At 45.4% G+C, this 576,716-nt stretch overlaps 5 protein-coding genes and 3 long non-coding RNA genes across 18 annotated transcripts; 6 read left to right on the top strand and 2 right to left on the bottom strand.

Moving 5' to 3' along the window:
- Positions 1-6,927: 6,927 nt before the first annotated feature.
- Positions 6,928-44,059, bottom strand: Bdh1 (3-hydroxybutyrate dehydrogenase 1). 4 transcript variants are annotated; one of them, XM_013160412.3, is made up of 7 exons: positions 43,912-44,059; positions 28,905-29,024; positions 20,544-20,616; positions 19,741-19,854; positions 15,922-16,063; positions 11,705-11,857; positions 6,928-10,178 (listed from the first exon to the last, which is right to left on the bottom strand). In XM_013160412.3, exons 2-7 carry the CDS (start codon positions 28,988-28,990, stop codon positions 9,709-9,711), a joined length of 1,038 nt encoding a protein of 345 aa, XP_013015866.1. In that variant the 5' UTR covers positions 28,991-29,024; positions 43,912-44,059; the 3' UTR covers positions 6,928-9,708. The 4 variants fall into 4 exon arrangements, with proteins under 4 accessions (XP_013015866.1, XP_063080360.1, XP_005006943.1 ...); XM_063224290.1 differs by lacking the exon at positions 43,912-44,059 and adding an exon at positions 40,755-40,910; XM_005006886.4 differs by lacking the exon at positions 43,912-44,059 and adding an exon at positions 37,821-37,975.
- Positions 44,060-69,913: 25,854 nt separating this feature from the next.
- On the top strand, positions 69,914-93,328 carry LOC134470351 (uncharacterized). The gene is made up of 2 exons (XR_010039192.1): positions 69,914-70,015; positions 89,583-93,328. It is a non-coding gene; the product is annotated as an uncharacterized LOC134470351 (long non-coding RNA).
- Positions 77,330-99,320, bottom strand: LOC134470350 (uncharacterized). Its single transcript, XR_010039191.1, has 4 exons — positions 98,227-99,320; positions 94,596-94,866; positions 81,200-81,280; positions 77,330-77,924 (listed from the first exon to the last, which is right to left on the bottom strand). It is a non-coding gene; the product is annotated as an uncharacterized LOC134470350 (long non-coding RNA).
- Positions 99,321-112,585: 13,265 nt separating this feature from the next.
- Positions 112,586-114,271, top strand: LOC134470349 (uncharacterized). The gene is made up of 3 exons (XR_010039190.1): positions 112,586-112,724; positions 113,226-113,419; positions 114,053-114,271. It is a non-coding gene; the product is annotated as an uncharacterized LOC134470349 (long non-coding RNA).
- Positions 114,272-118,431: 4,160 nt separating this feature from the next.
- Positions 118,432-132,195, top strand: Apod (apolipoprotein D). The gene is made up of 5 exons (XM_003477099.5): positions 118,432-118,617; positions 122,060-122,210; positions 128,053-128,174; positions 130,767-130,855; positions 131,732-132,195. The coding sequence occupies exons 2-5, from the start codon at positions 122,088-122,090 to the stop codon at positions 131,965-131,967; spliced, it is 570 nt and encodes a 189-aa protein (XP_003477147.1). The 5' UTR covers positions 118,432-118,617; positions 122,060-122,087; the 3' UTR covers positions 131,968-132,195.
- A 22,170-nt stretch (positions 132,196-154,365) lies between these two features.
- Ppp1r2 (protein phosphatase 1 regulatory inhibitor subunit 2) lies at positions 154,366-171,469 on the top strand. Its single transcript, XM_003477098.5, has 6 exons — positions 154,366-154,772; positions 161,499-161,606; positions 164,126-164,203; positions 164,811-164,905; positions 166,616-166,783; positions 168,190-171,469. The coding sequence occupies exons 1-6, from the start codon at positions 154,651-154,653 to the stop codon at positions 168,234-168,236; spliced, it is 618 nt and encodes a 205-aa protein (XP_003477146.1). The 5' UTR covers positions 154,366-154,650; the 3' UTR covers positions 168,237-171,469.
- A 34,042-nt stretch (positions 171,470-205,511) lies between these two features.
- On the top strand, positions 205,512-321,466 carry Acap2 (ArfGAP with coiled-coil, ankyrin repeat and PH domains 2). 6 transcript variants are annotated; one of them, XR_010039188.1, is made up of 25 exons: positions 205,512-206,646; positions 237,778-237,835; positions 248,799-248,918; positions 249,498-249,551; positions 261,964-262,022; positions 263,794-263,977; positions 267,618-267,662; positions 270,110-270,205; positions 273,333-273,407; positions 278,645-278,757; positions 284,195-284,215; positions 287,651-287,702; positions 289,237-289,337; positions 290,081-290,186; positions 297,464-297,672; positions 298,009-298,078; positions 301,789-301,880; positions 303,163-303,347; positions 303,731-303,835; positions 304,218-304,310; positions 305,390-305,577; positions 306,043-306,152; positions 307,883-307,993; positions 311,288-316,850; positions 317,047-321,466. XR_010039188.1 is itself a non-coding variant. In XM_005006880.4 (25 exons), the coding sequence occupies exons 1-25, from the start codon at positions 206,594-206,596 to the stop codon at positions 317,145-317,147; spliced, it is 2,463 nt and encodes an 820-aa protein (XP_005006937.1). In that variant the 5' UTR covers positions 205,515-206,593; the 3' UTR covers positions 317,148-321,466. The 6 variants fall into 6 exon arrangements, 4 of the variants coding, with proteins under 4 accessions (XP_005006937.1, XP_005006940.1, XP_005006942.1 ...); XM_005006880.4 differs by having other exon boundaries at positions 205,515-206,646; positions 311,288-311,349; XR_010039189.1 differs by lacking the exon at positions 284,195-284,215 and having other exon boundaries at positions 205,515-206,646.
- Positions 321,467-325,332: 3,866 nt separating this feature from the next.
- On the top strand, positions 325,333-495,289 carry Xxylt1 (xyloside xylosyltransferase 1). Of its 3 annotated transcripts, XM_063224289.1 has the most exons (5): positions 325,333-325,921; positions 350,476-350,623; positions 410,120-410,252; positions 490,906-491,100; positions 491,966-495,289. In XM_063224289.1, the coding sequence occupies exons 1-5, from the start codon at positions 325,418-325,420 to the stop codon at positions 491,985-491,987; spliced, it is 1,002 nt and encodes a 333-aa protein (XP_063080359.1). In that variant the 5' UTR covers positions 325,333-325,417; the 3' UTR covers positions 491,988-495,289. The 3 variants fall into 3 exon arrangements, with proteins under 3 accessions (XP_063080359.1, XP_063080358.1, XP_003477145.2); XM_063224288.1 differs by lacking the exon at positions 491,966-495,289 and having other exon boundaries at positions 490,906-491,218; XM_003477097.5 differs by lacking the exons at positions 490,906-491,100; positions 491,966-495,289 and adding an exon at positions 473,037-474,518 and having other exon boundaries at positions 325,337-325,921.
- The last annotated feature ends 81,427 nt before the right edge of the window (positions 495,290-576,716 follow it).

The raw sequence follows: 576,716 nt of genomic DNA, 5'->3' as shown, positions 1-576,716 counted from the left end.
TCCTCCCCACGTGTAGGCAGTGGCGTCCCCATCTTCTGGCCACTTGGGCTAGGAACCCACATTAGGAAGGAAACAGTTTACCTGAAGAGCAAGAATCCCAAAACTGGAGTTACATAAAGGAGGAGGAGGAGGAGGAGGAGGAGAAAGCGAAGGAGGAAGAGGAGCAAAAGAGGAGGAGGAAACTTCTTTCTTTTGGGCTGGGGCTGTAGCTCAGGGGTAGAGCGCTTGACTGGCATGCTTGAGGCCCTGAGTATGAACCCCAACTCATACAGCCAGAAAAGTTTCCCCCAATATATAAAACCTGGATAGATGGCCTCAGGTGTTTGGGGTCCACACATTATCTACCTTTTGCAATGCCATAAATCCTTACAAATAATAAATAGTCCCAGATGGCAGCATCTAATTTCCAGGCAGGCTGATAAAGGGGTAAAGAAGTCAAGGGGTGCGCGCGTGCACACACACACACACACACACACACACACACACACACACACACACACGAGCCCTCAGCGAAGGTTCCCGGGAGCCGCTGCATTGCTGCTTCTGCTTGTTCTCATTGGTTGGCACTCAGTCACATGACTATCCTTAGTTACAAGGGATTGAGGAAACTCTGGCCTTCATTATGGCAGCTTGGTGCCTGGCTAAACTTCAGTGGGTATATTCTTACAGAAGAGGACAAGGTGTTGGGATCACGCTGCTGTCTCTGCCCCAAGCTCCTGGCTTGACCAGGCCACTCCTCTCAGCAACACCTAGTGGCTCAGTCTCCAAGTGAGGACTGAAACTCAGGCATCCTGCCAAGGATCTGAAGAAAGCCCCATCCTGTTTAACCACCTCCCTGACTCTTAGCTTTAAAAGCAAGGCCTGCCCTCTCCTGGTCGAGCAGAAGACTCAGCAGAGCAAAGCTGTGACTCCAAGGGGAGAGGGCTACAAGAAGGCAGGCAGGCTGAGACAGGGAGATGGACTTGGCCAGAGCAGGACACACACCTGCAGACCTCAGGGAGGTCAGACCACCAGTCAGCGCTACAAGCCTGGTACCTAACTGCAAGGACAAATCTTCAGTGAACCTCACCCCTGCTGCCCACCCTGTTCCTGACACCAGTGACACTAGCAGGCCGCCTGGCCCTGCTGGCTCACAACACACATGTCCTCCCTCTTTTCTCCTGGCCTCTCTTTTACCCTGAAAAAAGCTCCCCATTGCCCCAGTCCTGGAGACTGAACCCAGGGCCTTCATATAGAGCTATTTTCTCAACCTTATTTCAGATTTTCATTTTGACACAGGATCTTTCTAAATTGCTGAGTTGGCCAGGCTGGGCTCTAACTGTGATCCTTCCATTTCAGCCTCCTGTGACGTCACATCCAACTTCACCAAAAATGTCTTTGAAAGCAGGAGGAAAATTCTCTTGCGTCACACTATTGTGGTGTACGAAGCCCCCGGGCCCTTTGTACTTTAGAAGGGTCCTGCTAACAACAGTAAGAGACAGGCAGCACCATGATCACAGATGGTCCTGTGTCCCGACATGTGTATAGGACAAGAGCACAGACAGACGAGGGACAGGGCATCTGGCTTCCAGCCCTAGGTCTGTCACTAATTCAGCACATGGCCTCCCTTCGCTTCTGACCATGCCTTTCCTGCTGTGCCTTCTGGTCATTCTTGGGAGTAAGGTTCCTGAGCTCCACGCTAGACTGGCTTGCTCCTACTAAACCACGTCTCCAGGAGGGTCAGATGCGGGTAGCTCGAGAATCAAGGAGCTAAATGACCTTTGAGGTTCCACTTGGAGGTCTTGCCCACTTCTGTCCCCAGCCCTTGTTCCCAGAGGGTAGAGCTCTTCAGGCACTTTCCCTTTTGTCTTTTACACCTTTTATTGGTATGTCTTTGATACATCATGAATATATTCTTCATCATGTATACACCTAGATCTCCAGTCAAGCACCTTCTTTTCAAAGGTTCTGTCATTTGCCAGTGTTGTGGCACAAGTGTATAATCCTAGCTCTCTGGGGGCACTAAGGCAGGAGGATCTAAAATTTGAGTGCAGCTTGGGCAACTTAGAGATTTAGTGAAATCCTGTTTTAAAATAAATAATCAATAAGGGGCTGCAGATGTAGCTCAGAGTGAAGGCCCTGGGTTCAATGTCCACTTCCCTGAAGTTCAGATGCGGGGAGGAAGAGAAAAATTTACACTCCTCTCCGCCCTGATGGGTTGTAACACACTGCCAAGAGCCACGGCTGGGCCAGGTAAAGCACGGCCCCTTTGGGAAGCACCTGTCATCTGCCAGCCCGAATTTCCCTCTCCCTTCTGGGGCTCCCCCAAACTCAGGTTGTACATCATGATAGCACTGCTGTCCCGGGTGACAGCTAGTTCCGGGTGGTGCAGCCCACCTGTCTGCCCTCAGTCCCACACCGTGGACCCCACAGCTGATTATAGGTCACTTTTAGCATCTGCCCCCTGCTCCAGTTGGAGAAAAGAAGGGAGCTGCGGCCTGGGTAAGACTGAACAGGTCTGCTAGGGAGAGCCCTAGCACAAGATGGGGGAGGGGGTAGGGGTTCCTTCCCTTCCCCTGAGCTGAAGGAATGGGACGACCCTGCTGGCAATTTTGAGGGTTAATGCTTGAGAAAATGCCTCCTCCCCCATCTAAGCCCATGATGAACTTGTCTGGGCTGTCAGACTTAATCCCTTGTGGCCAGTAATTCTTAATCCACCCCTCCGGGGCTTCCAGCAGGGGGCAGGGGGAGGGCTCAGGGCTGTACAGTTTGTTCCACCTCTGCAACCAGGCAGGGCTCCTGGGAAAGCAAAGTACTTCCTGCCTTTGGCCCCTGGCAGGTGTGGAATGAGCCGGAAAAGGGCTCTGACCTTGAGTGTCTCCCACTCAAGGGACACTCAGGGACACCCTTGCTGCCTCAGGGACACCCTTGCTCCTGTGCCAGGCACTGTCCTGGGCAGCAGACACGCTCACCTGACATACATAATGGCCCTGCAAAACACAGGTCATCGTCCCCAACACAGATAAACAAATTGAGGCTCAGTGAGACTGGGTAACTAGACAGCATTACACAAGCCCAGGAGTCACAGAACAGTACCAGAGTCAGGTGTGTCTGGCTCCAACCTCATCTTCTTTCTTACCCAGAGCGCAATTCCCAGCAAAGCCTGTTTCTTTCCCATCGCTTGGCTATAGGGTCTCTGAGGTCCCTCCCATCTCAATTAGGGTATCTCCAGCAGGCTACCTTTCCAGGGGACTGTCCACTGGGGACCTTCTAAAAGTGCCCTTCCTTCTCTGTGCAGAAAGCCAGCTGCATTCCTGACTTTTAAATGTCCTACTATGTTCTTGCATTGTACACTTAGCCTCACAGACGAGAAACCTCCAAGGCCAACAGTATCGACTGGTCACAGAGCTCCAGGTGGTGTTCTGGTCGCAGAGCTCCAGGTGGTATTCCAGGCAGTGTTCCTCCATCTATGAGATCTGGTCTTGGCCCCAGGCTCTACACCACATGTCCAGCCCAGCCTGTCTTATGGCCCCTGCCTGGACATGAATCCAGCAGCCTGCACCTTTTGCTTAGCCACCTCATATGGTCACTGGGCTCCTGGACTTTGGCTTATATTCCCCTGGGAAAGTCATGGGGCTCCCCAGTAAAGAAAGTTTCCTGCTCATCTATACCCTGCCATCAGGCGTCAACCTGGGCCCCAAGGCCGTGCAAGGAAGAATTGGGATAGAGCTGTGTGTATATTGAATGGCTGCTGTTTGTCACTCGTATCTGATAGAAAAAAGACTTTCAAATCATGGCATCTGTCCATCTGGGTCAGACTGGGCTGGGCTGCAATCACACGATGGTTCCCGCTGCCCCTGCTGTAAGAAGGAGAACCCTGCTGGCCTGCAGGGAAGTTTGAGAGGTCCTCATGATGCCTTTGACCTGTTACCAGTCCCGAGGGGCCCACTGCTCTTTACCCTGCTTCTTTGAAGGTGCCCTGAGTTTCCAACAAGCCTGCTTCACACCCAGAACTGGGTTTGGGCTTCATTTCTTCCAGCAGGTCCTGCATGGCTCTGCCAGGCATTAAGCACCATAGCCTTTGTGCAGAACTGAACACACATAGAGGAGAGAGAGGCAGACAGACAGACAGACTGCAGAGTAAACCGCCCCGGTGAGCAGAAGGCACAGCCTAAGCCCTTCCAGGAGCTGGGTGACAGTGGTCCCAGCACGCTGATGGGCAGGACAGCAGAGTCCACCCAGCGGGGATCCCAGGGACAATAGGAATTCTCCCCAGACCAGACTGGCCCCAGTTGAAGCTGGCGTTTCTGGAGGAGCCCAGTTACTCAGGGAGCTGTAATTAAGCTCACCTATAATTTGATAAGCGAGGAGTAGCTGACATGCAAGAGGGTAATTAAATCTCATAGCAAGAGCAGCTCACAGCATTTCTGGGCCCTGGCGTCTCCTGAGGTTTCCCCCCACACCGCTGTGGACTGAGAGGCAGGACAGCCCCCCACCCAGCCTGGGAGATACTTCCTGCCCCAACTTTCTGCATGCTCTGGCCACCCAAGGACTGCAGGCCACCTCATGACACATGTGCCACACGATAGGCACACTGGGCCGCCTATCCAAACCCCTCTCTGTAAAAGTGGGGAGTAGGAGGAAGTTGACTTTAATGCTCCCCACTCATCGCTTCTTCTCTGAGCTGAGTCCATCCTGGCTCCAGGACCCTAATGGAGGAGACTGAGACAGCCTGGGCTCCAGAGATGGAAACCAAAAGGCCAGGTTTCAGCATGGCCCTTCCGCTTCAGGCTCGACCATCTCAGATAAATCACTTCCCCTCCCCCATGGCCCATTGTCCCTATCTGTAAAGAAAGATGGACAGATTGACAGTTCTGCCTAACTCATCAAGTTTCTCTTGGGCTGACAGATTACTTGTGAACGCACCAGGTTAGTTTTTAAGTTTCCAGCACCTCACCAAAGGTGTTAGGACCATCTCAGAGCTCTTGGTCACTTGGGGAGGACTCTGGTGGCCATTCAGGAATGAGGGACAAGGTAACCGTGGCTAAAATATGTTCAGACAGTCAGGGGTTACAGAGCTCTTGTCAAATGAAGGGTCTGGGCTTTGGACTTGATGCGGCCACTTCCACATATTCTGAGGGCTGACAAGGCTTACATTGCTCTGGGTGAGTCTGGGTCAGAGCCAGGTGCCAAAGGAATCTGGATAGAGATGGTAGACTGCAGTTTAGACTTTGGATATTTCTAAAGTAAGGACGTGCTTCCTCAAGAAGTAATGAGCTCCCTATCACTGGAGGGATTCAAGCCACAGCTATCAGGCTGCCCATCCAGGGAGCTGCAATTCAGGCTTGATGCTGGCCCAGTGCCCCTTCCTCTCCTCTCAGTCCATGCCCCTAGCTCTCTGATCCTTTGTCCACAGTCTCTGGACCAGCAGGTGCTCACCCTGTGTCTCTGAAGCCACCATTCATGAATCACCACTTCTCAGCACCTGTACGCATCAGAAGAGCCCCTGTTTGGTTTCCACTAGAGCCCTAGAACCCCAAATCCCTCTTCATGCCAGCAGTGCAGAAATCACCACTATGCACCTCAAGCTCTGCTCCTCGGCTCCTCAAGGCCTTTTGGGAAGCTCCCAGGATTTGGGGGTTCCTAGAGCATGCCCACAGAAATGCCTACCTAGGGCCAGGTGGAATAGTGCCCCGCACTTGGAATCCCATAGCCTCCAGAGGCTGCGGGAGGAGGGTCACTGTGAGTTTAAGGCCAGCCTGGAAAACAGCCAGACCCTGTTTCATGAAAAAGAAGGAAAAGGAGAAAAGAAATGCCCATGTAGGGACAGAATCAGCCCAGCCAGGTACACTGCCCACTGCAGGGGCACTGGTGAGCCCCTCTGGCCCATGGTCTCCCCCGGACAGGACTGGGAGAGGAAAGGGAAGAACTGGCTCATGCAGCCCTGCGGTGGCAGTTCCTGTGCATGGGTGTCAAGATTCCTCTCGCTGTTGCGTAATTGAGTATTTTTTTCTCCTCCTTATTTTAGATCCTGTGCCATCTGCCCCGCTTTTCATGCATCTCTGACTCCGGGCTGGAGGTTGGATCTGGTGTGGCCATCGCCAGGCTTCATCTCTTTGGTGGGAAGAGACTGAGCAAAGCCTGTTTCTTGATCTGTAAAATGAGATCTCGACCCCACCCTGCCTGCCTGCTAGGGTGGCTGAGAGAATGCAGAATTGGGTGAGAGGTGGCAGTGGCAGACTGGTTGGGAACTGTGCCTGGCACCACACACACATTCGAGCCTGGCTGATACCTGCAGCCTGAGCCCGGAACCTTTGCACACCCACATGAGCACAGGAAGTGCAGCGGGACCTGCGGAGCCGGGCTGTTTGAAACACAGAAAGTGGACAGACCTCAGCACCAAGTCTTTGGCGGACTCCCTGCCCCTGCTCAGCACCCTCTTGGCCCTGGGGTGGAGTGAGCACAGCGCGTGCTCCATAACAAGGCCCGGCCAAGCATCTTGAGCTCTTGTCCAGCCTCCAGCCAACAGAAGATGGGTGCACGGTAGTGGCAGGCCAGACTCTGGGTCCCCACAGAGCCCCACTAAAGCCCTGCGTCAGCTGAGCTCCCTCCTGCAGTCTCAGGCTCTGCCTGAAATGTTTTCTCTCCTTTTCCTGCAGCACCAACTCAAGCTGAAGATCACATGACAGATGGCAGACTCATAGGCTAGCGAAGAGTTTCAGGGAGATAATAAATGAGTCGTTCCTGGCTGAATTGGCCATTTTGGACAGTTTATAACAAAATGCCATGGTCTAGAACTTACAGAACAGAAACTTAGGGCTGGGTGTCATGGTGCATACCCATACCAACATGTGGGAAGTGTAGCAGGAGGATACCCACAAATCACAGGCCAACCTGGGGTACCCAGTGAGTTCAAGGCCAGCATGAACTACAAAGCAAGACCCTCTCTCAAAAACCAAAGCAATGGAAATTTGTTTTATTTTTGCAGTTCCAAAGGCTGGAAGTCAAATATGCTGGGGGAAGAAAGCTCTCTCTTCCTCTCATTAGGCCACAACCTTCATATTGATGGGTGAGTTAGTATGTCACCCCCAGGACCTCATTTGTCCTTATTTCCTGCCAAAAACCCTCCCTGTACCACAGCGATGGGCTTTAGCACATGAGTTTGAGAGGATTCCATTCAGTCCCTCGACCTGGTGCAGGGCTGCCAGGGCTGGCTGAGGACTCACCTTGCCCCTGTTTAAGCAGTACATCCTGCTTGGGATATAGGGAGTCCTTCGAGAGCTCCAGGCCCCGAGCCGCAGGCCTGAGGCAGCATCAGGAGAGGCACCTCTGGCCTCCCTGACCAAGGGCATCATCATAGGGTACTGGAGATGTGGCTCCTCTCCAGGACAGCACCTGTTTTCAGCAGGACAGGACCTAGGCTACCCCAAGAGGAAGGCACAGCAATCTGCTCTCTGCGGGCAGTGATGGCCGGGGTGGCAACCACTGCTCCGTGATTGAGCCAGCTGTGCTGCTCAGGTTGTTGTCAGCCGTGGTGTTCTATGATGGTAACTGGTGCCCCTAGGAGGGGGAATGGTATCCCTAGGAGACTTTTTTTTTACCTGGTTCTGCCCACATCTGTTGTGACATCAAGAGAGCCATTTCCCTTCTTCAGGCCTCAGTTATGTCATCTATAAAATGGGAACAGTCTCAGTTCTGCTTGGCTCATCTGCTTCTCATAATGATTAAAATATACACGGTACCCAATTCAGCTGTTAGCTGCCAGAAAGTGAGGGAAGTGGAGGGTAAATGGGAGATTAGTTGGAGGAAAGTCACCTTAGGCTTCTCAATCACCGGGAAAAAATTAAAAATGGGAACAGGCTGCAGGCGATTGTAGTCTTACTACTAAGGACCTCCACAAGCACAGATGTGGTGTCCCCAGAGTTCTGTTTCCTGCTGACTGGGGCACAGAGCATGGGGCCACCCACTTTCCTCTGGTTCCCAGGGAGGGGCGCACATGTCTGGCTGCAGGAGTTACATCCATTCACCTTTACGAAGCCTGAGAACAAATTCTCCTAAGATGTAAAAGTGGAAGCTTGTGGAAGACCCCTGCTGGAGGCAAGCTGTGTAGGTAACAGCCCCTCCTCGGTGTCCCCGCAGACAGAAGCTGGGACAGGGCAACGTTTCAGACAGAGGAGACAAAGGCCCCAAAGGCAGGCTGAATTTGCTCTTTGTGAGGTCCTCTTTGCCTTGGCACTGCCTGTGCCCCACTGCCTGTTCCAGCTGCCAGGGCTCCTCTGCCTTCTCCAGGCTCCAGACTCGAGTCAGGCAGCTGGGAGGAGCGCAGCACGGCTGTGTCTGAAGCGGCCTTCCTTTTCCGTTCCCAAGCAGTTTCCGGGGTAGGGGCCACACGCCCTGTGCGAGACCTGGCCTTGTATGGAACCCTCTCAGTTCAGTAGGAATCAAGTTCTGGCTGCAGAGGAGTTGGATGCCCTCTAGTGGCAGCCTGGTCCTCCCCGGGAGGAGGGCGGCCCTATTTTGATTTGATTTGCAAAGCTGGCACTCAGGACCCTGCCAGAAGCTTGCAGCCACCTGGAGGACATGGTGCCTAGTTTGGGTCCAAAAATCCAGGCCCTGAGCAATTGCAGGGATGGCAGCTTTCAAATCCAAGGCCAAGCAGGAACACAGACTATACCTAGCAGTGTCTTGGTTTAATTAAAAGTAAAGCTCCAGCAGGAAGGTGAGCTACCCATGAAGGGGGCCCAGAAGCCCTGCCCAGCAGGTGTGTGTGTGTGTGTGTGTGTGTGTGTGTGTGTGTGTGTGTGTGTGAGACATGGGACTAACAGGGTACCCTGGGGAGAATGTACCCAGCACTTGGGCCTTGGCATGGTTACTCCATCTGTAGCCCCAGCCAACACCAATCCTACCCCAGGCAAAATCGAGCAGACCCAAACCAGAAACAAACTTCCCTCTTAGCTAAAAGCAACACCAGCTCAGGTCCTCAAGGACAGTGGAAAGATCTCAGATGAAGGGCTCCAGAATGATCCACGTCCCTTCCACAATGAAATCACTGTTGCCGCCTGCCACTTACATAGCACCAAACTGGCCTTGAACTTGTGATCCTTCTGCCTCAGCCTCCGAGTGCTGGAATTACAGGTGTGCAGCACCATGCCCCACCCATACAGCATATGGACCTGCAAAGAGGTACACAGTGGACACAGTGTACAAGGTTCCAGGGGACACAGGATTGGTCAGAAGACTCCTGGGTAAAGGGACACGTGGGACACTCTGGGACGCACATATGTTATTTCATGTATCTGTTCTCTGCTGCAAATTCTTCATGCACAGAACCAAAAATCATCTGTCATTCTTACTCATAAGGCTGGCAAAAAGATCAACATATTTTTGAGTTAATGTTTTGCCTAAAGGTATAATGGAATAGGGATTCTATTCTATAATAAATGTTTTTAATATAAAGATGTTTCTCAAAATTTTCATACGAAATCAAACCCAGATAGACGCACCACATTCACGGCAGGGTCCAGAGCACCTGGCTGGACCCCGTCTTGTGAGGACCTAGGCCAATCACCACGTGAACCAGTCAGGCCAGGTTACTGCCTCTGGTTAATGCTAAAATGAGCCTTCCTAAGACAGCGGTGACCCACAGGTGGCTGGTGGAGAGGTGTCTGTATGTGTTCCACCCGCCCTCCTCCCCTCCGCTGCGGCTCCCGCCAGGCCACAGCAAAGCTCTCAGTGTATGTAGATCATGTCAGAGACGGCTCCAGGCAAGTGGGTGATGATCTGCATTCGCAGCCACCAGTAGTAGTCCATGGGGTGGTAGCGGGTGTAGGGTGTGGTGGCGGTCAGGGCGTGGGTGACGGCATCGATGACGGGGGACGTGTCTGTGGAGCCGCTGTTGCAGTAGGTCTCCATCTTGGCGATCTTCTCATCGAAGTACTTCTTGCCATAGTCCTTGCGCACGACCTCAGGCAGCTCATCCCACATCTTCTTGGCGATGGCCTGGATGCGCTCGGGGCTGTAGAGGCTGGTGGCGGCGATGTAGTTGCCAGGCTCCACCACGCTGACCTTCACGCCCAGAGGGTACATCTCGTAGCGCAGGCAGTCAGAGAAGGCCTCCACCCCAAACTTGGTGATGCAGTATGGAGAGCGGGCTGGGTTGGCCATGCGGCCCAGCATGCTGCTGATGTTAACCACGCGGCCTACGGAAGGAGATGGCAAACACTTTTCAGCCGGCACCACCCCGACACAGACACCTGGCTGGCACCGCTTCAGAACCACCCAGGGCCAGGGGTACAACTACAGCCAGCTTGGGCCTCCTACAGGTTAGCACCCCTGATCTTCTCCTGGGTGTGCCAGGCAGGGCAGAGGAGGACAAAGGAGGGACAAGCAAGCCCTGCTTGCTGGGAGGACACAGGATAACAGGCAACACACAACTGACTAACTCAAAACCAGACATAGCCCTGCCTGGTGGTCAGACCTGGAGGTAAAAGTGCAACGGGAGAACAGGAGAGGCAGGACAGCTGTGACCACGGGGAATCCGTGTGCAAAATTTGATGCTGGAGAAACACAGGATAGGACCTTCTCCTTCCACTCATGGAGTTTAAAATTCAGCTCACTCAGTATGACAGTGAATCCTGACTGTCAGCTTGATTGATTAGGAGATGCCTTGATGGGTTAACTCACTGATGAGTTCCTAACTGAAGGGCTATTAGGATTCGGGGCCTAGCTGGAGGAAGGCACAACTGTAAATGGTCTTTTTGCAGACTCTTCATTCCTCTCTGTCTCCTGGCAACCATCGGGTGAGTGCTTCCCTCCACCCGGCCCTTCCACCACGATGCTTCTCCGCCTTGGAGTCAGGCAACCGTGGACTGAACTCTCTGAAACCGTGGGCCAAAATAAACCTCTCCTCTTTAAACTGCACATGTATCAAAGGGCAGTGCCACCTTGGCAAATGACAATGCTCCTAGTGACATGGCAGGTAATTAGCACCCTGGGTCTATAGATGCACTGATGGGAAGCAAAGCTAGGGATGGAGGTGGGGCAGTAACCTAAGACCACCCATCCCACAGAGAAGCGGGCCAAGGTGGAGGAGGCAGGGTTCGAATCTGATTTCAGGGCTGGGGCAGGCGGGTAGAGTCTCCAGCACTGGAAGAGTGGTGACCTTGAAAGGTGCCCAGCCTGAGGGTATCAGGAGCCACCACAGCTTCTCTCAGTCCTGGGTAGGGCTGGAGGTGAACCCTATTCAACCAGGACCCCTTACCCTGGAGTACACCAGGAAGGAAGGAAGGAAGGAAGGAACACAGCCCATCCTGGGGTCATGGGCTCTGTGGGGGGCACCTTTCAGAAAGGCCTGTGAGTGTACTCTGTTTACATTTAGCTACTTGCTATGACTGGGTGTTTTGTTTGTCTTCTAAATTTCTAATCTTGATTAATACTTCTCCCTAATTCAGTGCCACAATTGTCTCATTGTAATTATGATGTGAAAACCCCACAGAAGGGGAGACTAACTCTTATTAAGCCACCTGCTGTGGTACCATGATGGGTACACCTGCTGTACTGTCCGAAGGTCACACATCTGGTCATGCCCCTCTGCCCACCACCTTCTAAGCACCTAGCATGGCCACAGGACTCATGAGCTCAGCCTTGCTGCTGTGGACGGTGGCTCTGGGGAATTTCCATCCTGAGCATGTCCAGGGGACAAGAAGCAGCTGTCTTCTCAACTCACCTTTGGCTCTTCGGAGGAGGGGGAGGAAAGATTTCGTTGTCCGCACTGTGCCCCAGAGGTTCACTTCTGCCACTTCCTTGTAGGTCTCCAGGCTGGTGAACTCTACCTCCCCGAAGGTCGAGATGCCTGCATTGTTAACCAGGCCCCACATCCCTGGACAGAAGACATGGCAGTTAATCTGGATTGCCAATTTGATTGGCTTGAGAGATCTCCTTGGAGATTAGTGAAGCATGGCTGTGCCAAGACCTTGGAGACAATGTCTGGGCCCTGACCTCTTCCTCTATGGTGCTCTTACGTCTCCTGGCAGCTTTGTTCTGCCCTTCCACCATGATATCCTGCCTTGGAGCCAGGTGACCATGCCCTGAACCTGTGAGCCAAATCAAATCTTGGCTTCTTTAAACTGTGAGTGTTCAGCTGACCAGTCCAGGAGCGGATACAACTGCGTCCGGCCTCAGATATCACCTATCAGCCTACAGCACCCCCTGCTCCACTTGGCCCCATTCCCTGTGACTTCCAGCCTCTTGCCCAAGCTCTCAGAAAACTTTTGAGTCACCCAAGAATGACAGCAGGCCTAAAGTGCTGTTTGCTGGGTTGTCCTTCAAGTCTGGACGATACAGCCCAAATGACACCTCTGCTCCTTCCTGAGACCCTTGTAACAGCCACTCTACATTCTCATCTTCCTCTTCCAAACCATGACACAGTGTGCTGTTCAGCACATGTGAGGCCCAGTGACTTGTCAGGCCCAGGGTCCCTTTGCCAGCAGAGACCTATTTTCTCAGCATGTGTAATGCTCCAGAGTTCAGAGGACACACACACTCTCACACTGGTGGACTGCTTCCCACAGGACCTGCTTGCTAAAGGACACCTGGCTCTTATAGACACAGAGAATACAGGTGCAGGAAGGCTCAAAGGGTTTGCTGGTCTATTGACCCATCTTACTGGTAGAGAAACTGAGGCCATAATAGGAAAGCCCAAACTGAAGTTTAACTGAGAAGTTGGAGGTAGCGCTAAATCCAGGGAAAGGAACCCAGGGAGGCAGCCCTGTTTACAGGGCCTTCTTGGAATTCAGTGTTTTGGGGTGCAAAGACCAGATGGGCAGATCCCCAGGCCAGGGCCTGCCTCTCTGTTGGGGAACCCTTGAGGCTTAGCCACCTGGGGATCATCTCTTGGGCTGAAAGTCCTGAACCCCTTCCTGGGCAGCGTCATAGCAGAGCCCCCCCCCCCATACCCCCTTCCTGCAGGAACCCGGCCACTTTCTGAGCCCATCACGGAAATGAGTTGTGTCAGTGAGAGTGATTGCACCCCATCTGTTCTCCTTCCGTCCTGACCAAATTACAGCTCCATCCACCGATCTCTGTGCCTTCCCCTTCAATTACAGTGAATTAAGGACATTTATCAAGGAAAGGAAATTGCTGGTTAACAAAGTGTGCAGGGCCCCTCGCTGCTGCCTGCAGGGACCTCACAAACTCCAGGAAGACCTAGTGACACCGTCAGGGTCCTCGCCAGTGACAGCACCCCAGATCCCACCCCTCGCAGCAGGCTCCTCCTAAACCCTCACACTCCCCGCTTCCTGGAGGAGCAGGGGACCCCCTCTACTTGTCACAGCCAGCACTTGGGCTGGCTCCCTCCTCTTCAAAAGCCCTCTCTTTCTCCTGGCTCCCCCCTCCATCAATACGCACATGAGGTCCTCAATAAATGAACACTATTGGTTGTGACGGTATAATCTCAGCACTCTGGGAGGATGAGGCAGGAGAACGAGCTGAACTCAAGCCTGGGTGGCTTAGTGACTTAGTGAGACCCTGACTCAACTAAAGAACACCCAAGTGTCAGCCTGCTGCTTCTCCTGCAGCCTCCTGACACCTTCTTCTGCCTGAGTCCCCTTCCCTGAGACAGGTGGCCATGGCCCTGTCCTTCCTCAGCCTGCTTCTCTTTTTGTTTGTGGGATTTCTGGTGGTTTGGTGCTTGATTCATATGGGACAACGGCTTACAATCTAAAAAGCATGTCTTTAGTCCTTTTCCACCTAGAAACCAAACAATCACATCTGCCACTGTTATCTGAAAAGGTGGCCGCAACTTGACCTGGGAATCCTATTCCTGGATCCCTGGCTTGCCTAGCAGTGCGCCACCTGCTGGCAGGGAAAGGCCGTGGCATGTGGCTGGTGTCTAAATCATTCAGGTCACCCCCAGGACACTGATCCTGAAGGGTTCCTGTCCAGTGGTTGTGACCAGAGGTGGCCACAGCGGTGGGGAATGCACTGAGAGGGTATGACTATGTCTCACGCATTTATTTTCTGTTTTGAACGTAAAAGTCTTCACATCTTTTTCCAAAACATGCAGTAGTGGTTAAGGGTGGTCACAGTGAGTGGATCATCACATGTGCCAGGAAAGATGTCTAGGCTGGCACTAGGCAGGGGGCCCTTTCCCACTGGTGGCCAGAGCAGAAGGGACCCTGACTAGTCCAGCTAGGCGAACTGGCCAGACCAGTACAGGGACTGGAGGCGATTCCACCCCAGCGTCCGATTCTGTCCACATTGTGCTAAGGTCACTGGCGACTTCCCGGGCAATTCAAACTGCCACCAAGGCCACAGGCTGTAAGGCAGCAGCAGAGGCAGCCACTGTCCTGCCTGACACTTCTGTGAAGGCAACATTCCTGCTGAAAAGTGGGAGAGAGGGCAGGGTGACAGAGGAGAATTTACCAGGACTGTGCCTCTGGCTGGAACAGGGCGGCGGGGACACGGTCCTGCTTTTTCTTAAAGGGACAGGAGTATAGACTCTGCCTGTTAATTATTAAACGATGTTCAGCAAATTGGGCAACTCCTGAGCCAGGAAGGGCCTGCTGGAGGGGTGGAGGTAGCCTTGGGCTGCCAGTGACAGCCGAGCCAGGCTGCCTGCACAACACAAGTGCTTCTCAGAAGTGACAGCGTTTCCACCTGACCCTCCACTTGCCAGGCAGAATGCACAGCACTGCCCGCCCTCCTCCCCACCCACTGGGCAAGAGGCTGAGAGCTCTAGGAGGCCCCCTTTCTTTTCCTTCTGTTTTCTTTGCTTTTGAGTCAGGGTCTCACTATGTAGCCCAGGCTGGCCTTGAACTCACCATGTAGCCCACCTGGACCTCAAACTTACCGAGATCCTCCTGCCTCAGCCTCCTGAGTACTGGGGTCACAGGCATGCACCACCACACAGGCTGTCTACCAGGCAGTCAATGGCACAGCCTCGCTGCCTGGAGCACCGTCCAACACAACACTACACAGACAGCGCCCTCTGGAGGTGGGCAGCAGGGCCTTCCCACCAAGATCCTCAGCGTGGCTGACCAGGGAGATCCCGAGGACTTCCATGGCAGCATAGGACCCTACTGGGCCCTGGTCCAAAGTGCTCGTGGTCCCCAGGAGTCTCTCTGGACCCTCCTCACCATGTCCCAGGACCACAACTGCATCTTTCCCACCCCTCACCTGTTCCTGTACCAGGTGTGTGGGACGGAGACCCCTTGCTTGTCCCTCAACCCTGCCCCTGAGTTCTCAGGTCCTGCCAGTGGTGCCCTCTCTACTCCTGAGTCTGTCAGCAACTGCTACCCTAGTTAAGGACGACCAAGCCCACGTCCTCCCCACCATCACGGCAGTCCCCGCAGTGAGCTTCATCGGACAGGTCAGGTCATTCCCTTGGGGACGGAGCTTCCGTGGCTGCCCAGGGTCCTTGGGAGAGCAGTCACACTCCCTTCACCTGACACCTTTGCTCCGGTAACCTCCCTCCCAGAACTCACTTGTGCCACCACTCCCAGCAGACACACCTGGGCCACTTCCCTCCATCACCCCTGCTCCGCCTGCTCCTGGCACGACTTTCCCACCGCTGCCTGCCACTGTGACCCAGCCCCACTGTACCCCAAGACCAGGCACACCCCTCCTTCTGCACACACTGCCGCTCCCCATGCATGGCTCCCTGACACTGATGTGAGTCCCTCTCTGAACCGTAAGGTCCTTGGGGACGATGTGTGCCTGGGGTCCCCAGCGCTCAGCCCAGCACTGGGCCCCGTGGGTCTGCAGTGCTAAGCCAGTGGGGACCAGTGCAGATCTCCCTGCAGTCAGCTCCGGCTGTTTCACGCTGCCCTACTGCATGGGTGTGTTTCACTTAATCCATACCCTTCTACAATATAGGAAGAAGGATTCAGACGATAAAGAAAGGAGGGTGCCCGCCCTCCCCTGCTGCCCCCACAGTGTCCCCACCTTTCTCGGGGTCCTTCAGGCTTGAGCACACCGTCTGCACCGCCTTCTCCACCTCCTCCTGGCTGCACACATCTAGCTGCACGGTTCTCAGTCGGTCGCTGTTCAAGCTGTCCATCTCCTTGACTCCAGCGCCCCCTTTGTCCTGGGCAGGAGAGATGGGTGACTCTACCTCCCTTTGCCCCACCCCAGCGGAGCCCAGACAGCCCCGAGTGCCTGCTGAAGCTTCAGGCTTAGCAACCACAGTGCACGGTGGTTTCTGAGCAGGGGTGACGGACATATGCCAAGCCAAGTGCCACCGCCAAGAGACAAATAGGGCGGAGACTGTTCCTTTTCCTAGCAGGAATCACAAACCTATACAGGCATCAGACAGCGGGGAGCTGGGGACCCCAGGGCACAGCACATGCCAGATGGTGCCCTGGGCATACGAAAATCCAGGTTGTCAGATGCTTAGGTAAGTAACTAATAAGTGTGATTTCTCTTAGTTTCCTAAGAGCTGGCAACTTAATGGCATTTTAAAAACTCAAAACCACTGTGTGGACCAAAGTGACCCACAGCCCACATCTGCCCAGAAGGCTCAGCCTGCTGCCTCCTACCCAAGGGAAGAAAAGCCAGCACCAGGGGCCCATCCGGTCCATCCCCAGCCAGGCCCGGCATCAGGTGTGTCGCCCAACAGGTGCCCAGGTCCCCTGGCAGTAAGGGCACTATCCTGACCTGGGCAGATCAGGTGGAAAAAGCAATGGTTACTAAGAGAGCTGTTACACTAATAAAGCACGAGACCAATTCAGGTTTCTTTAAAGGCAAGAAAACCGTCATTCCTTTGGCACACATTTCTAGAGCCTGTCATATTGTGGCACCGTGGAAGCCAAAGATAAACACCTGAGCCCCCGCTCTCAGAACTGTGCTTCAGGGAAGGAGAGAGTGCAGCAAGTGGATGGTGGGGTGGCTGTGGGCTGCAGGCAGCCTGCGGGAACACAGGATAGAGGCAAGCAGGGGAGACTTCCCAAAGGCGGTGACAGCTGGGGACACTGGCAAGAGAGGCCTCAGGGGAATGGAGCATGTCAGGAAGGGGTAAGAGGATGCCACCCTAAGCTCACTTCCACAGGAAGCACAGAAACCAAACAACATGGTGGACATAAGGGCTGCACAGGGCAAAAGGGTCTGCCTGGGGGCACTGGTCAGCAGCGGGCGGGCGGGCGGGGGGGGGGTCTCAATAAAAGTGGGTGCTGTTAGCTGAGTGCTGACTGTGCTGGGCACCGTGCCAAGCACTCGGCAGGCTTTCACCCACTAGCCTGGGGCAGGGTAAGCGGTCACATCTTTTCCTTGCCATGACACACTTTGCTCAATAGGGCACACACTCCTGGTGCTGAGGCAAACATCCCAAGCAGGGGCAAGAGCAGGAAGCCCCAGAGTGTCAGTGTAGTTCAGGGACAGAAAGTTCTCTACAGGTTAGGCTGAGCCATGCAGGATTGGGGGAGCACATTGTGCCATTTCAGCAGAAAACTTTCAGGAGAAAATGTCACGGGGGCCAAGGGTGTTGGGTGGAGGCAATCACCTTGAAGACTCCAGGGGACATGACTGAAGAAGCCGACCTGTTCTATGCATTTCTGGAGAACAGAACTACAATCAAGGACTCAAGTTCAGCTCTCAGCCTGCAGGTGGCACGGGCTGCCCAGGTGTCTGGGCCATGAGTTGACCTCTAAGGGCATTAGTTAGGGACTTGATGTAGACAATCCAAGCATCAGAGACGGGAAGCGTTGCTCTCCCTCTAAAAGCCCTCCTGTCCCTAAACTGTCATCATGCCATGGGTTTTCCATCTCTCCACAGTGCTTTGAGGAAGCGCGGTGACAGGCTCAGGAGCTCTGCCCAGGCTGGTGGCAGGGAGGCGGGCTCCACCAGGTCCCCTCTGCACACAGCAGCCTCAGTGGAGGCTTGGGAGGCTCAGGCTTGGCTTCGACCCCTGCCCCCATGCGCCAGTCTTTCCCAGCAAGGTGACAGGTATGGGATCCTCAGGGAAGTCCAGGCTGGAGCTTGTGCTGGCACTCACCGAGACCTCCAGAAAAGAACTCCCCAGCATGGTGTTTTTGGTCTGAGTGCCCAGAGATGTCTCTGCTCTATAAATGGCACAGAGACACCGAAAATGCATGTCTGACATCTTCTATGCAGTGGCCTCTCTGAGGGGAGCCCACTTGGCTTGACCTCAAGGGGCTGCTGGCAGCTATCACAGATGCTTAGATGTGTGTGGGGCTGGGGTTGTTAACCCTGTGGCCATCACTCAGGTCCCCACGGTCCCTGCACCAGACCTGTCTTGGGCCAGATTCATGATAATGGCCCTGCCGTCCCAGAGGAGGCCCCCACTCCAGGTCAGCACCCTCACACATGAACTCAATCAGCAGCTTGTGGGGGGAGAGCCTTCTCTCAGAGGAGGAAACGGGGTTCATCTCACACCAAGATCACAGAACACCCCATGCCTTCATTATCCCAGTAGCCTGCACACCCTGCTCCTGTGCCAAAAAGGACGAGCAATGTCAGCTGTTCCCAGCCTCCCCCACCTCTACCGCCAGGGGCTGCAGACTACGGTGGCTGCGTCCTTTGTGCCCACCTGCACTCAGCCCTGGGCCTCACTCCTGAGCCATGCTATCTCCCTGGAACTCTGTCCCCTCCAGGGCAGGCTCTGATCCTGCTCTGTTGATGCTGGGCTACCTAGTTTACTGGTCAACCTACTTCTTTCTCCCACTGGACCCTTAAACCTACCCACAAGTTATTTTTTCTCCACCCCTGGACGGAGTTCAGGCCCATCTTGGAGCTTTTCCATTCATTCTCAGCACAGACAAAGAGGCTTTTGCTTCCATCTACCAACCGGGTGACTCCAAACCCCCGACCTGTCCTGAGGGAGCACGGTCCCTTCTTCCTGGGTTTTAGCTTCTCCCTCTCTTCCCCTCTGTCCATCCCCAGTCCAGCTCCCGCACCTGGCAGATGCAAGGGCACCAGTGTGGTCTTCTGAGGTGGCCTGGCTGCTGTTGTCCCCATGAGCTGGCAGAAGCCCAAGAGGCAGCCCTTCTTCCCAGGGACTCTGAGGAGACACTACTGCTGGGACGGCCCCTCCGCCAGTGGGCAGTTGCACTGGACGAGTGCCCTTAAGACAGCTCCAGCCAGCTCCAGCTGTCCACATGGGCCAGACAGCTTGTCCTCCTGGGCAGAAGGGCAGCCAGCTCCCTGGGCAGTCCTGTGCCCTGCTTGCAAACACTAGCCCCATGCCTGGTTTAGGCTCCTCCTTCATCCCAAACTATATCCCAAACCTCTTTTTTATTTTTAATTTTCAGACAGGATCTCACTAAGTCACCTAGTTGTCCAGGCTGGGCTGAAACTTGAGATCCTCCTGCGTCTTCCTCCCTGAGTGGAGCACTCCATGCCTAGCTGAGAGTCGGTCTCTTACTTCCCTGTCTTCCCACTGAACACTCTTGTGCATCGCTGATAATGCTTTTCACCCTAGTTCTTCTCCATGTCTGTGCATGGTATCCCTCTACCTCTGGACAGGTGGCTCCTTGGGGCAGGGACTTATTCTTCTTCAGCACCTAGCAAAGCCCTGGGCATGACATTAGCCCTGGAAAAGGAATAAATGGACAAAAGGCAGGTGGATGGATGGATGCACGGATGAATACAGACGGATGGAAAAAGCCATGAAAGACAAGGGAGGCCGAAGCCAGCAACGTTTTAGGCTACTTTAAGCAACAGACCAGACAGTTGTTGGGAAAACAAGGCTTTAAAACCCACAAAATTGCAACTATCTGGTCACTGGTAAAGAAAAGATTCCTCTCTTACCTTCATCAAGCAGCCAGCAAACACAAGGAAGCCTTTCGAATGCAGGTGCTTGGCCAAGGAGAACCCGAAGCCAGAGTCGCAGCCTGTGATCAGGACAGCTTTGCTGCCATCCTGCTTTCAAAGACCAGATCTCATGTTAGGAACCCACAGTCCTGAGCGGAGAGCTCAGGCCCCTGGCCAGCTGGGGAGTAACCTCCAGTGCTTGGGGTGGCCCAGGTTGGTCCCCCCACTTTGCATAAAGTACCAAAGTGTACTGAAGAAGCTTGGTCTCGGAATCAGGACACCAGACTCCAACCCATGCTTGACCGCTGACAGTGCTGCCTAGGGTACAGATTTCTGCTACCAGGGTCTCAGCTTTCCAATCTCAATCACCATTATCACCATTGTCATCAGCAGCATCAATGCCAACCTTATTAGGTGCAGTATTTACTGTAGGCAAGGCCGGGCTTACTGTGCAGGAAGCTTTCTTGTCTTTCACCCAGCCCTGTATACTGTGTATGATTATTAGACCATGGTATCAGTGAGAAAATAGAGACAGGGAACATCCTTAGTGATAGAGCTGGAATTGAAACCCGGATGGAGAGATTCCAGAGCTGAACTCTTAACCCTCAACTTGCTGCAGGATCCCACATGCATAGGAGGGTATGGTCTCAAGATTGGTGGGGGCCTCGTCGGGGACAGTTCAGTGAAAAAGCAGCTCAGCACATGTGAAAGTGTTAAAGCCCTACTCCCAGGGTGGCAGGGGCGGGGGCCCAGAGGGAAAAGCGCTGCCTCTCTGACCGCTGCCCTGGGCTTCCACTCACCGGGTTCGCCTCGCTGGCATAAGTCCGATGGCCGAGCGGGGTGCAGGAGGCAGAGCAGAACAACAGTGTGTGTCTGCGAGAGAAAAGGAAGCTGTGAGCACAAGGCTATGACCTTCCTAAGACCTTGCTCGCGGGCCAGAGGCAGCACAGGCATCTGCAGCCGTCACTGGCCTGAAGCTCTTGCTGGCACAGCTTGGAAAGAGCCCTCCTTCCCCCTGGTGCCAGGTGGGTGGGCAGGGAGCCCACACAATAACCTGTGTAGCTACTGTACAGGAAGAGCCTTCCTAGGAAGGAAGCCAACCCAGAAGCCACTTTTGCTTGGAGGCCTTGGCAAGACATGACTGGCCCGAGTGGCTCCAATAAAGTCCCCTTTTCTGCCGTCCACAGTGACACAGGTAGGTGATCCCTCAGACTAGGTCAAGCCCTCACTGACAGGCCCTCCTGTCAGTGAGGCGGCTTAGTTAAAGCATTCTGTGAGCCAGTGTCTGAACTCTCATAGCTTGAATGCTGCTTCCTAATAGTTACTGGAATTAAACTTTTTATTCTGAAATAATTATAGATTCACAGGCAGTTAAGAAATAATACAGGGATATGTCAGGTACCTTTTACTTAATTTTTTTCTAATGGCAGCATCTTACAAAATTATGCTGTACAACTAGGACACTGACACTGATCCAGGTTCTCCCTAAAGTGGCATAATTTACTATTTGGAGAAGTCTTTGAAGTAACTCCCAAGGTCCTGCTCAGTTCCTGAGCTTTCCTCAGTATCCTCTCTTTCTTTGAAAACTTCATAAATATGGGCTGTTGAGAGAAGCTCTTTGTCTTAGCCCTCAGAGTCTTGAACTCTGCCAGAGGGTTTTGATCCTCCTGGAGCCCTAAAATCATACCACTTGTCTCATTTATTTAAGCCTTCGCCATATACTCATTTGGGAGATTGGGAAACTTGGCCAGGTCCCCAGTAGCCTCCTATCACCATTAGCAACCTTCCTAGTGCCCTTTTATACTCCCCTCCTTAACCACTAATCTGTGTAACTGTCACTTCAAGAATGTTACATTATACTAATAAAAATCACACAGCAGGTAACCTTTGGGGTTTGCATTTTTTCATCCAACATCATTCTCCAGATTGCTGTGTATACTGTGTATTCCTTTTTATTACTAAGTTGTATTGTATAGTGTGGGCATTCGTTTAATTATTTACCTATTGAAGGGCATCTGGTTGTTTCCAGTTTGGAGCTATAAAGAAAAAAGCTGCTATGAACATCTCTATCCAGATTTTAGTGCAAAGCCAATTTTTATTTCTTTTGGATAAATGCCCAGGAGTAGAATTATGGGTCACGTGGTAGCTTCATGTTTAGTTTTTTAAAACTGCCAAACTGTTTACAACTACAGAGTGGTTCCAGCATCCCACCCCCCAGAAGAAATGAATGAGTGACCCAGTTTGTCCACATGTTGACCAGTATTTGATGGTGTTACTATTGTTTATTTTAGCCATGCTACAAATGCACAATGGTTGTTTTACTGTGGTTTAAATTTGCGTTTCTCTAATAGCTAATGATGTTGAATATCTTTTCATGCACTGTCAGTTTGGGCTGCTAAAACAAAACACCACAGTATGGGTAGCTTATAAACAGAGGCTTATAGGGTGGAAATTTATTTCCTCAGTTCTACAGGATGGGAACTGTTCCAGATCAAGACCAGAAGACTATCTGGTGGGGGCCTACTTCTTTCCTAGAACTGTCTCTTCCCAGTGCAGAAGGGGAGATGGGTGTCTCGAACTTCTTTCATAATGGCACTCATCTTATTTGTAAGGGCCCCATCTCTTCATATCATCTCTTCAATGTATGAATTTGGGTGGAACAGGCACTAAGATCACAGACCACACATATGTCCTCTTCAGTAAAATGTTTCTCCTTGTGTTCTGCCCATATTCTCTGTGGACTGTTCTTTTCCTAGGGAAGATGTTCTAGAAACTAGTTCTTTGGTTCAGATGTGTCATACAAATCTTTTCTCCTAATATGTAACTTGCCTTTTTATCTTCTTACCAGGGTTTACTGCAGGATAAAACTATTGCAATCTGATTGATCTTTTTTTCCTTTTATGGATTATGCAAAACCTTTTGCCTAACTACAGAACCTTTGCACTGAGTCATTTCCCTGAACTGCTTTTATTTTTAATTTTGTGACAACCTCACTAAGTCACTAAGTTGCTCAGACCGGCTTTTAATTTATAATTCTCTCGCCTCAGACTCCCAGAGTGTGGGACTCACAGGCATGAACCACAATGCCTAGGTCTTTGTTTTTCTAAAAGCTGTATAGATTTGTGCTTCACATTTTGAGTCCACAACCCGTTTTGAGTTAACTTTGTGTGATGAGACTTTGGTCAAGAGGGGATTTTCTGCCTGTGAATTTCCAATTGCCACAGTACCTGTTGTTTGAAAACACTACCTTCTTCTATTGAATCACATCTGCATTTCTACCAAAAATCAGGCATTTTGGTACAGGTCTATTTCTGAATTTGCTCTTCCATTGCACTGACCTCGGGTTTCTACCTTATTCAGCTTTTTAAATATTTTACCCATTCTACCGCCTTTGCCTTTCCCTATAAGCTTTAGAATAATCTTGTCTTTATTTACAAATATTTGGACCAATACTTTAATAGAATGTGTGCTAAACCCATAAAACTAACAGGGAAAATGAACACATTCATGCTGTTGTGTCTTCAACTCCTGAACACAATATAGGTCTCCGTTTACTTAGATCTTTTACTTCTTTCATCTGTGCTGTGTAATTTTCAGCAGACAAATCCCGGACATGATTTCTTTTATTTGCACCTAAGTATTTTCTCCTTCGTCCCCTGTCCTTCCTTTCCTCTCTGGTGCAGGCGACCAAACACAGGGCCTCATGCGTGCTAGACAAGCTCTATTTCACTGAGCTACACCCTCAGCCCCATCTCACTTCTTTTTTCCTTTTGAATAGTGAAAAACAGTATTGTTTTTAATTTTCATATCCACATTTTCTTTGCCAGTACATAGGAAGACAACTCATTTTTGTGTTATCTTGTACCCTCTGACCTTGCTGAGCTCACTTACTCCTTGGGAGTTTGTATGTAAACACCTTTATTTCTTCCTTTCTGAGGTGCATGACTTTCATTTCTTTTTCCTGCTTTACTGCCCTGGCTGCAACTTACAATGCTATCTTAGAGGCGAAGTGTTCAGTTCTCTGTTAAGGGCGATGTTAGTCATAGGTCTGTTGTAAATGTTATTCATTGAGTTGAGGAAGTTCCCTTCTGTGTCTCTTTTTCTGATTTTTTTTTCCTGATCATAAGTGGTTGTTAAACTTTGCTGTTTCTGCATTAATAGAACCATGCAATTTTTCTTCTTTGGTTCATTAATTTCGTGGGTGATACTGATTTTAAAATAATGAACCATTCTTCCACTCTGAGAACAAACACTTGTTCATGACTCATACTTCTTTTTAAATCTGGCTGAATTCTATTTGTTAATATTTTAAGGATTTTTGCGTCTTTATTCAGGAGAGAGATTGGTTTCCTTCCTTCCTCACTTCCTACTTTTTTCTTTTCTGTAGTACTGTAGACTGGACTCAGGGACTTATATGCTAAGCAAGCACCCCACCATGAGTTATATCCCCAGCCTTTCACATTTTATTTGTGACAGGGTCTTGCTAAGTTGCCCAGGCTGGCCTTGAACTTGCAGCCCTCCTGCCTCAGCCTCCCAAGTAGCTGGATTACAGATGTGGATCATGGCACCCCATCTGATCCACTCTTCCCACTGGTCCCATCTCTGTTTCCCCATGGAGCACATGCTCCACTCCTCCACCCGGGGCAGCTGAGGTGGGCAGTCAGGCCCTGGAAGTGCTGGACAGCTCTGGCTGGCACCAGGGTGTTTCGTGGGTACTGCTGGCAGTGCCCATCCTGCTCTTGCCTCTCCACTCTCCTGTCTATTGGAGCTCCTGCGTCTCCAGGACTCTCACCTTGGTGCTCTCAATGGAAAAGACCTTTGGTCTTGGAAGATCTGAGCACCTCAGTTCTTAGTGTTAGTTAATAAGCACCAAGGATGCTCGTTAAAGTGCAGAATTCCAGTTCCGTGATGGCGAACCTTTTAGAGACAAGTGCCCAAACTGCAAACCAAGCTCACTTACTTATCACAAAGTGCCACCACTGCAAATTGAACCTGAATAGTGAAGTTTTCGTTTAGAAAAAACAACTCTATTAATATCTTTTGTCTTTAAAAAAAAACCACAATGACATGCGTGCCATAAGTTTGACACACTGCTCTAGCTGGTAATGTACAACTGAGCCCAGGGATGGGGGTCTGTCCCCACCTTGGAGGATGGGCTGGAGTCTCCAACTGCAGAGTAATCATAAAACAGAGCTCAGGCTGTCTTGGTTTTGCAAGAAAATTGTCCTAGACATTGGCTGCTCCAGAGGTGCCTTGGTCAACAGCTTTCTGAGTCTGGGTGTGGTGGTGCATGCCAGTAATTCCAGCACTCAGATGGGTGAGGCAGGAAGGCTCCATAGTGAGTAGGAGGATCACTTTGTAGGAGGCTACAAAGTGAGTGCGAGGCCAATCTGAACTATACCATGAGACCCTCTCTCAAAAAACCAAAGACAAAAAGCATAATGCTTCTTTCTGGTTCAGTATCAGCCACTGAGTAGATAACCATGACTATTTGGAATGATCAAATCAACCTGCTGTAGTAACAGGCCCAATTTTCTAGGAGGATAGGACTTCTTAATTTGGCCCTAGAAATCATGATCTAACATCCAAAAAAATTATTTTGAATTGATTTTAGGAATGATTTATATATGTCTTATATTTTGAACATTTATAACAATGAAGAACACTTAGCTTATTAGAGGATCTGATATATAAGCCTCATGATTCCAACTTAAAATATATCATTGAGTTTTAATGTTAAAGTTTAGAGATATTAATTTTAGAGTTTAGAGTTGTTTTTTTTTTTTAAGTTAAACATATTTAACATAAGCCAGGCACAGTGGCACGCGCCTGTAAGTCAGATACTTGTGAGGCTGAGGAAGGAGGATTAGCAAATTCAAAGCCAGCCTGGGTAACTGGGCAAGACTCTATCTAATTATAAAAACATAAAAGGCTTGGAGAGGTAGCTTAGTGGTAGGATGCCCCTGGATTCAATCCTACGTACCCTCCCCTCAAAAGTTAAGTTTTACAAAATTTATAAAAAATATCAAAATGTTTGCAAATATAAGATTTATAGAATTTATTATTTTATAAAATTCATATGAATAAAAATATATTAAACTTGAAATATTTCAGTGAAGCTTAACTAAGTTTTTAAATGATACCCAATAGGCTACTTCAAAGGTCAGTGTTAAATTCAACAGATTTAGAAATAAAACTTATAAGTTAAACTCAGGAGCCCATTTTTAAATTTGTAACTTTAATGAAAGTAATACTGATTGTAAATACTGAAAAAAGGCAAAGCCTCGGTCCCCCTCATGATATTCTGACTCAGTAAAAGGGGGCAGTGCCTGGGACTCTGCACGTGTGATTTATCTCCGGTCACCCCACTCCCTGCCAATAGGCCCAGGGGCAGCACAGTTCCTATGGGCCGCAGTGGGCCTGGGCTCTCCTGCTCGGCTATTGGCGGGAATCATTTGGGAACACGCATGGCCATGGCTGTGTGATTACGTCATTAGAGTTTATCACTTTGAGCCAGACGCTGAAATAATTGCAAACAAAATACCATGTCCAGGGTTCGTTTCATAATAATCCAGATGGACAGGGGAGGAAAACAGGTAGGGACACAGATGAAATATGACTGGCCTGAGCTGAGTCTTAGAGAGGCCGGTGCTGGCTATGCTCAGGGTCAATGTGCAGATTCCCTCTTTTGTAGGTCTGAGCGTCTCCATGCAGAAATATTTCTTTTTCAAACAAGTTCTTGCTGTATAACTCAGGTTGGCCTTGAACTTACCAAGTACCCTAGGCTGGCCTCAAACTTGTGGTGATTCTCCTGCGTCAGCCTCCCAAAAGTGCTGGAATTATAGGCATATAATTGGGCCACCACTCCTCATTTACATAGAATATACATAGTTTTAACTTCAAGGAATATTTTATAACTCTTCCCGTGCCTGGTTTTAGCCCCTTTCTTTCCCTACAGTGCTCTGAGAGATTCTAACCTGCAACCAGAGGTCAAGCGACCGCCTTAAACGAAAAAGGAAAAAGGGCTTTTCCCCCTAGAGGTTTCCCTTTATTGCAGCTTGAATGCCAAGAGCTTTGGGGACAAAATCAGCCGTAGGCCACATCTGGGTTCAACTGTGGCAGGCAGTGCTACTGTTCTGCCAATATCTGCCTCGAATGAATCTGCTTAATGCAGGGTCGCCATGTACCCAACACTACCCACAGCATGTGACCCACCTCTGGCCAATGAGGTACAAGCAGAAGCCTCAATGCCTGCTGCGACATCTTGCTTCCCTGCTGCAGCAGAGGTTGAGCCTTTCCAGGGAGGGTCCCTTCCCTCTGCTAGGTAACCACAGGTGGTACAAAATCCACATGACTCCTGGTGGCAAATGGATCAAGCTAGCGTAATCTGGGGGAAGGTTACTCACTCCCAGAGAGAGACACAGTGGCATGGTTAGGGCCAAACGCCAAAGAAGCCTTACTGCTAAGGCCACTGAACACAGAATCTGTGTTCCCCTTTAGGATTCAGACTAATGAAAAACAAATCCCGTGGACCCTTGGCTTAGGAACTCAGTTGCTTGTAAGAGCTGGTTGTAACTCAAGTTGGTTGTAAGTCAAGACTTCTCCCTATAAGAAACAATGGAAATACCCGTAATGTGTTCTGAGCCTCCCAAAGCACCCCCTAACTAACCTTGTCATAATAAAAAGGGCTGTATAATATGTAATTTATCAGAAACACTGCTAATTTTCCTAGTGTATTCACCAAAGAGTTATAAACCATGCTGTTTGCCAGGAACAATTTCATACTGTGCTCACCATTTGGAGTTGACACCCTTGGCCTGCAGGAGCGGGTGAGATAACAGGGGGTTACTGTCTGGAAGGAGAGTGCCCTTCCGGAAGAAGAGCAGGACCCCAGCTCTCCGGTGCTGTCTCCCCTCGGGACTCTGCAGCCCTCTAGCGCCTGCTTCTGGCTCTCTAGGTCTCAACCTCTTCAGAACTAAGAAGACTGCGCTAAGACTGTGCTTCTGTCTTTCTTTAACACTGTTTAACTGTGATTGCTTTCTTTACCTTCTCTTCCTCCCTTAGCTTCTTTTTGAGCTCTTGGGGAGCTGTTTTGATAGCAGTAGTCATAGCGATTATATAGCTCTGATTAAAAATCACGCCCACAAACATGCACCTGGGCTCAGACCGATGCTGTGAACACTTACAGATGTTTCCGGCATTGTGAGTCTTTGTTCCCAGATGCTCAAGCAGCCATCATTTTGGTTGTAACTCAAACTTTGATTCTCAGTTAAACCTAAAATTCTGGTCATAACCCCAGTTGTTTGTATGTGAGGCTGGTCGTAACTCAAGGGTCCATGGATTTTTTTTAAATGCAGAAAATCACCTTGTTTCTGAAGCCCTTCAGCAGAGCCAGGCTGTGTCCCATCTCAGAATGGTGGCCCTGCTGCCTTCACTGCAGGCTCTTCTATACAGTGACCTCTGGTAGCTGCGGCCCATTGCTGGGCTTAGCCTCTGCTCTGAATCCCACACAAATGCAGCTAAAAGCCTAAATACACTCAGGAGGCCGCGGGAGTTTGAGGCCAGCCTGGGCTACGTAGTGAGTTCAAAGGCAGCTGGACTACGGTGAGACCCTGTATCAGAAAAAAGGGGGGTGGGTGGGTATGTAGTTCATGCAAAGGCACTGGGATTCAATCCCCAGAAGCAAGGGAGGGAAAGGAAGGAGGGAGAGAGGAGAGATACAACAACCAAATACAATGCAGGATCCTGGTTTAGCACCAGGCGCCAGAGACAGGTCCATCAGTGAGATCTGTGTAAGGTCCACAGCTTGGACAGTAGTTTTATAGCAATGATGATTTCCTGACTTTGGTCACTGTACTGTGGTTTCATAAGATGTGAATAACTGGGGAAGTTAGGGAAAAGACTTCCAGAACCCTTTGTACCACTTCTGTGACTACTGTATAAGTCTAAAGTGATTTCAAAGTAAAAAGGTTTTAGAAAGTAGTTATCAATGTTGTCCCTTTTTGCCCTGGGAAGGTGTCCTCTGAGGTCACCTCCGGCTTCCTTTGTTGAGAGCCACAGGTACTGAGACACCTTTGATAGTCAGGACCATGACCCCAGCTGGCGTCACCCAGGTGGGGAGAGTGTGACACCCAAGGCCCCCTGCACGCTTCGCTGCTTACCTTGTTCCATTTTCTCTGTCGCAGATACTTAAGGTTCTTCCTGGGAGTTGTGACAGGGGTCTGGAGAGGCGAGCAGCCAGCATCATAGCGAGTGGTAGGTGATCCTCTTCCTTCTGGGGTCTGAAACACAAATGCACCCTCAGGGCACCACTGAGGCACCAGTGGGTTGGGAGTGCCCAAGTTTCTTCCAGAGTCACATGGCTGGGTCCATCCAGCCCAGGCCAGATCTCTGGACCAGGCAGAGCCTCCTGCGTCTCTCCAGAGCTTTAGCCTGATGTAGGAGGAAGCTAGGAGCCAAGGGGCCTGGAAGCTTCATCTGGCTCGTGCTGTGCCCCCAACATGTGTACCCCAAGAAGGTGGCCTCGCCCAGTGATCCTCAAACCATGCTGTGCAGCAGCTCCCGGGCCCATGAGGGGCCGACCCTCCCCAGGACTCTGATTGAGGGAGACCTGTTCGGTCCGCGGGCCTCAGACGAGGTATGATTGAAAAACATGATCAGTGTTTACATTTTTAACATCTCTCACAATAAAAGACACGTTGCCTTGAGTCCCCCCCTAAAACCTTTGCTTCAAACATGCTTCCCATTGTTTTTGCCCCTTTATGAAGCAGCTCTGGAAGTCCCCTTTCTTGAGTGTCTTTAGTTGTGCTGTTGTGGCTGCCTCAATGTCCTGAACCGATTCAGACAATGACCTTTCATAGTCATTTTGCCTTTTGGGAAGGGCCGGAAATTTAAAAAATCACAACTCATAAAGACTCAAAAGACGGCTTCCACAACCGCTTCAGAAAGTGGCAGGAACAGTAGGATGAGAGTAGGATGAGTGTGTTTGGAGTGAGGGGAAGGCCTTTGAGGAGGATTCATGGCCATGTCTCTTTAAGGTAATAATTTTTAACAATTTAAGCCTTTACCATATATTTTAATCATCTTTGTTCCTAGTAAAACACGCACCTGTGGCAACCACAGCATCGGCCTCACTCCCCGTGTGCCCATGAGCCCCTCCAGGCTGCAGACGCTGCGGCACTTAGCTCCGCCTCCCTCTCCCTCCAGACCCCAGCAGCACGGGAGCTGGCACCGAGGGTGAATTCAGCCGGAACTTGCTATGCAGAGAGTCAGAAGTTGCCAAATGACACTTTGGATGAAAACACACAGAAACAATCTCCCCATTGTCTCACTGTTCAACGTTAAATCAACCTTTTATAGCAAGGGTTACCGTGGGGCTACTTAGCATCGTGACCAGTCATGCGTTATTAACTGCTGACTTCCACACACATCAGCGGCCATGCCACTGTGGTTACACTGATTCCTCCCAGCAAACAAGAAGGACGGGGAGGTTGGGAGGGCGTTAACCAGGCAACCAGATCCACAGGAGCTGCTGTCCTCTTCCTGGTCAGTGGGTTCTGACCTCTCCTTTGCATACCTGGCTGTACTCTGCCACACTGTCCTGATCAGCCTGGGAAGCTGCTCTTTCTACCTCAGATCCTACCAGTGACCAGCCTAGGCCGGCAGGTCCATTTCCATTAGAGCATGAAACATCTGAGACTTGGGGACCTTATAAGGAAAACAGGCTTATTTTGGCTCAGGCTCTGTGCAAGGTTGAAAACCCGCATCTGTTACCTGCATTCTTGGTGGCAGAGTCCCAAGGGCACGCAGGGTACCAAGGTCACAGAGAAGACACACATGGGTGTGTGTGGGCTGTGCGTGTGCGTGTGTGTGAGCAGGCACAGATGTGTTCTCTCTCCTTCTTACAAAGCTCTGGGATCCCAGTCTTGGGGACTCCACTCAGATGACCTCATCAAACCCTAATCTCCCAAAGGCGCCATCTCTAAACAGGGCAGTCAGACGGATTTCACCCTTCACACCTCACAGCCCTCAGTAATAAGTTAGTTAACACTCCAGCCATGCTAGCTGAGGAGGTGTTCAATCTGTTTAGTCTCAGGGAAAGAAAAACACAGGGGTCTCTGGCTCATGCTGTCTTTTCTGAACCATGCAGCAGACTCTTGCCTGGATGCTGGGTTCTCCCCGCACACTTGGCTCTAAACACTCCAGCTGGAAAGGTCTTTCCAGCACCAGGCTGTGTAACTCCTGTGCTTCAGACTCCTTTCCATGCCTGGCGGTGCAGGCTCCTCCCTCCCTCTGATCTCAGGCAGTGCCCTTCCTCCGCCTGCTGTATTGTGTGTGGCTGAGCCTCCCCCCGCCCACCCAAGTGTCTCGTGCCTGCCAGCCCCCTTTGGCACACACTGCAAGTGGCTGGGACTTCTGATCCTGCGGGCCTCAGGGTGACCATCTCTGAGCCCCTCTTGTGGTTTGAACGTTTTGTCTCCTCCGAAAGTCATGCTGCAATTTAGCAGCCACAGAGGTGGTGCTGGGAAGCCAGGCTGGAGGAGATGAATAGCCTGTTAAGAGGGAGCAACGCCTTTCTCTAGTGCTGGACTGGTGACTCCAGGCGCAGCACATCCCTTGCCGCCCCACCCTACGCCACGCTATGAAACAGCGCAAGGCCCTTACCAGAAGCTAAACAAACGCGGGGTGCTAGCCTTCCAAACCATGAGCTAAAATAAACCTCTTTGTAAGTCACCGGGTCCAAGGTATTCTATTAAGTGACAAACAGACTGAGTAGCTCCCCATGCAACTCATGGGAGGCCAACATCCAGGCCGCGTTGGCTAGGCTCTTTCCCTACGCGCTGTATACTCACCAGCTGACTGGCACAAACATCTCTACCTCCTCCCACCAGGGCCAGAGTCTGAGTTACCACTGCAGGGTGACTTCAAATGCAGTTGTCTGTAATTAAAGTCCTTTCCATCCCTTTGGCTCACAGCCCTATGCCCGGAAAACCCTTCAATATAATCTCCAAATAGAAAGTTCCTTTAAGTTTGTTTTCCTGGGAGTCAGATATTCCTAAAAGTGCCAGAGTTAAAATAGTTTAATGTGGGGAACAACTCAGTCTTTTGCCTAACGCACTATTTGCACTGTGGTCTCTTCTGTGTGGGACTAGGAGGGGAGCTGTTTTACTGTTTTGGTGCTAAGGATGAACCCAGGGCCTCGAGCTTGCTGACATCTGCTTTACCACCAAGCTACACCCTCAGCTTCCCCTTCTCTTTTTAAGTCTCTGAAACACACTGCTGTTTCCACTCCAAACACAATGCCATAGGTACTAGTCTCCCAAGGACTCTGTTGTTTTCCATCTTAATTCCTTATGCTGGGCTTTATTCTCTAAATATAAAGGAATCACAGTTGAAAAGCTACTTACTTTCCTTTCAGTGTGGACCAGAAATGGCATGCAGGTGGTGGTGCAAGGAGAAAGGCGGAGCCTGTGGGTCTGGGGACAGACAATCTCTTTGGCTTTGAAACTCAAGGAAGCAGCTGTCCCTGGGTGGTTGTGCACAGGTTTGACTCCAGGGGAGTCATAAGATACATCACAAAATGGGTCCTTTCTCTTGAACATTTCAATTGGTCTTGTAGGAGAAACTCTTTAAATGTGAGAAACACCTGAATCTTCTCTCAACGCCACCCCCTCCTCTCTCCAAGGTCACCCATAACCCATGGAAAGTCCGAGATGAACCCATCATTCACAGGAAGGAACGCAAGTCAGCCTCTGCAGGGGTGGGGACCTGTGACATGGCTGCTGCACTCAACACTGCCCGCCCGTCCGAAGAGAATGTGTGCACCTTGTCCTGTGTGCCAGGGGCTTGCGTGTGGCATCATGATGTGATTACCTCGAGGAGGACATGGCTGGCGGCTCCCCGGAGGGTCAGCACTGGGGTGTCCCCTCTAAGTACTGGCAAGCCCAGAGCATCTGCAGGGAGCAGGAACCCTGGAGCAGGCCTTAGGCAGGAAGCAAATCACATGTGCTTCTGGGCAGAAAGTCCAGAAGGGCCCTTGGCTTTACCAAGCCAGAGGCGAAGGTCCTGGCCCAGATTTAGGCAGGGAAATGTCCAGTGCAGGGCCCCGCACAGAAGAGCTTGAGACACTGAGCTTCTGGGTCAGGTTCCAAAGTCTCTCAGGTGGCAGTCTGCCTTGTGAGAGCTGTGTGTTCTGAGTACCTGTTTGGTGTGGCCCACGTAGAGTCTCAGTACTTTCTTTTTTAATATCTGCTTTCAGTGCAGTGCTTTAATGTCTTTCCTTTTTTGTTCTGGGGATTGAACACAGGGCCTTGTGTGTGCTAAACTCATACCCTACCACCAAGCTGTAGCCCCAGCCTATTTTGCTTTACTTTTTTTATTTTAATTAATTTGCCTGTTTGTTTATTTTGTGGTACCAGGGACTGAACCCAGAACCTCCACACTCAGCTAAATCCCAGCACATTTTTATTCTATTTTGTGAGACAGGGTCTCATTGAGTTGTCCGGGCTGGACTCAAACTTGCAGTCCGCTGGCCTCAGCTTCCCTGAGTGCTGGGACTTAGTGTGTGCCACCACTCCCAGCCTGAGTTCGTGTTTTAAAAGATAATATAATGAGGCAGCTAAGTTATGCTTGAACTCAATGCAAACAGTCTGTTCCTCTACCTTAAAACTACCCACCCTGCCTTTGCTAACTGCCTAAGCACTTAAGGAACTGAGTGCTGAGATCCCAAACCAGACAGATGTGTCATCCTTTGACTGTTTCCCTTCTGATAACTTAAATCCACCTTGCTTAGACATTCCAACAACTGCACCATTCATGGTTGCCCCCTTGAGGTCCTGCAAATCCTTAGAGACATCATCGTTATGGAAGAAAAGTCTAAGAATTATATGAATAGCAACAGATATCATGGACCCTGTTCTCACCACCATTCCATCATAAATACAGACATGAAGCTCACATAGCTTTTTCACACGGTTATTAATGAAAGCATTTAATAACTATAGAGCCCAGTTCTGCAAAAGGACACCATAGATGAGCACCATGTCACAGAGACATTCAAGTCATAGATTGTACTCAGATGATGGCACTTCTCTGGTAACACATTACAAACACTCTCCAGAGGTTATACATGGGCATCTGCTCTCCCTCCCTCGGACCTGCCCCTGGACCACAGGATTTGATCTGTGTGGCTGACATTACCACTTTGATCACACAGGATGTGGCCAGGGAGAGATTCCACACCTAATATAAACCTGTCTGTTCTGGGCACTGAAAAAAAGTGCAAAGCAGCCTCTGTGGGGTGGGACGTGGGGCCTGGCTGCTGGGGTGAGTCAGCAACAGTACATGGGCCCAGGAGCCAGACAGAAATGAAATGAAGACAGATAGAAAGCAACAGAGAGAGAAAGACAGAGAGATAAAATACACAGAGAAAACAGCAGAGATGGAGGAGGAAACAGTTTCCCTTAGTCGCTACCAAAACAATGCTGGCTGAAACACACTGAAGGTGGGCCCTTCCTCCTGAATATTATTATGCTCAACCTTGTCCCATATTCTGAGAAGGCCTCACTGTAGACCTTGTAGTAACAAGAGCACACGTGCTTCCCCCACATTTCTTGCCTCTTTCATCCCAAGAGCAAGTGTCACCATGATCAAAACTACCATGATTACAACAAGAGATTAAGCAGACATCCCATCCCTAGGAGAACCTGGCTTGCTGAACAATGCCAAGTCAGACCACACAATGACGGTGTCTCAGGCCACCATTCCTGTTCTGTTCCCACCACCCTGGTGAGCTCTCATAGCTCTGAATATAGGTTAAATGCTGCCACTTCCTAAATGTTTATCTCCAGCAGTCTTCTGCCCTGAACTCCAGACTTGGATATACAGCTGTTCCTCTGGAAGTTAAACAGCTATCTCAAGTCTAACCCTGTGTCCAAACTGACCTTGTGCTATTGCCCTGCAAACCTGTTCCTCTAACTCCTCCTCACGCTTGACTTCTCTCCTGCTTTAACTCTCCAAGCCAAGCTATTAGCAAGTCCCCTGATTGTATGTTCACAATTTACCTGAGATGTTCTGCCGTCACTGTAGTCTAAGCCTCCATCTCTTCTTGGCCAAATTATTTCAACAGTCTCACAACTGTGTTCTCTGCCTCCTCTGAATCCTCCCTTCAGGCTGCTCAGCGCCTCCTGCCCCACCCTGTCACACAGCCTGTACAAAATGGTCACAAGTACGTACTGCACTGTGTTGCTCCTGCACCAAATTCTTATCAGGGTGAAGTCAAAATCTGTGCAGGTTGCCTGCAAGGCTCCCTGTCTGATTGTCAGGGCCCCAGTGTGTTTCTGATCTCATGCCCTCCTGGGTCACCATGTCTCAGGCACAGTGGCCTTCTTTCTTGCTGTCCATTCCAACCAAGCTCCTGCTTCAGGGTCTGTCTGCACTGGTCTCCCTATCCATGCGCTCTACCCCAATATCCTCAGAGTTCATTCTCTCCCTTCAGTCCTTATGTAAATGCTTACCCCGTGAGACACCTGGCCACCCTGTCAATCCCGCTTCCATCTTGATAATTTTTATTCCTTCTTGCTTGCTTCCATTTTTTGTTTTCCTTCTAAGCATATAACAGTCTACATATACTTTTTTTTCTTGTACTGGAGATCAAACCCAGGGCCTTCGCACTGAGTTATAAACCCACCCTTTTTTTATATTTTATTTTGAGACAGGTTCCTGCTAAGTTGCCCAGGCTGGGCTCCAACTTGCTGTCTTCCTCCCTCAGCTTTCCAGAGTGCTGAGATTTATCTTGTCACATTGCAGTCCCATGAAAGGTAAGAGATTTGAGAAAGGGGACTTTGTTTTCTCACTATTATATCTCTAACATGTAAAAGAGTAACCTGCACACCCCAGGCACATAGTATTTGAAAGTATTAAAGAGAATTTTAAGCAGAAGAGTGTGCTCATCAGACCTACATTTTAATAAATAATTCTGAGTGAGTAATAAACTAAGGACAGATGGGCACAAGCAGGTAGGCCAGGTAGAATTTACTACAGTAACTTAGGGCCACAGTGTACAGACACACACCTTTGAGCACTGCACAACCTTACTGAAATGTAAAGGCACTTCCCAGAGATGGATTAAAAGGCTGACTGTCCAAGGGAAGCCAGGGAGGTGATCTGAACTGAACAAATGTGGCTTTATTTTGAAGGTAGAGCCCACTCCACTTACTGACACAATCGCTGTAGGGACGCAAAAAAAGAATCAAAAATATTTCCAATATTGTTGGCCTGACTGACATTAGTCTAGATGGTGGATTAGGGAGCCTTTCTATTCATAGACGCTTACCACATTTCAAACAGTACACAAGGCCTCCCATGGCCCCTCCAGGTCTTATCTCCAATTACACTTTTCTCATCGACTCGTATTAAGCTCTTTGTTGTACCTTCCCTCAACAAATCCTGTGCTTCCTGGTTTCAGTGCCTTGCTCATCCTGTACAGAGGCCTAACTGGTATAACTAAAGCCTTCCTTTCCTGATCCTCTAAATTAAAACATTAGTGTTCCCCCTAACTCCTTCCTACTGCATCTCTGTAACCACATTTACCTAGTTAGGTAAAACTGCTGATTAACTACTCACAAGCGCCCACCCAACCGTCAACGCAACACGCACACCTCTCACGGTCAGAACACATGTAGGAAACTGCGACTTTTGTCTTCTCAGAATGGAGGCTCTATAATTGTGTATTCAGACAATAAGGAAGCGACACAAATTTCAAAGTCTAAGCTTCTTCCTTGCCTCCCTGGGATATATGGCTGATAAATATAAACATAAATATATATTTGGAGGACTGGTCTGGCAGAAAGGCCACCTGCTGTGTCACAAAGGCCTCGCGTGACAACCCCAAAGGGGAACAGGGCCAGTGACTCTGCTCAAGCTAAGGGTAGCTTTGGCTGACTAGTTGGAAAAACACGTGCAGGATTCCAGGTCTGCTCCCTACCCTCCTCTGGCAGGGTGCAGCCCCAGCCGTCCAGATGCTGGCTGGATGAAAGAAAGATACAGCTATGCTCTGGGCCCATCCCGGGGTCTGACCCAAGCAGCCTCTGCATGCTCCACCCCTCAAGAAGCGCGGGGTCGCCCGGGACTCATAGGCACAGCGCCTAGTTCCACGCAGCTGAGTGCTTGGCCTGTGCCACGGCTGCACAGCCAATCCCAGAGCGACAGTGTCTTCCTAGCCAATAGGAAGACGGATATCTCGGAGGCTCGGCCAGAGCCATGCTCCCATTGGCTAGGAATAGCACCGCCGCTCCTGGCGGGTCCCTACTTGGGCCAATTACCTCCCAACATCCCTCCCGCCCCTGCACCTAGGCAAATCCTTTGCTTCCCCAGCCTTGTGGCCGTTCTCTGGCTCCTCCCGGGCGGGTTCTGCCCAAAAAAGCTGACCATGGCCTGATCGCTGTTCAGCATCCTTCGCGGGGCCCCAGCACTTCCCAGACCTCTGGAAACAGCGCCCTGAAGAGGGCTCGAGAGGAGCGGAAGGACGCCAGCGGAACCTGGGAAACAGGCTGCCAGTGTCTGGAGCCCGAGACTGGAAGGCAGGACCTTCCTATTTCTTGAACTACGATGTGACCTTGGGACACCCGTTCCCCAACCTTTCTGGGATGTGCGATTCCTCCTTCAACTGGCGCCGCAGGGGACCATCATTCCCAAGGGGGCCGCGTGTTCAGGCCCTGGGCTAGGGTTGGGCACCCGCCCGACTTTGCTTCCACTGTATGGGCGGGAGTTGGGAGGGTGGAGCCGCGAGGGTGGCCGGAGAACACTTAGGGTAGAGACAAGCTCGCCTTCCTCCCGCCTTTGATCCGCCGGGCCGGCCTGTAGGCCGTGACGCACCCCCAGGGGCCAGGTGCGTGGGGCCACTCGAGGCCAAACCAGACTAAGCACAGCTGGTGTGCCGCCGCTCTGCGGAGATACAGACCCCTCTCACCCAGGCCGCATGCCAGGCTGCTGCGCCCGGAGCCAAGCAGATCCCGCTCCCCGCCCGGAGAACCCAGAGGAGGCGCTGCTGCCGCTCTCTTTGGCGCCCTTCTACCTACCCTCTCTGGCGTCCCGGTCCCTGGCACCGGGGTGTGCCCACACGCTAGGGTGCTTGCGTGGGCTGCGCCGGGCGGGGCCCGACGGCGAGACGTGGGGGCGGGGAGTCTCCGGCGCAGCCTCCTGAGCTCTCGCGAGCTGGGACGGACACGGACCCGGCCTGGGACAGCTCCTCGTTAGTTCCCCTCCGCTGCCAGGTTAATCCACCCCCACCCATCATCTGGGCCCTAAATCGAGGGCAGAGCGCCACTGACTCCTTCAAGGCCTGGGACTTGGACTGGGACTGGGCCTGGGCCGAGGGGCTGGAAGGTTTCTCTGCCCTGGACTGCAGGCGCCGAGAAGGTGCCACAGCAGAAAATGAGGCAGCCCTTCCAACGTCGAGGCTCCCCTGCACCCTTTATGATTGTTTGCTGTCTTTCAGCTCATCGGGATTGGCTGCTTGGTTTTAAATTTTATTTTGATCATTAGAAATTTATTTACAAGATTTTGCTCCTAAGGATCTTTTACAAAACTTTAAGACTAACATAGCCTCCCACAGTATCAACAATACAATGTTGACGGATAATCGGCCAGAGATGAAATTCTCCCGCCCTATTCCCCCCTAGACAGCAGTTTCCAGGAAGGAGACTGAAGAGAGAAAATAAGCAGGTCAAAATGGTGGAGGAGCTATTTTTAGGTAAATTACAGAAGGATGGAATGAAAAGGGACTAGAGAAATGAAAACAGGATGTAACTGCAGGCACAGGTGGTGGCTTTTAGTATATGTGCTGTCTGAGGTGAGTACAGGGGATGGCTTTCAAGAAACCTGTCGTGCCTATCCCAGGAGCTGCTTGAGGGCGCATGTTGTGTCTGCTTCACACCTAGCTCCTGACACATGCTGAACCTTTAAGTCTGAGAGAATTGGGGCTGCGGATTTAGCTCAGCGGCATAAGCGCCAGCCTTGCAAGCAGGCAGTTGTGAGTTCGATCCCTGGTACCGATAAAAACGAAAAAGACCAAAAAAAAAAAAAAAAAAAAAAAAAAAAGAAAGAAAAAGAAAAAAAAAGTCTGAGAGAATCATGACTTGGTTCTATGCAGCCATTTCAAGGCTCGAGGCAGGGCCCTTGGGTCAGAGATGCTATTTCAGAATAGTCACTTGGTACATCACACCACAGCCATCATGGTAAATCGCTATACTGAGTCACCAGGTGACACTTTGAAGATCTGCATAGCTGAAAAAGCAGTTAAGGCAGCAATTCATTCTTCCACCTAGGAAAACTGTAGATCCTAACTTTGGACTGAGAATCAAGTGGTAATATCTTTCCTTCTATAGAAGACAAGGGACAGTTGCCCTGTCCGTGTCTGTACCAGACAAGTGCAGTGGCTGGACTCACGTCACTGCAGCTCACCTGTGCCGCTGTGGCCAGTTGGACACAGATGTGACCAGAGAGCCTTCTCCCTCCACCGTACCCATCTCCCCCTGCTCCAGGGCTTCTCTGCCACTTCAACATCAGACCTCTGCAGCAACCCACTGTCCATCCTGATCCGTGAGTCAAGCTGGATGGAAAAGGAGCTGCCCTTCCTGGGGTGACCTCTGGCCAGCGGCACACACCCTTCCAGTCTTCTGTCCACAGTTCTAAGACACATTCTGCACACCTCCTAAAATGGTGACGCCCGGGGGCCCGTGGCAGTCACCAACTCCATCATCTCAGAAATACACCCTCCAGTTGGGTGGGGCAGTATATGCCTATAATCCCACTCTGGGAGGCTGAGGCAGGAAGACGGTGACTTCAAGCCCAGCATGGGAAATTTAATGACTTAAAGAGACCTTATCTAATAAATAGAGCTCAGTTCAAAGGCCCTGGATTTACCTCCTGGTACTGTGATAAACCAATCTTCTAAAACATGCCCTTGGGTGGCATTCCTCATCCCTCCACCCTTTCCTGTTTGACTCTTCCCAGTCCTTCACTCGTATCCTCAGCATTTATTCTGTAACTGTGCCATGATTCTCAACACTTGAATTATTAGCAATGTGAGTGGCATGTTTTGCCGTGATAACATGAAGCGTAATCTGTGTTCCACAATGCATCTTCAACCCACGTATGTGCGTTATTGGCCTGAACTTCTGAATTCCAAGTCACATAAAAACCCAAAATTCGGACACACTGAGCGAGTAGGGCTGCTGCAGGGCTACGGTCAGCCCTGGAGCTGGGCTGGGGAGCCGCAGCGCCCTCTAGCGGACAGGGCCCGCCCAGGCCTTCCCGGATCTGCCCCGCGTGGGCAGGGAGGGTTGGCCTGGAACGCCGACTGGGCTTTGTCCAGCGACGCCTGCCTCTGTCCTAACTGGGCAACTGGACTTTCATAACCGGATTCTAAGTGAAATTGGAACTCACTTCCTATGTGGCTAATGTACCTAGGCTGTAGAGTATATTCCCCGTGAGATTTGTTCGCATTCTCCTTTTTTTTTTTTTTTTGCGGTACCGGGGATTGAACTCACGACCTTGCACTTTGCAAGGCAGGCGCTTATGCCACTGAGCTAAACCCTCCAGCCCTCGCATTCTCCTTTTTAAGCATTGTGAAAAAGAAGAAAACAAAATCTCTTTAGCAATATACCATGTGATCTGTGAAAATATGCTCAATCATCTCTTTAACTACTAAAAAGCACATTTGCTCTCAGGATAAGCCACCCAGATACAAGTCTGCTCAGGCCCTGTGTCTTGGGGGGAACCCAGAATAAGCCAATGGTTAACATGAAACAGGCATTGCAGCCCGCCTTTCCCCTCTGTTCTCATCCTTTTAGAACTTTCTGGATACTATTAATGTGGACTCAGGACGGTTCAGCTTTTGTCCCTTCATTTCCCGAGCCCCTGCCTTCTATGGCACCCTAATCAACTGTCAGAGGCCAGCAGGGCTGGGGCCAGGGGAGCGTCTGGCAAAGCCCCAGCTGCCTCTCTCTTACCTCTGCGGAGCTGGCTGCTGACTCTGAACGGGTGGCTGCAGGTGCAGAGCAGAGCAGAGGGGTGGAGTGAGGTCCTTGCCAGTGTGGCCGTGCCAGGACTCTGTCTCCTCACACCAGCAGTTCCTCTCTGCCTGGAGGCAAGGCCAGGCTCTACAACACCTCTCACTTTTAACCTACATACCCAAAGCGCATTGTGCAAATCAGCAAGGCAGGTGTGCGAGGGAAATAGCCCACAGCTCAAGAAAAGCCAAGTGCATACACTAAACGAGACAATAGAGACTCTATATTTAATCTAAGAGGGGCACCCAGAAATGTAAGTCAGAGTTCTTGGGGGCTCAGAACAAGCCTCACGAAAAAAGGCCAAATCCTGAAAGATTCCTGACCAGAATGAAACACCCTCGCTGCCCCCTGCATCCTCTCAACCCCCACCACACCCCACCCTGGAAGCCGTGGTGTCTGCTGCTGCCCTCAATCAGCTCCTAACTCCCTCCGCCTCACACCAGCTCAGTTAATTATTTCCTGCCTTCTTAGGCACAGCCCTTCCCCTGCTAGAGCTGGCCCAGGTCTCCCACCACCCCAGGTGCCCAGTGTGGAACCTGGGTCGGTGCAAGTTAAACCCTGCCCTTGATCAGTGGAAGTCCTGGGGGAGAGCCTCTGTGCAGAGCTCTGGGCTACACTTGCAGGGAACAGAAAGAAGCAGAACCATCCACGCCCCCAAACTGCCGGGTTTTTGTCGGTTTTGAAGGGTGAGAAATTATACCCTTAACGTACTGAATTTTACAAGCATCAAGTAGCATTTTCTGTACTCAACAGGCAAGATAAGAAGCAGCCAAGTGCATCATTCAGAAGCTCTTGGGTCAGAGAAGTCTTGACAGTGGGTCTTAACCGAATTCTGAGATGCAGGAGAGGGGGAGGGGCCGCCCCTTCCCTGCAGTAAAGGAGCAAGGAAAACAAGCCGGACCTGAAGGGAGAGGGCAGGATCAGGCGCGCACACCCTCACCCCTGCCTCTCCCTCTTTTTAAAAAATAATTAAATTCATTGGTACATTTTAGATACAATAATGATCACACTCATCACAGGGAACGTACCCACATTTAATACATCCTGCTGCTTTTCCCTATAGCCGTCCCCTCCCTTCAACCCCTTTCTCTCTTCCTTACAGGAGCTTCAATTTCTTTTTTTCCTTCTTCTCTGGTTTTTTTCTTTTCCTTTCTTCTTCCTCCCACCTTCCCATTTGAACATTTTCTCCCTGTTTACATGTGTCTGATTTATTTCACTTAAGAATATGGTCCCATGGTGCATCCATTTACATAGAAATACCTCAAGTCTATCCTTTATGGCTGAGTAGTACTCCATTGTATTAAAAAACCCACTTTCTTTCTTTCTTTCTTTCTTTTTTTTTTGTCTTTTGTCTTTTTATCGGTACCAGGGATTGAACTCACGACTGCCTGCTTGCAAGGCAAGCACTTATGCCGCTGAGCTAAATCCCCAGCCCCCAAAAACCCACATTTTTATCCATTTATCAGTGGATTACAATCTGGGCTCCTGTCAACATGTGTGTGCGTATATCACTATGGTAAGACACTTTTAATTCTTTCGAGAATAGCTGGGTCAAAAATAACCTCTAGCTTTAGTTTTTTGAGGAATCTCCACAGTAATTTGCACAGCCTTCTGTCTCTTGACCCTAGCCCATTTCATGAAAATTATTGTTTAAGCCACACAGCATTTGTGTGTGGCGATGGGCATTCTTGAAATTTAATGTTCTTCTGTGATCACTGGGACCTTTGAAGAGGAAAGAGTATGAGGAGATGAGAAAATAAAACAACTCTGTCCCCACTTCTGCTCGTCTCACCCTAAGCGACAGCCAGCCATCGAAGGCCTGGCCTTGCCCGCTCTGCTCACAGGAACGGAGGAGGCACCTCCCAGGCACTGTGCACCGGGGACCTCAAGGATAAACCTGTGCTCAGCGACTCAGCTCGGTGCTCAGTGCTGCCCCCTAGTGTACCACACCGGTGTCTTCTGTGCCTTACTTCACCTAATCCTGCAGTGATCTGGGAGCGAGCGAAGATTCTGTTTTACAGCAGGGCAAATCAAGGCCCAGAGACACCAAATATCTTGTCCATCGTTACCCAATTAAAAACCACAGAGACAGAGCCCACCCATCTGTCTTCCTCCAAAGACTTTGCTTTAAGCGCATCATAAGTTGTCCTAAGGTTTTTCTTGGAGGAAAGAAATATATTCTGTATGTTTTCCAATCTTAGTCTTGGTGCTAGTGGGGGATAGAACCCAGGGCCTTGTGCATGCTAAGCACATGCTTCACCTCTGAGCTACAGCCTCAGCCCTAAATCCCAGCTTATAACACATTTGGAGTGAAGAATTTAAAATTTTATTTTTTAGTTTTAAATTTTGATTTATTTGCTTATTTATTTAGTAGGGGATTAAACCCCGGGCTCCCACACTGTAGGCTGGCCTTCAAATTGTGACCCTTGTGTGACCCTCCCAAGTAGCTGGGAATACAGGCCTGTGCTATCATGCTGGCTGAAGCAGGGAATTTTGTTTTACAGCCCATTGAGTACTGTTTCTATGGACAACCCAGCAGAAACTGGAATTGCTTTTGTTGCATGGAAATTTCTTGCACAGATTAAATACAGTTACTAATTTCTGATGCTCTCAATTGCCAGAAATAATTATAGGTCCTAACTGAGGAAAGTATGGGATCAGCTGCAAACAGTAGCAGGGCACACCTGTGATTTCTGCTTCCCGAGAGGCAGAGAAGCTCTCAAATTCAAGGCCGTCCTGGGCACTTCACCAAGTCCTCCTCTCAAAATTAAAAGTAAAAACAGCTGGGCTGTCGCCTAGCAGTAGAACACTTGCTTATCACTTGTGAGATCCTGGGTTCAAGCCCTACAGCCACAAAAACAGAAGCGACAAATTCAAAAGCTCACTTCTGTTATTTTTCCAAGTTTCTCGCAATGATGCATAGTATGTTTATGATTGCTTTTTTTACACAGGGACTGGGCCTGAATTTTAAAAAGGGAAATCAGATTGCAAAGCTGTAGCCTGTTTGGGGCTGTTCTCTCCAGCCCCCTCCCTGCCAGGCGTCCCTAGGTCTCAGGCTTTCCTTCTGTGACAGCCCTGAAGGTCGCCCTCCTCTCACCTGGGCCAGCAGGTACAGCCGTGCTCCCTGGGCTCTATGGACACTCAGCTTCCTCTCCAGGCAAGTGACTGGCCAGATCCCCTGGGATCCTCTGAATGCTCCATTCACAGGGTGCAAGCAACACCCTGGAGTCCCTTCTAGGCTTTCTGTGTATTCTTCCAACACTTGCTTTTAACTGGAAAGGAACGTTTTCATGTACGTGCTACAAGTGAAGGCACCTAATAAGAAAATGCATGTGTGTGTTTGCCATAGAACAGGCAAAGTTCAGCTTCGTTATTGTTTGTTTTAAGATTAAACTGCCCGCGAGTTTAACCCTGTGATACACAGAGGTTCAAGGGTAGATGCTGCCACTCGGGGAGACACTGAAAAAGGAACATGTCAAAAGGCAGCCCTGCCTTACTCCCTCCTGAGCTCACCCTGCGGTACGGTGGGGCACACATTAGCACGGGATCTGGCTCAAGCAGTCTGAGAGCCAGCCAGAGAGCTCAGATCTGGGCTTGGGCATGATATCAAATGGCCAGGGGCTTTGTACAGGTCACTTGCAAGGAGGTAGGGCTAAAACCTCAACACTCAAATCCTTGAGGTCACAGTGGGAGAAAGAAAGAGCAGGTGAAATACAGGTCCTTTGGGACACCTCTTTCCACTGTCACCCGTGTGACTAAAGCCAGGGGAAAATGACAACAGCCCAAATAAGACAGGATTATTAATAATCCAGACCAGTGTCTTCAGCAACAAAGGTGTGAGTCACCCCGTAGGTAAAGAGCCTGCCGAGGACCAAGCGAGCAGAGGAGGGGCCGGGAAGGGTACAGCTAGTTATAAATCCCTACTGTCATCACACAACGCACTGCGGCAGCAGGGCCCACGTTAGTCACGAGCGTTTCTTCCTTATTTTGCTCTTAATGTTTGGGAGCCTGTGTAGGAGTATCTTCACTTCCTTGCGTGGCTCTTACCCTTTTGTTGTGTTATGTAAGTGGTTTTTGATAGAGTTATTTCCAAAAGATGAAAAATATTAACAAAAGATGAGAAATATAAAATAAAAAGCGGCCTTTATTCTGAGAACACGGAGAGAGATGACCGGCACCCCACCGCTGGCGTCCAGCGATCTCTCCGGCGGACACGTGGCGTGGGGGCCTGTAAATAACCTCGGTTTGGGGTGGAACCTAAGGCGGGCATTAGGGATGCACAGGTAGCCCATTGGTCCTAGGTTTGGCGCCATATGTAAATTCCCAGGGGCGGGAAGATGGCGTCACAGGTAACTTCCTAGGGGCAGGGCAAGATGGGGCTTCCTGCTTCCAGTTGTGGCTTTCCTGGCTACAGTGTCCTGTCTGGGCCAAACCTTTCATATCCCGTCTTATGGTTATTATGAAAAGGGGCGAAGATTTCTCTCTTTAACTACTTCCTGCTGGCAAAGGGCGCTGTACTGGAGCCTAGGGGAGTCGACGGGATGAAGGTTGATGCCCAGGTAGACGCTGGTACCAGGTGTTTTGGCCAGGACAGCTTCACTGGTGAATGCACGTATGTCAGACTGGAAAAACAAAGAGACAAGATGTTATGAGGAGACATGGCACTGTCATATTTAAGGACCCAGGTGAGGTAGAAGGAAAGGTGCCTTTGATTTAGACATATCATTCTATCAGGACCATGTTGAGGTAGAAACATTTCCACGGTGAGGCAGAATTCTGAAAATTAAACTTGGGGTTAGGAGGAGTGGAGTTATGAGAGGTGATTACTCCCCCATCTGAAAGCATAAAAGTTAAGACAGTAGGTTGGTGAGGCTTGTCTCTGGAAGGCATGATGTTGGAGTCTGTAGGCACTACTGTTAAAGAGTCCTGCTGTAAAAATGATCATTAATAGAATGTAAGAAATTAAGAACCAAAATGGATAACAAAACATGACTTAGCCTGTTAACTGTGGCTGCGCGGCCTTTGTGAGACGGAGACGGGTAGGCGACAGAAGATGAGATGACCACTCAGAATGATCAGATTTAGGGCTGGAAGGGCACCTCTTAGCCTGAGTGATGTGAAACCAGGATGGCAGTCCAGCAACTTTTATTTAGGCATGGGTCGCTGTAACCTGGTTGTAGTCCTTGGAATGATTTGCTGTAACAGAACTTTAGCAAGTATGAGAAAGGCTTTTATGTATCCTGAAAAAGTATAAACCAAGTGAGAAGACAAAAATGTATCTGTCAGTCTTGACCAGGGTACCTGATAAATTGGTAAATAAGAAAGGAAGGGGGGTGGTCTATATCACTGAGGAAGGGTCCACCAGCAACAACAGGTGGAAGCTGTTGAGGCCTCAGTGTGTCTAAGTCAGCCTGTATAAAAGGCATTTTAAGATTTAGGATTGGGACCTGCACAAAATAGGCCCTGTTTGTAAATGGCATAGGTTGACCATCAATACCCTGTCATAGAGATTGAAGACTTAATATAGCAGCCTGAATACTCAGGAAGACCTCTGTATATATGGCCTCTATGTCCACAAATATAGAGAATGTCTTACCTGAGAGTTTTGTGCGACTTGGAATCTGAGACAGACACCTTAAAGGGGGCTGTTGTTGCCCTGAACCCCCTCAGCCTCCAGCAGCGATTTTCTGTTGGTGACGAATCTGGCAGTGTTGACATTTCCTGTGAGGGCTATTACTTAGCATGACTTACCCACTCTCTGGTGGCTAGGACAGTCCAGTAGCCCTGGAGTAAGGTCTCAAAGAATGCCAGGATGGGGCATTTTCTTGCCCAGTATCTTCTGCTGCATTTGAGCATGGTCCATGGAGGGGGCAGGCAGCTCCACCTTGTGTAGGTTTACCTGTCTCAGAACTCCAAGTGTCACAAGTGTTAAAATTATGAAAAACCATATTAAGATCTCTATAAGGTTTGAAGGTCAAGTTTTGCCTTTTTGTTTGGGATTTGGACTATAGTAGAATTAAGTAAGTATGCAGGAATTTAATATTGGCATTTTGGATTAGAGAGCAGGCTTTATCTGGATGGCACATCGCTTTTTTTTTTTTAGGGTGACACGTAGAATTAACAAAGCTTTAGTCTACCAAACAAGGCTTTAATGGAAACATTTTGCAGTAAAGGTTAAGCAATCTTATGAATAAATCAATCAAAACTGATCTAATACTGTCAAATTCTGAACACATTTACTTTTAAAGTTGTTATTTGCAGTAGTATGAACCAAGACAAATAAAATAAAACTTTGAAGAAAACCCTTGTCTTGAAATAGAGCTAGTGGTTCCCAGCAAAAAGGAATTTATAACCTTAGTTGTTAAACAGGAGATTGGTGAAGGCTTTGATTGATAAACAAGGCTGGTAAAATTATCAGGTGGCCAATAACCTTGATTAAATGGTTTGAGAATTGTAATAAAAAAGCATCTTTTGAGCGGAGCCAAATTGTAAAAAAGCATGGCTGAGCAGAGCCGCTGAGCTGCTGTTTCGCGGCGCTCCGGCAGAGCACGCCCAGTGGGTGGGGCAAGCGCTGGGATGTAGCGCTCAGGGGCAGGCTCGGACTGCCCCCGGAAACGTGTAAGGTGGCGGCGGCAACGAGGATGGCGCACAGGGGAGGGAGGGGCTGGGACGGCGCATGGGGGAGGGGCTGGGAGGCGGCCCGACACAGTGCGCGAAGCTGGAACTGCTTGCGGGGCTTGAGGATTAGAAAGCCAATTTAGGAACACAGCTGGGTTTTGAATAGCTTCCTGGACCTGTTTTAAAAGTTTGTTATAGTTAGTATGCTTGTCCTGCTCTGGCACAGCTATAGGCCCAGAGTCATTATAAACGTCCTTAAAATGTAAATCATAACAATTAGTAATAAATTTAAATTGCCTGATATAATTCTGTGGGTCAACAGAGAGGCTACCTAATTTAAGGGTAATCTGAGATAGATCAGAAAGGGAAAAAGGCACATGGATGTTAACCAGCTCCTTGGGGCCAGCTTGCTCCCGAAACAGTAGCAGAGCCTGAGGAGTTTCTGGAGCAGAGGGCTTTTGAGCAGCCATCCTTCCGATAGGCGCATGTGAGCAATCATCTGTAGAGCAGCTACAGAGCTGCTGCCGGTCACCCTGGGAAACACGAGCAGATGGCATCTCACTGTGTGCCTTGCAGCTAGAGGACTGCTGTCGGCAGCACAATGAAGCGTCATGTGCACTGCAACAGGGCGGCTGTTGCAGTTCACAAGAGGAGCCACAAGGAGACGCCTGTTGACAGTAAGGGTCCTGGAAACATGGCGGCGCCCTGTCACGTGACCCAAAACATGGCGGCACCTGGGAACATGGCGGCGCCCTGTCACGTGGCCCGAAACATGGCGGCGCCCTGTCGCCATGTGGCCCTCCTGAACATGGCGGCGCCATGCCATGTGGCAGAGGGTTGCAACATGGCGACTGTTCCCCGCGCAAGCTGGAACAATCACGCGACCTGCTGGAAGGACATAGCAACCAAGACCTAGTATGGTGGGCGGGCGGTGAGAACGCTGTAGGGGATACAGAATTCTCAGGAGAAGTCAGAGACTGAGAGGAAGCACTAACAGAGGGTTCAGAGCCGCTGGGAGAGTTATGGGTCCCAGGAGAAGGCGGGGGAGAGGATGGAACATCGGGAGGTAACTGCGACACAGAGGGATTAGAGCTGCTGGGAGAGTTATGGGTCCTGGAAGGCGGAGAGGGAGACGATCGTACAGTGGGAGGTATCTGCAATGGAGAGGGATTAGAGCTGCTGAGAGAATCAGGCACAGGGGGAGGAGAAAGCGGTCCGGCGGGAGGTAACGGCAGGGAACGAGTTTGGTGGTAGGCAGGCGGCGGCTGGGAAAACAATGGAGGGCAGGACGGAAAAGTTTGCGGCGCAGTAGACTTAGCTAAAAGTATCTCAGCTGGAGCACAAGACTTAATGAGAGATGGGCGTGTTCTCAGAATAAGAAAGGCTTGGACATAAGGGAGTTCTAATAACTTGTTGCCAGCTTGACAAAAATCATACAAGTTCCTGAGAATGCAGGGGTCAAATGTTCCTTGCTGAGGCCAAGGCTTGCCGATAAGCGGGTAGGTTGGCCAGACCTCCTGGCAGTAAAAAGTTAGTTGTTTAGTTTTTATGGTACCTTTAATTTTTAGAGTACGTAAATTGGAAATTAGGCATCGTAAAGGCGTCTTTTGGGAGTTAGAAAATACGTTCCCCATGACTGATTCAGGCAAGAAAAAAAAACCGGAGGTCCAGAAAAAAGTCGTCACTTATTTGTGGTACCACGCGGCGGCTACGGTTCCAAACCGTAAACTCCAGTCGTCACTGAGAGATTTACGAATGGAGTCTACGTGGGGTCAGTAACAGTTTTGCCCGTGAAAGCGCAAGGCTTTAAGGGAAGTGAGGGTCTTTCAGTGTGGGCGGTCCCAAAGATCCCTGCTTTGGGCTATCCGAACCCAAAGAACGTGAGAGATTTTGTGGGCGCAGGTTTGCCCAGAAAGAACCCTGCCCTGGGCGGTCCTAAGGACGTGAAAATGCACAGACCCACGCAGACGGGGAGAACATTCCACTGGGGCTGCCCAGTGCGAAAAGTTCCCCGGGGAGTGCTCACCTGAAATCAGTCTGGCCGATGCGGAGTGCAGGCGGCTGGCGACAGGAACGTCTCGGGAGAGGAAAAGGCTCGGGATTAATCCAGGATGTTATCTGGCTATCGGCTAGAAGACTTTGGGTATGTGGCCCAACAGTCAGTTGCCTGCCGATAGAGTCACGGCAACAAATGATAGAGTTATTTCCAAAAGATGAAAAATATTAACAAAAGATGAGAAATATAAAATAAAAAGCGGCCTTTATTCTGAGAACACGGAGAGAGATGACCGGCACCCCACCGCTGGCGTCCAGCGATCTCTCCGGCGGACACGTGGCGTGGGGGCCTGTAAATAACCTCGGTTTGGGGTGGAACCTAAGGCGGGCATTAGGGATACACAGGTAGCCCATTGGTCCTAGGTTTGGCGCCATATGTAAATTCCCAGGGGCGGGAAGATGGCGTCACAGGTAACTTCCTAGGGGCAGGGCAAGATGGGGCTTCCTGCTTCCAGTTGTGGCTTTCCTGGCTACAGTGTCCTGTCTGGGCCAAACCTTTCAGTTTTTACATGGTCAGATATGGTGGTGCACATCTGATCCCAGACACATGGGAGGCTGAGGCAGGAGAACCCACAAGTTCGAGTTCAACCTACAATTTAGTGACTTAGCAAGACCATAAAAGGGCTGGGCGTTTGGTTCAGTGTGAAAGCCCTGGGCTCAGTTCCTGGTACTGCAAAAACCAAAACCAAAACCAGAACAGCCTTCCTTCACAGTTATTTAAACGCTGTTAACTTTACATCACACTGCACCGTGTAAGCTATGAGGGTCAAGGAAAGGAGCAGTGAATACATCGGGGGGCTCAGCGCTGCAGGACACAGTGGCACTGCAGCTAGCTGCATCAGCGAGGTCAAGTAAGACCTATTGTTAATTGTTTTGTAGTGTTGGGGCCATTGCTCTACCACTGAGCTACACCCCAGCCACGTCTGACCTTCCTGTTGTTACCTGGGGATTAAGCAGCACCGTGTGGGAGCTGGGGGCGGGGCTTGTGAGGAGTGGTTAAAGCTGTGTGGGCTCTTGTCTGACCACCATGCCCAGATATTAGGTGAAGCATTTTGGAAGGCATTAACATTTAAATTGGTGGATTCTCTCGCCCCGCCCCGCCCCCCCCCCCCCAGTACTGGGGATTGAACCTAGGGCCTTCACACTGCGCTACATCCCTACTCTTTTCTTTCTTTTTTTTTTTGAGATAGGGTCTCGCTATGCAGTTTGAGCCGGACCTGAACTCACTTTGTAGCCCAAGCTGGTCTCAAACTTACAAGGATCCTCCTGCCTCAGCCTCCCGAGTGCTGGGATTACAGGCCTTGCCACCACACCTGGCTTTTCTATTTTTTATTTTAAGAAGGATCTCTACAAATTGCCAAATTACCGAGGCTGAACTTGAAGTTGGGACCCTCCTGTCTCAGCTTCCCAGAGTGCTAGAATCACAGGATAAATTGATGGGCGATGGGTAACCGCAGACTGCCTTCCACCATGTCAGAGGCCTCGTCCAATCAGTTGAAGGCCATCACATAACGACTGGCAGACATTCAGACAGGCAGAGCGTTCTGCCGGGGTGGGTGGGGTGGGGTGTGGGGGGGTTTGTCCTCCGACTCAGGTGCAGCTCTTCTCTGCAGGCTGTCAGCCTCCCCTGCAGCGCTTGAACTTCAGGCCCTCCATAGTTGCAGGACCCAACTCCTTAAAATCACTCTACTGAGCCAGGGGTGTCACTCTGCCTCTTATGCACGAGGACCTGGGCTCCATCCCAGCACTGAAAAACAAACAATTAACCAATCAACCTTCTCTGCTACTATGCGCTGTTCTGTCTGCGGAACTCATGTACCCACCCCAAGTGACCTGCACCCCTGATCTGACCCTGCCATGGCACAGAAACATTCTTCGCCTCTTTCCACTGGGGGCGTCCGGGGCAGGACTGGCCAGTAGCAAGGGGCCACCTTACCCAGGGGCCAGAGCGTAGGTCAGAGGCAGGAGGCTTGACCTCAGGACAAGCTGAGCTGTGGCAGTGTTTGCTTTGCAGCCTCTGCCGTCTCTGTGGTCACTGTCCTCCAGGAGCTGGTGGCCCAGGGGAGGGACAGACACAGCTGCAGGCGGCCTGGGCGAGGTGATGCAAGGGAGGCACTAGTTGGGTGGGCAGGGCGATTCCTTCCGGACAGCCCGGGGGTCCACGGAGGAAGGTCCTGGGTCCCAGGTTCAGAGACTGGAATACCCTTCCTCCAATTCGTAGCTTAAGGCCGAGGGCGTAGCTCAGGACGCATGCGCAGGGCCCTGGGCTTCATTCCACCCCCCCCCCCCCCAAGAAAGGAAAAAAAATTTCAATTTATAGCAAAGACAAAGGAGGCTGCAATGAACTCTAAAACATCCACACTCAAGAGTCACCGACTGTGATCAGTGTGCCACACTCTTTCCCTTTGTGTGTATTCCACGTACACACACTGAGACACGTGGCGCATGCGCGCATGTGGGTACAGACAGGTGGAATCAGTAGGAAGCAGTTACAGGCGTGACGCATCATTTCCAGTTCAGCGTGTTTCATTCTCAAAAGAGCAAAGCAATTCTCCCATGATACTAACACTACTGTCCTATTGAAGAAATTCAATAGTGATAACAATATTTACCTGGTAATCCATCAGTTATAGGAAAAATTGGGGAATTCGAGTACTTGAGGGTTTTTGTTTTTCCACAGTCAAGAGTCGGGTGAAAGACCCTCTTCGGTTTCCTGTAATCTAGAAGAGACCCCTGTCTTTTCGGGGTGCATCTTTCATGGCACTGACAGTTTGGTGAGTCAGACCAGTTGTCTCACGTGATGGCACTCCTGGGTTTGTTGATCATTTCATCAGGATTGGACTCAGGTTCGATGTTTGAGTAGGTGGTGTGGGGTGGGATTTAAGCTGCCATGGGGGAGAGTACACGGACCTAGGGGACTGCAGGAACTGTGTTCTCCGGGGGTGAAGGAGTCGAGCAAGTCCTGGAACGGCCATAGTCCCAGGAGCTGCACAGGGAGCTTGGGGCTTGGGGGCTGGGGACAGGGAGACCAGGAGGCCAGAGCAGGTTGGCCTGCGTTCAGAGTGCTGTGGAAACATAGTAACTTTTTATAAAACAATCTCATAGAAAAACAGACCAGAAAGCCTTAAGGGCTCAAGAAAGGCTGAGGACAGTGGCGCTCGCCTGTAATCCCAGCACTCAGGAGACTGAGGCAGGAGGATGGTTGCAAGAAAAGACTGAGTCTGAAGAGATGAGACTGAAGAATTCATCTGGGTTTAACGTGTCTCAGGGGAGTACTGCACTGCCAGGAAGGACACACTTGGGTTATTTGTAGGAAAATGGATGTTGTGTTGTTTTATTTTTTTTCCCATTGCTGAGACACAATACCTGACACTCACAAATTAAAGCAAGAGGATTTATTTGTCTAATCCACCAGTCTCACACTCATGACCCTGTCACCTCCCAAAAACTCCACCTAGGAAAGCATAAAGGTTTGGGGGGACATCAAGACATAAACCCTAACAGGTGCACCTTGGAACCATAATGTTAAGTGAAGTAAATCAGTGTTGGGGACCACTACCCAGTGGCTCTGAGCAGGATTTAAATTTTACTAATTGACTTTCTTTTTTTTTTTTTTTTTGTCTTTTTCCTTTTTATCGGTACCAGGGATCGAACTCACGACTGCCTGCTTGCAAGGCAGGCGCTTAATTGACTTTCTATGTTTATCTGTGAGTCTGTCCTAGGCCTAGGCCCCTTGTCTGCTGACGGGAGCTGATTCATAGTAAGTGAACCTCTATGAATCACTGGTCCTGGCTGATGCATGTAGTGGCCTGTGAGGCCAGAGATACCTCAGAGGACAAGATAAGGCCCCAGCTGGGGACACCTTGGCTCCAACACTAATTAAGTAAATAGAGACTGCAGCTGCAGGACTTCACTCCTACAGTCTCAATCCCACCATAAATGTTATCTTGGAGATAAGATGGTTCTCCTAAATTGGCTTAACCTACTACATGGGGAAGTCTTTGAAGTAACCAGGTCCTGCTCATTTTCTGTGCTTTCCTCAGTTTCTCCATCTTTTATCTTAGTCCTAATAAAAGTGGGCTAATCCAGAGAACACTTTGTCATAGCCCTCGGAGTCGAGAGCTCAACTAAGGGGTTTTGACCCTCCTGGAGCCCTAAAACTCATACAATTTGTCTCTTTTTATTTAACCTCTGCCGTACACTCGTTTGGAAGATCGGGAATCTAGGTCAGGACCCGATAAATCAGAACACAAGTGAAGTAAACATCACATGCTTCCTGGCTTGGTCACCATTCCGAGGTCACCTAGCTGTGCAGCCAGCCCTGGGGGTGTTGTACTCTAAGAAAATAGCTTCGTTATATGTGTATTATAGCAAACCTGCAAACGTGGCTTACTAAATGTTTTTTTTTATCCTTTTTCCCTAACTGATATGTTAAGTGACCTAAATTGATATGTTGAGCAACACTCTCCTCTGTAAAGAATTGCAAGAATCTCACCTAATTGATATGTTAACCATTGTTGCCCTCTACAAACTACAGAAGTTGTGCTAAAACAAGCTAACAAGAGTTGTTAATCACTGTTAGGTGCCTCTATTCTCCGCTAAAGAGCTAAAGAAAACTAGACTGGCCCATTAATTTACACTTGTTTAAAGTAACCTGCTTGTGTGCAGAAAGATTTTCGTATGAGTTTAACCCTTTACCTGACCTTGACACATAACCGCCATTTTCTGTTCTGTATGGCGCCTTATTGCCTCCCTCTCCCCTCACCTATCTATCTAGGCCATAAAGCATTTGGGTTTCTGGTGACCTCTTCCTACCCGGTGATGATCTGTCATAAAATGAGCCTACCCCAATTTTAAGAACTGTTTAGCTTCAAAGAAATTACCGGGAAATACTATGGCCCAAACCCCGATCGGTGCTTTCCTTTTGTTCTGTATGCATCAAATGGGTTAGATATCAGATCTTTAACTTAAGTTCCAGCATCTCATAACTCGTGACCCCTTCGCACTCACTAGTGAAGACAAGCTGTCCTGGGATAATTAACTTCCCCACTTTCTTCTCCAAATATTGCTGCAGACATGCCACTCCGAGATAATGTCAGTCTGTAGGATGGGAGTAATTTGAAAAACACCAGGAACTCCCGAGATTGTCAGAGCTAAGTGGACAGCAGTACAGTTTCCAGACTCGGGTCCACAAGTTTGATGGCTCTGCAGGTTTCTTTGTCTCCCCCCACCCTTTTCCTCCAGCCTCTTTTTAAAGTCCTCCCTTCAGTCTCTGGGGGACAGTCTCCAAATTGGCTCCCAGAGACTGGTCGCCAGGCCTGGAAAAAAAGCCTTTGCCACCTAAATTTTCGGTCTCTTGCCTCCTTGGATTTTATACCGGGGCCCAAGTTATAACAGGGGCAGGAGGAATTTAGCGTCTCCATGCCCTGCTTCACACTCCCATCCCTGTGGCATGGGGAAGGACGCAGGGCACACAGCAATGATACCCAGTTCCCCTGTGCCCTCCACTCAGTTCCCTCTAGACTTAATACTTTGTACAGCCTGGAAAATGGTAAGAAATTAATGTCAGCACATCACTGTAATGACACTGTAGGCTTTATTTGGGTTACAGTAGGTTTTTCTTAGTAGAACATGTTTGTGATACATAATGAATATGCTCATCCTGGGATGCCCCTTTCCCTCTCTCCCCATCCCTAGAGCCTCCTCCCATTTGCAAAAGCTCTGCCTCCTGGGGGGCTGGAGGCACACATTTGTGATCCCAACACTCAGGGGGCTGAGGCAAAAACCATCATCATCTTGAGTTTGAGGCCAGCCTTTAGTGACAAGAAAAAAATACGCAAAAAAATTAAAATTCTACCTCCTTGTTCCCTATCCACTGCCTAGGTTGCTCTTTCAATTATTTATACTTTGGGTTTCTCATACAGAAGAAATAGTGTAACATTTAACTCATGTCTGATTTATTTCACTTAGTATTATAGCCCCAAGGGGCATCCATTTTCCTACAGAGCCCACCAGCTTTTCCCTAATATCATTTTTCTGTCCCAGGATCTAATGTAGGACACCATGGTGCATGTAACAACCACGTCTCCTGGTTTCCTCTGTCTGGGAAAACTCCTCATTCTTGTTTTATTTTGGAAACTGTCTCTCCAACGGCTGGTCTGGTGTTTTTCTCATGATTAGACTCACAGATCAAACACTTTTCTCATTGTACCAAAGGCACATATTCTCAGATTACCAGCACTGATATTAACCTGATCACTGGTTTAAGGAAGCATCTGCCAGGTTTCTACACTGTCAAGTTTTTTCTTTCTTTTTAAATTTGTGGGTGGTGCTAGAGCCTTGAACCTAGAGCCTTGAACAGGCTAGGTAAGTGCTGTATATTAAGCTCTACCCTCAGCTCCGGAAGTTCCTGTTTCTACCATTTCAGTGTAGGGGAGGAGGTTAAGTTCCACTTCCTGGTGTATTGCTTTTCAACTAAAAACACTTAAAAGGCTTCAGAAGAGTTTTCTCACACTTACTGTAGTGTCCATTTATTCGTTCAGTCTGTAGATATGTGTTGAGCACCTTTTGTGAGGATCACTAGTCATCGACTAGTGGAATTCCCACCATGTGGAACATACATTCTGACCCAAGTTCAAGTATATTGTGTGCTAAAAAACAAACCACAATCAAACACAACCCCTAAGTCCACGGGCCCGGGGAGCTAGGGTATGGGAGCAGCACAGGATGTGAGGTGAGCAGGGCACAGTCCCAGCACAGCACAGCAGAAGCAGGGGTCGTGATACAATCCAGAGGCACAGCCGATGCCCATGGTGGCTCATTGCAAGTCCCAGCTCATACCTGAAGGACAGAGCCAACTGTGTGGCATCTGAGGGGACATTAGCAGTCCAGACACATGCCAGGCACTTCATAGATCCTGGTTAAATAAATCGGAGAGACAGGAACTACCTTAAGGAAGCCCCTTCCCCCTTGCTCGCTTTGTGTTACAAAATGCACAGATACACTCCCAGGTAACGGGAGGATTGAGAAGATGGACATGGGGTGACAGTCAATCTCGATTCTCAGCCTGATTGTCTGGAGAGCCTCCTGGAAGATTAGTAAAGCACACTTCTGAGTATGCTTGGTTGAGCCGTGGCCACCTGACCGTGGACCTTGTGTCTGGCCCCTGCTTCTTTCCTCTCCCGCTCTTCCCGTGCTCTCTGCTTTCTGGTCATCCTGAGGTGAGCAGCTGTCCTACGCCTGGCCGTGCTGCCCTGAGGTTCCTGCTTTGGGGTCAGTGACCCTGGCCTGAGACCTCCGAAACCATGAGCCAAAGTAAACCCTTTCTTATTTAACTTTTGTATGTTAGGTGCTTTGTGCCAGCAACAGAAAGGTGATTAACACAACTGGGGAGTGTGACTGCCCCATCTGCAGCCCCCAATATTCCTCTCCCCAAGCTCTCCCTCAGGAGGGGCTGCTCCCTGATACCCTCCCACCAGGCGCAAGCACTGACTTTTCCCCTAATCTGAACAAAGTCCGGGAGGGCAGAATTGTCTTGAAACTACACGGAAATGCTTGCCTGGTTTGGGCCAAAGTCAGAGCTAATGGAAGGGAATTTCATCTGCAAGTCCACAGGAAGCCTCTGGTTCTTGAGACGACAAAATTAGAGTAAGCTAAGGGACATGGACATAGTCTGATGTGAAGTTCTCGAGACAGCCGCTCACATCTGCACCCCTGTATACCCACTCTTTCATGCTCTCCCTATTGTTTCTGCTCCCTAAGACTGAATGGGGAAGGGAAGCAAGTGTTCCCCTCCCCCCCTGGTTCTGAGAGCCTCTCTGAAAAATGGTGGATCCAACTCCCCTTCCTTAATGCGTCTCTGGGGTTGAACACAGGGCCTTAGCACATACTAGGCAAGTGCTCTACCACTGAGCTACACCCAGCTCTTCCTTGCTGTGTTTAAAGTTCTCTGATAGAAAAGGCTCTCTGAGGGCAGCCTACACTAGAGCAAGAAATTAGCAACCCAGCGGGTCAAAACACTTCTCAGAGTCAGGAAAAATTTGGTGCCCCTGATCTCCATTTCCGGGTATGCAGAATAACATGCAGGCTTGGAAACACTGAAGATTGCTTACGATTCTGACTTCCCATTATTTTTATCAGCCTGATGCTTTTATAGGATCGCAAGAGCTGTACATCCTGGGGACATAAGCAGGAAACTGCCAGAAAAGAGCCTCTACCCTTCCTGCATTTGTGAGAAACTGCAAAGAACTGAACTGGCCAGAGGGCGGCACTCCCCATTTAGATGGGAAATAGTTACATGGTATGCTGCGTTAATAATGTAGGGGGCCACCGAACATTTTTAGGTAAGTAATATGTCCTCAAATATCAGCAGCCTCTGCCAGGATGAGTGGCTTTCCATGTGAACAATCAAAATCACTTTACTCATATTCAAGAGGAAGTTACTCTGAGCGTGACAGTTTCATTTTGACCAGAACTAGGAAGGAGTCCAATTGAACAGTCCTGATTAAAATAATTTTGGGCAGAATGACTCTGAAACCTATGGTTTAATATATTTGGATACCACACTATTGTAGATATTATAAATTATAGCCTTAGTAAGATTATTATGTAAAGATGCACCATTTCTTCCAAACAATGCTAATAAAGTAGGAGAAAGTTCAGTACTTGGGAGGTGGGAGAATCTTGCCTTTCTGACTATAGTTTTAATTTCCAAGCTGAAAGAACTGACCAAAGAATCACTCTGAAAGGCAGTGACCAGTGGGAAGATCCGTCAGCTGACGATGGGTCCTTGGTGGCCTGGCCAGCTGGCGGGAGAAGCGAGCATTGGCAGCTCCTTCTGAAATGCACTGTGTCCTAGCGCTGCCAAGCCACCGGGCTCCCAGTCACAGCTGGCACCATTCACCACTGAGCTGCAGGGTACATGCCCTCGCAGCGTTCACTGCGTCTGCAGAGTCACACATCTGTTTGTGTTGGTGTTAATGGACTCTTGCCATGTTGCCCAGGATGGCTTTGCACTGCTGGGCTCAAGCGGCCCTGTTGCCCTATTCCCCATCCCCTATTAGCAGGTGGGTACCACAGCACCTAAAAGAACCACACATCTTGACTTCTCCAAGTGCATCCCAATCTGTCCTGAACTTGAACTCCCAGCTCCTGACTTCTTTTACTGTCTGGATGAATTTAACTCACTTTTTTTTTTTTTTTTTTTTTGGTACTGGAGATTGAACTCATGACTTCACATATGCCAGGCGGCCTCTTGTGCTGCTGAGCTGTGTCCTTGGCCCATAAAATCTAAGTGACTCTTTACACTCAATGCTATCTTGCATTTCTTTCCAGTCCACTTGCTTGCTTCTTCCGAGCATTCCCAGGGAAGAAGGACTTCCTATCATGGAGACGTCTCTAGAGCAGGGGGGCCTTAGCCTGCTCATAAGTGAAGCCTTCTTTTAGGGGAGGTGCCTTAGGGTGCTTCAGACAGGGCCTCCCACCTGCCCTCACTGCTGGCCAGCATCGGACCCTTTCAAAGCATCCCTATCCTCTTGGTCCAGCCACTACTGGCCAGACATCAGACGCAAACAGTTGTCAGTGTAAACAGGCAACAGGCACTTGGGGAGCACACAGCCACCTGAATTTTTCTATTCCTCCTTCTGCTATCCTCCTTTTGGAGGCTGCAGATACAAATTCGCTCAGTTTACCCCTTTATTCCAAATATACCACTGCATTCACTCAACAAACATTTATTGAGCACTTGCTGGTTCAGCTTGACTTCGTTGGCTTGTGGCTGCCTAGGAGATTAGTAAAGCACGCTTCTGGATGAGTCTGGGTGGGTGGTGGAGCATGACCTGACCCCTGACCTTGCCCTCTGGCACTCTTCCTCCTGCTGTGCTTCCCAGGTGCCATGAATTGATTAGTACTGCAGATGGTGACAAGCGCGCTCTCTCTCTCTCTCTCTCTCTCTCTCTCTCTCTCTCTCTCTCTCTCTCTCTCTCTCTCATGGCAATTCTAAGAATAAAAATAAAGTAGGCCAAGAGGAGAGGAAGTTGCCAGGGATGAAGGAAGTGCAGTTTTGAACAAAAGCTTGATGGAGACGGAGCTGCAAGCCATGCAGTTGCCTGGGCAACACAACAGGACTGAAGATTCGCAGGACTGTTGTTTATACAGTTTTGAGACCCTTTATAGGAAACGGCCTATAAAGGACTGGGGTGCAGCTCAGGGGCAGAATACTTGTCTTGCTGCATGAGCTTCTGGGTTCTATCCCCAGTTCTGCAAATAATAACATTATAAAATTACCAATACAAAATTAGGTAGAGCTCTCGGGTAATGAAGGGCTACAAGCTTATGCTACATCAGCTTACTGATATCTTCATCTCTGCCAGAGGAAACACATTCTATGTCAAGAACCTCAGGGCAGGGGAAGGTGACCATCAGGAGTGCACGTGGAATTGGGCTTTATTAGTTGGGATGGGAGCTGCTGGCAGTTTGTGGTCAGAGAAGCAAGGCGATCTGACTTGCAGGTGGAAAGGATCCCTCTGGCTGCTATTTTGAGAACAGACTGGGATGGGGCAAAGATGGAAGACAGCAGTTAGGAGCAAGGTGAAATAAACTAGGGGAGGGGTGAGGCAGGCGTGGCTGGGTTGGCAGCAGCAGAGGTGTGAGGGTGAAGTTGGAGGATCGTGGGATTTGCGTTGGAAAGATGTAGTTTCATTAAGGTGTGTGTGTGTGTCTGGAGGAATCTGGGCAGAAGACAGCAAATTCTTGTTCCTGGACTTGATCACTAAGGGGGTGGCTCTGGGTGGAGGAGTAGCCCAGAAGCCCTCTTAAACTTAAAAGTCAGGGAGAAGCTGAGTGTAGTGGTGCAAGCCTGTGATCCTAGCACTTTTAGAGGCTGAGGTGAGAGAATCAGGAGTTTGAGCTCAGCCAGGACAATTTAAGAGACATTTCCCAAAAAATTTCCCAAAAAATAAAAAAGATGGAAAAGGATTTAGCTCAATACAAAAGTTCTAGGTTCAATCTCCAACGTCTCAAAAAAAATCTTGGAGAGAAAAATCATAAACAAAACAAAATACTAAAGCATAAGTCACTGGCAGTGAGACAGGAGAACCACGGAGTGGTCCGTATACCTGGGGAACTAGGAGGGAGAGGCTGCTGAGCCTTGAGTGTTCCCCGAAGTCCTTGCACTGAAGGCTTCGTCCCCAGCCTATGGCCCTGTTGGGAGGTGTGGGCCCTTCAGGATGTGGGGCCTTGTGGGAGGAAGTGAGGTCACTGGGGGCTCTGAGGGATTTTAGGACCCTCTCCTTTGCCCCTTCTCTCTTTGCACCCAGCTGCCATGCGGTGAGTGGACCTCCTCACCTTGTTCTCCAGCCCTGATGTACCATGCTACCTCAGGCCCAAAGCAGCAGGGGCAGGTGACAATGGACTGGAAACTCTGAAACTGTAAAAAGAAATCAACCTTTCCTCCCTATAAGTTCCTTACCTCAGGTATTTCATCACAGTGACAGCTGACTAAGGCAGAGGTAATCAAGTGCTTCAAATGTTGCTGATAGATCAAAACAAGAGGATTGAGCACTGGTCCCTGAATTTAACACCCTGGGACATCGCTGGAACTTGTGGCAGGAGCAGGAAGGCGTATCAGTGCAGGTCAGACCTGAACAGAGTGAAAAGCAACAGCATTAGATGTTCAGTCAGAGCCATCTGATGAGCTGTGCTTGGTGCTGATGAGTGGTTGTGGTCTGGCCCCTGGGACCTTCACCTACACCTGGGACCTGTGGGCTCTTCCTGCCTCCAGGTCCTTTCCGATCCTGCAAACAGATCTCAGACACCTGGACCAGCCCTTCACCCATCTGAAGCCATTGATCTCCTGGAGAGCCAGGATTCTGTGATTTCCCATATTGGGAAGAAAGTTAAAACAAACAAACAAACAAGAGAAAGGAGACAAGTGTGGTGACTTGTTCCTGTAGTCCCCGTGTCTTAGTTTTTACTGGCCGCTGAGACAAAATACCTGATGCCCAAAGTTGGGAAAAGAAAGGTTTATTTTTTATAGTTTTGGAGGTTTCAGGCCATACTCAGTTGGCTCCAAGGCAGGGTGGCATGGTGGGACTGCAGCTCATGGTGGCTGCAAACAGCAAGGTGGAAACTGGTAAGAGACTGAGGCACATCTTCTTCCTGCCATTACATCACATCCTGGCTCCACCCCTAGGCGCTCCCCCAATCCAAGCTCTAGACAATGCACCAATCATAAATGCACAATGCAAAGGCATGAGGCTTGGGGGCCACCGATATAAACCATGACCTTCCATCCCTGGCCCCCAAAGACTCATGAACATCATTTATATAAGACATTTAGTCTATCTCTTACAGTTGCCAAAGTCTTAACATTTTTAGCAGTGTTGAGAAGTTTAAGTCTTAAGTGTCTTTAGATATCTATGGCAAACTCTTAACTGTCATCCTCTGTATAAATGAAACAAGGTTAAACATTTTTGAAAGGAAAGGCACAAGATAAACATTACCATTTTAAAAGTTAGAAATGGAATATAAAGCATTGGAAACAAAGCAAGTCTAACATCTAGCAGGGTGAACATTAAGTCTTAGAGTTTTATGCTCAGCGTTTGAAGCAATCTGGTTTTAAGCTCTGAAAGGCTTGGGTGATTTTACCCCCATGGCACTTTTAGGAATATCAGCTCCCACAGCTTCTTTCTTAAACTCTCTCTGCTCACTTTTTGCAACTTGTCTTGGATGATACACATTTTTGGCTTTTTTAAAATTTTGGGGTCTCTATTACACCTTTGGCTTTATCTTTATATCTTTATAAATTGTCTTTTTAGGGGCACACTGCTTGGCCTTGCAGGCCGTTTGCAATCAAGGAGAAAACCATCTTACCCTCAAAATTGGTGTTTTTTTTTTGGTATCTAAAATCAGGGCCAGGTGGATGCTGCCAAGGTTTGCTGCCAGCTGGAGCAGTAGCCAGGCTTTTTTCCTCTTGGCTGTAGGGGTTGATTGCCTGGATTTCTGGGCTCTGTGAACTTGATTATGAAGAAAAGCTTCTCTATGTTGCCGCCATTTGGGAACTTCATGTGGCCTCTGTTGCCATTTTGGAGCATGGTGCTCTGTAGCTTTTTTTTGAGCAAATTGTTTTACTTTTATAGTTTTGAGGCTGCAAAAGGTGGAGAGCTGGGATGTGCCATGGCCATCTTTTTTATCTCTCTTTTTTTTTAAACAATCAAAGTCTCAGTTTTATCTTTATAATCTATAGCTTTGTTGGAGTTTTTTATTTATTTATTTATTTTTGCCAAACTCATAGCATTTTAAATTGTCCTGCTGGGCTCTTTGCTTTTGATTTGTAACATATATCTGGCTAAAAGCCCCCAGCAATAGCCGTGCCACAGCCTCTTAGTCTTGTGCAAAGTCTCTGGGCATGAGCAAAATGTAGACAAACTTTTTGCCAAGCCATAACACACATCATGGGGAGTCCAACAACCAATACAGTGCTTCTTCCCAGCAGAAACCTCCCAAGCCTGGTCTTTACCATCAGGCTTTTTATCAGCATTTTGGTCTCTTGAGCTCTGACCAGAATCTCCTCTATAGAACAGCCTAGCTGCTCTAGTTCTATTGATCTAGGCAACATGTCTGAACCTTTTAAAACTCTGTCCATAGGCCATTTCTAAAGCCTCTTGAAAAACATGGCCAGAAATAGTCACAGCGATGACCCCACTTCTGGTACCAAATTTTGTCTTAGTTACTTTTTACTGGTTACTGAGCAAAATACTTGATGCCTCAAGCTGGGAAAGGAATGGTTTATTTCTTACAGTTTTTGGAGGCTTCAGTTCATACTCAGTTGGCTCCAAGGCAGGGTGGCATGGCGGGGCCACAGTTCATGGTGGCTGCTAACAGCGTGGTGGAAACGGCAAGAGAGAGAGACCTGCCTTCTTCTTGCCATTACATCACATCCTGGCTCCACCCCTAGGCTGGTGTAGCGCTCACTCCCCCAATCCAAGCACTAGACAATGAACCAATCACAAATGCATAGTGCAAAGGCATGAGGCTCGGGGGCCACCAACATAAGCCATGACACACCACTACTAATCTGGAGCCTGAGGCAGGAGAAACAGTTGAGCCCAGTAGTTAGAGAATGTAGGCAACATAGTGAACTCCTCCTTAAAAGAAAAAGCAAGAAAGATCAAGAAAACAAGAGAAAGAAGTAAACTTCAAACAAAATAAGTTACCTGTTTTTAGTTTCAGCTGGCAGTAGAGTAAATATTAGAATGCATCAGTGCCACAGACAGAGGGCAATGGGGGAAGCCAGCTTAACTGGCACTGTCTTGGTCCTTTTACAAATGTCTTCTTGCAGTGCTGGGATTGAACCCATGGACCCATTCATGCTAGCAACATGCTCTACCACAGAGCCACCCCCCGCCATTATTTCATTTTATTTTATTTATTTTTATTTTATTTTATTTTGAGACATGGCCTTGCTATGTAACCCCTAGCTTGAACACTGAGATCCCCCTGCCTTAGCCTCCCAGACTGCTGCAATTATAGGTATTCCCAGAATTATAGGTATTCCCATAATTCCCAGAATCTTTCAGTCTTCGTATGTCTGAAAAGAAAGCCTTTATTTCTCTTTCACTTATGAAAGTTACTGTTGCTGGTTATGAAATTCTAGTTTTTAGGATCAACTGACTTATTTTATTTTCAATTATTTAAAATTATTGCTTCACTGTTTTTCTTGCCTGTATTTTATTCCAATAGGAAATCATTTGTTATCTCATCTTTATTCTATGTATCTTTCCTTAGTTCCAAAATTTTTACTATCAACTTTGAGCAATTTGACTGTGATGTGTCCTTGGTGTTTTGTTTTGTTTTGCTTTGTTTAGAGACAGAGTCTCAATGTATTTATCAGGCCAGGCTCAACCCCCAGCCTGGCTTCCTCAGGCTGCCCCAACCTCCTGAGTAGCTGGGGCCTGGACTGTGCTCCTGCACCTGACTTGGTCTTGTTTTCTTCAGGTTGCTTGGGCTCAGGGTACCCTCAACTTCCTCCTATGGGTTCACTGTTCCCATCAAATTTGAAAAAGTTTTGGCCATTGTTTCTTCAATATTTTTTTTTCTGCTCTGGCTTCCTCCTGTATTGTCTGAAACTAATTTTTGTGACTGATTTGCCCAACTCAGGAAACAGCATATGTTCCAAATGTACTGAAAAATAAGTGTAGGGAAAAAGGTATTTTAAAAAGGATAGCTTTTTGCAGATGGAAAGGGGACCAAAAGATGGTACAAGGGGGCAGAAGGAGAAGGGAGAGGAAAAAGAATTACGATGTGTTGTGGACATGTGCCTATTTCCATGGAGAACGTAAATATTATGGACAGCAAACAGGGACTAACAGAAAACTCTTTAAAAGAATCTTAGTGTAGACTAGGAATTAGAAAGACACAGAGTACTATGTAAATGTGGCCATAGAAAAGAAAGAGATGATGAAAGTTATGGCTAGGACTTCTGGGAGAACATGGCGGATAGATAGCAGCAGCTATGGAGGCTCTCTGAGTTAGCCAGCTTAGAATCCAGGAATGGTACGGTGTGGGGAGTCCTAAGCAAGGGGAGATATACCCTGCCGACCCAGGAATGAACTAAGCTGAGAGAAACCAACTGGAAATGCAATCCCGGTGCTATAACTGGAACAGATAAAATCTCAGTGCTAAAGCTGGAACTCCATACCACTGGAAGCCGCGATTTGAATTTCCTGCTACCGCTGCTGCATCTGAATCGGCACAGCAGGGAGAGAGACGGGAAACCTCTGAGAGCAGGAATCTGCGAATGGAGTTGAGAGTAGGACTGGCAGGGAGCCCTGCAATGACCTGTGGTGAGTGAGAGGAATGGGGACCCTTGCTTAGACTAGGAGGCTTCAACAGAGGACCTTCTGGGACTGGACAGACTAGCTGGAACAGGACGCTGTAGTAACTTCAGTCACATATTCCCCTCTCAAGCAGGACCAGTGGGGAGCGCTTGGCCTAGGTGATGCTGTGACTAAGACCCAAACCAGGGTAGCCCAAACCAGGTCCCAGCACCTGGCAGTGCACCCTAGCAGTGAAGCCTTCAGTAGGTTGACTGACCTGGAGAGGTGGGCCCAGCAGAGGCTGCCCAGGTCTGTGTCTCCCTAGTACACTACAGTGGGTGGGAACACCTAGCCGGCACAATTCAAACAAACTGTAACGGACAAAGAAAGAAACTGGGCCTCCTATATACGCTTGTATGGAAGGAACAAAAAGTATGGGAAGAGGGAGCAACAAGAAAGGGTTCTTGGCCCCCAATCCTGAGAACACTGATCCAGGAAAGGTAAATGCAAAGGAGAATGAGGACAGAAAACATGCAATATCAGACACGGCACCAACAGACATAAAGTGATATCTCCGGAGCTTCACAGATGAGTTCAAAAGTAAAGTATTTAATGACCTAAAGCAAGATATAAGTAGAATAGTTAGAGAAATGCTAAGCACCGCCCAAGAAAAAACAGATGGTGGAATGGAGAACAGAAAAAAAGGGGAGAATTGTTTGATGGAGAAAATAGAGAAAACATAGAATACGTGAAGCAGGTTCAAAGAGATTACCAGGAAACTGAAAAACTCTATTGAAAGCTGGAATAACAGCTTGAAAGAAACTAAGGATAGATTATGTGAACTGGAGGACAGATTTGTAATGTGGGAGCACGAAATGTAAAACTTCTTACAAAAAACAAGAAAACAAACAGCAATAATACAAAGGCTTGAAGATGATAAGAGGATCTATAACTTAAGAATTAAGAACGTAAAAGAAGAAGTAGGGACACAAACAAATGATCTACAAAGGCTATTCACAGAAATAATCTAGGAGAATTTCCCTAATTTAGATGTATGAGGCATACAGGATCCCAGCCACCTACAACCCAAACAGAGCTACATCCAGGCATATAATAATCAAAATTCCAGAAATCCAATATAAGAACAGAATATTAAAAGCCGTCAGAGACAAGAAACAGATCACTTACAAGGGAACACCCATCAGAATTACAGCAGACTTCTCGGCACAAACCATCAAATCATGAAGAGCGTGGGGGGAAATAATTCAAGGTTTGAAAGATAATAACCTCCAGCCAAGATTTGATATATCCTGCACAACTGTCCCTAGAAATTGATGGAAAAACAAGGTGCTTCCAGGATAAAGAGGAATTAGGGAAATTTGCAACCACCAATTCAACTCTACAGAGAATACTGCAGGACATTCTAAAAAAAGAAAAATACCAAGATTCCAGAAATAGTGGCAGAGAGGCTACAATGAATGGAGCAGAAAACAAAATGAAGAAGACAAACTGACAACTAATGAAAGAAAAAGAGCTCAACAGAAGGCAAAGAAGGTTGGGTGGTAGGAACAGCTATTTTGGAGAAAACAAGACATCACAATAGCTAGTGCTGATTTAATATCATCTTGTTTTGAAGTCCCATCAAGCTTTTGTTCTTCAGTCTCCATCGGTCTTAACATGTTGTATCTTATTGGATTTTATTATATGTGATAATATAAACAAAAACTTTTATAGACAAGGAGATAATACAGAAACCATTGTTCATTTTCTGTTAGTTGGTTCTAAATATCCTGTAACACTGTTATTCTCTTGAATGGTTTTACATTGTCTTGATATGTTTAATGCTACGGTATATGAAGTTATACTCAAAGATTTCAGGAAAGAGACACCATGGTAACTACTTTTATGTTGGGATATATGGTGGTGAAACACTATTTTGCTTAAATGGTTATGTTTTGACCTGTGCTGTTTTGTTATGTCCTCTTTTATCTCAATCTCCTTTTTTTATTGTTTACTTTTTTATTTTATCTTTTTAATTAAGGGAAAAATAAAAACAGCAGGATATATTATAGTAACCCACTTTGATTTCCTATTAACTTGATTTGAAACCCTGTATTACTCTCACTATCTTGTTTTGACTGATTTTCCTCTATTCTGTTTTGCTTGATACTACCAAGTTCGAGAGTATTAGGTAACAACTGTGAAGACAAGAAGATTCATTATGATGCCCATTCTGGCTTGACTATTATCTTCTTTTGAAGTCTTATAATGTCTCCAATGTTTTGCTTATTGGTTTTGTTCTTCACTGTTTTGTTCTATTTTATTATAACTGATGATATAGGCAATTCTTTTTAAGATAGCAAGAGGCATTATGATAACCAATGTTGACCACCTTGTATTTTGTTTTTGCAGTATGTGTTATGTCCATCCTTTTGCTTTGACTGACTCTGTTTTGTTATGTCACATTTGGTTTTATTCTCTTCAAAAAAAGTAATAAGAACTGTGGGAGTGGGGCTGGGGATTTAGCTCAGCGGCATAAGTGCCTGCCTTCAAGCAGGCAGTCGTGATTTCAATCCCCGGTACCGATAAAAAGGAAAAAGACCAAAAAAAAAAAAAAAAAAAACCTCCAGCCAAAAAAAAAGAACCGTGGGAGTAATAAAACCCAAAACGTGTAATTTTCATTGTACAAAAGAGAGGGAAAGAAAGTGCTCTAAAGGATATAACTGCACGTATATTTAAGTGTATAAGATAGATAACCATATTATAACCATAGATAACCATTATAACCATAGATAACCATTTTGTTGAATCATTGAACAGAACTGTTTGTAATCTGTTTGAATGTCCACTTTATATGCTTTAATTTTGTAACTTAAACAACTATTTCTAAGATGACAATATGTAATCTATTAACTAGTGATTTCCTACTATTTATTTTTTCTGAAATTCTGTATAATTTGTACCCTTTTTCTGTTTTTTTTCTTTTTCTCCTTAAATAAAATTTAAAAAAGAAAGTGATGGCTAAATTTGAGAGCAGAAAATGTTTAAGCATTTATATGTGTCACGTATATTTTTCATGTTACATGTGTATCCTTAAGAAGTCAAGAAGTAAATAAATAACAAAGAAGAGGGGAGGAGAATATGTGCAGTGCATGTGACAAGGGACTGATTAGCTTAATGTCACAGAGAATACCTACAAATCAAAAAGGAAAACAAATGAACATAGGCTATGCAAACAGCAGGGGTGAGGTTAAACCGTTACGGAAACACGTAGAGTTACTCCACCTTCCTGATGGAAAGTGCCCAGAGTTACCTAAGCCATGCTCACCAGCAAACGGGCAAAGCCTGAAGGCTGGCAAAGGCCCCACGCCCGTGCAGCGGGGACGTGTACACACAACAGAAGCAGTGCAGACACATTGATCCTGTAATTGCTTTCACAGATGCACCTGGACAGCCATCTGGAAGGCCAGGGTCAAGTTTCAATTTCTGTACCAGATCCTGTTAAGGCAGAGGAGACGCAGCTCCCAGCCCCCAGTCAGGGCCTAGTCATGGCCTGCTTCCATGCTGACTGTGTGTGTGTGTGTGTGTGTGTGTGTGTGTAGTGTGCATACCCCATCTACACAGCAAGCTCCATCTGCTGACGGTGCAGTTACTCTGGGCCCTGGCAGTGAGTGTGCCACGGCCGCCTCAGACTGTGGGTCTGGGAAGAGGCCTTGCAGACTACAGAAGTAGGTTTGAGGCTCCTTTGGAAAGAACTTCCGGGGTCCCGATGATGCTCTTAGCATGGTCCAGTGGGCAGGCACATCCCCAACCCCTTACAGGCTGTGGCCTGCAGGGAGGGGCACACAGCCAGTGGAGAGAAAATGGGGCTTCCTACAGCTTGGGGCCTGTGACTGGGGTGGTCCTGAATGTAGGGAAGCAGATACATTCCTATGCTGTTGTTCTGAGTAAATTTGGTGGGGAGAATTATTCAGCAACATCTTCCAAAATTCAATCTGACAGCTCTACGTTTAGTCACTTATTAACCAGGCTTGTACAGGTGCCCAACGCTGCAGGTATTATTATTGTCACTGTAACACAGTGCAATCAAAACGCTGCAAACAATATCCACTAAGTGGTGAATGGGTGAATTAGTCACTTTCTCATCACTGGGACGCAATACCCAACACCCACAACTTAAAGGAGGAGAGCTTTATTCTGGCTCTTAGGTTTCAGAGGGTTCTGTCCATCATTTGTCGGCTTCAAGGCAGACACGACCTCATGGGAAGAAAAGCTGTGGTGGGACATGGCAGCTAGGAAGCAGAGAGAAAGGGAGGAGCAGTGAGGGACCATCTAACCACCTCCCACATTGGTGACATCCCACATAAAACTTAACGACAGGTGACTAAATTATATAGTACACTTGGTACAATGAAATACGTATTAGCGGTCATGAGGCAGGATGGGCTGTGTCATGGTTTATGTCTGTGGCCCCCAGGCCTCATGTGTTTGCATTGTGTATTTGTGATTGGTTCATTGTCTAGTGCTTGGATTGATGGTGTCAGTGCTCCACCCACAAAGGGTTGGAGCCAGGATGTGACATAATGGCAGGAAGAAGGTGTGTCTTGCTCTTTGCTGGTTCTTGCTTGCTGTTTGCAGCCGCCATGAACTGCGGCCCAGCCATGCCTGCCTGTCTTGGAGCCAACTGAGTGTGGACTGAAACCTCCAAAAACTGTAAGAAATAAACCAAACCTTTCCTTTCTCAACTTGGGCTTCAGGTATTTTGTCTCAGCAAGGAGTAAAAAGTAACTAAGACAGGCTGATCTGAAACATCTTCAGTATTTTTATTGAGAAAAGTAAATTAAGTATCTAATATGGTGGGGACCCTACTTATAAGTGGAAACAGGCCTGACAAAAATTATGTGCCAATAACAGTCAGTTTAGTCTCAGTGTAAGAGCTCGGGTTCCCTTAAACTCAGTAAAATCACACAGAGCTGAAGATAATAGAATTCACAATGAGCAACGACAAAGGTTGTGAATGTGTCTGCACGACTAGGAAGGAAGCACAAGTGTGCACCCTCTCCCATCCTGCACCCTGGGCCCCTTCATTCCCAAAGCCTCTGCCTCCACAGCATCACCGATGCTGGACACTGCGCCATTTCCAAATGCCAGCACTAGAGGTCGCCCCTCTCCAACATTAGGCTCAGCTTCAAGGGTAAGGGGAGAAGCCCGCCCAGAGTGGGCAGCACCTGTCCTGCCCCACTTCCCCAGGGAGTCCAGAGCCCAAGCAGCTGCTGGGGGGGGGGGGGGCGGCGGGAGGGCTGGAGAATGCAGACCCTTCCCACAGGAATGAATTGGGAGCCATAAAAACCCTGCAAGAGTGGGTGTGTAGGGGGGTCTCCCCTGCAGGGAGAAAAGATCAAACAGTGACACTGAAGGGCTGACACCCGCATCCACACGGACACCAAATTTCACTTGGGCAGATGTGACAGCCTCAGTGTGACCGTGGCACCTAGGGTGCCAGCTTGAGTGGCCTGTGGAGAAAAGGTTTTGCTGTCCCTTGATATTGGGAAGTGGCTACCCTGCTTCCTCCTAAGAGGGAAGACAGGGGCCGCATACGCCAGGCCACCCAGTCCTGCTGCTGGAGACGCAAGGGGCCACACCACACCACACCACAGCCCGGCTGCACAGAGCGCTGACCTATACCCAGCCCAGGCCCAGGTCTAGCCCACCACTTGGGGCAGATGGAGGAAATCTCAGGGCTCTGTGAGGTGACCTCTGACCTCTTTGTCCTGTCCAGAGGGCAAGGAGAGAACTGGTGACGTTGCAGCATGTCTTGAGGACAAGGACTGCCTCCAGGGGTCAGAGGGAATGCCGGCTGGCATCAGGCTGCTGGTTTAGTTCTAGTGTAATCTCTCGGCCCCATGGGGTTTTCTGGGGGCAGCAGGGAACAACCGGTGTAACAAGCAGCCGTGTCTTAGGCTCCTTGTCACCCTCAGCCTAGCCTGGAATCTCTGGACCTCATGGCCCTGTCCTTACATATGCAGCAAGCCTGGCCATCTTAACTCAGACAGGATCTGGCCAGTGAACTAGAGTGTAGGTCTGCCTGGGAAGCACCCTCTTTGTCCTCACTAGGCCTCTCTTAGGAGAGAAAGCTTGAGCCAGGCTGCTGCCACAGTGGTTATGAGGGCACCCCGGGCCTCCCTTCTGCAGAGTGTATCCCAAGAGGACAGAAGACCAAGTAAAAGCCAGTGAAGGTGTTTTGCCCCTATCTCACCTTCCAGTTTACACAGCTGCGCCTTAGAGGCTGCATGGGCTTTTGTTGTGTTGTTTTGTAAGACAAGGTCTCACTGTGTACTTCAGGCTGGTCTAGCACTCATCATGTAGTCCAGTGTGGCTTCAAACGTCCAGCAATCCTCCTGTTTCAGCCTCCTGAGTGCTGGGGTTACAGGTGTGCACCACCACACCTGGCTTCTTAGGGCAGCCTCGCACCTGAGGTGGTGCCTCCCTAAAGGTTGCATTCTTGGGGCCTTGCTTGCCCTGGGTAATACTGGCTGGCTTCTCAGACTCCTGTTGCCCTGTGTGGACCCTCCCTTCTGCCATCCCGGGCTTTCATCTCTATCAAGACCTGGTCCCACAAAAGGTGGCACCACAGCCACACATTCCTTGGAGTGAATGCCTGCCTGCCTCCCCAGGAGTGAGCAGCTGCGTCACCTGGCCACGGACCGTACAGTGTGATGTGTGATCCCAAAACAGATGTGTGCTTACATTTCATGATAGTGCAAGTCGTGTTGCCACTAATCCCCTCAATCTCCTGTCTTGACACATTCCTGCCAAGACATGGGTCTTGCCACTTTCTGAAGCAGTCCTGGTGTCCTGGCTGCTTCATGAACTCAAAATATTGCCCTTTCATGGTCATTTGGATCTGGAGGAGAGCAGGAGTCACCCAGTACCATATCCAGTGAATAAGGTAGATGAGAACACAGCATCACGCTTTCACAACCCTGCCTTTCTGTTGGACAGTGCTGGGAAACAGCATTCACCATGTTTTTGATCACATCTTGTAAAGGTACTCAGTAAAGAGGACTTCCAGAATTGCTTCAGAAAGTGGGAAGAGTGATAGGAGTATTGTGTTCAAATTGAGAGGGGATTTCTGAGGGGGATTCATGGCAATATGTCTTCTATTGTAATAGATTTTTAAAATTTAAACATTCACATGTATCATGATCATATTTCTTATACTTTGTTTTAATTACTGAAAGGTTTCTACTTTTCACATTAGAAAATGTTAAAACTATATATGCTGCCTCGCGATAGGAATGTTAATCAATTCTAAGTAGAAGCAGAATGTAACAGTGTATCTTTATCACTCATAAAGTTATGTTTGGAGAACCCAAAAAATGAGTTGAATTGTGGGACACAGAAGCAGTGTGATTTCTTGTGTTGGTCATATTTGTGTCACTGTGACAAAAATACCTGTCATAAACAATTTAAGGGAGTAAAGATGCACTGGGCTCATGGCTTCAGAGGTGTCAGTCCATGGTGAGTTGGCTCTGTTGCTGGGGGCCTGAAGTGAGGCAGAATCATCATGGAAGAAGGGAGTAATGGAGCAAAACTGCTCACTTCATGACACTAGGGAAGGAGAAAGAGAGAGAGAGAGAGAGACAGACAGACAGACAGAGAAAGGAGTGCCGGAGACAAGCTATACCCCACCAAGGCACAAGCTGAACCCCTCATCCTGTTTTTCCTTCCTGGTTGCTAGCTCACTCAGCTATGAACTCATCATGGATGCATTCCTTTCTTCTCTCTCCTTCTCGTATTAACTTTCTCGTTTTCTTTCAAGATCTGTCTGATGGGAACATCATTTGGGGAGAAGCGATTAAGCCAGATAGATACATCCATTAGGGTGACATGATTGCCAGGCCTTGTTCCCAGACCCTGCTCCTGGGGAACAGCTTCCCCTGCAAACTGGCCTAGTCCCAGGCCACTTGGAGTCTCTTTGAATAGACTTTTCAGTTTCAAATACAAGCCACTTGGAACCCTTTCTGTCTCTCTCAGATAAAAACCGTTTTTCCCAAATAAATATATTCTACTCTTAACTTCCATTATTCATAAAATTCATTCTTTAATTTTAGAGAACATGACTCATATCAGACATCTAGCAGGCTGAAAGTTTCTTTCTCCTATATCGTTTGGAGGTCTTCCACCAAGATAATTGGTTTCATGAATTCTGGGTTGCTTTTGTTTCATAGATTCTGGATTGGGGCCTAAAGGTAACCAAAATTTTTTATGTTTCAAATTTTGCTATGTCTTTTCCCATTGCTTATAATTGCTTATGCTTTGTCTCTTATATAGTTTTGATAACGATGATAAATTTAAATTAAAAACATAGCAATGTCATGAGGTTATGATGCTTCTTTAATGGGGCACTTTTTTTGTTTGTTTTTCTGGTACCAAGGATTGAACTCATGATCTCACCAGGCAAGCACTTGTGCCACCGAACTAAATCCATGGCCCCTAATGGGACATTTTTTATTCCTGTTTTTTGTACATTGCATTTGAACTAGTTGCTGAATTTACTGATGTTCTTTGCTTTAGACCACAGCACTAAGAAAAGTAATGCTAGAGCATCACCTAGTGGATTTCTATATAAAATTCTGTAAAATGGGTTGTTTCATGAAATCTAGTTCAGACTTAGAAAATACACATGCCTATTAATAAACATGGAACTCCTTCCACCAGTTAAAAGGTGCTAGGGTGGTGGCCATTCTTAAGATTTGCAGGACAGGTTTTACTGGGACAGACTGGCTCTGATCCCCCAGTACACTCTAGAGGAAATGTTGAGCCTGGTCTGCCCCAGTTTCCTTTCTGATCTGATCTTTCTCTGCTCAGAGACAATCTTAGCTCTTGAGACTGCCCATTCTCCCCTCTCCAGGCTAAGAGTGAGTCTCATGGGCAAGCTGTTTCAATAACTCACCATGAGCATGAGAAGAAAAGACTTCTCTGACCTCTTCTCCTGCCACTTTGCACTTTCCTTTTTTAGTTGAGGCTTGCAAGATTAGAGAGAAGAACTCTAAATTACCCCAACATATTTTACAACCCAACAAGTAAGTTAAGCCCATAGAAAGTAAGTGTTTGCTAACACCAAAGACAGAAAAGTCATCTTAGATGAAAGACACACACCCTGTTTCTGGGTCAGATGAAACATCTGAATTCCACCCACCCAGGAGAACACACACGAAAGCCATGTGCTGACTTAGTGTTCTGCGCAAGTTTCCCTCTGGAAAATTGAACCTGAGACACAGTGGAAAGAATCAACTTCTGGGTGAAACCAGAAGGAGCTATTTCCAAGGCACCACACTTTTGGGACCAAACACATTTAGCCTAAGGGAGGATCTCCAACCTTCCCTCTTCCCTCCTAGGTCTAGTTATCATATATGTGTATAGGAGAAAAATACTTTGATAAGAAGTTGTGGACTTTGAAATCTTTATCATAAACTTATGAAGTGCTAGGTAATGATTTTGCCCTAGTTTTACCTATCCCCTGTAGAACTTCCACAAATAGGGGTTACTCTGCCAGCTAGGTAAACACTCTAAGAGCAGTAGGCACTCTTTATAAAAAAACTTTTTTTAAAGAGAATAAAATCAAAACAGAATAAATTCAATCAGAATAGAACAATAAAAGCAAAATAATAGGAAATCAACAATGGCCACCATAATGTCTCATTTTCTTCAAAATAGCTGTCTATACCATCAGACATAATAAAACAAAATTAAACAAAACAATAAAACCAATCAAAACAAGAGAATAAACATGTATTTTAAAGAGAATAAACCAAACCAAAAAAAACAGAATAAAGACAATCAAAACAAAACAGTGACGGTGATGCAAGACTTCAAAATAGGACAATAGGAAGTCAGCAATGGCTACCATAATGCCTCTTGTTATCTTCAAAATTGTCACCTATACCATCAGACATAACAAAATTAAACAGAACAGAACAAAATAAAACCAACTGAAACAGTACATTGAATAAAACAAAACAATAAAACAGAAAGAAACACAACAATGACAACAATATTGGATTTCAAAAACAAAACAAAAGGAAGTCCCCCATATTTGCTACATTGCACACTGTTGTCCTCTCAATGGATGCCCAGACCACCAGCCTCAGGCCTGCAAAGCCAACCAAACAACAGAAGCATTAAGTGGTTTCGGCAACTCAGATTCTATCAACTCAGTCTGTCCTCTGAATCAGCTGTTTGCTTCTGCGGTGGGGAGAGGGTTCTTGTCTTCCAGCCCATGGGAAGGGTGAATTGGCTTCTTGTTCTTCTTATGAATCCTCCCTGCTCCAGCACAGCTTCCACTGATTCAAGGGAAGGGCCCACTGGCCACAACTGCCACTCCTGAAACAGAGGACATACTTTCCCAGCATCTTCTGTGACTCCCCAGTGAAGCCAGTGACCACTGACCAATGGGATGCTGACCAGATAGGTAGCTGGATTCCTTTCTGGAGACTGATCTCTGGTTGCAACAAGCAATAAAAACAGAACAACTGAGGGGTCATGGCCAGTGCTAGTCTTTGGTGGACACTCAAAGGTTCTTCAGTGGAAACTGGCTCCTATTTATCTATTTATGCTTATCTCAAAGAAAATCTCAACTTATCTATTATACTTATTTCTTTTTGCTAGTAAATTAAAAGCTCCCCCTAAGCTTTTGAGTTCACTTGAGAACCATTTTGTGGTTAGACTGCCCCTCCAGAAATCAGGCTGCGGCAGCTTGGAACAACTGTTTGCCTTTTGCAGCAGCTATCAGGGAAATGATTTACATTCGTGCCTTACAAATGCTAACTAAGAATAAGAAAGAGATTTTAGTCAGCCTTTTTCTTTCACATTCACATAGAAGACCAATAAGTATGTCTTTACTAACATGTACATTGTGATTGCTAGATGATAAATGTAAGTTTAACCTGTGAGCTTCAAAGACATAAAAATTTAAATAAAGCATAACCTTGTGGCAAAAGTTGCCTAGTTGATTAGACAGATAACACAAGTGTCTTTGAAACTTCTTTGCCATAGGGCACAAGGCAGAATTCCTCAAGTCAATTGTTGCTTCTATCTATTTCTAAAGGTGATCTCTTTACAAGTTGAGAAGCCTCCAACTATTTCCAACTTACTTTTTGGTACGTGTGCTCTTTCAAAGAACAAAAAAAAATAGTTTAATGCTAAGCAATACTTCTTTCTTTAAACATGACTGCCACAGTTGAGACCAATTGTAACGTGTTTATAAAAGTGCCTACAGGAATAAATACACAAGCTCCCTGGGAAGATGAAATTGTGCACCAATGTGAGGTGGGCAGGCTGGTTGATTTGTTTCCTAGTCTCTCTCCAGATGGCATCCGCCTGCCTGGAGTGAAATCAACCTGAGAGACAACCATGAGGGTATAGCACTAAAATAGAAACTAAAAGGGATACCTTATTCTTTCTCTTTGCATTTCAGAAATAGAGAATTTAGTTCAAGTCTCTTACTCCTTTGAATGTGTCCTTAAGCACTGGAAGACGTTTGATCCATACATATTGAAAAAGATATTTTTTTTGTCTTTTTCCTTTTTATCAGTACCAGGGATCGAACTCTGATAATTTTTCCTGCACATATGCATGGCCTAACTATCCTCTAGAGCTAAAATGGAATGCAAAGAGAGGTATTATGATGCTCTTTAATAACTAAAACCACACTGTAGGAATGATGAAAAATGTTCAGAATTGCCTTATGTTCAAATTTTCTTTACATTAAGAACTGACTCTTATTTATGCTAAGTATAATTATGATCATATGAAACTACCCACATTCATATGTCTCTTTCTCTCAGAGACCTAAAACAGATCAAGGTGGAGCTAGGAAAATTTTCAGATAACCCTGATACGTACATTGAGGTCTTCAGAGGGTTTATTTAGATGTATAAGCTAGACTGGAAAGATGAAATATTGATCTTAAATTGAACATTAACTTCTTTTTTTAAGGAGAAGAAAAACAGAAAAAGGGTACAAGTTATACAGAATTTAAAAAAAAAACAAACAGTAGGGAATCACTAGTTAATAGATTATATATTGTCATCTTAGAAATAGTTGTTCAAGTTACAAAATTAAAGCATATAAAGTGGACATTCAAACAGTGAGACTGCAAACAGTTCTGTTCAATGATCTAACAAAAACTCAGTAATATGGTTATCTATCTTATGCGCTTAAATATACATGCAATTATATCCTTTAGAGCACTTTCTTTTCCTCTCTTTTTTACAATGACAATTACACATTTTGGGTTTTATTACTCTCACAGTTCTTATTACTTTTTTTTTGAAGAGAATAAAACCAAATATGACATAACAAAACAGAGTCAGTCAAATCAAAAGGATGGACATAGTACATAATATAAAAACAGAATACAAGGTGATCAACAAAGGTTGCCATAATGCCTCTTGCTATCTTAAAAAGAACTGCCTGTATCATCAGTTATAATGAAATTAAATAAAACCAAAACATTGTAGACATTACAGGACTTCAAAAGAAGATAATAGTCAAACCAGAATGGGCATCATAGTGAATCTTACTGTCTTCACAGTTGTCTTCACTCTCAAACTTGGTACTATCAAGCAAAACGGAATAGAGGAAAATCAGTCAAAACAAGATGATGAGAGCAATACAGGGTTTCAAAGCAAGTTAATAGGAAATCAAAGTGGGTTACTATAATATATCCTATTTTTTATTTATTTTTTCCCTTAATTAAAAAGATAAAAATAAAAAATAATAAAAAAGGAGATTGAGATAAAAGAGGACATAACAACAAAATAGCACAGGTCAGAACATAACCATTTAAGCAAAATAGTGTTTCACCACAAGATATGCTGACATAAAAGTAGTTACCATAGTGTATCTTTCCTTGAAATCTTTGAGAATTACTGAGTTTTGTTGGATCATTGAACAAAACTATTTGCAGTCTCACTGTTTGAAAGTCCCCTCTATATACTTTAATTTTGTAACTTCAACAACTATTTCTAAGATGACATATGTAATTAACTAGTGATTTCCTACTGTTTATTTTTTTTCTGAAATTCTGTATAACTTGTACCCTTTTTCTGTTTTTTTTCTTTTTTCTCCTTAAACAAAATTAAAAAAAAAAAGAAATTTTTCCTTTCATGCTCCCACATTACAAATCTGTCCTCCAGTTCAGATAATCTAACCTTAGTTTCTTTCAAGCTGTTATGCCAGCTTTCAATAGAGTTTTTAGTTTCCTGGTAATCTCTTTGAACCTGCTTCATGTATTCTACGTTTTCTCTATTTTCTCCATCAAACAATTCTCCCCTTTTTTTTCTGTTCTTCCATTCCACCATCTGTTTTTTTCTTGGGAGGTGCTTAGCATTTCTTTAACTATTCTACTTATATCTTGCTTTACTTGGTTAAATACTTCACTTTTGAACTCGTCTATGAGATCCCGGAGATATCACTTTATGTCTATTGGTGCCATGCCTGATACTGCATGTTTTCTGTCCTCATTCTCCTTTGCATTTACCTTTCCTAGATCAGTGTTCTCAGGATTGGAGACTGAGGACCCTTTCTTGTTGCTCCCTCTTCTCATACTTTTTGTTTCTTCCATACAAGCATATATAGGAGGCCCAGTTTTTTTCTTTGTCGGTTACAGTTTGTTTGAATCATGCCTGCTAGGTGTTCCCGCCCACTGCAGTGTACTAGGGAGACACAGACCTGGGCAGCCTCTGCTGGGCCCGCCCCTCCATGTCAGTCAACCTGCTGAAGGCTTCACTGCATTAGGGTGCACTGCCAGCCGCAGAGACCTGGTTTGGGCTAGCCTAATGGGTCTTAGTCATGGCTTCTCCCAGGTCAAGTGCTCCCCACCAATCCCGCTTGAGGGGAGAATATATGACTGAAGTGACTGCAGTGTCCTGTTCTGGCTAGTCTTCCTGGTCCCAGAATGTCCTCTGTTGGAGCCTCCTAGTCTATGGTAGGGATCCCCATTCCTTTCACTCACTGCAGGTCGATGCAGAGCTCCCCACCAGCTTTGCTCTCAATTCAGTTCACCAATTCCCACTGTCAGAGCTTTCACATCTCTGTCTCTGCTGTGCCAAATCAGATGCAGCAGCGGTGGCAGGAAATTCAAGCCGCGATTTCCAGAGGCATGGGTTCCAGCTTTGGCACTGAGACTTAGCTGTTCCAGTCATAGCACTGGGATTGCATTTCCAGTTGGTTTCTCTCAGCTTTGTTCATTCCTGGGGCAGCAGGGTATATTTCCCCCTGCTTAGGACTCCTCACACCGCACCATTCCTGGAATCTAAGCTGGTTATCTCAGAGAGCCTCCATAGCTGCTGTAATCTATCCGCCATGTTCTCCCAGAAGTCCTCAAACATTGACTTCTAATGAGAAACAAGCAGCATTACAAGCTACTACTACACTTGGGGATGAATATCATATTGTTAATTTTAGACAGGCAGAAAATTGGCAGCTTGGGGAACAACTAGTTCCCACTGGAGCCTAAGCAGTCCCTACTCAGGATTGCTGCTAGTCTAAGAGCCAGACAATAGATTCAAGTAAGACATTTTCTTTTCAAGTATGTATTCTTGAATGTCTAAGAAGGATGAAAACTAATACCTCTACTTGTTTTAAATTGTTAACTATTCATCAGGAAAAAAATGAGAACTCCTCTGCCTTCTTAGATCATTTACAAGAAGCATTGATAAAATATATATTCATTTCTCCTGATTTGATAGAAACACACATTATTATTAAAGATGAGTTTATTACTAAGTCAGCTCCAAAAGAAAAAATTGCAAAAGATAACTTTTGCTCCAGATAGTAAAGACTGCCTCCTCAGTATATAATTGAGACTGGGAGAAAGTGAAGGAGAGAAACAAAGGGGCAAAAAAATGGGTGCCTTTATTTAAGACTTAAAAGAAACCAGACTGTAAATCTGATTCTTGGAGCACCAGGAAGAGCTCAATGACAAAACTCACCTGCTACCACTGTGAAAAGCCAGGCCGCCTCAGAGGGTGACCTTTAGAGACTCCCACACAAAGAAAGCCCTGACCATAAAGGCCACCAGTGGAAGTGACTGCACTCTGAGGCAGAGGCCCCAGAGCTCAGCCTCATCTCCCAGCTGGTCTAGCAAGACTGAAAGGCCCTGGGCACTGTGTCTCCTCCCTCTGGCCAGCTGGCCATACCACCCGTCATCTCCATGGAGGAGGCCCAAGTAATTATAACTAAAGAGAAAAAAACCAGCCTATTGCTGGACATTTGCACATGTCTCTTGGTCCTTCCAGCTGTCATACCTCAATAAAAGGAGTCACCAAAAAAATAAGATAACTCATTTAAACTGCAACAGGGAGCCCAGCTTCCACTGTGAGGAAAGATATTTTATCATTTCTAAGTTGTATCTGTATGTAGTATATATACCCAGGTTGCTAGCCAATCAAAATGATGCTGATTACAACAGTGTCCGAGAGAGAAAAAAAGTGAAAAAAAATGATGCTGAGACTGGTTTTACAAATATAGTACATATTGTGGTCTATGTACAATAACTTTAGAGTTTTTCACTGGTCAAAATAATGCATTACTTGTTGTAATCTGGTTCTCCGAGGTCTCCAAAATTTTTGATTACAGCTAAAATTGGAGGGATTTATGATAAAATGTCAGACTCCATCAATAGAGGACTCTAAGAGCCTGTTAACTATTCCAGTCCCTTAAGAACAGTTTCTAGGCTTGGTTTTTTCCCCAATCCACCTGTCCATTCAAGTGCTCATGCTCTAATTTCTCAAAAATGTGTTTATTTTTAGCTAGAGGCTGCCAAACCCCAAGTGATAAAACCAATGACAAATATGGTAGGCTCCTTTTACTGGGACCCAGCAGACTGACCTTGCTGAAAGATGCTTATATGACACATGGAAATCTTAACTATATTCAGCAGGCCTTAACATTGCAGCTGGTCTCTTTCTCCTAAATAAAAAAAGTAAAATAAAATTAATGAAGCAATACACCTTCCAAAATCAGACAGCCTTAGAGATTTTAACAGCAGCACAGGGATGTACTTAAGCAATTGTAAAAACTGAATGTTGTGTGTACATTTCTGATCCTCTGCTAGTATCTCAATGGATGCTCAAGCTATTAGATGACAAATTAATGCATGTCAGACTCTGAAATTCCCTGGACCTTCTTCTTATACTCTTTATGAGAAGCTATATCTAGCTCTTCCAAGTGGAAATCTTTGTTGATTATACTTACAATAATCCTGTTGATCTTATTATGTGGCCCATGCATACTTAATTATTTCTTCAACTTTGTCTCCTTCAGACTTAAAGCTGTGCACCTACCCAAGACAAGTGAATGCCTGGTGTCTAGGGAAGGCCTTTAGATAGACCCTCTGAAGATACTGCTGATCACAACTATGACTCCCTTCAGAAGACTGAAGAAGTCAGATTGGTCATTACTTACTGCTTCCTCATATCAGTTTGGGGTACTTCTTTAGAGAGGGGAATGATATAGGCAGTACGTTAGGTAGAAATATTACAGGCAGTCAGACAGGACTGGGCCCTTGAAGGAACCAGTGCAGGAGACAGGATCTACTGCACCTATGGGGGTGACATGGACACTTCTGCTGAGGGCCAGACCACAAGACTAAAGATGAAACCAATGCACCCACATCCTTCCCCTAAGGATAAGCAGCAATGTTTGATGTTCTAAATAGACACTGATTACCTTGGGAAAGCCAAGAAGAGCTCACTGACCCAGTCTCTCCAGGAAAGTCCCTATTCTCTTTTGTGCCCACTTGCTTTGTGACTTGCTTCCCCATTGGATCACCATTTAATCAATATTACTGAGTAATTATGCTCATAATCTTAATGGTTGACTATAGTTTTATCCTACTTCATGCCCACCTTGTGGTTTTACATTTTTGCTCACCTTGAATCTGCCTCACTTTTTGGTTTTGCTCTATAAAAATACCTTGAGGGTCAGGGATGTCGCTCAGTGGCACAGTGCCTATCTGGTAAGCAAGGTCATGAGTTCCATCCCTGGTACAAAAAAAAAAGTACATAAAATAAAGTAAATAAAGATCCCTTGAAAAGACAGGGTCTTTGGCAGCCCACTCAAGACTCCTTCTGTCTCTCAGGAGCTTTCTTTCGCAAAAAAAAAAAAAAAAAAAGAAAACAGGAAAAAAGAAAAAGAAACTCTCATACTGGCCATGCGATTATGTCTAAAACATATTTATCAAGGTGACACGTATGTGGCAATCACACCTGCAGATTGCTCCGGTACAGGGCAGTTGCCTGGTAATATGTACCTCTCACTTGTTATTTTTATCTGTTACTGGTTCAAAATTGGACTTAGTGTCTCTGTGGGTGGTTGGCGGTAAGCACTAACTTAAGTCTTTCACCCCTGAGGGCCTTATCTGTTATCATGGACCGTTTTAAGGAGATGCTGTCACTGACACTGTGACACCTGTGGAAAGGGCGTGAAAGGCATCACCACCGTGTCTGTCTCACCCAGTTCAGACACAGGAGACTCTGTGGGTCCTCAGGGTCCTCAGAATGATTAGACTGCTGTCCTGAAGCAACTGATGAGACCCTGGCCTTGGTGACTGTTATGGTTGATACAGATTGGCACTGTAAAAACAGAGCATACCAGCGAGACTGCTTTTGATAGGAGTTTGTATAAAAAATTAGCTGAGCACAGGCTTAGCTGAGTCAGATGGGGAAAAGCAAATGTACAAGGTCTAGTAAGCGGGGAGAGCCAGATGTGGTGGTGCACACCTATAATCCTAACATTCTGGGAGGCTGAGGCAAGAGGATCACAAGTTTGAGTCCAGACTGGTCAATTTAGCTACTTAGCCTCCTCAAAATAAGACCCGGCCTCAAAATAAAAAATAAGAGGACTGGGGATAGAGCTCAGGGTGAAGGCCTTAGGTTCCATTCCCAGTACCACAAGAGGAGGAGGGGAGAGGAAGAGGGGCACTTAGACATCCCATCAAGCTACTGACCTGGAGAAACTGGCACATGGTCCCAGAGTAGTGGGCAAAAGTGCTCACTGAAATATTTTCTGCAGGAGCAGGAAACTGGAAACGACCTAAATGCCCATCAGCAGGAGTAGGAATAAGCACATTGTAGAAAATTCAGTGGGTCGCTAAACAGCAGTGAAAACGAAGCAGTATCTGTAAATCTCACAAACTTACGTCTTAGAAAGACACGCACGTGTGTCACACTTGTTATTGATAGATTTTTCTTGGCGTGGTAGAGAAGACAGGAAAAGAAGAAAAAGGCCTTTACTGCCAGCCTGGGGGGCGCTGCAGAGTGCAAGCTCCCTCCGCGGTAGACAAACCAGCAGTGAGCTGCGGGCCTTTATCAGGTTTGACAGGGGCGGGCAGAATGACGTATTGATAGATGATTGAGGGGACGCTGACGCAGCACAGAGCAGGAAGGCCAAGCTCGGGGTTGGAAGAAGGTGACAGTCAGTGTGGGGGGCACACGCGGTCCCTAGGGTCCAGCGCGGTGTTGGGGGGGCGCCACGCCGAGATTCATACTGGCGGAACCCATCAGATAGGAAGTTTAAGACGCAGAACAATGCCAGCTCCTGCCTCTGATTTATATATTTGGACAATAAAAATCTGCGCGTCAAACTGATAGCAATTTGTTTGGTATCTCGAAGAGGAACAATAATGTCATATTTTCTAGGGGCCGCATGCTTTTTTATCAGTCCGTGTTTACAGTACATAGTGATTACATTCCTGCTGGGGAGTTGGTGCACCCCGTGACATCTTAGTTCTTTTTATGTCTCCTTTCTCTCCCCTCCCTTCACCTCCCTCCTGTTTGAAAAAGAGCTGTCTCCCTACTTATTATGTACCTTTACTCTTTACTTAAACTTTGAGGATTTTTCTTTCTTTTTTGTTTGTCTTTTTGAGACAGGGTCTCACTCTGCAGTTCAGGCTGGCCTTGCGCTCACTCGGGAGCTGAGGCTGGCCTCAAATTCATGGTGATCCCCCTGCCTCAGCCTCCTGGATGCTGAGATTACAGGTGTATGCCACCAGGCCTGGCCTCTTTTCTTTTTTGTCTTCTGTTTTTTTCTGAAGTCTGTGTGGCCTGGCCCTGTGTCTACTACGCTGTGGAACGTCAGGTCTGCAGTCCTAGGATGGAGGCGGGGCCTCGCCCTGGGCATGGGCGCCAGGATGGAGGCAGGGCCTCGCCCTGGGCATGGGCGCCTCCTGGAGCCTTGCTGCCTGCCTCTGTCACCTCCTGTATCTTGTCCTTCCTTTTTGGTTCTTGCTGTTTCTCATTCTCTCCCAGATTTCCTCTCCTCACCCACCAGTACTTCAACTCCTATCTCTAACCTCCCCCATGCATTTATGTTACATTTATACATTTTAATTTGCCTTCCGAAGTGTTATTTACATGGCTTAGAATTTACCCATTTCAAGGGTACAGTTGAGTGAGTTGTGACAAATATATTTACCTGCGGGTGGGGGACCACACTGAAATCAAGAGAGAAAATCTCTGCCACACACATTCGCTACCCAGTCCCCTCCTCCTGGGTACCAGCAACCACTGATTCGCTGTGGGTAGTGTAGGGCGTGTTTTCTTTTCATCACTGTTGTATGAAGAATGCCACGTATACAACTGCAGTAGGAGGCCGGGCAGGGCAGTGTGGCCGGAGCAGCTGGCCCTGACTCATGGAAGAGACTCCTTGACCATAGGCACAGAGCAGCACAAATCACCACAAATCAGGGACTGTGGGCACCAGCCTAGTCCATGCAGCACAGCCCCTGCCCTTCTGGGAATCTTCCTGGGAGAGTTAAAGGCACGGTATTACGATGATCCACACACACGGGCATCTGCAGCAAAACCCTTAAGAGCTGACTAGGAGTGACCTACGTGTCCACCAGCAGAAGAATGGATAAAGAAAACGTGATGTTTCCACACAGTGGAGTGCAGCTCTTCCATAAAGAAGAATAAGAGTCGTTTGTAGGAAACAGTGCACCTGGAGACCCTGACGTCCCGTGAAATCATGTGCACAAACTTAAATATCGCATGGCTTCTCTTCTATGTGAAACCAAAAATATAAAAGAAAGAGGAAAGTAAAAGATGTATGATAAGAAAGGGGGTCCTGGATCTTTTCAGATGGGAAGGAGCCCAAGGCAGGGAGGGGAGAGAAAGGGATGAAAAAAGAATTAAGCTGTGTTTGGTACAAGTCCCAGCTCCCCACAAGGAGTGTAGTCATCACACACTGGATTCATAGGCTAATAAAACTGAATAAAACTAAAAATACCAAGACAGGCAAAAATAAGCACAGAGCGCCATATAAACCAGAGGCGGCGGCGCATGCCTGTGATTCCCGTTCCCGGGAGGAGGCAAGACACAAGTTCAAGGCCAGCCTGTGCAAATACATGAGACTCTATCACACACAGTCATTTTATTAAAGGGCCAGAACCTTGTTGCTCAGTGCTCCCTAGGTTCAGTTTCCAGTAGTGAAAAACATCCTTCTAAACAATGATTCCTTTCACTTAGCAAGCTTTTGAAATTCATCTGCTATTAGAGTTTCCCTATTTTGTTATTTTTTGTCCCTGAGTAGTGTTTCATCGTATGAGTTCACCAAAGTTTGTTTATCTATTCACCAGTAGATACTGACGGGTATTTAAGTTGTTTATGGTTTGAGTGATCACAGATATGGCTGCGATGGACATTTCTATAGCAGATATTAAGGGGATATATGTATTTAATTTTCTTTGGAGTGGCATTGCTGCGTTTTATGTGTTTAACTTCATTAAAAAACTTGACCAGATTTTTTCCAAAATGGTTGTAATTATTCTGCATTCACACCAGCAACCTGTGTGATCCTGTTTTTTTATACCCTTCCTAACACTCAGTAAGTCTTTTTAACTTTAACCAGTCTAGTGTGTAGTGATAGCTCACTGAGAGAGAGAGTGTGTGTGTGTGTGTGTGTGTGTGCATTCACCAGTGTGTTTTTTGCTTGGTGGTACTGCAGATTGAACCCAGGCCTCTGACTGAGCTACATCCCCAGCCTTATTTTTAATGTTTAATTAAACATTTAATGTTTAAGTTACTGAGTTGCCCAGATGAGATCTCCCTGCCTCAGCTTCCCAGTACTGGTGTGTGCCATTTAACGTTCATCTTCCCAGGGATTAATGGTGTTGAGCATTTTTCTTGTGATTTTTTAGCCATTTACATATCTTCTTTGATGGAGTATCTAGTCAATGTTTTGTTTATTTCTTCAATCAAATTATTTATCTTCCTATTACTGAATTGTAAAAGTTCTTTTCTTAGACTACAAACAAGACTTTGATCAGCTATACTTGCAAATATTTTTCTTCCAGTTCATGTTTTGCCTTTTTGTTTTCTGAATGCCTTTCAGAGAACTTTTTTAAAAAATTAATAAAGCCTAACTGGTAATTTCTCTTTTATGGCTCTCTCTCTCTGTCTCTCTTTTACCCAACTCAAGATTACAAATATTCTGCTCTAGATTTTCTTCTAAAGTTTTAGTGTTTTATAGTCTTATCTGTGACCCATTTCAAGTTAACATGGAGGTGTGGTAAGGATGAAGATTTTAAATATAGGTGTCTGTGGACATTTGTTAAGGATACTTGCAGCTATCCTCCCCGCCGCCCAAGATTATTTTAGCACATCAGTCAAAACTCAGCCAGACACAAAGGCTCCTTCAGGGCCCCTTTTCTCTCTGACCTCTGTATCTGTTCTTCGTACTACTACCACACTTTCTTGACTACTGAGCCTCACACTACTTTGTGAAGTCAGAGTGTGCAAGTTCTCCAACTTTACTGCTCTTTTCCAAAGTTGTTTTAATATTCAATTATTTGCAACTCCATACAAATTTTAACTAGCTTATCAAATTCACAGCAAACACAAAACCTGTTGACATTTTGATTGGGTTAAGCTTGTAGACTGATTTGGGGAGAAGTGACATCCAAATGATTTTGACTCCTTTGATAGCTAGTGTGTTACACATTTTCCTGTCCGTTTAGTTTTAACCCATGTATGTCTTCAAATTTGAAAAAATTTTTTGTTTTGTAGGTAACGTATAGTTAAGTCTTGCATTCCGCATAAAATCTGACAATCTTTGTGCTTTCATGAGAGTGTTTAGGTAATTACCATTACATATAATTTTGAATGTAATAAGCAGATACAGTATAATCATGAAAAATCCTCAATCTAAAAAAAGATGGGAAGAGAAGAAAAGAAAAAGTACAGAAGAGATAGAAAACAATAGTTAAGCCCATAGATTTAAGCCTGAATACATGATATATCATTATTATCACAGGTACATAATTTTTGGTTGATACACTTATTAAAGACTCAACTTCATTATTTCTAGCTTGCATGTTCATGATGACAAATCTGTTGTCACTTATCTTTGTTTCTGTGAGGGGCTTTTTATGTCTTTTTAAATTTTTGATATTTTTAATTTTCATCAGATTGCCTCTGACACCCCCAGTTAGCGATTTTTTTTTCTTTTTTCCTTTTTATCGGTACCGGGGATCGAACTCACAACTGCCTGCTTGCAAGGCAGGTACTTATGCCGCTGAGCTAAATCCCCAGCCCCAACAATTTTTCTTTGTGTTAAACTTTCTTTTAGTTTTCTCTGCCTGTCAACTCTGTGACTTGGCCTTTATTTTTGTTTTTCTCTTTCATTAACTTTGAAAAATTCTCAACTATCTCTGCAGATATTTCTTCTTCCCACATTTTCTGTCATATCTTCTTTTGGGATCCAGGTGACATTTATGATAGCATTTAACATTGTCCAGACCTCTTGGACGTGTGCTGTCACTTTTACCCCTTATTTCTGTTTGTGTTTTCTTGATCTATTTTTAAATTCATTGATTCAGTGCACTGTGGTGGTGCGTGCCTGTAATCCCAGCACTCGGGAGGCTGAAGCAGGAGGATCACCAGGAGTCTGAGGACAGTTTGGGCTCAAAGTGAGTTCAAGCCCAGCCTGAACGGCATAGTGAAACCCTGTCTCACACACACGCACACACACCACACACACATGCACGAAGTTCACTGATTCTGTCTTTAGTATCCATTCAGACACTGATAACACTCTCAAAGTCATTTTTAACTTCTGATTGCCTTTCACTGTGGCATTTCCACGCAACTGTTTTGAACAGTTTTGATCTCTTTGATAAAACTTCTTATTTACATATGTTGTAACTTCCTCAATTAATTATAATTATTCCTTGTTTTTTATTGCCATTCTAAGACATTTTTGCAGACTTGCTGGTTTGAAACTACGTAAATTTGTTATATAAAATCCAGACTCAGAAACACAAGCATTGCCTGTATTTCATAATATGTAAAACCAAAAAACAGAACAAACAAGCAAACTAAGATAATATGAAAGAAACTTTTATAAGACAAGAAGAAGGAATGAGGGTACGCAGGGGTAACGGGAGAGGAATTTGGTCAAAATATAGTGTGTGCACCTATGAAAATGTCACAATGAAATCAAATACTTTATGAAATTATTATCCACTCCTCTATTTTCTTAAAATATCCCCTTCCAGTTCCAGAGGTCAGTGATCCAAACGAGTCTTCCAGGGGTAACATGAGGGACTGAAGGCCTGGATTGCTTTCTGGCGTTTTGCCTCTGGGAACACTTGGTTCCTTGCGGTTTCTAATTCACGGGATATTGTCAACACTGGTCTGTGCAACTCTCCCTTTTATTTATTTATATATTCCTTTCTGTCCAAGCTGCAACTTTTAATAGCATCCAACACAGACCGGGAAAAGACAAGCCCTGAAAACTAACGATTTGGCACTTTTACCATCTGGTGAGTTTTATAGTTACATCACAAAGTGTAGGGCAGATTAGAAAATTATAGGCAGTAAATATCCACGCAATAGAGGAATTTTACCCTAAGGGGAGAATATTAAAAAGGAGAAGATGAAAACATAGATAAATAAAAGAAGGAAAAGCGATTAGAAGCAAGGCTGAAGGATGGAGGAGGGTTACCCAGCCTCAGGAAACCGGTGCACAAGGCAGAGGGGAAGGGAAGGAGGGGGAAAGAAGGGCAAAACAAAACTACAGGGTTCCTGCTTCCCGTTTCCGCTCCCCTTTCCGCTTCCTCCATCAGGAAACATTCTAACGTGCTTAATCTGGTGAGGCAGGCACGCACCACCACGGCACTGTAGCTGCATAATTATCCAGGTAACTAAGCTTTTGCTTCCCATTGCTGTACACCCTGCAAGGCCTGCACACACCGTAATCTGTCTCCTTCCAGCTCCAGTGGTGGACGCCCAGGTTGCTGTCAACCCCGGACAGTGCAGGGATGGACAGCACCGCGTGACCCCTGTGGGCCGTGTGGACTCGGCCTGGAGACTCGCTAGGACCGCTGGGTCCCGGGGTTGGGTCATTTCACCGAATCCCGAGCCTCTGCAGAACGACCGCACTGCTCTCCTCCTGGCAGCAATTGGGAGGCTTCCTTTGCCCCGCAGCCCATAGTCAGCGTGGCCTTGTTCAGTTTGCTATGTCTGCCAGTCCAACAGGGATCCGGTGACATCTCTGTTGTCCCATTCCGCGTGCTCTCTGAGGACTGTTCTAAGTCATGGTGCCTTGTATCTGTGTGACTCTCCGTGGCTTTTTTTCTCTTACGGATCCTCACTGAAAATGTTTCCAGGCCCTCTTCAGAGCCCTGCGAGTACCATCCGGGCTTCTCATCTTGTTTGTTATCATCATCCGTGACACTCACGTGAAATCAGGTAACTAAGCCTCCCCCAGTCGTCAACTTGCACACGAAGGCGTTAGAACTTCAGACAGGCTACTGTCAGCAAGACTTTTGCTACCACAGCATCTAGTTTATTTTTAATTGCAATAAATAATTTAAAGTGGTAAAAGTTTAAATCAACATGTGTGGGGCACTGCACTCGAGAAGGAAAACCATTCCTGGCCAAGATCTTCGGCTTGGGAAATCAGGGGCATCCTGCCTTTCTCACAGAGGAGAGATGGACCGAGGTTGAGAGTTACCTACGCTTGTGTCCATGAATTATCTGTGCCTGTGAATCTGTGTGATTCTGAGAGGAGACTCAGACCTATGCTGTGGAAGATATTGGTTTAAGCATAAGCCTATAATTCTACCACTCTGGAAGCTGAGGCAGGAGGATCTCAAGCTTGAGGCCAGCCTGGACTATAGTGAAAACTTTGTCTCAAAAAAGAAAAAAGAAAGAAAGAAAAGAAAAAAGAAAGAGAAGGAAAGAAAGGAAGAAAGAAAAGAGAAACTAAAAAAGAAATTCACTCGAAAGTAGAATTTGGGAAGCCAATCATATAACAAACCAAATCAGATATGATGCAAATTTTTATAAGAACTTAAACTTTTCCAGCATTTGAGTATCATACTAAGATCCTGTGCTGATGCCACTACAGGCTGACAGCACACATCAAGCAGGGTCAACAGGAAGCCTCATAAGCCCCACGGGGGAAATTCTCCTAGAGCCAGGTCTGTGGTCAGATTTGCTTTTAGAGTTTCTGGAACTCTGGTCACGCGAAGTCCCAGAAACTGTTTGCAAGTATGAACCACGAGTCTCTCTGGTCTTCCTCTCGCTGTATTTCCATCCTGGTGCTTCCTGAGTTCTTCCTCCTCCTCCTTCTGCTCCAGCCTGATCTGCTAGTGGCCAGAGTTCGCTACAAATGAACTACACCTGACAAGAACAGTTTGCTGCTTTACCCCCACCAGCTCTCACGCATCCATGGGGTAGAGAAGAATGGGCTGTTGCAGTTTTAGAAGATTGGTCTGTTGGCCCACTCCACTTTTTTTGGTGTGAAGGAGGATTGAGCCCAGGGCCACTATGTATAGCTAGGCACTCTGCATATTCTGCAATTTGCACAAAATATCCCCCAAGAAGCACTGTTGGGGACTCAACACAAGCTCTGTGTCTCCTCTCAGACTGAGTTTTTCTGGAAGAAGGAGCAGCATAAAGATGTCTGGGCCACCAGAGGTCCCACAGATCAGGGTTGGATCTGGAAAGGCCAGACCCAAGGCTCAGGAAACGATGAGAATGGTCTGGGGCTGCTGGTCTGCCCTCAACACTAGATTCCCTGAGCACCCTGCAGAAATGTTGGGCGTGTGAAGTTCCCTAAAGGTAGCACATGAGAGTCTTCTAATCCTGAGGGAAAAGGCTACATTAATGGTGGCATTAGGCTGATATGTTGCCTCGCACCTATAATCCCAGCTCTGGTGAGGCTGAGACAGGAGGATTTCCGGAGCTTGAAGTCAGCCTAGGTTACATAGCAAGACCCTGTCTCAAAAAAACCAACATAAAAAAATTAGTGGTGGGGTGTAGGAAGGATTCTGTCTCCCGACAATGGGGCACTTGGCAATGTCTGGAGATAGTCTTGGTGGTCGTGATGGGGCTGCTACCAGTGCAGGAGAAGCTAAAGACTCCCCTGCAAAAGACGATCAGAGCCAGAGATCAAAAGTACCACAGTTAGAAACCCTGACTGCAAGGTCACAAGAATGAGTGGCCTCTGTCGCATGTGGATAAGAATGTGATGTTGTTGTAATCTTACATTCTCGAAGAGCCAGCTGTGTACTTTAGTTTAGATTTTCCTTTGCACTAAGGGCTCTTGCCCTATCCCATCCCATCCCCAATCCGCTCTCATTTCCACCAGACCCTCCCTATTCATGGCCTGGAAGAACAAAAGCTCAAAAGCAACTTGTACATGTTTGTGTGAGTGTCACAGATATGTGCTGATGGGTGTGAGAGAAAAACAGAGACAAAAAGACCAGATAGGAAAAACAAAAGTGAAAAAGTCCCACCACTGTATGATTTTGATATAACAGGTTCCCCCAAAGTCTCATGTGTTTGGGATGTGACTGGGTCTTGGGGCGCTGGGCTCAGCAGTGGATTCATCTGTTTTATGAGCTCCTGGCTGAATGTGCTGTTAGGAGCTAGGGCTGAGGTGGGTCTCGGCCTCATGCCCTGGAAGAGCTGACTCTTGTCCCTGGCTCTGCCCTTCTCAGTCTGCTGCCCAGCTGTCCTCTGCCAGGGCCCCTCTCACCCTGTGGTTTCTGCCTTGGACCCAGCAAACTTTGGCCTAAATTCACCGGAAACTGCAAGCCAGCTAATCCTCTCCTGTAGGCTGTGGGTGTGAGGTATTTTGTCCCAGCCAAACAGGAATGTGACTAATAACAACCACCTACCACATAGCAGAGTCTGGCACAGACTGCAGCTATACACGAGGCAGAGTCACTGTCCCCAGTGAGCCCACCATTTCCCCAGTAGAAGGCAGCTGCAAGTGTGTGGGGAAAGTGGAAAGCCTGTCATACAATCATAGAGAGTAAACAGAGAGGGTGGGTGGCCTTTCTGCCAGGCACCCGGAGAGGTGGCCAGTGAGATGAAGGGGGAAGACAAGGTGACAAGTGAGGAGGGCATTGCAGGAGGAGGAGGCTGGTTGGTGAACAGGGGTGGGAGTCAGCAGAGAGCTGCCAGGTGAGGATGCACGGTGGGATTGCATCAGTGCAAGATGAGGGTGAAAAGGATACTTTAGGACCCACGCAGCCCCAGGGCAGGACAGGACCACAGAACCATGCTGGGGACCGTGTACCTGGGGGACTGCTGTCTAACACTTGCTCAGCCATCTCCAGCTCTGCTCAGATGTTGCCTGCTCTGTGAGCCCTGTTCCTGTGATTTTCATGTTTCTGTCCCCTCCTGAGCTAATGCTGAATCTTTACCCCCAGTGCAACAGTTTTAGGGGACGAGTCCTTTAGGAGGTGACTTGGTCATGAGAGCTCTTCCTGCATGGATGGCATTCATGCTTTCTAAAAGGGCAAAAGGAACTAGCTAGGACATGTTTGTCCTTCTGTCCCTCCCACTATGAGAGGACACAACAGGCATCACCCCTGCTGGATGCAGCAACAAAGCACTGTCAGGAGCAGCAAGTGGTCTCCAACAGACACTGGACCTGCCAGCTCTGCCACTGGACTTCCCAGTCCCTAGCTGTGAGAAATAAAGTTCTGTTCTGTATAACTTACTCACTGGCCACCATTTTGTTACAGCAGCAGCTACCCAATGACGTATTAAAAATTTTAACCCATTCCCTGGTGCTCCCAGCCCTCCTTATCTATCCATTCTGTGGTGCTTATCATTTAAAACATACAGTATCATCAGCTTAGTAATATCATTCTTTCTGACCCGAAGGTTAATATCATGAAAGCAGGGATTTTCTTTTATTCATGAATGTACCCCAATGTACCTAGAAATTATATGGTAAATAATCAATAAATATTTGCTGGAGTGAATGTGGGAATATGAGGTTGGAAGCATCACCCCATCATTGTCCCTTTCCAGGACTTCACATTTCCAAGGGCTTCTCCTCAGCAGGTACATGGACCTCAGTTGCCATGTAACCAATTCCAACCAATGATGTGACTTTATACACATTTATCATCTCCTGTTGTCTGTGGTCAGGAGCCCAGGCACAGCTCAGCTGTGTCCTCTGTCTTGGAATCACAAAACTGCAGCCAACAGTGTGGCTGGGGCTTGGTCTCACCAGAGTCTCTGCTAGGGAAGGTCATTCCCAAACTCATTCAATGTAGCTGAGGTCGCATGACCAGTGGCTTCAGCATCTTTCTGGCTGTTGGCCGGAAGTTACCCGTCAACTCCCAAAGCTTGTGTGCAGGTTCTGGGCCTGAAAGGTTCCCTAGCTCCCAAACAAAGGCATTTGCTTCCTCAAAGCCACTGAGGGAGATGGAGAGACTGCTACAAGGTGGTGCCACAATTTTACATACAACACAATAATGTAATCATGCAATCCTGTCACCTTTGCCTTATTCTGTGGGTTAGAAGTTCTACCCACATTCAACAGGAGAGGTCACAGGAGGGTGGGACATCAGGAGGCATCACGGAGGCCACCTTCATAAAGGTGTGATAGCTGGAAGCCCACTGTCCCTGTCCTATGAACACCTCAGCCCCCACACCACATCATTGTTATTTACATGTGTGTGCACCACCCTCCCAGAAGGACAAGGGCTAGGGCTGTTCTTGCTTATCTTTAGTTGCTTTCGATACAGAGTTTGGCATAGTAAATCATTACTTTTAGATGACTGAGTAGAGGATGGATGGATGGATGGATGGATGGATAGATAAATGGGTGGGTGGGTGGATGGATGGATGGATAGGTGGGTTGGGTGGGTGAATGGCAACTGGATTTAAAATAGTGCAAGACAGAAAAGGAAGGGACGGGGCAGCAAGACAAGGGTAAAGGCAGAGCACCTGGACAGCAGGACCATGGCTCTCACCTGATGGGTGCGGCTCCATGTGAAGCAAGGAGGTGTCAGCACGAAGATGTGGGTCTGCTCACAGTCCCAGGTCTGGTTCCTGGAACTGTATTTTGGTATCTTTCCATCAGGGTAGCCAAGAGGCCAGGGGCCAGCCGTGTCTCTTTCCCAAATCTTCTGCTTCCTCCTCAGGAAATGGGGGTAGAAAAAGTCACACAGAGTATCTGAGTGTCCCGCGTACAAAGACACCAATGAGACCTTCTGTGGCTTTGGCAGAACTGGAGGTAATTTCCTAAGAAATAAACCAAGGAAAGAAAAACCCTCCTTTGTAATCTGCTCCAAGGCCCCAGGCAAAGGCTGTGGATGAGAAAAAATTTAAATCACTTCACTGAGTAAACACTGAGCTAAATCCCCTTGAACTCCTGCTCTGGGCAGAATGGGGAGTTCAAGTTGCTCCAGGCCTTGGTTTGAGTCCAAGATAGAAACTACATCCCAGACTGACCTGGTGCTGATGGTAAGATCGCCATCTTTCCTATCGTGACTGTAAGCAGGGTCCTGGGCTGCCTTTCTGCCTGTGTACAGAAAGTGTTCTCCGGAAAGCTGCAGCCAACAGAATCTGCTGTGTTTCCAAGGTGAGCTTTCAACTTGGTGACCTTAGCTAAACCTTTACATGAGTGTGTCAGTTACTTTTCTTTTGCTGTTGTGACAACATATCTGACACCCAAAATCAGAGAAGGAAAGTTCTATTTAGCTCACTGTTTGTGGAGGTTTCAGTCTATACTCAGCTGGCTCCAAGGCAGGGTGGCCCTTGGAAGAGGGCAATAGTTCATGGTGGTGAAAGACAGCAAAAGCAGCAAGAGCAAAAAGAGAAGGAACATGGAGAGAAGACTCTTTCTGTCCCTTATATTGTATGGAGACCACACCCACCCTAGGTAGGACTCACACCTGTAATCCTAGCATTGGATCATAGATTAATCACAAATTCTAGAAGCCTGCCCCCATGACTGTATGAGGCTTTGGGGGGACATCCAGACTCAAACCATAACAAGGAGCATGACCATTTGTTCCTCTGCTGCTCCCCTTCCTACTTCTCTTACTCACCTGATCCAAACAGATAGATTTCTTTTTGTCAGGGAAGGGCTGTAATGGTCAAGGTGAGTGAACTGTGACAAGGTCACCCTGGAGGCCATGATGTCCAAGACTTGGCTGACTATGGCCATCCTGAAGCTGAGGAGCACTACTGTTTTAGAGGTGATTTCTGAGCCTTTCGAATGGGCTCCTAGGTTTAAAATTGTGTAACTGGAATCTGTGAAATGATGAGCATTTAGGATCCCTGGAGTAAATGAACCACACAAACTGGTCATGCTGACTGTGAAGGGAAGTTCAGGTTCTAGGGTAAGTTGTTAACTTTCAAATGCAATTTCAGGCTTGGATTTCTCTTCCTGTTTTTTCTGCAACCTATCAGCACACCAGCACTGAGCTAGAGGCACTCAGAAGAACCTTGGAGATGCCAATAAAAAACAGTTGGATCTTATTTACTGAAATTTCCATGAGAGCAAAACAGTAAGGAAAATTTCAAGTTTCCAAACCACAGCATTTGCTTGTTTTGAAAGCAATGACTTCATGTGAGAAGCAAAGTGTTCCAATCTGTTTCCATTGTGTGAGCCTTTCTTAACTTTTTACTTGAGTTCTTCCTCTAATCTGCACAACTCCAGACTTGAGAAGTATTGTTCCTCTGCATCTCGGACTGTTAACAGATGCAGAACAACACAAGCAACATAGGAAGGTGGCCAGCTTCCTGCTGGGGCCTCTGCCTGGGTCTCCACTTCAGGCCTGTGGTAGATTAACTAGGAGTCGACTTGGAACTCCCAGTTGAGTTGAGTCAGCATGGTGCCGCATGTAGAAAGCCCACCTGAGAATTGCTGCCAACAGCATAAAAGGAGAACTGGAGGGAAAGATGGCATGCTGTTGCTGGAGGAGCTTGCCATGCTGGTTTTCCTGATAGGAACTCAGCTGTTATCATCGTCGGAGGAACTCAGGTCCTTGCTGTCACTGAGGATGACTGTGGTTCTCTTTGGGGGAGCACTCACTGGTCCTTACCTTGAGCATCACTCACTGGCTGCACTGCAGATCCCCCAGCCTGCTGGCACAGATCCTTTATCCCACTGGTGCAGACTTTCTAGCTTCTACTGTTGAATTTTGAGCCTTCCCAGTGCAAATGCTTGATACAGACTTGCATGAGACTTTGTCATGGGCTCTAGGCCTCCAGTTGAATTCATGGAGGACATTGCTGTGGACTCTAGGCCTTCAGCTGGACTAGTGACGAACATTGCCATGGGACCCAGGCCCTCAGCTAGATTCTTTGGGTCCCTGGCATGTGGACACATAGTGGGGTCTCTTGCACGCCTCTGCATTTGACTTTTTGGTTGAATTTTAGAAAATAATCCTATAAATTCTGTGTCCTGTATTGTCTGTTCCCTTGAAAACACTGACTACAAGACCCCAGGTTTACAAGCAACAGTAGCTAGTCCAGCCCAGAGTGGGGCTCTGCAGGAATGACCAGTTAGAAAGAGTCCTCTGCTGGGTGCCCTGTTCTCTGCTCAGCACTGGAAGCAGCTGCAAAAGCTGAAGTGCTCCTGGTCCTTTCCGCCAGCAGACTGAAATTATTATAGGGCCACCAGGAACCCCTGGTCAGGAACTGACTCCAAAGAGGGAAGCAGTTCCAACTCAGGGGCACAGGTGATTCCAACCCTCAGTCACCCTCCGGGGACTCACCTGGAATCCACGTGACAGAGAGAAGATGCAGAGCTGTGCCCGCACTCATCTCCCCGCAGGGCCAGGCTACTGGTAACAGGCTTTTGATGCCGCTTGCTGTCTACCTGCTTCCGCTCCCCTCTCACCCACCTCTCCCTCCTCCACTGTCTTCCTCCTCCTCCTCTTGCTTTTTGTTTGTTTTTCCTCATTGTTTTTTTTTTTATGAGTATGAACATAGTTTTGAGCTTTTTGTCATTGTTATGCTCTATTTTGTCCTTATTTCTTCTTTTTCTCTTCACCCCTTCAGCACCAGTTTCTTCAAAGTGTATGAGATTGTCCTCCAGCCTTGCTTCTGATCACCTCCTTTCCTTCTATTTCTCTATTTTCCCCTCAGCGCCTTTTAAATTTTCTCTCCCAGTGATAAAATTGCCATATTGAGGACTAACTTTCTGCACACAGTTTTCTGGTTTTAGATTTTGTTTATCTATGCACAGAACTAGATCGTACAGTTAAAGGTGGCAAGATAATACTTAACTCAGTTCGAACTTTTCTAGGCTGCGTTTGAAGCTATTGTGATTGCTGTGCCACTTTAGCTAGAGTGAAGTAACTGTTCTAACCAGTTGGTCTTCCTGATATACCAAGACTGAGATTGTCTAAGGGTCATAAGAAATACAACAAATTTCCTTCTCCCTGAGCTCAAACACCATCTCAGGCCCGTCACCTGGATCAACCCGCACCTGGTCCTCCAGCACCAGTGTCCTGAGTGACTGTCGCATCACCGCCCTGCAGCCCCCATCTCTTCTCCTTTCTCTATGGCTGTACAGTAACTGGCAGCTGTGCCTTGGCACAGATGGACTTAGGTTTCCTCTACTTTGCTTCATTCCTAAAAAGCTCTTACCTGAACTGTGATGCTAAGAAGGACCCTGGAAGCTCAGAGTTTCCATGGTCCTTGATGCTGGTGACCTGATGAAGATGAATTGAGAATTCTGGAAAGACACAGCAGACACACAGGCAGGGCTGACGGATTTGGATCCAAGGTTGTCCCCACAAGAAAACTCTCAAATGTCCAGGCCTAGGGTACACCTGTCCTTTGCAGTGAGGGTGAAGGATGCAGCTGGCTCCTCCTGGACCATAGGGACCGAGCACTCTTATAAAATGGAGAGAGAGGATTCCCAAAGGAAGGCATACAGAGTCAACAAGCAGACTCCTGAGTCAGAACCCTGCTCTTCCTTTCCTCTCTTCTCCCCTTTATATCTTCTTCACTTTACCCACAGTTGAGCAGGAGCAGCCTCTTCACTTTCTTTTCATCCTTGGTATCCAGGCAATACTGGGTGATGAGGAGGGAAGGCAGCAGAGCGAGGCGGGGGAGTAGACAGTGGCCAGTTGGCTGTGTGAACGAGTGTCACCTGTCAATCATAGAGATCCAGGACGTATGTGCAGAAGAGTAGCCAAGCCCTGCACCTGGGACCAACCAGAAAATGCTGGGGGCTACACCTGCCCCCCAAGAGGCAGGAGGAGGGAGGGCCCCAGGCTCATGCTAGGGAAGAATCCAGGATCCTGCACGCACCCGTCTGTGTTCCAGGTCTACTGTGGACACGAACATCCGGGTCCTTTTCACCCCCAAAGCAGCCTGTCATGAATCAACAGGACACTTCTGTCTTTCGTGGGGCTCTCACTAAATTCCAGGGTCCTGATCAACTATTAGAAACTAGTTCTCTTTTGGAACCCAAGAGTTTTCAGTTCTTAGCTGATCAGCACCCCATGCACATGCACGTGCACACACACACACACACACACACACACACTAATGCATACATGCTGCAAACTGGTGCAAGACTCAATCAGACCACTTGGATCACACAAACAAGCTGCCTGATGGAATCAGGGACTCTGCTTCCAACGCCAATCATCTTGCTCTGGAGAGACAGGGCTCCCTTTCACCCAGGCTCCCCTGGACTCAGTGCTGGGCAAGCTCACAGGATGGGTGGTGAAAACAACACACAGATGAAATTTTTCTACCTCGAAACAAACCCTCTGAGGTAGTCACGCACTTGGAGTCAGACTCCATCTCTTCTGCCAAGTGGTGGGTTACTGCCGTTCATCGGGAAAACTGTTTGCAATTTGCAAAGCTTCCAAATTCTGCCTCGGGAAGTCTATGCCTCTTGGCTTGCCTGTAGCTCCTCCTTTGTGACCATGAGATGGGCCTGATAATCACACACTGGGTTGCATAACTCTTATTATTCTGACCACAATAGCCTAGTGCACAAAAGAGAACCCATGTTTGGCACTTTCTGGTTCACATCAGCAGCTTCATCTAAGGCAACTGCAGATGTCCTTCTCCCAGCACAGTGGTCTCTTGCTGGTCCTGAAACTGGAGGGTCTTCAGGGACAGCTGCAGGGCAGGAATGCCTGCCCCCTGTCCTCCACATGCCCTTCTGCCTCCTCCCTCACCAAATGTTTGATCTCTCTGGCTCTTTCCCAATGATGGGGCCACACACAGAAAAGAAGTGGGACCCAGAGAGTCCTGACACTTCCCAGAGGCCCTGGTGTCCCTGGAGAGCTGGGAGACAGGGAGCAGCCAAGGCCTGCAAGTGCTTAAAGACATGAGCGGATCCAGTGGGCCACTGTGGTCCTCTCCCTTTTCTCCCTGCCCTGCCTGGGGTCCTGGCCTCAGGGACCATGTCCAGCCATAGATGTCAAAGTGGCAGGGAGGAGGTTGCAGCTTTGATCTGGGCAGAGGGAGGGCACTGCCCATTCCAGATGCAAGTTGGGGGCCAACCTGTGTCCAGAGTCCTCCTGTCTTGGCTCACAGCTCTGGACTCTTCACAAACACTAAAATGAAGAGGCCTCCTGCACTTAGCTGTTGAGAGAGCCTCAGACTCTGCCCCTTGGTGTAAATAACAGCCATCTGTCAAGACAATAAAGTGTGACAGCACAAAGTAAGACATATTCTAGATAACTATAACCTTGAGGAACGGGAAGTACAGGCCACCTCTCCTCCCACTCTCAGGGGATCTGAGAAAGGCCGTGGTGACCTGATGGATGGGCTCAGTGTCCTGAGCTTGCCTTTCTCCTCCTCCATCTATTCCATCTTCTCTTTATTCTTCCTCTGCTCTATCCTCTTTCCCATCTCCTGCTCCTCCTCCTTCTTCACCTCCTGCTTCCCTCCAGTTTTTATTTTGAGACAGTCATGGCCAGGCTGGCCTTGAATTTGTGATGCTCCTGCCTCAGCCTCCCCAAAGCTGGGTTTATCAGTGTGCAGCCACCACAGCTGTCTTCTTCTGCAGTTCTCCCAGTGACCAATCAGCATGATTTGTCCCTAACAAATTTTGGCCCTTGATCTCCATAAAACTGTGGAGGCTCAGAAGGGAAAGGTCCTTACACATCACACCATCCACCCAACTCTCAGGATGTGTAAGGGAGTGTTAGAAGCAGGTGCCAGTCTGAAAAACGCTCCTGACAGTTCACCCTAAGGTTTTGTCTGCAGATGCTACCGAGGCCTAAAGACCTGGTAGTTACCTGGTTAGTGAATCTAACAAGCATTTAGACTGCATTTCAAGGCAGGACGTTCACTATGTCACTTGAATCTATCTACTTTGCAGTCTACACTGCTGGGATTTCATACAAGTAAAAAGTACCCTCCACGCATCTACTCTGCTAGGTTTCTAAACTACGCCTCTGGGCACCAGGCCTCTCTCCACAAGATGCCCTAATATAGTCATCACCTTCTGGACCCTAGGCCCAGGTCCTGGATCAGAGGTGAGCTTCCTTTCAGTCCAAAGCCGATGCTGTGGAGGCCTGGAAGAGCCACCTACGCTGGGCTGGGCTGGGCTGACCCCGCCACCCCATCTGCTCAGGGTACAGTCCAAAGCCGATGCTGTGGAGACCTGGAAGAGCCACCTACGCTGGGCTGGGCTGGGCTGACCCCGCCACCCCATCTGCTCAGGGTACAGTCCAAAGCCGATGCTGTGGAGGCCTGGAAGAGCCACCTACGCTGGGCTGGGCTGACCCACCGCCCCATCTGCTCAGGGTACAGTGCTTCTTTTGTGCCATTGTCTCAGCTCTTTCGGTTTTAGTTTGTATTTTTCTTTTTCCTTTCCCCTCATCCCAAACCAAGTCCCCAGGGCCTCATCAGCCCACACACACACATCCATCCCCACAATATATCTTTATTCCATAAGCAGGCTGTGGACAGCTTATCACTTTGCCAAAATTAGAGGCTTTCTCCTGATCCTCAGTTCCTGAGCTAAAATGGGGGGCAGCGGGTAGGAGAGAGTGAACCTCAGATCTTTGGACCATCAACTTGGGTTCCTTTGAATGAATGAAGGCAAATCTCAAGGAAGTGGCATTCTCAATCTGGAATAGTTAACATGACAACCTAATGACCATCTCAGGCCACACTGTAGAAAAAAAATGGCAGAGAATGTGTTGATTACTGATTCCTTTGGCCTGCAGTAGAATTTTGTTCAGGCCCAGAAACCTTTCTTTATTACAGCCCTTCCTTGGCCCATCTCGCAAAAATCACACATCTATTCTTGACTGAAAATTTTTCTATTGAAGCAGCTTTGCTGAGATGAATCTTTCCCATATCCAGCTCAAAAGTTGACTGTTTTCCTAAATTGTTACTTCTACCTATATCAAAGTAGCCCAGTTCAAAGAAACAAAATGTACTGGGAAAAAGAAGAGATTTGATTGATTGTTACTGGCAAAATGTATATGCACGTTGCATCTACCTGAGGGCTCATGCCACCAGAATTAGAAGAATCCTGGCCTATGTCAGGTGAATGAGTTTCTGTGCTGGAGATCAGGGTTTCCTAGTGGCCTCAAGGCACCCACAGTGCCACACTACATAGCTGAGCTGGCATCTGAGATGCTACGAGTCCCTGGCCTGTGTCCTTTTCTTAGGTGGAGATGTCCAAAGCTGTGCGGTACACAAGAGACCCCTTGTAGCTCCTGTGTGGACAGAAAACAGTTTCAGGAGAGGTTGTAGAATTTCTGAGTTTCAGGAGTTTGTCTGGTTGATGGCCCATGACCACCTTCTGTTAGAAAAGCCCCTTGACTGTCATCTGCCCGAGGTGAGAGAAGGATCGTTACCCAGGCCACAGGAAGTCGCGTGGCTATTCACAGGGAGAAGGAGCTAGAACACCAGCCTCTCGGTGCAAGCAATGTACTGCACATCACATCTTCCTTGTTTCTACAAAATCCCTGCCCAAATGCCCAGTAAGTATTTGCTAAATTAATACAAGTTTCATTTCTGACAAGTCTAGGGCTGGGAAGATGTCAGTAAGTCTCAGAACCATCAGCTCAACAGAGCCAAAAGTCCTTTTAATCTAAGACTCAAGGCCCAAGGCCTGTCCCCCTCCAAGACTGTGACACAGCTGTGAGCTTAGCGACTCTTGTACCAGTTCACATCAGATCAGATGGTGGCCTGAGTTACAGGCAGAGAAGAAGAGAAGAAGAGGTGGCACTGCCACGGAGGAGTCTCGATGGACAGATGTGGACCCTCGCATGCAGGTGTTAGAGGAACCTGAATCAACACGACCACCACAGCAAGGCCCCGCGAGGAACTGACGTGGGGTTCCTGGATGACCTCTGAGTGCCCGTGGGTAAATTCTACATAGAAGCTGTTTCCCTCTCCCCTGTCCCTTAAAAGTAGTATTATTTAACCCGGAAACTTCAGCGTGCCTACCCCAAAGAGGCTCTGCCACCAGTTCTCTATATGAATGTCACAGCTGAAGACCGTAGACGTGTCCCCTACCTCTAGTGGTCCCATTGAAGAGATACAAATAAAAAGTATCTTCTCTCCAGCAGGGCATCAGTAAAACGCAAGGGGCTGTTCTCTCATGCACAGAATGATTTCTTTGTTCCTCAGAAACAAGGCCGGCATCTCTTTGGGGGCCAAAGAGGGAGCCTGAATCATAAGCAGAGCAGATGCTACAGCCCAGGGACAGCAGCAAAATGGTAGCTGGGGCTTTAGCCCCTGATGCTTCAGTACTCGTAGTGTATTAACTGTGACCTCACATGACATATTTTGTGCTAAAACTGAACCCTTGTACTTCCAGTTGTCAGGTTTGTGTCCAACCTCATGCATCTCCAAACACAGGCAGACTGAGCTCTCGTGAGACATCCTCAGGCCCCAGGCGGAAATGGAGAGAAGAGATGTGACACAGCTGGTCACATCTCTGACCCTTCTACCCCAAGATATCTTCATACAACTTGCTTATACAGCAAGCATTTACAGCGCTCCTACACGGTCTAGTCCCTATGCCCAAACCTGGGCCTTCAAGGAGTGTCCCTTCCTGCAAACAGCTTTGCAGGGAGATGGCCCTATGCAAGGCCACAATGCCTTGTGATGTATCGCAGTGTAGGGGTGCAGGCCAGCTTGGGAGCACAGAGCAGGGCCACAGAGCCTGACGAGGCCTTCCAAGACTCCCTCAAAGCCCAGCAAAGACTGGGGAACGTGGGAACAGCAAGCAGGAGGCCACAGGCAAATGAGACCCAGCTGGGGGATTCTTAGCCAGGCTGCAGGCTGAAATCAATGGTAGAACCTGCTGGCTCCCTGGAACCTTCCCTCAGGCCCTGTGGACTCAGAATCTTTACACGCGGTGCCCAGGAACCAGTATTGGCAAAGTAATTAATTGGGAAGTGTTTGGGCTGAGACTGCTCTGGCACTTTGAGCTCCTAGATAAGCAAGCCAAACGCAGATGATCAGAAGCTGTGAGAAAGAGAAAATCAAATACAGTGATGCCTTGGTCTATGAGCTTAATATGTTTTCTGACTTGGGGGAAGATGGCTGAGTTTGTGTTTGTATGGAAAAGATGACCGTGGTCATGTTTGTAAATGGAAGCGAAATTTTGTGAAAAATTTTTTTTCGTTTGTGATGCAAATTGTTTGCAAGCAGGTACATTTTGAACTGAGGAATTCCTACAGAAAGTAAAAAAAAAAAAAAAAAAGTGAATAAAAGAAACAGCCATTTTCTTAGGGACTTGGAAGAAGACCTAAATCCTGTTCTCCAAATTTGGGCAAGGTGCAGTCTGAGAGGGAGAGAAACCACACTGGGTCATGAGAACCGAGGTGAGTCACAGCTGCTAGACAGTGGGTGTGGAAGTGCGAAGGAGCGTTTACAATGGGAAAATTCGAATCTTGCAATCATGGAGCCGGGGGTGAGTCCCAGCCAGTCACTCACTGTCTTGTGTCTGGCAAGACCATCAACCTCAGTCCCTTTTGTCCCCTCCGGGACAGGGCTGTCGTACCTCTCTGAAAAGGTTGCCATTGGCTCAAAAGTGATACTGTATGTAAAATACGGTGCGTCAGACGTCCCCAGTTGCCGGTGACACCCTCCTCCCAGCAGTTATTTGAATGGCACATTTTGCTATCCAATTGTGTACAGGGTAGAAGGGAGAGAGGAGGACAGTCCAGGTCACCATCTTCCTCCTCCTGCCACTCTCCTTTCTCTCTTGAAGTTGTGCATGGCTTCCAGATTGCTTTCAGGGGAGGTGTGTGGAGGCTGCAGCCGTCTACCCAGAGGACGATAGCACATGACACCCAAGAGCCTGGGTCTGTCTGTCCCTTGGCCTGGGCCTGGTCCCTATGTGATGGGTCCATTACTCCATTCGCTGACCTCCCTACCCTGCATTAGAAATTCCCTTAGCGACTTCAGGGAGAACATGGCAGACAGATAGCAGCAGCTACAGAGGCTCTCTGAAACACCCAGCTTAGAATTCAGGAATGGAGCTGAGTAAGGAATCATAGCAAGCGGAGATATGCCCCGGTGACCCAAGAACGAACTGGGCTGAGAGAAACCAACTGGGAATACAATCCTGGTGCTATAACAGGAACAGATAAAGCCTCAGCGTGGAAGCTGGAGCCCGCGCCATTGGAAGCTGCGATTTGAGTTTCCCGCCACCGCGCTGCTTCTGCATCGGCTCGGCAGGGAGAGAGACGCTCGGAAGCTCTGAGAACGGGAATCAGTGAACGGAGTTGAGAGCAGGACGGGTGGGGAGCCATGTATCCACGTCCAGTGAGTGAGGGAAAACTGGAGCTCTTCCACGGTCCAGGAGACTCCAACAGAGGACATTCTGGGACCGGGCAGACTTGCGGGAACAGGGCGCTGCAGTGACTTCAGTCATGTATCCCCCTCTCAAGCGGGATTGGTGAGCAGTGCCTAGCCCACGTGATGCTGCTGGCTGAGACCCAGTAGGCTAGCACAGCCCAGGTCCCAGCTCCTGAAGGTAGACTGACCTGGAGTGGCAGGCTGCCTGTTCTGCAACTTCCTGGTGCACTGTGGTGGGTGGGAACACCTAGCCAGCGCAATTCAATCAGACTGTGGCCAACAGAGAAGGAAGCTGGGCCTCCTATATACGCTTGCATATATAAGGAACAAAGAATATGGGAAGAGGCAGCAACAAGAAAGCGTCCTCGGCCCCCCAATCCTGAGAAAGAGACAACAGCAGACACAGCACCAATAGACATAAAGTGCTATCTCGAGAGCCTCATAGACAAGTTCAGGAATGAAGTTATCAATGACCTGAAGTTAGACATAAGCAGAATAGTTAGAGAAATGCTACGCACCACCCAAGAAAAAAACAGGTGGTGGAATGCAAGAACAGAAAAAGAGGGGAGAATTGTTTAATGGAGAAAATAGAGAAAGCATAGAATATGTGAAGCAGGTTCAAAGAGACTACCAGGAAACTAAAAAGTCTATCGAAAACTGGCATAACAGCTTGAAAGAAACTAAGGACAGATTATCTGCACTGGAGGGCAGATTTGTAATATGGGAGCATGAAATGAAAAACTTCTTAAAAATAACAAAGAAACAAACAGCAATAATACAAAGACTAGAAGATGATAAGAGGGTCTATAACTTAAGAATTAAGAACATAAAAGAAGAAGTAGCGACACAAACAAATGAACTACAAAAGCTACTCACAGAAATAATCCAGGAGACTTTTCCTAATTTAGCAAAAGGTAAAGATACTCAGTTGTATGAAGCATACAGGACTCCAGCCACCTACAACCCAAACAGAGCAACACCCAGGCATATAATAATTAAAATTCCAGAAATCCAATACAAGAACAGAATACTAAAAGCCATCAGAGACAAGAAACAGATCACTTACAAGGGAACACCCATCAGAATTACAGCAGACTTCTCGGCACAAACCATCAAATCACGAAGAGCGTGGGGGGAAATAATTCAAGCTCTGAAAGATAATAATCTCCAGCCAAGATTGATATATCCTGCACAACTGTCCCTAGAAATTGATGGAAAAACAAGGTGCTTCCAGGATAAAGAGGAACTAGGGGAATATGCAACCACCAACTCAACTCTACAGAGAATACTGCAAGAGAAAAATACAAAAAAATCCAGAAGTAGCGGCAGAGAGGCCACAATGAATGGAGCAGAAAACAAAATGAAGAAGACAAACTGACAACTAATGACAGAAAAAGAGCTCAACAGAAATGAGGCAGAGAAGATTGGATGATAGGAACAGCTATTTTGGAGAAAATGATGTCTTAAGAGGTAATACTGATTTAGTACCGTCTTGTTTTGAAGTCTCATCAAGCTTTTGTTCTTCTGTCTCCATTGGTCTAAACAGGTGGTATCTTATTGGATTTTATTATATATGATAGTATAAGCAAAACCTTTTATAGACAAGGAGATTATACAGAAACCATTGTTCATTTTCTGTTAGTTGTTTCTAAATACCCTGTAATACTGTCATTCTCTTAAATTGTTTTACACTGTTTTGATATATTTGATGCTATAGTATACGAAGTTATACTCAAAGATTTCAAGGAAAGAGAAGGTAACTACTTTTATGTTGGGATAATCTTGTGGTGAAACACTATTTTGCTTAAATGGTTATGTTTTGATCTGCGCTGATTTGCTGTTATGCCCTCTTTTATCTCAATCTCCACTTTATTATTTACTTTTTTATCCTTTTAATTAAGGGAAAAATAAATTAAAAATAGCAGGATATATTATAGTAACCCACTTTGACTTTCCATTATCTTGATTTAAAGCCCTGTATTGCTCTCACCATCTTGTTTTGACTGATGTTCCTCTATTTTGTTTTGCTTGATAGTATCAGGTTCGAAAGTTTAGGCAACAGCTGTGAAGATAGTGGCATTCATTATGACGCCCATTCTGGTCGACTATTATCTACTTTTGAAGACCTATAATGTCTCCAATGTTTTGGTTTTGTTGGTTTTGTTTTTTACTGTTTCATTCAAATTTTATTACAACTAATGATCTAGGCAATTCTATTAGAGATAGCGGGAGGCATTATGGTAACCGTTGTTGATCACCTAGTATTGTGCTTTTACATTTTCTATTATGTCCACCCTTTTGATTTGACTGACTGTTCTGTTATGTCACTTTTGGTTCTACTCTCTTCCAAAAAGGTAATAAGAACTGTGGGAGCAACAAAACCCAAAATGTGTAATTGTCATTGTACAAAAGAAAGGAAAAGAAAGTGCTCTAAATGATATAACTGCATGCATATTTAAGTGTATAAGATAGATAATGATATTACTGAGTTTTGTTGGATCATTGAACAGAACTGTTTGCAGTCTCACTGTTGGAATGTCCACTTTATAAGCTTTAATTTTGTAACTTGAACAATTATTTCTAAGATGACAAAATGTAATCCATTAACTAGTGATTTCCTACTGTTTATTTTTTCTGTAAATCTGTATAACTTGTACCCTTTCTCTGCTTTTTTTTCTTTATCTCCTTAAATAAAATTAAAAAAAAAAAAGAAAAAGAAATTCCCTTAGCTCCTCCACTATTGGCCCTGCTTGCATAAAAGAAGTTGAGGACTCAGAGGATAAAACAATGGAAATGACAGAAAGTCCAATGACACAGGGACCCTGAGTTCCTCTGGCAGGGCTCCCACATCTTATAGACCCTTTTGGCATTGACAAAAGATATCCATAAATGCATAGAAAGACGCAGGACCGAAAAAGAACTCAGCTGTATCAAAATACAGTTTGACCCAGTGTGCCACAGGATCCTGTGTTCCAGGTTAAAATACCTGACAGCCAAACCTTTTGCGGCCAGCTCAGAAAATGATCCATGCTCCTCCAGGTGGGTAAAAGCTTTAACTCCCTATTCCTGGAGCAGTGTAGGAGCCAACTGATTTATTATTTTAGAAAATTAAGAAAAAAGGAGAACTCTTGCTGCTTCTGCACTGAGAGAGGCTGCATGTTGTCCATGTGGAGGTGTGGAGGTGGCCCTGCAGCCCTCTAGGGGTTCATAAGAACTCACCTTGCTTTATACAGGATTGCAAAGCCAGACAAAGATTATTTCCTGCTAAGCATCTGGAAAGCTTAAGGCCACTGTAACTTGACTGAAGATTCGGCCAGTGCAGATGTCCCAGCTCCCGGAATCTGATGAACAGAACAGCCTTTGTCCAGGACCCCGGACCACCAGTTTCCAAGTCTGCTGCGGAACACTTGGCTCTCAGTGTTTCTCAGGGACCAGTCAGCAGCTGGTGCCTCCCTTAGCCACTGAGAAGGTGGACAAGTATTTAACCGGAGGGCAATGGCCTTGGCCCAGTCTCCTAGCTCCCTCCTTCTGCCCGTTTATCTCTTTTCAGGGAGAACAGTGCATAATGCTTAAATGTACAGATTGAAATCAGCACTTAAATTCTCACTTCAGCCCTTGATAAAAGTTGTATGAACACTTTCCTTCCCCTGCCCCAGTGTCTTCATTTCTCTAGTGGAAGAGTTGGAATTGCTGTCCTTCAGGAGGTGGTCTCAGGGAGAGGGACTAATATAGAGAAAACACGGGGCCGGCACTTGGTGAGCAGCGTCCTCTACCCAAGAGCTGCTGTTCTGGTCAGTGCCTGCTGAAACCCCGCCCCGCCCCTGCTGTGTGCCTTAGGGATACAGAAGACACTGAGGCAAGTGTGGTCAGCTGAGTGGATGTGTTCAGAGAAGCTCATCAGCCATGACCAGAGCAGTCCTGGCCCCCGGCACATCTCTGTCTTGACACATCACAGTGAGATAAGCAACTCAAGAACTGTCACACACAGAGAATCCTGCCCGCCTGACCCCCAGTCCTACATCTGTGTGCCTGCTCTCTGCCTCCCCTCTTGGCTCTGGTGACACAGAACCTCGGCTCCTCAAACGCCAGCGTTTCTCCTTGAGCTCTGATCCCACCGCTCTCTCCCATGGGGCTTGCCCGCCAATTCCACCTCCCTCTCCTAAAACGGAACCTCCTTATCTCCCTTCACCTGCTAAGTTCTCTGCTTTCTTTCAATATCGGGGAGCATGGCTTCCTCTTTTTAACGTAGTCTAGCGAGGCTTCCACCCCTCCACTCTGCACAGAGCGCTGCTGTCGAAGTCAGTAATGACCTTCCTGTTGCTAAATCCAGAGGCCACTTCCTTGTCCTCCCGTTCTTTGACTTCACAGCAAATATTGATCATTCTCTCCTTTGTGAAACACTGTCTTTCATAAGCTTTATGATGCCCAGTACTCCCTCTTCACTCTGTCCCCTTAACTGGCCCCTTCCTCTGCTCAGTCTCTAAAGCTGCCTGTCCTGGGCATCCTTCTCTTCCCTTTTGGCATGCCCTTCTTGCTGACCCCATTCAGTTACACCCCTCTGAAGACCACCTATATTCTGATGCTCCCTAATCTCCACCTCCAGTCCTGATTTCTTCCCAAAACTTGCTGTGCCTACCCACTGCCTTCTTAAAATTTTCACTGGAACATCCCCTAGACAGTTCAAGGAGAACTCATCCATAAGGAACTCGAGTTTTGCTCCCAAATCTTCTCTTTCCTTGGGCTTTCTGGTTTTAATGAGCCTGTGTGTCCGTAAGATTATTTAACCTTTAAACCTTTGAGCCAGTCTTGAGTCTTCTCTTTGAAAGGTTCTCGCCCTATGATAAATCACTGTACAATGATGGCAGTGGCCTAACATGGCAGAAGGCCAAAGCGGGAGCCCCTACCACTTCCCACTTCCTCAGCCCTCATTGCAACTCCCCTTCCTGTTTACACACACAGAGAATTCCAATTGGTTCCTCACATGGCATCACTATTAGACCCCACTTCCCATCAGAGGTCATATAATCTTCTGCCTCTCTGTATCTGGTTGAAGGAGACAGCCCAACCGGCATGAGTTGTGTGCTCTTTTCCATGTCCTCAATAAACCTGTTCATTCTGTACTTTTGCTTCTCTATTGCGCCAGAATACTCTAACACTCTTTCCTCATCTTTTGCATTCAGTCCATCAGCAAGTCTTGTCCACTTGATTTCCAAAGCAATTCCAAATTTACCTACTTCTCTCCAGTTCCCTTTCAACCACTCTAGTCCAAGCTACCATTCCTACTCCCAGCAAGGTTGCAATAACTTCTCAGGGGATCCCTGTAGCTGGTCTATAACCCATCTTCACAGGGCAGCCTAAGTGATCTGGTCATGTTCTTTCCTAAAACCTTCCAGTCACTTCCCACTGTGCTGGAAATATAATCCAAGGTTCTCAAAGCAAGCTATAACCCAGCTTCTACCCACCTCTCCACACCCATGTCCTCCTCGCCCTCTCTATACAAGCTACACTAGGCTCTCTCTCCCCCAGGACAAGATCTCTCTCCACTGTAAGACTTTGCACTGACTGCTCTTCCAGGAATGTTCTCCTGATTCTGGAAAGCCTGGCTCCTTTTATCCTTCACACATCACTTGAAATGTCCACCCTCAAAGATGCCCTTCCTGACCACCAAACCTTTTATTCCTATCATGCGCTCGCTTCTCTCCTAGATATTTTCCTGTTTATCTCTTCTCTGGAAAGCGAGTCTCACAGGAAGCAGGACATTGTCTCTCCTCCTCACCGCTTTGGAGTGGTGCCCAAGTAAGTTGCTTCACACTGGTGTTGATGCACACTGTTGGATGAGTGAATGAAAGGACAAATGAATTAGTGACAGAGCTGGGACCACAACCCAGGCCTCTGTCCCTGCAGGCCACCGTTCTTTCCTGTGTGGCTCACAGCTTGTTTTCTTCCTTTCACCAGATGCTTGGCTCCATCAGCCCTCTGCCTCCAGCTTCTCGTGCCACAGAAGTGGCCACTGGGGGGCAAAGAAGAGAGGAAAGACGGCAATTGAATAAATCATTAAGTATGCATTGATAACTTCATCAAGGGGATGGACACAGAGGTAAAAAGAAATAGCATTTATTTGGAAAGCAAAGAATTGCAGTGCTAAAGCACTGAATCAGGGATCCTGAGTAATAGAAGTTCACGCGGCAAATGCCGGAGAGGATTTTGAAGGGGCATTCATCCCTACAATAATTGTTTTTGGAGGCAGCTCATTGGCTGGTGGAAATCCTGAACTACAAGCCCAGTAATGGGCTGATTAATGAGGACTGTCCAGCCAAGAGACCCTGGCAACCAGGGGACACTGACATCGACTGCTCACCTGGCTCCTGACATTCTGTGCTTTAACCCGCCCTCTTGCAGCTTCCTGACTCCGCCCTAAAACCTTAGCCTTAGTGGCTTCATTTTCTTTTACAGTAACGATCCACACAGCTACTGAAAACCAGACATTCGGTAAATGCTGGTTACGCTCAGGTTCTGCATCAGGTGCCCGGTGTCCCTGGAGAAGGGATCTGACAGTTCCAGGGACAGGCACTTTAGGGTACTGCCCGGCACTGTGTACCGAGCTGGGATGGAGCCACCGGTGCTGTGGCCACACAGAGCAGGGAGCAGGGAACGCGATGTGGGGTGGCTAGAATCCAGGATGGAGATCAGAGGTCTGGGGTGGTTCTTTATTCCTTGCCACAGTGAGTTCACCAAAACAATTCCACCCTCAGTGCAATCATACAAAGAAATCACTGAGGAATCCAATCCAAAAGATCACACCATCGAAGAAATATGCAATCAGGGGAAGTGGGTTTTACTGTGATGATAAAGGAAGTAGCTCTGTTGCATGAACAGAAAAAGGTCTGTGCTTACATTTCCAAAAGCTCGTTTCAGAGCACTGGATCTTCCCCACATAGAATACTAGGATCTGCATTAAAAGACCTAGAAGAGCAAAGCAAATATAAGGGTTACCTCTGAAGTGTAAGATGATGAGGTGCTTACACTTTCCGAGTCTTACAGTTTGGTGCTACTTCAGCTGTTTAGAATAAATGTGTGTTATTGTGAATCTAAATACAAAGACTTTTAGAACCTAGATCTTGTTTATGACACTGAGAAGCCTGTGATTGGCTCTGTGCTCCAGAAACACGTGAAGAGAGGATTTCCTAGAATTATATCATTTGCCAGCAGTTACGGGAAAAATGAAAATGAAGCCCAGCAAGACAATGTGACCTTTTTTCCTGTCGTGCATTCTAGTGGTTACCAAAGCAGGCTGGTGTTGCCTGCCACTCGGCACACCTGTCCCTGAGGGGAAGAAGAGATTGGTAAGAGAGAAAGTGTCACTGATGGTCAAGCTTGGGGTGGGGGAGCTCACAGATGCAAACCCACTTTCCTGGGCTCAGAGTTTCAGGGCATTTATGGTGTGACGCACAGGAGGAAGTGGCTGGTGGGAAGAAAAGGTGAAGTAAGTGGTGGGCTGTGCACAGCAAACTTCACGGCTCTCTGCATGAAGGTAGTGTGGCGGTGTCCAGCCCTCTGGCGATGGAGGTCTCCCGCTGGACAATTGTCCGGGCTCACATGAAGAGCTCAGAGGGTTCAAACCGTTTGAGCCAGATAATGCTGCCTCCCAATCCCTAAAATAGTTTTAAAACTCTTATAAGTGCCCATCACCAGAGGGATCATCACAGCGAAGCTAGCAATAGTCTACTACCTTACTGTTTAGTCAAGTGACTTTGAAAACCATTCATGAAACTAGAGGATTTATTTAGGTTTCCTCTGAGTTTCAAAAGAAAGGATGTGCCATTTCATTTTTAAACTTTTCCTAGAGCAGGGAACGACACAAGCCTGTTCCAGGAGAAAACGACATTAACTTCACTGTAGGGCTCGATTACACTGTACTAGTCTTCAGCTGCACTGTGACTGACTCAGCGCCGCGAGACAAGATAGATACACAGATCACCAACCTATACCTTGGAAACTTCAGCAGCGCCTCTACTGAAAGCGTCCAGGGTTTTTAGATGTAAGTTATAGGGGGCCATCAACTGCACTGGGACCAACAGATGAAACCCAAATGGAGTCACTTGTGCTTAAGGGCCAGGTTGCAAACTGAGTCAAATTGTTTACTTGTTGATCTGACTTTCCAAGGCTGCGGGAGAGAGGGGAGAAGGGGGAAGGAAGAGTGGAGAGGAGGAGGAGGGAAGGAAAGAGGAGGGAAGAGGGAGAGAGGGGAGGGAAGAGGAGGAGAGGAAAGAGGAGGGGAGGGGAGGAGAGGGGAGGGAAGAAGAAGGGAGGGGAGGAGAGGGGAGGGAAGAGAAGGGGAAGGGAGGAGAGGGGAGGGAAGAGGAGGGGAGGGGAGGAGAGGGGAGGGAAGAGGAGGGAGGGGAGGAGAGGGGAGGGAATGGGACCAATCTAGAGATGTTTTGCCAGCATGATACAAGAAAATATCCTCATTTTAACTTTTACCAAAAAACAAAAGCTTTGAAATGATCAATCTCCTTTTTGCTCTATTTCTGCTCTCCTCAGCGCTTTTGTGTTTGGAAAGCCAATCTTTGCCCTGCTCAATGGGATCCTTGTTCTACAAAACAAGATTCTAGAAATGCCAGTAAAAACCAGCCAGGGTCTTTAAGTTTGTTGTGACTTTACCCTTTAACAGTTACAGGGAAATGCTGTTTCTGTGAAATTGAAGAGAGACTGATTGTGTGTTCTTCAACAACCAGCAATTCTTGGAGATTAATGTGATTAGGGGAAAATACCTATACAAATGTATAGGTTAGTACTTTCCTTGAAGAACAGTTCAAATAGAAATTTCCAGAATATTATTCCTTGTTGTTTTTGTATACCTTAAAATACACATTAAAGCCTCCAGAGTGTATGCATTTGATTTATGAGTATTTATTAATGGCTTGCTCTGTGTTCCAGCCACGGGGGCAGAGCAGTGAGCCTAGGAGACAAATCCCTTCCTTCCTTTCATAGAACTTATTATTAGTGGGAAGAAAACACACAGCTGAAGGCCGTCATTTCCAGGCAAGCTATAATAAGGCTATAACGAAGTGGGCAGAGGGCGGTAACAACAGTCCTATTTCTGAAAGGTCAGGAAGGCCTTTTAAGGAAGTGACCTCGGAGGAGGACAGGGGTGAGTTTTGAGAGAGCACTTGGCAGGAGGACAGCCAGGACAGAGCCCTGGGCAGGAACAGGACGCCTCAGTGTTGGGCCAAGGACAACCCAAGAATGATCTCTCAAGATTCAGTGTGTGAGGTTTGATAGAAAAGTTTGGTGGATGTTTAATGTTTCAACCAAGTCTAGAGTAAAAAGCCCATTGCTGTGAATCATCCTCAAAATCCTTTCCCTGGCTTTGAACCCACTTATCCCACGCTCTTGCTACTTTCTGAAGCAGCTCTGAGTCCTCTTTCCTGAGTGTTTTTACGTGAATGCTCTTGCCAAGTGCCACCCAACAGAAAGGAAGGTCTTAAAAGCATGAAGGTGGGCTGGGCGTGGTGGCACACACCTGTAATCCCGGCACGAGAAGGCTGAGGCCGAGGATTGCTGTAAGTTTGAGGGCAGCCTGGGCTGCATAGTGAGCTCATGGTCAGACTGGATGACATGGCAAAACCCTGTCTCAAAAGACGAAAACACGATGGTGTAACTTATGTACCCAGATCTGACACCATGCAACTTCTGGCTCTTTCTCAAAATCAAAATGAGCGTGAAGGTTGACATTTTTAATTGATTCAGGATATCGAGGCAACCAGAACAGCTCAACCGAAGACACACACAGCAGAGACTTCCAGAGCAACTGAAGAAAGTGGCAAGGACAGGATAAGTGTGTTCAAAGTAGGAGGAAATGTTAAGGCCGCTTAATGCAATGTGCCTTTTACTGTAATACATATTTTTAAAAAGTGAACATTCACCATATATTTTGACCACACAGCATACCAACAGTTCACTGTGGATGCTGTGATGGTGGTTTTAATGTCCAACACTGTGAATTTTTCTCTACTGTTTACAAGCTTGAGAAACTGAATTTTGAGAATCTGAGTCTACTGCGAAGGCACTTGCCTAATACATCAGAGAGGGGATGGAGATGGTCCCACCCGCAAACAAGCACTGAGCAGACTGCTATAAAACAAGGAGGGGCTCCCAAGGAACAGACGCAGAGTCAATAGAGGCAAGCTTACTCCTCTTCCTGAGTCAGATCCCTGCCCTTCCTTCCTCTCCTCTTCCCAGGTTTCTTCTTGATTTTACCCACAGTTCAGCGGGGGCAGCCTCTCCACTTTCCTCTCATCCTTGGTATCCAGGCAACACTGGGTGATGAGCAAGGACACCAGCCCTCGGGGAGGCACAAAGGAGGCAGAGAGAGCAAGGAGGGAGCCACACCTGCCCCCCAAGAGGCAGGAGGAGGGAGGGCCCCAGGCTCATGCACGGAAGAGTGCAGGACCCTGTGTGCATCTGTCTGTGTTCCAGGTCTGCTGTGGACTCTGGGACATCCAGGTCCTCTTCACCCCAAAGCAGCCTGTCAGGAATCAACAGGACACTTCTGTCTTTCCCAGGGCTCTTACCAAATCCTAGTTTGTATCTGGTTTTGATCAACCATAGAGGCGGCTTCTCTTCTGGAGAGAAAGCTTCAGCTCTCAACTGACCAGCACTTACACACACACACACACACACACACACACACACACACACACACACTAATGCATACATGCTGCAAACTGGTGCAAGACTCAATCAGACCACTTGGATCACACAAACAAGCTGCCTGATGGAATCAGGGACTCTGCTTCCAACGCCAATCATCTTGCTCTGGAGAGACAGGGCTCCCTTTCACCCAGGCTCCCCTGGACTCAGTGCTGGGCAAGCTCACAGGATGGGTGGTGAAAACAACACACAGATGAAATTTTTCTACCTCGAAACAAACCCTCTGAGGTAGTCACGCACTTGGAGTCAGACTCCATCTCTTCTGCCAAGTGGTGGGTTACTGCCGTTCATCGGGAAAACTGTTTGCAATTTGCAAAGCCTCCAAATTCTGCCTCGGGAAGTCTATGCCTCTTGGCTTGCCTGTAGCTCCTCCTTTGTGACCATGAGATGGGCCTGATAATCACACACTGGGTTGCATAACTCTTATTATTCTGACCACAGTAGACTGTGCACAAAAGAGAACCCGTGTTTGGCATTTTCTGGTTCACATCAGCGGCTTCATCTAAGGACAACTGCAGAATCCTTCTCCCAGCACAGTGGTCTCTTGCTGATCCTGAAGCTGGAGGGTCTGCAGGGACAGCTGCAGGGCAGGAATACTTGTCCCCTGTCTTCTACATGCCCTTCTGCCTCCTCCCTCACCAAATGCTTGTCTCTCTGGCTCTTTCCCTGTGGTCAGGCCACACATGGAAAAGAAGTGGGACCCAGAGAGTCCTGACGCTTCCCAGAGGCCCTGGTGCTTCAGGAGGGCTGGGAGGCAGGGAGCAGCCAAGGCCGGAAAGCGCTTACAGATGTGAGCGGATCCAGTGGGCCACTGTGGTCCTCTCCCCATCTTCCTTTCTGCCTGCCCTGCCAGGGGTCCTGGCCTCAGAGTGGGGACCACATCCCAGCCACAGATGTCAAAGTGGCAAGGAGGAGGATGCAGCTTTGATCTGGGAAGAGGGAGGGCACTGCCCAGGCCAGAGGCAATTGGGGGTCAAGCTGGGTCTGGAGTCCTGTGTCTCAGTGCACAACCTTGCATTCTTCCCACAATTAACATCAAATAACCACCTTAACTGAGCTGTGAGATTCTCACAGACTCACTTTCGCTGAGTAAACAAGAGTGACCTGTCAAAATAAATAGGCCGTATCCTAGTTGGCTACGGCATCATAGAGGAACACCTCAAAGTGCCCTGTCTTCAGGTCTCGGAAGTGAACAGGGTCTGGTGACCTAGCGGATGTGTTCTGTCTCCTGAACACTTCCTTCTTCTGCCGGGTACCATGTGATTATTTACAACACAATTTGTAAATGTAAATCCCGAACACCTTTGGCTCTGGATGTCCAGAAGGTTACAGATGCTCAGGAAGGAAGGGTCCTTAAACACGTTGCCATCCACCCAACTCTTAGTGCCCGTAGCAGAGCACGTGTGTTGGAGGCAGCTGCCCATCTGATGTGGCCTCTCATAGTTCATCTTTCAGCTGTGACTGCAAACCCCACTGAGGCCTGAAGACTGCATAGTCACCTTGTTAGTGAAGCAGACTTGTTAACAGTTAACTGTGTAATTCAAGCCAGGGTGTTCACTATGCCATTGAATTTGTCTATTTGCCAGTCTCTGCAGCAGGGTATGTACAGCAGAAGGACTAAGTAACCACCCATCATCCAGCATCCAGATGGCGACCCCTCTGCCCTGCACCGTGTGCTAACATGGTGGAAATCCCCGAAGGTGCCCCTCGGATTACATCCATGTCCCAACTGCCCAGCCCCAAGCAGCATCAAGTGCTCAGGATATGAAGTTGGAAGCATCACAGAGGGTGCAGAGAGAGGGGCTCAGAGACACTTCTGGTGTTCACAACCTCAGTCCCCTGTGACAGACCTGCTCTGAACCTTCCGCATCCCACTCCAGCTCTAGTGACCATAATGACATCCCTCGCAATGGGGAGAAGGCGGCTCAGGGAAACGGGGGCCAGCCCAGATCACACAGCACTCTGACTCTGATTCCTAACCCTGGTTCTGGTACCTGAGCCTTAATCCAAACCAGGGACCACATGGGCGAAGTCCCTGCTCCATCTTGGGGAAACGGATCTTTGACTTTTTTCCGTTATACAAAAATGAAAAATAAATACCAGATGCTAGAAATCATAGTGTAGCACATCTTCCCGGGACCTAAGTGTACATTTTAAGTGAAAAAAATCAAATTAGAAAATCCACAGGGCAAAAAGATGTTTTCAATGAAAATGCCAGCCCCCTTTCTCTCTCTCCCTCTTTCTCTTTCTCACACACACACACACAATATCTCATTGTTTCTTTTTCAGGGAGCAGCTGTGAAGGAAACTGGGGGAGGGGCAGACACAACATTCCATCTTTGTGTTTCATACAGAGCCCAGCTTTTAGCCCAGCCTTCTGAACCGCAGGGGGTGTGGCATGCATGACTACCAAACACAACGACCTGATGACAGCTTACAAAATAACTGGGAGAAGCTACTCACAGGCATCTCAATTTGAGTGACCCTGCATGTGGAGGCTGCCTTCCTCTTGATTTTGAAAAGGTAGGTGCTGTAGTTCTGCTTTTCATTTGTAATCAGTGCTAGAACCCGGCATGGCTTCCCACTGCCCCTCTGCAGCCACGATAGGTGACTCCCACGGATGGAGGGCTTGTGCAGTAGCTTTACAAACGCAGTCTCGTTTTTCCCCTGACTAGCAAGGCAGATATAACTAGGGCCGCTTTTCAGACAAGAAGAGACTGGGTTATGCTAAACAACAGGCCTACACTAAGGCCCAGTCCAGTGCTGACTCACTCCAAAGTCTTTGCCCTCTCCCTACCAAAAGAGACAAGGAGAAAATTTCCATGCACCAGGACTGCACTATGTAAACTCCCCAGGAAAGATCCAACTGTGCGTAACAGTAAAATCATTCAAAACTGGAACTGATTGGGTGAGTAGTACATTGAACAATATAGCATGATGATATTTTTGTTGAAGCTAGGCATGGTGGTGCACCCTGTAATTCCAACACTAGGAAGGCTGAGGCAGGAGGATCACCACAATTCAAAGCCAGCCTGGGCTACAGAGTGAGTTCAAGCCCAGCCTAAACTATATAGTGACACTCTGTCTCAAAAGAACAAAAGAAAGAAAGAGAAAAGAAGAGAAGGAAAGAGATAGAAGGAAGAAAGAGATTGTTTGTTTGTTTGTTTGTTTATTTGTTTGTTTTGAGACAGCGTCTCACTGCATAGTTCCACCTGGCTTTAAACTCACAGTGTAGCCCAGGCTGGCCTCAAACTTACAGTGCTTCTCCTGCCTCAGCCTCTTGAGTGCTGGGACTACAGCATGCACCACTACTCCTGAACAAGAAAAGATACTTCATTGAAAAGATAGAATTGTAAGTAGCTTCTTTGGGTAAACGGTTTTTTAAAAGACATATTTACCTGTGCAAACATAGTTTATGTGTTTTATCTTAGTATGTGAAACCTCAGTGTTTTCTGCAATTCCTTGTTATCCATGGTGACACCCAGGAGCTCTTGAGAGACTGGCACTGAAACATATAGGCTTCACTATTGGCTAGGAAGTGGCCCGGGCAAATCAACTTCATGGAAGAAAGGAGGATGTCACCGTAGGTGGCTTCCAAGTGGGACACTGTGGAACTTGGCACAGCAGCCCACTGCCCACAGGGAGGCTCTGAGCCTCACCTGCTCAGGGTGGACCTTCTGAAGCCTTAGAAGAGTGACTTTTAAACTTTCTCATACTCAATAATAGTTATGCTTAAATTACATATTTTTTAAAAAGTAAGCTCTTCCTTGGGATAATCTTCCTAAAAGTATCAGAAGAAGATATGAAAATAGATATCATAGGCAATGCATATGTTACCCCAGGCCACACACAGGGTGGATAACGTGCTCTGGAGGCTGAATCGGAAGAGAAGGGGTGCAGAAAACATCAGGCATGAAACCACCCCTTCCTCCTGCAAGCAGTTTTAACCCCAGGAGCAAAACTCCTGCAACTTAGATCCTTGGAAGAAGAGAAACCAAGAGCGATTAACCTTGTTCTTGAAAGCCAAGCAAAAGAGCATGTTTCAGCCAACCGAACAATTTTTGTAATGAGACATTTGTCAGAGTGAGACACCAGAACCAATTTCTGTTGTCACTTCTGGGTGGTGAAGTGAGACTCATTGGTCACAGAGGCCACGTTTAGCAAAAGGTGCAGAGGTGGTGTGAGGCTTCCAGCAGAGAGCTGGAGATGGGCCCAGGCCCCCTGGTGGGTCTCAGTTTCCTCATTTGACTAACTGTGGGGGTGGGGAACGACTGGAAGAGATGTCTTTTAAGGTCCTGTGTATTGGGGAATCTTGTAGAACATCCTTACCATGCGCTACCCCTTGGGATCCAACACTTTCTGCAAGCCCTAGGTTGGGAACACTTGGGTAGAGCTCCTGGGATTCCAAGAATTTTCTCTTGAAAATGAATGCAAAGTCTTGTAGCATTTGGCTGGATTTCTGAAAACCTTCTCCTCCAGAAGGTTACGAGACAGATGTTGTTTACATGGCGGTAGAAACTGGTGGGAAATGGAACCCTAGGGACTAAGGAAGGTGTCATGCCCAGGAGGAGCCCAGGAGGAACCTCAGGGCCATCCAGGGCCACTCCTCCCGCAGCCCCCAGCTTTCCCTCATTACATAACTGTTCCCATGAAATCCAGGCAACAAAGCCTCCAAGAAAAGCTATTGATTATTAAAGTTATTTGGAGGCTCGGAGGCTCATAATAAGGTGGTTATAATTACTCCTGTTATGACACATCCTCTTAAATGCTCAGATCTGAGAACATTTTGCCTGCTTTGACTCAGCTCTCATCACAGGCAGAGGGGCTAAAAGCTAGAAATAGCTCATGTGCAGCGACAGGCAAGAATCACAGGGAAAGGAACAGGCCGAAGGCAAGTCAGAGAAGGAGGCAGGGGAGAAAAAGGACACCTCCTAATCTGCAAGTGCTGCCTCCAGAGGACCCCTTGGGAGAAATGTGTATTGCATAGCTACACCACAGCTGATTGTTCTATCTTTTGTGGTTAAATGTACCTTCCTCTATGGAAAATACCCTCAACATAATATTTTTTAAAATTCAGAACCAGGCACAGGGGTGAGAGGCAGAGGCCAGAAGATCACAAGTTTAAATCCTACTTGGGCAGCTTAATGGGGTCTTTTCTCAAAATAAATCTATAAAGTGCTGGGGATGTAGCTCAATGAGAGAGCTTCCTGCCCCACGCTGGGTTCCCCTGTAAGGAGTGGGGAGAGGAGTTCAGGAAATCTCATCCTGTTTGTGCTTTTCATAACAGCAATCAGCATTTATTGAGCATGTACTCTGTGTCGTGTGCTACCTTGGGTACTCTGTCTACATTATCTCTTTAATTCTCATCAACATGCATGAGATAGGCATGGTCATTATTCCTGCTTTATAGGTAAAGAAACTCAGGTATACCTTGCACACAGTTATACCTGGTACATGGCCCGGCCAGAATTCAAACTTGGTCCGGGCAAGTCTGTGGTTCCCGGCACATGGCCTATTAAGGTTTCCAAGCCACCACATCCTTGGAACAGCCCAGGAAGACGGGGCAGGAGTAGAGTGTGTGGGAACCAAGGGACAGTTCCCCTTATGAGTCTCACGGGACACTGTATGTTATGCTTGGTTTAATTTTGTTTTTTTCATAGACTGCTGGAAAGCCGAGTCTCCCCATTTACCTATTTCCCCAAGACACAGACAGGCACGCACGCATGCACATAGCTTCTGTTCATTCAAGAAGAATCCATTGAGCCTGGCACTTTGGGGAGACTCATGGGGATATCAAGTGAAACCAGAAACTTTAGGGCACAAGGCTTACACTGCACAGATAGTCAGATAGGTGTCCCCTGGATGGGGCGGCCCCGTACTCAGGACACAGGAACTTTCCCCAACGCCTGTCATTGTGCATCTTCTGGAGGCCCAGAAAGTTCCAGCTCTGTTTCCCCAATTCCAGGCTCCTGCTGCAGCTGCCCAGCCTCAGGATGGGGATGATGCTGTTGCTACTTTCCATGCTGGCAGGCCTTGTTGCAGAGGCTGAGGGACAAGCATTCCATTTTGGGAAGTGTCCGAACCCCCCGGTGCAGGAAAACTTTGACTTGAACAAGGTATGGTAAAGGCTGACCTCCTGGTGTTTCCTGTGTCTTGTTCAAATAAGCATCCCATTGTAGATCTGAATTTTTGCTGTTTGTTTTTGAAATAGTGTCTTACTATGTAGCTCAGGCTGGCCTGGAACTCACTATGTAGCCTTGGCTAGCCTCCAACTTCCATCCGTACCCCTGCCTCAGCCTCCCTAGTTTAGGATTACAGGTGGGCACCACTACCCCTGGCTCTGAGCCCCATTTTATTACCCTACTTTAACCTACACATCGAGCATTTGGAAAGGTGCCTGTGTTACTTGGATTTCCCCAAAGCAGATTCTGAGGTCAGGACAGGGTGGGGTGTGGGACAGGCAGTTTAGGCAGATGATTCAAAAGTACAAGAGACCACATGGGAAACTGAGCCCCAAAAGGCCGCGGAGAGCTAAAGTGTGAACAGAGAGGCGCAGTCCTGGTGGTGATGCTTTGGAAAGATGTGCAGAATGTACCTCAACTTACCCTGGGGTGGATGCCAGTGAGCCAGGGTCTGGAGACTGCCTGGAGCCAGCCAAGCCCTCTGAAAGAAGAGAGACGGGGCTTCCGGGGAGGGCGTATATATGGGAATTCCTGATGCAGGAGAGAATGCGGACACGGGGGAGGGGGCAATAATTGGGGCTGTTACGGTATTATTAGCCCATTCTGCAGAATGTCCCCCATTCCAGGTGATACACACAAGTAGAGTCCAACAATGAAGCTTCCCCACAATGCAGGATATACCTCAGGTTATTCCAGCCCTAGGAAAGGCCAGAACTCTACAAAGGCTCTCTTACTATCTGCACTAAAACACATCCAATTTCAGCACAGCCTGGCGCATGCCTGTCATCCCAGCCTCTAAGAGGCTGAGGCAGCAGGACCCCTGCGAGTTCAGGGCAAGCCTGGGCTACATGGTAGGTCCAACACCAGCCTGAACTACATAACAAGATCCTGTCTCAGATAAATGGGTAGATTAACAATAGACAGACAGACAACCAGCTCTCCCATGAACTGCCTTTCTTCCCAGGATGGGAGCAGAGGGAGCAGCAGAAAAGGTCCAGAGAATTTGAGTTCCACTTTAATTTTGGGGTATCTCCTAGACATTTTGGGAATTACACTTGATCTATATTTACAAAAATCCTGTGAGAACTAAAATTGAATTTTTAAAATGCAAGTTTTATTGTGTGAGTTTTATTGTATTAGTTCATATACCATTCCACTGACTTTATTTATTTATTTATGGACCAGAGATTGAACCCGGGTCTCACGCAAGCGCTTTGCCACCGAGCTACGCCTCCAGCCTGACCACTGACTCTAAAGCCGCTTTGCTTTCAGTCATTTTTAGTATATTCCCCATTGTGCAACCACGTTACAATCAATTTCAGAACATTTTCATCACCCTCAAACCCATCAACAGCCACTCTCCTACCCCCTAACCCTCGCGGCCCAGTCAGCCAACATTCTGCTCCCTACCTCTATGAATCCACCTACACTGAACATTGCATAGAAACAGAATCACAGAATACGTAGTTTTTGACTTCTCAGCATCATGTTTGCATGGCTCACCCACCTCGTGGCACGTGTCAGTACCCATTCCTTTTTATTGCCAAATAATATTCTACTGTATGGGTTATGCCATATTTATCCATTCACATTTGCATTATTTCTACTTTTTTTAGTTATTAGGAATCATTCTGCTATGAACATTCATGGTCAAGGAGTTTTAGGTGCAGGGAGACCTTCATTTTTGGTTCCCTCTGTCATCATCAGGGTAGAATTGCTGATGTGGTAACCCCATGTTTAAGTTTTTGAGGAATTATTATTGTACCATTTTTCAAAAAATCTTCACCACTTTACATTCTCACCAGCAGCATGTAATTCTAATTTCTTGGTATCGTTACAAATATTTATTGTTATTTGTTTGATTATGGTCATTTTAGTGAAGTGGTACCTCATTGTGGTTCTGACTACATTTCCTTAATGACTAATGAATTTGAATATCTTTGCATATACTTACTAGCTAATTCTATATACTTATTAGCATTTCCTTTGTATATCTTATATTCAAGTTATTTGCTCATTTTTTTGATACCAAACATTTATTTGCCAAGGTGACACCCCATTGATTAAATATTTTCTACATGATTCTACATGGAACTCCAGGAAAAGTAGGCAATAGTTTACCCATTTAAAAATTGTTATTTATATTTTCAATATTGAGATGTGAGTTCTTTCTGTATTCTAACTATACGTCCCTCATCAGATATGTGACTTAGGAATACATTCTGCAGAATTTTTCATCTTATTGACTTGCCCTTTGAAACAAAAAGTTCTTAACATAGCTGAATGACACACAGTAGTTTAGGACACATAGTAGCTTGTAATCCCAGCTACTATGGAGCTGAGGCAGGAGGATCAAAAGGTCAAGACCAGCTGGGGCAAATTAGTAAGACGCTGTCTCACAAAAGCAAAATAAAAAGGGATGGGGATGTAGCTCAGAGGTGGAGTGCTCACCCTGGTCAATCCTTAGTGACACACACACACACACACACACACACAGAGCTTTTATCGATGAAATCTGGTTCATCTACTTTCTTCTTGGGTTGCTTGTGCTTTTGCTGTCATGCCAAAAAAAAAAAAAAAAAAAAAAGTCACCGCCTAATGCAACATCACAAAGATTTACTCATAGATTTCAAAGAGTTTTACAGTTTGTGTCCTTACGTTTAAATCTTTGACCCATGTTAGGTTAAACTTTGTATACTGTATGATATAAAGATCCACTTTCATTCTTTTGCATATGGATATTCTATGTCCCAGCACTATTTTGTTTTGTTGAAATACTTTCCCTATTGAATAGTGTTAATATCCTTATTAAAATCAGTTGACCACATATGTGAGGGTCTAATCTCTGGGTTCTCAATTGTATTGTATTGATCTATATGTCTACTCTAAGACTATTATTAGACTTGATTACTGTAGCACTATAATGAGTTTTGATATCAGAATATATGAGTCTTTCGACTTTATTCGGTGTCCTTTGCATTTCCACATGAATTTTAGTGTCATCTTGTCAATTTCTACAGAGGAACCAGTTGCAATTCTGAGAGATTATATTAACCCAAGAAACAATTTGGGGGAATACTGCCTTCTTAGAAGTATTGTCTTCCGATTCATGAACATAGGCTATTTTCCCATTTGCTGAAGTCTTCTTTAATTGATTTTAACATTACAGAGTTTTCAGAGTATAAGCTTTGCAGTTTTAAATTTATTCATAAATATTGTTCTTTTGATGCTATTGTAAATAGATTTTAAAAGTCCATTTTCAGATTGTTCATTGCCAGTATATAAAAACATGTGGTTTTCATACACCAATCTGTTAGCCTTGCCAGATTCATTAGATTTAAATTTTTTTTTTTTTAGGTTCCTTAGGATTTTTCTACCTACATAACTCCCTAAGTAGAGATAGCTCTACTTCCTCCTTTCTTGGATTCTTTTTAAACATTGACCTCTTCTTATGTAGATAAATTATGACCCAGAAAGATTAAGAGAGCTTCACAGCAATATGAGACCAAGAAAAAAACGCACCATGTAACTCAGCCTCTCACTTCTGAATCTCCTCTTTCCTGGGAAATCATGCTTCCTTGATTTTAACTGTGGAGAATGAAAGCCACTCAAACAAGAGAACAATAATGCTACAAAATAGAGCTCCTTTTGAGGATGTCTGGGAAGCCAGTTGGCCTTATTCACTGGTTCCTTAAATAAAGGTTAAATTCGTGGTGTTAGTTCAGAGTGGTGCCTTAATAAACAAGTTGGACATTCTTGGCGGTGAGTGTGGGCCTCTCTCCGGCACAAAGCCATGTGACTGGAGCAACACTGCCCCCTGTCTGCGGCTCCTTCTCCACTCCTGTTCTGACCCTGGAGTTTCTTTAGCCTCGCTCTGTTGAGTAATACATTTCTAAATTTCTGAAATAATTTCAATTAAGTTTTTTAACTAGATATATGCTCATAGTTCAAAATTATGAAAGTGCTAAAGAGGACTGGAATTACAGCTTGCAAAATAAAATAGTAAAATATAAAATAAACACTAAAGTGAAAAGGAGGCCTGGCGTGGTGGCTCATGTCTGTAATCCCAGTACTTGGGAGGTTGAGGCAAGAGGATTTTTGCAAGTTCGAAACCAGCCTGTGCTACAAAGTGAGCTCAAGACCAGCCTGAACTGCATAGTGAGACCCTGTCTCAAAAGGCCAAACAAAACAAAACAAAACAAAAGGACAAAAGAGCATACAATGAAAAGTTTTCCTTCCAGCTTTGTGTCCTTCCATTTCTCACCCCAGAACCAACATATAAAATCAATGTATTGTATGTCTTTTGGAGACAAGGCGTATGTGTGCAAACAACTACGAATTCAACTGTGGCAGACAGAATAATAGTTTTCCGTAGCATCCATGCACAAGCCTGTGGAGGTTGTGACTATGTCACTCTACATGGAAAAGGGGGTTTTACAGAAGCGACCAAATAATAGGCCTTGAGATGTCCAGAATAGCCTGGATAACCAGATGGATCACTTACTCACATAAGTGATCTTAAACACAGAGAACCCCTCTGAGCTATGCTAGAGAGGTTTGGTAAAAGAGATAAATTGGAGGGACACAGTGTGAAGACAATTTTGATGACTTTAACAAAGAAGGAAGGGGGTTTCCAGCCAAGGAATTCTCTGTAACTTGGAAAAGGTAGGAAACTGATTCTCCCTGGAGCCTCCAAAAAGGAGCAGAGCCAACATCCCAGCATTAGTCAGTGAGGCTTGGGGCAGACTTCTGGCTTACAGAGTAAAGATAATAAATGTGTGCTGTTTTAAGCTTGTGGAGATTTATTACACAGCATTTTCTTATGATTATTATTACAGCAGCAACTGAAATCCAATACAATAAGCTTGTCTCCCATTTTTAGATCTAACAGAGGTCTAATAGAGACACTATTCTGTACCTGGCTCTTTTTTCATTATATCTTTGAAGTAATTGTATGCTGCTCTTTTTAGAAAAGATTTCTAAATTCCATAGAGTGAATTCACCATCATTTATTTAGTGCATATTTAGACTGATTCCTGGCTTTTACTGTGACAAAAAGTACTGCAATACCTAGCCTTACATATGCATCATTTTTTATACCAGAAGATGCATTGCCAGAGTGAAACTGTTAGGGCCAAAGAGCACAGGTGTTTTTAGCATTGTTGGATTTTGCCAAGCTGCCTGCACGGAGGCTGCAAATTGGTACAGTGTGTGTAAGGCACCTGTGGCAGTGCAAAGGTATCTGTCCCCTCCCTTCATGACCACAGTGGCAGCTTCTTAAAGTTAACTCCACGCACTCAAAGATAAATGTCCTCTCCAGCTTGTGCACCTGCTGAAATGTGACCCTGCCCGGGGTCACATAAGGAAAGTTCACCCAAGCCCAATCTCTTAACACCGCCGCCTGAGTTTGCTCCCAATTCCAGGATACCTGGTAGGCTTCCAAAATGTTTGAGATAAAAGGTACTTGCCAGCATGCAGAGAAATCTCTTCCTTTTGGAGTCTAGAATTTCACACAGCTTTTGGCTGAACAGGACCCTGAGAAGGTGTCTAACTAAGGCACCCTTTAGGAATAGAATGTAGCATTCAGCCGGTGCCCATGCCTGCGATTCGCTGATACTCGCAGGAATCAGAGCTGTGCTGGGTTTCCTCGGGAACAATGTGACCCATTCTGCTGGTTCCTTCAGGAAAGGCCGCTGCCTCTGAAAGACACAATAGGGAACAGTTCGCAGGTCCCCAGAGGGCCACAGGACTTTGCTCTTTTATTGTGTCTCTGCAGTATCTTGGAAGATGGTATGAAATTGAGAAGATCCCCGTGAGCTTTGAGAAAGGAAACTGTATCCAGGCCAACTACTCGCTAAAGGAAAATGGAAGAGTCAAAGTGCTCAACCAGGAATTGAGGTGAGCTACCGTGCCTGTCTGGGGCCCCGCCGCGGTGCTGCCCTGGAGTGACTGGGTACTCACAAGCTAGGAGTTGGGAGGAAGTGGCTGTCACCGAAGCCAGGTGGGGGCAGGACTAGAAGGCATTCATTCATCTCCTTTAGTACTTGTTGGGCATCTCCTGGGTGCCAGACCCTGGGAGAGGCACCAGGAACCCAGAGACAGCAAGACATCGGGACCATCTTGTCTGATGCCCAGACAGAGAGAAGCTTTTCTGTCTCCTCACAGAGGCGATGGTTTTTCCCACCTCCAGCAGTTTTACCTAACCTCTTTCTTCCTGAACAAGAATCAAATACCTGTGACACATATGCATACCCTAAGTTGTATAAACAGAACTGTACTTGCTATCATGGAGGCTTCTCACACTGATATTTGTTGCAAAGATTTACATTTTGGAAAGCAAATATAAACTTAAAACGTGCCCTAGGACAAAGTCTTCCTACCCATCCTCCATCAACAAAGATAAGTGCACCGGCGAACATATCCAGGCATTTCCTATGTACATCATTCTCTGCCTGGATAGACATGTAACATGTGGGTATATATGTGTCTGTATTAATATATGTACATGAGTATGTATTCATTTAATGTCCCTAACAACCCTGAAGTAGGTGCTGTTGTAAACCTCATTTTTGAGACTGTCTTTTTTTGGTGGGGGGGATCAAATTAAAGGCCTTGTGCTTGCTGAGCAAGCACTTATGCCACTGAGCTATATACCCATCCCCCTTAAATCTCATTTTTATACATGAAAAATTTAGGTACAGAGAAGTAACTTGTTCAAGGGTCACACAGCTAACGGTTCTGGAGGTTCCAGTTCAAGATCAATATTCTTTGGGTCTCTGGTGAGGGTGGCCTCATGGTGGGAGTGTATACTGGAGAAAATCCACTCAGGAGCCAAGAAGTAGTAGAGAGACAGGAAGAGGCCAGGGATTGACAGCTTACTTCAAGGGCACACTTGAGGTGACTTAAAGATATCTGAAGGTTCCACCCCTTCCCAATAGCATCACCCTGGAGACCAAATCTGGAGACACAGATCTTTAAGGGGACAAACCTGAGCAGGCCCCAAAGTTGCAACTGCCTCATTTTAAATATTTTGTCCCATTCTAACACCAGGAGTCAACAGTACAACCATGAGGCAGGGGTTCCGAGCCACAGAATGCTCAGCCAGGGTCAGAGAACTTGCATGCCCAGACACCTGGGGCAGATGAAGAAGAGCTTAGGCTCTTGAGTGCAGCTGCCTGGGTTCCAGTCCTGATTCTGCTATTGAGTGTGTTTTTGTAGGTCATTTACCAAGTAAGACTTTCCATGGTTAACCTGCTACCACCCTTGAAAACAGAAAAGCATTTCCCCAAGAACAAGTTGTGAGTGTATGATCAGAGCCTGGCATTTTGAAAACTATTCTAGAACAAACTGCAAATGATAGTGAAAGGGGAATGAACTGGGAGAGCCTGGTTCGATGTTTTGTATGCAGATGGAAACAGACTGTCCCCAGCGGCCTGAGGGCCAGGTAAGACAGCAGGGATCTGTCAGCAGCCTTACATGGTGACAAAGAGATACATGAGGAGTATGCCAGTGCATTTCCAGGCCTCCCTTACCTTTCATTTATTATCTTGTTCCTAGGACATCCAACACCACTAGCCACAGCACTAACTTAAATTTACAGACCTTTACACACACACAAGTGCTCTAATTTTAATTCCACCTACCCTCTTAAGGACTGGTTGACTGGAAGCTCCTCTGCAGGCTGCCTAGGAGGAGCCCCCACCCCGCTGAGCCTGGGCATCTTCCCTTCTCTGTCCCCAGCTTCACAGGGTCATTGAATGTGAGCCAGAAATGGGCCAGGTCCCTTCAAAAGGATGAAGGCATCTCATTCCAAGAGCTGTGCCACCATTGTGTATTCTGCTAGGGAAGAAATGATACTGCCAATTATATGTGTCAGGTGACAGTTCTGCATATTTAATGTCACTGAGGTCTGGGCTCACCCAGGTGTCACGGAGGCAAGGTCAGTGTATCCTCGCTGTGTGCTTTTCCCTGGCCTATGTGAAATCTCAGATGCCTGCTGACCTGGAAAGCCTCTCAGCACTCAAGGCCCTTGTGGGACAGATGATGTCACAAGATGTCCCTGAGACCCCAAGGGGAAAGCTGGCGGCACTCCCAGCTCCTGCTCTGTTTTGCATTATTTTCAATGACCAAATTCCTCTTTGTTCCTTTGTCTTTGTGTGTGGCTTTGTTTTTCCTTTGCTTTTACTTCCTCTCTCTTTAGAGCCTGGGAGTGGGGCAAGCTTTCCAGGTCTTTGCTGACAATCCAAACAACAAATGTGGAAGGGCAAAGGCCTAACAGGTCTCTAATTGCAGAGCATTCTACTGTCACTTCTTATTATCACTCTAGGACTCAATTCCTCCACTTGGTCTCAGTCACAGCAAAAAGCACAGGAAATGGAACTAAGATTGAGCACCAGAAATCACCACCATCTTAATGGCCCAAATCTTGCCTTTCATTGACTTTTGATTTTTAATGAGTTGTTTTTTTGTTTTGTTTTTCACTCAATACAGACCCGATGGAACCGTGAATCAAATTGAAGGTGAAGCCACCCACAGCAACATCACAGAGCCCGCCAAACTAGGAGTTAAGTTTTTCCAGCGTAAGTAGTGGGTTTTCTCAGGAAGTTGGGGGACAGGGGCTATGCAGACGGAAGGAGAGAGCCATGGGGTACCTGTCACAACTGCGTGTCGTCCATAGGGACTCAACACACAGTTGTTGAATGCACACCATGTGCCACTGGGCACTGAGATGCAGCGATGGGCAACACGGGGCTGGCCTCAACCTCATGGAATGTGCATCATGCTGGACATGACCAGCAACCAGGAGATTTCCTGTAAACTATCCTCAGTGTGCAGTGAGGAGAAACATTCAGGGCAGGAACAGTAAAAGACCCAATCCAGTCTTACTTCCCAGGGGAAACTGAGGCCTCCAAATGAGTAGCATTATCGAAACAACTAGCCTGAACAGAAGCTTGAAGGTAAGAGATGACAAGTATGAAAGCCAGGCTGAGTCCTGCTTCAGCCAGCTGCTGGCTGGGGAAGCCAAGGAAGAGAAGATTTGTTCTGGTTCAAGGGCTCTGATGTTGGTGCTGTATAGGAGACTGTGGGGAAGCATGGGTGCTCCAAGCAGAACAAAAGGCATTGGAGACGCCTGGGTAAAGCAGCCTAGAGCAGGGGAGGGTAATGGGATGCAGGACAGGGCTAAGGAGGTCCTTGAACGCCAAGCTAGGGAGTTTGCATTGCAGCCAGCCTGAACTGCATAGTGAAGTCCTTTCTCCAACACACACACACACACACACACACACACACAACTAAAGTACAAAAAAGGGTTTGGGTATAGCTCAGTGTGAAAGCCCTGGGTTCACTCCCCACTTCTGCAAACAAACAAACAAACAAATGAAATGCAGCCCCTGGGTCCTGGAGACCCATCTCTCCTGCTCTGGTCCAACCTCATGCTGCGTTCCTTTGGTTCTCAGTGATGCCATCAGCACCATACTGGGTCCTGGCCACCGACTATGACAACTATGCCCTCGTCTACTCCTGTACCAACATCATCTGGCTTTTCCATGTCGATCACATTTGGATCTTGGGAAGAAACCGTTACCTGCCCCAAGAAACAGTGACCTACCTAAAAGATATCCTGACTTCCAACAACATCGACATCGAGAAAATGACCCTCACGGATCAGGCAAACTGCCCCGACTTCCTGTAAGGGGGCTCCGGAGCATGGCTGCCACCGCCCCATCACTTCCTCCGCTTTGCTTATCCCCTCCACCCGCACCTCACAAAGACACAGAACGACCCATGGCGACAGCTGCAAACACAGGCAGGGAAGTTCACGGAAGCCACTGGAGGAGAACTCCAGGAAGCTGCCGGGACGCTTATCTCTGCCCACCCTGCCACCTCGCCATCAATAATAAACATGTTGCTGACCCTCTGAGACTCAGTGGACTCTGAATCAGGTGATGATGACGCCTCCGCCACTCTGACAAGATAGCTAAGGTAAACAGCTTGAAGGGAGGAAAGGTTCAAACTAGGCCCCCATGCCTCCCCCTCCCACTGCCCATTGAGCTCTGAAAGCATCAGTTAGTTTATTGACCAAGAAGTGGGAGGTTTCATGGCCCACCCCACCTCCCCCAAGGCCTCACTTCTGGCCAATGCTGCCCTGGGGACCAAAACTTCAACACGAGAGCTTTTAGGGGACATTTCGGATCCAAACTGTAACAATTACAGGTTTGTTTGTTGGTTGGTTACCATTATTATTAATATTACTGATGTATTCTTAGATATCCTTCTTCGAGTAAAAGCTAAGCTTGGAGCTGTCCTGGTTTAACGGTCACACTCCTGTCCTGGAAGGGAAGCTGACGGCACAGGCACACGCTGCTCACCTGAACCCAGGTGTCCCCATTCTGCAGCAGACACTCATCCAAGGGCGGAGCTGGGGTTCCTGAGTTTACCATGCAGTTTCCTTTTTCTCTCGTCAGGAAATTCCAAGGGTCAGGCTGAGGAGCAACCATCCTAGGGTCTGTGTAAAAAGGAGGGGGATCTATGTAGGGGGATTGTTTTTAAAGAAGATTAGTTTTTCCTGGCAAATGTGAGGTCCTGAGTTCAATTTCCGATACCAAAAAAATTATTTTTGTGTGTGTCTTTCATTCAGCTGCTATCTTCTGAGGCACAACTGCATTCCAGAAATTGAAAACTTCAGGCTCTTTGTCCTGCCTCAGGAGCTTACAGTCTAGCAAGGGAGACAAGCAAATAGGAAGTCATCACAGCCTGAGGTGAGGGTGCTGCTGCCCGCCAGACACAGGCCAGCCAGGTCACACGGTGGCTTCCCTGCTCCTTTGAACTTAAACCTTGTGACTTTTAAAATCAGAAACCCTCAGAATTATCACCCCACAACGTCACATAGCTCACACTGGCGCTCGGGGCCTGTGCTTCCCACACCGCCGCCGGCTCACCCCAGGCGGGGTGTCCGGCTCACCCCAGGGCTCTCAGCTGCTCTGATGAAGCAGTTGTTCCGTGATGTGAGCTACCGTTTGCTTTTTATCTCATTGCACAAAATAAGTTGGCATTTCATTCTTCCTAACAGCTGCCTGGCAACATTCAAGACAAGGCGATGCACTTGTTTGGTGCCTCGCCCAATACACAGACTCAGTTATTTCTGAATTACTGAATGGGTGGGCAGAGGGATGGACTTGAGTTTTTCAGTGAAGAAGTGAAAGGAAACTACAAAGCATATCGCAGGTAAAACTAAGCTTGAGAAAAATGGTGGTGACTCCAGAGGGCAGCAGGTGGGTACAACGTGTCCAGAGGAAACATAGGGAGTGGGGAAAGAAGAAAATTCAGAAGGGAGAGGAAGAGCAGAGCAGCGGGGAGTAAGCAGCGAAACGAAGACAACAGTTCCTAATAAATCCCATGTCCCTGCTGTCCGTGCCTTCGGTCATCAGCATGTCACAGCCCTAGTTCAGCTCTCAATCCCCAGCCCCCATTCAAAAGTCTTTCATAACAAATCCCGGGCAGCACATCCTATTACTTAGAAGCTACCTAAAGGTATTTCTCTAGCAATTATAGGCACTTTCTAAAAATGTGTGTCTTATATTCTTAAAGTGCTCGGAGGATGTAATCTCTACATAAATTTAAAAATATTTCAACATAATCTAGATAAAAAGGAATATGTGCTAAAACACTCATCATAGTTTTGTGGATAGTAGCCCCAATTGAAAGAAGCTAAACTAAAACTAGCAGCAGTGGAAGCAGAGAAATGGGGTCATTACTTATGGAACAGCCACTTAACGCCATGTCACACATTCATTAAAATGTAAGAAGTGATGCCGGGCCTAGTGGTGCAAGCCTGTAATTCCAGCACTAGGGAGGCTGAGGCAGGAGGGTTGCTGTGAGTTGGAGACCAGCCTTGGATACCTAATGAGTTCCAGGTCAGCCTCCACTATATGGCGAGACCTTGTCTCAAAAACAAGGGAGGATGAGAAGCCACCTAAGAGTTGGTGCCTGCTCGTCCACACTCACTGCTGGGGAAGCCCCTGCTGGGGGACTTTGCTACCCCGCAGAGCTCGAATCTGTACGGTGTGCTTCTGAGGGGATATGACCACCACCACCTAGGCAGACCAGAGACCACTGTAAACCTCTTTATCCCACTGTGATTTTACATCTGCTAGATACATATAACAAGGCCCAGCAGCCATGACTACCCTATAATTCCCATCGTCCTTCAGCCCCCCTCTTGACAGGGAGCCCCCGCTTCCTACTTTCTCAAGCCTTGTCCCTGGTAGGAAACCCCAGCCGCTTTTCACTGAACTCTGCCCCTTGAAAGTCCCTTCTTGACTGTCTCATTTCATTGCTCCCCCTTTGTGCTCGTGACCCTCAAGAGACCTTATAGCCTGTACAAGAGTTATTGGTCTTGCCTAAGCCCATGCAGTCCTCTCAGGTTTGTTCTGAAATAAATGTGTCCCGTTGAACTTGCACGTTGGTTTTTTAGCCCTTGTTTCCTAACAGTTTCTGCCTCCTCACCCACTGGGCCAGGGCAGGTCCACCAGAGCATTAACAATGCTAGTGACAACCAGTCTACAGCTGACATCTGTGGATGGAGTAGAAAAGATAAACTGGAACTATCACGTCATGATGTGACTTTAAGAGAGCTGGGGAAACAATTGAAACCTCCTGTGTCACTTTGCTTTTTGTTGTTCTGACCAAATACATGATATTCACACTTCAAGGGATTTGTGGCTTCAAAGGTTTCAGTCCATGGTAGACTGGCTCCAAGGCAGAAACATCATGGTGGGAAGGTGTGGTCGCCCTGTTCAGGAAAGAAAAAGAGCAAGCGAGCCACAGAGACAGGGAGGGGCAGAGGACAAGAGCCAAGAGCAGCTCTTCCGGGCTACCTCTACAGTGAGCACTGCCTCCATCCAGGCCCCCTGCTAAGAGCACATTCAGCCACAGCCTCATCACTGCATTAATTCGTAAATGAGGGCTGCGCCCCATGAGCTAAGCACTTCCCAAAGCCCCACCTCTGATCCAAACCATAACAGCCCTGAGACTGTAAGGTCACATGTTCTGCTGTTGGTGACGGTAACTCAATCTGTGAGAGTGCAGAGGAGAAAAGCAGAGATCGGCAGAGAGCTTGCACACACTTACCCCAACCCCCTCAGCAGCCGCTCCTGTAACTGGTGGCATTTGTTACCGTAACTCCATTCCTGTGGGCCTTTGCTGTTTTAAATACCTGTCCTTGAATTTTTGCAAGATTAGACACATACACACTCACACACAACTTTTTTCCTGAGATAATTTAACTCAACTCAGTAGATGTTCCTTGGAACCAAAATAGCCCTAAGACAAAACCGTTCACAAAATAATATTGAGTGGAAAAAAGAAATGCAGCATTTTAATTATGCTGTATTTATAGCTACATGAAAAGATGGTGTAAAATCAGGAACTAACAGTGAACAGAGACACATGAGAGCAATTAACGTGTTAGGTGACATTGTGGGAAATTTTTATTTCTTTTTTAGTTTTTGCTACTGCTGTTTGTAGTACAGGCCCACACCTATACACAGAGCCTAAAACCTCCTTGTAGTTCAGTCTGACCCTCTGGGAAGTTTGTGCCAAAACCCCTTAACTCCAATGGGCCTCTTCCTCCAACAACTACTTCAGACAGAGAGGCCTTTCTGGTGTATTCTCCCATTCCATCCTATCCATAACATACCTGAGAGAAGGGCGTGAGTTGTAAAATGCAGGATATATGGGAGTTTTAAATTTCTCTATTAAAGTAATCTGTAGGCCACCCATGGGCCGCAGGGAGGAGAACAAGAAGCCAGCTACTTCCTGTGAGTCAGTGCCATGCTCTGGCCTCAGGGAGGACAATGAGACACCAGTCCCTCCCAGTGTGTGGGTTTGGAGACAAGAAGAGCCAAGATTCGCCCCCCACCCCAGTGAGTGACCAGCTGATCCGGAGAAACTCAGGCTGAAATGATACTACCGAAGTGAAATACAGCCTAATGCTTGTAGTGTTCAGGGTTCACTGACTCTGCAGGCCTAAAGCCGGTAATCTGATCATCTGTTTAGAGGATAACAATATGCAGTGTGGCATATTGTTAATGGGGATCTCCTTCTCAAGGTGGTAGCCATTGTTAATTCCCTGTTATCTTGTTTTAAAGTCCTGTATAATTTTCATTGTTTGGTTTGGTTTTTTATTTTTCTGTTTTGTCTTATTTATTTTATTATACCTGATAGCATTTCAAAGATTACAAGATATATTATGGGTAGCTGTTGTAGATTTACTATAATCTTGTTTTGAAGTCCTGTATTGTGTTTTTATTGGTTCTATTCTGTTCTGTTTTATTTGATTTTCCTACATCTAATGGTATGGGCAGCTATTTTGAAGACAACAAGAGGTATTATGGTAGCCATTGTTGATTTCCTATTACCCTGTTTTCAAGTCCTGTATCACTTACACTGTTTTGTTTTGATTGGCTTTATTCTGTTTTATTTTGCTTGATTTTATTCTCTTTAAAATAAAAAAATTTTAAAAATAAAAAGCAATCTGTATAACCAACAACTTCCTCTGTAAACTTCTAGAAGACATAAAGGGATATATCAAATAATTTTACTTTCAAGAGTGTCTGCATATTGTTTTATTTTATAACTGACTCCTCCTAAAAGAAGTCATTTTCACTTTTATGAGTATGACAACTATGAAAAAATGCAATATATGTTAAATATGGTCAAGTTCCATGTTAAGATCAATTGTTTTAGTTATTTATGGCATTGAAACAGATTTAAGAGTTATCCAATATTTTCCAATAGACCAGGTGATGGGAACAAATTAGAAACACCATGGAGACTAGTTTGGCAGCTTATGACAGTAATCCCATCACTCAGGAGGCTGAGGCAGGAAGATCACCATGAGTTCAAAGCCAGCCTGGGTTATATACCGAGACCTTATCTCAAAACAAATAAACACATAACAAGAAAGAAATGCCAAGGAATAGTGTGGTGTGAGTCAATGGGATAAGATTCAGCTCTGGTCTTGAGCCCCCTAGTGAGCCCCCAACTCCAACAGCTCTCTAAGGATTGTTCCACTCACAGTGTTAGGGTTTTGTGCAGCAGCAATAAAGTAGAATTTTGTTGAGAAGGAGGGAGTACTTGTTCCTTTTTAGGGAAAATAAACCTTAAACTGATAAGAGCAACTCTTTGCTTTATTTTGCTTCTTCTTCTAAACCTTGTCAATGTATGCATTATGCCAAAATGATATATATTATTTTGATGTACTTTTCCATGGAGATAAAAATGTTTTACTTGTATTACATATTATGTTCTACAAATGCATTAAAAATATTTCATTGTATCCCCCTATGTGTTCTTCATCCCCCATGTGTTAATTATAATTAAAATATAAGAGAAGCAACTTGAAGGCAACTTGTCTGCATCTTCAGACCCAGTGGAGCAGCAGCTCATTGAACTGCGGGATGATGCTCTGGGGGCCCCGGGTAGAGGAAGACTTGAGCAGCCGGGGCCGCACCTTGACTGCGCGTGGCCGGACAGGTGTCCCCACATCCCTCAGCCTGTGGGGGCCGCAGCGCTGGAGGAGCCTCTGATTATCTCGGAGGGGAGGAGGCCCAGAGCCACTGCCCAGCACGTGCCTCTTGCTGGGCTCTCCTGGCTCCTTCGCAGGCAGCCCAGCCAGTACACTCAACCAAGACACCCTGCAGCCACCTGGGGGAATTTATCAGTTTCTGGGGAAGACATTCCAGAATGGCTCTGAGACAAACAAAAAAAATCTAAAGTGATTAAGATTTGCTTTTCCCAAAAGACTTAATTCCCACTCTACTATCTCCTGTATCTGTCCATTTTTTTTTGTTTGTTTTTGTTTTTTGAGACAGGGTCTCATGCCATAATTCAGCCTAATCTTGAACTCACTGTGTGGCCCAAGTTGGCCTTGAACTTGCAGAGACTCTCCTGCCTCAGTCTTTCAAGTGCACATTACAGCCATGTGCACTACATCCGGCTCTGCACCTTTAAGTAAGCATCACTCCTCATATTAAAACGTCCTACTGCCAAAGTCCACCCGATCAGGTGCACACTGGGACTTTCACAGACCAATCTGGTAGTACGTATCTAGTAAAAGTGAGGATGGCCTAGTAATTCTCTTTTCTTGTAAATATTCTAGAAATACTTCTGTACATGAGCACAGACAGAGACATGAACAGAACTGTTTAATGTAGGGGCTGGGGATTTAGCTCAGCGGCATAAACGCCTGCCTTGCAAGCAGGCAGTTGTGGATTCCATTCCTGGTACCGATTTAAAAAAAAAAGTTTATTGTAGCACTATTTGAAAGACTGAATTTCCATCAATAGAAAAATATATTTAAAAAGTATGGCATATATGTGTGTACCCACAAAATAAATATTAGGTTGAGGCAGGAGGATTGCCATGACATTGAGGCCAGCCTGGGCTCAATGAGTTCAAGGCCAGTCTGAATTATGTAGTGAGACTCAGTCTCAAAAAAACAAAAAGAAAAATTTGTTTATGCTGTGTTCATTTAAAATGTTAGAAAAAAATGTCAGTCTATCCTCTTTGATGAGTTGTAGACTGGTAAGAAATGGAAATAGCAGCACTTCCTGTTGGCTGCCTGGGTATCAGATCCCAGGATTATATGGGAGCTTTTCTGATATGAACAGTGATGATTACATCACCAGAAAGACCAGCTATAAAACAAAATCTGCAGAGTTTTAGTAAGTAGAGGTTGTTAGAATTCCAATATATAAAAAGTTTTGCCTGTTCATTAATTTTCCAGATACCCTATGTTCTTAAAGAAGTATCATTCTCCATGGAATGCAAGTTACTTAAATATGTATCAGGATGCTATTTAATATTAGATGTAATTGGATATGCAGAATAAATGATATCATTTTTGTAAAGTTGTTCACATGAGTAATGAATACTATTGATGAGAAAAAAAATCCAAAATGGAATACTATGCAACAGTGAAAACTAACTAGAACTTCAAATATCAACATATACAGGCTATAAAATTTTGAGCAAAGAGTAAGAAATGAGTGGAAGAGGGACAGAGATGGCTTTCATTGTGTTAATAATTGTATTAGTTTCTGTGTAATTTGCCGTAACAAATTACTACAAACCTGGTGGTTTAAAACAAGAGAAATTTATTCTCTCATAGTTCTCTGGATCAGAAACCCAAAACTCAGTATCACTTGACAGAAATGAGGGTGTGGGCAGAGCTGATCTTGTAGTGGCTGCCACCATTTGTTTGTCTGCGGCCACATCACTCCGGTCCTCACATCTATTTGCCATCTTTACAGGGCCTCTGTGCATGTGTGTGTGAACTCATCCCCTGCACTTCTGTTTCAAAGAAATGTAATTGCATTTATGGCCAAATTGAATAATCCAGGACAATCTCCCATTTCAACTTAATCATGTCTGCATTGACTCTTTTCCCAAGTTAAATATGTACAGATTTCATAGATTAGGGCCTGATATTTTTGAAGGGACATTTTTTGGCTTGGTGATATTTTACTGCTGAAACTGAATGGTAGATAATAACAGACACAGACATAGAACGGCTCCCACAGAAGAAAGGCGGATGAAAAGGGCCATCCTGCCATCAGGCAAGCACTGACCTGAAACTGCACCATCACATTCACAAGTGGGCCCAGGATCTGGGCATAGTGGTGCACACCTGTGTTCGCAGCACTCGGGAGGCTGAGGCAAGCGGATCGCCATGGGTTCAAGGCCAGCCTGGACTACAAAGTGAGGCCTTGTCTACAAACAAACAAACAAGCAAAAATAAACACAAGTGTGACCACAGAGCCCACTTCAAGAAGCGTGTCCCTCAGGCTGTCTAGGTGATCAAGATGTTCTGTATGCAGGGAGGAGCACTCCACATGGGGCACTAACACCAGGCCTGACACAGCTACCTGGAGCAAAGCGGCCAGGGACATCCCATGTCACACCTAACAGTGTTACACAAGAGATACTGAGAGTGAAGATTTACCAAACAAGCACTCTACACTGACTGCCTATCTTTACCACTTTCAAAACTCTACAGATAATCAATGTGCATGAGAACTAACCACTGATTGTCAAATAAAGCTATAAAGTTATGTGCACACACACACACAGAGCCCTCTACCCCAGGTTCCAGTTCTCTCCGCGTCTGTCTCATGGCAGATACAGACTGTGAACCTCTCACAGGAAGAGAAGTTTTCAGGAAGCTGAAGAGCGTGTGATGGGGTAACACCATGGGAAGGTTAGCAAGCGCGGATTCACAACCTGGGCTCAAGCGTATGAATTTGTAACTTCAGAGGTGGGGCAATTCTGCATGAGATGAGATCACATCCAGGGCAGGTAAGAGACCTACTGACTCTTGTTATTCTTAGAAAATTTTGTCTCTTGATGTAATAAATTACAATGTTCAAAATCATTGTAATAATTTACAATGTTCAAAGTCATCCAAAAATTTGCATTAACAGATGCGTTAGCTTTCTTTCACTGTGACAAAACATCTGAGATACACGTCTTCTAAGACGGAAGATGTTTCGAGCATTCAGGCCATGGTTGTTCGGCTCTCTTGCTTTGGGTGTGTGGTGGCACAGAGCATCATGGCAGGAGCTTCTGCTGCGTTAGAGTGCTCGTCCTTCGGTGGCCGGGAAGCAAGGCGAGAGGGGCAGTCTCCCAGTGAAGACCCGCTTCCTTCCTGTAGGTCCCATCTCGCAAAGGCTCCACCATGTCCTATAATGCCACAAACTGATGACAAAATCTTTAACACACGAAGCTTACTCCAGAACCAAACTACAGTAATGAAAGATCTGAAGGCCAAAAGCAAAAAGGAAGAAAGAAGAAGAAACCCACATGACCTTCAGAATCAAGAAGATGGGATGCTAATTTCAGGCATTATTACTCTCAAATACGGGAGCAGCCCGCAGCTTCACCTAGTTTCCATCCAAGCTTTGGGCGTTCCCATGCCTCCCGGGTCAAAACTGCTGTCAGTGCTCTCTGAGCCAGGACCACGCAGAGGTGACGACAGTGCTCAGGAATGCCCTGGCTGGCCCGGGCAGGCCTGCAGAAGCACGTGACCACTCCTTTGCCAGCACAGCTCAGCTGTGACAAATGGGTGCTTATCCTTCACCTGCAGCCTGTCCAGGCCGGACAGGCCTGGTGGAAAGGCAGCGAATGGGAGACGTTGGTAACAAGCAGACAAAGCCCACCGGAGGGCACAAAGTGGAGGCTGACTCACAGCGTCTTGCTTATCGGCATTTTGTCACAAAGGATGCTGTGCTTAGGAGACAGTCTCAGTGTGTCATTTTTGCACCTATAAATCACTAATCATTACCTGGGCAGGCTCAGTGGCCCAGATTGTTGGTATCGCGTTTATTAAGTCTCACCGCAGATGGCATCTCAGAGGGTACGTACCTACCTCCAGGCGACTGCCTTAGCTGCTTTCTGTCCTTTCCCCCTCTTTACTGCTTTCTTACCACTTCTCATGATCTTTAATTGTCTTGTTCACTTATTTGCTTCTGTATCTATTCCCAGTCTCTTTCACTAGAATGTAGGCTCTCTGAAAACAACAGCCTTGGCTCTTTTGTACAGTGTCCTCAGAGTCTAGGACATGTATGCACATATTAAGACAGTCAATAATTATTTATGGAGCAAACAGATAAATCAGTGCATGTCCAGGCTTAATATATGTCCCAAAAACCAGAAAGAATCAGTCACAGAAATGAAAAGAATTGGTCATATATCTGAAAACAGCGCTGATATAAATTCTTACATCATGCATCTGAACATATTTGCTAAGATTGCTTCCTAATTTGCTATTTTTGATATGCTGCTACAACTTACCATTGGCAGATTACCCCCTCCATGAGCACATTCTGATTCTAAATGCAGAAACTGAAACTCCGCCAAATGAAGTAAGTTGAACAAAACTTGTAGCTACTTATAGGTATGACTTAAACTTAGATCCTATTTCCGTTGAGAAGTAATTTTTTCGTAGGAGGAGTTGAGGGCTTTTAGTCTCATTTTTGTTTCTTTCCCTCGCAGATAAAACAATGCATACCCTATGAGGAAAGGTATTTTAACTTCCTGAGATAAAGAAACTACAGTATTAAGTCAGCATCAACGTTTAGCAAATTAGTGGCGAATCAGTTTAGCAAATCACAGGGGGTTTTATTCAAGCACTAATTAAGAAGCCAATTTGGCAAGCTGGATGACACTCTGTTATTAGATATGAGGCTGTCCTGCTCCCTGGGGCCACCAGGTACATGACATGCCAACACAGAAGTCTTGGACTCAGAGTCTGGTTATTTTTAGCAACACAGAGATATTGTTCATGCAGTGAAGAACAACGCTACCAGGAATCCAGGAATCAAAGGACACACTTCATGTGTCCATTCCAACTTCTGAGGGCTTTTTAGACAGGAAAGCACAGGAAGTATGAGGAACAAGAGGCTTGAAAACCTACTTCTGGCTGGGCTTGGTAGCCCAGCACTTGGGAGGCTGAGGCAGGAGGATTGCCACAAATTCAAGGCAAGCTGGGCTACACAGTGAGTTCAAGGCCAGCTTCGACTACATAATGAGGACATGTCTCATGAGACTATGCTGTCTCCTTGTGATTTGAGGGGCGAATGCTGATTGTGAAATTATTACTCATTCCTTAATAAGTGTAAATATTTTATCTGTGCCCAGTTTCTCATGTTCCTGAGGTTATAGATCATGTAACCAGCCCGTTCATTCATCCTCTTTTCTCTTTGAAAATGTTACCCATTCAGAAGTCTGTTTTGAAATATAACACAAAAGTATCATCATGTACCATTGAAAGAGGTGTTTTCATTTTATACAAAAGCTGTTTGATGACATGTCTTCTCATAAGTAAGAGAATGATCCAAAGTAAAGGGTGAAAGTGACATCACTCTGTGAAATCGAACAATTTACCAAAGAGTAGCCAATCTTCGAGAATCATTTCCAGGTCTCTAAAACACCTCTGCTTTACCTCGTATTACTCATTAATGATGTCTATTATTGATATTGCCACCCTTGCTACCATGTTAAAAAAAAAAAGGCATCTTCCTTAAAGTCACAAACAGTAACCATTAAGTGACTTCCTAAGAAGTCACACAAAATGATGGCACCTAACATTAAGCACCCAACTGAAAGGGAGAAAAAAAAAAAAAACACAAAGCAAAGCAAATTAAAATGAAGAAGAGTGATCATTTCAGAATAATAAGAGGAAATCATTCAATCAATAGAGCAACTCTCTAAAAACAGAATTTATAGATTATCCCCAAAAACATTGCATTAAGTCACAAAATTCAATACAATCAAAAACTATATGGTAGTTTTCTGCTTGTGGGACAGAGATTAGTAGCCGATGCAATGTTTTCAATTTTCTGCTCTGCAGATTGATTGGACTCATTATTTGAATTATGCCTGAGAACTCAGCACTCATACATTAGCTTTGGCAGGAAGGCAGCTGGTTCTTGTCCTTAGAATTACTGCTTCCAAATATAAATCGTGTGTGTGTGTGAGAGAGAAAGGGAGGGAGAGGGAGGGAGAGGGAGGGAGAGAGAGACAGAGAGAGACAGAATTCTAAATTATTTGCTGGAATTAGCTGAGGATGTGGCTCTGAGGTAGAAACACTTGCCTGGCACGCACAAGGGTTTAACATGCAGGAAGCCTTGAGTTAGTTCTGTTCCAGCACTGAAAAACATCATTCACCTAAATGATCCCCTGATTCTTTCCTGTTGGATTGCTGGCCTGTTTCTTTCACTAGGTGGTGGGTAGGGAATTTGCTTCATATCTTTATATTCCAAATTAGGTCAGAGGAATGAAATTAACGAACAATTGGGCATAGAACCTAGTTTAAAAGGCAACCACCTAAGAAACTTTTCTAAGGAAAGAACAACTGGGATGGGGAAAAGAGAAAGAAGGGAAAAGAAAAATATATACATATGGGTATATATACATACATGATAGCTAAAATAATTACAAATTTCTATCAATTCATTGAAAAGAACTGTTTGTGCTTAAACTGTTTAACCAATTTTGCTTGCCTATGTCTTATAATTTGAGTGAGTACTTTGAAGACAACAGTGAGAATATTTCAATGACTCTTCATTTCCTATTATCTTGTTCTGAAATTCTGTATCAATGTTTTTACTGGATTTTTTTCTCCTCTTTAAAACAAAAAAAAGTCAGCCACTTTATGAATAGTTTTTTTTAAAAAATGATTTTTTTTAGTTCCTTTTTTTTGGTATTTTAAGGATTTTAAAAACTATTGTGACCAAACATACCTCAAACTTCATATTTCAAATTAGCTCATAAAAGATTTGCAATATTTTATGAATGATGGTATCATTTCCCTGATACACTATTCTTCTTTTATTTACTATTTATTAAGCAAGACCTTAAATAACAAAATAATATTCTAGAATATAGTCTAATATAAAAATAACAATAATCAATATTCTTATGTAATAATTATAAATCTGTATATTACAAATACTAACATACCAGATATTATGGGCAATTGAAAGTAAGTTATTTCAAGCATTTACAATTGGAATCCACCCAAAGCAACTTTATGTTTGAGTCTCCTATCTCAGCGTCTTTTCCACAGCAATGCTCCTAGCTGCCTGCTAACGACTCTGGCCCACCTCATTCAGGCCTGGCTGCTCTGCCTCCATCAGGGGTAACTGCAAACAGGACATCTCTGATGGGGTCTGCCTCAGAGTCTACCTCCAATGGGTGTGGAAACCCAGTGATTCCATCAAGAGAACATACGTTCAAAGTTCCAAAACATAGGCAGAAAAAAGAAGCATGGAAAATCCCCATAGATGTTAAAGGGCAGTGTTTTAGGTACACTGCTTTTAGGAGATTGATCTAGAACCTGCTGGAGTTGCTCACAGTCTAAGAGGAAAAGATTAACAAGGAAGCCAACCGTTGCAACCCAGTTTTTGGAGACTACCTGTGATTAGGAGGCTGTAATTAGGGCAGAATGGGGCATCATGAAAGTGCAAAGGGCCACCCAGTCCTGCCCTGGAAAATGTGGGAAAAGCTGTCAGGTCAAAGCTGTACTTGGAAAAACATGCTGGAATTAGCAGGAAGGGAGGGGAGGCGGCATCCCAGACGGGTCAAAGTGCTGCCACGGAAAGAACCCAAGTAACCCCGTAGCATCTAGTGTCTGGGAACTTGTGGGTGACCTGTGGACTATGAAAGAAATAGGTGGCCAAAAGTCAGCTCATTGAGAGCATCAGGAACTATGCCAAGAAAACACCAGAGAAGACAAAAACACACAGGGACAACACAATGTGATGACAAATGGAAGGCTGGAGCCCCAAGTTAAGAATGCACGATGTGTGGTCATCCAGAAGCCTTCCAGAAGCCGGGAAGAGGCAAGGAGGGTCCCACCCAGAGCCTCCGAGGAGCACAGCCCCTGCCAGCACCCTGGCTTCTGCCTCGCAGCCCCCAGAACTACGAGAGCGTAGATTTCTGTTGCTCTAAGACCTCCAGTGTGTGGCAATTTGTGACAGCGGCCACAGAAAATAAACACACCATTATTCCCACATGTCCATGTTTCCAAATCCGGTCTCCCCAGTTAGGCATCTCCCTCCTAGTCTGCCGAATCTTTGTTTTATACTTCTTTATTAAATGCTGAACTTATGCCCAAGGACAAGAATCAAGTCTTACACATCATTTTACATGCAGCAAAAACAGCACAGTGGATAAATAATAATATTCCTTAAATGAGAAAAGTAAACCAGTTCTCTTGATGAAATTTAGAGATTGACAGGAGACTGCAAGTCTGCTTGGAGGGATATGTAATAGACACAGCCTCCAGGAGCGCTTGTCTTGGAAGGAAGTACGGGGGTGAAGAAAGTGAGAGGAAAGATGCAGCAGCCTGGAGGTCGAGAAGACTCGACTCCTTCCCAGCTCTCTGCACAGGGGTGGGGGAATCGCCAGGCACTATGCAGGAGAGCAGCACACACAGAAACCCAGGACTGTGCTAACTGAGAACACAGGCAGCATTTGGGAAGGCCTCTGGGGTCTCACAGCAGCTGATACTGTACGGCACACAGGACCCTTTGGCAAGCAGCATCTCCTTGAGCCTCCAAAAGGTTCCTATCCTTCCACCACTCCTGGGTCTCCCCAGTGAGCCCCAACACTAACAAAGTAACAGTACAGCAGAGGCCTCCAAGGGTCACGAGCCCAGACCTCCACGTCAGTCGCGTTCTATTCTTTGCTAAGGGCAGCCAATATGGGATGTGTGTTTACATCTTTTTTAGAAAGTATTATAAACATGGGGCTGGGGATTTAGCTCAGCGGCATAAGCACCTGCCTTGCAAGCAGGCAGTCGTGAGTTCGATCCCCGGTACCGATAAAACGGAAAAAAGACCAAAAAAAAGAAAGAAAGAAAGAAAGAAAGAAAGTATTATAAACATGGTAACAAAGCTTTTGTAAATGGAGAGGGCAGGAGGGGTTGAAGAAAGGGTAGAGGAGTGGGGGAAAAAGTATTATAATAAAAGGTACCTTGCTATTAATCCCCCTCAAAATCCTCCCCTTGCTCCAAACACACTCATCCCACCATTCTTGCCACTTTCTGAAGCAGTTCTTGCAAGTCTTTCATGTCTTTTCTGTTGCACAGTTGTGGCTGCCTAGATTTCCTAAATCCACTAGAAATGTCTACTCTTTCATGGTCATTTTGACTTAGAGGCAGAGCCAGGAGAGTCCTGGTGCCAGGATAAGGTGGCTGCGAATGTATTGCAAAGCTTTTATGAGCTCCCTTTCCGATGAATAACCCTTGGTGGCAGCAGTCACCATATTTTTGATCACGACTTATAAAAACACGAGAGGACTTCTAAAACTGCTTCAGAAAGTAGCAAGAACAATGGAATGAGCATGTTCAAAGTGGGGGGAGTTTTTTGAGCGGGTGTTTTACCATAATTAATTTTTAAAATGTAAACATTCACTGGGTATTTATTTGATCATACCTTATACACTGTTTTACTTATTGAAGTATTTCTGCATTTTACATTACTATAATATATTTTAAAATTCTTCAACATACTACTTCCCCATAGAGAATGCTAATCAGTTTTAATACACAAAAGCAGGATCTAACTATGCACCATCTTTATGTCATCTTTACGCTATATGAGTGGACATTTAAACATTCACCATATTTTTGATCACTGATACATTGAGCCATAGCCCTGCGCAGAAGTGGCTTGTGAATCACAGAGGTCAGGGAGTGCAGCAGGAGGGCATGAGATGCCTGAGGGTAACAATGTGCTGGGTGTCCAAGGGGCTGCAGTGACAGCATTGGGAAGCCTGGTCACCCAGCCTACCATAGGTGTGAAAGGGCCTGTCCACCATGTCACATGACTCCTGAGAGCCGGTTAGGCTGGCCTAGTTGGCTCCTCAAAGAGGCTGTTGCAGAGAAAAGGGCTTGGCCAGATCCCAGATCCCTGGGAAGACTGGAGGCAGTTTAGAGCTTGCAGTGGGGGAGCAGAAGACATTTGTGCTAAATTCTGCTTAGAGCTATTAGAGCACTGACTTAATTGCATTACATTCTAATCCTTTGAGAAGTATAATTGCACATCTAATGAGTATGTTAACTTGATTAAGTAACAGGTTTTGTTCCTGCCCACTCCTATAAATGGAGGGAGGCAGGAAACTTGGGATAAAAGCAGTTACTGTTTCTATGTGTTCACTTTGACCCTGAACATCTCAGAGGGAACTTGCCCCAGCCTTAGCTCCCGGTTGCCTGGAGGGAGGAATGGAGCAAGATCAAAGTCGGCTTCCGCTGTGAGCTCCCCAGCCGAGCGCGGAGCACCGAGCACCGAGCACCGCAGCCCTTCCTAGCGCGGTCAGACGCGCTCTGGTCTCTTCTGAAATGTGGCAAGTAGAATTGCCTCTGACAAGCGCAGCTGAGCAGTGTACCTAAGAATATCAGAACATTAGGGTCTGGTAGGCTTTCATAAAATTCCTGCTGATTAGGGGGGCCTGTCGTGGGCAGGACTGGGCTTCCGAGTTAACCATTAATGACAGGCAGTTGGAAGGAATCTTTTCTAGTTGCTTCCCTACAAGACAACAGTATAGGCGCCCTGTTTAAAAAAAAAAAAAATTGGGGCTGGGGGTTTAGCTCAGTGGCATAAGCACCTGCCTTGCAAGCAGGCGGTCGTGAGTTCGATCCCCGGTACCGATAAAAAATGAAAAAGACAAAAAAAAAAAAAAAAATCTAGAAGGAAAATTAGTTTTCACTTTAGCTTCTTTGGTGTGTGTATACATGTGTGTGACTGAACCAGGGGCCTTGCACATGTGAAGCACGTGCTCTACCACTGAGACATAGCTCTAGTCCCCTTTGGCTGTTTGTTTGTTTTTTTCAGTGCTAGGGACTAAACCCAGAGAGTACTCCAACTGTTTTTAAAAAATTCTTATTTTGAGACAGGGTCTTCCTAAGTTGCCCAGGCTGGCCTCAAACTTGCAATCCTCCTGCCCTAGCCTCCTCGGTAGCTGAGAGCAGAAGCATGCACCACAGTGTCCAGCAGGCCTCATTCTCAAGTCAGTTCTATTCAAGACTCAAGCTAGGAAACCTCCATATTTGAGCAACAAAGGCAGATTCCTTTGTGCTGTGGACACTCTTGGTTGGAGATATGGGAAAGGAATTTGGGGAGCCTCTGTACTTCCTGCTGTGTTTCACACAGCACTTTGTACACAAATCATCAACCCACCGCCCTGCTGCTGGCTGCCAAGCCTGAAGGCTTCCATCCTTGAGGGACAAAACAAGACACCAGTTTGTCTTGGGAGAGCTTGGCTGTTCCTAGCAAGGGTTCCCCCACCCGCCTTAGCCACAGAACAACACAGAAGTCTGGAGTGCCACCCAGGGCACAGCCACTTAATAAGAACACCTGACTGGCACACATAGAAAGGTACACCTGTGTGAAGCCCACAGACACAGAACCGAGAGAACTAAAGAGTCTGTATGTGAGTGTGTATGTTAATAAAGGATTTTCCTAAAGAAGGTATTCTTAGGGGGCCTAAAAAGAACTAACAGTGTTGTATGCATGTATCAACTCCCCTTGCTGAATGCAATCATTATGTACTATAAACATTTACAAATAAAGATTTAAAAAAATTTAAAGGAGAGGTTCTAAATCTAAAATGAAAAGAAAGGAAATACTGGCTGCAGTTTATTTTATGGAACCAAGCAACAGGTGGCACCTAGAATGGGGCCTGGTACACAGCAGCAGCTTTTGGACTGTGGGGTCCAACCTCTCCTTGAATGCTCTCTACCTCATCAGCACTCATTCCGATTCCTATTGTTTCCTTCCCAGCATTACAGCTGCTGATACCTCACTGCACTGCATCCTGTGGAACAAGATATATAATCAGGTTGCCTTCTAAGAAATTATGTATTGATGGGCATCATTTTGGAGAGGGGCTGTCAGAGTAATTTATTCATTCATTCCCTGATTCAATCAGTGCTAAGTTACTGAGACCTTCTTAGCTGATGCCAGCATGGCTAACTCAGTGATTTAGCCAGTCCTGTCTCAAAGAATAAAAAAGGCCTGGAGATGGAGCTCAGTGCAAAGGTCCTGGATTTAATCCACGGAATGGAGGGGAGAGGGAAGAAAAACTTCTTATGGCAGACACCACATTCATCAGGTTATTCTGTTGGGGAACGGGAGGAGAAAGCTCAGTGAGGCCACAGCAGGAAAGACAGACACGAGAGTATGATGATCCTGCGAGATACAGTACAGACATGCCAGCAGCCCGTGGCCTGTCACGGAGGCAGGACTAGCACTGCTGGACGGAGTCAGGGAAGGTGACCGTTGGACTGGGGTAACTGGAGAAAGGGGTGGCACTGTACACAAATTAGTGTGTTCCTGTGAAAGGAAGTAAAGGAATGTAGGGGTTTACCTTTTCACTTTGGAATAAGAACCTTTTCTAAGAAAGACCACACACACACACACACACACAGTTTTGTGTGTCTCTCCCAACTTTGGTTCTTTGCTCTATGACAGCAAAGTTTTTGCTATTTTCATGAAGGTGCATCTTCCTATTTACGTGAATCAGGTTTGTTTTTGTTGTTGTTTGTTATTGTTGTTGAAAGGATCTTGCTGTGCTGCCCAGGGTGATCTCAAACTCCTGGGCTCAAGTGGTCTTCCTGCCCCAAACTCTGCAGTAGCTAGGACCATGCACTCACGCTGCCATGCCTAGTTCAATCAAGTTCCCATTCCATGGGTCTGTGACCTGGGTCAGAGTTGAGACCCTTGGTTCTCAGGGTGCTCCAGTACCGTGTGAAGGGCGGTGTGACTTGTGTGGAGAACACAGGGAAAGGAACCGAATATAGGTAGAAAAGGAGCTTAGAAATACAGACGGGGTCAGGCTGTAAAGGCCCCAGGAATTTAGACTTAGTACTAGGTTTAAAGATATATTTAAGGTTTTTCATGAAGTGTTTATACCAGCACCATATGTACTGTGGCTCTGTTTGGTTTTGTTTTGTAATGCTGGGACAAAATACAGGTCCTCACCCATGCTAGACAAGCTCTCTGCCATTGAACCCCACCCCCAGCCCATATTCTGAATCAAACCCTTCACTCCTTACCCCATTATGAGTTCACAGAAGAAAGTGCAGTAGAATTGGGCCTAACTGACACAGTGAACTTACACTATATGGCAATGCTTGCTTTACTCTTGCAATAATTTATGAACCAAACCAGCTAGCATTTATGGAAAATTTATAAGCTCAAAAAAAAATCTGAGTGATTTCTGGCACAAGATATATTCAGAGCTTAGCCAAAGCAACAATTCACATTTCCTACTTACCACTTATCCTGCCTTCTTCTCTTTCCAGCTTTTTTTTTTTTTTTTCCCCTCATGGGCTTTGAATAAAAGTGTGTGCCCACACTGCCTGGATTTAAGTAATTTTTAAAGAATCAGGAAACATCCAGGGATGAGTGAAAGCACTGTGTCCTGGGGGTGGGGGATGTGCTCTATGACTTCCCAAAGCAGTGCCACAGTCCCTTGGAGGCTTTTGTGGTAAGGTTAAGCAGTCTTTTTTGTAGATATCTTTGAAGAGACGCAGTGGAGCTTTCCATGGTTGCAAATCAAAGCTATTTTTGCAGCAGAAAATGATTAATCTTCGTCCTTGGTATGCCTGTAGGCCGTCCCCCTCTTTAATACTTCTGTGTTTTGTTTAAATAATATTGCTCTGCCACCACAAATTTCTACAATATACTACAAAATCTGTGGTCCTCCCTTCTGAGGAAGGGTTACCTGAAAAGGGAAAAATCCTGTGCTCCTCTTGGCAAACAAACAGCAGCTGACTCAGTGGTCATTAAATCACATACAACTTTGGGATATTTTTCCAGAGGCTGGGGTGGGGGCACCACCCATTTCTCTACTCAAGGAACTCTCTCTGGTTAATTCTCTAGGCAGGGTGGAATAGCCATGGATGCCATTTCTAGGGCTGGAAGTCCATTCTTTATGGGAATCCTGGAGGTGGTAGCCCTTGTAGTCCATTCCAAGGGACAAAGAGCCACCTGGTTCTGCCACACCTGGCTCTGGCTGGGGAAGAGGAGGGTGCATTAAAAGTGTCTCCTCTCCCCCTCTGTATATTCTGGGTCAGACAACCATGACCACGTGCTCAAAGAGAGCAGAAATATCTGCCAGGTAATTCTGTCTAATGTGTTTATTTTTAAATACTGTATATGATTTACCTGGAGCTCAGTAGCTACTTCCAGAAACTGAACCCAGAATGGAAGTCTCCATCCACAGGAAATGGAACACAGATACAGCTAAATTCAGTGCTTGAGCTGTCTGATCCAGATGCCCTCTGCCAAGAGCAAGCCTCAGCAGAGGCCTGCCGGAGGAGTGAGGAGAGAGGAAACGTTTGGAAAGCTTGGGGCTGTGCTCAAGAATCAAGTGGGCCAGCAATTCTAAAATACAAAGTTGAACTGATACTCACAATCTTGCAGCAAGACTACGCTTTTACATTTTTCAGTTGTTAAGGAAATTCTCTTCATGTACAATCACTTTTAGTGGTGTCAAGAGTGGAAGAAAAAGCATGAAGTAAAAGTTAAGTTTGAAGAGGAAACTATTCTTTCTGAAGTTCCTCGTAGAACCTGCTTCCTTCTCGAGTATTTTCGTTTATTAGCTGTAATAAAACACACTATGGCATATTGCAGGAGCCTTTTTCATTAGAGGGTCTCCAACCCAGGCATAGCTTAGTTATGGGCGTGGCCACAGGCTCAGTGTGACAATTGCACTGCCCTAGCAAAAACAAAACTGCCTAATAACTGAAAAAAGGAGAGAAGTTCTGAGTCTTCCCCTGAAGCATGGCACTGCCCAGCAGTGTCACCTGCTCCTGTTGCCATGGCAGAGGAAGCAGCACAGGTGATGGATGAGAAGGACGCATCCTGCTTCCCTGTGCTGAGAGCTCCATCTTGCCCCTGGGCTGGATGGAGCTGTCAAGCCATGATACCAGATCCATCGCACAGTCTTAGCCTGGCAAGGAGAGAGGGCAATGGGGGACACTTGTCTGGGGACAGAGGTAGGGTCAAACCTGGGGTTCACGTGTGGAGGCTTTGCCCTCCAGTCCCTGGGGAACACATTCCCAAGTGATTAGCAGCGCTGCCTCCTTCTCTCTTCCTGGCCACTTCCCCGCCATTATCTCCATCAGCATTCCTTTCCTTATTGAGGCCCTGCTCTGGCAGGAATTCAGCTTCGGGGTGGGGGCTAGAAAATCAAAGCAGAATGGTTTCCAGGACCCCTGAAGTTGTTGCAGAGGGGCAGAATCCTAAGGACATGAAATTAAGGGTTTTCCTTAGGCACTAAGGAAGATGAGTCTTGTAGTTAAGAGGCTCTAATGAGCTTGCAGTTTAAGGTAGGGCAGAACCTTACCCTTTACCCCAGAGGACAGAGGTTGCTGGGGATCATAAAGTTCACCCAGTAAAGTACTTCCTGAATCTCAGGCTAGGAGGAGGGGGTGAGCCCCTAAGTTGTTAGAGATAACAGGCTGAAGAGCCACACCCAGGGACTGCTTGGCAAGATCCTTTCCAGACCTAACAGTCTTAGTCCCTGGGGACTGTGGCTTTAGAGGTGGCAGTTTGCTCTGGCCTCTCATGGGATTGATGAAGAGACCTGGTCAGGAAACAGTAGAAAATGATGATGGAAATTGGGGACTGGAAGAGGGAGAAGGACAGGGTTGAGCAGTTGCCAAAACAAACTACAACTGGGTGACTTTTAAACAACAGAGGTGTATTACGTTGGTCCAGTAGGTTTAAAATCTAAAATCAACATGCAGAGGCCAGGTATGGTAGGGCACACCTATAACCCTAGCATTGAGGAGGCTGAGACAGGAGGAATGCCATGAATTTGAGGCCAGCCTGGGATACACTGTAAGTTCAAAGCCAGCCTGAACTACATAGCAAGACCTTGTCTCAGATAAATAATTAAATAAAGAATAAAAGTGCAGAGAAGGGTAGCGTTCTCTAGATTGTGAGAGACACTGTTCAAAGCTACCCCTCTCACTTCTGCAGCCCAGAGGTCTCTTGGCTTGTACCGGCCTCTAGAGCCCATGATCACCTGGTGTCCTATCTTCTTTGTATAGTCTTTGGACAGGCTGTGAGTAACAGCGGTGGTCAGTTCCCCTTGTCTAGTCGTTTCAATAGTAAAGGGAGATTAGGCTATTCCAATGCAGGCGGACTTCCTGCAACTCGATATTCCGTGATTTCATCATTAATCTTCAAGGACAACTCCACGCAGTGATCTCTATGATCTTTTAATAGGAAGTTAAGCTTTTTTACGAGGGTTGAATAGGAAGAGGAGACGGCATTTCTTTGGAAGTCAGCTAAATCTCGGGAGTGAGATTACCTCTGAGTCTCAATTTTCTAAACTATAAAACAGAAACAATACGGCCTCCTACGAGGGGAGTAAACTAGAGGCACACAAATCTCTACAGAACAAAAACCAGCGGTGGGAGAATGGGGCGGGACAACCTGGGCGTGGCCAGGGGCAGGCTTTGTTCTCGCCCCGCCCCGCCCTAGATATCGCGAGAGGGCCGGCCCCGCTTGGCTTCGGGTCAGCGTCGCTCGCGCGCTGAGGCACTAGGCCCGCGTCGCTCCGGGCGCGGGTCGAGTGCCGGCGGCGCGGGGCCGCTCGCGCGCGGCGTCGACTGTGGCGTCACGATCATTGTGTCGTGACGGTGACGCCCGGAGTTGTATCCATTGCAGCTCGTTCGGCCGCTGTAGCCCGGAGCTGGCTCTGCGGCTACCTAGCAGGTCGCCGCGAGCGCCCGACATTTCTCTTCCTGGATCCTTCGCCAACAGCGACCCTGAGCCAACAGCAGGAACCACCGGCAATGGCGGCCTCGACGGCGTCGCACCGGCCCATCAAGGGGATCCTGAAGAACAAGACCGCTGCGACTTCCTCGGTGGTGGCCTCGGCCGAAGAACCCCGCCGGAGCGTGGACGAGGAGCTGAGGTGAGAGCCGGAAAGGCCGGCGGGGACCCCGGCCGCGAGCGACGCCGAGTGGGAGTGGCGACCTTAAGTCTAGGCGCGTCTGTATTTTAAAGCAAATCCGATCTTTAAAACTTGAGTCTATGCACATTTAGGCATCATGTTGAAGTTTGAGAGTTTCAGCTGTTAAGATTTTATCCCTTCTTACCTTCACCTCAGAGGTGTTTTAAGGTTGTTGTATAAACTTTTTTGGCCTAGGAAGAACCTCTTTTAGATTTAGAATCACGCTAATGAACCTGAAAAAGAAACCATTTCCCTATTAAGCATTGTGCTACCCTCACTTCCCTGTTCGTCAGCTCTGCACTAAGAGAAATAAATGTTTTCCAACTCCCTGATGTACATTTAAAGGAAAGTTACTCGCTGCTGCACGTTTTTGCCTCTGCGGCTACTATTTTGGATGCTTTCTAGTTTTGGGACCTATTGACATGTACCTAAGCTCAAACGGTTCGAAGAGAAGCAGCTTCAAGATGCTGACTCGAAGCAATGTATGTATTAGTAAACAATTAGAAACAACCCGAGGTCCATTAGTTAGAATTGATGAAATATTGTGATACATTTGTATAATAACTTTTTGAAAACAATGACATAGATGTTTTTGCACAGAGAAAGATTCTCAAGATGTACAGCTTCATGAAAAACACTACTAAGAGAATTACTACTACACTACTTAGAGAATTCTATTTTCTGGAAGTAAGGCTTAAGAAAAGTTAGTGAAATTTGCAGTCCTGAAACTAAAATGAAGATGGTCGTGAAATCTTAATATTAGTGTTTTGGTAATTATTAGAGGCATTAAATAGTGTTCTTTCTAAAAAGCTATATTGAGCTGGGCGTGGTTGCCCATGCCTGTAATCCCAGCAGTCAGGAGGCGAAGGGCAGGAAGATCACTTGAGAGTTTAAAAGCTATATAGGATGCAGCTATGGTGATGGATCCCTTTAACCACAGCCACTCAAAACGCATGGGCAGGAGACTTGAAAGTTCGAGACACTTGGGCAACCTAATGGCGACCATGTCTCAAAATAAAATTTTAAAAGGGCTGGGGATGTAGTCCAGTGGTGGAGCACTTGCCCAGCATGTGTAGAGTCCTGGGCTCAATCCCCGGTACCACCAAAAACAAATTTTTAAAAAGATACATAGAAAGGTGGGCACAGCAGACCCTAATCTGTAGCACCAGCCACTCAGGAGGCTACGACAACAGGACCACTGAATTCCAAGAGCTCAAGAACCTGTCTCACACACACAGGGAAAAAAGAAAAGCTATATAGTAGCATAGGATAAACTGTAAAGCTTTCATAAATTTTACTCCAGCAACAGTTGTCCCAGCAAGTTATACCCTAAAATTCTCACTGACTAGATATATGCAAATATGTCCATTTCTACCTTAATTAGCAAAATCTTGGAATCATAGTAGTATGTTGTTGAATATCATCAGTCATTAAGAAGGCAGAAACTGGAAAACATAAGCAGATTATGGTACAATACATAGCTTGTATATTAATACATGTATTTATACATCTATATGTACATTTTTCATATCTTGATAGTTTATGTGTTTTATATATATCATAGAGTGCCATACACACAAATAAGAGCTATTTGGCTTAAGATATTCAAATGATAAGTTTGTGGGTTTTTGTTTTTGTGGTACTGGAGATTGGACACAGTAAACTACATCTCCACTCCTTTGATTTTGAGACAGTAAGTTGCCTAGGCAGGACTTGAACATGGTGATTCTCCTGCTCAGTCTCCCAGAGAGCTGAGATTACAGACGTGTCACTGTGTAGCTTTAAATTTTATTCCTTAGAAAACAGAATTTCTACCTGGAAATGGCAGTCACCTGAAGATGAGGCAAGAGGGTAGACCAATCTGGGCTGTATAATGAGACCTACAAATGAAGGAAAGGAGGTGGGGAGGAAAAGACGGAGAAAGAAAACAGAAAATAAAGCATAATTTCTGCTTGTGTCCTGTAACTACTTTTTCTTCTGTCATCTTGCAAACCACATTATAGAGTCGATGTACTTTCTTTCACAGTAGAGATGCACTTTAAACTTAAAAGGACCATATTCATTCTTTTTCTGTCCTAAACAATAATGATGACAGCTGCTTTTAATTCAAAGTGTTAATATTATTTAAGAATGATTTGTTTTAGGTTAGGAAGCACATGGAAAGTTCATTAATGTGTGCTAAATGTAAATTTAAAGCTTAGAAATTTATTGTAAAACACTCATGTATCTGTCCTGGTTAAAAAAGAAAATGATAACCGGACATGGTAGAACACACTTGTAATTCTAGCCCTTCAGGAGGCTGAGATAGGAGGTTTGCTGTGAGTTCAAGGTCAGCCTGAACTGCATATCAAGACACTGTCTCAAAAAAACACCTCTCCCCCTCCAAAAAAAACCACAGAAAATGTTTCTGTCACTTCAGAAATGTCTGTTTCCCTTTCAGTTACAGTCTGTACCTTCCCCAGAATAGAACTACTATCCTGACTTCCATGCTAATTACTTAAGTACCTGTCTCTACATTCTAGTTTTGCCCACCTTTGAACTTTATGCTAGTGGAGATATGCTAGACTTTTACAGTGTCTTTAGTAGGAAATCGTCACCAGGATGGAACATTGAGTTATTGTCAAGGAGCTCCCTTTGTTTTTTATTGTATTGTTTCCTTCACAAAAGGAATTCCTCTTAAAACCTATATCTGTTTTTTTTACTCTCCTACCAATCAAAAGCTCCTTTATCATTTTGATACAGAGACCGCCATAGGGATGGAGGACAGACTAGGCCCTTAAACTGTTTACTCATTGAAAGCATGATTTGTGTTTTTTCTGAGATAGACAGATTTAAAGCAGGCTTTTAGCTAGATATAGTGGCACATGCCTGTAATCCCAGTAAACAGGGAGGCTGAGACAGGAAGATCATAAATTCTAGCCCAGCCTGTACAACTTAGTGATACCCAGTTGGAGACTAAGGGCTATGGCTGTAGCTCAGTACTTAGGTCCTGGGTTCAGCCTTTAGTGCCTCAGAGAAAAGAGTGACACTTCATTTGGGCCTATAGATGCTACAGGTTATTAAAAGCAGGCCAAAGCTTGACCTTCATTTCATAAAACTTGCTATTCTCTCAGCACTTCATACAGGCATGTTATGTAACAGAAATATGTCTCAACCCTGGTGAAACAAGGTTTTCCAGCCCTAAATTTACCTCGCCTATTTGATCTCTCTTCAAGACTGGGGACACTACCATACAAGTAGCTAAAGTACTTTTCAGGATTCCCAGGAACATTCAGCTCCACCAGCAAATCCTCCTGCCCTAAACCTGTGGTCCCGAGGGTCCCAGGAACCCCCCGAAGCTGTAAAACCAGGACTTAGATCCTGACCAGCCCAACCCCACCCGCACAGCACCCCATGACACTCCTGCCCCTCTGAAGACCTGTGCTGCCTTCAGTTTCTCAAACGGAAGCCCCCTTCTGCCTTCTCTTACTTTACTTTGGTAGGGGGCTAGCTTGATCTGCGTCACAGTTGTGCTCCCTTAATTTTCTCTTCCTGTTTAATTCAGGCCTTTTCCTGTAAATGTGTGCAGAGAACTCAGGTTTAATTTCCATTATCACTGAAGCAAGGACTGGTGCTGGCTGGTGCTGATTCTTCTGACCTTCACAAGTGTATCTTTCCCACCAGGCGGCGTGCAGGGCAGAGCTACAAGGGGCTCTGACCAAAAGCAACTGCAACTCTAGCATGCGTGTCTGAACCCATTCTCCACTGCACTGAGATCTTGTTTGATTCTTAACCCGAGACTACATTTTCAAATCATAAAAACTTGGTACTGTCCTTTTCTAACTTTTTTTCAGACATCAGATTTCTGTTGATTCTCAACAACTGTTGGGGACTGATCAGAGACCCCCTATCCCTGAGGAGGGAACAGCAGGGGGAGGAAAGGCAAGACAAACTTAAGATACAAGGGAGACCGGGAGGAACTTGCTCCAGTGGACAAGCACAACCTGCTTTTATTCGCAAGAACTGGGGGGAGGGCAGCACACATTTCATGGAACAGCAGCTCTAGCGAATGGGCAGATAAAGAATAAACTAATGGGGGCTGGGGATTTAGTTCAGCAACATAAGCACCTGCCTGGCAAGCATGAGGTTGTGAGTTCCATCCTGGATTTTAAAAATAAAAAAATTAGAACAAAGAATAAACTAATGAAAAATGAAATTTTCTCTGTACCCAGATGCCTATACAGTAGACCCTTGATTTACTAACTCAGTTCACTCTCCAGGGCTGCTTTAAATCACTGTCAATTGAAGGCTCAGGCTTCTCTACACAGCCTTCAAAGTCTCTGTCCAATACACAGGCAGATCTCAGTGTCCTTGGAGAGACATTGGCCCAGGATCTCTCATTTAACCCCATACAGGAGAGGATGTTGTAATGTTCCTTCCAGAATACTCTGAGGTTTAAATCTACATCTGATACCATCTAGAAGCACGAGTGGTCATCATTTGGGTCATAGCTCAAGATTTTGGTTGTAAGTTAAAAACTAAAATTCCCTGTCATAACCCAAGTCGTTTGTTCATCAGGTGTCTTAACCCAAGGGACCATGCTATCTTTGCTTCAGGAATGTTGGGTTATCAACATTCTTCCTATTGCCAGGGTGCACAGGCTTTTCCTATACCTCTCTGTCTTGGAAGCAGGGTCACACCAGCCTTGGGAGAGACTAAGTCACATATTCAGGGTCCCTGTAATCTGTCACATAGCCTGTTCCCCAACAAACAGTTCTACATTGTAAGGACTGTTACTAAATCCTTTTTACGATAATGCCCATGTAGAGTAAATGCAGCCTAAGACAGGATGTTTCCTGGGCTCATTTGTAGTTGCAGGACTAGGGAAGGAAACTGAAACTTTGTCTCCTAATTAGATGTTTTCTGTTTGCTGCCACAAGACCCACCTACTGAGACAGAGCCTGGGCATCTGAAGAAATCAGTACTGTTGAAAGCAAGTTCTGTTTATCCAGTCTAGTTCAAGCAGGTGGCTCTTTAGAGAATTTTAGTGACATTTTAATTTGATTCACTAAAAATTCAGGTGAATCCAATAGATATCCATATGGGTTTCACACTGAATGAATACAAAAGCATTTGAAATTCTGTTTCTGTGCTTAAAAGTAATGACCCCGTGGAAAATGCAAATCAAAAGTACATTGAGATTCTATCTCGGGTCCATCAGAATGGCTATCAGCAAGAATACAAAAAGCAGCTAGAATGATGGCACACATCTATATCCTATAGTCCTACTACTCTGGAGGCTGAGGCAGGATCACTGCAAATTCAAGGCCCCAGAATGAGTGTAAGTGTAGCCTCAAGTACTTGGAGACCCTGTCTCAAAAAACAAAAAAAATTTTGGCACATGCTGCAACATGAAGTAAACCATCTGCAAAAGGACAAATACATGATTTCATTTGTGTGAAGTTCCTACAATAGATTCATACGAGCAAGAGTGGTGGTTGGATGGGGAGATGGGAGTAGTGCAGGGATACAGTGGGGAAGACCAATAAGTTCCCAAAATGGATGGAGGGTGATGATTGCATAGCACTTAATACCACAAGGTTGCAGCTTTACAGTGGTTGAAATCGCTATTTTTATGTTGCATATTTTACCACAGTAAAAAATACATATTTGTTTAGTCTGAAGTGAAGATACTCTTGAGTCCTTGAGGGCAAAAAGCAAGAAGATACAAAGTCAGACTCACCTGCTGGGAATAGGTATATAATTTTTAAAGTGACTCACTAAACTTGAAACCATGGTGAAAGGAAAATGATTAAAATTTAGATATCTCATTCTTCAAGGGCATTTCAGGACTTAAGAAATTGAAAGTATACATGGTTTGGGCCAAATGTAGAAAGGGTGAAAGTATATTAAGTCACAAACTGTGTTAGTGTATATGTAACAAAATACTGTTGGCTGGTAGAGAGGTCTTTGAAGCCTTTCTTAATGAACAGATAAAAGTTATAACTTAGGCATTTAATTATTGCACAGTTTAGTAGTTGCATAAGTGGTTTATTGAATGGTATTTTAGTACCATTAGTTTATTGAAATAATTTATTGAATGAATAACAGATATTCCTAAGCATTTCTCTATTCCTTAAGTAAATCCAAATATACTAATTTTTAACAATGGTAACTCAATTTTTAAAAGTTATTTCATTGCAGTCTTAATAGTACCTAAATTTAGTAGTTTCTCATGCTTAGTTTTTAAAGGTCCATCCTTTATGTTCTGATTCTTACAGATATCCTTGAAGAATTATGCCAGCAGCCAGGCGTAGTGGCACATGCCTATAATCCCAGCACTTGGGAGGCTGAGGCAAGAGGGTGGCTGTGAGTTTCAGACCACCCTGGGCTACATAAGCAAGTTCAAGGCAAACCTGCGCCACATAGGAAAATCCTGTCTCAAAAAAAGAAATTAATCCAAGGAAATAACTCCTGTTTTGTGTGTGTGTGTGTGTGTGTGTGTGTGTGTGTGTGTGTTTTAATCAGTCACTGGAATATGATAAATCAAAACTGTTTACCTGCTGAGTTTGGATAGTGATACAGATTTTGATTTCAGTTGCTGTTGAATTTCTGTAGGTAAGAGGTGACAACTATACCATGATCTAGATTCAGAATACTTTATTTTAAATAGATGGGTACTAAGTGTTCTTTTCTTTTTAACTTTAGTAAAAAATCCCAGAAGTGGGATGAAATGAACATCCTGGCAACCTATCATCCAGCTGACAAAGACTATGGTTTGATGAAAATAGATGAACCAAGCACTCCTTTCCATAGGTAATGTTACATATTCCTTTTTCCTTTTGTAGCATGATTTTTTTGCATTGATCATGAGTTTCTGGATTACTGCAGATTTGAATGCTGTTTGATTTTATTTGTTTTGTTTTGTTACTGAACCACTAGGTAGTAATCTGATTGCTTCTTCCCATTTGGAGACAGGGTCTCAAGTGTGTTGCCCTAGTTGGCCTCAAACTCATAATCCTCAGCCTTTCAGATACTAGGATTACAGGTCTGTGCCACATCTCTCTCCAGCCACGTAACTTTTTATTTATTAATGAGTAATATGTAATTTTAAAATTACAGAAACTATTTGGTGCATTATAATCATTGCCAGTAAACATTTATTTGTTGCATTTGAGTGGTTGCCAGCTGCTAATGAAGCACACAGGTTAGTGAGCTTTGTCTTTCTTGATAGAGAAGAGGTGTAGATTTGTTTGCTTCTCAAGTAGAAATCAGAGGCTTTCTTTGCAGAAAATGATAACTGCATGGATGGAAATGGTGGTCATTATTATTTCTTGTCATTTTTGAGCTTATATAAGTACATTGTGATTTTTGGCAATTTCAAGTCAAACATTTTTTGAATGAATTGTGAAATGATAGTAAGTGGTACTTACTATCGTTATAGGAAGACTTACCTGGTAGGAAGACAAAAATCATGTACCAATAAACATAAGAGTATGGAGGCTGAGAGTGGTGGTGCACGCCTGTAATCCCAGCACTTGGGAGGCTAACGCAAGAGGATTGCTGATAGTTGGAGGCCAGTCTGGGTTACCTAATGAGACCCTGTCTCAAACCAAAAAAAAAGAGTGAGAGAGAATATGGAGCTTGGCGTGGTGGTGCATGCCTATAAATCCCATCACTCGGAAGGCAGAGGCAGGAGGATTGCTGTGAGTTTCAGGCCATACTGGGCTACAAGGTGAGTTCGAGGCCAGCCTGAACTACATAGCAAGATAATATCTCAAAGGAAAACAAAAATGGAGCTCTCAAATACCATGGTACCTTGGTTCACAAACAAAAAGTGTTTGACAAAATTTTGTTTTTGTTTGCAAACTCTACCTCAAATGACAGACACTACCACAGCCATCTTTCCCACGCAAACTCAGATATGGCCATGTTTTCTAAAGTCATGGAACAAATTGAGTAAGTGAACCAAGGTCCCACTGAAAATGGAATACTGAGTTAAGATTATGCCTTAACTTTTATTGAAAACTAAAATTTCCAAACCAAAATATGTTATTGAAGTAAGACAACATAAATTCTTAAGTCCTCATTACAATAAGAGTTGAAGAAATGCTGTGTTTTAAATCAGTGAATGAGAACTTTGGAAAGTATTATGAAATTGCTTGCTACTAATAAAGCAGAAAAAATAAGACGTTTAAAATTGTGCCAAAGTTAGAAATAGATACAGATAAGGAAGCTCATTACTAATTAAATTTGAGGAAAGAAACATTTATGAAGCAGCTTATATCCTTGTTTTTCTCCTAGTTACAGATACTTACTTTAAAATACATCTCACGAGTGTCTAGCTGGCAAGTTCGATCCCTGGCACACACAAAAAAAGTCTCAAACTCTTGTTGTTTTGTTTTGCCTTACATTTTACTGAGAGTTGCTGGAAGGGTCATTTGGTACGCATGTGAGGCTTGTGTATGCATAGATGTGTGTTCTCAGCTTTTATCAGCTCAGTGCAGTTTCATCATTCTTTCCATGTTTTTTAAGTGTTTTATTAAACAGGATGGTTTTCAAAGAAAGATCATGTTTTATTTACACTATGTAAGAATCTTAATTCAAGCCAGTAGTGGGGATAAGTGTATTTCATCTCCTCTTGAAAAAATAAACATCATTTTAACTGTTGTACTTACTTAACCTGTCTTCTCAACCTGGGAATATTAACCAGCAGTTTTTTTATATATAGTTGAATTGTTTGATATACCCCTCTTGAAAATAAAGGGTTCCATTTTTATAGTAATATTTGAGCAGAATTTTCCCTAGATGGTACAATAGAAGAGCCAAACAGCTTTGAAACTTTCTGAATTAGGTCTTTAGGATCTTAGTGTTATTTTATCTATTCTTATGTCTGTTTAGATCACCTGTCTTTGTCTCAACAGCGATGTATGCATACATATTCCAAAACCAAATGGTGATTGATTTAGCATTGTTTTCCCTCACTGGATGAAATAATTGCAGCTTCATAGTATTTTTTTCAGATGGGGAGTTGAGGGTATTTTTTTTTATGATTGCCCTTTTAAGTAATCATTTGGAGTCTTAATTGGTTCTGTACTTTTTTTATTTTTTCAGCACTGGGGATTGCACCAAATCCTTGTGCTTGCTACACAAGCATTCTGCCTCTGAGCTATGCTTTTAAATGTTTGCATTGAATCGAAACTATCTAAAGTAACCTCAAATAAAAATAGAGCTTTTAATGTGTTGATATTTCAATTGGTTAATAGAATTATGTTGACTTTTCCTAGTGGAAGATTCTACTTCATGTATTAATGGCAATGTGCTTACCATTCTAGTATGATAGGTGATGATGAAGACGCAGTTAGTGATTCTGAAGCCACTGAGCCCCTAACTCCAGATGTCTTAGCTAAGAAGTAAGTTATAAAGCATTTTTACTTACACAGATTATATTTGTGCATTTAGACATTTTATATTGCTTTCCTTTTTACTTACACACATGTAAATAAAAGGCTAGATATATCTGTTTTTTGTTTCTGTTTGCTTGTGGATGCTGGGGATTCAATCCAAAGCCTCCAAATGCTAAGCCTATGTTTTACCACCGAGTGACATCACCAGCTCCTATCCAGGTTTTTCACATCAACTGCTAATCTTATGTCTTGATTAAAATCAATGTATATAGGTGGCAGAAAGATTAGAATACATTGAACAGAATTGTTGTGGAATACTAGGTTGTGTTTTGTTCCTATGATTTTGTTTTGTTTAATGTCCTGTCACCTGTGTTTTAAAGATAGAAATGACAAAGGCAAAAATAAGTTAATTCATAAAGCAAACTCTTGCTGTTACTGATTTCTAGCACCAATGGCACTACTGGTTTTGGCATATTGGTTTTGATACCAATTCCTACTCTTTTGCTTTTTATTTTCCTTAATGATCATTAGATGTCTCATGATGCTCAGACTTTGATTAAGGCACTTGAATAATATAGTGAATAATAGTGTTGATTTGTAAATTATTGTACAGATTGGCTGCTGCTGAAGGCTCAGAGCTGAAGTATCAGATTCGGGAACAAGAAAGCAGTGGAGAAGAGGATAATGATCTCTCACCAGAAGAGCGAGGTAGTTTCCGCTCTGCTTTCAGCATGATGCTAATAATTGTACAGATAACATTTTCTCAAGTTGTACTAGCTTTCTCCTATTTTCAGTGACTACCTTACAAAATATACCAAGAGGCCTTTGAAAATGGTTTCAAATAGAAATTGTTCCTAGAGTTTGTTTCCTTAATACACTGCAAAAACAAGTTCTGTTGCCAGCAGGGAATGTAACTACTGTGTGCTGTCATTTTTCATTAAGTAGTATTCCTGGAGTTGTAGTTCAAGAGTTAGCCTGCAGGGGGAGCCATTTGACTAATTAGAACTTCAGTACTTCAGTAAATTCAGTTCCTATCAGTAGTTACTAAGTTTTTTAGGTGTTTTTCACTTTGTATGTCTGGAAAAAGGTTGTTTATTGACAGTAGAGGTTCTTAGGAAAATGTTGTCTTGTAATTTATAGCATATGATTGTTTCTAGGGTATACCAAACTCAAAAGTTTAGATTCTAGGTGTCCTACTTGGCTTTCTAATCAGGATATTCCCCACAAAAAAGTAAAAATAGCTATGAAAAGGGTTATGCACTTGTGGAGTTACTATGCAAAGTTGGCTATTTTTGAGGTAGACCTAAAATGTCCTTTTATTCTTGCATTGTGTTGTTCTGGCACACGAGAATCTTAGCAGGAAGGACTGGGACCACTTAGATTAGCAGCTTTCATGGACCGAATACTTTGCACACTTAATACAATAAATTTTGAATATTTCAGAATTAGAATATGTTTATAATAAGCCAAATTTAGTATCTTTTTAGATGTGAGAATATATGTGTGTATAACTGGGGGTGGCAGCACTTGGAATTGAACTTAGAGCCTTTGTACTGAGCTACATGACCAGTCCAGGTTGTCTGCTTGTTTTAAATTTTGAGACAGAGTCTGAGTTGCCCAAGCTGTACTTGATCTTGTGATCTTCCTGCCTCAGCCTCCCAGCAGGCTGGGATTATAGATCTGTCACCACACCCAGCAGAAATAACTTTTTAGACTATGGAAATATAATTCTCAAAAGACAAAGTGACAGTGACCTCTCCCTTTTCTTAAAACTTTACTGGTCTAAGAAGTTTTAGGATTGTCTCTTCAGAAACACTTTAAAATGCCATTAGTAAAATGTAGTCAGTTATGTTGAATTGCTCTCACCATTACGTTTCGGTGGTAAAAACTATAATCATGACAGGTTTCAACCCAGAATTAATCAACACTTAAGTATAGAGTCTTGCTTGGTTCATTCATTTATTCACTTACATGTAGTGTTATAGTTTCATTTTTTTCCCCCATTCAGTTCTTGTTGGAGAATTTTCCTGTGGCTTTCAATGTTCTTCACAAATATGACTTGTATTTGTTTGTCTTGTTCTTCCACTGAGATGTACCTGAACTATGTAACTCAAAGGTGGCAAACTATAAAGTGAACAGAGTAAATATTTTAGACTTGGAGCGCTGTATTGTCTCTATTGCAAACCATTTAACTCTTCCATTGGCATATTCTTCCTGTAAAGTGCACAGGTGGTAAATATTTCTGGTTTTGATGGCTGTGTGGTCTCTATTAGACACTACTCAACTCTGCCACTGCGTACAGCAGCAACCTTAAACGTGACCGAGCTGAGCGGGGCTGTCTTCTGATAAAACTTCACTAGAACAAACACAGCCAGTCCTTGAGCCAAGATTTTCTAAGTTTTCTTTTGTATCTTACAGAAAAAAAGCGACAATTTGAAATGAAAAGGAAGCTTCACTACAATGAAGGACTGAATATTAAGTTAGCTAGACAATTAATTTCAAAAGACTTACATGATGAGGAGGAAGACGAAGAAATGTCAGCAACTGCAGATGGCGAAAAAATGAATATTGAAGAATCAAAGCAAGGTTGGATGTTTTTAAAATATCACTGAAACTTATAGTTCTCTGAGTGATTATTTTGCTTTAACAGTAATTTTGCTGATTCTCTTCATTTTACCAACGTTTGTAAAATTTCAATCTCTATGCTAATTAAAGTTCATTATGCCTATAGTTGACTTAAGACTATGTGTTACGTTATGTAGCAGTTTTTTCTTATGGTTTGCTTGAGTTTAGGCAACAATATTTGTCTTTATATTAAGGTGTGTTTTGTTTGGCTTTCAGATCATGTTTTGTCATAACAATCTAAAGAAACACGGTTTTAATATGAAGAATTTTTTTGAACATCCCTTTAGGTTCTGAAAACATGTTACATCTTTCCAGTGTGATTCTTTGGTCTTGACTGACAAGTTTTTTGACTTTGCTTTTTCAGGGCATTGAACCCAAAGCCTTACACATGCTAGGGAAACACTACCACTAAGCTAAATCCTCAACCCTTGCTGGTTTCTTTTAATATTCAAGGGAACATTTCTTTGTTCTTTTCATCAGCTTCTTATTAGACTTTCAATATCATCTCTTAGTAAGGCATTAGGAATGCGCTTCATTTTCTGCTGGAAATTTGTACACAGTGCTGCTATGTCAAAGAACAAAGAGGGTTTTTTTTTGTTTAAGTGAGTACTTTTAAAATATAACACTATCCTCGCAACTACTTAGGAGGTTTAGGCACAAAAATTGTAAGTTTGAGGCCAGCGTTAGTGACATTAGTGTAATCCTATGTCAGAGTAAAATTTTCAGAAGTGATGAGGATGTAGCTAAATATCCCTGAGTTCAGTCCCTAGCACTACAAGCAAGAAAAGAAAAAAAGAAGGAAAAAAACTGGCTTTTATCCATCTCTGCCTATCAGACATTAAATTTCACACATTTAATAAATATATTTTTCTGTATAACGATTAGTAGTTTATGTTAGCTGAATGCCTGCTTTTGATTCAGTGGAGATAAAAGTACCCTTTGTGAAAGGTACATCTTTATTGATGTGTATGTTTCTTTAAGGATATTGTTTGTATATCCTCCTTATCATAAAGTCTACAAGAATAGAAAGCACTATATAATAGGGCTTAAAATTAAGCTCTTTATTTAGGCCCTAAATAAAGGCTCTAGAGGCTCTTAAATTTTTTGTGTTTACTAACCTTTAAAATATCCAGGTTCTTCAGAATTCATTACTTTCTGAGGTGGCAGTCTGCTTCCGCTTTGCTCTCCTGTTCCCCCACCATTCCCACCTGTTTCATTGCTGTTTTCATGAAGAGTAACATGATTAGATTCTGGTGTGTGCTTTTCTCGAACATTTAGGGATATTTGTTTCATGTTAACACAGACTTGATAAGCTAATTATTTCTGAGGGTGACATAAGCAAATTATGTTTTTCTTTATCTTTGCAGGATCTACTACAGGTGATCAACGGCAAAACAAATCACAAAATTCATAGAAGAGCTTTGTTCAATGCTGCACTTGTCAAATACAAATCCTGTTACTATGATACAACTGCTTCTTGTTTTCCACAATTCATGACTTAAGTACCAAAATACATCCCAGTTTATTATAGATTGCCAAGAATTAAATGATGACCTTAGAGACTGGTTAGACTGAAAATGTCTAATGAATGCATATATTCTTGTGCCTCACACTTCACCACAAATACAGTATAACCTAATAGTCCAAAACCGCTTTACTTTTGTAAGAACACTGGTTAATTTGTATATTATATAGCTTTTTATGCATTAAAAGTTAATGTCTTTTTTGGGGGGAGGAAACTAACTTATTTTCATCACTTGTAGATGTGGTTACTTATAAATAGGTGGTTGGGCTTTTGTTTTTTACCAAAAGCCAGTTGGAACAATAGGACATATAGATTGATGAATACTCAGGCTGAAAAGTATTTTTCACAGTTGTTTTCAGTGTGATTTGTCTGACTGAGGATTACAAGAGTTACTGTTATATTTTCCAGTCACTACCTTCAAAATACCTGTTAAGGTTTTTTTGTGCTTACAAGGAAGGACTGATGTTTTTCTCATCAAAACTAGATTGTTTTTGTTTTTTAAATGTCGGGTTAAACTTGCACTAGTGTCTGCTCTGCTTGTTTTGGTACAACGGGCAGACTTCAGATCAGTTTCTTCAGGAAACACAGCTCTAGCGTAGCCCTGTCAGCGTGCCCACTCCCTTCTACACATACAAGGGTCACACAAGATTGTCACGATGTTGGGAGCTGTCTTTTCTCTCACACACTCTTGTCATTTGCTGCAGTAATGAATTTCTCCTTGCTTAACCATGCCTAATCTACTTGTGAAGAAAGTAGTTGAGCAGTACTATAAACAGGATATATAAAAGTGCTCAATTCTGTGCCTCCCTGGCTTACATCTGGATAATTAAATTGCTATTCGCTCATTTGACTTAATTAGATCTTAGAAAACAGTTAAGGATTTTTTGCATGATGAGAGAATTGTATGTAACCAGTGATACAATTGTTGCTGAATGTACAGATAGAATTAAGTCTGAACATTTTTTAATTTAAAAAAGTTTAATAGTCCCTGCTTTAGAGGAATATGATAATGTGTCTTTTGACAAATGTCCTTTATTCTTCTAACAGGATAATTTGGATTATTTTTTCCCCTGAAATGAAGAGTCCTGTATATTTTAGTTCCGTGATGTTTTCATTTCTAGTCAGTTATTTGTATCAAGTTTTTGTTAGTACCAAGAATCCATTATCCGAACAGACTTTTAAAATAATTTCTGTATATTATATATATATGAAATGGCTTTTATTGAAGAACTGATCTTCCACTTGCAAGTTTATTGGAAATACCAGTATGTTGAAATAAAAAGTTGGAGAATTATTTGCTGTTAGAAGAATATATTATTTTGAATACTTTTTCTTAAAGTAATCAAAGTACCTCTGAACTGTAGGTATAGTATAACATCTGTCTTCTGAATTACGGCAATTTGGGGGGGTTGTGGAATTTTAAACTACATAGGTATTCACAGAAAGTACTCACATGTTTTCTGTTTGTTTGCATTGTATTGGGGATTGAGTCCAAGGCCTTGTGTATGCTAGGCAAGCACTGAGCTACCCCTCCCTCTCTCTCTCCTTCTCTTTCCTCTCCTCTCTCTCTGTCCCTTTCCCTCTTCTTCCTTCTCTTTTCTTCTGTTCTCTTCTCTTTTCTCCCTCCTTCCTCCTCCCTCCCTCACTCTCCCCTCTCCTCTCCTCTCCTCTCCTCTCCTCTCCTCTCCTCTCCTCTCCTCTCCTCTCCTCCGTCTCTCTCATTTTGAGGCACTATCTCACTGTTTCCCAGGCAGGCCTCAAAACTCCTGTGGTCCTTCCTCCTGCCCCAGCTTCCACATGCTCTATTTGTTGAAGCCATTGCTGTGCAGTGCAGGAAAAGATAAGACGCAAATAACTGATTCTTTTGGTGATTTCTGTAAAGTATTTCTTGAAACTTTTTAAAAATTGTTTTTTTATTTCTTAAAGCAAATCATTTCTGGTTTCAGAAGTAGGTAATTATCTCACAGGTGTAAGACTTGCCAAACAGCACGCTTGGTGAGATTTTGGGTAGTCAGGTGCAGCTGAATAAGAATGTTTCAGCGAGTCTTGGAGTAGCCAGAATAATAAAGCATTGTGGCCTGGAACTGTAGCCCAGACACACACACTTGATAGTGTGCACTAGATTCTGTCAGCCCCCACACCACAAAAGGAGAAAGGAGCAGCAGAAGCAACTGCCTCTGCTTTATGATATAAGGTAGGTGTTTCCTTTGGAGAAAGTTGTCTGTGAACGTTTGGTTCTTTTCAAGGTAGATTTTACTTCCAGTCATGTATTCATTATTATTTCCTGTACTTAAAGTTCAACAGGGATGGCCTTGAAGATCTGACACATGATAGTGTAAGTGGATTGTTAAAATAACTTTTGAAGTTTAGAGCTAACTGCCGTTTCCCCCTAAACTTTACATTTACGTTAATGTATGCTGCACATACTGCAGTGAAATAAGTATGGCACTGGCCTGTGTGTGGGCCTTAGTTCCTTGTGAGTCAGCTGTGTCAGGATCGTATTCTACTGACCAAGTGTTGACACCAGGATGGATCTTGGCTTATATTGTAGCTGAGTAGTTTCCTTGGTTATAGTAAAAATTATAACAAAAGCTGGCATTTTTTTGGAGACTATTTTCACCTGTCTGTGTCCCTTATATCTAATCCTCGAAACAACCATACAAATCAGACATCCTTCTCTGTACTCTAGAAATAAGGAAAATGCTCCTTACCAGGTTATTTGGGCTGTGTCTCATACCTGCTACGTGACAGAATTCAAATCCAGATCCAACTAAATTCTATGGTCTTTTTCAATGCTTTTTTAGATGAAAATTCATTTTATAAAGTGCACCTTATAAATAAACCTCATTTGGATTCTTGTATATATTGTATGCTTTAGGAGAACTATTTTTCAAGTAGTTATTCGGAAATATTGAAAATTTTGTTTAAGGTTTGTATTGCATGTAGGAAAGTCAGATGCACAAGTGCTCCGTGGCTGGAGATTTGAGTGCATGATCTGGTTGTATTCCACAAGTTTGTTTCTAAGCAGACTGTTTCAAGCTTAAAACATAATTATTTCAGAATGTGAATGTATTACAAAGTCAAGTACCAAGTTGGTCTATAAAAATCAGCATGTGCCTAAACCAATGTGTCCCTGTGTGTTCTATGAAACCCTGGTAGCACAAGATGTTCTGTGAAGAAAAGTCCGTGAGTAGATAAGCTTTGCATATGCTGCACACTTTTTTTTCTACCCCCATGCAGATTTATGGGATGTTGGGAGTAGCTCAGTGGTGAATTGCATACTGAGCATGTGCAGAGAGACCTGGGTTCTATCCCTAGGGAGAAAAAGAAGAAAAGATCTGAAGAGTCTTGATTAGAGCAAGTAGTTTAAAATTGAGTAAAACTCAGCATTTTCCAAATGTATTTTATAATAACTGTCATACTTTGTCTATCAAGAAATATCCCAAATAGGGGATATACCTGTATTTCTAATATATGAAAGTTGAACATTTCTAGGAGAGTGAATGATACATAGTTTGCCAAGCATAAGACTTTAATTTTTGGTAACTCATGCAATAAACTGTAAGAGGCGTATCTGGGACAGATGAGGGTGGGGTTGATGGGGCTGGTTTTGGGCACTGTGGTTTAGCACTGAGATGACGCTTGCTCCAAGATTTGCTGCTCTAAGCAGTTTTCCAAAGGTTTTGTTGCTATCCGCTCTTGTCTCATTGGGTCACAGGAGCACATCTACTACTCATTGGGAAAATAAAGAGGACAGCAAGTGTCTTCGGTCTGGCTCGTAACCCAAGCCTTGGTTAATTTTTTTTTTTTTAGCTCACTTTAAATTTGCCTTTGACTCATTGTTTTATTTGTGAAATTATTGGGGGAGGTAATGATGAGACTAGGTAAATGAGGGTGAATTTGGCAAGTGTTTAGTCATGATTTTATCTCAACTGCCCAACCTGAAATACTTTCTTTCAGTACAACTGCCAAGTGTTAGCATTTCAGTTCTGTTACCAGTGGGAATCATTGAAATTGGAAGAAAACTAATAAACTGACAGTGTTGACTAGAAATAGAAGAGGATTGTGCAGGCTGGTCTTCTCTATCATACCATTTGGCCTCCCTTTGGAGTTATAAAAGAAGTTTACAACGTTTTGTTCAAATAGTTTAGCCTGAAAAGTGTTAACGAGTAACAGCTAATGAACATAAGAACAAAGCTTAGTTACTTAGTTCTGCTCTCTGGTTTCTGCAGTATTCTTTGTGCAAGCAGTTATTTATGGACAGAATACGTATTTTCATCTTCCTGTGTAACAGTCACTCAGCAGGCAGTCTTCCTGCCTCTGCCTCTCTAGTGTTGAAATTAGTATGTGTCACCACACACAGGTCAAGTGATTTTTTTAAACACTGCCTAATACAAAATGTTGACTATCAAAAGTTGAAGGAAGTTTTGTGGATTGTTGCCAATTTTATGCACCCCTTTACCATACTTTAAATCAGTTCATGGGGGGAGGCAAATGGGGAGAGAAGGGGTGGATATGGGAGTTCCACTCTAGTTTGAGAGTCTCAGAAAATGCTCTGGTCCAGTGTTGTCTTTTAAAGAGAGAGCTTCCCTAACTAGTAAGCATCTTGAGTTTTTCTGGTGAATTGTGAATATAATCCAATCTTGAGGGTTGTCTTTCATACTGTTTCAATGTGAGTACAACCTAGAGAAGAAAACCAAGCTGCAAAGTGAGCTAAAGCAAAATAAAATTAATCGCAGTAAAAGACATTGCTATTATTCATCCTCAGAATACTCCCCCTCGCTTGGAGTGCACACATCCAACTGTTCTTACCAGTTTGTGAGGAGGTTCTGGAAGTCCTCTTGCCTGCATCTCCTCAGTTGTGCTGTGGTGGCCGCCTCCAATGTCCTGAATTGATTTAAAGTGCTGACCTTTCGTGGTCGTTTTGACTTTAGGAAAGAGCCAGAAACTGCACGGCACCAGGTCTGGTGGATAAGGTGGGTGAAGACACAGGCTTTTACTAGCCTGCCTTGCCTTTGGCTGGTACTTGGCAGCAGCATGACTTTTTTTTTTTTTTTTTTTTTTTTTTTTTTATCACTCCTTGTTCAAAAGAGAACTTCTAGAACTTCAGAAAGTGTCAAGAGTGATGGGGTAAGTGTGGAGAAGTGTAGGGGAGGATTTTGAGTGGGCTGAATGGCAATGTGTCTTACTGTAATACATTTTAAAATTTAAACACTTAACTATATTTTGATCACACCTCAGTTCTGACTCCTGGAGATACGGACTCCTGGAGATACAACACAGGCCTTGTGTTTAATTGTTGGCACTGAAAAAAAATCATTGGGAAAAAATATACAATTACTGTGACCAAAGCAAAATACACAGGAGCAACTTAGAATAATCAGGGTGTCTGTTGTTTATGAAGATGTATTAATGCATATCACAGACAGCACAAACTGAGCTCTCTTATCCCCCACCCCAAATTCTGTCCTGGAATTAATAACTGGCATCCAGCCTTCAACCTTGATTTGTTTACTTCTCTCAAGCAGCTCTAGTCCATTAAAAGCTCTACTGATCTCATCTCTAAATTTTATCTAAACCGTTCCCCTTTCAGTCTCTTAGTCAAGCCACCATCATACTTGCTTGTGCTCCTGAGTATTTCCTTATTCTGTCCCTTCTAATCCAGTTGCTACATAGCAATAAATGTCGCTGACCCACTTAAAGCTCTTCTGTGACTCCCCTGCCACCCTTAAGACTAGCTTACAAGACTGCATGTCCCGGCCCCACCTACCTCTTCAAGTCTTGCACCACTCCTGTTACTACAGTCATTTGGTTTTAGCTTTTTTAGTTTCTCTGGTTCCTGAAGTTTCCCTCCTCTTCGTTTTTGTTTTTTTCCTTTTGAGACGGTCTTACTATGTACCCAGGCTGGCCTTGAACTCACAGTAATCCTGCCTTAGCCCCCTGAGGTGGGTACAGCCTGCCTGGCACCAATTTTTCATGATTTTAGTTTCAAAGACAACTCCTCCCACACTTGGCATTTCCCTACCCTCCCTCTTTAAAAGATGTCTTTCCTACAACACTCAGGATCCTTGTTTCCTTATCTGGTTGGTTCGCTTGCTTGTTGCCTGACTTCTTTCTAAAAACAAAGTTCTATGAAGACAAGACCTCTGACACACTGCAGGATTCTCAGAACTTTGTACCGGCTGGTTCAGTAGAAGCCTTATCAAATATTTTTTGGATGAATGAAAGGGTGATGCTTGTTCAATACATGATTCAACTTTTCCTTCCCAGGAGCCTTTCCTCATACACTTAGTGGTTAAGTATTAGAACCAGGAAGGAAGGGATCACCAAGGCTAATTTGCTTGTTTTCTAAGAAGGCAGCTGATGCAGGGTCAACTGAAGAGGGACCAGAAGCCAGTTCCTCTGGCTCCTCATTTCTGTACTAAATCTCCCCTTGCATTGAACCACTGTGGCCCTGTGTCATCAAAGTGATTTTATTTTTTCAGAGTGGAGCAAATTAAGAAATAACATCATTTGTGCTTGCTTCATTCAGCAGCACATGTATTAGAAATAACGTTCTTCAGAATACTCTGAAAATAAACTCTCCTGCCCAAATAAAATTTCTTCAAAAAAATTGAGATATTGTTACAGAATTCCCAACTTCTAATCATTTCAGAAGTCAGTCTTGCTAGAGAATGTTCATATGAATATTGATTATTAAATACTGCATGGTTCCCAAAACAGAGAATAGGAAAATAGGTTTTTGTTCAAATGGGAAAAAGAACAAAGGATGGGGATGGATGGTAAGAGAAGAAGATGAAAGGAATCGAGATGTGTTCTGGACAGGTACCAACTCCACACAAGGAGTGAGAGTGCTGTGTCCAGATGTACATGCTAATAAAGATAAAGATAGGAAAACAGAGAAGCAGAGTGGAATGGTGGTTGCCAGGGACTGGGACAGGAAGGCTGACAAAACACTTGTCAGAGGTTATAAATTTCAATTAAATGGTAAAATAAGGTTAGGAAATCTACTGTACAGCATGGTAACTATAGTTAACGTTATATATTCTTGAAAATTGCTAAGTGATTTCTAGAAAAAGGTTTAGTTTTTCACTTTCTCTAGTTCCCTAAGTTTATTGATCCTACCCCCACCGGCCAACCTGCTGGCCTGTGCAATGTTCATTTTAGAAAAAGTTTCTCAATAAAAAAAATTAGGTAATTATGATAAGTAGCTTGATTTAACCATTCCACAATATCTAGAAAGACACATTTCAAATTAATGTGTATCATGCATATTAATTTTTTAAATAATGGAAAAGTATATTTTATTCTTTTAAGATTATTGTCTACATTAGTTCTGTAAAAGTCAGTGAGTAGCTGGGTGTGGTGGCTCACACCTGTGATCCCATAGTCTGAGAGGCAGAGACAGGAGGATTGCTGTGAGTTCAAGACCAGCTTGAACTATATACCACATAGAGAAACCCTGGCTCCAAAATAAAAGCAAGTGAGTGGAAAAAATGTTGACTTTTCAATTATTTTTCAATAATGAAAAGACCCATTTGCTGATTTTTGTAGTTAGAGGATGCAGCTAGACCAATAACAGACATAAACTTGGAACTAGCTCAAAGGTTTCAGATTTTCTCCTAAGGACACTGGGGGCGGGGGGAAGGTGAATGCATTTAATCCCCAAACAATAGGGCTAACCTGACCAAGTCTTCACTACACTCCAGGGCCCATAGGTCACCTACGGCTGCATTGGCCATGTAAGGAGAAGCCTCACAGAGGGTGCTAGGGAACAGGACAAGTGTGGAAAAGGACACTTGCCTTGGTCAAAAAGTTTGGTGGAGTAAATCAAATATGGAGATGGGATAGGCAAGGTGGGGTAGGGATATATATGTTTACAATTACATTAGAAAAGAAGGCTCCCTCTCCTCATGGTTAGAATGTTTAAAAATTAATCATCAGCAAAAAGAGATGTGAGAGCACCTAATCAATACTCCTGCCTTGCTGTCTGACGCAGCTCCTGCCGCACCGAGCGCGCTGTGCTCTGTGTCAGGTATCCTGGCATCTGCTCGGCCTGGCCTTCAATGCAGTGCCTAAAACACACCATTGTTATACTGTGGGTTTATGAGATCTATATTAATATTTTCCATTATTGCCATGTTATTTGCCTTCAAAAGATCATCTATTTTTAAACCTTTAATTAATCTCCAAGCAGATGGCACAACTAAGAAATTTTTTCAGAGTCAGAGTCTGTGGTATATATCATTAGAACCCCAAACTTTATGGTTCTTTGTTCACACATCTTCTTAATGAAAGTTACTGCACCCTAATTTTAGTTTTAGTACACATTAAAATATCTAACTGATGGCAAAAAAGAGCTATTTGGAAAAACATTTAAAATTATCACCTCCTATTTTTTTGTTAACCGAACAGTAAAATGGCAGGGTTTAAAGAAAGGATATTTCGTGCTTCATAACAAAGCATTGCACACGGAGCTAGACAGCTCAGAGCTAACTTTAGAACTCAGAAGTCAAAGCAATGCTTTTAAAAGGATGTCTGAGAAAAACCAGATCTTAAGTTTACGTTCTTTTGTTTAAGCCCAGTGTGTATAGATCTCAAACTCTCCCCCACCGAACAATGGCGTCATTGTGAGAGATCTCTTTCTGTCTCCCCGGCTGTGCATCCAGTCATCTCTGGTGCCTTCCACTCCCTCAATCCATCTCCTAGGGAACTGAGCACTGTCACCATTTCTTCACCGAGTCACAAGTCTCCAGCTAGCTGCTTCTAACCACCTTCACTCTGACCCTTCTACCCTCCCTCGGATGGGTCCCACTGTCAGTCCCTCCTCTGTCCCTCCTGCTGGTATCCCTCCTATTCCTGGATGTTAATTATCCATTTAAAGCAAATTAATCATACATTAAAATCCCAGGACTAGCCCCCCCCCACTCCCTTGGCCTACAAGATAAAATTGAAGTTCAGTTTGCCCTTGGGCCATCCTGACCTACCTTTCTAGACATGTTTTTCTATCCTCTTTATGTCCCATGGGTTTGGGTGAAGCTCTGCTGTTCTTTTTCTCTACCATGGCCCTTGCTCTGCTTCTCTGAATATCAACATTCTGGTCTTTTAGGTCAAGTCGCACATCTTACATTAAACTCTTTCATATGTGAGTTTTGCTTACTTCAAATTCCTATTACATTATGCTTGTTTCTCCATAGCCTGCTGTGCTCTGTGTTCTTGTCATCTCTTTTTCCTGAACTAATCACATTTTTCGGTGCTTTATAACGTACAGAAGGTACACAGGTAATACTTATTTCTGAGTATTAACTAACGAAGCACTCGTATGTGGCTCCAACCTGTAACAATGGAGTCTTAGTATAGGTGGAGGCACCAAGCGCAGTTTGCATAGATTCCAGTGCTTGAACCTTTTGGTGGGCTGGAAGAAAACATTCCCATCACATTGCTCTTGTCTTCTCTTGTCTCTATGTCTGGACATGAACAAAGGTTGCTGGATTGCCCAGGTAAGCTGCATCAGACCCTTGGAAAACCTGTCCCATTTAGTTAGAGCTGACAGGATCTAGCCACACGCACAAGGCCTTACAGTCTGCAAAGGTGTAGGGATTAGTACTGCATGGCCTCACTCCCAAACAGGACCAGATTAAGTCTTGTTTGAACAGCTGTCTGCTTCCAAATGCTTGCAGTATGAAAACACACTGATATTTTGTATTTTCCAATCACACATGGTCCATGGAGATAAGATGCTAATTTCAGCAGATGTGTGGATCTTACATGGAGAAAAGGTGTCAGAATACCGCACCATCACCAAGAATAGCTTCTTAAAGTCACTGCGTGCCTGGATTTAGAAAGGTTAAATATAAAAACAAAACATTTCCACATATTTTCCAAATGGTGCTAAGACAGACTCCTTTACACAAGAACTTCTTCAGTGCACTTAGTAGGGTAGATTTTTGCATGATCAAATTATAAACCTCCACCAAGTTTTCAGAAATTCCTGGGGATTTTTCATCTGCCGCTTTCAAGCTATTTGTTAAAGTTTTATGTAGCAGCATTTTGTGCCTCTTAATCCGGTTTTGAAGAGAATCTGCTTTTGGCTGTTGTGTAGCCCAAGAGAACAAATCAAAAGCAGGTGACTGGGGAGCTGGATTGGAAAGGAACCTTGTTCCCAATCTGCTTTGCTGCGATTACACCTTACTCTAATTTCCTCTTACCTTTGAACAGTGACAACAAGGCTTTGCTAAATGCCTTCAAACAGAAAGCTTATACAATAGGAAAAAAAGGTGAATTTGTGGGTACTGTTGAAAACAGATGACTCTTTCTTTTGACCAAGTGATGGCAGTAGTGTTGTACCTGTCTTGGGTTTACTGGGGCTGAAACCACTTTTCCTCAACGTGAACACAATGAGGAGGACTCCGCCCATAGGGTAGTTCCTAGGGAGCCTCCACCAGGCGCCCAATCTCATCTTCGCTCCTCTCCAGGGCTCCATGACCATGAGGAATCACAGGGAAGCAGGGCAGGATGGGCCAAAGGGAGGGAACAACGAGGGGCAGACAAGTCCTTCAGCGGGTTGCTTCAAGTCCATTAACTCTAAGTACCTCAATACCATTTGGAACTTAGGGAGAGACTTACTTCGCTTATTAACCATGACTCTAAGTGCACACCAGTGATCCTAGCACCTGGAAGGCTGAGGCAAGAAGATCACTGAAAAGTTCAAAGCCAGCCTGGGCTGCATAGTCCAAAGCCAGCTTGAACTGCATAGCAAAACCCTGTCTCAAAAAATGTAGGTAAATAAAAAAAATCTGGTTCTATAACACTTCCAATAAAAATATACTTTTAGCCTTTCTGTTTAAAAATCAATGCTACTATTTTTTTCTTGGAGCTTGGAGTGTAGCTTAGTGGTAGAATATGTGCTTAGCATGCACGAGGCTTATATTCAACCCCTAGTACCAAAAATAGATAAATAAGGACAATGTGCTTTCTTTACATTCATATGTAAATTTCCCATTTGAAAATTAAATCGCAGATTCTGAAATAGAGAAGGCCACATTAATGAGCTCTCTTGATTGTATATCACGGTTACTAGCAGAAACTGTGGCTGACGTTTAGCACTTTTGGTCTGGAAATTGTTCTAAGGATTCTAGATGCAAATGTTTTGTTTGGCTTCAAAATATAACTCTAATATGGAAGTGTGGTAGTTCCTTTATTACCACCTTTTTACAAATGAGGAAACTGAGGAACTAAGAAAATATATGTCCAAAACACAAAGTAGAATATCCAGGATTCCGACCCAGGTATCTCCAGAGCCTGTGCTTTAGATAGATAATATATATATATATATATATATATATATATATATATATATATATATTTTTTTTTTTTTTTGTCTTTTTCATTTTTATCAGTACCAGGGATTGAACTCATGACCGCCTGCTTGCAAGGCAGGTGCTTATGCCGCTGAGCTAAATCCCCAGCCAATAATATATTAATATTAATAATAATAGATAAAAGGGCTGGGGATTTAGCTCAGTGCCATAAGCACCTGCCTTGCAAGCGCGCAGTTGTGAGTTCAATCCCTGGCACCAAAAATAATAATAATAATAGATAGATAGATAAAATTTTTTGAGATGAAGTCTCACTGTGTATCTCAGGCTGGCCTCAGACTCATAACAATCCTCCTGCCTCAGCCTCCAAGAGTACTGGGCTCACAGTATACTCCTCAACACCCAGTTTACAACATACATTATAAAATCCAAGTTTCACCTGTAAACCCACCACTCAGGAGGCTGAAGCAGGAAGATCACTACATAATAGAGGACAGCTTGGAATACATAGTAAACTCAAGCCCATCCTGAACTGCATAGCAAGACCGTGTCTCAAAAAAACAAAACAAAATTCCTAGTTTTCTGCAAGGCTGCACCAACTGGCTATTGCCAACCTCAGCCTTCACCCACTATCCATTCTTTTCCACCCCCGTTTATCATCCACTCTTCCCTTTGCTCCCTGCTACTCAGATGCCCCACGCTCATTCTCATCCCAGGAATGTAGAAATTCTGTCTCTCTCCCCCCTCCCACTGCCCTGACTACTGCCTCAGGTCTCTGTCTAGTGTTACCTCCTCCTTGATCACTCCATAACTCCCTGCTTGTTTTCCATGGTAGTACCCAGCATTCCCGAAATCATCCACTTCGCAGTCTTGTCTGTGTTGTCCTCCGCTTCCACTATAATGCAAACTCACGTCTTGTTCATGGTGTGATGCATCTAGAGCTCTGTCACAGGCTCTGCATTGATTGAATGAATACATTTAGTTTCTCCCAGCAGTCTAGAAAGCAGAAGGGACAGATAGCATCCTTTTTATAGTTGAGCTGGTCCCTGAAAGATGAAATCAATACCTCAAATGCATTGGCTACCAAGCGGTTGGGGTTACAATGAGTCAAAAGCCTCTCCCTCCTGGCTCAGGCTCGGCGTTTTCACAGCACCGACGTGGTCTGCCTGATGTCATCTGTTTTTTTCTCCAATGCCTCCAGCCTGGTTCCAAAACTTTTCTAAAATTACTATCTGCTTCAGTCATTGTAGTAACCCATCCACAGCTTAGATGGACTGTAGAACTTGAAAATTCTTAAATTAGTGGCTCTCACTTTTGCTGTTTCCTGGTCTGTTTTTTCTATGGCTCAGACTCGGACATGTTTAGAAGCCTGTGCCTTTCATTCCACATAGATGATTGCAATATTTAACTAACCCCGAATCTTTGCTTAATGTGAATGGATTAATCTATATTCTTGGTGTGCATTTAACTCCTGGCTCTTCTAATCCTGGTAAAAATCATTTAATCTCGCTGGGTCTTGGTTTCCTCATTTTCTTTTCTTTTCTTTTTTTTTTTTTAACTTTTTTCTTTTTTTTAAATTTTTTAATTTTTTTTTTATCGGTACCGGGGATCTAACTCATGACTGCCTGCTTGCAAGGCAGGTACTTATGCCACTGAGCTAAATCCCCAGCCCCTTTCCTCATTTTCTAAGTGGGGAAAATAGCAGTAACTGCCCCATAGGGCTGTTCTGATAATTAAATATCATTATGAAAGTGCCTGCCGCATAGCATTGCCCCAGTGTGGTCATTATGAATTGCACTAATATGTTCCATGCGGTATCCACAAGAGGTTACAACAGAGAGCAAGCCAGATTTGGGCTCATCTCCTCCAAACTTTCAGCTGTAATGGGAAAGAGAGTTCAGTAAGTATGACAATCTATGTCAGGTTCTCTAAGGGGGCAAAGGGGAGTTATCCTTGGGCCCTCTCCTCTCAGATCCCATCAGTGAAGCATGTCAACTCTCCCTTCCCCCAAAATCCAGAATTTAAAGTCTCATCACACCTATATCCTGGTCTAGACCTTACTCAATCCCCGCTTGGGTTACTCTGGCACCTCTGAACTTGGCTACCTGTACCCCTGTCTCCCACCATTCAGCCCCCACAGATTAGCCAGGGTGGCCTCTTAAAATGTCAGTCAACACTACTGTTATGACCAAGCTAACCTCACCCCACCCAAAAGTGCCTACATCCCAATCCCTGGAGAGAACGCATCACATGGCCTAAGAGCTGCGCAGGTACAGGGAGGGACCTCCCGAGGGGCAGGCTGTTCTAGATTACTCAAGGGGGCACAACCTGGCCCCACAAATCCTTCAAAGCAAACAAGACTTTCTGGAGGAAAGGGATCTGTACAAGCTGGAATCATAGGCAAATCGATCTGCCCCGAGAGCCATCAGATTAATTTTACCTCAGTGACACAATTCTGACCCTTGGACCTGAAAAGCAATAAATGAGCGTTGTATAAATCCACTGAATTTGTGGCAACAGCAGGAGCAGAAAACAAACACATCACTCCTCTGGGCAGAACCATCCCATGCCTCGCTGGCTCACGTGGGGTCGGAGACAACAGTGACCTGCAGGGCGCTCGATGAGCTGGCCCCTGACCCTCACTGGTCCTCCTCTTTTGGATCCCCATTGCTCTCCGCCTCAGCCATCTGGCCACCTGACCAGTCCTCTGACACTCCAGTTCTGCACACAGGAAACTCTGTCTCTCTCTCCTCCTCTCTCTCTGCTCCTCCCCAGGCACCCACACAGCCATCTTCACATTTCCCTTATCTCCACAGTCCTGTCCCCAGCCTCCTGATGTAGAAGGAGGCACCTGCCCCTTGTCCCACAGTGCCTTGTGTTGTTTCTTCATTAACACTTGTTCCCTCCCACCCGACATGCTAATCATTCACGATCTCCACTCCCCGCTTTAAAACCCTGAGTCACATAGGATGACACAGGATGAGTGCTTGATAAATAGTTGATTGTCCAGGTGACTTACACGCAAGAGGGAGAAGGAGAATGGGAGGAGAGCCTGCTGCAGTGTGGGGGAGCAATGGAAGCCCCAGGGAGAAGCTGGGGAGGGAGCTGGATGCAGGCGGTGACACCAGCAAGATGAAGGCATCTGTGAGGGCATCGAATGGCCATCGACCGAGCATGCGGCAGCATCTTGAGACTCGGAAACCACTGCAAGCCCCTGTTGACTACTGAAGGGACAGGGCTTCCAGGCCAAGAGTGGACCCTGAAGCTGCTTGGGTTCAGTCCTAGCCCAGTGCCTGACACGCTGTGGCTCTTCTGGTTGGTCACTTGTCATCTCTGTCACAGGGGTATGGTGATGGCCTTCCAGGGCTACTGTGAGAAGTATAGCCAAGGCATTTCAAGTCATGCCTGGCACACTGTAAGCACAGGGTAACAGGGACACTGAGAAGGCCTATTCTAAGGGTAAACACGGTAGGGCTTAGATTAAAAAAGATTTGTTGTTGCCCAGTGTAGTGATACACACCTATAATCTCAGCACTTGGAAGGCTGAGGCAGGAGGATCGCCAAGAGTTTGAAGCCAGCCTGGGCTCCACAGTGAGTTTAAGACCAGCCCGAAAAAGTAGGAAAATAATTGTCTTTTTTTTCTTTCTTCCTTTGTAAGGGTAATCAAACTTCGGACCTTGCGTTTGCTAAGCAGGGTGCTGTGCTGCGGAGCTACATCCTTGGCCCCAAATAGTTGTCTTCTGAAAAGGGTTTGGGAGAGTATTAGACCCTTTTTGAATTAAGAGTGATGGTTTTAAAAAGTGATGGTTACTCTTATTTTCAGACATTTTCATTGCATGGTCGCAAGTGGGTTCGATGGTTCTGTGTAAAAGATTACAAAGAGGTTCTGCTTATGCAAAGGGCGCTTTTCAAACCACAGACTGTGATTCAGTAGTGGATCATAGACCAGTTTAGTGGGCCCAAATGGCTTTTAAAAAGCACAGAAAACAGTGCGGTATTTGGAAAGAAGTACGTGGCCTGACATTTCTGCCTCAATTACATGTTTGTATCCATGGATCTCACAATGTCGATTTCACGCTCATAATTGGTGATCACCAGGACACATCCTGGCATCACGAGTTTGAGAAACACTGCTTGAGGGAACTTGCTTGGCTTCCTGTCCTGCTAGCTAGCTGGCTGTGTCACCCTGGGCGAGTCCCCTCAAGACCCCTGCTGTTCTGGCTCCTTAGGGTCATGACCCGAGCCAGAGGACAGCCTTCCTGTCCGGGTGTGTCCAGGCATCTTGCGGTGGAGGCATCGAGTTAGGGGGCAAGGTCCAATCCGACCCCAAGGGGCAGCTCCAGGGAAACGAGGGCCTAGTGTGAGCCTCAGCGTCCCAGTACCTTGTGCAGCCACGTCCCGGAGTGGGAGGAAGGGCAGGAGGTGTGAACATTTCATTTTCACAGTGCCACCCGCCTCTGCTGCCTTCGGAGTCATGTCCTTGACAAGCTGCCCGCAGCTCAGTGGCAGTGGCCCCCTTTCAGCTGCCAGTGTGGGATCACCGAGGAGCAAAGGAGGGCTATAATGCCCACCAGGTGCCACAGGCCTCTCGCGTCACTGGCAATGTCCTTGGCACTAATGCTCTATCCCCCCCTCGCCCCCCCACCCCGTCTGTCCCTCTGTTCCTCTCAGTACCGGGAACTGAACCAGGCCTTCACACTGAGCTACATCTCTAGCCCCGTTTTTGTTTGAGACAGAGTCTCACTAAGTCAGCAAGTTACCCAGGTTAGTCTCAAACTTGCTATCCTCCTGTCTCAGCCTCCCTGAGGGCTGAGATTACAGCCATGAGCCACACATCACACATCTGGCCTTACTCTAATAAAGCTCTTAATTCTCTGAGAGAGGTAAGAGGACCGAGAGTCAGAACCACGAGGGATCAGAGCAGGGCAGGTGAGGCCAGGGAGCTGGACAATTCCCGTTCTTTGAATTTCGTTTTGCTGTGATCAGTGCAGAAACCACAGCACACAACAGCAGGGCTCTTGGAGGCAGGCTTGGGGGACTTCCGGACGCTGCCATTTCTCCAGCCACTCATCCCCTGTCCTGGCTATTTTTACTCATTTGAAACATCATCCTTCTCCTCGCATTCCAGAGTGTACACATCTGGTGTTTCAAATGTGTGGTTTGGGACTTAAGGCATTTTGGCAAGCTTTGGTTTTGCTGTGGAGTCTACGAGTAATATCAACATCAGAATATTTTTAAAATGAATACTTTTCTTTGGTGAAACAAAACCTCTCTTTACAAGCCTATTTTTGAAATTATAATTATAATATAGCTGTGTAGTATGCTGTAGGTGAGTGTGTCCAAGGAGACAGATAAATAGGTAAAATTCACCCCCATGTTTCTTGTAAATAACAAGAAGCCACCTTGTCATTATGAGAGATGAAGGAGTGAAGCATTTACAAACTGTATTTGGCAGATGGTCTGAGATAAGTAGCTTCTTTTCTTTTATATTAAGGGGTATTTTTGGCTTGGTTCCCATTTTTCTTGTGAGAGGGGTACCAAGAATCGAATTCAGAACCTCACATTTGCCAGGCAGGCACTGCATGGCTGAGCTAAACCCCCGGCCCCTTGCATCCTATTACTGATAAAAGTTAAAGAAATGTTTTTAATTTGAGCCAAGAAAGTCAACAGCCTGGCTTTATCTATCAATGCCAGTTTTATCACATGAATGAAGGCAAGAAAGGGGACAAATTTATTTCCACTGCCTTCTACCCCCTCCCACCAGGAACCTAGAGGTAGTTAAAGGACAAGATAGCGGGTGTGTAACCTTTAGCAGCTAAGGAGAGAAGAAGGCAGCCTAAAACCTGAGTGTCCTTGCCTGAGAGGCAGTGGGAAGGGGTCTAACTCTGTACTATGTACAATGTTTCAAGCCTTAAAATCATAAACAGTAGCACCCCCCCAATTTGGATCACCCCTGTCTTTGGGAGCTCCATGGGTGGAGGGTGTTGGAGACAGTGCCTCACTGTGCAGCCCAGGCTGGCCTCTCATTCCCAGCGATCCTTCTGTCTCAGCCTCCTGAGTGCTGGCCTTACAGCCATGCTTATCACCCTTGGCTCCCTGCCATTATTTTTAAAATAGTCAAAGAAGGGCTGGGGATGTAGCTCAGCGGTAGAGAACTTGCCAGCATACAAGTTCTGAGTCTGAGCCCCAGAGCCTGGGCAGCAGGCAGAGATGAAGGATAGCATTCCTGTGGTGGCTCCGATGCTCACACCGGAGCACTGCTGAGGCCAGGAGGGAGCTGGAGGGCGGGACCCGGAGCTCCCTAGCAGGTCTGGGACCTGGAGCTCAGGGAAATGCTGTTCAGACAGACATTAAGGAGGAATTCCTTCCTTAATTAATTAGAACAAGATCACAGTGCGCATTACTTTTCTTTCCATACAAAAAAAAACAAGCCTAGATCTTGGTGTAACTTCTTGCCCTCTATAAGGCTTTCATCTCTTTTAAGCTTCCCTTTTAACTGTGTTATCAGTTGCGATATGAAACCCTCAGTAAATGTACAGGATATAGATGATTAAAATAACGAGAGAAAATGTGGACCCCCGGGCTGGTAATTGGAACGTAGCTTGATGGTAGAGCACTTGCCTAGCATTCCAAAGGCCCTGTGTTTCATCTCCAGCAGGAAAGAAGAAAAAAGAGGTTGGGGCAGTTTTGAACCACATAGTAACACTTATTGTTTCCAACCGGAAAAAAAAAATCTCAATTGTTTTAAAATTTCACACACTAAAGCAAGTTAAAAACTTCACTCACCAAATAAAGTATAATTTAAACAAGAACTTGCTAAAGAAATCTCATCCTAACCTGGGCATGGGGATGTACATCTGTAGTTTCAGCACTTGGGAGGCTGAGGCAGGAGGATCAGTATAAATTTGAGGCCAGCCTGGGCTATGTCGGGAATTCAAGACCAGCCTGGACTACATAACAAGACCCTGTCTCAAACCAACCTGCCGAGACAAAACCAAAAATAAAACCCTCAACACAGCAATGCTTTAAACTTAAATTTAAACTTAAATTAATCAACTTAAATTCAGGGTGAGAAAACACATTTTTTACCCTCCTGTGTTCACATTTCTTGGGATAGCAGGTCTAAAAATTCATATTTCTGACTATAAAAGTCATATACATGTCTATAAAAAATGAAGAGACAACATAAAGGAATAAGTAAAACAAATAACCACTACAAGTGTTGAATTTATTTCCTTCTAGTTTTTCTCCTAGGAATAACATACACTCCACAATATTCTATCATAGAGTATTTCTACTTTTGGGGACATCACTCAGATTGAACCCCAGGACCCCAGGCCTGTCCTGTGGGTTTCACCACTGAGCTAAGCCCCACACCCAATATACTGACACTGTAATTTATTTAACCAACTCTGTTAGTAAAAATTTAGGATGTACTTCTTTAGTGAAGCAAACACATATGCGTATATACACCCTTTTCTCAGCATGAATTCGGAGAGTGCATACATTTAAAATGCTGATATCGGGGCTGGGGATTTAGCTCAGCGGCATAAGCGCCTGCCTTGCAAGCAGGTGGTCGTGAGTGCAATCCCTGGTACCGATAAAATGTTAAAAAAAAAAAAAAAAAACTAAAATGCTGATATGTATTGTCAAATCATCCTCCCCAAAAGTTCTGCGTGTCCACCAACAGTGTAGGGAAGCGTCCACCTGCATGGTTGCACAGATACTGACTTAGCTCCTCCCCATGTTTCCTGCTTCCCCTGTGAAGGCGATTTATCTTCTCATGAGCCAGAGCTCCCCCCTGCACCATGCAGCGCTGGAAGCCAGGCTTCTTTCGGGAGCAGGCTTTGCTCTCCTGTGGTGTGTCGGACTCGGCTGCAGGCTTGACTCTGCCCCTGCCCTTAGCCAAGAAGAAAGCTCCTAGCTAGCAGCTGGGCTGTTCACTCCTTAGACACTGAACAGTAACTGAGGCCATTTTCCAGGCCCTGTGCCATGTGATCATAACAGAATGGTGAGTAAACTGGGCAGCCCCACCCTAAGAGAACTTGCTTTTTAATAATTATGTTCTAAAGAATTAAGTTTGTTCAGTGTAGTGGGGTATATCTGTGATCCCAGCACTTGAGAGGCTGCGGCAGGAGGATCAACTTTAATTTGAGGCCAGCCTGGGTTACTGGTGAGTTCAGAGTCAGCCTGAACTACATATATAGCAAGACTCTGTCTCAAAAAAAGAAAAAAAAAATTTTTTTGTTTTTTTTTTGGTACAAAGAATCCAACTCACAACTTCGCGCTTGCCAGAAAGGCACTTGTGCCCTGAGCTAAACCCTTGGTCCTGCTCTTTTTCTTCTGTATCATAAACGGATGAGGGAGACATACATTTTTTTTTAACTTCCATGTGTTCAGTTTCTGAATTCAATGAATTTGTTTCTCTCACTTTTTGGGGGAGGGGGGGCGGTTTTTTTGGTTGGCGTTAGGAATCCAACCCAGAGTTTCACACATGCTATGCAGCACTCTATCACTGAGCTATACCCCAGCTCTCTTTACATTGTTATTTTTATTTTGAGACAAGGTTTCACTAAGTTGCCCAGGCTCATCTCAAATTTGTGACCCTCCTATCTCAGCCTCCGGAGTGCTGGAATTATGATTGTGTACCACAATGCCAGGCTCACCATTTTCTTTTTTGTTTCTGTGGTTAGTACCTTACCTTTGTGCACACACTGGGCCCCTCTTTATTGTTGCTAACAGAGGCCTGATTTTGTTCAGAAGCCGGGTGAGCATGGTGAAGGGAGATGAAGTAGGTGCCTGGGTTTTCAGCAGGAACAGGAACTGCATGCTGAGCCCTGGCTAGATCCCCGTGTCGCTCCTCAGGGCACAGGCCCCTCTCGGCCTCCATCTCCTCACCTGTAACACGCAGACAAGACAGTGTTTCTGTCTTCCTAGAGCTCAGGTGGCACAGTACATGGGTATTCCAAATTTATAATACTGTAGCAGATCCAATAACCTTTATCAGATGTCTGCATTGCAGGGACCTAGACTAGCATTCAATGTTTAAAGACTAATAAGATACTATCCCTGCTTTTAAAGAGCTCAAGAAATCAGGGATGTTGGTGAAGTCTTGTAATTCTAGCTACTCAGGAGGCTAAGACAGGAGGATCTCAAGTTTGAGACAAGCCAGGACAATTTAGCAAGACTTTATCTCAAAAACAAGCACAAAAGGGGCTGAGAGTTTGGCTCAGCAGCACAAGCACCTGCCGGGTAAGAGCAACGTTGTGAGTTCAATCCCTGATACCAAAAAACCCCCCAAGAAACAAAAACAAAAAGCCTCCAAAACTCATGATCTAGTAAGGAAAACAGATATGAAAACACACAGAAAGTAAATTTTTGAGGCTGAGCTTTCCTCTATGGATGCACAGAAGCGGTACTATACTGGAAATTGAAACCAGGGCCTTTGTGTTGAGCTATATCCCAATCTTTTAATTTTTTTAAATTTTGAAACAGGATCTCAGCTAGTTCCCTAGGCTGGGCTCAGATTTGCAGTCCTCTTGTCTCATCTGCCCAGAGTGCTGCGATGACAGCCATGACCACCAGGCAGGGCTCAAGATTTTTTTGAAAAGGTCCATAGGAACCTGAGCCTGTAATCCTAGCTGACTGGGAGGCTGATGCAGAAAGATCCCTTCAGTCCAGCAGTTGGAGAGCAGCCTGGACAGCACATACATACGTGCATACATACGTGGTCCTTTTCTTACAGTGTTCACCTGAATGGAATCCACGTGAGAGTAAACACACTACAGAAAAGAAAACTTATAGAAGAACCTATAAAAGACTGTGTTCATGACCTCAGAATACAGAAGAATTCCTTCAGATACAAGCAGCACAAATCACAAAGGAAAAGACAGATTTGACTACATTAAAATCAGTGACTTCTTTTTAGCAGGAGGTACCATGGGCTGGAATGGGCCTCAGGAGAGGACTTGCCCAGTGTACACGGAATATGGGTTCTGGCCCTAGTGATGCAAACCCAAAACCAGAAAGATAGGCAGAAGATAGGAACTTAACATAAAAGGCAGCACACGTGACCAAGAAATGTGAAATTATTTTCAACTTTCATAAAACATGTATCATATAGAAACTCATGGAGACGCTTTTTGGTTGTTGTTTTGTGGGGCTGGGGATGGAAATCAGGACTTGTGCTTGGCCACTTACACTCCGGATACAGAACTGGTTTTCACACCATCAGACTGGCAAGAATTACAGCACGAGGACCGGAGATGTAGCTCAGTGGTACAGTGCCTGCCTGACAAGCGTGACACACTGTGTTCAATTCCTGATACAAAAAAGAAAGGATTATAGCAGAGGCAGTGCCCAGCACGGCATACTAGGATATTAATGAGGCTCACACAGGACAGAGGTAACACAGACTGGTTTACCACTTTGCCAGCACCGTAGGAAGGTGGTACACAAGTCCCCAAGGCCCCGTGATGCCACTTTGGCCACAGGCCCTGGAGATTCTCTTGTAGAATCAAACCCAGGGTAAGAATGTTCCTGAACACAAAGAACTGTGAACAACTCAGCTGTACCCAAGAGAACGGGCACATTCAGACACAGTTGTACATTGCCGTACCACCGTGAACGCGCCTGACCTCGTCAGATACGGTCATATAGCAGTGAAACTGCAGAACTGTAGGGTTGATCTGGGTGAGTCTCACCAATACCATCTCACACTAGCGAGAATACAAAGGCTGGATGTGGTGACATACGCTTGTACTCTCAGTACAAGCTGGAACTCATTCTGGGAAACTTAATAACTTAGCCAGACCCTGTTTCAAAATAAAAAACAAAAAAGGCCTGAGGATATAGCTCAGTGTGACTGACCTAGATTCAATCTCCAGTACCACAAGAAAGGAAAGAGGAGGAGGAGGAAGAGAGGGAAGGAAGAAGCGAGGGGGAGGAGGAGGTGGTAAGTTACAGAACACATACAGTATTATTTATATGAAGTTAAAAATGTAAGCTGGGCATGCTGGTGCATGCTTGTAATCCCAACCCTTTGGAGGCTGAGGCAGGAGGATTGCTACAAATCCAAGGCCAGCACAGGCTACATAGTGAGTTCAAAGCCAGCCTGTGCTCTGTGGTGAGCCCTGTCTCAAAGTAGCAAAAATAAAAACAAAAACAAACAAAAAACTAAAAAAAATGTACAACATTAAACTGGATATTTTAGGGACACACATAAGAGCTCAAGGAACAGAAGGAGTACTAAATACAAAATAGTAGTTATTTCTTCTCCTTTTCCTTCCTCTTCCTCCTCCACTTCCTCTTACCCCCCCCCCTTCTTCTTTTCAACAGGTTGAGTCACGAGTGATACATGCATGACTGCCCATTGGGTGACTTGTACCACTCAAGATGACTGTCCCAGGCCACCGATGGGAGAGTCATGCATGTACCATCAGATGTTCAGAGACCCCTGGCATGGAGACAGGAGATTACGCCCCTATGAAATGTGCACCAGGATGGCCAGTAGCTCTCGAAGGGCAGAGCCAGGCAGGACCCAAACCGTTCAGGGCAGTGCCTTTTCAGCAGGGTTTCTGAGCTCAGCACATTCTGGGCAGAGAATTCTAGGTGCTGTGGGTCCAACCTGTGCAGTGCAGGGTGTTTAGCCGCACTGCTGGCCTCTGCCCATGAGATGCCAGGAGCAGAAACCCTTCCCCAGGTTGACGCCCAAGATAGGTACGACCACCCCCCTGGGCAGACAGGAAGTCACAGCAGGTTCAGTCATCAGCTGGCTTAGCCACAGGGCCTTTGTTATATTACTCCCGATACACATACACACGCACACGCTAGCACGCGCATACACACGCGCATGTGCACGGGGGATGGCGAGGAGGGGTGCGAGTCACTTCCTGCACGAATGGAGGACAGCATAAGTGTGGGGAGGCGAGGCCTCAAACAACAGACTGTCATTGCTGGAGCCCCAGGTGTGACAGGGATGGTGCGTGTTCTTCCCACGCACATCAGACTTGCACAGCATCTCCTATGGGCTGGCTCTGTAGCATCCCCGGGACGCAGAGACGCAAGGACCAGTTCTGTCCCGCGTGGGGCCGTGCAGTGTCATCCAGGGTGCACCTAGCACAGGAGCACGCAGCTGGAGCGGTGGCGGTGCGGCTGTAATGTCCTCCGGAGGAGGTGGCAGAGCGCAGTAGCCTCGGTCCACTGCTCCCAGCTGTGACTCCAGGCCTATCACTGTCTCTGTGGCACCAAACCTAGATCTCTGCCCTCCCAGTGGCCTTGGGAGCTACTGGGGAACCATTTTATGATTCTTTAAAAAGTCAATTTCACTGTTATGGTTTACCTAACTTAAAGTTATAACCTATTTTATTTAGAGTGTGATGAGGATTCTTGTTAGTGATGTTTTTACCGGGCTGGGGATTGAACCCAGGGCCTCACATATGCTAGGCAAGTACCCTACCATTGGGCTAGTTTCTGGTCCCATGTTATGAGGCTTTGTTTTGAGATATTTTTCCTAAATTTCCCAGGATGGCCTTGAATTTGGATCCTCTTGCCTCAGCCTCCTAGGTAACTGTGATTACAGGCACATGCCGCCAGGCCTGACAATTTGATAAATGTCTACACCTTTGTATTCCCACTGCAGGCAAGATACAGAACATTCCCATCATCCACAAAAGTTCCTCTGCGCCTATAATAGTAAGTTTTCCCCAGTTCCTCAACTAGACAGCCACTGATATGTATTCTGTGGTTAGATTAATTTCACACTTTCTAGAATTTCATAGAAATGAAATCCTATAGTATGTACTCTTTTGTGTCTTGCCTCTTTCATTCAGCCTAACATCTTTGGAATTCACCTGTTACTTATCTCTTTTTTAAGTTGTTTATTTGTTTGTTTGAGACAAGGTCCAACTTGAGTTTAGGCAGGTTTTTGACTCATTATGTAACCCAGACCTCTGGCCTTGAACTCTTAGAGATCCTGCTGCCTCAGCCTCCTGGGTTCTAGAACCACAGACATGTGTCGTTTTGTCCAGTTCTATTTATCCTTTTTTGTTCAGTAGTACCCAACTGTTTGGATACACAATAGCTTGTTTATCTCTTTGCCTGTTGGTAGGCATGTGGTTCCAGTATGAGGCTATCTTGTATAAAGTTCCTGGGGGCACCTAGAAGGACTAACGGGCCAAGGCTGTAGCTCAGTGGCAGACAGCTTGCCTCCCATGTGTGAAGTCCTGGGTCCATTTTCCCAGCACTCTAAAAACTTAAAAAAAATGTTGCAGACATTAACCAGGATTTGAAGGAATTTCTTTCCTATTATGAAAGTGCCTCCGAATTTTCTCATTTGTGAGACTCGAGCCGGGGCCCCACCTCTGGAAACGGTGATTCAGTAGGTGGGGTCTTCGTGTCTCCATCCAAACAAACAGTTAACCTGGAAAACATGTAGTTCTGTTATGCAGTTACGAACTCCTCAGCTGTGTTTTGTTTAATTTGGTCTCCCTAACAGACAGGTAATTACTATCCGAGCACATCACTATCTGAGCTCATAATCTAGTGGGTAAACATGTCCCTGTGCACGAGTAGTTACAGGGCGTTGGATGACGAGGCGGAGATCCCTTTCTCCAACAGCTGCCAGGCGCTTAGTAAGCACCAGCTGACGCACCTGGACCCAGCACTCCAGTTATGGACAAAATGATACCACCCAGATGTCTGGGGAGTCTAAGGGTATGCAAGGCTCAAATTTAATATGGACCTGAAAAGTCCATATTAAAAGAAAAGTCTGGGCATGGTGGTACAGGTCTGGAATGCCAGTACTCAGGAGGCTGAGGCAGGAGAAGTTTTAGGCCAGCCTGGGCATTATAGCAAGTCCCTATCTCAAAAAATAATAAAAAATAAGCAACAAAAAATAGGCCCCCCCCAAAAAAAAAAGCAAAAGAGAAGTCACGTCACTGAGATGGGGAGATATTCAAGGAGATTCAAGTCAAATTCTCAATAATGACAAAAGACTTACTAGGCACACAAAGAGAGAGGACAGGAGTGTGCCCTGAAGCCAGACTTCCTGGTGAGCCTATCTGGAGCAGAGATGGGCAGCACATGGTTAGGAAAGGCTGTCAAATCCTGGGCATTTACAACATTAAGGAATCTGGGGTTTCTCCTGCACACCAGGAGACTTCAGTGCTCTGTGGAACAGTATGGAGTTGGGGAGCCAGGTGGGCAGAGCTCTGTTTCAGCCACCCTGGATCTGCTGTTATCTTTTTTCATAGTAGGCATCTGTGATGGATGGATGGATGAATTGATAGTGATTTTGGAGCTAGTGTAAGATACATACCTGTAATTCCAGCTACTCTGAGGCAGGAGGATTACACATTTTGGGTTGGCCTGCTTGCTTGTTTTCAGGATCTTGCTATGTAGTTCACGCTGGCTTGAACTCATTACGCAGCCCAGGCCAGCCTTGAACTCATGGCGATCCTCTTGCATCAGCACGCTGTGTGCTGGGATTACAGGCGTGTGCCAACATGCCTGGCAAGGACCACAAATTTGAGAAATGTGGGCAATTTAAGGAGACCCTAGCTGCAAAAAAAGGGGGGGGTTGTGGTAGGAGTACAGTTCAGTGCTGCAGTGCTTGCCTATCATGTGTGGAGCCCTGGGTTCAATATCCAGTAGCTGCAAAGAATGCTTTGTTTTATTTTCTCGCTAGAGTGTCCAATATTGCATTGAATTTCAGTCCTCCCTCTCACCCTCCCGAGTAGCTGCAGTTACAGGCATGCACCACCACACCTGGAAGCTTCTTTTGTTTCATTTATTAATTTTATTGGTACATTTTAGATAGATGTAATGATCACATTCCAAAGAGTTTCAGGATTAAAGAAAGTGTTAGGTGAGGAGCAGCCACTGAAGCAGGAAAGTGGCATGAGGGTTTCCCAGGTTTAAGAGCTGCCAGCTCCAAGTACAGTGTCAGGAAAACTCAAACTGAAAGTGTCCTCTGGCTACGATGATTAGAAAGAGACCTTAGTGAGAACAGGTGATGGGTGGTAAGGAGTGGGGAACTTCGAATGCAGAGGTAGTGGAATAGAGAGGAGGAAAAAACATGGGGCCAGAGAATGGGGCTCTGTGTTCTTACAGAATTTTAAATGTAGTACGGTGTGGTGGTACCCACTTCTGCCCCAGGTACTTGGGAGGCTGAGGCAGGAGGACTGCAAGTTTAAGTCTTACCTGGGTAACGTGTCTGTCTCCAAGTGGGGTTGAGAATGTAGTTCATTCGTGACTCCCAGGTTCACTCCTAGGCAGCCCCTGCAACAAAGTCTTAGATCTAAAACAAAGGAGATTTGGTAATAACCAACTTCCAGGCCCCTGTTCTTTGCTAGCGGGTCCCCAGGTGGGCTTTATTTCATTTTAAGGGTAGGAAAATTTACTGGGGGATAGGAATGGGGAATATGGATAGTTCCTGAGACACAGGGGACCCTAAATAAGTTGCCAACAAGTCTACTTCTCTGAGAAAGTATTATTCAGCAAAATCACAAGATGGGTACAACGTGGGTCAAAACTATAATCAATGAATGAATTAGATTGTAAACATAGCTGCTTGGGTAATATTGATCCAACAGAAGCAAAGGCCTATGGATGGCGTCATTAACCTTGGATGATAATATGCAGTCTTTAGTCTGAATCTTGGTACTCTTAGTCTTAGTGAGTGGGAGAGGATGGCTCACCTCTGATGAGATAATGCTTTATTTACATGGCAAATCTCAGATGCATGGTACCGATAATCTCAAACTTCCGTTTAGCTCTTAGGGAAGTATATAAATCTAGCCATTGTGACTTTGATCTTTTTTAGACGCACCCCGAGCCACAGTTTGATGCAGTTCTCATCTTTTGCACTGACTTCCTCAAGGCCCCAGCCCGTCTGCCTGCCTGTGATATGTCTGCCTAACTTAGCCGTCTACAGTGCTCCCCCTCTGAAGCAGTGTCCCTAACCGTGGTCAGGGGTGAAGGGGTGTAGTTTCCATCCAGCTGCTTTGAGCTGAGGGGCGTTGGGGTCGGGGAGCCGGCAGTCAGGAGTCACAGTCAGCAGTTAGGAACCCCTTCACAAGGGCGACCTAGGGGACCCCGGGAAGAGGAGTCGGCACGGTTGTTGTTGGTTTGATCTGCCCCTCACTTGGAGTTTGGCAGCCTCTAGGCAAGAATAAATGAATTTTCCAAGACAGTAAAACAGATATAATTAAAACATGAGCACAAGAAGGAAAAGGCAGTTTGGGGAAAGAGCCACGCCCAGAAATTGTTCTTCAGGGACTGAAAGTGACTGTAACCACCTGGTGCTTAGGCCCCTCCTTGATGGAAGTTATCGTAAGTCTGATGTTTTTTATCCTAAGTTTCTGGTTTCAGCTGTAAGAAGATGGGGATTTTGGTGGTTTTGGAAGACAATTTTAGCTAAGGAATTTAAAGACTCTTGTTGAGTTTTTATAGCTTCCTGGGTAGACTTCTAGAAGCCACATTAGCTTATGGTTCTCCCCTTGGCGATGGTCACCTGGCCCCTGATGGACCATATCCAAGCTGGGCTAATACTCCCTGGACCCCCACCCCACAGTGAGAGCCTGGGATGAGATAGTCCCAGTCTCTCCAGTTAGTTGGGATGTCTTGGGCTCCTGGAGACTCTGGAGAGTGAGGTCCACGTGTGCTGATAAGAAAGCAGAGATGTGGGAAGGAGCATAACGGGGGGTAACTCTGTGGCTCCCCAATCCCTGCTTCTCGATCCTTCTCAAAGCCCACAGAAAGCCTACCCTGTCTAATCACCAACACTCCACTTTTGGGCAAACTCATAACAAAATAATTTCTTTGGATACTGATAGTGTGCCATTTTATTTACTGCCCTCCCTTCCTTCTATGGCTTTCTTTTTCTTCTTCTTTTTTTTTTTTTTTTTTGAAACAGGGTCTCAGAGGCGGAGCAAAGATGGCAGATAGATAACAGCTGGCTGCAGAGGCTCCCTGAAATAGTCAACTTAGAATTCAACATAATACAGCGTGGGGAGCCTCGAACAGAGGGAGATGAATTCTCTCGTCCCAAGAAGAAACTAAGGTGAGAAGAACCAATCAAACATATAGTCCAGGTGCTATTATTGGAACAGCTAAAGGTTCAGTGCTCCCGCCAAAACGGGCGACTTGCCAAGCGGTCCAAGGTCTCACCGCTTCGACTCACTGGAAGCACAGTCACACTGAGGTCAGAGGTCAACCAGCCGAACAGAGCTGAGCTGGCAGGGAACCTGCCTCTACCTGTGGTGAATGATGGTAGTGGAGGCATTCCACAGAAAGCAGGGCTCTGGCAGACGACATTCTGGGACCGGGCAGGACTGGCCAAGTACAAGGGGCAGCAGTGACTTCAGTCGATTGTTCCTTTCCTAATGGGATTGGTGGAGTGAACTAGGCCTGGGTCACGTGACCTGGCTGAGACCCAATAGGTTATCTGAAATCAATTCCCTAAGGCAATGGTGCACACTAACACAGTGAAGCCTCAGAAGTTTGATTGACCCTGCAGGGAAGTGGTGCACAGTACAGTGCAGGCCACAGCAGCTTGACTGATCCAGAGGGGAGGGGCCAGCATATGCTGCCCCTGTCTGCAACTCACTAGTACATGGCAGTGGGAAGGGTCATCTAGCCAGCCCTCTTCAGAAGAATTATAACCAACAAAGAAAGAAACTGGGGCCTCCTGGAAGAAGCAAAAAAGATGGGAAGAGGAAGCAACAACAAAAAGTCCCCAGGTCCCAACCCTGAGAATGTGGACCCAGGACAGGTAAATACAAAGGAGAATGAGGATAGTAAACATGCAATATCAGACATGGCACCAGTGGACATGAAGAAATATCTTCGGGACCTCATAGATGAGTTCAAAAGTGGAATATTTAGGCAAGTAAAGCAAGATATAAGAAGATTAATAAAAGAGATGTTAAGCACCCCTCAAGCAGACACAGATGGAAGAAGGGAGGAACTCAAAGGAGAGAACCATTTGATGAAGAATATAAAGAAAATATAGAATACATGAAGCAGATTCAAAGAGATTACCAGGAAATTAAAAACTCTATGGAAAGATGGCAAATCTGCTTGAAAGGAACTAAGGATAGATTATCCAAACTGGAGGACAATTCCGCAATGTGGGAGTATGAAAGGGAAAACTTTTTAAAAATAACAAGGAAACAAGCAGTAGCAATACAAAGGCTAGAAGACGACAAGAGGATCTATAACTTGAGAATAATGAATGTGGATGGAGAAACAGGGGTACAAAGGAACTACAAAGGCTATTCACAGAAATAATTAAGGAAAACTTTCCAAACATAGGAAAAGGAAATGATATTCAGATGTATGAGGCATATAGAACTCCAGCCACTTACAACCAAAACAGAGCTACACCCAGGCATATAATAATCAAGATCCCAGAAATTCAATATAAGAACAGAATATTAAAAGCCGTTAGAGACAAGAAACAGATCACCTATAAAGGAAGGCCCATCAGAATAATGGCAGACTTCTCGTCACAACTATCAAGTCAAGTAGAGCCTGGAGTGAAATATTCCAAGCCCCGAAATAAAATAACCTCCAACCCAGATTGATATACTCTGCTAAACTGTCTCTAGAAATTAATGGAGAAACAAGATGCTTCCAAGACAAAGAGGAACTTGGGAAATTTGCAACCACCAATCCAAGTCCACAGAGAATACTGCAGGGCATTCTAGAGAGAGAGAAAAGTACTAGGATTCCAGGAACAGTGGCATAGAGGCCTCAATGAATGGAGCAGAAAACAATGAAGATAAGCAGACCACTGATGGCAAAAAAAAGAGCGTAACAGAAATGAGGCAGGGAATGTTAGTTATAATCTCTAATATAGATGGCCTTGATACACTAAATTAAAAAAAGAACCACATATGGAGTGGATCAGGAGGCAGGGTCCAGAGATGCTATTTATAAGAAGCATAATTAACATGAAAAAGAGTACATGGCCTGAAAATCAAATATGAGAAAACAATGCTCTATGTGATAGAGAACCAGAAAGTAATAGGGGCACTAGACCAATATTTGTGGATAGGTTGGAAAGACAGGCTTCAATAGGTAAAAGAACACAATTAGAGATCAAGTCTAGGAGAGAGAAGGTTCGGAACCACTTAGGTAAATAGCAGGTTGCCCACCCCCCAATTTAAAACCAAGGGTCTTGGTCAGACTCAAAAATGCAGTGTACCCTGGGGAAGTGAAAGGAGAGGGTCTTAAAAAAGATGGCACAAGATATTGTTAAGAGTGTATCAGGATTTAAAACCCACATTACTTGCACCACTCTGCTTAAATTTTATTCTTTTTTTTGATAGATTTTATTCTGTCCCAGTTTGTCTACTTGCATTAGATTTGAGGGCACAGTTATCCCAACATCATCAGGATATAGCACAGGAATCATCTTTAATTTCCCATTATATTAATCTGGAGCCCTGTATGACTTATACTGTTTTACCATGACTGATCTTAGTTAAATCTGGTTTGTTTGATTGCTGTTTGGTATTAGAGACAGACCTTATTCAAAACTGATATGATTGATAGTGTCTTAAGTTACTTTATGCTTGTCGCTGAGACAAAATACCTGAAGCCCAAAGTTGGAAAAGGAAAGGTTTATTTCTTACAGTTTTTGGAGGTTTCAGTCCACACTCAGTTGGCTCCAAGACAGGCAGGCATGGCTGGGCTGCAGTTCATGGCAGCCGCCAGCAGCAAACTCAAACCAGCAAAGAGAAAGACACACCTTCTTCCTGCCATTACATCACATCCTGGCTCCACCCCTATGTGGGTGGAGCACTGACACCATCAATCCAAGCACTATACAATGAACCATCACAAATGAACAATGCAAACTCATGAGGCCTGGGGGACACAGACATAAACCATGACAGATAGTATCAAGACTGAGAGTATAGGCAACTACACAGAAGATAACAAGACTCTATGATACACATTCTGGCTTGATAACTGCCTGTTTTTGAAGTTTTATACTATATACAAAGTTGTGTGTTTATTAATACTGTTATGTACTGATATATTCAATTATACTATGTCTGATGATATAGCCAATTCTATTGGAGATAACAAGAGACAACACAGGAACTCCTTGTACAACTGTCTTGTCTGTCTTTTTTGTTTCATGTTTTTATAGGAATATGTTTTGTTTTGTCTTGCTTTGTTTTGTTTCTCCCTCTAACATAGAAACGATAGAAATATATGTTAAGACTCATGCATGTGTAGAATCTATAAACAGTTTATGAGAACTGATCTTATGACACACGATGAAATGAACAGATACTTTGAAGAAAAAGAGACACTAAAATACCGAGTGCTGATCCTGGAGTGTCATAATGTGAAACCCAGCAATAGTACTATTCTTTGTTCAGAGTGATATTAGCCTGCTTGGGTTTATTCAATGTCAACATAATTGAAGATATGGATAACTGCATGTATGTTTAAGTGTATAGGATTGATAACCATATTTCTAAGTTTTTGTTGGACAGTTGAACAGAACTGGTTGCAGTCTCACTGTTTGAATCCCCACTTAATATGCTCCACTTTAGTATCTTGAACAACTATTTGTAAAAGGATAGTAAGTAAACATTAACTAGTGATTTCTTACAGTTTATTTTTTGAATGTATGTATTATTTTTACTCATTTTCTGTTTTGTTTAGTCTTTCTTTAAATAAAATTTAAAAAAAAAAGAAATTAAAAGAAACAGGGTCTCATTTTGTAGGCCAGGTTGGGCTCAAACTTGAAATTTTCCCACTTCAGCGTCCTGAGGCTGGGGGTTACAGGCCTATATCAGCATACTCAGCTCTGCCTCCCCTTTCTGGAGAAGTTGGCTGTAAGTTTGTTTTGTTTTGTTTTGTTTTGTTTTTGTCTTTTTATCGGTACTGGGGATCGAACTCACGACTACCTGCTTGCAAGGCAGGCGCTTATGCCGCTGAGCTAAATCTCCAGCCCTAAGTTGGCTGTAAGTTTGAAGCCATTCTGGACTCCACAGTGAGTTCAAGTCAAGCACGGAGTATGTAGCAAGGCCCTGTCTCAAAACACAAAAAACAAAAAACTAAAATCAAACAAACAAACAAAAAAAACCAAAGAGAAAGAAAGAAAACAAAACAAGGTACCAATGCTTGTCTGTAATCCCAGCACTCTGGGAGGCTGAGGCAGAGGGATGCACACATTTGAGTCCGGTAATTTATCAGTTTAGTTAAATCCTGTTTGAGAATAAAAAATAAATAGTCCAGGATGTAGCTCAGTGTGAAGGCCCAGGGCCACAAAAACAAAACTAAACAAATACACAAACTGGGTCATATCATTTATCTGCTTAAATTTTCCAGTGGCTCAGTGGTAGTGCACTTGTGTAGCGTGTGTGATGTGTGAGGCCTTGGCTTTAATCCCAGGAACACACACACACACACACACACACACACACACACACCCAGTTGTGCTCAGCAACTAGAACTGAGGCGAGCAGAAGGAAAATGTTTGGATGTATCCAGAGCTGGGGTGGATACAGTCAGCCTGGGAGATATAAAAAGAGTCTGTGGAGGGGGTGGGATGTGAGGAGAAGACAGAGCCAGCCCAGGGCTGGGCTCCTGCGGGCGATGTTCTAGGTGAGACAGGGGTGATGGTGGGAACATGGAAGGATTTGCAGGGTTTGTGGCAGACTTCCTCCTCTTTCTATAAATGGTGCCACCTCCTACCCAGCCACCCAACCTGAAGCCTGAAATCACCCTGGGTGTTCAGTCCTTCTCCTCCCTCACACTTACTTGGCCACCAGATCCTTCCAACTGCATTTTTAAAGCAACTCTTGATTGTAATTGCATTGGTTGAAAAAACTAAAAATCATTTATAGCATTTAGTCTCAGTCCGAATAATCCAGACCGTTTGGCCCATTTCCCCTAAAATGCACAGCAGACCGTTGTTAGACTCCCAGCTTTCCATTCTCCTGGCTTCCACTGCTCTAAGGTGCATTCAGCATGGCAAAGCAGGGCCTCATCCTGGTTTCTGTTTCCCTCTCCAGCCCCACTTTACTCCCTTCCCAAAGCCATCTGCTCTATTTATAGCTCTGGAGGACGATGTGTTTCCCTAGCTTCTGTGCTTTTGTCACATCATTCCTTGTTACTAAAGGTCGTCCAAAAGATCTGTCTTTTCTTGGATCTTACTTTCTGGAGATCACTCCTATCTTCGGAGATATGAGAACCCATTTCCTTCCACAGGGGATTTAACCGTCTGAGCACGAGTCGCTCCCAGCGCCTGTGCCTGCCATAGAACTGACGGCTGAGAGCTGCAGAGGCAGAGGAGCGTGTGTCATCCATAAAGCTTAGAACCCACAGCGAGGTCCAGCCAGAGCCCATGCTCAGTGGACATTACTGAAGAAGCATCACTCTTGCTGTGGTGGGGGTTAGAGTGGAGGCTGAAGTCCTGGCTGAACTGCTCTTTTACGGGGCCCAGCCATAAGCATCCTCTTTGGGGGTAATTCCCTCACCTAATAGTTAGCTGTCCTGCAGCCCTGTCCCTACTCCTGTCTGAGCACAAGTGATGGCACTGAGCAATCCCATCCCCCTGCTGGCTTGTCAGGGAACCATTACTTGTGGGGCCAGACAAGAAAGGATGAGCTGGGAAAGTGATTCTCTCCTGAGATCTGGGAAATGGGAAACACACTGAAGTAATCACTTCAGTTAATCACAGCACAGGAGCACAGGTTAAAAGGATGCATGGCGAACTCTCAAGAAATAGACTGCAGGATTTGCACAGTGGCCAGGGCACACTGTTCCCATTGGGCACAGGCTTCACCGGTCCCCGAGGCTTACACCTGGTCAGTTACAGTACCTCGGTTCCCACCTCCGCTGGTCCCTGCAGCAGCTCTATACCTGTGTGTAGAAGGGACAAATAGGTCCACCTGGTCCCAGAAGCCCTACAGGCAGAGGTAACTAGGAGAGGGAGTGGGAGCAGCACGGAGAGGGAGGACACAGACTCTGGGAGAGGAAGACTCATTCCTAGAGGCCCGTGGGGTGCAGTGTCTGCCCACAGTCATCCTTACCATAAGCCTTTCCCTGAGGTCAGCTGCGAGGTAATTAGACTGGGAACTTAAGAGGAGTTATAGCAAGGACAAAAGCAAGACAGTGCTATGGCTGGTACACCACACTCAATCAAGAGAGAGTTCTTCCTTTTTAGCAGATTTTATTGGTACATTTTAGATTTCCATAATGATCACATTCATCATAGAGAATTCGTGTGTACACATGATTTAACTTGCTGTTCTCCCATTTCCCTACCCGCTCTTCAACCTCTCTTCTCCTCCCCATTTATAAAAGCTTTGTTTCTATTTTTTCCTTCTTTTCTCACTTTTTTAAAAAAAATTTCCCTTCTTTCCTTACAAGGGGAAATTCTTGCATGAGGATTCTAAGTGCTGGGAATTAGGCTTTTGCTATGTACCCTACCCCCAAAACAACCTCTGCTCAAAAGGCTTCTCAGAGCTGGGCATTGCAGTGCACACCTGTAATCTCAGTTACTCAGGAGGCTGAAGCAGGAGGTGCAAGTTTGAGGCCAGCTTGAACCACTTCTTAGCAAGAACCACCGCCCCCCCCCCCCACATAAAAAAAAAAAAATCTTCAGAATCCTATTCTGGAAAGGTTACTGGTATCCAGGTTTCCAGAGGGTTTGGAGGGAGGGATAGGGAAGTCTAAGAATAAATTTGAGAGAGATTTAAGGTTGGATAATTTATATCCTGTTAGATTGTAGAGTGGGCCTGGCGACTAACATTTACTGTGTTTTGAAGAGACATCTGCATTTCAGCAAAAGGAGGAGGATTCCAGAGGAGGTGGTATTGGAGCTGTGTTTTAATAAGGGAGCCAGGGGTGAGGGTGTATGCCTGTAATTCCAGAACTCTGGGAGGCTGAGGCAGAAGGATCAAAATTTGGGCCTAGTGTGGACAATTTAGCCACTTTGTGAGACCTTATCTCAATCAATCAATCAATCAATCAATCAATATAAAATAAAGTAAAATTGAAAAAAGGCTTGTGATGTAGCTCAGCATTCAATTCCCAGAATGAGAAACAGATGGACATAGAGACAAACAGACTGTGTGAAGCCATAATCATAAAGGCAGAATTCTCAGAGGGAGGGCAGGCAGTTTTTAGTCAGTGTTCTGGGGTCTGTGTTTGGCCTGAGTCACCCTTCAAGTTGCTTTATGTCTTGGAGTTTCTTTCTTTTTTTTTTTGGTGCTGGGGATTGAACTCATGAATTTGTGTTTGCCAAACAGGCACTTATGCACTGAACTAAAGGAGTTTCCATTATTATAAAATGAAGGTAATAATAGTGTTTTCTGCATTCTAAGATCTATGATTCCCACCCACCCCGCTTTTAATTTTTTGGAGAAGTGATACTAGAGCCAGGATCTAGGGACGCTCCACCACTGAGCTATATTCCCAGTTCTTTTTATTTTTTTAGCCTGACACAGGGTCTTGCTAAATTGCCCAGGCTACTTCAGGCTGCCTCAGCCTCAATTATCCAGAGTAGCTGGTATTACAGGTGTGAACCACCACACCCAGCTTACTGTTTCTTAACTCAGGACATATTTTACAGTTGACACCTCAAAACACTGGTTTTATCATAGATCAGAGGAGAAAGACTGTGACAGTATTTAACCGGACATATGCAAATTTAGCCACCCACAGGAACAAAAAAGGTGTTTATTTGACAGATACAGCCAACTTGGTAAATTTGATAAAGAAGTCATAATGCTAGAAGAAGTTAGCTTGAGCAGCAGATGTGTCTGAGGACAGTGAGCATCAGTCCATGCTTATATTGCTTGATCAATTTTGCATATTTATATCTATTTTGAAGATAGCAATATGCAATATGATAACCATTGTTAATTTGGTATCATTTTGAAATTCTGTATCATATTTATTGTTTTAAAAATTTTTTTTCTTTTTTCTTTTTTCTGGATCTTTACTTCGTAAAAAATTCTTTTAAAATAAAAAAAAATTAAAACAATCCATGGTTTCTAGTTATCAAGAGAAGCCGTTTAGACTATAATCATATGAAATTCAATTTAAAAAAATGAAACAAAGTGTATAACCAAAGGAGAAACATATACAATGCACGTGTATCTTTGAAATGTTTCAACAATATACTGCTACTTTGTAAAGGTGCTGAAGAGATCCAGATATAACCATAGGCTATAAAATCTGTATGCTGACATGCTATCTTCAGCACATGGTCAAAGGTTATATTAATTTCCTTGGAGTTAGTGAAGGGGAATGGACTTAGACTTCACTTTGATGATGGCCCTGAAGCAGAAAACTGTTCAATTATAACAACCAACATTTATTGAACGATAACTGCGTAGCACTGTGTCATCAGGGCAATTTTATCAGCTCAGTGGTGTTATCTTCATTTTAAAGTGACAAAGCTAAGAGGTAAATTCAGGAAGTTTGCCTCAGATTCTTACACAGAGACACTGTACAGCTAGAACACTCTGATTATGGACATCTATGCTTTTATAGTTGGTTTTAGACAGGTTTGATGGTCCTGTAATCTCTGTACTCTGAAAGGTCGAGGCAGGAGGATCCTAAATTGGAATCCAGCTTAGGAAGCTTAAGAGATTTATCAAAACCTTGTCTCAAAAAATTTTTTTTCAAAAAACTCTAAAACTATAAGGTATTTGTACATTTTCCAATCAATAGTATCTTAAAATCAAGAAGTACGGTAAAAATCTGCCATGTAGGATTAATGTGAGGATCGGGTGATGAACATCTTTTTGTTTTTGTGAGAACTCACTGTGTATCCCAGGCTGGCCTCAAACTCAGCGATCCTCCTGCCTCAGCCTTCCCACTGGTGGTGGAAAGGGACACCATACCCAGCAGGTGATGAATATCTTAAAGTGCATCTAGAAGAACTGTATTTAAGAGGAGGAAGTTGTTGCAAAGTGGTCTTCACAATCCTACCAGCGTAGAACAAGCAAACACTGCTGTCAGCAAAGCATCAGGAGACGTCTTCTACAGTTTGGACAGCAGTTCCTCCTCATGAAACGCCCTCATTCCTGGTCTGCATGCTTCTATCTTTGCATGCTCATCCCAAACTCCAGCCCTCTCAGGAAGTGGTCTCTAGCACCTGAAAAGACACACGTGGGAGTAATTTCCAAGATAGCAATGGAATCAACCAGTGAAAGATGGATTTTTATCGCTAAAGTTGCTCTGGTTCCTTTCCTGGCCTCTGTTTCTCTAAACTGAAAGGAAGCTGGGCATTTACCCTATTTCTTCCACTTATAATTTCTGCCACTGTCCCCTAGATCTTTTGTCCGAGCCGCTTTCAGGAGCAAGTTCGGTCCCCAGCCCTACAGGAGGGAAGCCCCCTCCGCGCGGTCGACCGGTAGGGCGGGGTCTCCGCGGGAAGCGCCGCGAGGGTCACGTGACTTCCTTCCCCAGGCGCCTGCGCTGCCGGCCTCCCAGCAACCGGCACGTCCCGCCTAACAACGCCCGTGCATCCCCGTTGGCGGGCGGAGGCGGTCGTAGCAAGGCGGCGCCCACGGTCCCACTGCTCATTGGCTTGCGCTGTTGTCGCTCAGGCGCGTTGCCCAGCGCCTGCAGGCGGTGCTCCGGAAGCCTCTCCCCCGGCCGCCGAGTTCCTGGCTGGGTGGCGGCGGCTGTCACTCCCGGGCCGTTTCCCTTAGGTCCGCGCTCTGCTGGGGGCGGGAGGAAGAGGGGCCGGGCCGGGCCTGAGGAGGCGTCGCTGTCTTCGCGGCTGCTATGACCGGCGGGCGCTGCGCCCTCCACAGCCCCGCGCAGCGCTAGTCGCGGCCGAGCGCCCCTCCGGAAGCCGCCAGGGTCTCCAGCGCGGCCGGTCCCGCGGCCCCTCGGCTCTCCCGGCGCCGCCCGAGGCGAAGCGAGGCGAGGCGGGAGATGAAGATGACGGTGGATTTCGAGGAGTGTCTGAAGGACTCGCCCCGCTTCAGGTAGTCGGCCCGGGAAGCAGGCGAAGTGGGGGAAGCCGGGGACCCAGGGCCGCGGTCCGCGCTTCCGACGGGACGGGCTCCCGGCTGCCGCGTCCCTGGAGGCCCCCACTCGGGGTGCCCGCTCCTCGCCCACCCGCGTCCCCGACCTCGCCCCCGCCGGGCGCACGTCCTCGCCCCTTCCTCCTCGCAGCTTCCTCCCGGCCTTCCGCTCCCTTGACGTCCACCCACCGCCCCTCTCGGAGGCGCTCTCCGCGCATCCTCCCGCCGTGCGCTCAGTTCCTCTTTTGCGCCTTCCGTTGTTGCCCTGGAAGAAGGGGCCGGGGGCGAGCCGGGACGCCCACTTAGGTTGCCTGCGGTCCCTGCTCTGCAGGGCCGCGCAGGAGGCGGCGAGGGCCCGGGATCTGCACTGGAGCCCGGGGCGGGGCGCTTGGATGGGCGCCTGCGTCCGACCCTGCTCCCTGAGTTTGCTTTCCACGGAAGTTCTTGGAAGAGGCAGAGGCTGTCCTGGGTGCTAGAGGATGAAAACTGAGAGAAACAGTGCGGGTCTGTTTTGAGGACGGAAGTAGGCGGGCCCCGAGGATTGCATTTGTGTCCCTCTTACAGTAGCCTTGACCCCGAAGGGCCCTGGATGCCAGTCGGATGTTCCCAAGGGATCTGTCACACAAACTGAGGGGTGGCACCCCAACTCACAGGGGCTGCCCTCTCTTCCATGGGACAGGCAGCAGTCCTGAGAGGGCCCACAGGATTTATGTCCATTTACCCTCGAGCATCGTAGGAAATCTTGTTTTGGAGAATGGGGTTTTTGAGGTTGTGTTTTGCAGTGTTATTTGCAGGGCTGGCTATTGGTCTTAACAAATAGGGCTCTGGTACTTCCGTTAGATACTGACATTTCTTGAAAGCGTCCTCTCAGCATTGTGTATGTGTGTATATGTGTGTGCGCGCACACACACACAGACACACGCATCCACTGATCTCCCTGCCAACACTGCACTGTGAATTCTTGTATCCTCTATCTGGGAACTAACTGTTCTCATGTGTATCCTTGTTACCTTGATTCCCACGCGCCCCCCAGCCTCTTTTTGGAGACAGGGTCTCACTGTGCCATTCAGGCTGGCGTTGAGCTTATTTTGTAGTCTAGGCTGGTCTCGAACTCGCAGGGATCCTTCTGCCTCAGCCTCTCAGGTGCTGAGATTATAGGCATGCGTCACCATGCGCGGCGCCCCCTCACTTTTTGCTAAAAAGCAACGAAAACAAGTGTACAGTGAAGGCTCTTCTAATTCTTAGAATTTAAGAACACATTGACCTTTGATAGGTTGGAATTTAGGGCTGTTGCTTATTTTTTAAAAAGTGCACTTGGTTTGCTTTTGTTGTCATTAGAATTTGAAACTTCTGTTACATGTGAATTGGAGGACTCACGCACTAATGGATTGTCTAGGACAGTCTTGCACATTTCCAAGATGGGGCGATAAATGAAATAATTTTAAAAGGATACCTTAGAAAGTTCTGGTTTTTGCGTAATTTTTATTTATGTGACTCAGCTGTTTAGTTTGTAGTGCTGAGGGTCGAACCCAGAGCCTCGCAAGTCCCAGCTGTATGTTTTTAAGTGAGATAATCACAACCTTTTTCTCTGTAGAGGAGAAGTAGTCTTCTGCAGCCTTTGTTTCACATTATAAATTTGATTTTAAAAACAAGTTCCAATCCACAAGTGATTGGAAAATATTTCTTACCAATTGCTGTTGCAGACAAACCATGCAATGCCTTTTGTTTTTTAGACAGAATCTCACTTGGTAGTTTAGGCTGGCCTTGAAATCACTATGTGGCCCTGGCTGACCTTAAAGTCTCCAGGATCTCACTGCCTCAGCCTCCTAAGTGCTAGGATTACAGACATGCTCCGCCTTGCTGGGTGCCTTGGTTTTTAAAATAAAGCAAGAGGGAGGATACTAATTAAGTTGTGTGATGTGGTATAGTCAAATTTTAACTGAAGTCAAATGTCTATTCAGCTGTAGCTAAGAGATTTTTAGTTGTTTCCTGTATTGCAATTATTGTCAGCTGCAAATTGGAATGATTTCAAGAACTTTTACATGTTACATACATTTTTGGATTTGCAATAGAGGGAAAAATGCCGAGAAATGAAAGTTTCATTATTCACATTCCCGATATTTATAGTTTTTCCATCATCCCACTACTGTGTAGATTTGTGTGCCATTTAAATAAAGTATCTCATAAGTTCTTGTTCAATACTGTTGATTATAGAAGGAACTGGATTTGAGAGTAGAATATGACTGAGAAGTGATGCATTGAAACTAATATCAAAATAGAAACTTTGTGAGGATCTTGTTTTTAATAGTAAAAAGCTGCACTCATGTCTTGATCTATTGTGTTGTCCTTACACTGATTTCTGATTTCATTTTTGTTCATGAGTGAGTCTTGTGGCTTTTAAATCTGCTATGTGGGTACCATAGAATTAATGCAAAAGGCACATCTTGCTGAAAAAAATTTCACCACAGTTCAAGTTTCAAAATACTCATTTTCTTGTTAGATTGGTGAGAAAATAAGGACACTGGTTGAAATGGGAAACCATGTTGCAGTTGTAACATTGTCTTTAGTAATTTGTATAGATTTAGTTGGTCACTTTTGCATTCCAGTAAATGTTACTTTTGATTTTGTTTTGGATTGGAGGGCACATTTCTTTGTGTAATTTTGGGTTTCCTTTTTAAACACCAGGCTAAAGGTCAAAATCTTGTTCATCTAAAAACTTACAAGAATGTAAATGTGTCTTTAAGTGTTCTGTGTTTATGTGTGTGTGTGGCTGTAGGTAACTTGTATTTTTGACTGATATTTGTTTGACTGATATTTGTTGGAGGAGTTTGAATTTATTTGGGGTATTAAGTTGTATGTAGTGAACCAGGAAGTGAATTTTATTTGAAATAAAAATTGAATAAAATTTCTCCTAATCATGAAAGATATTTGACCTGAGCAATATTCAACCATAAAGATACACATCTTAGTAAGCTTGCAGACACCTAATGTATGTATGTGTAGGGATTCAACCAAGAGCCTTCATACTAAGCTACATCTCCAGCTCTTTATTTTTAGAGGTCTTGTTAAGTTACTAAAATTGCCTATGCTTATCCCAAACTTGTGATCCTGCCTCAGCCTTCCAGAATACTGTAATTGTACCACGTATCACCGCATCTGCCTTGATATTTTTTATTTTTTAAAAGCATTTTTAATTAATTAATTTATTTTTTTGACTCAGGAGCTCATTATGTAGTTCAGACTGGCCTTCAACTCACTGAATAGCCCAGGCTGGCCTCAAACTTAGAGTGACCTCCTGCCTCAGCCTTCCATGTGCTGGGATTGCAGGTGTATACCATCATGCCTGGCTCAGTGTATTTAGCTTTTGTCCTTTGATTTCATTTCATTTCTGTTCTGTTCTCTAGGACTGGAAATGTAGTTCAGTGAGAGAGTGCTCACCTCGCATGTGTAAAGCCCTGGGATCAATCTCCAGTACCAGGGTTGAGATGGACACCAAACCAAACACATCCAAAAACTAAAATAGTACCCCACTATTGAGGTACAAAAACATAGCAGAACAGTTTAGTTGAAGAAAAGGCAGGGAATGGACTGTGGGCACTATGATGATTACTGTCAGAATTTATCTGTGTATATATTAGGAGTCCTTTTGGATACAATGAGCAGACCCAAGGAAAATGATGAGATTAACCAGTTTGATTTTTATAGTTTTGCTGTATATGTTTATGTTTATTAAGGAACAAAAAATGAGAAACTTTTGCTCTTGATTTTTTTTTTTAAATTTTGTAATAGCTTTTAACTTATGGGTTTGTGGTTTTATTTTGCTTTTAATTTTATGTGCTTTTTTTTTTTTTTTTCCCTGAGACAGGCTCACACTTAGGTAGTTTAGGTAGATCTTGAGCTCACTATGAAGTCTAGGCTGGCCTCAAACTCACAGCAATCCTCCTACCTCAACTGGGATTACAGGTGTATACCACTATGCCTGGCTTAGTTTTTGCTTTTTAGGAAGCTTTATAGATAAGTTTAAAATTCATTCTTTTGGATTTTTGGTTCAGACTATTTAAGATAGTAATAGCAAGGACACTAGATTTTAAAGATTATTTTCAGGTCAGTAGTTTTTATGAATAAGACAAATTAGGACACTTTCCAGTGTCCATTGAATTGAAGACTTTGTTTGGTTCTTGGTAGGGTTTGTCTGCTGGCTAAGAGACATCTTTATTTTTGTGTAAAATACCTTTGTTTCTTTGATGTTTGAAGGCTATTCTAAGATATAGAGTACTAGATTAGCTTTTTTCTTTTCTTTTTTAGTTTAACTTTTTTAAAACAAAAAGGAATGAAAAGTATGATACAGAATTTAAAAAAATAGATTAACAATGGTTAATACATTGTGAATTGTTATCTTCAAATTAGTTGTTCAGATTACAAGATATAGTCATAAAAATGATCAATCAGTGAAAGCACAAATCATTCTTTTTGATGAACTAACAGATTAGTAGTACAGTTATCTATCCTGTAATGTAATTTTTTCCCTTCATTCCCCTATCCCAGTTGTTCTATGATTTGAGCAGTTTCTTTCTCTTTCACTTTCTCAGTATCTGTTGTACATTTTGGATCTTTTTTATTTTGGTAATGAGGATTAAACTCATGACTTCAGGCCTGCCAGGCAGACGCTTAGGCCACTGAGCCAAATTCCCAGCCCCATCTTTTGGATCTTATTTATAATACTCTTTCAGTTTTTTACACTAGGGAGACAATGTATTTATATATGTGAGCTGCTTTATTTCATTTATCAGTGTGGTTTCTAGTTATGTCTATTTACCTATAAAAACCTTGAGTTTATCCTTCTTTATAGCTCATTAGTACTTCATAGTTTATAGTTTAAAAACATAAACATAGCTCATAGTTTAAAAATACTATATCTTTTTTATCCATTCCTTGGTTGATGAGCATTTGGGTTGTTTCCAAGATTTAGCTATTATAAATTGTGCTGCTATAACCATGGGTGCATAGATATCGCTGTGGTATGATGTTTTCACTTCTTCTAGGAAAATAGCCAGAAGGGGAGTGGCTAGATTTTTTTTCTTTTGTACTGGGAATTGAGCTCAGATTTCATGCTTGCCAGGCAGGTGCTTGTGCCACTGAGCTAAATCACCAGCCCTAAATGACTGGACAGGGGCCAGGAGTTTAGCTCAGTGGACTAAGTGCCTGCTTGGCAAATGTGAGGTCATGAGTTCAATTCCCGGTACCCCCCTTCCCCCCCAAAAAAGGCTGGATTGAATGGAGCTTCCAATCATAGTTTTTTGGGGATGCTCCACACTGATTTCCACAGTGGTTGTACCAGTCTACACGCCCACTGACAGTGGAGAAGGGTTCCTTTTTCCCTATACTGGGGGGGGGGGCTGATTATTTAAAATTCTTTTACATGTTCTAGATATGTCCTTTGAGGAACAGTTGACTAAACTTTTTCCCATTCTGTGAGTTTTCATTTTGTTGCTGATTTCTTTTGATGTGCAAAAACTTTTTAATAAATGAGATCCCAGTTGTTGATTCTTTGAAGTACTTCCTCACAGTTTGCATTTTATTCATAAACTCTTCGCCTATTCCTATGTCTTCAAGATTTCTACCTACTTTGTCTTCCAGTATATTTAGTATTTGTGTTTTAATATTTAGATCTTTGATCTATTTTTACTTTTAATTTAGTGCATGGCAATGGATATTTGTCTAGTTTTAGTCTTTGGCATGTGGAAAGCCAATTTTTCCAGCACCATTTTTTAAAGAGGCTATCTTCCTTCCAGTGAACATGTTTGGCCCCTTTGTCAAAGATAAGATGGCTAAGTGTCTTTGTAGTTGTATCTGCATTCTTCTAATCTGTTCCACTTATCCTCAGGCCTGTTTTTTTCCAGTGCCATGCTGATTTTATCACAGTAACTTTGTAGTATAATTTCAAGTTTGCCTTTGTTGCCCAGGATTGTCTTTGCTATTCTAGGTCTCTTCTGTTTCCAAATGAATTTTAGGATAGTTTTCTCTAGATCTGTGAGGTATGCTATTGGTATTTTGATCAGATTGCATTAAATCTGTGTAACAGTTTTGGAAGTATGGACATTTTCACTATGTTGGTTCTTCCTATCCATGAGCAAGGATATCTTCCCATCTGATATTCTCTTTGGTCTCCTTTTTCAGAGTGCTGTAATTTTCTTTTTCTTTCTTTCTTTTTTTTTTTTTTTTTTTTTTTGTCTTTTTCATTTTTACCAGTACCAGGGATCAAACTCACAGCTGTCTGCTTGCAAGGCAGGCATTTATGCCGCTGAGCTAAATCCCCAGCCCCTGTAATTTTCAATATATAGATACTTTCTTTGTTAGCATTATTCCTAAGTATTTCTTTCTTTCTTTTCTTTTTTTTTTTGGATGCTATTATGAAAGATCTTGACTCCCTAGTTTATCTCTCAGTGAGTTTGTTGTTTTTGTACAGGAATGCTATTTATCATTTCTTTGTGTTAGGAACATTCAAAATTCTGGCTGTTAGCTCTGTTCTGAAGCATTGAGTTAATTGTTGCCAGATTACTATACTGTGCTGGAGGACCTTAGACGTTATTCTTCCTATTTAATGATCTCAATGTATCTGTTAACCTCTTCTCACTATTCCAAGGTGTGTGTGTGCACATACACACACACACACACACACACACACACACACTCCCCCTCCCACCACAGGGTCTTGCTATGTAGTCTCAACTGGCCTTGAACTTGTGATCCTTTTGTCTCAGCCTTTCAAGTAGCAGAGATTATAGATGTGTACCACTACACCTAGCTTGAATATACTCTTTAATTTTTTTTTGACACAGGGTCTCACTATGTAGATTGGGCTGGCCTTGAACTCACTGTATAGTACAGGCTGGCCTGGAACTCTTGGTGATCTTCTTGCCTCAGCCTATTGAGTGCTGGGATTACAGATGTGTGTCACTGTACCTGGGCTTCCTTGTAATTGTTTAGTTAACTATCTACTGAGAAAATGTAAGATTATGTTTTTCAAACTCTTTTTCCATGGACCCTGTGACTCTGAATGAGATATTTGGAGAAAATGCAACCAAGGCTCTTAAGTGATTTTTTTTTTTTTTTTTAAGGGAGAGTTGTTTAATGGGTATAGAATGTGTTTTTTTTTTTTTTTTTTTTTTTTCCTTTTGGTTCCGGGGATCAAACTCATAACCTAGTGCTTGCCAGACAGGCACTTGTGCTGCTAAGCTAAACCCCCTGTCCTGCTCATAAGTGATTTTAAAAGAGTTATTCCTAAGATACTTTTAGCATTGCCTCAATCACTGGCATAAGTGTGTATTAGGAGGTAATTTTGGAGCACAAATTGACTTGGAGATCTATAGTCTTGCAGTATTTAAATCATTTTCTGGTTGACTATTGCTATATAACAAACCAACCTGAAATTTAGTAACTTGAAGCAATTATTTTATTTGCTTGTGATTCACGGGTCAGAAATTTGGAAAAGGCCTAGGTGGATGGCTCATCTCTGACCCATTGCTTACTGATCCACAACCCTCTCTGGCGTGATCAAAGCTAGAAAACCCACTTCCAACATGGCTTCCCCTTCATGTGCCAGGTGCCCTGGCACTCTTTGGTTTCCCTGTCCTCTTTTCACGTGGTGCTTCATCCAGCGCCTCTCCACTTTGCCCTGGTTTTTCATAGCACATCACAGGTAGGGTAGTTGTACTTAAGTGGCAGCTTTGATCTCAGGGACAGAAGTTGAACCTACCAGGCCAGTCAGGGATTCTTCCTGGAATAGGCATGTTGGTTTGACCTTACTGTGCTAGTCCTAGGGGCCACCCACACACAAGGGACACAGAGAAATGCACTCTGCATTTCATTTGTGGAATGGCAAGGTTGCTTTGCAGATGACCATATCACCATCTTTGGCGAATACCATCTACTCTCTATAGTAAGTCCAGAAGTGCCGTGAAAATCACGATGAGGAGAACGGTAAGGTGCAGAAAGACTGTAGGGGGAAAGCAGCTCCATCTCACCATTTGATGCCCTCCGCAAAGTTAGGACACAGCACAGCCCCCCTAGACGCTGAGCAGGTGGTGGTGCCAGTGGAGGCTTCTGATCCTCAGAACTATCAGCCAGATAAACTTCTATTCTTTGTGAATATTAAAGGAATAAAGTGCAAGGAAGAGATTATTTTTGTCTGTCAAATGTGATGGTTTTAAGAGTTCCTAATGCTCTAAAAGGTATAGGGAAATTCTTTGTACTATTGGAAAGAATGTGGCTTGGTAGAGCTTTTGTGAAGGATATAGTAATAGAATATCTCAGAATTTAAAAATTATATATTTCAGTTTGCTATTTTTATATCTAGGAATGTCTTCTAAGGAGTAATAGGATACCATGTGCAGTCATGCGGACAAGGATATTCATTAGGGCATTGTCTATTACAGTACAGAAAAAGTTGTATAAAATAATGTAGGATACTGCTTAGGTATTAAAAAGCAATGATAGGTAATGTGTGTAAAATGCTTAATATAAACTAGAACTTTCTTTATGTATTCCTCATAACAACTGTGTGGGATGTGTATTATAATTCCCAGTTTAGGTATGTGGAAACTAAGAAGAGCCTGGTAAAGTGGCTTAAGCATATAATCCCAGCTACTTTGGAAACTGAAGCCGGAATTTCACAAATTCGAAACCAGCCTGGGCTCCATGGTGAGACCTTCTCTCAAACCACAACAGTAGCAACAACTGTGTGTCTGGCCCCTGCAGTCTAAAGAGGGAAGCTGCTTTACACATGGAGAGAGAGGTGTTCAGGGACTGTGGGTCTCTAGTGGACGACTCTCCCAGCTTGTGTGCTGCTGCTGGTGGGACATGTTGGGGACACAGACTGCCATGCCTGTCATGCACTGACCCAGGGCAAGGCTGAACCCCACGTCCCCCTGATGGCCTTCCCAGCCTGCTCCGAGGTGACCCTGTGAGCATAGGTACAAACACAATGCCATGGAATATAGATGACCCAAAGACAGGTGAGTCCAGTCTCTGCTGTGACCGTGCAGTGGATGAGTTCCACGGGGATGTCCGATCCAGTGGACTAGCATTTGGGCTGAACTACAATATTACCTGGGCATAGCCTCCTCTCTGTATGTCCAGGTATTCACTTTAACTTGTATTTTTAACTATTTTAAAAAATGCACTGAGTTTGTATTAGAAACCAGCCACCAAATGGATCCTGACACTGATCTACAGCTCGGAAGCTCCCAGAGGCTAGGTGCCCACACCCCCAAATCCCTGACAGCACTGACAGTGAGTTTTCTTACAATGAAAGAGCTGAGTGATACTGCATGGAGTGCCTGAAACTGCCTCAGTGGAAGCAACTATTTACATTGAATAAGAACTTGGCCACACTGTGTCTGCACCTCACCATGACCAACCTGTGAGTCGGCTTCTGGCCTCAGGACCAGAGTCATGTGTTTGCCCCGTGAGGACGAAATGGAAGGGAGAGGAGGAAGTGAGGGGCGGGCTCTGGTTCACTTCTGTTTCCAGAGCTGATTGGACAGGCAGTCCAGCCCTTCCTAGAGCCCGCCCCGCTGGTAGGACAGGTGACCTGAGTGTGCTGGCTCCCAGTGTAGAGTGTAGTCCCGCTGGTCTCTGATTTCAGCTGCACCGGGTGCGTTCGGGAGGTCTGTAGTTGGTCAACACCAGAGGGTGACGTCCTCAGGAACTCCTCAGAGTGTCCTTGCTCACGTGCTCTGTCATTCTGTCCACCACAAGATCAAGCCTTGGGTGTTGTGGGAATACTGGTGTCACAGTGACTAGATCTTGGCCTAGCGCCCCACATCCCCACCGTGAAGCAGATGTTCATGTATTCAGCGTCTGCTGAAATCTGGGAAGATGGCGACATTTTCACCAAGCTCCAATTTGTACTCAGTGGTTATTATCCCAGCGGCATCCAGGACCACCATGAAGACACACATTTCTGTCCCTCGTTTTTCTTTCTTTCTCTGTCTCTCTCCCCCTTTCCCTCCCTTCCTTCCTTCTTTCCTTCCTTCTTTTCCCCTCCCCACTCTGTTGTTGTCTTTTTCCCTCTCTCTCTCCCTCCCTCTCTCTCTCTCTCTCTTTCTTCTTTCTTTCTTTCTGAGGTTCTCAAAGATCCTTCCATGCTCATGATGAGTAGAAGCAAAACTGGCCAGAAAAATTGTTCAAACTACAGAAGAGTTGAAAGGATTGTCCAGTAACACTTATATTTTATCAGTTGTTAATATTTTAGCATATTCTATGTATTTATATCCCTTACACACAAATATGCATGGATATATACACAGAATATCCTTTTTTCCCCTGAATTGTTTGGGATGCATCTCCTACAAATAAGGAAGGTCTCCTGCCTTCCCACATTTATAACACTAGTAGTAATAATTATACCTTCAGACTTTCCTAATTGTGCCAGTAATGCCCTTTGTCTAGCCCTCTGCCTGCCTGCACCCTATTCAGTATTGACAGGGTTTGTGTGTGTGGTGTTTTTTCATTTCCTTAGGCCAGCTCTACAGTCTTGCTTCCTATGATGCCTCGTTTTTCATTGGAGTTATTTCCCATTAAGAAAATCTGGATTGTGTAGCTAGGAGATACTGTACAATATCTTAGTTGTATCTGCTTCAAAGTGTGCAAAATATTTTGTCGTGTTAAGTATTATAGTGAATAACCATAAGAAATATAGTAAGAAACTACATGTAACAAGTTCATATTTGCATAGAATTTTGACATTGACTTTGTAGGTAAGATAGTTTATTACAATATGGAACACAAAGATACAGCCTTGAATAAAACTGTAACAAATGCATTCTGAAATAATGTAGAAACTTATCATGAAATGGGTATGAAGTATTATTATTATTATTATTATTATTATTTGGTACTGGGTATGGAACTCACGAATGTACGCTTGCAAGGCAGATGCTTACGCTGCTGAGCTAAATCCCCAGCTCTGGTATGAAGTATTATTAAGAAATTATTGTTAATGTTATGTGGTAATGGTAAGAGGTTTCTCTTAAAATCCTTATTTGTTAAAGGTCATTAAAATATAAGGTATTAGATTTGCTTTCTTTTTTTTTTTTTTTTTTTGTCTTTTTCCTTTTTATCGGTACCGGGGATCGAACTCACGACTGCCTGCTTGCAAGGCAGGCGCTTATGCCGCTGAGCTAAATCCCCAGCCCCTAGATTTGCTTTCACGTGCATCCGTAATAAAAGGGACAGGCCTATCTGAAACAAGCATGAGAAAGACTTGAAACTTGGTGATAGGAACATGGAGCACATTGAACACCTGTCTAGTTTTGTAGTTTTGATTCACTTCGGAAGAGGCGTGAAAGACATAACTACCCATTTTTGATACAAGACTGAACCAGAAGGTTCAATTGTATGTGAAAGTTAATATGGTATCCAAGACTTGTATTGCTTTCCGGAAGAGTTCTTATATGGTAGTGTCTCAAGACATGTGTGTGCTAGAAGAACTTATTTCTAAATATTTGATCAAAGATTTCTAAATATTTGATCAAAGATTTCTATGTTTCTGAATCTTTTGAAAAGAACCCAACATTTTAAGGTATTAAGAAATAACCTTGCTCTTAACAGTATTAAAAGCTGCAGTCTTTTAAGTATGGCAGAAAGTTAGCTGTGACAGAAAAATTCTGTACAAAGTACAAAACTCTTTGATTCCAATCACCACGCAGAATTGTAAAACACTATTGTAGAGGTTTCTTGCTTCTCAATCAGCTATTGTGTAAGTGGTGTGTAATCTTTCCTGTGCCTGCAGTACTGAGGCATTACTAGTGCTGCTTTATTATGATTTCAACAGTTATAAACAATGGCATCTCTTTTGATTCTAACCCAACAGATGCATTCTAGTCACAGGTGCCAGTAGTGATCTTTGAAATAAAATTATGATATTATGAAAGTAGAGTTTGATCCTAAGAAAGATAAAATGTGATTTGGTGTCAAGACTTTTGCTCTCTCTCTTAACTGTTTTGGTTTTCTTTTTATTTTAATGATTGATTGAAAATTTGCAAAGTCATTCATGTAATCTAATAGGGCCTTTTTAAAATTTTTTTGGTAGTGAGCTCATGGCCTCGAGCATGCTAGGCAAGGTGTCTACCACTGAGCTATACCTTAGATCTTTTTAACAATTTTAAGACAGAGATTCTTAAATTGTTCAGTCTGACCTCAACTTGTGATCCTCCTGTCTCAGCCTCCCCAAGTATCTGGGATTACTGATGTACACCATCATGCCATCTGAAATTCTGTTTCGGTGCTTAAAAGTAATGACCCCGTGGGAAATGCAAATCAAAACTAGGCAGTTTAGTTGGGTCAGTACTTCATGCCTGTATCTTATACTCTGAATGACTACTATGTAGACAAAAATACACAGTATATTAATTCTTGTTACTGTCCTACTACCCTGTATGAAACTCTGTTTTAATGTTACATTTATCTTTTTCTCTTTAAAAAAATAGGCAGGTTAATTCAGAAATGTACATTAGAATCATCCAGGAAATTTTTCCAAAATACTTTTGTGTGGATTCTGCCCTAGATCTACCCAATCAGAACTTTAGGGTGTGAAAAGGCCTCAGACATAGATAGTGTCAAAAAGCTTTCTAGAAATCATTCAGATGTGAGCCTGCAAAGACTACTAGTCTAAAGTCTCAGAATTGTTAGTTATGTGTAAACAGATAATAAGAAAGTAAAATGACTTTCAGTCTTTACCTTCTCTTTTTAAACTGATAGTCATGGCATAATTTTCCACCAGCTATCATAACGATATTCCGTGTTCTAGCACCATAGAACAAGCAAAACTTTTCAACTTGCAGTGGATAATCACTGAAATGTTTTTTTAACAGGCATATAATGTGACATTTATATTTGGCTTGACAGATATTGGGTGCCAGATATTGTGAATTTTACCTTGTTGGATGCTGGCTATATCCATGTTACTATAAGTATCCTTGAGCTGTGTCCTGGGAGACAGTTTAGTTACTTGGAAATACATTGATCCTTTAGGATCATGAATCAGATGACCATCAGTATACATTCTGCATATATTGGGAGGCTAATAAGGTAGTATTATGAAGATCTTTATGCCTTTAATTTGATGGCTTGATGAAATTAACATGTTTTATTTTGTTTTTGAGATTGGGTTCTGCTGTGTAGCTTGTGCTAGTCTAGAACTTGCCACATAGCCCAGGTCAGCCTTGCGCTGGCCTAACAGTCCTTCCGACTCAGCTGCCCAAGTGTTGAGATTACAGATATGCACCACCACACCCCGCTGAAATTCGAATATTCTTGAAAGATACAAACTAAGAAAGCTTACTCAAGAAACAGGTGTCAACAGTAGTTGTATATTTATTTTAAAATTGGATTTATGGTTAAGAAACTACCAAGAAAGGAAATTTTAGTCCCAAATATGACTTCCTGAATGAATTCTGTCAAATGCTTAAGGAAGTATAATTGCCTGAGTTCAATCCCCAGTACCGATTTTACACAAATTGTCCTATAAAATTGATACGCAGGGAATATTTTCAGTTCATTGTTTACAAATTTCTTTTTTGTTTTGTTTTTTTTTGGGACTGGGTCTCTCTAGGTAGTGCCTTCTGGGCTTGAACTCATGTAACCTAGACTGGCCTCCCAGCTCACTGAGATCCGTGTGCGTCATTCCTGGATGCTTTTTGTATTCTTGTGGTAGCCATTCTGACTGACCTGAGATGGAATCTCAGTATTTGCATTTTCCATGGGGTCGTTACTTTTAAGCACAGAAACAGAATTTCAAATGCTTTTGTATTCATTCAGTGTGGAACCCATATGGATATCTATTGGATTCACCTGAATTTTTAGTGAATCAAATTAAAATGTCATGGGGCTGGGGATTTAGCTCAGTGGCATAAGCACCTACCTTGCAAGCAGGCGGTTGTGAGTTCGATCTCTAGTACCGATAAAAAGTTTAAAAAAAAAAAAAGAACAAATTAAAATGTCACTAAAATTCTCCCAAAAGCCACCTGCTTGAATTAGACTGGATAAACAGAACTTGCTTTAAACAATACTGATTTCCTCAAATGCCCAGGCTCTGTCTCAGTAGGTGGGTCTTGTGGCAGCAAACAGAAAACATCTAATTAGGAGACAGGCTTTAAAGTTTCAGTTTCTTTCCCTGGTCCTGCAACTACAAATGAGTCCAGGAAACATCTTGTCTTAGGCTGCGTTTAGTCTACATGGGCATTATTGTAAAAAGGGTTTAGTAAGAGTCCTTATAATGTAGAGTTGCTGAGAGAATCAACAGAAATGATGCCTATGAAAAAAAGTTAGAAAAGGACAGTACCAAGTTTTTATGATTTGAAAATGTAGTCTCGGGTTAAGAATCAAACAAGATCTCAGTGCAGTGGAGAATGGGTTCAGACACGCACGCTAGAGTTGCAGTTGCTTTTGGTCAGAGCCCCTTGTAGCTCTGCCCTGCACGCCGCCTGGTGGGAAAGATACACTTGTGAAGGTCAGAAGAAATCAGCACCAGCCAGCACCAGTCCTTGCTTCAGTGATAATGGAAATTAAACCTGAGTTCTCTGCACACATTTACAGGAAAAGGCCTGAATTAAACAGGAAGAGAAAATTAAGGGAGCACAACTGTGACGCAGATCAAGCTAGTCCCCTACCAAAGTAAAGTAAGAGAAGGCAGAAGGGGGCTTCCGTTTGAGAAACTGAAGGCAGCACAGGTCTTCAGAGGGGCAGGAGTTTCATGGGGTGCTGTGCGGGTGGGGTTGGGCTGGTCAGGATCTAAGTCCTGGTTTTACAGCTTCAGGGGGTTCCTGGGACCCTCGGGACCACAGGTTTAGGGCAGGAGGATTTGCTGGTGGAGCTGAATGTTCCTGGGAATCCTGAAAAGTACTTTAGCTACTTGTATGGTAGTGTCCCCAGTCTTGAAGAGAGATCAAATAGGCGAGGTAAATTTAGGGCTCATCAGCTTGGAGACAGACACTTCCTTAAACTTTTTTTTTTTGATACCAGGGATTGAACTCAGGACTGTGTGCCTGCAAGGCAGGCGCTTATGCCGCTGAGCTAAATCCCAGCCCACTTCCCAAACTTTTATTTCCGCTTCCTTACCCTCTAGGATAGCTAGGACTACAAGTATGTACTGCCATGTTTGGCTTCAACCATGAATATTTTGATTTTTCTTTAAAGATTTAAAATTGAGCCTCCTTCCTTTATTCTGTGTTCTCTTAATCTGCTTATTTGGAAAGTGCTTAGAAGTTCCAGTGTAATATATGTACATTTTTCATAGCTGTTTGGTTTTACCTCACCTAAATGTATGGAAGCAAAGGGCTATCTTTTTTTTTTTTTTTTTTTAGCTTACTTTTTAAGAATTTTTTACTACCAGATCCTAAATTTCCAATATATGCCTAGCTTGTAATGAATGTCTTGAGAAGTATTTGTTAAGTGAATGAAAAGCATTATCTTTATTTATTCATTTATTTTTTTGAGACAAGGTCTTGCAGGTTTAAGTTGGCTGTGATCTCACTGTATAGCCCAGGCTGGTCTCAAACTTGCTGTAGTCTTTCTGCCTCAGTTTCTCAAGTGCTGGGATTATAGGTATACACTGGGAAACCTGTTTCCCCACCTCATTCTTTAAGGTAGCATTACAGTTATCCAAACCAAAGACATTATAGGAAAGAAAATATATTGTCCAATATCCCTCAATAACATGAATGCCAAAATTCTAACAGTTTTAGCAAATTGATGAACAGATTCCAATATTCACCCAGAGCAAACAAATCTACTTTGAAAGAGAATCAAAATTAGAACATTTACTGATTTCAGGATGATATAATGTGGTGACAAGCTGAGCATAGTGGCACATGCCTGTAATCTCAGCACTCAGGAGGCTGAGGCAGGAGAATTGCCATGAGTTCGAAGCCAGCCTGAGTTACATAATGAGACCTTGTCTTTTTTTTTTTTTTTTTGGTACCAAGGAAGGATCAGAATCACAACCTTGTGTTTACCAGGCAGGTACTGTGCCACTGAGCTATATCCCCGGCCCTGTCTTAAAAAAAAAAAAAAAGAAAATGTGACAAGACCAGAGTAGTATTGGCTAAAAGACAGTGAAACAGGTCAGTGTAGCCAAATAGAGAACTGATTTTTGGCAGAGGTTTTATATATATATATATATATATATATATTTAAAGGCAGGGTCTACCTTTGTAGTGCAGGCTGGCCTTGAATTCACTGTGTGGCTTCACTGGCCTCTAATTCATGGTTATCCTCCTGCCTCAGCCTCTCCCAAGTGCTGGGATTACAGGCTTGTGCTAGCCACTACATCTGGCTCACAGTATATCTTTAAAGCCCCCTTACTAGGTTAGAGGTGAGGGCAAAGTATTTGTCTATCCCTTTTGATTTGGGAGTAATATTGACAACTCTAGCTAATGAAATCCCCTTTTCTCATTTGTCTCATTTTTGCTATCTCTAAACTTTCCCTATCTTGACCTTTATCAAAAATGCGTTGGAGGTGGGTGTTCTGCTAAGTATTGAAGTAGTTCTGGGCTTTGTTCCTGTTGCCTAACAGCTCATTTTAGATTATGATGTGATTGTCATGTGTATCCTTGGCAGGTCAGCTAAGACAGATAATACGCAGTTAGGATTTTTCTCAGTTCTGTCAGATCAGTGAAAGTGATAGCTCTACTTTTTTTCTTTTCAAGAGAATAAAACATAATGAAGCCAATCAAAACAATGCAAGTGATACAGAACTTAAAACAGTATAATAGGAAATAAACAGGATAATAATTATCCTGTTATCTTCAGAACTGCTGCTCATATCATAAGACATAAACAAAGCAGAACAGAATAAAAGCAGTCAAAATATAGCATTGAATGAAACAAAACAATAAAATGGAACAAAATATCACAGTGAAAGCAATACTGGATTTCAAAAAAGAAAAGACAGAAGGAAATCCCCCGTGGTTGCTATATTGCATATTGTAATCCTCTTAATAGATGCTCAGGCTAGCAGCTTCAGGCCTGCAAAGTCAGTCAGACAATGCAACCGTTTTGTACCTAAGTTGGTATCAACTCAGCCTGTCCTCTGCATCAGCTGGTTGCTTGGGAGAGGAGGAGGAGGTGGTGGTCTCCACTCCCAGCCACTGTGCTGTCAGCTTGTTAGCTCACAGGAAGGGCAAATTGGCTTTGCGCACCCGGTCCAGACCCAGCATGGCTTCTGCTGATTTATGGGAAGGGCAGACTGGCTTGTCTGTCTTCATGGGCCCCACGTTTTTTGCCTGGCTCCCTATTTTTCATTTTGTCTTTATCTAATGGTATTGGGTATATATTTATTCATTCATTCACTTCTTTTTGACCCTGAGGATTGAAGTGAGAACTTTCCCACTGAGCTACATTGCCAGCCCTTTTATTAGGCTAGTTCTTGCTAAGCTACTAAATTGTCTAAGCTAGGCTCAAACTTGTGATCCTCCTGACTCAGTCTTCCAAGGAGCTGGAATTCTAGGCATGCAGCATAACACCCAGCTGGACAGAGTATTCTAATCTGTGGTGTGGGACTGAACTGTTTCCTGGTTTTGTAATAGAAGGCTTTCTGTTGTTTTTCCTTTATGTTTGTAATTGCCCTTACTGCCCCCTTCCCTCTCTTTTAAAGCCATGTCTCCTTGTTAAAACAGACATCTTGTCATTTTAGCCCTCACTGATTTCTGCCTTTTCTAAGCTTATGTAAAATTTCTTAGTAACAGTTACTCTTTATATTTCCTTAGGGTTTTATTCTTTTGCATTATCTAATTCCTTTCAATACTTTAGTGGAATTGATTTTTCTTTATTTTTTAAAATGGAAAAGTTAAAATTGGTTATCTCTATGATGTCTCCCAGCTCAGGGATGTTAAGATTTGTAAAATTCCTTTGAGAGGAGTATAATTGGTAGTATTACTTGAAATTTTATGTCTAATAGATAAGTCAGATATAAATTAGATAGGCCAATATGTCATGGCAAATTAATGAAAGTAAGGATTACAGGATATTAATTTCTTTATATTGTCTGCATTAGAAATTTCAAGATTTGGGGCTGGGAGTTTAGCTCTGGCTTCAGTGCCTACTTGGCGAATGTGAGGGTCATAAGTTCAATCCCCGGTACCAAAAAAAAAATTTTTTTTTTAAGATTTGCTTCATGCTTAGGACTATTGTTTTTCCTCACCATCAATAATTGATTTACATACTGCTGAAATAATAAAGTAATGAGGCAAAAGGTAAAAGGAATGAGGATTATATTTATGACATTTATTATTTTCATTCTTTGCTTTGTATTATGCAGTGCGACATTATCAAAACAGTGTATTGATCAGAATCTAGTGCCAAGGAGTTTACAAAAACCTAGATTGGGCCAGGGATTTAGCTCAGCGGCATAAGCACCTGCCTTGCAAATGTACAGTTGTGAGTGCAATCCCTACCAAAAAAAAAAAAAAAAAAAAAGCAAAACCTAGGTTAATAGTTTGATTTGATGTGTACATTTGTTTTGTTCCTTTAAAAAAACTGAAAAGAATACTCATAATGAATGTAATCACTGTGTACTGGAAGCATGTGCTAATAAAGATAAAAACAAACATTGCATGAGGCTTAGAACAGCAATTTGAGGCAATTGCCTGTGTTAAGAATTAATCTGTCTCCATGAACATTACTGTGACATTGACCTGACAGATTTGACACTTGTCAGAGAGCAGTGGTTAGGGAAGATGATAGGAAGCCACGCTGTCTTTCTGCGCTTCCTGTACGAGTATCAGTCAGCCTTCCAGTCCTAATCATAGGGCACTCTTCGTGTGATTAGTGTACTTTTCAGGTCATTTCTTTTGATCATGAACTCCCAAAAGAGTATCCAAATGCTTAAATAGACAAAAAGCAACATTATTGTTCCTAAATTAATATTGGAACACAAAAATCATTCTAGAAGTTCACTGCTGAATTTGTGAATCTGGGAATGTTTTTTATTTGTATGATTTTCTTAGTATAATTTATTTCAGATTTAGTGAAATACTCTTAAGGATTTATTTCTGTGACATGACAGCTTTTTTTTCTGTAAAGACATATGTCACTTTGTGAGACACATGTAAGATTTCAAACGTAAGTATTCAGCCTCTTTTAGATTGGAAGTAATATCAGACGGACTCAGTAGAATAGGGTTGTTGTCCTTTTCCTTTTCCCAAGTTGTTGGCTATGTAATTAATTCTGCTGTTTATTTGGAAATGTTTCTGGTTTTCTGGGGAAATTTAGCATTGAGTTTGATCAGAGGTGAGTGTATTTTCTGACCCTATTCTGGTGTGTCTTTTTTGGCTTTTGATAAATAGTTTTAAAAAGTCTTTGAATAGGCTCATGCCTAAAGCTATAAAGTCAGTAGCTTTCTTAGAGACCAGTCAGCAGACAGGAACAACTTTGGGAGAAAATGCCATTTAAAATAATAACAAAAGATATAAGGTAAATAGAAATAAAATTAACATAAAATACAGTGGTGCCAAAAGCTTTTGTTGGAAACAATTTTGTTGGCATACACAAGTGTTTGGCATAATTTTGTTTTGTTTGCCAACTCTGCATTGGTTAACAAACACAACTGTGGCCATTTTTCCCATACCAACAGAAATGTGGCCATTTTCCCCCAAAAGATGTATTGTGGCACATACTAAGTTTGTGAGTCAAGGGCCTCTGTATGTGGGACTTTGAATTACAAAAAAACAATGAAACTTGATGACAAAAAAGGCAAAATATGACTAAGACCCCACACTCATTACATGAAGACTCAACCTTACAAAAGTCTAAATTCTTAGATTAAATTATAATAAATGTATAAATTATTCTAAAGTTACATGACAGAAAAATATGTGAGCATAGTTAAGGTAATTTTGAAAAATAATAGCAATGAGAACAATGTCCCCTACCAGATTTTAAAATATATTATTAAGTAGAGATTGATCTGGGAACAGACAGATGAAAGGAGCAGAATGTTTAAAAATCAGGCAGACTAAAATGTAAGCTGGGTGTGGCATGCATACCTGTAATCCTAGCTCTCATGTGGCTGAGGCAGGAGAATTATTGCAAGTTTGAGGTCAGCCTGGGCTACATAGGTGAGTTCAAGGCCAGCCTGTACTATATAATGAGCTTTGCTACATAGTGAGAGCCTGTCTCAAAAAAAAAGTAGGTATGTAAGTTTACAGAATAGCAAAGATGCTATTGCAAATTAAAGGAAAAAGATTATTTACTTGAAAAATGAGACACAACTGGCTGTTTGGGTGGGATACATATACTGTACTTGAGTAGTATGTTATAATCCATGAACCTCCATTGAAACAGCATTACCCAAAGCCTGCAGCTTTACCTTGACGCGTATCTCCTATTGGAGAATCATAGAATAATTTGTCTAACCTGAAATTCCTGTGTACCTGTGATTGGCCCCTTTCTTCTTCCTAACTCCTGATGACCACTGATTTTTCTAAAAACTGTGTCTGTCTTAGTTACTTTCTCATTGCTGAGACAAAATACTCGGTGGTCAAAGTTAAAGGACAGGTTTGTTCAGCATAGAGTTTGTGGAGGTTTCACTTGATAGTTGGCTGACTCTAAGGCAGGGTAGTCTGGCAGAGGGACATCACACAGGAGAAACAGTTAATGGAAGGCAGAAGGCAGCATAGCAGCGAAGTTGGAAAGCAGCCGCAGCGGCAGCTTGCCTGTCCCTCTTTTCTCTTCCAGGCTACCTGCCTGTGTGTGGTACCACCTACACCCAGGGTGGGCCTTCCAACTGTCCACACCCAGGACTGTGCAGAACCAGTCAGTATACTTAATCCGACCTCTTCTGAGAAGCCCCACCTTATGGCCCGTCTGAGGCTTTGGGGGGACATCTAGACCAAAGCCATAACAGTGTCCATAGTTTTACTTTTTAAAAAACATTGTATCACTGGAATTGCACAACATGCAGTCTTTTAAGACTAATTTTTTTTCAGTTAGTAATATTAAGGTTTCTTTATGTCTTGACAGCTCATTTCTTTTAGTGCTAAATAATATCCCATTGTGTAAATGTACCGTGGTTTATGCATTCACCTAGTGGAAGACATCTTGGTTGCTTCACTTTTTTGGTACTGTGAACAAAGCTGCTGCAATTTGTGTACAGATTTTTGTGTGGACATAATTTTTAGCTTCTGAGGAAGCTCTCTGAGGAAATACCAAAGAGCATGATTAAGGGATCATGTATGTTTAGTTTTGTAAACTGCTGACTCTTCCAAAGTGACTCTACCACTTTGTCTTCTTAGCAGCAGTGAATGAGAGTTCCTGTTTTCCTACTTCCTTTCCAGTATTTCTTGCGGATGTTCTAGACTCTAATTATTCTGCTGCTGTGTAGTGCAATCTCGTTGTTGATTAATTTGCATTTCCCTAATGATGTGTGATATGGAGTATCTTTTCATGTACATATTAATTTACCAAATACTTTCTTTAGTGAGGATGATATTTTGCCCATTTTAAAATTCAATTATTTTCTTGTTGAATTTTAGGGCTTCTTTGTAGATTTTGGAAAATAGTCATATATCAGATATTTATTTTAAAGGGAAAAAAAAAGAAAAATCAAGAAGCAAACAATTAAAAAACAAAAGCAAAATGACAGCAGCAACAAAGGACAACAATAGCTGTATACATTTTCAAAACAATATGGTAGGAATTTAACAGTGGTTGTTATATTGCATATTGTTATCTTCAAAATAGTTGCTCAGGTTACCAGATACAGGAATAAAACAGAACAGTAAAATAGAATAAAACATTAGATTTCAAAAACAAAACAGAAGGAAATTCCCCACAGTTGTTATAAATGCATATTGTTATCCTCCAAATAGATGCTCAGACTATCAGCTTTAGGCCTGCAAAGTCAATCAAAACATATAAGCGTTAAGTCATTTATTTATTTATTTATTTATTTACTTCAGTGCTATCATCTCAGCCTGAGTTCCTCCAAATCAGTCCATTGCTTAGGGCAAGTGGGTAGGGGGTGGGAGGGATATTGCTTTTCTTGTCTTACTGTGTGTGCACAGGCTGCCTCACGGGAAGGCATGGTTTGGCTTCTTGATGCTCTTCCTGTCCCCCATGGTGACTCATAGATATTTTTATTTTTTTAACTCATGAATATGCTTTTTTTCAAATGCTTTTTCTGTCTTGGTTGATACTGCCATGGATTTTGCTGCCGTTGTTCTGTGAATATGATGTGTTACACTGTTGTGGTGTATCCAGTTTGTTGGCATTGAACAGTCCTTCCATTTCAGCAACAAGTCCTGTATGGTCCTTGTGTCTAATCTTTTTACTTTGATGTGAATTATTAGCTAGTATTTTGTTAAGGATTTCTGTATTACTACTATACATGAGGACCATTGGTCTGTGGTTTTCTTAGAACATCTTTGTGTGGTTTTGGTATTAGGATAAATGTGACTTAACAGAATGAGTTACAGTATCCCTTCCTCTTCATTTTTTCAGAAGAATTTGAGGATTGCTTGGTAGAATATCCATGCCAAGTCATTATGTCCAGGCCTTTAATTTGTTAAAATATTTTTGATTAGTAATTCTGTATTCTTTCTTCACATGTTTTATTTTTTTGCAATTTTGTGTGTTTAGGAATTTGTCCTTTTTATCTGCCTTATCCAGTTTGTTGGCATACCTTCCTCAGAGTACTGTATTATAGTCTTTCATTTCTGTAGAGTTGGTGATAATGTCCTTACTTTTACTTCCAATTTTGGTAAATTGAGTATTTTTTTTTTCTTAATGTGTTTGGCTACAGATTTGCCAATTTTGTGATCTTTTTGTGAAACCAGCTTCTAGTTTCATTGGTTTTTCTCTGTAATTTTTCTATTTCATTTGCCCCTGGTTTCTCTATTATTGCTTCTCTTCTGATAGCTTTGGGTTAATTTTTTTCTTCACATTCTAGTTTTAAGTTGTGAAGTTAAGTTGTCAACTTGAAATCGTTTTTGTTTTTTTAATGTAAACATTTAGTACTACAACTGTTTTTATTATTTTATTTTTATTAAAGGATAACATTTTTATGACTCTGACGCTGCTTAATTGATGTGGCCTTTTGAAAGCAGTTCATGTTTTCATTTAGTTTCATCCTACTGGCAATGGGCATTAAAATTTATTTTACTAATACAGTGTTACTTCACTGTTTTTAAGTGTGTTTTTTGTTTTTTGTTTGATTGGTATTTTGTCTGTTGCTTTACTGGGAATCAAATCCAGGGCCACTGTACCACTGAGCTCCGCCCCAGCACTTTTCTTTCTTTTGAGACAGAGTATCAGTAAATTGCCCAAGTGAAGCTTGAGTTTGAAATCCTTCTTCCTCACCCTCCTGATTAGCTGGAATTACTGGCTTGTGACACCAAGTTTTTCGATAACTGAAAAAATTGTGTTTTTTTATGTGCTTAGTTTCAAAATTACATTTCCACATATCAACAAAAACTAGTTATATTTTCATATACAGTAACACTTTATCATATTTACAGTATAGCTTATCTTTTAATGCGTGTATAGAAGTTGAAATTTTTATCAAGTGAGAATCAGGCCAGATAGTTGGGTCGCCTCTTGAAAAGTTAGTTTTTGTATTGCCTGGTAACAAAGAAAAAGCATGCAGTCCCCATGCTTGTGTGTCACAGTGAGTTCATCAGGAAATCCTTTTGGCTCCACCTTCAAATACATGGAGAGTCTGAGTGTTTATCTGCTGGTAGATGGTAGAGCCCCCTCAGCTCACCTGGGTGACCTCTGCAGCCTCCCCAGCAGTCGTGTTGCTGTCCGTATAATCTTCCCCACCTAACAGTGAGTGAGTCTTGACAAATAAATTCTTTTATGTCTCTGCTCAGAGGTGGTGGTTAGTTTTATGTACAGTAAGCACAGTCTTCACTGTAGTGGGGAGGCCCTGAGTGTGGTGTCGCTCTCCGGAGTTCTCTGCCTTGTGCAGCTCTCTCTTTTGCTTGTTCTGTTGCAGCCAGGCCGGCCTCCTTGCTGCTTCTTGAACACCCTAGGCTGCTGCATTGATGATTTTTTATATGGTCCACTGCCTTACTTCAGGTCTTTGTTCAGATGTCACTCAGTGAGGACTATCTTGGTCACCCTGCTGAAAATTATAGCTATTCTTCTTCCCTTTGACTCTGACGTTTTTCTTTTTTGACTTTTCTGTATAGTACATACCACTCGTATCTTGTGTGATCCAGTTGACTTACAATAATTGTTGTTTGTTGCTTATTTTCTCTTGTTCTGCAAAGGTTAAAAGGTGGTTCAGTGTCACAAGTTTACCATCCTAAGTGGTTTTTACTATGCACATTGCCTTTAAAACCCTGAGCCTATTTATTATGCTTTTAAATTTGTAGTCTTCTGCATCCTATTTACAGATTTTGTATACTTGTAGGGTTTTAATGGAGATGAAATGCTATATAAAAGGCTTTTCTAAACACAGCTGCTTTATTTTCATTAAACAGTTTCATCATTCAGCAGTTTACTAATGTTTCTTCCAATCCAGGATTCTGAGGGTTGCTTATTTCTTCTTAATGGTTTTTTCTTTTTATACTTCACATTATTATTCTGTATGCCTCTCTTAAAATAAGAAGACACTGTCACAGTCAGGTGTCTTGCAAACTGTGAGACATGGGAAAGCGTGAGGAAGAATTGTCTTCATAAGATGAGTGTGGAGCCTGGAAAGTTGCAGATGGGATTGTTGAGCAGCCTCTGATGTGCCTTGGAGAGAACCCTGACAGGCTGAGCTTGTGGTTACCTACCCTGAGATTTGCAGGATGTCCTGTACCTCAAACAGCTTTTCTAGATCCTACCATGATAGCAAGAATATGGCAGGCCTCTGATTATGATGTTTGATTATTTTATCTTAGCCTGGCCTTAGATATTCCTACCAGTTAGTTTGCTTTTTCTCTCATTCAGAGTCTGTTGATGGTCCCGTCTTTAAAATACTTGGTCATCCTGACAGTGTGACCAGCCACAGTGCTCTTTTCTTATGCAAATGTCCTCCCCATTCTTTACAAAGAGCTTTCTAAACTAGTGTGTGAGAAAAAAATATAGGATAATTTTTTGTCTGATCAAAGTAAAATGTTACTAGTATTTCTGTAGCCCAGTTTCCGATGGTGGTGAGTATTTACCACTGCACATGGTAAAGACAGCTTTGGACACAGCTGCTATCTACTGTGTGGAGGAAATGCCCGAAGAAATGGTTACTGAGTTTCATGTACTTACTGAGATAAAAAGCTGGAATTTTTAGTCACTGATATGTATATCAGTGACTAAATATATATAAATATATATATATATATATATATATATTTTGCAGAATATATTTATTGAGAGAAAAACAGCTGTCTGAGAGAGAGAAAGAAAGGGTCCTGGTTGGGTTGCTCCCCCACCTCCTTTTTTGAGGCAGCATTGCTATGTTTCCAGGCTAGCCTCAAACTTGTAGTGATCCTCCTTCCTTAGCCTCCCAAGTGCTGGCATTGCTGGCATGTGTCACCACGCCCAGCTAGTCAGTGATGTTTGCGCAGTGATTTAAGCATGCAGTATTTATGCCTGGACATACTGCTTGTATGCCAGTCCTCGTGGTTTGATTGCACACTTTTCATTGCGATCATTAATGAATTTGTTTTGGCTACTTTGACAGGAGAGGACTAAAGAGGGGGAAGGTATTATTATTATTATTGTTTTATGTGTGTGTATGTTCCTGGGTATTGAATCTAGGGTCTTGGGTCCCTAGCCCTTTTTATTTATATTTTGAGATAGAAACTTGCAATTCTCCTGCCTCAGGTTCTCCAGTATCTCGGGTTACATCTGTGTACTATCACACCTGGTTTAAGAGTTATGTTTAGCTGTCCCCCTTCCCCTTTTCTCTCTGGGGAATGACAGGATAATATTTACAATCTGTAAAAAAGAAATGATGGAGCATACTCAGGAGGATACAAGTGAGGGTGAAAAGTAAAAAGGTTTGCATGTGTGTGGTACTGAGAATGAACATAGGACACCGTGTTTGGTAGATAAGTGCTCCGCCACACAAGAGCCCATCCTCAGCCATATCTTTTATTTTCTCTTTTAAAGTGTTAAGTTGAATAAACAACTTAAAAAGTCACCACTCATTATTTTCATCTGTACTAATATCCATTACCTTTTACAAGATACACAAAGGAAACTTTTTGAGAGAGGTGCAGTTGTTAATATAAAATCTGATGAAGCTTTTCATGACTTACAAATAGTTTTGTTTTGTTTTTCTAACTCAAGTTCTTCCAGGCCTGGAAGAACTCTTGCTTTGGTACAAGTGATGTACAGGCAGTTGTTCTGAGTATGTGAATGGTTCTTCATTAGATCTGCACATTTTAACAATATGTCTGTTATGTAACACAAGGGATACAAATGAGAGAAAGTTGTGTGTGTGTGTGTGTGTGTGTGTGTGTGTGTGTGATGCTAGAGACTGAATCCAAAGCTTTGCTTATGCTTGGGGAATAATAGCTCATGCGATACCACTGAGTTTAAACTCCCAGCCCTGTCCATTATAGTTTGGATATTTATTGAGTATTATCAAATCCAGATTTAAAGATTTGATATTCGTTTGTTAATGATCTTGAATATCTTGTTGTTGCATTTTAGATTATATCACCACGTGACCTAGTTTTCAACTATTAGTTTCATCATAAACCTGTAGCTGATGTTGGGGTGGAGAACTTTCTGTTCTTTAAAAGATCTTGAATAGATGTGAGAAATAATTCCTTATCACATTTCCTTTTTCAAACAATTTTCTTTTATAAGAAAATGTAATGCTCATACACATACTCTTTATTGGATATGCAGTTATCTGTGGGGTGAGTTCTATTTTTATGCTTCTCATAGAAATTCATTTAAGTTACATCCAAAGAGATAGATAGAACTAAATCTGAAAGTTTATTTTCTTATCTATGTTACATGTGAGAAGAAAATTTCATTTGTGTTACTGTATTTGATACCCTTTGGGGTGAGAAAGTCCTTTTTTTATAATTGTGCAGATAGCAGGAGTATTTAGGCTTTGTGGGCCATAAAGTCTCTCAGCACACACTCAGCCCTGTCATTACAGGGCACAAGCTGTCTTGGACAATATGAAGGTGAATAATCTTGTCTATAAAACTTTATTTATAGACACTGGAATTTAAGCACTGTAGTTTTTACATGTCTTGAAAAATTGTTTCTTTTGACTTTTCCCTCAACCTTTGATTATTTAAAATTGTAAAATCTGTTTTAGCTTGCAAGCTAGTAAAAGCAAACTTTCCTGTTGGGCTACAGTTTGCCGATTGGGCTCCTCCCTCCCCTCCCCTTCTCTTCCCTCTTCTCCCCTTCAAAATATTTACAGTAGTTGCTTTTTTGGTTTGCTTGTTTTGCCACTTGATCATACACTGTGTTTCATAGTTAGTGTGTATATAACCTGAGTTTTTAGGTAGCGAGGATAGGACCTTTAAGTTTGGCCTCTTTAATACCTTGCACCTTTATAAAATTATATACTTAATAAATAGTTGGGAGACTTACAGAGGAATAATGTCTGTCTTCCAATATTGGAAAGACTTATATTGATTGTTTAGTAATTTTATTGTTTTTTTTTTTTTTTTTTTATCGGTACCAGGGATCGAACTCACGACTAGCTGCTTGTAAGGCAGGTGCTTATGCCGCTGAGCTAAATCCCTAGTCCCTAGTAATTTTATTTATTAAGAATGTGTTCCAGAATGGTCCTGGCACATAAATGAATAGAAGTAAGAGGGAGTCAAAACTCATCTCCCAGTACTGGCTGGGTGAGGCAGAAGAGGGAGGGAAGGTGCTGGCATTCTTCAGTACTGTGGTTGAGGATAGGGCCAGTCTCCATTTAATCTGCATTTTGAGAGGGTCTCATTGGGTCACTCAGGCTGGGCTCACTGTGCTCATGTAGCTGGGGTAAACCATTGTACTGGTTTCTACAACTCTTAAGTGGATATTTCTCTATCCTTCTACAGATGAGAAGTCTCAGATATCTTAGGGCTGAATAAAGGTGTGGTGGAGCAGAATTTGAACTGAAAATATACTCTTTCCTTGTGCTTTTCTTCTTATACTAAGAAAAACTTATTTAATGAACCAGGCTGCCTTAGTAATGAACCAGGAGATGTTCTACAAGTTTTCACGCGTAGCCTAAACGATGAACATTTTCTTAAGAGAGAAGGATAATGTTAAATTGAAGGACCTTCAAGATTCTTTGAATGATAGTCTTTGAATGTATGTTTTTAAATGACAAGTAACAAGCAGACATTTTCTCTACTACATAAACTCACACCTTTCTTGAAAACTGTTGCTTCACAAAAGTAAAATAGAATTGCACAATAAAATAATGTTGGAGAATGTCAGTAAAGTTTCTTTCAAGCCATATGTTTAGTAGAAACCAGTGATTAAATTTTTCAACTGTTCATTTTGACTAAATTTGTTTGAAAGAAATGGAAGATTGAGTCAAGATAAGTAAAAGTTAAGAATATACATGAAAAAAATATGTGAAAATTGAAGACTTGCTGAGTTTCCTCCTTGATTCTGCAAATGTTTGAATGTCTGCTCTGCTGTGGAGTGCAGGCTTTGAGTGGACAGGCAGAGCTGCGTTCTGGTGCTGGAGGCCAAAGGTGGCTGTGGCCCGTCAGTGGCAGGGTGGGTAAGGGAGGCGTTCTGTGGCGAGCAGCTTCTTGGGGAGGGAATGTTTGGGCTTCTGTCTCATACTTAAAAATGAATAATCGTTAACAGTAGTGAAACAATTTAGAAGCATGAGTAAAAAGTGCAGATCCTTACCTGGGTATGGTGCTTGCCTGTAACACCAGTGCTGAGGAGGTGGAGGCAGGAGGATGGAGAGTTCAAGGCTAACCTGGACTGCATAGTGAGTCTCTGTCTTAGAAAAGAAAAAACAAGTCCAATTCTCATTTATAATTTCTAATCTTCAGCCCCCATTTTCCAAGTTAATAAGATTAATTGATAAATATGCTTCCAGTTATTTTCCCATGTATGTCTAAATAGTTTTTGTCTAGCACAAAGTTGGGTTTCCATTGCACATAATTTTGTAATTTACTTTCCCCCCATGTACTCATCTGTCATGTACATATTTCCATATCAGTAAATATAGATAAGCCTCATTTAAAAACTTCCTGCTGGGCGTGGTGGTGCATGCCTATAATTTTGGCACTCAGGAGGCTGAGGCAGAAGAATCACTGAGTTTGAGGCCAGCCTGGACTACATAGTGAGTTCAAGGCCAGCCACAACTACATCGTGAGACCTTGTCTGAAAAAACATTTAAAAAAAGCCCTAAAACAAAACCAAAAATCAACCACAACAACAACAACAAAACCTGCTTCCTTCATAATGGGGCGGATGCATCAGTTATTAGATTGTTCATATTATTGGGCATCTCAGTTTCTAGACTATTACATTGAATATTTTTGTATATACATATTTGCTTTCACAAGTGAAATTAGTGTAAATGTAAATGATGAGTAGGTGAAGGAAGTGAGGTGTAAGTGAAACGGAAATGTTTTCCAGGGAACAATGTAGTTGTCGAAGACAGTGGCCAGCTATTAGGAGTGAAGTGTTTTGGCTTGTATGCCATCTCCTGCTTTATGGAGCCATGTGCTCTCATTTTATAATGGCATCTCTTTACTGAATAAAAGACTTTGTAGGTATTTGCTTACTTTGCAGATTTACAGGCTCTAAAAGATAAATGTCACTAGAGCCAGGTGAGGTGACACATACCTGTAATTTCAGAACTTGAGAGGCCGAGGCAGGAGGATTGCTGTGAGTTTGAGTCCAGCTTGGGCTACACAGTGAGGTCAAGGTCAGCCTGAACTACATAGTGAGGTTCTTTCAGTCAACCAATCAATCAGTCACCAGACAGAGAAGTAGAATGGCAAGCCAGTAAGGTAATTAGTCAGAGCTCACCCAGAAGCAAATTGGTAGTTGTGGAAATAGTTTATATCATAGCTGTTTTCCCCCCAACTCTGTAGTTTGAAACTATTTTACTAAGTATTCCATCTAACTTTTTTGAGTGGCTTCTTACCTACTACTACCTAATTAAAACAGATTTTGTTTACTTCTTAAAGTAGCCATCATAAAGCTGCCAGTTTATCAGCTGGGCCCATGAAAATGCACCACGGTCAAGGATGCAGCGCAGGGGTCGGGCATCTGCCAGTGTGTGTGTGAGGCTCTGGGTTCTGTCTCTGTCGCAAAAATGAGATGGCATAAATGACTTAAACTACATGAATTATATTTTGTACATTAATCTTAGTGTATAATCTTATTATCTTTAAAAGATTTTAGTTGCTGCTATTTTGAGACAGATTTCCTGGTTTTTGAATGCTGCCCTGTATTGTGGTATCAAGTGCGAAGTAGCATTGTAATCCCATCGCCCCTTGTGGTCAGTAAGACTGTCCAGCTTACTGTTTAGTCAGTTAGGTAACTGTTTGTGTTACCTAACCTTTGCTAATTTTGCTGTGTTGAAATTGTATTTTTGTGAGAAAGATTAGTCCAAAATTTGGTAATACTTAATTCTGACATTTAATAGATTCAGTTCTTGTGGAAACAAAATGATGAATTAAAATAGGTAATATCTTTCTGAACTATTTTGAAAAATCAAATCATCTTTCAGTTATCAGTAATGCATTGCAGTTTGCTTGCATATGTGTTATTGTCTAGAAATCTGATTCTTTGTAAGGCTCATCTTTAAAAAAATTTTTTTAAAATAAAGTCCCTACCCCTATTGGTTTTTTTTTTATTAGATTGTATCTTTTCTGTATTTTTCAGCATTTTGCTTAGAAACTCTCATTTGTAATTTTAAAATATATGCTAAATAGTTCTAAATTATCTTATTAGTTAATTTACATAATTGATTTGATTAACTCAGTGTAATATGTTCTATCATTGCCCTAAATAATATTAGTATTGTCTGTTGCATTACATGATTATGAAGCATTTGTTCTTCATTCGAAGGTATCTCTTTTCTCACTTAGAGTAAAAAGCTACTTTTCAAGAGTAAATTATACATTTAAGCAAATGAATAACATATATTTATTTTTTTAGGGCTGCTTTGGAAGAAGTAGAAGGAGATGTAGCAGAATTGGAACTAAAACTTGATAAGGTACACTTTAAAATTTTTAATTTTTACAACACTCTTATTTTCTATAAAGTATTAATACCTACAATACTAGTTAGTTTATCGCATATCTTTGTGAGGGAGGCGTTGTGATCTCAGTTTTACACAAGAAGAAAGTAGAGCTAGAGATACTAAGTAGTTTTTCTTGATGGAAGTTTACTCTTAAAGTGTGAGAGTAAGCATTGGTATTCACGTCCAACTTCTAAACTGGCATCCTATATATTGTTGCAAGGTTGTTTTGGAGTTCTTCTACCAAAAGATTGTGTCTGTCCTTTTTGACACTTAATAAGTATCATATATACATAGCCTGGCTATTCTTATTTATTTATGGGTGACCAGGTTTAAATATAAATAAAATTTGAAATATTCCTTCCATTTTTAAGATGATAAAATACTTAGTGATTGATATAGTCATATTTTATATAAGGGTAAATGTACATGATTTTCTGTATTTTATATTAATTATTGACATTTTTGGATAGCTATCTGAAGAAGCATTGTCTGCTAAGAACCAGGCAGAAGTGTTACATACAGTAAGAAATAGCTTTGACGCCATTTGTTTAGCCAGTCTTTGGTTACTATTGTTTAGTAAAATATAACTTTAAATTTCTGGTAAATCACATGCGTATATTTAAAATACTTTTTCTAGTCACAGGAGTTTATCTCTTGTGAAAGTTGGTAAAGAATATATGTCTGAATGAAAAAATATAAAGAATTCTTCCTATCTAAATCAGAGGTAATATTACTTAACACATATATTTTGTAAAGAAAAAGAGAAGAAATAAAGTTTTATATGTATGTAAAGATAGTTTGGTGGTCACTGGTGATGTTTTCTAGAAAGACTTCATGGTGTTTTATCTCATTTCTGAGTTTTAGAATATGGGTAAATTTTAATTTTGGCATAATATACAAAATGGTTCATCTTTGTACCAGAAATGGAGTTCTTTTGATATTTAGAAGTTGGAGACTTTCTAAAATGAAATGTTTTATAGTGTATAAAGCAATTGTATATTCACAAAAATGTATTTGAAGTACATTGATATTAAAAACCTTTTTCCAGTGAAAAAAATTTTTTTCTGGAAATAATTTCTTATTTATCTAATTGTTGTAAATGGTATTACTTTGTAAAGGAATGCTTCTCAGCTTCCTGTGCAAAGGAATCTTGTGAGGATCTTATTTTGTGAAAATACAGAATCTGATTTTGTAGATGGGGTACCTGAAATACAGTGTTTCTAAGCAGACTCCAGCTGACTCACACTTTGAGTCACTGTGATATAATGTTTGTTAGACTGAATGTTCTGAGGGGTATTCTCAAATGTTTTGAAATCACAAAATAATTACAGTATATATAGTATACACATTGTATGTAAAATTGGAATGAGAAAATTTTAGTGATGTTTGTATTGTATTCTATTTGTCTCTCTATATATATTTAAAGTTTTACATTTTAATTTTATTTTGGTTTTGGTTTTTGGGACAAGTCTCACTATGTAGTTTAGGCTGCTACACTGTGTGTAGCCCAGCTGGCCGTGAACTCTTGGAAATCTTTCTTCCTCAGCTGGGATTACAGGTGTGCCACCACATACGCTGTACCCTGTAATGTTCAAAGCTGTGTAGTACTGTGTGCAATACCTTTTTCATTTTTACAATAATTTTGCAGGGTAGATAGGAAGTGTTGTCATTCCTACCTTATAGATGAAGATCTCAAAGCCCAAGGAAACAAAGGATTCTCGTTTCAAATGACAAGATAGAAGATGCAGAGCCAGTTTAGAGCCTGTGCATCTGTATTAGTTCAGTGCCCCACACATGTACCCAGGGCCTTGAGGACCTGTGCTAGGGGAGGGCACACCACCAGGCAGCCTTCCGAGGAACAGCAACAAGCTTCCAGACAAGGGTTTAAACATTACTATTTTAATTTGGGGTAAGTGTATTATTTTCAAATATTCTCCTTTGTTTTCTACTTAGTAGTTATGTGTATGGGTTTTTTAGTTCTTTTTCTTTATCCTGACATAATTATTTTCAAGTATTTGTTGAACAATATTTTAAACCCTTAAGGTAGACAACAGTTGGTGCAGTTAAAGATATACTTACGATCGAGTGTGGAGAAGGACAAATTTTTAGAGAGTGCCAGGGTGGTGTAATGAAAGATAGCTACCCTCTTTATGTGCAGTTGCATCTAAATCAAATGGAACACTACACATGGGGCGGTGGACCTCAAAATTTAAACTACTCAAACAGAATCTGACAGTGTTTTTGCTGATGGTTTTGCTTTCCCTGTCCCTGTCTGTCTCCCTCCCCTTTTCTCCCTTTCTCTCTTTCTTCCTCTCTCTGTCTCTCAGTCTCTGTCACTGTCTCTGTCTCTCTCTCATCATTTGGTTACCGGTAGAATCTTAAAAGCCAAGAAACTCAAATCTAAAACAAATTATTGATCTAGGTGTGATAACATATTTTGGCAGTACTTTCTGGTAAGTCCAGTTACATGGAAGGTGGAGGCAGGAGGATCATGAGTCAAGGCCCGCCTGGCACCTAGGCAAAACAGTGTGAGACTATCTTTAAAAAAAAAAAAAAGGCTAGAGATGCAACTTCGTGCCCGAGAGCTTGCTTAACCTGCCCACAGCTCTAAATTCAGTCCCCAATACAATCAAAAAAGAAAACAAACAAACCTCACAAATTATCAAAATATTGACTTTCAATGATAAAGAACTCTAGACTCATTTTATGTCTTTTGTTTGTTTGTTTGTTTTCATTTTATAGTCTTACCCAAAGGACTAGGAAGGGTGTGGTAGAACTTGACAACATTTGAAATGTCTTCCATTTTTCTCCCTTTGTCTCCGAAGTTTCATGCTTTGATGTTTTTTGGGCTTAAGCTCTAATCCCTTATAAATTGTACTTCCCTCAAATTCTTAAGGTATTATCTGTCGTATTTTACTTTAGAACTGTGGGGAGATGACAGAAAAGAAAGGCTGAGAGGAGTGAGGAATGGTCGTTATTAAAGGTGTTGGCACTGAAAGACCAATGGGACACAGGGCTGGGTTGCTCTAAGACTAGGTTAGTGATTTTGTAATGTTGTGTAAGGCAGGTTCCACCTATAGTATCATTGTAAATTATGCCAGTGACAGGTTAAACTAGCTGGATGAGTTAGCTTATACTTATTTTGCTTATAATATATGCGATCAGTAGTTGCATTCTTTCTAGTGATTAATGCTTCATGCTTGCTATTGTGTATATTGAGTCCAGTTACTGATCCATTCTGCAAGGTGTTCTGGCATCAGCAGTGTTATTATGCATCAGAGTTGCCATCTGGGTATAATTTTTGTCTGTTGCATCTTTTCACTGGTGTTCTATTGCTGTTAAGCAGATACTCTTTTAATCCCAGCTCAAGTGCTACCAAGCTTTGACTGTATGTATATGTTACAATGTTTCTTGCATGTTATTCCATTTAAATTATTAATATTGTAATTTTGGTTTGTAACACAGCCCTATGACTGAATACAAAGTCTGGTGCTGTCTGGATTTGAACATGGCTTCACCATTTTGTAGCTTATATGGCTTTAGACAAGATCTTGGTCTTTTTTGTACCTCAACAAAATGGGAAAAATATGTGTTTCTGTCTGTCCATCCATCCATCTATCCCATAGAGTTCTTCTTATTAAATTTATTTTATTTTAAATAAATTTTAGAACAAAAGTAAAAATGATATAGAATTTCAAAACAAAATAATAGAAGATTAACAATGGTTAATACATTGTGTGTTATCTTCAAAGTAGTTGCTCAGATTACAAGTTACAAGCCCTAGAGTCCTAAAGAAATAAGATGAAATTGAAGAGACGAAAAAAGCTCGTTCCATCTGCTGCTTCCCCTCCCCTTCTCCCTTCAAATCCAACTAGGTTAAGTTTTAACTTCCTAAAGGCCATAAAACAAAGGCCTGAGGTACTAGCTCCTGACATCCTGGGTCTTCCCTATCTGGTAGCCCCGTCACAAATTGTGTTAATTGCATCAGATTGTATTAGATTGTACATTCTTCACAGAAATAGCTTCGTTTATATCATAGTAATACCTGTAACTGTAAATGTGTGTCTTCCTTTTTCCCTGGGTAAAAGATTGATATGTTAATCAATGCTCTCTTCTGTAAAGAATTGTAAAATCTTACCCAATTGATATGTTAACCATTGTTGCCCTCTACAAATAGAAAGGTTGTGGTGCTAAAGTAAGGTAATTATGTCAGGAAACTCAGAGATAAAGTCTGCTGACTATGCTAATCAAGATTGGGAAGTATGTCAAAACCAAGCCACACAAGAGCTAGGTAACCTAAAAATAAGCTGTGCAAAACAAGACAGTTAATCAACTCTGACCCACTGGTCGCCCCTCATGATCTGACCAATCACAAATGGACAAATCACCAACTGTTCTGCTCTAACTGCTATGATTGGCTTCTGTAACAATGCTTGCTTGCTTTGCGGTTTTCATCCTTAAAAACACCAGCCTTGCCCCAACTCAGGGTTCTCCGTTTCCACCTGTTTGGAGGACCCCGTGTACACGGAATAATAAAAACCCCGTTGTTTTTACATGAGAGCGAGGCCCTTGGAGTCTTCCTCGCGACACTGGTCTAACAAAATAATACGTATAAAGTGCTCAGCATGGTTGGTACATGGAAATTTTAAATAAGCATTGATTATGGTGTCTTTCCAGTAGACTACTGACTTCTTGAAAGCAGACATTGGTTTTTTTTTTTTTTTTTTTGTCTTTTTCCTTTTTATCGGTACCAGGGATTGAACTCACGACTGCCTGCTTGCAAGGCAGGCACTTACGACGCTGAGCTAAATCTCCAGCCCCTTAAAGCAGACATTGTTTTCAAAAGAGAAAAACCAACAAAACAACAGCCAAAGATCATCATTTATTGTGTACTTATTGGACCCAAAACCCTGTCTTTACTTACCTTTTAAATTGGGTATAATCCCTAATTTACATGTGAAAAAAATGAGAATTAGAGAAGGTATTACATGTTCAAGAATAGCCAGCAAATACATGGTGTTCTTATCATCTGGCCAAGTGCCTGTGACATAGTAATCCCATGGTAAAATGCTGTTGAATGGCTGCCGTAGGGCCACTAGCTAGATGATTCAGCTCACCTGACGTTTACCCTTAGGTGAAGGTCTTCCCTGTGTTGGTGGCTGTCCCTGCCTGCCTGCTGTGCCCCTTTCCCCTCACCACTCACCCTTTCTCCTGGATAGCTGCAGGATGTATGCTTCTGCTTAGGGAGTTCTTTGACTTTGGGGACTGTGACTTCTGTGCTTTCTCTGTCACCCATTTTCCACAGCTGTGTTCTATGCCCGCGCACTCAGAGTTCTGGTCTCTAAAGTCTGGGATGCTGATTTCCTGCTTTCTAACTGGAGCCTCTGGGCCTTCAGGGTCCCAGCCTCCCTGCTGCTTCCATTTACCAAGCATACCTAGACCTCTGTTCTTTCAATCTGTGTACTTGAGTATTTTATATTATTTTAAAATTTGCTTCAGTGTAGTTTTGGGTAATTTTTTTACTGAGATGAATTTGACCTCATATAAAGTGATTTGACAGTGATTTTCAATATATTCATAGTATTGTGTAACAGTCAGCATTTGTCTAATTCCAAAATATTTCTATTACCCAAAAAAGAAACCCTGTACCTGTTAGCACTTCCCATTCTCCCTTCCCACCATCCTCTGGCAACCTAATCTTCCTATTTTTATGGATTGACATTTGAATTTCTGTGGATTTCTCTATTTCTGTGGATTCTGGACATATGGAGTCACATATTTTTGACCTTCTGTGGCTGTCTTCTTTCACTTGGCGTGCTTTCAAGTGCTTGCTTTTTGTGGGTGAATGACTGTGTGTGCCGTGTGTGGCTGTACCATATTGTCTGTCATCACCTGATGGTCACTTGGGTCTCTCTTTTGGGACTATCATGAATAATGCTGCTATTAACTCTTTCAGTGTGTTCTTAATTTTATATTGCTTTTTTTTTCTTCTTCAGAGACCTTTATTTCTTTTTCGTAACACCAACTTTACAGAATTCTACTTTTTGACACGGGATCTTGCTTTGTTTCCCAGAACCATTTGTTTCTCAAATGGCCCTTCTGCCTCACCTTCAAAGTCTCGGAGCGACTAGCGGGATGCATCACCATGCGTGGCGGAATTTTCTTTGTCTTCAGATAATCCAGTAAATCAGTCAATCAGATACCCAACCAATCAATTTGTCCGTCCATCTGTCTCTGTTTGCTCTGCCCCATACCTGGATTATAGAACCTTATAGGAAAAGTTATACAGCTATTTGGTGAAACGAATTGGTGGAGCTACAGAGCTCTGAAATTTGTGATGCAGATCAATTTTTCTGAAACCCAATTAAATTCTCAATAACATTAGTAGCTCTGCAGTGCTTTACCATTTTCTTAGATGGACCACTTTCTTCTTCATTCTTAGCAGAATGACCGTCATTCTGCTTGTTGAGAATATTTTTCTTTGTTGTTCCCAATCTCAAAACTTAGAATCTATTCTTATGTGTTTCATTTTTCCTTCCATTCCTCCCATAATGAAAGTATCTGAGGTTTTTTTTTTTGTGCAATTTCAAACCCTCTACTTCTTTTGTAATTTGTTTAGACTTTTCTTTCTGTTCTCTCCTCTAACATGTTATTATCTTAAGTAGATAGACATGCTGGTTTGCTTTTTAATAAAACAAAACAAAGCAGGTAACAATAAAGAAAGTCTCTCTCTCTCAGAAACACAAGTCTGTGCTGAATAATTACCATGTCCCCGTAACAGTCTATGCTGATATCACTATGTGCATGATCCTATCCTCTTATAAAAACATGATGTGGTTCAGTGCCAGTGTCAGGTATCAACACAGAAGAAATTGAGTTCTTAATCACCAGGCCCACAGTGGTTAAGTACGGGGGTAGGACTTGGAACCTAAGCAAATGAGGCCCTGTGTTTTAATCGCTGTACTAGTAACCTGTCTGTCTTTCTGTTTTTATAGAATTTTTTAAAGTTAATTTTGAATTTAATTTATTGACTAATTATAAATAATGCTAACTGTGTGGTGTAAAATTCAGAAGTAAAGTGTGTACCCAATGGAAACCAGTCATATTCTAATTTCGTTGCGAGGGGAATACACTGACTTTCTTTGTGTGTCCTTGCAGAGATGTTTCAAGCATATGAAAAACTCTGTGTTTGCACTTCATAATACGAATGACTCTTCCCATTCTAACAAAAATATTAGCCCTGTTTTACATTTTGATTGTTTTCTTAATGTATTCTAGAAATACATTACTACAGAGATATTCCAAATTTCTCCATTTGTTGCTGCCAGAGGTTTAACCAGGGCCTTGTGCATGCTAAACATGTTAAACTGCATGCTAAACTGCATCCCTGAGCTTGTCTCAGTTTTTTTTAATAGCTGAATTTTATTCATTAGAGGATTATCTCATAATTTACTTATCCAATCATTTACTGGTAGATACTTAAGATTGCAACCAAAGCCAGGCATAGTGGCATATACCTATACTGTAATCTCTGCACTTTCTGAGGCAGAAAGATTGCAAGTTCAAGGCCATCCTCGGCTATACAGGGAGTTCAAGGCCAGCCTGGACTATGTAGCGAGAGTGTCCCAAAAGCCACACCCCTCTCCCCCAAATTGCACCCAGATTTTACTGTGACTGCAATGAATAGCTCTAAATGTGGCTTATGTGCAAATATGTCTGTATGATGTTACTTTGAGAGTGAAATTGGTAGGCTAAAGGGTATGTGTATTTAAAATTTTTTTTATCTGAGTAATATTCCATTGTATATATTTTAAATTTTGATAGCTCTTGCTAAATTGCCTTACACAGAAAGTTACCAATTTATATTTCCACCAAAAATGTATTAAAGTACTTGCTTCTGTGTACCTGCCCTCTCCCAAACAGTATGTTATCACACTTTTTGATCTCAGCTGTTCTGTTACAAACTGGTAATTGTCATTTCTTTTAGGACAAGTGAGAATATTTTTTTCCTTGAGTTTAAGATACATGTACATATCCTTTTGTGGGAATTATCTGTATCAGTCTGTCACCCATTTTTTCTGGTGAATGGTTGGGTTTTCAGAATGATTTGTATACCCTTTCTAATAGGAAAATTTGTCCTTTGGAATTTGTTGCTAATATGTTTTATACATATTGTCTTTTGAATAAGTTCATTTTTTTCATGTAGCAATTTTTTATTTTAAAGAGAATAAAATAAAACAATAAAATAGAACAAAACAATATTGGATTTCAAAAACAAGATTGAAGGAAATCCCCCATAGTTGCTATGCTACATATTGTTATCCTCTAAATAGATACCCAGACTACCAGCTTTAGCCTGCAAAGTCAATGAAATAATATAAGCATTAATTTTTTTTTTTTTTACTTCAGTTGCCATCATCTCAGCCTGTTTTCCTCCAAATCAGCTGGTTGTGTCAGGTGGGGGCAGGGGGCGATCTTCTTGTCTCCCAGCCTGCATGTTGGCTGGCTCACGAGAAGGTGCAAATTGGCTTCTTGGTTCTCCTCCTGGCCCACAACTGCTGCTGGCTCATGGGAAGGCATGAGTTGGCTTCTTGGTCCTTCTCTCAGCCCCTGACTGCTACTGGCTCATGGAAGGGTGTGGCTTGGCTTTTTGGTTATTCTCCTCGCCCACACCCTATTTTAAGTAATTGAGTTTGTCAACTTTTCCTATGACTTTTGAGGTTTGTGTCCTTTTCAGAAATACTTTTCCTACTGTGAGATTATTAAAGTATTTCCTGTTTTCTTAGTTTTCTGATTTCATTTTTTATGTTTAAATCTTTATCTGAATTTAATTTGGGAATTTAAAATCCAACTTATTTTTTTCTCTTTAGATGGCTATGCAGTGTTCCTAATGTCATTTATTGGGGAAATTTTTGTTCCTCCATATGCTAGAATATTACTTTAATCAAATACTGCATATTTATGTCTGTTTCTTAACTCTGTATTGTGTTCTATTGACTAGCTTGTCTGTTCACATTCACTACCAAATTTTCAGTTACCTAAACATATTCTAACATCATATAAGGCTGATGTTCTTGCTTAATTTATTACTTTCTCAAAGAAAATTGTTTTCTCACACTCCAATGAAGCAGTTTTTCTAATAAGACATCTTACTTTATTTTGTAAAAAGAAAACTATTTTAAAGACATCTCTGCCAACATTTCTTATACTGGGTTTTGTGGAACATTGGTCCTTTGGGAATGATTTCTCTAAAGAGAATTCCATGGTCAAATATTTTTGGAGAATGCTGCATGTTGTATCTTCTTCTTGATGCTCATTAACTTATCAGAAGCTCTTAGGCTGGGTGTGTAGCTCTTTGGTAGAGTGCTTGCCTGGCATATGGGGAAGTTGGGGTTTGATCTCATGTACTTGGGGGAGAAGTAGGCTTACATTAAGATTGCACCTGATACTTGTACAGTCTGCCTATCTCAGATTTCTTATAAGCTTAGCAATATCTTATGCTGTCTTTTCTAGGAAACCCTTCCTTGATCTACACAGTCTGGGTCAGGCATTTTTTTTGTTTGTTTGATCATGCATAGTTTGATCATAATACTTATTTGTGCTCTGTGGAATTTGTCTACTGGTTAGAATTAGAACTCGTTGAGAATAGCAATTATATTTTAAACTTCTGTTCCTCTGTGCTCTAGGACAAGAGTTTTAAATACTCTCGAGATCCTTTAGGAGTTGTTTTCTGAACTTTTTCTTGGTACTTTGTCTTATTTTTAGTGTCCCCCTTCAGTATATTTCCCTTCATCATCCAGAGCAGCTCCCATTTGTTTTTAATGTTTAATGTGCACCTGAGATTGTGTTTGAAGAGCATATTCTGTGTCAGAATGAAAGAAGGAAGGAAGGAAAAGAAAGGGAATTAAGGGAGGGAGAAGGGGGAAACAAAAGGAAGGAGAGACTACCAGGAGCTTGGCTGGGCGGGCACCTGCTCTCCTAAAACGAGTGTGGTGAAATCTTAAATAAAAGTGACAAACAATATGGTTCTGGGGAGTCTGCTGAGAAGGTCAGAATTCTCTTGGAGCAAAAACAAAAACTTCTCTAGATTGCCTGTATTTACTGGATTTCAAACAAATTTGCGGGGCATGAGGGAAAGTAAAGGGAAAAGCTGAGATAAAGACGGGAAGCTGAGCAGGACCCTGAAAAGTTAACACAAAGATTTTCCAGCAGTAAAATTTATCGTTTAAGAGAACTGTCTGATCTCTAAGGTTGACAGTTACTGCCCTAGAATTAGAGAGCCAAGTGTCTGCAGCCGCCTCAGGTGTGGAATTCCTTTGTTTTCAGAGCACTGTGGTCAGCAGCTTAACCCTTACACAACCCAGTCTCCAAAGGGAGATATAAAGAAAGATGGAGGAGTGCTTAGTCCTGAGGCTTAGTGCAATGTCTAGAAGAGTTGGGACTGGATGAATATTTTTTCCGTAGTGGTTGATTAATGCAGCCATCTGCTTTGATAGAAAGATACCAAAATGATCAGCATGACTGACCTATCATAGCAATTCACTCGTCTTTCCTCCAGCATTCTGTAGTTCAAACAGAACAAAGCATACCTGTTTATCATACAGCTTGCTAACCCTTTTTTTTCCTTCTAGAAGGTTCTTAATAAGTCTTCACAGATTTAATGTATGTGCTTGCGTTTGAATAAAATAACTTTTTGTTGTTTTATGAGAAAACCTCCGATTCCTAAAAGGTCAAGTTTTTTTTTTTTTTAATACAATTCTTCTACTTATTTTATAGGCTAAAGGCAAAAAGAATTTTCAATCCAACTGCTTTCTTTTGGACTTATTGATGAAGCATAATTTATCTTAACTAGGTTACATTGTGTGTATACTGACAAAATTTGTTCAACTAATCTGCAAAATATTTTCAATCTGATGTAATTTCTTTTCTTTTTCAGCTTGTGAAGCTTTGTATTGCCATGATTGATACTGGAAAAGCCTTTTGTGTTGCAAATAAACAGTTCATGAATGGGATTCGAGACCTAGCACAGTATTCTAGTAATGATGCTGTAGTGGAGGTTGGTATTGCAAAAATTACGGTTAAAGTGATAAATGCAAAAGACATTAAAGAATTATGTATCCATTTATGTTATTAATAGTTATAGAGGTACTTATAGTTAGAAAACCTGTGGCCCCCTTGCTGGGGTATGTTACATAATCATCTTTTCTAAGATAGTAGCATTAAAAGTTGACTTGCTAGGGGCTGGATTTAGATTTAGCTCAGCGGCATAAGTACCTGCCTTGCAAGCAGGCGGTCGTGAGTTCAATCCCCAGAACCGATAAAAATGGAAAAGACAAAAAAAAAAAAAAAAAAAAAAGTTGACTTGCTTTGTGCACATCTAGCCTCCCTCTCCGAAACCTGCTTCTCAGTGTTTTGGCCAGTTCACTAAATTCTCTGTTACTCAGGACTGCAGTGAGGAGAGCAAGATCTCTGGACTGCTGAGCAAGCTTTGAGCTAGCTGGGTTGTCCTAGGTAGTAAATGTTACTGTTTATAGTGTGACTTGCGCTTTCTGTCTGAAATGCTGAAGTAACATTTTTGTGACCTATTTCACTAGCTCTGAAATGACTTGATTTTCTTTTGGTTTCTTTTTCATAGACAAGTTTGACCAAGTTTTCTGACAGCCTCCAAGAAATGATAAATTTTCACACAGTAAGTGTTAGTAAGTAGGTGTTATACTTTGATCATGTTAGTATTTTAGTACTGAAGTGGCAGTATTTTATGGAATGACTACATTAAATTTAATGACTAATTTGTCAACAGCCTTTTGACTGAGTAGCTCTAAGTGTACTCTGTGTATGTACATTTTATTTTCCAGTCTAACACAGTGAACTTAATACCTATGCAGTAAATAGATACCCATTAAAGTTGTTTTTTTTAAAATTCTTGCTTTGCTGATTTTTAAGATTTAAAAATAAATACGTAAAAGTCATTTTAAATTTGGATGTTTCTTTTAATGTACTTACAGATATATCTCTTACCAAATCAATTGCCAATATCAACTTATGTATATATGTTTAAAGTTTAAGGACGTTTATCTTTCAAGAATGTAGGAATCTATTACTTTTATAACATCATGAAATTCCTTACTAAATTTCTAAAAATTTACTGAAAATACAGTAGCTTATAAGTCATGTACTTCTCTAAAGTATATGACTTTTTTTAAAAGCTCAACTAATATGGATATTGTAATAAGTTTTGAAGCCGCAAATAATTATCAACTGTCTATTCATGACTATAAGTACTTACATTCTTTATAAGAATTGACCATTTTTTGTTCTTAATTTGGTTTTAAGGGTTTTTTTTTTTTTTTTTTTTTTTGTTGCTCAGGTTTTTTGTTTGTTTGTTTGTTTGTTTTTTGTTTTTTGTTTTGGTACCAAGGATCAAACTCATGACTCTGTGCTTGCCAGACAGATGCTGTGCTGCTGAGCTGTGTTCCTGGCCCTGTTGCTCAGTATGTTAAGGATGAAGTTATATGCCAAGATTTATTTTAATTGTAGTTCAAATGTTAGCTGTACCAAAAATGACAGATGCAAGTACCTTCTCAAGTGCCTATTTTCAGTATTCTCGGTATATACTGAGGTGGAATTGCTGGTTCACACAGCAGTTTTATGTTGACTTTTCTGAAACGCTGTCAAAGTATTTTCCTTTTTTAAAAATTACAGTTTTTTTGTTGGCAGACAGGAGGTATCTCATAATGGTTTCAATGTGCATTTCCTTAATGACTAATGCAACTGAGAATTTCCATGTGCTTATTGGCTAATTGTGTATCTTCTGCAGTTGTCTGTTGAAATTTTTTGTCTTTAAAAAATTTTCAGTGTGTTTTATAGAGTTCTTTATAACTTGAAAATATTAAACTTTTATTTATGAGCAATATTCAAGTATTTCTTTCATTCTGTAGTTTTTCGGGGTTTTTTTGGGTCTGGGGATCGAACTCAAAACTTCATGCTTGCAGGTCATTCTGTAGTTTTATAAGTTTTTCCCTACTTCTTGGGTTTGCTAAGCATATGCCCTACCACCGAGCTACTAAAACATTAGCCCTTCTTTTTTCATTTTCTTGATTATATCTTTTGATACATAAAAGTTTTAAATTTTGATGAACTTTGAAATCTTTTTCCTTTTTTTTTTTTTTTTTTTTTTGTTGTTGCTTGTGCTTTTAGTGTCATAATATCTAAGAGAATCCATTTCTAAATCCAAGGTCATGAAGATTTATTCTTGCTAAGAGTTGTATAGTTTTAGCTTTAATATTTTACACCAGTTTGACCATTTACTAGTTCTATTTGTCTTTTACTGAATTTAGAGACTAGTGTTTAGTATCTTTAATTTCCTTTGAAATTAAATGATCCTATGGATTTAAACATCTTCAAATAAATATGCTAAGAATTATGTTTTTGGTAAAATTGATTTTAAATTAACATAATAAGAAACTAACATAATTTCTTTGTAACATATTATCCTTAAAACACAGAAATATATATATATATATTTTTGGTACCCACAGTTGAACTCTCGGCCTTGCGCTTACTAGGCAGGTGCTTACGCCACTGAGCTAAATCCCTGGCCAGAAATACATTCTTTTAAGAACATAAGAATTTCCTGTGTTTTTTAAAGCCCTGGGAGGAGGGAGGACTGGGAAATACGCTTTAGAAGTTCCTAGCCCCTGATAGTGTAGAAGAAGAGACTGTGGGGGAGTGTAGAGATGAGAGCCAACAGGCATATAACCACCACACTAATCATAACGGCCAGAATTCTGAAAAAACAGACTTAGCAGGAAATTATTATCAACTGAATTTTTATTCGTGACTGAATTCCCTAAATCAGACTGTCTGGTTTCCCTGCCACTTCAAGGGTAAACACTGCCAGCTCTTGTGCCTTCTTCCCTTGTTGCCCTGTTGCAGCGAGTTCTGGGCACAGCAGCCAGGTCGAACTGTTAAAAGTGTAAGCGAATTGCGTCCCTCCCCGCTGCAGGGGCTCCCCATTGCACTCTGAATTATATCCTATCGAGGGCCCCCCACCCCCTGTGATTGGGTTCCTGATGTAAATCCCTGATGTTATCTCTACTTTTTTGGGCTGTAACCACTTAGATTATTTTTTTCTTTGTTGGTCTTTGAACTTACCAAGTCATTCTCATCTCAGGGCCTTTGTGTCTGCTCTCTATGTGTGTGTTCCGGAAGTTCTTCCTCCACATCCGTGTGCAGTTGGTTTCCTCACAGTATTCTCCTCCCTCACTTTATTTGGGCCCCTCCTTCTTAGAGAGGCCTTCCCCAACCACCCTGTCTTACAGTCATTTTCTCTCCCTTCACCCCATCCTCACAAACACACTGAGACTACTGTGTGGTGTGTTCTCACCTATTTTGCATTTACTTTATTGTCTGTTCTGAGTTCTGTAATTGCAAGTACTTTGTTATGCTTGGCTCTTTTTACCTGAAAAGTTCTTGGTAGAAAAGAGTTGTTCATGGCAAGGTTAATGAGACTAAAGTTATAAATTTATGAAAGCTCTTGGTGTTTTCTGACAGTCATCAAATCAAAGATTTGTTAAGTCAGTAGCAGAACGACAAATGGACAATCGAGATGTTTACTGTTTTTAATTTTCTTTCATTGTTTCTTGTGCTTGAGAGCTTTCAGGATCATGTGGACTATAAAACTCATGTTGAAAAGATAACTTGGGGCTGGTGATACAACTCAGACGTAGAGTGCTTGCCCAGTGTGCACAAGGCAGTGAATTCAATCTCTAGGATGGGAGAAAGAATCTTAATTAGTACACTATTGGGGAAATCACTGTTGCCCAGCCTGTGTGCCTGGAGGTCTGAAGGTTGTGAACATCTGTATGTGTGTGTGTGTTGATAGAAAAATACTATGAATATTTAAATAAAATTATTACAGTAAGAGACACATGACATTAATCTCCCTCAAGTGACTTCCCTTTGCTTTGAAAATATTTACTTATCTGATGGTTCTTGGCACTTTCTGAAGCAGGTTTGGAAGTTCCCTTTCATGAGTGTCTTTACTAAGTTTGATTAAAAAACTATGGTGAGTGCTGCTAATGAGTGCTGTCCTATGGGAAGGCAGGCTGTAACACACCATGTGTTGCCTTCTACCTTATTCACTGGCTTTTGTACCACGTGACTAACTGCTGGCTCTTCGCCAAGTCAGGATGACCAGGGAAGGTCAGTGTACACAATGCAGGACACTGTGGCAGCCACAACAGTGCAACTAAAGAATTTAAGAAAGAGGACTTCCAGAACGGCTTCAGAATGTGGCCAAGTGCCATGATCCCGTGAGTGTTGGAAGCAGGGAGTGTATTTGAGGGAAGTCAATAGCAATATGTTGCTTACTGTAATAAATTTAAAAAAAATTTAAACACGCCATTCTCAATCACACCATCTCTAGATATCCAGAGTCTTTCTAATTTTGTTCTGATGAATAGTATCTGCTAATAGTATCATCTGTTCTAATGAATAGCTATAACAATGAAAGTGTGAATCCCTTATTTACTTTCTTTTCAACTTACTCTCTTTTTAACTGATATGTTGCCTGTATTGTCTGACCTTTTCATTCTTTGCTAATCAATTCTTGAAATTTTTCCTAGTAGGAATGACCTAAGTATACTTGAACCAGAATTTTTATATTTACTGTAAAGCTTCTTTCTTCACTAGAGCACTGTTTTATTTTTATCTAGATTATGAATAGGGTTGACACATATTTTGTTTGCTGTTATATTCATAGTAATTGTATAATTCTAATCATGCAGGAGTCATTTATCCTAAGTTCTGCATTCCTTCTCTAGCAGGGGATTTATCAGCTAACATTTAATTATAAAATATTCTAAAATTGTTGAGCATTATTATCAGATCTAAGATAATCTCAGAGTCACTTCTTAAAATATGAGCAAAACCTAGTTTTATGGAGTGCTTTTTTTTTAAAAAAGTAGTGTTTTCTACAGTGAAATCTTAATTATGTAGCATTTTAGGATATAAGAAACAAGAAAAACTGCTTCCTCTGGTATCCTCGGGTAGAGCCCATAACACTTGGGTTTTGGTGTATCAGTTTGTGTTAGGATGAAAGTATAGGCTGTGTTAGAAGAAAATATTAGGGGTATGAATTTGTGAATAACTTTGTAGACTTAAATAAATACTTGAAAATAATAGAACTATTTGGGATATTAGCCCAGTAAGGACTAAGTCTATAGTTGGGTTAGATTATTCAGCTCCCCCCCAAATTGAATCTAGCTTTGCCAGGGCCTATATACTTTATTATTATTATTATTATTATTTTAGAGATACGGTTTCAGTAAGTTGCCCAGGCAGAGATTTTTAAAAAATTCTTGGTGGTTGTTATTGAAGAGGAACTTTGTCTATACCAGCGTGTAAGTGACAGGTAAAAGGGTATTTATTGCCCCTTCACTCTATTGAAAGGACTCCTTTCTCATATGTCATTATAGTTTGAATTATTCAATCTCTTTAAGTTGTATTTCAAATGGACAAATCATTCATTAAGTGAACTGCATTTCCATTCTTGTTGAAGTAATGCTTGTATTTTCTGGGATAAAATGAAATGAATTTGCACCATTGAGGATGGAGCATTTCTGCTTTCCTTTTTTTTCTTATTGTGTACTTTTAATAATTCTTTTGGGTTCATATGACAGCACTAACTCATGACTCATTTTCAGCCCTGTATTTCCAACACTATGAACTCACAAGTTTGTCAGTATATGTTGGACTGCTTGAAATCGGTGCATCAGATCACAGAACATCAGTTAAGTACGCTGCCATTTGAAGGCAGTAACTAGGATTACATGAATCCTCAACATGAGAATTATTCCTCCTTAGCTTTTTGAATTCTCCTTGTAACCCTTAAACTTCAGCAAGATTCTTCTTCTGGAAGGCAGTGCACTTAGTATAAAATAACAGTGAGTGATGTTCTCATACCATGTCTTTTTAAAAAAAAGGGTAGGGGGGTCACAGATGAAGCCAAATGTTTTGACTGGTTTGTTTAGATTCATTTATCATTTTGATAATATTTAATTTAGAATTACTGTCTACAGGCACACTTTTACATCTACATGCAAACTTTTGCCTGTGAGATGTCCTTTGTGAACTGATGTATAATACATTACTGGATCTTCAGAGTTTCCTAAGAAATGCTTTTTTCCCTTCTCTTTTTATTTTTCTGTTTTTCTTTTCTTTTTTTTTGTACCAGGGATTGAACTCGCGACCTTGCACTTGCCAGGCAGGTGCTTATGCCACTGAGCTAAGTCCCTGGCTCCTTCTCTTTTTCTTTCATTGCTGGAGAAAAAATCTAGGACCTCATACATGCTAGTTAATGTGCCATTGTGCCATTGAGCTATATACCCTTTGTTCCCCAAATAAATTCTGTAAATTTATTAGTAATAATGTAATAATGTAAATAATATAAATTCATAATTTACAATCATTGTTAGAAATATTATTTGTATATAAAATTAGTGTTTCCCTAATATCAGTTTATATCACATTTTTTATGTCGTTTTTTTTTTTTTTTTTTTTTTTGTCTTTTTTCGTTTTTACCGGTACCGGGGATTGAACTCACAACTGTCTGCTTGCAAGGCAGGAGCTTAGTGTTTTGAATCTCTATGCATTTGTTTTGTTACTTGACAAAACAATACTCTTCCAAGTAGTCTCTATTCAGAGACTTGAATTACTGCCTTTAATTTGAGCATGGTGTCTAATGGACAGAATTATCACTCAGCAATGAACTTTATAATATAGTAGTAGTCTTCAAGGTAAGTGTTTTCTGGCACACCATCAGATGCATCTATTTTATTGTTCAAGTGTACCTTTTTCTGTTTCCTTTGTTTCTTTGGAAGATAACAGTTTTTGACATTTTATTGGCAGGCTGCTATATTGTGCAATTCTGCCTCTAGTTTTTGATTGGTTACTCTTGAAACTAGTTGCTTAATCTGTTATTATTGTAACCAATTTAACAAGTGAACTTTGTTATTTTATGTTTGCAGAGACTTCCTATATCAATACTTTTCTATATAGAATGGTCATTTTGTGTTGAACTTCTACATAATTTATTTTGCATCATTGCTTAATTTAATTTAGTTAAAGCATTTTTTTAAGCGCTAGGGCTCAAGCCCAGGGCTTCATGCATGCTAGGCAAGCTACCAGAGTACACTGCTATTCTATTTAATAACTTTTTGATGTGAAAAGAGGTTTAGGTTAAAGAAGAGAACTTTGGACTACTTTTTGTGTGTGTGTTCTGAATAAAATGACTTTTCAGAATCAGTGCAATTGTTTAATGAAAATGTTATTCATAGGCTAGCGTGGTGGCCCAAGTCTGTGATCCCAGCACTTGGAAAGCTAAGACGAGAGGATCTCCATGACTTCGAGGCCAGCCTACGCTACATAGCAAGTTAAAGTTAGTTTGAACTACATAGTGAGAATGTCTCAAAAAAAAAAAGTTATTCATTATGAAAGATAAATGATAGTAAAATAAATTGTTTAAATATGAAGCTCAGTGTCTTTAAGATTAATTTATTATGCAAATGTTATATTTATGTACACTTATGTATATGCAATTTTCTGGTTTTTTTTTTTTTTTTTGTCTTTTTCCTTTTTATCGGTACCAGGGATCGAACTCTCGACTGCCTGCTTGCAAGGCAGGCGCTTATGCCACCTAGCTAAATCCCCAGCCCCAACAATTTTCTATTTTTAAAAACATTTTAAATTGTATCAAAAAGATTATAAAATTAAACATTTAGTAAATGAAATAAAATATGAATTCATTTTAGTCAGTGCAGTAAATATTATTCTCATATATGATCAGAAAACAAAATTTTCAAAACCATTTTTGAATATAGAGGCTTTAAATCTAAGATAATTTTGTTTAATTTCGTCTTCGGAAATAAACTTTTCAAAGTAATTACATTGAAAAATGAAATTTAATTGAGTGTCACAATTTCATTAATGAATGTCAAAAACCAATAATGAATAAATATAAAAAACTGAAAAAGTAACAAAATTAATTATATTCTATTAGAGATACACAGTACCAAATAATGATGTTGCCAAGGAGTCAACCATGTATACTTTTATTTTTGAAGGAAAACAAAAAGAAGTGATAACAGAAAAACTGTGACTAAAACAATTTAAATAGTTTTTGATAATTAAAATGGATATACAGGAGTAGGGGATACATAGTTTTGCCAAAGTAGTAATTAGGACATTTAGAAGGTTAACAGAAGTCAGTGTAAATAATATCAAAATATAATTTCAGCAGTTCTAAACTTTATACTAAATGGTTTGCAGCTTTTAGCATCACTGTAAATCTTGTAAATGTCAGTGTCTTGTGTATAACTCTCAACATCGTGCTTCTTCGGACTGTTTAACCACCACCCTGAAACTTAGTGACTTACCATGTTCATAGCAGAGCCATAATTCCGTATGTCTTGCTGGGTGGCTTGAGTCACCACTGGTACCTACATGCCTGTCCCAATACACGACCGTACCACTTGTACCGCTGGTGCTTCAAGCTGCCTGATAGGACAGTCATTTGCATGCGCTACTGGTTCAAGTCAGCCGGAATGTGTTAAGACAGTCACCATCAACTGAGTAGGACTTGGAGGGGCCAATTTGCCCTCTGCCTCAGTTGGGTTTGGTTGAGTGGCTTGTCTGTGGCTGGAGGAGCTAACGTGTCTCAGCTAGAGTGGTTAGAGCAGCTGGAGATGTCTGGACTGCTTTTCAGTCTTTGGACTCTGTTATCCTCTAAAACTTTTCTCTCTGCATTTGGCCTCTCTCCTCAGATTTTTTAATGTGATAGCTGGCTTTCTCTGGGGTATGATATCCATAGGTGCATGGTTTCATTGCTTCTTTTGATCAAAGCAAGATTTAGGGTCACGTAAGGAAAAAAATTACCTTTTGATGGAAGAGTGATGTGTACCTGCAGAAACAGGGGGAATTTAAGAATTGTACTAGGTGATTCTGACCTGCAGTAAAGTTTGACAACCACTATTGAAGTTTCAGATAAGTGTCTCCTAAAGAGCAGCCCTGGCCTAGCATTACTGATGCCATCTGGAAATGTGTTAGAACTCCAGATTCCCTGAGCCCACCCAGATCGAAGTAAGTAGATACTCATTGGCTGGAACCAGTAATTGGTGTTTGAAGAAACCTTCCAAGTGATTCTGTTGTACTTATAGTTTGAGAACCACTTTTCTAGAGCATACTATGACTTATAGACCAAATCAGGTGTTTGCTTTTATTCATCTTGGATATCAATTGTCTTAGTTACTTTTCTTGTTGCTGAGACAAAATACCCAACACCCAAAGTTCAAGGAGAAAGGTCTGTTGTAGCTCATGGTTTGTAGAGGTTTCAGTTTGCAGTCAGCTGGCTCCAAGGCAGGGTGGCATGGCAGAGGGGCATCACATAGGAGAAACAGTTCATGGCAGGCAGGAGGCAGCACAGCAGGGAAGCAGCAGCAGCAGTCACCACAGTTTCCTCTCCCTTTTCCCCCTTTCAACCGCCTGCCCTTCAGGTGGTGCCATCCACACTCAGGGTGGGCCTTTTGGTTATCCATACCCAGAACTATGCCAGGCCAATCAGTGGACTAATGTAGTAATCATATATCCTGAATGCCAGCATCACATATGTCATCCTATTGGGTGGTGGGAGATGAACCAAGCTGTAGCCCAGCCGAGTCAAAGTCAGACTGTTTGGGAGTCAAGAGCTAGGAATCCATAAACTTAAAAGCTCCCCAGGGTATTCTTCTATGTAGCCTGGTCTGACAAACACTGCAGTTACACAGCCTCCTGGAAATCTTGGTAAATGCAACTTGTTCTACATTCCTTCTAAGTCTGGGGTGGTTCTGTAGACACCCTGTTGTTTAATAAGTGCACAAGTAAAGTGGGTAATGCTCATGTGCACTTGGAGGGCTTTGACAGTATTGAGTCCTCAGTCCCATCAGTGTTTCTCATCATCTCAGATTCTATTTACAATTTAAAGTTTAAAAGCTTGAGCTTATTCTGTTTTGCAACCAATTTGAGGATTTTTAGTTAAGACAGTTTGTCTCAATCTTTCTGTGACAGTATCCCCTTGCAAACTTGGTAAAATATAGAAGAATCTTATCCTTCTTCCACAAACTTGGGCACTTGTGTTTGCTATTAACTGTCTATGTGATTTTAATATACAGCTAAATCAGTGTAGTATCACTGTTCTAAGCGAGGAAAGAAGAGTTTAGAAAAATAGAGTACTATAGGAAGAGGATGTGTAAAAAGTGGAACAGATAATAGTCATTCCGTTACTTACCGTAACCCACTCCTGGTGGTTGCAAAGAGTCTTGATTTGTTTTAGTATTCTTCAGTACAGGCTTAGTGAGATTAACTCAAGGAGGCAGTGGATCCACAGAATCAAAAGCCATAGCCTGCAACTTTCTATAGATTCTAGAAGGGGCAGGAATAATTCAGTCATGTGGAATCATCACAAAAGTAGTAATCACATTCAGCCATGACATCGTGGCTGAATAATATTTAAGTCGACCACAAAGACTTTAATCTACAAAATTCAGTCGAGTAGCACCTAAATAAATGGTAAGCAGTAGAAGCAGGGTTGGTGCTATCATTGGATATTTGGCTTCTTTTCCTACTGAACTTCCTGGATTGGATTGTTTGCCACCTGCAAAATGCATTCCAGACTTTCATCCTTTCTTGAACACAGCAGAGATAGTGTTACTTTAACTGGGTCCAGATAAGAATGGGGAATAATTTGAATGTGAGCTATGTGAGTCATATATTATTCTCTGCATTTTCATAGCATCCTTTTGCAATTAGGAGATGGGTCAAATGACATTTTTTTTCATATATGTGTTGTAAGGAATGATACTGTTAATTTTCTGAAGTGGAAGTGTTAGCTGTCATAGCTGTTTATTTTAGCATATGAAAAGAAACACTGAATTCCCTCTTAGCAAGGTATAGTGACAGTAATTATGTTGAGGGAGTAGCTGATGTATTGGGGTAGTTCTGTGCAGCAGTTTAGTACAGAAAAATAAAGAGCTATCTTAGGTAGCTGGGTGGCTTGAAATTGGCAAGTGGTGGACGGTTACACAGTTTCCTTTGTATTTACAACATACTTTTACTCCATTGAAGATATTAAAAACAGGCTAAGAACTGGATGTGGTGGGGTATCCCTGTAACCCCAGCACTTGGGAAGGTGAGGCAGGAGGCTCATTGCAAGTTTGAGGCTAGCCTGTGCTATATAGTGAGTTCCAGGCCAGCCTGAAGTACATAGTAAGACTCTTCCGCCCCTCAAATATATAATACATATCTGTGTGTGTGTGTGTGCGTGTGTGCGTGTGTGTGTGTGTGTGTGTGTGTGTGTGTGTGTGTGTGTGTGCGTGCAAATAGGCTACAGCTGAGGATGGTGGCATGCATCTCTAGTGTAAACTACTCAGTAGGCTGTGGTGGATCATTTGGTTTGAGAACAGCCTGGGCAACATAGCAAGATTAGTTCCTTGAATTGCTTTTCATTCTATTCAAATATATATAAAATTTATTTATTTTGGTATTTTGGAGACAGGGTTTTGCTATGCAATTTAGACTGGCCTAGAAATGTCTTGCCTACACTGGCTTCAATCTCTCAGTGATCCTGGTGCCTCAGGCTCCCTCCCCAGTACTGGGATTACAGATGTGTACCACCATGCCCAACTATATAAAATGTATTTTGGTAATGCTATATTTTGGAGAATGTAGATGGTAATGTTTTTAAGTTTTAAAACAATGATAATACAAGGAAAATATTGTTTTTTTTCCTTGGGATAGATTTCTTCATAAATGTTTCCTCTTTTTGGTGTTTTAAAGTCCAATATTTAATAGGTCCTTGCCAATATGTAGAAATACAACTGATTTTTGCACAGACTTTGTTTCTACAACTTTGCTAAACTCACTCATTCCATAATTTTATGTTCTTTCTAGTCTGTATACATTATATTTCTTTTCTTTTCTTTGGGTGGTAGTGGGGATTGAACTCACGACCTTGCTGTTCTTACTCAGAAGGACACAGGAGTTTTGTTGTTGTTTGGACACTGATGTTTGTTCTCATTCATCTCATTCTGTTTCAAACTCTGAATGAAGTAATTTGTAAATTATGATAGTGCTTGAAATTCTGGTGACAAGTCCTTGAGATTGGCCTTGCAGAGCCATCAGTGTTAAGTGTGGAACATCATTTACACAGGTCAAAATACCATCTTGAGGAACAAGACTTTATTCTCTTGTCTCTAGCCTTAGCTATCCTTTAACTTAAAGTCAGAATATGCAATGTTTAAGTCCCCAACATTTCTCAAGTTAGCAACCTCTCTCCCAGCTGTCATGCATTCTGGGTGGTTTCATTTGGAGTGCTTTTATCTGTTGGAGTGGGATGCATCTGCGTTAGATGGAGTGGAATTTGTATTACTCTTTTAAGTTTTCTCCCAAAGCCTGAATTAAAATTAAGGAAATAGGTTGCTTTACTGTTTCAACAGTCTATTTAAATGTTAAAAAGAAGCAATTTTTTTTGGTTTTGGTTTTTGTTTTTTTGGTACTGGGGATCGAACTCATGACTGTGCGCTTGCAAGGTGCTTATGCCGCTGAGCCAACACCCCGGCCCTTATTTTTTATTTTTTTAATCGAGAGTCAAACTCATCACCTCATGCCTGCCATGCAGGCACTGTACCCCCAGTCCTGTGATTTTCTTTTTCCTTGGTACTGGGAATCGAACTCACAACCTTGCACTTGCCAGGCAGGCACTTATACTACTGAGTTAAATGCATGACCCAATTTTTTTCCTGTCTTTTTGATACAAGGTTTCAATTATGCAGTTCAGGGCCGGCCTTAAACTCCTTACAGTTGCCCTGCTTCAGCCTCCTGAGTGCTGGGATTACAGGCGTAATCCAAGTTCTTTTTAAAATGCTTTTTTTCTAGTATTCAATAAAAAGAAATACAGTTATTATGAAAATTGAAGTATTGATGAAAGGATGTGGTATTTATAGAAGTACAAGACAATGGTTTTCTTTGTTTACTTTGCTAATCACTCAATGTTACATTTTATATTTTAGATCCTGTTTGACCAAACTCAGAGATCTATTAAGGCACAGCTTCAGAATTTTGTTAAAGAGTAAGAGTCTTTTTAATTCATGTATTGTATTGTATTGATTATTTTGAAGATAACAATGTACAATGTCATAACTATTATATTCTTTATTATTTGGTTTTCAAATTTGTTTTTTCTTAAAATCAAAAAGAAAAGAGTAAGTCAGTTGTAGTGAAGGGGAAATCAAAGCAGCCTGTTAATAATCTGGAAAATGATCTCTTGAGAGAAATTAAGGATCATGAAATACCATTAGTGATTGTGGTTGAACCTAACTTTTCTCTTGCCTCAATATGAGAATAAGAATGATTCATGGGAGGGTATACTTCTTGTTACATATGCGAATTTTGTGTCAGATTAATTATACTTTATATGTGAAATAAAATTGATGTAGAAATGAAGTGTGAACTTTCCAGACTTTTAGAAAGTTAGAAAAGCTCTCCTGTTTCACATTAACAGTTTAGTTTTTCTTTTAATTTTTTTTTTTTTTTTTTGGGTACTGGAGATCGAACTCACAACTTCATGTTTGTCAAGCAGGCACTTATGCCACTGAGCTAAACCCCCAACCCTTCTTTTAATTCTTTTACAGAGACTGTATAAAATTACAGGTAAAATTGGTTATGATGTAATATTCAGTATAAATTATAGAGATTATAAATTATAAATAGCACCAGAACTCACTAGCATAATGTACTGCTGTTTCAGTAGGTTAGAATTTATTGTGGAAATGATGTGGCAAAGAGTTTTTTATAAATTACTCCTTAGTAGCCTGACACATAGGATGTATATATAAAAATTTATGGCAACTCTCAGTTACAATCTTTGTTAGGTTTGATTAAAAAATGATTTTTCTACAGATTATTTTACTTAGTTCCCTAATAGTAAAAGCAAAGAAATGTTACATGATTAAACCTAAGGTCCTCAGTGACTTAAAGGCTTTACTTTTCAAGACCATTGAATGGAATACTTACTGTTGGGCTTTTCTGGTACTTTTTTTTTTTTTTTTTTTTTCTGGTACTGGGAATCAAACTTAGGACCTCATGCTTGCCAGGCAGGTGCTGTGCCACTGAGCTAAGTCTCAGGCCTGTTACTCTTCTTTTAGAAATTAACCTGTGTCTATACATGAACACATGATTGTGTGTGTTTTAAAATTTATTTATAAAAACGTAGCATTAGAGTGTCCACAGTAGTAAAACCAAGATGTGTCTTTACAAAACATTGATCCTCAAGTTTTAAAGATTTATCCCAAAGACTAGCGTTTGAGAAAGGGTCTGGGAATTTACTCTGACCCAAATGCCCTGTGATTTTTGTCATGTATGCTACTGTTTAACAGTCAGCTGGTTAAATAATGATACATGCCCCTGAATTTATTTTGTTAAAAAATTACTTTTTCTTTCTGTTAATTTGATATTTTATTTTCACTTCATGTTACGTTAATTAAAATAATAGGCACCCCTAGCCCTAACTCTGAAATACTCAGAATCAAAAATTTCAAACCTTTTGATCCCTGGCCTGAATTTTTGGATTGGGAATGCTTAACTGGGAAAATCCATATAAACATTCTCAAGTCCAGAAAGCTCTGAAATCTGAAACTCTTCTTGTTCCAAGCATTTCAGGTTAAGGGTACTCAACTTATAATTGGAGAATAATATATAATTTAATTGGAAGAGTTTGTGAGTAATAGTTTATGATGAAATAAATGGAGGATCATAAGAATTAAATTCTAAAATTATGTTGCCAGCGTTTCTGAACAAGAAAGTTTCATGAAAGAAAGTTTCACTAAGTTTTTGTGTTTTAGAGATCTTAGAAAATTCAAAGATGCCAAGAAGCAATTTGAAAAAGTCAGTGAAGAAAAAGAAAACGCATTAGTAAAAAATGCCCAAGTTCAAAGAAACAAACAGCACGAGGTGGAAGAAGCCACAAATATTCTGACAGCAACAAGAAAATGTTTTCGACACATAGCCCTGGACTATGTGCTTCAGGTAATTATTCTGTTTTCAAACAGGGCTTACTCTATAAGGTGCGAATTTTGAGTGATTGCACTGTAAACAATAATACTTTCTTTGAGTTGAAAATTGAAACATGATCTTTCCTGGAAAAATGTCACTTACCTATATATATTTTCGCGTATGTACATACCCAGTGTGTGGATGTATGTGCCTTTAGTTCAGATTTCTTTCTCTTTTCACTTAATTAAAACTTCGCCCATTTTTCAGTGTTTTTAAAAAGCATTTTAAAAATTGCTATACATATTTTATGTAGTTCCCAATTTATATTTGACTGTCAGACTTTTAAGAAGTTTTTACTGGAAATAGTAAAACTGTAACTTTAAATAATTGTTTGTGATAATAATATCCATATATATATATATATATATATATATATATATATATAATCTGCATTTCTTTAGAATAAATTCTTAGTGATGTCAAGACTCACTATTTTGCCCAGTGAAAAATATTTCTAGAAGTCCTTTCTTTTCTTTTTCTTCTTCTTCTCTTCTGCCTCCTCCTCGTCCTCCTTCTCTTCCTTTTCTTTCTCTTTTTCTTTCTTTCTCCTCTTTCTTTTTCTTCCTCCTCCTCCTCCTCCTCCTCCTCCTCCTCCTCCTCTTCCTCCTCCTTCTGTTCTAGTTCAAAGCTAGAGATCTGGGTTTGAGGGGTGTAGCTCAGTGATATAGCACTTGCCTACTATGTGCGAGGCCTTGAGTTCCATCCCCAGCTTCTCAAACAGCAAAAACCAAAACATAAGCAAAAGCTAGAGATTTGGGTTTGGTAAGGTGTTTGGTGATCTTCTTATCCAGTGAATAATTGAGACTAATTTGAATGTGATAGATCTTCAAAGGAACTCAAAACCAGTGAAAAATAACAGCATGATATATTATTTCACAGTGCATCGTAGCTACAATGTGTGTCATGGGGTTCAAAGCTTGAAAACTTTAAAGCTTAGGGAATTAGCTTGTCCAGATCTCATGTTACAAACAGCAGTGTCCACAGGGATGCTTGACTTCACAGTCAAAATAATAGTCATAGCTTATTTCTTTTAAAAATACCATAATACACAAATTAGTGGTAAAAGATGACTTGGGTAACTGCAACACGGTAGAAAATACACTTTATGTTTTTCCTAAGTTCCTGTGGAAGTTAAATTGTTAAAAATGCACTGAGTTTCCTTCGAGGTTGGAAGGCTTCTAGAGTGGAGGAGTCTGTTTTGTTTTCTGCCTGCCGTCAGTGTTCCTTCCTGCCGCAAGTGAGCCCTGCGCCTTTCCCACCCGCTTTGCTGGCCTGGCTACGCACAGTAACTCGTGACTATTCTCATTCACTGAGGTGGCAGAGCACACTCTTCTTCTTGAAGTATATTTTTATCTTGATTTATCTGAAACCCACTTTTGGGTCCTCCCGTTTGTTTGCAGTTTCTGCCTTGAGCTTTTTCCTTTGTCTTTTTAGCCTCCTTTTAAGGGTCCCATCTTTGGTTCTGTTATTATTATTTTCCAACAGTCTCATCATGTCGTATGCTTGAATTGCTACCTATACATAAATGACAAAATCCATTATTCACAGTAGTGCCACATTCAGTGTGTAAAACTGAAATCTGTAATTTCCAAAGTGGCTTTTCTTTCCCTCTTGGCCTTAGTTCTGACAGTGTGACATCACCTGCTTATCCTCATGGAGTTCTCAGTGGGAGATGGCCACCAACATCTTGGAAATTCCTCTTCTGTATTCCATGAATATGTTTTTACTTCCCCTTGCTGCTGTCCTAAACCAGTCCTAACTGCTTCTCGCCTAGAATATTAGTAGGGCAATCTCATAAACATGGCCTTTTTTACGGTGCTTGTCCTGTCTCTGATTCACATTGGTCTGCGGTCAGGGTTGCTTACATCTCCTGGCAGAATGAACTGTTTTTGCATCTTTTGCCTCTGTTGCTGTAATATTTTCATATGCACTGCAGTTACATCACTGACCACATTTACCATGAACATGCATTTATATCTTTTCTACTCCTAGATTGGTCCCTATCTTGTAATTTAGTGTAGTTAGAAAAAATATGTATAATAAATGTTTTTTCAAAGAGTGAATTTTCAACTTAACTGTTATGTATTTTAATATGAGGGTGTTCAGCTAAAATGTTCATTATTTTCAAAATTTCACCTATTAAATGACCTACTTCTTTAGGTGTTCATCTGACAGTTCTAAGTTAGCTTCCCCACCCTCTGGTATCTTCTTTTTTTGACCCACCAATATCTTGAAACAGATGTGTTGAAGCAACTAATGCCTAGTTGTTGGGAAAGGTTATTAGTCATTTCTTGATCTGTTTTTGTTTTCCAGTTAGTGTTTTAAATTATCTTTAAAAGGGGTTGGGGATTTAGCTCAGCGGCATAAGCACCTGCCTTGCAAGCAGGCGGTCGTGAGTTCGATCCCCGGTACCGATAAAAAGGAAAAAAAAAAATCGTTAAAAATAGAGAATTCAGTGGGAAGAACATATAAAAAGATATTCTGTAGTCTCTTGAAAATATTAACAAAACAATGATTTCGGTAAACATTTCGTTAAGCTGATGTTTAATAACAGACAAAATGTTTATTGTGAACTTCTGGAGTTGGGGGAGGATCATAGAGATCCCAAAATGCAAATCTCTTAATTTACTGATCTTTCAGTAAGTTTACTCTAATTACAATATTTAAGATCCATTACTCTAACAAGTAGCATTATGTGCTACTTGAGGACCAAAGCTGAGAATAGGGGACTAATATTTTAGCTTAGGAAAAGACCATAAAAAAAAGAGGTTAAATAAATAGGGTTTATGTGCTAAGCAATGTGTAAGGAACTGCAGTAGACCTTGGTGAGGAAGTGGTGCTTGACCCCTGATTGTAAGAGACAGCTTTGTGCTCATGAAGGCAGCCGTCCTCCCATGAAGATGGAAGAGCTAGGGCAAAGGCTTTGAGATGAGGACAGTCTTGGGCTGTGACTATAGTGCAGAAAGGTGGAAATACTAGAAAACTAGGTTGGAGAGATGGGGGACTTCATCATAGCAGGTCTCACTCCACGTGGTAGGAAGTGAGTGAGTTTTAAGCCGGAGGTAATGGTGCCTATGTGGGATGGACTGTAGGTGTGAGGGGTAGATGTGAGACAGTGGTTCCTAGACTCCTGCCAAGTCCGTGGAAGATGTGGTGAGGATTTGCATGTGCATTAAGATTGTACATTGAACCTGATGTATAAGTTGAATAGGGAGAGTGGAAAAAAGGTGGATTCTCAGAAGTTTGGAAGTCAAAATAGTCCTATCACTTCAATATTGTAACTTAGGTGGCTGATTTTCCGTGGTTCAGAATTGGTATGTTTATATTAACTTTTTGCAAAATGAAGGCTTAAGGATAAAAACTTGAGTTTTGTTTTTACTTTTTTAGAAAAGAATTGAAACATTAGAATACGTGAATTTTGTAATATTGAATTATGGATTAGTTTTAAAAATAATGCATGGGTGGCTGGGGATTTAGCTCAGCGGCATAAGCGCCTGCCTTGCAAGCAGGCAGTCATGAGTTCGATCCCCGGTACCGATAAAAAGGAAAAAGACAAAACAAAAGAGAAAAAAAAATAATGCATAGGTGATTAATCGAGTGTATTTTCCCCTAGATTAATGTTCTTCAATCAAAAAGGAGATCAGAAATCCTCAAATCTGTAAGATATTAATTGAAATATTTTAAATATTTTAACGTGAAGCTATACATATTTAAGTGTTTATAGGAACATTTACTAAATATATATTCCAGGCTTCATAAGCTGTTACTTCCTTTTTATCTTCATTTGTACTTCATGTTGTTATCAAAGTAATTTCTTGTATCAATTATGTTACAGCTGTTTATCTGTATCTTACCTATTAATATATATACTTCTAGCTCTTACAGAGATGGAGTCAGTGCTGTACTGTTTTCATTTTATCCTGAAATGTTAAAATGCTTTACACTAGATGCCCAAGACTGGTGAATAACTGAAAGTGGCTGTTGTAAAAACTTTTGAGAATATTTCAGAATTTATTTTGAAATTTATAAAAATATTTAGATTTTGAACTTTCACTTGTAGTTGCTTTTAGAAATTTTCTGTACAATTTCTTTTAGGGTATTTATACTTTCTTCTAGATTTTTTAAATACTAAACTTGAGATTGAGGACTTACAGAAGTAGATCATTTGGAAAATTGACCTTACGGTCACTAATGTTTCAGCTTTTTGGTTTGCTCCCTGGTGTGTGCAGTTCCCAGACCAGTAGGTAAACTTTCAGGATTGCTGAGCCTTTTTTCCTGGTGACAGTGGTGGTAAATATTTTTTACTTCTCCTGTGTTTGTTTCTTTGGATGTTAAAGCTAACAGAACCATGAATAGGAAGATGGTTTGATGTCTTTCTGAGAGCTTTCCAAATTATTTCTCCTCTGAATTTATTTACAGAAGTTATTTTTTCCCCCAAAAGGTATATTTAAATGGCTTTAGATCTTGTTCTCACTTAGCTTTTTCCTAAATTCTATGTTCATATTTGTGTTGCACATTGTATTTGCTTTTTAAAAGACCTTATTCACTATTTAACTTCTCTAATCCGTTGTCTGTAAATCTATCCTGACAATAATCAAATTATTCATTAGAATTAACTCTATACTGCCAAGGTTTAATGTCAAAAATATGGAAATTACTAGATTTACAGACAAAGGATTAGAGAAGTTAAATAGTGAATAAGGTCTTTTAAAATATTGTCAAGTGTCAAGCATTATACCATATTTCTACTAATAGTGTGTGTAAATCAATACTTCTACACATTTTATGAACAAGGAGTTTTACAGCTTCCTTCCTCCTACCCGATTGGCAGATAGAAATTGTGATCTCATTATTTAGTTTTACATTTCATCAGTACAAATTAGTTTGAACCTTTTTGGTCACTTCTTTATCCTGTATATGTCCTTTGTCTCTTACTCTGTTGGAGTGTTTATTTCTTTTTCATTTTATTTTTAATTTTTTTGGAGTGTTTATTTCTTATACTGTTTTTAATATTGCCTATGTAGTAAGAGGTCAAATCTTTGTCATCCATTTTTCCAGTTTATCATTTGTCTTTTAATATGCCTATTATGTTTTGATATTACAGCCATATTTCACGTTTTATGTAGCCCTATTCCCTCTTCCATTTCTTTCTGTCTGTTTTTATCTCTCTCTTTTTTTTTTACAATTTAGTGGTTTTTAAAAAATTATTTTCACAAGCCATTACCAAAGTTTCCTCTTGTGAGTTTTGTCTTTGCATTTTTGGGTTTTATTAGTTGTTTTTTTCTCCTGGAAACAGTTTTGTTTGGAGGATTCTTGAATATTAAGAACCTCATGACCAATTTTTGATTTCAGAGCATTAAATAAATGTATCTTGCTAAAACATGGAGGTCAGATGATTCTTACAATACTATATACTAATGTAATTCCTTCCTATGAAAAAGCTTGCATAAAAATAAGGAAGATTTTTCTTTTACAGATAAGTAAAAAATAGAAAAATTTTAAAACAAGCATTCCTTAGTGCCATTTTTGGATTTGTGGAATGAATATAAAGAATTCTCCAAGTTGGCAGTCTTTTGACCCATTTTATTTTGTTATCTTGAGAAAGAGTGGGAGCATTTTGCTAGTTTAGATTTTGGTTGGTGATCTGGTGGGTGATAAAGTGTTTGTGATTGTTCTATTTTGAGAGCTTTATGTTTCCTCTTTCTACTTTTTATATCTTACTTGCTTAAGGTTTGCCAGTGAGCCTAGTTCAAGGAGCACATAGTTAATAATGTACCTGAGAAGGAAGTGAAACTTGAAAATTTCATTATTTGAATAGCTATATAAATTTTGATCAACTAGCTATAACCTAAACAAGTACACATTTGGGACATGTTAAAATTTCCAACCATTGAGAAATTTCTTTTAAATAAAATTCTCATTGTATTTACAAATATTAATGAAATGCTTTTAAAAATAGTGACTCAGTTTAATTTTAAATAGATGTGACATTGTGGGCTCTTGTGAAATAATATTTAAGCATTAAACAGGGTGAGGACTTTACAGTACTTCCAAATATTTATCTAGGATTGGATTTGAAATGGCAATTTTTATTTTCCCTTTTAGATGTTGTCCTTCATGTATGCTCATTTGGCCTTCTTTCATCAAGGGTATGACCTGTTCAGTGAACTTGGGCCTTACATGAAAGATCTTGGAGCTCAGGTACTGTTGCAGTGTATTTCTTGATTCTGTTACATTGATGTTTATATTTTTAAAGAAATGTAGTATACTGGGGGATTTGACATTTCATTTACTTCATAAAGAAGTTTGATGCTGCAGTATATTTATGTCAGTTAAATGTATAATAGAAATGAGAGTAAAGGTAAATGTAATCTTGTGTTTTAGATTGTATATAACAGTGGTAAAAGGGAAAATGTAAGACTGTAGTATCTGTTTTCATAACATACATAGATTTATTTTTTAATTTCTTACACTTGGATAATTGTGTTTCTGTCCTAGTTTGCCTTCATTTTGAGTTCTACATCTTTTTATTTTACTTTTATTAATTTATTTATTGGTACCGGGGATTGAACTCATGACTTCATGCTTGCCAGGCAGGCACTTACACTGCTGAGCTAAATCCCTGGCCCTCAGCTTTTTATTTTAAAAAATTATGTTATATTATTTGAGTAGTGAAATTTTAGAATTTTAGAACTTTTAGAACTTTAAGATTATGGGAATTTTTCATCACTTTTCATCACTTTTCTCTCTTTTTCTTTCTTTTTTTTTTTTTTTTTTGGCACTGAAGATCGAACTCAAGACCTTACACTTGCCAGGCAGGCACTTAAGCCACTGAGCTAAATCCCTGGCCCCATCTCTCTCTTTTTCTCTGTGTGTGTGTGTGTGTGTGTGTGTGTGTGTGTGTGTGTGTGTGTGATAGAATTAAACATATATTACAAGAAAGTTATGTTTAGGGAAGTTTTATTTTGCTGAAGATACTTTCTTATCTGATCGGAAGTACATCTTCAGTATGTTTTGGAACTGTGTTCGTGCGGGGATGCTGAAGATTGTCCCAAAGGCCTCATGCACAGCAGGCAAACACTCTGCCACTGATCTACACCACTGCCCCTGGGGACATTGTTTATATTTGTTGGCGAGCTTTCTTGATTTAATGACATAGGTTGTCTTTAGGTTGTTATGTTTCTCAAGATTGTTCAACTTGCTTTTTTGCTGTTGTCATCATATCTTTTTTTTGACACAGGGTCTTACTATGTAGCTGAAGGCTGGTCTTGAACTCACTGTGTAAGCCAGGTTAGCCTCAAACTCACTGTGATCATCCTGCCTCAGCCTCTAGAGCACTGGGAGTACAGGAGGCATGTACCACCACACCTAACCTTGGTTAGCTAACCTTGTAGCATCTTTGGGTGGAGATGAAGTAGTCAGTTTTCTTTTTAGGAAAAGGGCTTATTGATGGAAAATATAGTTTAGGGAAATGAGGGAAAGGTAAACTTGGAATGAAAATTGGATTCACTGTTTAGAGTGTACATGTGTGACTGGGTCTGGTGGTGTGTGCCTATAATCCCAGCACTGGAGAGGCTGAGGCAGAAGGATTGCTGTGACTTTGAGGCCAGCCTGGGCTACAGAGTGAGTTCAAACCTAGCCCCTAAACTGCATAGTGAAACCTTGTCTCCAAAAAAAAAAGAACCAAAACAAATACCACACAAACATGCAAAAGAGCAAGAGTGTATGTGTGGGGTATGTGTGTTGAGATGCTGTGGACTAAATATTATATTCAGGGTATATGTCGTGAAGTATATAACTCTGTTTTCTATTTCTGTTGAATTTAATCTATTGGAAGAAACCAACACACTACCAGACTTAATCTCTGTGTTAAATGCTTTGCATATATCATTTAGGATTGGATTTGTGTGCAAGTGATAGAAAAGTGAGAGTACTAGTGGTTCAAAAAGATAGAATTTTATTTCTTGTCTGTGTAAGCAATGGTGTGGTATTGTGGCCATTTGATTGACAGAGACCCAGGCTTACCTTCCCTTTAAATTCATTCTGACTCTTGATTTATAGTAGCTAATCAAGTAGAAGCCATCATTCTGAAGTTCCAGGTAACGGGCAGGAGGAAGGGAAAGAAGGACATTCTCTCTCCATAAAGCCATTTCCTGGAAATTGTACATGTCATTTGTATGCACATCCCAGTGGTCAGTGCTTAGCCAAGGTTACACTTGTAGTGAGGAAACCTAGGATACAGCGTAATGCCAGAACGTGACCTATGGAGTCTGAGACTTCTGTTATTACGGAAGAAAGAGAAAATAGACACTGGGAACATTCTAGCCTTTCCCACCATATGGGGCGGGCCACAGGCTGTTGCAGAAACACACCAGACCACCAGAATCTAAACCAGACTTTCGGGAAAGTAAGACCTTCTGAGGTTGTAGGCACTTACATCCTATCAAACATTAGACTGCATTCTTACCTCACATTGAGATAATTTCGAAAAACAATATGAATTAAAATTGTACTTGACAAGCTGAAATAAAATTTATTTTTAGACACTTATTAACTTCAGTTTTGTATCCTTCAAATGTAAATAACTTTGCAGGCTCTTGAAAAATACCTAATAAGCCACACTGCTGGTAGTGCCTAGTGAGTAAGGGGCCTAGTTGGAAGTGGTGACTTGGGATATTCTGTGAGTAACTGAGTTGATAATGGCATCTTAAAGTAAAAGATTACTGTTCTTTTGTTAGTGTTCTTCCTTTAGCAGTTTCATTTGGCCAGTTACTTTTCCCTGCGATTTAGATTTGCACATGACATTAGGAAGCCACCTTGTAAACATAAAATGTGTTGAATGACAGGCAGTGTCTGTTAGTGCGAACCCCTGGGATTTGGCTGCACTAGCTCAGCTGCTGTACATGTTGTTCTCTGCGGGGGAAATCGCCAGTGTCTCTTTCTTATAATTGTGACTGCAATGAGCAGAAATTGCTGAGCGGGTCAGCAGGACCTTCAGCTAGGCATTTCCTTATTCAAGAACTGAACACGTTACCATGCAGTGCCCAAGGTGAGGCCTCCTGTTGTGCATGCTTGGCACCAGGGCCGTTCTTGAATCCGAGATCTTCTCCAGAGGAGATCCTTTCTCATGGAGGATTTAATACCAGGAAAAAAGAAAAGTGGATTTCTATTTGAATATTTAGCCAAAATGCCTTTTTAGCTAAACAAGTTGAATGGCTTATTGCTATGTTTATCTGTGTAATATATTGGAATATAGTTTGAAAAACCAACCTTACATTTTTTTCTTTGAGTTTTAAGTGTGCAGTTTAATCTTTGTCTCCTTTTATAGTTGGATCGACTGGTTGTGGATGCAGCAAAGGAGAAAAGAGAGATGGAACAAAAACATTCCACCATTCAACAAAAGGTACATGAAGGGAAAAGTTAATTTCTGTTTTATGTTGCTGTTTGAATAAATCCTTTGAGTTGCTTCAGTTTCACCATAGTACAGATCAGTTCCACCTCTTTTTGTGAAAAGTAGTTTTCAGATGTTAAGGTATGGATTTTGTTATCCTTTTATATCAAAACATTTTGGAAGCCATGCTCTCTCCAGTTTATAAAAAAACTTACTGTCTTAGAGCCATAACTAAGTTAAAGGTGACTCTTAGAATTTGAACCACTATTCATAGTTTTATGTAGGAAACCACTGCCTCCTTTAGAAATGTGTGTGAGAGTGGGAGAGAGCGGGAGAGGATGAATCTCAGTGTTAGTGTCCAGGCATTCCAGTGGCAGTCACTGTAGGCAGCATTCTCTCTTCTTCCTGTGGTGTTGAAATTTGCACTGCTTGTTAAATTGCCTAAGCATAGCTAAACTATTTTTTAAAATTGCTAGAGCTGAGTGTGACATGCCTGAAACTCAATATAATACAATTTTGTCTTAATGATTTTTCTTTTGTGGAAATCTGAACATAAAAGGAGAGAGTTGGAAGTTCAATACAGTAGTATCACAAGATACTGTCTAGTGTTCTTTAAATTTGTTCTCTTGGTATTGAGCAGACCAATCAATTTTTGTTATGGTTTATTTAGAATTTATTTATTTTCTTGAGACAGGGTATTGCTGTATAGTTCAAAATGGCCTTGAATTCACTGTGTAGCCAAGGCTGACTTTAAACTCTTGGCAATCTTCCTGCCTCAGCCTCCCAAGTGTTTGGATTACAGGCACCATCATGCCTAGGTGTTATGGTTTATTTAGAATTTAAAATAATGGTAGACTAAATCTGACATGAAAGATGTATATGCAGGAGAAAAAAAAATCATTAATGAAAGTGAGAAAAATTTAATTGGTGGATTATTTATGCTCAAAGAGAAACAGTATTTTAAAAAGGAAAGATTTTCTGTTAGGGCATCTTTAATTACTTCTTTTTTTTTGGTACCGGGTATTGAACTCACGGTCTTGCGCTTGCCAGGCAGGTGCTTATGCTGCTGAGCTAAATCCCCAGCCCTGTTACTTCTTAATTATTTCCAGATGATAATAACTCCATATGTTCTTTTGTTTTAAGTGGTATAAACTTTTGAGAAACTTTTTTTTAACTGGTAAAAAAAGTAAAAATAGTGTGTTTTCATGGTATACAACATGATGTTTTGCATCTTGAGCTTTTTTTTTTTTTGCAACTTGTTTAATAACAGTGTGAAAAGATTGTTCAAAATTGAGACCAATCATTTTTAATGAGAGACCATGACAATTATAGAAATTTGTGATACTTGCTTAAAGTAAATTTTAAATATTATGTATCGTTTAATATCTTTCCTTATTATATGCATAATTTAGCATTATATTAAAGGTCCAAGCTGGTGAATTATTAAATCTGGGAGTAGTTTATTTGATTTTGAACCACACATAACTGTTTTCCTGTAAATAAAATAGTAGGATTTTTGCTCATTATGAATATTTACCTTTATTCTTCCCTTAAATGCTGACGCAAGGCTGCATTACAGGTAAAAAAAAAAAAATCCAGTCAACTCAAGTTTAAGGGAAAATATATTTAATATGATTACTTAGGTTTGTAAAGGAATTGATATCAAACAGTTAGAGGAACAGTGATGCTGTGAGCACTTTTGTCTTTTGATGCACGTGTACCTCGCTGGTGGATTTACACAAGGTGTAAAGCTGCTGCCTCGGCGAGTGCATGTATGTTCATGCAAGCGGCTGAGGCTAACCTGCTTCCTGCAGACATCCCTGCGGGAGATTCCCACTGTTGTTTGCCACCTCACGGTAGTGGAAGAGGTTTGCCAGTGTGTGTGGGTAAATAATTGACATCTCATTGTGGTTTTGATTTGTCGTGTGTGTACATGTTACTGGCGACTGAGCCGGGTGCTTACAAATGCCAGGCATTTGCTGTCCAGCTAAGTGAGATTTCCAGCCCTTTTTACATTTGATACAGGGTCCTGTTAAGTTGCCAGGCTAGTTTTCTTTTAATATTGCTTTATCTGTGGATTCTTTTGGATATTCTGAATACAGTCTTATTCATAAATAATAATAGTTTGTTGCTTTCCAATCTTTCATCTTTTTCTGCTGTCTTATTGGCCAGGACCTTTTCATAATCTTGAATGGAAGAGACAGTAATAGTCTTCCTTGTCTTTGCTTGCAGTTTCACTAGAAAAGATTTTTTGACCATCTTCGGTTTAGTCTTATGTCCCTTGAACCCCCTATGAAAATGCAGGCTCTCCTGATGGGCAGAGGCCTCCAGGTGAAACTGGGTGCCTTGCTCTGTTGATCTCTGCCTTCCAGTTTTCATTTATCTTTTTGCCTCAGAGCAGTGGTGGTGACCCATGGCTTGCCAGTGGGCTGTGTTATTACTGAAAGCTCAAAAAGGTCTGCCATCACTGCCTTAGCAAATTCCTTCCTAATTAGCCAGGCGTGATGGCTCACGCCTGTAATTCCAGCACTTGGGAGGCTGAGGCAGGAGGATTGTTGCGAGTTCGAGACCAGCCTGGGCTATAAAGTAAGCTCAAGGTCAGCCTGAACTGCATAGAGAGACCCTGTCTCAAAAAGACCAAAAAAAAAAAAAAAAAAAAAAAAAAATTCCTTCCTAATTTGTTGTTAGATCACAGATTCTGACAGAATGCATTTCATCCAGCATTATTTATAAAATCTTTCATACATTTCAATAAGTCATTTATGTTGTAAAAATCTGTTGCATTTTAAGTACTATAATCTGTTATATTCAAAATGCTTTATATACTAATTGATATTAATGGTGATTAAGTTCAAGATATAAGTCATCTCAAGAAACATAGTTGGAAAGTAAGCAACACTTGTAATGTACTGCATATTCAAGGAAGTCTCATTTTTTCCCCTTGACACTCACTTTGTAATAAATGGTGACAACTACAATGTGTAGCACTGCTCTGGAAAGATCCAAATTGGTGATTCTTTTTTTTAAATTGGTGCCTATTAGTGATACAGAATAATGTGACTTCCTTAGTATATTTTGATTTTTTTCCTTCTTACTACTCTCCTTTCCCTTGCTCTCTGCTCCCCAAACCTCTCTCTAAAAGTTTATCTTTTAGTTTGTGTCATTTCTCCTTTATTTTTAAAAATTCGTTTTTACATTGATTATATAAGGAAAAATGTGCTATTTAACTGAGATTGACTTATTTTGCTTAACATAAGGGTCTCCAGTTTAATTGATTTTCCTGCAATTGACATGATTTCATTCTTTATAGCAGAATAATACTGCATCTATATATACTGCATTTCTGTTACCCGTTCATGTATCAATAGACATATAGCCCATTTCCACAGCTTAGCTGTTGTAAACTGTGCCTCTACAAAGATGGGCATGCATTTATCACTGTATTGTAATTCTTTTGGGAGTATACCTAGGCGTGGTATATATATCTATATTGAGTTTTTTGAGAAATCTGCACATTGATTTCCATAGTAGTTGTACTAGTTTACACTCTTTTCCCTTTGCCAGCTTATGTTTTTTGTATTCTTGATGATAGCTGTGCTACCTGGGGTTAATGAAATCTCAGTGTAGTTTTGATTTGTACTTCTTTTTTATTTTCTTTCCTTTGTTGTGCAGAAGCTGTATAATTTGATGTTGTCACATCTGGGTGATTCCCCTGATATCATTAAGGATGTCTTATTTTATATCTCAATTTGTTTTATTGTTTTGCAGTGCCAGAGATCAAGTCCAGGCTTTGTATGTGCTAGCTACTCTCCCACTGAGCTATATCCACATCGTCATTATTCTATGCTTTCGGTAGAATCAGGCCTGTTAAATAAAAGTGCAAATTTCATAAATGAAACCTTCAAAATGTTACAGAAGTCATTTTTTACCTATTGCTGACTCCTGTCCATATAATTAAACTGTCAGTCACACTGGGGACAAATTAGTGGTAGAGTACTTTGAAGCCCTGGATTTGATTCTTTGTACTGTTAAAAAAATATATGGGCTCAAATAAATTTTAAATGAGAAAATTTAAAGTTTCTGTGATGCTTTTTCAAAGAAAAAATAGAATGAAATGTGAAAATTCGTTTGTACATTTTGCTTCATTTAAACACTTCGTATCTTTTTATGGTTAAAATTTGGAATAGATATCAAGAGATTAAATTTTTTTAAATTTCTGAAGTCATTCTGTTTCCTTCCCACATCTCAGTAGACTCTTGGATTTGGAAGGTCCCTGGGTGATTCTCACTCTGCCTTCCCTCTAATGCAGGTCCCTCACATCTCAGCACTCTCATCAGGCAGTTCATCCAGCTTCTGCCAAAATGTTTCCCAAGACAGGTAGCATTCTAATTTTAATCATTGATACAGGAGTAACTTTGATAGTTCTAAGACTGGTTTTTAAGAGATTTAATTTGCTACGATAACCATAATCTTGCAGTTTTGTTCAAAATGATTTGGAACTTTGTTAGGAAATTATAAGTATTGGGTTTCTGATTTCCGAGTTTTGTGACCCTTTGGAAGAAAATTCAAAATTTGTATTGCATTTAAATATAGACTTACTCTTGAGTGATTTCATAGTCCTGAAAAAAAGTGGGCTCAACATCACTACATTAAACTATGGTCTTAAGGTCTTTCTGCTATGTAAAACTAAATTTTATTTTAGCTTAAAAAGATTGTGTAGTTCTTTTACACTATTTCTGCTTTTTAAAGTAATAGAGTTCTCCTATCAGATTGAAAAGCTACCACGATAGTAACATATTTAGTAAATAGTATAGATTCAGTTAATCCAAATTAAATACATCTATATGCCATTTAAATTTTATGAACACATATAACCATAAAAGATTAGCATAAAAGCATTTTAAAGATAACACTGTGTGATATTTGGTTTTTTTTTGTTTGTATACATATTATTTTCTTTTAATACAATTTATGTTTTTTATCTAACAGTATTTTCTATATAATCATCTGTGATTTTGCACCATCACTGTAGTAATTATTGCATGACAGTCCATTAAACTAAAATACTTTAAATATGCTGTGGTCCTCAATATTGATCGTTTGGATCTTTTTCCCCATTTCTTACAAACATAGTTTTCGTAACCATCTTAATTAAAAGACTTTCTTCCGTTTGAGCTCTTTCCCTAGGGTAAGTTTATTTTTCTGGGGAGTGTGTCAAGCCATAAACTTCTGTGTGTAATTTTGTCTAGGATTTCTCCAGTGATGATTCTAAGTTAGAATACAATGTAGACGCTGCAAATGGCATCGTCATGGAAGGATATCTGTTCAAACGAGCCAGTAATGCCTTCAAAACGTGGAACAGGTAACAGTTCAAATACTGGTCCTGCGCTTTTGGATTTGTAGATTGTGACTTTCTCTTTGATTAGGCAAGTCATCTCTGTAATTCTCTAAAGTCTGTAAATTCTTGGGGCCCATTGAAAAGATTGTTCTTAGAAGCAGTTTAAAAATGAAGACATTAATTCTTAATTCTGAAATTTAAGCAAGGTTTAAAGGAAGCAGTGAAGAGGTTTTCTTTAATTCTTGGTCTATGGAGACTTTTGGATATGAACTACCTCTCATTACAAAATAGAGTACAGAAAAATTATATGTTCCATATAATTGATAAATAGAATAAATGGGCTTTTGTTCTTCTTTTAGTTCCACCTTCTATCTGATGTTTATATATATTTCTACTGCCATTTGCTTATGAATTGTTAAGCAAGCTGGCCTGAAAGTTTAGTCTTTGTAATAACCCTAATTAATTAAGAACTTAAGCAAGTGGGATTTAAAAAATTGGATGTTATGGCAGTTGTTACTGCTTTATTCTAAACTTGATGGCTATCCAAAATTTTGAATTTTACAAACTATAAATTCACTGTATGTTTGTTATAAGAATGAATGCATGAAGTGTTTATTGTATTTTTCTCTATTGGTATAATAAATTGAAATAATTTCACACCTCAAAGCATCAAAAAACTGTATGGCTCAGAAACATTGTTCTGAACATTAGTTCCTTTTTTTAGGGTACCAGAAATTGAACCCAGGACGATACACTTGTCAGACAGGTGCTATGCACTCAACATTTGTGATTAATCCTATCAAGGATACCTCATTTTTTCAAAAACAGAAACAAGAAAAGTAGAACAATTTTATAATGATACAGAGTAGTATTTAAACCCTTGATTAATTGATTTACTATGTTGTTATTGGTTGATGTGTATATTTTATTACTTGAACAGGATATGAATTTGTCTAATGGGGGAGAAGGTTGGTTTCGTATTTTTTTTAAAAAGACATTAGCAAAATAAATAGAAATTTCTTGGTAAGCTTAAGTTAGTATATATTTTGTAAAATGAAATGGAAACATTCATTACTTTATTGAAATAGGTTCCTAATGCACTTATTTTGATTTCTCTGTTGAGATTATATAGAAAAAGCAGTCATATTTCCAGATGTCTCATTTATTGAGCATTTCTCTAGCATTTAATATTAATGAATGTGTAAATGGTACATGGTTTTATTTAAAATAATTTTTATTTACCTGATGAAGAATATAAAATCAAAAGAACAATGGTTGTCTTAGGAATTAAGTCTCTTCAAGTTAAGTATGTACAACTTTAAAAATAATAACAAATATAGGAGGACCAACATAAGTGACTTGGTTAGAAATAATGTTTCCAGTTGTTACAAAGTAAAAGTGAAAACTTAAAATTGTTTCTAACCTCTAAAAACTTAAGACAATAACCTGTGAAGGCTGTCCTGACACATTTCTGTAGCTAGAATAGGAGATTTTTAAAAAATTAGTTTGATTGGTGGATCTATATAATAAAGATTACTCAACCAGTACAATTTTGTGATATAATATTAGAGTTGAATTTTAACCTTCAGATTTCAAAACAACCTCCTTAAAGTTTACCAAAATGAAAATATAATAAGCCCATAGAAACATACCATTATGTATGAGGAGAAGAAATGAACTTCATGGACTACAGCAGTGAAAAATGGTCTCAGACTTCAGAATGAAGCACAGTAAGTGTTAGTGGAAAATCACACTGCCATTTAGGGCAGTAGGAAAACACTAATTTTGATTTAAGCATGGACCTTCTCATTTTTTGTTTTATGAATTCTTTTAATTACCATGCATACTAAATATAAGTAGAATTAAGTCGAATGTAACTGTTAAATCTTTGGTTGTAGACCTGTTACTACCACCTGCAATGGGAAAAAGAGACTGCCCTTGGAAGGTGGGCTTTAAAAGAGATGCCGCTTGTTTGTAGTGAGGTGAAAGTTGTTGATCGGAATCAGCTTGTTTAGTTATCTTTCCTGTTGCTGGTCACAGTACCCAACACCTGTAACTTAAAGGAGAAGAGGTTGACTGGGTTACAATTCCGGGGATTCAGTCCATGGCTTCAAGGCAAAAACTTTACGGTGGAAGGGCCTGGTGGAGGACAGTTACTTACACCATGGCGGAGAGGGAAGGGGAGGAAGCAGCTGTAGGAGTACATCCTTCTAGGTCATGCTTCCAGTGTCCTGCCTCTTCCCACTTGGCCCACTTCCCAATAGCATTCCATTATAAATTCATCAGTGAATTAATCTCCTGATGGTACAGTGCCCCATAACCCAGTCACCTTATAAAAGCCCCACCTCTGAACACAAGGTGTGTGTGGGGGACATTTTAGATCTAAAGAGTAACATAGTAGAATACCTGAATTTTCAGTAAAGAAATGAAGTTTTAAAGTGGTCAGGAAAGAGATTTATTTAGTGTACAGTTTTAGAGGCTGAAAGCCCAGTGTCTTGCCGTGTCTGGTGAGGGCCTCGTGGTGGATAGCACTGCAGCAGCCAAAGTATGTGTAGAAGAGTTCATGTGGTGAGACAGGAAGCAAGAGAGTGAAAACGAGCCAGGCCTCTCTTTCTGTAGTGGTCTCCTCGCCTGGGAACCGACTGACTCTAAGAGAGTAGCGTGAATCCCTTCCATAAGCTGCATCCTCAGTGACCTCAGCACCTAGCACTTGGCTCTTAAAGAACACTGCCACAGTAAGGACTGAGTCTCTGTCCCGTATACCTCTGGGACAAGCAAATCATATGCAGACTATAGCAGTAAGGAATTCCGAAAGTAGGAAGAAAAAGAAGAGGACTCTGTTAAATGTTATTTTAGTTGCTGTAATTCCTCATTGCTGGGATGAACTACCTAACACTCACAATTTAAATGAGAGGTTTTAGGCCATGGTGCCCTGGCTCCAAGGCAGGGGACCTGGGAGACTGGTGTGGTTTGGCCCCGTGGTAGCAGGAAGTAGAGAGAGAATAAGGAAGAGAGGGAGGAGGTAAACTTTTCCAGGACACACCCCCAGTGACCCCCATCTTCTGACCAGACCCCACCTCCCAGACCCATCCAATCACATCCCAAAAGCCTGTTGTATGAGTTCATGAGGCTTTGGAGAATATTTTAGGTCTAAACAGTAACAAACAACATTTAAAATGTTATTTCTTCTGTCTTTCTTTGTAATGTTAAAAATTTATATCTAAATTTCTTAAATGAGATTTATCAAAAATTGGAAGTACTTTCCAGTAATTTCCCTTTCTCCATGTTTGGGTTTGCATATGCTCTACTTTTCTAATGAGTTCTCCATCCCACTTCTTGTATTCTGCTGACCTCTGAATAAGACTATGTATTTGTGGTATTTATACCTTTTACAACTCTAGGAATCCAATTATTCACATACAAAGGTTTTTCTGCCCACTGCTTGAGTGTTTTTTCTAGGTTGTTTGGTTACTTTTAGGGAAAGTAGGTGGTATAATCACTGTCAGGTAATAATCACATAACCATGAGTTTCCATGATCTGTACTTTTATGGAATTATGGCATTATATTTTTAAATACCAACTTTTTAAAAAGACTTTCTTCTTGAGGGATATGTGTATGTGACTGGGAACTTCCAAATAGTTTTAAAACTTCACTCTATGCCTCCTAGATTAGTTTATTTTGAAAGCTGAGGTGTAATCTGAAATTAGATCTGTTGTCTGTAATATGATTCACATAGTATAAAGAATGAAAAATTTTACATCTCATATGGATTGGTTTGTTTCAGATTTCTAGTTTGTGATATCTCAAAATTTTACATCCATCTAATAATTGCCCTCTATATAGATGGATTTCATATCAATGGCTCCAACCAACCACAGATGAGAAAAACTTAGGAAAAAGATCTACAGATGTTTTTTTCTTGTTATTGTTTAATGCAATCTAACAATGTAACCTAGCATCTGTATCATATCAAGCATTGTAAGTAATTTAGGAGATGATTTAAATACATGGGAGAGCAGAGTGCAGTGGTGTGTGCCAGTAGCGGATCTGCTCTAAAGCTGATGTGGGAGAGTTGCTTGCGTTTTGCTCTTTGAGACCAGCCTGGCAAAGACATCATCTCCTTTAAACAGTTTTTTAAATATGGAAAATCTGGGTATAGTGGCACTTGTCTCTCCCCTCAGCACTCTGGGAGGCTGAGGCAAGACACTGAAAATTTGAGTCTAGGCCGGGCAATTTAGGGTCTTACTGAGACCCAATCTTAGAAGAATAGGGTTGGAGAGGGGATGTGTCTTAAGTGGATAAATGTGTACATATGTATGTATGTATGTGTGTATATATATATATATATATATATATACATATTTTACATACACACATATAAGTGTATGGTATAGGTTATATGTAAATACTGCACCTTTTATATGAAGGACTAGAGCACCTATTGATTTTGATATCTGATGGGATTCAGGGACCAGTCTCCCACACTTAACAAAGGATCACTATATATGTTTTTCTGAGGACAAGTGTGGAGTCTGCCATAATAATTTTTTCTTACTAAGTCATTTTCTTAATGTAGCAGCTTCACTTCAGGCTTAAATCAATGGGCTATTAGAACATAATTTTATTTTTTGCTTTTTATAATTTAGAAGGAGTAATTAATCCAGAAGATAAATGTTAAGATAATTTAACAATATTTTGAAAAGGCTAATTTTAAAAGACATGATGTCATTGTTGCACTAGAAAATATAGTTAAAAACATAAAATGTGTTACACAATTTTTAAAAAAGCAGTGTTCTGTTGGTGAAAATATAAATGGTTTGTTTTTATTGGCTGTTTTTAAAAAATATGTATAGTGATTAAAGATGGGTCCTACACATAATGTGGGGCTTTAGGCTCTGCTGTCATTTGATGAAACCAGAGGAATTGAGGTGGGAGGCTTATTTGGCTGATATTTTGTCTTTGAAATTCCTAACTAGTGACCCTATTTTCCTTATGAAAAGGTTTTGTCCTATACAGATGTGTATACACCTACAGTATATGCATGTTTCTCTTGCTTTCTTGAGCAGCTTATTAAATTATGATAAGGTACTCTTGCTATGTTTTATAGTTTTGAACTTAGAGGCAGAAAATAATAATAGAGATATGACTGGTTATGTTGTCTTCCTACTAGAGCTTTTTATAAGGTAACTCTTAAAGCGAGTTTTTGAATGTTTTTGAATATTAGCATTTTATATTCCTGACTTGGAATGAATTCTACAAATGCACATATATAAGAAGTAAATAAACTACAGTAGATACTTTTGCCTATTTTGGTAGGTTATAAGCTTCAGCTCGTTCCTGTGATTCTCGCTTTGTTTTCGAACCATGCTAGTCCTCTGCTTGTTTTGCACATTTGCGTTTTCATTCTTTTACCGCCTTTCCCTTATGTTTTAATCCTGCCCCGTTTTTTCACATGACAGGAAAAAGCCCGACCATATCAGGTACCAAACGGCTTCCTTCCCTTTACCCTCATCTTACGCCAGTTTCCTCTTTGGCACGAAAGAGCTCATATTAACCTGCCTTTCTGTTGGACTACTTGCAATGGATAAAAAGTCTCTTTATGTTTTAAATTGGGAAGAAGATATAAGTGTTTTATTTGAGGAATGGAATTATACCTTCTAATTACCCATCTTGTCAATTTATTTTAATCTGTAAAAGAACATTTGATGTGCTTATATTACTCAAAGATGCAGATTGAGTAATATAAATAAATATTTTTATGTCTTTTTTTTAAACAAGGAAAATACAGTAGCAAGCTTTTTAAAAATTTGAGGAAGGGCCCGGGGTTTAGCTCAGCAGCATAAGTGCCTGCCTGGCAAGTGCAAAGTCATGAGTTCAATCCCGGGTACCACAAAAAAAAAAAAAAAAAAAAAAAAAAAAAAAAAAAATTGAGGAACAACAGAATTAGTACCTTTGGTGATAATCATATTAATTATATTGAAAGAACACATTGTCAGTTTCTAAGCCTTCTTTGCTTTGCCACTTTTTTCACTGTGGGAAATAAGTTGAATTTAAAGGAACATTCAGGCTTTTATTACATGTTAATGTATGTGGCACCTTTATGAATATGTACACAAACCCATCACTTTACAGTTTCAGTGTTAAAATTTCTGTAGATTTTAGGAGTTTCACTTATGTTCCTGATTTCAAGTGCAATTCTGAAACTAATGATTAAATATGGGAAAAGATTACATACTATAGATATATATATATGTACAGAGGTCACCCAAAATTGTATACATAACTGAGGAAAAGAAAAGCATGTATAAATAGTTGAATACTAGATCTGTGATATCATGAGATTAATACAAGTTACCTTTGGCCTCTACAGTTACAAGAAGTGCTCAGAACAGTGGCTGTCAGCTCCCAGATGTTTATTAGCACGGTGAACTGCTCTTGGGTCACCTTGGTCACTAAGATCGCTGCGCAAGCATTTTCAGTTTCTTTTCTAAAGGCCAACAGTGTAGTGTGTTTTCTGTGATACACTGAATCCTCTAGAGTCCCCCATATGAGGCTAATGCCATCTGTTGAAAAAAATACCGTACTATTTTTCTTTTCCTGGAATGTGTGTGTATATATATTTCTTTTTGGGGGGCACATTCTTGTAGATCCTTTCCTGCCCCATTTTGTAGTCTGGAAGCTTTGATTGCGTGTAAAAATTAATTGTATTTAATTTTTTTTATGAATTTAGTACTGTTTTAAAATATACCGAATCTCTTCAAGTTGAGGTAGATATAAAATCATATTTTTATTTTTCTTAAGAAATCTTCCTTTTTAGAAATTGCCTTATGTTTTAGCTGGGTGTGGTGGTGTGCTCCTGTGATCCCAGCATTTGGGAGCCTGAGGCAGAAGAATCACCAGCCTGGGCTACAAAGTGAGTCCAAGGCCAGTGTGAACTGCATAATGAGCTCTTGTCTCAAAAAGAGAGAGAGGGAGGGAGAGAGAGAAAAGAAATTATATCCCCTATATTTTGCAGGCCAAGATTGGTCTTTTTTTTCTTTCTTAGAAATATTAATAACTATGTTTATTTTATAATTAAAAATTATGTTGTTTTATGTTCCTGATTAAAATATTGATCAGATGAGTATAGTCAGCTTTTTAAAAAATGTTTATTGGCAGCACAGGGGAGATAGTGTCATAAGACAGATTTTTGTAATTAGAAAATGTTTTCCAACTATGGTATATTACATAACTTCTTTATTACAGATCAAATTAAGATGAATTTGTATTGTTTTTACCAACAGTACAGAAACTGATAATGTGAGAATGTTACCCAGAAATAGATAAATGGTAAGGGAAGTGGGCTTCAGAAGTATGCATGATCCATAAAATTAGTCATCAAAGGGAATAGCCTCTGACCAAAAGCCCACGTTTTTATCTAGTGTTTTATTATTGTTTTCAGAGAATATTATCCTAAGATGCAGTAAATCAAAAGAAATTTTTTTGAAGACCTCATAAGCATGAAAAGTTAGCATGATTATATGGGTGCTTTTCCATTTTTCAATAAAACTATAGTTTGCATTAAATCATGTAATATTGTTGCCATAATATAAAGTCTGTGAATCCTTATTAAAATACTTCAGCCTCCTTCCAATGATTTTTAAAATGACCACAAACACTGTAATCACTTCAGAGATCATATCCATTGCATGTCATCCTACCTGCCAGGGCTGCACCATTTTGTTTGTGTGTAGGGAGTTTAACATTTCTAACAGCTGTCTCTGCAAAGCAAAGACACCCAGAAGTTCTTCCTTTTCTAGGGTACCTCTGGATGATTTGCATTTAGAGGCAACCCAACTGGTTTTATCTAGATGCTTATTTTTAAGTGGCAAGAAAACGTAACAGTCTGTCTAGTAAAAGGCTTAAATATGATCTCCTCATCATTTTCTAGCTTTGGAGAAATAACCAAATTGTGAGGAATAGAAATTCTAAAAGTCTAAATATAATTTTTAGTACTTTGCATTAGCATCAAGGAAAAGGTAGAATATCTGCTAATAGATTAATAACTAATATTTATAATGAAATCATTTCACATGAAACTAATTTTAAAATAATGACTCATCATTTTCCCTTTCATGCTTGATGAGAAGTTTGGCTTTCTTTTTTATGAATGGCTTTTGGCTGAGATTTTTTTCTAAGTCTTTAGATCTTTATTATTTTAATAAATTGGAATTAGTATGACATATATATCTTAGCCTTCTCTGTTCTAAAGAAGATTGCAAGTAAATTGTTTTTCTAATGACTTACAACAATGAGCAGAAACATAAACAGTCCAGTGAATCCTTTGTAGTAAGAACTTTATTTTGCAAAGTATTTTATATGAAAGTAAGTGCAAGTTACTTGATTATTTCCTGTTTCATAAAATTCACAATGGTTGGTTTTCTGTTTTGTTTATTAAATCAAGTGCTTGCTAAATTATCTACCAAAATATTGAAAAAACACCACTTAATGTTTAACTGAACACAAATGGATATTTTTATTCACAATATAAATTTAGTTTAACTTTATAATAAATGTAACTATTTTAAGGGAAAGATTTCAGTTATTTCAGGGAACCTAAAAATTATTAGTTTTGTACTTGAAAACAGTTATCTGATGATAGTGTAAAGACACCTTTTGTAGAAATATAAATTTATAATATAAAATGAATCAAAACATACTAATTTTATTTTCTTAATCTGTGGTTTTAAAACATTTTTAATTTTTAGGGCTTACTTTATATTACTATCAGTTTATATAAAGCAAAACAAGACAATGCATTTCTCAACATAATTACCATAAACTGGTTTCTGAATTCTTTCTCAAGTATTTCATTTCTGCCAACAACAAAAGTAATTTATGTTTATGAAGACATAATCTATTTTATCTTTATTTAGACGCTGGTTTTCAATACAGAACAATCAGTTGGTTTACCAGAAAAAGTTTAAGGTAGGTGTTTTGTTAAGTAATTAAGTGAAAATGCAGTGAGTCCCCAATGTTTATTCTTTATCTGTCTTGGTAAAGACTGAAGTCCAGAAATACTCTTAAACAAAATTCCTGGCATGTATGCGAAGACCGAAGTGGAAGCATCAGCATTTGATCCTTAAAGGCAGAGTGATTTCCAATCCTAGCTTTTTAATTCCACGCTTTAAGATGGATTTTTCTGTGCCTTAGGTGAATTTTTCAATGTGTTTGTCTGTATGGCAGGAATCACAGTAGTATCTTGAAACTGAAGCAGAGTATGCCTTTTAAGAAATAGGATTTTAGGATGAACAGTGATACTTTAGAGAGATTAAAAATGGCATTAATTAAAATGTAAGCTCAAAGTAATTTAAATAGAATCTCCTTAATTTATTAATATTGTATTCATGTCTGTTTTCCTGAACTGTATTTTAAGGGTGAAAAATTTTAAATATTGGAGTTATTTATAATTTGAGAATATTAAAAATTGTTAGAAAAAAAGAATGCTTTGTTAACTGATAACTTGATTTTCACCTAGTTAACCTTTGTGAATGACATTTGGTAGACTATAAGTTTTGTTTTTTTTTTTTTTTTTAACTTTTTATCGGTACCCGGGATAGAACTCACGACCGCCTGCTTGCAAGGCAGGTGCTTATGCCGCTGAGCTAAATCCCCAGCCCCAGACTATAAGTTTTAAATATCTGCTTAACTCTTGAGATAATGTGAAACTTTACATGCACGGCCCTATATTAGCAGGTTTGTTGTTCTTTTTCTTTTTTGGTACCTGGAATTGAACTCAGGACCTTGTACTTGCCAGGCAATCACTTATGCCTCTGAGCTATATTCCTGGTGGTTTGTTCTTATAAATCCTTTAATTTAAGAAAATAGTTTATGGTTTCTTCCACTCTGATAAACTTAATTTTAAGTTAACATTTTTATTCAGTAGTAGAGCCATTCTCTTTAAAGGAATTTTAAAATGGATTTTAAAACATATTTGAGGATTTTTTGTTTGTTTGTTTTTGTTTTAATACAGAGGCTTGCCTATGTAGCTTAGGTTGGTCTTGATCTCATGATGTAGCCTAGGATGACCTTGAACTTTCTTCCTCCCTTAGCTTCTCAAGTGTTGTGATTACAAGTATAGAGCACCACACCTATCTGCAGTTTTAAAAACATGATTCATTAAAGGCTTCTCTTTGGGGGAAGGTAGCTTCTGTTATATGAGCAGAGATCCCAAGAGCAGTAAATCTGAATGAAACTAAAGAAAACTAAGAGGCTGCTAGCATTTATTGAATATGCTAAGTATGGAGCACTGACCGAGCTCTATAAAAACGGCTTCATTAATAAATTTATAAGACTGAGTTAACCTATATTCTTTATATCTAGTTCTGTACTTCTATCTGTATCTGCAATAAGATAAAAATATAAATCTTTAAAATTGGACCATTCAGTCCGTGTAATTTGTAAAGTTGCTAGTATTTACAACTGTGTCGGTAAATATGGAAACTTTGCATCTGTTTGGCAGGATAACCCCACAGTTGTAGTTGAAGATCTCAGGCTCTGCACTGTGAAGCACTGTGAGGACATAGAAAGACGATTCTGCTTTGAGGTGGTTTCTCCCACGAAGTAAGTCACCCTGAGAAATTTGAGAATTGCTTTTATGTTTCTGTTGTTTGTCTTAAAAGAATTTTCCAGAGTAGAGAAATTTGTACTTATGATCATCTGTGCTAAATAAAAAAAGTATTTAAAACATAAATTTTAATAATTAATGACAATAGATATTATAGACATATTAACATAAGTTCTGATCTGTAATATATTTTTTAAATTCTGTAAAGATTATTTATGTGTCCATGTAAAAATTTTTAGTTGTGATGATAGATTAAAATCATGTATCAGATGAGTTATTTTGAGAACTATCATTTTATAAAATCTTGGCACTCTGCAAGGCTGAGGCAGGAAAATCACTAATTTAAACTTAGCCTGCAGCTTGATGATAACAAGACCTTGCCTCAAAATTAAAAAGATTAAAATGGCTGGAGATGTACTATGGCTCAATGGGAAGGGCTTGCGTTCAGTCTCCAGCACTACAATAAATAAATACATAAATAATGCTTCATTCAGATGGTAAATTTAAGAGTTTACTTAAATTTTTTAATGTGCAAATTGACTCTTAGGAGATAATCTGTTTCACTGGTATCCTGATTTTTTTCCTGAACATACATTGTCCGAAGGATAAAATTGAACTTTTTTGCAATTGAAATTCCTTTTTGCTAGAAAATTATTGAATACCAAATGAGCAAAGAAATAAAGCTTATGGGCTTACTTTTTTTTCTGGTCTGAGAAAGCAATATATTATTTTCTTTTAGAAGCTGTATGCTCCAGGCAGATTCCGAAAAGCTTCGGCAGGCGTGGATTAAGGCTGTTCAGACCAGTATTGCAACTGCTTATAGAGAGAAGGGTGATGAATCAGAGGTCAGTAGAGGTGCTGTCAATACCATGGGCTACATTGCCAGGAGATTTAATTTTAGTTGGATTACTATATGATTATAACATCCTTTTAAATGGGAGATGGTTTTATGTAATTGAAATGAGTTTTTAAAATCTCAATTTCTCAAGCTTATATCTTACAATTCTACTTACTTTAATATTTGAATAAATCTTTATTTTAATATTTGACTGTATGCCCCATATTGCAATAAGGTATTCTGATGTTAGTGTTTTTTCCCTGTTTGGAAGTATTTTACTATTTAATTAATAGCAAGAGAAGATAATTAACCATGAAATGTTTTTAAAATTCAAATGAGTAAAAAAGCAAAAACAGCCCGGTGTGGTGGTACATGCCTGTAATCCCAGCACTTGGGAAGCTAAGGCAGAATGATCACCGAGAGTCTGAGGCAGTCTGTCTTCCAAAGAAAAATAGCAAAACAAAGCAAAGCATAACATTGTCTCTTAGTTGAAACCTTCTTGGAAAAGTTTTGTACTGTAGCCTACCATAAAGGCAAGATTTGTGAGTGAGCCTTTGAAAATGAAAGTCATTACTGTTGGGTCCTCTGGTGGACACTGGTCCTCTGTCAGGTCCTCTGGTCCTGAGGTGTAGGCTTGGGAGAGTTGAATAACAGAAGCACAGCCGGGGAAATGGAGTGCTGTCTGAGTTGTATTTCAGGACTCCTCGTGGCTGACTGGAACACTTCCTAAGCAGGAGCTGGGAGGGTACTCACTTGGTCCAAGTAGTGAGGCACTGAGGGGAGTATTGGCATTTCATCAGAGGCCAGGGGATACAGATGGTGGGGATGCTGACAAAGGACTTCTTGGTGAAGATAGCCTTCAAAATATCTGTCACCTGAACCACACCTCTGCAGGCTAGATGAGTCAGCCCTAACCGCACTGTTGATAATCGTCTGGGGGTCTTGCATCATCTCTTTTGGAGATTATACTCTTTCCCGTGTCCTGTGTCTTTTTCCTTCTCAACTTAAGAAAAGCTTCCAGTATCTTCCTGAGAGTAAATACATACATGCTCAGGAATATCTTTATTCTGTTCTCACATTTATTTGATAGTTTGGCGGAGTGTATTTTTAGGTTGGAAATAAATCCTGTTTTTGTTCTGTTTTTCCCTCTTTTGATTTTAATTTTTAATTTAAATTTTAAGAATTTAATTTTAATTTATAAGTGCTGCTGTTGGAGCTTTTGTTACTAATCTTTTGTATGTCTCCTCTCCCATTTCTGTTTTCTTTTTATAGTATTTCTAGACTAGCATTATGATTTTCTCTGTCTCTTTCTCTTTCTCTGAGTGCATGTATGTTTGCTGTCCTTGCTAGGAAATCTTTTCAGTTACTCTTCTAAACCTTCTGTCGAATATTTCCATTCTGTTAGCAGAGTTTCCAAGTGTTTTTCTTTATTCACTGTTTTTACAGCTACACCTGTTCTTTTGTTGTAGATGTAATGTCAAGAGTTACTCTTAACCTTGATTTATAGGAACACATAGAGACTTAAAAACTCCCAATGTCTTCTGCTAGGACAAGTAAATGGAATTGGGATCCAGGCATCACTATTTTAAAAAGTTTTCTGGGAGATTTCCATGAACAAGCAAATTTGAGAATGACTGCGATAAGAGATTTTCCTTGGCACTCTGGTACAGTCTGCTTAGGGTTGTAAGTTAGGACTACAAGCCTCTTAGAACTTTCAAACACATAGTTGAAAGCTTGTTGATTGTAGGATACACCCAAATTTGAACTGTGTTTGCAATCATCAGAATCAGGATCTTTGGAGACTCTGGCCGATTTTCCAGAGAAACTTACTGATCTCCCATATAGGGTGGAGGGGGCTGATAGGTAAGTAGGTGTTGGGTATCTTAGCATTCAGTATGTGTATGTTAACTCACTGCTCCTGCCTTTCACCTTTCCTGTGAACTCCATCCAGAGACTGTTTTACTGTTCCAGAGAATAAACTTTGAGTCTTTTCATGTTCTTGTGTATAGAGAGCAGCCCACTAAGAGTAAGCAGTTGAGGAGATCCCGGAGATCTGTTTCTGAAACAATCATTCCTTCTACTTTCATTTTCAGTGCTATATTCTTTAAGGTGACTTTCTGAGTTTATGCTATGTTAGAATACTTAGCTTTTAGATTCTCTAATTTGGTGCAAGAATGTTAGCACATAGAAAAGAATTGGGTTGCTGGGTATGGTACCACAGGCTTGCAATCCCAGCACTCGGGAGGGTGAGGCAAGAGAATCGTTTCAGTTGAGGCCAGTCTAGGCTGTGTAGTGGGTTCAAGGCCAGTCTGGACTACAGAATGAGACCCTGTCTCAGACAGAACAAAACAAAACAGTAGAGAAGAATTGGGAATGAATCAACATGATATCTGCATTATAATACTGACTTTCACAGTGTAACTGCTTATGAGCTAGTTTCACATCATCAAGCATGTACTGATAAAACAGATATTTCTTGAAAAATTGTTTTTGGAAATAATCTCAAACTGACATGGAAGTTCCAGTTACAGTACAAGTAACTTTCTCTCCCTGAACTACCTAGGAGTGAGTAGCCAACAGGATGCTCTATCACCCCATACCACCCATTCCTATGACATACATCATTCTCCTGCACAGTCATGGTACTGCTGTCGGGTTAAGACATGAACCTGATAAATTACTATCATTTAATTCCCATATATCATTCAAATTGAACAGTTGCCCCAGTAATGTTTTTACAGCAAAAAAGCTTTAGTTTAGAAGCACTGGTAGCTTTTGGTTATAATGTGTCTTTAATCCCCTTCAGTCTTGATTTGTTCCACAGTGTTATCTTGACCTTCTTGAGCTTGATAGTTTTGAAAATTACATACTATTTTGCAGAATGCTCTTCAGTTTGGGGTTATTTGCCATTTACTCATGAGTTTATATATCTTTGGCAGGAACATTACAAGATATGATTAAAAAATATAGTGAATGTTTCAATTTAAAAGTTTATTAGGATAAAAGACACATTGCTATTAATCTCCCTGAAAATCTACTTCCTGTCCTTGAACACACTTACCCCAGTGTTCTTGACACTTTCTGAAGCAGCTCTGGACATTCTCTTTCCTGAATGTTTTACTGTTGTGGCTGTCTCAGTATTTTGAACTGATTCAAAATGATTCCCTTTCATGGTCATTGTGACTTTGGGGAAGAGCCGAAAGTCACACGGTGCCAGATCCAGTGTACAAGGTGGAGAGAAGATGCCGAGATGTTCTTATGTGATGGAAATTGCTGCAAATGTTTGGAATTGATTCAGGACATTGAGGCAGCCATGAAAAGATTCAGATCTTGCTTTAGAAAAGGACAAGAACAGTGGGTAAATGTGCTCAAAACAAGGGGACTATTCGGACGTGGAGTCTTGTGTGTGCTTTGGAGTTGATCCTGCTGATCTTTGAATGCTTCTTGACACAACAGTTCATTTTCTTGTGCGTTCTCTTCATTAGCCATGAAATCAACCATTTCTCCAAAGAACCCTAGTTCCTTTTAGTAGAAAGTGATATTTAGAAAATAAGACAAGGTTTATAATATGCATGTATGCATTTACATCTGTTTTATCTGTTCATATTGTAAACCATTAGTGTGCTGATTTTTATCTCCAGTTCTTATCTCCATTTAATATAGCAGGTGTCTTAGTTACTTTATGCTCGTCGCTGAGACAAAATACCTGAAGCCCAAAGTTGGAAAGGAAAGGTTTATTTCTTACAGTTTTTGGAGGTTTCAGTCCACACTCAGTTGTCTCCAAGACAGGCAGGCATGGCTGGGCTGCAGTTCATGGCGGCCGCAAGCAGCAAACTCAAACCAGCAAAGAGAAAAACACACCTTCTTCCTGCCATTACATCACATCCTGGCTCCACCCCTATATGGGTGGAGCACTGACACCATCAATCCAAGCACTATACAATGAACCATCACAAATGAACAATGCAAACTCATGAGGCCTGGGGGACACAAACATAAACCATGACATTCCACCCCTGGCCCCCAGGACTCATGTACATCCTTTATACAAAAGACATTTAGTCCACCTCCAAGAGTTGCCAAAGTCCTAACAGTTTCAACATTGCTGAAAAGTCTAAGTCCCAAGTCTCCTCCAAGATCTAAGGCAAACTCTTAACTGTAAGCCCCTGTACAAAAGAAACAAGGTTAAACATTTCTGAAATGCAAAGGCACAAGATAAACATTACCATTCCAAAAGTTACAAACAGGGGAATATAAAGCATTGGAATCAAAGCAAGTCCAACATCTAGCAGGACGAACATTAAGAGTTCCAAGCTCAGCATCTGAAGCAATCTGGTTGCAAGTTCCAAAAGCCTTGGGTGATTCCACCCCCAGGGCACTTCTGGTGATTTCAACTCCCACAGCTTTTCTCTTAAATCTCTGCTCGCTTTTTGCAGCTTCCCTTGGATCATCCACATTCCTGGCTTTTCCAAACTTCTGGGGTCTCCACTGCACCTTCGGCTTCACCTTTACATCTTCACAAATTGCCCTCTCCGGGGCACACTGCTTGGCCTCCCAGACCCTTTGCAATCAAGGTGGAAGCCGTCTTACCCTTAGAATTCGTGCATTTTCCTTGCACCTAAAATTAGCACCTTGTGGATGCCGCCAAGGTTTGCTGTTAGCTGAAGCAGTAGCCAGGCTTTTCTCTCTCTTGGCTGTAGGGGTCAGTTGCCTGGATCGCAGGGCTCTGTCTACCTGATTGTGATGAAAAGCTTCTCTGTGTTGCCGCCATTCTGGAACCTCATGTGGCCTCTGTCGCCATTCTGGAGCATGGCACTCTTCATCTTTGCTATGAGGCTACACAGGGTGGGGACCTGCTTCCTGGGATGCCCCGGGGCCATCTTTCTTATCTCTGTTTCTCCTCAGGAATCAAAATCTCAACTCTGTCTTTACAAACCACACCCTTCCTGGAATATTCCTTCAGGCCAAACTCACAGTATTGGAAATTATCCTGCTGGGCTCTTTGCTCCTGATTTGAAACGTAAAGCTGGCTAAAAGCCCCCAACAATAGCCATGCCACAGCCTCAATGTTCGATTGCTTTTTAATTTTTTTCAAGATTAATCAGTCCATTGCCCTTTGTGTCAGTCTCAGGCAAAGTCTCTGGGCAGGAGCAAAATGCAGACAAACTTTCTGCCAAGCCATAACACACATCATGTGGAGTCCAACAACCAATGCAGTCCTTTCCAGCAGAAACCTCCCAAGCCTGGTCTTTACCAAGAGGCTTTCTATCATCAGCCTTCTGGTCTCCTGATCTCTGACCAGAATCTCCTCTACAGAACAGCCTAAGCTGCTCCAGCTCTATGCATCCAGGCGACATGTCCAAACCTTTCCAAACTCCGCCCACAAGCCATTTCCAAAGCCTCTTGAAAAACATGGCCAGGTATAGTCACAGCAAACGACCCCACTCCTCGGTACCAAATTTCTATCTTAGTCACTTTTTACTTGTCGCTGAGACAAAATACCTGAAGCCCAAAGTTGGAAAGGAAAGGTTTATTTCTTACAGTTTTTGGAGGTTTCAGTCCACACTCAGTTGTCTCCAAGACAGGCAGGCATGGCTGGGCTGCAGTTCATGGCAGCCGCCAGCAGCAAACTCAAACCAGCAAAGAGAAAAGCACACCTTCTTCCTGCCATTACATCCCATCCTGGCTCCACCCCTATGTGGGTGGAGCACTGACACAATCCAAGCACTATACAATGAACCATCACAAATGAACAATGCAAACTCATGAGGCCTGGGGGACACAAACATAAACCATGACAGCAGGATTTATTTCAGTATTCCTGTTTCTTGTAAATAACTCCTTTTTCTGCAGTAAGAAATCTAGCCCCCATTTATCTTTATTCTCACTTGTTTACTTTATGATCTATCCCTCTGTATGTAACTAGTATCCTGTCACTGCTGCTTGCTCCCAACTTTGTTCTCGCAGCTGTACACCAATATTTTTACCCTACTTGGGCTCTGATACCTCACGCTAGCACCTGTACTCCTTACACGCCCTCGTCTCCCTAGGGGCTCCGTTTCCCTTGCTGGATTGCGTCCTCATGCAGATGCCCTTACCCAGTGAGGGACTCCAAAACCCGCACAGGGCTGGCCTTTGAGTGGATGCATTTCTCACACAGCTCTGGCATCTCTGAAACTTCCTGGCCCTGTCTAATGTCTATGGAGTTGAGTTTTCAAAAAGGACAAATCAAGAGCCAAGTTGTATTTCTAATGATTCAATACTAACCAACTAATTTGCTGAGGTTGGAATGCTTTTGAACTAGAGACTTCATAGACTCAATATTTAATTGCTTTGAGTTTGTGAGCCACAGTTTTGTATTTGGTCACTATTAGCATATATAGATAAATGCTTTTTAACTATTCTTTTTTGTTGCTGTTGTTTGTTCTTTTGGTATTGGGAATTGAACTTAGGACCTTGCATTTGACAGGCAGGGGCTTGTGTTGTTGAACTATATCATTGGCCCTAAATATTCTTTATTAGTAGTATAAATCTTGTTGTGTACTTAAAAAATTATATTTTTGCTCATCAGTCTCATTTACCTATTAGCCCTTGAAATTTTAGGCATTTTCTGGTTTTTTGTTGATTTTGCTCTGTAATTAAAATTATGTAACTGATCTATATTTAATATTTATATGATTATACTTCTAAAAATTTATTTACTGCAGTAATTAAAATAACTTGCTTGTAGTTAACTACATACCTTAGAAAACTATGATATAAAATAAAATTTTTTTATCTTGATAGTCTCGTTTGCTCCTACACTGCATGTTAGTTTTTCTCCGCCTTTCTTATCTTGCACATATGTTTGTTATGTCAGTTACATATATATGTAGAATTTTAAATGTTTTTTTAAAAAAGCTAGTCAATGGACGAAAAGTGGCTTATGCGTATAATCACAGTACTTATGAGACTGAGCCAGGAAGATCACTGTGAGTTCAGGGCCAATCTGGGCCACATAGAGAGTTTAAGGCCCACCTGAAATTCGCGGTGAGACCCCATCTCAGAAAAACAAAAACAGGACAAAACCCAGCAACAACAACAAAAACTAAAAGTCCATTGATAGACTCCTCCATCTTATTATTCTTCAATCTCCAGTGCTTAGTATTGTGCCTGACTTTCTATATTCATTGTGGACAATTAATTTATGAATTGGAAACGTTTGCCTGGCTCATGCAGCATGCAACATAGTATTACAGCCTTCATTTTTAATAAATAAAACTAAATAATTTTTAACTCTTTTAGAAGCTGGATAAGAAATCATCTCCATCAACAGGAAGCCTAGATTCTGGAAGTGAGTCCAAAGAGAAATTACTGAAGGGTGAAAGTGCACTGCAGCGGGTCCAGTGCATCCCTGGCAATGCCAGCTGCTGTGACTGTGGCCAGGCAGATCCTCGGTGGGCCAGCATCAACCTGGGCATCACCTTGTGTATCGAGTGCTCTGGGATTCATCGGTAGGTGGGCCTGCCCAGCGGGAAAGGCTGCTTTCAGATACATATGTATTGTGGATTATTATGCTCCATTTGTTAGAGAATTTCATCTCTCCAATTTAACTACCAGTTTTTAATCTTTGTATTTTTTATAAGGTGGGTAAAGTTCTGGTTTATAAAGTACTTTCCTTCAGCCATTGTTAATCAGAGGATCTATCCCTATTTATGTATGTTGAGGGCTCCATTAGAGCCTACACCACTTTAAAAGAGAAAAATAATGTGCATAAATATACAACTAGAATAGAAACCTGATAGTTTTATATTAATAAATAATAAAGTCCTTTTTCTCCCCCCACATAGGAGTCTTGGGGTTCATTTTTCAAAAGTACGATCTTTAACTTTAGACACCTGGGAGCCTGAACTTTTAAAGGTAAAATAAATATTCATATGAATGTACTTCATATTTTCACATAAAAGTGAAGGTTTTAGAATTGGTGTTGTGATTTGGATCCCCAAAGCCTCTTGTGTTTGAAAGCATCGGGGTGACCTTGTGCTCATCAGTGGATTCACGCAGGAGTTGATAGGTGACTTGCTGTCAGGAGGCGGGCCTGCTGAGAGGACAGTCACAGGGTGTGACCTGAAGGGCTCATCTTCCTCTGGGGATGCTTCCTCCTTTCACTGCTTCCTAGCAGCTAGGACATGAGCAGTTCTCCACTGCGGCCAGCCCTCTTAGCAGCTATGAACTGAAGCTTCTGAAACTGTGACCAAAATAAACCTCCCTGCTCAATTGTGGAGGTCAAGTATTTCGTCTTAGCAATAAGAAAGTGGGTAAGACACTTGGTTTACAAATTTGTAAGTTACTCGGTGTATTAGTCAGGCTTCTCATTGCTGAGACACTCGCAATTTAAAGAAGAGGTTTATTTTGGTTCACAGTTTAGTCCGTGGCCCACTGGCTCCGAGCAGACACAGAATGATGCAAGAGCCTGGCGGAGGGAAGCAGTTGAACTCTGGGGAGCCAGGCAGCAGACGGTGAAGGGGGAAGCTGGAGAGGAAGGTGTGCGCTCCCCTTCAAAGGAGCAGTCCACCTTCCAGAAGCCCCTCTGAGGAAGAGAGTTCTGGGAGCCTTGTAGGTCTAAACCGTAACATTCATGTTAGCAGTGCACTGTGTTTCCCTGAAAATAACATTCAACTGGAAGATAATTGGCCTTGAAGAACTAGAGCTAGAGCTGCCACCCGCGTCAGCCCACTCCTGCCTTCCCTGCCGTGCTGAGGAGGATGGAAAGGCCAGGGCAGGCTCTGGGGCATTTTCGGTCTCTAGTTTTCGAGGCTGATCTTTCTAGCTAGGTTTTACTCTTGGGGTGCTAGAGCACATCTGAGACTATTTTGGCCAATCTGGTGTTTTCATGATATATTTTAAAAATTATTAAGTTTATATAGCACTGTTAACTCTTAAGTCAGTTCACTTTTTAAGAAAACCAGTGTTTCTGTATTTTCATGGCTTTTCAAAAAATTTTAGATTCTGTGCCATAATCTTTTGTAATTAGATTCTCATTAAAATATAATGAATTTGTTGCTATAGTAAACTCTATAATGGGTTATTTACATTTATCATCCTTTTTCCATGTCTAAGAATTCATACATATATAAAATGTCATAAATAATTTTAGACTACGACTAGGGTTTTGTTAAAAATCTATAGAACTAGCAGTAGAAAATAGATTAATTTTAGAAATGAAATGAATATAAATATAGCTCCATTTATTTCTGTATGAAAATTTTAAATGTGTTTTGTATTTATTATTTCAATTTGTAGATAAACTGGTAAATCTCTCAGTTATGTAAAGTTAAAAAGATCACTTTGTGGAATTACTGTGTTAAGCTGACTTTTGAGGTAGAGCCTTATTTCCGTATCTTCCACCGGTTGTTACGGAATCAAAGGACAAGGTGGGGGCTGAAGTGCATCAATAAGCTTTGTGTGCAGTCAATAATTCAGTGGCTTTCGTTTAGAAGATTATACGAGACATTTAGCTGGCCTTAAAAACACTACTGACACTTCTAAACAAAGTATTTCTTAAGAAATTGTATTCAAATTATAAGAAGGAAATAGTTTACTTCACTTTTGAGTTGTTTAAAGCTTTACATGTCTGATCAAGAGCTGCTGCTTCCAGTTAATTCACCACACAGCGAGAGTAGCGTACGGTGTTGTGCTAGCCATCGTGAAGGGAGGGAAAGCTAAGACACCGGTTTCATAATGTGAAAAAGCTGAAGGTCACGCTTGTATGTGAGAGAATGCAGATACAAATAAAGATGTTAGATGATACGTACAAGCATTTTATATGATTGTTCAGATTTAAACAAAGCTATTAATATTATAGAACAGAGATGGTGAACATTTTAGAGAACAAGTGCTCCAACTGCAACCCGAAACCTACTTCGTTATTGCAGGGTGCCCCTGCTGCAGTCAAACCTGAATGTTGAGTTTTTAGTTTAGAAAAACAAAAACAAACCACTCATACATTAACATCTTTTGTCTTAAAAGAAATACACAATAACATGTGTGCCATTGGTTCACTACCATAGAGGATACTTAGAAGAAAGGAACTAGTTTTTTTTTGTTTTTGTTTTTGTTTTTTGTCTTTTTCATTTTTATCGAACTCACGACCGCCTGCTTACAAGGCAGGTATTTATGCCACTGAGCTAAATCCCCAGCCCCTAAAGGAACTAGTTTTGAGTCAGGCCTTTTTTGACAGGAAAGTAAAATTATCCTAGGAGTAGATGAGACCAGTTAGACAGCCTCAAAGTAAATCAAGTTTATACTTAAAAGGCCGTACATAGGGCAGTAAATACTGCAGAATATTCAGAGAGTTCCTTGGGAAGAAATGGAGACCAGGTGGTGTTATTGGAGGCATGAGAGAGGTACAGTACGGAGATTAGATTGGTGTTGACATTTCTTTATTCTAGAACTATAGGGGAGGAGATAGGATTTCTTTCCTTCTTTCTTTCTTTCTTTTTTTTTTTTTAATCGGTACCAGGGATGGAACTCATAACCACAGGCTTGCAAGGCAGGCGCTTTTGCTGCTGAGCTAAATCCCCAGCCCCAGGGGGAGGAGATAGGGAAATCTTTTTCTTTAGGCAAGTATGTTCAGGAAAAGGAATAAGGGTGCAATTAGGATAAGATTCATAAGCCCCTTAATTATTTTTAAATTAAAGCAACATGTATCACAGATGAGTTCTAAAATAATAAGCACAAATAAGGGGAAAGAAATCCAAACAGTAACTATCATCTTCAAAATTGATTCTTGTCAGTATTCTGCTAGTCTTTTAGACTTTTATTTCATCCTTCTATACTATTTTGAAATGTTTACAGATAGTGATTGAGTATAGTAGATGAGTAACAAACATTTTGGAAAATAAATTATAATTCCCCTAGTTTATTTTTCCTAATAAAATATGGGTTTTGGGGTGAAACTACCTCATTTTTGTAAGAGTATTTTGTAAATTTTAATCAGGGTGTAGTGTGGATTTATTTTTTGGACTGCATAAAATATATCTCTGGGTCTTTTTTGTTTTTCTGAATTCTTTTTTCTGTTTTTTTTTTTTTTTTTTCCCCCAAGGGTAGGGGCTACCAGGGATCGAGGTTTTTTTTTTTTTTTTTGGTACCAGGGATCGAACTCACGACCTTGCACTCACCAGGCAATGAATTGGGATCTTATTACATTATCTTAACCCTTATTAGATTATCCAGGTTGGTCTTAGTTCTAGCAGCTAGAAGTGAGGAGAACAAATATTTACTTACTTTCTGAGTAAGTGAAAAAATAGATATTTACTTACTTTCTGAGACTGACCAATGATAACTATACTTAACACATAGGTTGTGATTTACCGTCACTCTTGTTCTAACGTGTGTGTGCATGTAGGTATAATGTGGACAGAGAGATGCCTTTTCTTGTATCTGTATTTATGTACTTAGATTCTGGTATAGGAGTGATAGTGTCCTAGGGAAGGTATTCTGATGAAGAATGGCAAAATTAACTTTAAACTTCTTTGTAGAATGAGAGGGTGATTTAAGAATTTTTATATTTCAATTTACCTTAAGGACTTTTAATTGACAGCTTGCTTTTCTGTTTTCCTGCCAAACAGCTTATGTGTGAGTTGGGGAATGATGTTATAAATCGTGTTTATGAAGCTAAAGTAGAAAAAATGGGAATAAAGAAACCACAACCAGGACAAAGGTACATTTCATTTGTACTGATGTGCTGTCTTATTTCTTTTCCCATCAGGAACACAGCAATGCTTTTACTTTACCGTAACTACTTGTAACACTGAGACAGGGCTTAGATGTCATCATTTCTGCCTCTGTTCACATATAGCTTCTCTGTCTTGTGGATATTCATTAGACAATTATATTTGTAGCATGTCATAGTTTTCAGATGAGAAGATGTCTTAAAAAGTAAATCTCTACCTAGAAATAAGTGTGAATGCTCCTACCTATTAAAGTAGATCAAATTTCTGTTGGTGGCAGGCATTCAAAAGATACAGACAAAAAAAAAAGGTCTCTAAGGATCAAGTTTCTGTTTGTAGTGAATAATTTTACATTGTTTGACTTAGTTCAGCAAATATTTGTTGATCACATACTTTATGCATGATTCATGATACTGAGGAATTAAAGGTGAAAGGCCACTGTAGTGGAGGAGAGGCTTTGATTGCTGTGTCTAACATTATAATTCCAGTTATAGGGGTCGAGGTTTATTGAGTAAAGTGGCCCCAAGTCAGTGCCTCAGGGACACGCACTTTTTGTAGGCCCTTGTGTTTTTACGCATCATGATTCTTTATTTTTAGTATTAAAATTTCATTTGCCATAGCCTATGTTAGAATTTTTTCTAAGCCAGCATTATTTAAATCAGAATCTTGGGCTTGTTAAAGCATGACTGAGATATTTAAGACCTGGAGATACCCTTCTCCTTCATCTGAAGACCTAAGCAGTTTAAAAGGCTTTCCTTAAGAAAAACTATAACACAGGTTTGGTATTTGATAGTTGTATCATAAATCAAAAGTTTAAAATGTGACTTCTTTTTCTCCCCTATAAATTAGGAATGCTATATTGTTCTATGGTAATTACCTTATGAAGTAGTATGTGACACTATTTCTTTGAGTATAAATGAAATTAAAATTCATTTCTATGTGTTTTTATTGTTCTCCTGGTAATATTTTTCATTCTGTAAAAAAGCTTGAGGGAATATGTATAGAAATGAATGCATGCAGAAACTAAGAGAATAAAAGTGCCACCTCAATCCTTGTGATTTTTTTTCAGTTAGGATTTATTTGCATTTCATTTGACTGTGAGGTCAGTTCAGTAAATATTTGTAGAAAAGTATTGTCTTTTGCCAAAGGTTCTGTCTAAAGTGTGTTACATCCCATCCGTCTGCTTGAAAATATTCAGTGTATCATGGCATCTTTTGAGTATTAGCCATGCCAATCATATGCAGAGCATCATGACATTTTTATGTGTACCAGACAGGAGAAAGAGGCATATATCAAAGCAAAATATGTGGAGAGAAAATTTGTGGATAAATATTCTATATCATCATCACCTCCTGAGCAGGAAAAAAAGATTGTCTCCAGAGGCTGCGAGGAAAAGAGGCTGAGCATTTCTAAACTTGGGCCAGGCGACCCAGTCAGAGCATCTGTTCCAAGTTCAGGTATTGTACCTTTCTTGTTCTGAATGTAAATATTTTCTTAAGCTGAAATCATTCCCCTAATCTCCAAATTAATAGCCATTGTAGATTTTTTTTTTAAATGCTACAAACCTGATTTCTTCAACATGTTCTAAGGAGAAACGATTTGTTTGTCTTTAAAACAGTTAGTTGCCTTTAGATAGTACCATGGTAATGCACATAAAATGGCTTCCAATGGAAGGGGAGATGGGGATTATTAATCTATCATGCCAAAAGCCCTAAGTATCTGATTAACTACCTGATTTCCTTCCTATCTGTTCCTCCTAAATTTTTCCCAGTAACGTTTTTTCCTGCCCTTTTCCCTTCTTATGGCCTGCTTTGTGCTTTGCTAACTTGCATGACCCCAGTGGTTGCTGTAAATAGCGACGAGGCCAGGCGGGAGTCTCTGTTCTGTCCTGATGAGCTAGACTCACTCTTCTCCTACTTTGATACTTCTTCAAAACTGCGTAGTAGTAAGTACTACTCTTGTGGAGCATTCCAAGTCTGTGCCAGTGGTCATTGTGCGGTGTGGCCATTTCTCTAGATGTTACCCATTGTCTCAGAATTACACATTATTTACAGTCATATGATAAGCTTTGACACCTCTCACATTTTATGGGATAATGAGATCTGTTACAATGCTGAAAATAAGTTTATTTTCAGGCTTTGTGATTGATTTATATCACAATAAGCTAAGCGTTCAGAGAGATTAAAATTATATTAAATATAGTCTACTGGTGAGGGCTGAGTTCATGTTGACATATAACAGCTCATTTTAAGACCTTGTTGGTTGTTCAAGATTGTGTTTGTAAATAGTGTGAACTTTAATCACTAGCTAATTTTTCTTTTAAATAGTCAAAAGTAATGACAGTGGGATCCAGCAGTGCTCCGATGATGGAAGAGAATCTTTACCATCCACGGTATCAGCCAGTAGTTTGTATGAGCCTGGTGAGTTGAAGAAGTTCGCTGGTAATTGGTACAGTTTGCTAAACAATCCACTTGGTAAATACCTGGTGTTGATTAAGTAATTTCTAAAGGAAGTGGCCAGTCTTTTAGAAGGTTCTAAGGGATGAATAATACTGTGAAATGGAAAAACCCCAGTATTTCTGCTCAAATGTAGATGTTTTCTCTTAGTTGCACATTCTTCTAAGCTTTATTGTACTTTAAATGTCTTGCAATAACTAAGGTTAGTTTTTTAATCCATGTGCATTTTATGTGTTATCATTCTGTTCCTTTCCTTGTGCTGTCTTACCAGTGAGAGATCAGCACCTGCCTTTTGATTTCTTTTCACCAGTGCTTTAGTCTTATATTCGCTCTCTGTGGGTAGTTTCAATGATTTTGGTCTTTCCGAATTTTCAGGAAAGTAAATGTTCTTCAAATTATTTGAACTAGTTTTAGCCCAAATTGTAGTGGCATTGGATCATCCTTAGACTGAAGAGTGGTTTGATGTAGTAGTAAAATTATTCAGGATTCTGGCTGCCTGTTTAGTCCAGCCTGGTAGGAATGCAGCTAGTTTTAATGGAGTAACTGTTCTAGCCATTGAACACAGGCAAGACCACAAGAGATGTAGCATACTGGTTGATGTCTTCATAAGAGAGGTTGAGTGTTTGGGGAGTGATCATAGGAAATAAGATATCTGTGTGTAAATCTCCCATAAGCTTATTACGATAGATTAATGATTTCTTATGTCACAATTTTCACAGTCTGAAGTTTCAGTTCCTTTTTTTAAAAATTGTGATAAAATATACATAACCCAAAATTTACCATTGTAATCATTTTTAAATGTACAGTTTAGTGACATTAAGGCTGTAGTCATGGGGCTGGGGATTTAGCTCAGCGGCATAAGCGCCTTCCTTGCAAGTGTGCAGTCGTGAGTTCGATCCCCGGTACCGATAAAAAACAAAAAAGAAAAAAAAAGGCTGTAGTCATTTTGTTTTGCCATCATTCATCCACAGAATTCTTTTCATCTTGCAAAACTTAAACTCTATTAACTTGTTTTCGTTAATGTATTTGTGTTTGCTGTTCAGAAGGCGAAAGACAAGATTCTTCTGTGTTTCTCGACTCTAAACATCTTAATCCAGGACTTCAGCTTTATAGAGCTTCCTATGAGAAAAATCTTCCGAAAATGGCTGAGGCTTTGGCTCATGGTGCAGACGTGAACTGGGCTAATTCAGAGGAAAACAAAGCAACACCACTCATTCAGGCTGTGTTGGGGGTATGAATGCACATACTGGGGTTTTCGCTGAGGGGGATCTAAGTCATCATCATAAGCTCTGAGCATGGCTTTGGTATTTTTATTGATTGCTTTGCGTTAAGAGATGGGCTGGAAAATGATGTTTCTGTACCTTGCAAAGGTGACCCTGAGGCCCCTTTGACTGCTCCAGCCTCTTGGTTTCTTTGTTTCTTTGATTTTGTTTGTTTTGGTAATGGAAGAGAATTCTGATAATGAAAGTAATAGTGTGTTTTGCTGGGTCATAAACTGAAAATGTATCTCTATTAGGAATGGTTCTTGGGGAGAAACTTAATACAATAGTTTTCTGCTTTTCCAGGGATAGTTTAAGAGGGAAAATGAAATGGAAATACTATTGGAGTAAATTAAAATATTGTTTTTAAATAGAAATATATGGCTGTGTCTTGTTGTTTGCATTTATACTTTGGCACTCTCTTTTCTCCTTTAAAGGGCTCTTTGGTGACATGTGAGTTCCTCCTACAGAATGGTGCTAATGTAAACCAAAGAGATGTCCAAGGGCGGGGACCTCTGCACCATGCCACCGTCTTGGGACACACAGGGTAATTACGATGTTTAGATAGATTTTATTTGAAAAATCATTTTGAAGTAATGTTTTACCTCCTCAGGTTGAGGTTATGAGATAGTTTATAAAGAGAGGTATTCTCTACCCTGTGACTTAGTGTCATGACAATCTGATGATTAAAAACTAATTTAGAAAAACTACATGGTTTTTAGGTATGAAAATTTTCGAGCTTACTTTGACCATGATTTATTCAGTGTTTTAGTTTTAGTACCTTGTCTTTTACTGAAATCATGGTGACTTCATCAGACAACTAAGTATGTGGGTATGCCTTGAATTTTTAATGTAGCTGGTCAAATTACAAACTGAATGCTTAGTTTAGGCAGTTGACATTGTGATAACTTGAGCAATATTAAGACTTACAGAACAATAAAGCTATGAAAATGGATTTTCTGTTAGAAAAAGTAAATGAAGTAGGACTACTGGTGTTACACAAAAAGTTTGTCAGAATGCCTATTGTTCTTTTATTTTTAAAAGTTCATTGTTAATCTATTTGTGGTACTAGATATTGGACTATTATAATTCCTCCTTTATATGCTCCACTCATTCTTTCATATTAAAATGTTTTTGGCTAATTTCTTCAGATTATGAATGTTTGTACAGTGTAGCCAGAAGACTGCCTCAGGGCCTGTGTACGGCGCTACTCCCCCAGTCCTTTACATTTTTTTTTATTGTGAAACAGAGTCCTGCTAAGTTACTGAGTTGTTCAGGCTGGGCTTGAACTTGAGATCCTTCTGCCTCAGCCTCCCACAGTGCTGGGACTACAGTGTAGGTCACCATATCCTGATAATGCATAATTGTTTTTACTTTATTTTTGGTTTATATCTTTTTGAGGGTGTGGAATACCAGGAATTGAACTCAGAACCTCACACTTGTCAGGCAGATGCTGTACCACTGAGCTAAACTCCCAGGCCCCATAATTATTTTTAAAATGAAACATTTCAAGGTTTCCAATTATTATTTTCTGGGTAAGCAAGAAGGTATTCTTTCTTTTAACTAACTTTTTTTTTCTTCTTTGTTTTTTTTGTGGTGCTGGGGACTGAGCTGAGGGCCTTCACATTGTGATTCATTCTCTACCCTTTTAATTACTTACTGACTTTTATTTTGAAATGGGTCTCTCTCACTCAGAAATTGCCCAAACTAGGCTTAAATTTGTGATCTTCCCACTTCGGCCTTCCAGAGTGCTGGATCACACATGTATGCCACCACGCCTGTCTAACATATCATCATCATCATCATCATTATTATTATAACTTGTTTTCTATCAACAAAGATTCTTTTCAGTAACTTCACAAAACTTTTTGTATACTTAAAAATGGTAAGGATTTTAACGTAGTCTTTTTATTCTCTTGATCTATCGTAATCTTTCCTATTTTATTTTATGGCCTTGAGTAATCTTTCTTTTCATTTTTCTAATATCGGAGTATATCACATCATGATATTCTTTGAGGGTAGGGACTGTAATTTATATATCTCACTATGCTATGCAGCCCAGATTACAAAAAATAGTCTAAGTGAAAATACTTTGAGTCTCATAAAATATTGATCTTCATAAACTTTTATTATTTGAATTGCTGTTCATTTTCAGAATGAATTAAGAATTTTCTAACAAAATATTATTTAAAGTAGGACAGGCTTTTCATTTTTTAAAGGCAAATATTAATTTTTTTCTTACTGGAAATATCTCAAAAATGTGGTTTCCTTAAACAGGCAGGTATGTTTATTCCTAAAGCGAGGTGCCAATCAACATGCCACTGATGAAGAAGGGAAGGACCCTTTGAGCATAGCTGTAGAAGCAGCTAATGCTGACATTGTAACCTTGTAAGTACTTGCTTTCTACTTCGTTGTTCCCGTATTACTCGTACAGGGCATTAATTGGCTCAGGTGGGAACTTTAAAACTTGGTTGATAATTACTGTGTGCTTGTGCTTCCCTAAGTACATTAACTGTGGTAAGCACTTCTGGTGCCTGGTCTTGGTTCTTATAACAACCCTGTGAGGAAGTATTATTTCTTACTGTCTTCGTTTTATAGATAAGGAAGCCAAACCACAGACAGTTTGACAATTACTAAGTGGTAGAGTTGGGACTTGAAATCGAGAGTTGACCCTGAAGTCCGTGTTCTTAGCTGTTTCTGCTATATTGACTGACAGTGCAAGCAAAACCAGTGACTTCTCTAAAGCGTAAAACTGTACTCAGAGTATAGTGCAAGCACCAGTAGAGTAGCAGGCACTTGATGCACTGCCTCAAGAGTTAGAGGAATCTTAAGTAGGGAAGAGAGCTGCACTGACGTTAACTTTCTTAAAGTTGCATCGGCTTTGAACAGTATAGAAATCTTTTGAAAAATGGGTTTTCACGTGAACATTTGATTAAGATAAATACCTGGATTTGAATGTTTGAATAAAAGCTAACTTGAGCTATTAAAGAGACATTTATTTCTCTATTGTGATGGTACTGTTTGAACTCAGGGGTCTGCACATGCTGGGTGAGCACTCTACCGCTGAGCTACAGAGACCCTAACCCTTTTTGGGTTCCAGTTTTAGACAGGATCTTGTTAAGTTGTTTAGGCTGGCCTCAAATTTGCAACACCTTTCTTCAGCCAAAAAACGGTATCTGGGAAGAAGACTCTTGATTTGCAAACTTGAGCAAAGTAGTTTGTTACACTTAGCATCAGGAAATGTGATGATTACCTGTATTTCATAGATAGCAGAATTATTTTATACAGCACTTCCTCATTCTATCCTTGGTTATGTGAAACCCAGCATCAGTGATCTGCTCTCCATTTGACTAGAGAAGCAACCTCATTTACAGTGCTAACTCTCAGTGACTCCCTTGAACTCTTGAGCTCTCAGTGAAGAAGATTCTTTTTCTTGTTTGTTTTTGTCTTTTTCCTTTTTATCGGTACCAGAGATCAAACTCACGACTGCCTGCTTGCAAGGCAGGCGCTTATGCCGCTGAGCTAAATCCCCAGCCCCAGCTGAAGAAGATTCTTGATGCTGTGTACCAATCCTGCTGAGCCAAATGAAACACAGCAAAGCACACTTTTCTTACTGAAAGAGTTACTATCATCGCACAGACTACTAAGGAAAATCTGGAAGTACCAAAACATTATAGATTTAGAATAGGAGGGAAATAGTGATTTTATTTATTTATTTTTTTAATTTTTTTTTAATTTAAAGAAAAGGAAACAAAAAAATACATGGAGATAAAAAAAGGGTAGAAATAATACAAAATTACAGACAAACGGTAAGAAATTGCTGGTTGATAAGTTACACATTGTCATCTTAGAAATAGCTGTTCAGGTTATAGAATTAAAGTATTTACAATGACATTCAAAAAGTGACCCTACAAACCATTCTGCTCTATGACCGAACATAAGCTCAGTAATATGATTATCAGTCCTACACATTTGTTTTACATCTCAAAGAAGGTAAGATTAAACATATCAAAACAGAACAGAACATTTTAAAAAAAAAACAATTTAAAGAAATACAGATTTCAAAGCAAGTCCACTGGAGATCTTCATTATCTAACTGTCTCTAGTTTCTTACAAATAGTTGTCCCTATCTTCACCCACTTTATATACTTATTGCATATTATAGAACTAATCAAATCATTACAGGATGATGAAGGCTTTTTAGGTCCTCAAATTCCAAATTAGGAAAGACAATAGTAACTACCATCGCATCTCTCATTCTCTTTGTGATAGCCGTCCCCATCTCTACATATGCTGAAGTTGAACTCAAGAAACCAGTCCAATGTCATTCTAATCAGCGAACAATAGATTGCTAGAATTTATATTATAATGCTACAAAATAAGCCTCGGGTTTCTCAGCGTCTCTTCCTCAGAGTATCTGTTCCTTACATCTTGCATTATATAATCTGTTCCCGTAAATAATTTAAAAAAAAAACCCATGTGTGAATTTCTACATATATATCTATCCTCTCTGTATTATAGGGAAAACCAAGTCATAGCAAGACAGCAAAACAATTTCCTAGAAAAACATGCAATGGATAAGACATATAAGACTACAATATAAATGATCTTCCGTAGCTACTATGTTTTCTCTTGTTATTTTCAATAGATTTGTCCACAACACTGGCTTATTATAGTTAAACATAGTATCACCTGAAATAGTGATTTTAAAAAACTGGACTGTGTGGAAGAACTAACTCTGAATGTAGCTTCCCAGGCAGCTTGTATTGTTAACACACCTCACATCTGTTTCCAAGCCATCTAAAGATTTTCATTTATTTTATTTGAATTTATCAGTTTTACTTAAGAATTTTTGTAAATGTGTCCTTCTAAAAATCCACACACAGACACTTACGAAGTTATTTTTAATAGCTGAGATAGTGGTTGAGAGAGAAGATGAGGGAGTCATAGAAATCTGAAGACAGGAAAAGTCCATGTCGGGCGCAGCAGTGCAGACAGGACCCCAGAAACGTACGACAGGCTGGGAAGGCAGCGGGTATTTTGTAGTCTAGAAGGACAGTGAGCAGTGCAGAGTACGAGAGGGGTACCAAAGGGAATGTATGCCTATTTTTAAATGATCCTAAAATTAAGTCAAAAGGAAGGAAATATTTGTCTTTTGTTGCCAGAATAAACCCATAAAAAAGAATAGTAGTAACTTGTGGAAAATCTTGGTAACCAATAGTTATTTATCAAAGCCTATTTACAGGGTTTCGAGGCAGTGCAGCTACGTACACATGGGGAACTCTTTCACTTGGAATGAGCCAGAGCGAGCTAAGGATGCGCTATAGCTCTATTCTGTAGGAGCAGTAGTTCAGTACTAGCAATTAAAATTTGACCATTTTCTGTAGGAACCAGGAATTCTCTGTAGTCTGAAGGACACAAGCTCCTGGGGGTATTGCTGGAATGCTGCCCAAATTGAGCTGACATGCACTTGCTGTTTTTTTGTCATAAGAATCATATGAAGATGGACTGGCTTTCGTATTTTACATTTCTAGGTCTGATAAACCCAAAAAGTCAAATTTTAGTGGCAAATATTGGTAAAGGGAATAAGTTGCATTAGTACATGTATTGTCTGCTTATATAATTATTTATGGACATTTATGTTACATAACTTGATCTGAAAATTCTTTTATTTAATTTTAGATTACGTTTAGCAAGAATGAATGAAGAAATGCGGGAATCAGAAGGACTTTATGGACAGCCAGGTCAATATTCCACTAATAACCATACTGAAATGCAGTATAAGAAATGTATTCAGGAATTTATCAGTTTACAGTTGGAAGATGCATAGTTCTTTGGCCAACTAACATGAGTCTATATAGTTTTTATAACCTACTTGTAAATTGTGACTTGTTAGCTATGTACTGTACTTTCCGAACTCTTGGGTGGCTACTCCTGGGCCTTTAAAAATCCTGAACTGTTCTATTCCAGCACACACTTACTTGCTGTACTTCACTCTGGCTGCTGACTTCCTTCTCTCCTGTATAGATGTCTTCCATATACATTCCAGTGAAGTGAGTGGAATGGTGAAAGTATTCTTTCTATATTTACAGCAGCAAAGCAGTTGTTTTCTTTTTGGAATTCTTTTTAGTTATCAAATATAACAAAATTACTTTTTTGTTATTCAGGGAATTTCTAGAAATGTGTTCAGGGAAGAAAAAAACCTAAACAAAACAATCACTATGTTTGGCATATAAAAAGTCAGTATGAAAAATATTAAGAAGAATCTTATTGATGAGTTTTGTATTCCAATCTAGAGATGAACTGAAGAACTAAATTATAAATTTACCGGTAGGCTTAAAAGTTCAAATGGGAGTAGAGTTAATTTAAAAGGTTGAAGGAAAAGGTCTTGTTTTGTCTTTAGCTTTGCCCCAGCATTTATGTAGTATCTGTTGTTTTGCTAAGTGGAAGTATTCGGGACAAACTTTTGTGATTCTGATGGCAAAGCACACTTACTTCATTAGAGAATCTCAACTCGATGATCACCTCAAGTTTCATTGTGACTCATGTTTACCTCTGAGTCAAGTTGTTTGGAGAAGAAGCGTTGCTGACCAGGTCCCTCTCTGAGGAACACAAGCTGATTAGATATTCTTCATGGAGGAGAGCGTAGCTATGGGGTCTCTAGTGTCCTGATTTTGAGTATGTGAATTACTAATCTACCTGTTTTTAAACTCATATACCTGTTAGTAAATATTTCAGGTATTCTTAACTAAGATACTTTAGATTGTTCAGTTGGCAATGAGTATATTGGATTTTTAAAAATGAATATTGTTAATATTATTTTTAAGGTGACGTGGTAATATCATCTCTTCTTTTTATTTATGTCGTAAAATTTCTGTACTTTGTGGTAGCTTCAACCATTTATTTTAACTCAGTAGTTAACTGTCACTATGGGGGCAATTTTTTCCTCAGAGGACTGTATTACTACTTATTTTGCCCTGATAGGGAACAAGTAAGGACTTTGGGAATAGAGGCGCTGAGCTTCTAGTCCGGGCGTCCCACTTTAATCCTATGGATCTTATGTACCACGGACTCACGATCTTCCAAGATGTCCAAGTGCTGACGACGGGTGAAGCTCTAGTGTTAACTCTGGATTTCACCCATGTGTTTTAAACTTGAATGTTAGATTTTAGGCAAGTTATAATTTTGTAATAGATAGACTTACGTGGTAGTATTACTAGGCCATTTTTGAGGCCTTTATGTTTAAGCACTTTAAAAATAAAAATCAATCAAAGGATGTGATCTGACACTTGTGAGAACAGTGAACTTCAGGAATTTAAGTTAAAACAATTTTTCCCTGAAATTGTAAATGTTTGGTCAGCTGCTGTTTCCTTCAGGTGTTTGTGATGAAGTTCAGCCACCTGATTAGCCACAAGGTCAGCAACGACTGTTCTCTGGAGTTGGAGGCTTGAAAGGACAGAACCTTGATGATGTTCTTGCCACTTGTAGTTCTACCCAAATCGCTTGGCTTTCTTCTGCCATTGTTCAGAGTACTCAGCTGTCTCTTATGTACAGGTTTATATATAAGTATATAAACTTTCATTAATTAACAAATACCGATTTTTCCGATTAATTTTAGTGGAAATTTGAAAAAAAGGTCTTATTTTGAAACAAACTTTTTGCCATTCTCAAATTTTAGTTTAGAGGTTAAAAAATAGATGAGGATTCTGGGAAGAATGTACCAGAATAAAATGAGATTTTAAAAATGTATTTTAGGATTATCTTGAAAATAATTTGTTTAGTCATTTATGGATCCTGTTATTTGAAGTGATACTTTTATGCAGACACAGTGGCGTGGAGCAGCGGTACATAGCTGCCCTCCACCTTCCTTCCCTTCGGGAGTCTTTGCTGAGCAGCTGCATTTGGCAGTAGCTGTTTCCCCCTGCTCACTGTATCACTATACACTTTGCTTTCAGAGAGTGTGGTTGATTCTTTTATTGGGAACCCTGCCCCCACACTTTCTAATTTGTCCTAGTAATAGACAATTGCAGAACTCTGGGTGGTTTATACTTGGGGGAATTTTCAGTCTTTTGGTGAGGAGGAGGTCTGCCATTTCAGATTCAGATACAATGTTCGACAATCATGAACCTATTTCTTCTAGTAAACCAATTTCTGAACCTCCTGTCCACAATCCCAAGAACTTGAGGCGTTCCATATTTGAAAGGTAGCGTTAAAGATACAGTTTCTGAAGGGAGGATGTGTTTGTCCTGAGCAGCCCCCAGAACTCTTAGCGGGCCTGAGTGGGTGAGAGAAATAGCACTCCTCACTCTCAGCTGTTGGAAATTGGTTTGTGGTTCCTGTTTCTGGCTCTGTGACTCTCTTGGTGGCTGGCAAGTTCTTAGCCAAATGAGCATCACTGGCCTGGGCACGAGTTACTACTGGTTATATGAGTGGGAAACATTTGGGGATCACTGATCTCATCCCCAACAGTTGTGGAAGGGAACTGTCACCAGCCTACAAGGGCAGGATCATGCATATGATCACTTTGGGGTGGGTCTCACACCCTCTCATCAATTTGAGAGAGTTCCTTTCAAGAGGAAAGTCAGTAAACTATTGAATCATTGTAACTGCTGTTATGATGGATATTCTAAATACCAAAACTTGAATTTAAATTATCAATGGAAACAAAGCAATTTATGTTTTAAAACCTGAGAACTGTCCAAGCACACAGAAAAGCTTACTTTCTGAGAATGTGGTTAAGTAATTTAAAGAATATGCTTAGCATTGTAGGAATCAGGGGTTCGGTTTTTTGTCATTTGTAATAAACCATTAAATGTACTTCTGGGAGCATTCTAGGACAGCATATTCGGGGTTTTATGTATGTGTCCTCGTGTAGACACATATTTGTTTGGGAAAAGTTCTAAATGATTAAAATTATATTTAAATTTTCAATAATCACATTGAGATTCAATGTGTGGTAGCTATATTAAATATCTTAGTCACTATTCTTGAAATATTTGCTTTTTGACAACACATTTTGAGGTCTAAGAAAGGTAGTATGTTAATAGTGCATTATTAATGTTTTGTTAGAAGCTGAATGTTAGAAAGTTTTTGTGTTTGAAGATGGAAACTTCTCTTGTATTGTGTTGACTCTTTTGAAACGTGTTCAGTGAAACCAATGACTATTCAGCACCAACATGTTCCTTTAAGGAAGCATTTAATTCAGTGAATGAAAGGTCTTTTAATTTGTTTTGCATGGTACAATGGTCCTATTAAAACATACTCGCGTAATAGGTACTAGGTGATTTAAAAACAAAAACTAGAAACACACAGCTTGTTATACAAATATGCATTGCACTGTAGAAGCCATATATTGCCATTGTACTATTGTGATACTCAAGAGTGCCCACCTGGTGCTATCTGTAAACTCTCCGGCATTAGCATCTGCTAGGTCCTTCTTCCTATTTCTTCTTGAATGTATAATGTGTGCCTTTTAAGTTTCTTCTGGTGTTGAATGGTAATATCAGTGTGGTATTTTTGTATTATAATTGCACTTTACACTTTCTTGGGAGTAAATTCTAGACTATCTAGTTTAAATAGTATTTTAAAAATCTTTATAATGTTTAAAATAAATATTTTACATATTTTAATTCAAAATGTAAAACTAAGAAAAATTTAAAATATTTTGTATGGTTTGTTAATTGCTATTGTTGTTCTCTTAAGTTACTTTATATCTTTTAGAGTGGCTAAATGGGAATAGATTGTAGTTTATCTTTCAGTGTGGAAATGAACTTTTAAAAAATCATGAGTATGCTTGGATTGTCTTAGCAGTTGTTCCAGTATATCAGCTTTTTGCTTTGTTTTAGTAAATCTGAATTTTTTTTTTCTGTTTATAGTAGATTGATTAGGCTTAACTGATTGTTTCAGGTCATAATTAAGTTTCCAGGGCTAAATGAAAACTGTATTTGATTTTAATAAATTGCTTTTTACATAGAGTAAATATTAAAGGGAGCTGCATATTGAAAGTATTAAAATCTTTTTATTAAAAATCCTGGGTTAGGCTGTTAGACCTTTTTACTAGATCTTTGTTGTTCTTCCCCTACATTTTTCTAATTCTGTAGCTTTTGGTATGACACTGTTGCTTAAACATTTTCCTCTTTATAACTAACAAAACTTACTGCTTAACAACACTTGTAGCAAAGAGTTTGTTATAGAATGGATGCAAGGTATCTTATGGGAAGTAATTACAAAACCAGGTTGCAACAGTAATCATCTAAAAGAGTATGTATGCTCAATATCTTCAGGACAGAATTATGCCAAGTGTCTGTACAAATCCTTCATTGTTGAGTTGATTTCTTTCTTTTTTTTATTTCTTCTTCTTCTTCTTCTTCTTTTTTTTAGACAAGGCTTTATATAGTTCAGGCTGGTCTTGAATTCACTATGTAGTCCAGGCTGGCCTTGAACTAGATCTTCCTGCCTCAGCCTCCTGAATGCTGGGACTGTAAGCATGCACCACCACACCCAGCCTGTAGCTTGATTTCTTAAAATCTGTAAAACTAATATTTAGCAGGAAGAAAAAGTGATGAATTATTCATTTTGAAAATAATATTTCTTTGTCTGAGGGATTAATTTGTATGTGTGTATATAAGTTTCTATAACAAGAAAAATAGTATTTAATCTTCTGTAATGTTAATATCTATAATTTACATTGTCACAAGAATATTATATATATACACATATATTTATTTCTGTAATTTAACAGGTGGCTTTGGTATTAACTCCCATTTTGTTATAGCATTTTTGCTCATATGACCTACAGTATACAAAACAGCTTCTGACAAAGTAAGACTATGATTTTATAGTCATTTTCTAGCATTAAGTGTAGTAATCAGTGAATTAGATGTATTTCAAGCATTAACATTTGAGCAAGAAATTACTTTTCACATGCTATTTTAATTTAAATTTCTTTTAATTAAAAGATAATCCGATAAAAGAAAGCTATTTTCTTAACTGATTATCAGTTTGTCTTGTGAATAACTTACATCCATGAAGAACACTTGTATTTGGTTTTGGTAATTTCTTTTGGCCTGTAGCAAAGGAAATACTTTTTTAAACAATGTCTTGTTTACTATGCCTCATTTAGAATGACTTTAATTTCTCATGTGTTAATAAATGTATTTCTTACCTTGCTTTAAAATACCTGCATCCTTGCTCTTTTCTAACTTTGAACTTTCCTCTGTGGCTGCATCTGAGGTGCTTTTTTCAGGTATAGTTTTTTTTCTTTCATTATATCCTTTTCTGCAATTTATATTTAGTTGGTCTTTTTTTCTTCTAAAAATGCTCAGTTGAATACACTGATGTAATGACATAGAAAATAGTTGCTGGTAATAAGAATGAATGTTGTTTTATTAATGTTTTACTTGTATAAATTTGTAAAGTGTTCTTATTTTACTTCCATTCAGGTGATGAAACTTATCAGGACATTTTCCGTGATTTTTCACAAATGGCATCGAATAATCCAGAGAAACTAAATCGTTTCCAGCAAGATTCACAAAAATTCTGAGTTCTTTAAGAAGGGGGAATATGTGAAATCTGGTGACTTCCTAATGTGTGCAGCTGAAAACTCACAACTTTTACTGTTATAATTCTACTTACTTAATTTTGGTAGTTATTGAATGGTTTTTGGGAAAAGTACCCAATCATTGATATTTTTATAAGTTGAAACATAGACCTCTCATAGTTAGAAGAAGAATCTACTTTAATACCTCTTTTATGGAAAGGAAAAAAGAAAAGCCTGTTTAAAGGGTTATTTTTTTTAACTAACTAAAAGTTGAATCTAGATTAGGGCCACCTCTAGTTTTTAAGATGCTAAGAGGTTAGAGAAAAAACGTCTTTTCTTGCCAACAGATGATAACATGGATATGTTTTTTTTTTTCTGTACGTCATGGCTAGGATCATTGAAAAACGTCTGTCATGTGGGAGCCAGTTATCCTGCCTGTCTCAAGAACATCTTTCTTTAGCTTCCTCGATAATTTTGGGTGTATTTTTTACTTGGTAGCCTAGCTATCATGTACACATTATATGATTTAATTACTAGAACTAGAGAACATGCTTTTCCCCATTGCTCAGAAATACCATTTTGCTCCTTAGAGATAGGCTACTAGGTTGTTGGCCAGCACTCACCAGACTGTAGTGGCTGTACAAGTAGACTAATTCAGTCCTTCAGATTTATTCCATCTTATGAAGAAAAGAAGCTCTTAATTCTTTTTTATTTTCTTTTTTTTTTTTTCCACCAAGAGGATCCCAGTTCAAAACTTGTAGTTCTTCATTGTTGGGTTTATTTCCTAAAACTTTGACAAATTATCAGTGTAATAAAACTGTGTTTCAAAGATTACTTGAATGTTGGAAAATTATACTTTAATCAAAATATAAGTTCCAAAAGAAAAGTTGGTTTTATTAAATTTCATAGAGCTTCTTTATAGTTGGAGTTGTTATTTTTAAAATACAGTTTTCCTATTGCTATTTTCCTATTGCAAAAGGGAAATCTCTTTGCATAATGAAGAAGAAAGCTTGTTTTTCTCATATTAAAATATACATCAGTAAATTCCTTTTGCTTTTTCTCTACATCCATCCTTTGTACTGCACATATTCTACATTCTTTTAAATTATATCATTAGTATAGTTTTACAATTTAGTGATGTGAACCACAGATCCTTGAGTTCCAAGATACTATGAATATACTTGTTTACCATTTATATACTACAAATTAGTCTGATTACATTTTTGACATGTCTTATCAAGAATATAGAATAATTAAGTAATTTGCCATATGGTTCCTTTTCAGTGTTGTGAACAATTGAATTTAATCTTCTTTTGGAAATTATGTTGGTGATATTATTGGTACTGTTTCTAAAGAAAAGTTTTAACTTTTAAAAGAGATACTATGTTTAATTAGATAATAAATTTTTGTAACATTTTCTCCCTAATAAGTAGAATCTGATAAGCCAAACATCAAATCACAATCTAAGCAGGAATTGCATTGAAATAAATTTTGTATCATAGAAAACGTTCCATAATTTGGTCAAATTGCAAGCATGTAATGCTTATATAGTAAGAGTCACCATATATTAGATGAAGATAAAAATGTAATAAGTTACTTCAGAGGAAATACTTCCAAGGCGTTATACTTTAATTACAGCATAATAGAAACATTAAATTTTTCCTGTTTTCACAGAGTCACAGATCATCTCGTTTTGTAGATACTTTGTTTAAAGGTAAAAGTGTGATTTATTGTCCTTTGAAATTAATTGCCCTTCAGATCTCAAGGAAGACAGATGTATTAAAACTACAGAGAGGAAAGGCAAACAGAAAAGAAAGCCTCCCTTTTCTTTTACACAGTGTCTGCTCTTGTTTTAATGCTAGATGTCATCCTGAAGCCCCTGACCTTGGTCAGGTTTTTTTTGGACGTGGTCCCTGGTGCTTGAGACAACCTCTGGGACCTCTGTGGTTAGGAGGGAGAGTCCTTGTGACACCCTTACTTCTTTGGTCATGAGTCATGAGTTGTTAATGTGCCAGCAGTGTCTGTTTATATTTGAAGATCAGAAATATACTTGAAGTGCTCTACAGGTGATCATGGTTTTGAATCGAGTATCTTCAGAGAAAGCCATGTCTTTAATGTTGCAGGGAGACTGCAGTATAAAACTACATAACTGTGGCTTTATTTCATGAAGGTGCTTGAGATCCCATCTGGATTACATTTGGCAGAAATGATGGAGTAAACTGCGAGGCTTTAAATTAAATTAATAGTCACAAGGTAGGTTGGCTTTTAGGTGAATTTCACTGCGTCAGCCAATATCTTCTGTATAGTGTGTAACAAATCTGAGGTTTTTATGCTGTGAATTACTCAGTGCATTATGAGGAATTATAGTATAAACCATGTTAATCTTACTCTTGGGCTTCTTAGTCTGTGTGATTACTCTTTATTTTCTTGCCATAACCAATCTGATAATAGTTTCTGAATCTTTATCATCATTCTGTTAGCTCATTATCTTTAGCCCATTAATTTGAAATTTGAATTAATATCAAAGAATAGTGTACTATGAAGCATTCATAAAATGCAGTTTCGTTTTAGAATTAGACTAAAGGTAATTGAGCAGCTATTTGCAATGCTTCATTGTGATATTTGCATGTGTTAGATTTCTGTGGTTTAAAAAAACTATTTTTAGCACAATCCTTAGAAATTCAGAAATTTCCTTGGGCTTAACTGTATTACAGTGTGCCTAATTTATACTGGTTTTCACTGTAGATTTTCATGAATGTTGAAATTTACCTTCCCAAACATACAGACTTAATTTGTAACATGTCCTTTAGTTTTTTATAACTGCATTTTAGGAAAAAAAAATGTAGATTTTTACAAACAGTCTGGAAAATTTTAAGTTTGTGGCAATGTTAGCAGTATTTTTAAAATGTAATTTTGTGCATGTTAAGTATGGTCACAATAAACTGAATTGTGTTTAAGACTAAATATACTACCCATTTTAAGTAACCAACATTCCTAGATCACACATTGTCAACTTAAATCTTCTGTATGATAGCACTTTTGACATGAGCTGGAAAAGTGATATATTTTTCTACAAATTATTGTCCAGAATGACTTCAGAACTGTATGATACAGTGGACAGGGCACTGGAATAGGAGTCACTGCCCTTTTTGATTCAGGGCGTCTCACAAATGAAATGAGTGGATGAAACAAGGTGAAAATACAAAAATATCTGTTTGTGTGTTTTGCTATTTACAGTGTACTTGACATTAGTTGTTCTCACCTGATTCTTACAGTAGGTCTTCTGACATCTCAAGCTAAGAGCTTCAGCTTTGCTTTTTGATCCTGGTGTGCTCCCCTTGTTCTACAGAGGTGGTCCCCTCAGTTTGCCAGTTGGTGGCAGAACTGACCATATCCCTGGGCTGACTGACTGCAAGTCAGAAGCACTTTACTTGTATCAATGAAATGTTTTAGACATCATTGTAAAGCAGCAAAATCTGATAATGATTGCCAGCTTTCCTTGTGTTCCTTAAAAATGATGCCAAATATTCTGAGGGCCTTGATACAAAGTGTGAAAGAATAGATTGGGATTTGGAGACATCAGATTGTTGGAAAATTTGCATTTTTATAACAGCAAGCATCGATGAAAGCAAAAAATTTATAAAGGTAATTTTAATTCAGCACTTACTGATTTCTTGATATTTTCAAATGAAAGAAGTAAAAGAGGCTTGGGTTTAGATTTGTTGAATCCTGATATGTATAATGAAGACTTTATGGAAATCATTTTCTATTTAGATAAATTTATCCTCTTAATATTGGATAATTTGGGGACAAGCAAGATTTGATTAAATGCAACTTTCTCTGCATTGGTCTTCTGGATTTTACTTTTTCCACTCTCCCCTAAACCCCTATTTTGGTTGTTAATCTTAAACAGGGAAAGCTTGCTACATTATAAAGATTGTTGTCACCATTTATTTTACATAAGGCTAAAAGTTAACTTTTGGAAATGGTGAACTACTTTTCTGTATGTGTTTACTTGTGCTTTGTGATATTTTTGGATCATTCCAGTCATAAAGACTTATTACATGTAATATTTCTTGCTACCTGTGAAAAGTATATTTTAAAGAATGTGTAACCAACACTCCATTTACTTTTTATTAGTATGTAGAAGTTTGTATCTAATTCACTCTAGTGTATCATTGTAAATGGAGCAAAGTACATACATTATTGTTATAGCTATTATAAATGTACATTATGTAAGAATTGTAAATATTATACTTGATTAAGTAATTTGTATGCTGAAAAATTACAATAATAAGTCAATAAAAATCTTACCTCCAGCAGTTTTTTATGCTCAGACTTTTACTTTCTTGTTAGTGACACTGTAGACATCTGTTATATATTTAAAGTACTATGTAATATGCCTGTAATCCACACTGCTCAGGAGGCTGAGGAACAAGGGTTGCAAGTTCAAGGCCAGCCTGGGCAACTGAGTGAGACGCTGTGTCAAATCAGCCCCGAGCATGCTAGGAGTGTCCCTCATTGTTAGAGTGCTTGCGTATTTACCATGTGTGAGAGTCTGGGTTCAATCCTTAGTTACCCCTCCCCACCAAAGAGACTTGTACAGCTTTCTGAGCACTTTAGATTGGCCCTATGAGTGATCACTCAAGAAAGCCATTTTCAATTCTTTAAATATTTTTTCTTTTTGATCATAGAGCTGTTTAGGCTTGTAACTCACTAGCTAACAAACTGTAGAAAGCTTTTTTCTTTTTGGTCCTTCCTCTAATTTTTTCTCATTATGATTGACCTACATGTTGAAGTTATTAATCTAGGCAACACATTCATACTCCATGCTTTTAATAAAACATATTCCTGTATAAATTAAGATTGAAGGAATGGAGAGCTGGAAAGTGAAAATTGGAAGTGAATTGCCTGCTTTTTGACTTTTAAAAAAAGTTCACTGAAAGCATGTACAAGGGCTGTACATTGAAAACATGTATAGCTCAGCGGTAAAGCACCTGCCTGGCAAGGGTAAGGTCCTGAGTTTGATCTCTGGGCCTGAAAAACAAAATAAAACAAAACAAAAAAAACAAAAACAAAAAGCCCCCAACATCCCAGCATGTACATAAACTTTTCATGTAACTTACTTTATTTAGCTCCATGTCACTTTCAGAAGCATCCTCTGCAGAAAGGAATCTACATCTGTCATCAGTAAATGTTTTAAATGGAAAGCCAAGCAGTCTACCTTTTTCTTACTGTAAAAAATGACAGGTAAGAAGGAAGAGAATTGTCTATAATTCTGACATGCTCCTGTATTGTCCACAGTGGTGTCCACTGGTCCCATGTGGCTACGTGAGTAAAGAGAGTTAGACTCCGTTCAGGATTCAGTCGTAAGAGCTGAGCTCAGGAGCCACCCGTGGCTCAGGGGGGCTGATCACAGAGCACCCCAGTCCCTTGAGCTGGATCAGGTGATTCTTGGAAGCTGCTCTTCCTGGCCTGTCAGCCTTCTAGACCTGTGGGAATGCGTTTATAAAGTGGGGCCACACAGTTTACCTGCTTTGAAAGTGTTTTGTGGAACATCTCGAGGATGCCTATGAGTAGAGTATCCTCAGTAGCCATCGGCTCATGGCTAACATTGTTTTATTGAAACTCTGCTAATTTCTCTCTTTCCCTTCTTTTTTCTGAACTACATCTCAGACATTTCCCCAGCATGTCATTCCATGTGAATCTCAAACAAACTCAAATAATTGCATATGACTTCTTTAAACTGTTTAGCTACATAGGTAGTACTTAGATTTTTCCCAACTGTCTGAACTGCAATTTTCAAAAATAGACTATTCAAATCAGAATTCATGTGAGTTCCAGTTGGCAAAGTCTTCTGATTCTTTAACAGTAGAATTTCTCTCCATTTAAAAATACTTGGATTTGCAGTTTATTGACTACGTTTAATGGCTACGTATTTTAGTTTGCTGACGATTTGATTTCAATTTTTTTGTTATAAACTTGGCTTGCCTGGTGAAATATCTTAGTACATTCTTAATTATTTCCTTAGGATGAAATCTTTGAATGCAAAATGCTGGCTATATGCCATAGTGTATTTTTGAGTCTCATTCAATGTGTCCAGCACAGTGTTACGTACTGGAGATACTATTGCTTTAAAAAAAAAATAGTGGACAAGAGCTCCTGTTCTTGGCATCTCCTCCCTGTGGAGAAGTTGGGCTTGGGATGGTGTACATGGGTGGTCAACATGGGGTGGCTGAGGAGGGTGCCCTCGCCTGGACCCTGGAGAGGGAGGGGCTTAGAGACCATGCCTGTTGAGTGACATGAAGATCAGTGTCTGAGGCCAGAGGTTGGCTGTCTACCCAGCCTTACAGATGTGGAGTTACACAACATGAAAAATCAGTTGCCTAATCTTTAGTCAGAAATCTGAGAACCCAGCCAAAGTGAAACTGCACTGCAGGGTTATGTGCTTGCCAGCGTTCTTTGTGTACTTAGTCAAGCTATGACACAACCACTGTGTCCACTTTAAACCTAGAAAATAGCATGTATCACATGAAGCATGGTGCACACTTTCTCTTACAGGCAGCCTGGATGTTCTCTGAGGATGGGTTTAGGGTTTGCACTGCAGTGACCGTATGTGCTGTTCACTACTGCTGTGGTTTCCAGTCAGGGAGCCACACTTTCTGGGCAAAGAACTAGGAGCAATAAACTATGCATTTTGGTGGCTTTATGATTTAAATGGTCATTTATTTCTTACTCAAGCTTCAGAAGTGGATCTTATGTCTGAAAAATAAAGCAAATTTGTTGAATAAATTCTAGAATAAGTGACATGAAGAAGAAGCACCTGTTAATGGTATGTGTAGGGTACTTAAAGGCCTAAATCCAGAATTATTTTTTCCTATTATTTAGAGCTGTAATTATTAGAGATTGGGTATTTCACATTGTAGATACTCTAGAAGAGATGTGGTTGCTAAATTATGTTTTTGCATGTGTTGGATATTTAAGCTTTTAAAACAATGAGTTTAGTGTTTCTGGCAAAGTATATTTATTCTTTACTATGAGTACTGTTGTGCTTTTAACCTATGCCTTCCTAACCTTATGAAGAGTAGATACTGGTTTCAGTCCCACTTTCCACTGGGTGATATTGTGGTTCAGACTGATTAAGTACAGGACTTTGCCTAAAGTCTTAACAGTTTAGAGTGTTGGAGTCCGATTGTGGACATCTACTGGAAAGTTTGGTTTCTTAACCCGGGTTACATATAAAAGCTTGTGGTAAAATACCATTCTGGGCTTCAATTATGTTAATCTTTGCTAACATAAATTTGGGCTTTGGTAAGACTTACGTTGGGATCCTGGCTGCATTCCTTACAGACAACTAAAGTTAGATAGTTCTATAAACCTCACTTTCCTTGATTGTAAATACTCCTACCTCAAAATGGTGAGAATTAAATGACGTCCGTCTGAACAGGGGTAATTCTGCCCCCAACCCAGTGGGTTGAACTTTTTTTTTTGCCAGATCTGTTTCAGAGGTCCAGTGTTTTTCAGGAATGGGGCTTGGGGGAACTCAGTAATAGCGGGTGAGTTAGGGATGAGTGGGTTGTAGCTGTTATAGGGCTTGGGGCAAGTTAAAAGTTGGCTAAAAATTTGCAAAACTCCTTAGGTCATATCTGGCTCTCTTTAGAACATACTTCAGTCTGTTAAATGAATTGGCAGCGGAATCCTGAGAGTTACTACTGAGGGGCTCTAAAATGATCATAATGAGCAGCGGGGTCCCCCTGCTGACCACATCCTTAGATTTCCTCTGCTTCATCCCAGAGTGCCCAGGATGGAGGCGGTGTAATCCTACATCAGCGCGAAAGGAGAAAGAACGTTCTAGTTTACATTTCCCGCCCTAGTTTCCAAGAGATGAAACCAGTTGGGGAGGGGACATAGATACTCTAAAAATTAGGGGGAAATGTACAAAGATAAAATGACTCCCTTTACTTGTGTCTTTATGCTAACCGAAGGTCCTGCGTTGGGTATCCGCAGTTTCTTCAGGGGCCAGTTTCGCTGTCCAGCAGCTGGCTAAGGAGGTTAGGAGCAGGACTACCTAGCTAGCTATGGGGTGGAACCGGCCTTTGGGCTACTAATCCTTGTGAGTTTAGGACCCGGTGGCCAAGGGCTCGTGCTGGCTCCACCCCCGCGGGCTACGCCAGTGATTGGCTCTGCGCCTCGCGGCTCCGCCCCTGCCATGGCCGCCGCGGCCGTGGGCCTGGGTGCCACCGGGCGCCGCTTCGCTTGGGTCCCCTTGGCGCATGGGCCTCCTGCGGCGCGCGCCCGCGTGCGCCCGGACCATGGCACGCCTGGGCGCCGTGCGTTCCCACCACTGCGCGTTGCTGCTGGCCGCGGCGCTTGCCGTCTGTGCCTTCTACTATCTCGGCTCTGGCCGTGAGACTTTCTCCAGCGCCACCAAGAGGCTGAAGGAGGCCCGCGCTGGCGCCCCTGCCTTGCCCTCGCCTCCCTCGCTGGACCTGGCGCGGGGGTCGGTGGCCCCGGCCCCAGGAGCCAAGGCCAAGAGCCTGGAGGGCGACGTGCCGGGGCCGGTGGACTATCACCTGCTGATGATGTTCACCAAGGCGGAGCACAATGCCGCGCTGCAGGCCAAGGCCCGCGTCGCGCTCCGCTCGCTGCTGCGCCTCGCCAAGTTCGAGGTGCATGAGGTGCTGAACCTGCACTTCGTGAGCGAGGAGGCCAGCCGCGAGGTGGCCAAGGCACTGCTGCGGGAGCTCCTTCCGCCCGCCGCGGGCTTCAAGTGCAAGGTGAGCCGGGCCACTGCCAGGGCCCATGTCCAATCCTGGTGCCTCAGTGCGCCGGTTGGGCTGGCGGTAAAGGGGACCAGCCTTGTGCTGTGCACCTCCAACGCTGGGAGCCCGACTCCCTCCTCCTGGCCGAGTGTGCATTCACACCTTGCTAGAGGCTTGTCCCGGGGGTGTGTCTGTGAGTGAGACGGCTCCCTGGTGCAAAAGTGGAACAGCGGCTTTGACTGACCACTTCACTCCCCTCACCCCTGTTCTGTGCTGCCCCCTGGAGAATCAGCACGCCTCTGTTGTACAAGCTTGCAGACAGAGTTCAGCGACACCTCCAGTCTGCACCTCTTCTTGTATTCTTTGACTGCCAAGGATGCAGCTGGTCACGTGAAGGCGCCAGTGGCTATTTGAGCAAGGTCAGGATCTTGGCTGGGCCCCTGGGAACATCCACGTTGGCTTGGCATTGCTCGGTAACACTTGACGTGTTTGAGTCAGATCTGGTCCAACCCAGTGGGGACCATCTTGTGTCTCTGTCGCTGGGGCCCTTTCCCCCATGCCTCGAGGGTCCTGAATCCACCTAGAGAAATGCAGGTTCTTCTTAGTGAGAAAGAGGAAGCCCTAGGAGGTGCCCATATGACCTGAGGAGAGCAGGTTTCGCTGCCTTGTCCAGGCTGGACTAATCTGCCTGGGCAGCAGCCGCCACCTCTCCTGTCCGCTGCCCCACCACCTGCTTTCCAGATTGGGTTCCTGTACCACCTTACTGTGTGGTGTTGACATGATAGTTGTGCAGAAGGGGGATCTGAATCTGCTTTTTGAATAGGAGTAGGCAACCTTAACAAAGGGCAGTGAGGGGAGAGCAAGGGTCTCTGTATTTGAACCCAGCTCACCAGGACCCTGCAGGGTTCGGAGGTCAGTGGCGGCTGGCTCCTTGTTGCCTGGCTTTGAGTTCTGATTTCTTGTCGGCGGCTGTGTGGTGAACCTGACCTTCTCTGGCTTCATCTCTACCCTCTATGCACTTTTTGCTTAAATGTGTTGACTGCACCTTTACACAAGCTGTGCCCTTTGCCCACGGTGTCCCCTTTTCCTTCTTGTCACCTGTCACTGTCCCTGAGAATGTCCCTAGACCTGGGGCCAGTTCATACCCAGTACTCCATAGCTCTCCATTCCTGCTTCTCTCCATGACAGTGAAGATCTGTCCCCCACACTGGAAAGGTGAGTCCATCAAGACACCCACTGTGACCAAGAGGGGACAACTAGTTCAGGACCTCATTGTGTAGGAGGCCAAGAATCCAGGTTCTGGAGTTGGTGGCTGGAGGAGCTTTGATTTCTGGTGATGTTTAGACCTAGAGCTCATCCCTGTTTACCCAACTGGCGTCTGGAGATAGAACAGCACATCTCAGATGTGAATCTTAGAACAGTTGAGAAACATGGTACTGGTGCAAGGGGAGGGTCAAGGGTCTTTAGCCACGGGACCAGTCTGGGCAGATCTGGGGTTCCATGTGGTTTGCAAACACATCCTGAAGAGCAACATTGTCATCTCCACCTACTGAATCAGAGGTAGCAGCCTGGGCCTGTTTCATGCCATTGCAGCCTCTGCCTTCTTATCCTGAGCTGCAGTGAGGCTCTTGTTGCTCACGCAGATGCCCATTTTTGGGGTATTTCACCCTTTTCCAGGTCTTTCCAATCTTCATGCACTATCCTGTTCTTAGAACTCTTCAGGGAGCCCCACAGTGGAAAGGCGTCTTCTTTCTCTTCTGTCTCGTGACTGTCATGCCTTGTTACCTGGCCTGTGAGGTGTGATTGAAAAACACAGTGAGTGCTTAAATTTAAAAAGTCATTATGAGGGCTGGGGATTTAGCTCAGCGGCATAAGCGCCTGCCTTGCAAGCAGGCAGTCGTGAGTTCGATCCCTGGTACCGATAAAAAAAAAAACAAAACAAAACGAAAAAGACCAAAAATAAATAAATAAATAAAAAGTCATGCTGAAAGACATTGCCACGAATCCCTCTCGAAATATTGCCCCTCATCCTGTTGCTGTGGCCACTTTCTGACGTTGTTCTGGAAGTCCACTTCCATGAATGTTTTTATGAAGTGTGATCAAAAACACTGTGACTGCTGCCACTGAGTGCCATCCGACAGAAAGGCAGGTTTGTGTAAACATAGTGTGTCCTTATCTTCCTTATTTACCGGATCTGGCACTGTGTGACTTCTGCCTCTTCCCCAAAGTCAAAATTACTGTGCAGGTTCAATGTTTTGAATGACTTCAGGACTTTGAGGCAACCACTTCAGTGTAACTAAAGACACTTATACTGTAATAAATTTTTTTTTTGTTTTTTGGTACCAGGGATTGAACTCATGACCTAGCGCTTGCCAAACTGTAATCAATTTTTAAAAATTTAATGTTCACCATATTTTTCCATCATACTTCATATGCATGATGCTTGGCACTAGAAATATTAACTCACGGATTAGGTCCAGGACCAGCCTCCTCTCTTGGAAGATGTATTTCCGATTCTGTTCCTGTTCCCTTGCAGGGCCCAGACCTGACAGCCATGTCCCTCACCCAGGGCCTGCAGGGAGCTGCAGAGGATTTCAAGGAAATGCCATCTTGGGTGCTGTGGCAGGGGGCGAGGTTTGGGGGCTTCTACCAGCTGATGGTGGGGTGGGAGGGTTTATCTGTTCTGGGGTCATATTGCTCCCGTGACTTTTAGGTTTATGTTATATCTTGATTGTGTGTGTGTGTTTCTTTTTGAGACAGGGTCTCACTATGCAGTTCAGGCTGGCCTTGAGCTCATTTTGTAGCCCAGGCTGGTCTCGAACTTGCAGCAACCCTCCCGCCTTAGCCTCCTGAGTGCTGAGATTATGAGTGTGTGCCACCACAGCTGGCTGACCATCTTATTTTTGGTGAAAAGTGCACCTTTTTTCTTTAAACCCATAGTTCTAAGAGGCTTGCTTCACTCATGTGTGACTTAATTCTTCCTAGGATTTGAATGCTTTTCTCATGAACCACTTCACACATGCCTGTGCCTCAGCCTGGAATACCCCCCAAACCATTCAGCTTTCAGGTCTCAGGCAGAGTGTTCTTCCCTTGGTAAACTTTCCAGGCTCCATTACACAGTCTCATAGCTCCAAGTCCTCTTCCTTGATGACATCATGGTAGTGTTTATGTAATTATTGAGTTAATTAATGGTCTGCCTTGCTAGACAATAAATCCTTGAGGGCATTAACCCTGACATCTTTTAAATTCTGTGTCCCTAGCTCCTCATATCATGTTTTACATGTGCAAGTGACGTTAGACACACAATAATTTTTGTAGTATTGGTGAGGACAAAGGAAGCTAGACTTTGTCACCAGGTTGCATCCGGCCTAGAAATGATCTTTAGGAGCACATAGCTCTTAAAATTGAGGAAGTGAGGAAATGGCGAGGCTGCTGGGGAGTTGCTGACTGGTTGGGGCCCGGCGAGAGTTCTGGGCCAGTGTTTCCCCTTTTGTGATGCATTTCCTCTTTGAAGAGCTCTTCTCCCTTGTCAGATAAAAGCCAATCATCCCTTCCTCCTAGTCCCAGCAGCTGGCTTCAACTTCCTGGCCCAGCCTGTGGTCCCCAAGCTGTGGGACAGGCTGTCCCTTCTCAGGAACTGTCGCTGTGATCCCATTCTGGCAAGAGGATTCCCATACTTGGAGTAGAGTTCAGGATCTACTGCTTCGATGAGCTTTCCTTACTCCACCAGGTTTGACAGAGTAGACCACGGATACCCCCACATTACTGCCTTCAATGAGCTTGGGGTGATTTCTCATCTAAATGAAGTCCTGAAGGAGGGATTCCTGGCTGGCACAGGGGCCTCATGATGTCACCAGGCCCCTGAGTCATCATCTTTAGAGAGTAGATTTTGTCTCGGTCGTCTAGGATGATTGCAGAGCTCTAGCCATCACATCTGTGGGGCTCTTTACCATGATCCAGTCCAGTGCTGCTGTGACTTTGGTTTTGAGTGAGTTTCTTGATATGGTCATCTCTGCTGACCTCTGAGTCAGATAGGACCGGGCCCGGAATCATAGGCCAGTGTTTTGGTACTGACAGGACCCTCTTTTCTGAGATGGCCACCTCATCCAACTACTCTTGCCCTCCAAAAGGCATGGGGTGTTGCTCACATGTTAATCGCTCATTTTCTGAGCCCTTTTACATGCAGCCCCCATGTCTCCTTCCGCCTGGTCTGCTTTATCTGTCATAGCACATTTTCCTTAACTCTTTCTTCCATCTGTACAGCAGTTGGCCCATAAATGGCAGAACAGAATGGTCCCTTCCCGCCGGGAGCTTATGCTCCGGGCCCATGGGTTGGGTGTGCCAGGGAGACTGAACAAATGAGGCAGCATAGAGCAAGTCAGACACCTGCGTTCCCTGGGTAGAGGAGAGCAGGTCCTGAGACAGGGAGTCTGTGGGTGTGGATGGTGGGGACTTGATGATCGTTTTGTGTAGGTGGCCAGGGGAGGCCCACCGATAAGTGACCTTGGATCCAGCACTGAAGGAGAGGAGAGAGCTCCCTGGGTGAGAAAAAGCACCAGGCAGAGAGGCCTTAGAAAGCAACTCCCCTGCATCTGTGGCGGTTCCCTGCAGGGTCTACCATAGTCTCCACCCAGGCGGAGATCATGTTACCTTTTCAGCTACCAGCTTTGGGGAACTCCTGTGGGCCACCTGTTTCTGTGTTGAAAGTGACAGACACAGTGGGCAAGCTGTTGCCTGACTGGAACTAAGAAACAGGGAGATTTCTGGAGGGGCAGGTGGTTCTGGGCAGTCATTGGCCTCTCTGCAGGACAGACAGAAACGGCGGAGAGGAGGGACGTGGAGTGGGACAGATGAACCCGATGGAGTAGTCACCAAGAGCTAAGCTTCTGTTTGCCTTCAGGCAGGTGGTGGGTGCAGTAGAAAGGGTGCAGGGTGAGGAGAGAAGGTCAGGATATTGGTTAATGGCTCAGCCTCTGTCAGGCCAAGGCTGTGTTGCACAGGCTAGAGGACAAGTTGGGGGAAGAAGGCAGTGTGTGTCCCACGTGCAAGGGTTGCTGGCTTCCAGGAGTGGCAGTGCCGAGCAGTCTGAATAGTGACCCGACAGCTCTAAGTACAGCAGTGATTCCCGGTGTTTCTTTTATACAAAAGCAAAACCCAGAGGCCTAGCACTGAGGGTGTAGCCCAGCTGGCATGCTCGAGGACCCAGGTTCCACTGCCAGGGCTGCATTCAAACAAAACCACCCGTGAGCAGCTTCAGAAAGCTTCCAGCTGGGCCTGAGTATGACGCTTGCTGTCTGTAGATGATCATGAACTAGATGACGATGCTCCACAGCAGGCAGTGTGCGTGGGAGGAGGTTCTCAGGGCATGAGGACAGTCTAGGGAAGAGATGGATAAAGACGTGGGTCCCAAAGCCAGAGATTCTTTGAAATGCAGCTGGCATTTTATGCCATTGCGAGACCAGCATGTGGAGACACTTCTAAACTTGAATATCCTCGTAAGGGGCCTGGAAGAGTTTGTGCACTGAGGTGTGTTTACTTGTGAAAGGCTTTGTAATGATGACTCTGAATAACAACTTTGTGTACATTATACCAAATGCAGTGTGCTGCATACTTCTATAACTGCATGTTGAAATTATTAACCAGAACTCATAACGTAGGCCAGCAATATCCCACAGCTGTCGTATCAGGTGCCTTGGGTATCAGAAATTTCTCATACTTCCTGACCATTCCTTGTTCCCGCGGGCCATTTTTAAAAAGGTAATTGTTTTTTTTTTTTGGCAACTAGAGAATGAAATATAATTCACATACCATAAAATTCACCCCCTGGAGTATCTAGTTGAGTGGTTTTTGTGTATTCACAAGGTCGTGCAGCCATGACCACTAATTGCAGGACATTTTCAGTAGCTCCCAAAGAAGCTACGCTCATTAGTGTTCCTTCTTCCTCCTCCTGCTCCCCCGCCCCCTGAAACTGTCAATCTGCTTTCTGTCTCAATTAATTCATCTAACCTCAGTGTTCCCTATAAATGGAGTCGTTTATCTTTGGCTTCTTTCACTTAGCCTAATATGTTTATGGACACTTGTAGCAAGTGTCAGTACTTTGTTGGTTTTTATGGCTGGACAAAGTTCCATTGGGCGTTTGTACATTGTCCCTTCATCAGTTGATGGACTTTGGGGTAACCTCTGGGTTTTGGCTTTTATTAATAACACTGTCATGACCATTTATTCATGGGATGTTGTGTGGACATTTGCATTCAGATCTCTTGTGTGTAACCTAGGAGTAGAGTGGCTGGATAATGTATTAACTACTTAACTTGTGGCAGGATGTGCCAGACTGATTTCCAGAGTAGCTGAGCCCTTTTACACTTACACCAGCGGTGTGCAAGGGCTCTAGTTTCTCCTCACCGCCACCAGCACGTGTTCCTATCTTTTTGATAACAGCCATTCCAGTGGGTGCGAAGGTGAAATTTCATTCTGGTTTTATTTGTTTCTCCAAAGACTACTGGTGAGGTGATTGCATGTTGATAAAGGATAACTGCATGAATGCATTTGGGATTTTTCTCATACATTTAACCAAAACCCATTTTACAAGAAAGGCCACTTACCTTGACTCTCCCCTTTGCCCTGAAAGGTGCTAGAAAGACCTTGCAAATAAATGTGTGTCTAATGAAGAACGTGGTTTGGATGCTTCACAGTAGGGAAGAGCGTCTGTCCGGCGCTTTACCCCGCGCCCCCACCGGTGAAGGAGCTCTGATGCCCTAGAACCGACAAGTATAGGGTGCTTCCTGAGCTCCCCTCTCTGTCTGGCAGGGTGTGGGCACAGGGAGCAGCCTCACCTCAGTCTGTCACCCCCTACCAGCACCCCAAGTAAACGCATTCAGTCCGAATACAACTGCTGCTGCCCATGCTCCCGGGCACCGTGCACCGCTAGGTGCGTGTCAGTGTTGGCACAGCCGGGGGTCTTTTTGGGAAGGGTGGCTGAGTCGGCCACACCACATCTGCGACCGCTGCAATCTGCAGGGCCTGCCCTGGGTGAGTCATCCACCCGCAGTTGGCTCACCGGGGACTCGGTACTGGGAATCTGGAGGACTCTGCATTATCCTCAGTCCGGGATGGGATGGTCACTGGAGATCTCGACAGCTGCTTTCGGCTCTGATCCTTCGGCTCCCAGCAGGAGCAGGAGGAGGAGCCGGGAAGTGCACACCTGCTTAGTCCTCCCTGGGATACCCGGCGGCAAGGATTACTGCCCGCGGCGGCCACTAGGGGGTGCTGTAACACCGCGCTGGCGCCAACTCCGTGGTTCTCTTCGGCCCCGCCCCTGGGTTAGAAAGCCGGATTAAGGCAGGGAATCTGGCCACGAGGAGGTGCGCAGTTACTTATTTTCTCTCTTCGTGGGATAAACCTGCTGTTTCTTTTTTCTTTTTCTTTCCGATAGTTTGAGCCCAGGATCTTCATATTGAGTGACAGTCCCAGCCCTTTTCTTATTTTTAGTTTTTATTTTGATACAGGGTTTGGTTAAGTCACTAAATTGCCCAGGCTGGGCTCCAAAGTGCAATCCTTCTGCCTCAGCTTTCCAGATTGCTGGCATTGTCTATCTGCCCGACCACACCGGGCCCTGTTGCTGAGATCCTCTGAAAAACTGGATGATCAGGCAGCTGGGTGGCTGGATCCACACCTGCTGGGACCAGCAGTGCAGGGAAAGTCGCTGTCCTCTCACCCAGCAGCTCCCGGGGACACCTTGGAGGCTCTCTCCCCTCCAGAGGCGAGTGGCCTCTGTATCCTGGCCCTCGTGGGGGCAGGGGCAGGCTTATTGCGGTGTCTGTGGTCTGTGGTCCGGTGGCTTGATAGAGCCCTAGGGTCCCCAGCTGCCTGTCAGCCCATTAGTAGCATCCTCAAGCCTGGGTCCCCACTGCCAGCTGTGAGGCCTCCTGCCCCTGCCCTCTGGGTAGCCCACGGGACTGAAGAGCCTGCTCTCTTTTATCCATCCAGGGCGTTTGCCCCTGGTCCCTGGATGCACACACCGTCCTGTGGATTGGGGGACCTATCAGGATGAACAGGGTGCTACCTGTGGTGGTGCTCACCTGTAATCCCAGCACTCTGAAAGGACTACAATTTAGTACGTAATCTGGGCAGCTTTGCAACTTGGAGAGACCTTGTCTCAAAATAAAAACTTTCATAAAAGGGACTGGGAATGTAGCTCAGTGGGAAGGCCTTGGGTTCAGGCCACAGCCGGAGTGGGGGTGGTGACCAAGGGCAGCATTACCCCCACCTCAGGAAGGCTCTGCCCCTGGTCTGCAGCTGAGCCAGAGACCTGTCAGCTGGTAGGTGCCTGCTGTCACCTTACTGTGTTCTGAATCACAGCCGTTTGTTTTATTCATTGGGGTGATTACTGTTAAGCAGCTGCATTAAGCTTGGGGGCTGGATTCAGATCCACATTTGGGATCACTGTGGCCCTGGGTGTGACTCTCCTGTGCCTCCACACGCTCACCTGTGACCTTTTGAGGTGACTGTGAGCTGGGAATGGGGTGGCCTAGGGCTGGCGTGTGGCCCCTGCCCCTTGGTACGGAGCCTGTGTGCTGCGAGCAGGGCCTTTCGGCGTCGGAGGAGCCACGTGCTTGCCGGTTCAGCTGAGGGTGATGCAGTTGGCTTGCAACACAGCACTGCCTGGCGAGTTTCCTGCTGTGCGCATGTGCTGTGGAGGCCTTGTGCCACGCGCCAGCGTCCTCTCCTGCCTTCCGTGCCCTCCTTTCCCTTGGTGTGGCGCCTCGTGCCTCTCCAGGATTTGAACAGTGCCTTACTTGGTGTTCCACTTGCACCCAGGCTTTCTTTCTCCTGCTGGAAGGAAGCATCTCAGTCTCCATTTATTTGAGGGAGGTATGGAGAGAAGATCTTGCTGTGCGGTCCAGGCTGGCCTTGAACTTGCTGTGTAACCCAGGCTGGTCTCAAACTTGCAACCACCTCCTGCCTCAGCCACGTGATTGCTGGAATCACAGGTGTGTGCCATCATACCCGACTCCTCCTTCCTCTTCCCTTCTGCATGGAGCCTGGTACTTGTGGGGCCCTGGGCCCAAGCCTGAAAACGCTCCCTGGAGGGTGGCCCGGAGTGGTGCTGCTATTTCTTGTCAGGCGGTAAAACTGGAATCTGTGTGCTTGGTGGCGTGTTACAGTCAACAGAGATGGTCCTGCCGCCTCATCCTCGGGAAACAGAGTGTTCTCTGTGGATGCTCTTTCACTTCTGGGAAGTCTCAGCTCAGATTCGTGTACGGTAAACTGTAAGCATGTATGATGTTGTGTTTCTCCTTAATGGCTTTTGTTTTCTTGGTGTGATTGCACACACCAGTTGTTCCTAATCTTTGGGGATTAGGCCAAGTGTAAAATGTCAGTGATTTAAAAAGCCAGGCCAGAGCCAGACATGCCTGTAATCCCAGGGCTCTGGGAGCCTGAAGCAGGAGGATCTCCTGAGCAGATCAGCAATTTAGTGAGAACCTGTCTCAAAATAAAAATAAAAATGGTTGGGGATTTAGCTTGGTGTAAAGGTCCTGGATTCAGTCCCTGGGACCGCAGAAAGACAACCAAACAAAATGACAGGCCACTGGGGGCACCCCTCTGTGACTCCTACACTACTGGGTGTGGAGAGGTGGCCCTGCCCCTGCCCTGTGTCCTGAATCTCTGGCCCCTTGGGTTCCTGTCAGGTTGCGACTCTGGAGGGGCTTTGTTGGCCCCTGGTGTACAGGAGAGTGAGTCACCCATTGAAAAACCTGCACTGCGTTGGGCGTGGTGCTGCCTGCCCAGGGTGCCCCTGGCCCTGTAGTCTGGAGTTGGGGGTGGAGCACAGGGTAGGGGCTGCTTGTGAGGATGGAGACACTGGCTGGGGGCCAGGGAGCTTTAAAGATGTGTGTCCCCCAGAGATTGTTAGGAAGTGACCTGCCTGTTTTAGAGGTGAGGAACCAAGGCAGTGGGGGGCAACACTTTGTGCCATGGTTCCTGGAATGGCCCGACCATGTCCTCCTGGCTGGTGTCTCCAGTGAGGATTGTGGTTCACTGCTTGGCCTCTGTCCCAAGCTGGTCCTGAGGGTGCGAGGCAGGTGGAATCTGCGGACCTCGTTTTCTCAGATGTTTGTCAACACTGTCAGCATCAGCAGCGACTGCCACCATCTGTGAGCTCCTGAGAGGAGAAGAGATGCAGGCTAGGTCCTGCTAGGTCCCGTGTTCAGTGCACACGGATGCTCCAGGGGCAGGAGCTGTTCTCCCCAGAAAGAGGTGGGAAGGGGTTGTACCGTGAGGCTCTGTGACTTGCTCAGAGCAGTGTGGGTGGCTCTGAGCCCCGATCGAGCCCCGGTCCTCTGACTCAAGTGCTATGCCTGAGATGCCTACTTTGGGGGTTTATTTAATCTTGTGCCTCTGAAGCTGGGGGTGCTGTTTGAGAGCTGAGGTCCCACCAGAGTGGCTCCTGTGGTGCCCCAAGCCTGCTGCTGGCTGGGACCTTGATACCTGACCTGGTCTCCCAGTCAGCTGGCTTGTAAAGTGCAGGGGAGCCCAGAGTCTGTAGGGGCAGATCCCTACCCTAGTGTGCCCTGCAGGTGCGAGGAACCTAGGGTGCATGCTCCTTACAAGAATCTAATCCCCAAAACATCCCTCTCCCTGCTCTCCATGGAAAATTGTCTTCCATGGAACTGGTCCTTGGTGCCAAAAAGACTGGGGACCGATGCTTTGGGCTCACAAAGCAGATGAACTGTTGGCTGACCAAAAATGTGAGCACCTGGAGTTACTTGTTATTCAGTTATTGAGGGAGGGTAGTGTTCCTGCCTCGGTCTCCTCGGTGCTGAGATTACAGGTGCGCACCACTATCCCCGCTTTTGGAGTTGTTTACTGACTACATTCTCCCAGAGCTTTGGAAGACTTTTTAAGGCAAATGTGAAATGGAAATGTTTCTTTTACTTAAGACAAAAACTCTATCTTAAGCCACTGGCTTTGGGAAATGAAATCTGACCGTGCTGTTTAACCTCCTGGTCTCTGGAACTATTGGCTTCTGAGCCCTCTGCTGTGACATGGGTGGCATCTGGATTTGATTTATGGAGCTCTTTGGGGGACCTGTGATAGCTTAGAAATAGGGGAGTGCAGCGTTCTGGCCTCCTCGGAGAGCATTCAGCTCTGAGGATGCTGCCTGGGCTCAGGGGTTGGGGGGGCTTTTGAGGATGAGGGGAGAAATAGCCTGGAGAGAAGCAAATGGGTGGGAGCAGAGGTGCACCCGAGAGCCCTCCTGACAAACCATCCTTATTTTCCCCTGTGTCCCCTGAGCCCTCGGCACTTGCACCCTGATCTTGTATGGCTAGAGAAGGCTGGCCTCTGCCCAGTTCACTTAGTATGGGACCCATACACGGGCAGGTCCCATCCTGCTGGCCCCTCTCTAGCTTACTGTGACGTGGCTGGAGCGTAAGTTACCGGCATATTTCCTCTCCCCTCTCCTGCCCTCCCCTCCCCTCCCCTCCCCTCCCCTCCCCTCCCCTCCCTTCCCTCCCTTCCCTCATCTCATCTTTTCATTTCTGTGGTGGTTCTGGAAGTTAAACTCAGGTCTTACCTGTGCTTGGCAAGTGGTCTAACATGCTGCATCTCTGGTCCCCGACATATTTCTTTTATAAACTCTTCTGTGTGTTTTTAGGTTTTCTTTTTTTCACTATAAATAATGCCACAGAGGGTGGTTCTGTGCATATGATTTTTTTCTTTTGAATTGTTCCCAGGAGCCCTTCACAGCCCCATATGGCCCACGCTCACAGGTTGCCGGAGGAAGATCCAGGCTTGCACCGTGCTCTTAGCTCTCTGAATTGCTGTGACAGAGGATTTTGCCTGCCCAGTGACTTCCAGTCACACCCTCCCTCTATCCACTATCACACACTGCAAGGCAGGTGCTTATGCCACTGAGCTAAATCCCCAGCCCCAGCATTTTATTTTTTATGCATTAGAAATCTAAATTGTGAAACAAATCCAAATGGAAAAGTTCAGGGAAAGAGTGTAAGACACCTCTCTTGTAGGTGACCTATGGACACCTCTCTATAGGTCATTTGGTGATCACATTTTGCTTTGTATTTGCTTCAGATTCTGTGTTTAAAGAAATAAAATGCCGCAGGTACAGCAGAATCCGGTGCCCCATCTTCCCTGTCCTCGCCTCCCTCAGATGGCCACTGTCACACTGGAGGAGTTGGGGCCTTGCGTGGAATGTGTTTGCTCTGTACTGTCTCTTTGACCTGTGTGTCCGTGTGCACAGTGCATATACATGCATTCCTGTTTGTGAGTTTCAGGGAGTTGTGTAAAAGCTGTCTTGTTATAGGTGCCTCTGACATGCCTGTCACTCCACGTGATGGTCTGAGCTTTATCCCTGATGACACACGCACATCTTGTTGAGTCATTTAACTGCTGAGTCGTGTTCATTGTGAGTGGACCTCAGTTTACCTGTTTTCCCTCCGAGAAAGGGTGGGGCAAACCCTGTTTCTGGCCCCTCAGGCGTGGCTTTGTGAACACCCAGGCGCACATCTGTGTATACGGATAAATAGAGCAGCCCTACATTGCATGCCTGGAGGGTGGAAGCTTCCTGGGCTGTGGCGTCCCAGCATCCAGGACCCAGCCCTGCCCTGTCCCACAGGCTTCCCTCTGTGGCATGATGTGGACCTGCTGCCTGTAGGCAGGAACTGGACGCTCGGGACAGCTTCGAGACCAGCTAGGAGAGAGGCTTTGAGGGCTGACCTCGTGCGTGTGCCCTCAGCACTGCTCCTGGCTGTCTCTAGAGACCTGGGCCTGGGAGGCCAGCGAGGAGGGTACCCGGTGGGGGGCAGATGGCCTTCTCCCCAGGCCTCGTCAGCCCACCCTTGCTTTGTTGCCTCCCAGCTGATGCTGCGGGCTGAGGAGAAGCCCAGGGGCCTGGCTGGGGCTGCTGCCCGGGACTCATGCGGCCTGAGATGTAGGACCCCTCTCCCTGTCGGAGACGAGGGGGACTGAGTCAGTGGCTCTGTGACCTCACTATACACACATTGCTCACCCTCTTGAACCTCGGCAGTCAGTGCCTGCTTTGTTTCATTTCTCATGGTGCTGTGAAGAGCAAGTATGTCTGTCCCCTGCTGTGTACCCATGGCAAGCCCGGCTTGCTGGTCACAAGCTGCTAGGCTGGGCCTTGGAGGGCAGCAGGTGGGGACCTGGCTTGGGGGCTACAGGGCCTGGTGCTCCTCTTGACCTCCCTGTGTCCTCCCCAGGCACAGAGCCTCAGTGCTTTCCTGTGGCCAAGGGACTCCTCAGACCCGAGAGCTGACCGCTGACTAGTGGCAGTGTGGGTCCTCACTAGCGCAGAGGCAGAGGAGCGCCCCTCCACTCAGCATTGCCGCTGGCCGAAAGTGCATAGACCAGTGTTTGCCGTGTGACTCCAGCGTGCTGGGCACAGTCCGAGGAGCTTGGGAATAGCAGCAGCAGGAGAAGGGACAGCTGAAAGGCCCAGCCTGTCTGGTGCTTATGAAGAGTTTTTATGAGCTACAGAAAGCTGTCGCCATTGCTTTCCTCCTGGGAGCCATAAAGGGTTAGGTTTCACTGCATCCTTTTGTTCCATGAAAAGTGGATGAATAAATTATACCGCCTGCTAGCAGGTGAATGCATGATAGAGCAGGAGAATGGGGCAGTTGTGTCGGCTGGATGGGGAGGTAGCCTGAGGCACAGGGTGAAGGAGTTGGTGAGGTGGCCAAGTGTGAGGTGCAGGTGCCTGCTGGCCTTGGGCAGCAGTGCCAGGGACTTGAGGTGTGTGGTGGCAGGAGGCTATAGAGAGCATGTTTGCCTCTCCACGGAGTGAGTGAGGGCCGTGCCTTTTGCCGGAGAAGATATGTGTGAGCTGGCATTTGCAAGGCCTGGCTTGGCCTGGGCTGCAGCCATTCATCCAGATGCATGGGACAGGTGTCTTCACCCATCCAGCCCTGGCCGTCTCCGGCGTGTCCACACCACCACCTAACATGCTTTGTTTCATTTCTTGTGGTTCTGTAAAGAGGAGAGTACCATCTCCTGCTGTGTGCCCGTGCGAACCCAGCCTGCTGAGGCACCCTGGATGCAGCCTGGCAGGTGCGTCCTTGGGAGGGCAGAGAAGGGTTCAGGCAGAGGCATCAGATTCGGGGTCAGGTAGCCCCGGTCTGACGTCAGCCGTGTGACCTTGGGGACAGAGGAAGGCAGGGAGCTCAGTCACTGGAATACGGTGACTGCCCATGCTGTACTTGGCATTTTCAGTGTGTCACACCTGCAAAAGGAGATGACAGTCATAGGCAGTGTCCACAAAGTCCGGTCATGTAAACTCTTCCTTTGTGCTTTTGCCAGCACCCTAGACGCAGCCACGCTGTTGCTCCCCATGCAGTGTGTTTTAAACTGGCTCACCTTTCTTTTGCCTTCTCTTTGGTCTCTCTTTAGGTAATTTCTAAAATCAGAGTTCCAGAATGTTTTCATGAAGTTTTTTTAGTATTTTACCGTCAAAACAGATCTGTAGGTATTAAAGGATCGGGCTGTTCTCTCTTGGGTTTTTCGTCACACCTCTGAAGCAGTGTGCACATTTTGGGGAGGAGCTTTCCTAGCCTCTCCCTGGGGTCCACTGCCCCCAGCTCATCGGGTTCTGGGGGGCCACCGATCCCCTCCAAGATCCCCACCCCTGACAGCAGGAGAGAAGATGGAGGCTAGGGGCCACCGAGGCCAGCCCAGGTTTAGGCAGCCAGGCTTTAGGGGAGCTGAGCACAGGCCCAGAGGACCCTGGGGAGGCCACCTGCCTGTTCGAAGCCTCCATTTCACTGTCACTTGTAGAACTGATGTGTTCCTTGGAAGTCACAGGTCTTTTTTTTAAATTTTTTTTTTAATTTTAAAATAAAAAACCATGATGATACAGAATTTCAAAACAAAGAGCTGGGGATTTAGCTCAATGGAGTAGTCTGGCAAGTACGAGGTCGTGAGTTCAATCCCCAGTACCACTAAAAGAAAGCAATGTTAGAATTTCAATACAAAATTATATTATTATATTATTAACACTGGTTAATATATTGTGTATGGTTATCTTCAAAGTAGTTGTTCAGATTACAAGCTATAGGCATGAAAAAATGATCAGTGACAGCATAATCTTCTTTTTTGATGAACTAACGGATTAGTAGTGTAGTCACCTATTGTGTGTGTGTGTGCGTGTGCATATGTGTGTGTGTGTGTGTGTGTGTGTGTGATCTTTTCCCTTCTTTTCTCCTCTTCCCTATCCCAGTTATTCTTTCCTTTTGAGCAGTTTCTTTCCCTTTCACTTTCACGGTGTCTATTTTGGATCTTATTTACTCTTTTACTTTTTTATACTAGGGAGACAATATGATATTTACACATGCATATATGATTTATTTTGCTTATGAGTATGATCTCAGGTTGCTTCCATTTACCTATAAAACCCTCAAGCTTGTCCTTCTTTATAGCTGAGTGGTATTCCATTGTATAAAAATAGCACATCTTTTTTATCTTTTCCACAGTTGATGGGCATTTGGGTTATTTCCAGTATTTAGCTATTACAAATTGTGCTGCTGTAAAAATGGGTGCACATATATTGCTGTGATATGATGTGTTCATTTTTTCTGGCAAAATACCCCAAAAGGGAATAGCTGGATTGAATGGGCCCTTTAATTGTAGTTTTTTGAGGAATCACATTGATTTTCACAGTGGTTATACTGGTCTACACTCCCACCAACAGTGGAGAAGGGTTCCTTTTTCCCCCAGAAACTCTCCAGCATTTGTTACTGGATGATTTCTTGATGATAGCCATTCCTTCTGGAGTGAGATGGAATCTCAGTGTTGTTTTAATTTTTATCTCTTGAATGACCAGTGATGTTGAGCATTTTTCATATAATTATTTGCCATTTGTATTTCTCCATCTGAGAAGTGCATAGTATCTCAGATGCCCACTTTTGGAGTGGGTCTTTGAATTTGAGGGGCCTTTTTAAAAATTCTTTATATATGTTAGATAGAAGTCCTTTGTCTGTTGGCTAAAAATTTTTCCCATTCTGTAGGTTGTCTTTTCACTCTGTTGATGATATAGTTTGATGTGCAAAAACTTTTTAATAAGATGAGATCCAAGTTGTTGATTCTTTGAAATACTTCCCATGCAGTTTGTGTTTTTTTCATGAACTCTTTGCCTACCCCTATGTCTTCAAGATTCCTGCCTATCTTGTCTTCCAGTACATTTAGCATTTCTGGGTTTTTTGTTTGTTTGTTTGGTACCAGGGATCAAACTCATGACTTTGCACTTGCCAGGCAGGCGCTTATGCCATTGAGCTAAATCCCTAGCCTGTGTTTTTGGTTTAATATGTAGATCCATTTTGACTGTAGTTTAGTGCAAGGTCACAGGTCTTCAAGAGATGTGGGGATAAAGAGCCCGCTGGTCCTCACCTTCTGGTTTGCTGAGCGGTGGACCCCACAGCTCCCTCAAAGGTCTTTCCGTCAGCTCCTGGAGCACGTCTCTGCCTCTTTCTTGCCTGTGTCACCTTTCCCTCCAGATCTTTTCTCATCCTCTTTGGGGGGGGGGAGGTTATTTTGAAGAAAAGTGGTTTCAATTACCAGAGAAATTTAGTACTTAATGAAAAAATAGCAAAACCTCATGATTTATACAAAAGAGGACCTAAAGGAGGCTTGGATTCATGATGCAGGGATTACTGGTATAAAAACAGCTTCATTAAAAGTATTCTTTCCAGGGGCTGGGGATTTAGCTCGGTGGCATAAACACCTGCCTTGCAAGTGTGCGGTCATGAGTTCAATCCCCGGTACCAATAAAAAATAAAAAATAAATAAAATTAAAAATGTATTCTTTCCTAAGTCCTGAAAAGGTAGGCAGTGACTCTGGGTGTTGAGTTATCGCAGATTAGATGAGCTGTGTGAAAGAAATGATGATGTTGCCCATGGGATCCTCTGCTATGTGGGGAATGCCTGGTAGGGCAGGTGACACATTCTCCTTGTCCCCACTAGCTAGCACATGCCGCATCCAGACGGGGCGGGGGAGCTCGGTGAGGCCACGCCATGCCGGCCCAGTCCCTCAGCATGGGGCGTGGGGTCGGCTGTGGAGAGGCCCTGGCTTCTCAGCATGGTGCCCTTTGTTCTGATAGAGGCCCAGCTACAGAATTGAGGGTTCAAATGGGAATGCCAAGCGTTCTCTAAGGACAGGCGAGAACAATCAAACAGGGCGAAGGCAGGAGCAGGCAGGAGTGGGTGCTTGGAGAGGCTGAAGCTGCGGACCTGTGGGTGTGGGGCCCTTGTGCTCCTCTGCACCTCCCCTCCGCCCAGGCAGACACCCAGCGCTGCTTGCCTCAGTCACTTTAGGAAGTGACTCAACCCGAGTTTCGTGTTCTTTCTCGCTTTGTGGTACTGAGTGTTGAAGCTAGGCCCTTGCTCGTCCTGGGCAGGTACTGTAGCATTGGGCTGCATCTGCAGCCATTTTTCTTTTTTCTTCTTTTAATTTTTTTTTTTTTTTTTTTTTTTTTTTTTTGTACCAGGGATTGAATTCATGACCTTGCACTTGCCAGGCAAGCACTTCTGCCACTGAGCTAAATCCCCAGTGCTTCTTTCAATTTTTGAAGTAAGGCTTTGTGAAGTTGGCCAGGCTTAAACTTGTGATCCTCCTGCCCCAGCCTCCTGAGTAGCTGAGATTATAGGTGTCCGTCACTGTGCCCAACTCTTTTTTTACCTTTTGAAAACTTCACATCGATGACTACTTTTTACCTTTTCTATTTAAAACTAACAAATTGAGAGCTCTTCTTCACTTATCCTGAGCAATCATTGTTTTCGAAGTGAGGTAAGGTGCCAAGGTGGGGTCAGTATATAACACTGCTAAGTAAGCATGACTTTAAGACCCAAAGAGAGGTCAGGAGACCTGCTGTTTACCGTCTGTCAAGTTAGTCATCTCCTTAGTTCTTCTTACTCCTAAAATCTTCATTTCAGAAAATGCCTCAGTTGTGACGGCAGACATACAGCCTACAAATAAGATACAGTTGTTGTGACGCAGGCGGCAGCGTGAGGCCCTCCACCTGCCTCAGCCCAACATTCTGCCCAGTGGGACAGAGAAGGAGGCTGGGGTCCATCAGGGTTAGAGCCAGTGCCCTGGAGAGGACTCCCTCTCTGTGGGAAGGGCCTGGGCCTGATCCCTGGGGCAGGAAGGAGCTGCCGAGTTCTCAGCTGCTGGGACGGTACAGGCTGGCCTGTCACCTTCCTCTCTGGATCCTTGGATCTTTTCTGTCCGCTTGCTCATCCCAACTTGCAGTAGGCGAGCACTGGCCGAGCCTCCAAGGAGTGTGCCTCTGTGCTGGAAGGCAGCTGTGCTGCTGTGAGGGAGAGGGATGCGGTCCTGCCCTTCCGGTGCTGCAGGCTGTCGGGGAGCTGGGGAGACACAGTCACTCAGTGATGAAACATTTAAGAATTTGACGTGTCAGATGGTGGTAAGCCTTATGGAGAAGCCAAGTCTGGTAATCCATTAGGCAGAGCAGACGATGCGAGTGCTGTGTGGTATGCATGTGTGGTGTCAGGTCTCAGCCGGTAACTTTGCACAGATGCCTAAATAGCTAGAAGAATCCAGGCTTGGGAAGATTCCAGGGAGTGTGCTCTGAACAGAAGGGACAGCTGGTGCAAAGACCCTGAGGTAAACAGTGTCTGGCATGTTTGTGGGGTTGAAGGAGTGACAGTTTGTTAGCAGGTTTTCCTTCCCACGTGGAAGTAAGGTTTTTCCCCGGACGTGTCAGTGCTTGTCACCAGGGGAGACCTGCCTGCTGCTTTGTCCTGCCGGGCTGGGGGAAATGAGAGCGGGGTTCTGTCATCGGGGAAGCCAGGGCCTTTTTGCCTTAGGAGCCCCAGTTGCTTTAGCAACTTCAGCAGCACTGTCTGCAAACAGGGTGCGAGGGGCCTTGTCTCAGGCCTGGCAGCTGTGCAGAGGTGGAGTCAGGGTGTGGACTGTGCATGTCAGAGGGGACCTGGGCCTGCCTTCCATCCACAGAGCTTCACAGAGCCGGTGACTTTGATCACTTGATTATTTGATCATACAAAAGCAGAGTATATTCTTTCTCAGGTCTACCCTGTGTGCTCTAAAAATACAGCAATTGTTTAAATAAAAAAAATGTATTACAGCGAAGGACACATTCCCGTGAATCCCTCTCTTCCTCATTTCACACACACTTATCCCGCTGTTCCTGGCACTTTCGGAAGCGGCTCTGGAAGCCCTCTAGTTGCACCATTGTTGCTGCCTCGAGGTCCTGAACTGACTCAAAATATTCACCTTTCTCGGTCATTTTGGCTTTGGGGAAGTGCCAGAAGCCTTCCAGTGCAACATCTGGTGAGAAGGTGGCCAGGAGGACACAGAGTCGTGGTTTTTTGTTTTTTTTTTTTTGGTCTTTTTCCTTTTTATCGGTACCAGGGATCAAACTCATGACTGTCTGCTTGCAAGGCAGGCACTTCTGCCGCTGAGCTAAATCCCCAGCCCCTCAGAGTCATGTTTTTACCGACCCTGTTGAATGGCACTGGGCAGCGGCACTTGCTGTTTTTGGTCACACTTTGTGAGGGTGACTCACATGAGAGAGGACTTCAGAACCACGTCAGAAAGTGGCAGGAGTGACAGGATAAGTGTGTTCAAGGCCAGCAGAAGTGATTCGAGGTGGCTGCGTGGCAGCGCATCTTTTGCTGTCTGTCATACTGTTTTTAAATTAGTCATTCACTGCGTGTTTTGCTCAGACCTTGCAGGTACCCTTGTGCGGGAGAGGCAGTCTGACTGTAATGGTCCACTGTCCTCTGTCGAGCTGCATTTCTCATGAAAGCTCATAAGGCAGTCACCATGGCTCTTTCCCTTTCATTCCCCCTCAGTGGTGCAGGAAATCAAACCCAGGGCCTCAGCATGCTAGGCAAGTGCTCCACCACTGAGCTACATCCCCAGACCTCTTTCCTGTTTTGTAGATGAGCTATGGCATGGGCGTGTGTCACCACTCAGTTTGCTGGACATCTAGGTGGTATCTTAACAAGGAACCTAGGATTGTGCTTTTTGTAATGGGCCACTCTGCCCCTGAAGTCTCTGGTGTCCCCAACTCCACCGTTGTCAGGTGCCCCCCATGCAGGATGTAACTGGAGTGTGCTTGCCACTCACACTGGGCATTTGTGTTGCCCATGCAGCTTCCTGGCAGAGTGCAGATGTTGTCACAGAACCCCAGCCCCACCAGTGCTCTGGCAGCCCCTCCGGACAAGCCGCGACCTGTTTGCTGTTCCTGTAGGAGATGGGTCTGACACTCAGCTGGGTGTGTCTGGGTAGCTTTCCCTGGGCTTTGTTCTGTCACCGTCCCCTCCTGCAGCTCTTCTGTGACAATCTCCTGCCCGCCTGGCCTCCAGCCAGCTGGGCACTGCTGCTAGTCTCAGGCTTTCCTGGGAGCCTGGGGTCTTCCCGTGTTGAATGTCAGTCCTCACTGCTGCCCTCCTGGCTCCAGGCACGTTGCTGAGCCCTGAGTCCCAGTGGGGCTTACCCAGAGATAAACGAGTTTCCCCCCTGAAGCTCTAGGCCTCGGTGACTGTACCCAGGAGCTGTGGCCTGGCTGGCAGAGGTACCTTCTTCCTGCCTGGCATGAAGCTCTGCCATGGCTGCTCGCTCTGCCCCAGTGTTGAAAGTGTCGAGAGTTGCTGTGTAGGGTGGAGTACACGTGAGATTCCCCTCTCCCTGTCTCCCTCCGTCTTTGTCGGTTGGGTCGAGTCTTTCTAAAGTCCTGATGTTACATGGGTGCCTTCTCTATTGCATACTTTATTTTGGACAATAAAGTACTGTTTGAGACACCTTAGCCATTAGTGAGTTTAGATGCTTCCCAAAACCCCTTGACAGAACTAATTAAAAATAAAAGGAGACAAAGAAATAGAACACAGATTTAGCCATTATTCCTAGTGGGTGGCTGACCTCAGGACTATAAGTGTGAAATGTTGTTAAAAACAAACTTTTTAAAGGTTGCTAATAAAAGGAAGAGTAGCAGGTGGCTACGGATAAATGATCACAGGCTGATGAAAAACCCAGTTGCCTTGACCACGTGAACACAGGTGATGCCATAGGGTGGGGTGACCGTTCTAGTACCAGTACCCCCAGAGTGTGCTGGGAGCTGCATCCTTCACGGCAGCACCCTGGTGACCCAGCCCAAGGCAGGGTGATAATGAGTGGCATTGCTGATGCACATAAAGGGTTTCAGAAAGTGATTATTTTGTGGGCTGGTTATGAGATATCCAGCGCTTTATAATTAATAGGACCCTTAAGTTTTAATGTGTACATAGCAGCAAGTTAATAAAGATTGCAAATAGCAACTGCACGTTTGGTCTGCATCCGTCCCTAAGAATCATGTGTTCCAGATGGCACGGAGCATTGCTGTGGGTCCTGTCATTTGCCTCTGCGGGTGCCAGTCTGGCTTCCTGGTTTGTGTAGTAACTCTCCCTGCAGCTCCTGAGGCCCGGGCGAGGGAGGGAGAGGGGAAGGGAAAGGGGAAGGGAGAGGGGAGGGGAGAGGGAAGGGAGAGGGGAGGGGAGAGGGGCTGCCTGCTTCCTCCCTCTGTTACCTCTTTCTGTTTTCACTCCTGCTTTGTGCTCAAGACAGGCACCAGGTCCCGGCTAGGCTGGGCACTCCAGAGTGTGCTAGACTGGGGTGCTGACCCAGGCAGGTCACAGTAGGCCAAGCAGTTTCTGTCTTTGGGAGGACTGGGCATTTGGATTCACACTGGCAAGTGTCTCTGATTTGCTTCCTGCTGCATGAGTGTTTTCCATGGAACATATTAATTTATCTTTAAGAAGATTTATTACATGAAATATTCATGGGCGCAGGCTTCACAGTACAGCTCTTGGAACAAATGTGCTGAGTACAGTTTGTCCTCAGAAATCTATTAATCCTGATGGGTTGCAAGCTTTGGGGTGATCTGGGGCCAGCGGGGGAGCAGACTGGCTGCCGCTACCTCTTTACTTCCCTGCTTTGGCTGCAGTGTGGCAGGCGCCGCTGTGTGTGTGCGCGTGGGCACACGCCTGTCCTTCCCCCACTTTCTGATGAACACAGAGGCTCCACTGCTTTGAGAGCCTCTTGTCAGCTCCCAGCTTCTTTTCTCATTCTGGCTCCAAGTGATGGCCAGGAGGTGTAATAAGGCGCTGTGGAAAAAACTGGCCCATGAGTGACGGCTGATCTGGGAGCAGAGGAGGTTCAGGGGACCAGAGGGGGCAGGGCCGGATGCTCAGGCTGAGGAACAAGAGCAGCTTGGCAACCCCTGACAAAACCCAACGGCCACTGTCGCGGTTGGCATTGCCATTCATGTTTTACCCAGGAAGAGATGGAGGTTCAGAGAGGCTCAGAGACCGGCCCAAGGGGCAGTTCCTTCAGTCTCACGGACGCCCGTGCATGAGCTGGCCTGTGTGAGGTCAGACGCGGGCTGCGGAGCCGTCCTGGTCTCTGGTCTCAGGAGTACCCCGTCTTGCAGGTATGAAGATAGACCTGAGGGTGAGGCCTGGGTCAGTGCAGCCCTATGTGAAATGGGGTACCGGAGGAGGCTGGTGGGTACGAAGGGTGCGGTAGGGCTGAGTGGGAAGGCTGGAAGACTGGATAGGAGTTTACCAGGCAGATGAGAGCTGGATGAGGGAGTCCAGAGACAGGAGGGGCAAGGACAGAGGACACAGACGGGTGGCCAGTAAGGGGATGCCTCGTTCATTTCTGTCCAGGGGAGGTGAGGCAGAGCCCTACTGCAGATGACCCTAAGCCTTGCTGGGGAATTTGGACTCTCAGCAAGGGCAGTGAGAAGCCATGTTTTAAGCCAAGGAGAAAGACAGAAACTGTGTATTTGGAAAACAACCATAGAAGGGCACCAGGGGCTGTTGGGAGAGACAAGGAGAAGCTGCCAGGGAAGTCACAAGAGTGAGAGGCAGCCACGAGAGGGCGGCAGGAGGTGAGAGGCAGAACTTGAGATTTGCATTGCAGAATAGTGAGACTGGACTCCGTATCCCAGGCCGAGAGAAGAGAAAGCCACAGTCAGAGACACGAAGCAGCCAGAAAAGGGATGAAGGAAAGCAGTGTCTAGAAATGTCAAGAAACAATCTAACGGCTTTTTGAAAGAGTTAACATAAAGCAAGTTTTAGTGCATGAGGAGAAACAACGCGGGATTTCTGAGTTGAATAGTGTTCTGGAAATTTAAGAACTCGAGATAAAAACAAGCATGTGAACTCCAGGTTAAAGGGAAGTAAATGAGAAATAAGATATATAAGAGATATGAGCTATACGAGCTTATATGAGATATAAGAGGTAGGTCAAAGGCAGAACCCCAGATAGAAGCAGATGGGTCAGTTTATGGCCATGGCTGGTCTTGGGCTGCACTTTGGTGCAGTGACAATGGGGCAGCCTGTGGCATTTGGTGGCCTGTCCTGTCCTGTCTGCTGCTAAGGAAGTGGGTGGTGGAAGGAAGCCACCAGCAGATCTCCAAGGAGGGGAAACACCCAGGCTTCTGTTTGGGTACCCATCTGCGTAGTGGACTGATCTTGGTGCTGTGGGCCCCATGGAAAACCCTCGAGAGACCGAAGGAGGGGGTTGGGTCATGCGGTGTCGTCTGAGGCTAAAGCTGACACGGGATGAACTCCTGAGCTTTTGGAACCTTGCCTGACAGGAAGACCAACCCAGGGTCCTATCGGTACTCCTGTCTTAGAAATTGCTGCTGCCGCCACCACCTCTCCCTTGCTAGTCACTGTGGAGGAGAAGAGGCATTTATAGTGGAAGGAACCCAGGGACCAGGATCCAGTCCTGACCGTGTCCTTGTTAGCTGTGTGACTTTGGCAGCTGGATCATTCAGGGCATCTCCTCTCTTACTTGGCACTTGGAGGCCGGGCCAGTGTGCCTGCCTCCCTGGAGCAGAGGTTGTCCTGAGGATCAGAGTGCATATGTGAGAGCGTCTCATCTCTGCAAAGCTGGCGGTGCCCTGGGCTCCTGAGTGCCTTGAGGAAGGCGGGAGCTGGTTGTTTCTTGTCCCTCTCAGCACTTCTGGAGTGTCAGGGAACATCGTAGGATCACTGCTTGAGCTGTCGAGTTTCCCTCAGCACTCAGCAGTTCCTAGTGGCCAGGTCCTCTCTTTGTTCATAGTCCTGGACAAGGGAGCTGCAGCTGGAGCATCTGATGGGCCAATAGCACACAGGTAGGAGGTGACAATACCTGGAATTGCATTGGCACCCAGCCATGCTGAGGATCCAGGAGCTGATATCAGCCTTCCCCTGGCTTTCTGTCCCTGGACACACAGGGTGGATTGGTTTGAGGTTCAAAAGCAGAACGCTCTCCCCATCCGATCCTTCTCACTTCTCTTGCCCTACTTACCCCCACCCTCCATGTCCCTGTCCTTGTGCTGCCCTTACTCTGTCCCTAATTGTTACCCCTTTCCTTGCTCTCGCCTATCTGTCCCCCCCCACCCCCGCACCCTCAGTCCCTGGAGGGGCCCTTTCTGCTTCTGCCTCCTGGTGCAGGTGTGTGTTGGGTGTCCGCAGCCCCAGGTAAGGTCCGATTGGCTGACGGCTGGGTTTTCCTGCTCCTGCTACAGGTCATTTTCCATGATGTGGCTGTGCTGACCGACAAGCTCTTCCCTGTCGTGGAGGCCATGCAGAAGCACTTCAGTGCTGGCTCAGGGACCTACTACAGCGACTCCATCTTCTTCCTCTCTGTCGCCATGCATCAGATCATGCCCAAAGGTAATGTGGGTGCCAGCACCAGCGGCCCCTGGTGTCTGACTGTGTGTATTTCCCTGCTCATGCCCTGCTCGGAGGAGGAGCTGGGCTGAGACACAGGACCGATGGCCACAAGGCTCCTGTGCTAGGAGTCACAGGCAGGCCCTGGGTGTGTGACTTCTTGGGGCCCAGTTACAAGGACATAGTGCCAATTGGGCGGTGTGGTGTGCCTAGGCACAGAGGACCTGGCTGCAGCTCTGCCCCTGCCCCTCACATGAAGCATTCCTCCCTCCCCTCTTCCTCCCTCCCCCTTTTCCCTGGACTTAGTTTGCTCATGTGTAAAACAACAGGCTGGGCCGATGATTGTCGTCCAAAGATGTTCTCTGTGGTTTGAATCTATACTTGTCTGATTTTAAAAGCTCAAATCTGGACATGAGAAACACAAATCATAGACCTGGCAGCGCTGGCTTTGAAACGCTAATGTGTGTTTAAAAGGATCTGTTGGCCTCTGTCCCTCTAGGAAGGAAGCGGCACAGTCATCGGGTCTGTGATGGCTGCAGCTTGTGGGGGCTGCCGGCAGTAGCAGTCACCCTTGATGGGAATCTGTCAAGGGGTCACCTTTGTGGGGTGGATTCTCCTCCCAGTGGCCCTTGATTAGTTCTGTTGCCCTGGTCATCACTCAGCTTCTGGCCTGAGGCCTGAGGGGTGAGGAGGGCGCGCTGCGGCCTGGGGCAGCTGTTATGAGGATTGTGGCTGGCTGCTTTCTGGACAGCTTCCCAACCGGGCTCGATAACCCGGGAACAGCCAGCCCGTTTGGTAGAGGCCCGCTGCTCTTGCCCAGCAGACCAGAAGCGGAGGAGGAGCCAGGGTCCACCGGGCACTCAGGAGTTAGGAGGAGGAGGTGGTAACACTCCACAGCCAGGAAGCGAGCTGGGCAGCATGGGTTCCTGTGGCCTCAGGGCTGTTCTGTGAGGAAACCTGGCAGTGCCACCCTTGTCCGTACACCCAGGTCCCTTGGGGCCAGTCCTTTGGAATGGAATGCGGGGGATTTTCCAAAGGACACACTGTTTTCAGACATCATTAGCACTGACTTGGTTCTTTATTGCTGCCTTTTATGTATTCTTTTTTTTTTTTAATCATAGAAAGTGTTTTGTGCTTTGGTTGATGGTTTTGTTTAGTTGCTGACTACATTCTTTCTATTTCAGTTATTTTCCTGTCTTCCCAGGCTTCTCCTCCTGCTGGAGAGCGAAGGTGGGGTGTGTGGGGCCTAAGCCCCCGGCCCTCCCAGAAGGTGGGCTCAGCCAGGCCGGGGAGTTGGGATTTGGGGGTCCTGTCTGGGACTGCAGAAATGCAGGTTCTTCTTCTGTGTTTATCCGCTTTCTCCTTCCCTTCTGTACCCCAGCTACTTTAAAAATATATTTCACTCCTTTTTTTTTTTTTTTTTTCCTTTTTCAGCCGCAGGGAATCTAACCTAGGGCATGTGCACTCTCTCCGAGCCACATCCCCAATCTTGTCTACTTCTTTTTCTATTTTGAAAGAAATATCTGTTCTTGAAGTATTTGAGAACAACGTTAAATGGGAAAAAAGCCATCACTTACTACCATATAAGCATCATTACTGTTAATTCCTTGATTATCTTCTTCTCATGTTTTCCCAACATGTAGCCTTTTATAAATTTAGGCAAAGCAAGAGTTATACCTTGTGCTTAGATCACTCAGAGAGACTTTTGATACATCAAATGTGAAATTGAACTTTCATCCAATTCAGAATAGCGAAATGACACAAGCCAAGCTGCAGGTGGTTTTCCAGCTCATGCCACACATCACCATTTCCTATATAATTACAGCCTTTGAAAGTGTTCTGAATGGTTCCATTGACCAGACAAACCTTAGTTCATGTCACCACTTTCCTGCTCCCAGCTCACTGGGTGCTTCTGATTTTCTTCTAGCATAAACTGAGATGAACATCCATATGCATGCAGATTATTTCCCCTCCTTAGGATTGGCTTCTTATGATAGTTTCCCAAGGTGACCTTCACAGTGCAGGCTGGGTCCACTCCTCTGGCCCAGGGTTGCCAGCGTGCTTGGGCTCGTCGTGGTACAGTTTTCTAGAGTCTATGCTTTCCCACTTGACAGGGGAGGGAAGCAAGGTGCTGCGATGTTAGGCCACTTCACCCAGCGCAGAGCCAGCTGAGGCTCCTCCAGGGTTCTGACCTCCCAGCCAGCCCAGGCCCATTGTGGTGCCTCTTTGCCATGCAGGCCCGTGTGGCCTCCACACCTCTCTTCCTGGCCCTTGCCGCAGCCCCCTGGACCAGGCCCGGTTAGAGTAGGGTCAGAGTTGGTAAACCCAAGTGCTGTGCCTGACTGTCCTCCTTGGAGCAGTGCTCCTGGAAGCCACACCTGCAGGGCACTGTCCCAGGAAGAGCAGAGGATCCTGCCAGATGGGACCTGTGGGCTCTGGTTTTGGTTAGCACTTGCTTTTTTCTGTTGCTTGATGGGTCCCACGTGGCTGGCTGGCTTGTTCTACCGCTCACACCTGCCTATCTCCGTGCCCTCCGCAGACCTGCAGCCCTCTCTGCCCCTCACGGGCACCCATAGGGTTTTATCTCTTCCTGTCCCTGGGTCTTTTGCCATCAGAAGCATCTCAGGCAGTAGAGAAGACATTTTTTTCCCAGTTGGAACTAGAAGGAGGAGGGAGCAGCTCCTCTGGGACTGCCAGCTTCTCTGTCCTTGTCACACAGCTGAGGAGCTATCACTCTAGCTTAGTGACCAGGACATGGAAGCAGTCCTTGCAGGCTGAGGTCTGATGCAGTCTGTGGTGGTGGCTGGGTCCTCCCTGGGCAGGATGATCCAGGAGCCATTCTCGTGGGCCTGCATGCACCCGTGGGCCTCCTGCCTGTGGCCAACCTGTGTCAGCTTTTGCCAAGATCTGCTGTTTGCATGACATGATGCCAGTCACTGTGGCTGACTTAGGATCACGTTGGGCTGTCTCTTCGTGGGCTTTGGTTGGTAGGGTAGGTGGTATGGCCTAAAAATGAGGGCAAGTGACAGGAAGATCTGTGTAGTGCTGGGGATGAGCACTGAGGTGAATCCCAGGCGTGTGGCCGGAGGAGGGAGGCTTTGTGGAGGGGCTAGTGCTAGCATTGGGATCATAAAGTTTCATCCAGTGCCAGAAACCGGGTGGGAGAGGTATGGGCAGAAGGGGAAAGATGATGGGGCCTGACAGCATATTGGGGCACATGTAGGGAAACAGAGAGGAATGGGAGGAAGGTTGCCTGCCAGGCAGGGACTGGACCCCAGCCTCATGACCTCTGGAAGTGACTGAAGGTGGCCACGTAGTATAGTGGTGGAGAGCTCAGGCCCTGGTAGCCAGGCACTGGGATCTGTGGCAGCTTGTCACTGACCAGCTGGGTAACTCTGTCCAAGACATTGAATTCTGGCCACCCATCTTCTCATCTATAAAGTGGAGATGGCGACAGTTCCCACATCTTCTAGGGTGACGTTATGAGAATTAAATGAGTTTAGATAGGCAACAGGTTTAGGACAGTGCCTGCCACGTGGTAAGCCCCCTTGTTGTTGGTCTGTGTCCCCTCTGCGTTTCAGTCTCCACACCTGTAAAATGGGGTCTTCTAGTCCTGACCTTGGGATTAGCATGAGGTCCCCATGGCAGTACTTAGCACCATGCCTGGCGTGTTGGGTGCCGAGGCGTTGCTGTTGGCTGCTTTGGTGGTCACAGTGAGCCTGAAATCCCCAGTGCAGTAGTGCACAGTACAAGTGGAGTTATTCTCATGCTCTTGGGTCACCCGCTGTGCCATTTGGAAATAACTTTTTTGTTTTGAGTGGGGATCTCACCATGCAGCTCAGGCTGGCCTTGAACTCACAATGCTCCTCTTACCTCAGCCTCCATATAGGCATGCCCCACTACACCGGCTTCAGAAAGAGCTTCTGACAGGGTGGCTCTGTCTGTTTCCCATGGCTAATGACACACTTTTACAGGTGGAAAAGTTATAAAGAAAAGAGGCTTATTTCAGTTCCCAGTCCTCACTCCAGGGTGCAGGGCTGAATCCTGTCATGGCCTCATGTCAGAGTCTCCAGGTGGCAGAAGTCATCATGTGAGTGTTCGCATGTGTTTGTGTACACACATGCATGTGCATGATGTGTGTTCATGTCTGATCCCTCTCCCTCTTATACAGCCACTGGGATTCAATCATGGGCCCCACCCTAAGGACCTCATCTAATCTCCGTATCTCTCCCAGGCCCTGCCTGTAGACACCTTCCTTAGATTAAGGAATCCACACGCCTTCTGTCTCACAATGGAGATTACACTCCAGTGTCAGCTTTGGAAGTGACCAGTCATATTCACACCATGGCTTGGGGTGAGGGATTCTCTGCATCACCTTAGACAGGACAGGCCAACTATTGCCCCCAGGCAAAGACCAAGATCTCTGACTGCCTCCCTCTCAGGGTTGTGGGGCAGAAGAGGAATCATGTAGCTAAAAGTACTCACCCTTCCCATGAGACCTTTCCACAAGTCTCAGATCCCAGGTCCTGGGCTCAGCAGGGTCATCACAGGGTCATCACAGCTCTCAGCCTCAGCCTGTTGTGTTTCCTGAAGAGACCCGTATGACTCCAAAGACCAGGCAGCCCATGTAAAGTCCCTGACAGTGTCAGGCTTGGGGCCTCTGTCTGCTGTGTCCAAGTCCCCTTCTGAGGCCCAGCATGATACTTGCTATGGCCGGAAAGAGCAGTGATGGACAGGGGTGGCCCAGGCCTGCTCCCAGTGCCCCCACTTTCCTTAGTGTCACGGGAGCCACTTCCAAAGGGTCCTTATCTCGGGCCCTTGCTATCCAAGGGCAGGTGACTGAGCCATGGTGGGGACATCCTGGGGTCTGATTTAGTAGTGCAGGATAGGAAAGCCTCTTAGCATCGGTCCTCCGCTAGCTTGTGAGAAGATGGAGGCCTGACAAACCTGTAGGCTGGGTACGAAACCCCAGAACCCACCAGGAAAACCCAGGCTTCATCCATTCCACCCTGTGCATCCTGAAACACTGAGTGTGTGGCCTTGTGGAAAAAGCCTGCAAAATTCTTTCCATTTTTTTTTTTTTAAAGTTCAATTCAACAAATGTAATAGAAACCATATTTAGTTTGGATTTCTTTGTTCTGTGCTTTTTGTTCTTCTGCTTCCAACCACAGGAGGTGTTTAGCATTCTCCACTCCTCTCTCACATCAGCTTCATAGAAGAGAGGCCTCACGGCCGGTGTGTGGAACCTGGTAGCTGTTCAGCGTGAAAGCGACACAGGACAGTGCTCATTAGCCAGCTCCAGGGAGACGTGTTCCCAATGGCACAGGTCCTACAAGGGCAGTGCATGCATGCTGCACCCTAGGACACCCTAGGACACCCAGAGAAAGCAGACAGGAATGCTCCACGTTCAAGTGAAAACTATTTTCTGGCAGCTCTGATGGAGCAAATCTGAGTCTTATTCTGCAGAGGGACAGCTAAGCACATTTGTCATAAAGTGCTAAAAATAGTGACACAGCGCAGGCTGCTTTCTGCTCATGCGATGCCAAAAGCTCTTCCTCAGCTAATGAAGAGTTGCCCTCCTGGCAGAACAGTGACATTTTCCCTTTTGGTCCCCTCTGTACAGTCTGACCTAACTTTTCAGGATCCTCCTTAAAATTCCTGGCCCTCCGTCCAGGGTGTCAGCTGGCTTCTATTATTGCCACGAGGCTATAGTTGCCAGCTGTGTTCCGGGCTGGCATTCCACTCTCCAAAGCAGCCATGGGTCGGTGCGGCTGCCTGGTCCTCAGGGAGAGGAGGCGTGTGAGCAGTTGTCCCAGAGCTGTGGTCAGAGATCAGCGTAGCAGCCTCAGGGTTGTGTCTGAACTTTGGGAGACCTGGGGGCCCCTTTGTGTGGAGACTGGACCTGTTCCATACTTTCCGTCAAGGCGCGAGGGGAAGCTTTGAAGGCTGTGGGGAGGGCCTGGGCCAAGCCTCAAAGGCTGGGGGTTCAGGTGGGAGGTACCAGAGCAGGCCTTTGGGGGTGCTCTTGTTGTGGTGTTGAACCCCAAATCTCTGTCCAGTAGATGCAGACTACTTCTGGGGGTGGCGTTCACTGTGTGTCTGCTCTTTGTCCCTGCCTTTGTGAGTTCCCAGCCGTTGGTGTAGTTGCTGATGACCAGGGGGCTGGTGTTTAGCCGTCAGGGCTTGAAGCTTGCACTTTGTTTTCTCTTCTTTCCCTACCACTTACTGTGGAGGCTCTGGAGGTCCTTGGGACACTCTAGGCTTTATTCAGTTAAAGAGAGGGAGAGAGGAGGAGAAGAGGGGGAGGGGAGACAGACAACAGTGCAGGGGTGCGGTCCCTGGACTCCCCCTGGCCAGCTCCACTTTGGCACTGCTGCTTGCTTGCTCTCATTCATTTATCTTGATCCCAGTCAAGGTGGCCCTTCAGTTTCTCTTGGTCAAACATGTGTTCTGCTGTCCCCGCTTCCTGGGCTGGTGTGGCTCTTCCCTTCAGTCCCTGGCACTCCTGCCTGTCAGCGCCCCCGCGCAGGCTCTCTAAGCAATCCCAGCTGAGCTGAGGACCCAATAAAGTCCCAGGCCAGGTGCAGTGGGACTCGTGTCCTGAACGGTCTTGTAAAGTCTGGCTGCCCCGAGTGGGTGAGGAAGTATGAGAGCAACTCCCTGCGTGAGAGCCACTCCCCGCTGTGTGGATCCAAACCCACAGGGTGATGATGGCGCCATCCCTCCCTCCCTCCCTCCCTCCCTCCCTCCCTTCCTCCCTCCTCCTCCTCCTCCTTCTCCCTTCCCCTTCTCTCTTTCCTTCTTTCTGTCCTGCTCCTCCCCTTTTTTCCTTTACTCCTCCTCCCTTCCCTCCCTTCCTGTTTCTTGTGTTGGGCATCAAATCCAGCACTTCCGCCTGTTAGGCATACAGCCTATCCCTGCGCTACACTGCAGCCGGGAGAAGAGTTTGGGAGCTGCTTGTCTCCCCAGAAGCTAGCACAGGCCTCATCTGCCCTGACCTGGACTTCTCCGTCTGTCATTCCAGTTTCCTCCTGGCTGGGGTCTTCTCAGCAGGCTTGGCTGGGTGCTGTCCTAATGCCACTCACACTTCAGCTCTGGGACCTGGCATTGCTAAAGGTGTGTGACCATGTAAGGGAAGATGGTGACGGGTTCCCTTCCACATGGATTTGGGGGAGTCACGTGAGAGGGCTGTCAGTTACAGTCAGTCACAGAGCTGTGATATTTGGGGGGCTAGGTGTGCATGGGATTGGAGTGGACTTGTGATTGTGAGCTGATCTGAAGGCTAACTCGAAGTAAACTCTCTCTGGCTCCCCAGAGGCCCCCTGGGACCTTAGATGCGCCCTCTTCCCCTCCCCCCATCCCCAAGTCTCTTATGACAAAGTGAGAGTCATCAGTAGGAGGGATTATTATTTTTTTTATTTAAAGAGAAAAAAATAAACAAAACAGGATAGAAATAATACAGAATTACAGAAAAATAAACAGTAAGAAATCACTAGTTGATTAAGTTACATATTGTCATCTTACAAATAGTTGTTCAGGTTACAAAATGATGTTCAAATAGTGACACTGCCAACAGTTCTGCTCAGTGATCCAATAAAACTTAGTAATATGGTTATCAGTCCTACACACTTGTTTTTTATCTTAAAGAGGTTAAGATTAAACATACCAAAACAAAACAAAACAGTTCATAAAGAAACAATTTAAAGAAATACAGATTTCAAAGCAAGTCCACTGGAGATCTTCACTGTCTATCTTATTGTCTCTAGTTTCTTCCAAATAGTTGTCCCCATCTTCACACACATTGAATATATACTGCATGTTATAGAACTAATCAAATCATTACAGGATGATGAAGGCTTTTTAGGTCTTCATGACCTGACATTGGGGAAGTCATTAATGACAACCATAATATCTCTCGTTCTCTTCGTAGCAGCTTTCCTTATCTTTACGTATGCTGAAATTGAACTTAAGAAACTATACTAATATCACTCTGAACAGTGAATAATCGTATTGCTAGATTTTATATCATAATGTTACAGAATTAGCATTGGGTTTCTTAGTATTTCTTCTTCAGAGTATCTGTTCATTACAGTGCATTATATAATCTGTTCCCGTAAATACTTTAAAAAATTCTTCCCATGTGTGAATTTCTACATGTATATCTATCCTCTGTGTATTACAGGGAAAAACAAATCATAACAAGACAACAAAACAAATAGAAAAACATGCAATGAAAAAGACACATAAGACCACAATATTAGGTGATCTACCGTAGTTACTATGCTTTCTCTTGTTATTTTCAGTAGACTTGTCCACATCATCAGGCTTAATAGAGTTAAGCATAATATTACATAGCTATTTTTATAAAAACACAACTTTGAAGACATTGTAGGACTTGAAAGCGATTAATAATCAAAACTGGTATGGATATCTTTTACATCTTGTCATCTTCAGAGTAGTTGCCTCTACTCTTAGACTTGATGCTCTCAAGCATACCAAATTCGAATAAAATCAGCCACGGCAAAACCGCGGTCTAACAAACCAGCTTCAAATAAGATCAGTCATAGTAAGACAATGTAATTAATACAGGGTTTCAGTTTAAGTTAATAGGAAATTAAGGATAGTTAACATGGTATAACTTGCCATTTTTGGGTTAGATGTCTGTGCCCTCAAATCTGATATGAGTGGCCAGACAGGAACAAAATAAAATCAAACTAAACAGAGCGATAAGACTACTGTGACTTTTAAATCCTGATACACTATATATCTATATCTATCTATCTATCTATCTATCTATATATATATATATATATTGTCTTTTTCGTTTTTACCAGTACCGGGGATCGAACTCACGACTTCCTGCTTGCAAGGCAGGCATTTATGCCGCTGAGCTAAATCCCCAGCCCCCTGATACACTATTAACAATGACCTCTACCTTCCTTTTTTAGGCTATTTTTACCTTTCCCCTTCTCAGGATGCTTTGTATGTTTTGGGTCTCACTAGCCCCTTTAGTTTTTAGATTAGGGGGCCAGCCTGTTGTCTATCTGAGTGTTGCTGAACCTTTTTACCCCTGAGCTTGATCTTGAGCTGTCCTCCTTTACTCACTAAAGTCATAGGGTTTTCCTTCCTTCCTCCCAGCTGTGTAGTTCTACACTGCCCAAAAGTGTCATAGCTTTCCAGCCTATCTGCGGCTGCTGGGTGAGTTGTCCCTATTTCTCTCCGGTTTCCTGTCACATATAGCTTTGCTTTCTCATCCTTGACTTTCAGTTTATTAACCCTCTTTCGGGTTGAGTGTATTTCCTATTCAGAGCATCTCGATGGAAACTGCCTCCTAATTTACTCTGCCTGTTTCTTTTTTTTTTATTTTAGTGAATCAAGGCTATCTATATTAAAGATTATAGCTTACCGTCTCTGCCTCATCTCTGCTATTCTATTCTTCTGCTATTATTTGTCCACTTTACTCCTTCATCCCACTGTCTGCCCCATTCATTGAGGCCTCTCTGCCACTGTTGCTGGAATCCTGGTATTTTTTCCTCTCTCTCTTCTCTCTGGAATGTCCTTCAGTACTTTTTGTAGGGTTGGGTTGGTGGCCATGAACTCCCACAGTTCCTAGTAGGAGGGATTGTTGCAGGAGGAGCTAGAAGAAAGTGGGCGGCCCTGCCTGTGGGTCTTCCTTTTCTTTCTGTCTCATGATACCTTTGCTTCCTTCTCATGTCTCTATTTTCTCCTCTCTCCAACAGCTTTTTTTTCTTAGATTTTTTTCCTGTTCCTGAGCTGCTCAAAGTGTGCCCAGGGCTTTGGTTTGTCGTGCTGTCCCCCTCACAGGCGTCCTGTGTTCATACTTTCCATCTCAGCTCTGACAGTCATCCAGCCAGCCTCGTGGTTGCCAGCTGTTGACTGTTGTGTTGCTCTGGTCCACGCAGCTGAGGCCAGAGCAGGTGGGCTGCCCCTTCCCCAAGGGTGCGGGGTGAGGCTGCTGCTCCGAGACACAGCAGCCCTCTGAGCTGGGTGCTCTGCCAGGCATGGGAAGGGGAGGGAGGGGAAGACGTTGGCTTGGTTCTGATGAGTTCATTTCATGGTGTGGGTGTAGCATGGTTTGCTTACCCATTCATCTGCTGAATGGCATCTGGATTGTTGCCAGCTTTTGGTAATTATGAAATAAAGCTACTATCACAACTACGTACAGGTCGTTGTGTGAGGATACATTTTTATTTCTCTGGGATAAATGCTTGGAAGTACAGAAGCTGATTTATGCTTTTAATTTTATAAGGCATTGCCACATTTTCCAGGCAACCATACCATTTTACAGGCCCAGCAATGTATGTGTGTTTCCCGAATCTTTCTCAGTCTGTAGGTCCTGCTTTCCTCTGCCTCCTTTGCCTGATCTACCACTTGGAGCTGAAACGGTGTGCCCTGATGAGCGCGGGTGATTCAGGTGATCCACGGGAAGCAGTCTGACAGACTGTCCCCCGCTGGGCCCAGCAGTGATTTCCTTTGGAGACAGCATCCCCAAATCTCCGAGCAGCACTATAGACCTTTCTAACAGTGTCCACTGCATGTTGCAGCCTGGCCAGATTCCGCAGGGCAGCTGGGATATGAGAGCTGCTTTAGGGCAAGCTTGTTCAAGCTCAGGATGGCTTTTAAAGGACATTGAGGATGATGGGGAGCAAGACACCTGCATTGTGTGGGCATCTGGTGGAGACCATAGTGCCTGCCTGCAGACCAGCGTGCTCTGGCACAGCCGCCCTAGCTGCTAGCCATGGTACTCTGGGCCACTCTGTCATCTGTCCCTGCCATGTCAGCTGGCACTTCTGATTGGGACAATGGATGCTGCTGCTGCTCCTGTGTGTGCCTGTCAGAGCGCGCTGTCCTTTTAACCACAGGTCTGCACCAGATTTGCTAAAGATAATGACAGTTTCCAATAACACTGTGTGCAGCCAGTTTCAGGGCCATTACAAGCAAAGCCCTGAAGCTTTTTACAAGCCCTTTTCTTGTCACGTCTCTCGTGCTGTGTCTAACACAGCTATCACATGGCTAATTGCCTTAGGCAGTCGTCATCCTTCCCTCTTCCTTGCTGAGCTGTTGCTGGATGCCCCCCATGTCCACATCAGCCTTGTGTCAGCTCATCGTGACTAGTGTGTCCCCACATGGCTTGGTGACCTCAGACAAGAAGCCGAGCAGTTGCCTGGGCCCTCCAGCTCCTTCAGCATCAAGTGTGACAGTCACAGCGTGCCACAGGAAGTGGACGTGAGGACTGAGTAGGACAGTGGAGAGACGCCCAGCCCACTTTGTGTTGGAAAGAGATGGCGTGGTGGGGAGATGGACCTGGTGGGCTGCTTAGCCTGTTCTTCACAGGCCCAGTGAATGCTGCATCTCTGTCCTTTGTATTTCACAGGGAAACTTTTTGTTGAGGCATGGTCTCTACACCACACAGACCGACCTTGAACTCACTTTGTAGCCCAGGCAGCCTCCCGCGTGCTGGGATTACAGGAGTGTGCCACCACCCCTGGCGTGAACTGAGATTTTTATTTTGTTAGATTCACTTGTTTTGTGAGTCCTCTCCTGTATCCACCTGTCCCCAACTCTGCATCACTGTTGATCTTAGGCTTGGGCTTGGGGATGTGTCTGCTGTTCTCTTGGAGGGTGTACAGACCCCAGAAGGGTTTCAGTGAGAAGGGGTAGGTCCCTGCCACTCCATTAGATAAATGATGGGCTGCCGAAGGCCCAGGAGTGTTGAGTCCCTGGCACAAGCATTCATCTCATGTAGGACAGGGGACAAGAATCACAGAGAACAAGAATCACAGCCAAAGTGGAGCTGGACAGCGCTTTGGGGCTGCTTGTGGCGCCTGCCGGCTCTGTCTCATTTTCCCTACTTGTGGCCCCTCTCTGCGGGTCCTGCGCAGCTGTGCTCTTCTCAGGCATCAGCGTGCCCAGGCGTGTGCTGCCCGCCTTCCTTTGTGTGCAGTCCCGCATCGGCTGACGGGGTGACGAGTGCCCATCTCACGGGCGGTAACGTGGGCTTCGTGGGCTGGGCAGCTGCCCCAACACGTGGCCAGATGGAAAGGTGGGGCTGGAGTTTGCAAAAGGGGGTTTGGGTTTGGATGATCTAGAGACCTGGAGGGCGGATTTAGTTGAGAGTTGCCTGACTGCCTTCACTCCCACAAATAATTCTCAGGTATAATGAGCAGTACTCAGCCAAAAATAACAAAACACAGAGTGTCATGAGTGAGAATTGGCAAAAATGGGAGACAGTGGAGCTATTCCTTAAAGGTTTTGGACATTTCAATTATCCGACACAGATTTTTTTTTTTTTGGTACCAGGGATTGAACTCAGGACCACACGCTTAAAGGCAGGCACTTATACCATTGAGCTAAATCCCCTGCCCTATTACACAGATTTTAAAAAATATGTGCTATCTGTGTTTACAAAAACAGAAGATAAGCCCAACACTCACTGCAGGAAACTATAAAAAAAAATGACCTCAAATATTTTAAAGCAAGCCAAATAGCACATTTGGAAGAGAAGAGTACAGTCATCAAAACAAAGAGCTATGGACAAAAGTTAAGGAAAAATTTTAAAATGCATATTTTTAGAGGTAATCTACCCAAATTCTTTTTTTTTTTTTGGTCTTTTTGAGACAGGGTCTCGTTGTGCAGTTCAGGCTGGCCTTGAGCTCACTTCGTAGCCTAGGCTGGTCTTGAACTCGCAATGATCCTCCTGCCTCAGCCTCCCAAGTGCTGGGATTACAGGCATGAGCCACCATGCCCGGCTGTACCCAGTTCTTATGTTCCTCCTTTCTTATTCCAATTTTACCCCACTTCCAGGTGAGCATTGTAATCTGAGTGTTTCACTTTAGGCTTTTCTGTGTGTATCTAAATATATACAGCAACTGTTTTTAATATAATGAGATTAGACTCTTTAGATTGATGATTGATCTGCAGTTAGTAACATGGTAGGCAACTCATAAGGGCCAGGTGAACTGCATCAGCGTGGGGCTGGGTGTGGAAGGCCCACTGAGAATTGTTGGAGAGGAAGTGGTGTTGGTTCCCCTGTTGCCACTGGTTCTCCTGGAGGAGCTTGTTGAGCTGCTTTGCTGATATGAACTCAGCTGTTCTGATCAGCAGAGGAACTTGCGACCCCATTGTCACTGAGGATGGCTGTGGTAGTTTTTGGAGGAGCTTTGGTCCTTACTTTGAGCATCGCTTCCTGGCTCCAGTGCAAACCCTGAACCTACTGGCACAAGCTCCTTCACCCCGCCGGCACAGACTTTCTAGCTTCTACCGCTGACCTTTGGGCCTTCCCAGGGCAGATCTGTGAAACAGACCTGCATGAGACATTGTTGTGGGCTCTAGACTTCTGGCTGGACTCGGAGGTGGGGCCGGGGGGGGCGGGGCGCGGATGTCATGGGCTCTAAGGTCTTCAGCTGGACTCATGCAGGACATTGCCTTGGGATCCAGGCCCTCAGCTGAATTCTTTGTGTCTTTAGTATGTGGACCAATTTCCTGCATTTTTTTTGTATTTGACTCTTTGGGTGACTATTATAAAATAATTCTATAAATTAGGTGTCTTGGGGCTGGGGATTTAGCTCAGTGGCATAAGCACCTGCCTTGCAAGCAGGCAGTCATGAGTTCGATCCCTGGTACCGATAAAAAGGAAAAAGACAAAAAAAAAAATTAGGTGTCTTATATAAAATTATTTTCATTGCAAACCCTGTGTACAGTATAACTTGATAGATAGTTTGCTAACAGTGCATAAAGTTGTATCATATTTCTCAAACTCATTTTTGGAGGTCTGTTTTGTCAAAATTGGCTGACATTGGTACAAAACTCAAAGTACAAAAGGGTCTATGCAGAGAGAATAAATCTTAGCTTCACCGATTACCTGTATACCCTCCATACCCTAAGAGGTTCAGAATGTTATTTTTAAACAAATACCATAAGTTAAATATGGCATGGTTTCTCCTACATGAGAAATCCAACGTGTAAGCAGTTTACAGAGCAAAGTAAAATGAGATGATAGGAAATAGAGACAGACTGTGTGGTGCTGGGAAGGGGATCTGCGGAGAAGGGAAGGGAGAGGACAGGAAGTGAGAAAGATCAAGAGGCAGTGTGTGTGAGATGCACTTCCCCTCCACAGATGTGTTTATTATGTTTGTGTAGAAAAGGCAGAGAAAGACATCACGTTCTTGTTTAAATCAGAATATATGTGGGTGCCTCATTCTCGATGGCTCCAGAGTATTTCATTGAGTAGAAATGTATGTATTGAGCTCCTTGCTGATGGCCTTTAGATTATTCCCAATTTTTTCTATTAAAAGCGATGCTGCTGTTACTCTTTGTTCACAGGTGTCATTATGTTTGTTAGGTAAATTTCCAGCATGAGACTGAAGAATCAAAAACAGGTATACTTTAAATTTTGTTGAATGTCAAATTGCCTTCTGTGATGTTTATACCCATTCCTACTTCCACCCTTCGATGAATGAGATTATTTCTCTACATCCCAGGTAGCTTGAATATAAGCAAAGGTTTTGTGTTTGAGACAAGGCTTTACTCTGTATTATGGTTTGTGTCTAGATTTCCCCCTCTCCAGAAAGCCTCATGCAGCCATGGGTGGGGTTTTTACAGAAGTGGCTGGATCTAGAGTGTGTGACACTGGGATTGATTCATGGTGCAATACCAGGCTCAAGGGTACTGGGATTAAGGATGTGAGTTCTGCTCACCCTGGGTAGCCTGGATGAAATAAAAGGGGCACAAAGATGTTCCTTGCTTGACTTTCTGTCTTTGGCCTGCCATGAACTGTTCCTCTTCTGTGATGCCCTCCGCCATGCTATCCTGCCTTGGAGCCAGCTGATTATGGACTGAAACCTCTACAAATTGTGAGCTAAGTAAACCTTTCCTCTTTTACTTTGGATGTTGGGTATTTTGTCTCAGCAATGAGAAAAGTAACGAAGACACTTTGGTTCCCAGACTACTCCAGAAATCCTGGGCTCAAGGGATTCTTCTGCCTCAGCCTCCTGAGTAGTTGGGACTACAGGTGTGTACTGGTATGCCTGGTCTAAGCAAATTGTTTTTTGTTGTTGTTGTTGTTTTAATTTTATTTAAGGAGAAAAAGAAAAAAAAAACAGAAAAAGGGTACAAGTTATACAGAATTTCAGAAAAAATAAACAGTAGGAAATCACTAGTTAATAGATTATATATTGTCATCTTAGAAATAGTTGTTTAAGTTACAAAGTTAAAGCATATAAAGTGGACATTTAAACAGTGAAACTGCAAACAGTTCTGTTCAATGATCCAACAAAACTCAGTAATATGGTTATCTATCTTACACACTTAAATATACATGCAGTTATATCCTTTAGAGCACTTTCTTTTCCTCTCTTTTGTACAATGACAATTACACATTTTGGGTTTTATTACTCCCACAGTTCTTATTACTTTTTTTGAAGAGAATTAAAACCAAATGTGACATAACAAAACAGTCAGTCAAATCAAAAGGATGGACATAATATATAATGTAAAAACAGAATACAAGGTGATCAACAATGGTTACCATAATGCCTCTTGCTATCTTAAAAAGAATTGCCTATATCATCAGATATAATTAAATTGAACAAAACAGTAAAGAACAAAACCAATAAAACCAAAACATTGGAAACATTACAGGACTTCAAAAGAAGATAATAGTCAAACCAGACCAGAATGGGCGTTGTAATGAATCTTATTGTCTTCACAGTTGTTACCTATACTCTTGAACTTGGTAGTATCAAGCAAAACAGAATAGAGGAAAATCAGTCAAAACAAGATAGTGAGAGCAATACAGGGTTTCAAATCAAGTTAATAGAAAATCAAAGTGGGTTATTATATTTTTGAAATTTTTCCCTTAATTAAAAAGATAAAAATAAAAAAGTAAATAATAAAAAAAGGAGATTGAGATAAAAGAGGACATAACAACAAAACAGCACAGGTCAAAACATAACCATTTAAGCAAAATAGTATTTCACCACCAGATATCCTGACATAAAAGTAGTTACCATAGTGTGTCTTTCCTTGAAGTCTTTGAGTATAACTTGGTATACTGTAGCATCAAACATATCAAGACAATGTAAAACCATTCAAGAGAATGACAGTATTACAGGGTATTTAGAACCAACTAACAGAAAATGAACAATGGTTTCTGTATTATCTCATTGTCTATAAAAGTTTTTGTTTATATTATCACATATAATAAAATCCAATAAGATACAGCATGTTAAAACCGATGGAGACAGAAGAACAGAAGCTTGATGGGACGAAACAAGATGATATTGAATCAGCACTAGCTATTATGATGTCTTGTTTTCTCCAAAATAGCTGTTCCTACCATCCAACCTTCTCTGCCTCATTTCTGTTGAGCTCTTTTTCTGTCATTAGTTGTTAGTTTGTCTTCTTCATTTTGCTTTCTGCTCTGTTCGTTGTGGCCTCTCTGCCACTGTTTCTGGAATCTTGGTATTTTTCTTTTTTTAGAATGTCAGGATTCTCTGTAGAGTTGAATTGGTGGTTGCAAATTCCGCTAGTTCCTCTTTATCCTGGAAGCACCTTGTTTTTCCATCAGTTTCCAGGGATAATTGTGCAGGATATATCAATCTTGGCTGGAGGTTATTATCCTTCAAAGCTTGAATTATTTTCCCCGCACTCTTCGTGATTTGATGGTTTGTGCCGAGAAGTCTGCTGTAATTCTGATGGGTATGTGATCTGTAAGTGATCTGTTTCTTGTCTCTGATGGCTTTTAATATTCTGTTCTTATATTGGATTTCTGGAATTTTGATTATTATATGCCTGGGTATTGTTCTGTTTGGGTTGTAGGTGGCTGTGGTCCTGTATGCCTCATATATCTGAGTATCTTTACTTTTTGCTAAATTAGGGAAATTCTCTTGGATTATTTCTGTGAATAGCTTTTGTAGTGCATTTGTTTGTGTCCCTACTTCTTCTTTTACATTCTTAATTATAGGATCTAAGTTATAGATCCTCTTATCATCTTCTAGCCTTTGTATTATTGCTGTTTGTTTTCTTGTTATTTTTAAGAAGTTTTTCATTTCATGCTTCCACATTACAAATCTGTCCTCCAGTTCAGATAATGAATCTATCCTTAGTTTCTTTCAAGCTGTTATCCCAGCTTTCAATAGAGTTTTTAGTTTCCTGGTAATCTCTTTGAACCTGCTTCATGTATTCTATGTTTTCTTTTTCTCTATCAAACAATTCTCCCCCTTTTTTCTGTTCTCCATTCCACCATCTGTTTTTTCTTGGGAGGTGCTTAGCATTTCTCTAACTATTCTACTTATATCTTGCTTTAGGTTGTTAAATACTTCACCTTTGAACTTGTCTATGAGGCTCCAGAGATATCGCTTTATGTCTATTGGTATTGTGTCTGATATTACATGTTTTCTGTCCTCATTCTCCTTTGCATTTACCTTTCCTGGATCAGTGTTCTCAGGATTGGGGACTGAGGACCCTTTCTTGTTGCTCTCTCTTCCCATACTTTTTGTTCCTTCTATATAAGCGTATGTAGGAGGCCCAGTTTCTTTCTTTGTTGGTTACAGTTTGTTTGAATCTGCTGGCTAGGTGTTCCTACCCACTGCAGTGTACTAGGGAGACACAGACCTGGGCAGCCTCTGCTGGGCCTGCCCCTCCAGGTCAACCTAGAGAACGCTTCACTGCTAGGGTGCACCACCAGGCTCTGCGACCTGGTTTGGGCTAGCTTACTGGGTCTTTGTCCTGGGTCTTAGTCTCTCAGGCCAAGTAAGCAAATTGTTTTTATCTTTGCCAGTTTGATAAGAAAAACTTCAATGGAATATTAATTTTTCTTTATCTTATTTTGAGTAAAATTGAGTCTGCTTTCATTTGGTTAGAAGCACTGAATTCTCTTGTCTAAATAATTTTTGCCCTTGACCCCCTTTTCAATTCAGTTGTTGACTTCTGACTGATTGCAAGGAATTCTGATGTTATTAGGGAAATAAATATTTTTGTCACTGGTACATTTTACAGAGTTTTCACCAGTTTTTGTCTCTTCTTTTTTTCTATGAGGATTTTAAAAAATTTGTGTCATCAGATATATCAGCTTTTCTTTTGTGACTTCGTTATAGAAAAGCCTTTTTTACACCAAGATAGCAATAGTGCATTCACAGAGAAATGAGCTATTGTTACCTCAGGAATAGTGCAGGCCTAGTTTCTCCTCTACATTCATCTACAGTTATTTTTCTTTCAAGATGACCACAGTGGGTATCTTGATCCAGAGGGGTAGAAGTTTTAGACCCAGCCATCTCAGGATATCCTGTCTGCGTGGGCCTTTGATGCCCATATTGACAGACGTCTCAGAATTCCCAGCTGCTTGTTTTGGAGGCAGCTCGTAGGCACAACGCATTGGGAGTGAATACTGAAAGTTTGAAAGAAAGACAAGTGATGGGCAGTCGAACCGGAGGGTTCTAAAGCCCATGCCTAGGTCCTCCTCTCCTGGGTAATGCTTAGACAGCATTTGGTTTGTTGTTGTTGTTTTGTTCTGAGAGAAGGTCTTGCTATGAACTCAGTTGGCCTTGAATGCACGGTGATCCTCCTGCCTCAGCCTCTGAGTGCTGGGATTACAGGTGTGCACCACCATGTCAGGCAGCATTTGCTTTTGAGACTCCTGTTGTCTTTTGATGACTGACATATTTTTAGATTTGTGAATGTCTTCTATCAGATTACTGCCAATTTTTGTTGTCCCGAATTTTAATTTCTTTACCCCTCAGTTTTATTGGTGGAAGAGACTGGGACCCACGGAGGTTAAGAATGTTGGAGCAGGAAGGCACGGTGACCCTGGTGCTCGGATGGCCTTTGTGCCCTCTGTGCCATGCTAACCCTGCGGAGGAACCGAGGAGGCTGGACTGAGGGAAGCCGGCTGATGGCTTCATTTCCCAGCCGTGTAGACAAGAGTTGCCAGGCTGGCTGCCAGTCCGCTTTGGCCCCTGATTCCTGCCATAGCATGGTGAGGGTGCTCATGTGAGTCAGTTGATTGCTGGTCAATAAATGCTGATCACCAAAGTCCTTACATGGAGGAGCCAGGTTGGTAATGATGAAGGATGTGTGCTATGCTCTGAGGCAGGCCTCTTGGTTCTGGGAAAGCACTTTCCAAGCTTGATTCCAGAGGAGAATGAGATTCCCTACTACTGTTTTTTATTGTATTCATTTTTTGTTTTTGAGACAGGGTCACTCATGGTGCTCTCCTGCCTCAGCCTTCTGAGTACTGGGATTACAGGCATGCACCTTGACATCCAGGTTCTACTACTGCTGAACCGTCAGTGGACCATGGTGTATGGTCTGATGGATTATCTCCTGTGACCCACCCTCAGGATTTGGGTGCAGACATTGGTCCCTTTTACAGATAAGGAAACAGCAAGAAGCATGGCGAGGTCGCCTAGCTGGCCCAGTGACACGAGAGCTTGAGGGCAGACGATGTGGCCAGTGCTCATGAGCATGGAGGCTGCTGGAGCAGGGCCTCTAGGCAGCCTTGAGGAGCTGCACTCCCGAAACTGCATTCCGGAGCAGGCTGTGTGGGGGAAGGTATGTGGCAGTGCAGTGCAGCAGTCCCCCTTCTCGAGTCTCAAGCACCATCACGAGACTTTGGGAGAACCGCAGCAGGGAATCTGTTCAGCTTTGATTAACTGGGACATCGCAGTTGATTTTTTAGAAGTATTTCTATTGAATTATTAATTGTATTTTTATGAGTTTTATTATATTAAACAAGTATACTTAACTGGAAAATAAAATATTAACTTTAATATGTAATGAGTGTGTAGAATAAAAATCAACATTTTCAGCATCAACTGTTTACCTGCTTTCAAAGTCTAAAAAGTTACCGCAGAAATAAATCCTATGTAAGCTACAATGAAAATACAAACCCTACCACAGAAATGATCTTTTTTTTTTTGAGACAGGATCTTGCTATGTATTTCAGCCTGGCCTTGAACTCACAGTGATCCTCCTGCCTCAGCCTCTCAAGTGCTGGGATTACAGGCATGCACCACCACACCCAGCCTCACGGACATATGTTTACTTCAGTTATCACACCTAAGAAAGTCCCCACACATGACAATAGCGTGTTCCACGCATAAGACTCACTCACACTGACAGCACGTGTGCCTGGCTTTGTTTTCTGTTTGGCAGGCTGTGCTTGTCGTCTCTCTTGTCTTCCTCTTGTCAGGAGCCTTCGATATTATACAGTGTGGACCGACTGGGAAAGCTATCAATAAACTAAGACACCAAGTGTCATGAGTGTTTTGAACAAACATCAGTATTTTCTACGTCAGCTGTTTGTTGCTAAATCTAAAACAAACAAAAAAACCCAAATATATTTCTTTGTGAACTACAGTGAGAATACAGATAAAACTCCCACAAAAACAATCTTCAGTTATCACACTTAAGGCAGTTTTCAGCATGTTCCATACCCAAGTTTTGTTTCGGTGAGAGCATGCGTGTTGTGTTTTCCTGTCTTCTTTCGTAGGACGTGCTGGACATCTTGCTGGTCTTCCTGTTTCCTGGGGAGGTTCCTGTGATGTTCCACCTGTCTGTTCATGGGCCTGCTCCAGAATTTTTTTGAGTTCTTTGGACAGATACATCCTGTTCTTCCTCTGTTGCAACTGATCATTTATCAATTCCAGCCCCAATCCTCTAAGAAAATTTCTCTGTAATATTTTGTGCTTGCTATTTTCTTTGTAAGCTATGAGACTATTTATGCCTGATGAGTTTAGGACACAGTAAAACACAACCAACCATTGGCCAACACTTTGTTTCAAGTGACAGCATAATTGCTGCATAACTCATAACAGCATTTAACGTGCCTTTCATGTTGTAAAATGTGACTACTTCTGACTTTATTTCTGTTGAGGATCCTCTCATCAGTCTCCTTCTCCTTCTCCCCCTTTCCCACCTTCCCCTTCCTCCTCCTCCTCCTTCTCCTCCTTCTCCTTCTGCTTCTTCGTTTTCTTCCTTTTTATCTTTGAGACAGGGTTTTATTGTGCAGTTCAGGCTGGGCTTGAACTCACTTTGTAGCTCAGACTGACTTCAAGCTTGCGCTGATCTTCCTTCCACGTGCTAGGATTGCAGGTGTGTTGCCACCATGCCTAACTTCAATCTTTTTTTTTCTTTCTTTTTTGGAGGAGTGTGGGTTTCAAAACAGAGTCTCGCTACATAGTCCAGGCTAACCTTGAACTATGTAGCACAGGCTGACCTTGAATTTGTAGGGTCCTCCACCTCAACTGCCCAGTGCTGGGATTACAGGCTTGCCCAGCTTCACTATCAATCTTCCCAGCACGGTGTAATGTTGACAATATCAATAATGCTTCAGTTTTCTTTACCATATAGGAGGCCAATGTTACATCTTTCTGAAATACAGATTATACTATATATTTCTGTATTGTCAACTCGCAAGCTTTTTTTAGGAATCTCCACTTTGTTCTTGCGAAAAGTTCCCGTGCTGGTCAACTGGTGTTCTTTTAGTCAGTGAGTCACATGTGAACCAATTGTTGAATGTGACATTTTGGTTACTTTTTGAAATTGGTGCAAGAAGTCTGTTCACAATGTCATACTGTTTATTACCGTACAAATAAAGACCCAGGGGCTGAGTTCCAGGATAAATTTCTAAATTCCAGGTGTAACATGTCTGCCTATCTACCAGGGCATATATCTTTATACTACATGGGAAAGTTTATTTAGCATATATGCTGAAACCTTCAACAACCACAAAATCATGCAAGTAGTTAGTCAATTGCCATGAATTCAAACAGTGTACAAATTGCTTGATAGAGACAAAGCTTTCAAAAAATGAGCTAATAGCAACCAAATTGTTGGATTTTTTTTCTTTTTTCTTTCTTGGTTGTTTTGTCATCAAAACATAGGCAATTTTTAAAGAAACCTAATTTCTTAAGTGTCATTCTAAAAATCTCAACAGTACATCTGTCACTTCTCCATAAATCCTTTAGATTCTGACCATTAGAATAATGAAGTCTTGCTATGACGGCTTTAGTTCAGACAGTGAGGTGTCAGGATAAATGTATTTTTGAGTATTACTACTGATGCATGTAGAATGTTTTACTAGTATTTCATTACTAGTATAATTCAAAACACCTTGTAGAAGGTTGTCCATTAAAAACAATTGAATCACAGTGTCAGCATTCCATCTAGTAGTTTTCACCTCTGGCAAGAATGTAGTAACATTTTGTAACCTGTTTCTAACATTGGATTGTTCAGGTATACATGGCCATCTTGTGGCATTTTGACTAGCCAAATATTTATTGGCATTATTTGCAAAACTTTATTTGCATTCTTCCTCATTTGAATAAGGTCTTCATTTTGTACTTCTCTGTCATGTCTTGCTGTGTTAGTTACTTTTCTCTCATTGCTGAGATGAAATACTCAACACCTAAAATTAAGGAAAGAAAGATTTATTTAGCTCACAGTTTGTGGAGGTTTAGTCCATAATCAGCTGCTCCAAGGCAGGGTGGCATGGCATGGGGCAACACTTCAAGATGGCAGAAGACAGGAAAAGCAGTAAGAGCAACACAAGTTGGGGGGGGGGGATAAGCCTCTTTTTCTCCCTTATATTGTATTCAGACTGCCTGCCCTGGTTGGGGCCCTTTACATCCATGACATCTGCATGCCCTCCTCTTGTACAGGCTTAAGGTGTTCACAAAGTGAGGACCCTGGCCCCTGCTGAGTCACTCAGTTAAACTTCTGACTTCTCAAGTTGGCATCATGTATCAGCCATTACACTTGCTAACTTCTTTGGCTTACTTGACCCAACTCATCATGGGTAGCTGAGTCACCTGATGACAAACTTTCAGTCTCTTCCCAAAGTTGTAGAAGCAGATTTTCATGTGGCATTGTTATAAATTGGGCACATTCTACAAGAAAAATCAAAACATATAATAAAAAATTTACTCAAAAATGTAACAGCACATAGTGTGGTTAAAAGTCACCCATTTATACTTTGGCACATGTGCACACACCTTGCCATTTATCAGACCAAATGGGTGAAAACAAAAATTGCTTTCCATATTCCCCCGGAGCTGCTACTGAGACGCGCAGCCAGGTACCATTATGCTAAAGTACATATTTGCATTAGAAAAGTCAGGGTGTATTTTACCCACCATGATGCCCCTTTTATAACCCCCAGTTCCCAAATGAGCCGGACCACAGAACACTTCTTTCTGCTTTACCCTTTAAATGACTTACAGACCTCAGACTCCAGTTCAGAAAGTGTTGTCATGGCTCCTAAGTGTCATGCTCTTATTTCAGTCAGTTCACGTGACACAGGGAAGGTAAAGGACGGAATCTCAGCCCAACGTCTGCAAGGCTGAGATCTGTTTCTGAGGTCATCGTCATCAAGAGGACCACTGGACTCTCCTCATGAGAGGACAGGTAGCTGATAACCATAGTGAGACTCCAGCCTCAGCCTTTCCCAGGGTGGCAGAAAGACTGGTAGGAGATGAGCGATTTTATATGTAGGTGTCCACAGCCACAAAGCTTATTTGAAGAGCTTTAGGTAAGTTCTTCTTTCTCCAACTTCCTGGGGGGACCTGAGCCAGGGGCGAAGGAAACTACTTCCAGTGGGCCAGGCTGTGCCTAACTCTGCTGACCCATGCCCACTCGGAGCACCCACCTCACCCAGCCCTTCATTGCAGAGCAGTGTCTGCCCCTTGCACTGTAGCTGATCAAAAGTCATTTGCAAGCAGCAGGGCTCCATCAGTTGATTTTGTAGAGCTTTGTTCTTCCTAGTGTACTTGGCCAAATGCCTGTCGGTGTTTACTATTCACCTGAGAATTGGGTCTTGTGCTTCCATCTGAGGGCTTTGCCACTGCTGTCTGCAGTCTTCCACAGTCTTCCGTGGCCTTAGGGGTGGGGCATTGTGCTGCCTGTGGTGAAGAGGTCCCATCTTGAGCTGGCTGGCTTCTAAGAGCTGTGAATGCCCTGACTTTGTGCACAGCGTGGCACCTTCTCTGATGACAGAGAGCATCTGTGTCTAAAGATCTTGTTTATCTCATTGGGTGATGGAACAACACTGCTTGGGTTTCAATGCAGCTCTGACACTTGAGGGGCTGAAAATAATAGTATCAGTTTGCAAAGATGCCTTGAAAAAATTTGTATGTGTATAAAGCTTAGATGATACCTGGTACGTAATCGTAATAAATGTAACATGCTTATTGTTCCTGTTCTTGTTAGTGTGGCTATGTTTGGATGTTTCTATATCTCAGCCTCTTGACTCCCAGGCTCTTGACCCATTCATTATTCCCAATCATCTTTTTTTGCTGAGAAAACAGCACCACTGAGAGTTCCTGTGGGCGCCTGGCTTTCCCGGGATGATGAAATACCTGGCTGGTTGATTCCTGAGTCTTCGAACTGCAGGGAGAATTCTAGCTGCCCATTCTCTCTGAGTCTGCTTCCTGCTGTGCGTTACTCATCCTTATTAACATCACCCATGCCCAGGACTCCTTATGAATTTATATCCCTTCCTTCCCAAGCATGCTCCTGGGATATTTTCATCAACAATTGCTCCATAGTCAGGAAATGAAATGTAATTTTTATAATCCGAGCCAGACAGAATTAGGTAAGCTTGACAGACACTATATCCCCAAGCCCCAATTGAGAGGTTATTGGATTATGTCTGTTGTGAATGTATGACACTTTGAGTAGTCTAATTTTATGAGGGAAGCAAAGCTGAGGGTGAGCCTGTGATGAACAGCTAGTTAGCAGGTAAGTGGCTTTCCCCGATGGTGCAGAGGTAACTGGTGTGTGGTGGTGCCTAGTGTGCCCCTAGGGCTTCATGGGGGAAGTCTGTAGATTTGGTTTTCATTTCTGTAGTTTTAATTGATACACAACATTTGTACTTGGTTTTACTTTTTATTTTTATATTAATAAAAATACTTGCAGTACGTAATGATTATGTTACTCATGGGGGGTTGATATAGTTCCATAACACATCTTAATTCCTTTTATTTCTCTGCTCCCTTCCAAAACCCTACCCTCATCTCTTGGAATAATTTTACATATTTCTGAAGCACGTGGGATAATTTGATACATGATGCAGTGATCAAATCAGGGTAGGAACATGTCATCTTGATCATCATTTCTTTGTGCTAAGAGCATTTAAAAGCCGCTTTTCCAGTCTTTTTAGAATGCAGTAGAGGTCTATGGTTTATGTATGAGGGGTTGCCCCAGTACATGCTGCATAAGTTTAACCCCCGAAGTCTAATTTCAATGGTTTTAGGAGAGTGGGAATTTAATCCATCTGGTATATTTAGAGTGGGGCCTTTGGGAAGTGATTAGATCAGATGAGGTCATCAATGTGGCACTCCCAGTCGAGTCCTGGTGGTTCATTAAAGAGAGGCAGAAGTCACAGGGTGAGACACACACACACACACACACACACACACACACACACACACGCCTGCTGTGGTGGGGTGCAGCCTGTGTCATGTTTGGACATTCAGCCTCCAAAGCTATGAACTGAAGGAACCGCTTTTCTTTGTAAAGTTAGCTTTTCTCAAATATTATGTTATAGAAAAGAAAAGCTGACTAATACAGGAAAAGAAAGATCTCTGTAATGAAAATGATGAGAGATTCTGGGAAGATGGTGGAATAATAAGCAGCAGAGTAAAAAGCCTCTCTGAGAGAAACAACCCAGATGCTGTAAAATAACATTCTGGAGGAGACCAGAAGGAAAGAAATAGATCCTCTCGACGCAGGAAGAAACTAAAGTGAAAAAAAAAAAAAGAGAAAGAAAAGAAAAGAAAAACTTAAACAGAAGTTTCACTGGAACTGGTCCCACTGTGTGCAAAGCTCCACTGGAATCCAGAGACACACGGTCATAGTGAAGTTGGGGGTTGACAAGCCCAAAGGCCTCAGCAGGAAGATTTGCAGTGTGGAGGGGAGCAGCAGACTGGAGAACTGTGCCAGCTTGCAGTGAATGTTGGGGACTCAGTCCTCTTGCGTGTGTGTGTGTGTGTGTGTGTGTGTGTGCGCGCGCGTGCGACCTGCCAGGTGCCATTCTGGAGTCGGGCAGGATAAGCCCAGAACCAGAACTGCAGCTGGCTTCATTCAGCCACTCCTAGTGAGAGCAGATTGGTGAGAACTGCTTGGACCGAGTCCCGCCCGTGTGCACAATCCAAAAGCCAAGGCCGAGGTTTCCTTGAAGCTATCCTAACCAGTCCCAACCGTGTGGCACACACTAATGTGGTGAAGACTCCCAGGGGATAACCACCTCAGAAGGGAGGGGCCAGCCTGCCCCACCCCTGCTTACACTCCAGTAGCCACCAGAAGATTGGGGAAAGCAGCAAACAACACAAATCCCTAGCCAGCACACTTCAGAATAATTACAACCAATACAGGAAGTGTTGGGACCCCACTACCCACTTGTCTGGAAGAAACGAGGAACATGACAAGAGGAAGAAACAACAGGCAGTCTCTGGCCTCCAATCCAAGCAGTATTGGTCCAGGAGAAGTAAACACAGAGGAGATTGGGAGTTACATACCTGCAGTTTGTGAAGTAACAGCATCTGAAATAAAGAAACAACTCTGTGAAACTATAAAAGAACTTAAAACAAATACTAATACAATTAAAAGAAGATATAAGGAAAATAATAAAAGAAATGCTCAGCACTTCTCAAGAAGACACAGATGGAAAAATAGAGGAGCATAGAAAAAGGAGGGAAACCTTCGATGAAACAGATTCAAAGAGATTACCAGGAAATTAAAAACTCCATTGAAAGCTGGCAAAACTGCTTGAAAGAAACTAAAGATAGACTATCAAACCTTGCAACTTGCAACTGTGAAAGGAAAGATCTCTTAAAAATAACAAGGAACCAGGAAGTAACAATACAAAGGCTAGAAAGATGACAAGAGGTTCTATAACTTAAGAATAAAAAATGTGAGTGAAAAAACAGGATAAATACAAATAAAATATAAAGGCTATTTACAGAAATAATTAAAGAGAACTTTCCAAGCATAGGAAAAGGAAATGATATTCAGATATATGAGGCATATAGAACTCCAGTCAGCTATAACCAAAATAGATCTACACCCAGACATGTAATAATCAAAATCCCAGAAATTCAACACAAGAATAAAATATTAAAAGCTGTCAGAGGAAAGAAACAGATCACCTATAAAGGAAAATCCGTCAGAATCACGACAGACTTCTCTACACAAACCATCAAATCAAGAAGAGCTTGGAGTGAAGTATTCCAAGCCCTGAAAGAAGATAACCTCCAACCCAGATTGATGTACCCTGAAAAGCTGTCTCTCAAAATTAATGGAGAAACAAGATACTTCCATGACAAAGAGGAACTGGGGAAGTTCGTGGTCAACAATTGAACCCTACAAAAAATACTGAAGGAGATTCTAGAGAAAGAAAAAAGACCATGGCTTCAGGAATAGTGACAGAGGGGCTCACTGAACAGGGTAGACAGTGGAGTGAAGGAGAAAAGTAGAAAAATAACATGGCAGAGATGAGGCAAAGAAGGTTGGCCATAACCATTAACATAGATGGCCTAATTCACCAATAGAAAGAAACACAGGCAGAGTGGACCAGGACATAGGGTCCATCAAGATGCTCTATATAATATAATTAACCTGAAAGAGGGATTATGGACTGAAAGGCAAAGATGAGAAAATAATGCTGTATGTGACAGGGAACCAGAAAAAAGTGGGGGTAGCTCACTCATCAGTTGCAGATTGATTGGAAAGACATAACACTGTTACACAATGGAGAACTGCTCAGCTATAAGGAAGGAAAACCATGAAGCTCTTGTAGATAAATGGAAACAACTTGAGCTCATGCTCAGGGTAAAAAGTTCAGAACCACTTAGGTAAATAGTGGGTTGCCTCCCTAATTTAAAAACTAAAGGATTTAGTGGGATACAAAATGTGCAGTGCACCCTGGGAAAGTGAAAGGCGAGGAATTGTCTAAAAAGGAAAGGCAGTGGACACTGTTAATCTTGTATCATGATTTGAAACCCTTATTATTTTCATTGCTTCTATTTAGTTTGGTTATATTCTGTTCCAGTTTGTCTACGTGTACTAGATTTGATGGCATGGACAGCTATTCCAAAGATAGCAGGGTATACCATGGTAACCATTTTTAGTTTCCTATTAATTTGAAGCCCTTATTGCTTTCACTCTCTTGTTTGACTGATTTTATTTGAATCTTATTTCATTTGATAGTATCAAGTCTGAGGTATGGGCAACTACTTTGAAGACAATAAGATTCACTATGATACCCATTCTGATTTGACTATTACCCTCTTTTGAAGTCCTATAAGATCTACAATGTTTTGTTTTTATTGATTTTGTTCTGTACTGTTATGTTCAATTTTATTATGCCTGATGACATGGGCAGGTCTATTGAAGATAGCAAGAGACATTAAGGTAACCATTGTTGACCACCTTGTATTTTGGTTTTAAGTTGTACTATGTCCATCCTTTTTTGACTGACCCCATTTTGTTTTCTCTCACTTGGTTTTATTTTCTTCAATATAAATTTTAAAAAAATAATTAAAAATGATGAAACATTGGTGAAAAAATTCAAGAGAACATAAATATATGGAAAAATATACTGTGTTTATGTGTTACTCCCATTAAAAAGTACATACTACCCAGAGAGAGCTACAGATCCAATATAATCCAAGTATAACATGAAATTCTTCATAAAAAAGGGGGGGAGGGAGAAAGAACCATAGACTATATAAGGAACTGCAAAAGATACTGAATAGCTACAGCAGTCTAGAGCAGAAACCATAAAGCTGGAGGTATCTATCTGACCTCAAAACATACTACAAAGCGACAGTAACCCAAACAGCATGTATTGGCATGAGAACAGATACCTAGATCAGTGGAACAGAACAGAAAACTAAGCCATAAATAAGTCAACATATTTATAGCCAGTTTATTTTTGACAAAGGTGCCAAGAACACACATTGGGAAGACATAATCTCCAATAAATGGTGCTGAGAAAACTGGATAAGAATAAAACGAGACCCCTCTCACTCCCCAACTACATAAATAAGCTTAGAATGATTAAGTTCTTAAATTTAAATCCTAAAACTAGGACACTCCTAGAAGAAAGCAGAGTGTATTTGCTTTTCTATAGGTTCCTGGTCTGGGTTAGGGGAGTGTGTGGAATGTTCATGCTGAGGGAGCAGGGTGAGGATTGTGTTTGGCAATCGGGAGGTAATGGACTTGACTTTAATGAGCAGCTTCCCCAGGGCAGTGAGATATGTGGATCTTCCTGGAGTAGATACAGAATTGCCCCCCCCCACACACACACACCTTTTTTAAAAACAGGACTTTTAATTGTGAACATCTTCAGGTCCATAAATTTCTTTCTGCATACTATCCCCCAAGAATGATCAGAGTAACAGGTTTTGTGTTTTTTGTTTTGTTTTATTTTGTTTTCTTGAGTCTGACTATTCAGGCCAGGCTGGCCTTGAATTCACTTATGTAGCACAGGCTGGCATTGAATATACAGCTATCTTCCTGCTCCAGCCTCCCAAGTGCTGGGATTACAAGTATGTACCACCATGCCTGTCTCAGAATAATATTTTCATATTATGCCATTAATAGTTGACTCTCAGCTTTTCCTTTGGGAATTCCCCAAAACAATTTGAAATAGCATTGTGATTTCATTGTAAATAAATATTCCAGCAAAAAATAGAGACTGGCTGCTATTGTTTTAAGTTAAGAGCTAACTGGGCCATGAAAACTCATTGCCAATTCAGTACCAAGACGTGCAGAACATAACCTCCTCTTGGTACATAGTGATTTTTTAAGAATAAGGAACTCTGAGGTGGTTATGCTGAGAGATAATTGTCCAGCACTGGCTTTTGAAAAGGACACGCCAGTCCCAACACAAAAGATTCCCCCCGCTCACTTCCCTGCTTGTCCTCAAATGTGCTGCTGCTTTTTAAAAATTTCCATGAAGTGACAGTTAATGACTTGTTTAGCTGACAGTTATAACCCATTTAGTCTCATCTCCTTCAGTATTCTTCATCACTTTGGCATTTCATTCCGCAAAGCACTTTTTAATAATTCCTGTTTTCTTGTCTGATATGACTCTTCATTTTAAATGTGGTACACAGTTGAGCCTTAACTCTTCATGTAGTGGTGAAATGACTAAAGAATTCTGAGCAAATGATTTATTCAGAGTTGAGGCTGCGGCCTCACCTGTTCCTTGTGTCTCCCCTAGGGGCCTGGCTCCTCTCTGTGGTTGGGGTCTGCCTCGCCTGTGTGGTGTCCTTCTAAGATTTGCTGCTTGCAGGTGACAGAGGCAGTTCTCAGGGTCTATGTATCATCAGGGTTGCTGGGCCAGCAGGAGGGCTGTGGGGATGGAGAGGAGGCCGGCGCCCCGTGTCCTGCAGTCCAGGGGGCCCTGAGGGATTGCCAGGCCAGGGTTATGTTTTAGATCTAAAATGTCTTGCAGAGTCGCGTGTGTTTGGGAGTTGATTGCATCTTGGCAGCGCCATAGTCATCAGTGGATTCATCCGTTGATGAGTTCATAGTTGCATGTACTATGAGAAAGTGGAGCTTAGAAGGCTGAATTCTTGTCCTTGCTGCCGTTCTCTTTCTGCTTCCTGGATGAGCTTCCATGAGATGAGCATTGTCCTCCTCCATCTCCTTTCCCTGTGCCATTTCTGTCTTGGAGTCAGCCAACCATGGACTGAACCCACTGGAGAGTATAACCCAAAATAAACCTCTCCAGCTTTAAGTTGTGGATGTTGAGCATTTTCTCCCAGTGATGGGAAAGTAACTAAGACAGACAGTATCCAATTTCTAGAGCTGTGCTGTCCCATACAGGAGCCACTAACCACTAGTAGCCATTTGCATTTAATTCATTAAGAATAAGGAACATTAAAAATTCATTTTTCAGTTACGTTAGCCTTACTTGAAGTGCTCGATGGCCAGATGTGACCAATGGTTACCACACTGGACATATTTGAAGATGTGGAGCAGTTCATCTTCCCTGCAAGTCCTGGTGCACAGTGTGCCCTGGAGGGCTTGGTGGGCTCCAGGGTGGTGCCAGAGGCCGCCATTTTTAGGGTCCTCCTCTGGTTCCTACTGGACCCTGGTACAGGGAATGGGGTTCAGTTTATGGAGGACAGGAAGTGGCAGCTGGTGTAGGTCTCACCTGAAGGGAGTGGAGGTGCCAGGCTAGGAAACTGAGGCAGAATCTCAGACACACGCTGGAACAGCCCGGTGACGAAGAGGAGGACTGTAACTTGGAGGACTTGCTGAGGCCCCAGCTCACTGAAGCTCCCTGGATCTTTCAGAGCAGCAGGACCCTATCTAGGCCCTGCTGTATGACTGGGTTTGTTGAAATCTGGGCCTCAGCACAGCACAGCACTGCCCTGGCCCTCAGGGGTGTTCTAGAGAACCACTGGGTGCAGTTGGTGGGGTGGACAGGGTCAGAAACCCATGAGATTTAAGGAATTGAGACACAAAAGCAGCTTTTTGTTCACACTTCCCTGTTATTTCCAGCACAGTAAGAATGGTCTTTCCCAGGACTCTAGACAATTCTAGAAATCAAGGAGCAACTAGGAAAAAAAACTGGGTTTTCTTTTTAAAAGCTGAAAGAGGTTCCATCCAGTATCAGAAAAGTGGCAAGCACGTCTCAGTGGAAGTTCTCTCTTAAGAACAGTTCTAGCCACCTGAGAGCCTCTAGGGGAGGAACCCATGATGACCACCTTGCAGGACCAGGACCACGTTCTTAGAGCATTCAAAGTAGCACCAAGGATGATAGTAAGTAAAGGCAATACACAGTGCTTCCTAAGACATGCACCTGCTGACTGCTGTATATAAAGTCATTTCAGAGAACGTGTGTGAGAAGTGTAGTCAAGTTTATCGTTTGGAGAGTTCCCACTGGAAGAAGGGCTTAGCACCGTAGCCTTCTACATCAACAACCATTGTAGTAGTAACTGCTGTGCTTTTTTGATTAAGAAGAATTTTCACATACTGCTTATAAAAAAAATATACAAATAGCCTTATTGAGATAACGGCTGCTCTGCCATAACATTTGCCTGTTGTAAACACCCAGCTGAGTGATTTTAGAAAATGTAGAGTTATGCAACCAGCCCCATAATCCAGTTTTAGAACCTTGGTATCCCATTTGCTCTTGTTTACCTATAATCACTGCTCCCACCCAATCCATGAGCAAACCATGGTCTGTTTTCTGGTTCTATAACTTTGCCTTTGCTGGAAATTTCATATAAATGGGACCATACAATATGTAATATCTTCCATCTGGATTCTTTATTTAGCATGTTTCTGCGATTCATCTGTATTGTAGTGGGTGTTGGTAGTTCATGAGCATGAATTGGCAGACATTGGAGTCTTTCCACGTTAGGGCTGTGAATGATGCTGCTGTGAATATCCATGCATATGTCTTTGTGGGAAGATATATTTTTATTTTCTTTGGGTAGATGCCTAGAAGTTTAGTTGCTACATTGTATGGCAAGTTTATGTTTAACTTTCAAAGAAACTGCCAACTGCTTCCCTAAGTGTTACACATTTAGATTTCCTCCAGTAATGAGAGGACTGCCCCTTCTCCACATCCACTCTGAAACTTGTTATTGTCCAGTTTTTTGTAGCCATTCTATTGAGTATATAAAGGTACCTCTTTCAGTGTACATTCCTCTAAACACTAATCAAGTTCATCATCTTTGTTAGCCCTTTGCAAATCTTTGGCAAAAATATTCAGATATATTGCCCACATATTAACCTGGCCATTTGTCTTCTTATGAGTTGTCTGTATTTTTTTGTCTACTCTGGATATAAGTTCTTGATCAGGTATGATTTTCAAATATTTTTCTCTCACATATGGCTTTTCTTCTTTTTGTATTATCAAAAAGAATTCATTGCCTAAGCTGTGGTAAAAAAAAAATGCTTCTATATTTTTCCTAGAAGTTTTATACTTTAAGATCCTGCTTTAGTCTATAATCCATTTTGGATTAATTTTTATATATGATGTGAGATAAAGGTCTAAGTTATACAGTATTCTCTTTCCTCCCTTTTCTTGCTCCTTCCTTCCCTGCCTTTCTCCCTTTCTGTTTTTGTATGTGTATATCGATTGGCTGTCCTCTACCCACTAATTATACGTCAATTGAATTATACATCGATTGTGTTGACACACTTATTGAAAATCTATTAACTAAAAATGTAAGGGTTTCTTTCTGGATTCATGGTTTTGTTCCTTTGAGCTGTCTGCCTGTCTTTGTGCCAGTATCATACTATCTGGATTTATTACTGACTTTGTAGTTAGTTTTAAGATTGAATAGTGTTAGATTATTTAGCTTCATTCTTTTTCCAAAGTATTTTGGATATTCTGGGCTTCTGTATTACCATGCACGTTTTAGGATCAACTTGCCCATTTCCTTCCAGAAGTCTGCTGGAATTTTGAAAGGAATGTATTGAGTCTATAGATCATTCTGGGGAGAATTCCCATCTTGACAACTCTGAGTCTCCCATTTATGAACATGAAATGTCTCTCTGTTTATTTATGTCTTCAGTTTGACTCAGCAGTGTTTTGTAGCCTTTAGTACTCGGGTCTTGTATATCTTTAAGTTTATTCCTAAGTATTTTATTCTTTTAAGAATGAAGTAATTTTCTTAATTTCATTAATCTGTGAAATCTATCTAATTGCATTGTGTGGCCACTGATGCTTTTGCTCGGTACTTTAAAAAATTTTGCTTTTTAGTTTAAGCCTGGTGTGCCCCACTGACTGTGTATCTTATGTCTACACAGTCACTTATGTGAGTGTGTCACTTATGTCTGAGGTTTTGGTTCTCCCTTGTAAAATGGTGAACATATAGTTAGTACCTGCCTCAAAACTTGGGGGAGGTTTGAACAAACCAATCAGTGTGAGCCACTCAGCTAGTGACTGAACCAATGAGCGTGCTCAGTGGTTGTGTTATTATTATTTGGTGTTAGCTTCACATGGAACTCATGCAAGTCCATGCTTCTCCACCAGCTTCCACGCATGGGTTCCGATACGTCTCTGCCAGGTTGGATGTTTACACGAGGCCTGGCTGGGCAGGCAAATTAAGCACATTGCTTTAAGGCCTGGAAGAAATTTGGTCCTTTCAACTTCGGGATTCAATGATTCTGATATCATGTACTCTGGACAGAATAGTTTGAGCTGCTTATTGAAATCTGAATATTGAGTGTTATAATCCAAGTATTGCAATCCCTTTTCCAGTCTTCTTCACAATCCAAAAAATTATATTTGTAATCCCATTGAGACGTTATTGGAACCCCAGCAAGTTAATACTACCATCTCCAGTGTAACACACTGGAGCCAAGAGGTCCTAAATCCAATCTGACAGAGGATGTGCAGACAAAGGCCCTGATCCAAGGCCTCTCCCAGAATTTATTATCTCAGAAGAATGAGGCAGCTCAAAGATCAGTGACAGTGAGGATGGTAACTGGCCGACTAGCCAGGTGAGGGGTAAAGTGTCTTTGCAAAATGCAGGGAGAATGACATGCACAAGAGTCCATCTGCATACTTCAATTGAGGTAGCATTTGAATCATTTTTGGAGGCTGTTGCTTCAGTTTCTGATATATAAACTTTTGTGCCCTGGGGATTCATAGCTTCGTTATTTTGAGGCTCGTACCCAGTTGATATTCCTGGAGCTGACTGGCTCTGCCATCCCGCTGTGTTATCTTGTGTTATCTACAGAAAGCACTTTGTGAGAAAATAGAAGACTGTCAGAATGGCCCTACAGATTACATATTAGTACTTAAGCTGGCCTTATTTGCATTGCTTTGTGCGAGTTGAAGAAAGAAATAACCATTGCCAGCTCTGTATATTATCAGTATATGGAAATAAGACTCAATTTAATTAATGTTGTAGCAGTTGTTCTGCATTCTAGGAGAGGTACCCATGTAATCTTCCACACTGTTGAACTGGACCCCTCAAACTAGAGAGATCCTACTGATCACCTAGTATTGGTAGCCAGGCATCACATTCCTGGGGATGCAAGTGAGGGACACCATATGGATTGAGAAAGCATCCTTGGCCCTTGGTCCAGAAAGTGCCTAGAGGAGTCACCTCAGCTAGATCTTCACAGGAGTCTGGATTTCTCAAGAGTGCCCTTGGGACCTAGAGCACCTTCTGTCACCCTGTGCCCAGCTCAGGAGAAGCGACTGCAGGAGAAAATGTGCAGAGCAGAACTAGCTGCCACTAGAATGCACAGCCGCTTCGTCCCTGTGCCCCCAGCTTCTCTGGCCACACAGAGAATTGTTTCAGCTTCCCTTCCTGCAGATTCCTTCCCAGGGGGGAAAAGTCCAGGTCCTGGCTAGAGAGGATTCCTGTGAGATACCTCTGAAAGGTGAACTAATTCATTCCCTCTGCTGCCTCTTTTCTCATCTAGAAGGGCTGTCTCTGGGAGCAGACCTTTCCCAGAGCTGGGTATCAATTCTCACATCTCAATAGAGAGCTGACCCAGCTTGTTGAGGTGTTAATTGAACTCGTGTCCCTCATGTCCCTTGGATGCAGTTTACGTCACAGTGACTGTCTTTAGTGGGACCTTTGTCAGAGAAAATGAATTTGTTGTTTTTTCAAAAATTGGAAGTAATAGGTTGTCAGCAAACAGAGATACCTCTTTGAAGTGTTCAGTAAGAAGGAGACGCTCTAGTCTTTCCTGCCATCTGTCTGCTGTGCAAGTATACAGTTCTGTTAGTCTTGCCCAGGCTTGCCCTCAGCCCCAGCTTTTCCTTCAGATTCAGACACACTCACCGAATGCAGCCCGCACCCTTCATTTCCACTGCAGATGAAGGGTTTTGGTCACAGAGACCCTCCCTCCATCTGGTAGCAAAGCATTTAAAACCAGAGGAGCTTATAGAAATCATGCCTTTCTTCCTGTGTGCCTCAGTGCTTGAGTTATATCCCTCTCAAGAACCTTAGGATGCGGTATTAGGAGGAGATGGCCCCTGAATCGATGGACTGCATGCTTAGGGCTCCTCTGGGTAGTAGGTGGATAAATTGAAATTTTGAGGGTCGCGGAGAGGGAGATGATACAGTGAAGGAGTCAGAAGCATGGCTCAGCCTCTGCTGCCTGCGAGAGAGACTTGGGAGGCCGGAGCAGTCGGTGCCTCGGTCACTCAGCAGAAGGCCCTGAGAGCCCATCTCTGTGCAGATCCTGCCGAGGTGCTCAGGACAAAGGGTCAGAAAAACAGATGCAGCCCCGTGCTCCTACAACGCGCTGTAGGACCAGACATCCACGAAAACAGGGCAAGACTTAGTCCAGCCTGGAGGCAAGGGAGGCCCAGTACTGAAGGCTGAGAACCAAGGGGAAGTAAGGAGCGTGATGCACCCTAGGATCCGAAGCCTTGGCAGTGTGGCCAGAGCGCAGGGAATGCTGACCAGGGCTGGAGAGGTGGATAGTGGAGGCACTGCATGGGGCCTTGAGAGGGCTTTGCAGCCATTGGTGAAGTCTGATCAGTGGAGCTTTGCTTTCCCTAAGGCGGGGGTAGTCTTGATACAGGAATGATATAGGACCTCTAAATGATATAGTGAAATATAGTAATTTCTATACTGCTGGATGTCCATTATGCCAAGTTCGTTTTCCCCAACATCACAGAATGAATTCTAAGGAATGAAGGAGGTTAAGAGTAGGAAATATTTACTGAGGGGGAGAAGTAAGCACCTAAGAGGAAGGAGGGACCCCACTTCTCAGGGGAAGTTTATAGAGCACAACCACGTGGGTGCAACATGGGTTAAGACTATGATCAACCGGTAAGATTGTAAGCAGAGCAGCTTGGGTAATATTGATCTAATGGGGAAACAAGTCATGTAGTGTGTGTGCATGGAAAGAACAACGAACTTTTCAGGAAAGGATGAGTCTGAGGGTCTCAGCCACCCGCTAAGGAGACCGGTGTCCATCTAGACTTTATTATGCCAGGTGTTACCATTTATCTTGGGCCTGGTCATTCTGTCATTATCCTAAGGCCTGGCCCCTAACAGATGCATCTCCAGCTGCAGTCAGAATGAGTTTTCATTTCCTCCAAGGACTATCTGGGGGCCCAGCCCTATCTGACTGCCTATAGTATTTCTCCCTAACTCAGCTGTCTGTAATAGTCTGAGCCCTGTTGTGGGAGTCAGGGGAAGGGAGCAGGGAGGCTGTCGCCCAGGCGTGGGTGCTAAGCGGGCAGGAGGCATCTGTGGGAGGAGGCAGAGGTGCAGACTGGAGAGTGGTGGGAAGAGGAAGTTAGGGTTCATTGTGAAAGCAGAGGCGCATCCAGGTGTGAGATGGACATGGAACCATCTGCTGCAGAAGCAGACAGCTGAGCTCGCCTGTGAGTTGTCAGCGAGGACTGGAAGGAAGAAGGAAAGGCCACCATCCCTGTGTTGTCCCGCGGCATCCGAGGGCAGCCGGGCTGTCTTGACACTGGGGCTGGTGTCAACCTCAGAGCGAGGCTCCCATGACGAGTCCTGCGGCTCTGGGGTCAGAAGCTGTCCTGCTAATCAGCACACACTGACCTTGTGACTACCATCGGCATTTTGTGACCTCAGAAATCAAAGGGAAAAACCCAACCCAGCCAACCCTAAATCATAGCTTTGTCCATGGAGCAGGACCTGGGAAATGCCAGTGGCTTGGTGTCTGCTTGGTCCTTTCGGTCCTCGTGGTATCGGCTCTGGGGACTGTCCCTGCAGTGCCTTCCTTCCTCCCCTCTGCACCGCAGATGTGCCCAGGGTGTCGTGTTCTGCTAGCCAGATTGTCGTGATGGAACATTCCCCAGCCGAGCTACTTTTTCCATTCTTCATTCTTCTGAGTTCAAAGACATAGAGCATTCCAAAATTCTGATTGTTCTTGTCTTTCCTAGAACAGATCTTTATTCCAGTTCTCCAGTGCACCATTCCCTTCCCTTCCCTTTTGTTTTTTTTCTTTCTTCTTTAATGGAAATAAGGTCATTTGTGCAGCTGTGACTATTCTGCAGAGCATAGGCATGAGGGATGCCAGGCCCTTCCTTATAATCTCTGATTTGTACAGTTTACAAAAGGAAGTACCATCCAAAAAGAGCTACGGGAAATACTGTAATCTAAGTACTCAGAAGGATGAGACAGGAGGATCCCTGTGAGTTCAAAGCCGGCCTGAGCTGTACAGCAAGACCCTGTCTCAAAAAAATCAGAGAGAAAGAAAAAGTATCCACGATGTGGGAAAAGGTGCCTGAAAGGATTATGTAAGACATGGGGATAAACTGTGACCGTTAGTATAGACCATTTTATTGTTATAAGTGAGAATGGTTTGACCTGGAGGAGAACTTCAGATTTTTTTTTTCCTGAATGGAAGAACTTCTTTCAGAATTTGTAAATTCCCTGAATGTTTCCCCAGTCCACAGTGCCTATGCTGGGCTCAAATGTGGGAGTTTTGTAGGCTGTGTATGGAGTGGGGAGATGTATTGGATGTCACTGAACCCTGAAAAAGAGGGTGACCTTCCTGGGAAAGAAAACCTAAGTTATCGAGGCTTGCAGGTTTCTAACAGGGAGGGAGGAGTTCTGAGCGGCTTTGAGGATTTTCCTAAACTGAATGCAGAGGCCTTTTGTGAAGATGGTCTGCCCGGTGGTGACATCCAGGAAGGATGCTGGGATTTTAAAGGTGGTTTTGCATAACGGTAAAAACAAGGAAGCCAGGTGCCATCTGCTTAGTCCCATGCTAGGGCCCACTGATGTTTGACAGCTTGAAATCCATCTTGTGGGGGCTTCACACATCCTGGGAAAGACAATTCCTCATTCTACACTTAGCGTTTTGGAAGGCTTAACCTGGAAAACAGCACGGTCCAGAGTCAGCTTTGTAGAAACAAAGCAGTTGCCAAACTTACCCATTGTTCCTTTGCTGATAACTCACTGTTAACAAAAGAACCCAACAGGGCTCCTCTCCGCCCTCCTACTGGGGACACCGTGTACCCTGGGTAGGGTGGTAGAAATGAGGCTGATAGGTTTTTTTCTTTTTCGTCTTCTTTCTTAATGGTAAATCCAACCTGTCAGGTTTTCATTTCAGAATTTAAGATGGTTCCCCCCTGCCCAAATGAGGTGCCTCACAGGCAGTCTGGTGCCACCAGCTAAGTCACAGAGATCTTTAACCAGGGGACTCCCAGGCCCTCAAGCCTGGCCACCCATTTCACTAATTCCCTTCAAAACGTAGGGAATTGAGAGCTGGAGTCTTAGGTGGCCCCAAATTACTCCTTTCCTGGGGGCCAGAGAGGTAACTGTTGGGGTCTGGGCTCTTGGCTGTGATACTTCTGGCTTGCAACCATGGCTGGGCGTCGACCTGGAGAGACCAGAGTCCTCCAGGTGGTAAATGACCCGACCCAGGAGTGCAGGCCTCAGATCCAGCCTGGCTTTGCCTGCATTGGTGTGTGAAGTCTGTCATGGTTTGTCCTGTCTGAGCTTCAGTTTCCTGCTTTGTACAATGAGCATGGTAATAGGCACCTCACGGAGTTTAATAGAAACTGCAGGTGGTGAAGCAGATGAAAGCACGATACAAGCTATAATAACATAATTAATTTTTTCTGCTCTTGCTATAGACTTTGGAATTGTGTGATCTTTGGTTTACACATTAACATATTAGAAGGCTCTCAGTAAAAAAATAATTTTGATCCAGGGAATATTTTTTTGTTTGGTTGTTTGGTTGGTTTTTATGTTTTATTTTTTTGACTGCTTCATCATAAAGGTTTTCACTCTCATCTTTTATGAGGAGTGTGTTGTTGTTGTCAAAAACAGCTGTTGTGTAAGAAATAGATTTCACATAAAGGGATGAGAAACGTAAGTTCTCTCATTGTTCTTTTGTTTAAACTTCCTTCCTTTCACCAGTGACTTTTTGCATGAGACCTTCCCTCTCCTGACGGGGAAGCAGACCTTGACTTATTGCTGGGTTCCAAGGGCAGGAGGAGGGTGGGACGGGCAGGAGGTCGGCTCCTCTGCCGTGTAGTGAGGAGCTTTGGAACAGTGGCAGTCACTCTCCTGCCACCTGGAGTCTGGCTGTGTGGCTGAGGTCACCTGTGTGTATAATCACCTGGTGGATTCCTTGAGACCTAGACCTTCAGAATGGGAGGGCTGCCTTCAAAGCCTTCTGGGGTGCAAGCTGATTTGATGGCTTTCATTGTCATTATCAGGCAGTAACAGTACCCACAGTGGTCGATGTTAATGTGAACAGTGATCAGTTTTTAGCCACTATTCTAAGTGCTTTATGTGGGCCAGTTCCTTATGGAAGGAAGGCAGGTGGATGGTCTCTTCATCCTAAAGCTAAGAAAAGCCAGCCCGGAGAGGTCATGTGACTTGACCACATGCACGTACCTGGTCAAGCGCCTGCTACTTCTAGAGATAGCTTGATAAATAAATGTTTCAGGCTTTGGGGGTGCTCGTGTTTTGGTTTCCAGGTCCTTGTCCTCTCGAACAAAAAAACTGACCAAAACCAGCAAAAATGGTGAGTAAGTTTTTTGAAAAGTAAGGGAGAAACTAATTCTGCAGAGTGGACTTGTGCCAAGTAAAAGAGGAAAAATTAAAAACCAAAATAAAACAAAGGTACACTCTGGGGGACAACAGGACAGGCTACCACGAGGAAAGCCACACAGCGCACTTCGATGGTGTCCATGTATCTTTGCAACCTATGAGAACTATGGGCAGGGGAGAAGGGCAAAAGACAGTATTTGACATATGTGTCCTGGAATCTGATCCTGCTTACCCTCCAACCAGGCTTGCCCTGCCTTACCTTTCTGCCTCAGTACAATGCTTGAAAAGATGCTGATTAGGAATCAGGGAACATAGATTTTGTGTGTGTGTGTGTGTGTGTGTGTGTGTGTGTGTGTGTGTGGTGGTAGGGATTGAACTCAGGGCCTTGTGCTTACAAGGCAAGAACTCCACCAGTGAGCCATATACCCAGCCCGACATGGATTATTTAAGTAATTAGTTAATGTGCTTGGCATAGTGTGTGACCTAAGGCAAGAATTCTCAACTGGCAGTTTTTCATCATTTTGGTTTGGCATTGGGCTGGAGAAGTGGGCTATCTCTTGAAATAGAATCTATGTTTGAAGTAGTATATTTTGTTACAGATCTTGGAAGACCAAGGCTGTCATGAAAAATACTAAAGCTCTTTAGGACCTTCCTCTCCTGCTTTGATATCTAACTCAGGGTCTGCTTTGGTTTGTAGCCACCCTCATTAGCCAAGTAGGGAAGAGACCCATATTCCTTCCCTTTTTTGTAGCTGATGACCTCAGCTTTGAGAATCTGATCTCTTAGGAGCAAACTGCTGAGCCTGTGTGGATGCTGATTCTGGCATACAGAAGGGCAGTTGGTGTGTTGGGGTGGGCGTGGAGCTCTTGGGCCCATGAGCCTGGTCACGCAGGCTATGGCACTTGCTGCTCTAGCTACCACCGCCGGTTGGTGCTCTTGGCCAGGCAGATGGCATACCACGAGGCTCAGGCTTCCTGCAGGCTGACCCTGGTCTATTTGTTTGCTTATCTTTAGGGGCTACAGTGCCAGGAAGAGGAGAGCAGCCCCCAAAGAAAGAAAAAGGAACAGGAAATTGTTCAGAAGGGATAAGCAAAATGAGAAAAGGAGGGAAACACTCTGGAAGCAGGGAGGCTGCAGCGGGGGAAATCAGTCAGGATGACCAGGCAGGCCAGTGGGGACAGTTTGTCCCCAGACCTCTGCGGCTGTTTTCTTCCTGGCCATCCTGTGAGCCAGGCCTCCAGACCTAAGCAAGGGACTTGCCCCAGGCTTCAGTGCAGATCTGGGGCTCTGGGGTTAGAACCAAAGGTGTGCGTGTCAAGGTTGTGGCATCCGGGCATGCTGTGGCCGTCTCCCCGCCTGGCCCCCCTTGCTGCTCCTCTTCCTTCACGACAAGGGCCGCATGCTGCTCTGGGCCCCAGTCTCTCTGCTGCTCAGTGTCCTGTCCCTAGCCCTGCCTGGAGGCCCTGTGGCAGGGGAGGCGGAGCAGGAGGAGGACACATGGAGTCCTGCAGGAGGCATCCCAGGGACCCCACATGAGCCCCACAGCAGGTGTGCAGTCCTAAAACCAAAGTCACACCTAGGAAGTCCTTTGGGAACTGTGGCTTGTTTTTAAACTGTGTCGCACCTTTATTGTTCTTAAGTAAAATGTGGAGAATCCCAGAAGGGAAGAAATTGTGTTCTGGCACAGAAGCTGCTTACTGCGTGAAGACTGGACTGTTTCTGTGTCTGGGGTTTCCTGCTGGGGCTGGTTGTGGATTTACAGCCTATTGATGCCCCTGGTGGAGTTCGTTTCCATCATGACCACTTGCTTCTGCCCCCACCCCTGTCCCTGCTTCCTCTGGGCAGTTCTCACACATACACATACACACACAAGCACACACACACATCACATACAGATCTCCCCAGCTGCCCCAGAGGTTTGGGTTCAGGATTCAGCTGAAATCAGACAGGACTGCAAACCAATTCTTTCTGGCTGGGCTGTTGAACACAGCAGAGATAAGGGAGCTGTTGAATCAGGGCAGAGCATCCTGGGGCTCGAGAAAGGGTGGTATGATTTACCATCACGCCCGGAGAGTGGCCTGTCCTCTGTCCTGGGTCCTGTGAGCGGGAGCTCCCTCTGCAGAGAGCAGTCCCCGCTCATCTTCAGACTTGTTTTGATTTGAGATACTTTGTACATTGTCTCAAGTCTGCTTTTATCTGTTTCTACCGAGTCCCTTGACCTCAGTAAAGACTTTGTTTACAAAATTCAAAGACAGCTTTGAGTCAGGGGATGTGGCCCCTGTTTTCTGGCATGTTCCCCTGGAAGCATTTTAGATTACTCGCTGTCCGGATGCTGCTTTTAGACCTCCTGCCTTGGGGCTCTGCTCTCCCTCTCCCTTGGGCCCTAATCTGAGCACAGGACATCAGAGGTAACCCTGTGAACCCAGGAAACACAAACTGGGGACAGGGCACAGTGGTATTTTATTTCACTTCTGTGTGTAAGTGCTCTCAACCTCTGTTGATCAAGCCAAATATAAGTTCTTAGGTAACAGCCGTGCCTTGGTGGAAACATCATACTTGCTGTTACCCCAGGTCTCTGTGTGGCCCCTTTGTTGTGGCCCCTCCATATCCCAGCATGGACCCCACCCAGAATTTGGTTTGAATATTGGGACCGGACCACAAAAATAGGATTTCTGGGGAGATCAGGGCAGGCTTCTCTCACTGATCTGAACATGAGAGACAGAAAGGACAGGAGAAGTGGGGTGGCATGGGGGTCTTCTGGTGCTTCGGCATTGCTCATACCCCTATACCCAGCTCCCCAGTAAATTGGGGCACCACTGCCTTTGCCATAGTTTTGGGGCTGGGGTGGAGGTCAGTCTCCTGACCGGGAACCCACGCTGGTCTGTAGGGCGCAAGGCTTCACACACAGCCCTGTTCACTGTCACTGAGTATGACTTGGCCCCTGGATCTTGCACCCTCAGTCCCCTCCTCATTTTTACTCAGATGTGCTAAACACATTCCCCAGTTCACTCTTGCTTCCTTTGCCTGCTCTTCCCCCAGAACTTTGCATTTCTCTTTCCCACCATTCAGGTCTCAGCTCTGATGCTGCGTTTAGAAAAGTCCTTCTCTGTCCTCCGACAGCAGCCCCCCAGTGTCACTCTCAGTGCCTTTGCTCTGTTTTGTTTTCTCCTCGGCTGTCTGAAGCCCTTTCATGCAGTCTGTGAGCCACATGACTGCAGGGCCCTCACCTGTCCCTTGGCTGCTTTCCCACAGTGGGCTGAGCAGTGTCTGGTACACCAGGGTGAGTGTAATGTGCTCTGACTGCTGGTGGGACAGATGCAGTATTGGCCACACACTGGTGTCGTTGACCTATTGCTGCTGATGCTGTGCTCACTCGGGCTCAGGCTTGGGACCTTCCCTCCACAAGAGCCCACAAACAACTGGGCTGCATCCTCTTGGCATGTTCACCTGTCCACTTTTGGGAGAGTGATTTCCTCCTAAACAAAATGCTTCTTCTAGCATTACAGCATCACAAGCCTTTCAGGAAGTGCAGAAGAAAATTGTGGTGCCATTCCAAGTTTTTCATTTGCAAATGAAAAGGGCTCCATCCTTAAGCAGAAAAACCACAGCTCAGCCCAAAGTAGGAGTACTTTTGACCGGCTTTGTTTATACCGCAGGAATGAAAGCTACCAGCCACATGTCTGGACTCAGGATATGATCAGAGGGGAAGTTTTAAGCAGAAAAACAAAACTTGTGCTGGCATTTCTAGAAAAGAAGCTTTTCTTTGTTTTTGGGTAAATGTCTGATGTTTCTCTGCCCACATAGTTGTGCCTGGCCTTCTCACTGAACTCCTCTGGGCATCCTTTGAGATTGGTCAACTTTTCCATTACTGGTACACCTCCAACTCTGCACCTGGATGTTTATCTCTCACGATGCCAACAAAGTCATAAATAACTATTGCATGAATTGCACAAAGGTAATTTAAGCTCTCGGTACTGGACTAGGCTATCTGGAAAGGCAGGTACATGGTTGACATTCTAGGAGCCAGACTTTCAGTACAGATCTGTGGGAATCTGACCGCCTTGTGGAGAAGAGAAAGGCAGGTTGTGGTATCCCGGTAGCAGAGCAGTGAGCTTTAAAGAAATCAAGATACCCATAATCTGGACAGCAGCCTGCCATGAACAGATTAAAGTTGTCATTTGTTTCCATAGGGGTACTGAAGTTTTTCCTTCATACAGGCATGCGAGAAATTAAACCACAAGAGAAGCAAAGTTGGATTTCTTAATCCACACAAAACAATGCAATATGAAGTGTGTGGCTTTATGGTTGGAAAGTGACTGGGTAAAAATAGCACAGACCAACTCCACAAAGCCGCCTCCTCGCTCCCGAGCGTGGGTGCCTGCAGACTCTGGAGACAGCCGGGTGCCAGCTGTGGGGCTGGTCCTCCCTTGGCATTACCGGCCACCCCACTCACTCTGTGCTCCATGCTCGGAGGCTCACCTGCATCCTTCGGTGCCGGGCTTTTGGTGGTCTCTGTTTTTAGGCAGGGGCAACTTTATCACTATCCCCTTCAGCCCTCCTTGTCCTTGGTGAGGGTAACGCAGTCACAGAGATCTAGATAACAAGCGGCTCCCTCTCGGCACCCCCGGGTGGTCTCACATCCTCGCCTGCGGGGAGCTGCTCCCTCTGCCTTGGGTCCCTTTGACCTGGAGCTCTGAGAAGACCAACAGGGCCTGGCACAAAGACTGACCTGGTGGACTCTAGGGTTTTTTCTCAGACTGCGCCTGCGATTGCCTAGGTCTTCGAGCTGTCCTTGGCGAGGAGAGGGGGAAATGGAGCATAAACACAGTTAAATAAATGACAGGAAGAGAAACCAGGTGAAAGCAGCCTCCAGCTTGCTGTTTGCCTTTTCTCTGAAAAATACATTTGGAAGCCCAGTAAGTTACCTTGTGGCAAAGCAGGAAGGAGGCCGAAGTTTTTCCTCAGCGGCCTTGATTTAGGAAAAAATGTTATAAAAGTGGCTAACTGGATGCTGGGGGAAGGAATCCTAAAGAGAGCCTGAGGTTGTGGCAAAAAGCCTGAAAGGTAATACACACGGCTGAAAAAGAGATGTTTTCCATGAGGTGGTTAATTGATTTCTTTATTATTGGTCCTGGGGATTGAACCCAGGCCTCACATGTTGCACAAGTGCTGTACCATGAAGCTGCATTCCCAGCAATTGTTTTTTATTTTGAGTCAGGGTCTCCCTAAGTTGCCAAGGTTGGCCTTGAACTTGAGATCCTCCTACCTAAGGTGGGTGGCTATTATTATAGGTGCATGCCATCAAGTCCTGCTAATTTTTAAGAATTTTTTAATTTAAAAACAACAGAAGTCCATTTTGAAAAAATGAAAAATATATTAAAAATAATTGCATATTTATCACAGTGATGCTTTAGCATATTTTCTTCCTACCTCATATACGTGTATATATTTATCCACACATAAATGCATATGTTAACTGACATACTGATCATCTTAGAGTGTTATATAGCTTCAGACATTAATTTATGTGGTTATCAAAATATGTGTGTATAATAGAAAACTTGGAAAAGTCTGTAAAGGAGACATTTAAGATAACCTATACTTCCAGTGTCACCTCCAAAGGTGACCTATTCCGGGGCAGTGTCTCCCAACATTCACTTGTTTAGCTTCCTCTCCTTGATTTTGGTCAGGCACAGTGACAATGGCAGTAAGACTCCATGTCTCCCAAAGCAGGGCTACACGAAGTCATATGGCTTCCTACGAGATCTCTTGGAACAATTGCTGACGCACTCCCTCTGGGAACCCTGCTGGACCAAGCCATATCCCAGAGGTGAGAGCCTTCTTGGTGCCAGCCTGGCTGAGCCTTTGGGCACTCCAGGGCTGGTTGCCCTTGACTGCACCCACTGTATTCAGCTGCCTCGCTAAGCCTTGCTCATCCACAGAACCATCAGGGACAAGAACTCATGGCTGCTTTAAGCTCCTGAGTTTGTGGATCATTGTACACAGCTGATCCCTGGCCCAGGGTGCAGGCAGATTTAGAACTGAGCGCCACTTACAGGAAGCATTTGGAGAGGAAGAGGACCCAGCCTGGAACCAGCTGGGCCCCTTGTGTTCCTGTTGTGCTGCTTCCCAGCTCAGTGACCTTGGACAGATTGTTGGCTGCTGTCAACCTTAGTTTTCAGCGTTTATAAACTTTAAAGTGGGGCCTGATGCAGTGACCCACACCTGTCATCTATCTACTTGAGAGGCTGAGGCAGGAGCATTGCAAATTTGAGGCCCACTTGGGCAATTTAACAAGATCCTGTCTCAAAATTTAAGAAGGGATGGAGATGTAACACTGCCTAGCATTTGTGAATCCCTGGGTTCAGCCTTTAGTACTGAAAACAAAACAAAACAAAACAAAACAAAACAGTGGGCATTGTAATGTCTGGCACATAGTACGTACTAAGTCATCATCAACTTCCACAAGGTGATATTAAAAGCTCATGACTACTGCATTGGAACGGGGGCATGGGCAGCTCAGGGTTAAGGCAGGTGTAGCCCCTCCACCACTGTGGCCCTCTCTGCACTGTCACACGCCCAGCACCAGGAAGGCCCCTGCTGCACACATGCTGGATGGGTGACCTGTGAGCAGTGTCTACCCTCTTGCTGGGAGAAGATGGAAAAGATGGCATCAGCAGCTGTGGGGCCAGGTGGGATGCTGCCACTTTGGAACCTCCACTTAGTGTCATGCGTGGCATGCCGTAGGGACTCTGTGGATCATGTGGCAGATCAAGGGTGACCTCAGTGCCACACAGGATGCTGCTGTGCCCTGCATGTATCTGGGCTGCTCTGAGAACACAAAGAAGGTTGTATAGTGACCACAAAGGCCCCAGGAAGAGTGGGGCTGCTCAGAGCAGGTTTCTCCCTTGCAATCTGGGGCAGCTGATGCCCAGGAGGAAAGTGGCATAAAGCCAAGCCCGTGAGCCAGAGCGCAAATGCTACTCCCACTTCCCTCAAATCCCTAAGTCCACAGCTTGTTAAATGAGATAGAGCTTGTCTCATAGCTTGTTTAATAAAACAAATATGGGGGCAAAGATAGTCTCGTACAGCCATCTGGGAGTGCCTCTGACATACAGCTGTGCCCTCCCTGTGTACTGATTGTGTAAGAATGGACAGTGGCCCTCTGGCCTGGTGCTGTGGAGATTTTCCAGCAGGGACCCTGGCACCCTGCGTGTTCCCATGATGGGCACAGTGCCTGGTGTCGGCAGCCCCACTGCACCCCTTCATCTAGTTTCCTAGTAGCAGGTGGCACCCAGCCTCCCTATCAGGCAACTTTTACTTGGGTGCAGCCTGCCACATGGGGGGACCCCAGAGAAGGCTTCTTGATGGTAGAATATCAACTAATAAATGCTAGACTATAGAGCAGGACAATAAACATGGTAATAATTTATTTAGACAACAGTCAAAACTGGTACTACAGCAAGCAGGTAGAAGTGTGTCAAGGAGTAAGATGTTGTCATAGTTGTGGGAAGTATTTCCCTGCGAAGTGTTAGTTACACAGAGAAAAACAGTAGCTTCGCAGAGACCAAAGTGAGCATCGCTGGTGCCTGGCATGCATGTGCCTCCTGGTGAGGGGTGTGGTGAGCACCGCGTGGCTCCTGCCTGCTCCTGACCAAGGTGTTCAGCCTGCATCTCGGCACGGGAACCATCAGGCGAACCCCAACAGAGGGACCTTTCCTAAATAATTGACCTGTTCTCCTTAAGTTGTCCCCGGCCACAGAGTGTGAGGCAGGACCGAGGGATTAGTGAGATGGGGCAACGGTTGGCAGGCCTAGACAGGAGAGTTTGCTTTTGCTTTTGCACAGCTGAGGTATTTCGAGTGTGACCAAGGGTTCAGTGGTGAGGAGGCTGCGCTGTGGTGATGAGCGTGAGTGCCCTTATTTTTAGGAAAACATGCTGACACGTTCAGAAGTGAAAGCCATTTTTTTCTTTTTTGTTCTTTTGCTTTCAGCTACAGTTCTGTCAATTTGCCGTTGGACTTAAGCCTTTAATTAAAATTAAGACAACTTAAGTTTCATTCAATTAAAAGAAAAACTAAATTAAACCAATATTTAATTAAGCTAAGGAAATGAATTAATTTGTGCTTAAGTACAGTCCAGGAGATAGAACCTTTTAAGTTATGGACTCTCAGGGAAACACTGTGAAGCAGGCCTCTGGGTGGAGGTTAGAGAGGGATCGCTGCTTCATAGTGAAGAATTTGTGTTTTGGATAAAAATTGGGGCCTGGCTGCAGGCCAGGGGCCAGGCCTCCGACCGCCCCACCTCGGTGCCATTCTCATCACACTCACGCTGGGAGTAACCGCAGTGCACGAAGACAACAGCAGTGACACTCCAGCTGTGCCTCTCGCAGTGGAGGGAGTAAAACGGGGACAGTGAACCCCACCGGCGGCAACAGTCCATCCCAGTGCCTGGCACCTAGGTATTTCACCATTTTACAGACAGTGATAGCCAGTGCATCTTTTTAAAATGTAGTATTCAATTCATGTTATAGCGTGATGTTTTGGCAAGAGATAGGCACCCTAAAGAGCCGTTAGCTGTTTAGTTTCCTAACCATCCTAGGGTGTGGGTATTGCTGCTGAGAAGTTTGAAATCATATATTTTCTTCCTGCTACAAAAGGCAAGGGAATAAGTAGTTCTTCACACAAGAGGTGTGACCTAAAAATACGGGGAATGTCTAGGTAGAAAAAAGTGGATTATAATAAAAGACACATGGCTCTCATTAATCCCCCTCAGAATCCTTCTCCTCAAGTCCAGCACACTCATCCCATCGGCCTCGCACTGTCTGAAGCAGCCCTGGAAGTCCTCTTTCATTGTGCTTTGGTGGCTGCCTCCGTGTCCTGAATCCATGCAAAACATTGACCCTCTGTGGTTATTTTGACTTTGGGAAAGAGCAAGAAGCCTCATGGTGCCAGATTTGGTGAATAAGTGGATGGGGACACAGAGTCATGTTTTTATGAGCCTTCCTTTCCCCTGGATGGCTCTCTGAGAGACACTGTATTTTTTATCACACCTTGCAAGACGCTCAGGAAAGAAGACTTCCAGAACAGTTTCAGAAAGTGGAGAAAGCAATGAAAGAAGCGTGTTGGAAGTGAGGGAGAGAATATGGCATGTCTTGTACCATAATATATTTTTTAAACTTAAGCATACACTGTATATTTCAGTCACACTTTCCTTTTGATCCTGTCCTGAGAGGCATGTCTGGATTGGGGAAGTTGCCATGATGCAGGATTCCCCTTTTCTCAGCAGCTCTGTAGTCACAGTACCAGAGGGCACTCACCCTGTGGGAGCTCTCCATGGTCCACACTGCTCCTTGGTTTGTGCTAAGTCCTGCAGCTGGTCTCAGCTGGGGGAGGCAGAGGAGACCAAGGGTGGTACTGGGCTGCAAGCCAGAATTTGGAAGACGACAAGACCCTGGGTGGAAGGAATGGAGAGAGCTCAGTGGCGGTGGGGGGAGGGGGCAGCAGGTGCATTGTTCACACCGAGAACTGTGGCTGCAGTAAAGAAATATGAGAGCTGTGGAAGAGGTAGCCACAGTGCTAGAGCAAGGAGAGCAGATTGTGTGCTTGCTTAGCACCTCCAGGAGATGTCCCCCACCTTTTTGCCCCTCCCCACCATGAGGTAAGCTGCTCACAGAACTCCCAGGAGTAATACTCACAGAATTTTGAGGTTGTGATGCTATCGAGGGTCTGCCCAGCTCCTCTGGCTTGTTCTCCTTGCTGATGACCTCCTGGATTCTGAGATTCACAGCGAGACCCAGGGCAGGGGAGGAGTCCTGTAGGATGCACTGGAGGTCTGGCCAGTGGGGACCTCACTGTGGACAGTTTGCCCAGGGCAGTGCTGTGGAGAGAGCAAGTAGGAAAGAGGGAACTCGGACTAGGGAGACAGACAGGATGTGGGCCAGGTCACATGGACTGTGTTTTGAGTTTTCCATTATCCATCAGATCGCCTTAGTAAAACCTGACCTCTTTGGCTTTTATTTTTTATATAAAAAATAAAGTGGGAAGCAGCAGTTGCTATCTTATACTGAGTCTATTTTCACTTATAACCAGATTTCTCTATTTGGGGGTAGTGTTATGCCGTAATATGTACTTAACAGCTTCCCTTGCAGCTAGGTATATCTTTGTGACAAAATTTTGATCAGTAAGAAACAAGAAGAAATGTTAAAGACTTCCAGAAAGTATGCTTACAAGGTCTGTATCATCTCAGGGAGCAAGATATGATGGTTTGTCTTTCTTCCTTCCTCCTTTCTGTTGCCTGGAATGTAGCCAAGCTGGCTGGAGCCTTAGGAACTGTCTAGCACCATGAGATGACCTGAAGGATGCTGGTCAGATCTAGAATAATAGAATGGGAGAACAGAAGGAGCCCAGAGACTTGATAACTTCTTGAAACAGCCATGTCATTCCTGGATAGCTTAGCTGTGGTCTCACATTTGTTTTAACCATTGTTACTTTATACATTGTTCTGTTATATGCATGAGTGCACCTGCCCTGGGGTGGTTGTAGGATTAAATGAGCTAAAGGATAGGGAAGAATTTTATGAGCTGGGAATGAACTTTTGAACATGGTGTCATGCTGTAAAAATATAAGGCATTAGTTCTGTTACTGTCATTGTTTCTTGAATGAACTGCCAGGGCAAAGCTGCTGTTGACAAGCCCTGACAGCTGGCTGGACCAGGGCCGGAGCAAGAGACATGGCACCATGGGGGTCACGCTGCAGGCAATAGGACCAAACCTCTGTTGGTTTTCCTGATTTTACACTAAATCTGTAATGTAGTGTGGACTCAAATTCCATCTACAAGGGAGAATTGTTAACTCAGAAAGAGAAAAGGGCCCAGAAGTTAGAAACAAGAGCCATAATTTCATAAAGAACTGCAACATAAGACCATGGTGGTCCAGTGTGGGAACAGGACAACGAGGCAGGACAATCGCAAGTTCAAGCCCAGCCTAGGTATCTTAGTGACTTAATGAGACCCTGTCTCAAAAAAAGGGAGAGGAGCCTGGGTTTGTAGCTCAATGCAAAGGTCCAGTCTCCAGTCCTCAGTCTGCAGAAAACAACCAAACCAAACCAAAACAATTACACTACCGGGAGTTTGGGAAGTTGAATCGTGACAAGGCAAGGCATTGGGAACTGAACTATTATTTTTCAGAAAACATCGTTGATTTTGCTTAAGGAGGGTTGGGGTCTACAGCTGGTACTCCAGGAGCTATGAAGGATAGCCAACTGGTAACAGCTGAGACCAGGCGTTTGTTGTGAATAAAGTAAAAATGGGGTCCTGCCCCAAACGAGGAAAGTTTAAGTTTCGGAGACCACAATAACAACAACAAAAGGCTGTGGCAGATACCAGGTGCTATATATGGAAAGGCCAAGAGGGACTGCAGATATCCATGTTGTGGACATGGAAGGTCTCCAGATCTGGAATCAGACCTTTGCGCATCTGACTTCACAAATCAGAGCGCGGACTCTCACTTCATCTCGGCAATGGATGCGAGAGGAGGATTGAGACCAGGTGTTCTCTGGGTTTCCCGTGGCCATTTCCTTTAAAGTTTTGCAGCCAAGTTTAAAGTAAATTCTGTTCTAAAGCAGGTGATCTCTACCCAGTCACAGTGGGTGCTCAGGGAGACAGTGGAGGGGCATGATCCCATGTTGCTGAAGAAGGAGAAGAGGTATCTATCGCCTCTTCTCCTAATGGTCCATCTTCCCCATGCATGGGAGCTGACAGCTGTGAGCAGTGCTCTGCTGAGCTGCGGCTAACATTGCTTCCCTGCGCTGCGTCCCGAGGGGGTGAGGGGGCACGCAGGGCTAAAGAAAGGGTTTGTTGTATAACTAATACATAAAACTGACTGTGATCATTCATTTCAACCTCCTGGCCCCAAAACCTTTCACCAGGACTGCTAACAGGTTGCATAAATCATTCTTATGAACTCCATTTCCTTTTGCTCCCCCACCACCCGGGGGTGTAGGCGGCTAATGTGGAAAACATAGATTAGCACGGGAGGCAGCGCCTTCCGGGCGGATCCAGGCCTGGAATGCGGGAGGGTGTGGGGGGCTGCAGAGCCGACAGACTCAAGGCCGAGCCCCCACCAGCTGTGTGACCTTGAGTCCCGTACATCTTGACTTCCTCTTTTGTCAAGCAGAGGTAATAATACTAATTACACCCCAAGTTGGGATGTGTCCTTGTGTGTGATGAGGTTACACATGTGGGCTATTGTCGGTAAAGACTTCCTTTCAGCTGACTTCTCTGGCCTTGAGACATCTCTTCCAGAAGTTTCTCTGTTGGTTCCTCAGTTCGCATGGGAAATCCCAGTAGTCTTCACTCTGAGGGAGGTGGTGGTGGGAAGTGGGGAACCCTGACTGTCCATAAATTCTCAGAGATGGCCTGGAGCTGTCTGCTATTTCCCTTTACGTGGAAGCTTTTCTTGTTTTAAAAGATATGAGTTTAAACAAGGGCTTTGGAAATGTCTGAGGCTTTCCTGAGAAGCCAAACTCCTGTGAGGGACCTGTATGATTGCTTTCTTGCTGGGCTGTCTTAGACAAGTTACTAAACCTCTCTGAGGCCCAGGTTCTTCACTTGGCAGTGGGGGGGATACTGTAGTGCCCCCTCATAGAAGAGCAGGGGAGGTTCATTAGCTCAGGCAGTGAACATGGAGTGCTGGACATGGGCTGTTCTCCCGGCCCTAGAGAGGAGGCGCTGCTCTGACCAGGTTTTTGCAGTCCCAGAATCTGCCCAAGGCCTTAAACGGTTGGCACATTCTGCTCTGTTTTTTCAGAGCAGCTTTTCCCATTAATAGACAGCTGCCCCGCAGCTGGCCTGCCCATTACAGGGGGACGGGCAGGGTGCTTTGAGGGCCAGCTGGGAATTGACCCAGGTTTTCCATGGGATTTGAGAACCACTAGCGCCAGTTCCAACCGCAGATCTCCCCCAGCACACCACTGGACCTGTGGTTGCAGTGACCCGTGTCCATCTCATTTGTGGACCCTCAGTGGAGAAGCGCTCAGCGTGGCTGATGGAGCACCACAACCGTACCTGTCCTGCCCCCCCCTGGGGACTCCAGCCTGCCCTTTCAGGGGAAGTGTCCACCCTTCAGTCTAGGCTCTCTGGCTCCTGCCAGCCAAAGATGCTGTCCAGTAGCCACTAAAAAGCCCGAGTGCAACAATTCAGGTGGAAATTGCTGCAGTATTTCAGAGTGGGCAGTGAGAAAACAGGTCCCTTTCCAGCGGCTGCTGCCAGGGCCCCGCTTCAGGACCCCGGACCGCATAGCCACCACTGCCATCCCTTCCCCTTCACTCCGAGCCTCTGTGCTGGGGTGCTGGTCTGCGGCAAGCGTGCTCTGGTGTGTGGTAAATGTTTCTCTCTAGAAACTCTGAAGCTGCGGTGGAGCAGAGGGGCAGAGGCATTTACGTGGATGACCTGTCCCTTGGAGCAGGCTCGTTTGTTTCCCGGTGTGGTGGCCCTAGGCTTACCTTTTCATCTCTTCCTGATCTACTTTGTTGCACGTTGTTTTTGCATGTGAAGATGTATCTGCCAGGAATTGTTACTGGGGCCACAGAAGAAGGGGAGAGGGTAAGAGGAGTGCCCCCCCACTTTAAAATCTGGGAGTCTTTTTTTCTTTTGCTGTTTTTTTTTCGAGTACCATTAATTACTCCCTCTGGTTGTAATTCCATCCATGGTCAGATGACATGCCTTGTGGCCGGTTTAATTGGAAGCTGATGACGAGTCGTCCCAGGCCTGTTTCCGCAGGGGAATGTTGATCTGGGACTCTCCCAGCTGGGACTGTGCCATAAATGCAGCCTCTGCAATTCGGTCCCACCCAGCCTCTCTGGGAGCCCCGGTTGTTGGAGCTCAGCAGCAGATGTTGCTGTCCTCAGTCCTGGGAACCCCCTGGAGGATCAGGACCTGCGGAGATGGTGATCACTGGGCTCTGGAGACCTGGAAAGCTACGACTCCAGCTCACACTTTGCACCTTCTTTGCTTTCCAACTCGTTAGAGCCAGCGGCTTATAGAGCCATTCCTAAGCTTGGAGCTGGAGCTGGAGAGGCTGAGGGAGAGCACGTGTCCCCCATGAGGGTGGCACCCCACTTTCAGCTCTATCACCTAGAGCCGAAGCTCCAGTAGAAACAGGTATCAGAGTAGAGGGCCCTTCCAGAGCCTGGGTGACATACTTCACTATCACTTCTACAGGAACCAGTGTTCAGAGCTCCCAAATGCAGACCCCACTGGGGATGCAGGGCCCTGTCCTGGGCCCGTCCTCTCTGGAAGGCCAGTCAGTCAGCAGCAGAAGGACCTCAGCACAGCTATGCTCCTCAGACCAGGTACGGATGCACGGGGAAGTGTCCTCCAATCTGAGAACATGACATGAGTTCACACCACTCACTTCTTGTTGATGTGACTTAAATACACGAGAAGATTCATAAGGATGAGGGACAGACTGGAAGGCTCCAATGACTGAATGCAACAGCAACAAGCACTTTCCCAGGGATGAGCAGGCTGCCTGGACCAGGGGCAGGCTTGGGGTGCAAAGACAGCATCTTTTTCCTGGCATTGAGCCGGTGTCTCCCACAGGCCACTGTGGGTCCACAGTGTTATATGTGGCTCCTGCCTCCCTCCAAGATCACTGTGGTCAAGGTGAGTTCTTAACATCCCTGCCTGAGGTTACTGTGAGAGGTGAAGATCAGTGTTGGCCTTATGCGGAGCGTGGAAGTCTGGTTTTTGTCCTTTGGCCACACTTTATCCATCTTCAGGGTCACAGCTTCCAGGGCCACTATGTGGTCACTTCAGGACCTAATTGTGTCAGGTGTCTTTGGGCCTTGATACTTGCTCCTGCTAGGAGTTCATCACCCTCTGTGGGACAGGACAGGAGGAAGTCTAATAAACCACAAGAGCCTCAGCAGTTATCTCTTCCATCTGTTCCTTTGGTTTCAGTGGCCCTGCTGCAGGCCACCAACTGTCTGCCAACCACACCAGCCATTCCTGTGGCTGTGTCTTCTGTATCACAATCTCCTTAGGTCACCAATCACCTTTCAGCCTTTCATATAAACGTTCCAGACATAGTTCCCAGAGAGAGCTGGCTCCACCAGGACCAGTGACCAAGGGGACAGTTCCCTTTAAATAATCTCATGCTAATAAATTACAGCATTTCTAGTATGTGCCTTCCTCTTTTCAGCAGTGACATTTAAAACTTGGCATTTTAGTTCATAACCTTTGGACCCAGGTCTGAGTGACAGTGCAAGCTGAGTAGGGGACTGTCCCCCACCTGGGCTGTCACCTTACGTGTGTGAGCTGTGCTGCTTTCCTTCCTCCTCAGCTGCCTCATTCCTTGAGGCCCCAGAGGAAGTGCTGGCAGCTTCCCTGAACCATTTCAGGACTAAGGAGCCATAAATACCAGGTCTGATTGAAATATACGGTGACACTGCCTCTGAGCGCCGTTTGGAAAGGCAGGCTCACAAAAGCATCACGCCATGTCCTCATCCACCTTGTGAACTGGATGTGGCACCGTGCAGCTCTCCTGGCCCTTCCTTGAAATCAAAATTACCAGCCAAGGTCAACATTTTGAATCCATTCAGGACACTGAGGCTGCCATGACCAACAAGTAAACCCACTGAGAAGACTTCAGAACTGCTCCAGATATTGGCAAGAATGGTGGGATAAGTGTTTGAAGCAAGGGGAAGGACATTTTTTGGGGAAGGGGGACTAATGACAGTGTGTCTTTCATGGTAATACATTTTTTAAAAATTCAAATGTGCACTGTATTTGTTGCTCACACCTCATGGGTGAAACTATCTCAGTGTCCTGGGTCATTCCCAGCCAGTCTCTAAGTGGAAGGGAAAGTGCTCAGGCTTATAGAAGGCCTCATTAAGAGGGAGTGGGAGTCTGCAGAAAGCAACCTACATCCTGCCTCCCAGGGCCTTCCTGATCTCTGGGAGGGCGCTCTGCAGGGGTGGGGCTATCTCTGTCTCTCTGCAAAGGCACAAAGAGGGAGCAGCGACCAGGGGCCCCGGGCATTGGGACCTAGGCAGATGCTTGGGCACAGTGCAAAAGGCCTCAGCTTCCACCAGGCCTGTGTAGGTGGCTGGGAAAGGAGGCCTTTGTGCTGCTGCTTGCAGAGCAAATAGGATTGGATGCCTTGAAAGCCTGGAGGATCCCCAGGAGCTTCCCTGAGGTGACACACCAAACAGATGAATGGCTTTTCCTCCTATGTTTCTTGAGTTCCAGTGAAAGTGTCATCATGCCTTGTTTTCTTTTTCTTTTCTTTTTTTTAATCTTTTATATATACCGGGGATTGAACTCACTTGGGGATCGAACTCATGACTGCCTGCTTGCAAGGCAGGTGCTTATGCCGCTGAGCTAAATCCCCAGCCCCTTCTTTTTCTTTTCTTACAGTCCACATTGGCCAGCCTCTTGTCCTACCCTAGTTGTTTTTCTCACTGAAGGTCCCTGGCCCTCTGTGTGCTGCTGTGTCCTGCTTCTCTGGTCAGTGGGGAATCAGGTGCAGGAAGAAACAGTGACACAGTCTAGCTTTCAAGTCAAGGCTAATGTTTTTAACCTCTCTCAGCCTGTTTCTTTATCTAAAAGTGGGAACAACACTGCTTAACATACTGGGCAGTTATGAAAAATGAACTACTGTCTGGGCAGCGCTGGACCCTTAAAACAACTGGAAAGAGTGGTGCTTCCAGGCAGCCTTTGTTGATATTGTTGAAAGTGGTCTTTGGGGCCACCATGCATATTTGAAGCTGTCTCATTTCCTAGCCAGAGACCCCATCCCCTACACTCCTTAGCTGCGGAACCTAGACGATGTGAATTCTTTGTTGTGGGTGCTATGTGGGTGCTCTCTTTCTGTTAGGACTTTGCTTTATCAGTGGGTAAGAGATGCCCTGCATAGTGATGCTTGGGGCCCAGGAGATGGCCAAAAGAAAGCCCAAAATGGGCAAAAAACACGTGTGCCATGGGCTGTCACTAGGCCCCGGTGGTCAGTCCTTGACAGCCCATCGTGGCTGTAGTTTCCACTCCTATGCCACATTTTCTTTCTAAGGTCACCGTCGGTTCTTTCTACCTGTTTTTGCTCTGTAGCCCTCCCTAGGGGAGGATTCCAGAAGGCCAGCAAAGTCACCACAAGGCTCCCAGACATCCAGACTCCCGGGTTACCAGCCTTCCTGCCTTGTGGCTTGTTGTTCTTGTTATTGTTGGTTTTTCGGTTCAGGAAGGAAACAGTCATTTTACTCCTGGAGTGTGGGGGTGGCCTGGCCCAGGCTGAAGGATCACGTTTCCCCGGCAGAGGTACTTCCTGTACCTCTTTCCTGCCAGGGCCGGAGCAGCCTGGCGTCACTTCTCTTTCCTCTGCTGGGCCAGTTGAGTTCTTATCTCTATAGGTTTTTTCTTTTCTAGAAGACTCATGAAGAATGTTAAGTAAGGTTTTGTTTCTGTATCACAAGGGAAAGTGGGACTAGTAGCAAGTGAGTCAGCTTTTCTTGAACCATAAACTGTGATTTCCTCCTAACCTAATTCAGAGAATAGCTGCTGAGGCCCGCAGACCTCCGAGAGTGTTTGCTGTAAGCCAGTCCCTGCAGGACGGGTGCAGGCTAAGAGGAGAACAGTGTGGGCTTGTCCTCAGAGGGCTTCTGCAGGGCCTGCGCTCACAGAACTGTAGTCCTCCTGTTTGCTGGGCAGGTGAACGGGGACAGCAGAGACCACAGGGGAGAGCTGACTTTCCCGAGTGGGTACTGGGGGCCTTTCCCCTCTCCATTCCTGCCTACGTGTGGGGCATGGGCTGAGTCCTCCTCCTCCAGGAAATGTTCTTTGATTGCTTCAAGCCTTAGTGAGGTCCTTGCTGTCCAGACTCTGGATCCCTGCAGCCTGGGAGATGTTTCCCACACAGTCTCATCCTGGCAGCATCCCGGCCTTGCCAGGCATACCACCGTCTCCTGTTTTCATAAATGAGGCATCCAGCATTCAGAAAAGTAAAATATGTTTCCCCGTCACGGAATTAATCAGCCCCTAAACTGGAGCTGGAGCTCAGAGGTGCGTTTCCAGGCCAGACTTCCTCTTTGATACCCAGGAATGTGCCCAGGTAGATGCCCTTCTCTGGGATCCATGTGCCTGACCCTGTGGAGGCCAGAGTCCCTCTGGCATTGATGCCACAGGAGCTTGGTCAGGCAAGCAGGGCGAAGGACAAGGGGATGACCTTAGCTCTTCTTCCCCCAAGCTTGGCTGAACTCTGACCCCTTTCTCTCCTCCTCTGCCCAAAGCCATCTGGAGCAAATAGCTCTCATGTGCCACGTAGCAGGGGACTGGTAATTAGGGCTCCTTTTGTCTGGTGGACAGTACATTCAAAACATGTTGGAATCTGAGGCCTTCCTGCTGATTTCTTCCAGATCTACATATTAACTTGACCCTAGCAGAGTTTTAAGACATCCTAGCAAAGGCCTAAGAAGATGATATCTTTCATCTTTCCCTTCTTTGGGGCATTTACCTCCTATTTCCCAAAGAGAGACTTCCTGGGTGTTTTGAGTCTTATGTAGGGTGTTCACACATGTGTCACCCAAAGCACTTTAGGAGTGAAACGGTGAGGTTACCACTCCCACTTAGACAGCAAGCCTAGCTTGGGGCTCAGGTGCGTAGTTCTAAATAAAATGGATGCCTGCAATTGGAAAGAAGTTTAGGTGCAGATGGGGTGCTGGTTGGTGATAAGTCAAGGCCTTTGTTTCTAGCAGTAACTTTGTATCACTCAACAACAAAAAGCCCTTTTCTGTACTCTCTACTTTATCTTCTGTTGGTGGTTGACCGAGCCTGTGTCTTGTCATTTTTGTTTGCTTGTTTGAAACAAAGTCTCACCATGTTGCCCAGGCTGTCCTTAAGCTCTCAATCCTTTTGCCCCAGTTCTTCAAGCAGCTGAAATTTTAGGCGTGTGCTGCCATCCTTGGCCTTATTATCTTTTTTTTCTTTTTTTTTTTTCCACCCTCCAGAGATCCTGCAGATCATTCAGCTGGACCTTGACCTAAAGTATAAGACCAACATCCGGGAGTTGTTTGAAGAGTTTGACAATTTCCTGCCAGGTGCTGTCATCGGCATAGCCAGAGAGATGCAGCCTGTGTACAGGTAGGTGGTAGCCATGGGGGCAGCCTCCAGGACCCCCACCCCGGTCCTATCCTGTCTTCTGCCATCCACAGCAGATTGGGGCGGACCAGAGTGTGCTCCTACATGCCTTGTACCTTAGGAACATGCTTGCACTTAGTGTTCACAGTTGATAGCATACTCCCCCGCCGCCAGAGATATTGCCTTATTCATTTGGGGGAGTTTGTGACATTTTTCTTCTGGAAAATCCAGTTGTTTTGGTTGTTGGTTCTGGTTAAGCTCAGAATTTTAAAACCTCAGGCTTTGTCTGACAGAGGTGGCATCTGAATTTATCCTCCATTCTAGTGACCAGCTGGGCTTTCTTGGCCCTGGAATCACCACAACCTTTATTGTGCCTAAGCAGAAACTAATGAGAGGGACTGTGAGGGGGAAAGCAGAGCACCTTGGAACTCGGACTGGCAGGAGCAGTCCAGGTGAAGTGGTACTCTGTGCATGAGGCAGCCTTGTATCGTTAATGTCGCTGACAGAAACACCAGTACCCAAGAGAGAGACATGTTCAGGAATATTTTTTTACAGTGCCATTTGACGTAGCCCCAAGCTAAAAACAACTCATGTATTCTGGACAGTAGGATGGATAGATAAAATGCATGTACCCAGTCAAGAACTCTACAATCAAAATGAGCAAATGGTCACTACGCGGGACGACAGACAAAAACTAAACAGCGATCATTAGTGAGGCATCCACAGTGCTAACCTGGCAGGGAAAACCTAGGAGATAATCCTAAAGGCAGCCGAGCGCCTGGCGGCTGTGAACAGGACTGTGCTTTATTTTTCTACGAAGGTGGTAATGTATGCGTTGCACATGTTTTTTGTGTGTGATGCAGTCTTTAAGAGGGGTAGGGGAAGAAACAGCAGAAGTGATGGTGGTTAAAAGCCCCTAACCCTGGATCCCCGTTCCAGTACTGCTGACTTGTCCTCCAGCTGGCGGGGTGACGGCCAAGAGGCCCAGGTGTGCTGAAGGGAGCCGGGATCCCAGTGGCCCCAGGCTTGCAGGCTCTTTGTTCTCCGTGCAGCCCCCAGCGTGGGACCCCTGGACCATGACCCGTGTCACTGAGCGCCATAGACACAGGCAGCTAGTGACTCAGATGTAAACTTCCCCTTGGAGGGAAGGGACAGAGAGCCTCAGTGTGGTGGTGGCTGTTTCAAAGTCTCATCACACAACAGGAAATTCCTGCAAGACCTCCAAATGTGCTAACTCCTGCCTTGTGGGCTGTTCTCTGTGATGGTCGCCCCTAGCTGCCTAGAGTCACAAGTGGATCAGAAGGAGAAGGCTTGGCAAACCCTGCCATCTTAACTACGACCGACTCCCGCCTGGGTCTCTGACTTCCACCCTGGAACTTGTGCTCGGGGCCTTGGTCAGCCAAGAAGAAGCATTGAACATGTAGTCCTCGATGCTAGTCCCAGCTCTGCCACCCACCACCCTTCTGGCCTTGGCCCCTCCTGCAAAGGGGAGCAGATATGCTCTACGACCTCTGCTCCCAGCTGTGGCATTGGTGGTCACTGCTCTTTGACCCTCCTGTCCCCCACCACCAGAAGCTGTGTGTCTGCACAGAGCTCTAGGACTCTGGAAGACCCACTCTCCTGGATGGTTCCCTGGGGCTCATCAGTAAACACAGCAGAGCGGGGTGCCTGTGAGCCCTGGCTCGGAATCTTCTGTGTCATCTAAGTGGAAACCTGGAAACCACATCATTTCATTTAGACAATACTGGCCAGGATTTGTATTTTCTGCAGGTCTAGGTTTTATAAAAAGTACAGTTTTTTAGGGGCTAGAGATTTAGCTCAGTGGCATAAGCGCCTGCCTTGCAGGCAGGCAGTCATGAGTTCGATCCCCGGTACCTATAAAAAGACAAAAAAAAAAAGTACAGTTTAAATCACTGTCATTGTCTGGCCTTCCCAAAGGAAAATCCAAAAGATTTTAGATTAAAAAATGAAATAAGTTTTTCTCACCTTCAGAATCCATAATTACTGCAGTGTACGGTGTGAACCACGGGGCCTCTGCTGCTGCAGACGGAGGCTGAGGAGGCCAGCGACAGGGCCTGGACGCACAGCCTTGACACACACTGACACTCTCGGACATACGCCCTGTCTTCACCAGGACTGAGTGCTCTCCGGAGACCTCTAATAACTCAGGCCACACATGATTGCTCTGCATCCCACTGGCTTGGGGGATTGGCTTTTAAATTTGCAGCTTTAGGATTTGCTGAGGCTGAGTTGGTTTGGTGCTGGCTGTAGCAGACAAGGAGTGAAGTACGGTTTTGCCTTCTTCCCCAGGGAAACTGGGGGCTCTGATGCCTGAAGATGAAAGTTGTCCACTGCTTTAGGGGTCACAGGTGGGAGTGAGAGAAGGCAGAAGGTGGGAAAGGAGGGGGAGAGTGTGAGCAGGGTAGACCTAGGCCCCCACCTCCTGTCACAGTTGGTGGGGACCCACATCTAGCCACCTCACTGGCTCGCCACCTCCTGAGACTCATTGTGCTCGCACAAGCAAGGGCTCCTGAGAGGGGCAGAGTCTGCTGGGATGAGTTAAGTATCCTAAGGCAACCTGCTGCAAGAAGGGACAATTGAAAACAGCGCGCACAGCACTAAAGCCCAACATGACTCGTTAGGCAAGCACTGTTTGGTCTGGAAATTAACTAAGCCAGAACAAATTTGGAATCACCTCCACCATGTCATTTTTATAATCACTTGTCCCACGGTCACTGCACTTCAAACAGGCGTACGTCAAGGCATTTTTATGGCTATTTCCTCTCTATTGTGTGCTGTGAATGCTCAAGGCTTGAAGTGCGGTGGGAGAAAAGCATTTCCCACTGTCCACTTTACAGATGGCTTTTTAGGGTTTCCCTCCCCCCAAAGATACATTAAACCAAGTATGTTTTCTGGAAAAGATGCAAGGACTGTGGGATGTTGGACAGTGATAGAGGATGCTTTCTCTCTGGGGTCCAGCATCCTGTGACCTTCCTCATCGGAGAGTGGTGTGCCAGTCCTCTTGGGTGGCTCACTGCCCTTCCCTTCTTTGATCCTTTTTCTGCTTCGTTGTCAGGAACTGGAATCCCAGCCAGGTCCTCCATGGTGATATGTTTGGTTGGGGGAAGTGACCAAAAGGAGAGAAGATGCCAGGGCCTGTTTTGTAAATTGATAGTTGTATTTTGTGAAAACACCACTTGTGACTTGCTTCCTTATGAATGTGTTAGAAAAGCCAAGAAGACCATGGGACCTCCTTTATGTGTATGCTGTAAAAACTATCAAGGCATCCTCTAAAAATTATTGGCAGGTGAAAAGTGCGGCCCCGGAGAAATGGCACCAGGCTATACTCAGATATAAATAGCCATGGCCCACGCTGTGGGCCCCTCAATGCTCAGACCTTGTGTTTTCTTGTCTGTAAGTGGGACAGATATATCCAGTGCACACAGTACTGGAACACTCAAGTGAAATAGGTTTAGAATCTCTAGGAGAATGGAATTTTTGGTGTGTGAGTGGAAAGCATTCCTCCCTTAATCCTCTTGGCTTCTTTTTGAGTTCAGTCTCTCAGAGGACTTCTTCTGGGCACCTCTTTCGGTAACTCGCTTAAGGTTGCCACTTAAGCCACAGGACCTGTGTATGAACAGCAAATACTGTTTTGTGTCATAAATGTGTTCCAGATGCCACATGGGACATACTTCCACAAAACAATTATTTGCTGTGTATCTGAGATGTAAATTTAACAGGGCGCCCCGTTTGTTTTTTCCTGAACCCTCCTCAAGTGTGCAGCTTCACGTGTTCACAGATGGCAGCCATCTGGCTTGAGGGGGCTGAAACAGAGGGTGCAGCAGTGGAGCTGCGAAGACCGTGGTACGCAGTGCAAGCACAGGGAAGCCCCTGTATCTCCTGGCACATCAGGCCCAACTTTGTGCCCCTGGCCCTGCCAGAGCAAGGGCCCAACAGCAGCCCAGGTCATCCTGGAGGTGGGCAGATCTGGCACTGCTAGGCTGCAAGTCACCAGCCTCCTGCTGACCCTGGAGAGAAAGAGAGTGGAGGAGCCAGAATGCAGCCTGAGTCAGAGTCACTCTGCCCTGTGTGACCACTTGAGGAGCCTCTGAATGATGGCTTTGGTGGGTGCAGTGGGTTCCAGTCCCATTCTCCCCACTGCACAGGCTCTGCTGTGTGCTGGAGGGAGCCCAGGCCCACCAGGCCGAGCAGCAGGTGGTTCCCGTCAGCTGTTGTCTGCCTGCTGCCAGGCAGGCATTTGCTTGTGCATTAAGCATTTCAGTAGCGTCCACTCCTTTGCCTTCTGAGGCCCTGTAGTTTATTATCCACAGCGTTGTGCCAGCCTCGCCTCCTTCCTGATGCCTGGAGTGAACGTGTCTACCAGCTTCTCTGCAGCTGCTTTTCCAATCCTAGGACTGGTGTGGGGCCCTCAGGGAGTGTTGGGAAGCGAGGGATGGTGTGACAGACTCCCACCACTGCCACTCCATGGCTGTGTGATCCTGGACACATCTCTTGCCCTTTCTGAGCATTAGTGGAGATTATATTGTCACCATATATAGCTGAATAGTGGGGGGCTACAGTAGAGGGTAATTTATGCCTGGCACAGGGCAGCGCCCCATAATGGTGTAATCGCTACCCAGTCTCTGCTTGGCCACTGATAAGTTCTGTGACTCTAGAAAGTCCCTACCTCGAGCCTCAGCTTTCTTCTGTGTAGAATAGGGGCTTCTGTTAGTGTGAGCCATGCTGATCTGAATTCCCTTCCTAAGTGGGAGGAAGTCCCTGCCTCCCCTTCATCCCCAAAGAAATTCCTTTTGTGAATTTAGTATTTCTACTCATCAGTTCTTACTTTCACTACATACCTCTTCTATGGCATTTGCAAAAACAGAAACTGACATGTTACATGGAGAAAAGAACCAGTCCTGGATAACAAGAAAATCTCTCTGTCCTGAGGGAGCTGTGGAAACCAGAGACGGAAGGAAGTGGGGGTGTTTGGATAGAAGTCGCAGTTGGAGCTGGGAGGGAGGGAAGAAGGGAGGATGTGGATACCCCAAGTCCAGCTTCCTCAGTCCCTGAGCTTGGTGTTCTGGTCACAAGCGGAGAGTGAACCTCTGGCTCTAGGCTGTGGCCCTGGCCCTGAGCACCACTGCAGCCCACAGAGGCTTTCTCTCCGTTTTACCTGACTCGGATCGAAAAATACCTGCAAGTAATTATTTAAAAGTACCAGATTTTCATTAAACCTTCAAATAGCATATGAAAACTATTGTATTTTCCAGAACTTCTCTGCAGACTTACAGAGTGTTTGTGAGTGTGTGTGTAACTGAGCTGCTCTACATGCCTGTCTGCATCTTTTTGTTGTTTGTTTCTCTGTCTTGGCCTAACTCCGTCTTCTTTTGTTAAACATTAGTTACCCTCCTGAGATCATCTTTTGTCATTGTTGTTTTGGTTTGGTTTGGTTTTTTGAGACAGGCTCTTGCTACGTAGCTCCGGCTGGCCTTGAACTCACTATGAAGCCTAAGCTGTCCTCCAGCTTGTAGCAATTCTCCTGCCTCAGCCTCGCAAGTGCTGAGATCATAGTCATGCCCCACCATGCACGGCAATTTCTTTTTATCAATACATGTGTGCAGCACATGTTTATATTCCTTGTGGGAGTTGGTCCATGTGCATAACACGTCTTCCTCCTTTTCATGCCCTTTCTCTTCTCTCTCTCGATCTCCTTCCTTTTTCTTTTCTTTGTTGTGTATGTTCAGTACATAATGTTTACAACACTCTTTACTATGGGAAATGTCTGGTGCATACCAAAGTAGACAGAAGCATGATCTGGGCACTTCAGTTCTCTCCATGGACTCCAGTAACAGTCAGTGCTTGGCTGGCCGTGTTTCCTCCTGAGCCCTGCTACTTTTCTCTTCCCTAGTTGCTTTCAAGCAAATCCTGAGCATTTGACCATTTCATCTGTAACTGTCATTTTTAATCCTTTTGAAAGGCCTGAAGCCAAGGGGCACTGTGAACCCATGGTGTCCCCGTAGGTGAACCCCTGTTGGACTCAGCTGGCGTGAAGGAGGAGCACAGACGTGCGGCTCTGACATCCAAGCAACCAGCGTTTCCATCTCGCTCCAGGTCTTCGTGTTGGATGTGCAGTGACTGTCACATCTGGGAGACTTGGCAGCTGATATAAATTCATCAAATGCTAGGCATGAGGCTCTGCTTCATAAGAGAATGCCCCATCGATTAGGGTGCGTAAAGCAGGACTCAAAGATAAAACATATGCAATTCTTTTCCGTCCTCTGACACCTGAAGGTGAGTTTCTTGGCCCTTGTTTCTGTAGTGTTTTTCTTTTTTAATTAACCAAAATCAAGCCTATTAGTTTCTGTTAGTGTTAAATCTGAGTAAGAGACAGCAAAGTGTGCATCTTTTGCCACAGTGATTTCTCTAGAACCCTGTACTGCTTTTGCACAGCCTATGGACCTGGAGGTGGTGCTGCAGCCCAAAGATGTTACTCATAAAGGACCTGTGGAGGGAGGTGGGTGGACCTGCTTTGTAAGAGAGACAGCTGGGGCACTGAGGTCATCATTTTTTAATGACATCCATAAAACTATTTGGAAAGGAAAAAGCTGTATATAGAAGAACCCAAGTGAGGCTGTTCCTGGCGAGGGGATCATTTCCTGTCTGATGGCTGTGCCTCTCCCCACACCATGGGGAAGCTGGAGGCACCAAGATGCCATCTGAAGGGGTGGGGGTGTTCTGAGGACCGTGTGTGCCGGTGGAAAGATGAGGTCTGGACAGAGAAATTCCTGAGCCTGATCTCAGGTGCTTTTTGTGCCTGCAGATGAGTGCTGGGGCAACAGTGAATCCCTAACACAGCTCCCCACATCGTTCCTGACCCGGGCAGCTCCTAATGCTCTAGGGATACAGGCTGAGTGTTCTGTTCAGAGGTGTTCATTGAAAAGTGAAGGACCAGAGGGCACTCCCTCAGCAGTGAGCTGACCATGAAGAAATTCTCTACAGTGCGGTCACTAACTTCCTATAGAAAATGCTTTCACATTGTATTTTCATTTTAAAGACAATCCCTAGGAAGCATGGTTCTCTGGTTCTGCTTGACTGTGTGTGTGTGTGTGTGTGTGTGTGTGTAACACTGGATTGCATGCTTGGAGGGTTTACAAAGAAGGAACATGGTTCCTGCTTCAAGGAGGTTATATTGTGGGGGAAATAAGACAGGCAGAAAGTAATCGAAACAAATTGGCAGAGATGCTTGCTATGCTGTGGGGTGGTTTGTCCAAGGGCTCATGGGTTGGAGGAAGAACCTCACTGTGGTAATGTGAAGGGTGGTGGACTTGTCAGAGGTGGGACCTAGAGAGAGGTCCTTGGACCGTGCAGGTTGTGCCATCAGAAGGAATTAGGGTGGTTCTGGGGGCCCTAGGTTTCCTCTCATGAGAGGATTGTTGTAAAAGGAGTGAGCCTAGCGCCTCCAACCTTCCTGTTGCTTTTGGATGTCATCGCTTCCTCCCACACGTATTCTTGCCATTATGGTGCCAGCCACCATGCTGCCCTCAACAGAGCCCAACCCGCGCTGATGCCATGGTCTTACATCTCCAGTTTATTATAAACTTCTTTTCTTTATAATGTCACCCGCTTCAAGTATTTCACAGTAGTGATGAAAAACAGACTAATACAGACACTAATCAGGACCTCTGATTGGAGAGATCCCTTCGCCAATCCATGAAGACTTTCTGCTGTAGGAATGGTAAACCTTGCTGACAGCCACTGCACCCTCTGTTGCATATTTTCCCCTCAAAATGCTGAGGAAGTGGGTGACCTTTGTTTCCTCCGAAAGGGCTCTTGGAAGGTGGGTAGATATGCTCTGCAAGAGTGGCTCTAAGAAGTTCACTTAGAGTGGACTGAGCTCCATGCCTGAATCAAAAACTCAGTGGGCATTTGATGAGGGCCTGACTGTGCAGTAGAAAGAAGCATGCCACCTTGCTGGGGGGAGCCACCTCCCGAGCTTGGAGCTTGCCCCACCCTCACCCTGGGAGACAGGCCAGGCGGTCCTGCCCCGAAGGTGTGGCACAGGTTGATGGGTCCCCCGAGGAGGACTGTCCTTTTCTGTACTACTGCAACCTGTTTCCTTTGCCAAGTAAATACCTCATTGAAAGAGCCTCATTTGCAATTCAGACAGCAGAAAAGACTTATCGGTAAGCATCTTCCTGGGGGGGAAATAGCCACATAGTATGGTTAAACACAGTGGTGCATGTACAAGAGGGACTTTCTGTAGCAAACACTGTGTGGAAAGGACTGAGTTAAGTGCGACTGGCTGCACGTGAGGGGAATGTCACTGTGGCTTCATAGCCATCTCACGTGCATGTTTCAGTTGCATGATGACATTTCTGCAGGCGACTTGGTGAAATGAGTCTAGAGCCCCTCTTCTTTCACGTGAGCAGCAGAACTGGTTTTGTGGAAGCATCAGGCTTGTAAACGGAGCCTGGGTTTGCATGGAACTCCTCATGTGCTGCTCCTGCAGTGGGTGACTTCTTGAAGCAAGCCATTTACTATTGATTGTAGAGAAATGCCAGGACCCTGTGTTCAAGGGTGGCACAGCTGACCTCCCAACATCAAGGCGCTGCCCATAGGGATGTTTGATCCAAGGACCTAGCCTTCCAAGCTGTCCCTGCCCTTGAGACTTTCACAGCACTGTTTTTAAAAGAGGAAGCGTGTTGGGAAGCAGGATTTGACCGGATGTTTGCTGTGTTCCTGGCTCTGCTGGGGACATTGTGAAGCTGACTGATCCTGATGGACTTGCAGAAATGTGAAGCCATGGAGATGCTCACAGGGCCTCATTAATATCAGTGACTCTGGAGTGAGGCGCCCAGGCGCTTGGCTGCCGCTTCACTACTTCTTAATTCCCCGTGGTCCCGTGCAAATAATTACTGCCTCCCTTAATAAAGCCAAGCACAGTATCTACATGGAAGGCCTTTCCCTTACTGCCAGAACTGGCCTGTCTTGACTCACCCAGGGATCATCACTTGGAATTATAAAGGCAGCAGCACAGTCCTTGCAGCATACTTGGCCTGAGAGTGAACAAGACTTTCACATGCATAGTAATGTAATTGCACTCCATCGAGACTCATTTTTCAGAGCGCTTAGAAGATACTGTCTAAGCAAGGTACAGGCATAAAGATCATATTATCTGAAAGGAGTAATCAGAGCAGAAGGGAGGCAGGCACATCCATTTCGTCTGTCTGTTCCTCCTTGCCAAGATGTTGGCAGGGTCTGGGGAAAATACACAGTGTGACCTTGGTCTTGCAGGCTACTTCTTTGCTCATGCTTCATCCTTTTGGCCACTGCCAAGTTTAACAGCATCCTACAGGGATTAAGCAATGCACATTTGCATAACAGGAGTGGTAGAGTCCTTGAGCCCATTTGTGTAGAGAAGACAGAACTGTCTGGACCACCTTTACTGCCAGAACCCAGGAGAGATTCATGGAGCTCCTGGATGGCGTGTGCCAAGCTCTGAGTGCCACTCACCAAATGAGTGCCAGATCAAATGAGTCCATGTCTCCAGTCCACACGCTGTGCCCTGTTACAGATCAGATGGAGGGGGTTGGTTGTTTTTGCAAAATTATAAAATGAGAGAACATGTGATGCAAGCTTTCGATAGAAAAGGTGATCATCTGTGGAGTGTAATGTATTGCGACAGGTACAGGAAAGCCAGGTGGGATTCAGTCCTGAGCAGGGTAATTTCGGGTAAATGCCTCAGAAGTAGTGTAGTTCTTTTTTTTTTTTTTTTTTTTTAATTTTTATTTAAGGAGAAAAAGAAAAAAAAACAGGAAAAGGGTACAAGTTATACAGAATTTCAGAAAAAATAAACAGTAGGAAATCACTAGTTAATAGATTATATATTGTCATCTTAGAAATAGTTGTTCAAGTTACAAAATTAAAGCATATAAAGTGGACATTCAAACAGTGAGACTGCAAACAGTTCTGTTCAATGATCCAACAAAACTCAGTAATATGGTTATCTATTTTATATGCTTAAATATACATGCAGTTATATCCTTTAGAGCACTTTCTTTTCCTCTATTTTTTACAATGACAATTACACATTTTGGGTTGTATTACTCTCACAGTTCTTATTACTTTTTTTGAAGAGAATAAAACCAAATGTGCCATAATAAAACAGTCAGTCAAATCAAAATGATAGACATAATATGTACTATAAAAACAAAATACAAGGTGATCAACAATGGTTACCATAATGCCTCTTGCTATCTTAAAAAGAATTGCCCATATCATCAGTTATAATAAAATTGAACAAAACAGTAAAGAACAAAACCGATAAAACCAAAACATTGGAGACATTACAGGACTTCAAAAGAAGATAATAGTTAAACCAGAATGGGCATCATAATGAATCTTATTGTCTTCACAGTTGTTACCTAATACTCTCGAACTTGGTAGTATCAAGCAAAACAGAATAGAGGAAAATCAGTTAAAACAAGATGGTGAGAGCAATACAGGGTTTCAAATCAAGTTAATGGGAAATCAAAGTGGGTTACTATAATATATCTTGCTATTTTTTATTTATTTTTCCTTAATTAAAAAATAAAAATAAAAAAGTAAATAATAAGAAAGGAGCTTGAGATAAAAGAGGACATAACAACAAAACAGCACAGGTCAAAATGTAACCATTTAAGCAAAATAGTGTTTCACCACCAGATATCCCGACATAAAAGTAGTTACCATAGTGTGTCTTTCCTTGAAATCTCTGAGTATAACTTTGTATACTGTAGCATCAAACATATCAAGACAATGTAAAACCATTCAAGAGAATGACAGTATTACAGGATATTTAGAACCAACTAACAGAAAATGAACAATGGTTTCTGTATAATCTCCTTGTCTATAAAAGTTTTTGTTTATATTATCATATATAATAAAATCCAATAAGATACAGCATGTTAAGAGCGATGGAGACAGAAGAGCAGAAGCTTGATGGGACTTCAAAACAAGATGATACTGAATCAGCACTAGCTATTATGATATCTTGTTTTCTCCAAAATAGCTGTTCCTACCACCCAACCTTCTCTGCCTCATTTCTGTTGAGCTCTTTTTTCTGTCATTAGTTGTCAGTTTGTCTTCTTCATTTCGCTTTCTGCTCCATTCATTGTGGCCTCTCTGCCACTGTTTCTGGAATCTTGGTATTTTTCTTTTTTTAGGATGTCCTGCAATATTCTTTGTAGAGTTGAATTGGTGGTTGCAAATTCCGCTAGTTCCTCTTTATCCGGAAGCACCTTGTTTTTCCATCAATTTCTAGGGACAGTTGTGCAGGATATATCAATCTTGGCTGGAGGTTATTATCTTTCAAAGCTTGAATTATTTCCCCCCACCTTCTTTGTGATTTCATGGTTTGTGCCTAGAAATCTGCTGTAATTCTGATGGGTGTTCCCTTGTAAGTGATCTGTTTCTTGTCTCTGATGGCTTTTAATATTCTGTTCTTTGGATTTCTGGAATTTTGATTATTGTATGCCTGGATGTAGTTCTGTTTGGGTTATAGGTGGCTGGGGTCCTGTATGCCTCATACATCTAAATTAGGGAAATTCTCCTGGATTATTTCTGTGAATAGTTTTGTAGTTCATTTGTTTGTGTCCCTACTTCTTCTTTTACATTCTTAATTCTTAAGTTATAGATCCTCTTATCATCTTCAAGCCTTTTTATTATTGCTGTTTGTTTCCTTGTTATTTTTAAGAAGTTTTCATGTCATGCTCCCACATTACAAATCTGTCCTCCAGTTCAGATAATCTATCCTTAGTTTCTTTCAAGCTGTTATGCCAGCTTTCAATAGAGTCTTTAGTTTCCTGGTAATCTCTTTGAACCTGCTTCATTTATTCTTTTTTCTCTATTTTCTCCATCAAACAATTCTCCCCCTTTTTTCTGTTCTTCCATTCCACTATCTTTTTTTTCTTGGGCGGTGCTTAGCATTTCTCTAACTGTTCTACTTATATCTTGCTTTACTTAGTTAAATACTTTACTTTTGAACTTGTCTATGAGGCTCTGGAGATACCGCTTTATGTCTGATATTGCATGTTTTCTGTCCTCATTCTCCTCTGCATTTACCTTTCCTAGATCAGTGTTCTCAGGATTGGGGACCGAGGATCCTTTCTTGTTGCTCCCTCTTCCCATACTTTTTGTTCCTTCCATACATGCGTATATAGGAGGCCCAGTTTCTTTCTTTGTTGGTTACAGTTTTGTTTGGTGTTCCCACCAACTGCAGTGTACTAGGGAGACATAGACCTGGGGCAGCCTCTGCTGGGCCCACCCCTCTAGGTCAACCTACTGAAGGCTTCACTGCTAGGGTGCACCACCAGATGCTGGGACCTGGTTTGGGCTAGCCTACTGCGTCTTAGTCCGTGGCGTCACCCAGGCCCAGCACTCCCCACCAATCCCACTTGAGAGGGGAATATATGACTAAAGTTACTACAGTGTCCTGTTCCGGCTAGTCTGCCCGGTCCCAGAATGTCTTCTGTTGGAGCCTCCTAGTCTATGGAAGGGTCCCCATTCCTCTCACTCACCGCAGGTCGATGCAGGGCTCCCCACCAGTCCTGCTCTCAACTCCGTTCGCTGATTCCTGCTCTCAGAGGTTTTGCATCTCTGACCCTGTTGTGCCGATTCAGACGCAGTAGCGGCGGCAGGAAATTCAAATCACGGCTTCCAGAGGCGCGGGTTCCAGCTTCAGCACTGAGATTTTATCTGTTCCGGTTATAGCACGGGGATTGCATTCCAATTGGTTTCTCTCAGCCTAGTTCGTTCCTGGGTCAGCAGGGTATATCTCCTCTTGCTTAGGACTCCTCACTCCGCACCATTCCTGGATTCTAAGCTGGCTGTCTCAGAGAGCCTCTGTAGCTGCTGTTATCTATCCGCCATGTTCTCTCAGAAGTCAGTAGTGTAGTTCTTAAAAACAAATTCTGACAACAAAACAAAACAAACAAGCAAAAAAAAACCACACACAGAGATTCTGAAAGAGAGGGAAGCAAAGCACTTGATCCAAAGCCCCCGTATGCCTTGCCTTTCTTCAGTACTGTGGATTGAACCCAGGGAGCACTGAGCTATATCCCTAGTCTTGTTTTTTAAAAAAGAAATCGATACAGTCTTAAGTAAGTAGCCCAGAGTGGCCTTGAGTTTATGATCCTCCTGCTTCAGCCTCCTGAATGGCTGGGATTATAGGCATCCACCACCATGCCCTGCTGTGCCCTACTTCCTGATTGACTGATGTTTCTGGCTTTTTAAAAAAATAATGTAAAAATGGGTCCAGTGTTGCCACATTTGATTATTCTTTTCTTTTTGAATGAAATCAGAAATCTGTGTCAATATAAAACTTTTGATTTTTAAGTTGATAATGAAGCAGATAATCTGCTGGCCAAATAAAACACATCAGATTCAGCTCAAGAACTGGCAGACTGATCTGGTTTTGAAGCATTATTGAAGCCAAAAGCTGCTGCTCAGGGCCTGGACCTCAGAAGGCTCTGGTCATCTGTCCTCAGTTGCTGACATTGCCGGTTTTCAGGTCCACTTAGTCTCTTTTTTCTCACCAAATGTTTTCTCCCGTTCCTTTAAAGAGGTGATTTTTAATTTTCTAATTTAAAGTTCTATCAGACATTTTTCTGACTAATTTCAGACTTACCTAATACAAAACACCACAGCCAGGCATAATTCTTTTCCAGAAATGTAATTTAGGAAGAAAATAAAAGGATCCTTAAGCTCATCATTTATTGCAGCTGGCACTGGTGTTAGCTTAGTGCCCATAAGAACATCAGCCAACTGCTCCTGGTATATGAAGATGCTTTTGGGAGATTGGAGGCCTAGATGGGGAGGGACCGAGGGAGGGAGAGGATCCGAAGGGAAGAGAGGAGAGAGGGCAGAGAGGCTGGCAGTGGCCCAGCATCGTGTGCTCACTGTCCCTCTTGTCACTGCTCCGGGTACCCACAGGAGCCCACAGGCCTTGCCCTGCCTGCACCTTAGTGTCCTCTCTGATGGCCCATATGGAGACTCCTTCCTGATCTTTGAGCCAAGCATATTTGCATTGCCCTTAATTCTTCTCTCCAGCAGTAACTAGATATCCTTTTCTTCGGTGGGCCACTGAACACTCACAGCAAGTTTGTACTGCACTATAACAGCTTAAGGGTCTCCCAGGATTCACTCGCATATCAATGCTCACAGTGGGCCAACAAATGTAAAGTAAGGCTGTCCTGGGCCTAAGCCTACGCTAAGCCTGATGAGGCAGAGCTGGACTGGCTTGCAGGTGCCAGGGTGTGGCCGGGCGCAGCCTCAGCTCTGTCTTCAGAGAGGCAGCTAACAGTGTATTGTAAGCTCCCAACATCTGTCAAACTTTTGGGTATAAGGTACGAATGTTCCTCAGTTTACAGCAGGGTTAGGATAGACTCTCATCAGCTGGAAACCTAAATTGGAAATGCATTGAATGCATCTAACTACCAAACGTGCCAGCTCAGCCACACAGTCTGCTGCACAGTATCGGTTGTTTATCTCTTGATCAAGGGAGTGACTGGGAGCTTCGATTTGCTGCCACTGCCTGGCATCAGAAGAAAGGACCAGACAGCATATCCTGTCTTGGAAACAGATAAGAATTCACATTCGGAAGTATGATTTCTGCCACATTGGTATTGTTCTCACACTGTTGAAGAATCCCAAGCTGAATCATTGCAAGTTGGAATTATCTGTATTTTGAGGCCTAAGAGTTAAGATTGGTAGCTCATGTGAGGTCTAAGAAGATGCAGCATTCTTGAAGGATGGGAGGAGTGAGGGAAGGATGTTGCTCCATGTTCTTATCCCAGCAAAATGTGTCACTCACGTAGCCAGCTACGAGAATGTCTGAGAACATTTCAAAGCCATGACACAGTGTGTCGGGACTTGTCTTCTGTTGGAACCAGGAGGTTGAGTCATTCCTGAGCTGGAAATGGGTTTTGAATGGACTTTCAGTGTGAAGTGTAAAAATATCCTGCCTTATAAATGCATCTTCCTATCTTAGTGGAGGCTGCCATAACCCAAGCCACAGACTGGATGGCTTGTAAGCAACAGGGGTTTATTTCCCTTAGTTCAAGAGGTTGGGAACTTCACAGTCAAGGTGCTGGCAGATTAGAAGTGTGCCTTCCACTTTGCAGCTGGCTGTCTTCTTGCTGTGTCTTCACATAGTGGATACAAAGCTCGTATCTCTTCGTATAAAGGCACTAATTACCTTCCAAAGGCCCCAGCCCTGATACCGTCCCATTGAATGCTAGGGTGTCAGAATAGGTCTGGGGGACGTTTAAGCAGTCTACAACTTCAGTGCTGTCTGCTCATCTCCCCTTGGCCCTGAGTTGATTGGAAGATTGGGCTCTCTCTGTTGGGTAGTACCAGCACTGCCTGTGGACTGGCTTGCTAATTTTGAAAACAAATCCCTGGGATTTGGCCATAATATCCTGCAGAAGAAATCAAGGCACAAAAGTGAAGGTAACACAACTGACTCTCAAAAGTGCAAATGCTTTGCTGTCACCTTTGATTTTTGACTGGTCTCAAAAGTTGCCAAGAATCACTTTTTTGTAAACCTGCTTCCGTGGGCTCTGGGGTCTCATACTAAAGGCACCACTCTCACACCAGGCTTCCGGGCTCCGAGGTGTCACCTTCTGCCTCCTGCAGGGGCTGTAGCATGTCCAGAGCAGAATCTCCAAGAGCTGGGAGCACCTTGTCTGGAAGAAGCCAGGAGAGTTGGAAGGGGAGAACCAAGCGCCTCCTTGAGGAGTGGCACAGACAGAAACACACTCCCTGCTGGAGCACACGCGCATTGCCTGGAGCTAGGGTTACCCAGAGAAACAGGACATTCATGTGAGCCTGGCCTCAGTGAGCCTCTCTGGGGAGTGATCCTTGTCGTCCCATCTCAGCACACCTGGGCTTGTCCAAGCAAACTCCATAGATACATATCCTGCTGTGTTCTGGGTTGCGAACAAGCTACAAGCTCTGTCCCCAAAATGTGTACTTCTTGACCTATGACAGAGTTACATCCCAATATACCCACCAGAAGTTGAAGTAGTGTAAGGCGGAAGTATCCTTAACATACCCAGCCTACTTCACATCCCATCTTGGCAGCCACAGTAAGCTCTAATATTATCCACTGCTGCAAGACAGTGTCATGCTGCAGAGTGCCAGCCTGGGGAAATTCAATATTGAAAACCAGCACCAAGATAAAATTCAACTACCCTAAGTCAGGGGCTGTCTGGATGTCGAGAGAGCTATCTAGATGGCTAAAGAGTTCCCATAACCAAGAGTCCAGGCAGTTTGGAAGTATCTGCTCTGCTTCTGGCACTCCAGGGAACCTCTACCCTTTTCCTTCCTGACTCAGGGCCCTGACTCCCTCCCATGGTTCATACCATTGTTCTCTGTACACAGACTGCTTGACTTTCAGTTTCATTTCATTCTGGGAAAAATCTCTTAGATCACCCACAGTTCCATGCTCTGCAGCTAAGGAACAGCCCAGGTGTCTGTGTCCCAAGGCTAATGGATAAGTCCCTCTCCAAGTTTGTTGGCTCCTGCTATACACCACATATTGTGTTAGGAGTAAAGGCCCAGCTCTGCAGCCTAATGCCTAGGACCTCCACCCCATCTCTCATCCTGCCAGCTTCATTTATGGCCTTGGCTGTGTCCTCCCTCTGCCCAGGATGCTCTCCGTCTCCCATTCACCAACTCATCCATCTGGGCCCAGGTGGGCACCACCCATTCAGTAGCCCCTGCGCCCAGCTATAAGTCCCATTCAGCACCCATGTTAGGTCTATTGACAGGTCGAGGGAATGTGTGTCTCCCCCTAAAGGCTGTGGCCTATTTGAGGACTGAACCCTTGGCTAATAAAATACAGTCCAGCCTCTTCTCAGGCTCCCAAATCCTGCCAGGAAGGGCTGAAACCATCCCTCCAGCAGTTATCCCACGATGGGTCTCTAACTATATCGTAGAATTGTAAGGCTTAGTTATTACTTTAATATAGTGGCCCAAAAGAGAAGGAACTGAACTCTGAGCTCAAGGGATATAATCTGATCACTTAAGATTTCTGGGGAGATATGTGTGAATATTTCCATTGTGGAGATAGACTAAGGCAAACAGCTGGGTTGACTGCTGTTTCTATCACTTACTGGCTTTGTTAGTCAGTTTCCTGCTGCTGGTACACAATATCCAACATCCGCAACTTAAAGGAGGAAAGGTTTATTTGGCTGATAGTTTCACATGGATTCAGTCCATGGTCAGCTAGTGCCAGTGGTAGAAACAGCATGGTGGAGGACTTGGTGGAGGAAAATTATTCAACTCCTGATAGCCAGGAAGCAGAGAGACCAGGCCCTACCTCCTAACTGGACAGTCAACTATGAACTCCTCAGTGGATGACTCCACTGACCCAATCACCTCCCATGCACGTTCAATTTTGGGTGGTACTTTAGACCTAACCTATAACATTGGCCATATGACTTTGCAACCATACTTAAGCTTTTTAAAGCCTCAGTTTTTTCATCAGTATATTGGTTTTCCTTTCTCCAGTAAAACATGTTTGAGGCATGTGACTTCAGTGTAGCAAATCAAGTAGATAAGAGGTGTTTGAGAGGTGTTTGCCTTCTAGTTCCAGTATGCTGGAGTTTGTGTCGTTTCTTTCCCTTGTATCCTTAGGGGTGCTCAGTAGAAAGTTGAGAACAAAATAAAGCCATGCACCCATTATGTAACAGCTAGCACATAGGAGGTGAACTGAGCCTTCTCCCTTTCTCCCTGCCCTGCACAATCCATAAGGTCTCTGGGCTGTCACTGGTGGGCAGTGTTTACAGACACACAGTATGAGGCCACCTATGAAGCCAGAGGAGTGTGTTAATGTGCTGAGCAGGAGGGCTCACATCCTGCCTTGGATAAAGCAACCCTGGGCTCTTCACAGTCTTTGGAGATTACAGACCAGTTGCATATCCTTGGCCACGATAAAAACCATGTTGGCTTTCCTCTTCCATGGTGCAGAAACCTAGCATGGAAAGACCAGTGCCAAGGAGAGAGAATCTGTGGCCAGATTGGAGTGGACCATGAGGAGCCATCGATGTTGCTCATGAATTAGAAGTGAAATAATTTGCAACAGTATGGTGTCAAGGATTTTGCAGCACCAGCATTATGGTGTTTCAAGCTTCTACCTATAATGTGCCATCCTGGATGCCACCTATCCCATGCCCAGAAGAAGCTCCCTTCCACTTTCTCCCTCACTCCATCTTCTGACACCCATCACCCCTGTATGCCCCTTCTCTGTCCTGGTTCCCCAGCCAGTAGATGAGGACACTTTCTCTGCAGCCCTCAGGTACCAGGCTGTGCTGGAATTACTAGGGTGATCCCAGGACTGCATGCAATTAAGCCAAAGCTTATTGTCAGCCTCACCAAATTGAATTCTAACCGTCTTCTTTTAGACACTTATTTCCTATGGTCATTTTTTAGTTTGAGAACGAGCCTCCAGGTCCAGACATTTGTGAGTAAAGGCCCTTAGTCACTTTTCTATTGCTGGGACAAAATACCCAACTCCCACAACTTAAAGGAAGGGAGGGTTGTGGGGCTCAGTCTCCAGTGGGCATAGTTTCTGGTTGGCTGGCTCCAAGGCAGAGGCAACATGGTGAAAGAAGATAGAGAGGAAAGCTGTCCAACCCAGATCATCCAGGAAGCCGAAACAGAAGGGAAGATCTGGGGACAAGTCACATCCCCAGTGCCCACCTCCCACTGGGCCTACCCCTTAACAGCACATTCAGCTCTGGACTCATTGGTAGATGACTCCCCTGATGAGCATAGCACCACCACAGTCCTGTGACCTTCCACACAATAGGACCTCTGTGTGTGAGGGGGGACATTTTAGATCTAAACCATGATAGGTCCTTACCATCTAGTGCCACTTCCAGCAGCAGTCCAGAGGCAAGTAAGTTACTTACTTTATGGGGCATCTGCCTGTCCTTTTCTTGTTCAAGCCTGACCTGGCCTTTGACAGACAGGTTGTAGCCTTAGTAGCTGTTCTCCAAACACTCTGAGCTGTGAACTGTCCAGGCCTGGAGGCTTAGCCAGGACTCTGCTCTGTACTTATTGGTGTTTCATTCATATTTGTGATTTGTTCTGTGTACTAATTCAGTGAAATACTATGGTAGTAGTTTTGCTCGCATTTTGCAGATTGGTCACTTTGTCAGGACAAGGAAGGAACCCACACCGGTCTCAACACCCTGTCCTCTGTGCACCTCAGGTCTGGACGAAGGATTCCTAGATGCTGCCTCTTATTTCCTGAACAAGGAGACAGCAGAATTGAGAGGTCAGCAGCCCCTCACAGCCTGCAGCGTGTACTTGCGTGTTACAGTCAGCCATGCTCTTCCATTAAACCACTGAAGAGCTCTCCAGTTCCCCACTGCTGTCTGAGCCCCACCCACCCTCTGTCCACAGTCACATTTGTCAAAGCCTGGATTTCTGCTCCAACCTTGGCCAGCACAACCATTTTTATCACTTTTCCTCACAGGCCTCTGCTGTCCCTGGCGGTGCTGTGATCAATGGGTCATTAAAGAGAGTCATGCATGGCTGGCCTTGGGCTGTTTCTTGAGATTTTTGATCACCAGGGACTCTCAGTGGTGTGGGTTTTAGTGTGACTGTATCTAGTCAGGCCACACATGGCTTCCTCAGCAGCAGGAGAGGGTGTGGAGGGTTTTTTTTTTTTTTTTTTTTAATTTAAATTGAGTTTTGCAGTCTGCCTCTTACTTCTCAGAAAGCCCATTCTGATGTTTATTTCTCCTGTAGCCTCTTTCTTTTTGGGGCTCTCAGCCTCCTGGTGCCAAGGTGGGGTTCTCCAGGGAGTTGTGGAGGGGTCCTGGGTCCTCCGCCTGGAGACCGAAGCCAGCGGCACTTTGCCTCCCGGTTCCCAGCCTCTTTGCTGCCTCTCTCCTCTCCCTGACAAGCTGAAGGCTCCTCCTCCCACTCAGGGCTTGTTTGGTGAGGAGAGGGTAAGATCACCGCGGGTGCTTGGTCAGGTCACTGCCTTCCTGTCTGCCTTGGTTTCCCTTTGTAAAATGAGAAGGTTGAATTGAAGTATCTCTCTTAACTCCAGAGACAATGGTTGACACTCTTACTATACCTGTAGATTCCAAGGGATGAGCAGGACCCCCAGGGCTCACACTGGAATGTCCCCTCTGCATCCCTGATATACCAGGACGCAGCTTGATCACTTCCCACGCTGGGGACTGCCACTTCCCCATAATCTTATTGTTGGTCGGATTGTGGGAATGCTATTCTGAAGGATAGACTGGCACATTGGCTTCCCTGTGGTTTCCCACCTCTGCACTCTGAGCCTACATGAGTCGTATCTGCATCCTCTTCCCCCAGAGTCCTCTGGGTGCCCATGTCTGCAGAGCAGCGCATCGCTGGCCAGAGCTGCTCTCCCTTCCCTCATGTCCCAAGAGCCCCAGCCAGTGAGAAGCACGTGGCCTCCAGGGAAGAGGTCCTCTCTGGAGCATGGCTGTGTACACCCACGCCTCACCTGGGAGGCTGGGGCAGTGTTCCCAGCTCCCCTGACACCCACTGCAGGAACACAAAGCCCCAGCCTTGCCCGAGGCCTGCCCTGGTGAAGATCACTCAGCCTCATCAGTGATGGTTGGCGAGAGTTCTGAGTACGGAGAGCAGCACGATTTTCAGGGTGTGGGGAGCATCGGGAGAAGAAAGGGACAGAAAGAGAAGCCTTGTAGAAGCGATGTTTGAGTGTGTGAGGGCTTCAGGAAGTGGCTGCCCAGATCCATTTTCTTGCTTTCCATTCTGCTCTTAAAGTATCTCATCTCCATTTCAATGAAAAATCGACATTTCCTGTGGCTGTGTCGTTCTTCCTGGCTGCTGGGCGGCTGGCTCAGCCATCTCAAACCACAGAGCCACGCCAGGATGGCTGTCAGCAGCTCCACGAGGGTATAGCAGGATCTGTCAGCCTTTTCCAAGCCGCTGTAGCCCCAAGCACTGCTTTCTGTCTTTCTTCCTCTGGGCAGAGACCAGTACCTTCTGGGTCTCCTGCCAGATGTGGGAAGTGCATTTTTATAGCAGTTAGTGCCAAGGGCCTCTGCTTCCAGAGCTTCCCGACAGCCAGAATTCACAGCCATGGGGCCATTTTCATGGCTTTGGAGGATTTCTCTGTGGCTGCTCTGGAACCACTGTCGCTATTGTCACTAAAAAGGTTATGAATTTTATATTGGGGTTAAAATGAGCTAAAGCCTGCCATGTCTCTGCTGTGCATCTGGACTGACTTCTAGGGCTCTGAAAACCTCCAACATGGCACGCACGGAGTTGAGGTGTAGATTCGTTGTTCCACAGTGGTTCTCACAGCCTGCGGGAACCTGGCCTGCCAGTGGGTTCTGGTGCCAGGAGTCCCAAGTTTGTTGGAAAGGCCCAGCAGTCCAGTTGTCTTTTTTCTTGTCTCACGACATGGCCAAGGGGCACTCTGGGCCCAGCGTGGATGTCAGGAGCACACATTGGAGATAGGCTTCCTGGATTTGCCTTCCAGCCCTGCCCCTCACCTACCTACTGGCCTCACCCTGGCTATTTAAGCTCCTGACTTGGGCCATGGTAAGATAGTATTTTCCTCTTGAGGGCAGCATGTTTCAATAGCTGCGCAGTCGTGCCCAGATACCCAGTACTGCATGGTAACTGGTTATTGCATCACGCTCCTGAGAGCTTGGTAAACCCCAGAGCATCTGCCTGTAGTAGTCATTTATAGCAGAGGTGGTTAAAATGGGAAATGCTTAGCATGCAAGAGACTGAAAATGTGATTTTCTTGTTGCAGACACATTCTTTGAAAGTCCAATAGACATCATCGCTTCTGCGTGTATTAGTAACTTTTCTGTCACTGAACATAGTACCTGACACCCACAACTTAAAGGAGGAGAGGTGTAATTCAGATGTAGTTTGGGGAAATTCATTTACGGCCAGTGGCTTCAAGGCAGAAGTGTCATCATGGTAGGACTTGGCAGCCAAGAAGGAGAGCAAGGAAGAGTGGCAGAGCAGGAGGGGAGAGGGGGGCAGACTCCGTGATCCACCCAGACACACCCAGAAATGAGTTTCACCTCTACCTGAGGTGGATCCCAAACCAGTCAAGGTGACCCTGTACCCTAACTACCACCTGGCAATCTCTCCAGAAGGCCTAGATCCTATTTTTATCCACAGTTCTTCCAAATGCTTGCACACCTGTGGAATTCTACTCCTGCTTTGGAGGAAATGGTGTATCCCTTTTCCCCCACCCATGGAGCTGATAAAGCTTCCCACCTGCAGATGTCAGCTGCTGTGATGGTGGTGCTATTCAGAAAAAATTAATTACCCTGTCCTCATCAGAGTGCAGGACCCTGTAGCCATCTGCACACTCAGCAGGAAGGGCACCTGAGCTTCAGCTGTCCCTTGTCCACGTTACCTGCTGCATGACCTGACGATCTGTCTGCACCAGCCTCCTTCTGCCAGGCTCCTGGCACCGCGTGGTGCCACCATCTGCCTGCCACTTCCTCCACGGCAGGGCTTTGGGATGAGATGGTGTAAAATTTTGTTTCATAAGACCTCCGTTAACTGGAAGACTTGACTGATGAAAGGGAGCTAGTTCTGCCCTTGTTAACCAGAAGTCCAGCTTCGATAGGATGTAATTATGCAGGCGAGGCATGAAACAAACTGAATTAGAGTCTTGCTTCACCTTCTTACATCACTGGGAAAATGATAATTAAATTGTGTGTCTCAGACGTTTGTTTTTTGGGGGGAAACTTGCATGAACTCTAAAATGCTGCCTGTGCTTCTGTGGAAGATCCTCCTTGTTATTATGGGGTCTTTCAGCATTGCACAAAGAGTGATCAAATATATGGTGAAGGCTTAAATTTAAAAATTTATTCGCAAAAGACACATTGCCATCAGTCACCCTTCAAAATCTCTCCCACCCCTTAGAATATGCTTAGTCCATCATTCATGCCACTTTCTGAAGTGGTTCTGGAAGTCCCCTTTTGTGTTTTACAGAGAATGATTGAAACTATGGTGAATACAGCAGCTGAGTACCATGCTCCAGAAAGCCAGACTTAGAAAAACGTGGCGCTGTGTCTTTATCCTCTGTACTCACTGGATCTGGCACTGTGTAAATTCTGGCTCTTCCCCGAAGTCAGGAAGACCATGGGAGGTAAATAGTTTGAATAAGCTTGTGATGATTAAAGCAGCCATGACAGTGCAACTAAAGACACACAGGAAAGAGGACTCCAGAGCTGCCTCAGGAAGTGGCAGGAGTGATGAGATGAGGACGTTTGAAGAGAGGTACAGTTTTCTGATAAGGAGCCATGGCAGTGTGTCTTTTGATTTAATAAATTTTAAAAAGAACTTTCACATTCACTGCACTTTTTGATCATAACATGTATCTCCCTGGATATGGCTGTCAGTTCCAGTCTCTAAGGAAGAGAGAAACTGTGGCTTTGCCCTCTGGCCCTTCAACTCCAGCGTGGTGCATGGAGAAGTCTCATGTGTTATCTCCCCCACGAAGGCTGCTGTCAGTGTCTCTGGAAACTTTCTTGTGCACATGAGGATGCATCATGCACTGAGCACATGGATATTTAATTACCTTGATTCTTTGGGGTCAGCACTATTTTGGTCCCCATTTTATAGATGAGGAAGCAGAGGCACAGAAAGGAAACACATGCCCAGGACGTCACAACCTTTAAATGGGGAACCTGGCTGCACAGCTCAGCCCTCTGGCCTGGGGCTCCTGCTCTCAGTCACTGCGCTACCCTCATACCGTAGGGGCGGCAGATGGGTACTAAAGGGCCCTGTTGGTTCCTTGTGAGTGAAGTCACCCTGCCTGGCTCCCCAGGTCTCACTGGCTGCTTCCAGCATCTCCCCTTAGCCCAGCCCTGCACTGACCACCAGCCTGGACTTTTTTCTTCACTGCCACTTTTACTCACCAAGGCTGTTAGGGACAGACTGAAGTGTCAGTGTCTCATTTTATAAGAATTTTCCAAGGTCTCAAGCCAGAAAATGTCAGATCCAGGCCTCAAACAAATTCCAGTGTTCCTTTTACCATGCACAATGTCGTAATACAGTCTTGTGGGAAAAGCAGCCTGGGTATGCCAGGGTCACTGGCAACATGTACTATCAAGGTTGTCCCCTCCTCTGACTCTGCTTCCCTGCCCTGCCCCAGAAGGGGGCTCTCAGTTCTCAGTTTGACCTGTCCCTTGCATCATTCATGGTGGCCACTGTGCAGGACTACTAGTGGAAAGTGTCTAACAACCTGGATGGTGCTTTCTCCAGGTGCCTTTCCCTGCTGCAGCAAATTGGTGACTGCTGGTTTGCACCTATTAGTATCATAGAAATAGCCATGTTCTCCAGAGTCACATGCTGGGGGCCTAGTTTGCTGGGAACGCTGACAGCAAGGCCCAGGCCTCATGCTTCCGCTCCATAAGTTGCTGCTGAGAAGGATGAGCTAGGACGGAAGAGGGTCCTTCGCTTATGGACCACAGAGTTGGTCATGCCTCCTTCAGAGAGCAGGGAAGAAGGCTGTGTTTGGAAATGAGAAGGGAGGGAAAAGATCCCTAGCTGGTGTGGGCTCCAATTCCAGGATGGTTGAGAGTAGGGTCAGGTCTCTGGTGATGCGCCGCCTGCAGCATCACAGGCTGCTTCCCTCTCAGAGGAGAAGGAGCAAGCCAGCACAGAAGAGGGCTGTCTACTCAGTGAGGTGACTCTGTGGCTCATATGCTGTGGCAGGCTGTTTGTATCATTGAAAGCCCTCAAAGGTTCACCAGCGCTGGCGAGGGGGACCACTTATAGGCAGGGTGGCTCGGTGGCATGTGCTGAGGGAGATACCCACAGGCTGCTGCTTGAAGAGCTCACACGGCTTGGTTTGGCAGGCAGACCCTGGTGTTTGCATGTCCTGACCTGAGTAGGTCCTTGGCAGACTTGCTGTCCTGGGTCCTGTGTGCAGCCTTACTTGTGACTTGCGGGACAAAGCCACATCTGTTTTGGTACACAGGCTCCCTTTTGATCATGCCCCGTTTGTGCGCATGTGACTCCGGAGAACATGGCTATTTGTGGGCACAGGCATATTTCCCCACATTGGCAGAAGCGTGATCTGCTGTGTCTATCCTCTTCCTGCCTCCAAGCCTTGTCCATGCTGAGTCCAAAGTATGGAATAGCCCTTCCCAACTTTGGCTGGGAAACCTATTGGTTGTATAAGCTAAGCTCAGCTTCACTGCTTCCAGGAACCCTGACTCAGGGCCACACTGCACTGCCAAGCTCAAATCACTTGCCGCTGCCCTCTGCTCCTGAAGCATTTGCTGGTCCCACCTGGTGTCTGCACATGTCATTTCTAGGCCCAGCAAGTCCCAGCTCGCTCTTCTCTGCCTTGCACCCAGCCCTGCAGCATCTAGAAAAAGCAGGCTGCTCAGTCCCTGTGTGTCACTTCAAATTCAGCTCGAGTCCTTCTGTGGGTGCTGACGCTGGGTCCTCCAAAAGGACATAGGTTTACCACAAGACCCTGGGGACTGAGAGCGTTGCACTGAGCCTGGTGGAGTGGCAGGGGAGGTACACTGATGGCCAGAAAGCTCATAAACAAAGGCACAGCACTCCTGATCAGGAAAGTGTGACTCAGAGCCTCAGTGAGGCACCCATTCATCTGGGATAGCTCCGAGATGGGACAGTTGGGAAGTGGAGGAAGAAAGCAGGCCCCTCGTTCACTGCTGGTGGCAATGTAGAGGGACGCTGGCTGCTGTGGCAAATGATCCGGCAGCTCCTCCAACACTGAGTTGTCAGATCATCCCCTCCATGCTTAGGCTTTTCCCAAGAGAACTGGAAACATGCCCACCCAAAAAATGGACACAAATGTTGATACTCATGTCACTCCTGCTAGTTGAAAGAAGAAAATAACCCAACTGATCAGCAAAACGTGGTAGATTCCTGTGATAGACTATTATTGGGTCATAAAGAACAGTTAGTCAATGCGTTACAACATGGATGAGTGTTGGAAGCGTGATGGTGTGTGAAAGAAGCCAGCCACGAAAGGCCAGGCTGCGTGCTCCTGCATACACAAAGCATCCAGAAGAAACCAGAGTAGTTATCTTGGTGTGTGGGGAAGTCATAGCCCAAAGGTGCGGGTTTCTTTGGAGATGATGAAAACATTCTAAAATCAATTGTGTATTAGGCACACAGCTTGGTGAATATGACAAGATCCATCAGATTGTACATTTTAAATAAGTGAATTGTATGGGATGGGAATTATACGTCAATAAAGCTGTTACATTAATAATATTGGCCATATTAATAATAATGCTGATAAGGAGAAGGTCTGTTGCTGCAAAATAGATACAGATTTCAGTGTTCGTCCTGACCGCTTTCTGCAAGAAATGTCTTTCAGTGCTCTCCCTTTCTGCCTGGGGCTATCACGTTCCCCAGACACAGTATGTTTTCCAGGGTCCAATGAACATAAGTACCGACAGAGCTATACAAAGCCATTTTTTAAAGATAAAAAATTTTATGTCATTTTTATGACTCAGCTGCTTTTTTACCTTCCAAGGAAATTAAAATGACTGCTGACATTTGGGTTGCTTTGCTGGCTGCTGGGACAAGACGGTTGCACTAACTCTCCCGTGTTGGTGTGTGTATTCATTCATTTATTCATTCCCTCATTCTTTCATGGCCAGTATTGATCTTGCGGCAGAGTTTTAAGATCTGAAGACAGAAGTCTCCATCTCCCAGGGGCTTAGAGTACAAAGGAGGAGACACTCAAGTTAGAAGCCACAGATTTGCTGTCGTGAATAGGGAGGCTGTAAACACACAGGAGGTAACTGGGAGGCATCTGGGAGGGGTCCTTCTTAGACGGTGGGTAGGAGCTGGTCAGGAATAGAGGATATGTTAGGTAAATGGGTCACATAGGTACTAGTGCCTGGTGCTCTGGGAGCCTTTGAGTGTTCAGTCCAGCAGTCAGATGCATAGGTTAGGACTCATCAGGTTGGATTCAGAGGATATCATAAAGCACATGGTGGCATTTGGACCTTATCCGGTGCAGGTGAGGAGGCTTTTCGCATTTTCATTTTAGAAAGCTTAGGTTGGCAGCATGATGGGGATCAGTAGCAAGGAGTGAAATCATGTAGGCTTGGGGCCTGGATAAGACTGGAATAGGGGAGACCGGCTGGGAGAAGGAGTGTGCCCTGGGTCCAGGATGTACCCTGATTTCCGGCTTAGATTTCCTGGTGGGTGATGATGCCTGATGTGAGGTTGAGACCTGGGCATTTCTTGCTCATTTCCTTCCTTGGGGGCCACACTGAGGCTGAGTTAATCGTGCTCACATAGGCAGACCTGGACCCTGAGCTAGGAGGTGACAGTATTCCCTGTGTCATCTCCTCGCCGCAGCCCTGTCACAGGGTACAGGCCCTCCTGAGGCCAGGGCTCTTGCCTGGGTCTGGACCTTGGGTTCCTGGACTGTTTGTACAAGGAAATGGATTGTAACATTAGGTCTCCCTTCCAGCTCTGAGATTCTGGCCTTCTACAGGGTGGACGGTTGCACACTTGCGTAATTACTTCTTTGGAGATTCATGCTATCAGTTCAGAGAAATGTCAGAACTCACTGTGATCGCTGTCTACTGTTAGGTAACTTCAGAAGCTGGATTTGAGCTTTGCTATCCTGCCCTTCCCCACGCCTTTTTACGTGCACCACTCTGAACATTCAGGTTCACTGGAGAGTTGTGCAGAAAAGACTTTTTTCCCAAAGCAAAGACTTGCCGAATGCTCACGCCCATCCCTGGCATCTCAGAATCCTCCCATCTTTGCCTCTCAGGACCTCTTCTTTTAATTTCCTAGCCCACTTCTAAAAATTCAGAAGGGGAACAGTTTGCAAAATGGATCCAGGGTTGCTTGCCACAGCCCGTAATAGAATAAAACACACAAAAATAAAGCATTTCTGTCTCCCCGGGAGGGTTGGAGGGTCCTTCTGTTTTGTCCAGTCATAATTCCATCAAACCAGGAAAAACAATCAGATCACCTCTCACCCAGTTTGCAGGGTTTCCAGCAGGGCAGCCAGGGTGGGACAGAGGGCTCTGAGAGGCCAAGCCTCCCTGCACCAGCTGCAGGGTGGTAGGTGTTGTTGTTGGCCTGTCTGCTTCCTTTGGAGAGGAGGTGTTGGCATCAGACTGAGGGCCAGAGGAGGAACCCTTCAGGGCTGTTTTTCTGTCTCTTTTCTCGAGAATGGACATCTGTCCCCACATGCTTCTGACCTCTGAATGATTTTAAGTCACTTCGTGCTGTTGGACCTTTGCCAAGACAGCCACAGAACTGAGGAATGTCAAAGTTGGAAGATGCAGTGCGGACCCGTGGGCTTCTTCCTAGAGAGTAGGAATGAACTCTGTCATCTTCCATTCTCCTGGACTGGGCATGAGGTTTGATTGTACAGTCTCTCAAATCCTTGCCGGATGGATGGATGGATGGGTGGATGGGTAGGTGGATCAGTGAACTGCAGGGTGACCAGTCTTATGCACCAATCAGCAATGACTTCTGACTTATCTTTGCCCATGGACCACAAGTTTCTCAAGGCCCAGGCAGTGTGACTGAGTCATGTCTGTACCCATGGGGCAGCCAGCACCGAGCTGGGCGCAGAACCTCCTGCCAGACCCCTTCACTACCCTGCTGGCCAGCTGTTCTCAGGCTTGAATCTTAAGCTCCATGTACTTATAAAGATTTTAACATAGCATCTAATAAAGGGGAAATAAGCAATGTTAAAGTCAAATAATAAGAGCAAAAAACCCGGGTGTGGTGCGGCATGCCTATAATCCCAGCACTTGGAACCTGAGGCAGGAGGATCATTGCAAATTCAAGAGCAGCCCGACTACTACAAAGGGAGCTCAAGACCATTCTGAACAGCAGACAGACCCTGGCTCAAAAGACAAAAAAAAAAGTAGGAAGGGGAAACATAAAGGGAGGTATTTTAATTGCTGTGATTGAGAATCCAGTTTAGCATTTATCTTCTTTTAGTGACTAAGGAGAAAAACGTATGATGAAGTATGTGATGCATTTTGTAACAGAAGCCCATGGCCACCCCAGTCAGATGTCTTTAGGCCACCTCTGAGTTCAGCGGAAGTCACAGGGCATGGTCTCCTGAGAGTTCTGGGGGCCCTATCTGTAGCACTGATACAGTAACATACCTCATCCATTGGGTTTCCCCACTTTTTGGTCTTTCTTCTTTTTTTTCTTGAGATTTTTTCATAATTAAGCTGCCACACCCAAGATCATCTCAGGCTCTGTCCTTCCAGCCCCCTGACCCGTAGTACTCTTATCAGGAGCAAGCAGAAGGCAAACCTCAGAAGACAGTGAATCTAGCCACTGCCAGCTCCTGGATTGGTGGGACTGTGGACACCCCTCCTTGGGAACCCTATTTAGAAGGAGCCCTTCTTTCTTTTTTTTTTTTTTTTTTTTTGCTTTTTTCGTTTTTATCGGTACCGGGGATCGAACTCACGACTGCCTGCTTCCAAGGCAGGTGCTTAAACCACTGAGCTAAACCTCCAGCCCCCACGCCCTTCTTTCTTGAGCTCAGCTGGAGTCCATTCTCAAAAACCCATAGTATGGTATTCCTCACCTACCTGGCCCCCTGATCCTTGTTGGCCTGCCTCCTGCCCGGCGAGCCAGTTTTCCTCCAGCTTTGCTGCATTCTGAATGCGGAGTGTCCATGTGCATGTGAAAGGCCGCCTTGGTTCAGGCTCCAATGATTGCCTGAAACCCTCAGGAATCAGCACCCTCTGTGTCTCCTGCTGATCTCCTGACATCTCCCTAGGCAGGAGGGAGCAGCTCTCCTGTTTCTAAGAAGAGCCGATGTTGTGCTGAGGGTTAAAGGATTGGGCTGTCTCCCTGGTGTGTCTTGCCCATGAGTGCCACCCACACTTTCCCTGCTGAGGACGCTGCTCTCTGTCTAGGCTCCCTGTCGTGGGAGTGAGGGGTGTAGATGGCAGGTGCGGTGGCTTCCTTGGGCTGTCCTCACATAGAGACTCTGGTGGCCTCTCTGCCAAGTGGGCTCTGACAATCTTTACGTCTGTCCCCATCTCCTAGCATGGACATTTCAACCTAGTCCAGACACAGTTTCAGTTGATAGTCATTATGGTGCTTGGGAGCCTGGGGCCAGCAGATACTACCGGGACCTGGGGATCCCCACCACCACCAGGAGTTTGGAATTGGGGACTGGGAAGGTGGCTGTCACAGCCCTCTGCTGCTTACCCTGATTTTGGACCATTATCCTCCCTGGCCATGTGCTCACTTTTGGGCCCCAGCTTCCCTTGAGCAGTCCCAGCTAGATGGACCCTGTGTTCAGAGGGCCAGCTCTGGCTGCTTTTGTGGCTCCAGAGTACCCTCAAAGAAGAGAATGGGACAGAAGAACTGAGAACCCCAGTTGTCTCACCCTTCCGTGTTTTTTAGGACTGGTCTAGTTGAGGATTGGGGGAAGTGGAGGTTCACAGCGTCATACTCTCTGGCCCCAGTTTAATACCAGTGCAGCTTCCTGGCAGAATCAGGCTCCCTCTCTGTCCCGAGGGAGGCAGTTAGCCTGGACATCTTGATGTCAGTGTCTTTTTGTTACCGACATGATCTCTTCTACAGACCTCTTTTCTCAGCTTGTAAGCTCTCAGTACTTTAGGGGCAGATACCAGCCTTGCATTTGTTCCCTTTGCCTGTGGGTAATGCTCAGTCATTGCTGATAACATGGGCAGCTTCTGAGAGACCAGGGGATGCTTATCCTGCTGCCTGTTCCCTCTGCACTTCTGTAGCCAAGGCTGCTGTGCGCATCTGCAGCCTGGATGGAGCAGGTGTGTCCTGGGCCAGCCATAAAGGACATCTCCAGTGCTGGCTCTGACTCCACCCTGGGAGCCGGTTGTGTGTTTGGTGTGGCCGTTTATTGGCATCCTGTATCCGTCCATGGAGCTCTTCCTTCTGGAAATAAGAGGACACAGTTTCAAAGCATCTTGGGGTCTCGGCAGTGGTTATTAAAGCCTGTGCTCTTCAGTCTGCCAATCAGCACAATATTTTTAGAGCACTGTCTGTTCGCTATCCCTGGCTTGCACTGGGACGCACTCATGACCAAACAGACGTCCCCTTTGTCCAGAGGGATGCACAGACCAGCAGGGAAGGCACAATTGTGTGGGAAAAAACATGTAACTCTGTGCCAGGGTAGAACAAAAGTCTCGGGGGTCTCTCATGCTGTTACTCAGTCCACTGTCCCCAGTGCACCCTGAGAGCTTGGATTCATACCCATGTTTTCTCGGAAGCTTTTTGGTTCCAGTGATCTTGTGACTTCCTGGAGGAAGCCTTAGAATTTGCCTTTAGGCTGCTACCAAGCACCTGAAACATTTTCATTTAGCATGAGAGACTCCTCCCGGGGTCTGGCTTCATTTCTCTCCCTCTGTGAGTGGGATCTGTGGACCAGTCACACTTCTCCAAGTGAATCCCATGGAGCTCCAGTCCCGCAAAGTAGTAAAGAGGATTCTGTCATCTCTGGGTTAGTAATGAGAATGCTGAGGAAATAGTTACTACACTTATTGTTCAGGGAATAATGACAAGAAAAACATCTGTGCAGGTTCAGCATTGACTCAGTTTTTTTTCCTTTTGTGCTATTTTTAATCTGCAGTTGGTTGAGTCCTTGGATGTAGAATCCTTAAAGATGGAGGTCTATGTTTTATTCCACTTTTTCTAGATACATGTAGTACAATAAAGATGACAGGGCCCTGAAGTATACAGTCCTGTCTAGCTTTATTGATGGTGACCTTTTTAAAATTTTTTAACCTGAATCACTGTGACACACAGTACCTATTTCTTAAGGCTCTGGGACCATACGGAGCCCACAGGCCAAAAAGCCCTGAAGGCCCCTCTGCTCTGCATGTTGTATTCTGTGTCCCCTGGGCTGGAAACAGTGGTCCCAGACCCTGCCACAGCTGGCCCCCTTCCTCCTCTGTGACAATCCTGCCGGTGTCTGAGGAGGCAGCTGGCTGTGTTTCCTGCAGTGGGTCCTGAAGACGTTGTAAGACACTGGTGGTGCTGCTTGCTGCCTCAGAATTCGAGATCTTTCTTAATTGGTTTCAGAGCTGTTGGCTCACCAAGCCATCTGTCATGGGAGCCTGAGCAGTATGCAGAGTGCCTTTAAAAATTCAGCAAACAGATTCTTTCGACACAGCCCTTCCAGCCACAGGACACACTGTCCTCTGCCTCTAGAGATGTCCCAGAGAGATTTCTCTGCTACAGCACAGATGTTAATGACTCGGGAAGTAGCACCTCTGTGCGCCCCAGAATCCTCAAAGCCTTGTGCATCGGAAGAGGGTGATAGGTACAGTTAATCTCACTCTAATTATACCAGCTCTCTTGTGAGGGTGGGTTAAGGACGCTCTGGGGAGTGGATGCCGATGGTGAGCTTCAGGTAACACCATTGTGCTGGGGTGGAGGCTTTGCCCCTCCACTCTCTCATTGCCTGCAACATCTCCATGCATTGGAAAAGTAGGATCTTTTTTTTTTTTTCTTTCAAGTTAAAGGCTAGCACACAGAAGCTACCTAAAAATATTGGATGAATTAGTTCTAGCTGATTAGATCCGGTTCGCATTCCCATCTAGCAGAGTGATAGGATGTCACAGCTGAATGGGAACAGAGAAATTATCTCTTCCAGCTCCTCATTTCTCTGTGTAGGAGAAAGAGACCAAAAGAAGAGTGGTTCTCTCAAGGTCACACAGGCAGCAAGTTGTAGAGCCCGGCAGGTACCCAGGCTCCCTGCCTCACTGCCTCCACTCTGTCCCTTCCAGCCAGAGACACCTGCTTCTCCGCACCCCGAGTGCGATGTCCTTGGACGGCTACAGATGAGACACCAACTGCTCTTCTTCCCAGGCCTGTGGTGTCAGGGGGAGCACGTCTGTCCCTAGCTGTCCGGCTGGCAGGGTGGCGAGCAGATTTGTTATGTGCCATCCATAACATGAAAGTAAGACTCCTTCCTCCTCCTTGAAATTTCCCTGCTGATTTGTGGTGCTCGAGACTGGCGGTGACCTCCTCAAACACTCTGCCCCTTGCCATGGAGCAGAGCTGGTTACTCGGGGGAAGTCACTTGGGAGCTACCCTTCTCTTCCCGAGCAGGCTCTGCTAAGCCAGGCCTGGGGTACTTTGTGGCTGGAGCCTGAGTGGAGTTTTGCCTTTCCCTGGAGGGTGGGGTGGGGCAGACAGAGCCTTACCTTCCCTGCCTGCGTTTCAACCTTAGCCCTCTTTTTTTGATTCCCTTATTTTGGTATAATTTCATTTATATGAAATGTCTGTTAAAGGAGCTCTATAGATAGAAAGTGGATAGTTTCCAGGGACTCGGGGAGGGAGAATTGAGGGATAAATACTAATAGATACTGTTCAAGGACACGTACAGAAGGAGAGTTTGTTCTTTTTTCTTTATTTTTCCTCTCTCTCTCTCTTTCTCTCTGTCTCATTCATTGACTCTTTGTTTTTGTATTCCAGGTCAGTCTTAAACTCACTGTAGCTGGCCCTGAAGGTTTGATCCTCTTTGCCTCAGCCTCTCCAGTGCTGGGAAGTTTGGGTGTGTGCTATCACACCCAGCTCGTGTTTTCTTTTTAAAATATGTGCTTTTGTCCCAGCTCTAGAGTTTCTTTTTTAAATATATTTTTATTAGTGCCTATTAACTTTACAAAATATTGAGTTTCAATGTGGTGTTTTCGTACATGCACGTGATGGATTTTGTTCATGTGTGTCCCCCTTCACCCTTCAGTATTCATCACTTTCCTCTTTACTGGAGCACAAGTCCTGACGTCTGCCGCTTCCAGGAGAGGTTTGTTTGGCTCATGTTTGAGTTCATGATTGCCGGGCTCCATGACAGAAATGGCCTGATGAGGGACCTGGAAGCTGAAAAACTGCCCACAGGGTGGAGGTCGGGAAGCAGGGAGAAAGGGGAAGGGTCTGGGAGGGAGGTAAAGCTCCAGGCCACGCACCAGGCCAGGCTCCAGCTGGACGCCACCTCCTAACAGCCGAGGAGCCACAGCTGGGGTCCATCACCACGCTCAAGGCCTGCATCTCCACAGCGGCTCCCCGAGTGCCCTCCGCCCTACCCGTGTTCCCCACTTCTCCTCTAATCAGTCTCTCTTCCACTGTCATGTCACCCCACCATCACCACCAGTGTTCCACAAACTAGGGAAAACATGATGCTTGTCTTCCTCAGTCTGGCTTGTTTCACTGCACGTAATGATCTGCAGTTCCATCCCTTTTCCTGCAAATGGCATAATTCTGTTCTCAGAGGCTGAACACCACTCCATTGTGTACGCATGGCCAGGGGAGGCCAGAGCTGGGTGAGCACAAGCTGCTGCCCCCTTCTGAGCTTCTCCTGCCCCTGCTGGGCTGCAGGCCCTCTGGCTTGGGGGGTGTTCTGCAGGACTCACTGGTGAGTCTCCTAGCCCCAGCCTCAGAGTCAGAGTACAAAGGAGGGTTGCAGGGCAGGGACCACCACCTGTGACCGGCCTGGCTTCCGGTGCAGAGCAGGGACAGAGGATATGGAGGGCATGAGTGTTACCAGGACAGACAGGAGCAGAGGTCCGGCTGAGTCGGGACACGGCTACTGAGCTTCTTCAGTTCCTCTCTGCCCTGGACGCCACTGTCTCTTCTCTCAGGACCTTTCTTTGACGTAGGGCCCATTGCACAGAGAAAGGGGTCCTGCAGGAAGGACGGTTCCACCTTCCCAGACCTCAGCCACCTGGGAAGCGTGGAGGATGATGTCAATACCAGTACTAAACCCATTTTCTAAATAGAAAGTGGAGGTGCAGATTGCAGTTGACCCAAGGCCAGCTCAGAGTCCTGATGTGGGAACCAAGACCCCCCTTCAGCCTGAAGCCTCTTCCACTGGGCATTATGCTCTGCCCTGCTTGGAGCAGATCGTCCTTCCCCTGGGGCTTTGATGTAGGCCTTTGATAAAGGGCAGGAGAAATCTCAGCTCTCAAAGGAGGAGCAAGACCATGTGAGTGTGGAGTGGAACCTGATCCCAAAGTGTGACTGGCAACCCAGACCCCACTGCTGCCCTCCTGCCCTTCCCTGCAGGAAGCTCCTGCTGTCCAGCCAGCCCCAGCCACCCACCCCCACCCCCACGTTCAGCAGGGCCCCTGGCCTTGTTGTTTCAACTGCACGGAGAAGGCTTACAAGCTATTGTTTTTGGATGGCTTTCTGTGATCTTAGGACCTTCTAGAAAAGAACAAACAGCTAGGAAAACACAGGGTAGTTAAAAAATGTTTGCAATTTTTGTGTTGCATGGAACAAAAGAGTCATTCAGGACATTCAGCATTGTTCCAGGGGAGCAAGGATGAAACAACCCTTTGAGGCCTCCTTGTGTGGTGGCATCCAACCGATGGTTACGGGGTTCAGCTAGTGCCTCCCCAGTGCCTGGCACTTCCTCTCTGCAAGGACACTGTGCCTGGATTTACACGGTAATTGCCCCAGTCCTCACTCAGTTTCTAGACTATTTGATTCATCTCGTTTTGGGGGAAAGTGGCTCAGTGTGTTCACCCAGTCTCGAGCATTTCATGCCAGCCACCCAGAAACGACAGTCCTGTTGACGAAGCAGTATGTAGCTCACATAGCAATTACTCGACTTCCCTTTCTATCCGTTTCATTATACAGAGGTTATCTCCACTTTATTAAAGAGGAGACTGGGGCTCAACGCTGGAAGAGATTTGCCTGGTGTTGCGCAGCAAATAGCAGAGCTCTGCGGAGCTGTGCTCTTGGGATGCTCCTGAAGCTTCCTCCTCTGGGGACCTAAACCTGGAAAGCATATTTCCCCAGCTTCCTCAGGAATTCTAAACCGCCACTGTCGCCTCTATCCCTGGAAATGGCTTCTAGGATTAGGGCCCGAAACTCCAGGACCGGGCAGGCCTTGCGCAATGAGGTTGGAGGCCCAGGCCCTGGGGCCCTTGCCAGGTCTGGGAAGGAGCCATTCCGAGCGCCCCTCCTCAGCCTGCCCCGTGCCGACCCACGGAACTCCACACAGTGGGGAGGCAGCGATGTAAATGTGTGGCCCCAGTCACTGCGCAGGAGGCTTTGGGGGAAATTGGAGGGTTCAGCTACCCCTCTCCACTCAGCGTCTCTGACACTTTGCCTCCCACAGATGCCACACATGTGTTCCTTCTGAGGACACGTGGCCCTTGCCTGCAGCCTGTGAGCATAGCCTTATTTGCCGAGGAGGAGCGAATGAGCAGCAACCAGTGTGTGCCCAGCTCTGGGGTGGTGGAGGGGCCCCAGGACAGTGTCCCTGTCCCACAGTATTTCAGTACTTCACTGTGGCCACAGAGCAGGACGCAGAGCAGGGACAAACCTTAAGAGGGTGCAGCACAGCACATGGCAGGACTTGCAGCAGCTTGGCTCAGGGCACAGCTGAGCCCTTTGCCCCAGGGTTTCCTGGGGTTGTCTGCAGGGGGAGGCTGTGGTGCAGGTGACAGGGTGACTGGCCCCTGGGCACTGAGAGGGTATCAGGACCTGGTCTGCTTGGGACTAACACCCTCATCTGTGACCTTAGTGACAGCTGCTCTCAGCTGAGACGGGGCAGAGCCTCAAAGGAAGACAAGGGCGGGGTCCTTTCTCACCTGCCTGCGTGGCCCTGTGTCTGGCTTCAGCCTTAGAGTCTCCAGGTGATGATGTTGCTGCCAGGAGCTAGGAGCCAGAGGGCCCACCTAGCCATGCTTTCTGTAGAGGGGAAGAGTGGGGTGGGGCGGGAAGGGGGGGAATACAGCTGGCCTGGCAGGGCTGTGGCCGATCAGATGGACAGGAGAGCAGACAGGACAGGTGACACCTTATTTCCACATTCACACCTTGCAGGAGGGATACGGTGGCTGTAGAGGAGGGTGGGTCCTCCCTGAGCAGCAAGCAGCCGAGGACATGGGGACACAGCTGGGAGAAAGCCACCAAGCCCGCCCTCTGCATTTCTACCGCCTGGTGGTAGTGTGATCATAGTGTGTGTGTGTGTGTGTGTGTGTGTGTGTGTGTGTGTACGTGTGTGCGTGTGAGTTTCTTCGCTGTCGTGCTCCCTCACCCCTAGTCTATACACAATAACTCACTCTAATGGTTTCAAATCCTTCTCTACTTTTATCTATGCTTATAAAAATCACAGACAGTTATATACTCATCTAAACAGATGTATGTGTGCATCCACATTATTATGTCTATGCAAGTTTTTTTAAATTGTTCTACAAAACTAGAATGATATATTAATCACCTTTACTGCATTTTCCTTTTGCTCATTAATATTTGATAGAAAAATTTCTCCAGTGAGCGGGTGTACCTCTTACTTCCATCTGGTTTTTTCTGTGGTCTGGCCGGTCTGTGTCTTATTTAATCATTCTTATTGTGATGGGCATTCACATTGCCTGCAGCTTTTCTTTTTTGTAACTAATGCTGTCATACATGTCTTGGGTACACATCTGAGTCTGTACACCCTTAAGCGGCTGCATTTTTGTTACTGTTGTTGTTTTGAGACAGGGTGTCCCTGTGGCCTTGAATTTGTGGGGACCCTCCTGCCTCAGCCCCACAAAGTGCTGGGGTTACAGGCGTGTGCCACCACACCCAACTAAACTACTTGTTTTATTTCCTAGGAATATGGTAGAGTCCCAGGAGTAGGAGTGTGGAGCTGAAGAGTACGTGTGTTTATATTTTTAACAAATATTTGCAGATCGTTTGTGCAATAAGTGCCACTAACTCTCATTGCCTTTGGCAGAGTGCGAGAGCCCCTGTGCTGGCTCCCTAGAGCAGCAGTGATTTCCTCGTTCGTGGTATCTCGGGCTTCTTCGATTTCCATTTGTCTGCCCCCAGCCAAGCCAAGCCCCTTTTCCTATTCTGTCTGCTATTTCAGTTGCTCTTCTTATGGTCACTTGTTGTGTCCTCTGTCCGTGTTCCTTCTGGGGCTCCCGAGCACAGATAAGACTTTCCGGGCCAGGTGAAAGGCAAGGGTGTGTTCCCACCGCAGCCTTACATGCTCCTGGTGACAGTCAGCTCTCAGTCACTCTTACTCCTCGTTCCTCCTCACTTCCCTTTGGTACAGTTTTCAAGAGTCCTCAGAAAGGGAAATTAAATTCTGTTTTCCAGGAGTCTTGTAAAGCAGGAAGTGCACCAGAAAATTAAGTGAGGAGCAGATTCAAGCAGGCAGGCTGGATGAGTCTGGATGCCACTCCTCTGTGTGGGTGCAGCTGTGAGTCCGCATCTGTGGCCCAGGGGACAGGCATTTGGCAGTGCACCTGTGCCCCGCTTACACTGGTCCTGGGGCTCCTGATAGGAATCTATGATTTTGTGACATCCCTAGGTGACTCTCATGTGCAGTAAAGCTTGGGAGGCACTGGCTTAAAACATTCCGATTAGATTTGTGAGGGGGAAATAAACACCTCGTAAGTTACTTGCCCAGGAATTTGACAACAGAGGTGAGGTTTTCAGGTGAATCAGTAGATCCACCATGGGATGGATTAGATGGCTCATGTAGCGCATGTTCTGGGCCCTTGGTTTTGAGATCTCTGGGTGTGTGTCACTCTCTTGAGTGACAGGAACATCTCAGTTGATGAGAAGGTGGGATACCCACATCTAGCCGGCTCTCCTGTGCCTGAGCACATAGTCCCACCAAACCCATGTTAATAACGAGCTGACCTCAGCCACCCCAACTATATTTGGCAAACCCATGAGGCGCTACCTGCCTTGACGCACAGTTCCCTGCCTGCTGCCGCCTGTATGGCCCAGCTCCACGTCTCCAGTTTTCTCATCTCACCTTCGACCCTTTGACGGAGCAGTATTAGTTGCCCTGTAGGCAACTGAGCTCTTATCCTGGTGTGCAGCCTTGGACCTGCACCATCCCACCTGAACCTCGGACATAAATGTCTGAGCCCTAGGCTGACACCAAACAGGACTCTCTTCCAAAGCTACCATTCTGCCTTTGGCAAAATGAGTGTATTAGTCAGCTTTGTATCACTGAGACAAAATACCTGCCATACATTGCTTATAGAAGGAAGGGGTCTTTGGCTCGTGGCTTCAAAGGTTTCCTTCCATGGTCAGCTGGCTTCAAGGCAGAAACAGCATGGTGGAGGGGAGCATAGTGGACCAAAGCTGCTCACCTCATAGTGGCCAAAAGCAGAGCACAGAAAAAGAGCCAAAAAGATGTACACTTCAAAGTGACACCCGCAGTGGCTACACCCCGCCTCCCAAACCCCATTCAGCTGTAAACTCATCATGGTGCAGTCGTCTGTCTTGGCCCCACCTCTGAACATTGCTGATGAGAGATTAATATATGAGTGTATGGGGAACATTTTGTATGTAAACCATAACAGCCAGTCTGCATTTCTTCTTAAATAGCAGTGTTCCCAGTAGTGCATACAATTGACTGCTGTGCGCTGTGAGCAGTGTGGATCAGCAGGCATCATTTATCAGGATGGGACAAGTGTGGGCACAGAGGCCACTGTGGTATGCTGAGCAGAAGAGTTGGGGAGGTAAGACAACATTGTTTAGAGGACTGAAGAGCAGGTGCCAGACTGAGCCTTTTGGGTGATTCCCTCATTGCACAGATTGTTTCTTCCTTTCCTTTTGGCTTCCCTTTGGCATGGTTTTCAAACCCTTGAAGAGGGAAATTAAATTATATTTTTCCAAGGGTCCTGGGAGGGGGAACTGATTCCCACAACTGTTTCTAAACTCTCCAGGATGTTGCAGCGTTGAGGTCCAGGGATCATGGAGTCTGGACAAGAAGCCACCACTGCCCTGCACATCTGGTACCGGGAAGCTGCGGCACGAACTCTTGAGGTCACAGGCAGAAGCTGTCTTGCACAGTTCATCTTGTTTCTGATCAGCACAGCCTGATTCGTGACCAGAGCGTGTACTGCCTGGGAGTCTGGAGCACGTAGATCCCTCTGTTCTGGCCTCTTGCTAGGAGGATGAAAGGGAGGAACAGGGGGAGCCAGCCCACATCCGCCCCAGCTGGGTAGGATTTTGACAGGTGGGAATGGGCAAGGCATTGCACTCATGCTCTGGAATCAGCCCCCACCCAGCCCAAGGGAGAGATGACAGACACAAAGCAGGCCCTTCTGCAGGTGGTGGTCCCCCTCCTTGAAGCCAGTTCTTCCTTCTCAGCACCAGCAAGGACCCCACACTGTCCCTTCCCCTCTCTCTGCTTCTCTAAGCACGAGTTATTACCACTGTCTTGCATGCTCCAGAAGCGATCTCTGCCTCTGCCTTATGGGACTTGCATCCAGAGTGGCACGCCTAATAGCTATGCAGAATGTGGCCATGCTGTGTCGTACTGGCTTCAGCAGCATGTCTTGTTTGGGGGTCATTAGAATTTCATGTCCAATCCAGGTCTCATTATTGAACATGAAAAGGAATATCCTCCCAGCTCTGTAACTAGCAGAATTTTTCCTGGTGTCTAACACAGTCATTTTAACAGGCCTGGGGAAACAACAGTCATGTAGGCCCCTTTGGACCCATGGGAGGGGTGTCAGTGGATGGCACAGAACGCCGTCCAGAAGGCTGGCATGATTGGCTGTGGCTACAGAACTAGGGAGGGGATGATTAGTGCCTGGGGACAATGGCTGATTTTGTAACAGGGAGGGAAGCGGAAGTCAGTAGCCGTGTCGTGATGCTCCATCCCTCTCTGTCTCTTTCTCGGATCCTGGCACCATGTGTTAGACAGAGCAGGACTCAAGGTGACTTATTTATGGCATGGCATGATAAGAGCTTAAATGCGTGGAGTAGTTAGGAGACTCATGTTTCTCTGGCTGCCAGCTCTCAGACAGTGGCCATTCCTGGCACCTACAGCCTTCTATCCTCTGTGTACCAGTGTGGCTGTGCCTTGAGGAAAAGTGAATCCAGGTATCATGGGGAGAGAGAGGTAACTCCCACGAGGCTTTCTTGGAGAGCATTTGGACCTGGCATGTTTGCAGGATGGTCAGTGGCTACCATCAAGGGCAGAATCCAGAGATGGTTCTGGGCAGGTCTTCCTCCTGCTGTCTTAATTGAATCTCACAAATGCACTTGGAATTTTAATACTGGGGTCTGGCACTCAAGGCCCATGGCCTGGCAGGGACTCAGCAGGCTCCAGCCCAGTTGGACGCTCACTGCTCTGACACACTGTGCCAGGCATTTGCTTTCTTATCTCTCCTTGTACCATGCATACCACCAGGGCTCTTCCTCCTACACACCCTTGCTGTTTGCAGCCAGCTCAGACCACAGCATGGGGACCGCCAGCCCAGGGGCTTCTCTTGCTGGGTTTGAACACCCTGAGCCCCTCGTGTCGTTTCCTCCTGGCTACGCCCCTTCCTGCTGCCTCATATGGTCCCAGGGATGCTGTGCAAGACAGCAGCTCTGTATTCTAAGTCTGGTCCAACTTAGTGTTTGTGGGGTCAGTAATTAAAAGGTAAAGCAAAAAAAAAAACCTCATGAAAAGTTGGGGTGGGATCCCAAACCAGTTAAAGAGGAAAGGAACCTGATAAGACCAGTACCACAGTGTGCTTTAGACCTTGGCTGCTGCATAGCGCAGCCTGGGCTCGTGTCCTGGCCACACCACTTAACCGCTCTGGCACCTGGCAGGCCACCCAACTTCTTTGTGCCTCAGTTTCCTCTTGTGTTAAGTAGCATTACAACACCACCTACTTGCTGTGTGAATTAAAATATTTAAAACAACATGAAGTTCTTAGAACAGTGCCTGCCGTAAAGCAAATGTTAATGCCCCTTAGCACTTCCTTCTCTGCCTGAGGAGACTCTCAGACTTTCTTACCTGCTGGTGAGGAGACAGGGGCAGAAGCTGGGGGTGGTCAGAGCCCCGCTGGGTGCTCCCTCTGTTTAAATCACACACTTGTGGCTGATTCACATGCAAACTTTCCCCTGTGCAGGTTCATCCCTACTGGGAAAGGGAAGAAGGTATGGAAGAGGATCTAGCTCCTGCCAGGCTCCGTGTGGGGCTCTTTTCAGACAGTGCGCCATTCTTGCACAACAGCCTTTGGGTCTGCATTCACACTCCTGTCTCACAGGAAGCCCAGCTCCAGGAGGGCCATCCCCTAGCTGAGGGGGGCACAGAGATGCGTGAGCAACATGGCTGCACTTGACACCTGGATTAGAGACTAGAAACCCGTGTGCTGGTGCCTGGGCCTAGAGGATGTGTGTGTGTGTGCTCCTGCCTGGGTGTGTGGTCCCTGGTGCTGCAAGAGTGAGCAGAGAGGATGGGTGTGAGCTGGTTGTCCCAAACTGGAAGGCCCAAAGTGTCCTGCTAGCCCCACATTCACCCCGAGTTCAGCTGTGACAGCTCCCCGAACCCAGCCTGATTTAAAGAGGTGGAAATGGCCATAGGCCCTGATTCCACTTCCCAGGGTGTATGTCGTCTTCTTGGTTAGAAATGGCCTCTTATTGGCTTTAAGAATAAGTACAGCTGTCCTTTCTTCACTCCAGCTGATTTGGAATACCAGATTGCCAATTAATATCAGCACCCAAGTCATTTGCACAGCATTTAGGTGCAAACTGTTGAAGGAAAGGAAACTGGAAGGTCCCTAAGGCGTCTGCAGCCGGTGCTAGTGTCCAGGTGCCCAGGGAACCAGCCAGCTCTCGGGAAGCAGGATTCCACTCAGGATGAGCTGAGAATAGCCTGTGTTGACGTACTTCCCCCCAGGAGCAGTAGGAAGGCTGCTTTAACCGTACTTGAAATCTGTGAGTCTACATGTTGGAAAATTATGTTCTGACTCAGGTTCTACAGCTCCCACACTCTCTGGGGATGATGTTATTAACAGCCTGGTCTGTGAGCTTCCCAGCCCAAAGGCAGCAAAAGAAACCTGTGAGAAAATGTACGTTTCAAATTAGGGCTGATGTGGTTGATGGGTGGCCAGCAATGGCCTGGTCATTAGCAGGCTGTCCCATTACCTACTGCTCATACACATTCACAATGGCGGGTGCCTCTCCCCGGCCGCCGTCATAAGAACCCCTGGGCACCGTCACACACTTGCCCCCAAGAGCTGTCCTAGCCAGGCGGAGTTCACAATGACCCATCCACAGGTCAGCCCTGCCCTGTCCTCTTCCTCCTGGCCTCACCACCCCCAACCACTATTATGGGTTGAATTCTACCCCTTCATTCCCCCACAATTCATATCTTGAGGTCCTACCTCAGAACGTGGCTTTGTTTGAAAATGGGTCACTGCAGATGAAGCCAGGTGAGAAGAGGTCATGAGGAAGGGTAACTGGTCAGTGTGGCTGCTGCCTTTATAACAGGGGAGTCGTGGACACTGTCACACATGGGGAGAGGGCCGGGTGACGGGGATGGCTGAGATCAGGGCTCTGCCTCTACCAGAGGAGAAAGGGCAGAGGCAGCCAGCAAACTAGCAGAAGCCAGAGGAGCAAACCAGAACAGATTCTCAGGAGGAGCCAACCCCACAGACACGCCTTGGTCTCGAGACTTCTAACCTCTGGAACTAGTGATGAACATCTGTCGTTTAAAGCATCCAGCTTGTAGCACCTCACTCTGGATGCCCCAGGAAGTGAACATCCTCTCCCTGGTACAGCCAGGGCCTGTATAATCTCCTGTGTTTCGAGTACTTATGAGGAAAGCAGCTGTGGGGAGCTGGCCCTGGTGGTGGTAGCGCCACCCCCATGCCTTCCTTCTAAGATCACACTGCTGTTCGGATGCAGACAGTGTACTACAATATGGAGAACCCGAGTTCTGCGTGTCGTTGGCCAGAGTGATTTAAAATCCTGGCTCTGCCACTTTCCAGTTAAGACTCCGCTGCCCACTGGATACTTTGGAAAAAGTGATACTGCTTTTGGGTTGTAGGGAGAACTAAAGAAAAAACAGGAAAAGTCCAGAGGATGGTGTTTGACTCACCAGAGGAACGATGCCTTCATGACTTGACTGATAGCAGCTTTGTGGGAGGAAGCAGGCGATGGTGACCTCAGATTTGCTTTCTAGGCTAAAGTAGTCCGAGTTCCCACTCTGTGTGCCTGGGTGTGAGAGATGGAGATAAAGACAGGCGGGGAGAGACAGGAAGGCAGATGGAGTGTGTGTGTTTTTTCTTCGTGGTGTTTAGTTTTCCAGATTTTTTTTAAACTTAGAACATGTGTCTTACACACAGTAAATAAGAATTTTTAAAAAGAGAAATATTTTTACTAAGTCTCAAGTGAGAAAAACAAGTTCGATTTAGCAATCTGTAACAGTCGAATGTTCTTGAGGAAGGTTCCAATTATACCTAGCTCCCGGGATTTCATTATATCCCACTCAGATTGTATGTTTTCATAAATGTAGTTGTTTGCATTTCTAATTACTGTTTATGCAGAGTTGATTTTAATACACAGTTATATTTAGTAAAGAAAACAAGAACAGGCAGAGGAGAACTGTGACATTGGGCCTGCAGCCTGGGCCCACGAAGGGGCTGCCGTGGTGGGGTCACCGAGCTCTCTTGTGGCCCCAGTGCCCATGTGTGGACTGAAATAGGACCACAGGACCCCACATGGAGGCAGTAAGCGGGGTCCGCTGGGACCTCCTGGCTGAGCCGGTGTTCTCAGCCTTGTCCCAGCCTGGCATGCTCCGTGACATTAGAGTGGGTCGTCCATGTAGTATGGGACTCTCCCCAGCACTGGCTGGCACCTCTGAGGGAGAAGGGCCCATTCAAACAGCCTGGTGACTTCTCCCTGCCAGAATTTCCAGTGCTTTGGTTACAAACTAGGACAGGGAGGGCTCTGTCATCATCTTGAGCTGGGAGGCTCAGAAGGGCTGGGGGGCAGGGAACATTCCCTGCCCTTGTTGATCTTGCCCCGACACGGGAGTCCCTGCCTTGGATGGTCAGGGGAGACAGTTTCCTGAGCCTTGCCCAAGTGCAGCTGCAAAAGGGAGATTATTCGTGGCCAAGGGAGAGGATTACTCCACAGGGCAAAGGGCAAGGCCTCCTGTGTGTTGGGGATTTATTTTTACTTCTTAATCCTGTTACCAACAGAAAAGGACTCTAAGGAACCTCTGATTTTATTATTTTCCAGGAGCAGTTTATAGGTTGTCTGTGGAATGCTTGCCAGATGTCCCCAGCTCTTTAATGACTCCTTACTTCCCTGGCTTGAAGAATTCTACCTTATGTGGGGGCCTGTAGCTGATGCTGCAGATGCAAGGGTAGCAGCCAGAAGATAGTGGTGAAGCAGAGCCTTAAAATGTAGCTCCTAGTTAACAGGACATCATGGCACACACTTGTAATCCTATCACTTGGGAGGCAAAAGCTAGAGGACACACATGCATGTACATGCACACGCACACACAAGTATAGGTCCTGTTGATGGATCTGGTTGCCTGCCAGATCATCCTATCTGCAGCAGGACTGCAATTCCACATATCACCAGCAGGGGTCTCACCTGGGTTGCACCAAGTCTATGAAGCTGTGGTTCCTCCCCAATCCCAGCTCAGAATCGGAGCCCAGTACCATCCCAGCCTAATGAGACTTACACAGGAAATGGCTCAGCACAAGAGAGAGGTGCACGGGGCCAGATCTGTGTGTATGTGTGTGTGTGAAGGTGGAGTTGCAGAATAAATCAAGAGCATCGCTGTCCTGAACATTAGTGAATGACAAAAGCATCCCTCCCACAAGAGGCCTTATTATTTTTTGCATTGATAATAGAAAATAACTTTATTGATTGCTTGATATCACTTTATTAAGAGCAACAATCTGGACACTTGGATATAAAGAGTCCATGTTTAATTTAAAGCATTCCTTCTTTATGAGAGTCAATACTTACAGCATTTAAATCAATAGTTAAATGCCACCAGCTAGTGAATGCTGTCCTGAATTAATTCTCGGGCATAATAAGGCATAAATACTCTGGGGAAAGGGAGAGGAGGCTAAGAGGTCGATACTAGAATAAGGGAAAACGGAGAAATCAGAAGCAAGCCATAAAGCGCTGGCGATGGATGTCGCTAAGATAGGAAAAGCTCAGTCCTGCAAGCCTGAGACAGCGTGGCCGCAGGGGTGCTGTGGTGGTGTGGACATGCCCACGTGGAAACCAGTCTCCAGCTTGGGGCTCTGCGGCTGCGTGGGGACACGGCGCGTGGGCGGACTCCCCAAAAGTGGCCGTCTCTGCCTGGAGCAGGCCTTATAGCCATGCTTGTTTGTCTTGATGCCATCTTTGTGTGAACAACAGAAGCAGGCCACTCTGGAGTCATTTGCCTTTTAAAGCCATGTGTTGTTAGAAGGTACCTTCTTGCTGTTATGTCAATGTCATTATTGTCTCCCCATGTGCCACAGATCTAATATTCCTGTACCTTTGGCCAGAAAATTGTCCATACAAACCTCCCTGCCAGGGGTTTTGTGTGGCCACTTGTCTTTGGGTTTACGTCAACACAGTGATACGGTGTAGGGCCGGGTGTGGCTGTGTGGCCGAGCACTTGCCTAGCATGGGGAGGCTCCAGTCCCCGGGCCAAAAAGAGAGGAAAGGAGGCAAGAGTGAGGGCGGGAGGAAGGAGAGGGTGGTATGCAGACGTGTCTGTGCTTCCTAAGCACAGGAGACCTTAGGGACATTGGACTTGGGAGGTTCTTAGGAACCTCATATCAGAGGCAGAAGGATACTACATCTTCCTGAAGTATGAGTTTTAGTCAAGATTTTATAGGTGAAATTAATACTATAACGTGTGGATAAGTTATAGAGTAGAATATTAAAGTTTCTTAAACCTTGTAGATATCAGACACAATTTTTCTGGTGCCAGCCGTGTCCTCTGCTCCTCTTGCCATCACCAGAGTTTAAAAGCCCTGTTTGTTACTTTTTGGGGTTGTCATTTTATCAGTCTTAAAATCTTATCATTACAAACTAGAGGTGTGAGAACACCCTGAGTGCTTATACAGAGGGAAGGTGGAGTAGCCGGGGAAAGTGGGAGCACAGGCTTTCCAGCTGCTCCCTGCCCTGCCCTGCCCAGCCGCCACAGCCACCCTAGAGGCCTCCAGACGCAGGTGCCCATCCCTCCCCTTGAAGGGACCCTGGTGCAGCTGGCATAGGCAGGGCCTGCACACCGCATTTGGATCATGCGCCCAGTGTGATTCTGGCCTGTAGCCAACTTGGAAACTAGAGAACCAGCCGATTTATTTCAGGGGGCTGCAAAGTGCTACCCCTGCACCCTGGGGATGAGTCTATATTAAAAAAAAAATCAGCATTTAAAACCAGGATGCTTCTTAGCTTTTCCTTATAGCTGAGAACACAGGACAACTTTAGGTCACGAAGCCCATGGCCTCAGCTAAGCTGCGGCTCCTGCTTTCAAGCAGCTCCTGCTCCCGAGCCTCTGAAGGCCTTCCTAGCCCGGGCCTGGCCTGGGGAGCTGGGGTTTTGGTCATGCATAGGCCTGTGACTCTCACATCTCCTTCCCAGCACGGCAGCGGGAGCCAACCCGCCTCCTGCCCTCAGGGGAGCAGCTCCCTTCTCTTCCCTGGGAAGGGAGTCATCCCAGAGAGAAGGACTTGGTCTCACGGAAGACTTGAGCGTGTGACTGAGGCGTGGACTCATCCCTTCAGCTTGGTCCTTGTCACCTCTGACTCTTCTTCTAGAGCCCCATTTGTTTCTCCTGGTGCCTCTGCCTCGTGAGCACCCTGTTCCTTCTCCCGTGGCCCCCTGCTAACCTTGAGGTCCATCATCTATATTGTGTAAACAGGAGCCCACATGCCAGGGGCAAGTGAATCTCCTAGGACAATGAATTTTGAATTCCAAGCAGCAGGCTCCAGTGATGGGCATCTAAAGCAACTGGCAGGTACCTGCTCAGAGAAGTAGTGGGTGAGCCCAGGGAGGAGCAGGCCCCTGGGGACAGTGGCCTCTGTGGTCCCTGCTCAGCTGTCAGAAGTGGGACCCAGCACCTGTCTCCTCCTAAGATATTCTGGGGACACTGTTACTCTGCGTTGCCAAAGGTCACTGTTTAGATCTGTCACGTGGCAGGGTTGCACCATTTTATACTGGTTGCCCAGGGCCTGACCTATAGTTCTGCCCGCCCACTTGTCTTCCTCACTGTACAGGACATGTGTTCAAGAGGAAAAGAGCAATTGCATTCTTACACCTAACTCTTCCATTGCTTTTCCGAGACTGATTCTCATTGGGCTCTGGGCAGGTACAGCTTGGATCCACGCAGCCACTGATGATCCGAAAATGATGGCCCAGGTCATTCAGTGGGTTCTGTATCCTTTTTTTGCCAGCAAAAAAGCTCGAATTGGCCAGCATGGGACCCAAGACCCTAATCTCCTAATCTCCTTTCTGTCCCCTGCACAGTTGGCAGTTCTCAGCATCACCTCCTGCTCCCCCTGTCCGGTAGGCTGCATAAAAGTCAGGCAAAGTCAGAAAGCTTTATTCTCAGCTCGCACCTGTCTATTACCTTATTACAAGAGATAATAAGCGCTGGCCAGGGTGAAGAGGCAGGACCCGCGCATGCCACTGGAGGGAATGGAGATTATTGGCATGATGGAAAATAGTACAGAGTTTCCGAATGGATGAATGAATGAATGCGTGCATGAATACCCTTCAGCCTTTAAAGAGGAGGACCTGCCATTTGCCCCTGCAGGACATTATGCTAAGTGAAATAAACCAGACACAGAAAGAAAAGTCCTGCTTCATCTCACTTTAAGGAATCAAAAAACAAACAGACAAAAATTGAACATACAGAGATGGTGAGTGCCGAAGGTGCGGAGAGGGAATGAGATACAGGTCAAAGGAAAGCAAGCAGCGGACTGAGCAAGTCCATCTGGAGGTCCATCAGACCACAGACCGTGGCCAATAGCTTACGCTGTATTCGGGGGTTTTGCTGAAAGGGTACATTTTAGGTGGTCCTGCCACACAAAAACAGGTAGCTGTGAGATGGTGGATATTAATTTGGTTGAGTGTGTGTATCATAGTGTGTATTCCTGAAACACATGCAATAAAAATATTCATTCTGATCTGCTGGAGAAAAACATAGAACCAGATGTAGCAGGCATATTTTCTGATTATCCAGATTTCGTATGTTTTATCTCAATAAAAGGCCAGGTGTTCTGATTTTTATTCAGGAAATATGTTCTATCAGAGATAAGTTTTTAACTATCGTGCTCTCCCCCAGTCTCACAGAGATGCATAGAGCACAAAAGGAACACCCCGAGGGCTAATCAACCTTTAAAAAATATTTACATAAAGCAAAAAGAATCTGTATACATTTTAAGAAAAAGTAATAGATGGGAAGTTTGCAACTACAATGCCAGGATATGTGTGTGTGTGTGTGTGTGTGTGATACACACACACACACACACACACACACACACACACACACACACACCTGGGTTACCATGGCGACAGCCTTTGATATGAGTAGTATATGCCAGGGAAACTGTGTCTTCTCCCAGTGGGGTTTGAAAGCTTTGGCGAAGGCAGCTGTGGTGTCTAGAGCTTGTTTCTCTGCTGTGGATTAGTCCAGGGGGATTCTGCCCAGTGTGTGGGCCTATCAAATGGCCCCACAGGCTCAGAGGGGACCCTGTTCTTTATCAGGCAGAGCATTGCTTCCCTGTGCTGTGAAATGCCCTGTGGGTTGTGGTGCCCATGCTAGGGTAGTATTGGATTGCTCCAAAAGCCATTTACAGAGGCTGGCAGACCAATACATGGTCTAGATCTCTTCCCTAGTGTGTGATGATGACAGAGGATCGATCGTCTAGAATAATTCACACAGGACATCTGGATGGAGTCCCTGCTTTGGGCAGCAGCAGGAATTCAACAGTGAAAACACAGTCAGTCCCAGGGAACGCCACGCAGACCAGGACAGGGTGCCCTCTGGGATCACTGAAAACACCACAAAGGCTCCGAAGAGCAGACCCCTGGTGGACAAGGAGGGGGACAGTCACAGCAGCCAGGAGGCCTTGGTGAGTAAGTGAGGCCTGAGCAGGGACTTTGAGGACGCTGGGTGGAGCACAGGGAGATGCCAGGGAGCCATTGAGGGTGTGCGTGGGTGTACAGGGATACTGCACAGGAGACGTGATGTTAGGCTTAGGAGTCGGCTGGTCCACACCTGGACGGGAGGAGCCCAGCCCTGGCCGTCTGCCGGCAGAGGTCCACAGACTGATAGGGGCTGCAGAAGGAGGGGACAGACCAGCAGGACCATTCACTGTCAGGAGAGAAGGCCAGTGGTGGCCCGAGAGACTGGTTCACACTCGCGCTTGCAGACAGCTTCATGTGTGGCAAGAGTTTCTCTCTTCCCTCTCCCACTTATGCCGAGCAAGAAACAGATCTTAGATGTTTACCGAAACCACACACATAGAGCAACTTTTTAAAAAGAACCTTTATGCAGAGTAAGATTTCAGACACAGAGCGTGCGACTCCTCACTGAAGGGCTCTGCCTCTGCTGAATGGCGCTTCCGGAAAGGGGCTTGGGAACTGCTTTACTGTAAATAATGGGTTTTACTTCTGGCAGACCTGCCCCCAGGTTGCTCATGCAGGCCCCAGAGGGCCTGTGGGGTCAGGTGGCACCGTGACAGTACATGCTAGCTATGTCACTAGCAGATGGAGCCTGCCCAGTTGTTGCCCCGAATATGAGTCCAGCCCCCGCCCCCCCCCCCCCCGCCCCCGGCTCCTGTGCACGTGCAAAGCAGAATGGGCTGATTTCAGCACTTGTCAGAGTTTGTTATTCCCTTTCTCTGGAAGGAGCAGGCAGAAGGTGCTGTTGTTTGAGAACCTGCCCCTTCCCAGGTGTCCTGGGCTGCCTGGGACTCACCACTCAGGTTAATCACTCAGGAGGACACAGCGGCAGCTTTCCCTCCAGCGTCTGCAGCTCTGCAAACAGGTGCAGAGCAACTGCAGAAGGGTTTGTGGCTGCGTTGGGGAGACGGCCAAGGGACAGTGGCCCGGGCTTACTCAGGGTCACTCTGCAGACCAGACCGAGGACAGGGAGGCCTGGAAAGGGCCGGGGAGCAGGCAGTGCTGGGCGCATGCAGACAGAGCGAGGCTTCTGGTCAGCCCAGTCTATGGTGAGGGATGAGGGCTGTGACCCCGAGCGATGAGCCAGCAGCACGGGTGTGCCATAGGACGGTCACCTGAGGCTCTGTCCAGGCCCAGTGGCCTCTTCTCCTCTACCACTGTTTTTTTTAGAAAATGTGCTCAAATAGAGATAACCATGCGTGTAATTTTAGCCATATGCAGGTGTGCAGTTACTGGCACCTGTTGCCTTCACAGTGTGCTGCAATCATCTCCAAACACTAGCGTCACCCCAGACAGAGGCTCTGCCCCATTGTTTCCCCTGCCCCTGCCCTAGCTGCCTTAGTCTGTTCTCTGTCTCTAGGGATCTTCCTGCTCTAGCCATTCCACACATGTGCAGGTGTGCGGTGAGTGGCCCTGGGCACACTGCCCCTTAACTCCCCGCTGACACTGGGTGTCTGGACCTGTGGGTTCCTCCTCTTGTGCATCACTTGGCTTGTGGCTTTGTTGGGTCCCCTCAGCAAGCCTGGGGTGGGGCCCCTGTCTGGAGAGCTCGGTTGGAAACTTCTTTCTGCTCCAGCTGATTCCTTCATCTGGGTGGTGGACCTGTGCCAGGTCTTCTGTCCCTCACAGTCCCTTGTAATCTGGGACAGTGGTGCCAGCTCTGAGCAGAAGCTCAGGGCAGTGTCTTATGTCTGTTAGTATTAGTGGCAGGCACTGCCATTCCCTGAGAGATGGTGGAGCCCAGCATTGTTGGGGGGAGATACTCAGCCTTGCACCAAATTCGTTTCCCATGCAAGCGTGCCTCAGTTTCCCCGTTGTCTTTTTCACTTTCCTCATTGCTGGAACAAAATACCTGGCACTCATAATTCAAGGGAGGAGGAGTTTACTGTGGCCCATGTTTCAGCCCATAGTAAGCTGGCTCCAAGGCAGAACAGCATGGCACAGGGGCCTGGTGGAGGAGAAGCTGCTCGCCTCATGGTGAAAAGGAAGCAGAGAAAGCCAAGGAAATAAAGCCCTCCAGGCCGTGGCCCCAGGGCCACCTCTCCTGGCCAGGCCTCACCTCTAACAAGCCAGCTATGGCCCTCATAACCTAGTCACCTTGCCACAGCCCTGCCCACGAGTGCATGAGGCTTTGGGGGCACCTCGACATCCACCATCCACCCTTCTATAAAATGGGGAAGGACACATGCCACGTAGGCTCCTGGTGTGATGCCTGGGAGACGGCTGGCTGGTGGAGGACACAGGGTAAGCATGTCCAGCTTCTCACGTGTTCACACCTCACCATCTTGTGAGGATTGACCAAGTTCAGGTATGTGAGGACTTTGAACAGTGCTTACCTGTGCTGGCCCTTGGTGCTACATATGTGTTTTCTATCATCTTCACCTGCTTTGTAACCTGCTTTACAAAGGTTTTGTGAGGATCAGAAGTCACTCATACAAACTCTTTACAAAGTGCTGACGTGTAACAAGCCTGTAACAGACATCAGCTACCAAGCACGTGTGATTAGACCCAAGCCAGCTCAGCCCTGCGACTGGCTGTAGGGCTGTCCTGAGCTTACAGCTGTCACTCAGCTGATTAGGAGACTCATGTGCCCTGGGGTTAGATACGGATGAGCTGCCTACATTTCTTATGCTTTTCTTCAAAGTATCTGAGAAGCCAGGCATGGTGGTGCATGCCTGTAATCCCAAAACTCAAGAGGCTGAGGCAGGAGGACTGCTGAAAGTTGGAGGCCAACCTGAACTGCATAGTGAGACCCCATCTCAAAAAAAGATGCCCAGAGAAGTAGGGCACCCCAGACAGGGATGCCAAGGGGATTGGAGGTTTGGTAAAGCAAAAGTCAGAAGAGGGTGAATTTGGACTGATCTGCTGATTTCACGGTGGTTTCACTTGTGTTTTTCTTTTGAAGTTTGGAAGCAGATCTTGCAGCCGGATTCTTTCTAACCTCCAGCAAGAGATCTTCACATTCCCTTGGCATTCGGAAGATAAGCAGGCTTTCCTGTTTGTGTGGGTATCTCCAGTTTCACTCTGGAGTCTTGTTTCTTAAACCCGTGGAAGAAAAATTTATTCTCTCTGAAAACCAAGCTTTACCATACGTATCTCCACACTCTGATTTCAGCTGCATGTTATCAGAAACTGCAGCCCCCTGGCAGATAGCTGTGTGGAGTGTTCTGGTGCTGGAGCTGGAGAAAAGGCTCTGAAATGAGAGTCCCGGCCTGGTGAGGCCAGCACAGAGGACACTGGCAGCCTCGGGTGTGGATGTGGCATTCAGCACTGCGCAGATGGGCAGGTCAGCTGGTGACGCCCACTGCTGCTGGGCACCCTGGATTCTTTTCTCTATCACGGCCCAGTTTCTTCACGCTCTTCCCACAGGCGAGACTGAGAGGAAGAGAGGCTGGTGGTTGAGTGCCCCTAGCAAGGTGGCCCTGCAGGTTCCATAGGTTGGAGGAGAAGGCTGCGTCCAGGAGAGAGTTTCAGACTTCCCTGGATGGTGCCACGAGTACTAGGTGTGAGTACTTGGGGGGCACAGGTGGGACACAGATTAGCCCCCAGCTGGCGTGGTCATCTCAGTCTGCAGGCAGCGGTCCCCTGTCCCAAACTGCCCAGGACAGGAAGGCAGGGAAAGAGTGGCCACCCTTGAGGACCGAGGACACCCTGTGCACATGAGTTGCAGCCATCAGAACTGGTGATTGTTTGTTTGCTGATTTGTTTTGGAGAATTCTAACTTTTCCCCAGGTACTGGCTTGCATTAGCATCTAATTTCAGTGCCAGTTTTGATCTGGTTTTTTAAAATTTTGCTGTTCTTGTTCAGACTGAGCCCAGGTCCATACTCTCCCCAGAGAGTTGAGAAGTCTCCAGCCTTGTACTAGGAAGCAGGCAGGGAGAGGCAGGAGGGGGCTCAGAGTCTTTGCTGCCTTCCAGGAAGGGGGCACCCTGGGCATGACAGGGAGTCAGAGGAGTTCATCTGGAAGACTTGGAGATTCAAGCGGAGTGCAGCTGATGAGGAGTCAAAAGGAACATTTCCAATTTAAAGCAGAAAAATAACTCAGGAAGCCAAGTATGGTGCTGTACGCCTGTAATACCAGCACTCAGGAGGCTGAGACAGGAGGATTGCTACAAGCTCAACCCTATCCTGGGATACATAGCAAGCAAGATCTTGTGTCAAAAACCAAAAAGCAAAGCTCAGTATCTCCCTGGAAAGTGAGCACCGAGAGCAGGGAGTTAGGGGAAGAGCTTGGGCCCAGAGCTCAGACAGAGTGAAGGAAGGCAGGCTTGCTTCGAGCCATCGGGAAAGAAGGTGGCATAGAAATGGGCATGGGGCCAGTATCCCCCAGCTGTCTCTTCCCCATGCCCAGCCTGGTCCTGGATCTCTGAACAGGCAGAGTAGAGAAGAAGCATGGGGCTGCTACCCAGGTGGCCACAGTAACAGAGCACATTGGAGCAGGAGGGCAGGGCCCGAACCAGCAACCTGCCATGATGTCACCAGAGCCATTGCCGTTCATCCCACAGAGTTGGCCATGGTGCTTCCACTCCACCTCCATCCACAGTGTCCGTCTGTCCTGAGACCTCTACTCTGTCCTCACACGACCACCCTCTTCCCTCTCGTCCCCCACCCCTCCGCCTCCCCCTGCCTTCCAGGCACAGTGCTTGGACCACTGGCAGCTTAAGCAGCTTCACTTCCATCTCGGGTGTCTGACAGTGACCCCTGAGAAGGAGCTGGTCGAGAGCAAGGCCTCTGGTTTGGGGAACTCAAGTCATAGCCCCAGGGATCATCTTGTGGAGAGGGTGACACTGAGCTCTCTGGCTGAGACTCAGCATCCATGCCATTGGTGACCTGGCAGAGCACAAGTGCTCTGTTGTTGGTGGTGGGGACAGCGAGCCCAGTACTGGGGGCAGGTAGGGAGAGTCTTCCTTCAGGGCCCCCACTTCCTCCCTTCCTGTGTGGACTCCCGCTCACTACATCCTGAAAACTGTCCCTGTATATACTCATGGGCGATACCAAACACAGGACAGTGATGACTCTCGAAACAAAAGGAAATAACAAACAAATCACCACGAAAAACCTACACTGCGCTTGCACAGTTGGGGCACATTTTAAGAAATCTGCTGGCTGGGGTTCAGTGATTCCAGGGTCCCCTGAAGCGCAGCCCTGTAAGCTTGGCTGGGAAACCCCAGTCCTGCACGAACCCTCGGCATTCAGAACCGCAAGGCTGAAAGCTGAGGTCTGGCTGGGACTGTCTGTCCCCAGTGCCAGTTTCTTGGCTGAGACCCACAGATGTGCAGGGCCGTGAACAGGGATGGTCCAGATGGAGGCTGCCTTATGGGGACAGGAAGGCACTCAGATTTTCCCTGGGCCGGGGCCATTGCAGTGGAGGCCACACTGCCCTGTGCCTGGTGCCTGGGTGAGCCACACCGGTGTCCCCACACTCTGCCCCACTCTGTGAGGGTGACAGGCACTGGGTGGCTGGATGGAATCTACCCCAGAACTTCAGGTGAAATTCCATGCATACCCCTTCCCGCCCGTCCTTCCTGCCCCTACCCACCTTCTGCTCACTGTCCCGGAAAAACACTCACCCTGTGTCCCGGAACCCTCTTCTGTGACCTCTAGGGGCAGTGAGCTGATTCTGAAGGTGACGGGCTCTGACTTCACTGATCAGCATCGCTCCTGCTCCTTCGGCCTGGCCTCAGGGGAGCGTCAGGGTGCAAGCTGGGGCTCCCCCTAGGATTAAGCTGCTCCCCAGCAGTGATGTGCAGGCCCCGGGGCAGCAGCTGGCATATTCTGGGGCCAGTGCCAGGGAGGCCATGGGCAGGGACCCGCACTCCTCCAGCCCTGTCACAGCCAGCCCTCCCCACTCAGCATCCCGCCTTCAGAGGCACCCAGGGCTCTTGGTGGCAAACTTTTCTGCCTGGCCATTCCACCCTTTTTCCCGCTGAACTTCTGTCTGTCTGTCCGTGTCTCTGTCTCTGTCTCTCTTCTACAGTTTCTTTACTGAAAGCTGGAGACCACAGCACTTACCTTGTGTGGCAGGATGTGGCAGCTCATCACAGGAGGGGCCGTCACGTCAGCCCATCTGTGGCCTTCCCTGCTCTCTCTCCTCGGAGGGCCCTTCTCTGGCCGTGCATCCTGTCCTCCCCCTGTCCTCTCTCCACCTGGCTTCCCTACATCTGTTCCCTCCTGTCATGTGCTCCCCAGTGCCGTGTATCCAGCTGCTTGGTTCCAAAGGTCACTGTCACCTGCGTGTCACCGAGTTCTCCCCCTCTGGAGCTTTTGGCCATGTGGTGTCCTTAGGTGTGGGGAGGGGCTGGGGTTCAGCTTCCCCTGGGGAGGGAACTGGGAGGTGCAGGAGAGACTGTTGATCCGGCATGGGAAGCAGGGTGCCCCAGGAGACCGGGGCCCAGGACCCGGTCCAGAGGGTGAGGAGAAGATGTTAGCATCATCACAGAGGGGCTGCCTCTGTCCCCTCCCTCACCAGCGCAGGATGCCTCTGGGGAGAGGGTCATGGAGAGCCGAGTGTTCTGCTCCTGTGGGGTCCAGGGAGTCTGTGGGTGAGGTGAAGGAAGGAACAGGGAGGAAGGGACACCAGGGGTGATCTGGATTGTGGACACGGGCAGGCGAGGGAGGTGGGAGGCAGCTACAGACGTGTGCAGGATGGGGAGCGGCAGGACGTCCCGGGAACCATGATCAGGCTCTACTGGGGCAGCACTGGGGTCCTTGGTGCTGTGGGGCGAGGGGCAGTTCACAGACACACGTGCAGCCCCTGTCTCCTCAGAACTCTGCCAGCAAGAAGGCCATCACCAACCGAGGCTGGGCGGGCAGGCCCCAAGAAGGAGTGGGAGGAGTGGCACCTGGGTTGCAGGCCTGGGGACCAGTGGCTGGGGGCCAGGCAGTGGGGCCTTTGATCCAGCTTAGAGGCTGGGTACTCCTGGGGCTCTTCCCAGATCACAGAGCAGTAAAAAGGACCCTGGCTTGAGTCGGTACCAGCCACTGGCTGTCGGTACAGGGGACAGAGGACAGGTGGTGGGTGCTCCAGAGCTTTGCATCTTTCCTGGCCCCTCTTCCTCCTCTCAGGAAGGTTCAGACTCTGCAGCATCCCGTCACACCCACTGTGCTGCGTGCTCAGGCCCACACACCAGCCATCTGCTGGGCTTTTCCACCCCACTGCTGTCGCTGGCACCCATTCAAGGGTGGATAGGTCGGAGTGTTCCCCTGGCCTCCTGTCCCACCCAGACGCCCCCCTCGCAGCCTTGTCATCACTGTCACCAGAGTCACTGTCCTCAGCCCTAGCCTCCCTTGTCCTCCCAGAGTCTAGCCAGGCTCAGGTCCCTGGCGTTCTGCAGCTGTCTGTGGGGTGGGGTGACAGGGAGTTACTGGCTCCTTGCCCATGTCCATGGCTTCTGGGCCACAGGTGTGGGAAGGAGTCCACAGGACTGAGATGTTCGGGGAGGCCATGCGTGGGTACGGCAGTGGCGAGCCTGCCCCTGGGCGTGGCAAGAGACACCTGAAGCTTTGGAGACTTTGAGAGGCCTCTGGAAGGGAAGAGGACCATGGCACAGTAGAGCCCCTCATAGCCCTGTTTGTCCTGCAGAGGCCCACAAGAATGCTTGGTCACAGCCCATGCAGCTCTGGGAACCAGACGGACTCCCAGAGCAGGGAGCTGTGTCGTAACAGAAACCTCCAGAGGCTGCCTGGTGGCCGAGGCCCTGTCGCTGAGATGCGCCACACCCTTCAAGGAGCTGGGTGAGCAGGTCGAGTGTGGAATCAGCACTGCAGCAGCTGGGTGCCCACGGCAGCAGTCAGGCACATGGCTCTGCTCCTGGAGCCCCACCACAGCCCGTAGAGGGCATCACGCCCTCCCCATCCTCACCCTGGGCAAGCCAGGCCCCGGGAGGCCATGCAGATTGCAGGGCCACCTCTCTGGCCCAGGTCTTCCACTGCAGTGGCCACCATAGAATCCCTTTTCTCCTCTGGCCCCCCAAGTTCTCGGGGGAGCTGTGTTCTCCTTGCTGCCTTCTCCATATGGCCTGGCCTGGGTGACCACTGTTGCCCCTGCCTGTCTCTGTGAGGACAGGGACCCATCCCTGTCCCTGCTGGCTGACCCATGCTGTCTTCATACCCTTATTTCCCAGTTCCTCAGCTCTGGCCTTCTCTGGCCCCCTCCTGGACAGGACCCCTGGCCCATGGCAACTCAGCAGCCCCTTGGTAATCAGGGGCCTGGCCAGTTTGGGGCCCATCGGTGTCCTCCAGTCTTTGGATGGTGAGGACAAGGTAAAGATGGGTGGTAGGCAGTGTTCTCCATCTTCCCACTGCGGTGTCATGGGGCAGACCCTGGCCCCCATAGGCTGAAGCCCCACACCCACTACTACAGAATGTAACCTTCTTTGGGAGCAGGATTCATGGGTTATTCCTGACCAGGGCAGCCCTGGCCCAGGGTGACCAGTGTCTATATAGAGAGCTGTGGGCACAGACACCGGTGTCCATGGAAGCGTCGGTGGAGGGGAGGCAGAGGTTGAGGCCCTGTTTCTGCAGAGGACCAGAGACGCCAGTTGAACCAGAAGTTGGGGCGACAGTGGGGAGCAGATCCTTCCCCATAGCCATGGACAGAGCCCCCCCTGCTCATGTTTCCACCTTACACTTCCCCTGGAACTGTGAACAGAGGCTTCTATTGAGTCCCCAACTGTCACAGCACCCCTGGGAGTGTGGAATATCTAGGTCAAGCAAGGAGCCTGCCATGGGGCTGGTGGCAGAGCGGCTTCAGTGACAGCCACGCCCAGTGTCCTGTCTCCACTGTTCCCGCCTGGCTGAAGGCTTCAGCAAGGTGCAGTCCCCAACATGGTAGCTCAGGGATGCCAGGCAGGCAGGGCCCTGCAGCCTCCAGTGCCAGGAGGCCAGGCTGGAGGCTGCACCTTCTGGGGGCTGGCCAGAGAGCAGCCACATGGGGGAGACCTGCAGGGGCCCATTCCCATTCCCCTGTTACCAAGTGGTAGAGATGTTGGGGTTTAGACACATGGGTGCTGCCTTTGTGCAGGGCAGGAAGCCTCACCCACAGGGCAAGCTCCCCACAAGGACCAAGAGTCCACACCTGTCCCATGGAATTTAGTGTCTGCTCAGATGGGACCCAGATCAGTGTCCTCACTGGTGACAGCATCCAGAGCCCTCCAAGCCAGAACTGTTTCTGGTGACCTGCAAGACCTGGGGTGGATGGAAGGCCAGGTGGCCCCTGAGTGTCACCTTCACTCCTGACCTTTCATCCGCAAGGACAGTAAAGCCACACGGAGCTGAGAGGGCCTGGGACAGACGCCTGGGAAGGAGAGAAGTGATGTTTCCTGTTCTGGCCTCTGCTGGTTAGACGTCACTGTCAGAACCACGTGCTCCTCTGAGATGAGGCCCAGCAACTGTCACAAGACGTCACTCTGGGTAACCAGGGATAACCTGGCTCGAGGACAGACCATGCTGTCCTGTACACCTCAGGCCTCACTGGGACCTCCTCTGCCTAATAGTCTGCATCTTGAGCATAGCCCACATGGGCTTTTAGAACCTTCGGGAATCTTCTGTGGGGCCTCATGTATGCTGCCTGAGGAGCTTTTCCTCTCTCAACAGTGAAAGTAGGGCGCCTTGAACCTCCCCAGCCAAGAAAATAGAAGTCTAGAGAAAAAATCGTGGACAGTCAGCAGCGCAGGGTCTGTGATGGGGACCCCAGCAGGAAAAGGGTTTGATTACTCTTGGTGACATGTGTCTTTTCTGTGGAATCTGAGCCTCAGCTTCCCTGGCCAGGGTCTCTAGGTGAGAGCCATCACCGGAGTGACCCGGGCTGTGATCATCAGGGCTTTCCGCAAGTATCTCAAGCACCCTTTCCATAGAGATGCACGTTCTTCATGGAAATCAGTCCACGGGTCTCTGTCGTCTTTTTAGATGATTTTTTCCTTTTATCTTACCGGTAGTTTTTAGATATACACACTGATAACATCATCATGGGAATTTGTACCTGTATGTGGTATATCTTGCTGCCCCCCCTCCTCTCCTCTCCCTTCAAGCCCTCTTCCCTTCTTTATTTACAAAAGCTTTGTTTCCATCTTATCCTTCTATTCTTTTTTTCTTATCCGTTCTTTTCTTTTAGATGATTGTTAAGATAAGCCCCACATAAACATGTAGAAACTGGCTGGCTCACCCGTAACCAGGAGGGCTGCTGGTTCTAGATGATGTTTTCCAGTGGTCTCACCGACTTCTAGAGTGATCCATATCTACAGTGCTATCTGCACAGGCTTGTTCCCCAGTTGAAATGATTTCCAGAATGGGGAGAAAACTTGTCCCCTGTTGTGTGGCTTTCCTGGTGGCTGCAGAGGACTGAGAGCAAGATTGCACAGCTCCAGATCCAGATAGGGCAACGTGGCCTTGGTGTGGGCATGATGGGTAAGGCAAGGAAACTTCTCGGGAAGCTGCGGGACTCAGGAGCAGCCACCTACATTGATTCAGGAAGTGTCAGATGGCCTGATCTTGGTCCCGGCCTCAGACTGTGCCAGCTCAACTCAGAAAAGAGGCTGGAGTTGAAATGTTGCTCCAGAAACTCTAGCCTGTGGGATCCAAAGGAGTTGGAGATAAAGGAGTGTCAGAGACCACTCTCTGCCCTGACAGAGACAGAGGACCTCTGTCCCCTCCCTGTTAAAGGCAGGCATCAGTGCCCCAGGAAAGAGCATCAGAGGGTTTCACAACCCATGGCACATGGCAGTGCCATCTCAGGCCCATGAGATGGGTCCTCGTGAGAGCTCCAACCCCTCCATCCCCCAGGTCAGCCTAAGAGCCAGAGACCACCGTGGCTGCTTTGTGAGACCAGGGTGCCAGCCAGAAAGCCCACCATACCTGGCACCTGAGTTTTTCTGGGCTTGTTGGGTGCAGAATGGACGCTTTGAACACAGGCATCCCGGAAATCATTTTGTGTTTAGAGAGTCCCCCATGCCTCTCGATGCTGTTTCTGTGCCAGGGCATACACTGGGAGCTTGGTTTCCAATTTCTGGTCCCTCCTTCCTCTGGTAGGTTATCGTGTGCTGGCACTGTTACAGATGCCTCCTCCTCCTGACCAACTGACTACACTGGGCATGATGTTCCCAAAGGGCCACTCAGGTCATGGCTACCACGTGGAGGGTAATCTGCACTTGTCTCTCTGGCCACTCTTGCCGCAGACAAGGGAGACCTTTGGTAACAGTACTTGGGCTCATGGAGGGCTCGGTGACACCGTGGCTCTGAAGTGGCAGTCTGTGTCCTCACCCGTCCCACTCTCTAGCTCCACTGTCATGACACCAGAGGCTGAGCAGCCCACTGTGCCACTTTCCATCCATCCCTGGTGGCCACTTTGCCTTTCCCGAGGCCCTGCCAGGCCCAGCACCCTCCGTGGAGCTGCAGAGGCACCCAGGAAGGCAGCCCCAGCCCTAGGAGTGGGTCCTCCTCTGCCACACAGTGGGGGCCCAAGTCCGTCTATAGACTTACAGCTGGTTTGTAACACTGTCTTGAAATTAGCCACTTAGAAGAAATGGGTTAAAATGAGCAGACACTGCCACACTGGTGATCCCATCCCAGCAGGCTCCTCAGCCAGAACCATTGGATCTCGGGTTGCTCTAGAAGCTTCTTTCTGCCAAGGCTGCTATCAGGAGGCAGATACCAGAGCTGGGTTCCCTCATGGCCAAACTCAAACAATGGCCTGTGTGTCCTGCTGGTGATAGTTCCCTCTGCATGGTCCTCCCTCGCAGGATCAAAGTCTCGGCTTCCTTTGTGGCACATGAGACAGCAGGAAGGCATGTGCATTCCTGGCCTTGGGGCCGGAGAAGGGATAAGCTGTCTGGCTCATTTCCACTGTGCTTTACAATCCAGTTCCTGCATCACCCACTGCGCAGGTCCTGTCTCAGAGGGGCAGGGGAAGCATCTCTGCAAGAGCCAGAGAGGTGGCTTTCCAGCTGGGAAACAGGGTGTGGTGGTCAAGATGTGTCCCTGGGGACCTGGGCCCACCCTACCCCTTCCAACAGTGGGCCTTCCACTTCCTCCCTCTGCATCACCAGCACTGGCTGGACCTGGTCTCCGGCTATGGGCTGGGGCTCTCTGAACCCCTCCTGCCCACCCTACAGAACACACAAGATGTCCACACACAGGGAGCCAGAGAACAGGATGGGTCACTTACAGAGAGGTGGGTGACTCCCCACCCTAATGTACCACAAAGCTCTGCCCAGCTGCTTCCACCCTGACCCAGCCCGCGGCCAGCCGCTCAGAGATTCTAGGCTTTGAGTCCGGTGAATGAGGCTGGTTCCAAACAAGCTGAATTGTTAAGTCTTCAGCCTCTCACCATTCAGCCCTCTTCCTCTTCTTCCCTCCCCCCTGCTCCTCAGGGTCCCAGGCAGCGTTAAGAGGAGGAGACTGACTGGGCCTGCATTGTTCTGTCTGGTCAATGTCCTTTGGGAGCAAAGGTCTGGGCTTAGTTCCTATTTCTGCCATTCTTGAGCTGTGTGACACTGGGCAAGTCACACAACCTCTCCGGTCATTTTCCTTAGCTATGAAGATGCGTCATGGCTGCTGGGAGGAGTTCATAAGCAGGTCCAGTGCTCTGTGGTGCGTCCTGTGTCTGTACAGTTCTCAGCTGTGACCACAGTGTCACCAGCGTCATCGTCATGGGGTGGCAGAAGTCAGAAGGACATGGGTCTTGGGGTCAGGGGTTGTGGTTTCAGGCTGTGGCTCTGCCACACGCTAGGGCAGGGCAGGGTGCGGATTCTGAGCCCCAGTGCACCTGCTTCTGAAGCTGGGTCTCAGAAGTGAGGACAGGGGTGCATGAAGGCCCAGGAAGCAGGGCTGGAGGGCGGCGCACCCCACCACCACCAGGCTAACTCTGTCCTCTTCCCCTGCAGGCACACATTTTGGCAGTTCCGCCAAGAGAACCCCAAGACCAGGGTTGGCGGGCCTCCCCCTGAGGGGCTCCCAGGCTTCAACAGTGGGGTGATGCTGCTGAGCCTGGAGGCCATGCGCCAGTCCCCGCTCTATGGCCGCCTGCTGGAGCCTGAGCAGGTACAGCAGCTGGCCAATAAGTACCACTTCCGTGGCCACCTTGGGGACCAGGACTTCTTCACCATGATCGGCATGGAGCACCCCGAGCTCTTCCACGTGCTGGACTGCACCTGGAACCGGCAGCTGTGCACCTGGTGGCGGGACCATGGCTACAGTGATGTCTTCGAGGCCTACTTCCGCTGTGAGGGCCACGTCAAGATCTACCACGGGAACTGCAACACCCCAATCCCGGATGACTAGGGGCCCCCAGGGCAGGCTGGAGCCATGCCAGCACCTCCAGAGCGTCTGCGGGGTTATTCTTTGGGATCTGGGTGCTGCCGACTTCTCAGCCAGCCACTCCCTGTCCCACAGACACCCCAGGAGGACCGGCCTTTGAGTTGCTGGTGCTCAGGACCTAGACTTGTCCAGCGTCACAAGGACCTACACTTGGAGCCAGCCTCACAGGGCAAATGTGGGAATGTCTTCCGGGTGGCTGGGAAACAGCACTTGAGAATAAAGAAAAGCAAATGATGCCCTTACACCCAAGGAATTAGAATCGTCTTAAGAACTGGCTCCTGGACCAAACATAAATCTGATTCAAACTGACAGGCTGTGTTTTGTGAGAAGGAACTAACAGCACCTCTGTAGCTCTGGGTGAGCTCGGAGCGAGTGAGCTAGGCTTCCAACAAGCAGCCGGGTTGCAGCATCCCAGGGACCCCACCCTTCCTCATCATCTCCCAGAAGGCCATGCTCTTCCGCTCAAGATGCCACCTGCTTGGCAGGGGCTTCCCAATCTGTGTTTTCAGGAAACCTCCAGGGCCAACTGGGGCCCGTGTGGCCGTCTGCTTATTGTAGTGTTCACGGCTTTTTTTCTTCCAGTTACATCACAGAACTCCAGTAAGCTTCATCTCTGCTCCAGCCAGCCCCAGGGACCCGACTGTACCAAGAGATGAAATCCACCACCAAAAAGAACAGAAATTGTCCACTCTGAGGACACGCAGTAGAATTGCCTGGGTCAGCGAGACTGATCCTGAGGAACCCAGCGTTCACAGTACAAGGCTTTCATCACTCCAGTCTCTTTGTTAAAAAAACCTCACCCTCATATTTTGCTACCTATACTCCATAGAAATTAGGATGTGGTTTCTTCATTTCTTCTTGGGCTGGATTCCTCTGGAAATGACCTGCAATCTAGAAGCGCACGGAAGTCCATCTCTTTCATTGTCCAGCTGATATCCAGGGCCAGAGATGCTGTGAGATTGTTCATCTCTTTCTGTTTTAGTTTCATTTACTTTTGAATTTCTTCTCTCCGTAGGTGAGAGAGCTAATAAATAATCTTCGAGAACACAGTGATCGTGGTGTTTATTCTCCACTCACAGCTTCCAGTGGCGGGAGGCTCTGCATGAGGAGAGCGCTGAGTGCCCACCGAACTCCCTTCTCCTGATTGAGCCAAGTACACTCACAGTGGGGCTCCCAGGTTCAGTGGAGGTCGGGGTGGAGGACACAGGCAGGGTGGCTTCATGTTTGGGTCAGAGCAGAGAATCATTTCACAATGAAGGTCCCTCTGCTCCATGACCAAAACAACCCCATCTGATTTCATGCTTCTGAGGCCAGACTGACCCCTTAGACCGGTCACCCCGTCTCCTGACAGTGGAACTCACTTCTCCCCTGAGCAGCATCTGGGCCCGAGTGGGTCTGGCCTCTTAGTCACTTGATTTGCGGTTTCTAGTCCCAGCTATCGAGTGCCAGCTGTGTGCCAGGCATTGTACCTGGGGACTTAGACGTGCTATCCATAATACTCATGGAAACCTCAGGAAGGTCATTCCAACTCGACAGCTTATCTCAGAAAACATAACATGTAGACAGTGTCACATACAACATTATCACCACATTTTTCACAGCAGGAAAAACCTAAAAAGAACCTGGGATGTTGAGTGAGGAAGTCAGTAAGTAACGAACGCTGCATCCCTGTGACACAGGGAAAGAGGCAGAGAAGCGGGCAAACCTGCTTCACTTTGTCATTAGTTCAACCCCTAAAAGCCGTGTGTTTCAAATACCACATTAAAAATCAATTATTTCAATGGGGAAAAATTGAATTAAAGGCTAGGGGATTTTAAACTCACAATAGCACAGGCATTTTCCTGCAGCCATTTCAATGATTAAAGTGCTTCTAAAGCTCTGAGTATCTCTTTGTTATTGCAAGGAAAAACAATAAACTGCTTGGGCAAAATGGGCACAAACCCAAGAGCATCCCCCAGTTCCTCTTGCGGTCACTCAGACCAGGGCTGCCCTCCTGTGCACGGTGATCTTGTCCTTGCCAGCTGCAGCAAACAGCAGAATCCACCAAGTGAAAGTCCAGCCAGGTCAGTGCAGCTGCAGGCTCCTGCACGTTATTATGGGCAGCTCTTTGACAAATCCTGCACGCTGGATCCCGACGGGTCCTGTTACACTCAGTGCTGTGCTCCGTGAGCTTTGTGAAAGCTTTCACTGTCGAGTTTGTGCCTGTGCATGCGAGGGAACAGGAGCCTGCAGAGAGAACATTTCGGGGTCCAAAGATGAAGGTGTTTGTATCTTCGTATTTCTGCATTCCCCATAATGAATATTAACTGGTTTCATGAGAAGTCCTGTACATTTTAGTCACAGTCCTCCCCAAGTAATGACAGGGAGTCTGCTGGCCATTTTACAGCTTGTAAAGGTTGGCTGTAGGTGACATGATCCAAAAGAAAACATAACCAGGCTAACCAGGCTGTGAGCCCTCGATTTCCCCAATGGATGCCCTAGTTCTCTAAATACACACAATCCCATAATAGCAGCTCCAGGTCCCACTTTCTTTTCTCCAGTGCTGTCATTTTGTGTGTGTACACAAAGCCCCCTGACAACTGACAATGGCCTTGGGAAAGCCTGCCGACTTGCTGATGAGATGCATTCTTGTATGTGTGTCAAGGCTGGCAGGCTGCAGGGATGCCACCTACGGTCCTTTGTCAATCCACAGAATGCCAGGGGCGCCCAGGCCCAGCTGCACTTGGCCTGGCTTGTCCTGAAGGCCAGGTCTTTGCCTTTGAACACCTCCTGGCTGATTTTCACTTGGGAGGCCCACAGATGGGACCAATCCAGGACAGGCAGGGCAAGCAGAAGTCTCTAAGCTGGCACATGGTGTGACTCCAAGGGCCTCCCTTCTGAATTGCCCTTTGTCCCCACAACCTGGGTCATCTTGGACAGCCAAAGTCACTTCTTAGCCATTTCTGGGCTCACATAATCAGAGCTCACCACCAAATGGGCTGTAGGACGAAGAGGGATGCATAAGGACATGGAAAGTTGTATAGTAACCTATAGAGGAGGGAACCTCATCATTATCACCTAAAATGCTCTTTAAATAAGAGACAGCCACTCAGGGTCCTTCACTGTGCTGGGAAATCTCCCTAAATCTTTGCCCACTGCTTTGCCAGCCTCAGCTCTCTGGCCAGGGGTCCAGAAGGAGAGGGCAGGACTCAGCTCACAGGTCCTCTCTTAGGGTCCTTGGATACATTTCTCCCATTTCTGGGCCCCAGTTTTTCTCCATCTGTGAAGACAAGGAGGCTGCTGGTTCCATGGGTCTCTGAGCAGAGAATCTGGCCTGACTCTGGGGAGCAGTGGTGTTTCACACCCATTCATGGGCATCACACACATCCACCGAGTTCACACCCATCCGTCCATGAGGTTCACACGCATCCACAGAGTTCGTGTCTGTCCACAAAGTTCTGCAGAGCTGTAGCTGGGAGTCTCCCAAAAATCCCTCCAAACTTAACAGGCCACTCAGCAGTGAGAAAACTACCCCAAATCTACCATAACTTGCTTCATTCCCCTTTCTGGGTGGGCAGCCAGAGGGGTACAGATAAGTGTGGGGAGTTGTTTGGAGTCAGGAGAGAATCAGCCACCATCCGATAGCCCCAGCCGCCCCGGTTCAACCGGCTCACAGCCGCACTGGCTGAACCCCTTCTCAGCTCTTGGTGCATGTGCCCAGCTCCCAAAGGGCCTATTGGGCACAGTGGCTCTATAGAGAGCACCCCGCTGCCCACCCGCTTGCCACAAGGCAAGTAATGAGTGCCAAGCCTTTGCCAGGAAGGCCAGGTAGCACTGTCCTCTGGGGTGCGCAGATCACTGGCCAGCTGCTCCTCGGGGAGCTTGCATGGGGCAACCCTTGAGCCAGCAGCCCAAAGGCTGCTTGCTGGGGTGGCTTAGCTCCCAGAGATCCCCAGCAGCACCCTGTATATGTGCAGCAAGGGTTGTACATCCCAAGAACTGGGGCCTTTGCACCACTCCAAGGCCAGCTATCCTCCTCTCCAGCCTCCTTTGGACCCAAGCACCTCAGGCCTTGCATGACCGGGCAAGCCCAGGCCAGGGAAGTCTTCCGGGCCCCTGGAGAGCAAGGCAACGACACCTCAGTTCCAGACCCAGCTGCGCCCTCCCAGGCCTCTTCCATTTCCATTTATTCCTTTCCATCCCATTCTCCCGGGCCTTCGCTCTTCCAGTGTACCTTCCGTGTATCTTTTTCTATGCTGGCCATATAGCTTTTATGTTATGTTTCTTTGCAGTGCTGGGGATAGAATCTGGGGCCTTGTGCTTGCTAGGTAAGCACTCTGTCACTGAGCTACACCCCTGCCCCTCGTTTTGGAGGTTTTGTGTGTTTAATTTGGAGATGGGGGGGGGCTGGGGATTTAGCTCAGCGGCATAAACGCCTGCCTTGCAAGCAGGCAGTCATGAGTTCGATCCCCGGGACCGATAAAAAGGAAAAAGACAAAAAAAAAAAAAAAAACAAAAAACTAATTTGGAGATGGGGTCTCGGTAAGTTACCTCCACCTCCCGAGCAGCTAGGGATACAGCACATGCTGCCACACCTAGTTTTGCCCCCGCCCCTGTAATTCTGCTCTGCCTGAATGCCACCAGCCTGGGCTACCTATGGGCTCAGTGGGAAGGTGCCAGGCTTCAGGTCTCAGTGCCATAAAAACAAACAAAATCCCCACACCGGTCATGCACTGGCTGCCAGCTGCTACCCCAGGGCCCAGGTCACCCCTGCCACACAACCACAGATGGGTACCCCTGTGCCCCTGCCACACACTCTCCCAGCAGCACCCAAGCTTCCCTGTTGCTGCTCCTGGCCCTGGTCGTGGCTCACAAGGTAGACAGACACTTTCGTTTCTGACCCCCTAGTGCCACTTGTCTGCAGCGTAGCAGCCTCTGGCCACCCTCACCCCACATGTCCTGCTTTCTCCACATGCTGTGTGCTCATGTCTCCACGTGCAGGGACTCGTGGGTTCCGATCACACGGGGAGCTCCAGGGCACATGGACCCTAGTCACAGCTGCCAGCGGGACCCACACGCCAGCTCCTGGGGGGCGGGGCCCGGGCTCACCCACATGGGTGTCCTGACGCCCCTCCCCAACACATTCAGAGTCTGCAAAACATCCAGCAGCGCTGACCGTTCCCAGGGCCAGAGTGGCTTTGCTGGGGCACAGCTGAAGGGCCAGCACTTCTATATTTGCCGTTTGTTCTGGCTGGGAGGCAGGTGATCCTCTTCTGTCCAGGCAACAGATGTGGCAGGACTGTCGCTAATCTTCCAAGGTTAAGTGAACACACACTTAGGAAAATGTAAGTGTGTGGTCAGGGCCAGGGGCTTCCCGGTGGATTTGGATCCGTCTCCACTGCCCCGCCTGCTGGGGATCAGCCGCCTGTCTAACCAGGAAGCCAGGGCAGCTCCCTTCACACACACACACACACACACACACACACACACACACACACACACACCCGTGCTGCCTTCCCCAGCATCGCTGCCACCCCATGTGCCAGAGCTCCAGAGCCCGGGCAGCAGGGGAGGGGGCTTCTGTAGGGAGCTCCGTTTTGGAAGCAAGGAGATAGCTGACCTCTGCTGGGTGGGGGCGCTCTGCCCATCAAGCTCTGGGCAGCACTTGGACTTCGAGGCTTCTCGAACTGGCCCTGCTCCAACTTGCTGTGTCAGCAGAGCAATTTACTCCCATCTCTGGGCCTCATTTGCCTCCTTTAGAATAGAAAAGAGTTGAGCAGAGTCTGTAGTTCAAGGCCTGGGGATGTAAACCTGTTTTTCTTTCTTTCTTTTTTACTCTTTTGGTGTTTTGACCTAGGTTCTTGCTACATAGCCCACTTGTGGCAATCCTCCTGCCTCGGTGTCCCAAGTTGGGACTTAAAGTGTGTGCAGCACCATCCGTGGATGTGCCCTGATGCCTCTTGGGCACAGAGCCCTGCCTAGCCCTGCCCAGAGGCCCCTCCTGTCCTCACCTCCTTTCTTCTCTGTCCTCTTCCCGCTCCCCAGTGGAGCCCCAGCTCAAGATGGAACTGGCACCGAGTGCCTCTCCTATGTCATCAGGGCCACCCTGAGCACCTCTCTGCAGCATGGTGGGGGTTTTGGCTGTGGAGGGTTCCCTGTAAGAAGCAGTGGGCTCCATGAGCGATGGTCTACATGACCCTATAGTGTGCGAGAGACTGGGACGTGGCTCTGGGGCCTCTGACTGCAGGCCCTGTGTCCCCCACACAGACCATGGGAGAAGGCAGGAGAAGCATCAGAGCCTGCTTTAAGAGAGTCATACCAAGCATGGTGGCATGTGTCTGTAATCCCACCACCCAGGAGGCTGAGGCAGGAGGATCAAGTTCAAGGTCGGCCAGGGCTACATAGTGACTTCAAGGCCAGCCTGCACTACATAGGCAGACCTTGTCTCAAAAACTAAAATATAGAATAGATTAGAATAGAATAGAGGAAAAATGCCCCACAGTCTCTCTGATGCTTGGAGCTGAACCGAGAGGCCAAGTTATGGAGGAGATGCCCATGAGCAATAACTGCTTTAACTCAGGCTTTCTAAGTGCAGCCGGAGCCCAGCAGAGGATGGAGCCCTGCCTGCTATGGGAAGAGGGTCCCAGCAGACCCAGATGAGCAAATTAGTGCCACCGCCCACCTGTTCCCCTATGCGTGTTGGTGGAGTAAGCTCATTAATCACCAACCTCAGCAGCTTTGCAGTTCAGGATTTCTGCCCCACCAGTGAACTGCCTCGAAGAACAAGACCCTCTCTGACACGTGCAGCTGGCAGTGTGGGCCCCCAGTCAGGACTCCCTGGAGCAATGTCCCCAGTGCAATTGTTTCCCAAGTAAATGCTATTTCCTTTGACCTTGGTGTCTGTCTTCTCTGGATAACAGAGAGACACAAAAGAATGTAGAGGTTTCAGAGAAGCCGAGGGAAGAATGTGGTTCGAGAAGGAAGAAGTGCTTAACTGAACACTGTGGGTCCTGGAAATAAAGTGGGATGGAAATTACCCTGCAGCTGTGAATGCAGGAAAATTCAAGATGTGAGCCAGCATGGTGGTGTTTGCTTGTAATCTTAGTAATTCTAGTACCCAGGAGGCTGAGGCAGGAGAACTGCTGAGTAATTGAGGCTATATAGTGAGTTCAGTCAATCTGGACTACATGCTGACACCCTGTCTTAGTTACTTTTTACTCGTTGCGGAGACAAAATACCTGAAGCCCAAGTTGGGAAAGGAAAGGTTTATTTCTTACAGTTTTTGGAGGTTTCAGTCCACACTCAGTTGGCTCCAAGGCAGGCAGGCATGGCTGGGACGCAGTTCATGGCAGCTGCAAACAGCAAGCAGGAACCAGCAAAGAGCAAGACACACCTTCTTCCTGCCATTACGTCACATCCTGGCTCCACCCCTATGTGGTGTAGCACTGACACCATCAATCCAAGCACTAGACAAGGAACCAATTACAAATGCACAATGTAAACTCATGAGGCCTGGGGGACAGACATAAACCATGACACACCCTGTCTCAAAAACAACCAAAAAACGAACTAAAGGTGTCATTTTTTTTTTTTTTTGGTACCAGGGATTGAACTCATGACCTCACATTCACCAGCCTGCTGAGCTAAATCCCCAGCTGAAAGGTGTCATTTTAACCACGACCTTTAGGCAGAGCCAAATCAGATGGGTCTTCTCCCCCAGGACAGATTGACAGAGACTGAATGCCACCAAGAGGAAGAAACTTCCTGGCTTTGCCCATTTGTGTTCAGTACTACAATCAGCTTATGCTGGCCTGGGAGATCTGATGGTTCCTCTTTCTGAATCTTTTGTGACCCTGTTGTCAAATACAGTCACTAAAAATAAATCATACATTATGTTTATATCTCAATGTCCCCCGAGAGTCTCATGCTTTCAAAGGCAGGGCTTTGGGAATGTGATCAGGTTATTCGGGTTTGGAGCTGACTTGCTGTTAGAAGGCAGGGCCTAGGGCAGGACCTGGGAGGGTGCATCTTCCTTCCCAATGCTCCCTTCTGTCTGTGCTTCTGGGTCTCCATGAGGGGAGCAGCTCTCCTCCGCCAGACCCCTCCACCATGCCCTGCTGCCTTGGAACCAACTATGGACTGAAACTGTGAGCCGAAATAAACCTCTCCTCCTTCAGGTTGCAGGTGTCAGGTATTTTGTCCCGCAAAAGAAACGTGACTAAGACATATAAACTTTTAATGAAATAAATTACCTGTAAAACAAAGACAGTCAATACTCAAAACTCACCAACTGGTAGTTATTTTGCTGTATGTAACCTTTGAGGTTGTTGGGGTGGTCAGAATACTGTGGGAAAATTTGCTGTGTGGCTCCTCTTCCAACACCAGATGGTAGCCCCACATTGGTAACAAGGTGAATCATGGGGATAGTGACACCCTAGAAACTAGCATGCACCACAAGCAAGAGCTTTTGATTCCAGCAGATGGTGATCACGCACACGTCAGGGTTCCTGGGCTCATGCAGCCCTGGGCTTTCTTCTCTCACGTGTACAGATGAATGGATCACTGTATGTGACACAACCAGAGACCATCACAGAGACAGAAGACAAACTCCAGGGCCCTTCGCCTGTTACTTATTAAAAGCAGGATTGATAATGCCTGTTGCGTTTTCTTCTGAGGCAGTCAGGAGCTTAAAAGTGGTTTTTGCTAAACTCAATAAGACCTCACTTGAGCCTAGAGACGCCTAATACATAACTGAAAGCAGAGCTGAGCTGGTGCTTGTGTTGACTCTGCCTCCTGCATCTCCTTAAGACTTAAGCTCAGATCCCTGCTGGCTTTGCATAGGTGGGCGTGGGGTCTCTTATGTGAGCCAAAAGATCAACCATGTAAAGAGCAAAGACAGGTAACAGGGAGATTGGTCTTCTGCAGATGGGAAGGGGACCGAGAGATGGAAGGAGAGGGAAGGGAGGGGTGGAAAGAGAAGGAAAGAGTTAGGACATGTTATGTACACGCACTCACTCCCCACAAGGAGTGTAATTATTATATACTGCAAGCATGGACTAATAAAAATGAAATTCTTTAAATGATGTAGGGAGTATCTGTCTAAAAGCTAGCAGTACAAAGTTAATCAGTCCTAAATTTACATAATCCTTACCTCAGTCCCCTTCAGGACAGAGGACATCAGGGTAAGAGACTTGACCTGAGCTAATTGTTTTGTTTTTGTTATTGTTTTTTTTGTCTTTTATTGGTACCAGGGATCGAACTCACGACTGCCTGCTTATAAGGCAGGTGCTTATGCGGCTGAGCTAAATCCCCAGCCCCCAACCCAAGCTAATTGTTAAAAGCCGATCTCCTTCTTTTGTGAACAGGCCAGCCTGTCCCCTCCTGCAGAGCTGTGCTCCCTTAGCTCCTGAAGCTCGTCTCTATTCTAACTCTGCTTAGTAAGTTTGCCCATGCTTCTCACTGACATGTCCTGAAATTTTTCTTCAAAAATGAGTTAAGGAACCTACTCCATGGAGCAAGTTGAGATCCACATCATTTAGAGGACCTCCTTAGGCCCAATCCATTGATGAACAGATGCATGGATGGATAGATGGATGGATGGATAGATGGGATGCATGGGTGGATGCATGGATGGATGTGTGCATGACAGATAGATGGAATGCATGGGCGGATGTTTGCATAGTTGGTGACTTCTCTTTATAATAGTTAGCTGACAGGCATTATCAACCCTGTCACTGTCACCTGCCATGGGAGGGAAACAGCTCCCTTGAAGACATGGACCCACGCACCCACCTCCACACAGCTGGGATAAGAACAGAATTCCTATAGAGGAAAGGTTTACCTTTCTCTTCTTCACCCTGGTAGGTGGTTTTGGTGCCAAGCTGTCCTGGCTCCATTTCTTTGCCCACCCACACCTTCGCCAACACATGGTCCCTATGTCCGTGAAGCTTTGCTGGCATCCCAGCTGAGGGAGGTGCAGGCCCACACAGGGACAGTGAGACCAGACAGTGGCAGTAGGGATGTGGGGCTGCTTCCAATGGAGCAAAGAGTTGGGGACCCTTCCTGTTCAAACAGCTGTTGGGGAGCCGCACCATTTCCTGGCCCCCCAGGACGGTGGAGGGCTGGGTTCTAACCACCTTGCTTCTAGTTCCCTGGGCAGCCCCAAGTTCAGTGATAACCACAGGCTTCCCACAGTCACCCCAGGGCCAGCAGCCAGGGCTCCTGAGTCATACAGGGACACAGCCAGTGTCCTCAAGGTCCCTGTGGGAAGAAAGCACATGCGTGTCTCTAATACTAGGCCAGCTGTGACAAGGGCCAGGGGAGAGAAGGGGAAGGGAGAAGGGGCCTGGGGGAGACGTGAACCGGAGGCCCCGGGTGGAAGCTGGGGTGTCCAGATTTTCCGTGAGCCTGAGTGTGGGTTGGGTGGCAAGGGTGGGAAGCCATCTGTGGGCCACTGAGCAGCTGTGACCAGTGCTTCTCCTGAGGCCAGAGCCAAAATGGCCCTCCCAGGGCAGCTGGCCTGGTGACCAAGTGAAAACGCTAATGGCAGGGAGGTTACAAGGGGAAGCTTCAGATCACTTCCAAAACGGGAAGCAACATGAACTCAGGGCACCCTGTACGGCTCAGGAGCCCCGGCTGCTGGCTCTGGGATGACTGTGGGAAGCCTGGGTTAGACACCCTTCCATGAAGGTCACAGGTATTTGTGGGACCTGCTCCTGGTCCCCTTTCTCTGCACATTGGCACTGAGGCTGGCCCTTATGTGTGTGGGCAGCACAAGTGACAGGGACTGTGCTGGATGGGAGTTTCACTCTGGCTTAGGGAGGTCAGCCCCCACCTTCTGCTGACTCCTCCTCTCCGAGCTTCCTCTGTGTGACAAGGACCCCAGACAGTATCGGGCACTGAACATAGTGATGGACTTAACGTTCCCAGCACAGGCCTGCACATGGAGGGGGCTCAGCAGGCAACGGTGACAAGGAAGGTGATGGTGAAGAACTGCGACAGAGGTCCTGCCAGTTATCTCGGGTCACTTCTCCTGGAAGCTGACCTCAAAACAGAGCAGTGTACAGGGCAGGAACAAAAGACTCTGGGGGACGGAAGGGTATAAGGAGTAAGCAGAGCCTCAATCACCTTGGGGTCCACGGCTGGGATGAGAGAGGCTCCCAAGATTGTCCTAGGCCATGGTCAGCTGGGTCTTGATGGGACAGGTGCACTGCCCACCTGCTGCGGGCTGGCAGGAGGGGAGAACTTGCGCCCAAGGGCTTCCTGTGGCCAGGCCAGTGCTGAGGGCTGAGGGCAGAGGCTGACTTCCTGCAGCACCGTCCTGGCCTCCAGCACAGAAGTCCCCAGGAGTGATGGGCTCCACCCTCGAGCCCCCTGGAAGGGTGAACAAAGACTGAGGTACCCCAACCCCCAAGGCTCCTGACCCATGGGTCCAGGATGGGCCTGAGGCTGTGTGTCTCCCCCAGGAGGTACAGTGCTTCTGGGGACTTGAAGTGACAAACACAATTCTGGTCCAAGCCCTCACTTTCCACAAATGACAGAACGTGGCCCCATGGGAGGAAGTGTTGGGGTCACACAGTGGGTCAGAAGCCAGCAGGTCCAGAGGCCAGGCCTGCTCACTTCTGGCCCCAGCACTCAGGTGATGCCCCTTGGCTGTGGAGGACATGGGGACAGGAGGCTGCAGTGGTGCCTTGTGGGTTGGGGACATGCAAGGGCACAGGCTGGGAGAATGAGCCCCAGCCACATGTGTCCCCATGTGGTGGGTCGGGATGCTGGAGTAAGGGTGGGAGAGGCTGAGGGGTGACAGTCACCAGGGTGAAGGAAGGTCCAGCAGCGGGAGGTGCAGGACACCTGTCACCTCCATGTTTGAGGAAGGGGAGATTAGGGGGCTGCACCCCTTCTCTGAGAGGCTTGGGGAAGGAGGGGGTGAAGCGGGCCTTCAGGGCCCTTTCTGTGTCCTTTGGGTGCCACCTGACCTGCCTAGAAAGCCAAGCTTTGGAGCTGCCTTGCTCCCAGGCATCTGGACCTCCGGCAAGGGTCAGCAGGGAGCAGCGGGTGGGGGCTTTCACTGAGGTGACCTCTTTCTCTGTGCCTCTGCCCTTGGATGTGACATGTGGTCCTCCTAGTTTGCCTGTCCTGTGAAAGACAAATACCCACCCACTGCCTATGGTGCCTCGTGCTCCTGCAGAGGAATAACACAAGGTTCACACAGAACCAGGGTCTAAGCAAGAAGCGGGGGTGGGGGCATCGCTCTGTTTCCTCCTTCCAGATCCTGGGCACCGGAATTTAGGAGGGAAGGACAAGGGAGGGGACCAGAAACAAAGGGTGACTTTGGGGGGTTCTGGGGCTCATCTCAGCTTCCCAGCTGAGCAAACAGCAGGGACTGGCAGGTACATGGAGCTCTGTCCCATCGGGGGTTGGCTGGTCACTCCCAGGAGAAAGTGGGGGAACAGCAAGGGACCTATGGGGCACCCAGAGTCCTCTGTAGGTCCCACTCCAAAGAAAAGTGCAGGCACCCCAGACCTGAGCACCCCCCCCCCCGGACCCTGGCACAGCCCTCAGGTCCCAGGCATCACTGTGGTGATGGCTGCAACCCTGTGGTCTGGGAGGGCCACCCATGCCCCAGAGACTTCTACCATGGCACTGGCTCCTGATGAGCAACATTTTAGGAGAGAATTTTACCGGGGATGGTGATGGCCCCTCCCCTTTGCCTGTCACATCAGGAGGCCAGTGACATGAGACCATCCCACCCGGGTGGCGCTAGCCCAAATGCCTTGGTTAAGGCAGACGGGCCTTGCTCCTAGGCATCTAATGCAGGGATGCCCAGTGTCCTTACCACTTTGTGAAGTATCCTTTTTGTTGAACACAGGCCTTTTGCACGTAGCTAAACCCTCAGCCGTTTTTGCATTATTATTTTGAGGCATCTTCTCGCTAAGTCACTAAGCTGCCCGAGCGGGGCTTGATCTTTTGGTCCTCCTGCCTCAGTCTCCCACAGTGCTGGATGACAGGCTGCGCCATCCTACCCAGCTGTAAGTTTTTCTTCATTGGGGGCAATGATTTGAGACTGAATATCCCGCACCCGACTCCCTCTGCCCAATGGTCCTCACGTCTGTTTCTCACCTGATCCTGCCGGTGGGCCAGTGGCTATTGACCAGCCTTCACCAGAAGGAGGAGCTTTTCTTCCCTGGCCTCTTTTCTTGCCATCAGTGGCCCTGAGTCCAGGGTGTGGATTTAAATTATGCAGGAACTTTTAAAACTTGCCAGCACCTGCCCCTGATGATCTTGGAGTGGGCTGGGCAGTGCAGGACTTACCCAGAGAGTCAGCCCATGGGCCTCCCAGCTCCAGGTTTGGAAGCATGAATGAGACTGCTCCTCGCCCCCGCCTTCTTGCAAGACAGCTCCCAGGACTGCAGTGTCAGAAGCCTGGGAACCGGCCTTGGGCCTTATCTTCCTCTTCCTGGGGCCTCAGCAGGATGCTAATAACACCTTTCCCACCTTGTGGCTCTGTGTTAGAGTGCACCCAGACTCATGTGCTTAAACAGTGGGGAGGTGGAAGAGGAGTGGCCGGGACCAGAAGGGGTCCCTGCCACCAAGCCTGCTCTCCAGGCCACCTGTGGCTGAGCCCAGCGCCTGCCTCTCATCTGAAAAGTGATTGGCTTAAGATCTCAGAGAGGAAATGCTCATTTTGACTTGATTCTCATTAGTTGTAGGATTACACTTGTGCAGATGAGCAATAAGGAGTACAGATCCATCAAAGACGGCAGGCAGGAGTGGGAGGGGCGAGGGCCTGGGGGCGCGTGGGGCGTGCTGGCAGGGGAGTGAACGGCTTGGGGGCAGAGAAGAGCCTCAGAAAGTCCCACCTGTCACCGATCAGACCTGGCCCCTCTCCTGTGACAAGGGCAGGAGGGCCTTTCTGGCAGGTGTCTTGAAGCAGGACTCCCCAGCCCTCCTCCCCCACCCCCTCAGTCCACAGCTGGTTAGGATCTAGGCATCTGCATTTCCATCCCGAGAGTCTCATAGGACTGTGGACCCCACTATGGGCTGAGCAGCCAAGGAATCTAGGGTGCACTCGCCTTTGAGCCCCTCCCCCTAGCCTCCCCCAAACACTCCCCAGACCCCTTATCCTTCTGGTGCCGGAAAGGTTGGGGCGGCTGTGTGGGGGATTGCACTGCACCACTGTAGGCCAGGCAGGCAACCATGGACCTCTCCCCAGCACCACAACACTCAGCAAACCCTGGCCCAGAGCTGCTGAGAGGCCGGGGCACCTGCTGTCCCCAGGTTCCCATTGCAGGGCTGTCACCAGAGGCCCGGGTGTGGCACTAGGCATATGGGCCACCCCATCTATCAGGAGCCTATTTCGATCTCTATCTCCCTCTCTCAAGGCCCAGGACTCAAGGGATCCAGGCCACCACCCTGGCTATGTGACCTGTGGAGGTGACCCTGCATGTGTCCTCTCTCCGCCAGGGCCATGGTTCTGCAGTTACTCACGGGCCAGACTCCCAGGTGGCTGCTGGGTCGCCATCCCTGGGAGGCCACTCCCTGTGGCCTCATTCTGGGCACAGCGGCAGGCAGTGTGGGTGGGGCTGCAGGCCAATGAGCAGATGTGGATGCCCTCTCTCCCCAGGCGCACCTGCCCCAACCCCCAAAGTGATCGACAGCTGTGTGACTGTGGGTGAGCTGCTTCCCTCTCTTGGTTCCAAATCCCTATCAGTTGAAAAGAGAAATGCCGGCCTTGACCCTTAAAGAGCTGCACAGCTCAGCTGGGTATGGCGGCACACTCCTGTAACCCCAGCTCTTGGGAGACTGAGGCAGGAGGATCTTTGGGAGTCTGAGGCCAGCCTGAGCTGCATAAATAGGCTCCATCTCAAAAAACAAAAAGCCAAACAAAAGTTTACACAGTTTCAACTTGTTGCCTTTGAGCCTGGTGTAGTATTGCTGGGCAGTTCCTCTCCTGAGCCAGAACCCTCTGCCTCCCTCTCCGCAGCACCAGCATCAGTGTGGGACAAGGATTTTTCTTCCTGGCAGGGAGGCAGGATTTCATCTGAATTCTCCTCTAATGGCTCTTCTAACCCCATCAAAAACTGAAATTGCCTGTCACCCAGCCTGGGGGAATGCTGAGAGGTTTAATAAAATAATATTAGCAAAATAGTCTGACCATGAAGCCAGATCCTTTGTTTCTTTTGTTTTTTCTTTTGATTTCTGTTTTGGGGGCAGGGTCCCCCTAATGTGGCTCAGGTTAGCCTTGAACTCATTGTGATCCTCCTGCTTCAGCCTCCTGAGTGAAGAGATTATGGCCGTGGATCACCATGCCTGGCTGCCAGATTTTTCTTTCACCTTTCTAGATTCCTTGTGTCCTCCACAGGAATCCCCTGGGCCTGCAGCCTCGGGGCCCCACCCTGGCTGCAGGACCCCTCACCCTCCCATGTTGGTGCCCCCCCATGCTGTGGTGGGGGATCTCTTTGTGCCCCGCACTCCTGGGTCACCAGCTCTGGGCAGTAGGGATTCCTGGCCTCCTTCCTGGCAGCGCCTGTCGCTGGCCTGGAGAAGGTCACACGTAGACACAGAGCTTTCCCTTTGCAGCCGCCCGTCCTTCACCTGGCAACTTTTACAGTTTTGGTGGTTTGCCGAGACTGCTGTTGTTTGCTTTAAAAGTCTTATTGTGTAGCCCAGGCTGGCCTCTAACTCATGGCGATCCTCCTGCCTCAGCCTCTGGAGTGCCGAAATGACTTGGCTGGCCTAGCTGGCAATTTGTCCCAACCTAGGCGTGTCCTGCAAAAACCATGAAAACAGAACAGAAAGCACACGAAAGGGCTACACTGGCAAACCAGATCCACACTTCCACACCCAGAACACCCGGCATCCTCATGGCGCAGTGAGAGAGGCTGAGCTCGATCAGACTGCGGTGCCTGGGGCGGTCTCTTGCTCCTTGAGTCATGGCATTGTTTAGCATTAGGAATGGCTATCACTACCAGAGAAATTCCTAATAACCAATGGTTTAAATGGATGAAAATCTGTTTCTTTGCATGGAAGAATTATTAGAAGGTAGGTGGGCCAATAGGGCAGCTCCATGGCCTGCTGTGCACTGATGACCCAAGCTCAGGAAGCCATGAGCCCGTCCTGGAGGAGAGTGTGATGGAGCCCTGTACCCAGAGATGCCTGTGGGAAACTCCGTGAAGGTTCCCAGCCAGTGCCCCCTGGACACACAGCATCTGTCTGCTTAGTTGCTTTTCTAAATATAGCTTCATTTCCAGCCTTATTTCACAGCCCAAAAAGGCTGCTCTGTTCCAGCCATAATATAGATGTTCTGGCTACTAGAAAGTAACAAAAAGAAAGGAGAAAGACACATTCCCTCCCTTTTAGAAAGGACAACTTAAAGAGTCTTTTCCTTGCTCCTCAGGCTGGAGCTCAGAAGGTAGCCATGCCTCTTGCTTTACACGTGTCCAGGGCTTGGGCCATCTCTGCTGCTGAGGACTCCAGAAGTTGACCCACCGAAGCAGCAGTGGGATCCCCTCTGTCTCCCTGGGCAGGTCCTGGCTTCCCTATGTCCCTTCTTGAGATGCCTGTGAAAGGACTCTGGTGTGTCCCAGACATGCTGGCAGAGGCCTAACAGTCCCTAAAGGCCACCCTGTGCCCTCCCTGCATCCCTGCCCACAGCTCTGTACATTCTCGGGGTGGTCATCCTGCCAGAGAGGCTTCCCAGCAGCTGTAGCTTTGCCTAGGTCAGCCCTCCTTGAATATTTTGCTGACCGTGGGCAGCTTACGGCCCTTCTGGAAGAGGGGTACAGCAAGCACAAGTGTCCTTACAGGGCATCACACTGTCCAACTGGGGAACCCAGACTGTGTCTTCCTGTTCCACTCCTTGGTGAGCACGTCCTGGGTCTCCCAGGTGACCAGAGCCCACATCTGCCAACCCTTACCAGGCATCTGCTGCCACCCACTAACTGGGCTGCTCCACCACGTGGACGCTTGCCTGTGACATGGTGAGGACTCTGGCCCGGGGCCAGGCTGTCCCTGCATCATGCTGCAGTGGCCAGATGAGAGGCCGAGGTGCTGGCAGAGATGCTGGGCACAGGTTGGGGGTGGCATCAGGGGGCCTGGGCACAGTTGTGTCCTGGTGTGCTGTGGTCTCCCCAAGTGTCAGCAGACCTAGGCAGAGACCTGTGGGGAAAGATCTGTTCCCTCTCACAGGTCCTGGTGGCCCAGAGGTGGGATGGGGGCTGCTGGTCTCTGTGAGTCAGGTCCTTTGTTTACCTGCCACGCCTGGCGGTGGACACAAGCATCCCCAGCCCTTGGTAGAGCTCTGGTTGCAAGAGGAGAGGTGACTGAGCCGATGTCACCTGGCCACTGTCCTCTTTCATCTGGACTCAAGAGCAGGATGTGAGGTCACTTCCGAGGCCTTGGTGGACTGAGAGCCTTCAGTCTCATCCAAGCACCTCTTCTCATTCCCTGTGTTCACAGGAGGGGACAGAAGTCCACAGAAGGGAACGGACACATCCCAGGGCAGAGATATGGGGCAGCCCCAGGCTACCTTGTCCCTTCCCCGGAACCTCGCCTGTGTACCCCGTTCCTGCCCCAGGTGTGGAAGCAGCAACTCCAAAGAGGGCGGAACTCTGGGGATGACGTGTTGACACCGTGGCAAAGCAGGAGACAGAGGTACTTCCCAGGCGTGGCCACGCGGAGCCTGCCCCTAAAGCTGAATGTACCATTTTCAGGCACTTTTACATTTATGGAAATCTTTAAATTAGCCAATAAATAAAAGATGCTGGGGGCTGCAATGGCCTTTGGGGGCCTCCTGGTTCCATTGGGAGCCCCACTTCCTGGCAGGGTCTGATAAGGGCTTTGTTGGAACTTCAGGGGGCCGGGGAGAAGTCGTGGGAGGAAGACAGGGCATAGCCCTGTACAGGCTTCTGGGAGACCCTATCTTTCTCTGCCACCTGTGCGTCCGGGGGAAATTCCAGGCTGTCCGGAGCCCCTGGGAGCTTTGCGGAGCCCTGCCCTTCCACCTGCGCGGCCCTAGTCCTAGCAGGAAGGGAAAGTAAATAAATCTGAGCCCGCTGGATGGCAGGCAGAGCAGTTATCTGCGGGCAGGAAGCTTCCTGAGGAAAATGCGGGGCCCTGGGAGGAGGATGTACAGGGTCAGCCCTGACTGCCACTCCATCGCCCTGCACCCGGCCTCACCATGAGCAGCACTGTGGTCACGCTGGGCCAGAGTCCAGCTGAGACACTTGTCACATCCTGAGTAAGTCTTTGTCCTTTGGATTCTGAGGAACAGTGGTGGCCCAGGAACTCTCTCCTGGAAGCCAGGGGCCTCTGGGCAAAGTCCCTTTCTGGTAAGAAGTCATGGGTTTCTCTGCGGGGTATCATAATCCCAGCACTAGGAAGGCTGAGGCAGGAGTATCACTGTGACACTGCGGTCAGTCTCACAGAGTGAGACCCTGTCTGTAGAAACCAAGAGAGAAAAAAGTTACAGGTTTTCTTTAAGGTCCACATACTACATGTCTACCTTGTTGTCTCAAAGGCACCGGACACTCGTCTCATAGACAGTGGACTTCACTGTGTCCCCTGGCCGTCTCCCCAGCCTTCTTTCTGCTGTGTGTCTAGGACAGCTGCTGTAACAAAGTGCCTTAAAGAAGGTAAACCCCCTCATCAGGTCCTGTATTTTTCCTTAATTGTATGTGAAGAACATATATTAACAAATGACACATACGTATGAATCGAACAGAGCCTACTGTGCGTTCCTCCTTTAAGAAGTCCTTATTTTTGAGGCCCTACCTCAGGTATTGCATGCATGCATGCGAATGCAATTTATTGTATTATATATTTGTCCACTACGTATGGGTGTGCACTAGAATTGACCCTAGTACTGCATGAGCCTCTGGAAAAAATGTCAGTGTTTAAACATAAGGATTACAGACTATATCTGCTGTAAACCCATAACCGGCCATCAGGCTTTCCCAGAACTGATCAGTTTTACTTTTCCCATCTATTTTGTTATTTGGATGAGCCCTCGCCTGCAGGACTTCACGATTGCATTCTTGGTGGGGGTTTGGGAAACACACATAACGCCCTTCACTCCTTCTCCTCTTTCTCTCCCTGCACACCATCTCCTGGCCCCCTGCCTGTCTTCAAAAGACCTGTCTCCCTGCTTCCTATAATCTTTTATTTTAAGGAGGAAGAGTTTTAAAGACCAGAAATTTCCTGCTTGCAGTTCCCACAGGCTGTATCCGAAGCCCCAGCTCAAGGCACCGGCCACCATTCGGCTGCGGCCTCAGGACGGGCCTTGGTCCCCAGTTACCAGGCGAGCTGTTGGATCCTGAGCTGGCAGCTTGGTGAGGCAGCGCTTCTATTTTCTGAAGCTGCCAGCTGGGGCGGGGGCACTTAGAGCAATAGATGACGGACACACCAGGCTGTGGAATACGGTGAAACAGCTAACACAGCGGATAGAGCTGGTGCTGCAAAAAGGGAAGATTTCAAGATGTTTCGTTAAGAGAAAAAGAATTGCAGAAAAACACCTATTTATATAAGAAGCGGGGTAACAGATGTGCTGAACATTTAAATGAAAAATTTCATTATAGTAGAAGAAACATTGCTGTAAAAAAAAAAAAAAAAGAAAGAAAGAAACACTGCCATTAACGCCCCTTAAAATACTTCCCTTCTGATACACTTCCTGCTTGTTCTTGTCACCTTCTGAAGCGATGCTGGAAGCCCTCTGCTGTGAGTGTCTTTGTGAGGGACATTAAGAATCATGGTCACTGTGCTGCTGAGCGCCCTCCGTCAGAAAGACGGCTCCTAAAAACAAGACGCCGTGTCCTTGATGTAGGGGAACTAGACTGCCGGCCTACTATGTCCAGTAAGAGTCATGTTCTCTAAAATCGAAGAAGGAATTTTAGGAACAACGGAGGTTAAGAGCAGAGTGTATTTACTGAGAGAAGAAAGCTTCTGTCTGAGAGAGACAGAAGGGGTCCCGAGACGGTTGTCAGGGACTCTTGTCTTTTCCAGTGACTTTTATAGAGCAAAACCTTGGGTTCAAGGAGGGGGAAGACTGGGAACTCAGAAAGCAGGTGGGCATAAGGTGGGACAAAACTATAGTTAGCCAATAAGATCAATAGTTCAGGTAAAATTGATTGCATTAGGGACAAATGGAAAAGCAAGTCACCTGGGAAGCTGGCATTCTTAGAGCTGTGACCTTTTCCCTAGGGGGATGGGATAGTGACTCCAGGCTGATAGAGAACTAATTAGAATATCAGTCTTTAGGATGTGGATGCATTTGTATGACCTTTGTCTTGAGGCCTGGCCCACAGCAGGAGGTGTCTGCCTCCCTGCAGTTGTAAGGTATCTGCTCTGGCTCCTTTGAGAACCCATCCCTGTCTCACTGCCTATGATATTTCTAACTAACTCGGTTGCCTGCAGTATCTGCACCCACTTCAGCCACGGATCTGGCACTGTGTGACTTCTGGCTCTTCCCCAGAACCAAAGAGACACCGAAAGGTCCACGTTTTGAACTGCTTTGGGATGTAGAGGTGGCCGTGGCAGCAAAACTAAAGACACTCAGGAAAAAAGTCTTCCAGCACCACTGCAGGAAGTAGCAAGAACATGGGGTAAAGTGCTCTGAGCCAGGTGGGAGGACTCTGAGAGGGGTCCAGGGCAATGTCCTTCTGCTAGAATACATTTTTAAAATTTATACATTTACCAATCTTCCCATCACACCTCAGAGCTGCACCTCTTTTGTGTGGAATATCATCACCACTCACTGTGCATTTGATGTCTTTATGTGTACATGTAATTACTCATTACAATTCTACATATTTTTTTTTTTCGTTTTTATCGGTACCGGGGATCGAACTCACGACTGCCTGCTTGCAAGGCAGGTGCTTATGCCGCTGAGCTAAATCCCCAGCCCCTACAATTCCATATATCTTTATCAGTTTGTTTCTCAGTGAGGAAGTCAGAGAAGTATACAAAAGAGGATTTTAATGTTTCATTCAGTATTGTTGTAGTCAGGGGTTGTGCAGAGAACAGTTAAAGTCAGGACATGGAGTTTATAATATTATTTACGATGGTCACCCAGAGTTAACACAAGAAAATGCAGGAAATCTGTCCATAGCACCAAAGACATAGAATATTTAGCCAAGGGCCTGGATCCCACAGCCATGTCCCACACGAGTCCAGATGAAGACCCAGAACCCGAGTCAATGCCTCCCACGAGTCCATCTGGAGGTCCAGAGCCCACAACAAGGACTCACACCAGTCTCTTTTACAGCACAGATCTGTGCTGGGAAGGCCCAATGGTCAGTGGTGGAAGCCAGAAAGTCTATGCCAGCAGGGTGAAGGAGCTGTGCTGATAGATTGAGGGTTCTATGCTGGAGCCGAGAAGTCACACTCCCAACAAAGACCAGTCTGTCCTGAAAAGCACCACAGCCATCCTCAGTGACATGGAGGCCCCGAGCTCCTCTGACAACAAGCACTGTCAAGGACATGCCAGGAAGCCAGCGTGACGAGTTCATCCTGGAGACCAAGCAGCACACGTCTTCCCCTCTGGAGCCAGGAAGCAATGCTTGATGTGAGGACCAGAGCCTCTCCAGGAGAACCAACAGCTCAGACAGCAACTCGTGGGAACCCACAAGGCCTCCACGCCTCAACTCCTCCTTCTCCACATCTCTATTTATACAATTTTCCTCGGGTGGAACATCTATGCTCAGCAACATGCTGATTTAATTCTGCTGGCGTTAAGTTGACCACCAGTTCTTAATCTATAACAAATATATATGTGATATATATATTTAAAAATTTTAGCATGATGTGTCCATCTATTACTTATATACAATAAAAATTTCTTCTTTAACAGTTTCTTTTAGAAATTCTTTTTTAAAAGTTCTTTAAATCTAATCACTGAGGTCTCTGTCAACTCTGATGTTTTACACCCTATTATACAGTCATTTCCATGAAAATTAAAATAATGACATAACACTTATTACCTCTTAAGGATGAACATCAGAGGTTTGATGTGGGGGAAGTGGATACTCTCGCACCTGGCTGCTGGGAGAAGAAAGTGACCATCAATTGGAAGAGAAAAGGCAGTGTCACCTAAAGCAAAAAATACAAACATCACAGCCTTGGTGGCCCAGTATTCCCACTCAAAAATACTCATTTCTTTATATGGAGGGGGCCGGTTTATTTAAATGCCATCATCTGACAACTCATATTTGGTGAGGTACCCAAGGACAGGCATGGCCTAGGGCTTCCAAGCACAGAAACCTACAAATAATTTAGGTGCCCGTATATAAGTAAGTTAGGTTGCTTTCAAACCATGAAATACTAGGAATAAGAGGCTCCCATATCATCGGATGGAGGAATCTTTAAGGTTTTAAAGGGAACAGCGCATTGCAGACGGGCTCCTGTGGTCTGTCCGGTTTCCTAACAGTTCCCTGCAGTGACAGAAAAATGCCCGTGGTGATAAAAGCCTGAGTCACATGGTTAAGCATCTCTCAAAGAGGGAAACAGTATAATTGATGATTAATTAGAAGGGATTAACTTTTAGCTGTAATGTTCTAATTTGATTAAACAGTTAAAAAGCGCTGGCAGGCACTATATAAGGGTGTATTTTCTACCCGTGTGTCATTAAAAATTAATTTAGAAGCAGCCACTTGTTTCTAAAGCTCTCAGCACCAAGCCCTCTGCAGACTGAGCCGGCTTCCTGGCGCTTTGAAAGCAGGTGTCTGATCGGCTGGCTGCACACCAGAATCGCTGGCTCTTTAGGAAAAAACACTTCTTCGAGTCCCTTCTCCAAGGGGGACTCTCGTGTCATCAGTGCTGTGGCCTTGGTGCCCTTCCACGACTTCCCAGGGACGCTAGGAGACAGTCAGGGCTGAGAAGTGACCAAACATAGCAGGGCCTGAAAAACTGTCCCAGTGGTATGGAGACAACAGGAACATGGAGATGTGTCACCGTGGAGAGTGTTGGAGGAGAAGAGGGGTGTTAGGGGCACCCAAGTAAAGCCGTTAAGTAGCCAGCAGTGGGACCCGCTGGCCTGGTGAGTGGGTGAGGTCGTACAAGATGTGACCATCGGGGACCACTGTCCTATTACATTCCTGCACCTGTAAAGTCTTTCATATTTTGCGAGGTAGAAGCTGCCAGCGCTGGTACTCATGGGATTTCCATCCACTGGGTGCTGGCGCTCACTGGGGGGGGGGGGTTTGGGGCAGACAACGGAAGGGCACAGGCTATGCCTCCATGTGCTCAGTGGAGCTCCTGCTCTGCAGAGGGCGCCTGTCTCAAGATCACTGGCTCAGTTTCCCTGGGGAGAGCTGGCCAGGAAGCCTTTGTGCTGCTCCGGAATGAGAGGGCAGAGAGAGGACCCGGGGCCTGGGTGCTGCCAGAGGACCCGGGCTGTGCAGCTGAGGAAGCTCAGTACTTAGGGTCAGACATGTCCCTTGCACAGACTAGGACAGACTAGGAGAACAAAGGCCAGGGAGCTGAGATCAGCCTCGCCCTGTGGGAGTTATGGGTAAGAACCAGCCTTTCAGTCTTTCTCTCCTTCTCCCTTTTCTCATCCCTCTCCCTCCCTACCGCACTGGTTTTTTTTTTTTTTTTTTTTTTTTGTTTTGTTTTGTTTTGTTTTGTTTTGTTTTTTGAGACAGAGTCTTTCTATGTGGCTCAGGCTGGCCTTGAACATACTATGAAGCTTAGGCTGGCTTGGAACTCTTGGTGATCCTCCTGCCTCAGCCTCCTGAGTGCTGAACTACTGATGTGTATCACCATGACTGGCTTCTCTGTCTGTCTCTCTCTCTCTCATACACATTTGCAGTACAGAGGGATTACATTCCTCATGGGCAGCTGGTGCACGTACAAAACACATTTTAATTCTTTTCTTAACCCTCCCTCCAGCCTCCCTCCAGCGCTTGGTCCTCTTCTCTTTTGCAAGTCCAGCTCTCTTGATTCTCAACCTAGGGCCCTCGACGGCATTTCCTTTGCCCGTTGCCCGTCTACTCCCTAAGCAGGTGTCTGTGTCAGGCACCTTGCCTCTGGGCTGCAGAGAGCCCAGATTGGAAGCCTGACTCTCTCCGGTTGGGGTGTGATTTCTCACTTCTCTTTACTCACAGCTGGACTCTGAGAGGACCTGCTCCAGCCGCAGCATGAGGACCTTTCAGTGGGCAGACCCAGCCTTCCCAGTGCAGAAATCCTGCAGCGCCTTCCACCTCTGAGATGGGGGCCAGGCCAGCCCGGCTCACTGGACTCAGGGAGGTTTTCTTGCATCTTTGGAACGCTGTGGCCGCTCTCATCTGGGTGGCATCAGTGGAGATGAATGAGTCACTGAGTTCCAGGATCTGCACCTCCAGTGCCGCACCTGTGCTCAGCTCACCAGGTCCCAGGGGCCAGGATGGCCCTGCCCTCCTTGCTTTCTCCCCTGGGGGCCGGCTTGAGAACAGTGACTTCATCTAACATCAGCAGCCCCGGGGAATGCTCTGGTTTCTCTTGCTGGTCAGGGTCCTGGCGGGTCGCTTCTGAGGGGCTTTGATAAATCGCCAGGGTGGAGGGGACAAGGACTGGAGGGAAATAGGAAGGAGCGTCATGGTGGGTGACGGGATCGTGTTTGCGATGGTCACAGAAGTGACCCGCTTGCAGTCTTGCATGTTGTTGGCAAAGGAAATTCAAGTTTCAGTTTAACAGAGGAGCTCCTGCCTGTGTGCTAGGCATGGCGGCTCAGGGGGTGCAGGGCAGCCACTCAGCAAGCTGCTCTGGGAAGCAGAGGCGAGAAGGGGTGTTGCTCCCACACTGCCAGGAGGGAACTGGGGATCCAGGCCCAGCTTCCACAGCTGGGAACATGCAAAGTCCTGTGAGTCCCTGTCCCACCTTCTCCTCTGGGAGCCAGAGCAGCCTCGGAGTGGCCTGGGTTTGCAATGTGTGGCCCAGGAAGAATTGTCCCTACTGTCCCTATTCCTCAGAGTCCTTGTCTGTAAAACGGGGTGAGAGACAGCAGGGCCGTGGGGGCTAAACACATTTGCCACGTGTGTGTGGAGTGTGTAAGGCGGCAGCAGAGCTTGGTACACGATGAGCACACGTGAGATGCCAGCTTTGCGCTTAGACCTGCAGCCTCGGAAAAGGATGTCCCTCTGCAGACCGTCTCTGCTGCCTTGGGGCAAATAAAATAAAATGCTTATTGTTTCTTTGGTATGGAGAGTCCTTCATGTCAGCGGTGGGCAATGCCTAATCTCTAGCTGCCATCGTCTCCTGCCCCACTCTGCTCTCGCCTGTCACCAGGTCCCCCTGTGCCCCCAGACTCTCCGGTCACTGCCTGCAGTCTGTGCCCAGAGTATCTTCTTCTGAGTAATCCAGGTCAGGCAGGTACGGGGTGAGCTGACCTCACAGGAAGGAGCTGCAGGTGTGTGGACTTCTTGTGCCTGAGAAAGGAGGGGCGCGAGCCCAGCCTAGGGGACCACAAAGAGTAGTTGGGGGGTGAGATAGCGGAGAGGGGGCAGAGGCAGCGGTGCAAGGGAGCTCGGTTTCCTGTTAAGGGCTGAATTGTGTCCCTCAAATGCTCATGTTGAAGCCCTGAGCCTGCTGTACCCAGAATGCGCTGCGAGTGCAGACAAGGCCTTTGGAAAGGTGGTTAAGTTAAATGAGGTAGTTAGGGTGAGCCCTTGCTATGGTTTGCATCTGAATGTCCCCCCCCCAGAGACTCATGTAGTCATGGGCAGGGAGGGGGGCTTTTCAGAGTTGGCTGAATCTAGAGTTTGTGACTGACTCATAGGTCCAACGCTGGGATTAAGGATGCGAGTGCTATGCCTACCCTAGGGTGGGCAACCTGCACACAATTTAAGGGACAGAAAGAGCCCCGTCCCTACTCCTGTCATTACCTTTGCTGTTTTTCACTGCCATGAACTGCTGCCCCTCTGCCATGTGCCACCCTGCCTTGGAGCCGGCCGATTGTGAACTGAAATCTCTACAAACTGTGAGCTAAATAAACCTTTCCTCCCTTAGCTTTGGAGATCAGGTATTTTGTGTCAGCAAAAAGACGGCCCTCATCCAAGGTGACAGGTGTCTTTATAAAAGGAAGCATGGACAGAGAAACACCAGGGATGTATGCACACGTGTCCGGTCACACAGCACCTGGATCTTGGAATTCCAGCCTCCAGACCCGTGAAAAACTAAATTCCTGCTGTTAGTCTAACCCCTCAGTGGTATCGTTCATTAACTTTCTGTTAATGCCTCCCAGTGGCATTTCATTACCACAACTGGCACCAAGACATGTCCCCAGCTGGCTGTTAAAGGGCGTGTCACGTAATATCCTACAGTGTCTTTTGTGTCCTCACAGATAATTACTGAAGATTGTCCTTTGCCCTCAGGGAAGCCCTTTAAGAGGGCACTGGGCCAGCACTGGGGCCCCAGGTTCCTGGGTGTGCAGCTCATCCCCGTGGGCTCAGTGCGGGAGGGGATATAGCTGCTCCTCCGCTCACACTGCTGGGCCGGGCTGGGCCCTTCACGGCCCACAGCTGGATGGGGAGGACTTGGCCAGGTTGCCCCAGACCCTGCGCCTGCTCTGTGGATAAAGGCTGAGTTTTTCCTGCCATTCTGTGCCATGGACAGGCTTTGTCACTTGCATATATCTCAAATCAATTCACAGAGTCCTGGCTGCTGCCAGGCCCTGTGCTCAGCACGCAGAGGCTGTGGGCTTGCAGAAGACCTGGCCTCACCCGTACCTACAGCCTCAGCTGTGTACTCTGTGTCCAGTTAAAAGTGACTGGAAGCCGGTTCACACCAGTGAAAGCAAAAAGGACGGGTTTACCAGTGGGCATAACTAGCACATCCTGAGGGTGGGCTTGGTTGGATCCAAGCGTCCAAGTGACACGCTTGGTGATGTGTTCCCTTGTCCTTGTCGCTGGCTCTCTTCTTTCCTCTTTGTGGGCAGACACCCTCTGTATCATGGCAAAGTGGCTTCCTGGGTTTATCTCTGAACGGGCACGATGACAAGGTTTGGTGATGAGCTGACCTTGCTGAGGGCACCAGTCCATCTGAGTCCATCGCTGTCAGGGAGCGGCGCATGCTGGGATCGGCCAGGTGAGGACCAGGTGCGCAGCTTGCAGCGGGAAGAGATGGTTAACCACAGGGAACGGACTCCGCTTTCAAGGAAAGGGTTCTGCTGCAGAAGGAAAGGCAAAGGAGAAAAGATTCGGGTCTAGAAAAGCCTATGGCCGCGCGGTCTGTTTGGAACACACCTGGCCCAACCTTTCCTTACACGCCCACCTGACAGTGGTGCTGATCACAAGAGCCCAGACGTGGAAACCATCGGAGCGGCCTGCAGCCGACGAGTGGAGAAAGGAAATGTGCCACGTACACACCATGGAGTGTCTGTTTCAAAAGGAAGGAAATCCTGTTGGATGTGGCATAGTACATGTGTATAATCCCAGAGCTTGGGAGGCTGAGGCAGGAGGAGTTTGAGGCCAGCCTGGGCTACAGAGTGAGACCCTGTCTAAAAACAAAAAAATCCCAAAAAACGCAAGGAGTCCTGTCACTTGTGACATATGAATGCACCCAGAAGACAGTGTACTGGGTGAAATAAGCCAGGCACAAAAAAAACAAATATCACATAATCTCACTTGTATGTGGAACCTAAAAACGAAAATAAAACTAGACGAAGGGGAGAATGGTGGTTACCACGGCTGGAGTGGGGTAAGGACTGTGGACTGAGGACATGTATTTTGGGTCAGAGGATTCAACACTCCAGTTAGGCAGGAGGAATGAGTTCCAGGGACTGACTGTGCAGCAGTCACCACAGCTGGTGACAGCGTCCTGTAAACCCGGAAATGCACAAGCACAGGTCCAATGTGAGGGAATGCAGATGTCAGAGGGCTTGGTTTAGTAACTCTACGATGTATTTGGGTTCCAGAACGAGGCACATAAATACATGTAATTTTATTTGCCAAATATAACAAAAAGGAAAGAAAAATGGAAGGAAGGAAGAGAGAGAGGCTGGGATTTCAGGCCGTGGTGGGAGGCGGGGCCAAGGCAGCCTTGGTCAGGGACCTGCTCCCGAGGTAACCGCATTCATGCTATCCCCGGAGCACAGAGCACGGCCTTCATGACGTCCGCACTGCTCACTCACACTTCAAGGTCCAGCCTCGGCCTCCCCACACTCTGGTGCTGTGGACTGAGTCTCCAATGTGAGCACCTGGCGCTCGGATACAGCAGAGAGCAGATGGGTAGTGAGCAAAGCCTTTGTCCTCACTGTGGCCAGGACCAGGCCCAGTGAGAGGAAACTGAAGCTATTACAGATCTGAGACCAAGGGAAAGACTTGGAGAGCCCCCAGTTAGTGAGAGAGCTGGGGGGCGGAGGGCTGGACACCTGGAATGATTCCCCGGGAAACCTCTGTCCTTGGCAGGAAGTGAGTCACCTCCTCACCCCTGCAGCCTGCGTGGAGGAGAGGCAGCAATCCTCACCTGAGCTATGGAAGCCAAGAGTGTAGGAAGCATGCAAAGGGCATCCCTGAGCCAGACAGATAAAATAACATTTACGTTCCATTCACTGGGAGGCTGAGACAGGAGAATCCCTGCAAGGTCAGGCTGAGCTACATATTGAGTTCAAGATCAGCCTGAACTGTATAGTGAGACTCTAGCTAAAAAAAAAAAAAAAAAAAAAAACACAGCACAACAAAACAAAACAGAAAATGTTCCCTTTTCAACTTGGAGATTTTAGGATTCTATAATTCTATGGATTGTAAAGAACACCAGAATTGAATCACATCCATCCTGCTCTAATTACAGTGACCTGCCTCCCAGCTTCTCAAAGGGAATGCACTTGAATAGCTGTATGCTCAGAACAGATTGCATGATCCTTACCTTCTTCTCCCAGGTCACCTGTCCCAAGTCCCGAGTAATCATGGCAGAGTGGATGCACCGTGGTGCTGGCTGAGGGTTGGCTCAGCATTTACCTCTCTGGAGCAGGCACAAGGGAAGGGCTGAACTCGGTGTCTTTTGATATATATATTTTTTTTCTTTTTTTTTTTTTTTTGAGTGACTTTTTGAAATTCTCTTATTAAAGTTACACTTTCCCTGTTGACTATGGATTATTAAAGTTTTGTGCTTTTTAGAGAATTTTATTTATTTATTTATTAACCTTGGAAACAGCTTCGCAGAACTGGCGGCAGAGGGAGCAGAGAGGTCCTGGAGGACGGAGGCTGCAGAGACAGCACAGTCTCTGACTGATGACCTCTGTCTGGGCCCGTCACCCTGCCACGTGTCCTGGAAACAAGGCCCTCCACTGTCGCCAAGCTGCCTCCTCCTGGGACGGAACTACGGATGTCCCCCGCCTAGCTCAGCGTAACCTTCCAGCAGGTTCACCCTACGAGCCCCAAGACCATTGAACATTTTTGCAGTTCTATTCTAGTTTTTGGGATTTGCCATGACTACTTCTATCGCCGTCACAGGTCCTTTGGTGGCTGGCAGTGGGTTTTCAGGGAGAACGGGAAGCGGCCATTTGCAACTGTGACCTGAGGCCCTGTAAGGAGGTGTCTGTCATAGAAAGTTTCCTATCTCCTCCTGATGCACTGGGATGTTTCCACACGGGGCAAAGCCCCATGCCACTCTTCAGCATAGAAAGCTTTGCTTGAGGGCACCCCTCAAGCCCTGGGTGTGGAGATCAGGGAAACAGATGCCCTGCATCACGGAGAGCTGCACTGGGGAATGACTGGGTTACAGGTGTGCTACACGCCAGGGAGCAGGGGAAATGTGTGAAGACAGAGGGACTATTGCCCTGTGTGATGCACACTGAACCCGGCGCCTAAGAGTGAAGACCAAAGGGGCAGAACTATTTATCAAAACCCCCAAATACTCACTGCTTAAGTGGGGAGACAGAAAGAGCACCTCATTTCTGGTTCAAGTTACCCTCAGCAGTGTGGCCTGAAGCACACCCATTCTGTCCATCTTAGCCTCATGCAGGCTGGGCTCCAACGTGGGAGCCTCTTGCCTCAGCCTCCCAGAATGCTGGGATGATAGGTGTGTGCCCCATACCTGGCTTTGCCCTGCACACGGGCAATCTAGGAGGCAGCCCCGCCCCACACAGCAGGATAATGAGAGAACTCCTCTGTGTCTGCTAGGACCCAGGCAGCAGCGCTCTCCCCTGAGAAGCCTCAGCTCAGGGCCTGTGCCTTGCTCAGATGTAGGTTAGGATCTGAACTATCCGTGTGTCCGGGAAGGTGGCGCCTTAGCCTAAAGCAGATCTCAGGCTGCTGACACGGGCCTGTGCCCTCATCCAGAGGAAAGCGTCACAGTTGTGCTGCAGGTGAGGGAGACCCCACTGTGCCTGACTGACGGAGGGTGTAATGCACAGAAGAACCAGAGTTCAAGGACACTGGCGTCGCTGAACTGTAGATAAATTGTAGGCGTTTGTCTAAAATCCATCGAGAATTTGCGCAGGTGAAAAATGACACCTACCAGGCCGATGCCGTAGAACTGTTCATAAGAGCAAACTGAAAAGCAACAGAAAATCACAAACAAAGCACTGGAAATGATCAGCCTTCGTTAGAGGACAGGTGCGCAGACCTCAGCAACGACATCAGCGTCTACGCAAGGGCAGCTGCAGCTGTGAAAGCCACGCCCTGGGTGCCAACGTGCCAGGAGAAGGTGCATTGTTACCTGAAGGCAAGCAAAGCCACCCCCAGGAGAGCAGCGTGTGTGGTTCGCTGCTTTTACGTAGGGGAAAGGGAAACGGGAGGTTACGTCCTTGTCAGTTTGTATTCACAGTAACACTGAAAAACACATTACACTGATCAGTGTGATGCTTCATTGGGACTGAGTTACAGAGTTTACTCAGATTGGATTAAAAAGAATTTGAAACCCTAATTCAACTATAAGCTGTTGACCAATGGCAACAGAAAGATTACTGCATAGAAATGAAAAATGCTGTATCTGGCAATTATTACTCCACAAACATGGAAGAGTGGAGGAGCTAATATCACACACAGCAGGCTTTAAGACCCAAAGCATTTACAGGGATTGAAAAGGTCAGTACCCAGAGAAACAGTTTCATCGGGAAGACAGAACATTTCTGAGCTTGTGTGAATCTAATAGTACAGACCCAACACGAACGAAGTAAAACTCGACAGAATTTCAAAAATTGGCAAAACCACAATCACAATGCATTTAATGTTCTTAATAACTGATAGAGGAAGCTTTAAAAAATTCAGTAACACAGACAAATAACACAATTTAAAAATGGCCGAAGTTGTAAATGACAAAGGAAAACATAAATGCACACAGGCCGGGCACAGTGGCCCACACCTACAGTCCCAGCATGCTGGAGGCTGAGACACAGGATTTCTGGGAGTTCAAGGCCAGCCTGAGCTATACATGGAGTTCAAGGTCAACCTGGACTGCATAGTGAGACCCTGTCCCAGCAGTCCACACAAGAACTTATATGTAAATATTATTCATAATGCCCCATGGTGAAAGCAACACAACATCTTATCAGTGGGTAAGTGGGTAGTCCCTATGCAGCAGGGATGGCAAAGCTGCACAACGAAGCTTTGCAGGAAGAAGGAAGGAAGGAAGGAAGGAAGGAAGGAAGGAAGGAGCCAGTACATGCTAAACATAGATGAACCTCAGAAGTGTCATGAAAAGTAAAAGAAGCCACAGCAAAAGGCCCCACGTTGTATAATTCCATTTGATGAAAAGCCCAGAACAGGCAAATCATGGTGACTAAAAGTGGATTGGGGGCTGCCTAGTGCTGGGGGGTGGAGTGAAGAGTTGGGGAGAAAAGCAATCCATCTCTAATTGGTTTGGCATATATTTTAGGGATGATGAAAATGTCCTAAAATCGACTGCTGATGATTGTACAACTCCATGCATACACCAAGATCGTTAATTTGGGTGAATTAATTTTACAGTCTGTGAATTACATCTCAATAAAGCTTTTATTTTTAAAAGGTGGCCAGGAAATTAATGAGTGAAGTCTAAAATCCTGGAAGCCAGAAAAAGTACAAAAGACTAAATTTAAAGAAAATAGAGCCAGGAGTGGTGGGGTACTCAGGAGGCTGAGACAGGACGATCGCTGTGAGCTCAAGGTCAGCTAAGCAGTTAATAAAAGTAAGGACACGAATGGCAAAACAGGAAATAAACGGAGGAGCCATCTTCGGAAACAGCAAGCGAGGTGCAGCACTGGTGGGGCTGCTGCAGATGACGTGGGAGAACCCAGGTCAGGAGTGAAAGCAGGCTGGGGCTGGGCTGGGGCTGGGCTGGGGCTGCCATAGACATTGCAGGGAGAGAGGGGGGGGGAGAGAGAGGGAGGGAGGGAGGGAGAGAGAGAGAGGGAGGGAGGGAGGGAGGGAAAGAGAGAGAGAGACAGAGAGAGACAGAGACAGAGACAGAGACAGAGAGAGAGACAGAGAGAGCAGGGAGAGAGAGAGAGAGGGAGGGAGAGAGGGAGGGAGAGAGAGAGAGATTGAGAGAGGAGAGTGCCGTGGGCCAGCTGAGCCCGACCAATCAGACAACTGGAAAGAAAAGGGAGTTCTCTCCAAAATCCTGTTGTCTGAGAGATAACAGGTCCCTAGGGCTTTTTAAATTTTCTTTTTTGTTATGTTTTTGTTATGTTTGTGATGCACAGTACTCACACTTGTTTTAGGGAATGGGTACTTGTGTGTCGCGTGGGTTGGTGCCACTCAGAGCGAGGAGGAGACTGAAAGGGTGGAGCCAGCAAAACCCTGGACTCGGGAAGAAGTCGGGGAGCAGCGGGCATGGGGAGGCCCAGTGGAGCCCACGAAGGAGGGACTGGGCACTGGGGACTGCTGATGGGCACGGGAACCAGAGAGAGCCCGGGGGCAGTGCAGTCAGGAGACTGCTTTCCCGCCTTCACAGCGTCTCCTGGCCACAGCCCCTCCTCCCTGGATGGACACCAGCCCTGCGGCCACCTTCCTCTGTTGCAGCAGCTCCCTTCTCCAGGGCCCTTTCCAGTCTCCTTCTTTGTCTGGGTGGGGCCTCGATCCCGGGGATGGCCATAGTTCTTTCTGTGTCAACTTCATTTGCAAGACCGCTTGAGATTCCCCCTCCATGTAAGTCACAGTGAGACAGCAGCCCCAGGTCATGACCTGTCGGGTCAGGGACTCCTTCCCAAGGTGCAGGACCAAGGGGCGTCCGCTGTGGACTAACAGTTTCTCATAGACCCTGGAACTCAGGCTTGGCCCCCCTGTGCTTAGAATTTGCCACTCATGCCTGAGTGTCTCCTGGAACTTGGTGTGATGTCCCCACCAGCCTCACAAACCCTCCCTAAGGAGCCTCAGGGCAGTGAGGGCGAATCTTGGCTGTGGCTTTAGCAGAGGTTTCTGTGTTTGCCCAATCCGGCGCTAAGTTTCGGCAAGACAGAAAGGAAGAGGGGGTAGGGATGAGAAGGAGGAGAAGGCCAAGTTCCTGGGGTCCCCGATGGGAAAGCACGGCTCGGCCAGTGGAGAAGACCCTTGGGGATCTGAGAATGGGAACCAGCCAGGCCTGAGGCTGGTCACGAAGAGAGAAGGTGGCAGGAGTGTCCATCCCCCCTGACCCCTCTGGCCTTCCAGCACCCGTTCAGACTCAGCGGCCCCAAGGGTCCAAAGAAAGCTGCTGCAGACAGGACAGGTCTCAGGGCTCTGAACCCCACACTGCGCTGTGTCCTGCACACATGTCCAGCAGCTGTGGTTCAAGGGCCTCTGCAGGAGCTGAGGACGATGCAGTGGGGAAATGACAGCTCATAAAGCCATGATCCCTGGGTGCCTGATGGATGGGAGACACTTCAGGAGCCAGGGCCGGGCAGTGGGGCCCGGTGGGTCCACACCAGCCTGGTTAGCTTGATTCTGAGCAAAAGCACATTTTATGAAGCAGCCCATTCATTTCCTGCCAGAGATCCTATCTGAGTCCCGGGTTCTGGCCTGCTGGAGCGTTGGCTGTTTCTCACAATGTGTCGCCTCCCTGCGATGCTGGGGCGGGGACCATTCACACTTGGCAAAGCAAATTCCATGGCTGTGCTTCCTGTATATTGTCTCTAGTGCATGTCTTTGTCTGCTTAAACATATTATATAAAACATTGGACCGATTTAATGCCTTGTCATTTCCTAGCACGTTTTGGTGGATCTGAGGATTATATGGGAAGGCTCTGGAGATGCCTGAGTCATGTGAAGCTGCGGCCACCAGCTGTAAAAAAGCGGCGGGTTCCGTGTTGCCGATGTGCAGCTGTCTGCAATACTGTGCTCTCCCTCCTGAAGCTCAGACTGAGAAAGAATGCAGAGTTTCCAGGAGTCAGAGACGAAGGTGTGGAAGGTCTTGGCTTTTGGGGAGCAGCTCTGGAGGTAAACACGTGTGTTACCACCTGCAAAGATGCTGAGTAGTTACTAAGCATGGTGGCGCATGCCTGTTATTTCAGCACTCAAGGAGGCTGAGGCAGGAAGATCCTAAGTTTGAGTCTAGCCTGGGCAACTTAGAGACCTTCAGAGACCTTATCTCAAAACAAAACAAAAAATAAAGAATGGGCAGAGGACTTAGCTCAGTGCAAAGGCACTGGGTTTAAGCCCCAGTACAGAAAAAGGATAAATACAGTATGATCTGAGTTCAGCTCTGTTTCCTGGAATGACAGGGACTGATAAAATCCTGCCATTGAAATAGGATCTGCTAAGTAGCCCCTGGCCTGGGTCTATGGAAACCCTTCACTCGGAGAATCTGGCTGAAATTCTCAGCACCTAGAGAAAAGAACCGGGTCTAGAGGGAGGGGCTCTGATCTGCCATCCTGTGTGATCTCCAAGTTTGGCTCCACAGATGGTTGCTGGCTGAGTTGGGTGGGGACTGACCATCTCCCCCCACCCCTGGGGCCTCCCCAAAACAGCACGAGTAGTGGAGGGACCTGGATAGAAGTGGAGGGGTGGGCATCCCTGCAGTGCAAGGAAGGGGAAGATGGGGCGGGCTCCACAGTGCTGTCCCTGAGCCATCCCTCTGTCCCTCCGAGGACAGGGAGGTCAGCTGTGCATTCTGCACTCGCCTCCCTTGGGCCCAAAGCCCTTCCTTGCTCCGTCTCCTCTTCCTGGGACCCTGACTGGACCTCATGTGCCCATCCACTGTCGGGGCTGCAGCTGAGGGTGAGATAGGCCACCCCCCTCTCCTTCTGGCTGTCCTAGCTGAGGATGGACTCGGAGATGGTGACTGATGTGTGATGCAGGACCCCACTCTGTGTTGCCTCTGTCTCCCAGTGGGCTGAGGCCCAGGAGGACAGGCTCTGTGGGTGGCCATCCGAAATTGTTGCTGGGGTTCTCAGGCACTGATGCAGGAGCAAGTACACATCTCACTTCCCTAAAATCAAAGCGTGTGGCTCTGCACTGTGGGATGGCTCATGCCGCTCCACACCAGTTCCCTGGCTTTCCTTCTTGGGGTGAAGGGGGAGACAGACATTGGCCTCCTGATGTTCCTGTCCTCTGACCCCTAAAAACACATCTCCGTCCTACCTGCTGGGACCTGGACAGGTGACCTCGTTAGAACAAAGGGCTTTTTAAAATGTACCAAGTTCAGGATCTTGACTCAGGATCATGCTGGATTATCCAGACAAGCTGTGCATATGATGATGCCTATGACAGCGGAGGAGACAAGGAGCTGACGGGGTGATGCAGCCCCGAGCCAAGGAATGCTTTCGAACACCAGGGATGGGCACCGGCAGGGAGCCACTCTTCCTAAGCCTTCTGGGGATGTGTGACCTCAGGGACACCTCGCTTTCAGACTTCTCCCCTCCAGAGTCTGTGGGGACAGCGAATGACTGCAGGGGTGAGCATTTAGTTTGCAGTAATTTATCACGATGTCCCAAGACATGAGTACAGTGTGTTCCCGCCTTCTTTTATTGGGCTTGAACAGGCAAACTTTTTTCCCTTAACATGCAGCATGTTTCTGCCCTACACTGGCGAGTTCATGAAACTTTTTATGTATGATCAATCACTATGGCTCCTGGAGAGATAAGACAAAGAAGAGACCAGAAAGATCATCATGCTGCAGACGAGGCTAAGGAAATGATGTGGCCCGATGAGCTAGGGTCACGGGTCCGAAGACGGGTGTGGCGGGACCTTCCCTGGGTGCTGCCCCGACCCTCTCGGGCAAGCTCCTTGGAGTCCCTGACAGAGGGTCTCAGGTGTCACGGTGGGGTGAGGAACTTTGGACCCAGAAGTACCCTGGGGAGCAGCCATCAAAAGGGCTTGGGGACCAGTAGGAACAGAACCCAGAGAACTGGTTGTGTTTTTATCATTATGAGACAATAAGCCAGAATGGGTCAGTTCCACCCTAAGGAAAACTGCACATTCCTGAAGTTGGCTCTGCCACCCGAGAGACCAGCTGTTCTTCCTCCCTGGAGACAGCCAAAGCATGTAGCCCAGGCAGAAAGTTTTGCCAAAATGCGAAGTGAACAAATGACCAGCCATCCCATTTTGATAAGGAAAGCTTCTGTTTGGGTGCAGCCGGTTTCTGTGCTTTTGGCAGGTAAAAATGTCTTTGAGAAAATACCCACGGAGTTCAGCTCTCTAGTCCCAGCACTTTCTCTGCGAGGCCTGGGGACAGAGGCCACCTCCTCTCACCTTTGACATCCTTGGCTGCAAGCTGAAGCCAGCAGTACCAAACTAGGTGGCCACACTGCAGGAGCCTGGGTGACCAGCAGAAGTGGACCAGTCAGGGTGGGGGCTGGAAGACAAAGCGAGACCCCGCCTTCCCTGCAGAGCAGAAGCCAGAAGAGACGGTGATACCCACACTGCCCTGCTTCCCGCCAGAGGAGGTGGTGCCCAAGGCCTGCTTGCATGGGTGCATCCGCATTCTGGAGCCTGCAAGATGAAGGCAGCAGGACGTTACAGGTTGTATATTCCAAGGACCGAAGGTCAGGCTGCTTGGAGGTGGTCAGAAGTCTGAGCCTGCACAAAGATCCCACTTGCGCTGGAAGAATCGAGAAACCTGCCTGTCTGCCCTCTTTCCTCCTTCAAAAAAATCTTCATTGAGTTTCATGTTTGTGCCAGGCATTGTAATGAGTGTTGGGGACACAGCTGCCGACAAGATAGCTATGTCCTCCTCCTCCCAGGGTGGACAGACTGGGGGGTGGGGGTGGGGTGGGAGTGGGGCAGGCCATTAACAAACACCCAGACAGAGAACTGCACATTGAGAGACCCACGTGCTACACATTGCCTGGACACCCTGCTCAAAATCTGTGACTGGCTCACGCATGCGGAGTTGGCTTCTGGGACCTCCATCTGCCCCCTACACCCGGGCTCTCTTGTCACTCTGTCCTCTGCAGCAGGACATCTTAAAAGCAGGTCTCTATGTTCCCCACCCTTATTCTTCTTTTCCAAATTGCTTGGGTCGTTCTGCTTCTTTTCTTTTCTTTTTTAAAGACAAGCTCTCACTCTGGCTCAGGCTGGCCTTGAACTCTGTGTCACCCAGTCCTCCCGCTCCTGCCTCAGCCTCCCGAGTGCTGGGATTACAGACATTCCTTGGTTTTCTACACAGATTTTAGCCTCAGCTTTCTGGAATCAACACGTACACCAGGCGGTCTGCAGGCAGCGTCCTTGTATTTTTGCAGACCCGAAAGTCAGGTTGGCAACAGGCAAAGAATAGATGAGCTCAAAGTTCAGCTGTCTTTCCGCTTCCTCACAGGGACTCTGAGCACCTGTGACCCCTTCACAGATGCTTTGTCACAGCTGATGTTGAGTGCAGGTGGGCCACGCTTAGAACCGCCCTCAAACATTCTCAGTGTGTATCCCGCTTCCTTCCCCTTTCTTAGTAACAAATTCACAGGTGAAGTGGGAGATGCAGCCCCAGGCCCTGGAAGGGAATGCTGGAGAAACTCAGAGGACCACGGGTGAGTGTGGCTTCACCCTGCAGTGTGGCCAGCTCCCCCACACGACCCGAGCCATCTCTGTGGGCCATGGGCAGTTCCAGGGCTGAAAGATAAGAGTGGGTACAGCAGCCTCATCTGTCCTACGGAGGGGCAGCTTCTAGCCCAGCTGCAAAGCCCTGCATCCCATGTTCCCAGTGGCACCAGCTTGGCCCTGCCCTGCTTTGTGCAGACTGAATCCCCCTCTCTGCTGGGTGGGCATCTGGGAGCTGGTGCCCATCGTTGCCACTCAGATTCTGCTGATTAGGAACAGAGCTCAGGCACTGACCACACCGTATCACCAGGTAGACCAGGAAGTGGATTCTAGCTGTGCGCCCCTAGAGAAGTCTTAAACCCAGCCATTCCTGCCAAGGGGATCCCTTCGTCCTTCCTGGAAAGTGCTCCCTACAGCCCGGGCTGCAGAGGCTGCAGCAGGCCTGGCCCACCTCCTTCCGGCTGCTGTGTCCCTCATCTGCACACGCATGGCAGAAGGAATCCCCACACTGACTCAGAATGGGGCAATGCCGGGTGGAGGACCAGGGAGGGGACTTTATCCTTATTGTCTTGGCCTTCCTGGCCTCTGCAGGTGAACACGAATCTCTCCCCTTCTCCCAAGGACAAAACTCATCCATCCTGAATGCAGGAGGTGCTCTCATGGCCCGTCATCCGTATCCAAGGGATGTATTTCTGGTGACATTATTAGGAATGAACAGACGCTGCTTCTCACAGTGACACAAACTCCAAGGCGGAAAGTGCCTCGTCAGACAGGGCCATTTTCTAAGGGAGACTGCCAGCGCTCAGGGCACAGCTGGAAGAATTTGGGGTGAAAGGCTGGTGGCGCCCCAACTGGGGCTACTCCTTGGCCCTGCCTTGAGCAAGCTCCCTGCTTCAGGGAATTGGCAGCTTCAGCTGTGGCTCAAGCTCAGTTGTCTTCAGCTCGGACCCCTCAGGAATCTGTGATTCCTGCACAAGCTCCTGGACAGCTCCAGCCTCCCTGGTTCCCCCAGGGCCTGGTGGGCAGAAGGGATCAAAGAAACAACCCAGGCAGCGCTCCAGTTCTGCAAATGCAGAAGCCGGCCCAAGCCCAGGGAGGGCTGAGGGAAGTATGATTTTCTACCATTACGTGGTCTCTGATGGGAACCCCACCCCAGGCTCCAGAGCTCTCAGTGCCCACCCCCCACCCCAGACCCACTGCACTGCACTGGGGCAGAGGCTGCACTCCAGGGACCTGGGCTACTGGGTTCCTACGTGTCTCAAGGTCCCATGCTGCCAAATTCCCCAGCAGGGAAATGATAAAGTCCTAATAATTCTCCTCAGGGGAGTTTGGCAGAGCAAACAAAGTCTCTTTTTGAGACTCAAGCGCCTGGTCCTCCCAGCACAGCAAGGTCACAGGAGCATGGGTCCTCAAGTTCCTCTAAGGAGAGTGCTCCCCAAGCGATGTGGGACGTGTATCCTACACATGGGTGCCCACACCCACGTAGCAAGCCCAGGGCCCACGCACGTGCTCTCACACACCTGTGTCCATACATGCACACGCACAGTTGCACATTTCTGCACACACACAGCTCAGGACCGGAGGATGCTAGGCAGCAAAGCCGTATCTGGCAGAAGGTTCCAGGCGTGGTGCACAGGATGCCTGTGTGGAACTCTGGAAAGCAAACCAGCAGCCCTGTAAGATGAAACTGTGCCCCTTCAACACAGTCACCCCCTCAGCAGAAGATCTCCCGGGGCACACCTCATCTGCTGTCTAATTAATACACAGCGCAGCTGGCAGGTGGAGTGGCGGGAATGCAGAATCTGAAAGGCATCAGAGCTGTTGAGATGAGGGTGCTTTGGTTCAATGAGCAGGTGCAGCCAGAGAGGACCGCTGAACACCAAGTGTTCCGGGCGCTCATCCACAGGGAGGCAGCTGCCTGCTGCCCTTGGCCACTGTCCTAGCCAGCCGCACCCAGCAGGACAAATGTGACCCTGACCAAGAGCTCTGGGAGGCTCTGTCTCAGGAGAAGGGGCGCCTTTGAGCTGGTGGTGTTTGGGGCGGCCTTGGAGAATGGAGGGGAGGTCAGAAGAGAAGCTCGGCCAGGGGATGGAAGTGGAGGGACACACAGCAGGGACGAGGTGTCTTCACAGAGGGAGATGCACAGGAGGATAGAGAAGATAATGGCGGACGTTGGATGGAGCTGGGATGGCACACAGAGGGGTTTGAGCCTCACTACGCTGGGAAACCGGGAGTTAAGGATGGATGACAGTGCCCTGTAGGCCAGCACTGACCTATCCCCGCCCCTACTGCCACCAACGAGGGGCGGCAGCAGCAGCTTGTGGAATGCGGCTGTGGGGCAGCGACCTGATCGAGAACAACTGTGTCCCTTGACCAGATCACTAGACTGGCACCGTGGGGTGCCCTCCTGACCTGGGTGGCCCTGGGGCCTACACTGGCCTTCCCTTCCACCTCTCCTGGGATTTCTGGAAAGACTATGGGGGTCCGGGGCTCCCAGAGCGTCTGAGTCCTCATGTGAGATGCCCTGTCCTGGAGGCCCTGCTCAATGCCCTCTTAGCTTACAGACACCTCCAGGAACTTCAGCTATGAGCCGCAGTTCCCTAGCTCAGGTCAAACCGATGTCACCAAACCACTGAAGCATTATGCTCTGGTCGGTATTGGAAGGCTTAAGAAGGGGATAATGTGTTCCCTAAAAAATGCTGAGAATCTGCTCATAACATACCAGAATACTTTTCTTTTTTCTGTTACTGGAAATTTAATCCGAGGCCTCTGCCCTGAGCTACATCCCCACCCCCTTTTATGTTTTCCTTTTGAGAGAGGCAGTTGCTAAGTTACTAAACTGCATGAACTGCAGTTGAGACTGTCCTGTCTCAGCCTCCTGGCATGCTGGCATCGTAGGTCCACACCATCATGTCTGGACCAGAGTAGCGCTTTTGAAGACCTACTCGAGCAATTTCATTAGGCCTTAAAATGAGGAAGAATCAACCCTTTCCTAAAGAATTGGTTAGTTTTATTATGTCTGTACTTAGAATCTAATTTTCTTTCAGTGTCCCAAATTTCTCCTTCTTCCCCTTTCAATTTCTTCACTTAAATTTTAAACTCTGTGCCAAATTTAATTTTGCAAGCCACCGAGAATCATATGAATAGGAAGTGGGGCATAAAACAGATGCAAATTAATGAAGCACTACGGATATTAAACAGGAAGGAGCGTTAGAGAAAATACGGTGTGACTCCTCAGCAGTGGTGCACAGTCAAGGCTCCAAGGTGCACGAGGGCACCGTGGGGAACATGGCACAGGGGCGGGGCGCCCAGCTGGGCCCCGAGCTTCTGCAGCCTAGCTGTTCTGAGCTCTCTTGGAATACTCAGAGCTTTGGGGTTTGGGGGCCTGGGCACCCTGGAAACTTCCCGTGCATCCTCCAGCTGTTGCAACTTGAAGCTAACCTTTGCAGTTGTTCATGGTGCTTCGGTGGGTGCCTTCCAAGGGCCCCAAAAGTCAGGGTCTCACCGCAGCTCCCTCACCAGTGCACTGGGCTCTGTGCCTGGCACCCCTGCTGCTCAGTAAACATGCAGAGGCCAGCGAAGGACTGGGTGAGCCAGAGCCCAGATGGTCCAGCCAGGTGGACGGAGACTGACTGCTGAGTTAGGCAGGCCTGTGCGGGCAGGACTGGGCTGGGCGAGGGGAGAGAGTGCCCGACGGGAGCCTCAGGCAGGGAGTCTGCCTGGGTGGATGGGCCCAGGCTGCAGCCTGAGGGTCACCCTGGAGGCTGAGGCCAGGTCACAGGGGCAGCGCTGGGCAGGGAGTGGTGGTCAGGGCAGCTGGACGCGTTACACAAGGATAGGGCTGAGCCACAGCTGCAGGTCTGTTTATGTGTTTTTATATCTGTCTTTTATGCTTCTAAAGTGAATGAAACAGGAAGAAATTTGCGGCCAAGATGTGCATGAAAACCTCTTTATGATCACAGTGAGTGTGTGTGTGTGTGTATTTAGTTCTAGGAGCATTTGTGTGCAGCACATGACATTCAAATCCACTCCTTGTGTGGCGTTGGGGGCACACAGGACACGTCTTCCCTCCTTTTCATCCCATTCTCTTCCATCCCTCTTCCATCTCTCCATCTCCTTCCTGTTTGAGAAAGACCTGTCTCCTTACTCCCTATTATCTATTTTTATTTTGCTCTTTACTTATAATTTGAGTTTCTCATGTAAGTGAAACCACGTGACGTGTAACCTCGTGTGTCGGATTCACTACACCTAACCTCATGGTCTCAGGAGGCGTCCATTTCCTACAAATGCCCAAATCTATCCTTCTTTGTGGCACAGTAGTACTCCACTGTGTGACCCATCACACTTTCTTTATCCATTCATCTGTTGATGGACATATAAGCTGCCCCAAGCCTTAGCTTTTATGACCTGAGCTGCCATAAACACAGGGTGCATAGGTCACTGTACCATGATGGCCTTAACTCTTTTCGGAAGATACCTAGAAGGGAAGAGCTGGGTCACATCACATTTAAACGCAATCATGCACCAGCTCCATCCTGAGGCATGGCGAAGAAGTAGAGGGCTGGGCAGTGCCATGTTGGTGATGCCCTGGGGCGTCCTTGCAGTGCCCCAGTGGGAGGTGAGTTGACACACTGCTTGGATGGAACTGGAAGGATGTGACGGGCACTAACATCTCATGTTCGAGGGCCCTGTGGTCCCTCTGGGCAGGTGCTGGAGTCTGGTGTGGTCCTCAGACTGAGTTTGAAGTCCCCTGATCCTTGCTGAAACGTTGGCAGTTCCTAGCCCCAAGGTTTTTGGTGCAGTGTGGGTTGGGCCTGGGGCTTCCACTTCTGCTGAAATCTTGGGAGACGCTGGTATGGCTGACGTTGAGAGCCATTCCTTCTTCATACTTTTGCTTATGTGACCAGGAAAACAGCCAGTGATGACCATTGTGTCTTTCCTTAGAGCAAAAGTTAGAAACAACCCTGAAGCCCGTCCCTCAGTGGGGAGAAGGTGGACCTCGGGCAGCATATTATACCATGAACTACTAGATGGCACTTAAGTAATACGAGGAAAAAATAGACATGTCTCAAAAGCCACAGCTCTAGGAGGATGTAAATTGCAGCTGTCACAGCATGATGACCATGATGACTGGAGTGGTGGCTCATGCCTGTATTCCTAGCACTTGGGAGGCTGAGGCAGGAGGATCACAAGTTCAAGTTCTGCCTGGGCAACTTAACAAGACACTATCTCAAAACTTAAAATAAAAAATAAATGGGGAAAAGGGTTGAAGACATGCCTCAGTGTAGAGGCCCTGGGTTCAATCCCCAGTGCAAAATAAAAAAATAAACAAACCTCCCAACTTTAACAATCCGGCTACATATAATCAATATAATCTAAATATAAAACACGAACTAAACAGTAACCTAGAAAGAAGAACATGGAGCCAGGTGGAAAGAAAACACAGAGACTTTGAACTATCTGCTATTTTTTGCTCTAAGAAAATAAAATGGAAGTATAACCTTTCTTCATTTTAGGGGCCAGTGACACGCTTTTATTGTATCATCCTTTGTGCCTTTCTATAATCTTTAAATGAATTTAAAAAAATAGTGTTATGGATTAAGCACTGGTGGTCAATTTAACACCAGCTGGATTACATCATCATGGCACTGAGCACAGATGCTCCACCTGAGGAAAGTTGCCAGCATAAATAGAGACGTGGAGAAGGCGAAGGAAGGTTAATGCGTTATTGTGTTATTGCGTTGAGGCATTGTGGGTTCCCACGAGCTGCTGTCTGAGCTGTTGGTTCTCCTGGAGAAGCTCTCGTCCTCACATCGAGCATTGCTTCCTGGCTCTGGAGGGGAAGCCGTGTGCCGCATGGTCTCCAGGATGAACTCGTCACGCTGGTTTCCTGGCATGTACCTGACTGTGCTTGCTGTCAGAGGAGCTTGGGGCCTCTGTGTCGATGAACATGGCTGTGGTGCCTTTCAGGACAACCCTGGTCTTTGTCGTGAGTGTGACTTCTCGGTTCCAGCGTAGAACCCTCATCCCACCAGCACAGCTCCTTCACCCCGCTGGCATGGACTTTCTGGCTTCCACCGCTGCTTTTGGGCCTTCCTGACACAGATCCATAAAAGAGTCTGGTGTGAGTCCATCTTGTGGGCTCTGGGCCTCCAGCTGGACTCATGGGAGGCATTGTAATGGGCTCTGGGTTTTCATCTGGACTCATGTGGGACATTGCTGTGGGATTCTATGTCTTTGGTGTTACGGATAGATTTCCTGCATTTTCTTGTGTTAATTCCCGGGGACCATTTTAAAATTAATATTATAAACTCCATGTCCTGATTCTAGTTGTTCTCTGCACAACCCCTAAGTACAACAAACAGTAATGCGTGTTCATTGTAGAGAATTTTAAAATGCACAAATAAAGGCAGAAATTCAAACCATCCACAAATTCGCTGCAAACATTTTAGCTTTCTTTGCAGTTTGATTGCTTACACAGAAAACAGCCCGTAGGTACTGTTTACATTTTGTAACCTACTTTTGTAACTTAATACAAAGTTACTTCTTATACTCATTTAGTAGTTTCGGTGGCAACCTTCTGCTTCCCACAAAGTCACCCACCACCCACCACCCTGTGGTGGTGGTTACCTCCCCAGCCCCACTGGTCGACACCTTTGAGAGGTGGGGGCCTCATGAGGTCACTACGGGCGTGACCTTGACTCCTCGCACACCAGGACCCCGGCCCTGTCCTGCCTTTGGGGTTACCAGCAACCATTAGATGAGCAAACTTCTGCCGTCCGCCCCTGCCTGGTATTGTGTCACCAGTGGCACAAAAGTAACAGTGTCAACTGAGCGGGACTGAGTCCTCTCAACTCTGGGCCACGATAAACCTTTCCTCCTCTGGATGCTTGTCCCAGGCATTTTATTCCAGTGCTGGAGAGGCCAAGGCAGAGCTACCGAGGCCTGAGGGGGGCGTGGGCAGCAGGGGAGGCCGCCAGGAGAGCCCGGGGACAGGCTTTGTAGATTTGGTTTTGGTTTTCTCTCATTTTGTCTTTATTACCAGCTTTATTGCATTCTATTTTACAGATCATAACATCCAGCCATTGTAAGGCTATGATTCGATGATTTTTAGTGATTTCCAGTTCGCAGCCCCATCTCCCCCGCAGGGAGCCCTGGCACCCATGCACCTCCCTCGCCTGTCCCTTCCTCAGGCCCAGGTGCCCACCGCCATCTCCCAGGGCTGGGTCACCCCTCCAGGATGCCAGCGGGACTGCAAAGGGCTAGCAGGGAGCCCTGGGCCCCAGGACACGGATGGCTCTTTCCTTACTGCAGAAAAGCAGCCTCTGTCGCAGCCTCTGTCCCTGCATGGAGCTTCCCCAGGAGGCTCTGCGCCTCCCCAGGTGGTCTCGCCTTTCCCCACACGTCCTGAGCTAACAAGCTGGATGTAGCACAGTCACCAGCTTGCTTGCTGATTCCCTGCCCTGGCAGCCATGGGCACTCTAGGCTTGGGCGCCCTGGCTGGGTGGTGTCCTGCAAAGGACACTGAGGCACAGATGATGCCACAACACAGCAGCTCTCTTCTCTCGCGACATCAAGTGACTTAGACATCACATGACCTGGCCTGCCGGGATGGTCCTGCTCACTACCTCTGTCCACCTTACACTCATCTTCACTCTGACGTGTGTGCTAGGGTTGTAGCTCAGAGTGGAATATGTGTTTAGCACAGGTGACATCCTGGGTTCTGCTTGCAGCACACATTAAAAAGAGCCCGTCTGGCATGGTGGCACACCTATAATCCCAGCACTCAGGAAGATGAGGCAGGAGAATCTCTGTGAGTTCCAGGATAAACCAGATAATAAGTTCAAAGCCAGCTTGAACTACATAGTGAGACCCCGCCTCAGTTTAGCCTGTTTATCTTTTATAATTAGGTGTGCTTCGAGATGCTATGTATGGCATTCTTTAAAATAACCTTTACTTTTTTTCCCAAAAATATACAAACTGAATGTAGAAAAGTATCACAATAAAGATCCAACTATGATTTCCCACTGAGGACAGCCACTTCTGTGTTTGTGAGTATACGGACCTCCTGTCTCTTCATTTTATTTATGCTTTAACTTTCATGGGGGTTTTGTTAGTGTCTGTTAAACCCCCATGCGGTGACCAAGGCTTAGACCCTCAGGGCACAGCCTGGCTCTCATGGCCGGCAGTCCCTGCACTGTGCTTCTGGTCCTTTGAGCTCCTTTTCTGACCCTGCTCTCAGTTCTTCTCTCTGACCTCGAGCAGAGGGCTTAGCCTGGGACCATGACCCCTCTCAGGGGCCCCAGCTGCTGGTGAGGACCCGGCCGACTGGAAGCTGTTCACGGCTGCAGACCCTCCAGACTGCACCTGCGCCGCGGGTTGCTCCTACAGCAGCTATCCCCATTAATCATTTATTAATGGATCCCCTTGGAGGCCAGGGGAGAAGACCTAGGATTCCCAGAGAACCCTGCGTGTCTTCACCTTGGTGTGACCAGCGATTCACGGTGTGGAAAATGAACTCCTCCTTTTCTTTTGTATTGGCACTGGGTTTGGCTTCAGCCCAAAAGGGTGGCAGCCTCCAGGGTGTGTGTGTGTGTGTGCACGCGTGTGCACGTGTGTGTGTGCACGCATGTGCACGTGTGTGTGTGTGTGATACCCTCTGTACCAGGCTGGGAAGGGGACAGGAGGATGGGGAGCCCAGAGAGCCTCTGCTGTCCGTGGGGACACAGGTGGGGAAGGGGTCCCACAGAGGCGTGAGGGATCCTGAGCCTGAGCTGAAGGGCAGGAGAGAGCGGTGAGGGGACGTCACAGGCACCTCCTGTTCCCAGCACTGTGTGGGGTCCGGGGTGTGCGGGCCACTTGAATGACCCCCCAACTGGGGAGGTGGGCATCTGCCCCCCATTGAGATGTAACTAAAAGAGAGCTCAAAGAGGCAGGTGAGGGACGTGTCCAGCCCCATGACAGATGAGCTGGGCCTGGGGATGCAGTCAGGGTCTGGCTTCTTTCTGTGTGGTGGCCCTTCCTGTCCTTAGGCACTCCAGCCTGGTGCAATCCCAGATTCAGCCTTGGAGGCAGAGGAAGCAAAGAATCGTGGTGTTTCACTGCTCTGGGAAGAAAGCCTCCTCCCCTTTCAGAGCTGGTGACTGAAGGACTCCGAGGTGGCTGAGAGGGAACAGCGGAGGAGCGCACGCCCCGCGGTCCTTCCCCTTCCTGAGGGCGGGAGCTGGTCCTGTGCGCAACAGCCTTTCCCAAACAGGACCCTGTGAGCCCCAGCCTGTGTGACCTTCCTCCCAAAGGGGCTGGAGGGCGGCAGGGGAGAGCAGGGAAGAACTGGACTCCTGGAGAGAGAAGCGGAGATCTCTGTTGTGAATGTTGGTGCCCTAGAGAAGCAGCATTCAAAGCCAGAATGCAGACCTGGGCTGGTGGAAGAGGCCACCAAGAGGGCCCAGGCGTTGCAAGGTTGAAAGGACTCATGTTCTGATTCTGCTTCTCACAGTACATTTCGTAAAGCTGATCTCCTCACAGGGTACCCAGTTTACTCTAACCCTCGCCTACCTGAGAAAAGCAAGAGACTTCTCACCCTTCAGAGGCTGAAAATCCTCCTACACCACTAACTAAAGGGGGGATTGTCTCTTTATAAGGACTAAACAAGCCACAAAACCCTCAGGGGGATTGTCTCTTTATAAGGACTAAACAAGCCACAAAACCCTCAGGACACAAACTATTTCCAAGTCTTATGCACTTTTTTTTGTCTTTTTGAGACAGGGTCTCAACTATGCAGTTCAGGCTGGGCTTGAACTCACTATGTAGCCCTGGCTGGCCCCAAACTCACTGTGATCCTCTTGCCTCAGCCTCCTGAGTGCTGGAATTACAGCTGTGCACCACCATACCTGGCCATACATTTCTTTTTTTGGTACTAGGAATCGAAATCACAACCTCACACTTGCCAGGCAGGCGCTTATGCCACTAAGCTAAATCTCCAGCCCTATGCATTTCTATTAAAGGGTAAAGTCCAGCTTTAGATGCAAGGGTTATATACCCAGGTATATAGCTGCGTTGGGCTGGTGGAATTAATAATTCTTGCTTAAGACCTTTAATTCTTAAAGTATAACTCTAATGTTTTCTGGCACTACTGTGTTCTTCAAGATAAACTGAAAAGAAGTAAGATAAAACTGTAATGTGATGTCTTTTCTATTTGTGCACATTAATAAAGCAGTTATTTTGGAGTACCATACCAAGGAATACCATAAAGAACGTATTCCAGATTACCTTCATCCTATTTCACCTTGTGAAACCTGGTAAAATGTTTCATATTTTCTGCCTCTTACTTAAAATATACCGAGAGTCAGCCAGGATTTTAGTGGAATTTTATCTTCCTCTTTCATTAAGTACGTACGAAAATCTGATCATAGCATCCAATAAAATTGACAGCATTGTTTCAGATGCTTATTTACTTAATTACCCATACCAAACAGTAGAGTTTGAATAATCATCCTAGATCAAAATGTAAATATTGACCTGACACCTTTAGGATATTACTTTATGAGATTTATTATAAAATGTATGTTAATAGCTCTTGTGGCATTCTTGGAAATGCTCATTAAAACATTTCTAGAGTCAAATATTTCCTGATATAAAGTAACCTGATAGCTTTAATAACACATACTGGTGTAATGCTTAAATTATAATATATTTTCCATAAATGGAATTCAATAAATTAGTTTAGGTCTTGGGAATATACGCTTAAAGCAAGTGATAATATTGAAGTATTTACTAACTGTATTTTGTTGGCAAAAGCTTAAATACGTTAATACATTTAGATTTCCCATCCTTGTCTGAAAACAATGGTAAGGCCAACTGCCCCGAGGGAGATAGTGTGATTAATAGTCATTTCATAAGTCTTAGCAGGACTTTCTGCTGTTCTTTCCAGAAAATGATAAGAATAAGTCTAGAGACTGGGTAAAAAAATTGCCAGGAAATTGATTTCTAGTTTTTGGTTTTCATCAAAACTGAACAGGAGTTTGCTGTATGATTTTCAGGCATGCAGTGCGGTAGTTGAGGGAATAAGTGATGGCAACGCTAGAACAAAACTCCTTTCTCTGCCTTCCATTGACATAACCAGGGTCTCTATATAAAACAGCAGAAAAATAAGTGCAGAATGAGTGCTTAAATCGTCAGATTTATGTCATCTTCTATCACCACGTGACCCTGCTGGAGAAAAGCCTGGCCCAGCTATCTCAGTTAAAAATGCATTTGTAATAAAGTTTTACTTTTGAAGTTTTATAACTCAGTTTCATACATTTATTTTGATTAATTGCATACTACTATTAATTTTTAAAGACAATTCAATCCAAAAGAAAATATTTTAAATGCTTAGAAACTATAGCCATAGAAGTAAAAAATTTAACGGGTGTGGTGGTGACTGCCTGAAATCCCAGCTACATGGGAGGCTGAGGCAGGAGGATCTCAAGCTCAGGGCCAACCGGGGCAATTTATTAAAATCCTGCCTCAAAATAAAAACAGAAAGTTGGGCTGGGGATGTGGCTCAGGGTTAAAGCATTTACCAAGAATGTTCAGGTCCCTGGGTTCAACATCCTGTTTGAAAAAAGTTAAAAGATTTAAATACATATTAATATTTCTTGTTACAGAAGAGTGTGATAGGGTGATCCGAAAAACATACTCAAGCATAAAATTACATTGCATTGTGTGATGAGAGGAACAATAATGAGTTCAAAGAGGGAAAAGCAAAGCTTTTTAAATTTGCATTTTAAAGAGCTTGTCCACACATTTTAAAATAAGAGGCAGATGATCAAATTCATAGAGATGGGAAAGAGAATGGCGGTTGCCAGGAGCTGGGGAAGGGGAGGGCGGAAAGTTACTGTTTAAATGGGTCTCATTGCGATTTTATGGGCTGCACAGCACCCTGGAGGTGGAGCTGGGGGGGACAGTTGCCCAGCAAAGTGAACGCAGTGCGTTAGGTTTCTGGTTCTTGGACGGGCGCTCAGCACTCACAGTTTAAAGGTGGGAGGGTTTAATTTAGTTTATGGTTGGGGAGGTTCAGTCCACGGTTGGCTGGCTCCAGGCAGGAGAATCATGGCTCAAGAGGGGGGCGAAACAGAGTGCTTAGTTTATGGCAGCTATGGAAGACAGCAGGAAAACAGGCCCAGATAGGAATTTAGGGCCTGTCTACAGTACCCGGGCACACCTGGATAACCCACCTGGACACACCCAGGAGCACACTCTACAAACCTCCTAGGCATTTCTAATCCAGTGAAACTGACATGTCAGAACTATTGGCCAGGTACAATTAATGCTATTACGCGTCACACTTAAAAATTCTCCAAGCGATGAATTTTATGTTATGTGTATTTTACCATTGTTAAAAAAAAAAAACAGATGATAGCAGAGCAAAGTGTTAGGATATTCATATTTCATTAGATATATCCAAAGAGAGATATAACAGCTTCACTTAAAATTGACAGTATCTTTAATGTGTCACAAATCACACTTTTTGCCACTATTTAATTCACAGTGAAAAACTGTGGGTGTCACCTTAAAATGTGTATGATGCTTTTGAAGTTATTTGAGGACATTCTCTAGCAGACACAAGAGGAAAGCTTTTGTTTCTGAAAGCTCAGGGCCCTTGAGCTATTTCTGCAGTTTCATGAAACTGAACTGTTTTCCATTAAAAGTAAAGATTTAAACCACCTGAGGGACAGTCACCTCTCTTAGGGGTTTATATATTGGAGTGCCAGGTAATATTTCATTTAAACAAGAAGCAGCAAAGGGGAGAGAGAGAGATGACAGGGAGAGAGACAGAGACAGAGACAGAGCAGAGACCCAGACAGAATTACGTTTCCAAAATAAAAATGCCTTTAAACCACTGCTGTCCAGCAGGTTTCCAAACAGGACACAATGACGCATCAAACATGTTCAGCCCTCTCACAGGGGTAAAAACTGTTACCTTCTCTTTACCGTCTCCTCCTCTTCTCAGGGTAAATGTGCCATTTCCATCAGCCAGGGACTGCTTTTGAAGTCCTCTGAGCCCTCTGTGGTGGTCTTGTGCCTTGAGACTCTTCTGGCCTGTCATGAGGACTCCCTGATGCCAGGACTGGAAAGGAGCTGCCCGTGGGCACAGAGGTTGGGGTCAGGCACTGTTTCTGGGTGTCACATTCAGGCAGCTTTTCCGGGAACACTACCCCTGATCAGTAGTTCTCTGATCACTGTCTTCAGAAAGAAGCAGCAGACATGAATTTAGGGATCATGCACCGTGGAACACACGTCTTCCCAGAGACAGGCTCACTCTGTGGCAGGAGTGTGGCACATGAGACACCCACTTTGATCCCTGTGCTATGCCAGTATTCCTCGTTTAATGACCTCCCCGTTTAATGACTGTTTGGACTTAGGACCCGCTGCCTGGACTCTCGGCCTTTGTTTGTACAGTTCTGTACATCCTGTTTATGCAGCCTCAGGGTCTGTTTTTGTGCAGTACATCTTGTTTATGTAGACTATCATTTTTGCTGATTGTACTGAACAATATTCTTGTTTTACGTTCTGTTATACATTGCAATACAGCATGTAAGAGTCTGCAAATAAAAGCAAAGTCATCAAATTGGGAATTTCCTTTGACCCTTTCTTTGTTCTAAATATTGTAATTATGTACTATGTACAATTCCTCTTTCAGCGATCAATTCAATTAACAACCTAGTTGCGGGAGCAGAACTTGGTCATTAAAAAAGGAATTATGTACAGATGCCATCTGGATTCCCAGGCTAGGCCTCGGGAAGCTTTGCGCTAGCTGGACTTGCCCCCTTAGGTGTCTGCTGCCTTGGAACGGGATACAAGAGAGCCTGCCTGCAGCCCAGTCAGGCCGGGGGTGTGAGGCCCTCCCAGACCACCCAGGTGAGCCACGCTGTCCACTGACAGGAATCACAGGAGTGAGCCCAGGAGGCCAGCTGAAAACCCCAAGCTGGCCCTGGCCCAAGCTGTTGACTCTCAGAACTGTGAGCCAGTAAGTTGTTTGAGGCCACTGAGTTTTGGGGTGATTTGTTAGTTCAGATGGCTGTTTATAAACATTCGTGCTCCCTTCCACATCGTGGCTTTGCTAGGGGGACGTTGCTGCATCTCCCAACCCCTTCTGCACCAGATACTGGTCCTTGTCAAGGAAATGTGGGTAGAGAGAGAGTGTGATGCCTCTGGACTGAGGCTTCAGGGCTTGGTGGGGATTCCCCACTCTCTCTCGCTAACACGGTGGCTAGCAACAGAAGACAGAGGTCTTAGGGGCTGGTGAAACCACGGGATCCAAGGAGCCTGAGGTCCTGTCACCACGCGATCAGTGTCCTCCAGTAAAGGATGCCATCCCTGAACCATTACAAGGATGATAAAATTCTATTCCGTGAAGACTGCAAGTTTGGGACATTTATTCAGTCCGGTGACTAGCACAGGAGCTCCCAGTGGTGTATCACTCCGCCGGCACAGTCCCAAGCACATCACACTCGTTAATCCTCTTCAACCTCCGAGTGCCCTCGTAAGAAATGTTCTACGATCCTCACTTTGACAGAGGAGGAAACAGGATCATGTGTCTTCCCCAAAAGCACATGTCTAGAATAAAGTGAGGCTGAGATTTGATCTGGAAAACTTATGTACAGTGTGTATACTAGAGCTCTGGTCCCTGTCTTAGCACTGACTTGCTGATTTCTCTCCTCCTGCTCCCTCTGACGCCTGGTTATCGCATCTGCAAGACCGACTGGGAATAAGCAGGCTAAACTTGTCAGCTCTGACATGCTGGGTTTCTCCGGTCTGTCAGTTCATTTCCCATTGCTATCATGAAATACCTGAGGCAAGCTACTTATGAACTACTACTACCTTCTGTAGCTCACAGTTTTGGAGACTGAAATGCAGCATGGCACAGACTCAGGCGAGGGCCTCATGGCCTGATGGGAACATAGACAAGAGAAATTTGTCACATCTTGACCTAAGAGGTCAGTTTTTACACTCTCGTGATAACTTGCTCCAGTAGACAATATTCCTTACCCCCTAATAACCCAAAGACCTCCCTTTATGTCTTATCTCTGAAAGGTTTCATGCCCCTTTCTTCTGAAGGTTTCATACACCACCTTGAGGACCCCTCTGGGGGAACAGATAACACCAAACCATAGCATGCAGTTCTTAGATTCAAACCAAAGATACAGAAAATGTGAGTCAGATAATGAAAGAATTCTCAGCAGCACAGAAGAAAAACGTGTCTGCTCCTTGAACCCTTAGAGGCTCATAATGGTCTCTTTCTTGTGGTCAGAGTGTGGTTGGGGGAACCTGGCAGAGTTGCTCAATCCTGAGATCTGCAGCCCCTCCGATTCTGAGCCAGGAGTTGAAATGTGTGATGCCTGCATGCTGGCTCTAGGGAAGCCTCATGTGCCCTCCTTGGCACTTCGGGAAGTTGGTACTCCATGATAGGTACTGGCATATTGTTGCTTGGTGAGGCCCTAACCATGGGACTGGGGCTTAGGGCGAGGGAACTAAAGGCAAGAGACATGGGTGTAGTTCAGGCAAAGAGATCAGCTGTCCTTTCCTTTGTGTAACACATGGGGAAGAAAAGCCCAGACAGGCCGAATGATGTCCCTGAACTTCCCAGGTGGTTGAGGGCCAGGCCTAGAGCTCAGCTTTGCCTGCTGGCCAGGGCTCCCATCGGGCCATGCTGGGCACAAGGATCACTTTGCCTGGATGTGTTTGTTTTTCAAGTTTCTGCTGCAGAGAAACATTTTCAAATATAGCTGTGCGAAGTTCTTTTTCTAATTTTAAGAGAATTAACCAAGCAAAACAAAACAGTGCAAGTGATACACGGTTTCAAAGCAAGACAATGGGAAATCAACAATGGCTACCAAAAAAAAAAAACCCAAAAACAATGGCTACCATAATGCCATCTTGCTGTCTTCAAAATACCCGCCCATTGCAGGGCGTGGTGGCTCATGCCTGTAATCCCAGCACTCGAGAGGCTGAGGCAGGAGGATCCTTGTGAGTTTGAGACCAGCTTAGGCTACAAAGTGAGCTCAAGGCAGCCTGAACTGTACCCTGTCTCAAAAAGACAAAAAAAAAAAAAAAAAAAATTCCAAAATACCTGCCCATGCCATCAGACAGTAAAATCAAGCAAAAGAGAACAGAATAGAACCAATAAAAACAAAACAATGAACACAGGATTTCAAAACAAGGCAATAGTAACTCCAAAATAGCTACCATAATATATCTTATCTTTGAAATAGCTGCTAATGCCTCAGATACAATAAAATCAAACGATAAAACAGAATCAAACCAAACAAAACAATGAAAATGATGCAGGACTTTAAAACAAGATAATAGGGAATTAACAATGGCTACCACCTTCAGAAAATGATCCCCCATAGATACCACACTGCATATTGTTATCCTCCAAATAGATGATCAGATTACCGGCTTTAGACCTGCAGTGTCAGTGAACACTAAACACTACAAGCATTAGGTTATATTTTACTTCAATAGTATCATCTTAGCCTGTGTTTCTCCAGATCAGCTGGTCACTCACGAGGTGGGGGCACTTTGGCTCTTGTGGTGCCTGAACCTGCATGCCAGGAGGGGCTTTTCTCCTCTCCCTGGCCCAAGAATGGTGCCAACTCACAGGAAGTGGCTGGCTTCTTGTTCTCCCTGCAGCCCACGAATGGCGCTGACTAACAGGAAGGGGCACGAATGGGGAGTTTTGGGAAACCTCACAGAGATGGACTCAGCTGAGAAGGCCCCCACAGGCCTCTTGGCCCCAAACCTCCTGCTTCCCTGTGCCTCCCAGAGGACCTCCAGTAACCACTGTCAGATGGTGACTGTGAGGCTCCTGCTTTGGAGTAGTCTCAGTTCAGTCTGACATCTGCATTTTGGAGCTGAGACCTGGACTCTGCTCCCAGCTATGGGACTCCTGGGAAGCTCCATTTCCTTACCTGGAAGGAGGGCAGGGGGAGGGTAAGATCCCTGTGGCCCACTCCTGTAAGAAGGGAAAGGTGTGCTTACATGTGTATAAGGAATGATCAAAATATGTAATGAGTTCTTAAATCTAAAAATTTTTTACAGTAAAAGGCACATTTTGTGACCATGACTCCTACCTCAAAATATTCCCCTCACTGTGAATGCATTTACTCTATCATTCTCGCCACTTTCTGACGCAGTTCTGGAATTCCTCTTTCAGGAGTGTCTTTAGTTACACTGCTATAGCTGCCTCAGTGTCCAGGATCCACTTACACCATCCCCCAAAGTCCTTTTGACTTTGGGAAGAGCCAAAATTGAGCTCCAGACTGAGTGAGTAACGTAGCTGAGAGCACAGTGCCATGTTTTGGGTGAGCCTGCCTTTCTGTTGGATGATGCTTGGCAGCAGCAGTCACCGTATTTTTATCACACCTTGCAAAGACACTCATGAAAGAGAATGTCCAGAACTGCTTCAGAAAGTGGCAGGAACAATGGGATGAGTGTTTCCAAGTGAGGGGAGAATTTTGGGTGAAATTAATGGTAATGTGTCTTTTATTATAAAAAGCTCCTATCTTTGATCACTGCTTTGTACAGATGTGCATGCACATCTCCTGGCAAGCTTTGAAACTCAGCATTTACAAAAAGAGCGTGACTAGAAACAGAAGTGATACTGATGCAGTCCTACAGCTGTGAACCCTTAGGGTCAATGCATTTTCTCACACAGATGGGCAGAGCAAAAGCTACACAGACAGGCTTATGCTCAGGACTCTGGCATTGAGGGTAGATTTTTGTTTTTCTTTTTTCGGTATTGGGAATTGAACTCAGGACCTGGCAGGCGCTGTGTCACTGAGCTAAATCCCCATGCCTAGACTGTATTTTTGACTCCTTTACGATTAGCTTCACCTTGAATTTTGCTTCTCGTAGCTTGATCATGGCTGACATGGCAGAGTGCTCACACAGTCAGGGTGCCATGGAATGCTGCTCATGTGGAGGGGACACCAGAGTGGCTTGCAGGGCCTGGTGAGGAGCCTGACGAGCCAAGGCTGACTCACTCCAACTCTAGGCACTTCTGTCTGAGGAGCATTACCTCAGCCATATTAGTCGAGACTTGTTCAGTTGATCGTGACACAGACCTAACCCACACTTGCTCAACCTCAAGACTCCAGAAACTAGGAAACCTGGATGTGGCGGACATCAGCCATGACTGGATGGGGCGTGCTGTCTCCCTCTAGGGCTCCATCTTGCTTGTCTTTGTGAGCTGTCCTCGCTATTTTCCCCTCCACACAGGGTTACCTGTGGGGGTGGCATGAAGGAAAGGTGTGTTCATGCTGCATTTCAGTCAGCTCAGCTGGTGATTCTAGAAGAAGGAGTCCTCAGTGCCTTCGTGCCTCTGAGGGAAAGCGCCACTCAGCTGTCCGAGTCCACACGCTGGCCACTGGACCAGCACCACATCCGAGTCACTTAACCTGGCACTGCCACGACAGTTACCTAGAATCTTCTGGAAGGGGTCACATGGCAGAGGCAGTTTTGTAAATGAGGGGTGCTGTTATCAGAGAGGGGGTCAGAGGGATCCTGTGAGAGACCTCAAAACAGTAGAAATCCACTAAAGGTACCACATCAGCACCCTCTAACAGGAGCAGAGACTTTCATGTAAAGCGCTGAGGGCCCCAGCCAGCCGGGCCCTTAGTGGAGACACTTGAGGGCCAGGGTCTGTGGATCTTTGAAGCCGTAAACCCAGCACAGCTGCTGCTACAGTGTGGCAATGCTGGCAGCCAGCGGAGTAAAGAATAGTTGCCAGGAGGGCGCCCCTCGGCTCCCCGAAACAGGAAGCCCTCAGGAAACAGCCAGACAGCAAACAGGAAAGAGCAGGCGGGTCTCCCACCGTGGGCCTCACAGCTCCCCGTGTTGCCCCAGCGGCTGGCAAAGCAGAACTGTGGAGGTGGAGGGACCGCAGAGGGCAGGCTGGGGCACAGAGGCAGTGACTTCATGACCAGGCCATGTCTTCCTTTGGGCTTCTGGACCTGTGCGGCCAGGGGCTTCTCCTCAGGGCCTGGCACCCTTTCCCACAGAGCAGGCCCCCAGCGGTGTGGTTAGGCGTGGCAGGAGCTGCCCTGGGGAGATGTGTCCTAGGCAGCTCCTATCCAGCTGAGGAGTTGCTATCTGTCCTTCCGGGGTGCCATTCTTGCCTCTCTGGAGGCCACATGGAGCCAAGGGAGGGGCGTTGGATACTGAACTTGAACAATGTGCGGCAGGCTTGGCCCAGGCCTGTGGATGCCCTAAAACCCTCCTCCTCCTCACCCTGTTTCTGATGAAGTTAGCAGGGATTTTTTAAACCACTCAAGGCCTTGCTTTCCACAGAGCAACCCCTCAGCCCCTTAATCCCTGCACTACGAGATAGGACAGGAACCTGTCTATCTTGTCCAATCGTCCCATCTGCCCGTCCTTGTAGGAGTGATATTTAGCATAACACATCACAGGGGCAAGGCCTTCAGTATTAGCAAGACAGAGATGTCTCTGGAGTTCAGAGAAGAGGATTTGGGACAACCAGGACTTGTTGGGCAGGATAAGGCAGAGCTCCAGGGTGTGGAAAGGGGAGCAGAGCACAGACAGGAAGGAGGAGGGTACCTCTGCAGCATGCCCTGGCTCCAGCTGGTTTCAGGCTACTGAGCCTTCAAGCAGGACTCCTGGCTTCCAGCTGCTCTAGGACAGGACACCAGGGCTAAGGGACCCATAAAGATGCATGCACTTTGGGCTCAATACACAGTGAGTGCTCCAGCCACCCATGGAGGCTTGTGGCACTGCGGTCACTGTGTCTCTGCCTATACTAAAAGTCTTTCAGGACAGGGCGTGCTGGGGATAGGTGGGGTGTGCCTAAGGCCACTGTCACTCAAGTATGCTAGGCCACCACAGAGCCACAGGTCTGTAAGCTCAGGCACCTGTGTGAGCAGCGGTGGAGATGGCATTTCCCAAAGCAGGACAGGGGCAGGGACAGGCAGGCCTAGGGGATTGAAGTACAGAGTCCCTCCACCTTTGCATCCAGGGAAGGGACCAGTGAGGAGTTTGGTGTCCCAAAGGGAGGCTAACTGCGTCCTGTGGATGACAGGTGTCCTTAGACCTGCCTGGCTCCCACGCACCAAGCACTTAACTAATATAACTCCTGCTAATAAAAGCTTATGATACGTCACACTCTCCATTCCTCCACGATTCGTTTACCTGTCCTTTGCTGAACAGAGCCCGTGAGAGGAGTGCTTTGGGCTGTTTCCTTCCCAGTTCCTGGTGACTTTTGAAACTGGGGCTAAGGGGCCAGGATGGCTGACATCTGTCCACTCATTACCATCCATCCGTCCTGCTCGTTTCTGATGAGTTTTGCCTCCTTTCTTTGGAACTAGTTGGTATGGTTGGCAGGTAGAGAGGTGTCTATGCCCAGACTTTTAACACTCTGCCTCAGGATCCTGACATACATCGGGGTGTTTGTCCCCCTCTTCCTTCCTTGCTTCGCAGTTGTCCTGATGGGCCACCCCTCAGAGATGGGCCACAGAGCTCACAGGGAAGGATGGCTCAGGATCAGTCTGCCTGCCGCCCACTCCAGACTCTCACCTGTCGGCTGCCCACCCAGGGAGGTACCGTGAGGCTCTCGGACTGCAGTGGAAAGCTGAGCACGCTGCCCGGGCTTTGCTAAGTGTGATGTACGCTTTTATTAGTAGGAGTTATATTAGCCATATGTGGTTATTTTAACACACTTCTAATAAACTGAGTGGCATAAAATGACAGCAATGTACTGTTTTATGGCTCTGCAGTTAGAAAAAGTCCAAAATCGAGGTGTCCTTAGGCTGTACCCCACTGCACGTGCTGAGGCATCGAGCCTCCTTGGCGCAGAGCCTCACTTCTCCAAGCTTCAAAACCAGCTCCATCTCCTGACTTCCTGGGACATCTTTACACAGCTGGAAACCTAGGTTCCTCCCCTTCTAAGATCCTTCATTTGTCATGTTTGCAAAGAACTTTTCTGCCATGTAGGTTAACTTTGGTGGATTCTAGGGATTAGGATGTTGATGCTTTGGGGAGCCCATTGTTCAGCCTACCAGGGAGGAATGGGAGGAAGGAAGCCAGAGAGACTTGAGTGCTGAAGTAAAGGGAGCTTATTTACAACTACACCGACCCTGTGTGTCTGGTATCCTGAAAGAGCGGAAGAGGGGCAAGGGTCTCTGTGGGAGCCCTGGAAGGCTTCTCCTCAGCACACTCATCAGTCCTGGGGCAGCAGCCCTGCTGTTTACCCCACGGCTGTTCTGTTGCAGGTAATCTGCTCTCATTAGGTTCTGTCACTTTTCCTTTGCAGAAGTGGATTTATGTCTATTTATCCTCTTAGCTGTTTATTCAGTGTAAGGTCACCTGTCTCCTGATCTCTGGAAACATCTCCACCACTGTCTCTCTGACCATTGTCTCTTTTGCAGCCTCAGGCTTCTCCAGCCCTGGAACTCCTCTTGGCATAATGAACTCATCTCTCTTAATTTCCCTTTTCTGTTTTGTCTCTTTCTGTCTCTGCATCTGAGTTACTTTCATTGTTGCCAGGACGAAATACCCAACACCCATAAATGAAAGGAGAGGTTTATTTTGGCTCCCGGTTTTCAGTCCACAACTGGCTGGCAGGAAGGGCACAGGGAAGGTCCGCCAGAGGCGAGCTGCCCACGTCATGGTAGCCAGGAAGCGAGCGTTAAGGGAGGAGCCACGGCGGGGGATACACCCTTCCAGGTTAGCCAGTCTGGTACTAAAATGTGTCTTAGTGGAGGTTTGGTAGAGAAACAGACTGAATATAAAGTATACGTGTAATTATGCAAAGGGATTTATTAGGTAGACACGGGATCATGAGTGAAAGACTCACAAAGGTTGACTGCAGGATCAAGAACGGAACACCGCTGTCTGCGTGCTGCAGTCAAGAGGATCTGGTAACGGTTAGAGCCTGCAGGCCTGGAAGCTCAGTGTGCAGCCCCCTGTGAGAGTCTGTCAGAACTCTCTGCAACAGTCTGCTTGGGAAGCTGAAGAAGCTGGAGACCCAAGTTCAAAGGCAACGATGGAAACCACAGCTCCTTCAAAATGTGACACTTCCTTTCTTTTGCCCTTTTTAACTCCACCCAGGCCACAAGCCTGTTGGTGGGTGTCACCCACCTGTTGGGTGGGTCTTCGCCCCGCCCCCCCCCCATTTGCTGGCTGACACATCAATCATACACAGACACATCCATCTGCAAGGTGGTTCTTCCTCCTATCAGGGCTGACAGATCACAATTAACTCAGCCCCTCTCCTTAACTCTATCAGCATAAGCACCAATTTCACCTTCCGTTTTCTAGGGAATGTTAATTTTAAAAAATCAATTATTACTTTGTTTATGTCTGTGATTTTCTTCTTGGCACCTTTTCAATCCAGTTTATTCTTTCCAAAATCCTTATTTTGTCTTATTAGTATTTCTCTTCTTTGATTTCTATTTTAAAGTCCCTAAAGACTTTTGTATCATTTTTAGCTTCTCGCTTAACGTTGGTTGTTTGAGTCTGCTGATAGTTGCTCATGACTTTGGATTTCCTTGCATGTGTTGTAATTTTGTGGGTAAAGATCTGTCATCTCTAGAGTCCTGCATTTGCTTCCATAATGGACCTGTACCTCGCAGGGTGGCACTGTCATTTCCTCTGCTGCCTGGAAAGGATAAACAATCTCTGGAGCAGGGTTCGGGTGGATTTCTAGGCTCAAAACATCCACACCGCCTGGCAATATGAGAAAAGTTGTCTGTATCCTTGGGGCACATAAACCTTAGATTCAAGTATCTGATGGGTGACAGCTTCCATTTTGGCCCAAGTTAAGTTGTCCACTCTTGTGCCTAATATCCAGGCCAGGAAGCAGAGTTTCCCAAATCGTACTTCTCAGCTGGAGGGCCTCTCATGACTTCTGGCTTTATTCAAGGAATTCCATCCCAGTGTCCCTGCTGTCTGCATGCTGTGGCCTCGACATTCCTCCTAGCTGAGAGCTAAAACTGCAGCCTCCTAATACTGTATGATTCCTTTCACAAGGATTCTGGAGAAGTCAGGGGTGTAAGGGGTGGGAAAGGCGTTGAATACAAAGGGCAGAGGGACATTTGGGGCTAACAGAGCTGGGCAGCACAGCCTCGGTTAAGTTCCCTGCGGACACTGCACTCCTTTCCTGTACCCAGAAGGCCATGCTATCACTGCCACTGTGTCCCTGCAGCCATGGTGGCATGTCTGCTGTGAGCCGAACTGGACTGCACGTCTGCCCTTAGATGAAACAGTGCAGCCAAGAGGGCTGTCTTCTGTTTCCAGCCTCTGTGATGGCTGGTGGCAAGGGAGGTGCCTGGCAGGCTGTCATCAGCTCCCCTCGTCCCCCCAAAGGTGGCAGGCAGGGCCCAGCATCTCGGAGGCTTTCTCACCAATCAGTGGAGCCCATTGGGCTGATGCGGGCACTGCCTGCCATGTCCCTCATCTCAGGGGCAGAGCTGATCCCACTGAGACCAGGCAGGAGGCAGGAGTATGGCCAGGGTGTGGCCGGCAACTCTGAGTAGTTTGGAGAGATGATGGAGCTCCTTTACTCATGCAAATTCAAATTCCAAACTGTTTGCAGGAAGTCCGTGTAACCTAAAAAATCTCAACCCAAACTATCAGCTCCTGTTTAAAAATATTCCATTAGAAAAGCTGATATTTGCTGCAGTTGAAATATGCTTTTGCACATATCCCATCATCGTTACCAAAATCTAATACTCCTGTTTGTGATACTGAATATTCCATTCCAGCGGAGCAGATGAGTTTAGTGAAGTGGTTGCTTGGCAAGCTGAGCTCTGCCCATGGGTGAATTGGTCTCCTGGTATCTGCTGGGGTGGTCTGGACTCATCTTCTGGAAGGAGACAGGAAGCCTGCTGTTCTTGAGTCAAATGAGAGGCAACATTGTCAGAGGAGCTGAGGTGTAACTGGCCCCGAATGGTCCTTTGAGGCTCTGCCTGGATTCTTCCAGTGACCTTGTGCGGCATCCGCCTGGCTCCTGTGAACTTGCTGATTAGCTTCCAAGATCTAGCTGAAGGAATTCACAAAGAAGATACTGGGGCAGTGTTTGTCCTTGACCTATCAGTAGCTGGAGGAATCAGGAACCCGAGGGGCTCTTCTTTCCCTGGAAGAAAGAGGCTGAGTGCTTGTGAATCCAAGGACTCTAAACATGGTAAGGACCCAAGTCTAGGAAAGACAGCTGTGCTCCAAAAAGGGCCAGGACAAGACAGGGTTGCTGCACCCACCTGCAGCTATCTCAAAGTGCACCCTTGGCATAGGAGCCCCCTGGGAGTGTAGGGGGATGTCCTAGGGCAGAAGCCTCAGGCAAAACCCAATATAATGCAACAGAGTCCCAAGGATGTGTCACATTCCATCCTTGTCGGCATGGAAGACTCAATATGGCATGTAAAAAAAAATGAGGTCTATTTGTTTATTTTTGCAAACAATCCCACTATTCTAGGCATGTATGGAAACAAGGTTGCTGGGGTGTGGTGGCTGAGTAACAGAGGACATCTGCCACTTTTAGGACATCGCTAAACTGGTCCATTCCCGACAATAAGATACATATTTGTCCATGGACTCAACTGCTAATCACGGCTCTGCCTGCCGACCCGCATCTACCTGGGATACGCCTAAGGCACACTTCGTCATGGCTGAAGGTTTCTCAGTGTAGCGCTGGCAGAGTCTAGAGGTTCTGAAATGTTTTTTTCTGGGTGAAGGGATGGCAAGTGGTATAAGGCATTTAAGAGTTTTCAGCACTCAGGTTTAAGGTGTGCCGTGGTGGGCAGCTGGGAACAGATCAAGGGCCCTGGAGAGAGAGCTGCTTGTGCTATCTGGATGCCTGGGGCCGCTGGTGCTGGGTTCCAGTCTTGATCTGAGCCTCCCACTGCCAGGAGCCATTTCCTTCCTACCATTCCTCAGAGCCAGCTTCAGGAAGGACTCTGCACACCCCCAACCTTCTCTGGAAAGAGAGAACACCCCAAGAGTATCGCAGGCATCACATGTGTGAGTCAAACATTTATTTTAAAAGTTTCATGTTGAACCGTGCTGGAAAAACCATTTTCTTAAATATTCGAGTTGCAAAATGAGAGGTCATTGATGTCCCCAGTGCCCAGCCACCGCTTGGCCACTTGTTGTTCACTTGTTGTCAATGCTTTATTTGTCTGTTGCTGCAAAACAAATCATCCAGCCTTTAGGGGATTGAAATGGGAGTAATTATTTAATAGCGCGCATGGTTTCCTTAGGTCCGCAGGTCAGGACAGCCATGGCTGGGCAGTCCTGGCTCGGGGCTGCCTGCCCTGAAGCTGCAGTCAGATGCCTCCGTCTGCAGTCGCAAGAAGGCCTGTCTCACGCTGGCAGACCCTCTTCACTCGCTGTCAGACTGGAAGGTGGGTGCTGACACCGCCCTCATTTTCTCTCCAGCCATGGGGGTGCTCGAGTGCTTCCCCAGCAGGGCAGCTGGCTTCCCCCAGAACAATCCCAAAGGCCCAGAAGGAATCCGCAGTATCTTTAGTGACCTAGCCTTGGAAGTCTCACCCTGTCCTTCTACCACGGTCTCTTTGCATGCAGATCAGCTGTAAATCAATGAGAGAAGAGGCTGGGGGACCAGGGGTCTGGTTCATCTCGGAGGCTGGCTCCCCAGTCAGTACGGAAGGCAGATGTTCCTCTGAGATGAACGAGTTCTGTCTGTAACGTCCCAGTCAATACCAGCGTTTGTTCCACTGGGCCGTGGAACCTATACTTGCTGAAGCCGTGAGGGCCACACTTCGAATTCCTAATCAGGCCTCTGTACCATTTTGGGCTGTATCATTCTTTGCCTCTGTATTGCTGTTGTTCCACTGTACAACAATCTTTCTCACCCAGGCTTTGTCTAGTTGCAGGGCTTTGATGCAGACTTTGTCAGGGATCAGCAGAGGCCTGGCATTTGGTTCTCATACTTAACACAACCCTGGGTTGCTGTTATCTCCTTGAAGTCTTGATTTTGCTATTGCTTGTGTGTCGGTTATAAAAGAGGCCTTTTTTTCAGGAAAAGAAATGCAACATTGTCTGATCAAGCTTCTTAGCTGCAACAGTAGAAAGCGTTATGCTTATTTAAGCCAAAAAGAAACTTAGTGATATTGAAAGCTTTGCCACAGCACTGGGAAAGCAAGAACAGAGCTTGGGAAATGGGCCAGAACAGAAAGGCGAGCAGCGTTTCCTCTCCCAGCCAAGCCACCACCCAGGAGCAGGCCAGGGAGCAGGCAGGTGTCATGTCCTCTGGGAAACAGTCCCAGCTGGCATCTCTGCTGCTCCATTGCCAGCACTGCCCTGGACACTCATGACCGCTGGCTCTGCTGCTCTGGCTACCACCCTGGGTGCAGAAGCCTGGCTCTGCCGTGGGAGGGAGGCGTCCTGCTGACCTTCCTGTTCATCTTTGGATCCTGGCTCAATCTGGACAGCAGCAATCTGAATGACTGAGTCGAACCCATGTGCTCATTTCTTGTCACAAGGGAGACTGGAAACAAGTCATCTGGCCTTCTGGACTTCCATAAAGATGCCTATGGTGGTGAATTCACAAACAGGTGGAAAGTTCTAGATGCTGTTCCATTAACCACCACCATAAAACAGACAGTCATCGCCTGCATTGAACTGCTGCCTGGAGAACATTTGGGGTTTTATTGTTACACCTGGAGTGCGTGTTGGAAGTTGACCCAGAGTGCCTGATCAAAAGAATGTCTACGAAAATGTCCAGTGGAAAACAGTAGTATCAAAGAAACAAGAAGCAAACTCGAATGGAAAGACACTTAGTCCTATTTAAAAACTGGGCAAAAGATCTAAGTAGATGTTTCTTCAAATAAGATACAAATGGGCCATAAATACATGAAAGATGCTCAAAGGCATTAGCCTTTGGGGAAGAACAGAGGAAAACCACAATGAGATACCATCTCACACTTGCTAGGGTGGCTACAATAAAATGCAAGATAATGACAAAAGTTGGCAAGAACAGGGAGAAATTGGAGCCTTCCGAACATTAGCAGGGGAAGGGGAAGTGGTACACCCATTCGGAAAACAGGAAAGACTTACTGTGTCACTTAGCAAATCTACTCTTACATATACAACCAAGAGGAATGAAACTGTCATTTTGGGCAAAAAGTAGTACATGAATGTTTGTAGAAGCATTATTGGTAATAACCCAAAGGTGGAAGCCTCCCAGATTTCCATAAATGGATGCATGGATAAACACAGCATGTTGGGCTGGGGATTTAGCTCTGTGGCACAGCACCTGCCTGGCAAGCACAAGGTCCTGAGTTCGATTCCCAGTACCAAAACAAAAAAAAGTAAAAGGGTTTGGGATATGGCACAGCGGCACAGTGCCTGCCTGGCAAGTGCAAGGTCATGAATTCTATTCCTAGTACCAAAACCAAAGAATGAACAAAAAAACAAAAAATCCACAACACAGTATATTCACACAGCAGAAAATGATCTGGTCATAGGAATGCAGTATTATTCCATGTCACAGTTTGGAAAACCTTGTAGGAAGTAAAGTAATCCAGACATAAATTGTTGCCTATGGTGTGTTCCCACTTATATGAAATATCCAGGGTAAGCAGTTCCATGGAAAAACAGTAAATTTATTGTCATTAAGGATGGGAGTGCGGGAGGTTGGAGGTGACAGCTGAAATACACAGAGTTTCTAAGAAAATATTCTAAAATTGTGGCAGTGATCTCACATTACTATGATGATACTAAAAATCTTGGCCTGTATACTTCAAAAGGATGAAGTATATGAATTATATCTATTATTCAAAAAGAGAAAAATACTCATGAAGCATACTTTCAGAGCATATTCTTTTGCTCCTAGGCAACACCTTTTTAAAATATTATTTTAAATATTTTTGAAGATAATGCATATTGAACTTGATCTTGCTTTCTTGAATCATGTAAATATTTCCTAGCTTTTTTATTATTCTTGGGGAATCTATTTCACCATGTAAATGTATTATAAGTTCCTTAGGCATTTTTCACTGTTGGATACTTCAATTACCTCCATTTTTTAGTCACCATAACTATGCTGTGATGGACATCTTTGTTCTTGAAGCTTATTTGAGATTTAAAATTGTTCCTTGGGATAGATTTAGATGGTAGGATAATTGAGTTAAAGAGCTTGCGTACTTTTAACACCCCATACTTAGGGTCAACTTGCTTGGCAAAGGAAACATACTTGCTTAAAAGATTTCACTTAAAACAAAAATCTCATGTTCCACTCTCTCAAAACCCTTGTGGCCTATAGCCAGGTGTGGTGATGCATGCCTGTAATCCCAGCACTCAGGATGCTGAGGCAGGAGGATTTCCATGTGTTAGAGACCAGTCTGGTGTCCATAAGTAAGTTTACAGCCAACCAGAAATACATAGAGACCTTGTCTCAAAAAAAAGAAAGAAAGAAAAGAAAAAAGAAGCAACAACAACAACAAAAACCCTCATGGCCTAAGCTAGGTTCTCTTTTTCTCGGGTCCCCTCCTTTCCCCTTCTCCCCTCTCATTTGTGTTAGCAATGGATTTGCAGAGCACTACACGCAGTCTGTACTGGAGGTTTATTTCACCTGGGTCTCTGAGTTGATTCCACTCTGATAACATTCAAACAACATATCAGATTTTATCCAAGGCATAAATGCACAGGACGAATAACCCAGGAGACGGGGCCAGGGTGACAACACCTGGAAGCTGAGAAGCAGCTGTGTAAGTGGTACCTGATGCAGCTGACCCGGAGAAACTGAATTCAAGATCAGTCCAGCAGGGGCCCAGGGGCAGGGCGCCCATTTCCAGGAGCGTGAGCACAAAGGCTCAGAGGATTGGTTACCATCAGATGTCCCAAGATCACCCTGCCCACTCCACGCAGCCAGATGCCAGGGAAGGCAGCGCTTTTATCCCCTGAAAAGGATAAACACGTGGTGTTGGATGGGGAGCCCAGGCCTGGGTGACGGCAGCAGCGCTGTATTGGAAACAGAGGATTATGTGAAAGTTTACATGGCAAACGATGAAACCCTCCTGCCTTTTCCCCCTGCTTGGCTTCCTGAACTCGGCCCCTCAGCAAATGTAGTGTGATTGAAAAATACAGTGAATGTTTAACTTTAAAAAATGTATTACAGTAAAAGATGCATTGCCACAAATGCCCTCAAAATTCGTGCTCTTTGCTTCAAACACAGGTTCGCCGTCACCCTTGCCTTTTGCTAGCAGTTCTTGAAGTCCTGTCTCGAGTGTCTTTAGGTGTCCTGTCCTGGCTGCCTCTGTGTCAGGAATCGACTGGAAATGTTTACCTTTCATGGTTATTCTGACTTTGAGGAAGAGCCACATCCATGGAAGGAGGTGAACAAGGACATTGTGGATGAACTTACAAGCCTACCTTGCTGCTGGATGGCGCTAGACCTCAGCAGAGCCTGTAGTTTTGATCATGAAGACACTCGGAAAGAGACTTCCAGAGCTGCTTCAGCAAGTGGCAAGAAGATGGGATGAGTGTAATCCAAGTTCGTCTGTGTGGTGGTGGGGTTATTATAACAGACTCATGGCAATGTGTCTTTTACAGTAATAAAATGTTTTAAATTTAAATATTTACTCATCTATGTTCTAGGGAGGAGATGGATGAATCTCGTCCAGGGTCCAGGCCAAGCAAAAATTCCCAAGGATGCTAACATTGAGGTGGCCTTGTTGGGGAATGTCCTATGGTAAACCCACAGGCAACACACCCAGGCACATGCATGGCACAGACCACCAGTCCCTCTGCACAGTGCCTTGAAATAGGATCTGACAGCCCTGGACAATCTGATCTCTCATGAAGAAGCATGAATCTCTCTTGGCACTCAAATATGGGCCATGGGCCATGGGCCAGTACATCCAGCATCATCAAAGAGTGTGTTAGAAATGCAGGGTCTAAAGAGAACATGATGGCCTAAGCTGTAATCCCAGGACTCTGGGAGACTGAATTGGGAGGACTGAAAATTTGACACCAGCCTGGGCAACTTAATGACTTAGCAAGATCCTGTCTTAAAAAAAATTTTTTTTAAAGCATGGAGGATGTAGCTCACTGTAAAGGCTCCAAGTTCAATCCCTAGCACCACATACGAAAAAAAAAAAAGGCATTTACAAGATACCAGCCCCTCTCAGAGATATTCGCACACACATCAACCTCTTAGGAACACCCTTCTCACACCCTGGAGCAAGGACTTCTTGTTCCTCTTTTGCCACCATGCCAGTCCCACATAATAGATGTTCAGAGACATTCTAGGGTGACCCCATGCATGTGTTATGCACATGCCAGAGAGACAGACAGACAGATAGACACAGAAAGATGAAATAGGCCCAAAGATGCACACACATGTGCAAAAGACTTTTGAGGATCCATTGATCGCCAGGGTTGATTCGGCTGGTCTGGCTGGCCAGGCGGGTGTCCCCTTCCTCCCTCAATGATCCATGTGCGTCCCTCCCAAAACTGCGCGCTCTGTCAAAGAGGACAACCACCCCCGATAGAGGAGACCGTTCCTCGGTCAAGGGTATATGAGTAGCTGCGCTCCCTGCTAGAACCTCCAAATAAGCTCTCAAGACTTTTGGGGATCCCTGAACAATTATCAAGTGCAAGTCAAGATCTCAATGTGCAAGGTTTGGGGACAGAGGTTCCCAACTTAGTGCATGGGGAGAGCAGAGGGGAAGAGAGAGTGTGATAGCTTTTGCTAGAAAGGGTTGCCTGGTGGTTTGCTGTAGCCAGCTCCAGCTGGTGACGTCCCAAAGTGCCTGAATTATGGGGGAAGAGGATGCTGCCTGGTTAACTGGGTCTGCTCCCCAGACCTGAGGGGAGCAATTGCTGGAGGTGGGATTTCCTCTCATTTTCTCAGGCTGCTGAAGACTGGTTAAGAAGACTCATTAAGACCCTGTGTGCTTCTCTTGAGAAAGTGTCCCAGGCCCCACATTGGCTTCCTCATTTGTAAAACAGAGACAGACGTTGGACCTCGAAGGCAAGCTCCCAGCAAGTCATAGAGGGCGAGGATGAATGAGAAAGTCCAGAGGAAGTGGACAGAGAGTGCATTAGTGCAAATCAAAGGTGTCTTCAAATCGTCCTGCAAGGGCAGGATGACCTCAGTGTCACCTGACACTGACACAGGGTCTATCCTTGGGCTTCTCCAGGGAGCTCCCAGGAAGCTGGCTGAGTTGGAGCACAGCTGTCTTTCCTGCTGATCCTGCTGGTGCCCAGGAGAAAGCCATGCTGCAAACCATCATTTAAACCCTGGGATAGAGCTGGAGTCCACTTTAAAGAAGCCTCATGTCAAAACATTTTGATACCAAGTTACCAGTGAGACCAGAGGGCATTGTTGAGGAGAGGGCTAAGGGGAGCGGTCACCTGCCCCACAGGCAGCACTGGGGTGCACACTGCCTCAGACTGGGGAGGAAGCTTTGAACACGTGGAGGAGGGAGTGACCAACATCACGGAACCCCTGGCATGGGCCAGCACTGTGCTGAGCTGCCCATGGCCACTGCCACCTGTGTCTGCCAAAGGACCCTGTCCCTGAAGTTTGATCCTTTGGGTGGCCAAGGTAACAACAGGGAAATCTTTAAAAGTGGGGCCTCATGGAAGGTGATTAGAACATGGGGTCACCGTCTCTAAGAAAGGATGAATTGCAGTCATGGGACCTCAGTTAGGAACCTGTGTTCCTGTGAACACAGGTTATCATTCATAAATAAATGCAAGCAAGTTTGGCCTCCAAGACTTGCTGGCTTCCTATCTCACCGTGGGATCTCTTCTGCCTGTGTTCCCACCATAATCATCCACCACAAGGACCTCACCAGAGGCCAAACAGTTGGGCTGCCAATCTTGAGCTTTCCTCCTTCAAAACTGTGATATACATAAACCTTTGTTCTTTATACAGTACAAAGCTTCAGGTATTTTGTTAGAACAACAGGAAATGAGTTAAGAAGCCCTACTTCCTCAGCGTGAATGTGCTTAGGAATTAGCTAAATTACAAAGTCGGAATTCAAATTTAGACTTATTAGGCTCTGGAGTTCACATGAAAACACCATCCTGCCTTTTAATCTCCCAGAAAATAGTGCTCCTCAAACGTCAATGATAAGAATCCCATGTAAATGCAGATGCTATTTTGGGATATCTAGGGTGAGGCCTGGGACTCTGCATTTCTTACCAGCTCCCAAGTGATTCTGACAGCTGTGATTCTTGGATCATAATGACCTGGACTCAGTAACAGTCTGTTGCAGCAAGTTCATAACCTTGAAGAAAGCACACCGCCTTTCCTGGGCAGGGCTCAGGCCCCAGTGCCTTTTTAGAAGTTTTCTTATTGATTCTGTTGTTCTCTGCCAGGATTATGAACCTCAGGTCTGGGATGCTTGTTCTCTAAGAGCTGAGATGGACATGGCACATTGGTAGGGGTGACGTGTTTACTTTACAGGACAATCTTGGGAGCTTGTCAGATGAAGGGGTGCGTTTACCTCCTTCGGGGTAAGTATAGTTCCTAAACTACGCACACCCTGCACCTTTCCTGGTTTTGAAATGTAAGTGCTTTCCCTGAGCACATACGCTCTGCCTACTTGCTGTCGGCGTTTGTGGGACGCTTTGACAGTCAGGATATGGGGTGACCTGAGAGGTCCATGTGCTAATGGCTTGGTTCCAGGGTGGCACTATTGGGAGGTGACAGAACCACCAAGAAATGGGGCCTGGTGGGGAGTCTTTGGTCACAGGGGGCCTTCCACCAAAGGGCTCGAGCAAGCTTGGTGCTTTCTCCTCTTCTCTGCTTTCCGATCCCAAGCTGAGTAGTTGGCCCACCCCGATGTGCGGGGCCCAGTACAAAAGCACGCTGCTGGGCGGGCCTGGAGGTGAAGAAATCCTGAACAAAAGGAAGTGTCTCCTGGGTCATCAGCACATTCCACCATATTCACAGGACCCATAGGACACAGAGAGACACACAAAAGATTTCTACGGGACTTGGCTTGGGTGATAGTGGAGACTGAAAGCCCTAGAAAATGTCACCTGCAAACTGGAGAAAACGGGTGGTATGACTCAGCCTGAGTCCAAGCAAGTGACCTCCAGTGTGAAGCCATGGCCAGCGGGGTGGTGACGCTGCTGATATAAACCCCTGCTCCAAGGCTGGAGAACCAAAAGTTCGGTGTAGAAGATGGATGTCGCACCTTGGGAACAGAGCACAAACTCGTCCCTTTGTTCCATTGGCCCTGCAGATTAGATGATGCCGCCCACAGTGAGGAGGGCAATCTTTGCTCCATCTGTCTCCCACTCCAATGCTGACATCTTCCAGAAAAGTGAATTCTCAGCCACAGGCGTCATGGCACTGGCCTGATGGATGCTCCGACCCAGACGTGCCGGCAGACACTGCCCTGCCAGGGCCGTGACCAGGATCCATTTATAAAGGCAGCTGCACATCAGCGCACCGCCCTGCCTGCAGGACAGGAGCTGCCAGAGGCGGGACCCACACTGTGTCCTGCTGTGAGCAGGAGGTGAGGAGATCAAATCTGGTTTTTCCGTCTGAAGCATTTGGCACTGAGTGGCCATTGGTCTCAGTCTGTTTTGTGCTGCAATAAAAGAGCACCTGAAGCCGGAGATGTATAATTAACAGAAATTATTTTTTTCATGTTCTCAAGGTTGGGGAGCCCACAACTGGGGAAAGGGTAAGCTCTAGTGGTGGCTTCTTACTGAGCTGTTTGGGGTAAATGTTGACGGTGAGAGAGAGACAAAGAGCTAGAGACAGACAGACAGACAGATAGAAACAGAGAAAGAGAGATGGACAGGGAAACAAAGACAGACAAACAGAGAGACTGAGACAGAAACAGAGACAGAGCACAAAGAGGGGGCCAAGCTCGTTTTTAATAACAAACCCACCCATGAATAACAAACTCACTATCCTGACAACAACAGCTTGGCCCTGGTGACCATGTCACCCGTTAAACGTCCCACCCCCAACAGTGTTGCAGAGAGTTTTGGAATCACATAGTTCACACAATAAAGTGATTGCATCCTTGTCACAGCAAGGCTTTTGAGGCTGGGACCCAAGGTCCTTAGCAATGGCTCAGCCTTTTCTAGGAAACCCTGGATGTGGTCAGGCTGCTCCAGGACAGCCCTGGGCACATGTCCACAAAAGTTCAGAGGGGCCCACATGTGTCTTGCTCTATCCCAACTCACAGCAAGAGCATAGCTTTAGAAAAGTGACACCACACCCAGAACTCTGGAAGGCTGCGGCAGGAGGATTGCAAGGTTGAGCCCAGCCTGGACAACTTAGCAAGCAAGACCCTATCTCAAAATTAAAAATCAAGAAAGGGCTGGGGATGAAGCTCAGTTCAATCCCCAGTACCACCAAAGAAGAAGAAGAGGAAAACGAGGAAGAGGGGGATGAAGAGGAAGACATCAGAGCTAAGCCTGCCAGTGGAGAGCAGCCCCTGCATACTGCCCCATGCCCCTTGCAGGCCAGAGGTGGCTCAGCAGCCTTGGGGACCCGACCTCTTGCTGGAAGAGCTGGAAGGTGGGTGTGACAATCTGAGGAAGCCGGCAGGCTCTGCACTTTCCTCCTAAATTTTTTGGAAGTGCCATCAGCTTACTGAAGACTGGACACACCTGACACCCATGGCCACCTGCATGGCTGAGTAAAGAACAAACAACCACCCACAGCCCCCTGCATCTGGGGCAGGGTGCAGGAGTTGGCTCCTCACATCTGCTTGCCGTGCCCTAGGGCCTGTCCCAATGACCTTGCCCCGGGGACAGGGGGGTGTGTGTGTCTTGTGGCACCCGCTAGATGGGGGATGGTGATCCTGTCTTGTCACTGGGTGCTATCCTTGGGCCCCTTCAAAATTCACCCTGCAGCCTACACTTCACCAAGTGAGGGTTAAGAATGAACCAGTTCAGAAGTGTCCCAGCCACCACCCTGCAGGTACAGGGGCACCAGGGGCTACTGGTGAGAGCCACAGAAGTGCGCTTCTCTTTCCTCCCGTGTTGACACATCTTTGCGCTCTTGCTTTTCCTTCCTCTCTTTGTCCTGTTAAACATTAATAAGAACTGCTATACAGTAATGCATGGAAATTACCGGTACATAGTAACGGAGATAGTGACTGGTATCCAGTATATAGTACCATGATACATAGTGACTAGGGTACAGTAATGTGAGGAAGTTACGTTGCTAAGTGCTTTTCTCTCACAGTTCACCCTCTGGGGTAAATTCTGAGGCTTACTGGGGTAAAAGTGAGCTTTACTGGTGCACACCTGTAATCCCAACACTCTGGGAGGCTGAGGCAGGAGAATCACTAAGTTGAGCCCAGACTGGAAAATTAGTGACTTAGGAACACCCTGTCTCAAAATAAAACTAAAAAAATTAAAAAGGGCTGAGGATGTAGCTCATTACAAACACCCTGGTTCAACCTCTCCTATCAAACAAACAAACAAACAAACCAACAAACCACTGAGATTTAATGTTGGGTAATTTGGTCAACAACGGGAGGTGCCGGGTTCAAACTGCCGTCTGCCTAACCCCGCACTGTTCCTTCCTTCCAGCCACTTCCTTCCTGGTCATGCTCCTATCCCCAGGAGCCGCGTGGCCAGCTCACTCCTGCTGACAGAGCTGCGGGCTGACCGGAGGGCTGGTTCTGGGTCCCTCGCAGTCCTTGGTCCCCATGGATAAGGGTCACCTTCTAGAGCCGTCCTTAGCCTTGTCCTCTCGAAGGGATCACCGTGCTCCCTTGCTCCTGACCAAAGTCTAATCATCAGGGCGCCGTGGCCCTGGAGTGAGTCGTGTTTAGCTGTGACAGCTGATAACGGGCTGGGGTTGGTAACAAACGCGGAGGCCTTGCGTCCTGCAGCCATCTGTCCTCTGAATGCAGCCTTGCTGAAAATGTCCCCATGCCCTGAGCCCCTGCACCTAGGGATCAGCAATGCTGGGTTTACACCCTGGCTCTGCTCTCCGTGACTGTGTGACCTTGGCCATGGTGTGAAGAGCCAGGGGTCTCGGGCTCCTCCTAGGCGGGTGACTGGTGACGCATCTCCTGCAGTCTCGGCAGCACCAGGTGCCTTGGGACCTGGCAGAGGTGACACTGCCTGCGGGCTGAGGGGGTTCAGGGTGATGTGGAACCTGTGTTCCATACTCCTTTAAGGCTGCCCCCACACGTGCACCAAGGCATGGGTCTCGAGATGCCTTGGAAAAGGGTAAGGAAAAGCACTGTCACCAAAGACGGGCTGAGACAACTTTCTCAGGGTCCTTCAGGTCTCTGGCCCCTGAAGACAGCATTTCCCTCTTTCCCTCCGGTGTCTGGAGAAGACACACAGCCTTCTCCTCCCTCCTCCAAGGCTCTTCCTTTGTCCCTCGCATGTCGTTGCCCAGAGCTGGGTGGGTCTAGCAGCTGCACTGCAGCGGGGGATTCACTTTGCTGGGTCCAAAGTCTTCAGTCCTGGGCAAGCATCCGGCCCAGGGCCCACACGCGCTGCCCCAGCTCATTTTTTGTAGTAAACTGTGGCCTCTCTGGCATGGCGCACCTTTGAAAATCTCCTAGTTTTGAAATATTTTCCCATTGAATTTCCTTTCCCATCTCAGTAGCTGAGAACAACAACATTATTCATTGCCCGTCTCAACGTTTCTTCTTTCCTTATTAATTTCAGCTAGAACATTCAGTCCCAGCCCTTGTTCAGCCTGACAGTGCTTCACACAGTACGAGCGCACCTCTCTCCCTTGGATTCATGAATAGCATTTCCTGGAGCTTTGGTTGGAAAGATGGAAAGTCAAGACTCTTAAGCCCCAAGATAGCCATGAAAGAGAGGATTGGGAGAAAGCCCGGGAGATGCATTTTAGTCCAACACTTTGTAAATTTCAATTAAGTTTCTTGGCACATTTTAAACATATGTAATGGTCATTTTCCTCATAGGGACTTTGTACCAGTACGTGAGTTATCTCCACCCCTCTCCGGCCCCTCCCCCATTCCCTTATCCTTCCTTCAATCCCTCTTCCCCTCTTCATTTGCAAAAGCTTTGTCTGTTTCTCCTTTTGTATTCCTTCATTCCCCTGCCCCCTGTTCCCCTTCCAGTTGAGCATTTTCTTCCTGTTTCATAACATCTGCTATACATTCTGGTCCTTTTGGTGTCTCATACCAGGGAAACAACGCGATATTTACATATCTGTATTAGATTTATTTCCTTTAAGAGTGTGGTTTTAGAACGAGGTCTGCCAAAGGAGGCCTCAAATGGCTCCTGGGGATTGGAGGGGGCAATTAAAGGGGGTGAGGGTGTGTGCAGGCCATGGGTAGGGCCCCAAAACCCTTATTGGGGTGAGAGGGTAGCCAGGAAGGAGGAGTTAGGAGAAAAATGTCCTATCCTAAAATTGGGATTGAAACCTATAGGCAATGGCTATTTGGCCCAGATGCACCTGACTGCACTGACCACTCTGCCTTGTTTAAGGTCCCTAGAGTGACAACATCCTCCTAAATGGTCTCCAGGCCCCAATCTGGGCTCACAACCCTCCCACTCCCCATTCCACTTTCATGCTAGTCAACTTGACCATTCCCAGGCTTCCAAGGTCCAGCGCGTCCTGCCTCCTCCAAGGGAACGCGGGAGGTGATCTTCGACTGAGCGAGTGAATGAATGATTGGACAGATGATTTAATGAGTAGAGAGGGTAGGTGCTATGTTGTAAGCACACAGAAGCCAGGATTTGGGGCTGCAGGCACCAGGGAGCCAGGAGCCTTACTGGACAGCAGGTAGGGGCAGGGTCAGTGCTTTTCCACCAAGGAAGGGAGGGAGGAGCAGAAAGCATGACGGTCGGGAGACCCAGGCCTCAGCTCCTCAGCCTGCGATCCTGTGTCCCCAGGATGTGATTCCCAAGTGCCTTCCCCAGGCAGCTTTCTGGGCTGTGCTGAGCCTCATCTGAGATGCGGGCTGTGCTAGCGCTGGGACAATCGAAGCCAAGGAAGCACCGAGAGAGAAGGAGGCTGCAGAAGCCCAGGTGGCCATCCCTCCAGACACACACTCCGCCCGCTGGGCCTGTGACTCCTCTTCTAGTGTTCTCAGAGGACAGGAACAAGGCAGAGAGCCCCAGGACAAGCCAGAGGGGCAGGCCTCTCACCTATTTGAGTGAACCTATTTCTGGGTCTCATTCCCTTATTATGACTCTTTAGTGTGAATCTTCAAGATTCCCAAGGACCAGTGACTGTGACGTCTATTAAAAACCAGCAATCCAAGGCCCATTGAGTAACCATATTACAGCACAAAGCCAGTGAAAGTGACATCGGGAAATTAAGGCACAGTTTAGGGTAATTCTTAGGCTGCAAATGCAAAATTGACTACACACAAGCTAAATGTTTTGTATACAAATAAAATAACTGATAAATTTTTCAGTGGATGGTAACAGAAGCAAGGAAGAAGGGGAAATTTGCAGAGCAGGGACCGGTCAATGTCCAGGCAGAAAGCCCATGGCACTGTGACTGTGGAATTGGAAGGGTGGGCAGCAGGGGACAGGACACAGGGACACAGGAGGCTACAACCTGCTCAGCAAGGAGAAAGCTTCAATCCGGGGAGCTAGGAGTGAAGTCAGCGGAGGGCGTGCCAACAGTGCCACACGCCAGGGTCTGCAAAGATCTCTCAGTGTCGTCTCCTGTGTCTCCTCATCCCTCTCAGGGCCTGGGGGTGCTGGAAGCATTCTGTTCCACTTACAGAGGAATAACCTGGTGTTCAGAATGCATAAATAGTTTGCCCAAGTCGCAGCCAGCTGCCTGGTGTTAGGCAGAGTTTCTGATCCTGACAGTATGACCGCAAAGTTCGAGGAACACGACCTTGCACTGCGCTGCCACCGCGAGCCACTGGGCCACTGGTGTCCGAGTACTTATATCTTCTGCAGCCCAGCTCCATATTCTCTCTTCCACTACATTGAAGCCTGGAGAGGTGGGCATTGTATTGTGTGTTTATTTATGTACGTGAGCTAAAATAGCACTTCCACTTTACAGAAAACGCACCCCATGAGAGCCACTTGGGGTGCCTGCAGATACAGTGGCACATGCCTGTAATCCTGGCATTCAGCAGACCAAGGTGGGAGCCCAGCCTAAAATACATAGCAGACCTATTTCAAAATAACAAAACAAAATAGAGTTGCTTGGGGGAAGCCAAAGCCACCCCTGGTGAAGTCAAATTGGTGAAGGTGCTGAGAGCCCGTTACTGAGTGTGTATTTTTACAACTTTTAGAAATGATGCTCTAAACTGTTAAGGTGTTTTTCTCTTGACAAACAGTGGAGGCCACGTGCAGACTCAGCCGCCTTCCTACACAGCCGGCGAGGAGGAAAGCTGTTGAGTTTGTTTTTCATCACCGCTTGGAGAGTGTCATGAGAGAGGACGGGTGCCAGGTTTCCTTCTTGTGTGTTTGGCAATTTCTGCTGGAGCCCGTAAGACTCTAGTCACAACCTATTAAGCAGCGTGCCAGGAACTGCTACGCTCATGCCTCAGCTCTGCCTCATGCGGCCCAGCTAGGCATAAAAAGAATCCTGTGGGTGCTGGGAAATGCACCTGTTATGGGCTAAAATGTGTTCTTCAAATTCACATGGTAAAGCCTAACCTCTGGGAACTCAGAATGTGACTTCATGTGGGTGTGGGGCTTCTATGAGGCTCTTGAACGGGTGGTCATGTAGGCCCTGATCTGATCAGAATGGTGTCTTTCTAACAAAAGGAGATTTGGAGACCACATGGAGACCCCAAAGACATACAGGGGAACTCCCTCCTCCAGCAAGGAGATGGCCATCTGCAAGCTGATCAGGAGACTCCCAAAAGGAACCAAACCAACCACCTTGACCTTGGACTCCAGCCTCTAGAGGTTTAAGCAAATTAATGTCCCTGGCTTAAGGCACCCTGGCTGCAGGGTTATTATGCAGCCTGAGTGACACATATAATACCCCAGTAGTGTGAACCCAGGACAGGAGAGCATGGGGTCCCTGCTGTGCTCACCCACTTGTTCCCTTCCTCTCCTTATCTCTCCCAAGAGAGGACAAGCAGAGGCCCAGTGACCACTGTACTGGCAGCAGCAGCCAGCATCTTCAGAGGTGCTGGGATGGTCACCAGTCAGCAGCCTTTAAATCCAGCAACATCAATCTCTCGACAGTTCCTGCTTCCAGCCCATTCTATATGCCAGTAATGCCAACCAGAGATTTTTGTTCTGAGTCCAGATTCTTAAGCCTGTCTGTTTTTGGTTTCCTTCATATCATCATCTCTCTCAACCTATCAGTGGCTGCCTAGAGGCTGTTAGACTTGGTACAAAGTCCTGGCCCATGAATTGATTTTTGCCCCAGGCCTAATTCACGGTGCTTAGCTGAGAAGAGAGATCACTGAATCTTCAGCGCCCAACACATTTTAAAATTCAAACATCAAACATTGTCTGAGAAAGAAATTTTCATTGAACCAAGCTCCTGAGATTTGGGGATTTTTACACCAGTTCATGGATCCCCAATCATACCAGGATTAATTTTATCAGGGGAGGTAGAAAGACAAAGCCCAACAACGAGAGTTTCCTAGGAGAGATCCTTTTCCCCATCACTGAATTTCTGATTCTCTCTATTGCATTTCCTGCCTTCTTCTAGCTCATCTATACAGAGCTCCTCTCCTTGCTGGCATAGCTGGCCACATGCAGCCACAGGGCATTAACCTTCTGGTTCCATTTCCATTCTTTCATCCCAGATCTGGAGCAGCCTAGGTTGTCACAGACATCTTTTGCAAAGCACACCATCCAAGGGGAACACAGATCTCTGCTTACCCAATTTGCTGCATCTCTTTCCTCAGCTTCCTACTCTCATTTCTTCAAACCTGGGAGAGCCTCACTGCAAGGAATAGGTCCTTGCATGAGTCCAAGAAGGCTCATTGCTGAAACAAACACCTGCTGAAGCTCATCGAATAATACAGGCCATGCAAAATGATTGCTCCTTCTCCCCTTGCAATGCAATAGTGACGGACTCAGAGGAGGGGTGGGGGACACAAGAGCTCTGCTCCATGTTGTCACTCAGGGGCCTGAGCTTCTTCCACTGAGAGCCTCGAGTATCTGTCAAGGTGCTGGACACCTCTGTGGATTCTGGTATTGGTTGTTAGGAGAGGGAAGAGAGATCATGAAGAAATTTTTGCTCTGTGTTATGTTACTGGGAACTAAGCCCAGTCACGGGGCATGCCAGGTGTCTCTGAGCCGCATCCCAGTACTCTTTATTTTGAGATAAGACCTTGCTAAGTTATCCAGGCTGGCCTCAAATGTGTGATCCTCCTGCTTCAGTCTGCTGAGTAATTAGGATTATAGGTGTGGGCCATTTTTTTGTAATCCACATCTGTTATTTGTAGAGGGCACCAATGGTTAACATATCAGTTAGGTTAGGTTCTCAGGGATTCACAATTCTTTACAGAGGAGAGCACTGATTAACATATCAATTAGGTCACCCAGAGGGTGGAAAAATGCATACAGAAGAGTAGGCGGTGTTACAGGTACTTTGGCATAACACAAACATTATGAGCAATAACGAAGCTCTTTTTGCTAGTGTACAGCATTCCCCACTGATTTTGGTCAGTGATCTAAATCACTGGCTCATGGGGTTTTCAGACATAGGTACCTGTTTATAACCTTGCATCTTTAAAATCATAAGCTTTAAGATCTTTGACATAGTTTATCAACTTGTTTACAATACACGGCCCAATAGGAGGATTAACAAAGGTCTTGCAGCTGTCATTATTAAAGCTGTTAACCAAAAGGAGAAAAAAACCAACATTTAAATTTACTCTGTTCCGTCATACAAGTAACAATTTTTTTTTCTAAAGCCAGACAGCCTCCATTGGTCTAAACAGGTTGTATCTTATTGGATTTTATTATGTATGATAGTATAAGCAAAAACTTTTAAAGACAAGGAGATTATACAGAAACCATTGTTCGTTTTCTGTTGGTTGATTCTAAATACCCTGTAATGCTGTCATTCTCTTAAATGGTTTTACATTGTTTTGATATATTTGATGCTACAGTATAAGAAGTTATACTCAAAGATTTCAAGGAAAGAGACAATATGGTAACTACTTTTATGTCAGGATTATCTTGTGGTGAAACACTATTCTGCTTAAATGGTTATGTTTTGATCTGCGCTGTTTTGCTGTTATGCCCTCTTTTATCTCAATCTCCACTTCATTATTTACTTTTTTATTTTTATCCTTTTAATTAAGGGAAAAATAAATAAAAAATAGCAGGATATATTATAGTAACCCACTTTGACTTTCCATTATCTTGATTTAAAGCCCTGTATTACTCTCACCATCTTGTTTTTGACTGATGTCCCCCTATTCTGTTTTGCTTGATAGTACCAGGTTCAAAAGTTTAAGCAACAGCTGTGAAGATAGTGAGATTCATTGTAACACCCATTCTCGTTGACTATTATCTACTTTTGAAGACCTATAATGTCTCCAATGTTTTGGTTTTGTCGGTTTTGTTCTTTACTGTTTTGTTCAATTTTATTATAACTGATGATATAGGCAATTCTATTAGAGATAGCGGAAGGCATTATGGTAACCATTGTTGATCACCTTGTATTATGCTTTTACATTATCTATTATGTCCACCCTTTTGATTAGATTGACTCTGTTCTGTTATGTCACATTTAGTTTTACTCCCTTCCAAAAAAGTAATAAGAACTGTGGGAGCAACAAAACACAAAATGGGTAATTGTCATTGTATAAAAGAGAGGAAAAGAAAGTGCTCTAAATGATATAACTGCATGTATATATAAGTGTATAAGATAGATAATGATATCACTGAGTTTTGTTGGATCATTAAACAGAACTGTTTGCAGTCTCACTGTTGGAATGTCCACTTTACAAGCTTTAATTTTGTGACTTGAACAATTGTTTCTAAGATGACAATATGTAATCCATTAACTAGTGATTTCCTACTGTTTATTTTTTTCTGTAAATCTGTATAACTTGTACCCTTTCTCTGCTTTTTTTTTCTCCTTAAATAAAATTTTAAAAAAAGAAAAAAAAATAAAGCCAGACAGAGGCCTCCTTGGGGTCTCTATAAGGGAGAACACAAGGTTATCAGTTACATTTGGCAATCTTAAACTTTAAAAAGTCCTTGGAGGGAACGACAGTCCACTTATCTGTAGGTTGATCACCTTTGGAAGCCAGGACCTGCTTGAAGTGGGAATGATGAATCCAGGCAGGCTTTTCGGCTACCATCACGGCTCAAGAGATTCATGGTGATGCCGCTTGATAAGGACCAGTGTCCAGGCTCCACAGCAGGGCGTTTGTCCTCGCAGTGGGCAGCAGGTGGAGGATATTGTTGTCCAAATAACCAGTGGATGGAAGTCAGAACTGGCTGAAAAGTCTGGGGGGGGGACTTAATAAGATCTTGATTAGCTAAATCAGCTAATTTTTTCTCAGAAATCTTAGGGATAAGAGGAAGAGGTCTCCCATACAAAGCCTTGAAAGGAGAAATACCTGCAACATAGGGGGTACATTGTGCATGCCAAAGAGCAAAAGGAAAGAGACTCACCCAGTTTTCACCAGTTTCTAAGGCCATCTTAGTTAAAGTCTGATTTATCCTTTCTACTTGTCCTGAACTTTGAGGCTGGTAAGCACAATGGAGTTTCCAATTGATCTGCAAAGCTTAGGTTAGTTTTTGAGTTATCTGGGCTATAAAAGCCGGGCCATTGTCAGACCCCATGGATAAAGGGAGGCCAAATAGGGGAAACTGCTATCAGGGCTGACTCAGACTTAGTGGGCAAAGCTTTAACCCATCTAGTGAAAAATATCTATCACTACTTAATAAGTACTTATTTCCTTGAAGTCCAGGCTTTTTTATTTTTGTAAAGTCCATTTCTCAATGTTCTCTAGGCATAGTCCCACATAGTGAGCGGTTTCTATTTGTTGCAGTTGTTTTGGGTTCACCAATTGGCACTGAGGGCATCTGAGGCTCACAGACTGGGCAAGCTTTGATATTAGCCCCCAGGGATTGCTTGAAGTTGAGCTGCCGGGTGCAAGTCTTTTCAAGTGCAAATAGGCTCTGATAAAGTAGGTGGGATCAGCAGTAATGTCAGGGCTATCTCAATCCCCACTGATTTTGTGGGTGTCTTTTGGGTGGTGGCGTCTGCCAAATTATTTTTTGTATAACAAGGTCATCTCCTGCCCAATGGGCTCTACAGAGGATAATAGCCACTCTCCTTGGCATCCAGATGGCAGCCAACAAGTCCAAAATTTGGGGAGCATTTTTAATCTTTTAGACTCCAGAGAGTCAAAAGCACCATTCTTGATAAATGGCCCCATGAACAATGCATACTTTGACAACTTGAGGCCTCAGTGAGGGCAATGAGTTCAGCCCATTGGGCCAATGTTCCTGGCTCCAGGGCTGGTTCCCATAAAATCTGAGAGTCTGTGATAATGGCAGCTCCTGCGACCCACTTACCTTGATAGATGTAACTGCTTCCATCGGAGAAATACAAAGGAACTCTGAATAGTGGCTCATCTGTCAAGTCTGGTCCCCAATACAGTCATGGAGGGGCAAGGAGGGGCATCATCAGGCAGCAGAGTAGCAGGGTTTGAAGCCGCTGTCCTCTTGAAACTGATGGTAGTCAGATCTAGAAGTAATGCCTGATAATGCATGACTTGGGAGTTGGGCAGCCATTGGTCCAGTGGAGCCTTGATGAGAGTCTCTAGTGAACAGGATGGGACAATTAAGAGTTTCTGTCCAAAAGTCAATTTTTAAGCCTCCTTTACCAGGAGGGCCACTGAGGAAGTCACCCTCAGACAAAATGGCCATCCAGCTGCCACATAATCAAGTCTCGTAGAAAGATAGGCAACAGGCCTCTGCCAGGGTCCCAAACTCTGGGTCAGTCCTATGGCTCCTAGAAATTCTCGCATTTGCTTTTTAGTCACAGGGACTGGAATCTGTTGGATGGCTTGCATCCCCTGGGAGGAAAGAGTCTTATTTCTTTTTCTTTTATGGAGAGTCGAACAACCAATGTAGTATTTTTGCCCAGCAGAAACCTCTTAAGCCTGGTCTTTAGGGTCCTCTTGGTTGTCAAATCTCTTTTAGGCAACCTCTAATAACTGACTGAAGGGCATTTTCTCAAATCTCTCAAACTTTTGCAATTTTTTTTTGTCTAATGTCTGGGGCCGACTGAGTTACAAAGGCAATATTAATGGCCCTAGCATTTTTAGGTGCCACCGGTGTATAAATGTCAGAGGCCTTTTGCAATCTTTTCAGAAAACCTTGAGGGAGACTTATTAGCCAATTGTCTCACCTCCGCTATCTTGGGCATATTGGTGGGTTTTCTGGGGTGCCCTAATGGCTACCGAGAACAACTGGTGATACTGATTGGGAACCTCCTTACCTCTGGATGTCCAATCAGGGTGGGACAAAAGGAAAACATGGTTTTGGCATTCTGGATCAGAGGGCAGTCTTCATCTGGATGGCACACCACTTTTTTGTCCCAGGGTGCCACGTGGCAGGCCATTGTTTTACTGAAATTACATACTTAACAAAAAAGGGCTTTTTCATAGGTAACAAAATTAATTGTGCCACATAATCTCCCAGATGTGCACATGCAAGAACTTCTATTATCTCTATAATCACCAATCACATTAGGCACAATAGCTATTTTTTTAAAATTTAGATCGGCTTTTTCCAGTACAAGATGAATTATTTCTTTTTCTGTTTTTTTTTTTTTTTTTTTTTTTTTAGTAATCAAAATCTCAACTCTATCTTTACAATCTATAGCATTCCTGGAAATTCCCCTCCCCCAAACTCACAGTATTGCAAATTATCCTGTTGGGCTCTTTGCTCTTGATAGCCATGCCACAGAAAGCATTTTCTCTCTTACATTTTTACTTTAAGGCAAAACCACTTTTTAACTTATTACCAGTCATTTACTTTTTCTTTTCATTTTTAGACAACATTAAAATCTTCAACAAAATCTTTAAAGTGACTTTTTTTAGTAGTCTAAAACATATTTAATCATTTTATGTCTTTTTACCACATTAAAGTGCTACATTTTAAAAAACTGTAACTTTTTAACTGGCTCAATTACAGTATGACCCAGTTTTATGATTTTTAAATCATATTAAAATGATTTTTAAAAACCATAAATACACATATATATGTGTACATATATTCACATTTTAACCAGAAAGAAAAATACTTTTTAAAAGGCATGCCCAGGTTGCAAGTAATCAATTGAGGACTAAAACATTAAACAAGGCACCACAAAAGACAAGACCAACATTAAAGACACAAACTAAGGTTTTTCTGTTCACAGTTTGGCAAGCTAAAGGAACACAAATGGGCCCCAACGCCCCACATGGGCCTAGGCCCTTACACACGGGCCTAAGCCCTACACACATGGGCCTAAGCCCTCATATGGGCCAAGGCCACACACATGGGCCTAAGCCCTACACAGGGTCCTAAGCCCTCACATGGACCTAAGCCCTACACAGGGGCCTAGGCCCTACACCTGGATGAGCCCCCAAATTTTGTAATCCACATCTGTTATTTGTAGAGGGCAACAATGGCTAACATATCAATTAGGTTAAGTTCCCAGGGATTCACAATTCTTTACAGAGGAGAGCACTGATTAACATATCAATTAGGTCACCCAGAGAGGGGGAAAAAAAGCATACAGAAGAGTAGGCAGGTTACAGGTACTTTGGCATAACACAAACATAACGAGCAATAACGAAGCTCTTTTTGCTAGTGTACAGCACATTGTGCCCAGCTCTTTGGGATGTTTTGCAGACAAACTTTCAAGAGTTCACCCATCAGCAAGAACTACTCTTGTGACCTCACTGAATGGAAGAGATCTTGCAAATTTCATCTGCTGGGAAGTCCAGGAAGAACAAGACACACAGACCCAGAGTACAGGAGAACTCTCCACACAGCCCCACTTTTCTCTTGCTTCTGTGGTTATGGACACAGAGATGGACCTCAGTTCTCCCCTTGAGGATGCGTTGTTGCCCCAGCTATGGGAGGGCTGTGTACTGACAGCTTTCAGTTTTGGCCTCTTCAGGAATCCTCCCGGCAGCAAAGAGCCACCTCTCCAGGATCACGTCTTCCCTGGGGTGGCCCACATTCAGTGTCTGTCAAAGCCTAGTCATTCTGAGCCCAAGTGGGACAGCTGTGATGTGGGGCATTAGGTTCCAGAACCCTGTGGCATAGTGGACTGGCCAGTGTGGTTATCAGCAGTGTGTCCAGTCTGACTTCCTTCTTCCCTGTATGTGTCAACACCAAGTGCACTCCCTGGGAGGCACCCCGCACACAAAACCCATCACGGTCTTCTTCCTCAGAGCCCCTAGCCTGCAGCACGGGGAGCACTGCAGCCACAGCCTTTGTTCCAGCCTGAGAATAGCTTGCAGTCTTCTGCCATGGTCTCCCTAAATAGGAATCAATGAGACAGCGGTTAGGATTCTGTTAGGCAGGAAGGACAGTGGCCCCAGAATGGAGTGAGGGAGGCCAAAATGAAGTCCACTGGGTCACCACCCTCCAGGGGTCTTACAAAAACTTCCACAGAGTGTCCTTTGGCTGTCAGAGCATGATCAGGTGAGCCACTGGCTCAAGGGGGAAGGGACCCAGCATGGACATTGTGTGACACGGCATACACTGGGCCCTGGGAAGTATGCAGTCTCCTAAAGGACAAAGATTATGTTACTCACACAATGGCCTGAGTGCCCTTCTAATTCCTTAGAAACTCCTAGACGAGGGGTATCCTACTCAGGCCCCCGCCCGGCTAGCAGGAGCTCAGGTCCCTGCCTTCCTATCTCTTATTTTCTTGCCTTTATAGCTTTTAAATGAATTTGCCTCCACCCTTCCTCTTCCATCCGTGGTTTCATTCTCCATCACTGTAGGACACAACCCCAGCACTTCAGGAACACCAGCCCCATGGCTGCTCAGGACAGCATGCACTCCCCGCAGTAGTGGCTGTTTAGGCCAAGGTCTACTTAAATACATGTGCACGCTTGTTGTTCTCCTTTGTTAGGGCATCAGCTCCACAAGGGCAAGGCCTGTGTGGTCGTCTGTGTGTCACGAGCTCCTAGCTGAGTGTCTGACACTTAACCATTCCTCATGTTTTAGAAGAATACAAAAATGGCATGAATAGTTGGAGAACGGAGGGAAAGATCTTCTTAGATTGGGGTCCAGTCCAGAATTCCTGTGAAACAAGGAGAGATTGGGGTGGGAAACAGTTGGTGGAGGTGAAGGCAGTTAGTGATTTACCCAGGACGGGTACATAGGTGTTTCCCCAGGGTAATGCTTTTGAATCAGACTCTTTTGATTCGGGTGGCCAGAGCTGCTTTTCCTGTCACTGCCCCATGCTGGAGTCCTGCTGGGCAGGAGAGGGGGCAAGCTGTGGGCTCCCCATGCCCACTTCCTGAGCATGGAAGATGGGGCCTGGCAGGGTAGGACTGAGGACAGATGCTAGTGAGGACAGTGGCCTCTGTCCACCAGAAGCCTGGCCCTTGGGATGCTCACAGCAAAGCTGAGGAGGCACAGTGAGCTCACCATGAGAGACGGGGCTCCTCTGGGCTGGTCAGGCAGTGCAGGTAGATACAATGCAGGCGTGGTGCTGGGTCACCTCCGAGGCCAGGAAGGAGCTCGCTTGGCTGAAGGGTCCTGCCGTCTGTCACCTGCAAAAAGAGATGATGTCAAGAGAAAAATATGATGAATAAAGGCTTCAGATGAAGTTGAAATAAATAGAAGAAGTCAGTGATGAGAAAAAAAACTTAGAAAACCAAAGACCTGAGAAAATCCATATGCGAGAAATTTCAGAAAGAAGGAGAAAGCGCAGGACAGATGTCTCAAAGGGCCGTGATGGACTGCCCCACCTCTTCAGACTGGCATTGCTCCTCCCAGATGCTCTCCAGCCTGGCTGGGGCACCAGAAGGTGAGAGCATAGTCCCTGTGCCAGTTCTTGGGCCCAGGAGCCCTTTCTTCCTCCTCAAAGTCCCAATGCCCCTGAGGCAGAGGTTTGAGCTCCAGAGAGCCCTCAGCAGCCTGCTCTTGGGTATGGTGCAAGCCCCTCTTCCTGTTAACTTTTCACTTCTGCATTCCTTCTTCTACTGCTCCTGTCCCAGCTCACCTGCACCTGCAACGCTGAAATGCCCACTGGGGAACCAAGGTGCCAAAGCCATCTCTACCTGTTCTGCAAATGGCAGGCAGTGCTATCTTCCATGAGTGGGAAGGGTGCAGAAGACCACCTGGACGGTTCTTCTTCAATGAAGCACAATTACCTCTGCTTTGGCTAAACCTGGCCCTGTCACCATGTACTGATGTGTACAGAGCTGGATAAGCTACTTCCTTTTCCCTTCAGTGAGCTCTGAGCAATGTGAATAGGGCTGGTTGAGGCACTGGTGTGTAATCTCTGAAGAAAGGCAACAGTTACTGTTTCCCTGTCTCAGTGTTTCCCTCTAAATGGTTGAGCCCAGTGGGCTGACAGAGCCACACAGCTCTAGGGCTGCAAACTGGGTTCAAGCCTTGAGATAAAAGGCTATGACTTCCCAGGGGAAAAACGGTTTATATGTCAAAACTAAAGCATCAGCCTGCTAAACATTAAATGCTACTTCAATTGTGTTATGCAGATTGGTCTTTCTACATATGCTTCTCTCTGTGTATTGCACAGGTGCTTTCTGGCCTCCCAGCTAGCCCAGCCTACAGGACTCACGTATTTCCCACCATCCTCACAGTCACTCATCCTCCAGCCGCTCCCTTCTTCATGAATTAATAAGGTCCAGGTGAGGCCTTTGTTTTGTAAACCTTCATCTGAGCCGGACTTAGGACCCCTTGGCTGTCCATAACTATAAATATGTCCTAGTGTCTTTATTCTTGCTATGGGTTACACTACAAGTGGTAGTTTAATTAGTTCACTAAATTGCAATAACATTTGCATAAAATTACAAATATAAATTTCCCAGATCACAGCAAGGATCAGAAAATGGGCCTCTGTAAAATGGAATCTGACAGGCCCACATCTTCTGGCAGAGGTGAAAACCAAAGCAGAAGTATAGGGGAAAGTACGGGTGAACTAAAGCATGAGACAAAACAAAAACAAAAGCACAAGTCCAGAAATGTAAGGACCAACAAGATTTAAGGCTTATTAGTGGGTCAGAATTTGTTGCCTGGTTACTCCTAAAAGAGTAATAATGGAATTAAATAGGAATATATTCATTTCGTCAGACCGAAATGAGCAGGAAGCCTGAAGTAAATTCACCAGAGACCTTGGGTAGTGTTGACACCTAGTTTAGTGAGAGCTTGATGAGCAGCCCTTGTGGTGAGATTGGTAGGAGGCCTACAGCCAACTCGGGAGACCCTTTCCTCCATGCAGTCACCTGGAACTGCCAGTTCCCTTCCTCAACTCCAGTTTCCTCGCTTTTCAAAGAAAGGGACTGGGCAACAAGTGACCTCCAGAGTCTTCCCAACTTTCCTGGTCTAGCATCAAATAAAGAAGAGGCTGTGCTCGGAGCTGCGCTGACCGGCATCTCCTTGGGTGAGAACTGTGGGTGGGGTCAGCACAGGCATCATCCGCCAGCACCACCAGTCCATCAGCACAAGTGGACAGCAGGCCAGGCGTGGGACAAACAGGGCTGGGCCACCAACATGAGGCGGAGAGATGGAGTCCACTCAGGCAGAGAATGCACAGTTTCCGTCAAACTCTTTGGACAGGAATGCTGGGATTAGGCACACAGGCAGCATGCTAGGGGGCCCATGATTTCTGCTTTGAGGCTCTCTCTTGTGAATGTAGTTCTAGGTTTAATATCAGTCTACTTAGTACATGCATGTTTGTATAAAGCTACATGGAAACCCTAAACACTTTCAAAAACATTTACAGAAATTGGAAAAATAGCAGTGCATTTGTATCTCAGAAATATTTATTCAGACTTCAAACAATGCACACGTGTCCAGTATTTCTGAGTTCCTATAATTTGCCCAGTCCCTCAGAATTCTTAGCTATGAGCTGGGAGCTGGGAGTCCAGAAAAGTCCTCAAAGTGTGGGCTGTAGGCTGATCCTCACCTTAACCTGAGAGATTGTTAGAAATACAGACTCCTGGGCACTGCCCTACCTCGGACTGGACCAATAACTCCTGGAATGGGGTGAGAATAAGGGAAACCAACATGGGACCGTGAAGACCTCAGGCCCAGCAGGGACAAAGCCAGGAAGAGGATCTCAAGAGCCCAGTGAGGCTGCGTCAAGGAGACAGAGCCACAGGGCAGGGGCCGTGGTCAGCTTGCAGCTGAGGCCTTTAGTTCTGTCCTCTTGAGTCCTCCAACACCAACCAGTGTCCAACAATTCAGTTCAGTTCTGATACCAACCCCCGGAGGTAGCCAAGCCCCATAGAGTAGGGCTTCATCCCACAAGACGCCCCGATTTCAAATGCCGGTCACAGCACTGGGCCTCAGGTGAGCCATACTTCTGTCCAACGTGGCTACAAATCTGGGAGTTCCCACAGTCCCTGCTTTGGTTCAGTAATTCACTAGAGTCACCCCCAGAACCCAGGAAAAGATGCATTCAGTAGCCTAGGATGAAGGCAGAGAACCCAGGAAACTGTCACACAGAAGGGGTGCGTGGGACGATTGTCACCTGACCTCTGTGGCTTCTGTGCCCTCTCTGGGCACGCTGTCCTCACAGCGCCACCTCCCAAGTCCCAGGCCCTTCATAACCCTGTAGCCCGCCCTGCTTCCTTCTGAAGAGGATGGGCTGGGACCCACCGTTGCCACCTGTGTTCTGGTGACAGTTCCCCTCAGGAAGCCGTGTGACAGCCACTCTGAGTCACCACAGTAGCACATATGCAGGTGACGTGCAGGGCTCATTATGAATAACAAGACATTCCTTATCACTCAGGAAGTGCCAAGGGTGTTAGGAGCTCTGTGCCAGCAGCCCAAAGTACCTGATAAGGGTTTTATTACCCCAGGGCCACAGCCAACCCAAGGGAACCCTAGGGTGAGTCAGCCCGGCCTGTGGCCCTCAAGGAACCGAGGCATCACCCGCCAAGGCCTAGGGCAGAGAAGGACAGGGAACAGCACATCCCTGCCGTCCTGCACCTGCTGTCCCATCGGGGATCCCAACAGACGCCTCCTCCCCAGGGAAGGGAGGACACCATTTATCTTAGCAGACTGGGGGGTGAGATGTCACAGAGGGCCTGCCCTGCTGGAGTTCCAGGGGCACGCACGGCGGGATGAGGCAGGGACCTCAGTGGTTTCCTTGGCCAGATGTCCACGGCCCCTTTCTCCTCTGGCTCTCACCCTGGGTCTCCTCAGTTCCTTCTGTGCTGTGACACCCACTCCCACTGCCCCTCCCAGGGGCACCCCACTGTCACCCTGGATCTTCGGCCTCTAGCTGCCATCCGTGGGCCGGCACCTCAGATTCTCCCCATCCAGTGTCTTCATTTCCTGTCTCCAGACAAGCTCAGCTCCTGCCGTGCCCACAGCCTGCTGGCTCCTGCAGCTCACCTCACCTGCCCTCCCACCAGCCGGACTCTTGCCTCGGCTTCCCAAGTGCCGGGATTAGAGGGGTGCACCACCACGCCTGGCTTTGGGGGGTTTTCATGCATTTCCCCAGTGCATGTTTTGCAGGCTTTTTCAATGCAAGGCACTCAGCATAGGGTGGTGAAGGAAACGGACCCTGTCCTGCCCTTGTGGAGCCTGGCATATGTGACACACAATGATAAAATGCTCTCACAGGGACCTGCAGTCTCCCAGTGAGAAGGGCTGCCAGAGACAACCTGAAAGAGCACAGAACTGGGAGTCACCCGAGCTGCAACAGGCAGGGAAGCCTGACCAGGGAAAGCCGAGGGAAAAACAGGGAAGTCACCTAGGTGAGAGGTGGCAGAGGGTGTGGTGTGTGCCCAGCCTTGGGTCATCACCTCCCTGCTCCCTGTCCCCTTGTCATGGTCAGATCTGCCAGGGCTTGTTTGTAATAGACAATAAATCTTCAAGTTGAATGACTTGGACTTGAACTGAGTCCTCACTTCCCGATCGGCCGCTGCTGACCCCAGAGCCTCTTCTTGGGGCCTCCTGAGCATGGGCACAGGGCCCAAGGCACTGTCTATGACTGCCACCATCATGACCCATGTCTGGATTCAGCCCCACTGAGCCAGCAGCGGGGATGGCCCGTGGGTGACCTGAGTCACTGCCAGGCGTCCTGCAGGTGATCAGGACAGCGAGCAGAGAGGACAGTGCCCTGGATGCTGCTCATATAAACAGTGACCAAAAGAAGCCATCAAGGAAAACCTTCATTCATGCAGGCATCCGAGCAGTTTCCTCTGACAGGATGGGCAAGAGCTACACCTGGGGACACCAGAGTCCCATTGATGCCAGGGAGGCCCCCAAGGCCCTGGAGAAAATCAGGACCACCAGGGCAACAGGATTTGGATCTGAAAATGGGGCCACCTGTGAAATGGGGCCTTGTGAAAACACCGCGTGCGTGTCCCTTGACTGTGGCAGAAAGGGACAAGTTAGGGCTGATTCTCCCAGCCCTGGGGACACTACCAGGCACAGCTGTCCTAGAGCCTAGGGTGCCTGGGCCAGGTCTGGGGTAGGCAGGGCCCCTCAGGCTAGAGAAAAGGTATGGGGCGGGAGGAGAAGGGAGAGCATGCGGCGGGGGCCTCAGGCCTGCTGTCCCCATGGGTATCAGCGAGCTCTGCCAAGTCACCTCCTCAGCAGCCAGCAGCCCAGGATTTACTGGGAACCTGAGTACCCTGAGTCCAAGGCAGCCGTGAATCTTCCGGCCTCTCCCTGTGACCCCTGAGAGAATCCTGGGCTTTAGCCCAGCATCCCACTGCCCGATCAGCATCCCTCACCGTGTCCCTTGGTCAACAGCCCTGTAGTCACACTCCACGCTCTACTTCCCAATGCAGCTCATGCATCTGGGACACTTTCCACTCATCTCAGCTCTGCCCAGCCCAACTCCCAGCATTTCTGATGACTCTCTAGGACCTCTGCAGTGAGAGGTAATGTATACCCCTGATCTGAGTGGCGTTTCCTGCTCCCTAGCCTGACTCCTGGTTCCTGTGTGCTTATCAGTTAGCTCCTCTGAGCTGCTCTTGGAGAACAAGATGTGGGTCCCCATTCCCTCTCTCCTGTGCCCCCCACATCCACTGTGCCCTGTAGCGGAGTACCTTGGCCCCTGCTAAAGTGGAACTGAACACTCTGTCCACATTCAGAAAGAGCTACCAGGTGGTGCACACCTGTCACTCAGCACTGGGAGACCAAGGCAGGAGGATCACAGTGATTCAGAGCCAACCTGGACTACTTAGTGAGTTCAAGGCCTATATAGCAAGGCTTTGTCCTAAAAAGATAGACAGACAGAGAGAAACCAAAGGAAATGAAAGGGAAAGAAATGAGAAACTCAGGGAGTGCTGCCTCCTGCTCATTATGAATCCCTGGCAAGGCTGTGCCGACCGACTTCAGGGATGATGTCTCACCCTGACCAAGGCAGGCACTTGGCAGAGGCAGCTGCTAGAGAAGCTAAGTGGATCTCTAAGAGGGGAGGCAGCTTCGAAGGCTCTCTGTGGCTGCTTCTCCCAGGAGCCACGCACATCTGAATTCTTAGCTTCCCTGGGTCTCACCTTCCTGATTGCCTGGAGATGTCCACCTTCTGGGCAGTCACTGGCCTCATGCCTCCCTCTGGTGCGCTGGGGATCGGGGGAAGCCTGCGGAGGAACAGCAAGTCCTGGGCAGGGGTGGCCCACGGTGGGTGGCAGGGCAGAAAGCTGGTCTTTGAACCAAGTCTTCTTCAGGGACAGCGCTTTCTTCCTTTCCACTTGTAAAGCCACCCTTCCCTCACAGGATAACAGAGCCTTTCTCCTCCGCCTGCCATGGCCAGGCACAGCGTGGCTGCAGGTGTTAAGCTTGCATTTAACCCTCCCAAAACCCAGCTCCTCTTCTCACTGAGCTGCAGAAGGCCTAAGGACGTTGTCTAAGACCGTGCAGATAATAAGCAGGACCTGAACCCGGGACCATCAAGGGCAAAGTCTGCTGTTGCTGGCTGACACTTGAAACTCCATGGCCGGAGCTGAGAAAATGCATGTGAGGCCTTGTGTGGGCTGCTCACCATGCTGGGCCACTTCCTCAGCAAGGCCCTGAGAATTCCCTAGGGCACTTGCCAAGGTCATGGGCACAGGGGTATGGGGTGGGGGCACAGCCGCATGGGAGCCACATGGGCAGGGACAGGCAGCAGACCCCCCAGGCCTGAGAGTCCCCCGAGGGCGCAGCGTCAGTACAGGGACTCTAAATGGGGGGCGTCTCTGCTTCTTCTGTCACTGATGTCACCCCTGGCAACCGTCCACCTCCTCGCCTCCCTGGTCTCGGTGTCCAATTCCTTATGAGAAACTGAACTGATTAAGGAAGTCAATCACCAGCGCTTCTGCGGGGAGGAATTGGTCTGGGGTGAAAGTCCCTGCAGGGGCCTCCTGCCCCTCGGAGACAGACCTGCTTGGGCCTGGTTGTGTTTCCTCCACTCAGGTGGACAAACAGGCACTGACTGACTGGCTGACAACTTTTGTATGTGGCTACACAGTTCCAACAACAAAGGCTGAGTCTTGGGGAGAACAGCGTGTGTGAATTACAGGTGACTGGGGTCGGAAGTGATCCCGCCTTCGCTGTCAGCTGCTCTCCTGACATCTGAATCTTTTCTACTCTGTTCCCTGCAAGTGGCAGTAGGGTTTCTTGTAGCCTCCATGGAGGGAGGGTCACTCCTTCCCCGGGCCACAGCAGCTGGGAGAGGCAGGGCTTGACTTCTTGCCCTGCCAGACCCTACTTAGGCCAGCAGAAGAGTCCTAGGAAATCAAATGAGGGAGCCAGGACCACAGAATCCAAAGTTTCAGGAGCCGAGGGAGCCAGGACTTACCCCCATGCCTGTGGGAACCCATGGTTTTCGGCTATTGCTGAGAGTCGGGCTTCCCAGAAGCATTGAATTTTCTTCTATGGAAATTGATTAAGACTTAGTATTTAGGGCCTTAAAGATTCCTGGGAAATTTTTACATAGACTCTGAGTCCTTGTAAAATTCTAACATGAGATCTCGGCAAATAAAAAGTGAGGGAAATCAGGTGTGGTGGCATGTGTCTGTAATCCCAGCACCCTGGAGGCTGACGCAGAAGGATCACTGCAAGTTCAAGTCCAGCCTGAACTACAAGGTGAGCTCAAGACCAGCCTGAACTACAATAGCAAGACTCTATCTCAAATAAACAAGCAAACAAAAATCAGAAAGGGAAAAAAAAACCCAATAATTGGAAGAGAAATATATTATCCATAGAAATCTGGGTCCACCACTCATCCACACTCAGAGCTGGTTCCTGCTGGGCTAGTTTGTGGCCCTGGAGGTAGGTACCTGTTATTCTCATTAGGAGGGCAATTTGTTTCCTTTCCTGATTCCTGTGGCTTCCAGGTGAGATCATGACAAGCTGCAGACCCCTAATATTTTCTTTACAAGTTCAGAACTCCAAAAAAGACTTTTCTAAAAATAAAACCCTGGAGCGGAAATTACCATTTAGCTGGAAAAGAAGTTACTGTGACCTCATTTTTTTTAATGGAAAGACCTTTCTGGCAATTATTTAAAATTAATGCTCCCTAAGGTCAAGCTCCTGCTGACTCACAGCTGCGCGTGGGGCTCCACAGTGAGAACTGCACCGTCCTGAGCTGTGCCCAGCTGTTCTGCCAGACTTAATTAAGGATTTAGGACCTCCCAGGGCACCATCAAAGCCCTCCCTGTTCCCTGTGCCCTCGCAGAAAGCTTGGGGTGGGGTGGTGGCTAAATTCCCGTTGTTCTGTGTGGCTTCTCGAACACAACCTGCTGCTTGAAAGGTGGGATTTCCTCACAGTCTAGGAGTCCTGTCATTTCCCTAGCTTCAGAGAACCTGTAGAATGTGGGAGAGAATGCCTTGGTCTCCCCTGGTGGTCCCCCAGGGGGCCTTTCACCGAGCTCTGCACGGGCTGGGCTGGAGTTGCTGAGCACTGGCCCGTGTGTTGACTGTGCTGGGGACTTCTTTTCACACCTTTCTGCCAATCTGGAGACAGACACAACAGACTGTTTGATGCAACAAGTACCCAGTGGTGCAGATTCCTGGATATTTATATCTGCATTATGAATCTTTACACTCTACAAAACGACAGGGTTTGGGGAACTAGGTAAGAGTGAAATGGCCTGGGTGTGGCAGTGCACACCTGTAATCCCAGCACTCAGGAGGCTGAGGCAGGAGGACCTCCGTGAGTTTGAGGCCAACCGGGGCTACATAGTGAGTTCAAGGTCAGCCTGAACTACATAGTGAGACCTGTCTCAAAGTAACAAGAAGGAAAAAGAGTAAAATGGATAAGTCAAATGATATTTTGTTTTAGTAATTTTGATGTATGTCAAATTGCTGTCAAAAAACAACATCTGTTCCAGCTTGCGTTACGAGTCCCTAACTGTAGGATCTTCTAACAAACCAGGGTGACATCAGACCTCCACCTTTGCCAAGCAGATGGCTGAGCAAGGGGTTACATGGCTTAAATCTCTGTTTCTTTAGTTAGGACCGAGCTAAAACCTCTTATTGTTGATCGGTCACTCATATTTTTCTACAGACTTTGGTTCGTGTTCTTTGCCCTTGTTTTTATTTTTATTGATGTGTGACAACCATCAACTTGTTATTTATAACTGTGTCTTTGATGGATAAATGTCCCTTAATTTGTGGTGAATTACTTACCAATAAACTCATTTTAAATTAAAAATATTAAGTAAAAAATGGATTAAATTCTGATTGTGGTACGGTGGGCACTTAGAAGGCTGAGATGGCAGAATCTCCACGAGTTCAAATCCAGCCTGGGCTATATAGTGAGCCCCTATCTCAAAAATAAGACAAAGCATTAAATGTTCAAACTACCAGACACCATTAGCAGCAGCCTGCTGAAGGATCTCAGCATTTCCCTTCAGATTCCATGACTGGGACACTGGGCATTTGTAGATAGATATGAAGGAGACTAAAGTTCAAAATTCAAAGTATGGATTCTGGGGCTGGGGATTTAGCTCAGCGGCATAAGTGCCTGTCTTGCAAGCAAGCAGTCATGAGTTCAATCCCCGGTACTGATAAAAAGGAAAAAGACAAAAAAACAAACAAACAAACAAAAAAAACATATAAAGTATGGATTCTACGGAACATGGATTGCTTTTGCACCATCAGAAAGTAGAAAATTGTGTGTCAAGCAGCTATGAACTGGAGCCACCTGTACCATGTGTGCGGGCCTGAAACTGCAAAGGGCCCAGGCCATTCTTGGGTGACCCATACCGCACACTGCCCTGCAGGCTTGGAGTTACGTGGCCAGGAGAACGCAGTGTCCTAATCAGCTGTGATTCTGCAGAAATGGAAAGAGAGACAGAGCTGGTTATTTGGTGCCGAAGTGCTGGGGCCCAAAGAATCTGGGTTAATGTAGGCACCACGCCCTGGCCGGGTGCCTTTATTTGTGCTGGGTTCTTTGGGGAGCTCCCTGATCTGGAATTCACTCTTGAGTCTCTAAATGATTCTCAAGGTCCTCTCTGTGAGTCGGGGTAACCTGTATCCTGTGATAAACACCCTCAACACAGGGGCGTTTCTCATTCACGTCATAGTTTAATGCAGGCATTGCTGGGAAGCCTTCCACAATCCAGGCTCTTTTTCTGTTTTTTTTTTTAAAGGAAATTTTAAAATTTTTAATTGACATATATTTATGGGACACAGTATGATATTTCAATACATGTATACAATGTATTTGCAGTAACTGGCAAATCCATCACCCCGGACATTTTTCATTTCTGTGTGTGGGAAGCATTCAAAATCCTCTCTCCTACTGCCCTTTCTACCTTCAGCCCTTCCTTCTGCTACAGTGTCAGAGTCCTCATCACCCAGCTGGTGGGTGGCAAAGAGACCACAGGGGCTCCATATTACCCCAGAGAGAACCACCATCATCAAGGGGTCAAGTAACAGAGCTGCCTGTGGGTAGGAAAGTGAACTAGAACCAATCATTGTGGAAATCAGTATGGAGAGTCCTCCAAGAACTGAAACTAGAATTCCCTTCTAGGTGTATTCCCGGAAGAACTGAAGACATTGTATTATAGTGATCCACGCATGCTCATGTCTAAAGCAGCGCAACTCCTGCAGCTGAATCTTGGAGGAGGCCTATGCATCTATCGACAGATGAGTGAGTAAAGAAAACGCAATGTTGGCACACGATGCAATATTACTACACTGCCATGAAGAAAGATAAGCTTGAGTCATTTGCAGGAAGATAGATGCATCTTGAGACCGACCCTAAGGTTAAGTGAAATAAATCAGACACACAAACTCAAATATCATGTAGTTTCTCTCAAATGACAAATCCAAATTATGGTTATAAATAAAGAGTAAAATAAAAGCGGTAATAGGAAGTAAGGAGATAGATCACTCCTCAAATGGGAAAGGTCGTAAGCGGTGGAAGCAGGGGAAGGGAAGGGAATGATAAAAGGAGTAAAGAAGTGTTATGTACATGCACCAGCTCTGCACAAGGAATGGGAACACTGTGTGCTGCAAACCTGTACTAATGAAAAATAAAATTAAAAAGAGACACCGTAGAGAAGGCACATTTCCCAGCCATGATGACACAAGGGAAACACACTGGTTCTGCATTATCTCACTAGTGAAAACTGGTCATATGCTCCCACCTGGAGGCGAGGGACCTGGGAAACATGGCCCGTGGCAGAAGACAGGCTTGGACCAATGGATCAGCACTCTGGAAGGGCACATCAGTCCAGTGCCAGCTGCCTCTGGCCCAGCCCCAGAGAGACTGGTCCCAGCCAGGATGGAGAATCCATGGAGTGCTTCACAACCACTGCTCAGACCTGGGCAGGTTAAAATCATTCTGAACAAATAATAGTATTGCCTGATTTCACATCATGACACTCCATGAACAGCATTGGGTAAGGTAAAAAAAAAATCTTCTCTGCCTCATTTCTGTTATGCTCTTTTTTGCCATCAGTTGTCTGCTTATCTACTTCATTCTGTTTTCTGCTCCATTCGTTGAGGCCTCTCTGCCACTGTTCCTGGAATCCTAGTACTTTTCTCTTTCTCTACAATTCTCTGTAGAGAGTATTCTCTGTAGAGTTAGATTGGTGGTTGAGAATTTCCCAAGTTCCTCTTTGTCTTGGAAGCATCTTGTTTCTCCATTAATTTCTAGAGACAGTTTAGCAGGGTATATCAAGCTGGATGGAGGTTATTTTCTTTCAGGGCTTGGAATATTTCACTCCAGGCTCTTCTTGACTTGATGGTTTGTGTCGAGAAGTCTGCCATTATTCTGATGGGCCTTCCTTTATAGGTTATCTGTTTCTTGTCTCTAACAGCTTTTAATATTCTGTACTTATATTGAATTTCTGGGATCTTGATTATTATATGCCTGGGTGTAGCTCTGTTTCGGTTGTAGGTGGCTGGAGTTCTGTATGCCTCATATATCAGAATATCATTTCCTTTTCCTATGTTTGGGAAGTTTTCCTTAATTACTTCTGTGAATAACGTTTGTAGTTCCTTTGTTTGTACCCCTGCTTCTTCACTCACATTCTTTATTCTCAAGTTATAGATCCTCTTGTTGTCTTCTAGCCTTTGTATTGTTATTGCTTGTTTCCTTGTTATTTTTAAAGTTTTCCCTTTCATAATCCCACATTGCAAAACTGTCCTCCAGTTTGGATACTCTATCCTTAGTTTCTTTCAAGCAGATTTACCATCTTTCCATAGGGTTTTTAATTTCCTGGTTATCTCTTTGAATCTGCTTCATGTATTCTATATTTTTTTATATTCTTCATCAAATGGTTCTCTCCTTCGAGTTTCTCCCTTCTTCCATCTGTGTCTGCTTAGTATCTGTTTTATTAATCTTCTTATATCTTGCTTTATTTGGCTAAATATTTCACTTTTGAACTCGTCTATGAGGTCCCAAAGATAGCTCTTTATGTTCACTGGTGTCATATCTGATATTGCATGTTTGCTGTTCTCATTCTCCTTTGTATTTACCTGTCCTGGGTCAATGTTCTCAGGGTTGGGACCTAGGGACTTTTTGTTGTTGCTTCCTCTTCCTATCTTTATTGCTTCTTCCAGGAGGCCCCAGTTTCTTTGTTTGTTGGTTACAATTCTTCTGAAGCACGCTGGCTAGGTGGCCCTTCCCACTGCAGTGTGCTAGTGAGTTTCAGACAGGGATAGTGTATGCTGGCCACTCCCCTTTGGATCAGTCAAGCTGCTGTGGCCTGCACTGTATTACTTTGCTCTGCCTCCCCTCTAGGTCAGTCAAACTTCTGAGGCTTCACTGGGTTAGTGTGCGCCACCGTGTAGGGATTTGGTTTTGATAACCTATTGGATCTCAGCCAGGTCTTGTGACCCAGGCCTAGTTCACTCCACCATTCTGGTTCGGGAAGGGAACAACTGACTGAAGTCACTGCTGTCCCTTGTACTTGTCAGTCCTGCCCGGTCACAGAATGTCATCCCCCAGAGCCCCTCTTTCTGTGGAATGGCTCCACTCCTGTCACTCACCACAGGTCAATGCAGGCACCCCGCCAACTCAGCTCTCTATTTAGCTCACTGACTCCCAATCTCAGTGTAACTGTGCCTCCAGTGAGTCGAAGAGACGGGAACACAGACTGCTTGGCATGTCACGGCAGGACCTTGGGTGGCTCAGCAAGTTACCTGCTGCGGTGGGATCACTGAACCTTTAGCTGTTCCAATAATAGCCAGGGCTGTATGTTTGGTTTGTTCTTCTCACCTTAATTTCTTCTTGGGATGAGAGAATTCATCTCCCTCTGTTTGGGGCTCCCCATGCTGTATTATGTTGAATTCTAAGTTGACAATCTCAGGGAGCCCCTGTAGCCATTTGTTATCTATCCACCATCTTTGCTCCACCCCCTCCCACTGTGCTGCTTTCTAAGAGGGGCATGAGGTCAGCCAGTCCAGTCCCTTCCTCAGGAGATTGCAGTGCCCTTTCCAGCGTCCCCTTGCTGGGAACTCAGAGACGATGGGGAGCCCCTTCTTCCAGGCAAGCAGCCTTTCATGCCTGCCTATCTCTGACTCAAGGCTTCCTGTGGATGCCAGCGGGGTCTGCCATCCGCCTGGTGCAGGACTCTCCCCACATTCCCAGAAATAGCCATCCAGCACAAGCTAGCCACGTGCCAAGCTTGGGAATTTGCTGTCTCCAGTGGCACCCTGGTAAAACACTTTTCCTTTTCTGGAATGCCATCTCTGTTTCCCTTTTTTCTTTCCTTGATCCTCTGGAGACACACAGTACAAATCTGTCCCTTTGTCCCCAGCGGGGAACTGCAGAGATCCATGGCGTCTTCCTTCCTGAAAGGCCTACTTGCTCAGAGATTCTGCTCTGCTTCACTCCTAGAGGACCCCCTGGAGGTCACCTAGTGCTACCCTACATTGTCCTCAAGTGCATCTGGGAGGGCTCTGCTCCCCAGAGCACAGAGCTTTGCCAAGTGATCCCAAAGCATTGCCTATAAGGCACACAACTTGATTCAATCTGGTAAATCCAAATCCAACCCTGCATGGGAGGGATGGGGAAAGGTCCCTAGCAGAGACTCTATCCCCTCACTGGGGAGTACTTGGAGGAAGATGAGGAGCCCCTTTGGGCATGCTCAGAGTTGGTTTTGCAAAGGTTAAATTAAATTTTCTGAATTTACAAATCTGCTCTCTTGCCTTTAGCATTTTGAGCATTCTCCAAGTGATACTCTTTGTGGAAAAATAGAAACATCTTGAAATACATTTTAAAGTCAAAGCAGGCAATAAAAACATGGCCTGTGTTTAACAGATTATAATTTGCACAGGAAGACGCGTGTGGGCAGCACGTTAGAGGCTTTGGCTTTGCCATTTGTTTCCTCTCTGTGTCCCACTGGAGTGCGTCTCCTTGCATGTCCTTCTGTTCCTGGCCTGGAAGCCTGGTAAATAAGCAGGCTGGGGAGAGTGCTGGGGAGCCAGAGACATCCAGGAAATCAGAGGCCCTGAGGTTAAGCTCTGAAACTCTCTCTTTCCAGGAAGGAATGACTGAACCACAGCAATGACCTTGGCGGTGTTCACTTGTATTTTCCCACTCACCTCCCTGCCCCCCTGCCGGGGCCCGTGCTATGGACAAGCGGTAAAGACCCACAGCTCTCTGGACTTGGGGTGCTGCCAGGTCCACCCTGCCTTTGACTCACTGGTCCACAGGGCTGAGCTGAGTCAGGCTTCCTCCCAGCTCTGAGAAGGGCTGCAGGAAGCTCAAATATGCCGAGAATGTGACAGACAGCATTTAGTGCAAACAAGATACAGAGTTTAGCTCAAGGGTATCTGCAGATCAGCCTCATTTACACTAAGCAGCAAACAGTGTGACATGTGGGGACCTTGGCTGGGTGCTCCGCCTGCAGCCTACAGGTGCAGGCCCGAGAGAAGGCTGCAATCGCAGGCAGGGTTGGGGGTCGGGGAGCTGCCTTTGGACGTTTTCCTGCCATTGTGCTGCCAGGCTGTGCGGCAGCAAAACATCCCACAGCGGGTTGGAACTGGTTTCAGGATATTGTGCCTGGCCTCGAAATGAAACCATGATGTTAGCAGCAGGCCGGGGGTGGGGGGGGGTGGCGCCTGGTGGCTCTGTGCTAGCTGATGCCAACCCAACTGGATAAAGTTGCTGAGAACACTTTACTGTCATTGGTAAACACCAGACTCTCCCCTAGACAGGGCAATGGGGGCACAAGGAAGAGCGGAACTGTATAACTTGGAGTTGTTTAGGGTGCACCGTTAGATCAATTCTAATAAAAACACTCAAACAACTCAAATAACGAAGCTGAAGGCATACTGAGCTCTGACTACTTCACGACTTTGGAATTGAAGGAAAAACATTCCTTGTCTAGCGGGACTAGCTTTTCCAGATGGAACTGGCTATGCAAATATACTTTGATTAATATGTGTGATTTCACTTAAAACGTGTTTCCTGGCTCAGGGTCCTGATGTAAAACCCAGTGGACACAGGGAAATGCATAATCCTTCACTTAGATCACTTTATAGAGAAGACTTATTGGAAATCGGGATTTTTTTTAATAGAACCTGTGCATTCTGCGCAGTGTCTGAGCCCTGCTATTATTCACTGCGGGGGAGGAAAGGAAGAGGGCAGGGCTCACAAGGGAGCAGCCAAGTTCCTAAGCAGGCCACGGCGCTCTGAGACCGGCCTGCCTGTCTCTTTCACTGCCCACAGTCAGCATTTCTGCTGCTTCTCATGGGGAGAACGGGCCAGGGAGAGGTGGGACGGAGGATGGGAGAAGAAACAGAGCCAGCATCGGAACACACACCCCTGAGCTGTGTGCCAGGCCTGCGTGCCTGCAGCTGAGGGATCGGTTGATGACATCACCTTGACTTTGAAAGTCCCTTTGACCCTTGCTATACAAAAGGCTGCCTTTTGTAGATGTAGGCAAACAGCGCTACATCTGTTTGTAATGTTCCCGCAATCCCAGTAGCCTCCCCCACAGCCAAGTTCACAGGAAGCCTGTGCTCCCCCTGGACTTCCCAGCCTGTTTATCCAAGGGTTCTGGGCCCTCTCAGCTAGACGAGCTTGGTGCGGGCTGCAGAGGGTGAGGAAGAAAACCACCAGCGTTTTACCTGAGAAGACCCCCACGTCCATTCAGCCTTCCACGCCAGCCAGTGGGGTCGGAGTCCACCCTTGGGCCAGGGTTAAGGTTCATATCCAGCTCTCCTGGCTGTTGCCAGGCTGGGGGAGGAAGAAGGGTCTGCTGGGAGTCCTTTCCCGCTGGCTGACCCCACACCCAGTGCTCTCAGCCTTGCAGAGAGCTTCAGTCATGTCACTCTTCAAAAGGAAGGAGCAGGGCTTTTTTTAAGATCCTTGACCTCTGCGTGCTTGCAGCTCCTTCCCAGAAGTAGGGCAGTGGCACGGAGAGGACCACGCTTCCCCTTGGTCTGGAACAGCTCCAAGCTTGGGAGCAATGCTAGGTTCACGTCCTCTGCACTCCCAAGGAGATCTCTATGGCCGCTTCAGAACAGTCTGAGAAGACCCAGGAGAGCCACAATGTGGGATACAAAATTTATTCCACAGGTGTTTACCTCCACCTCGGAGGTCTGCCCCAAGCAGAACAGACTTCTGGGAGCAGTAGAGTTTTTAATTTTCAAGGCTGGCCACTTTGATGTGTGCAGCTAAATCAGCACATACTCGGCCTGGTCTCTGATGACTACTTTCCTTTCTCCCAAAATGTTATTTGAAAATTTTTAGCCCTGTAAGAAAGAACAGTACCATGATGTGCAATTCGGATGGATGTACTTTTCTAACTGTATGTAATATGTCCATTAAAAATCAAAATCCATGCAGTGAACACCCAAATAGCTAAATTCACCAACTTGAAGATCTGGCTACATTTTCACTCTACCCTCTGACACACACAGAAAGATGTACAAAGACACATACAAATATTATTTCTATATTTTATATATATGCGT

This window comes from Cavia porcellus, unplaced genomic scaffold, assembly GCF_034190915.1.
Source record: "Cavia porcellus strain 051 isolate PalLab524CR breed Dunkin Hartley unplaced genomic scaffold, mCavPor4.1 scaffold_14, whole genome shotgun sequence".
Classification (NCBI taxonomy): Eukaryota; Metazoa; Chordata; class Mammalia; order Rodentia; family Caviidae; genus Cavia; species Cavia porcellus.
The sequence above is the reverse complement of the archived record's forward strand: the minus strand, read 5'-3'. Positions and strand labels throughout refer to the sequence as shown.

Excerpts from the sequence above, each read along its gene's own strand:
- Bdh1 (XM_013160412.3), bottom strand. The coding sequence starts at position 28,990 with ATGATGCTGGCTGCTCGCCTCTCCAGACCCCTGTCACAACTCCCAGGA. Across the intron at positions 16,064-19,740 it reads TTGCTGGCTGCTTGATGAAG|GACAAAGGGGGCGCTGGAGT; the intron begins GTAAGAGAGGAA and ends TCTCCTGCCCAG. Across the intron at positions 10,179-11,704 it reads CCTCCTCCGAAGAGCCAAAG|GCCGCGTGGTTAACATCAGC; the intron begins GTGAGTTGAGAA and ends CTCCTTCCGTAG.
- Apod (XM_003477099.5), top strand. The coding sequence starts at position 122,088 with ATGGGGATGATGCTGTTGCTACTTTCCATGCTGGCAGGCCTTGTTGCA. Across the intron at positions 128,175-130,766 it reads GTGCTCAACCAGGAATTGAG|ACCCGATGGAACCGTGAATC; the intron begins GTGAGCTACCGT and ends CACTCAATACAG. Across the intron at positions 130,856-131,731 it reads AGGAGTTAAGTTTTTCCAGC|TGATGCCATCAGCACCATAC; the intron begins GTAAGTAGTGGG and ends TTTGGTTCTCAG.
- Ppp1r2 (XM_003477098.5), top strand. The coding sequence starts at position 154,651 with ATGGCGGCCTCGACGGCGTCGCACCGGCCCATCAAGGGGATCCTGAAG. Across the intron at positions 164,204-164,810 it reads CCAGATGTCTTAGCTAAGAA|ATTGGCTGCTGCTGAAGGCT; the intron begins GTAAGTTATAAA and ends ATTATTGTACAG. Across the intron at positions 164,906-166,615 it reads TCTCTCACCAGAAGAGCGAG|AAAAAAAGCGACAATTTGAA; the intron begins GTAGTTTCCGCT and ends TGTATCTTACAG.
- Acap2 (XM_005006880.4), top strand. The coding sequence starts at position 206,594 with ATGAAGATGACGGTGGATTTCGAGGAGTGTCTGAAGGACTCGCCCCGC. Across the intron at positions 263,978-267,617 it reads CCCTGGACTATGTGCTTCAG|ATTAATGTTCTTCAATCAAA; the intron begins GTAATTATTCTG and ends ATTTTCCCCTAG. Across the intron at positions 297,673-298,008 it reads GAGTGCTCTGGGATTCATCG|GAGTCTTGGGGTTCATTTTT; the intron begins GTAGGTGGGCCT and ends CCCCCCACATAG.
- Xxylt1 (XM_003477097.5), top strand. The coding sequence starts at position 325,418 with ATGGGCCTCCTGCGGCGCGCGCCCGCGTGCGCCCGGACCATGGCACGC. Across the intron at positions 325,922-350,475 it reads CCGCGGGCTTCAAGTGCAAG|GTCATTTTCCATGATGTGGC; the intron begins GTGAGCCGGGCC and ends CTCCTGCTACAG. Across the intron at positions 350,624-410,119 it reads GCATCAGATCATGCCCAAAG|AGATCCTGCAGATCATTCAG; the intron begins GTAATGTGGGTG and ends TCCACCCTCCAG.